Below are 405,000 nucleotides of genomic sequence, written 5' to 3' on the forward strand. Positions count from 1 at the left end.
AACACAATGACGGGCTTTTTAAAAAATTGTGTCATGAACTCGCTTTCACATCAACAGGATGTAAAGATGTTTTTTTTCTCTCATTTGGACTTTATTCTCCGAATTTCGACTCTAAAATAAGACAAAACATCCTAGACTTTTTTTTTCTCTCATTGTGGCCGAAACACTAGGCGTGGGAAAATTGAATCGGGATTTTCTTTTGTTTCATAATTTTAAAATCAAAATTTTTTTGTTAAAAAAAATCTACTTTTTTTTGTTTTCAAACAAATAAAATTAAAATTAATCCACTATAAAACTGTAATTTTTAAAAAATTGTTTTTATTGATCTTTTAACTTATTTTCTTGGGCAGCGGAAAGTTTTATACATTTTTTTTGTTTTTAATCTACAAAAATCAGCAATATTGAAGAATTGTGTGAATCGCAATTTAAATCGAATCGGCACCCAAAAAAATCGGAATTGAATCGAATTGGGACAAAAGCTTATCGTCACACTCCATCGTAGATCTGATTTAAATCTGATAGATTTAATGATTGTTGAGCCACAGACTTCCTGTATGTTTCTGTCTTGTAGCTACCTGAAGAAGCCTCTGACTGAAGGGAAAGGTAAGGCAAGTTTATCTGTACAGTACTGTACATAAAACATTTACAGCATTACTAATCATGTAAATAAAGCTTTAAATGTGGTAAAAGGCAGCAGCAATAACAATCAAATCACACAATAAATTAAAATTATTTAAAGCAAGATAAGCTAAATGTTAGCATGCAGATTTCATAACCCGGATGTAAAAGTTTCTACATTTGGTGAGACTTTAATCTCCTCTGGCAGTTTGTTCCACTCATTTGCAGCCTAACAGCTAAATGCTGCTTCTCCATGATAAGTCTGGACTCTGGTCTGGACTAGTTGACCCGGGTCTTTGGATCTAAGAGCTTTGCATAGTTTTTATTCTCTGAACATATCACGTATTCACGGCCCAGTATAAAGATGTCTCGTAATCCTTGTCAAAGCTCCAGCAGCAGCAGCATCTGGAAGCGTCTGTCGAAAGACAAACAGAGACAAGATCAACCACTGCGCCGGCAACAGGTGGACAAAAACACACTGATAATAATAAATCTAATTTGTAAGCAGCTTTCAAGACCCCAAAGGATACTTGCTAGCAACAATCAAGGAAAAACTCAGATAAATAAAATCACGATACAGTAAAGTATTAACAACAGTGTATTTTCATGTGCAAAGGCAAAAGCTGTGCTTTGAATTTGGACTGGAAAACGGGGAGAGTATCAGTGTTTCGGATGTCTGGCTGAAGGCTCAGCCTCCCGTGGTGCAGAGATGGGCAGGGGGCACAGCAAGGTGTTTGGAAGAGGACGAATCTGACAGAGGGAGGTGGTGTGGAGATTTGAGGGAGGTCAGATAGATAGGAAAAGGCAAGGTTATGAATACCCTTGAAGGTATAGAGGAGTGTGAGTTAAATTTCCTGCTTAACCAGGAGCCAGTGGAGTTGCTGAAGGATGGGGGCGCTGGGATGATACGAGCAGCAGAGCTCCGAACCAGTCAGAGACTTTTTTGGGAGGGTAGGAGGAGAGCGTTACAATGGTCAGTAGGGGATGTAACAAAGCTGTGGATGAGGATAGAGGCAGTATGATTTCATGGAGGGAAGTTCGCACACTGGGTTGTGCTATCGATCTGAGATTGGAATGATAGATAGCGTTCTGTTGAGGATCATACCCATCTCTTAACACTAAAGGTTGTGCATTTAGCTGCACTGGCCAACCAGGTGCCACCGTAGACCATAGAATCAGACCAGTCCAATGGAGGTACAACTCGCTAATCGAAAATGAGGCAGAGAAAGGTCACAATCAGTGGTCACACAGGCCCTGGGGGGGGCAGAGGCGATCATGGGCCAGCTCCTTGAGCGTGAGCATGAACTGAGTGCAGGACCCCCATGAGTTTGAGAGCCACCCAGCCGCCTGACAGAAGCCTCGCATAAAACACCTGGCAGGGCCGGGATATCCCAGACAACCACCCATTATGGGCTAGTGCTTGGCCTTATGTCCCTGGCCAAGCCCTCTAGAGACCATGATACCCAGCCAACCCTGTCCCCTTCCCTCCCATCTCCATTCATGTCCCCCAGCCATGAGTATATATTGAATAATAACAGTAAGCAGTATATATTGAATCCTTATAGTAACTGAATGCCTTTAGGATGTTTATGTGTCAAAAGCATCATTCTATAGACCCAAGATGGTGTCCCAGTCAGGCTGTGATGTGGACTTTGTGTGTGACTGGAATGTCTCAACATATTGATTCTTTTCTTCTTCAGTCACTCTGTTGTAGATCTGCTGCTGTGTTTGGGATCGTTGTCTTGTTTCTATCGAACTGATGGCCTCACATTTGACTCTACAGGAGTTCATGATCCACTCAGTGAATGCAAAACAAGCCTACATCACCAGATCTCCCCCCACCGTGCATCCCAACTGGTATGGGCTGCTTGGGTTTTTTTCCAAACATATTGCTGTGAATTATGACCAAACATATCCACTTTGGTCTTTCTTTCTAAACGTCTGGTTTGCAGATCAAAGATCTGTTTCCTGTCCAGTCTGAAAAAACTTCCATTTTACTCCTATTGAATAGACTGGAATAATGTGACTCATAATACTCATTTTGAGGCCAATCAAAACAGATGCAATAGTTTTTAATGGTGCAAAATGGTCCAAACTGGTCGACATTGTGTTTAAACTGCTGTCGTTGTATCGGTTGATTGCTCCATGACTTAAATTGCCTCTGCCACCTCCCAGTCATCATACCTAAAGTGATTTTTGCCATCATGGGAAGGAGCAGGAATCATAACTCAATCCGAGAGTGCAGCATAGCTGGAAAATGGCCATTTAGTCTTTCTCATTTTTGCACACTTATTGTAAAGGTGTGAAAGTCATTTTTCTTTTTTTTTTTTCTTTCAAAATGCCAGACTTTGATTTAGAGCGTAAATGTTTTTTATTCCTTCTTTTTAAATACCCTTTACAAAATTATACGCTGCTCCTGAGCGTGCTTTTTTTTTCTGCAAAGGTGCCGGTTTATATTTTGTACACTTAGGCTCTGGTTGTTTTGGATGAGAAGGAAAAACATGCATGACTCCTGTTGGTAATTGCCTCTCCTTTAAATATCATTTCAATCTTTTTATCTTTTCCTTCTTGTACTAAATCCTTCCTTCCTTTTTACTTTACCCTGCCGTGTTTTCGTTCAAAACCCTTGAACCTTTCCTTTGGACTTGTTAATAAGGGATAATGGACCATAAAAATATGGTCCATTTTTACCACGTAGGCTAATCTAGAGCTATTCTCTTTTGGTCTGATTTAACTCTTAGAGACTTAACAAACATCAACAGGCTTGTTTACATTGTTAATGCACTAGATTTGATGTATCATCAAGCAAAGTGGATTGCCAAATATAATACATCTGTTTGGTGCGACTGCAGGGTTTTTGAGTTTTTTTTTGTCTCTGCTGCTGATTTCTGACCAAACCTCCTGACTGCAAAATGAACAGAAAATACCAAAGACGAACACATTTTGAAATATTTTCTACTATTACTACTTCAAAATGTTGTTCGTAGCCTTGAGAAATGGAGGAGATCAATTGGTTTCTGCTTAAAAGTAACTTGAAACAATCCCAACATTGAAGTTTGTCATGACAGGAACAAAGATTCAGTTCTAAAGTCTCACTGACCAGGAAAAAAAAAATCATGTAGGTAAATGTGATGAAGAACAACATGATGTTTTATGCTGTTAGCATTTATCTAACTACATGGATATAAAATGCAGAAGCAGAGCATGACAAACTAAACACACCTTGACTGCTTCCATACATCTTTATTAATAATCATTAGCATGGGCACATCTGTGAAAGCAGCAGTTTTTATTTCTTTATTAATTAATTTACTTATTTATTTTTAATTTTTGAGGAAAATTACAATAAAAGGCTAAGGAGGAAAGACATTTGCATTGATGTTAGAGAAGCAAATTGTTGCTGCACGTCAGTCTGGGAAGAGCTCTAAGTTCATTTCCAAACAACTTCGACTTCATTTTACACAAATATTATTCACATGTGGACAATATTCAAGAAAAATGCCAGTCTTCCCAGGTGTGGACATCCCAGTAAGTTAGACTGTGTAGGCTGCTGTCCCCCTGGTTTCCAGTGTATCCCTGTTCCAGCACACCTGGCTTCCATAAAATGGATCCAAGTTGAGTCAGCTGTGTTGGAACAGGGATGCATAAAAAACTTGCAGGATTGTACAGTTTATCAGCTGAACTACCTCATACCAACTGTGAAGCATGGTGGTGGAGGGCTGCTGATCTGGGCTTGTCCTGCAGCTGTGGGATCTGGATACCTTGCATTGAGTTGATCATGGACTCCACCATGATGAGACCCTGAAATGGACTAAGTGGTACAGAAAATGAACGAATAAACCTAACTAACGTGTTCTCCTTACAAACTTTATGCCATCTAACAGCTGAAACTGGATCGTACAGCAGAATAACAAACCTAAATGCAGCAGTGCATCTTTAACAGAAGGTGCTTCTACATGCTTTTGAGTGATGACCTTTTGTTGCCTTCTGTTTCTGGATTTTTGGCTCAGTTTCATATGTGATATGTTATTTATCTACAAACAGAACTTTTATCAAGAAGGAGGGTTCTGCATGACCAGTCTGACTTCAGGTGGAGCCCAGTTCAGGCTTCAGAAGATTGCAACCTGGTGCTTCAGAGCTGCAACTGGCTCTTTGACCTTCATAACATTGGCTAAAAATGAAAATTTTTAAATATTGATATAACAAGTTAAGATTTTAGCTGTTTTTTATTTATTTATTTATTTATGTTATTTCATTTTATTGAATAATTGCATTAGATTTTGACAACATGCTGATACTAAAAATTACCAGCAATATATTTATTTATATAGTTATATATAGCCATATATATAACTTTACTCATTCATTCATTCATTTTCCGAACCGCTTATTCCAATTCAGGGTCGCGGGGAAGCTGGAGCCTATCCCAGCCGGCTTTGGGTGACAGGCAGGGTACACCCTGGACAGCTCGCCAGTCCATCACAGGGCCACACAGAGAGACGAACAACCACACTCATGCTCACACTCACTCCTAGGGGCAATTTAGAGTGACCAATTAACCTAACATGCATGTTTTTGGATGGTGGGAGGAAGCCGGAGTACCCGGAGAGAACATGCAAACTCCACACAGAAAGGCCACTGACCAAACCAGCCAAGGATTGAACCAGCGACCTTCTTGCTGTGAGGCCACAGTGCTAACCACTGCGCCACCATGCAGCCCTATAACTTTACAGAGTCGGGGAAGGCCTTTACCTTAGCTTGAGTGTTTCTGGCACTGGAGTTAAACAGGAATCAGAGACTGATAGGAGAAATGCGACAGATCCAGCAGCTTTCAGGCTGTTTTTCACAGTCAGAAAATGATTTTTACGTCGTCTTTCTGTTCAGTTAAAACGTCTAAACATTTATTATTCTGCCCCACATGGTCAGAGATAAGAAAGACTCAATAAAGCACTTCTTCACTTCTTGATATCTGCTGTGCATCTTCATCAGTTTCACATGGAGGGATTGTGGAGTTATTTTATAGCTTAGTGCATTTTTTTCTTTAGCTGCAGCTTTACAAGTTGTTGAGGTTAAGACCCAAATCACTGCTGCTTGAGGGTTTGTGTTGCTGTACCTTGTTTTCGACTCTCCTCGCTTCACATCTGCAGGTATTCCTGTGAGCATGTCTGCAATGTTCATTTTTGCAAACCTTTCTTCTGTCCTCAGGAATTTTCGATTTTTTTTTTTTAATGATTTCAGTCGTGTTGCAGCGGCGCAGTCTTTTTCCCTGTTATTTTTACTAGATTTTTTTGTCCCGTCTGTTTTGTTTTGATGTATTTTGCGCTCTTTTGTGACCTTCATGCCTAAACATATCCCTGAACAAAAGCTGCTACAAAATCATCAAACATCAATATCGTTTCTGCTTTGCTTTCTATAAATCGTTAAAACTTTAGACATACTCTAAAATACCAAACATTTTGAGGCCTTCAACTCTTTAATTAATCTGCTAATTACTGCTTTATTAATTAAAATAACAACAACTAAATCATTTTTTACATGATAATTATCAGAGGTATGGAAACGTAAATCTGCCGCCCGAGTAAAAAGAAAAAAAAAAAAGGACTTATCAGGTTATAACTTCATTTTTATTGTAAAAACACAAGTTGTGTTATATGATAAAATAGTTTATTGTAAGATTGCGAAACATATTATGCTATATTAAGAGATGTCCAAGACTATCTTCATAAAGATGTTATTGTCTGATAACATTAAAATGCAATTTCGGAAAATATTGGTATCGTATTTTTAATTTTTAATGACATAACTTTAACGTAACACGTTATATGTCAAACTTTTCAGGTACATCTCCTCTAACTCAAAATGCAAAAATCTAGGATATGTCGTGTAGTTTTCCAGATAGTTCTGCTTGTTTGGCACAACTCACTCAAAAAGTATTGGTTGATATCAGTATAGTATATTAAGAGTTGGATAAAATTGGAAAATCGATATCAGTAAAATATTGAACATTCGTACTTATAATTTATTATAAAAATATTAAACATATAATATTATTACATGATCGTTTTACAGTAAAATTGTAAAACATTTTTACATTTAGTAATAGTTTACAGTAAAATAGCAAAAATTATGACGTTATAATGTGATAGTTTATTGTGAAGTTGTGTACCGTATTACGTTTTATTGTGATGGTTTTATTGTGAAGGAGTGAAACATATTGCTTTACAACTTGACAAGTTTTATTATAAACTTGTGAAACTTACGTTATAATATGATAGTGTATTTTACTCTAATATTTCAAGGTTGCAATATCTGCATATAGAATTCATGTTCTTACAACCAATGTAACACATTATAGCATGTTACGATTAACATTTTGTAAGAAACATATTACATTATAACGTTACAGGTACCCAGTTTTAACTTTTAATTTTTTTTTTATTATTTACTTTTTAATTTTGGTGATCGCTCTATGCTTCTGTGCAGGGATCGGTCTTTCATGGTCATCAGATTCATATGTCAAAATTTTTGAAAGAAACTTTTTTGATGGAGTTTCAGATGCTCCATCTGGAGACCTTTATGGCAAAAAATCTCAATTTTCATTTAAATTAGTGTGTTTGAAAGTGACAGTGCGTATTGATAAACATCTTGAGCAAAAGATGAAAACATCATCTAACAAGCTAATTGGCATCTGTAGTCCCGAAGCAGGTAAATAAAGGAAATGCAATACAACAAAACAATGAAATGTTTGTACAATAGAAAAGAATAAAACAATAAATATGCCATTAGGTTTAAAAAAATATATATATATTTGTCTTCTTTTTTATATATATTCAGTTTCATTATTAATATAATTCATTATTAATTGAAGAAATATATAAACTATGGATAATTTTCTATAGTATGAATATTACAGGGATGAGGCTTCGGCGGTGATTAGAGGGGTCAAACGTAGTTCTTCTGTCAGATGGAGGAGCTTCTTGCATAAATGCATAAATATTTTACATTCAGAGGTGTAATATGTCTTATTTATGACCATCAAATCTCACTCCTTCTCACATCCTGCATGAGACACTTCTTTCCTCAGCTTCATTCTTGCTCGCGGTTTTGTTCAGTTCAGGGAAATATCAGGGAGAATGGGAGCAACTTAGTCAGAGCCGTACGGTTTATTCTCTACCTCAAGCAGCAGGGTGGGAAAACTAAAGTCACCGGTGGCTTTAACTCGGCTTCTACCTAGGGGTTTGGCTCAGTATGGGGGGAGGGCCCCTGAGTATCTGATCCTACTTTCTTCGAGCTTCTTTTGGGGTCTCAGTCTTACTGATCCGGTTGTAAAGGCTGAAGCTGGAAACACTGCAGTCCATTGATTGGATGAAAGAATAGTCACTTCCTGTGTGAATCGGCTATGAAAACAAGGCAGAAGCAGCTGAATGGATCAGCATGTTGTAAATTCTTTTGCTGTTTTAAACCACGTCATGAAGAAAGACGACAAACTGCTGAATGTGTTCTTTGTTTCTGACGCCGCGTTTTCATTAAATTTTTTTTACAAAATAAAAGCGATGTTTGTTTTTAAGTAACGACAAAAAACAATTGCGATTTGCGGGTGTTTTTATTAAACATGTAAGCCTGAGTAAGGTTAAAGTCTAGTTTATGTGATGAAATTTTATGAAAATTGCATCTTACGCAAGGTAACCACGTAGCATTATTTTGTAGATTTTTAGTTGCTGTGGAAAATTTGCTTCGGCTTTTTAAAGCGTTTTTCCCTGAGTTTTCCTTTCTAAAACTCTGAAATTTGCTGTTGATTGTCCACATCACGTCATCTTTACTGGAAAGCAACTGGTCACGACCCCCCCCACATCATGTCCAGGGACACGTAAATGCAAAAAAGTGTGTCCATTACACGTTTGCGATATGTTTCTGTATCGAAACCACTGAAAAACCCCCTCATGAGAGCGTAAAAACATTTCAGTGATATTTGAAACTTTTTTCAAAATGTGGGTGTTTCCATTAGGTTTTTTTTCATTTTAATATTTAGTATTTGCGCAATTCTAGGTGTAATGGAAACACGCCTTGTGTCTTATTATTCATTGAATAGCGATGCGTCTACTTCTATCCGACTTTTACCCAACCTACCAGCTGAGGGTACAGTCGCTGTGGAAACACAACAGAGATTAGTTCAGGTTTACTGAACCAATTCGCCCCTTTACAACCTGGACTCCTTGGTGAAAACAGACTTTGTGTGCCAGTTTTCTGTGGGATATTTAATGAACAGGTAGAGAACCTGAGATGAGTGTGTGAGCAGGTTCATCTGTGGGTATCTGTCCAACTCTTTAAAACCAAAGAAAGTCCAAAAAAACCTTGATCAATGATTTTCTTTACGTTTTTTTTATCTGCAGAGAAGTGGTTGTATTTTCTCATTAACATCCCCTACTGTCACATGGACTTCAAGTAGTTTGACGGTTACAACATAAATGTCAAACTTAAGTCCTCGAGGGTTGCTATCCTGCAGGTGTTTGTTGTTTGAACTGAAATTTATGAATTGTTTTGAAGAAGTTGACACCAAGCTGTTGGATCCATTTGATTTGAAACAAGTGCGTTGGAGCAGGGAAACAACAAAAACCGTCAGGAAAGCAGCCGTCAGGGACCGGAGTTTGACACGTCTGGGCTATGGTGGTGTTTTGACGTCAGTTTTCTGTTTAGAAGGTCAAACCTCATAGTGACTTTATGTGAAAGTCATGTTTCCAGCTTCTCATCAGCAACTTAGTTGAGTTCTTTGCAAAGACATGAAGCATTTAACAAGTGGATACTTTTTATTTTCATAAGCCTTTTCAGGTTGCACCTCCTCTACTATCAAATTCTCTACAAATCATCCCTTTACGACACAGGTGTCAAACTCCAGTCCTCAAGATTCGGTATTCTACAGATTTTTGTTTCCGTGCTCCAACACACCTGACCAAAATTCATAAATAGTTTGACAAGAAGCTGTTGGATCCATTTGATTTGAATCAGCTGTGTTGGTAGAAGAAAAATACAAAGACCTGCTGGATCCCGTCCCCCGATGACTGGAATTTGACAACCTTGTTTACAGTGAACATTTTGTCATTCTTATTGAAACCTCTTTGATTTCTTCATTGTTATTTGGTTATGTTGACTTGGAATCTGTTTCTGGCCTCCTGCATGGTTTTTCTGCTTGATGAAAACAAATGCAACCTGAATTGGAAAACAGAGCAGTTACATACTTTTAGAGGAGTTAAGAGCCACTTCTGAAATGATTTCTGAAATGATACACATCTGTGAAGCACTGCTGTGAGGTCGAAATCACCTCTGATGACTACACTAGACAGCTGATGTAATCCACAGGTAAGATACGTTCACAAGCTACAAATGTATGAGATGAAGCACTTGAAGAGTCATGTATGTTTGAATAATAATAGTATATAGATCTATCCATTTTCTTAAATGCTTAGTCCAATTCAGGGTTACTGGAAGCTGGAGTGTGTGTGCAAACTCTCCAGTCTGTTGGTGTAATGGTTAGGGGGGTATTTTCTTGCCACACACTGAGTCCCTTAGACAACCACTGGGATGGTTCCAGTGCTAGTTGAGCCTGCCTGAGCACCACTTCTTTGGCTTTCCCCTGCCAAACACCGACTCCTGGCTCTCATAACCCCAACCGCTGGAGGCAGATGACTGCCTGAGCTGGGCTCTACTGGAGGATTTTCCTTCCTGTTAAAGACAAACTAAAGAACTTTTGCCATTTTCCCATGACGCAGCCCCAATCAACGACTAATTTAGCATCCATCTTGCATCCTACCTGACATGTTGGCTCTCTCCAGCAAGCAAAAAATGACCTTATAATTACATTTTTGTTCCTCTTTCTCTTTGAATCTCTTGTGTTTTCTAGTGTGAAGCGAAACTGCTGCAACATCATGCAGTGTCCTGTTTGTTGTTGCATTGTGTTGGTTTTTCAGCCTTGGGACGCTGCTGGGCAGCAGCGACTCCAGAAATACACATGATAGATGCCACTATGTTATCGAACAAGTCCGGAAAGCAGAGTTTTAAGGTCAGAAAGTTACATAATGTGCCTTTAAACGAGAATATATTCCTTTCCGCTGTCGCCTTGTGAATGCTTCAGACGGGGATTGGATCAAAGTCAAGATTTAATACAATGTGTTACTTTTCCTTAACTAGGTTGTTTTTTCGAAATTAGCTCAAATTGATGTGCCTGTAAAGTGTCCTGAGATGGTATTGTGAACAAACTGCGGGTGTGTATATACGAAAATAATGCAGCCAGTTGGCATTGAAATTCTCACCATGGCATAATTACGTATATATACACACATAGATTGGCAAGTTTTTTACTGTTATATCACTCCAGTACGGGCGTCACCATAACAACGCATTATTTAACTGGTTTTTGTCAGCTGGCTTTTGACAATGCAAAGCTTGACAATGGTTTTTTAGCATAAAAAGTACATAAAGTCCAACATAAAATAGTTCCTATACTTTAGCTTATTTAGCAAGTTTTGTCACAAAAAAATGTTTGTTAAAAAATGTTTACTGTGTAGACCGCGGTGGAATGCGTAGCATCCTGATGGGTCGCTGCGCGTCGTGGTGTTCTAGACTCAACGTCATGCATTAAAACCGTGAAATCCTCGTTGTTTAATCATTACGTGTTGAACAGTATTTGTTTCCTGCCTGTGTCATGACTTAAAAGGAAGTCATGTCATCACTGATCAAATAATTTATTGAATAATCACTTAACACAAAGGTATTTAAAAAGTAACATAAAGCCCTAAATATTTTAATGTATAAAATGCATATCTTTAAAAAAATGACCATTTCCCCATACATTTATTCATGTGTATTTATTTATTTACTTGCTAATACAGCAAATAAAGAAATGATCATTCATTTGACTCAACATCCTCCACAATCAATCAGACCAATAGTGTAGATTACTAAAATGTATATCAGGATATACACACAAGCTCTCTGACATCTTCTGGTAAGACTATAACCACATGGGAAATCAGTCATGACATCATATCTTATATCATATCAGTCCCAGGAGATGATCCTGGTGGGAAGAACTGGGACACTGATGTTTGGGTCTTCTGTGTTCTAGTGCATGTTGCTCTCCTGATAGGATTAGATGTCGGACAGTCCACCGTGCGCGACTGAACAGTCGCTGACTCATTTTACAGTTTGCCTTGTCAACATCTTCACTGACACTGACCAACCAAGGATGCGTCTCTTCCCACTCACGTCTGTTTTGCAAGTGCTTCCGATGTTGAGGATGTTGAGTACCAGGTACAGCAGACATTTTAAAAGGCGCGGGACTTATGTGGAGCGTGGATGAGTAAAGTCTGTCTCTAGGCAACGGTGACTGCAGGCTCAGAAGGGAGGAGGCCGGGACCTGAAGATCCTGCTTGAAAAGACATTTTTACTGGGCTGTTGTATTTTCTGTATTTTATTGTGTTTATTATCTTTAGTTGTAGTGTTGATTTGTCTGAAAAACATATGTAGGCTGTTGGAAATTTATCAACATATGGAACAAAGTCCGTCCCGTATTGGTTCAATCTGTTCAATTTATGTCAATTAAAGGATGATTTCATATTTAATGGGATGGGTGGCAACCCTACCAGGGATTGATTGAGTGTGAGCATAAATGGTTGTTTGTCTCTCTCTCTCTTGGCCATGTGATGGTCTGTTGCCAACTTCTTATCCAGTGATTGCCAAGATAGGCTCCAGCTTCCCCATGACCCTTAATTGGAACAAGTGGTTAAGAAGATGGATGGATGGATGGATGGATGGATGGATGGAAAAATATAACTGCCTCCCTGATGGCAAACAACACCGAAATGAAAAGTTTTACAAAGAATTAGATAGAGAAACGAGGAAGGCGGCTTCGGAAAGCCATGGCAAATCCTCCACAACCCTGAAACAAAATAGCTTTGTATCTATTTGTATCTCCTCCTCCTCAAAGTGGACTCTCATGGGACGATATTTCACTAGAATTGTGGCTTAAATGTGAAACACCATTCAACAAAAACACCTGCAATTGTAGAAAATTTTTAAAAATGGCCTTTTTTGTGAAAAACTATAATAGAAAGAACGTTTATGTCAGCTGGACAAGTTTGCGCCCTCACAACCCTGAACAGGCTTGATAAAACCTTTTACAAGCACACACTGATCCTGTAATAGCCCAGAAAACAAACAGCCATGCATTAGTGAAATATCATGGCAACTTTACTGTAAAACCTTGATAATTGCTGTAATTAGGGTTATAACAGTCTTGAACCAACCGATCCTGGAACAATACCTGCACCACTGGCCGACTTCATCCTTTCAAAGGGACAGCTTAAAGAAATAATTCCCTACCTCACACACTGTGAAAGCACTGCTTTCAGGGCCATTGTAAGATAATTAGAAACCCTAAGTGGTCTGAAGATCGTTTGAATTCTTCCAATTAAAGCCCACCTCCAGTAAGTAAAGTCAAAGGCGTACATTGTTCCACGTGCGACTTGAATAGTCAGTCATGTTCTCAATGACACCCAGGAGAGTCGCCATCGCTTTGGGACTCACATCGCTCTGGTGAAGCGCTCAGAGGGGAAAATTGCTTCGAGCACTTAGAAATGCCAGGGAACTGTGAGGAGAGCTCCTTTTTATTTAAGGCACAAAACAACCTGAAAGAGAATCTGAGAAGTGGTTACCAGCTGCTTGTTTACCACTAATTAGCTTAGTAACCACAGCACAAACATACTGAGGTAAGCTTTACAGGCTCGAAGCTACTTGTCCAATTACTGAGAAAGAGGAGCCCATTGTAGCCAGGGCTATTCCCAGTGAGCATCTGCTGCATTACTTACTGTTTTAACATACTCATTTTCATATTTATTTGATTTGCTCGTGTGGAATGTGATTCTGTTGAGATTGGACTTCTTTTCAGGGACACCTGGCCAACACAACAAAACAGAAAAACCGTTTTAATGTTTCAGACGTGCTGTTGTTGTTTTTTTCAGCTTCAAAGTCAGGTGTGCAGCAGGATAACAGAAATTTTGTAAAATTCTCTTGAAGCTCAAAATAAACATGCGTGCCCATTGATGTCCCTCCAATTAGAGATTGCCCAACATCTATTTCAGTCTGTTTATCCTGCCCGGTCCTCTTATAATTCATTGCATGCAATTAGAGAACACTATATAGATAAACATTTCTGATGATTAGGAGAATTCTTTTGATTAAACTCTGTTTTAGTTCATACAGATCTTTGTTTTTCACAACTGTTGCAGATGTAGGATTCACATCGGCCTTGGGCAAGACACTGAACCTTAAGTTGCCCCCCAATATGCCTATTGTGGTATGAGCATGTATGTTAGTCACTTTCTAAATGACTGTAGAATAGAATAGAATATATTAAAACCAGTGACAATTTAGTGAATTGTTCCAGTCCCCAACATCCTAAATGCCAGCCCAACAGAGTATCAACACACCCCGCAAGCCACAGGATCTTTCCTTTTCAATGCTGCAAATTTCATACATCTAGAACAGGGATCTTCAACCTGATGCTTAAAGGGCCAGCGTTCTGGTGGTTTTAGAAGTTTCCCTGTTGGATCGAAGCTTGTTGTCAAGGTCCGCACGAGTTATGAGTGAGAATCAGGTAGGTAAACTTCTAAAGCCTGCAGGACCAGGAGTGAGTCTCCCTGATTTAGAATTTCGCAAGTTGAGTATTGTTAAACCTGAATGTGTGGTTTGCTGATCAATCAATGAAATGTTCAAAACAATGGACGCAAAAGAAACTTTTTTGTCCTCAAAATCAAAGCTGTTTGTGATGAAATTCATTCCAGCTTTATTTGTGTAGGGCCACTTCAAAACAAAGGGCACTTTGCGGACAGGTCAATGCGAGTCAGTTTATAATAAATAGACTAAATAAGGAAAACCAATTGACTGCATCGAATCTGGACTTTGATACATTCCCCCATCCGGAGCATGCAAAAGGCGACAGTGGGATGGAAAAAACACCCTTTTAATGGGAAGGAAAAACCTCAGAGAGGGCAGCCATTTGCCTTGACTGGCTGGGGTGGAGAGGACAGGAAAGAGAGACCAACATGAACCACAACTTTTATCCAGGAAGACACTCAGAAAGAGGAGAAAAACGTAATGATGCCAGTACTGCCGAATGTATCTACATTAAAGATAAGGAGAAGAGAGATGGAAAGGAAAAGCTTAGTGCATCATAGGACGCCCCTCAGCAGTCTAAGCCTATGGCAGCATACATAAGGAATGGCTAGAACTCCCCCCACCCCCCAACGATAAGGTCAATCACAAAGGAAGATCTAAAGCTTAATCTTGAAGGTAGAATGAGTGTCTGCCTCCTAAACATGAACTTTTCAGTTGTTCTCGAGGTGACTCCACATGGGCACTCCACATGGACATTGATAATGTTGATAATGTTGAGCAAGGGGCCATGAAATTTATCCGCGACTTAGAGACCCATGGTCTACTGCAGCAGTTCTCTAGATCTACTAACCTACAATTTTTACAATCTCTTCTCCAACACACCAAATGGCTGAATTGTGTCCTCCACGTCATTCAGCTCTGCAGAGGCCTGGTAATGAGCCGTTCATTTCATTCAGCTATGCTGGAGAAGGGATGCATCTAAAAGTCGCAGGATGGACTGAACCCCTGATCTACAGCATCCATATGTGGAAACTCTGCTTTATTTCAGCTTAGCTGTAGCATATGCAAAAGGAAAAGTTCAAAGGCGTTTTTAATGTCAGATAAATCTTCTTTTCTTCCTCTTCTCTAAACTTTCTGAAAACCACTCGGACGAGTTGTTGACATCTGTCAGTATTAACGTCTACCTGAGATCTATCCCACCAGAATTCCTCTCATAGTGCAGAGAGCATGACAAGTTCTGGTCATATCAACCAAACAATGCAAGACAAGGAAGGATTGGGGGTATTGTTAATGTTCCTCTGTATTTATTCACCTTTTTATTTTCAAGAAAAAAGTTGAGGAAAAGTCACCAGTCAGGACTCTTTAGTTTTATTTTCCTTGTGCACCCTCCCTCCAGTGTTCGGTGCTTTACATAGCCACCTATATGGCCAATACTAAGACTCCCATACATTCATTCATTCATTCATTTTCCAAACCGCTTATTCCAGTTCAGAGTCGCAGGGAAGCTGGAGCCCATCCCAGCTGGCTTTGGGCGACAGGCAGGGTACACCCTGGACAGCTCGCCAGTCCATCGCAGGACTCCCATACAATATAGAGAATATTGTGAATATTCATAAAATAAGGCTTTTACAATTGAAATGCTAATGTGCTCATCAAATCTATGTAAAACAGACACAAGTTATAATTCAATTATTCATTCACTCAGCATTATAATGAACATACAAGGCCAGTGAGTCCCTTCCAGCAGTGACGGTCATTGAATCTTGAAATGATGTGAAAAATAAACTCTTGTCAGTTCAGGCATCTTGTTTGTTCGCTTGGTGCTACGTTGATCCTTTGCCATCTGTACTTTTTTTTTCCCTCCACATGGCAACTCTGCTTTATTTGCCTTTTTTTTTTTTTTTTTTTGCAAAATGCCTCCAAATCCGTGGGTCCTGCCGTGCTCTGGGTATTCTGCTGTGATTGGAGATCACAGTGCATTTGGTGAACTGTGTTTTTCTGGCTAGATTTATTCCTGGGAGAAATATATTTTGGCTTTGGAAAGTTTCAGCTCAGACCCTGGAAGGATTTTTCTTCATATTTCTGGAATTAATTTTACAGTTAGCAAAGCAATTTAATCATCATTCCTCATTTTGAGTTTCAGCAGTAAAATCAAATATTTCCAGCCATCAAACTGCCACAAATCAGAGTTAATGGAGCACAAATTGTCTGTGCGGTCTGTTTAATTGTTTGACAGTGTGTCTTCACAAAATGAAAGGCGCTGCAACACAGAAAAATAAAAGTATTTGACTTTTAGTGCTATTTCTTAAAAAAAACAAACAAACAGGAGATAGCACTCAGACTCTTTCAGCCAATCACACATTAGTTCACCTTAAGAGTACTTTTAGGCTAAAAACAAGTTAGGTTTTAATGTGTTCATGACAACAACCGGCTACGTGGTTCCTACACTTTCTCTACTGGTTAGTAGTGCAGATTGTGAATTGCAATGATATACTTGCAACAGGGATCCTCAATCCAGGTGCTAGAGGGCTGGTTTCCTCCAGGAAAACTGATTCAAATCCATTTGTATTTAGCAGACTTGTGCAGAGCTTGTCTGATGTCTGAGTCATGCATTTTCCAGCAGGGTCACTTGGAAAACCTGCAGGACATCGGCCCTTCAGGACCAGGAGGTTCCCAGTAGCCAAAGTAGATATACTCCCTATCGACCATGTAAAGGACACGTGAGCAGGGATGTTTGACAACGTTTGGAACATTAATGTACGTAAAAGTAGCAAAAATGAGGCTTTAAGATGCACCAGAGCTATTTTCTTATTGTATTTATCTATATGACTTTATAAAGAAATGTCAAATAACCAATAAACAGCTTTCATTTCCTTACTGGAATGATTTTCTGTCACACCAGCAGTTTGGGAAGAAATCCATCCCAGTCATTCAGATACTGAGGTGCAGAGCTGCTGGTTCCACCAGTTTGTTTAAGAATGAACAGTTTTGCCTGTGGATGATAAGATTTCATCAGGTAATCAGGTCTGCACATTGAAATGATGTCTGTCCTCCACTGTGGCTTTTCACATATACTGTTGCAGCAGGTAAACACCATGAGGGGATACTGTCCGGTGTCCAGCAGATGTTTGAAAAACTACATAACAACAAATAACAATAAATGATAATTTAGTGATGTCTTTGAGAAAATGTTTTAAAAAGCTTCAAAAATCTGATTGATAGACAGACTGAGAGAATATTTCTAATTTTTCAGCAATTATTTGGGAAATCAATGAATGGAAGAGAGCAAACGGACAAACTGCGGCGAATAAAAGATTGGCATGCAAAGATATGAAGATTTTATTATCATTTTAAATTATATATAACATAAGTCTGGGATTTTTCTGCTTTACTTTCCAAAGCAATAAAAATTTTAAAGTCAAACTTTAAAAAAAAAAAAAAAATATATATATATATATATTTTTATATATATATATATCTATATATATATATATATATATATATATATATATATATATATATATATATATATATATATATAAATAATAGTTTTATTTATATCAGTGTTTTGTTTTTCTCATTTAATTGGAAATAGTTATTCTTGTTAATGTCTGAAAAGACCATGAGTGAGGGATAATTTAGAATAATGAGGTTTATGTTGGTAGGAACGAGTCAATATGAAACTTGGCAGTAAAACTGAATAAAAATTTAAATAGGAAATAAAAACATTATTTATTATCTGGGACTTTACTCTATCAAAACAAGGGCAGTTTATTACCATCTATCGCTTAACTTGTTTTGAAAGTGCGTAGTTTAATTTAGTTGGAAAAGAACAGCAGGGTGTCATCAGCATCTAGGAGTCAATGACGCGATATCACTGAATGGAAACGATATCAACCGTAAAATGGTGGGAGGAGCTTCATGTTTATGCCACCACAGAATGCAACTTTGTGTTTAACACAAAGTTAAACACAGATTTCTGTCACTACGTTAAGCCTCTGCAACACCTCAAATATCCTGTATTCCAAATCTCTGTATGCATCCTTTGGTCTTTTCAACTGATATGTAATATCATAATTAATGGACAATATATATACATGAACATGAAGTTTGATTCTTTTTTTTTTTTGTCCCAGCATGAGGTCCGTGCATAAAGAGTGTTAAACAGTTTAACAATGGAAGGAAAAGTGTATTCAGTAATGCTAGAAACTAAAACCTGGAGCAAAAACATGACTCACATGTGCGTTGAGGCATTTTCAGAATAAAAATAGAGTTTAATGTAATTTTTATGTGAGTTTACCTGCTCAGTTATGCCAATCTTAATCAATCCCTGTAGCATCCACATAACCTGAGTCACATCTAAAAACTACCAGAGAAGCCAAGCCAGCATGAAACATCAAGGCTGCGTTATTTTTAATTGGATTACAGCTTCTAGCACAAGCAATGGAGCTAGACCCTCATTTATGCTCTCCTGATATACATAAATATGTACATTCATGTAAAATGCCAATGCCCACTTACTCCCATGTGTCCTTTAAGTTGGTGTGTTGTGAGGCAATCTGTCCACTAGAGGGCAGTTTAGAGTTCACTCCTCGGTTGCAACATCAGTTTCAAACAACAGCAAACATGGTGATGGTGCGAGCTGCCTGAGAACGGGCTTTAACTCATGTAAAGGACACAAAAGATGGACAGAAAGCTCAGTTTATATATAGATTTCATATAAAGCATAAATAAGGCTTTACAATCAGCTGCCAAATATGCTGGTACATGTGATTATTATGGCTGCCAAGCAAATTTTGTTTGTCTAAAGTCTGTCCTGAAGGGCCGCTGTCTTTAATGTATCCCTGCTCCAACATGGCAGACTTACACTAGAGCCAGCAGCCAACGCTATGTGATGCGTCTGAAATACAGCCGAATACATGTGATGGCTTTTTGACACTTTCCTGTTTCATCTACACCAGAGGTGTCCAAAGTCAGTACTCAAGAGCTGTTGTCCTGCATGTTTTCAGTGTGTCCCAATTCAACACACCTGACTCAGATCAAACAGATTCACTGCCCTATGACGTTCTGCATAATGACTGACTGATTTAAGTCAGGTGTGTTGGAGCAGACATGCACAGAAAACCTGCTGGATTGTGGCCCTCAAGGACCGGAGCCAGACACCCCTGGTTTGCAGCATCATTTGTAAACATCTTTGCTACATGTGAGTAACTGTAAGTGGAAAATGTCAGGATTAATTTGATTGGAAAAAAGTAAAATGATAGAGGGCAATGAAAAAAATTCCAAGTAATAGTTTAAATCAAGCACATTGTCACGGTCTAAAAAAAAATGGTCTAAGATCAAAGTGACCTTTAAGGCCTTTAGGAGCGAGAGTGTCCAAGGTCTAAATCCAAAAGGCTTCTCTTCTCAATAACTGGGAGCTCACATTACCCCCCTCCCTGAATATTTGGTTTAACCAATCTGCGACCTCCGGCGGTTAAAAGTGAAGCCTATCTGAAAGTGCATAAAACAGCAGTTCCCTCTTCATCCACTAGGGGCTGCAAAAAAAAGCAAATCCCCACAGACTCCCATGTTAAAAAGACCAACTTCACAGCAGAAATAAACATGTTTACAGCCTGGTACAAAAAATCCATTTTAGGATTAATAGGTCAGGTTTACCTTCATGACAACTGTGTTATGTATTTTCAAGTAAGAAGAACATAGAACTGCAGTTTTTAGCCGGTTAACAACGTGACTTAGCTTTAGCCCGCTTACCCCCCTTAGCTAGTTAGCACCTGTTATTTCCGGGTTATCTCGGTTAGCTCTTAGCTACACGCAAATCGGAGTTCGCTAGATGTCAATCATCCAACATGACGCTCACAGCCCCCCTCTTAGCTTCATCCCTTTGCCCATATTTGTATTTTCCAGGCGATATGATATGCATGCCCCTGCCAAGATGGTGATGGTAGGGACCGCCCACCAAGCTTCAATTCAGCTTTTCCAAGTGGCAACCTCTGGCAGTTAAAAGTGAAGCCTATGCGGAAGTGCACAAAACTGTAGTTCCCCCTTCATCCACTAGGGGCTGCAAAACAGAGCAAATCTCCCATGTTACTCCCATGTTACTTCCATGTTAAAAAGACCAACTTCACGGCACAAATAAACATGTTTACAGCCTGGTTCAAAAATCCATTTTAGGTTTAATAGGTCAGGTTTACCTTCATCACAACTGTGGGGGAAGTGAATTTTTTTCTAACTTGCCCGTTTAAAAGTAATTTAATCTCGAAGTTTGGCATATTAAGGGGCGTGTCCTTTTGATTGACAGGTACCCGATCTTCCGCTTCAAGTCAGAAGAATGTAGAACAACCGCGGTTTTTAGCCGGTAAACAACGTGACTTAGCTTTAGCCCTCTTACCTCCGTTAGCTGGTTAGCTCCTGTTATCTCCTGTTATCTCAGGGTTAGCTCGGTTAGCTCTTAGCTACATGCAGCTCGGAGTTCACTCGATGTCAATCATCTCACAACCCCCCTCTCAGCTCCACCTCTTTGCCCATATTTGTATTTTCCGGGTGACACGACACACATGCCTCTGCCAAGATGGCGATGGTAGGAACCGCCCACCGAGCTTCAGTTCAGCTCTTCAGAAACACTATGGGTGACGTTACAGAGGCTACGTCCATCTTTTTATATACAGTCTATGGGTTTAACTAGTTGGCCCGACACGTCACTCTTTTGTTTGTTAATAAAAAAAAAAAAAAAGCCATCTGCAACACAATAGCCATTACTTTTTTCTCACTGTGATATAAAAAGGAACACAACACTAGTTTCCGTTACTATCACCATGTTTGCAGTCGTTACACCCCTGCACAACTGTGTGGAATATCTGGTAACAAGTGTAGTACACCTGGAAGTTTTACTCACAATGCATCTGCTTCCATGTGCGTCTATGAAGACAAGGTAAACAGCAAGTATACTTAAACCTTAAAGACTCACTTCTGCGTTTGAAAGTAGCTGCTCTCAGTTTCAAAGTCTCTACATGGGACTCCCGTAAAGAAAACGGCAGCTGTGCTCACTCTTGCAGCCCTGAGTGCAGCACCCACATTACATATGACTATGTATCTGAGTGTTGTCTTCTCATCAGCGTAGGTCCGAACTGAAACCAATAGATACATACTACTGCAGTCTTTTCACATGAGAGGGAATCCAAATGAAAGTATTTCCCAGATTTACAACATATAAAGGAAACAACAGCAGCCACTGCAGCTTCTTAAAGCCAAAAATTTGACATTAAAGTAATTCTATTCCTGAGTATTTGCAACATTAAGTGCAGTACTTTACAGTTTCTCCACCAAAGTTGAAGCTTTCTTTGAGCTCATGGCTGTAAATAGCTTACCACTTGAGTCCGCTGCTAAGTTCACTGCTGATACAAGTGTGAAAGTTTGTGCTATTGTTGTTTTTGCACATCCTCCCTGGCTGCTAATTAGCATACGTGTTTGTGTGACACTTTTGCAACGACTCTGTTTATTACAGAGCTGACATCCAGGTTGCATCCTGGCATTTAAAGCCCTGCCTCTGCAGTATTTTCCCAACCTCCACGTATGAAGTCTTATTCTGCTAAAAGCACTTCTTTGATTTATATTAAAGATACAGCGAGTGTCGCTCGCTGTGTCCGTCTCCCTGGCCTCGGGCAGATGTCACCCAGCTCCAAATGAGCCAAACCAGCTTCCATCTTGATTTAACTCTGGCACTCAATTTCCCTATCATCTGATTTGGGGAGTCAGGTGATGATGGGGAGCTCGGCCCTGTGAAGGGACGCACTTAACGGTACATTGCACCGTAAGGCTGCAGCTGAGGTGACCTCGGGCAAGGCAGAAGGTGTTTATGAAAAGTTTACCAAGATGGGAAATACATGCAGGAGCTAAAGTGGTGAAGTCACAGCGACGTGCATCTGTGCGTTGCACGCCATGTACCACTGCATTGTTTCTCAGTGTTGGATCTCATGCTGGTTTTAGATAAACCTCCAATGTTGCATCACAGAACGGAGGCTCCAGCACAACATCCACCTTCTTAACAAGTGGAATGCTTTCAATTAAAGCTTCAGCCTCAGAGCTGCCTGAGTGGGATTTATGCTGCCAAGCTTCATCACTGTGTGCAGATGTGTGTACGCTCCGAGAAGGATTAAAGCCCTGTAGCACCGTTTTAATCTCAGACACAGATTATGATTCGGGTTTTCTACGAAAGGCCTCACTATACCGTCTCCCACAGTATCCCAATCGGCAGCATCTTTTCTTTCCTGTGCTCTCCTTAAATTTGAGATGATTCACACATAAAGAGGAACGATCCTCTTTAGATATAACCCTCTGAATTCTTTCTATTTACCACCAACGTGTGTGTGTGTGTGTGTGTGTGTGCGCGAGAAAGGGGGGGTGGCGACTGCAACTGACAGAGCAAAGACGGCATCTTCTTCAACTCTTCTTCAACCCTTATTAACACGTTCATGTTCACACGCTCTTGAAGTAACTCCAGGGGGAATTTTCACACATTCACACGCTCACAGTTGGAAGCTTTACAGCATCACCAGTGACTCGCTCGTTGGACCATAAAGACTTTTTAAAGACTTTCCGTTTTATTAATTTGCGTTGTATGTATATAGAGTTGTGTACTAATGCTTTTTATTGTGTGTATCACACACTCATCTGGTCTTTTGCTGTTCCTAAAAGCACACCAGCAGACTTTTTCCCCCATCTCAGCAGGAGTCCCCTACCATTCCAGACCTTTAATCTTTACAGAATCCCACATTTCAAGCCAGAGTTACCATCTATTTCCTGACGTCTTGCAGAGATTTGCTGGTTGGATGGAAATGTACTCTGCAGGCTGACTTTCTGGCTGCGGCTGCATCTGAAGGAAGCTATACTTCTTATATTTGCTGATTTTTTTCCCTTTCCACTCTAAATACCATTAGCATTAGCGCGATTCGACAGTGGAAGTTAGTGTACAGACTATCTTTGGTTGTAAATGAATGTGGGTGGCTTTTAGAATGAAGGATGACATAATGAATTATTGACCAGGAGGTGCTGAATGGTCAACATAATAAATTTTTCCTGTCCATCACTCTGATCCAGAATTAAATCTGCTTTTCCATTAGCGCTCCAGCTGCAGGATTTACGGGGACCTGCTGGCAGAAATATGATATGATGTTCATAATTATGGGAAAAGAAGTGGCCGTTCCTGAGCGAGCCTTTCTCATACAGACAGCACAGGTCTTTGTCTTTGGGGTCTGATAAATGGTGTCACCATGCTTGTGCAGCTGGAAGGATTTGCATGAGGGATGGGAGTAACGATACTTTGATATCTACCAGTCAAAATACCAGATTCTGTACTTTTTTTGAGTCTCAAGATATTACTGCTGATGCAAAACATGGTACTTGTTTTTACTTCTGAGAGTTTTAGGTAACGAATCCCAGCAGAACTTTTTTCCTCCTCTGTCACATGATTATGGCAGCCTATCAGATCTCATGATGTCATGATTATTAAGTTTTATGTGTCATATGTGTAGCTGTGTTGCTCATTCCACAAATAAATGATACTTACAAGTTATATCTTGTTGCAAAGGCGCATATTAAGGTTTTCCAGCCGTGTATAATGCAGCACTAACTGCTATTATTAAAGGGGAACAAATTACATTACTTCTTGTGCTTTGTGTATATTACTGTCCTCAACACCGGTAATGCATTATTATCATACATAATAACTTAATATGTATGTATATATATATATATATATATATATATATATATATATATATATATACATATATATATATATATATATATATATATATATATATATATATATATATATATATGTATATACATATATATATATATATATATATATATATATATATATATATGTATATACATATATATATATATATATATATATATATATATATATATATATATATATATATATATATATATACATATATATATATGTATATATATATATATATATATATATATTTACATATATATATATATATATATATGTAAATATATATATGTATGTATGTGTGTATATATATATATATATATATATATATATATATATTTATATTTACTTACAATCAACTATCAACTTCACCCATGTATTTACTGTTTAATATAAACACAAAATGTAATGATTTCTGTACAGAATGTAGTAATAACACTGAGATGTAAAATGAACTGTGTTTAACTGAATTCTGATGAGACAAAAGGCTTAAAAGGCCATGCTTTGCAAGTTTATTGATCAACATGTGTCACTGTTGGATGTTAAACAGATAAGCCGAGGATCAGCTCTTCCTGAAGGCGAACACGCCCGGTGGGGGTCTGAGGCGATTTAGGACGTACAAATCACAGTCTGATCAATCTGCATCTCCTAAACAAGACATAAATTTGTTTACTTGGCTAAAGGAGACAACTTGTTTTCAGATTAATTAAAAATGAAAAGATTCTTCCCTAAATTTAGTGTGTTGAGACCTGGTGAAGATTTGCAGATTAGATGTCGGTAAATAGAGACATCTTTTATATTAATTCACCTTTGTATTATGTTTGTCTCTCTTATCAAATAATGTCTGAGCAACATGTGAAACCAAATTAATTAATGATTTATATTTTTTAACCCTGGCGAAAAAAAAGGGACAAAAATAGTAAAAAAAAAAAAAATTGATTTCTATGTAATTTTTCCATTTATCAAGGTTCGTGTCTGAGGTTTTGTTCAGTTTAATCTTTATTTTATGACACTTTTCATGCAGGATTGCAACACAAAGTGCTTCACATGGTCATGAAAAACAGTTTTTGAGGTTAAAATAAGACAAGTAGTCACACTTTTTTTTTTTTTTTTTACACAAAAACCAATCACACACACATACCTAAACATGCACACACACACACAAACACTGAATGGAGGTTTCTCAAAATGTATCTGATTCCGTTAGTTTTTCAGTGCGATATTTAGGTTTTGTGCATTTCTAGACTGAAAGTAAACTTGGCTGATGAAATTATTAAAATGCACATTTTTTTTAAACATCTAAGATTAACTGCAATATTATCAATATCATACCATATGACCATTTTTAGCATCCAGGCTAAAGCTAATAACTTCTAGGTTTGGTTTTTAGGTCATGCAGTGCAAATATTTTGCACCTTTATTTGGTTTTCACAGGGTTATTTGGAAAATTCAAACTTTTTGCATTAAAAAAGTCACATTGTGAAGTGTTAGTCCACATTTTTTTTCCAGTTGGTTATTTTTACTCATCAATCATAGTAAACAGCTCCAAAACTAGCCTTTTGTGTGCATGATTATATAATTTTACCAAATGCTACACATTTAGCCTAAAGGCAAAAGATAAAGACCTTTATGTTATGTATTTTCAGGTTTTGTTGGAACATTATTTAGTATTTCCTCTTGGTTATTTGAATATTCATGTGGATCTGAATGGTTGTATGAATGCTTCCATGCTAGCAGTGGTTGCCTTTAATGCACCGGTCTTATAAGCACAATGCTGGTTGATATTTTTATTCCATCCACATTCCTTTCCTCACTTTTCCTTCCACACAGGTTGTTTATCACCCCAGCATGAAAGGAGTCCATTTTTTAACATTTTTTTCTTCTCTTCAGAAGCATTTACCCATCAAAATTACACTTAAATCTGCCCACAGATTACTGAAAACTAATTTTAACCTTCTGAGGTAGTCTGAGGCGTCCCTCCATATCTGGAGCGTAAATGCACTCGGTGGGTTGCTACAGCCTTTATATGTGTCCACGAGCGCACATGGCAAGTAGTAATCTGTCAGTGATCATCACCGTCTGCTACGACGCTTTCCAATCCCTCTAGGATCACACACTATATATGCACACACTCAAAAGCACAAAGCATGAGCGACACAGCTGCGTGGAGAGGCAGAAAAGACCGGGGGATTACCAAGGGTTACTGTTATATCAGGCATGTTTTATATCTTAGTGGGGACTTTGCGCTGACTTCAGACCCATCCATGTTGAAACTGAGCTTATAGTTTTAAGGCATGAAGAGGGTTAGCATTCAGTAACACAAGGAAAGCAAATAGGTCTGTCTTTATGAGTAATGGATGTGAAGATTTAGCTTTAATTTAGCTTTTTCTCACCTTTTTTTTTACTCCCTCTGCACATATGAGTGTGTAGGATAGCCTGACCTGTTAGTGTAATGTGTGTTCTCCTGACACACCTCTTCCCATCCATCATGATATTTACTGCATGGCTCTACAGATAAACACCAGATGAGATGAAATATTGATTCTCCCTGCCATACTCCTTCTGTGTCTCTCACACACATACACACATCTAATCTCACTCAATAAACTGTAACCTCACAGCCTCTATGTCATAGCCTCTGTGTGCTTAAGGGTCATGAAGGATGCAGTTAGAATGATTTGTGAATTGAAGCTGCATTAATCTATCACCGCTTTGCTTCTGTTCTCCATATTTCTCACAGGAAGCGATGAACTTTCAGGTTTTTACTTGCATGAAGTAACTGTAGTTGGGAAACAGCAGAAGTTAGTGTGATTGCAGCCTTTTCCATCCTATGGGGGAACTTAGAGCCAGCAGGGCTGCTGCTGCAGGCCATTTGGTCCATTCAGGCCCAAGAAAGCATTCTGTTCCCTTTGTGTGCATGCAGTTCACATTTGCAGTGGACAAGAGTGGGGCTCTCCTTTCCCTTGTTTCTGTGGGTGGCATTCAGAGCATACAAAGGTGCAGCTGGAGTCTGGAGATGCTCCAGTTTACTGACATTAGGCTGATATCTGCTGTTTGCTGATGACACTGTCCTGGCTTTAGTGATCCATGAATGCTGATGTGCACTGGAGCACTTTTCTGGCTGAACGTGATGTGGATCAGCACCTCTAAGGTCCCTGTTTAGTCTCTGAGAAACGTGCCAGCAGTTCAGCTGTCTGAGCGTGTAACTCATACTGGATCAGCGAAGGTTTCTGGGGAAAACCAAGCTGGCCTGTCCTACTAACCTTCTGTTGCATTTACATAGTTCATAGCTGAATGAATGGTTGTAAAGGGGACTGGAGCTGGAGCATAACTGCTAGGGGAGAGGGAGGGTCATGCTTGGACCACTGCAACTTCCCTCATCGCTGTCAATCATTCCTTGACATCACACCAACTGCTAACAAACATCTCGCAGTCCCACATCACCCATGTTCTAGCCTCTCTTCGTTCCCTGTGGGGCCGGCATTTGCCTGTCTGGTCTCACTGTGGCGTGTTCCCCCAACTTTGGGGGCTCTCCCTGGGGTCCCCCTCTGCCACCTTCTGGATGGATGCATGGTTGGCTCCGGAGCGGGGTGGTTGGGGTCTGTGCCAGGGGGTGGCGGCCGTTTGCCCGGGTCTTGGGATTCCTCCTGGCCTGCCTCTTGGCTTGTGGGGGCGGGGTCACACTGGCATGATCACTCTTCTCTGAACACGTTCCACTCTGTATGTTCTGCATGTGACACAGTCACTGAGTCGTTCTGCAGAAGCCAAGCAATTGTGAAGGAATGGTAGCCATGACATGCAGGCATAAATAACTTTTCACTGCTTCACACTCACCAACACACTTCCTTGTTCCATAAATTTGTTTGAAAGTTTGGCAGGAAATTTTTACAGATTGCACACTGGGAGCAACACTAATTAAAACATGAGCATGTTGATGAATTTTGGATCTACAGGTTGATATTATTATTTTGGAGCTTAGCTACGCAGTGTTTAGTTATTTAATCACTGCCAGCCAATAAAAAAAACTCCTAAACTTAGAGCCTGAAACCTTGTAACGCAAAAGCACCTTAGTTAAGAGTTTAGCTACATTTATATTTGCAGTGGAAAACGGATACACAGTTCTCCTGCTTTGGTTTTACAGGTAATTTGGTCCATTTTCAAAGGGCTTAGCGCTCTGTCACATGACACAAAAAAGGGACAAATATCACCAGAAATCACAGGGTTAGTGTTGAGTTGTCTGTAAAGGATCCTCAGATGGCATTGCTGTGATTTGACGCTATATAAATAAAGTCGAATTGAATAGAATTGAATAGTAAAAAGAAAGACACCGATGAGGGCATGTTATTATACCATCAATCAAGACAGTTGGTTAAAAATAGTTTTTTCAACTATGTAATATTGCAAAGCTGAGACCAACGGTGTCTAAGCAAGAGCTGGAAATGATTATACATGCATTTGTGTCCTCACGATTAGACTACTGCAACAACCTATTCACATGCCTTAACACGAAAGCACTGGCTCATCTTCAGACTTTGCAAAACCCAGCAGTGAGGCTTTTGACTAGAACCAGCAGGAGAGCCCACATCACACCTGAAGTCTCCTCACTGGCTTCTGGTTGAATATTGTATTCGTTTTAAAATCTTGGTACTTACTTTTCAAGCCGTGCATGGACAGGGCCCTAGTTACATTGAGCACTTAGTTAAACCCTACAGTCCAGCTCGAAATCTGAGGTCAATGGGAAGTACCTGTTGATGGTCCCACAAACCCGTTTTAAAACCTGGGGAGACCGATCTTTTAAAGCTGTCGCTCCCCGTCTCTGGAATAAGCCTCCCCAGGATCTGCGTTCTCTGGATTCAGTAGATGCTTTTAAAAACCTCTTAAAAACATATTTGTTCAGGCATTTTAGCTCCAAAAAGACTCAGTGACACTGTTGTGTATTTATACTGTTGTGTTTTTCCAAACTTTGCACATTTTTTAAAAATGTTTTTATTGTTGTGAAGCACTTTGTGACCTTGTGTCTGTGAAAAGGGCTATATAAATAAAGTTTATCTTATCTTATCTTATCCAACCAGAGAAGAAGAGGTACAGAAAGAAGACGATGCAGAAACCATCAAATAAAAACACCTGGAAAAGAAGCAGAAGACGCTGAGAACAGCAAAAATGGCTTTGTTGTTTTATTTTACTTCATCTGGTGTTTTTGGATAGTACTAAACATTCTTATAGCGGTGTTAAAATGCGAAAGTGAACTCTGAACTCAGCACTGCCCCCTAGTGGACAAACTGACTTAATAAGCATAACAAACATGTGGAAGTCGTTTGAAACAGAAGTTCCCATTTACACATGTAAGGGAGCATAATTGGGCATTTAGATTAAACTGGATATGATAAAGATGTATCATTATTTGTTGCCCCTAAAATGTTCTTTTTAAGTTTCTTTTCTATTGTTTGTTCCTAAACAAACTTTTAAGAATATAGCCACAAATTCCATCTTCTTTAAACAAAATTATTTTAATTTAAGGTCTATTGTTTGTGTCAATATCAACAGATTACAAAAAATAAATAGATAAATCATATAAAACAATCATGATTAGTTTATGATTGATTGTAATTTACTACACATAGTCATTTGATTAATTGCAATTATAAACTGTAATCACTTAAAGCTTGATTGGAAGAAACAACTTCTTTTTTTTTCACAGAAAGCGTCACAGGTTCAGCGTTGCCATGGCGAGCATTTCCTCAGCGGTTAGATCACTAACTGGGAAGACTGAATAATTAGGCGATAATGCAAACTGGGAGAAAGACTGGGTTGGAATTATTTTTTCTTTCTTTGTGGTGGGGGGGTTGCAGGGGCAGGAGAACCCCTAAAATTATATAGACCCACTCCTGTGACCCACCCTAATTCTAGCTGCGAGCCTGCCAAGTTGATTGACATGGGAACAAAAGTAAATACCTAGCTTGCTTTTATCACTGTAAATTTTAATTTATTATGATTTGCCACTTATTCATCAACTTTTCTCCTTTGTGTACTTTTTTGTTTTATATAAATTATTCTGATTGTAGAGTCCTTTCATATTCTGTCACTGCCACTACCTGCTGGAACGCTTGCACACGTAAAACCCAACAGAAACTCACCAGTTCTATCATTGAAACTTTTTATGTTATCTTATTTGTGTTGTTTATCTGCTGTATCTTTTATTGTTTTCTGACATCATTTTAATCTACATTTGTAATAGTTTCTTCTTATCTTTTATCTTATAAAGGGCCAGAGTTCATTAAAAGTATCATATAAATAATAAAATGTATTTATTATTATTACTATAAAAACTTGACATTGCTTCAGGCCAAATAATTCACTCAATTTGACCAAATACCAGTAAAATGAAACAAATTCCCATTAGCTTCTGTTAAATTGCAGCATTGCTGTGGTTTTCTACACATCATAGATCTGCTAAGATATTTTTAAAACCAGATTTATAAGCTACCGAGGAATTTATTAAACCAGAGTTCAAAATCTGTGTCATTAGAAGCTGTAATGATGCATTCACATCAGGATAGTTCGCTAGACTCCGTCCGTCTGGTGACTCGGCTCAGTTGTAGGGGGGTGTATCCATTCAGATCATCTTCACGCTGCATTTTGGTTAAACGAGACAAACCAATAGAATAATATATCCCCATTCCCACCAAAGGTGGCACTGCACTGGTATTTAGTAAAAGAGAGGACAAGACCCGTAAAGAAGAAAACTGTTGCGAGTTAAACATGGAGACGAAACTATCGCGGTTTCTTACTTTGTCTTATGCAAGTATCCTGCAGAAATACACTCCAACAGTATAAGAACAGATGATGCAAAGGACTCTTAACGGCATCGCTATGTATTTACCCACAATGCAGTGCTACGTCAAATGCAGGAAGTGACTTGTTTTGTAGTCCGCTTCCTATATTCCATCTGTTTAAAACAGTCCGAGACCTGCGTTTGTTGGCGGACCAAGTAAGCTTCTTTGGTCCGTATCAGAATTTGTTTGGCAGATTCACATTTCCCCAAACGAAGCGGACTTTCCGAGCAAACAAACTAAGATTTGAATCATAAAGGCTGATGTGATTGTGCCCCTAATGTCAGGACATGTGAGAAATAAACTTGCCATTATGTAAACCGATACCGAAGCTGGTGTGATGAGTCAAGCCGTAGAATGACATTTATGTTCCCATTACAGCAAATCTGAGTAACCCTGCTCAAAATGGCTGCACAAGGCAAATATTATGTTTATCTCGTAGGGACAGAAAACACAATCTTACTCACACACACTCATTTCTCAGACGCATGTGTGTATGAGTAAGATATGTGTGTGATATGACAGCCAAGATATATACTCATTTCTTACCACATGCTGCTTATATGACACATCTCACCCCTCATCTCATGCTGTGTCCTCAGACCGCAGCATTCTGCAAATGTGAGAATGACTCATTCAGCTGTCTAAATACTTTCATTCACAGCCCCTCACACACTTGGCATACAAAAGGCTGGACACACCTACAGCATTTAACTGCTGTTACCTTAACATTTAGTCAGAGCTTTGCAAATTGTCTTGCACTTTAAAGACACCATGAAATAACAGTCTGCTTTCTTTGCTTTCTCACATGCTGACAGTAAAATGAAATGCTGAAAACTCATTGTTAGTTTGTAGGGAACACCCTGTCTGATACTGTGGTCAGTAATGTAGGAGCTCCGCAGGGCACTGTCCTGTCTCCTTTCCTGTTCACTCTGTACACCTCTGATTTCCAGTACAGCTCCGGGTCCTGCCACCTGCAGAAGTTCTCTGATGACTCTGCGGTGGTGGGGTGTATCGGGGATGGACAGGAGATGGAGTACAGGACACTGATTGCAGACTTTGTGAAGTGGTCCCAGGCTAACCATCTGCTCCTGAATGTGGACAAGACAAAGGAGCTGGTCATCGACTTCAGGAGAAAGAGGACACCAGTGGAGCCCATCACCATCCAGGGCTCAGAGGTGGAGATAGTGGACTGCTACAAATATCTCGGAGTCCATGTGAACAGCAGACTAGACTGGAGGGACAACTGTAATGCTGTTTACAAGAAGGGCATGAGCAGACTGTACTTCCTGAGGAAGCTCAGGTCTTTCAATGTGTGCAGTAAACTGCTGGAGATCTTTTACCAGTCTGTGGTCTCCAGCGCCCTGTACTTCGCTGTGGCCTGCTGGGGCAGCAGTACATCCAAAAGGGACATCTCTCGGATTGACAAACTGATCCGCAAAGCTGGACAGGTGGTTGGCTGTCAACTGGAGACATTTGTGACAGTGAGGGACAGGGGGACTCTGGACAAACTGCTCTCTATTATGGACAATCCTGCTCATCCACTCCACCGGACTGTAGAGGGGCAAAGGAGCTCCTTCTCCAATAGACTTTTACAGCTGCGCTGTCACAGTGAGCGCTACAAGAACACATTCTTACCATTCTCTATACAGATGTACAATAGCTCCCCACTTTGTGACAGATAACTAAAATTCATTTCAAAGCCCCTGTGTAAACTGGCACTGCATTTAGTCACATGTTGTATATATTGTAAATTTCTAAATTTCCATATTCTATATTGCTAATTTTACTTTAGATAGTTTTATTTATCTTTTATCTTTGTAAAAGTGTACATATTCCAGATTGCTTTATGGATAGTACCTATTCTATTTTATTATTATTATTTACTTTTTTTTTTCTTACCTACTATTGCTGTTCTTGTTGTGATCCTGTTCCTTGGTGGGCGTGCCTGGCATCCTAAACACCTGATCCTCATCCTGGCAATCAGCCGCCCGGCCTGCTGTTCATCGCCAGATTGTTGAACTTCCTGCGGTACAACTCTCGGCCTGAAAGATTCTTCCCTGTGTATAGTCCTGGTCGATAACCTGTGTGTTTTTTCCCGTCAGAGATCCTGCCTGTTTGCCCGATTGCTGTCCTGCCTGCCTGCCTGACTGCCCGCCTGCCTGCCCGCCTCTCTATCCGCTAGGTTTTCCTCCCCGCTTGTCTGCCTGCCGACTAAACCTAGTTTCCGCATCCACCTGGGAAAGAATCAAGAATCAGAAAGAAGCAAATAAATTATTATTGAAATTCCAAGCCGAGTCCGCATGTGAATTCTCCGAACCTGATGTCAACCTAACAGTTCTATTTCTTCCTCTATTGCTGTTCTGAGCTACTGTGACAACAGAATTTCCCTTGTGGATGAATACAGTCTGTCTAAGTCTAAGTCTAAGTCTAAAGAAGTAGTAAAAGCTAGCCAAACTTTTGTTTAAAAGAAATATTATGTTGGATTTATGCTTTTAAGTTAAGTTTTTCTGTTATTATTACAACAAAATGCCACCAGGAAAGTAAATTCAGGGCTTTATTCTCTTTAAAACTCTGTAGAAGTCCTAGTCATTCCAATATTTTAGCCTTGGTTTGGGGTATGGTGCATTCTTTTAACCTCACAAGTGTTGCTTTCTGAGATGCTAGTTTGCTGGTTGCCATGGTTACATACAAACACCTGGATGTAGGTTGATAACATCATGTGGTTTGGGTTAGAAAATAAAACTACCCACCCCTGCTACTAACCAAAACAGATAAAAGAGCAACCCCAAAGGATGAAACACTCAGGACCGAAACATTGACGTCACGTCGAGTTCAAGCGGTGAATGTAGGAACAGGTTGGTAGAAGAGGTGTCCACTACGTGTCAGTAATGCTGCCATCAGCTGGTTTCCAATTGTTAAAAATGGCAGAGAAGAAGAAGGGAAGCGTACACCCAGGTTAAGCCCCAGCTGCAGCCTGGAGAATGGGGTGGGGTGGATATTGGGCGGGGTTGGACATCCGATAGGAGTGGTTGAATGTCAAATGGGTGGGGCTGGATGTCAATGGGCGTGGAGTTAGGGTTAGGGTTAATCCAATCAAAAAGTTGAGGGGACAAGGTTGGACGTCCAATCCCGCCCAATATCCAGCCCAGCCTCATTCTCCAGGCTGCAACCAAGACCCTCTCCACACAGGTGGTTTGATTGGCAAGAAAGAGCAGGTGTAATGAACTGCAAGCTGAAGACAAGGCATTAGGAGAAACAAACCACTCAAAACAAAGTCCTGAGCAATGACAAAGGTAAAGAATGTTATGTGAATCATGAAGTTTCTTTTACTGTTTCTGGGTACTATATAGTCTAAATGCATATAAGTTTGGGGAGGAGGATGTTTGGGTTGTGAGGTCTCCAAGGTGTTGCTGTGTGACACCTCTATGCCAGACTGTTGCTCTGTAATGAGCTGAGAAATGGCATCCTTCTCCTTAACTCCCTGGTTGCTAAAATATAACAGGCCTTGTGCTATTTTTGACAAGAACTGACAATACACGTCCCTTCTGCGCAGGCAGGAAGGGAGAGGAACAACAGGATAACTGGATGGTGGCGGGTCAGTCAACATACTCATGGCTTAGGTGTGTTTTCTCTGAAGCTGCACTTGTAAACAATTTATTTCCAAACAGATGTTACAAGCAGTGCAGTCACCTGTTTACTATCCCAATCAGTTAGCCTCAGGATGACATGTTGACTGCACCGTCTACACTTTATATTCATGTGAACGTTTGCAGCTATGCTCTTGTCTGTTCTTAAACTCCAAATACAACATTAGATAAATATTAAACTGTCATTTAGTGAAAATAAGCCCAAGTTCAGAAACATTGTGTGGAAAAATAAGGATGATGGTGGTTTGATGCTGTTTGGGCTCAATGTTGAGTTTAAGGACCAAGTTTAAGCAACGTTTTTATTCTCTAAAATACTTAAGTACTCAGTATTCGATGTTTACATGAACACAAGTCTGCTTGGATTATAAATGCATAATTCCCAGATTTTCCAACTTCTACTGGATTTTCTGCTCCTTCAACCCCATTTATTCATTTAATCACCTTGCGAAATGGCATATTGTATATCAAATCCCATTCTGAACCATTAGTTTTGATTTTGTACGTCACAGAAAATTCCCTTGTAGCGTTTCTACCAATGGCTGCGGGTTGGCTAATTGTAATGTCATTGTGTTACTACAGCTAGTCACAGTCTTACCTGAAAGGAAGATTATGAGCCAAATTGTGATAGGTTCCTCAGCTAATAGCATCACACCATCTCAGCGTGGCGCCTTCTTCCCCAATGATCCAAGGAAAGTGTGGACGTCCCTGGATGTCCACGGAACCGTGCTTTGTAACTTCAGAGATCCAATTTTAAAAAAAGAGAGAAAAGAAAATCTGTTGCTCTAAACAAGGAATCGTTCCTGCTTTTCTTTTATGCCAGGTTGTACAGAAAGCCCAACTAATCGTACAATTGCACCCCTGTAACTGTATTAAAGATGTTGCAGGTTAGAGCCCCCCTTAAATCAATATGTATAAAAAATATTGTAGAAACGGATGTTGAATAAAAGCACATTTATAAATACACTATTTTGGGCTTTTGGACAAGTTCCTATAATAATTTTTACTTCTGCATCTAAAAATGGAAGACAGGAAGTGACGGAGGAAGAGGGTGCTTTTCACAGCAGGAGGGCTTTTTTCAGCACACCACCATCTCCCAAGTGCAGTAACAGCATCTCGTCTGTAGATGGCGTGTATTTATTCTTATCCTTGAAAAGAATGAATACACGCCATCTACAGGTGAGATAATCTTACTGTGCTTTTCACAGCAGGTGTACTTTTTACAGCACACCGCTGTCTCCTTAGTGTATTTGTGTCTTTTAAATTCAACATTGGTTCTTACACTATTTTTCCACATACTGATTGGTTCTAACCTGCAACATGCTTTTTAAGCTCTGTTCCGCTCCTATAGCACTCAAAAGGTTGCATCATGTCAAGCTCCACCCTTTTGGGTCAGATTGGTTAGATCGGTACCCCCAAAAAAGTGAGTGGTTTAGATTAGGGTAACCTTCCCAGTTATCGTGTTTGGAAATGTAAATAATGTGTCCCGGTCAAGCGGCAACCTCCGGTGGTTAAAAGTGAAGCCGACGTGGAAGTTAATAAAACTGCAGCTCCCCCTTCATCCACAAGGGGCTGCAAAACAGAGCGAATCCCCATAGACTCCCATGTTAAAAAGACCAACTTCACAGCAGAAATAAACATGTTTACAGGTTAAAACAATCCATTTTAGGTTTAATAGGTCAGGTTTACCTTCATGACAACTGTGAAGGGCAGCTAATTTTTTTCTAACTCATCTATTTAAAAGTAATTTAATCTCAAAGTTTGACATATTTAGGGGCGTGTCCTTTTGATTGACAGGTACCCGATCTCCCCCTACAAGTAAGAAAAACGCAGAACAACCGCGGTTCTTAGCCAGTTAACAATGGGACTTAGCTTTAGCCTGCTTACCTTTGTTAGCTGGTTAGCTCCTGTTATCTCCGGGTTAGCTTGGTTAGCTCTTAGCTACAGGGAGCTAGGAGTTCGCTCGATGTCAATCATCCACCGTGATGCTCACAGCCCCGCTCTCAGCTCCACCTTTTTGCCCATATTTGTATTTTCCGGGCGAGACGACACGCATGCCTCTGCCAAGATGGCGATGGTAGAAACCGCCCACCGAGCTTCAATTTAGCTCTTCAGAAACTGATGGGTGAGATCACGGAGGCTTCGTCCATCTTTTTTGTATGCAGTCTATGGTTGGGGTCTGCCTCTGTTAGTGGAAATGAGGAGTTTTTCTTTTCCAGGCTTCTTCCAGGATTTACATGAAAACATGTTGCTGAGGTATGAAATGAAACTGGAAGGGGCTGCAGCAACATTTATGTGGCTTTGCAAACTCCAGTCAGAAGATTCTGATATGATTACACTCATTTGGATCATAATTTCATTTTGGTGGAGGCGAGTGGGTTTTGCAGATTGTTGCAGTGAGCATGAATACACATTTTCAAACACTGGTTTAGAGATGATGTCATGTCCATGTCTGTTACGTCCTCTGTACATGATGTAACTGTGCACTTCACGTGGAAGACATGCCAGAGCACTGCTTGATAATTTAACAGAATCTGAAATTATTAATGGCGGAGAATCTAGAATCTGTCAGACAGCAATATATGGGTGCACAGCGGTGTTTGTTTACCCTGGAAGTCACAGCCGCTGCTTCTGCTGCTGTTTCAGGAAAGTCTGACAGTTCTGCTCATGTCTAAATGGTTGTTCGAACATGTAAACATGGCTGCTGACTGCAAGTTTTTCAGGTTTTGTGTCTGCAACAAGACAAAAGCCTAAATGATCAGGCCTTCACCACTGCGCCTGATAGTTTGACATGTTGCGAGTTGATATGCTGGGTTTGGTTCTCTCCCAGCATCACCACTCTGGGATGGTTTCTCCAAAAATCATTTTTGAAGTCCTGCTTGTTTAGATTAATTTGATCTTTAAATGACTCAAGCTAAGTTGCCATGTTCTTGTTGGAGGGACGACACTTTCTCTGGCTTCCTTTCCAAACAAGCTGTACGTTTTCAGTCGTTTTCTAATTAAACTGTCATTAACTTTAAGGTGTAACATGCTAACTGAAGCCTGGAGAGTCTGAGATTTATCTTTAGCATTTTTCTGTTTTTCTGGGAATTGCACAGTCTGACCTTTGGCTGAACTTGAGAATAATCCAAATGCAAGGTGATGGAAATGACCTTATAGTCCTTCCCAGATTCATGGGCAGTGATAATGGCCTGTGAGCGTTGCTGATGTCTTTCCTCCTTGGCATCTGAATCTGTGTCGTACTTGTTCTTTAAACTTAAATTTGGTGTAAAAGCTGAAAGGAGATCCTCAGTTTTTAATAGTTCTAATTTTATTTTCGGCGTAACTTTCAGTGGTTTGGCCTTTCTCTTGGTTGCAGGAAGAGATTTTTCCACAAAACCATTAAAGTTCCCAGAGAAATCGGGGCTGTGCGTTGAAGTGTTGACAGCAACCATTCTACGCAGTGTTGCTCACTGGCTACGGATCAGCAGCTTGTGGCAAATGGTGGAATCTGGTGGGCAAATGAAATGCAACAGCTGATGTTTTTATGATGCAATCCAAGCAGAAAGTGGGTAAGCACATCATCAGCAGCTCAACAGTCTTTTATTTAGCTGTTATTTACTCAGCAGTTGAGCCTGTGGGCACGCACGCATGACTTCACAGCACAGTCGGAGAGCTCGGCGCTGTACATGTGATCTGCATTGGTGTTGTAGGCAGCTCAAACCTGTCAACTCCTGTAGATGGTTGTTTCTACACGAAGAATTTAACCTTGAAGGAAAGGAAACAACTTTTCATTTTAAAAGTAGCGCTGAGCTTAAAGGAAACAGTTTTTCATTGATTTGTAGACCATGTGAGCTAAAAATCCACTTGTTTTAATAGTTTTTTGTTTATTGCTAATAAACTAAATATGCATCACTTTCTATAAATATAGAAAATATAGAACTATAAGTCTAACTGCAGAGTATCAAACCTCTGTTAATGTCAGTTGCTACGTTTACATGGGGTTTTAATTCCTGTTTAATTCAGAATAAAAGTTAATTCTGCTTTAAACTGATGAAAAACAACCATGTAAACACTTAATTCTTAATGCTAATTTCTATTCAGAATGAAACTTAATTGCGATGACACGCGTTGTTTTGCCTCCTGTGTTCGGTGGTCTATCTTTCTTCTCCTTCTCAGTTGCTGCAAAAAGTGAAGTAGTATGCTCGTGTTGAGCTGCTACTTCAAATTTATAATGAAAATAGCGACGAAACTTGTACTTATTTAGTTTTCACAAGTTATGACTGAAAAGACGGGAAGCAGGGAGCCAACTTTGTTTATTTCAGGTATACGTCACATGCACCCTCTGTCCAATCAGAACCCTTCCCAATCCACTGCTCTGAAGAGGAATTAAGAAAGGACGTGTTTCGCGTAAACCTCCATTCGTTCAATTCCGAAATATTAATTCCAAAATAACACATCATGCAACTGTACCCAGTGTCAGCTTTATTTATATAACACATTTTAAAAGCCAATGGCCAACCAAAGTGCTTTACCAAGGAAACAAACATGAAAAAGTACACGCACACACACATATACTAAAATCACTCTAAGATAATCAGTAACAATAAAAGCAAAAGAGAAAAACAGAAAAAAACAGAAAGTTAAGTAGATATAGTTTGTCATTATTAGTTCATAAAAAAAGACTAGAAAAAGGAAACTAACAGGAATGTATGTTGACTCTGTATGATGTCATCTATGGTGGCATTCATATCAAAATCTTTAAACTTGGTTAAAAAATTTTAGACATTTTTGGCTTCTGACTTTTCTGTTTTAGACTAATCTCATCAGTGTTGCATTTTATTTATTTTTTTGTTGTAAAAGCAAATCTGCTTTGTGGACCTGGAGAAGACCGCTGTATCCGTAGTGGGTTCATGTGGGGAGAACGTGAGGGATTTGGAGTAGCAGACCCTCAGATAAAAGCCTATTTGGTTTGTATATGATCAGCAAAGGTTCTCAGTTTGCACTGCCTGCAGTTAGTTGGATCCGTTTCCAGTGAGGACTGGACTTCACTAGGGCTGCCCCTTGTCACCAAGAACTGTTCGTTATACGTTTTTAACTCGTCTTTTAGCTATATATTGGTTTTATGGTAATGAAACATGGGTAAAATGTAACATGTTCATCATTCTTATATCTGTACTTGAATGACAAAAAGTCGGAGAAATTAAAGACATTTAAGTCCAAAGAATGACACCTTAAATGAGCAGAGCATTCAGTCGATACCTTCACTGAGCGCCAGGTCATTTAAAATCCTTTTTCCAGTTTATTAAATGTTGGATTTAGTTAAAGGATCTAATAAAAACCAATGATGATTTTACCTCAAAATATATTAATACATGGTTGGCTATTTAAACCAATATTTAAATCCAAAGTGGTGGTCTTTTGAAATGTTCAGGGTCAGTGTTGCAAAAAGTACAAAAACAAGCTTTAGCAAAGTCAGCAGGCTTAGAGTGGAAACTAAATTAATTGGCAAATGCACTCCCCATGCATCAAAGCAGCATATGACAAAAACATGAAGTGCACCCAGTCATTGTGCCATATTCCAAATGTTTTCAAATGCCATTTTGATTTGAATGCTTCTTCCTGCCAAAATGAATGAGCAATTAAAGCAGGTTTCACTCGAGGAAGACAGGCGACGCTTGGCAAAAGTCTCTCATTGTGGCTCAGCCCTCAGAAAATAAGCAATTAACACATGCTTTCCTGCCCTCGTTCATCACTGCTGGCTTAGTAATTATTTTCAAACATAACGCTGTCGTGCTAAATCCAAAAATACATGTATTCATTTGCACATGTATGTCCCTGCTACTCTAATTCCTTTCTTTTGGTTAGACGTACACACAGAAGCCCCCTTGTGCTCTGACATAGTTTAATAGAATAACAAAACAGAGTTTACACTCTTAAGTCTTGCACAGAAAACACACACACACACACACAGTCAGCATTTGAAGGCCTTTCAGCTATTCCTGCTTCTTCCATTACTGAGACACAACATGGTGCATTTGCTGATGGACTACACTTAGAGCAGGAAGGTATACGCCGGCTTAGCTTAAGAAGTTAAAGGAAAACACAGAATCAGAGTTCACAGAGCTGCGAGTCTGGACTGAGTTTGGAAACTATTAGGACCAGAAACTATGGAAACCCAACAGCTATGTGATCGTAATGAATTCTCCTCCACCAATTCTCTCTGAATGTAGACGCCTTTGTGTCTCCTCATGGGAACAAATAGAGAAAATTGTTGAAGAAAATACAAAGGGGCAGACGTGCCATCCTACAGAGGAGCTACTGGATGAATAACTCGGCAGCAGGAAATATGTTGATATAATTTGTGAATAGTCTGAGAAACCGGTTGTTGCAACGTTATCCGGTCTTCTGTTTGTGTTGCAGTTGTCAGCTTGGAATGTGTTTTTCTCAACTTCAGATAATGCAATGTGGCGTGAGAAGTGTCAGATGCAGCCTTGACTAAACTATCTAAAAACTGGTCGGTTTGGTAGCAGGAACAAGAGTCGGCACACTCTTCCAGCAAAGAGTTCTTCCGGTTATTGACATATTTATCTGCTAATAAACTATTGCAAAGATGGCTTGAAGTACGAGCAGTTATAAACCGAGGCAAAGTCCTCAAGACACTGCTGCTCCAAGAAGGGGAGTTAAGTCTGAGTCACATTTACGTTGCTTTTCCAATGACTTGAGACCAAGCGTCAACCTCTGGTTGTGAAAAGTGAAGCCGATGCGGAAGTACATAACTGCAGTTCCCCCTTCATCCACTAGGGGCTCCAAAACGGAGCGAATCCCCATAGACTCTCATGTTAAAAAGACCTACTTCACAGTGTAACATTTTGGTTTCTTTCTATATTTAGGCACAAAACTACTGTAAACTACAGTATTTGAACAATTTCTGTGGGTCCAGATGGTTTTTTACATTAAAAAAAAAAAAACTTGGATAATTTTGAGCAAATTGATTAAACTGAAGAAATGAATCATTTTGCAGGTTTTCTGAATTCAGTAAAGCAAACAAATTATCCAGGGGAAGCAGGATGGCAACCGCTAGTTTAAGCTCAAATCAGCTGTTAGCAAATGCAGCTACATGAAGGAGGACGGAGGATTTTAATCCCTTTTTTTTTTTTTTTTTTAAAGCTGGGGTACATAATGTTGGGGAGCTAGCAAGATTTGAAAGTAGCACCCTGTCTTGGCTCCTCCCCCTCTGGTTTTGCTCCTTGCGTGATCCAAGGTTTTTTAATCCGCAGCTTTATCCACCAATAATTTTCTCTTTCTCGGCTGTTTAGTGGGAGGACGCTAATAAACCGAGCTGGGTCGGGAAAATCCTTCCTGCATTTTCTCAGCCATGTTTGCCTTCCGAGTTTCTTCTTCACTACTTTGTATTTTCATCCTAACACGCTGTTTATATGCAGGGTGTGGCTATCAGGTATGCACTGTGGGAGGTGGAGGAGGAGAGCCGAGAGATGAAGCTTTTTTAAATATAAGAAATGAACAATTTCATTTTGGTCCAAACGTTTGGATTGATCAGAGTTGTTACAGATTTACAGTAAACTGAGGGGTCTCACTATATTTCTTATTGTTCATGATTACAAAATGTATAGACTACTATCAGGACGAGGAACCACTTCACCCAGAGTAAAAAAAAAAAGTCTGAGCAAGATTAACTACCCCAGCTTTAAGTCCTCTAAGCAGACCAGATGGCCGATGTTGCACCAGAAATTAATCATTTCAGCTGAAAGTGACTTACTCTTGATTTAGACTTTAAAAAAACTACTTGTAAACATGGAGTCCGAGGCGAGGAATAATTTTTAAGGTAATTTTCAGTAATTTTATTAATTTATTTTGAAAAGTTGAAAACATTAGAAGTAAGATTTAGCATATTAGTCAAAAGCTGCACCCACTTCTATAAAGCCGACGTCACGTTAGACATATTGTTTCAGGACAAGAAGTTGACTTCGCTCACCAACCAAATTTATGCAGTTCTTTGTGAAATATAAAGCTTGTTACATCCTCCACGAGAAGCGAGAACTTCCTTATTGCTCTCGAGGCTCTGAGAAGAAAATGACGTCATTATGTTCTCACGGATGCGTTTGAAGACAGTTCTCGACACATCAGGCAGGCAGAAGTTTGTTCTTGCGGGGCTCCGAAGTATTGAGTGATTGGTCGGACATTTAAGGTGGGCGTGGTTAACACAGAAAAGCATGAAGCGGATAGTTGCTGCTTCTGCATTTTTCTTGTTGCAGATTAAATGGATTGTTTTGATAAAACAGCTGATCGAATTGATCTATAACAGCTACAACATTGTACATTTCATGTTTCATGGCCCATCACATTTTATGTTACCGATATTGTTTAACTCTGTTAACCTGACACCTTTTGCTCTGACAGGTCTGTCAATCCCAGAGTACAGCTCTCGGAACAAGCGTTACCTTTCTAGGTGCAACCGGTCTGAATAGCAGATCAGTACTAAGAATCACCGGATGACCAGACCTGATACTCTTGCTGTTGAGGAACACAGGACATGAGGGGGCTAGCTGTGTTGCAGGAAGTGAACTTCAGCCAAAAGCTGCATTGGTAGCATTTACTCCTGATGTAAATAGTTTAAATAAAAGAAAAACAACAACCTTTGCTTGTGCATACATGTAGCATCCCCAGTCTTTGGTGGATTACTGACCTGAAAGTTGTTTTTTTCCAGTCGGTTTAACAACATTCTTTAACACAGCAGACTAATGTGAGGCAATGAAAGTTTCAACAGCAACATGGAAACTGGCTCAGCCATTAAGTGAACTCTGACTTCAGTGCACCACGTTTGTGTGTTTGTAATGTTTTGGGCAGCTGGCTTCAGTTTCTCTATAAAAAGATTACCTCTCTTCTCTCTGGGAGTGAAAGAGATGTAGAAGGAGGGTGACGGAAAGGAAAAAGGGGGAAGAGGAATTATCCAGAGCTTGTGATTGCAAGACGTGTCGATAAAATAGTTTGACACCGATTCAGGGACTAATAATGTACATGAAGATGGACAAAGAAAAGACAGAAGCCGTCCTTTCTGTGCCCAGCTAAAGCTTAGGAAAGTACCGCAAAGCCTGTCAGAGGAGACATGATTTATTTAAAGCAGTTTACATGGGGGAGCAATGTCACGCAGTTCACCACTCTGCTAAATTTCTCTTTTCCTTTTAAAAGTGGGGATACTTCCCCCATAAAATAAAGACTTAAAGGCACTACTTTTTATATCTGACCTCCTCTGCTGCTGGAACGTCACTGTCTGCCAGGGAATTAGTAGCGTTAAGCTAACGTGCCAAGAAGAAGTGAAATAGGGACGAGAACACATGAATGAACTGAATGTAGACCAGTTTCAGCTTGTTTCAACTGGGTGTGGGTTTGTTTTGGTTATTTATGAAAGAAAAATATCAACTGCTTCTGTTATATATCAAAATCAATTAGTTTATTATCTGATTGTTTTTATTTCGCGAGTGGCAAATGTCTCGTTGGTCAGAAAAAATACTTTAATACAGATGTAGTCATACACTGTAAACTCAGATTTGTTAAATTTACATGGAATTAGCATGGAAAGCAGTTCCCTGAAACCACTTTAATTCTCTAAATAAACTGGTACAGTTGTTGTCAGAAGTTTTATAAACATCAGTTCACTTGGCTAATTTTCTCTGTAAATCCCTCATTTGAATACACTCGTTAATCAGATTTACTCAAAAGGTTTTCTTGCAAATTTGTGTTGTCGATCATGAACAAGGTGAAGGAGAAAAAAAGCTATTCCTGTCCAAAATGGACAAATCTTTAGGAGGGGTGGGACACCATGCAGTCAGTTACATGTGAGTAAAGACCAGGATCATATCGCTGTGTGAGGAAGGGGTGTTAGAGGACGGGGAGTGTGACTGAATCAAATTAAAGAAGCTGTATCTGCATAGTTTAGCACCAAGAGCAAGGAGAACAGTTTAGTTTGACCTCTAAACCCCACCCCCAATTATTATTTCCCATTGAGTCACTCCTACGCTCCCGTATACTCTTCTCCCACTTGATGTGCATGTGATAATGTGCACATTTCATACTTGTGCACGATTCTCCAGAGGAAATCTGTGTGCTCCAGTGAATTTACTGTTTTGACTGCAGAAAATGGCTGCATCTCAGGTAAATAACTTTATTTTTCTGAATTAAATCCCCAGCTCTCTCCTCGGTGACCACGCTGTTCAGTTTATTAAATCTGTCGTGCCCAGGCAAAGAGAGGCCACGGCGTTGCTACTGCAACATCCCTTGTTGAGCAACCAGCAGAGAAAACATGGAGAGTTTAGATGCTATTTAGCATTAGCGGCTTTCATCAACTAAAGAGACCTGAACTTGTACATATGCACACTCAGTAACTTTTTTGAAATGTGAAATTGTATCTAAAGACTTCAGATTAAAGAAAACATTCTTTTCCCCCCACTTTTACCATTTTCCCCGTCAGGCGCCCCTTATCGACGGCTAATTCGCCATCCATTTTGCATCCTACCTGACCTAGTAGCTCTCTCCAGCCAGCAAAAGACAATCTTACAGTGATTCTTGTTTTGTCCCTTTTTCTCTTTAAATTTTGCATTTCTTTGCTAAATCAGTGATGTCACGTCTTCAAAACAGCCAGTTCCTTACTATACCATGAAGTGAAACGTCACATCCCGGATGTAAAAGTTGTCTGTTTTATCAGCCTCGGGACGCTGCTGAGTTGCACCGGCTCTAGAAATACACGATAGATGTCACTGTCATCAAACACTTCTGGGACGTGGAGTTTTATGGTAAAAAAGTAACGTAATGCATCTTGAGATGGTTAATATCAAGCTTTCCACTGTTTGAAGATGTAGCGATGAGAAACAAGCACAAAGACAAAGCCCAAACTTCAATGTTTTGAACCAAATACTCGTTTATGCTTCTTTTACGTATGTTAGTGTGCCAGAATTCCCCTGAGTTCCAACATCAGTTTCAGACAACGGCTGTTGAGATCATGATGACGTCCATAAAGGCAGCACAGTAGAAACCGGCGGTCTGTGTGGCCATTAAAGGCATTGCGTCTTCTTCGTTCCTTTTGCTGGTGTACAACCTGTAAAACCCAGATGGTTTTCCGGGTTGTGTTGCCCTGTTTGCATCCACGAGCTCTCTGAAACCAGACTGGAACATACACATACAGGACACAGAAGGGATAGGGACTCTGTTCGCAAACAAGCACATACGAAGATCAATGAGAAGCCCATTAATGTCTTGTTTTTAGCTGATCGATACCATAGCTTTCTGCACCACATCACTTGTCAACGAGATTAAAACGTCAGAATCCGTTCTCACCATCTATTTTATGGAAGTACAGTTCTCCATTCCTACAGTAACACTTCATTACCTGATGCTGATTTACCTGTCTCCCCCGGTGCCTTTTGTTAGCATGTTGTGGAAGTTATTTCTCACATCTGCAGTGAAACCATCAGGCTTTGGTGTCAGTCCTTAGAGCAGGCAAAGGTACCAATTTCTCTCCTGTCAGCTTCAATTGAACAGATTGCGCTGCATGAAACTGCACGGTCACAGTGAGGGTAGTTGTTTCCATCTCAGGGTTTGACTTTGGCTTTTCTGCACCACTTTCTATTGATGTCACTAATGCAGTTGCCGTTGTCGTCTCACACGCCACATAAATATAAAATCTGTCATGGCTTGAAGGAAAAATTTCACTCAAGGGAAATGACAAGAACAGTAAACAGGCAGGTAACGACACATCCAGAGGAGTAACGACCTGATGCACAACACACTGTTATAGAGACAGATTTCCACGGCAGTGTGCCCACATACAGCAAATAGACACAAGCATAAACAGACAATAAGCTTTCCCAGTGATTAGCCTTTTTTCCCTTGTATCAGTGCCACTTTGCAGCTAAGCCTGATTGCACCTCTGCATGATAAATGCTTCTGTCTAACCCGTGCTTTCCTTTGCTGCTCTTGCCGTGCTTACTGTTTTCCTAAATATACCGGTTGTGGCTGAAACTGCAGAAAATATCCTCACAGAGCAGGTATTTCTGTTTTTAATGAAACTCCTGGAAGTAAAATGCATTAAGTTAGTTTATCTAATGGTCTGAAATCAGCTGATCTTGATTTCTAAAGGGGAAGCCACAGATTTGTAGCAACCATGTGCCCAATGGAACATTTTCATAATAAATCCTTTTATCTGATTAAATTTGTGATTTAGTACCGCTTCTCTTTAATGTACGTTGTCTTCAGCTGGCATCAAAGTACATCAAACCTGGAGGATACGTTTCCAGCACACAGCAACTAAATCTGGCTGCAATCTTTGTCTTGTTCATTTTATTATGCCCAAATATACCCAAATTCTCTCTGCTGCTGCAATGTCGCGTTGCGAGCCGGATGTAAAAGTTGTATAGTGTCGCTTTCTCAGTTTTGGGATGCTGCTGGATAGCCGCAGCTCTGGAAATGCAGGATGGATCGTGCCGTGCCATCAAACAAGTCCAGAGTTTTGAGGTCAGAAAGTTATCAGGTAGTTACAGATCAGGACATGTAGAGGTCCCGCTCTACAGACACAAGGCTGCGTCGCAGGACTGTCGCCGTCCAGATAGGGATAATCTCCACGGCAACAGCCCTGCAGCCTAAGCAGTTCCAGCCCCTGGCATGAAGGATCCTCATGAGGAAAAATGCTGGAGATAAGAACTTTAAACAGTAAGGCCACAAAGAAAAGCAACGGATATAACATGGAGTTCAGAAAAAACTATGTACCTGGCAGAACAATACAATAAAATGGAGAGCCATATATGTAGATGGTAGTTAAAAAAAAAAATAGGATATTATATAAGTTTAAGAAACAGCCAGTGTGTCTTATCTAGTTACTGGCAGATGGAAAGTAAAACACATTATGTACCAGGCTTTCCCAGCCCTGGCACCTGTAGGGCAGATGCCAGCTCCTCGAATGTACATAATAAATCTAAAGTATGTCATCCAAATGTGTCAGAAGCAGAGTTTTAAGGTTAGGATCCTCAATAGTGTTGCTTTAAGAGCATGCATGTTCCGTATTGTCCATCGTCCAGCAAAATGAATGAAGCTGTATGATGGGGAAACATGAGGATGATACCAAAGATAAGACACTTGCTTTAACTGCAGAAGGCTGGCGTCACTGGGCACACACCAATGGTGTCCATTTATCCTGCTGTATTTTGGTCTGTTATCCATCACTTGATGCAGAAATCTGGGTAATACCAGCAGAAATGGCAGGATTTGATGTTCAGTTATAGCTGAAACACAACCAGAGAAACGGGAAGAAAATTATGCAGTAACCAAATAAAAAGCACCCAAAGAAGACACAGAAGTAGTTGATAAAAAGGGAATATTTTTATTCATTTTCATCTGGGTGTTTTTGGAAGGTTGTTGTAAACAACTTTTATAGCGGTGTTAGCACTACAAACCGCTGTCAAAATGCAGAAGTAAACTCTGAACTTGGCACTGCCCACTACTGGATGAACTGACCTCACAACTTTGGCAACGTTAAAGATGCGTAGAAGTGTGAAGGCAGTGATGTATGATGTTGAAACAAATACCCATTCGTGTACTTCAGGGACTCATGGGAACTTTACAGTTTTGTGTTTTAGTCTTGTGGCCGAGAATAAGGTGGAACTTTTCCGTGAATTTAACGTCCAAAGAATTTCAAGTTTTTTTGCCTGATTTCTGCAAATCCATTGGCACCAGATGTCCTGTGGGCAGCACATGATAAATGTGTATTTAACCGTCTCCCTTCCAAGTACTCAAGACCTGATATACATCATTTGTGACTCTTCGGGTGCGAATGATGTATACCAGGGATCCTCAGTCCTGGTCCTCGAGGGCTGGTGACCTGCAGGTTTTCCAAGTGTTCTTGCTGGAACACAACTAACTCAGACAAGATTTACAAATGTCTGATGAATACACATTAATTTGAACCAAGTGTGTTGCAGTGGGGACACTTGGAAAACCTGGAGGACACCAGCCCTTGAGGACCAAGATGGAGTATCTCTGATGTGTACCATTTCAAGCTACAGTCATGGTTGTAGCTTCTAACCAGTCATGAATGCAATCTGTTTTTAAAGCCATTCTATAATCATAGCAGATACTGCAGAAAAAACAATCCTGTTACATCAAGATCAGCCACATTTCGGCAAATGTGGCTTCCCTGTTTAGGCTGAGCCCCCGGGACCCAACCCCGGATGAGCGGCAGAAGATGGATGGATGGTTACATCAGAAAGGGTCCAGTAAAAGTAATCCAGTAACATAGTTGGTTCACAACTAAAATGTTATCTATATTAGCTTATTTTAGTTGAAAGTTGAAGATTGGATCAACTCTGATTGGTACAATCAGAGAGTCTGTTTTACAACTTGTTTGACAACATGTAGCTGACTCTTGTAGACAACTTGTGGATATTTAATTGCTTTGTTACGTATTCCAAGTGGACAATGTCGAGGTTTTTTTCTTTTCTTTCAATTACGAGTAGCAAAATTGGTGCACTAAGTAGAAAAGTGTCCCTTGATGCTGTGGCCTTATCAAGCATTCTGCCTCTCGCCAAGCATTCAGTGCCTCTGCTAATGCAACGTTGGGAGTAATCATTCCTGCTTTTCAAGCAGTCCTTTGTGATTAAATCTGTTCTGTTGATCTTACAGACTGAACAATTGACTTACATTGACTGAAACAACTTTTCTGTTTTTATCTAAATGTAGATGCCAATCTTTGCTGTAATCAAGTTAAAAAGCAGTAGATTCTCCACTTGTCTCAGTTCTGTACCTGCTTCATCTTGTCCATGTTCTAAGGGACTGAAGCCTTTTCCAGTGTTCATTATGTGGGAGGTGGGGTAGACAAATGGCTGGTCCCTCACCTGGCTAACAAAGAGGAACACTGAATTTAAAATCCCTAATTATCACAGAGCATGTATTTGGACTATCGTTGGAAGCTCTACACCAGAAGGCACCCAGTAGACACCATTAATCCTTATATTGTCAGGAGATGCTGCTAATCACCGCATCATCGCCACGCTACTGAATTAGTTTGTAAAGTCTGTTAATCAGTGAAGATATTCACTTGTTACAGAAATCAACTTATCTGCCTTCAAACAGAAAACAGGAAAAGTCTTAGTTTAAGACGCATTGCTCCCAGAGGCAATGAGTCAAATCGAGTTTAAAAATCAATTAGATGCCATCAAGGGAAAGCTTGTCTTTACCTACTAAGTAGTTTAGTTTCTTGTCTTATTTATCCCCAGATGTTTTGGTGCGTGTTAAGATTTTTAATCACTGGAAAATTCTCTGACTATACAAACATAGTCTCATTTTTTAAAATTTAATCATGTTAAAATCACAATAAGAATGAAAAAATTGACATTTTTGTCATTTTTGTATCAATATTTCAGTGGTTAAAGGGGTAATCAAGATGGTTCAAGCCCATTTATCTGTCAGCTTGTGTGACGAGCACTTCAGAAAGATAACATTTTATCTGTCAGTGACTAGATGCGAAATTGCAGGGGTGGAAGCGATGCTGTGTGAAAGGTTTTTACTGCTTGTTGAAAAGCAGTGGAGGTGTTGACGGCGCTAGAATGGAGAAAACAAAATGCTACGTAATTGTACCTTTTTTTTCCCCTTAATATGGTGACCATTGATAGAGGTTTTCAAAAATAATTCCCCCAAGCAGGGGAGTTGCTGTGTTTAGACATGCTTTCCCCCAGGCTATCCACATCAGCAGGCTGCCTCTGTTAACCGCCAGTCCTTATCTCTCTCTTTCTGTCCTTCCCGCTCTCTCCATCTCTGCACACCCTCCCTCCACTGTCTCCATCCCTTATCTCCCGGTAACTTTTTTCTTCTCCCTGCCATCGCCCTTGCAATCCTTCCATCTCCCTCGCCAGTCTCTTCCGCTCTATTTCGGTCTCGTCTATCTCTCTCCTGTTTCTCAGCTTCTTGCTTTAACCCCAATCTCCCCATTAACTCTCCCATTTAACCCCCCCCCCCCGCCATTTCTCTCTGCAAAAACCAGCACACACACACATGTACAGTATGTATCTCCAACATGCCATCTGTCAGTCATTGCTCCAAAATGGTTTCCAATTCCAATTTCATTGATGTGGTTTGAATCTTCCAGATATAATAAAAGATCTTTAATCTTTATGTAAATGACTTTGCACTGTTGGTAATTGATTAACAAAACATGTTGCCATCATCAGTCAAATGGAAAAGTGGCTTCACTTGTGTTTTTGATGTTTGAAGGAATGAATTTTAATTTAGAAATGTCTCATTCAGTGCTCCATTGACTTGGGTATTTATTCCGTAAAAGGAAACCATTTCTCAGCCAAGAAAACAATAACTACTCATCTAAACGTAATGCATTTCATTGCCATGCTCGTGTAATTTTGTGCTAATAGAACTCCGTGCATGGCATGCTAATCAAATCAAATTTAATTTATAAAGCACTTTTTCTTTCGCGTAACGCAAAGTGCCTTCCAAGTGAAATAGATTTAAAAGTTAGAAATGGTAAGCCGTCATGCAATGAAGCTTCTTGAACAGTTCAAGAAACACGCATACATACATGTTCTCGTATGTATGTATGTATTCTCGTATGTAACACAGAGTAAAACAGAAGATGGTGGAAGATTTAGGACGGACTGTCTAGCTGTTGGCATTGTAATGAAACACTTTTATTTATTTTGCAGGATCATAGGAAGTTGGCAAATAATGAACACACAAACTCTCTGCCCAATGATTAACTCAGCGTTTTATTAACCTTGCAGCACAAGAGTAAGCACATCGGTTAAGGCACTTTTCAGTTTCCAGCTCTTACCGTAACGCGGATAGGTTGGGGAGCCCACAACCCCGGTAGAGAGTGCCAAAACCAGCTGGGCGTCCTGATCAGAATAGACCCGCAGCAGACTCCACCGAAGTCTGGGGCTTCCCCGCTTTAATACCCCTCATTCTGCAACATAACGTGGGAGCGCTAGGGAGGTGGCCAACCATCCCCACACACACACACACACCATGAGACCATAACTTTTGTTGTTTCACACGCTCAGTTTACCTTCTTCAGTGATATAAGCAAGCAGCTCTGCAAAACAGGATTCTCTTCCCACAACACCATTGAATGAGGGCACACAACATCACCAATAAAGTTTATACTTCATTCCACTCTTGATGTTTTGTGACATCATTCAACTTATCCCCGTCCCACGACACCATTGAGTGAGGGCACACAACATCACCATTGAAGTTTATACTTCAGGCATCAAGCATCAAGTTTCTACAATGGTTGTGCATTTGTTAGGTTGGTTAGTTGTTTGGTTACATTGGGTAGCCAAAGCCTAATATGGTAAAATTATGAAACCACATGGAAGCAGTTCATCAGCGCCAGCCATCAGAGGTAACAGTGGCAGGCATAGAGTTTTGATGCCTTTTACTGATGATTATGAAAAATCTGAGGACCAGAGGGAGACCAAGACAGACCATCAAAATGGCTGACGAAATGTGTGCGAGTACAACTTGGGTCTTAGTTTACCCAAAGCTGGTTTTTCAGACATAAAGCTCGGTCATGCATTTCCTTGAATTCTGTTGTATCAGGTCATTTTGATCAAGTGTGGCAGTGATAATGCTGAAGAGATAATAGGCCATAAAATTTAGATAAAGGTTGCGAATAAGTGCCAAATTATGGAAGCATATATGAGCAGAGTCTAAATCAGAACATCTGAACAAAGCTTTGTTTACCCATACGTTTGTCATGCGAGCTAAATAAATGAATGAATGTGGCCATTTTTGTTTTTCTTTTGATAGTCGAATGACTACCTTAATTTCAAACGTTGCCATTGTTAGTTCATCCGCTAGGAGGCAGTGCTAGGTTCTGAGTTTCTTCCATAATTTCACACCAGTTGCACTGTGAAAAGTGCAAAGAAGTAGTAAGGAAAGGCAAGTTTATTTGTATCACACTTTTCACAAACAAGACAATTCAAAGTCCTTTACATACAACACAAAGAATTACACTTGGTCTGAAGAAGAATAAAAAACAAATGGCAAAAATCACTGTAAAAGCAATAATTAAAAGCAAGATCAGTTAAAAGTTACTGTTCAGATTTCACAGATAGATGCATGAGAAAAATGTTTAGACCTGGTTTTAAGTTGTCACAGAGTGTTTGCATTTGGTTAGCTCAATCTCCACTGGCAATTTGTTCCACTTGTCTTCAGCGTAACTAGTAGAAGGGGGAAAAAAACTACATGAAAAATGATAAAATTATGAAATATCCACAAAATTGAATTATTACTATTATTGTCATTGTTATCATTATTGTTGTTAATATATCATAATATCTATCTATAACCCACAAATAATACATATTTAAATATATTTTCATATCCAATATTGTACATTTTCTTTTAAACGTCCTTTGCGTCTACTTCAGGTGCTTTTTATTTGGCAGTGTCGCCTTTTTTCTCTTCCCACCTATTCCTCATCTTGTTTGTTTTGTTCTTCTAGCTGGTTGCGTGTCAGCTGATTCCTGGGGTATAGCTCAGTTTTCCACAAATAGTTAAACCCCTTAAAAATGAACCAAATTATGTGTTTAATGCAGAAAATGGACAAAACTACCCATCTGTCTGCATCTTTGTTATGCAACAAACATAAATGGGCCTTTGGTTTGGCTTTTAAGTCTACTTATATTAAGGTTATTTCATTTAGTTGACTAAACTTTTTATTTGGCAACTATTGTGTTTTGGAAGTAAGTAACAGCTATCAAAAAGTTTTGAACCTGTATATCTTGCTGCCTCACTGCTTGGCCCCTGACACTGACTAGAAAGTGACCATTTAGAGATCCTGGAGTTTTTTTCTTCACAACAACCACAAAAAACCCCCAACAACTGGACATGAATGCTGAAAGCTGTTATGTTTAAAAGTGTTGCTTTTACCACAGTTATAAAAGCTGACGACATGAATAGTAAACTGCGACATAGTTGAGAAGATCCTTGGCTGCAGTGTGAATGCAATGTTGCAGTGCTTTCTCATTTGTGGTGCAAATAGTTGTCAAAGCCTGCTGAATTTTTCATGTCCGCAAAGCTGACATACTCCAATCTTTGCAGCGAGATTGACAATTTGGGAAAGTTATTGAAAATATCAAAAGGCAACAGAATTTGCCGTCTGTGGGAGAGAGAGGGTTTTTCTAAAGCTGTAAACCTCTGACACAAACAGCGTAGCTGGAATATAAAGAGTATAAACACTTTAGTTGGTGGCCTTACCGTTTACATCTGATCAGTAGAGATTACTATTTAGTTCAAAGATAGATTGTGAAGCTTGCAATTCAGTTTTAATTTAAGGTTCATGGACTTTGTATATTTTGAACCCAAGCAAAGAAAGTTGTATACTCATGAGGATCCAAGCAATCCATAGAGAAATGCCCCTTAGTCACATGCAATCCTTTTCTCTCCATGGGTGGCTGCTGATTCTATTATCAAACCAATAAATATGAGATAATGATGGTGAAGGAAAAATATAAGACATCCTTCAAATTAAGCTTCTGGTCCTGTGAGAATAATCGTTCTTTGGAGAATCTCAATCTTTTTAGCTCCCCTTAAGAGGTAAAACCGCCAAGGCCTTGATGTGTAAAAAAAAAAAAAAATTTAAAAAAAAAAAAAAAAAGGCCTAATATGGCCTGAAAATTTATAGATTGACTGATTACAATAAGAAGCAGCTATGATTTTTCAACCTTTTGAGCACTGTGTTTTAGGCTAAGAAAACTGCATATCAGTGACCAAATTTTTATCTCTTTGCAACCACAAGGTGTCTTTTGAATTTGGAGTTAAAGTAAAGACACAACTTGGTCTAATCATTTGTTTTTGGTGAAAACTGCACCAACATAGCTCCATAACAAATGTAAAAGTATTAATATGAATATCTCTTTACAGCTGTAACTCTAATGTGGAATCGTGAATCTGCCACCTAAAGGAAAAACGTATTGGACCATATTACATTTCAAAGCAGTTTTTATTGTAGGATTGGAAAACTGAGTGTGCAGAGTATGTTTCAATCTGTAAATATTGAATCAAACCATTTTCCTGCAATGCAAGATACAATAGATATTAAATAGTTAAAATAGATGTAAAGGATTCATTGTTGTGCACACAATAGAAATGTGGAAAGCGGAAACCTCCAGGAGTTAAAAGTGAAGCCGATACGGAATTGACAAAAATGTCAGTTCTACCCTCATCCACTCGGGGCTCCAAAACAGAGTGAATCCCCATAGACTCCAATGTTAAAAAGATCAACTTCACAGCAGAAATAAACATGTTCACAGCCTGGTACAAAAAAACCGTAGGTTTAATAGCGTAAGGTAAATGTACCTACGAAGGTAAACATAGGTTTACCTTCATGATAACTGTAATGGGAGTGATTTTTTTTTTTTTTTAAAGTCATCTGACTAGATGCCGTTTCATCTTTAAATTCTGCATAATTAAGGGCATGACCTTTTGATTTACAGATATCCGATTTCCAGTACAGGAAGGCAGAGTGTAGCACAACCGCTGGCTTACAGAGCACCTTAGCTTTAGCCCGCCTATCATTGGCCAATTTAGTTCTCATGAGATTAGCAAGGATAGCTCTTTGCTACAGGAACCTCAGAGGTTGTCAATCATCCACCCCCATGCTCACAGCCTCCTTTTCAGCTCTATTTTTGTGTTTTTCGGAAGCAACATAACACATGATGCTGCCAAAATGGCGATGGTGGGAACCACCCACTGAGCTTCAATTCAGCTCTTTAGAAACCTATTGGTGACGTCATGGAGGCTCTGCCCAGCTTTTCTGTCGAGTCTATGGCAAGCACTGTGTGTATGTCACTGCTAGTTGACATGTACCAGTGGTTATGCCGGATTTCCTGTGTTCTGAAAACTGAAATCAGAATTACATATATACACCACGAGTGATATAAATCTGCTGTAAAGTAGAGTGGTGTCTGATTTAAAGAGTGCCAACATTATTATAGCCTTATCAAGCTGTGAAAGCCAAGTCTCGCCACATCTTTGCAAAGTTAATTTTAATTAGAATTTGAAAATTCTAATTCAAATTCTAATTCTAACGTGCATCCAAAGACATGCACGTTAGGTTAATTGGTTACTCTAAAGGAAAGGTTACTCTAGGAATGAGTGTGAGCGAGAGTGGTTGTTCGTCTCTCTGTGTGGCCCTGCGATGGACTGGTGAGCTGTCCAGGGTGTACCCTGCCTGTCGCCCAAAGCCAGCTGGGATAGGCTCCAGATTCCCCGCCACCCTGAATTGGAATAAGCGGTTCAGAAAATGAATGAATGAATGAATGAATGAATTTGAAAATTGGATTCCCTGCTCTCTCAATGCACCATTTTCTCATTCTAAGACTAAAACAAAGATTTTATCATAAATGTGAAAGATAAAACATTGTGTAATAGATTTCACGTTTACAAAATAAAACCTGACATACCAGTTTTACGGTAAAACTTAACATGGTAACATATGTTAGAATAAATCATCACTTAAAGTACTAAGTTTTACAATCTTCCAATAAATTGTCATGTAGTATTGAAGCAAACAAATCATTAAGGGAGCTGAACCATGGATGCCCCCCAAGCTGTGGCCATGGTTGCCACTGACAAAAGGTTTTCCACCACTGCAAAGACTATTTTTTCATTTATATCTATTTCATTCATGTACTATTAGGACAGTACATTATGCTTGGTTTATATTTAAATGTCAAAATATTTCAAAAGCTAATTAAAGTAAAATATCTTTAATCAGGCTTGCAATCAGTGCACTTCACAAGTTGTGTTCTAGTTAAAGGTCCTTTTGAATGAGTGATGTGTGTGAGTGAGTAAATTTTCTGCCCACTTGTTATTTTGCCTCCGCAATTTTGTATTTGGTCTGGATTATTGATGAAAAATTTCAGCGAAATGATTCGACAACTGAGGAGAATCTAAATAAATGCAAATTGTGAATAAATGTACATTTTAACGGAGAGATTTTCCTGTTTGACCACTTAACATAACAAGGCGCATTCACGCACACACACTCACACATATCCCAATAGGCACAGTGGGGGGGGGGCAATTGGGGGTTCATCGTCTTACCCAAGGGCATTTTGGCATGTAGTCAGGGGAAGCCTGGAATTGATCTCCCAACTTTCTGACAGACGACTGCTACAGCTGGCCCCCGACCTGGTATTGAGATTTTGCTCCGAGTGCAACAGATTCATGCAATTTAATCTACAATGTTCAAATGTTTCTCCCAGGTGGGCATGCCCCTGGACTCATAGCTGACTGTGGTCCCTCATGCAGCTACGGAGTAGGTCAGATTCCATAGCTCCTCTCCAAACCAATAATGTAGTTATGCACCGTTGACCTAATAACCCTTTGGCCAACCCCAAAGAGTCTCCTTTTGCATCTCTGAGCTCAACAGTTATTTCAGTCTTCTGGAAAATGTCATTTTTACATTTTTCTGCATAGGCTAATTTAAACTGGCTGATGCAAGTAGCTCTAAGGTCGATTCACATGGATTTTGTAGTCTGCTCAGGTTTTCAGGTCTTTGTGAATCAGGACATTAAATGGACCAATGAAACATTTAAGGACAGCTTTTTTTCCACATAATTTAGAAGTTCTTTAGTCTGAGAAATTGCATCTGTGCTGTGATAAACCATCAAGGTCTGCTATGTGGATAAGTAAAGGGGGCAAGAGGTAGGAATCTGAGACAGCACGACACAATGCAATTCACAAATAGTCACAAACTGCTTCCAATTGTTTTAATACAATCTTACGTTTTATATACCTAGGCTGGTCTTATTTCGCTGACAGTGATAACAATAGAAGTTGGACTGTTTGGGTATTAAATTTGCAACATGTAAAACAGGTTTATGCATTATGTAGAAGCAGAAGACTGATATGGATTGCATCAGAGCAAACTGGTTTTTCATTAGAGTTGAGTGAAGGATGGAAATCCTAGATCAGAAAAATAAGGAAAGAAGAAGAGAAGGACAAAAGACAAAGGTATATCTCAATGCAAATTCATGTTAGCCTCTTGCTAAAAGTAGCAGCATTAACAATGTTATCACTACTTATGTATTAAGTCCTGATAAGACAGCGTGTAGGCAAAACAGTCTCTACATTTCTATGCGCTACTTTCTATCAGTACATAGTACATTCTACAGTGTACATTGTTTTGTTAGCTACTTTGTGATATATTTTAGGGCGACAAGGGTGGAGGATGTAAAGAGGGGTATTTGCCCAGGGTGTCAAACAAGCTAAAAACTTCACTGTAAACTATTTCCTTTATACAAAAGGGTCAGAAAAAGCAAGATAATTGAAGTTGTCCCATTAATCTTTAGGTAAGGCACAATTAAAAGACAAAACTGGTAATCGATGATTCCGGTCTTACATCAGAACACCCTTATTCATCATTTATCACCAACATCTTGCTTGTCTAAGTTTATTTATTAAATCCACTCATCTGCACTGGGCATCTCTTAAATATTGGATCTTCAAGCATCTGCAGAGCTTTTGTTTCTGACAAACTGGTAAAAAGGCTCAAATTCCAATTTGTAAATGTGGCAGGAAAGAAAACGGCAGTCAGTGATCGGAAATGGTCAATGAAGCAATCAGGGAGTCCTCAGACGCCTATTTTCAAAGCTAGATGGGAAAACACAACTTTACCTGTGTATCTAGGTCATTCTCCATCTTACATCCTGTCATACTTGAACATGAAAATAGGTTAATATTATCCTGAAACTTCTGCATGGAAGCTGTTTATAAGATTTCTTTCAGACAGTAAAGTTGGATGCCATAAAACCAGGGCATCATAAAGCCCTTCAAACCAGACTGGATCACAGTCTGCGGCGGTGTTTAGCCTCAGCATTGTTGAAACGGGCAAGTGGCTACTGGAATTTGGACTGAATGAATTATGAATTGAGGACTCTGATGGAAACCTGTTCTTTGTTTGCCAAAGCTTTGGGCAGGTCAGGTAAAGGTGAGCAGTTTGAAGTGGGAGTCCCACATAAATACAGAATGTTAGGAATTGAGTTGCTTAAACATTTAGCTTTTTGTTTTAAATATAAAGAATGTCTAAAATCCTAGTATATGCTCATCTACAGAAAATACACTTAAAGGTTCCACTGTAGAATATCAGATAATATAAATGTAAAAATAAAGGAGAACTGATTTGTAATGTAGCATGAAAGATGAGACCCTTCCCAGCTTCCTGTTTTGCCTTTTTTGCCATCTTATTTCTGAAAGTACTAGGGACAAAAATACAGCTAGCATCAGACCTTTTATGCATCCTTACGCAAATACACAAAGTTGGCAACATCAGCTAAGGTCCATTTTCTATATTTGCATATTTTACAGCAGCTACTAGGCAAGAGGCGGTTACACACTGATAGCTGTTAGGCTAGGAGAAAAATCAGGTTCCTTTTTTTTTTTGTTGCTTTACAATTTCAAAATCACATTTTTTGACCAAAAATTGTTTTTTTCTTCAGTTTTAAATGTTTATTGCAAAATGGGGAAAAAAAGTTGCCTCATAACAGCCACTCTTATTTGTTAACTTTTCAAGTGAACTTTCATGTTCAAATATTCATTTATCGGGTGTGAGAAGATTGATAGATGCAGTCGTGTTGAAATATTTGAATGACACAGTAAATAGGACAATTTCTCACAGAAACACCCCAATAATAGTATATTAAAAATGATAGGAGTTGGGAAGTTGTAACCTGGTGGTTAGAGAGACAGACTTGGGACCAGATTCCAAGGCCCCTAATTCCAAAAACTTCCCTTCAGCTGCAAATCATGGCAACCCACTCTGTATTGGGAGTAGAAACAAGTCAAATACAGAGGAAATTCTGCCAAATCTAGCCAGATAACTAGCTGCAGATCTAGCTTTCGCCATATATCCTGATACTAGCTGTATTTAAAAAAAAAAAAAAAAAAAAGAAAAAAAAAATTTGCTGGTTCTTTTTCTTTAGCTGTAGCCAATCTGACTCCCACTGATGGTTGATGGCCCAATAGAAGGTTTTCATAGATAATGAATACATCATTTGCACATGTTTGTAACTACCCAAGAAGTTCAGAAAGCTTGGGTGTCTATTGAAATCTCCATAGAGTTGTCTTTACCTGGAGAATTAGAAGCCACATAAACAAGGAATAAATTTAATCAGTTTCTCATGAAGAAACTGCAGTTTGAAACAGCAAGACCAAGAAATACACTGCTTTTCCAGAAACATGTTTCCACCATGAAAAATGTCTGGTATGCCAGATGGCTAGTCAGTCCCTGTGTATCGGGTTAAGTTAGTTGATTTTGGCAAAATTTTGCCATTTTGTACCAGACATTGCACAAACAGAAAAAACATTTTCCATAGTCCACATGAAAGGAGTAGAAACTGATACTTGGTCTGTTTTCAGAGAAAGCCAAGGTTATTTTAGGAAGAGAGCGGTAGGTCTGACATCCCCCACCGAGACGTGTGTGACAGCTCAATCAAAAGTCTTGAAAGTTCCAAAGACCAGGTCATCTTTGCAGAAAAAGGTGGATATTTGTAGAAATTGGCCACTGCATGGAAATGGTCATCAGTCATCTTTAAAATCCTCTTGAAGACTGCCAAAGTGAGATTTGTCTTCTCACTTCAAGGCATCTTTTATTTGGTGGCAAGGTGGGCTCGTTTTCCTCACAACATTGTGATTAGATTTGTTTAAGAGGCTTTTTGGGCATGTTTAATTAACATTTGGCAATCGCAATTATTTTTTTTCAGCTTTTTCAAATCTGCCTCTATGTAAGCCATTTTGTCTGAATTTAGAAAATACCCAATGCAAATAAAACCCTGTGGCCACCTTAGGTAGTTAAGGACACATTCAGCCTGTATGATCTGAATCTTAGTCCATTTGCTCGGAAAGTCTGCTTCATTTAAGGAAATGGGAATGCGCCAAACAAATTCTGATTCGGACCACAGAAGTCAATTTGGTCCGCCAACAAACGCAGTATTTGTTCCGTTTCAAGCGGAACAAATACAGCAAGCAGACTACAAAAAGTCCCTTCTGGCATTTGACATAGCATTGCATTGTGGGTACATACATAGCGATGGCATTAAGAGTCCTCTGCCTCGTCTGTTGGTCATACTGCGGTCATTGTTGCAGATTATTTCTGCAGGATACTTACATGAAAGAAAAAGAAAAACAGCAATAGTTTTGTGCTCTGTTTAACTCGCAAGAGGAGGAAACAGTTTTCTTCTTCATGCGGGTCTTGTCCTCTTTTGCTAAATACTAGTGCAGCGCCACCTTTGGTAGGAATGGGGATATATTGTAAAGGTTTGGTGCATTTGACCATAATGCAGGGTGAACACGATCTCGGTCTGAATGAATACACCCCTTACAACTGAGCAGAGTCACCAATCGGACCAAGTCTAGCGGACTATCCTGATGTGAATGCACTCTAAAGAATTTTCTAGTGATGTATGCACAAACTACTAAAAGGATTGATTATTATGCTCACAAATTAGACAGGCTTAGTTTGTTTAGTTTACCAATTTGCTTTATGTTACCAAGACTTTACAAGAAGGTGAATTGTGTCAAGTGGATGTTTTAAGACCGCAAGGAAAGGAAATCTCCTGGACAGATCCTGGAGAGATCAAGTTAACTTGTCATTTTGATCTCCAAATGGTACCACAAAACAAAGACATGAGGGAAGGGGTGCAAGGAGAGGAACTGGCATTGGGTCTCACTCCGTGTGTTTGCATAGGAGTTTTAATTCCTGTTTAATTCCGAACAAAAGTTAATTCCGCTTTAAACTGATGAAAAATGACCATGTAAACATTTTATTCCTAATGCTAATTTTTATTTGGAATGAAACTTAATACCGATGTAAGTGTCTGGTTTATTCACATTATAATCCTGAACTATTTAATTCCTCTGTCATGTAAACCTTCATTCCGCTCTAAGTTAATTCCGGTCGTTCTGAGCATGCTCGTTACTTTGTCCTGTCCTGATGACGCGCGTTGTTTTTCTTCTTGTCTTCGGTGGTCTATCTTTCTTCTTCTTCTCAGTTGCTGCAAAAAGTGACGTAGTATGCTCGTGTTGAGCTGCTACTTCAAATTTGTAATACAAATAGCAGCGAAACTGGTTCTTTTTATGTAGTTTTTACAAGTTACGACTGAAAAGACGAGAAGCAGGGAGCCACTTTTATTTATTTCCGGTATACGTCATACGTCACGTGCACCCTCTGTCCAATCAGAACCCTTCCCAACCCGCTGCACTGAAGAGGAATTAAGTAAGGACGTGTTTCATGTAAACCTTCATTAGGAATTATTTTAATGTCAACTCGTAGGAGAATACGCCAATTCCGGATGGAAAAAACACCATGTAACCGTACCCACTGTGACTGGGTTTAATGGGCAAGGAGCTCCATAAAATGAACACGGTAATGGAACAAGGCCCAGTGGGATCCAGTGCAGGGAGACAAGCACAGTAATGTCATGTTGCAGAGTTTTGAATCCGTTGCAGATGATGGACAACCTGACTGCAAACTGATTAACATTTTAGCAGAGAAAGTGAGAATGGATAAAGGTTGTGTGAAACTCTTTGTCTCATTTTATTTTTTTACTGGACGATGGTTTCATCGTCACACTATCGTAATTTTTTACTGGGATCCACCAAACCCATACAAATAAGTGTTTCTTAAACCATTAAAGGTAAAAAGGGTCATATTTATCACACTACGGCGCCTACAGATCTGTGATTCAGTCCAGATTGTGACACTGATGGCTATGACTGCAGTGCCTCAATATGTCATTAAATGACAATGTACCTTCCCTGACAATTAATAACTAACCTACTAGAAATGTTTGGTTTTTTTTGTTGTCGAGAAATTGTCCAAGTCTTTGACAAATTTTGTGGGTACACTGACACACTTTCACCCTTTCCTCAGTCGTCACTTTGTGCTGAGAGTGTGAAGGTGGTATTTAAGCTGTCAGTAGCTTGGCTAGCTGAAGCAACAGTTTCTGTCAACAAAATGAAACAAATTTGGAGAGTATTTGTACTTTTTTTTTATTCAAGCTGGTGTTGTGAAATAAATCCAGCAACCATGTGGCCAATCTTAGATTGCCGCAGAACTGCTCTGTAAGAAACCGCAGGAATGCATCGACTCTCGAGGTTCTACGGTATAGTCTACCTCTCATAACTACTTTTCTTTCCACCTTATATCTTTTAAGCAAATTACCATGTCTTGTTTAGTATCATTCTTTCCAGCACTAGATCACCCAAAGAGTGTGCTTGTGATTGTAATTTTACCTATTAAGTTTCGTTGTGTTGCTCCTGAAATATTTAGCAGTTTTGACGCTGTCGCATTTGATTGCCTGCGTACCAGCCGAGTGGTAACATCTGACAGTCAACCCTGGCAAATTAATCGGCCTCTACTTCAGTCTGATATAAGAGAAAAAGATAGAAGAGAAAACTGCACATTCTTTTAGTGTGACTCAGCAGAAGTACCAGAAACCACCAGAAAAAGACACTAGACTTGTTGATGCTCCTTTTGCATTTAGGTAAACTCACTGAAGGGTCTGAAACAGCTCTAAATATAGCACCAATGCAGCTAAGTTACAAGCGGAAGTAGTGTATAGTGCAACAGTGAAATTGGCGCACCAGGAAACCTCTGACAAAAGTTCCGGGATTAGATATGTTATAATAATTAGTTAATGTAGCCAACCTTAAATGTAAGAGTGTAGACTATTTATCTGGGCAATTAAATCAGAAGTCTAGGTAACTGCTCTAGGAGGTGGGGATACAGTAAACGGCGACAAATGTTATAAGTTTGGATAACAGGTGGCTTATTATTAACGGTGACATGGCACAATGTACAATATTTACAACTGTTCAGATTATTCAAAAGGTTGCAACAGAATAAGATTTCATTCAATCCAGCCAGTTTCGCTGTCTTCGCTCCCAGTTATCCAAGTCAAGGTTTGCGGTTCAAAGAGATGAGAATTGTCCATATGTAGAAATATATATATATCAGTTCTTATTGAGTCCATTGATGCTGAATGTCCAAATGCGCATGGTGTGTTTGAGTGGACAACGGTGGGAGCAGCTGGCTGCAACAATCTCCTACCAGACTGTAAGGGAGACAATCCGGGTAGCAGTTCAGGCTCTTGTTCTAGCTCACCATCCAATTCCTTGTACCCCACAGGGCACACCTGGCCTGCATCAAAACAGCCAAGCCAATCATCAGTCAAAACTAATCATCAGGATTCATGAACCCTTGGTTATTTTCACTAATTCCATTAACTTGGTGCACACAGTTCAAATCACTTCAAAATCTGTTCAGGTTACTTAAGCAACACATACAAGAATAGAAAACATATCAATGCAACACTCTATGCAGTTACAGTATGTTGCTGAATTCATAAAACAAAAAATCAAACCATTCAACTGACAGTGTTAGCATTAGCAGTGGATGCACCAATGTAGGCACAGCCACAAACATGCTACCGCTAACTAAACACATTACTTGGGGCAGACTCACCAATCCAAGGTAATGTGCGCCCGCAATAACGTTCACAGCGCCCACGGCGAGCGTAGACGTGTCTAAAATATATGACGACTGTCCTAAGTTACAAGAAACACCTGATGGCGTTTGAGTTTGTTCAGGACCAACCTGTTGCAGCCTCCTCTGACGTCTCTCACACACCTACTGGGAAGGACGCCAGCAGCATGTAAGAAGAATTGCCGCAACTCGGATTGGCTGAACAGGCTCAGGCGTCACCGTGTGTGCATGCGTAAAGTGTCACGTGAACAAATGGTGCGTTCAAGGACAATCCGGCACTATAGCGACACATACTCGCAGCACTATGTGGGTTACATCAATGTTGCAGTAATTAATTAATCACGTTAAAATCCTGCCCCTAATTATTATCCATTTTTCTGCTTTAGTGTGAAACGTTTTAAACAAGCGGCAACCTCCGGCGGTTAAAAGTGAAGCCTATGCGGAAGTGCATAAAACTGCAGTTCTCCCTTAATCCACTAGGGGCTGCAAAACAGAGTGAATCCCCATGGACTCCCATGTTAAAAAGACCAACTTCACGGCAGAAATAAACATGTTTACAGCCTGGTTCAAAAATCCATTTTCAATTTAATAGGTCAGGTTTACCTTCATGACAACTGTTGGGGGAGTGAATTGTTTTCTAAATCGCCCATTTAAAAGTAATTTAATCTCGAAGTTCGGCATATTTAGGGGTGTGTCCTTTTGATTGACAGGTACCAATCTCCCGCTTCATGTCAGAAGAACGTAGAACCGCGGTTTTAAGATGGTTAGCAATGTGACCTAGCTTTAGGCCGCTTACCTCCGTTAGCTGGTTATCTCCTGTTATCTCCAGGTTAGTTCAGTTAGCTCTTAGCTACAGAAAGCTCGGCGTTAGCTCGACGTCAATCATCCACCATGACGCTCACAGCCCCCCTCTCAGCTCCACCTCTTTGCCCATATTTGTATTTTCCGGGCGAGATGACACGCATGACGCTGCCAAGATGGCGATGGTAGAAACCGCCCACCGAGCTTCAATTCAGCTCTCCAGAAACCTACGGGTGACGTCACGGAGGCTCCGCCCATCTCTTTATATACAGTCTATGGTTTTAAACCAGGAATCTCTGCAGGTTAGCAGAGTTTTCAACGTAACAGATGCTGCTTTACTAAAACAAGTCCGCTATATATGATAGTTGGTTAGATTATATCTAAAGTAACCAAAAGGTTTTGCTGTGTATTTAGGATGAAAAGCCACCAAGTGGGGGTGTAACTTGTTTGCCTTCATACTTCATCATGTTAGATGATATTTGGATCCACACAACAGACTCTGGTCCCTTCATCACCCACCATTGATTATGACCATTACCTGGTCAATCACAAGGGCAGGTATGCTCAATCATATTTCATCTTTTTTAAGGACTGAAAGTCTCTCTTGTTGATTTATCATTTCCCGTTGTTACTTTCACAAATTTGTGCTAAAAAAAAAAAGTGTTAAGCCTTGCTGTGCCCCCCACTGGGAACCACTGATTAATTGGACCTTAAGGCCTCCCTGGGAGTGAGTGTGAAAATAAATGTTTTTTACGTCTCTTCACCACCCTGTGACTCCAGCTATCCAGCCACCCTGAACTGGAGATGTATCCTAAAAAAGGAACAATTCATTCTAGTTATACTTTCTCACATGTAACTTTCTGCCTAAAATGTTTCACTTGTTTTAGTTTCTTGGTAGTAAAGTATCCATATGTACCACAGAATGAACACAGCAGATCAAAAGCTGCATTTAGAGGTCCTAAAACAACAAAAGTTCTTTAATGTTTGTTCTGAGTGAGGACAGAATATTGGACACAAAAATTGGAATAAAAAGTGTGTTATGAACCCCTTGCAGAGATATTTTTACACCATGAAAGTCTAATTTGCAAGTATTCATTGAATTTTTGCATGGACTGGGACTGGAATCAAAACAGTGTTGCTGGTCCCAGCAGAAAGTTTTGACCTTTGCCATATGTCATCTCTTTCATCTCCCATCTTGTGGGCCACCATCAGAAATGCAATGAGTATTGAAATATTCAACATTCAAACAATCTCCTTCGAGTAATCGCTCATCTGCTTTTGAATATAAAGTAGGTAAAAAGGGATTCCTCGCTGTTTAATTTTTCATTTTCATCGTTTATTCCTGCAGTCACCACTGCAGATTTTAATAGATTGCTGTTTGTCAAGTACAGTATAATCAATTTCAGCCTGTGTTGTTTTCCTGCATGCCGTCTTCTCATTCAATTTTAATTACAGGATTTATAGCACGCTCTGTCCCTCATCAGCTCGCTTCCAACCAGTTTTTTCCCAGTGTTTCTCTGAAAGACGGGTTGGAAATTACAGCATAGGGAATAAACAGTATTTGTCATGTAATTTGAAAGATTTAGCATCAGAATACAACACCAGGTGCGTCTCAGAGTCAGCCAAGCAGCAAATACATATGCAGGATCCACATTATGTGAAACTCACATATGGGCGCGTGATGGATGCGAGGCCTGTTTGTGCAGAAGCTAAAGCTTTTGATTGATGTAGCGAGGTTACAGCGGGGTGTTGACGAGGTGTGTCAACAGCGCTGGAGTCGGGTTTTAAAAAGGGAACGATGGCTCTGCATCCCAGGCAAGAGTGAGAGAACATTTTGTCATTTATGGTGAAAAAGAAGCTGGAATTGAGTCCTATTAACATGTAATAATGGGGTCATTAGCTGCTGCTGATGACCCCAAGGTGGTCAACCTTGAAGCATAGCAGTGTAAAACCCGCCCTTCTCTCTAAATCACATTTGCCTTTTCCTGGTGTCATGGGTGTTTGCCGAGCAACTGTTCCCCATGATGCAGCTATGTACTCGGCCTGTGGCAGGTTTCTGTCACTCCTGGACCTCTGTACTCATTATCATGGCTTTTTGTAAATGAGAGCAAGTTCAGTTTCTAATGCTCGTCCAAATTTGGCTGAGGCAGATTTTTCGCCTCTATTCAACTGAGAATAGTTGAAATTACCTGGTTGAACAGTGGGAATAGCCACAGGTGTAATTTAACCTCTTGTCACTCTGGAAAACTCAGCCTGAAACACTCGCATAAGACCAATTTCAATTAGACTGAACTGTCTGGAGTTAAGTTTTCATTTTTGTTCACACAAAGTTAGAATTTCTCCCTGAGCTGAATGTTAATATAATCTCCAAACACAGAAACAAATTGACACCTCAAGGTATATTCTAGGCATTATATTTTATCATGATTATGTTGTAAATGTGTGGACCAGAACTGTTTTTGTCTAATATGAAGAAGTACAAATAGAGAAACTATTTAGGCAGAATAGTGTCTTTCTATTCAGTTTAGTTCTTCATAACAAATGTTTTCTCTAATACACTGAAAGCCTTTTTATGCTTATTGTAAAGGTAATTGATGCCTACCTTCGGCCTCCTTTTTGGTCAGTTTTTGATGCTCTTGTGGACGTTTACCCTGACAGAGCAAACTGGGGGCAGTGTTGACCAGTATGGCTGACGTGCAACCTGCAATAGGAACAAAGAAGTTGGGATGTCTTTAATGATGCTAACTCTTATGTCTCTTTAGGTCTTTATATGGTGTGTTTGATGCAAATAAACATGAAAATGTGAATATTTTGGAGGTGAAACAGCAGCGTTTTTGTCAATTTTTAATATAAAAAAACAAACCACGGCTGCTTCAGGACTGACTTTGGGACAAGCTGAAGATCTACTTCAGCTGCTGACTGCCAGCTTGAAGAAGCACTAAAAAGTAAGACAACAAGACACTTAACTGTGGTGATAAAAAGTTAGAATAAAGTCGCAGCGACAAAGTGAGACTTGCGTAGCTCGCAACCGACCCTGGTGATGCGGTCAACACGCCTTCTCTGATTGGTCGATTGTGTGTCTGTCAGATGCAAATATGAAGAAAATTCAACCTAAGTTTAAAAATAAAAGTTGACGTGAGTCAATTAAAAAATGATCTACTGCTCTACGAATTATTCGGATGAAAAAGTCGAATTAGGTGTGTAAAGACGTTTGTCTTGATTTTTTTTTCAAATGTTTTCATACTTTACGTCTGAAAATGACAACAGGACTTGGACGTGAACTTTGAACTCTGTCCATCCCTCTAGAGCAGGGGTGCCCAAGTCCAGTCCTGGAGATCTACCATCCTACAACCTTTAGATGCAACCCCTGTCAAATAGCTGAGTTCCTCTTCTGCAAGTCATTCAGCTCTGCAGAGGCCTGCTAACGAGCCACTTATTTGATTCAGGTGTGTTGGAGAAGGGTTGCACCTAAAAACAGCAGGATGGTAGACCTCGAGGACCGGACTTGGGTACCCCTGCTCTAGAGAGTATATTAGCTAACAACCGAACAACTTAAGGTCTGCATGAAAGTATGAGCGCAATGACGTTTGTATTTATGTACGTAAATAGAGCTTAAAAGGGCCGTGAATAGGATGTTAAGTGATATGTGTGGTAGCTGCTTAGGTATTGTTGGAATACCTCATCAGGCTTTAAAGACACACTACAGAACTTTTGCCATCTTCATGCCACACGCCCCCTATCGAGGGCTAATTTGGCATCCATCTTGCATCCAACCGGACCTGTTAGCTCTCTCCAGCCAGCAAAAGACGATCTTACAATAGCTATGGTTACACTGTTTTTTATTTATTTATTTATTTTTATAAATAAATAATTAAATAATTCCAATAAAGTTAAATAATTCCAAATTAACACCATTCTCCTATGAGTTTACATGGAAATAATAATTCTGAATGGACGTCTATGAGAGACATGTCCTTAATTCCACTTTAGATCGGCAGGTTGGGAAGGGTTCTGATTGGACAGGGGCTGGATGTCGGGAAATAAAGTTCACTTCCTGATTGTCGTCCATTCAATCGTAACATGGAAAACTACATAAGTACCAGTTTTGCCGCCATTTTGATTATAATTTCTTAAGCACCACCTCGACACGAGCAAACTACTATGAAGATGTGAGGGAAAACTATGTGAGGAATATGTTCACCGTCGGGACAGGACAAGGTAACGAGCGCAGAATGATCAGAATTATCTTTGGGCGGAATAAAGATTTACATGAGGTTCAGTTCAGATTTAAAATGAGAATAAACAACCTACTTACTTTGGAGTAAAGTTTAATTCTGAAATGACTATTTTGTTCAGAATCAGGTGTTTACATGGTGATTTTTCATCAGTTTAAATTATATTTAACTTTTATTTGGAATTAAAGAGATGTAGAATTCACATATTTCCTGAAGATAGTTAAGTGTGGATTCCAAAACAGAAGAGACAAAAAATGCATTCATTCATTCATTTTCCTAACCACTTAATCCAGTTCAGGGTTGCAGGGAAGCTGGAGCCTGTCCCAGCAGTCTTTGGGCGACAGGCAGGGTACACACTGGACAGCTCACCAGTCCATCGCAAATGTAAAGGATAAGAAAATTAGTTGAAGAATAGCAGGTTCTCTGTTCTTGAACAAAGGCAAGTAGCATCTGGACTTTCAGCACGTTAGGATTTATTGTAAACATTGATGAATTGTTTTTAGTAATTTGAGTTATTTCCAATCATTTGGCTTTTATGGACCTCAGAAAAATAAACACTTGAAAAAATAATTTAGCCTTTTCCCAGTGACCAATCAGGACATTAAGATCCATGGATTTGTTTTTGTTGTTTTAGGATTGCAAAGTTGCCACTGTCATAATTTTATCTTAACTTTTATCTTAAAAATTGAACGCACCAGAAAAACTGTAATAAATGTCTACCATCATTTAAAATATAAACATCTAATTAAACCAGTCAAAGTTAAATCAATGGATACTCCAACTTAATGTTAAAATGAGAGATGAATAAGGATGTAGTTCTAACACCTACTGCTGGTGCACTGGGGTCAGATTAAATCATTATGAAAATATCTGTTGGGAAAAGGTCTTAATTATTGAATTTTTCCAGTTCATTACCTAGAAATAATGGAAGTCATATACATCAGAATGCTGCACAAACTTTTTATAAGAAAAGGGGGTACTAAACATGATGCATGTGTCTGTTGGTTAACTGGTTTATTTTATTGCTATCTGTCGTGGAATTTATCCGATGAGAAATAAATCTATAAATCAACTGTTTTCTGTTCAATTTATTGGGCATGTACAGATGTTGCGGGCGAGAGGTCTCGAGAGCTCTCCCCCTGCTCAGAGTGCTACAGTGTTCTTTAAGCATACACAAACAACCCTTGCAGGCAGCACTAGTCAAAACAACTGCTAGCTTGGAGATAACAACAGTCAAAGCTGAAACAGGCCTTGAGCAGAACACTTAGTTTTATGCATGAATCTACTAAAGCAAGCTTACTGAACTACTCTAACTATGCAGAATATATATCTTAATATAACTTAATAAATGAGTAACATATTAAAACTACTCTATACGCATAATTCCACCACGCATTAGTTAACCACTGAGTACCACTATAACATTTTATTATATTAATATTAGTAAAGATCAACATCATGAACCACTGTCATTCAGCAGGAGATCCTTCAGGTTCTGACGATCACTAAGGGTGTGAGTCAAAGGAGCACATATAGATATTTAACCGACTATCCAGCAGGTATTAGATCTTTAACACACCTGATGAAACTTAAATAGATCTCCAACAAGCTCTGCATAAAACTGTTGGCTTTGTATTGAGTATTGAGGTTTTTTTGTTTTGTTTTTTTTTTTAACCTGTCCTGTCCAGCATCTCAGCATACAGAACAGCAATCTGCGTGCCGTATTTTTACAGACAGATTTGTTCTGTCAAGGGAGACATCTCATGTATATAGCTGCCCTTGATAATCTGAATATTTTCATTATAATTTTATTTATTTATTTTTTAATTTTTTATTTTTTTCCTTTTATCATTTTGCAATCATCGTCAGTCTTGATATGACCGAGCTGGACCTGGCAGGGAAAGAGGAAAAAAGAGGAAATGAAAGGAGGAAAAAGAGAGACAGAAAAGAAAGGCGTGTCTAAGCTGCTAAAGTTAGTTTTTGCAAAACAATATAAATTACTGAAAAAATACAACAAGACATAAGTAGGATAGTGACAATATTCAAAAACAGACAAAAAAAAAAAGAAAAAGAAAAGTAAAAAAAGTAAAAGAATTAATAAAATAAAAATTACAATACCAACCGTTATTAAACATACCTACAGAGAGTCATCAGCAACATTTAGTAGGAAGCAGATGGGAAGATGAGCGCTTTGTGGGCGTGCACGTGTGAGTGTTCGACCTGTGATCATGCAATCAAAGATCAGCTGAGTGCTTGTGGGGGAGCACGACCATGACCCGAGGTGTAGGGGAGGAAGCCAAGGCCCCAAGGGCCCGGCAAGCCCACCGTGCACAGAGTCCGGGCAGGCAAAGCAGAGAGAGCCTCCGTCCCCCGAGCCCAGAGCAGTGGAAGCCCCCAGGCAGGCGCCACCCGGCGCGACAAGGCAGGGGCACCGGGTAGCACAGGGCGACAGCAAGCTGGCCCGGCGGGTGCCGGGCGCTGAAGCGCGGGCTGCACAGAGAGCCGGCAGCCCACAGGCTCCAGGACCACCCGTTCCCCCCGGCAGAGCCCCGGCCAAGTCCCAGCGGGCCCCGCCCGCCCAGAGCAAAACCATCGCGGGCCGGCGCCACCACGATACCAGGGGCGGGATCCCCAAGGACAGGGACACGTCCGTAGACCATCCCCCCAACATCCCCTCCCCACAACCCTCCTGCTGCTTCCTATCCCCCCTCAGTGCAAGTAAAAAAAAGGGGTGGCCGTGGTGGGGGTGGGACCAGCTGCTACCAGACAGCCAGACCCACCCTCCTCAGCATTCCCTTGTTTATGTGAGTGTCTGTGTGTGTGTTAAGTGTGTGTGCTGATTGTGTAAATGTAATACTTTCCAAGTTGTGAGTAAAATCGAGGGGAGAAAGACCCCAATGGGAGGGGATGGGCAAGGGCCACCGCTGTAGCTCCTGTCCACCCCCCATGGCCAAGGCGCCTGTCCCCTCGAAACCCTAAATGTATATTGGTGTCTATGTTGCAATTAAAATTTAGTGGGGCAGGTGGTCGCCGGGGTCCATCGGAAAATGCCCCTTAGGGTTCCCGGGACCACCGACTTCACCCGCCCACCGTGCCCTATATGCTGTATGTATGATGTCAGGTGGCGGAAGAGGAGGGGGGCATGGGGGAGGGGCACAACCAGGGGAGAAGGACTCCTCCCCTGGGCGACCAACTCCTCAGCTGGCCGCAGTAGGTGCCCCCACCTCACCGGGACAGCCCCAGGGCAGAAGGGCAAGTCCCGGCCCGCCAGGTGCTGCAGGAGGCAGCACCCCGGTTGTCCCCCCATCCCCGGCGGCCCAGCGCCAGCACTCCAGGGGCCGGAGAGTCCCCGGTTCCCACCCAGACATCCATCCAGGTCCGGGGCCCGGTGCCACCAGCAACGCCAAGACTGCCGCCGACGGGAGGAGACAGAGCCAGAGGGAGGATCCCCTCCGCCATGGACCCTATTCCTACCCCACCCATTCCCAACCATCCCCCACCCCCTCCCTCTACCAACCCGCACCAAGCCCCATCCCTCTACGGACACATCACAATCCCCAGGGAACCCGCCAGGTACCATAGCAGCGCAACCCGAGGGCATGCCCCAGGCGACCAAGGCCCCTCAGGTCCAGGCCAGGCCCCCCCCATCCCGGAAGGAGGCAGCCCCGAAACCCGGGGGCCCCAGCCCCCCATGCAGTATTGAGGTTTTATGATGTAAGTAGGTAATTGATTCAGTTTACAATCATCTGCGGCTGATTCAACAGTTTTTGCGACCCTAGTGACTGTTGTTATATTGTGTTGTATGCTGTAAGCACGTAGAAAGTGATACTGTGTAACTTGTCCACTAGTGGCCCTAAATGTAACTTTTCATTGACCAAATGGTGGGATCAGATGGAGACAGATGGAGAAAAACTAACCCAAAAACGTTACCATAAATTAGTTTTGAGTATCAAATCAAGTATTAAAAGTAATATATCATGCAAACCACACCCCCCCCGCTTTTTTTTTAGCCCCTAAATACATGTTTTTGTGCACTAATAGTGTTAAAAAATGCAACAAAATTTTTTTCCCTATTACATCACAGTATTTGCCGTGGGTCTTCTAAATAAAGTCATAAACTTAGCGTCAGGAAGTCATATTAGTTTTGTTCTGTCGCTGATTAGCTTCAGCTTTAGCTCCTACTAAACAGCAAGATAAAGACATACATACACTGCAATATCTGACTCCTCTGCTTTATTCCCCTCTAGTCAGTCACACTTGCTACGTTTACAATAAAGGTTAATTCCACTTTAAACTGAAAAACGACCAGGTTAACACCTAATTCCTAACGCAAATTTCTGTTCAGAATTACACTTAATTCCGATGTAAGTGGCTGATTTATTTGCATTTTAATTCCGATCTATTTAGTTCCTCTGTCATGTAAACCTCCGTTCCGCTCTGAGTTAATTCCGGTCGTTCTGAGCATGCTCGTTACCTTGTCCTGTCCCGATGACGCGCGTTGTTTTGCCTCCCGTGTTCGGTAGTCTATCTTTCTTCTCCTCCTCAGTTGCTGCAAAAAGTGAAGTAGTATGCTGGTGTTGAGCTGCTACTTCACATTTATAATAAAAATAGCGGCGAAACTGGTACTTATTATGTAGTTTTTGCAAGTTATGACTGAAAACTGCCCCCCTGTGGTGCAGTTGCACAAAGTCCAAATTCAGGAAGCTGCAAGTTGCATACAACGATGCTGTCCGGCTCCTGCTGAAGGTCCCTCGTTGGACAAGTGCTAGTCTGTTTGTGCAGAACAACGTGACTACATTAAATGCTGTCATAAGAAATTTTGTATCCAAGTTTTTCATGAGACTCATGGAGTCACAAAGTGAGATTATTTATGCTCTTGTAATACCTGAGCAGAGCAGTGAAAGGTTTTGTCCTGGTTTGTCTTTTTTATGTATTTTTATGGACTTTTTAAGTCTGAAATAAAGATTGATTGATTGATTGAAAAGACGAGAAGCAGGGAGCGAACTTTATTTCCAGTTTACGTCATGTGCACCCTCTGTCCAATCAGAACCCTTCCCAACTTGTTGCTCTAAAGAGTCCAGTAATGTGTGTGTGTTTTTTTTAATGATACCACATGTTTGTCTTTTCTTAGTGCCTCAATCTGCAGAATGAGCAACTTGACTCCCTTTGCGGGTATCTGAGCGAGTAGACCTGCTCAGATCACCATCTGCAGTAAAAAGAGCTGTCAACTCGTGATGGATAAAGGAGCTCTTGTAGAGTTTTCACTTGTTTTTATGACCAAACTTTCTCCATTAAGTTTGAGACTTGAGAAAATGTTTTATTTGTAAAATCCGGTATCTGGTTTACAGTTGCTACAGTTTAGAAAAGCAGTTTAATAAAATATTGTAGCCTCGAGTGCAATGACTAATTTTTATTTCATTATACTCCAAATGTTCATCTCTGGGGTGTGTGCTCCATTTTCCTTTCCTCATACCATACTCCCCTCCCCCAGTCCTTCTCTTTCCAATTAACACTGCTGAGGTTTCTCAATTTAACACCGATATACTGTATGTACTTATATCCTTGAGATCCAGCCACCCACACAAGCCTGTGCCACCAGGCAATTTTCATGAACACATAAATGCAATCTGAGAAAATTCATACCCTGCTGTCCTTGTGCGTTTATTTCCACTTCTAAGATCTGCAGCAGCTTAGAGAAATGACTTGTCATTTCTGGCAAGATTTCAGCGAAGGTGTGATTCTTACATCTCTGATCAGACACACACACACACACACACACACACTCCCTTGTTCCAGTCACCCAGCGCTGACAAAATAAATAGCTGCACTGCAGTGCAGTTCTCCGGGAAATGACATGCAACTAACAAGATTCCACCTCAAAGTACGCCATCTGGAGCTCCACATCTCCACTTGACAACTGGGATTATCGGCTGAAAGAGCTCGGAAAGGGCACGTGCACGCACGCACGCACACACGTTGGCTTTTTCACCTTTCATGCATGGACAAATGTTCGCCCGCAGCTAACAAACTTAAGTTGGTTTTGATATAAGTTATAATATTTTAATTAAATTTCCTACAGAGGCTTACCACCTGCTGCAGCGCCATATGCAGCGTACACACACACACACACGCTTGTTTTAGGTGTTTAATGTGGGTCTCGTGGTGAGGCGTATTTTGATTTAGAAGCTTTAACATTCATGCTGAAGCCAGAGCTGAAACAGAAGGAAGAGAAGAAAGGGATGAATACCCATCTGATTGGGTTATAAATACTCTCAATGGGGTCTCTGCCTCATAAAGATTATCTGTAGCACACAGAGCGCAGAAGCAAACACTGTATGTTGGTAGCGATGGAGCGGGGGTGTCGAGTGCGCGTAGATGCATATGTGTGAGAAACGGTGATACAGAGAGAAATACAGAACGGCTGATGTGCATTCAGAAAAATTCCATCCGGAGTGTCTTCTGTCTTCTGCTCGCAGGGATGAAGCCTGAATATTTTATTTGACTGGAACAAGCTCAAAAGGAGACATTAAAAAAAAAAAAAAAAAAAGGCTGCAGCTTCTAAACGAGTTGGTGTGTCTAAAGGTTCTCCACTTCACATGATTGCACTCTTCACACTTCTATATATGGGTTTTGTGGCATCAGACTAATTATGGAATCAAGGCGATGAAAGACGGCCGGACTGCTCAGGCAACCTGAAATGTTCAGATACGAAAGCCCCACTCAAACGGCTCTGAGAAGTACTAGCCTCCCTACTGGGGCTGAAACCTTTGACCCCGCCTCCTGCAGTCAACGCACGGGGAGAATTACAGAAAAACCACATGCTTCACGTCACCCTATGTGGTTTTGGAACATTTTCATTGTAATATGTGAAATTGATATGGTTTCGTATGAACCCTTTTCACGTTGTTTTAACAAATAAGAGGGTCCAGATTAGGTGGTTTGTGGTGTCTGGTCTGGATGTTTTATGGATGTCTCCATGGTGATGTGTTCTTGGTACATCCCACTGGGATGCTGGATGGATTGTCTCAAGGTGTTTTTCCATTTCACCTAGAATTACGCAAAAACTAAATATCGTGATAAAAATTTTTGCTAATGGAAACGCCTACATTTGGATACTTTGCAAAATATATAAGATATTTCTGAGTTTCGACAAACAACAATTGCAATTTTGCTGGTGTTTCCGTTGAACAATGTTCAGCTCGTAAGCCTCAGTTAACGTAACATCTCATTTGGGGGACGAGACTTTGCGAGATTTGGAGCTTATGCAAGGTTCCCACCTAGCGTTATTTCAGGGTTTTCTACTTGCTGTGGAGAATTTGCTACAGATTTTCGAAGCATATATCCCTCATTTTCTTTTCTAAAACTCTGAAATTCTCTTTTTGTTCATCTTTACCGGACATGAACTGGTCACAACCCCCTACGTCACGTCACGCCCATTTCCAATAAACTTAGGGAAATCTGTAACATACTGAAAATGAAAGGCAATGATGTGTCGATGATTTATAATGAAACAAATATTACACATTTCCATAAATCCTTTTTTAGATTAATATTTTCAGTTGGCTGAGAAATCACAACTGGTCCTTAATAGAGGAAAATATACATTTAAAGAGTGCAAATTCAAAGAAATATAAATGAAGCTGATTGAGGAGTCGGCTGTCCAAATGGTGTATTTAGCTCAGCATATAAAAGGTGTATACTGTATGTAGTGACAAGCCAAGATGGTCTTTAGCCACAATGGGAAGCCCCCTGTGCCCTTTCAGAGGTCCATTTTCTTGTTCGATGATTTTGTCTTCATCCCTTTGAACATTATCTTTTCAGAGCATAAACCATTGGGAGAAAAGAGTTGAAAAGGCATACGTTGCTCCACACACACCCCTTTCTTCACTGAATAAGCTTCCTTCACTGAGTGTGAAGGAAAGGGCTCGTCCCCCTAAAGGCCCTGGTAGCAGCGGAGCATCAGGGTATTTCTTCAGTTCTTTAGAGGTATTTCACTTTCAGTCTCTGGACTCCGTCAAATAAAAGGCTGATTTCATTCCACAGCCAGATTTTTTTACCTTAAATTCCTCGAAATGTGACCATACTTTGAAAGACATCTTATCGCACAGGATTAAACTCTGAGCACACACACTATAGGAAAAAAAAAGTGCCTTAATATCAAGTCAGTTGGTTAGAATCAAGACAGATTTCCATCAAAGCAGCAGCTGCTTCTGCCCCGATCGTTGAGCCTCAGCAGTGTTTCTTCCAGGTTTTTCCTCTGGCATCCGTCGTCCTCACATGATTTCAAAGAGATTGCTTTGCAAGGTAGCAGAGGAGTTTTACTTTGTTTTACTTGCAAATCAAACTTTTAACAAAATGGCCATTCCACCCTGACAACCTGGCAACATTTCAGTGATAACAGCAGAAACTACTCAAACATTGAGGATTCATTTTACATCTTTCTCTGTGCTGACACCTGTTTTTTTTTTGGTTTTTTTTCATCCATTAAGACGCACACTGGATCAACAATAATCTTTCATCTGTCATATTAAACTAAATGTGCAAAAGTTAGTGCCTTTTTGGTACAAAATTTATAAAAAGACATGGAATACAAGTCAAGCTGTAGTGAGACATAATTTCTGATTCAGGGCTGTGCTCACCTTTATCCTGCCTCAGATGTCCAAACACAACTGAATGCAGCATGTTTTTGCTCATAAAGAACTTATGGAGCTTCATCTCAACTGCTGGATGGGGATATATAAACAGTTTATATTTCATAAACATGTAAAAGATATAAAAACACCTCATTTAATCATTGTGCAAAGTTAAACAGCCAAGGGAAAGGGTGTGGGGAACCATTTTAAAATCTGAATGCTGCACTTGGCAATACCAAAGGAGACGTGATGCAATATTGGCTATGGTTACATGAGGTTTTTTTTTTTTTTTATTTTATTCGGAATTATTAATTTGAAGTTAAATCCTTCAGAATTAATGTATTCTACGAGTTTACATGAAAATAATTCCAAATGGAGGTTCACATGAAACATGTACCCACTTAATTCCTCTTTAGAGCGGCGGGTTGGGAAGGGTTCTCATTGGACAGAGGGTGAACGTCGACTGGAAATAAACAAAGTTAGCTCTCTGCTTCTCGTCTTTTCAGTCGTAACCTGTAAAAAAAACTACAAAAGTACCAATTTTGCTGCTATTTTTATTATAAATGTTAAGTAGCAGCTCAACACGAGCATACTACTTCACTTTCTGCAGCAACTGAGAAGGAGAAGAAAGATAGACCACCGAACACGGGAGGTAAAACAACGCGCATCATCGGGACAGGACAAGGTAACGAGCATGTGCAGAATGACTGGAACTAACTTAGAGCGGAATGAAGGTTTACATGACAGAGGAATTAAATTATTCGGAATTGAAATGCGAATGAAACAGCCACTTACATCGGAATTAAGTTTAATCCCGAAAAGTTATTTGCATTAGGAAATAAGTGTTTACATGGTGGTTTTTTTTTTATTTTATTTTTTTATATCAGTTTAAGGCGAAATGAACTTTTATTCAGAATTAAACAGGAATTAAAACTCCCATATAAACGTAGCAAATGTGACTGAATAGAATAAATGAATGGGAATAAAGCACAGCAGTCAGATATTTCTGCCTCCCATTTGGTCTAAAAACCTCTTTTGTTGTGTTGCTCTACTCTGTATGTTGTCAAACTCATGTTTCTGCTTGACTACATTATCAGTGATAAATAATGGTTTTAGAATAACTGGCTCAACAAGTTAGTCTGTAAGACTGCAGTGTTTTTCCAACATGACTGTTTGGAGCAGTCTGAATTAAAATAAAAATTAAAAAAAAGTAGTGAAAACAATGTTCAAATATCTTTTCCTGTCACCAACAATGGCTCCAGTATTCCCAGCTGCCATCCTCTGGAGTGAGCATGCCTGGCGGTGGCAGCTGGTGTGCGTGATGACTTTGACTCATGTTCCCCCTCACCACATCCAGAAAGGCTAACAGAGCTGTCACAGATGTTTAGATAACACCTGCTCATTTTTCTTCATTGCCCGCCTGTAATAACTCTGGTGGTCAGCAGATTTCCCCAGAGCTGCGGTAAAGTGCAAATAATGAAGCAGGAGATCTGAGGATATGCCTTCATAATGGAAAGGATGCAAGATCGCAAGTCCCTTCTCCCAGCGTCTTGGACATGTAGCTATATTTGTAAAATTGTTGACATGCTAGCACAAAATGCTAACAGGAGAGAAAACAGTTAATTTAGTTTAAAATGGAACTATTATGTGCATTTCAGGCTAATTTATTTTTATTTCTGAGACCAGAAGGGCTGGGATTGATCGAGTTATTGTCACAAATCGCTTTACTTACTTCAGACCGACCCTCTCCGTAGGCTGTCAGATCAGCCTGCGGATTGAGACCGGAGTGGATTGAGACTCTTCCGCATTAAGCCCCGCCTCCCGCCACTGCACTACATCGGAGTGGATGTCTCTCTTTGGTAAAATCACCAGCCATCGTTGGAAATAACTTTATCCGATGTTTTCCACCCACCTGATGTATTTGTACATGCCCTTGTTAACCAGTAGAAGGTAACCAATCACCGAACCTTATCCCCCGGGACGTCACAAGGATTTCATAGTAGAAAAAACTCTCTAACGACGTGTTTTTCGTCGCCATGGAAACCGAAAGGAGAGTGCTGGAACTCAAACTCAAACATGCGTTTAGGTGATAAAAAACAGTGCCGTTCACATGTCTGAAGAGGATTCAATACTAACACTGTAGAAAGCTCAGAAAACTCCAAATACCATAATAGCACCCCTTTAACTCAGGATAAAGTTAGCTAATATTAGCCATCATAAGCTAACAAGGTTATGGCAGAAAATGAGCTTTTAGGTAATTTTTTTCATTTCTAAGTTTTATTCAGAAACAGGAGTTTGAGTAAATTGAATTAAATATTACACCTGAAGTAGTCCTGTAAAGAGTAACGCACACAACTTTGAAATGGAAGTCTCCATTTATGTACGTAAGGAGCATATTTTAGTGATGTGCACTATGTGATGTGATGTGAAGACATTCCTGGTTAACCTTCATCACCCATACGCGTTGAACCGTTTTGTCTAGCTGAGCAGTGGTTTATGCAGGATTACATAAAGCTATTGCAGTTGAAGTCCTCAGTGATGTATGTTTAACTTTTTGGCTAAGCTACATTAATATGTAAATGGACTAAAATCCAATTGACGCTACCTTTTCAGCAGGTGGGGGCGAATAGAGAGCAGCACAACAAAGCTGCTAGAGTTGGTGGAGACCGAAGCAGCAAATAGGAATAAAAATATTAAACATTAATCCTCATGTTAGTCTTGTACATGGGCAACTTTTTCAACTAAACTCTGTTCAGATTCCCTCCACAGAGAAGGGCACATATATTTTTAATGAAACATAAAAACTCTTTTGGTCAGATATCCCCTGAAGTGCCATTTGTTACAGTGGGCACCGTGGCAGTAACAGGATGGAGTTATAATGAAGTAGTCAGTTGTTGGCATGGGGAGATGAAGCCCCTCCAACCCAGCCATGTGTCATCTCCACTGCTGAGTTGTAAACATTTCTGCATACTGTTGAATTTCAGACAAACCTGGCCAACAAACAGATTTCCCCTGAGTTTCCATTAATATAAAAAACCCACATATGAGGCCCAAATGTTTGGGAGGGGTGTGATTTATCCGTGATGTGTTCACGGATGCTGCAAAAGCCATCATTTCACTGTCGAATTTGCAATTATAATAAAACTGACACACTCGGCTTTCATTTTTAAAGTCCTGCAAATATCAGATTGCTTTATTTAGATGTATAAGGTCTGCTGATCCCTGAATCCCCACACACGACCTCTCTATGTGGTATAATGCATCACACTGCCTCTTAGCAGCAAGCGGTTTAATCAAACTCGCATTAATGTAACGTCTTTCATTTTGACCTTCACATTTACCTTGTGAGAACAATTAAATATTCTCTGCCTGCTTTAAACTAGTTTGAGGCTTTGAAGCAACAATTTCCTGCATATGTAACCCTCAGGCTCTTGCCACCCAACAATCCAGCTTTGATGTGTTTTTTCTTTTTTCTTTTTCCCTCAAGACGATTTTAGCACCAGACAGTTTAAATGATTCACAATAAGTAGAGCAAGTACCTGTTCCCCATTCAGAGCAGACAATATTTCTGATACCAGCATCCAAATCAATTCCACAAAGACATCTTATTTCAAGCTATTCATCCATCAGTTGGTCGCTGACGGGGGTTTTACTGCATCCATTATTGCTATAAGTGAGTTTATTGACAAGCAGAGGTTTTTCAGTCACATCAAAGCCTCTTATGTTTGTTTCATTATGAGTTGGTGATGTTCCTCTTTGTGAATTTGTGTCCAAATAATGTCAACAGCAAGATTAGGTTTTATTGCCACTATTATAGACCATTTTCAGGGTTTTCAACCCTGTTTTGGGACCTAGTAGCAGTTGTGTGCAGCCACTGTCGACCCAAGGCAGAAAGAAATAAACGTAATCACCCCATTTTATAATTAGTTTGTATATTTTTCACTTTCTTTTATGATTATGTTTAATATAATCTTTCAGATAATTTCCTATAGCCTGTAGTAACAATCAAATTGAAACTGATGGCATTTAGCTCAATTAAAATGACTCAACAGCACCTCCTCTGGTCAGGCAGAGAAGCTGCACAACCCATCCTGCAATGCCTTTTCCTCATAATTGCAGTGATAAGTGTTTGCGCATGCGCAGTCCATTACCACATATAAAATCATATAAAAAGGCAGATTGCTACATTGCGTTTTTACATTACTGCACTATGCCAATGGTCAAGGTACTTTCACAGAGAATTAGTGAATAGATGGTTTGCTCTCAAAGTTGGTTGACTTTCTCATCACTAGGAAGACCCTGCTAGATTAACTTTTAACTTCCACACTAAAAAGTCATAGAAAAATGTTTAATTTTCTGTTTGTTTTTGGACAAGAATAAATGTTTTTTGGCAAATGGCTGAGAGGTTAAAAAGAAGTTAATAATAATGTAACAACAGTAAAATGGTTGAAATTTAAAATAGCAATTCTAACAAGCAACATTTGGGTTTTACATCCCAAAACCAGTTAGTAGAGATGCTAAGGCAGGTTTATTTCCACAATTTGTTTTACAGAAATGATCAAAGTCGCTGCAAATTTACCTCTAAACATTTAAGGTCATGGCAACCATTTGGTAAACAATTTCCCCGTCTTTCTTTTGGGAAAAAAAAAAAAAGGTCAACATATGTTGTTGGTTGTCATGACCGAATTAAATGGTCTTGGGACTGCTTTTGAATAATTTGTCTAGCTTTGCACGTGTTTAAAGGTGTCGATCTTGATTGTGTGCAATATAAATGATTTGTTTTTCTGCCTACCAGACCCGAGTGCTCACAGCATTTGCCTCCCAGACAGTACACACTTTTAAAAACATCTTCCAAAGGCATAAACTGGCAAAGTGCATGGATAACTTTGTGTTGAGGTCCAAGTTTCATCTACCTAACATTCAAAGGTGGAGCTTTAGGCATTGTAATTCCACAACTGGTTGATAGAATCCTCCCTTCTCGTATGACTTGGCATCAAGAACAAAGCAGGACTAGCAACATGGTTGTGAAGCACAATGGCCAGCAATTTAATACAAATTCACTGTTTTCAATGTGCACCATTTGTGATTAATTAAAGAAGTGCAGGAGGATGTTATCAGAGGAAGTAGGTTAAAAAAAATGGAGTACAAGATAAGTTAACATCAGACCGACTTTTACAGACTGGAGAGAGCTCGGAAGAGCATGCAAGATGGACGTTAAACAAGCCTTCAAAAGAGTGCGCCCCACTAAGGAAGCTTATATTCTGCTTCTTTCACTAGGATGACAAGCATTCTGGATTTATGACAGACTAGCTTACTACTAAAAATCTAGTCCATGATTGAACCAAGCACACTGAACACTAAATCTATCGTGTCACAAGGGATCGGAACCCTAAAGGCCGATGAGCGTATATGTCACGTTCCATGTGCACCACAGCTTCTGGAGTTTGTCCTGGCTGATTTCGTCAGTGGACTGGATCATACTTGGTCTGCCGCAGTGTGTCGAAATGCATTGAAAGATCTTAGCCGTGGCTCTTCACTAAACATACACACTGGTTCTATATTTGATGGAACGTCTTAAGAATAGCTGGGCCTTGATTTAAAATTAAATAAATATTAATATACCTGAAAGGATCAATCAAATCTCTGCAGTTCACTTTTGTGACAAAGCCACCTTGTCACAGATGCCCCCACCCACCTACCTGACTGTGTCACGGACTGTTACATCCCCAGATCGTCACCCGCAGTCCCACATAGCCACCGTCTGCCAGTTTAACCACCTACTAGACAACTGTTAGGGGTGCACACCTAGTAGTTTTACTGATACTGGGAGTAGGTTACAGGAGGGGAACTTACCTGGGTGTCTTCCATGTCAGGTGGGGTTTTACAAAAACTGAGTCAACGGTTTTATGGGGTTCATATGGCCGGGCTAAGTCGCAATGCAGCTGTGATGCCACCATCCTGTGACTCACTGAACGCCACACTGCACCAGAATATTGTTTGTGCTCTTTGTGTTTCAACTGTGGGAAATGTTGATGGGGTTACAAATGTGTATTGTTGATGGATTTTTATGTATGTATTGCTGCGGGGTCTTCAAGAAACCAGTTATCTGTGGTAATTGAGGAGTTCCTGTTTGGGGCGGGGCTTTGTATGAAGACGCTAATGTCTGAGTTGTCAGTGTAGAGTATGAGGAGTTCAGAGTGTAGCCAGAGTAGCGGAGTGTGAGTAATTGAGCTGGAGAAATCGTGGATGAGAGATCAGTGTAAATATTGTACATATTCTAAATATTGAACATATTTTTTCACTATATATATTGCTGCACATTACTTAATTAACCGGGAGCACCATAAACCACTTCAAACAAAATCCCGGTTGAGCCATATTATTGGAACAACACAGAACCCCATCACAACTTTCAGATAGAACTCCTTCCTTCTCGTTTTCCTCTTCTTGGGACCCCCCTATAAATTCCTTGAGCCCAACATATTCCTCCCCTTTTGCACAATTTTGCTTTTGGAGGAGTGGGTGGCATTATAATTTTGAAGGGGCTCTTTTCGGCTATTTCTATTTTTCTGAGCTTTCTACAATGTTAGTGAATACTCATCAGATGGCACCGTTTTTTATCACCTAAATGCATGTTTGAGTTTTCCAGCACTCTCTATGTTCGGTTTCAGGTTCCAGTGGCAATGGAAAAAACTGATTTGGAGAGTTTTTCCTACTTTGAAATGTAAGTGATGTCCCAGGAGAGGGATTCAGTGATTGGTAATCTTCTCGGTTGTGCACGCTCACGAGAAGAATGCCACGCCCACCTTCACTGCTTAGTATAACTACTCTTAGCAGTTGACCAATCAGACGCAGCCCGCAGGCAGGACATAGGGTGGAGCTTTCTCTGTTTGCTTGTTTCTGGTAGAGGCTGATCTGAATGGATCAATAAAAAATGAATAAAGGGGTTTGTGAAAAATGCTTAATTATTTCTTGCCCTTCTGGATACTAAAATAAATTAGACTGAAATGTGCATAATAGACACTTCAATCATTTTGTTATCCCAACCCATCCTATTGCTTCATATACTCTTTGTGCAAATGGTTATTCTTATAAAAACATGTATATGAACTGGAGTGGGCAAGGTCACATTGTGGTTTATTTTCTTCTGTTTCCTTCAGCCTTCGGGAAGGAAATTAAATAGAGGCTGCCTCCAAAGATCCCGCTTTAACCAGCACAACACAGAACCTGACTGGGCACACATTCTTCAAAAATGTATCAAGTTTAGAAGTTCAGTAAGAGCCAAATTGGAAATCAGACATGGAAACAGGGTAAAACATCTGGTACATTTCAAAATAAAAGCCCGTGTACAGATTAGCTATCGCTAAACAATGATAACAGTTTAGAAGTTCAATTCAATTCAACTTTATATAGCATCAAATCACGGCAATGCCATCTCAAGCCACTTTACAGACAGAAAAAAAAAAAAACAACATAATGAAAGCCAATTCATAATGGCCTATATAAGGAAACCAACAAGTTGAGTAGGAGGCTCCAACTCAATCTCCCATCCTGAGCAAGCACACTAGTGACAGTGGGAAGGAAAAAAAACTCCCTTTTAACAGGAAGGAAACCTCCGACAGAACCTGGCTCAAGGACAGGCAGCCATCTGCCTCTGCTGTGTGGGGGGAAGAGGACAGAAAGACAACAGACAACAGGAACTGCTACTCCCGGCCAAGGAGACCTGCTGAGACAGGAGACGATACAACACAGTTATGGGTGGTGAGGGGATGCAGCATAACTAAGGGATGCTAACCATCCCTAGCTATAGGACTTATCAAAAAGATAAGTCTTCAGCCTAGTCTTAAAGGTGGGGAGGGTGTCTGCTTCCCTAACACTAACTGGGAGCTTATTCCATAAGAGAGGGGCCTGATAACCAAAGGCTCTGCCTCCTGCTCGGCTCTTTGAGACTAGGAACCACAAGTAAGCCTGCAGTCTGCGAACGAAGTACTCTGCTTGGTATATAAGGAACAATGAGGTCTTTGATATATAGTGGTGCCTGGTTGTGGAGGGCTTTATATGTAAGGAGAAGGATTTTAAATTCTATTCTAGATTCAACAGGCAGCCAATGAAGAGAGGCTAAAACTGGAGAAATATGATCTCTCCTGCTGGTTCTGGTCAGGACTCTGGCTGCAGAATTCTGGATCAGCTGAAGGCTTTTCAGGGCATATTTAGGACAGCCCAGTAATAGAGAGTTACAGTAATCTAGTCTCGAAGTAACAAAAGCATGAACCAGTTTTTCTGCATCACTCTGAGACAGAATGTCCCTAATTTTGGCTATATTATGTAAATTAAAGAAGGCTGTTATAGTAACCTGCTCAATATGTGGGCCAAAGGACAGGTCAGAGTCAAATATTACTCCAAGGTTTCTCACTGTAGCGCTGGAAGCTAAAGTAATGCCATCCGGGTTTGATTACAACACTGGAAAATTTAGCTCTGAGTTTTTCAGATCCAACGAGAATTACTTCAGTCTTATCTGAGTTTAAGAGGAGAAAATTTCTAGACATCCAAGTCTTTATGTCTATGAGACAATTTTGTAGCCTATTGGGCTGATTTGTTTCATCTGGTTTAAAGGACAAGTATATCTGAGTATCATCTGCATAACAATGAAAGTTTATTCCATGCTGTCTAATAATTTTGCCTAAAGGGAGCATATATAGTGTGAAGAGTACTGGTCCAAGTACAGAACCTTGAGGAATTCCATGACTTACTGTAGTTTGTGAGGAGGACTTGTCATTTACATGAACAAACTGAAGGCTTTCAGATAAATATGATTTAAACCAGCTTAACGCTATACCTGTAATTCCAACCACCATTTCTAGTCTCTGTAAAAGAATGTTATGATCGACTGTATCAAATGCAGCACTAAGATCAAGCAAGATAAGTGCAGACAGAAGTCCTTTGTCTGAGGCCACAAGAAAGTCATTAGGAACTTTCACCAATGCTGTCTCGGTGCTATGATGAGCTCTAAATCCTGACTGAAACTGTTTGAATAAATTATTTCTGCTTAGATGGGCATGTAGCTGAGCTGAAACTATTTTCTCCAGAATTTTGGACAGAAATGGGAGATTAGTTATAGGTCTATAATTTGCTATCACCTCTGGATCCAGAGATTGCTTTTTAAGTAAAGGCTTGATTACAGCAGTTTTAAATGATTGTGGTACATATCCTGTCACTAAAGACATAATGGTAAGATTTATTAGAGATGTATCAACTAAAGAGAAAATGTCCGTAATGTCCTTGGACAGGACAGAAACTATTTAGACATAAGTCAGATCTTGGTTCTAAGGATGCTTCGGAGACCACAACAGGCTCAAAATTATAGGTGGAAGGAAGAATATTGTGGATTTTCTCTCTAATAGTATAAATTTTATTCCTGGAAAAAATACATGAAATTATCACAGCGAGGTGAGAAAGGAATACATGGCTGAAGTCACTAGGGGGTTTTCAACATGTAGACTGGCCATCTGTCCAGAGTGTACCTGCCTCTTGTCCAATGATTGCTGGGACAGTCTCCAGATTCCAGTGACCCTGAATTGGAACAAGCAGTTAAGAAAATGAATGGATGGATGGTTTTTATTCAAGACGAGGAGACGTTTAACTTAGAAGTTGAGAATCACAAAATTTTATGACACCACAGATCTTTTTTTTTTAAAAAGAACAACATATAGAAGGTTTGGACCAAGATATCAACAGTTTTGGAAATGTATCGTAAGTTGAACATTACCAGTAAGTTAAACATTGCAGATGTTGGAAAGAAACAGCAATATGGCGCACATTGATCTGGTGGAAATTGGCCACAACTGCTGTCACTCTGAGACACGCAAAGTTAGACTTCTGAGCTTTTTTATGTTTTCTTTAGCTTTGCTGTATAAAAGCTAAAGAACCTGATAGTTTGAGATATCGGGGAACTGACAGGTACTTTCTCTAATTCAAAACGTAAATGTTTGGATAACATTGAAGACTTCAATCTGTTAAACTAACAAGGACAAAATCTTGCATCAAACTTAAAAATACTCACAATCACATTTATCACAAGATGTTTGACCATAATTTTATTAATCAGATGCGAGTCACATGATTAACAAGCATAGAGACATCTGTTACTCATTCAAATAGGACTGAAATGAGTGTCACTTTTTATTATTTACTGCTTTCTGAGTTACATTTACACAAAAACACATCATTTAGCTGTCACACAATTATTTCTTTTCAAAAGGGCACCATCTCCTTAATAGATACAATGTTATTGGTTGCCTTGGTGACCCATCAATGAGAATACATAATGCTTTGATTTGTAGTCTTGCAATACACAAAGGAAAACAGAAACCTTGAATCACAGCTTATTGAAACTCGGCTGTTACATGTATAATGGTCTACAAAAAGCAGATTACAGCTTGTTCTTATGCAGATACTCTAAAGCTAAGTAGGTCTTGATGCAGAAATCTGTACAGCTTTGTCCTCATTGCAGCTGATTTGTGCAAATTTTGTTTAACTCAATGACACCGCCACTGATTAAGATGCAATCACAATCCAATGTTGAGAGAATGGGTAGATATTTACCCTCTACATAAAGGCAAAACAAATTTATAATTTACATCGTGTTTATTGTAACTCTGCAACTTAAAGGACAAATTTAAGATCATTGACACTGATCGGGGACAGCAGAAACCCCAAATCTAAAGATCAGGCACTGGTATTGTTGCTGTTGTCCGGTTTCTTCTGCTGTTGCTGCTGTAAATTCAGATCGTCATCACCAGGATGGATCATGCGCCCCAGAATTCAAGTAGTTCTCAAATGGGTGCATTACCACTGTTTCGGTTCTCTCGCGCAAAAACTGTTGTTCTTGTTGCATGGTGGATTATAAGCAAAGCATCAGGACAGCACTTTTGTCTTTAGCCTTCTTCCTGCCATTTATTTGAGCTACAGAACATGTGCAATACATGTGCTGTCCATCCGGCGTATTGTCATTAGTATGCAGATCTGCGCATATTGCAACATTGTGACATCGTCAACAAGTAACAGCTGCAATCAGACAACTATAACTTACAAATTAGAATATAACACTTAACAACCACCATCAGCTGGTTTGAAGATTTGACCAGAATGTTGCTAAGAGTTTTTAAAACCTTAGTTCCCTCTGCTCCCTTTGCCCAATCCTATGTCTACCCCGCCTTCACTCAAACTACATGAAGGTACAGTGTGTCACTACCTTGACTTTTTGCAAGCAAAAAATTTAGCACTTTTATAAATACATATTTTACCTAAGTCTAATCCCATCCAAACGAAAGTGTTTCCGTAGCTTAGAATGAATTATTTCTAAATGCATGACATGTTGTATCGCCAATTAATAAATAGGGCAGCCAAATGGAGACAAACTTGTTAGCCTTAAGTGAGTTAGCTTTGAATCCTGATGTGTTGTCGGAGGGGCAAAGTTCACCATGGATCATTTCACTTGTTTTCCATTGAAATGAAGGACCGTCCATACTCTTTGCCCTGAAAGAGGAAGGGAAAATATCCAAGAAAAGAAAAAAATAACCGAGAGGAAAGGAGAGTGTACATGGGTGTAGCGTTTAGCAAATGGAGACAGTTCATGATGGAGAGGGACTTCAGACTCAGGTGGAGTTTGCTGCTGGACAGGTAAGTTCATTCAATTTAACAGCGACGTTTATTTTGGCGTTATGTTAGAAACAAGACAGGTAGTCCAGAAGCTTTATTGGATCATTTACTGTTACTTACCTTATAAAATCGTACAGATTTCTTAGTTAGCCTACTGTTGAAAGCTCCGTTACAGCAGTTTCCAGTTGCTGTTACTCTTAACAGAAGTCATACCAGCAGGCCACCAGGATTTTCTTTTACATGGATTTTACCAGAGTTTTTTGTCCTCTTGTTTCATCACTCATTTCAGTTTATTTGTCAAGGGTGGTGGTGGTTCATGTCCTCTAGTCACACCATTTCACACCATGACATTAGCTATTAGCATTAGCTTGGTACCAAATACATGGGAGACATGCTTGTAACTTCTCAGCATCAATAACACAACAGAATTATATATGTTTTGTACATCATCACCTGATGGGACACTCCAACTTGTGCGAGAACTGGACATTTTCACATTTGACTTCGTGGCTTCGGTAGTGGTGATATGCTTAAATGGCGAGGCACCAGAGAGTACTACTGAGTTGCGTGCATTTATTTAGTAAACCACTAAATGGGAGTAATTCTCACAAACTGGGGCTTTAAAAGCTTTTAATGATTTCAGTCCCATCACACTTGCATTTCTGGTCATGAAGATATTTTAAATGATTTTAATAGTTACTACTATTGAGGATCAGCTTCATCCAGCATAACTGAGGCGTCATGGATGCAAAGCTCTGTTTGTTGCATTTGGAAGAAGCCCAGGGCTCATGCCTGGCTTTAAGTTGCAGACTTTTCATTGGATGGTACTAAAATACAGCCCTCTTTTTTAATAGATGACTTTTTCTCATTCTAAACTCTGTCAGACTTACTGTTTGATTGGGTTCGGCAGATCCTTGTTCATGATGTCCAATATGTGTCAAACTACAGCCCGCCAGTGTGTTATCATGCTACTTTTTATGTTCCGAGCTGCGGATCTTCCCAGGAGAAGATATGTTAAATCTCTCCCCACATGTTCCTCCTTTCTCTGAGTTTTGGTTTTGAGTCAAATCATGATCCAGATTTGAATTAATTTATTGGTCGCTGTGATAGCAACACCAAAAGAACTGGAGATACCACGTGATGAACACAAAGTTAGAATTGCACAGTGAAGATGTTTGTGAATCCTGTAAATACCTGTATTTGGTGAAAGGGAATCTATGTTGAAAGCATTTACTGAGTAGGCCCTTGACTTTTCCATGAGATCTTGGTATAATGGACTCTTCAGAACAACATTGTTGGAATCTGTTCAGAGACAACTGGGGTCACTTCAGCAGTCTCAAGTATAAAATAGGCAACCCCATCTGGATAAAATTGTACTCATGTCTTCTAGTTTCTTGTCTTCTATTCCTTCAACCATCAGGCTACTGAATTCTGACACTAGATTTTAGTCGTGATATTTTTAAACTGGACTTTTGTCGTCTTGTGTTTTTTATTTGAATGACTTTTTTTTTTTTAAATTGTTTTTGGATGTTTGGACTGCTGGTGCTGACATTATTTCTTGTTCTGTTGACTGACTGACATAAAAAGGTGGAAATAAGTAAACTACAAACTGATTGCTCTTTGGGATCAATAAAATTATCTGCAGTCTGGAAACTTTAATCTATAATGACATGAGTAAGTCTTTCCCTCCACAAGGCCTATTCGAACACGAGTAAAGAGAAATATCAGTGTATGAGTTACTGCTGAAGAACAAACAAAATGGCAGGCTTTCCTCAAAAGAAAACAACCCAAACCAAACAATTTTTTAGTGTGAATATGAATATATCTGCAGAATGATGCAACTGTGGCTCTTAACCCTCTATTGGATCATTAGACAATAAGTCAACATTCTCTGAAAAAAGCAGTAAAAAGAGGTTTTCGTCCAGACAGCTCAGGCCAAGAGGCAATAAAATAATCTCTTAGGAATGCCTGCTGTACAATTTCTACCTTCTTCTGCAGAAAAGAACTCAAAACAAATATTAGTTTGAGTTTAGACAGAAAATTATTGAAGCTACAGTGCAACTCGACAAATAGTCTGGTAAGTTTAATGACTTTTATAACTTGACTTTTGTATATCCTGTTGAATTCAGAAAATTAAAGTCTATAGCTGACAAAAGAATGAAGAATTAAGACAAGACGAGGTTAAAAGCTGACGTGGACTTAGCAGAGTCATCTCAAATTAAACACTATTTATAATCTTTTTAAGTGGAGACGTGATGCACCAAAGCAGTCAAACCAGACACTTTGAAGTAATTATGACATCTTAGCTGAAAATGGTACTCTAAAGGCAAACACACCTCAAGAAATGTTTTAACAAGGTAATTCAAAAGCTTCAATGTGGCAAACATAATTGAGCCTTTTATGACGAGAAGTCTTTTTCATTGAACACAGGAAACTGTGTCCAAAGGCTTGTGGTTTTTATATTGAACACAAACGTCCAGGTCTAGGACAGACAATTATATGAACCATGTGAACCATAGAAAAAGATATTTGACAAACATTTTACTGTATTAAAAATATGAGCATTGCTTAATTTTAGTTTTAAGAGATTTGGACGTCATTTGGAAACTTAGCTGTGTAAAGGCTGAAAAAAAAAAAAAATCATACTGTAATCACAAGTGTGAGCTGAATTTGTGGAACTCTAAGTAAATGGATTTATTTAAAAGAAAAGAATATCAAAAGAAACCAAGAAAACCTCGTCTGTTGCAGCAGGAGAAGCCACGCTAAAATTCTGTTAGCTTAAAAAGTTATGTTTGCGTTAGAAATGGTCTGATTATATCTGCACCACAGAAAATGCCAGTTTAGATCAATTTATCATTAATAAAAATGGCACAATATGACCATATTTTAAATACTGATGCAAGTTTTGCCACAAGGAATTAAAATGAGCGGGTTTCAGCAGCAGTTGGTTAGCAAACATGTTTGCTAGCTTAGTTTGGCTAGGGCTGTAGCAAAGCTATTAAACAGCTATAATCTTAAAATTAAAACTGCCCATTTATTTTTTACTGTTAATAGTATAAAACATTTTGCAGACACAGAGTTACTTTGTGATTAAGGTAAAAGAAATTGTATAAAACTCAACCCAAAATCACTACATTAGCTTTTGAAGCTCCAGGTAAAACATTGCAGTTTCACGATTAAAGCCTGCTAAATACTCATAAGTGAGAAGTTGAATAAAAAGGAAAATTGTGTCATTTTGTTCTCATAGACGTGGTTGGAGACTGTTCTCAACACACTGGGCTAGTAGAACTTTTTTCTTGTAGGGCTCAGAATTTTTGTGTGATTGTTTGGATGTTTGAGGTGGGCGTGGTTTGGACGGAAAAGCATTAAGTGGAAAATTCCATTTTCTCCTTTTTTTGGTTGATGCAGGTTAAACAGATTTTTTTTAAATAAAACAGCTGATAAGTGGTGAGAAAGTGAGTATTTTTACATGTGTCATTTAAACACACAGATCCAGCCATGTGCACAACGTGCCTTGCCCCGGGCGAAGTTCCTCGTTAAATATTAAATAACCTGGTTCATTGCACATAAGAGCATTTAATTGCCACCAGCTGTAATCCCCTCCCAGTTGCAGACAAAGCTTATAATGGATGATGAATTGACAAAGAACTTTTTTCTTGTTCTTACGGCCTCGAACGAGAACAAGGTTCTCGCTTCTCGTGTGGGATGTAACAAGTTTGTTCTGATGAACGAGTGAGGTTCTGATGTTTACAGCCACCACAGGCATCCGGCAAAGGATGAAACTTTAGTTCCGTTATAACAGCCTTTAATTTCTGCATTGTAGATAAATGTGGTCTACAATAAAGAACTATAAATGCAAATCAATACAAATATTTAAAAAAGTACAAAGCATATTGCAGTCGTAGCAAGTTATATTAACAAACCAAAGTTTACTTTACATACTGCTTAACATTCAAAGCAACTACATTTTTAGCAAAAGGTGTATGTTAAACTTACTTTGTTTCCATTTAGTCACACTCAGAACAAAGAGGAACTAAGAAGAAAGAAGAAAGCATTAAGAATGTCCACACATGCCATCGGCCATGCTGCCCATGCATCTGCTGGATGGTGCACTATCATTGGCTGACATGACTGACACACAGACCAATCACTGAGGCTGACACTCAGTCAGAAATTACATGTCTTAAAGAGCTACACACATACTTATCTCGGGCAACAAGTTTAAGTCTAAAAAGTTATATGACAGCATTTTCATTCTTTGCAATGTACAGCTTCCAGATAACTGATGTTGGTTTACTTTCTGTGTCTGACTTGATATTTGAGATTTACAGACAAAATAGATGCTCAGCTCTGGTCTCTTGCATGAATATTAACAGAATAATACAAGACATTACAAGACAGACATAATACAAGACATACAAGCATTTTCCAGTGTACTCATAAGCTGTGATTGGATTTAATCTACATGATCGTCCTTTAATGTACAACCCCCCCCCCACCCCCCACCCCCCAAAAAAAAAAAAGTATGCAGTGTAAACTAAACAGTGTAAAGCTACTTGAAAATCTCAAAAACATGATTTATTCCAAATAGAATACCAGTTTGAGGAGAAGAATGTCGTCCTATTCTAATCTCAAGCAGGATTCAAGCTGCTCTACTTAATTTCAGCTTACATGATGCTCCATATGTTTTTTTACTTGTATCCCAGTACTGCTTTATTTTGGCGGGTCAGCTTCCTGTGTTGCAGAAACTTTGTGACTTAACTTCCAGTGTCACAATAGTGATGAGTCACTCCTTCACTCACCACTGTGACTGTGGCATGCTTGGGTGAGCATCCCAAGTAACAGGATGGCTTTTTCATGTATTCTGACGTGTCACATAAGGGGGAGTTGTGTGTTGTCACAATCAGAATTGTTGATTGTGTAGTTGCTCCCTAATGCTCTGTTTTTAACTGAGCCAACGCAAGATAATGCTGCATGCGCCAAACTCTGACTAGCTTCACCAATCACCTGTTGCTTGTTCACCCTAGGCTTATTTTCAGCGGTGAGTTGTTGATCTCGTATGCAGGTGACTGAAATGGGTTTCCTCTGCAGGGTGGCTGGGTTCTCCCTTAGAGAAAGGGTGAGGAGCTCAGTCATCCGGGAGGAGATCAGAGTAGAGCCGCTGCTCCTCTGCATCGAGAGGAACCAGTTGAGGTGGCTCGGGCATCTGGTCAGGATGCCTCCTGGACCTCCCTGGTGAGGTGTTCCAGGCACGTCCCTCTGGGAGGAGACCCCGGCGAAGACCCAGGACACGCTGGAGGGATTATATCTCTCGGCTGGCCTGGGAACGCCTCGGGATCCCCCCCGCAGAGTTGGCAAATGTGGCTGGGGAGAGGGAAGTCTGGGCTTCCCTGCTTAGGCTGCTGCCCCCGTGACCCGACCCGACCCAGGATAAGCAGCAGAAGATGGACGGATGGATGATGATGTTGAACTCTGTTGATTAAGTGATAGTGGTAGTTTACACAGAAACTACATTTTTAACTTTTTGTTTGTGGTGTCTGTCTGTTTACTGATCCACTGCATCATGATAATTGTGCACACCCATTTATTTGTGCTCATAACAGTGAAAGCGCCGCAAATATTAAATACATATTGATTAATTCAAAGCATGCCCATTGGGGTTACCTATTGGAAATGTTAATGCACAAGCACAGTGTTTAAGTGCTAAAGTGGACCTGTGCTTTATTTGAATGAATGCATTCATATAACCTAAGCTTTTTAATTGTTGCGCAACCTTATAGATCTGCTTGTGTGTTTTGATCATTTTCTTTTTAGTGATATGCCAAAAGCTTAAGATATGGAACTATGGAAGATATGAAAAGTGCACTTGAAGTCTGTGTTTTGTAGGTTTTCTAAATTAACATCAATTAAATGGACTAATCGATGGTTAACATTTCAGAGGTACACACTGAATATTGAAGGTAATCGACAAGTATTCAGATTTATTTGCACATCTTGTACATCCAAGGGTTTGTTTTTGATAGAGCTGTTTGTTTTTTCTCTTCTTCTTGACCTTTGTAGGTTAGTTTTTTTTGTGTGTTTTTTTTGTCTTGTCAGGACTGTTTATTTGGGTCTCCTGAACCCTCCCAATAAACTGAAGATGGAGAGCTAAACCCAGATCTACCTCTGTAGTACGATATCATTGACTGTTTAAAGAGAGGAAAAATGCCCTCTCTGTAATTGTCTATTTGTTTGTTTTGTGCAATTCACTTCGAAGTCCAACTGTTTTCTTTTGTGTTGCTTATTCACATCTCGGGCTCCTTAAAGAACCGCCTTCTGATACTGAGTTTTATTTAAATAAATAAATGTACATAAAAAAGGTTAAATACTGTTGAAAGGTCTGGACTGCAGCAGACCAGTTCTCCGGTTCCATCATGTTGCTGTGATGATGCAGGATGTGGTCCAGCATGGTAGAACCTGCCAGGTCTTCCCTGAAAGAGACGTTGTCTGGATGGGAGCAGATGTTTCAGCATTGATGGAGCTTCCCAGATGTGGAAGCTGCCCACGCCATCGGCACTAATGCAACCCCATCCCATCAGAGATGCAGGCTGATAACAAGCTGGATGCTCCCTCTCCTCTTTAGTCTGCAGGACACGCTTCCTATCAAGGTCTAAAGGCCCCAAGATTAGCTTAGACCTTTGGCCTTGTCCGATACATACAGAGATTCCTCCTGATTTTTAGACTTTAAAGATCCTGCAGGTTATTATATAAAGTAGTTTTATGTTCAATATTTTTAGACTAAGTTTATTTCAGATTGACTGCTTCTCTGAAATGCTCTTTTCATATCCAGTCATGTTACTGACCTGCTGCCAGGGAACCGAATTAGTCAAATTTTCCCCCAGTTGGTTTTGACTGGTACCATTTACATTTCCATCCTCCTGTTATTTCTGCTCCAAGCTTTTTTTTTTTTTTTCCAGATGTTTTACTCTCATTAAATTCAAAATGTGCTCATATTTTCCATAAAACAGTAAAAGTCTGTTTCAGAATTTCATGTTTTGTTCTATAAATATAACAAGGGTTGAGTTTTGTAAATTCTTAAATTCTGTTTTTCTTTACATTTAAAAAAAAATTGTTTACAGTTTTATTTTCCATTTGCTGTTCATGGATGAATATAAGGAACAAACATCTGACATGTTTCCTGGTGAAACCGAGTTGTAAAACTTCTAAATATTCCAGCAAGTGGAACGCTGTATAAAATGCTATTTACATAAACTATTAAGGAGTGAAGTGATATAGCATCTTGAAGTATTTATATTTCTGCAATGCACAGAAAGTTTCCCATAAAAGTTTAAATGAATTTAAAATGATCCTTACTAGCAAAAAGTATGGATCAAATAACTAAAATCTTAAATTAAAAAAACATTTTGCAGCTTCATTAAGTAGAATTTGTTGTATTTTGTTCTCTAAAAATGCCAAAGAAAGGAGGGATGAAACTGATAGAAGTAGCAGAGGTAAATTCATTATTTAGATTTAGTTGTAAATGATAAATTACTTCACAGTTGTAAAATGAACTGAGCTGCTTTTATCTCCAAATAACTTCATGTTTTGGTTTTTATCTCCGTACAAATTACAACCCAGTCTAGTAAAAATAAGCAGTTATTGAGGCTTAGAGACGCAGAGGTTATTGAACAGTAAATAAATAAGTTCAAAAGTAACAAAATCTTTCTTCTTGAACTTCATGGACACAACTTTAAAAGCCTTCATGCACATTAAAGGAAGTGAACTTACCTTTGCAGGCACAGTTTTAGCATTGTGCACATCCAGCTGTGAGGTTGCAGCGCGTGTTTACTGTATGTAAATGTGCACACACGCACGCACCGGATCCCTGTGGATTTTCTCAAAGTGGATGTTGGAAATATATTCATGCAAAGCTGTCACTTAGCAGTTTTCTGCTGCAGAAGAGATTTTTCTCCCCACATCTGTTGCCATGTTAGCCTGCCGCCCTGCTTCTTTTCTTTTGCCCTGCTTCTTGCCTGCCGCCCTGGTTCTTTCCTGCCGCCCTGGTTCTTTCCTGCCGCCCTGGTTCTTTTCTGCCGCCCTGCTTCTTTCCTGCCGCCCTGCTTCTTTCCTGCCGCCCTGCTTCTTTCCTGCCGCCCTGGTTCTTTTCTGCCGCCCTGCTTCTTTTCTGCCGCCCTGCTTCTTTCCTGCCGCCCTGCTTCTTTCCTGCCGCCCTGCTTCTTTTCTGCCGCCCTGCTTCTTTCCTGCCGCCCTGCTTCTTTTCTGCCGCCCTGCTTCTTTTCTGCCGCCCTGCTTCTTGCCTGCCGCCCTGCCTCTTGCCTGCCGCCCTGCTTCTTTTCTGCCGCCCTGCTTCTTGCCTGCCGCCCTGCTTCTTGCCTGCCGCCCTGCTTCTTTCCTGCCGCCCTGCTTCTTGCCTGCCGCCCTGCCTCTTTCCTGCCGCCCTGCTTCTTTCCTGCCGCCCTGCTTCTTTCCTGCCGCCCTGCTTCTTGCCTGCCGCCCTGCCTCTTTCCTGCCGCCCTGCTTCTTTCCTGCCGCCCTGCTTCTTGCCTGCCGCCCTGGTTCTTTCCTGCCGCCCTGCTTCTTGCCTGCTGCCCTGGTTCTTTCCTGCCGCCCTGCTTCTTTCCTGCCGCCCTGCTTCTTTTCTGCTGCCCTGCTTCTTGCCTGCCGCCCTGCTTCTTGCCTGCCGCCCTGGTTCTTTTCTGCCGCCCTGCTTCTTTTCTGCCGCCCTGCTTCTTTTCTGCCGCCCTGCTTCTTTCCTGCCGCCCTGCTTCTTTCCTGCCGCCCTGCTTCTTGCCTGCCGCCCTGCCTCTTTCCTGCCGCCCTGCTTCTTGCCTGCCGCCCTGCTTCTTGCCTGCCGCCCTGCTTCTTGCCTGCCGCCCTGCTTCTTTTCTGCCGCCCTGGTTCTTTTCTGCCGCCCTGGTTCTTTTCTGCCGCCCTGGTTCTTTCCTGCCGCCCTGCTTCCTGCCTGCCGCCCTGCTTCCTGCCTGCCGCCCTGCTTCTTGCCTGCCGCCCTGCTTCTTTTCTGCCGCCCTGCTTCTTGCCTGCCGCCCTGCTTCTTGCCTGCCGCCCTGGTTCTTTCCTGTCGCCCTGCTTCTTTTCTGCTGCCCTGCTTCTTTCCTGCCGCCCTGCTTCTTTCCTGCCGCCCTGCTTCTTTTCTGCTGCCCTGCTTCTTGCCTGCCGCCCTGCTTCTTTCCTGCCGCCATGCTTCTCGCCTTGCATAGTTGTCAGGAGAATCTTCCGGTGCCGGCGAAGCAACATCTATCCTACCGGCTCCTCTTGTTTGTCTCTCGCTTGAACTCTCTTCATGAGCTTGCTTAAAACTAGGTCATCAAAGTGAAGGGAAAGCAATGATGTGCTCATGCATCTGTCACTGGATATTAGTCGCATCATGGTTATCAGGCAGGCAGACTGCCGGGGGACATCTGTAAATCATTCCATTGTGTATGAATAGCTTCATTTTTTAACTTTCCTGGGAGAACGTTGGATTCCAGGTCGTTTGGACGAATGAAACCTGTGAATTTGAAATATTCATAGTTTTTGCTTGAAAGTTCAGAACTAAATCAGTTTATGAATACAGATTATACTTGCTTTGATTATATCAAATAAAACGATTTCTGATCATTGATGCACTTAATTATCTCTATCTATACTTCTGAATGTCCCTTTTTATTCTGTTGTAATGTCTGATCCTGCTGGAAATCAGCAGATCACCAGCTTTAGCCATAAAGATTGTTTAATTCTATTTCTAAATGCTGTGGTAAAACTGGTCATGATGGAAAGGGATCCTCCTCTTTTATGGACACCTTTCCACACTTAACAGTGTCTCTCACCTAACATACTTTTATTAGATTTGCCCCGTTGTCTGCACAAAGTTGCAGTGTTAAATACCCCGACTCAGGCCGTGAACATCTGCACCCAGGTTTTAGTAAATGCAAATGCACTCGCCCTTCTGCCTCGATTTATTTAAAATAAATTGTCCATACCACCTCATGCTTACTTTGCTGCTTCAGTGAAACACCCCACAATGTTGTGTTGCATCACCACCATGCCACATTTCCAAACAAATACCTCATGGCCCCCTCAACCAGGCTGCCAGATCTTGCGAGAAAAACAAGCAACCAGCTTGATGAAGACGAGCCGGAAAGAAGGGTCATAGCCCCTCAGAGACAAAAATTTAACACTTTTTAATGATCTAATTATCTAGATAATGAAACTTGCTTTGAAACAGTTCTACATAGACACAAAGGTTATTGGATTATTATGGACAGCAAAGTGGTAAGAAGCAGGGACAGAATAAACAGTGAGACTTACGAAAACAAGCGAAAGAAACCTGCAACCTATGATTAATGAGATTTCCTTGCAAATTTACAGGGAAAAAAAAAAAAAATAGCCCAAAGTCACTCATAACAAGCAGACTTGGCAACCCTAACCCACACATCACAAACAGCTGGAATGGAGCTGATAATAAATATTGGTTGCGGATGTCGACCCAGTTTTACTTATCAGACTAATAGATGAAAAAAAAGGCAAATGTCTGCCAATACTGATATTAAACCAATATATTGTGCATGATCACATGTGCACCTTCCTCCAGCTCATCCAGGTGGATCCACATGCGTGCTCAGGAAAAACCAGAGCCGTAGGCTTCCAAGATTTCCCCGTCTTCCCTGGATCTCCTACTGGCGTTACATGTTGGCCCACTCATCAGTGGTAGCAAATAGTTGACCTATAACTTGTGTGTGCTCTTTAAATCAGCTGTTTTGTCTCATTATTCCTCTCATGTAGTTTGTGAAAGTCTTGATCCATCTCTCATTTTGTTACATTTCTTTCAAATGGCAAATTTCTTACAGTTTTAAAGTGTTCTTAGCAATACTCCAAACTTTCTGAAGGTCTTTCACAGCTTTTCTTTGGAAATCTGTTTCTGTTTGACTCTTTTTCTCACCCAGACCTGAGAGATTTCCGAAGAATGTTTTTTTCTTTTGTATGTTGAATCTCTTGACTTTTCTAAATAATTCAAATAAGAAAAATGCCCCAAATTCAAGGATGAACCAGCATTGTATCGACATTTAGCAGACAACTTTGTAAAGTACATTTTGTATCCTTTGGACACTTTTTACTGTCAACTTGGTAAAACACAATTTGTTTCCTTTTAAAGTTTTATCTATGAGAAACACCAAAAATAATAGTTTGACTCACAATACCTAGTATTATGGCTCCAAGTTGATTTCCAAAGAACAGTTTGCTTAAAAACGTTAGCTCCCCCATGAAAAGAAACAATCAAGCAAAGTATGTTTCTCATATGAGTCTTTATATAACCCTTCCAACAAAATGTGAAAAAAAAAAAGTGTGTCTGCCATTAATTACTGTGTGATACGTCAAAGGTATTAGTGTTCATGGGTTGGTGTCTGTTATTGTTGTATCCTTTAAGGGGTGGAAGACACATTTCAGATGCAAAAGGTCTCAAACTATATCAAATGATTCATACGGTGTGATAGAATTGAGGATTGGGATGTACTTGCAATGCATCTGCAATTGCATCATGGCCGCCACATATCGCGAGTGTATGTATGGCTTGCAGGCAGTTTAGTGATGCGAGTGAACTTCTGACATAAAAATTGTAATACTGAGTTGAACAACAGAGGTGCCGATGCGAACACGAGATTGGAGGTAAACATCATGGATAGTTTTGAAGAAAGTCTTTTGGAACGTGTTCGCAACTACCAACTTCTTTGATAATTTTTCTTCCCGTTGCACAGGGACAAACACTTTTGCTTTAACATTTGGCAACAGATTGGTAAGCTGTTTACAGACATGAAACACAATGTGACCAGCTGATTGGCCTTTTGGTTGGTTCACTGTCCAAGATCTGTGTACTGCTTCTCGTGGCAACGTCCAGTAATGAGCATTTGGTTTGCAACATGTTGCAGCCACAGTAGGTTTGTGTACACAGGAAGTATGTGTGGACTCTTCACCCTTTTTCTGGATGATAATGATCAAAATGAAACTGCAACATAAAATGTGACTGTATGATTGGATCTGAGACCACATTTTACCAGCATTAGCTTCGCCAGCCATGTTGTACGCAGATGCCGAATGAGTAGAAATCCAGTTTCAGTAGTGTTTTACTCCACGTGGGTCAGCATTAAGTGTACCCACTTCTACACCTCCTGTGATGCTGCTTTTAAAGCTACGAACGTCTCTACACATGTACGTACGTTGCCCAGCAGCTCAGCTAAGATTACCTATGCTACACTGGTGTAGCTAGTTAGCAGGGACGTTAACTTTAGCCTGAACATACAGTGTGTTTACATGGGAGTGATAATTCCTCTTTAGTTTTGAATAAAAGTTAGTTTAGCTTTAAATTGAGGAAAAATCACCATGTAAACATTTAATTACTAATGCAAATTTCTATTTGGAATTTAACTTAATTCCAATGTAAGTGGCTGGTTTATTCCCATTTCAATTCCAAACTATTTGATTCCTCTGTCATGTCAACCTTCATTCCGCTCTAAGTTAATTCAGGTCGTTCTGAGCATGCTCGTTATCTTTGTTTTGCCTCCTGTGTTCGTTGGTCTATCTTTCTTCTTCTTCTCAGTTGCTGCAAAAAGTGAAGTAGTATGCTCGTGCTGAGCTGGTACTTCACATTTATGATAAAAATAGCGGCGAAACTGGTACTTAATATGTAGTTTTTACAAGTTATGACTGAAAAGGCGAGAAGCAGGGGTAAACGTTTTTGTTTCTGGTATATGTCATACTGTCTGTCCAATCAGAACCCTTGTCAACCTGCTGCTCTAAAGAGGAATTGAGTAAGGAGATGTTTCATGTAAACCTTCATCCGGAATGATCATTTTCATGTAAACTCACAGGAGAATACGTTAATTCTGAATTATTTAATTCCAAATTATTTACGAATTAAAAAGCATTATGTAACCGTACCCAAAGACACAATAGATAAATGTACAGTATCTCACAAGTGAGTACACCCCTCACATTTCTTCAAATATCTAATTATTTCTATCCATGTGACAACACTACACTACAGAAATTACAGAAATTACACTTTGATCAAATGTCAGTTTACAGCTTGATGTGACAAAGCGGCCTCGTCACATTGGCTGCTGACTGACGTCACTACACAGACACACTCAGGGACATTACCGCCGGTTTTCTCCGAGATGTCACAAGGAACCCCGCGACACCACGTAGCGCCGCAGGAGTGTATGCTTATGTGGGCTCGTTACAGAGATACAAGGGGGTTGTTAACTTACTGCGTGTTGCCATGTTCGCTGGGGAAACCTGAGGCCACGCCAGGCCGCGCTTAAGACGGGGATGGATGTCGCAATGCACCAGTGACATTACTGTCACGTGACTCCCTGAAACGCCACATCACGACGTATTGCGAGGTTTATTCCCGTTAGATAGGGTTGATCATTGTGATGTCGACAATGTTTAAATGTAAATTCTGTGTGGACTGTCTCTGTTTAAACATTTGTGTACAGAACAAAATGGAATGGATTAATTGAGAAGCATCCTGTTCGGAGAGGTGCTTCGCTTTAAAGGACTTAGTCAGAGCAGAAAGGGGTGGGAGTAGGTTGGATTGAGTTGCAGAGCTGGAGTTTAGTGAATGTATAGTGAGAAACCCTTGTAAATATTGTGATTATTGTACATATTGCATGGGACCACTGTACATATTATTGCACTTGGGAGGAGTTGGTAATAAACCACCTCAAACAAAATCACAACGTCACCATCATTGGGAACAGCAGAGAGAACCCCGTGACACTTGCATAACAGTCTGAATTTACTGTCCAATCAAAATAACTAAACACACAGCCATTAATGTCTAAACTGCTGGCAACTAATGCAAGTACACCCTTAAGTGAACATGTCCAAACTGGGTCCAATTAGCCATTTTCCCTCCCCAGTGTCATGTGATTCATTAGTGTAACAAGTCCTCAGGTGTGAATGGAGACCAGGTGTGTTCAAATTAGCTGTTATTGCTGTAAGACTCTCATACTGATCACTGGGAGTTCAACATGGCACCTCATGGCAAAGAACTTTGAGGATCTGAAAGAAAGTATTGTTGCTCAACATAAAGATGACCTTGGCTACAAGAAGATTGCCACCATTGTGAAACTGAGCTGCAGCACGGTGGCCATGACTATACAGCATTTTAACATTACAGGTTCCACCCAGAACAGGCCTCGCTGTGGTCGACCAAAGAAACTGGGCGCACATGCTCACCGTCGTATCCAGAAGTTGTCTTTGAAAAATAGACGTATGAGTTCTGCCAGCAGTGTTGCAGAGGTTAAAGAGATGGACTGGGTTGCATGGCTGTCGTCCCAGTAGGAAACCTCTTCTAAAGATTATGCAAGAGAAAGCCCGCAAACAGTTTGCTGAAGACAAGCAGACGAAGGACATGGATTACTGGTGCCATGTCCTGCAACCTGATGAAACCAAGATAAACCTGTTTGGTTCAGATGGTGTCATGCGCGTTTGGTGGAAACCAGGTGAAGAGTTCAAAGACAAGTGTCAGACATGGTGGTGGGAGTGTCATGGTCTGGGGTTGCATGAGTGCTTCCGGCACTGCAGAGCTACAGGCTAAGGGAACGATGAATGCCAACATGTACTGTGACATGTTGAAGCAGAGCATCATCCCCTCCCTTCAGAAACTGAGGCCCAGGGCAGTATTCCAACATAATGACCCAAACATCTGCAAGACAACCACTGCCTTCCTAAAGAAGCTGGTGGTAAAGGTAATCCACTGGTCAAGCATGTCTCCAGACCCTAACCCTATTGAGCACCCATGGGGCATCCTCAAACAGACGGTAGAGGGGCAAAATGTCTCAAACATTCCCCAGTTTCATGTCATCATGAAGTAGTGGAAGAGGCAACCTGTGAGGCTCTAGTAAACCCCAAGAAGGGTTAAGGCCATGCTGGGAAATAATGGTGGCCACAAAAAACATTGAAACTATGGGCCCAATCTGGACATGTTCCCTTAAGGGTGTACTCAGTTTTGTTGCCTGCAGTTCAGACATTAGAGCTGTGTGAGTTATTTATTGCGGACAGTGAATTCAGACTGTTATACAAGCTGCATACTGACTACTGTACATTGTATCAAAGTGTAATGTCTGTAGTGTCCCATGACAAGATATAATTATTTTCAGAAATGATAGGGGTATACTCACCTTTGTAAGATACTGTATATATGTCTATGAACCTTTTTCTTACCAGTCTATGTGCCAGTATTGGTTTAGTTATTTCATAACTCTCCCTCCCTGAAACCAGAGAACATATATTATGTGACAGTGAGCAAATGTACTGATGGATTTGTAGCATAAACTAAATAATTTTCTTACATGTCACTTTCTCTGAAAGTGTTTTTCTGAAAAAACATTGGGAGTATACTTACTTCTTGATGGACCACTACAACACTGAGCTCCAATGTATTTCCTACAAACTGTTCAACTTTGGTCATTTTCACATCTAATGGTATGCAAAGCTACTGTAAAAAAAATTCTTGTAAAATACCTTTGGAAAATCTCAAACTACTGCGTAGACCGCTTAAAAAAATAAAAATAAAATTCTTGAAAGAAACTTTAAAAAAAATGGAAGGGGCACATCAAGACTTATTGAAATCAGGAAAATATTGAGTCTGTGGCTGATTTAAAGTGCATGCACAAGTAAAGTTTTAGTAATTCTTTGGGGAAGCTAATTCCCATAAATGTAAATATTATTAGAAAGCTCATGTTTTTGTTGTCATTAAGGGCTACTGCAGCAAAATGAAACCAAGATGTTTGGAATTAGTGTCAAACCTAAACAATAAGGAAGTTAATTACACTTGCAGCATAAATTTGCAATTAGTTTGAGCTAATTTATTTCTTTATTTAATGGCTTAATTATATTGCAGCCCCTAATCCTAGTAAAACACACAATAACCTTAGAATGTTGTTTTTTTAATGGATTGTAAAATTGTCTTTTACTTGGCAGCATTTTGTATCACAATGATTGCAACGCAATGCAGATGTTCTCCTGTTTATGATTCAGCAGAAAACTACTGAAAGAGCTCCAGTTTTCCACAAAAACACTTCACAGTAGCACTTGACCAAAACGTTATTTATTTATATAAGCAGTATACCACACACTATAAAATTGATGCCTATTTTCACTCCAGATGCTGTTTTCATAAAAGATTTCTCTCGGAGGGCTGATCCAAGATCAGAGTGGCTTGTTTGTATTTGTCATTTTTGTACCGCCCCACCCTCCAGAGATTCCTCTCAATCACAGCAAAATTGCGACTTCATTAAGCTTGCTGATGCTGATCTTGGATTAGTACTCCGATTCCAAAGAGGCTTTAGAAATCCAGGTCCCAGTCGGCTGAAACACACAGGTGAGTTTTCATCAAGACGTAGAAAATAGTGATTTTTGTTTTATTGAAGTATCAACAGACTAGGACACTTATAAAGTGTAGTAGAAATATCAGAGGTGAGGAGAGTTTACTGCAATGTTGGCCAAGCTCTGGTCAATTCAGTCAGTTCTACATAGATAAATTCAGATATACACACTGAATACTAATGAAATTTCACTGTCTCATGAGCTAATCTGTAAATCAGCAGAATAAGTAATGGCCCACAGGCTAACAAACCTTCTTCTGTTCCTCTAGCATCACTCCAGGCCATTTTCATTGTAATTACAAACTTTTGGACAGGACACAAATGGGTCTGGAGGCATTATGAATATGTAAGACCCCTAAATATAAACTCATTTAAGCTGCTGGAACTGACTGAACTGGAACCAGGTTGACTCCGGCCTTGCTACTGGCCTAACATACATTCCATAACTGTATGAAAATAGAAACATTAATTAGATACATCTTACATAAAAGCTTTTCTCTGAACATACAAATACCAGGGAAAAAGTGTGCGTTTGTGTGAGTCTGTGTGTGCATGTTTGCATGCGTCTGTTTGAAGGGAGAAAAAAGGGGGTTGATTGTTCTACAAAGCCAAACGACTGCAAAGAACACCATAGAACAGAAAACAAAACCACAATGCTTCAAATAGTTCTTCCCACTCCCACCCCCCCCCCCCCCCCCCTTTTTTTTTCCTCTATTTTTTCCTCGACATGTGTCTGCACGCCTCCACATATGGCATCAATCTTACATGTTTGAGGAGGGGATGTGGGACTCCATCAAGAGTCATCAACAAGAATCCCAGTTTCATCCATTTTTCAACACCGCTCTGCACACTGTGTGGAATAGCACAATATGTAAGACCTATTTTACAGCACCTGTGATCATTGCCATTTGGGCAGAGTACTTTGTACCTTAAAGTCCAGCATATGACAGGACATCTGCAACTCCTTTCATTTTTTTATCAGGAAAAAAGGACTAAACTGAGCTTTCATGAAAGGTCTAATTTTGAAAAGTGCATGGCATGACTAATGCAAAAAACATAGGACATAAACAGAATATGGATGTTTTATGTGCTTTAGGATTCAAGCAGCTATTTTTATTTCTGCAGCTTATTTGGTCCTTCAACTCCAATATCCATCAGACTTGTGGTCGAATGTTTTCTTGCACAACTTAATTTAGTGTTTAACCTCAATGATCTTATGTAATTTCTTTGGGGTTATTTAAAGTTTGACATTTTGGGGAAATTATTCTCGAGTTAGCTGAGAAAGCACCAAGCTGAGGCTAAATTTTAAGCTACATAAACTACATCCGATGATCAGAAACGGATGTTTTGTCAAAGCTGCCAATGTCTCCAAGCCGCCCACAAAGTTGGACGCCAAGGGCAAATGCTCAGATGAAAAGCTCTTGTTTTTCTGTTTGGAAGTGTGAAATAGTCCTTACAGGGACATAGGAAGTGTTGTGGTGGTTTAAGTTACAGGACTTCTGCCCTGGAGAGCGGGAAATGAGTCCCTTGCGAGTCCCACATGAGACTTGTTCTTTTAATTGGTTTTATACTATATATTTTTTCTGTTTTTATTCTAATTAGCTCGGCTTCTGTTTAAAGTCAAAGCAAATCTGAAGCCAACTTTTAAAACGATGCGAAAATACATCAATTTTAACTTGTCACTGGAAACTGGGCCACGTAATGTTTCCAGACTGGTGCCATTAGCTGTTCTGCTCATGATTGCCATCAGCAATTTTGTCCATGTGAAGAAAAAACTAAGAAATATCTTTGGGAATTATTCTCTTCTTAGGGATTATCTTGGATACTCCATGTAGGAAGATGCTGGTATGTCAGATGAGTTTGCAAACTCAGACCAGGAATGACTGCAACATAAAGTCATGTAATGTTTGCCAGGTCTGACATGACTTGAAAGGATTGTCAAAATGACTAAAAACCACCTCAAAATAGAAGTTATTTTGTGCTTTTGAGTAAACTATTTGAATTTGAACTTTTATGTCCATCTTTTAAAAACATGGATGGAAAAACTGCATGAAAACCTGGCTTCTTCCTGGTTATGTTTGGCCATTGCGTGTTTAAAAGAAGGAAATATTTGCATTTTGCTTAAAATATACCCTTCAAAAAAATAGTGCCAAACGGCTGGTTCATGTGATAGCGAGTTGGCCATGAGACTTGGTGACTTACAACAGCTGGCTTAGTTTAACAAAAGGGTGAAACAGACGATCCAATATGATCTCCAACATGGTTCTTTTAAAGGATATCCATTCATCCTTTTTCTCTGAATTATGTTGAATTTAGGCAGGGAAATCCCAGGCATTTCTTTCCCCAGCTGCTTCATCCAGCTTATCCAGGGGATCCCACCGTGTTCCCAAGCCAGCCAAGGGATTCAGTCCCTCCACCATTCCTTGGGTCTTTTCCAGGGCTTCCTCCTGATGGGATGTGCCCAGAACACCTTACCAGGGAGGCATCAAAGAGGTATCCTTAGTGTGGAGGAACAACATATCTACTCTGAGGCTTTTGTCAAAGTCATTTCGGCTTATGTCCACAGTCTCATTCTTTTCACAGCTCATGACCGTAGGTGAGAGTGGGGACAGTTTGACAAGTAAATCCAGAGCTCTATCTTTTGGCTGAGCCCATTCTTCACTACAACAGACTGATGCAGAGTCTGTATCATTTCAAATGCCATACCGATTGGCTCGACAATTCAAACCCACAATCCAAAATAACTGAATTCCTCCTCTTGGGGCTGAATGTCCTTCTTGATCTAAAGGGGACACGCCACTGTTTTCTGGCTGAGGTCCACGGCCTTGAATTTGGAGGTGGTGATCCTCACAAACAGCACTAAACATTCTGCAAAAAGCGAAGCCGCAGTCCTGAGTCCATCAAAACTAGAAATGTACAAATCTTTTCTTCATACTGGGTCTTTTACCATTCCACTGAGGTCTAATTCACATGGTATATTGAGCCAAGTTTCTCTTTTCTCAGATTCCATGTCAGAAGATCCATGACGTGGACCTCCTGCTCCATGTCAGGACGAGGTCCGTTTCCAATCGCTTACACTGCAACGTCTGCCTCTCAGCTGATTGAAGCTGCCTGAGACAACACACTGCTTTGTGACTTAAGGTTAGATGAAAGCAGGGATAAAAAGATTGAGATGGAAAAATTTAAATAAAATTGCTAAAATATTTAGCAATGCAAACCTTGTACAAAAGGTTTTGTTTTCAAGTTGCCAAAAATGTCCTGTGGCTTGTTATAAAACAAGGAAACTTTGAAGTCCAAGCAGATAGATTGATGCATTTTTTTATTGTATTTTCTGCCTTTAGAGATGAAAGCGGCATCAATCTTCTCAACCGATTTTTGAGATGGCACTACTATAAATTTTCATTTGGCAGATTCCTTAAAAAATCTAGCATGAATTATTTGTATTTGGTGTATATTTTTTTATCATCGTGTTCACATCAAAGAGTAAAACTCATCCAGGATTTATTTATTTCTTACACAGCAGAGGGGATTTAGTTGGAATGAGACTTCTTGGTTACTTTATATTTTCTTGGAATCAAAAGATGGAAATAAAACTTGAAGAGCATAATCATGTCGCTTTACATTATTTGTAAATGAACGCAAAATAATTATGATAATCATAAAAATTTGGATTATTTCTTTAAACAAGAAAATCTAATTTTGTTGTCCTGATTTGTTCATGGATGGCAATGTTGGATGTGACTGAGCCACTTTGGTTGTGAAAGGGAGGAAACTTGGATCATGTATGAATCATGACCAAAAAGTTGCATCCACAATGTATTTATGGACGTCGTTTGATCTCCAACCACAATTTCTTATTTCTAGCGCCATGCAAACATCTTGACTGTTCATAAATATTTCATACAATTTCATAACCTTTGGGAAAAGAGAAGTTTTTTCTTCTTCTCAAACATAAACAAATATTGTGTAAGAGGTTAAAGGAAAGAGACTGATCGACATTTATAAGCCCCAAATTAAGTCTTCTGTCTCTAAGTGCTCAGATCAGGAAATCACTTGAGAATTTAAGGTAAGAAAATTTCCCTGAATTTCCAGAATTTAACATTTGTTAAAGCCTGGGTAAATCCATGATGTATGTGATATTATTTAAAATAACTTAAAAAAAGGATAAAACTATGTGAAATGAAATGTTGTTGGGGAGAAACAGGCACTATTCTAAATCTATTCATGCCCTGAAACATAGTTTTCTTGGTGTTGACGATATATGTTGTGTTTTTGATTTGTTTGTGTTTATTCAGATCAGATGATGTTGTGTAAAAATGTGTTTTCAATGAATACACCCAAAATGTTCTTGGCTTGTGCTGTGAACTGCATCGTCCGGTCATTAAGCATCATGAACAAAAGCTCACTGACTCAACAAACAAGATTTTAGCATACAACCACTGCTCCTGACTCTAACCCATAATAAACAGTTAACAACTGATGTGTGTGTGTGGTTGTGAAAGCACAGTTCTAATAATAACAAGAAAACATTACTATTTAGAAAAGAGAACTAATCCTAGGATACAACTAAAACTAATGTGCTAGAAAAGTAATAGTGTTATTTTCAAACATCTCAAGTGGGGAGAACTGTAATCCGGGTTTATTTCACCAAAGAAAAAACAGCTCGGCATGCTGCGCTGTGATGGGGAGGTAATAAAGATAATGGAGGGAACTCTGGAGCTGCGTCCTTTGATGCTGCACCCTTTCTGGAGAAGGCACTATGGGTGCTTTGCTCGATGACCAAGATTCAGTTTTGCAACCCCGTCCCTGAATGTCTCTGAAGTCAGTTTAGTTTTGAGAGTCATCAAAGGGACCTATCCACTCAAGGTAAATGCAGGCGGCTTATTATTCCACTGCTGGGCAATTTGGTCCATGTGAAGTACCATTCCTCAAAGTGCTGTGGCCTTCACATTATCACTCCGGGAGTGTTGTGTCCATCAATATTCCTGCAAATCTGATACATCTCATTTCCTCCACTATGCTTAGTTAAGACCTCAAGTCACCAGCCGTGATGCCAATTGATGAGTTGCTTTGACGGGGCCCACAGATCACAGCCCAAGTGGACTAGAGGTAGAGGTAGCTGACCCAGTAGACGATGTTGAAGAGCAGGAAAGACGTGGGGAAGAATACCCTAGAGTAGGAATCCAGCTCGCGGATGTTGACGTGGATCCGTCCTTTCCTCCAACCTCCGTCTTTACACTCCTCAAAGCAACAGAAGAAGCTCTTGCAGTCTTTCCCATCCAGGCACTCATACAGGCAGTTGTCATCGTAGTCATGCCAGAACAGGGAGTTGCCCATTGGCATCATGGGCCGAGGGGTGCGGCTCATATGGAATGATGAATATGCCTGAAAGATAAAACAGACTGTTTTTTTATTCAATCACAATTTTCCAATCATAGTTGTTGAAGGGAAGTCTGGATTTCTCCCAACACCGTGCTGGAGACTAAATTACCTTTTAACATTTTCATGGCTTTAAGGAAACAACCAAATTTATTGGCTGCATTTGTTTACTTTGAGTTTATTCCTACATGAGAATATTAACTTTGATAATCTAGCAATTTTGCTGAAACACAACCTGGTTAAGAGTCCTGAAAAGAGAAAAAAAAGAATATAAAGAGAAACCATAATGTATAAGTAATTCTGATGTGAATCACCAAATTGATAGGTGTTATTTGGTCTACTTGTTTGAGAATGTAGCGAACCTTGTCCAAGAGTCTAAAACAACTTCTCATTGAATAATGTTGTCAGTCTTGTAGGTAGCTTGGCTAAATGGACAATAATGTATCTTCAATTGCCCAGTTATAGACAATTCTCAGTGAAGTCTCATTGTTTATGGCACACAATATTTCGGGTGTTAAAAGCTAGCTGTCATTAAGTGAATGTTGACCGTTTCTCATCAGGGATGGTGCAAGCGGATTTCACACTGTCCAAACCCGTTCAGAACTTTTGGTCATGTCAGACAGCAAAATGATAAAATATGTGTGCTTGTTGGTGTTCAGAATGTATGTGATTCTTCAAAATCTTGGTTTACAAACCTCTCAAACTGCCAAATTTAGGAGATGTTGCTGTGAGATTAAGCTTACTATGACACTTTGATTTACGGAGTCATTGAAGGCTGAGTAATTATTCATGGCAGGATGTGCATCTTACTTCCAGCTGTTCTCCAAAGTATTTTCTCTTCATATCAGTGGTAAATAAAACAACCAATTATACGAACTGGTGCAGATAACATTGAAGTAAAAAAAGAAAAATACGGATGTCTCAAAGTTATGTTTACCCTTAAAAAAAATACATGTGCTCCACATGTACAAGGGAATCACAAACATGTTTTTGAAACATTTTCATGTGACCCACATGAAAATAACATATGGTTGATACATGTGACACGAATGAATTGCGTGGTTGATACGTCTAAATGGTGTGGTTGACACATGTCAATCGCTTGTTTGACACGTGTGAATAGCTTGGTTGACACGTCAAATGGCGTGGTTCACACGTGTGAATTGCATGGTTGACACGTGTATTGCTCGGTTGACATGTGAATCATGTGGTTGATACATTTGTATTGCTTGATTGACACGTGTGAATAGCTTGGTTGATACGTCTAAATGGTGTGGTTGACACATGTCAATCGCTTGTTTGACACGTGTGAATAGCTTGGTTGACACGTCAAATGGCGTGGTTCACACGTATGAATTGCATGGTTGACACGTGTATTGCTCGGTTGACATGTGTCAATCACTTGGTTGACACGTGTCAATCATGTGGTTGATACGTGTGAATTGCATGGTTGACACGTGTATTGCTCGGTTGACATGTGTCAATCATGTGGTTGATACGTGTGAATTGCATGGTTGATGTGTGTATTGGTTGGTTGACACATGTGAATCACATGGTTGTCACATGGTTTATATGCAGTTCACTTTGGAATCATGAAGAATGGGAAACGTGGTTTACATGTGAATCACATGTTTGACATTTATAACATACATGAAATTCACATTTTTCTACATGTGGATCACCTGAAATTGTTCCTAACCACATCTTTGCACATAATACACATGTGAACCAAATTGAGATTTTATTACATGTTCTGACTCCTGTCAGCTTGTTAGTGTTTTAATTACTGTTAACGTTCAGTTAGTATTAGGAGACCTCTGGTGGTGACTCGTGTCATTACATCTTGGAGAAACCACTATCCAGAGGACAGGCAAGCTGAGTGCTTTTTTTTTTTTGTTCTTTCCTTGGAGTAGATTTGTCAGTAAGTACAGTTGTTCTTTGTTTATTCAAGTCTGTTTGGACATGCAAGCCGCAGTGTGGTATATGAAACTTTATATTTATAGTTTTAAAACTGAGCTAATTGTGCTAATGCTAATCGGAGCTAAATGTTTGCATGTGTTAAGCTATAAGTAGCTTGGTCTGCGGCCTACCTTTTGTTTTGTATTTAAATCTTTATATTATTATCTTTATTTCTTGTTTGTACTTATTTGATAACAGGTAAAATAACTGTTTAATGATGTGTATGTTAATTTGCCAAACATAGTTGCTTAAGCATTGGAAGTATAGCTATTTGGTGATCTGGAGTAAAGACACTGAGCAGAGATTTGTTATATTGTAATTTTTATTAATATATTTGTATATGTCTATTTGTATTTCAGTTTTACAAACTTGTGAAGATCTCAGTAAACGAACTCAACTGAGAGCCAAGTCTGCTGAGTCTTCTTGTTAACTATATGTCTAAGCAGTACCAGTACGTATCTGCCAGGGCAGAATATTACATATGTTTACACCACAAAGGCGAATAAGTCTAACTTTTCAATAACATGAAAACTGTCTTCGTCATGTCCACATTTACATCGTTGTTTAGACTTTATCAAATATCAAACCAACTTCAATAAGAATGGTTGAAACTGTGAAAAAATAGCACTAAAAACAAACTTCATATGGGAATATGATTTTAAAACGTGCAAATGAGCTTTTGGACAAAGTTAATTCAAGGTCAAACTTGTTTCTGAAAACAAAATGGCTAAATCTAAGTTCCTTTGAACATAAAGCTTTGGATATCCTGACAAAGTTAATCATGTGACTTTCTCCCTGATGTTTATAAAAATATGTGGGATAACCTAATTGGTGTAAATTTCCCAGTCGCCTTCTTTTCTGTCAGAGGAAGAGTGGTAGGCAAGTGAGAATTGACTGAGTAGGCGTTATAGAGGAGCTGCATGGATGCCTGTGAGGATGGACACAAAGCTTCTTCACACACAAACAAACTCAGCCAAAATACAGGCTGAAAAGCAGAGGAGGGGATGGGATATAGCAAAACATAAGTGTTGAACCAGGGCTGACAGTCTTTCTGGCCCTGGGACACATTCAGCAGAACTCCCATACACTTGGAGGAAATAATGAATAGAAAGGGAATCTGGAGGAAGGGAAATGACAGCAGTGGCTGACTCAGTTTTGGGGATGTGTACCACTGCCATTAAAACACGCAGCATGTGCAGGCCTTGAACACCCACGCAGAGCATCAGGCTCTCACACATGGACGATAGCATGAAAGATATTTCCAGCTGCACGTACGTGCTTATAAAGATATGACAGGCTACTAGGAAGATGTTGCATGCTGTATATAAGTGTTGGTATTATACACTAAAATCAACACCAGTAGCTTGTTTGGACATCTTAAGTGACTTAAGGCCAGAAAACAGTTGAGTACAATATTTACAGTGATATATGCTGTTTTGATTGGTTCCATTGAGCTGGGAACCCAGTCATTGATGACCAGGAGTCTTGGTGACCCTTCTGAGGTTGCTAAGGCATCCATTAATGTAGCCTGAAATATTTGATGAAAGCAACTTGCTGTTGGAATCATGAAATATGTGCCAACCAAATGTCTGACACGCACGGACAAAACCACTTAAGAGCACATGTGGGATTTCGAGACTGCATAACAGAGAGCATTTGGTGGAAAGCTGGGTCATCTGGATTTTAACACTTAGAACTATTAATTTGCCTGCAGCCTTTAATGCTATTGATTATATTTTCAATGTTTTCTTAGGAATGGCAGCGTGTAGGGGTAAGTTGTGATGAATGTTATCTTTTTATTGATCTACAGAAGTTTCCAGACATTTAGAACCCATCCAGAGGTTTACAATCCTGCCACAAAATGTTTATTCACAGGCTCTATATGGTAAAGCGTCCCATCATAACATGGTCGTTTATCACAATTCGTATATAAAGACCACTGTCACTACTACGTAGCTAAGGGACCTCAATTAGCTGCTTCCTTCCTTCAGACTGACCACTAATTAATGTCTTTAGTTGACTAATGTCCAAAGAGAAGCTGCCAAAGACAAAAAAGTCATATGTTAGTCTGAAAAGGAAAGAAATATCGGTCCTATGTAGCTGGAATTAAGCCAAGAATGTGTTTTTCAGGCACCATGGTGCTAAAAGGCAGCTGAGTTGGAGCTGTTTTTGGAAGGATAGTTGGTGTATATGTAGTATAAAAACTAAATAAGAAAAAGTGTAAATGCTTTCTATCGTGTTTGTTTCAATACCAATATTTTTTCTCCTGACCAAACATTTACAAGAATAATAGTTATATTTACAGCTATTCATGCCATTTAGTTTGCTTTTCTAGCTCATAGGATCCGTAGGGGTCTTGGCAACCACCTGAGGTTGCTTTGGCACCTACTAACGTAGTCTAATGAGACATTTAATGACAGCAAAGGCTGTTGTGACCCAGGAGGCACAACAGTGACACGATTGATCCTTTTTGGCTTATTAGTATATCATTGATTTTTAATATGGCGATAAAACATGGAAAGAAGCGGTTATAAAATCCATCCAACATGAAAATCCAACACAGCTTTTATTTGTAAGGTTTTGTATCTCTTCATAGTCAGTTTGCTTGGATCAATGTTTATGGTGGCTTCAGTGTTTTTGATTGTTTCTGTAGTTTTAATCATTTTGTAGTTTAGTTTTTGAATTTCAAGCCTGTTTTTGTCTTTTTCTTTGTAGCCATTTTTTTTGTCTCTGGTTGTTTTGTCTCTGCCTTGCACCACCCTCCCCCCATCTTTTTTCCTATTTCTCTCTAATCCTTTAATGTCTCTTTGTAGACATATTTTTATGTTGTTTGAGATGACATCAGGCAGACACGAGTTCAGTAATCTGACCACGGGGCTGCATTATTGTGCTTTAAATGACAGGCTGTAATGAATGATGCATGCTTTACAAGCTGTTCTTCGACTACTCTGCACAAAGAACCTTGATTTGAGTGGAAGTGTGTAAAATGCAAATGCAGAGCTAATATAAAGTTTTAACCCCTCTAAATACACAATTACCATAGACTTACCATTCTGTGCATCTTGGGCGGAGGTCTGCGTATACTGTAGGAGTAGTAGTTGAGCATGGCATATTCGATCATGGCAGCAAAGACGAACAGAAAGCAGACGGTGACAAACAGGTCCATGGCCGTCACGTAGGACACTCTTGGTAGTGAGTTTCTGGCCACTGTACTCAGGGTAGTCATGGTCAACACTGTGGTGATACCTGGAAGGTAATGAATTGTTCAAGATGAAGAGAAACTTTAGGAAGGAGTGCTTGATCAGTAGTTGGTGAGACATTGGGGTAGCCATTAACCTCTTTTTTTTTTTTTTTTTAATCAGATCTGTCAGTACAGGGGCAGCATGAGATACCTGGAGTTGCATCCACAAGGAACCAACAACACGCAGAATAAACTTAGCAAAAAGACTCACTAAAACAAAATTCAAACCACAAGCAATTGTACGGGAATATAAGAAAAACTTCTGTCACTGTCTACTTTCCTGCTTCTGGTCAGTATCACGAAAGCAGAGACTCCTCTGATGACGAAGTAGTCAAAACCTGCCGAGCAAAATCATCATTCTTACGTTTGCTGTTTTGTGGTCAAAAGTTTTATTCCAGACATAAAAACTCTGCTGATGTGATCTTTGTTTGTATCAATCCATCCATCCATCCATCAATTCCTCCATCAATCAGTCCATCCGTCCATACATCCATCCATCCAGTATACTTTATTCATCCCAAGGGGAAATTCAAAGTTGCACTACAACCCGTCCATTGGAAAAACCCAGCTGGTTTCCATAAATTTGCTCTTCTTATTGTAAACTTAGGGTCTTTGTGGATCCTCATGGTGCTTTTCAGATGAATTTTTGGTTCAATCCTAGATTCTGCTGACTGACCACTGATGATAGTGTCCATATCTCTATCATGACCTGCACAAAACCTCTATTAAAACAGTGAAATTTCTATTTTTTAGATTTTGCGGTTCCTGTTCAAAAAATACTTTTCTCATTCCTGGATGAATTGGGCTGCAGTCCTCCAATTTTCTTGAAGGAATAAACAATTTAGACGAATGGTGGGCAACTCCGGTCCTTGAGGGCCACGGTCTTGCAATTGTTTGGAGTTTCCCTGCTGCAACGCACCCAACACACATCAGACCTAATCAGCAGACTGCTGCTAGTGCTCTGCACTAATCTGCTAATTAGACATTGATTTGAGTGTGTTGCAGCAGGGAAACTCCAAACACTAGCAGGACTGCTGTCCTTAAGGACCAGTGCTGCCCACCCCTGACTTCAACCCAATCCCATTTCTCTATTTTACCCCTACTCTTTACCACTTGCCCCCTTAAAGAGCTAAAAGGGGGAGGGGTAAAAGTGTACCCCTGTGAATTGCTAGGCACCTTCAACAGTCACATACGTCACCAGTAGACACCGCTGGCTTTTACATTGTCTGACACAATGAGCGCTGCCAGAAATCTAAACAAAATCATGCGATGTACAGCTGTGGTGATCTTTCTTGCGTGGCTTTTGCATTTCTTTTACGTGTAGCATGGACGCTCGCATTTCCTTCACAACATTGGTTTCATTCATCAATGATCCTTCAAGTCCCGAATACACCACTTCATTAGTTACAGGATAATCAGATAATGTTGCATCTGATCTCTACACAACAGTCGGACATATTGTGTCCCACAACGCCTTAAGGCAACTAAAGAGCAGCAGCGAGGTTACCAAAGATTCTATTCTATTCTATTCTATTCTATAGCCATGTAGTATTTAGCTTTTTATCCAAAGTTACTTACATATGAGAGTAAGAACAACACATCCATAAAATCAAACAGTAGGTGCTATAGTGGACCGCTGCGACTCCAGTTGGACGCAGGTGATGACATGTAGTGCTTCAGGCTGTATTTTTTCTCCTCCCCACCCCACAATATTCCCTAAGTTATTTCCGAAGGTGTTGATGACGTTATGACTGTAGACAATCAGGGCTGCTTATCGAGCACCACTACTGCTCAGCCCGATAATGTTAATGCTACTGAGGAATCAAATTGGTACCACCATTTTTTTTTTTTCCAAGCATTTAATAAAGATGACCATTACACATTCAAACAATGTTAAACTAGAGAATCTCTTCCAACTTGGTAGCAGCCATCTTGCCAGTGTTTAGTTAGCAATGAAGTAAATAAAATCCTTCTTTATCCAATTGAAGTTCGCTTCTGAAAAATCCTCATTTGAAGGGCTATACAGCCCTACTCCCTGCCCCTCTGTCCTACATGTGAACAGAGGGGTAGGGCAAAGGGCTGAAATGGGATTCAGACTCACATTTTCCAATGTGTTGCAGGCAGATATCTTATTTTTCAGCTTTCTACAGAGACCAATGATGCATGTAACTCTTGTAGTTGTAAAGATGTAGATCATTTATTTCAGACATGAGGGAAAAACAGGCTTAATGAAAGTCCACATAGGGCTAAAGGTGATGCAGCGGATTGTCCCATAACTTTTTTTTGTATACTTTTCCCTGTTAGTCTTGCTCCGTCCTCCTGTGTTAAAAAATTAATTTAAATATTGTGTAAGTTATCAATCTCCACCTTTTACGATGTGGATTAACCACATCCAGAATAATGAAAAAGGTTGTTTTTATCTACAAGAGAAATGAATTAGGTAAAATGCCAGACTCGCGGTTTGTCAGGTGCTTAAAATTATTCATATCTAGTTAATTGTGATTATGTGCTTTTTGTTTTGCTTTAGATCTTCACTTATGTGGATTTTTTTTTAATTTGTTCAGTGTTTACTGGAAAGTGTATTTACCTCATTGAAATTGTCTCATAACTATTTGGAATTGAACTAATTAACCTTAGTTTTTTTTCATATAACATTACACTGCATGAAAACAATGTGTAATTATGGATATCAGATATGGTGGAAAAATAAATATTTGGGATGTAATGCAAACTAAAGAAGGTTTTTTTTTTTTGGTTTTTTTTTTACCTTCAGGTGTAGGAATTTATCATTTTCCTTCATTTCTTTAATCTTTGTGAGAAAAAGAACAAACAAATAGGAAAAAGTCCTGTTTTTTTTTTGTGTATACATGTGAGATCTTTCTATATCCAAATCAGTCTTAGAAATTATCTTTCCAGTTTCTTTTCCTCTTTCTTAGACTCATTTTAACATATTTCCTTATTTTGGCTTTGAGCTCCAGCAGGCGTCCTCAAGATGGCCGAATTCCTTTCTCCCTCCAGCCTCCAAGACCTTTTCTTCATCTGAGCGAGTACAAACACTCTTTGGATCTTTAAAAGGTTTCTTACTAAATTTTTGTCATTTTACTTGATGTTTTTCACTTGTCCAGCTGTAAATTTTTGTAGAAGAAAGTCTAATCTTCTCTCTATCCCTCTTTTTTTTCTGTCTGCTGTGTTTGTGCTCCTCAGAGCAGCTCAATCTGCTCCTGCTGTGTTTTAAAATCTGAATCAGCCCGTTTAGTTCGAAGCTCCGCTGGGTTTGTCTTTCATTCTGTGGGCTTTGGGTTTTTGCTGTTTTGCTGTGGGATTGTCTTGTCGTACTCCTTCAGCTGCATAACTATTAGGGGTGTGAATGACCACCGCGAAGGCTGATCTGATGCAAATCTTGATGTGCTTCCAGTGATATGATACAAAACAATGTAATATTATGTGACAAGCTACAACACAATGCAATACAACAAGGGTGCCAACCTCCAGGGCTGGGATCTGTTTTTGTTTACCTCTACCAACACTGCTGATTCAAATCAAATGGATCCAGCAGCTTCTCGTCAACCTATTAATTAATTTCAGCCAGGTGTGTTGGAGCATGGAAACAACAAAAACCTGCAGGATGCAAGCTTTTAGGACTGGAGGTTGACACCTGTGCAATACGTTACAATATGTGATATTATACAAAACATGAAAGATGAAACAGATGCAATGCAATAGGATGCGATTCAATATGTGATACGACACAAGTTGATACAATGTAATAGAATATTATGTGATGCCATGTGATACAATGCAATGTGATATGATACAGTATGATGCAATACGATAGAATAAAAGGATGGAATACAATATATGATAAAGTACGATTCATGATTCATGATTTGATAAGATTTTGACTTTACAGGATGCAGTCCATGTGACTCAACACACAAAACAATAAATCTAACTTAAAAAGATGTAATTAATTATGGTTTAAATAGAGAACGGTTTTATTACCATCCATCTTCTACCGCTTATTTGGGGTCGGGTCGCAGGAGCAGCAGCCAATGCAGAGAGGCCCCTACAGGCACCAACCACCTTACAGCCACAGTTCTGGCTGGCCGCCTCAACAATAGAGGTACAGAACACAGCCCACTCGGACTCAATGTCCCCGCCTCACATGGGACACGGTTGAAGCTCTGCTGAAGGTGGGAGTTGAAGGTCGCTCTGATGAGGGACTCTCCCAGACATTTCCAGCAGACCCTCACAACATGTTTGGGCCTGCCAGATCTGACCGGCTTCCTCCCCCACCACCTGAGCCAATTCACCACCAGGTGGTGATCAGTTGATGACCCTTAACTCATTGGCTGCCAGAGATGTATTTTTGCTGTTTTTTCCAAAGATGTGAAAAGACGCCTTTGCACTTTTGTAGTTTCTGTATATGGAAAACTGATTTGGCGGTGTGCACAGATCAAAATGTCCCCAAAATGTGCTCTCTGAGTATGCACCCCAAAGACAGGGACATGGGGCTCTCTGCTATAGCAATGGCTCACAGACAATAAGTTAATAGCGAACACAGCATCTGTCTTGCATCCTGTCTCTTCTCTGAGATCTCTCTAGCCAGTAAAAGTCAGTCAAACATTGAGTCTTAGTGCAAGAAATATTACATTGTATTTCTTTGAATCAGCTTTGGTACATGTTTAAAATGGTGTTGTGTGGTTGTTAGTGTGTGACATTGACTGTAAAGCAAAAGGCTGCCTTAAAGTTATGCAGCTTTCAGGAAATACACATTTTAGGATACTCAGCCTAGGGAAGTTGCAGGGCAACAGCTCCAGAAATGTACATACTTAATGTCAGAGAGGCATCCCAAGAGTCACAAACCTATTTTTACAGTCACAACTTGCATAATGCTATTAAGTATGCAATATCAGTAACACAATTTATTTTTGAGAGCAACTATAAAATACTGACTGGTAGCATTCTGAATAAACTTCACTGTTCAGTTGTTAATCTTTCCATTGGAATGGTTCTGACTGTTTTACTTTAGTGAAAATCAAGCATAGAAAATGGGGCTAGAAAAGAGCATTGGCTTTACTGCTTATTTATAAGCACATTTAAAACTATGTGATTTGACTACAGTGCTGTAAAAGTTAAGTGTCAGATAAGATACAGACAAAATATCAGAAGAAACTCCAGTGACAAAATGTCAACATCTCAATCTGAATTAAGTCAATAAATGTTGATTAGATTAAAACATGAATCTGTTTTTCAGAATATTGGAAGGGTTGGGCCTTAGAATGGCTTCTTAGTCCAAAGAAACTGGTTCAAATAAGTAGATTTGTCCATTTATCAAATAAAACATTATTGAAAATTCCTCCCAAGTTTTTTATAGTTGTTCTTTTGTTGGGTTCTAGAGGTACAAGGCTGATACTGTGATTTGCACAGAGGTTTGGGGGCCCTGAATGACATAATTTCAGTTTGTCCTGGTTTAACCAAAGGAGATTTTATGGCATCCAAGACTGAACCTCCTTTCAAAAGTCCAATAAAATTTTAAAAGGAGCTGAATTGTTGCGCTCGCAGGGAACATACATTTGAGAATAATCTGCATAATGGTGAAGAGACCTCATCGTTTTCTAAGGTAACAGCCTAGAGGTAGCATATATAATAAGAAAAGGACTGGACCAAAGCTGGACCTCTGGGAAAAACCTGCAAGAGAGTGGAGCTGAAGCAATGGAGGCTTTTCTGATCTTAACAGAAAGACTTGTCTGTCATTTAAGTAGAATTTAAACTATCGTAAAGCAGTATGTTTGAGCCCAGCAGTGTATTTTGTTCTAAATTTAAAATTTCTAGTCAACTGAACTAAATAAGATGAATCCATAGTCTGTAACTAATTAGAGGTCACGAAAGAAACACAACATAACTTTTTGCCCTTAAAACTTGAAAACTTTATTTCCATCCGGTTACACATTAAAACTGCATTTGCCTTGACAGGACCATGTTCCATGCCAGCAAATGGATATCAACACTTTGGGTGCTCTTTAATGTGCAATATGACTGTTTCAGCAAAGAAATGAAGGAAAACATTTTTGGAGGACGCGATGAAAAGAGCGACAGGGATAGACCATGAGGTAAGACCAAGAGTCAACATCCAATTGACTTTTACTGGCTGGACAGAGCTCAGAGAAGAGACAGGATGCAAGACTGATTCTGATTTAGCTTCCGTCTGGGGCTTTCACAATGAAAATCTGCCAAATTTCAGTAGTGGGGCTTTAAACGTGATGCAGTTTGCAGATTGTGCCACTAGGTGGCACTGCATCTCAATCACGGCATCTTTAACTCATCGGGCATTAATGAAACTGAGGGGTGACCAACTTTGGTTCTCGATGGACACATTCCTACATATTTTCCACGTATCCCCGTTCCAACACACCTGACTAGAATAAGTCAGTCGTCCTCCAAAACCTTATATATTGCTGTTGGGTCCATTTAATGTGAGCCAGGTCTGTTGGAACAAAGATGCATCAAAAACCTCTGGGACGGAAGCCCTCGAGGACCCACTTTGGACACCCCTGCCGTAACTTGTAAGATATTTAGTTTGTGGAAACGGCTTGAATGAAATGGGTGAGGGACTATTTACATTTGCAGCATGAGAAACTGCGTGTCATGGTGGTGCTTAAGTGTTATAATCAACGATAACTTTTAATTGTGCGTCACTGTATCATTACTGGCATTGTTGGAGAAATGACTTCCCATGGTTCCTTAAAAGAGAACAGTGTGTTCACTTGGTGAAATGAAATCAATTCTTTCAAAGAAGGATGAACCCAGTGACAGTAATGCCCAATGGGGCATCGATATTTACTGCTGTGACACACACACACACACACACACACACACACACACACACACACGATTTTCTTTAGCTCACCATGTTTCCCTTGCATCCTCCCTTCTTTCTCCATGCAATGTCTCTCCCTTTCTCCCCTCTGTCCTTTTCTCTCTCTCTCTCCATCTCTCTCCTTGGTCTCTTTTATCCTCATCCCCTCCATGTCTTTCATGGCAGTGTGTGCCACTGTTTTCGCCTGTGGTTTCCATAGAGACGAGTTGCTCCCCTCTATTTCAAGCCACCTCTTCTCGTCTAGTGCTCGTCTAGACTTTCTCTTTTTCCTCACTCATTAGATTTAAGCACCCAACCAGGTAAATGAACAACACTCTGCTTCTATGATGCCGTCATAGTCTCTGGTACGAGTAAAGTGCACTGCAGTGTCTTTTTATTAAATGACATATTTCTTTTTTTTTTTTCTTGTAATTTTTTTTACTACTATACCTTTTTTTTTGTTTGTCAAGCTGTTCACTGGCTTCTCTTGAAAATCAAGGTTGCAAGTTTTTTTTTTTTTCCATGCTCTGTTTGAATCATTCTGTGGAAATTGTCGCTACATGATGCCATAGCAACTGAGTGATTCCTGTGTGAGCAGGCCATCTCAACCGCACAGTCTCGCATCTACAGGCAAAAACAAACGCTGCCACACAGACGTGAGAAAAGCTTCGCGGCATATGCCTGTACAAGGCAAATACGCCATAGATATCCTCACAGTGTGATCATAACAGTCTTATTTATTTGTTTCAAAGGAAATTGAAAGAACACAAGAGCCATGATGTGCAGGAGTTAGCGTTCCTAGACAATATTCCTCATGTGAAATGTCTGCAGACAACACACTGAAGCTGATTCCAATAGGCGATGAACTTGCTGCATGGCTGATCCTCCACTTCTGGTGTGTGAAGTCATGAATTAAAGTCCAAATTTCTAAAGCAGGACACACATTTGTTAGACTAAAAGATGCTACACGAGCAACATCGTTACCAGTTATAAATGTATCCAGGTGTACAGCTGGTGGAATACACCACCTGTGTTCATGGAGTTTCTATAAATACTACCAGGGATGTCCAGAATGCAGGTCAGCAGCCTGCATTCGTTTCACTTAGACTGAATTCTTCTGAATATTTATTTAAACGCATTAAAACCTGTAAGGATACTTAGGAGAAAACTGATGTTTTAATGTTTCAATGCAAAACCACAAATTTTTCCCGTCGTGTTTTCAGGAAAAGTGAACTGAACTGAAGAGCGGAAACTACCTTCATGTAGACTGAAAACCCCTGGAGACAATGTAGCGTGCATGTCCAGACTGTGTTGGCTGGTGAACCTTTGACAAACACACATGTGCACGACATCCTCATCAGACCTAATGGCATAACTAGGGATGGATGTATCAATACTCTGAAGTGGATACGTCCATCTGTCAGTAAAAATATCTGATCCAATACATATTCAAGTACAAAGGCACCTCCCTGCTGCGACAAAACATGCCATTTATTTTCACTGGAGAGTTTTAGGCAATAAAATTACATATAAATCCCAGCAACAGTGCATTCCTTCCATGTCGCATGATAGTGGTAGCCTATCAGATTTTATGATATTATGACTAGGCTGTAATGTAAAAACAAAGAATTCTCCTATCACCACCAAGGCCGATTGGGGGGGAAGCTGGAGCCTATCCCAGTCATCATTGGGCGATAGGCGGGGTATACCCTGGACAGGTTGCAGGTCCATCACAGGACCACACAGAGAGACAGCATCAATTCACTTTGTCACTCACTCATAACGACAGTTTAGAATAACTAATGAACCTAAAATGCATGTCTTTGGAAAGTAGGACGAAGCCAAAATACCCAGAGAGAACCAACGTAGACATGGGGAGCACATGAAAACCCCAGTCAGACCACCGTTCAAACCTCCATCCAGCCAAGGACTGAACCAGCGACCTTATTGTCAAGCCTTGGTGTATTTGTATTTTATTGTTGTTTGGTCAAATTTACATCACAAACAAAATTTAAACAACATAAAATAACATAAATTTCATTATTCTCATTTGACCAGGTGTAGGCAGAAGGCAAGGCTTATTATACCTCCCCTTCTCTCCAAATTTAAAGCACCAAAGGCGTTGGAGATTTGTTTACAATATGTAATTTAATATTAAAAACAAAAACAATGGTGCTAACATCTAGTGCAGCCAATTAAAGATAATGAATTCTTCTTTGGTAACAACATAATACAGGTGTGAATTATGTTTTAATATATCAATTTATAGCTCAAAAAATATCAGCATAGATGGCAAAAGTTGCGTGAACTAATGTTATTGTATCAGCAGGACACAACTAGATACCGGACATCACAACCAATTGTAAAGATTATTGACAGCATCACATCATGATAATAGGAAACAATTGCTGAATAAATTTGGGATTTTTATTAGGTCGCGGTTATACGTTAGTGCAAGAGATTAATCAGTTAAATTGACATTTAATTTTTGACGTATAAATAAACTACAGAGTTATTACTCATATCAAACACAAACGTGATGTTTGGGAATGTGGCTCTAAAAGTTTGGAAACCGTATCAGCATCTGCAGTTTGTGTGTCTGACGGCTTAAAAGTTGCACAAAAAACAGCTTTTGTTGCAGAGATCAAAATAACTTTAAAAGATTCAGGATTACTACACATGTAGCTGCATGTTTGTACATGTACAAGAACTTCTAGTTGTGAAATTCCTCTGAGCACTGAAATACAAGATTTATCATTTTCAGAAACCAGGGATTATAGTGTGGTAATTTTACAGATTTGATCTAAATCTTGATCTAAAATCTGGAATAAATGTGTCAGCATATAGAAAGGAAAAAAGTTAATATATATATATATATATATATATATATATATATATATATATATTAAAAAATGTAATGCATACATTGGATTATATTTAATAAATATAAAGCTCATCATATTTAAGAGAAGTTAAAAATAAAGAATTGTCATAAAATATTTTACAAAAAAATGAAACAATATATAATATTTTACATTTATGATGAACATAATATAAAATATATGTAAATGTCAGTCTGCAACTGAGGCAAAATTAACTTTTTCTCATGAAATTTCAGCTGCATAATATTTTGTAAAAGGAGTTAATCAAATTTAAATATCTCGATAATGTTTGTACTAAAATAAAGAGACACTGTGGAGAGTTCAGTATATTTAGACTGTTTTACTTGTCTGACCAACTGGTAATCAGACTGAGCTGCTAGTGGCCCCCCAGCTAAAACAGCGCTGCTGTCGGTGGTTCTGGGTGCGTCAGCATGGGCCACAGCCCCAGAACCAGCAGAAAGGACTGGAGAACTATCAAACAGAGCGATCCTCGCGATGAGAATAAATGTTCGGACAAGTCAAATGGAAATGATTCAGTGGGAATAGTTCAGATGGAAAAGAAAAGTGTGTTTCATGTGCAGAAGTCCAGCCTGCAGATTTCCCACTGCATCGACAGCTGGGGGGGGGGGGGGCTGACATGCTGCGCGAAAGAGCTCTGTTTGTTTATAGTAATTATGCTGATGTTTTTAGATTAATGTGCCAGTGATTGAGGTTAAAATGCAACCAGTGGCAACTTCAATTTAATCTGATTAAATGTGTTTCCACACACTCTTTAGAGGCCATGACTTTGAGCCACAATCCCATGTAATCAGTCAAATGGCCCTCCAGCAGTCCCGTCTGACAAGAGACACTCTGGACTAAACAGGCTGAAGAGAGTAATTTGTTTACTCAGTCATGTGTAATTTAATGCTCAGATGGACACAACGCTAGCTTCAGTTTTGGCTTTGAATGGATGATACACACTTCCTTTTGCTTTGAGACGTTTCAGCACGGCCGTATAACCTTTAAGCACATTTTATTTGAAGTTACTATCAGGAATTTGTCTCTCTGGGAACAGAGCATGCCATTCAGTTTCCCCGTCTCAGTTTGAAGGACTGATGTCTGTGAAACCATCTATCTGGAACTTACTGGCCTCTTGGCAGAGCCCCCATGTGGCCCATTGTCAGCTTTTATATCCGCACACACACATCACTGTTGACAAGCGTTTGTAGGAATGATAGCTCACGCAGTTTTTAAATGTTTTTCAATTTCATTTTTTACCCTGACACACCCATTTCACAAAAAATAAGCTTTTATTTCTTGTGAATGGCTGCTTCTCCCTGGGAAACAATTTTCAAGACGAACCAGAGCTTGGCTTGTTTTTAAAGGACCTTTTTCGTGGGTAGATAATGAAACAGGGTGTGGGGAAGGGATGGGGCCTCTCTCAGAAAACCACCACAAGCAGCTGCTTTGGGAAAAACCAAAAGAGAGAAATGTTGGGGCAGTGGTGACAAATTCTCAGTGGCTGTATAAATTATGAGTCATTTCCAATGGGAGCAAAGCAGGAAATGGTATGACACTGACAGAGTCACAGTGTCTGTTGAGGGAATGGGCTCTGATGGATGGACGGGACAACAAAACACTGGGTACAAGGGGGTTGTGTCCTGTTGACAGCCAGTGCTGGTTTCTTTTAGCCATGTCCATAATAAAACCCCTGAATGGCTGAACACATGTTCTGTCAATTACACCGTATCCCTTCCTCAACACAGTCTCAGACCATGTCTACACGTAGCTCGGTTTTTGGAAAACCAAATATCTTGCCACTCTGGCTTGTAAAAATGAGTCCACACAAACTCATTTTTCAAAAATAAATCCGTCCCCACATATCTGTGTTGTTATGCACATTTATAAGCTTATCGAACCTTTAGGTGGTGGTATCTTCTCTTTATACATCCAGTCAGAATGACCTTCTGTCTCCGCAAAACATGCAACATGCCTCTAACGGGATGTGGTTAAATTGTGGAAAATAACTGTCAATCTCGTCCGTCTCCTTTGGTTCGTCCATGTGAAGCGATACTGATGGCAGTGTAAAAACAAACACAAAGCACCTGGACAACAGATAACGCAACGCAGTTTTGAGAACGTCTATGCTGTTGAAAACGAAGATCACACATGTCATGGCGGTTTTTTTTTTTTACGCAGACAGTGATATTTCAAAACCTAAACTCCGGTTTTATATGTCCAGTTGCAGATGTGCAAACAGAGTATTCACACATCTTCACCTTGGTTGGAGGTTTTTGCTTTTTAAAAGAATAATTTTTGATTGCATGAATCTGCATTTTTGTGTCGATGACGAGCCAAATCAGAAGAAAATATCTGTTTTTTGAGATACCTTGCTACATGTGGACAAGGCCTTAAACACTTGAAAATATTACAAAGAGGACAACTCTGGTTACAGCAGGTTTTCTGCGTCTGCAGTTCTTTCTGTTTGGAGAAAAGAGGTCATAGTTGCTGCTGTGTGTGCACTCTTCACAGTGGCAGGGGGTTTTCTCCTCATATCTGTGTATTTTCCTCCTATATGAAAATACAGGAAAATAAAACTAGGGAGAAAACGTCAGAAAACAGGGAGAAATACGGTACTTTCCAGGCCAAAAGGGGATACTTGACAGCTATGGTTATGTGAGAGTAAACTAGTTCTGGCAAGTGAAACATAGATCATTTAATCATTTCTGCACTGTGAGGGATTGCCACAAAATTTGCAAGCAGAGAAGTTCACTTTGGACACGTTTACGTGGCCCAATGTCCACACAGCACTGACTCTTTGGAACTGAATAAACTCCATATTACAGCCTCCATCCATGGCAGTTCAAAAGATCCAAATGGGTCTTATTTAAGGGTATAAAATAAACATATGGAGATTTGTTTATTTCACTGGAGGACCTGCTGAGTCAGCATAAATTATGCAGCTTCTTAGTTTAGTATTTCTTCCAAGACTTTTTTTTTTAAATGGATAAAAATCTGTATTTTCAGCAGAAAGATATTTTCCATCATTATCAGAACCTTGAATGTGAGCAGTTTCTACAACCATCAGTTCAGTTCCAGAGACTCAAAAACGTACGTCATGCTAGTAAGTTGTAGCCTCAAGCTGCTAGCTTCAAGCTGAGATGAGGAGTTCTGCAATGCTCACTTCCTCCAAACTCCCTAGTTTTTCCTCTTTCCTCCTCACACTTGTCTTTATTAGTCACAATGGTGGCCTGAGGCACTTTCTCAGATTTTGCACAGCTTCCTGTGAAGTGACAAAAAGCCTTTCTTTGTGCAACGTAGGACAGTGCAAGACCTGAAAATACCTGATTTCTCATCTAAGACATGTTGCCATTGAGACTATCCTTTGTGATTCTGACATGTAGGCTTTACTTCCTAATGGTATTATCAAAGACTGTCTTTAAATCTGATAATCAACCCGTTTGGTTGCCATTTCTCATCTCATGGATTGTTATTCTCCTCCCTTCCTGGGCCTTTGGCATTTTAGATGACATGGGAATTCTGGTTTTCTCCTCAGTATGCAGACCACCGGTTTCATCCTTTTTTACTTGATGGCTTCTTTCATTTTATGGACTCATAACGTGATAAAAATTGAAGATCTATCTAATTAAAGACTTTTTGCTGCACTGAATCCAGCAGGTTAATCTTTATCGAAATCCAAATGGAGTATCTGTTTCCTGTTTATCATTTGTCTCAATGCTATTTACCTGTATGCACAACACAATGTGTAATCTGATGTACATTTGATTTTTTAAAAATATTTGGTAGTAGGGCTTTATGGAAGAACAACATTTAAAGGACACAGGAGACTGAGCCTCTATATGTAACACGCATGTTCTTACACAGCTGAGGGATCATCTGTAAATTCCAAAGGTCATGCTTTCTAAAATGTTGCCAAATATAGATCTTTGTGTGACCGCTGTGGGGGGTTTTCTGCCTTGTGCACATGCTGTAGCTCCATGTAAGAAATATAATTTTCGGAATCTGTATTACTGTGAAAAAGTCTGGCATTATGCTCATTTCTTTAAATGTCAAGAAAAAATTGGTGCAACAAGTCAGTGAAATATGCAAATCTAAATGGAATTACAGTATGAAAGGTGAAAGAAGATTGTTTATGAAATGGGACTGTTCAGGTTGCAGCTACAGGTATATGTATGTTTTAGTTACATTTACTCCAATCAGTCTAAACCTGCTAAAACAAGCTTTCTTTAATAAAATCTTAAGGAATTGTTCTCTAGGCTTTTTGAATGACTTTCCACAACTCTTGTCATTTGTTATACTGAAGCTTTTTTTCTTTTCAATTTTAATGGGTTCAATTTCTGATTAATCATGGTTTAGGGGTCTGTGTAGCTCAGGATGCTTTATTGTTGTTAGCCCCAGTTAGGGCTGCAATAGGTTCTGTGTATGCAAACGTGCATGTTCCGCAGTGCATTTACTTGCTGCATCAGGTTGCAGACAAAAAGCTCAATACTGGAGGTTGCCACTAGGGGGCAGTTTGCAGCACTGTAGCTCTAAAACGGTGAAAAAGTCAATCTGCAGGTCACATTTAAGCATTTAAACTGTTTCTGACTGTTGGGGTACGACTGTTTGGTGTGCAATGGAGAGGAAAAATCTGCTGCCGGGAGTCCCCAACAAGGTTCAAGAGACATTCTTTAACATTATCTGCCATTGTGATTACTTCTGACCTTATGTTAAAGTCAGTAATGCAACTCGGGCTCATGACGCATCAAATCAAGTCAACAAAAGGAGCCTTACGCTCCTAGCGTGCTAAACGTATGCAAGGAACACATGGGAGCCATGATGCACGTATGGTAGTGATGTGTCATTCACTAACATGCTGAATGTTTTGAAGGGGGCAGGGCTTTTTTTTTTTTGATGGTCACAATTTATGTGTCTGACTTTTTAAAGTTAAAACTGAGCATCAGAATGAGGAATAAAAGGGATGGAAGTGACTTTGAAAGTGACATGGTTACTGGTCTGAGTACTTACTGGGATTTTCACACAAAACTACCGCTAGGGTTACAGAGAAGGTCTTAAGAAGAGAAAATAGCCAGTTGTCTGGATGAAATTGTCTCGTTGCTCATAGAATGGACAGAGTAGTTGGAGATGATAGAAAGGCAACCAGAAGTCAAATAACTGCTGGTTCAAACCAAGGTGTGTAGAATAGCATCTCTTATAAAACATCCAAGCTTGAAGCAAATGGTTTACAGCAGCAGAAGACCACACCAGGTGCCACTACTGTCAGCTAAGAACAGGAAATTGAGGCTACAATTCACACACTCACCAAAGCTGGACAAGAGAAGATGGCAAAATGTTTCCTTGTCTGAGTCTCTATTTCTGCTCCTCATTCAGATGGTAGGATCAAAATTTTGCAGGAAACTTGAAAGCATGGACCCATCCTTCCTTGGATCAGTGGTTCAGGCTGCAGCAGCTGGTGGTGAAATATTTTCTAGGCCCACTTTGGGCCCCTTAAGCGTCATTTTCACCAACCTAAACAGGATGGGGCACATTTCTTTTGTATTTTCACATTCAAAAACTAGAAAACGTACCCTAATAACTAAACAAAACCACCCTTTTTTTGGATCCTTGCCTTTGGGTACCAATCTAACCAATGCAACCCAAAAAGGGTGGAGCTTGACACACTGCATTTCTTTGGTTGGTTGAAAAAACAGTCACATACCAATGTGACCTGGCATGAAAAAACAAAGCAGGAATGGTTCCTTTTTTGTTTTTTAGAGCTACTGATCTTTTAACAAGACACATTGTATTCTCCTAATAATCTGCCATAAGCTAAGTAGAAAACCACAAAATCCGCCTCCATTTTTTCTGAGTCGTGTTTAAGGAAGGTGTCACCCTGCGATGACACCATTCTATTATGTGACTGAGACGTCTATTACAATTCAGTAGAAACTCAGCCTCTCTGGTAAGGTTATGGTTGGCTGGAGGGAAACATTAACTGTCCTAGCCTGCACCTTTTGGTGGGAAGGGGGCCTTAGTACCAATGTAGCACGGTTTAACCACCACAGCCTACCTGACATGAAGACCACAATATGGCATATTTTGATGGATACTTCCAGCAGGGTAATGCACCATGTTACTAAGCTAAAATCACCTGCCGCACTGAATATGACAATGTACTTCAATGGCCTCCACTGTCACCAGTTCTCAATCGATTAGAGAAGCTTTGGGATGTTCATCATGGATGTGCAGCAACTGTGTGATGCTTCATGTCAGTATTGAGCGAAAAGACCTAAAAAATGCTCCCAACACCTTGTTGCATATATTGAAAGTTCTGCAGGAATAAGGGGGTCAGGCTTGGCATTGGTTACGGGTGAGTGTACAACCCACCAGTCTCATAAGACATACATGACAAAAACTACTTTCTCTGGACTCATTTATAAACACTGATGTAAAACTTCAAATGTATAAAGTTCATAAAATGAGCACATAATAACTGATGATTGTTGTTGTAGGTTTTGAGGACATGATATTCCAGAGTGGCAGTGGTGAACTCATTTGACTCTGTGATTTTCTGCATTAGCCTGGATAATGAGGATATTGTGGTGATGGATGCTACTTGCAGTATCTATTAATTCCAATGCTATTCCAGTGCTGCACTCTGTTTTACTCTCTAAAGCCCTACATGCACCAAATCTGCCTGGAGGTGGCTTTATTTCCCATCAACAACAGTCTCTGCCAGGGATCTATCTGAGCTGCAGAGATTGAGGTCTAATAGGAATCAAGCAGAGCTCGGTTTTCTTACATCTACCCTGCTGTTGTCCAAACATCCTGCTGCTGAAGTAGTATTGAGAGAGTGACAGCTCTTTAGAAATGCCCCCTTGAACATGTTAGCAGCTTATCAGGGCATGTTACCTTCAGCGGTTGGGTTAGGGTTTCAGGAGCAAAGGCATCACCTGGCTATTCCTCAGACTTCAACCTTGTTGATACACTTCCGTTGTTCTGACATTTCTTCTCGCCGCTGTGAGCCACAGGCCTTTACTTTGCTTTCCACCTTTGTTTCTTTGTCCCTACTTTTTCTCGCCTTGCATCTCCTCTCCCCTTTATGCCTTGGGATAAGGTCTCAGGACAATCAACGGGGGCGGTGTGCGAGAGCGGAAAGGCGGAAAGTTTCGTGGATGTTTATTAGGACAGGGGCCGCTCGCTTGTGTTGTAAGATGAGGATTGCAAGCTTTTAACTGCCTTCGGTCACGTATCACACCACCCACGTTACTGTAAGCATCAACAACAACTGGCTATCTTCTACAACAGTCTGGTAAACAGATTAATACAGTGATGGAGAGACAGACTGGCAAACATATGGGGTGAAGAGTGTGATTCACAGTGAAAGCTGGAGGAAAAAAATCAACATTTTTCTTCCTCTAATTAAAAGAAAACAGGCATTATGTCAGGCTACATTTTATGTCAATACTCTTCTGGTAGCTTTAAAAAAATTGTTAAAACACAGAGCAGTTTTTCAGGATGTTACTAGCACTCTCACAACCTCACTCTGAAAATAAACCTCTGTGTTGTTGCTTCTTTCTTGATGTAATCTGCTTCTTGCTGTTTTTGATGTTCACCTGTCATCACGTCTGCCTTCATCAGGCTGCGAGCTGAAAGCAAGGCAGACCAAACGCATGCCGAACACAATCTCTTATTATAATCAGCTTTAACAGTACAAGAGGAAGGGCTCCTTTGGCCTGCCGCAGTAATAACCCTTACTTATTATTGAATTCAATACAACATGAGGCAGCTTGATTGCTCAGCTGTGAAGGTTTTCTTCTGATTTTGATAACGAATAGTGATGGACAGAACTCCAATATAAGTTCTTTATTACTGCAGAGATGTTCTAGATGACCCTCGGTGATACTGGCTGACTGGCAGGCTGATGAAGGGCAGGAAGGACTCTCTGGAATTAAAGTACCCCAGCGTCTCGTCGCTGGTAACAGCTGAGATAAAGGTGGCTGAAGGTCGGAGGTGAGTTGGTTTGAGTTGAGCTTGAGGCTCAAGTGAGAAAATTTGGGTGGTGGAGGTTAATGACTAAGAGTCTAACATCCATCAACAACTATTAACCCTGGGGCAAAGAGTAACACACTGAAGCAGTTAGCGCTGAGACCCAATGGTGTGTCTGAAGTGTGTAGGAGGGGGGGTTATGGGGTTCCTGGGATAATTGCATGTAAAAAGTAGGTAAATAAGGTACCTTGTTAATGGGTCCGTTAAGCTGGTATAAGATATATTTAAATTCTTCTGTTGGATCGAAAAGAATACCAACTTAGGATTCTTATTGTCGTACAACCACCTCAGAACCTTCACAAACCGAAACCAAATATATTTTCCTCAAATCCTTAACCCTTTTTGAAAGCCTTGGGTTTTCGCAAAATGTAGCAACAATATAAAAATATTTTTTGTATGTTTACTGTTTCATATGTGCTTGCAGTTCAAAATGTATCCACCAGGGGGCAGAAGACAAGGATCAGATTGTGTACTACAGGGTTTTGTGTGAAGTTTTGACCATTGTTAGGACTGTCTATACTGGTTTCAAGAGTGTGTCCAACTGTATGATGGCTGACCTGTTTGATGTCTTCAGATAGCCGCAGCCACACTTTGTGCAACAGTCTGGTTCCAGGTTAAGCTAGCATGGTCTGCCTGGTTGTCTTTCAGGTTTTTAGTGTTAAAAAAAAATTGAAATTTGTGAAAACTGTGTCGCCTCTTTTCCAGCAACCTCTAATGAAACTAGACCAACTCTCTAAACCAGGGATCCTTAATTCCTAGTCCTTGAGGACTAATGTCCTGCAGGTTTTCCAACCGTCCCAGCTGCAACACACCTGATTCAAATCAATGTGTATTTAGCAGACATATGCAGAGCTAGTCTGAGTCTCAGGGGACACTGGAAAACCTGCAGGACTCTGGGCCTTGAGGACCAGGATTGAATATCACTTCTCTAAACCACAGGTGTCAAACTCCAGTCCTCAAGGGCCAGTATGCTGCAGATTTTGTTGTCTCCACGCTCCAACACACCTGATCAAAATGAATAAATGGGTTGAAAAGAAGCTGTTGGATTATTTTGATTCAGGTGTGTTGGTTCAATAAAAAAGGGCAAAAACCTGCCGGATACCGGCCCTCGAGAACTGGAGTATGACACCCATGCACAGGAAATATCTAGTAACTCCAAGAGCGGGTTTGCATTTAAACAGGCTTAACGCGGATCATGACTGAATTCTTCATCAAGTAGTATACGGAAAACCTCGGTGAACCAACTCAGCAAACACTTATTCCAGTTTCAAACTGGACTGACAGGTAATATTGTTAATGGCTGCTACATGATGGTTCCAGAGACCAAGAATAAATGAATTCCCATCGAAAAGTGGTCAAATATCATGTTCAGCAAACTCCTAAAGACCAAAACAACCGCTAAATCCAACAGCATATTGAGCTCCAAATTAAATGCGACCAATAATTACGTTTTAACTTCCAACTGATTGTGAATGAAAGTACTGATCACAGATTATGCTTGTAAGAAAGTATAATAGAAAATTAAGATTCAATCTTGGTGAGATGAAATTATGAAGCAAGTGATGAAATAAAAAGGTCATGAAGTCCATCAAAACTTACCTCGAACTCCATCCCAAACCACTTTGATCAGCATCATCGTCCACAGGAAAGAAAACAAACTAATGGTAGGCATGCAGTGGAGAGGAAAATAATTCAAAAGAGTTGTTAACTCTTGCAGAAAAAAACACAAAATGGGGAACATGCAGCACTAATGGGACAATAACTGACTGAGAGATTAATGCACATTGAAACTGAGAAGAAGTATGTTTGTAGGTGAATTGCCCGTATGCCATGCACACTTCTAACGTCGAGGTGTGTGCAGCTCTACCCGCAACATGAAGGCTTTTCTGAATGTTGACAGCACCAAGTTATGGTATTAATTTTTCCTCCAATTGAAAAAGAAATCACTACATTTGCTTTCACAGTGACTGAAATGATCAAAAAATATATGAAGAAATAAATCTTCTCTTAAATGGAAGTATTGGAACAAAGTGCAGATCCCATGGTGGGCTCAGTGTGGCTCAGTGAGGCCATAACCTCATCATGCTCATCATACAGCAACAATTTGGCCCTCATTTCTCCATATTTGCAACGTACCAGTTTATTTCTTGTAATCTTTTAAATGGATAGTCCTTCAGACTCCCTACAGGTCTTTTTTTAAAGCCATTGGCTGCTTTTCACCATTTCTGTCTTTCAGTCATTTAAGACTGAAGTCTGAATGATGAACACTGAACTGAAGGAGATTATCGGTGTAATTCACAGCTTGGCAAGGAAATGGGCACTCTGATACTAGCAACCTGTCACAAAAACATCATTTGTTCCCTTTTTTGAGTTATGTCTATGAAACGTTCAGATAAAATAGTATTTTTGCACCAAGTAGGTGATGCTTTAAGAGCTGTTGGCTGAAAACTTGCCATATCTCAGCATGCTGTGAAGTGTGGTTAAGAGTGAGAAAAACTGGGCAAAAGAAGTGTCAAGAATAAAAAGCTTTTAGTTGCTCCATCTTCAGTTGGCAGAAGCAGTTTTGCATAAAAGTACCATTTTATTAGTATGTATCTTGTATAAACCTCTAGATAGTGTCAGATAGTGTCCATTTTCAGAATGAAAATGACACCAAATATTAATATCAATTAAGTAAAAGCCGGTTTGAGTATGAAAATGCAACATAAGTCATCGACAGGCCTCCCAAGAGCCCAAACATTAACATAACTGAAGTAGTGTGGGATCATTTAGACAGAAAAACAGAACAAAACGCAGCCAACAACCAGAGAAAAGCTTTAGCTAGCCCTTCAAGAGGCCTGCAGAACTTTTCCTGAGAACTACATTCATATCTGAGAGACTTTATTATAGAATGAAGTTGTTTAGACTTTAACTTTCCAGCTTGTTAGAGATGTACACACCCAGCTTTCCGGGCAAATTGTAAAGAAATGAGGAATCAAATGTTCACAAGTCTTGTGTCTTGAAGCTCAAATCAAAGTCCTTTGGTTGTAATGAGTAAACTAAGTTATTACATCCAAAGAATTATTTAAAATCCATCCTTTCTTATCTAACAGTGTTTTGCCTGTTCTGATTATTCGCTTAAACCAGGGGTAGGCAACTCCGGTCCTCGAGTGCCACAGTCCTGCAAATGTTAGGAGTTTCCTGGCTGCAACACACCTGGCACACATAAGACCTAATTAGCAGACTTGTGCAGAGCTTGACATCAAACTCAGCACAAGTCTGCTAATTAGCCATTGATTTGAATCAGGTGTGTTGCAGCAGGGAAACTCCTAACATTTGCAGGACTGTGGCACTCAAGGACCGGAGTTGCCCACCCCTGGCTTAAACCGTGCCTCTCTGTATTATTTCTTTGCTTTACGCAATTCTGACAGCCTGAAGATAAACATGGAGATTCAGATGAGTAAATATGAGTGTATATAATATTTGAATATATACAAAAATCCATCTAGTTGACTGGTTTCAGTTAAATGTTGTACTGGGTGGGTTGTTGCAAAGCTAGTCTGCGTAAACTCTGTTTCTGTAACTGTCTAACACATAACTGCACTAACAAGTGAACATCTACACGAGTGGTTCTCAACCTCTATGACCCCCCCCCCCCCCCCCCCCCCCCCCCCCCCCCCACCGCCCAACAACATACACAGACTAGCTTGCGGTCTGACAAAAGGGAGTGGGAGTGAAATTTTTTTAATCTCAAAATTTGGCAAATTTGGGGGCGTGTCCTTTTGATTGACAGGTACCCGATCTCCTGCTTCAATTAAGAACGTAAAACAAACACGATTTTTTTAGCCTGTGAACAACGTGACTTAGCTTTAGCTCGCTTACCTCCGTTAGCTGGTTTGCTCTTAGAGCGAACTCCAAGCTGCCTGTAGCTATGTCAATCATCCACCATGACGCTCACAGCCCCCCTCTCAGCTCCACCTCTTTGGCCATATTTGTATTTTCTGGATGAGACAACGCGCATGCCTCTGCCAAAATGACCATGGTAGGAACAGCCCACCAAGCTTCAATTCAGCTCTTCAGAAAGCTATGGGTGATGTCATGGAGGCTCCGTCCATCTTTTTTATATACAGTCTATGGTTCAACCAAACGCACTGTTTTGCTTTTGTTACTTTCTTTTACTTTTTTAGTTTTAGCATGCGCCCAATAATGCAGAGCACCTTATGTATGACTTAAACACAGAAATAGACTCCATAATTGAGGCTGCGCAAATATGGTATTAAATCATCCTGTGACCGTCCTTGAAATGTGAGGCTTGAAAACTGTCAGAATCACAATTAAAAAGGAGGCTGAAGTTGGTTTTGGTGGATTTGTTTCAAAGCCGCGACAAGAAAACTAGCATGTCTCAAAGAACTTCTCTGCGATGTATCAGTTTTTCTGCTGTGTTATGAGTAATAACTTCACCTGCTAATACAGGTTAACAGATTAACACATCAATTCAGATTTATATTTAAATTTTTTGGGGAAATTTCAGGATGTTTATATTTTCTAAAAGGATAAATCATTAAATGTAAAATATGTAATGTTCCGTCTGAAGAAAGCATTAAAAATGAAAGATTGCTCACGCATTTTAAACTGTAAGGTGACCCTAAAGTCTTTGAGGGTTGAGACTAAGGTTTATATGAGACTTAAGTCCAGATCTTTGTGAGGGAAGACCTGAGCTTCACTGTACTTGGCAGCTGCATACCTAGGGCCGTCCTCGCAGGCGTGGCATCACTTTTGATCCAAAACGAAACCCAAGAGAGGACCACAGTCAGGATGCAGGGAATGTATGTCTGAATAGTGAAGTAGCCCATCCTTCTGCTGAGGTCGAAGTAAACCGTCATCAAGATGTAGTCACCTGTTGAGAGACGGAGAGAAAATGCAGGTGTGACTGTAGCTCAGGTTGTAGAGCGGATATCTTTCAGTGGAGACTTGACAGTTGAAGGATCCTTGGGCAAGATATTAAACCTCACATTTCCCCACAATTCTGAATCACTTTGGTTAAAAGCACTTATTAATTGAATGTGATATAATACAGCTCCACTTTAGACCATTTTGGTGAGTGATGGCTGCTCAAAGATCATTACAAGCTGGAGAAAGACCTGACATCTTGAGTCTGTGGTGAGAAGATTAAATGCACTGTAACCTGTCAAAGCAGTGAAAATGGTCATGTACGACATCAGAAAGGAGTTTAGCTGCCTCTCTGCTGGTTCGGAATTGGATATAATTCCTCATAATCTGCATCACATAGAATGGCAGGCAGACGAAGTGGAAAAGACAAGAACAGGAGGAAGATGCAGAAGCTTCAGGGGAGGAAAAAATACTTGAATATGATTAACAAGAGTGAAGGACGGTACGGTAAGTGTACCTTATTCTGCTGAAGTTTTAATGATCCCAGAACAGCAGGAGCCTTTGTTTGCAGGTGCTAAGTGACATAAGCAGGGAGATACTAAGGCACATTTTGGCCAAAAAAAAACTTCTGCGAAGCTCCGTAGATCTGAAAAGCAGGACTAAAACAATGCTTTATGTCCGTCTGGTGCCTCTAATCACTGAAAGCAAGCAGAGAAACACTATTTTTAACTTCCAACTGCATCTTACCCTTTACTTAGGCAATGCTTTGCCTTTTAAAATTCTCCAAGTTGACGTTTTACAGACAAAAATAAAGTTTGCCTTTAAATCCAAAGGCTGCACCTCCAAACAATGCAGCAGAACAGGTTGTGGTTAATTTCCTGCCATCACAACACAGCAGACCCAACATGCAGTCAGCATTTTTCCTGTTTAACCTAAATAAAGCTGTCTCATTAGATTTTATGTTCCCATTATGTCGGAGATGAGCTTCTGCAACAGCAGCCCGAAGGCTTGTTAGAACTGTAGCCACGGAGGTAAATACAATAACACTTCATTGTAAATTGAATTATTTCTCAATTTCCAGCCAGCACGCCGGTCACACCCGCTCTCATTTGTAAACAGAATGCTTAATTTGACAGTTAATGCATGCATCAAGTTATTCTTGCAGCTATAATATTAATAAATATCTTGTAACATGGATGGAGGGAGAGGACAATGTTTTCCCGTTTGCAGGATTAATTGCAGCCGCATCAGGATGACTTCTCTGTTCAAAAAGGAGATTGCAGCGGGCAATCCTTCAGTTTACATGTTGATAGGATGCTCCTCTGTTTACACACTACTGCAGAGCACTTATTAGTCCAAGTTGCTCGCTACACACTTGTCAAGCAAGCGTGCCATGGCATACGGTCGGCTCGTCCTGCTGCGAGGGAAAACAGATTCATTAATGAGCTTCCGGCAAGCTGGAAAGTTATCGCGCCTGTTTGCAGCTCGTGTATGAGCGCATCTCTTTTCTGCTGTTAGTGTCATTTTTATAAACTAAAACATCACAGTGAAAAGCTTTCTATTTTATTAGTGAGGAATATTTCCTTTAAAAAGTGTCTTTTTGCGAAATTGTTCATTGTCAAAATACTCCACTTGCTGTTGTCTAGTTTGAGCAGCCATAGTCTTTTCGTAGTTTGTGCATACGTATCGTGCTTGCTAGTAACTTTCAAAGTCTGTCAGAGAGATGAATGGGAAAATGCAATGCAATTAAACGCAGATTGTTGTATAAAATTCCCATGAAACAGTGTGCACTGAAGCAGATTTGAAGAAGCTGGAAAAAAGAGAATTAGGGATTGCTGAAGTTTATTCTAACTTTACCAAAAAACCTCTAAAAAAATCTCTAAAACGAGCCCGCTCTACCTTCAAGGCTTTCAATCAAGCCATCAAACAGGCCTCAGCGGGGATGTCAGAGACTTATAGCTCTCTCTGTATGTAGCCCTGATGTTTTCTGAGATCAGCTGTTGCAATCTGCCAGGTGAAAAGGGTGTGTGTGGGCGGAGGTATACACATAAAGCCCACAAATGAATCGGTAATGACTGGACTCTTGAAACAAAACCAAAATAAACCTCAATGGAAACTAAAGGTACACAAACCAAATTAAGAATGCATGAAAACCAAACTAAAGGACACACTTGGAGCTTCATAGGTCCACATCCTGCCCCATGGGGCAAGTTCCACCAAAACTCAAAGGTTACAAAGTCTGTAAAGTCCCACACGAAAACTTTACGGGTTAGCATTCGAGCAAACTGAGGAAAACACCCGGTTGATGTCGACCTGCATGTTAATGACGAGCTGGGCAGCCAGAAGAAGCGGCCAGTCCTGGTCTGGGGATGTAACAACCAGCCAACCACAGGAAAGGAGCAGGACAGTCATCCAGTAGTCTCAATGGGATTGTGCAGTTGGTTTTGCATAGAGTGGCAGAGGGACTTAAAATCTGTTTCTGTTCCTTCTGTGGAAAATATTCCTTCATTGTGTTCCGAGTAATGGAACGTCTGCAAAATCTTTTTCCAGAAAGAAAGTTGGTCCTGTCATTTTGGCCGAAACTGGCTCATTTAAACCCATACACAGGAACAGACTGGCCATCTGGCATAGCGGCCATTTCCCTGGTGGCCAGATGCGTTTCTGGGGCCAAGAGTGTATTTACTGGTCCATAAAACTCAGCAGATTGCTGTTTCTTTCCTGGAAATCATTCATTCATTTCCTTAACAGCTTAGCCCAATTAAAGGTCGCAGGGAAACTGGAGTCTAACCCAGCAATCATCGGGCAAGAGGCAGATACACCCTGGTTCAGTCACCAGTCCATCAGAGAGACAAACAGCCATTCTCTATGTCCCTCTGAGAGCCAGTTTAACCAGTTAACCCAACATGTATGTCTTTGGACGGTGGGAGGAAGCCGGAGCACCCACACATCTACACACACATGACCACCATTTGAACGCCCCTAAGCTGCGCCTCGAACCTGTCTTTAAGGAATAACTCAATTATTTATCACCTTATTCATATAAAACCATGAGAAACGATTGGCTCATGATGAGAAATGTTGACAAGAAAACACTTTTTACAGAAGAACAAAATAAAGCTGAGTTTGTGGTGAACATTTTGTGTGGTGACAAACATATTCAGTCAGTCATCTTCTGTTCATATTCAGCTTCCCAGTTTCCCCAGTCGGCCTGGAGGAGGCCTCGGCACCAGGATCTTGCACATACTACTGAACGCCACTGTCTTTTAAATCGTTTCCAGGACTTTTCCTTTCGTGCAGCGTGTCTTCTGGAGTCCCGTTTTACTTTGTGTGGACAGGGTATGAGACACACGTCACCGTCCTCCCAAGGATTTGGTTTCAGATTTACTTGGACGGAACTCGCCATGAATGGTATTCGCCATGGATTGGATTCACCTTGGACAGAATTCGCCTTGCAAGAAAATTTTACTCTGTTTTAGTTTTATTGTCTCAGCATTATGGTGTAAAATTTTACTCTGTAGTTCAGTTTATTTCGATAGCAGCAACTTATAACAAAGTTGTTTCCATGGTAACATGTGCAGAGAAAATAAAGTAGTTCAGCAAAAGTTCAACATGATCCGGTTCTGTCCAAGTCAAATTAGTGTTTTAGGTACAAGCTCATCAAGCCTGTGTGTCATCATAGTCCTTGCTAATGGGAGTGGAGGACAAAGTGAGTGGACAAACCCCTCACATGCAGCCTTTATCTGTCAGTTTCCTGATTTCCAGCGGTGATTTCCAGCTTTCATGACTACGTATCATGACCAAACATCAAACTAAAATCTGCATTAAAAGGATTTTCAGCTCATTCATAAACAAATGACGATTTTTCTAGAATCCCAGCGTGGACACGCTAAGAAAGAAAAGCATGAGCATCAGCATCGCTCGCATGTAGCTGCAGAAAAAAAAAGCTTTGGAACGAATGTGTGATGAGATGGCAGAACAAAGCTCTGAAGTGTTTGGGTTTTACTTTTGGGTCTTTTGAAGAGGAAGTGGCCCAACTGATAATGATGATGGATTTGCGAAAGGGGTCCCCAGTGGCTCAGTGGCCGGGGATCTGTCCACTCTGTCCTCATTAAAACATCCCTGCGTCTCGTGTTTATTAGCAATGAAGGAAAAGGAAATCAGAGGGAGATGGAGGGAGTGGGCAATGAGAGAAATATGACCAAAAACACAACATTTTGAAAGTTTGTCATGATGTATATTAGTGATGGGTATTTTTAACCAGGGATCTAATCATCCTGTGGGGAGATGGAGCTCCAGCGAGTGAAACGGGGGGGGGGGGGGGTGAAAAAAACAGGTCATAAATGAGAAAGTGGGCAATTTTCTTGAACAGTGTGAGGTAAATGTGTGGGTTTGCCAATACTTTTGAGCATCTCAGCAGAAAATGAGTTTGGCAGGATTCTGACGATGCAGCGGGAGTTCAGGAAAACGTATAATTTATGAGATGGCCGATGTGCCTCAGGATGAGAGCTCGCATCAGTCACTTATTTCTTTCTTTTCAGGCCTGATCAGCGTTGCTCCGGTGAAATGTGACAGAACATGTTGAGCTGTTTTCTGTTTAAATGAGATAGAAACCGTCCCACGTCACTACAGCTAAATTTCTCCAACAATTAGAAGCCACTCCCTGATACCCCTCTCCTAACTACACTCCTGTTCCTCGAATATTCATGAAAGGAGCTGTTGGAAAGCTGAATCAGGTCACATTATGCAGATCTGAGCATGTCTCCAAAGACAAAAGACTGTGTGGCTTAGAATTAGAGGAATATGCAGCTCATAAACAAGGTTAAGAGGGGTGACAGTTGCTGTGCTTTCGTCTGTCTCCATCTCTAATTATTTTCTGGCTTTTAACCTCTTTTTGACATTTTTTTCTCCCAACTATCTGAAATTACACACATGAAAAGGACTATATGCATAATGTTGATCTTAAAGGGAAGCTGCAGGTGCATTCCCACTGCCGCTTTGTGTGAATGTTTATATGCAATTGCAAATAAATCCTGCTTCACTTCCAATAGTTTTTTTTGCAAAATAAAAGCAATGTTTGTAAAGTTTCAAAGTAAACTGCAATTTGCAGGTGTTTAGCACGTTTTCTTTTTTCTTTTGGTTAAAGAATCAGGCGATTGACTTCTCAAGTTTTGCCACGTAACATTTAATGGGGAGTGTATGTGTATATATGTGTGTGTGTGTGTATATATATGTATATATATGTGTGTATATATATATCTATATATATATAGATATATATATATATCTATATATATATATATATATAATTTCATCATTTATATCCCCAGGACTGACACTCCCGTCCAAAAGCGCGGTCCTAGGAACAGCTAAGATACTGCGTAGGACCCTCAAGCTCCCAGGACTCTGGTAGAGAACCTATGCTTGAGAGATGACCAGCCACCCACCCTATGGGAGGTGGCTGGTCATGGAGATGGGAGGGGGGGTGGGGGGGGTCTTTTACAAGGAGGGGCTCCTTTAACAGTACAAAGGAGCCTTTGAAACAATCCAGTATCTCACAGCAGGGTACAAGATACTGGGAGGCAAAGAATACACGGAGCACCATAACCAAGTAGCTAGCATGGTGTACATGAACATTTGTGCAGAATATGGACTAGAGACCCCCAAGTCCCAGTGGGAAACTCCCCCCAATGTGGTGGAGAATGAGAGGGTTAAGATTAGGGCCCGGCTGATATGGAGTTTTTGATACCGATATAAAGACTTTAGAGCAGGTCGATAGCTGATATAATGGCCGATAAATACATCCACCTGAAAAAAATAAAAAATACTACTCAAAGCTAAAACACTACATTCTAAGCTCATTCTTAAACTCATGTCTACCTGTTAGACACCATGAACTATCTGAATTATTCACTGATTTAAAAAAATTTAAATACGGTTTTCTTATTCCACAATGTCTACACACCGTCACTGTTTTATCAGCTGACCTTTTTCCTTCTTCATCATATCTGACAGGGAAACCTAAGTGTTCCCACACAGGGGATTTGAATGAACTGAGGCGTTTAAGTTCCTCCGCTCGCCATGACCACGCTGCACTTGTGTGGAACCATTATGCATGCAGCTCTCTCTTTGTTTTTTTTCCATGTCAATCCGCGGATCACGTGTGTGCTGAACCGTAGATACTGATCCGAACGGATCGCGGATCAATGATGATCCATTGCACCACTAATAATAAGTATTCAGAAGTTGTGTAAATGGCACGCAGCCACCAACTTTCACACACGTTCATGAGGCTAAACACTAAGCACTGCGTTCTTTGCTGCAAAACATCAAGTTTTCCTCACTATTATGACTTTCCTGCCTCATGACTACGGGTGTTTTGGGGGCGCCTCTATAACATGTAAAGTAGTCATTTTTAAAGAGACTGTTGGAAAAAAATAGCCGTCAGATTATGGCTATTTTTAGAGATGACGATAGTCACTATTTAACTTAACACACGATGACAAGTTTGTAGAGAATGTAAGAGGGAAAACATAACTGTGTTTGTTTATTTACACATTTCAACTTACCAGTGACAAAATATAAAATGCTCGTGAGCAGACTTGACTTTACTTGGCTCTGCTGCTATCTGTTTCACCGTCCGGTTTGCTCTGTCTCGGCTTCCACGTTAGGCAGCCATGAGGAAGGATGACCCCGCCCCCGCTACTTATCCAGCAGACGTGGGTGCCATCTACTGGATAAGTAGCCCAATTACATTTTTAACTTGGCAGTCTCAGAAACAAATATGACAAAAATAAAAATAAATCAATAAAAAATCGGCAATTTTTTACCGATAGCCGATATCACCCTGGACCCCCATATCGGCCGATAATATCGGCAGGCCGATATATCGGTCGAGCCCTAGTTAAGATCATCTGGGACTTCCAGATCCAGACAGATAAAATGGTGGTGGCCAACCAACCGGACATAGTGATCATGGATTAGCAGCAGAGGAAAGCCGTAGTGATCGATGTATCCATCCCCAATGATGGAAATATCAGAAAAAAAGGAGCATGAGAAACTGGAGAAGTACCAAGGCCTCAAGGAAGAACTGGAGGGTGAAAGCAACAATCATCAGAGCACTGGGGGTCGTGTCCCCCACACTGGAGAAATGGCTCCAACAGATACCTGGTGAGACATCAGACATCTCAGCAGCAGCAGCGATGGCATCGACTGCAGACTCTATCCGAGGCTTAAGCGCAAGTTTTCTGGCATTTTTCATCCACTTATGAACGAATGAATTCAGCACCATTCCTTCAGCGATGCAGACACGTTCTGACTAGAACAATGGAACTAATGCTGGATTGTTTCTTTATACATTAAACGTTACAAATTTCTTTTGCAGAACAGTAAAATATGTAAAAGCTTTTCTCCTGGTAAAGGTGAAAATGAGAGCATAGCAGCCCGCTTCATCTAGAAATTAGGAATACCTAATGCCAATGGTACAAAGCTCATGAAGGTTAATATCTCAGCAACTCGTTCGACTGCTGATGATCAACGGTCAGTCAGAAGTCCGAGGGAGAACCCCAAATTCACCTTTTAAACACCATGAAAGAAGTCAAACCTCAACATAGTATGCAGGATATTTATGACAGTCTCTGCTTTCATGTCCAGGTCTGGGTGGGGCTGTGAATTCTGATATCGAGCTGAAAATAAGTAAATCCAGGGCAAGCCTTACTGAAAACTGATACTTTTTGCTTGAAATTTTACAATCTTTCAATTATTTATTGCCTTTAATTATCACAGTAAAACAGTACAAAGACTTTTGTCCAATAAAACATTTTTTAAAAAAAAACAAAAACTAAATGGTAGAACTGAGAAATTTAAATTTCCGCGTTTTTGTTTGTGATCTACATAAAATGACATCAATGATGTAACAAAATTAAAAAAAAAAACTTTTTCCCTTTTGTCATGCACAAGTGTATATTAGAGTGTAAATATTAGATCAACAGTGCAAAAGGGAAACGTTTCATCACCTTTCTTTTGGCTTTTTGTCCCCGATCTCATCACGCTGGTATCGAACAATACCGATACTAGCCTTGGTATCGATACTGTAACCAGCTGCTTTCCCTTTTCATATGAAACCTTGTTTGTGTGATTGGCTGGAAGTAGAGAGCTTAGCATTAGCTTTTGCTAAGTGTTTTGTTTGTACGCCAGTGTGTTTAGGGCCTTTTAAATGAGTTTCTCCCCATCATGCTGGTATGCTACATGCTGCTTTCCGCCGCTTCCTGGTGTGTGCAAAGGTCTTTTGTACCAGGCATATCTCACGCTGCCTCCTGTAAAATTGTTTTTAGAGTTAAAAATGAATCAAACTTGTGCCTTGTGGGTTTAATTCCACGCACCTGTAGGAGCAACAACATGTTTACCGTGGCTCCCAAATACGCCAACATGCACATGGCGCTACAACTGCACTAGCAGCACGGGAGGAGAGAGGAAGAAGAAGTGAATAATTAAACTTCCTTTTTAATCTTTAATCCTGGTGATTAATGTCAGTAGAAAAACCTATTTGCACTTACACCCGAGGGGAATACTTATGAGCTTTGAGATTGTAGTGATATGATTACATTTATGGGCATGGTGCTAATGTTAGCCTGGGCGGCAGCCGGCTCCACCTGACCTCTTCTCCTCGCAGGGAAGCATGTTCATGTAGGAATCATTATTCTTCTCAATGATACCATCAAATCTAACAGTTTAACCTGTTTTTACAAGCACCGATGACCTTTCTTGGTGTTTTTCTTACCTGCTGTGGTCGTGAGAACATCTGTTGTGTTTCGGAGCCCCATGAAGTCAAACTGGTAAAGCCTCCAGTATTTCTGGTCCGAAGTCTCCACTGAGTTTCGTTTCCACTTGTATATAATCTCGTCTCGCGGGTAGCCGTCTAGAAACAGCAAAAGGCCAGTGATAAGAGTTGAAGCCAGGAAGGATTTATGCAGCAATGCAGTTTTTGTTGTATGCATGATTTATACCTGAGTTATGCATGATTAATACTAATTTATACAGCCAGATTTTATTGGAAATTCAGTGGACTGCGAACCAACCGAGCAGTCACTCCCTCCGTGTTTGCTTGGAATCTGCTGAGGTGCACTGACAGTAAATAAATACTCACTGTAGCATTTATTTCATTTGAGTGGAAGAAATTCACCTGCTTCCACTTCAAGTCGACCGAATCAAATGGTGCTTAAACGGGCAAACCTGAGCTGAGATCCACGGTGGAAAAATCCAAGCCTGCTTTAAAGGAAAATGAATGAGTAAGCGCTTGGCCTCCGTCCATATAAATTGACTTTTTTCTTGCTTAAATGGATCATTTTAAGCAACAAACTTCTCAGCAGGTAAACGTGTTGGGGGAAGAAACCAGCTCTGGGTAGATTCAGGTGAAGTTTGGACATTAAAACCACCGAATTTAGCTTGCAGAGTGTCCCTGGGGGCGGTAGTTTGACACGAGCTCAGCAAAGCATGTTGGAAATTAAATTTCAGCTCATGCAACAACCAACAGCTCTGCCTCCATGTGAAACACAACCCTGAGCTCATTTGACAAGTTTAAGCAATTTTACACATAAAAAAAAAGTGAGTGACAGCAATAATGAGCAAGTGGCAGACCCAGCGATGCCCCGTAGTCGCAACCAGACTAATTATGCAAATGTTCTCATTTAGATGATAGCCATCTATAACCAAGAGAGGCAATCACAATGATGCAAAAGAGATTCTCTCTTTTTTTCCCCCTTTCTTTTAAACACTAATACAGTTAGCAAACATTATTGCTGTCATATTTCTTTCGCAGTGTTTGCACAATTATCTTAGCTGCAGACGGCATTACCATTCTTACCAGTGTATCTTCAAAGCTGCAAAATGTTTCATATGTTTAAAAGCCCCCTGAAGCAACATGTTCTTTCATGGTGTTATAAATGACACACTTCTGAGGCCTTGGCTCTAATATTCTCCCTTTCTATTCAAACAAAAAAAGACAAAAGGTCTTCCTCTGACTGTAAACAACTCCAGTCAAGTCTGAAATTTATTGTGTGTACTACGACAGCAGTTGTTTCATCTCCATGTTTAACTCGCAGGTGGAGGAAACGGTTTTCCTCTTCACGTGGGTCTTGTCCTCTTTTGCTAAATACAAGTGCAGCGCCACCTTTGGTGGGAATGGGGATATATTGTTCTAATGGTTTGGCTCGTTTGACCAAAGTGCAACCTGAACATGATCACGGTCCGCATGGAGAGACCCCCCTACAACAGAGTCCCCAGTCGAACCGAGTCTAGCGGACTATCCTGATGTGAATGACCCGTAAACCCGAGTGCTGCACGGTCAGGCAACTACGATGTACTGTATTTTGTAGTAAACATACTTTTTTTCCCGTCTGCAGATAGTCCAAAATGCAGCTGACCAGGGACCATGATGTAGGTCACCACTTCACTGGATTCCTGTAGAGGTTTTGAGTTTAATTTATCATTCTACTTTTTATATATAAATGCCTGAATGCATTAGCACCATATCTCTGATCTGCTTCAACCCATCACAATTTTTAAGGTCTGCTGACCAGCAGCTCCTGTCTGTTTCAAAGACTAGACAAACTCGATGGGATCAGGGTTGAGGTGTGGTACCAACTGCTTTCCCATTATCTGTTTTTAAAACTCTTAAAGGCACAGTTATTTTCTTTGGATTTTAACACTAAGTTTTCATGTTGTCTTTTTTCATTTTGTGAGTGAACATCCATCCCTTTTCTGCCACTTATCCAAGGTTGGGTCACAAACGTGTGCATATGTTCTTGTTGTTGGTTTTGTTTTTTACCTTTTATATTTTGTTTAGCATCTCTTTAGTCAACACTGTTGTTGGACATGCTTTATAGATAATATTAGACTGAATTGGAAATTTTGGAGCAACTCAACACCTCACCTCACCTTTTAAAGCTCCGCCAATTGGAAAAGTTAAGGGCAGCTGGCCAAACAATACCAAAATAGACCTTCCCAAAACTGTCCTAAAACGTCTGAACTTCTGTTCTGCTTCATTTCATCAGACTTGTCCTTTCATAGATAATGTTCATACATTGCTATATAATTTGATAGATATTTATAGCTACAGCTGAATCATTTTAAAGGGATTTCCATCTTAATCCTGAAAGTTTTTTGGGGTTTCTTTTAGGCGAGCCTGAACTTTTTTCATTTGTGCAATGTGCTATCTTCATTTATTCTTCATTGTAAAACAAATAGTCCTTTATTAGGATTACAAAAGTATTCAAATAGGCCTTCTGGTTATAAAGATTTACTCATTTTATTATGGGTAAATAGTTTTTTTTGGGGGGGGGGAGCAGTAGCCTAAAAACAAGGTAAAAGGCTCAAAAACTTCAACTATAATAAACCTGAGAAATGGTTTATTATATAACCGTTTCCTCCATTATACATATGTAAAGAACATACATATGTTCTTTACATATGTATGTGGTCCCCATAAAACTAATGGTGACATCAGTGGTCCCCTTGTTATCCTGTCAGGTCAATGGGTTAAAAGTCCAAAGTCAAAGTAATGACCTTGAAACTGAATTTATTTTGCTGTTTTTTCTGAAACTCTCAATCATGGGCGGTATATTGTGACACAATCCTATGGTGCATATAAGAATCCTTGTCCTGATGGAAGGTCCAAAGAAATATTGAACATGTTTTCATCAAAAAGTCTCTGTAGTTTCCTGCCACATTTCCTCAAACCTGATTAGTCGTCCTGCTTTTGCCATGAGAGATGGGTGTTGCCTGGTTTTCTTTGGGTATGACACTTATCCTGAGGCAAACACTTCAGGCTTCATCAGGCTGGGGAATATGTCTTATAGCCTTTTTTTTTTGCCAATCTTCAAGTGGGCTTTGATATCTTCCACTGCGGAGAAGCTTCTGTCAGACTATGTCATAAATCTTAGAATGGCGAAGTGCTGCCATGAAAAAAGTCCCTCTGGAAGTCCGGCTCCACAGAGGGTTTCTGGAGTTTGCAAGGATTGATCATTTGGTTATTATTCACCTCTACCAAAATACCTTCCCTCTTGAGCACTTGTTTTTTTTTTGTTTTTTTTTCATTTAAATCTTAATTTAAAAGTGACAGCTGCCCCTCTGCTCTTGGGAACCTTCAATGCTGCAGGAAGCATTCTGTTGCGTTAAAGTCAGCCTGTCTTTGAGGGTTTGTAGCTCAGTTTTGGCTTTGCGTGTTGTCAGTTGTAAGACTGTGATGTAGATTGCTTTCCCAGACACACATTGCCCAGTTAATATTATTTACCTGAAGGAAACTCCAATCAAAATCTGGAAAATCTCAAAGTTAATCGAGATTAATGTCAGACTGCTGTTATGAAAGCAGAGTGCTGTTATGATACAGAGGGGACAAACCTGAAACTGGCTAGTGATGTGAATCAGGCAACATTTGTCTACTCTTGAAATGGTACTACTTCCATCCATCTGTCTGTCTGTCCATCTTCTATTCCCACTCATTCCAATGCAAGGGCTGGAGCCCTTAGTGCAGGGATCACAAACTCCTTACTTCTTGAGTCAGTGATCTGCAGGTTTTAGATGTTTCCCTGCTTCTTAATGAATTCATTAATTTTCCTAACAGCTTTGTCCGATTAGGGGTTGCAGGAAAGCTGGAGCCTAACTCAGCAATCACTGGGCGAGAAGCAGAGTACAGGTCACCAGTCCATCACAGCCTGCTTCAACACACTGAACTTAAAGGGTTCTCCAGCAGCTTGTCAAGTTCTGCACTAGACTCTTATCGATCTGTTCATTTGACTTGTGTGTTCCAATTGGGAACATATAAAACCTGATGGCCACTGGCCCAAGAGGTCTGGATGGGTTGGTCCCCAGTCCATCACAGGGCCCTGTCATCATCCATGATTGTTAGATTTTGGGACTTCAACATGCTCCCTTGTTTATTTTTCCTCCAGTTTGGCTTCGTTAATGTTACATGAACTTTCTGACAACATTTTCGCTCCATTACCTGCATCAGGTGACACCACTCACCTTAATAACTGACCAAACTACGCATGTAACCAATATGGGAGATGGACGAAACTGTCTGGATATTTCTCTTCTGTGTCAAGCCTAAATGAACCTTATTGCCTCAAATGTTCCTTTTCATTATTTGAATAGATACCTGCTTTAACGTTCTCATTAGAACATTGAATGTTGGTTGACAAGAGTGAAACTTTTCTGAAGCATGTTGTTGACAACTCCAAGTTGTCTTTTTAAAAAGAAAATATGATAAAAGCTTAAAAGCTTTGTACTAATGGCTTGAATTGAAGGTTCAGATTGCTCACATGTCTGTTAATGCATCATTTGACAACAAATAGAAAAAACAAAACAGAATTGATAAGCAAGGCCATACTCCATTCAGGAGGTTCATTATTTTCCATCTCAATAAGTGAAATGGAATTACAACATAATGGGGGAGGTGGTGATTTCCTTCACGATGAACATTTCAGAAACCTTGCACATTATGCTTCTAACGCTATAAAAGCTACACGCTTTGACTGATGGGGGTGATTGCAGCACATAAAGAATTATCTGTTAAAACCGAGGGACTAATTGTGGCTTTATTGTCAGATATCATTGAGGCATACTTGACTGATTCCCGCCATCTCCCCCTCTCCTCCTCCTCCTCCTCCTCCACAGCAGATCTTCGTCTCCCAAACCATCTGCTGTGGAAAGCAAGTATGCCATTTTGTAGGCTGGCAGAACGTTGATGCATAAATGACAGAGACGACCTGAGAGAAACACTCGCTGCTCCGTTAGCTGATATCGTGCTCTGCTGTTTGAGATTGATGAAAATGACTTCTTTGGAGGATCTTAATGGACAAACAGCTGAACAGAAACTAATGGAAATGAAGAGAAGAGTTGATTTGTGCAGATATTCACGTCTCGGCTGCTGTCTAAGAGGTTTGCACATACAAAGAAAAGGCTTTGGACGTGTAAAAGATGATGTTCTACTTTGAGGCAACGTTAAACGTTGTTGGTTTTCTGAACCATAAGAGGAAAAAAAGGCCAAAACTAAATCAAACATGATAAAAGTCGCTGTGATTTTTGTTTTGTCAAGAATCAATTTTTCATTACAAGTGCAATCAAGGCATTCAGCTTTAACAAATACAAAGCTTAAAGGCCTTTTAATTCTGTGCTGCTGATGTGACTGCTCATTTGTTGCATCTGCAGACATAAAGTCCAACTATTACAAGCTGGGGAAGAAAGATGTTTCTCTATGCAAATCCGTTGAGGGGAAGCACAGATGTAATATAAGGCTATTTATAGTCGATGGCTCCTTCTCTAGCAATACTGCCTCATCACGCTGCCACCAAACTGGATATTTGTTAGAAAACAGTTAATACGTTAGCTGAGCTTGGGAGGTTTGGTGACAAATGCTGAAATCTGGAGCTGTATCAGGTAACGATTCCTCCCCCTAAAATGACAGAATGGTGTCATATAACACTAATGCTTTGAAGTAACGGACTAATTTTATGCCACAAATAAGGCTTTTGTTATGCAAATGATTATTTAAGGTTTTTCCTAAAAAGAAAAGATCAATAATTTGAGAACTTGCTGGTCATATTACCAAAGAAAGTCTAAAGTCTTGCGTTTTGCAGTCAGGTCTGTTTTCAGTTTATGCTGTTAGTAGGAAACGGAGCAACATATGATGTTTCCAGTTGTCTGACAACGTGCTACAGATTTTCTATTTAAATGTCTGTAAAGGAAAAGTCTCACCACAAAACAGTTTTTCATCATTAAATATGAAAAACTGTAGTTTATCCCCAATATGTTGGTGTCTTTTCACACATAATGGAAATTGCAGTGCTTGAATACTATATATATATATATATATATATATATATATATATATATATATATATATATATATATATTTGCTTTGTACCTAAATCACGTTCATACTGAAATGAAAGGATGGTAGAACTAGGAGGACTGCTCGCTGAAAGAATGAGCTTCTTGGTGGTGTTCTGTTTGCATTTGTTGCCAAATCAACACAGTAGTGCAAAACAATGGAAGAAGAGGTGATGATGGACATTGTATGTCAAAGTAATACTTCTTGTTTTAGTTGTACTGCTTTTTACTCTCTTTTTAGACTGATTAAATCTATCTATGGTGGCCCTGAAGTGCAAACCACAATTACAAAACAAAATACGCAAAATTAAAAAAAAAACCGGCAACAAATTGAAAATGACAACAAAATTAAAAAAATACACATTGACAAATAAAAAAACACAATCAATTAAATTAGCACCACCAAAACATTCTAAAAAGCACAACAAATAATAAAAAAAAAAAAAATAAAAAAAAACATGAAGAAAATGATAAAACGTAATGACAAATAAAAAACGACAACAAACTTAGAAAAAGCACAACGACATTAACATACCGGAAGAGGTAGGTACCAGCGGGCAACAAGAGAAATCGCTGACTGGACGACGGTGCCAGATGGCTTTTGAAGCCGAAGTTGTTGTGTACGTAGCGCGGTTTTTAAAACATGAACGTAACCCGGAGCCCAAACGTAGCTGCTGCTATACAAGGATATTTTGATTATTACACACTTTACACAAAATGTGTCTCAATCAGCACACTAAAACTACTTCCAACACTTCTGTAGTATTTATTACAACAAATTTAGTACTTCAGCCTTTCCTCTACTCCAAACTGAACGAGGTACAAAAGTACAAGAACTTCCAGTTCTAAAGCCGTCTGGCACCATCGTCCAATCAGCGATTTCTCTTGTTGCCCGCTGGTACCTACCTCTTCCGGTATGCTAATGTCGTTGTGCTTTTTCTAAGTTCGTTGTTGTTTTTTATCTGTCATTGTGTTTTATCTTTTTTTTTTTTTATTTAATTGTTTTTTAGAATTTTTTGTGTGTTAATTAAATTTGTCTTGATTTTTGATTTGTTATTGTGTATTTTTTAATTGTTGTAATTTTCAATTTGTTGCTGTTTCTTAATTTGTTATTGCGTTTTTTTGTTTTGTGGTTTGTGTTTTTTTGTTTTGTTGTTGTGGTTTGCACTTCAGGGCCACCGTATCTATCAGTCTAACATAAAAACATTATGTTGACATCCTGCAAATTGAAGTCATTAAGTTGAAAGAATTATGTAGAAAAAGAAGCTGAGTCTAAAGGCGAAGGTTTGGATTTAGTGGTTGATCTACGTTCGTACCCTGACCTGTGGTCACCTGCTGTGTGGAGTGACCAAAAGAACCATATTGTGAATATAAATAGCCGTAATGAGTTTCCTCTGCGGGGTGGCGGACTCTCCCTTAGAAAGCGCTAAGAGCCTCCACACTGAGCAGAAAGAAGAGGTGGCTCGGCATCTGGTGAGGATGCCTCCTGGATGCCTCTCTGGTGAGGTGTTCCAGGCACCTCCCATCTATAGGAAACTGGGGAAGACCCAGTACATGCTGGAGGGATTAAATCTCTCAGTTGTCCTGGAAAGACCTTTAGGATTCCCTCCAGATGTGTTGGCATGCGTGGCCATGGAGAAGAAAGTCTTGGCTTTCCTTGCTCAGGTAGCTACCCACACAATCTGGACTGAGTGGCGAGATGGATGGAATGGGCCTCGTTTGTTAAAATCCTGTTAGACCTTCTTAAATTTGTTTTTCAGGATGAACTGCTGAACTTCAGCAGCTTTTTTTCTGTCATCTGCTTTTCCTGACACTTTCATCCCACCTGTACTCTGAGCTCTCTCCAGCCAGTATCTTACATTTATCTTGATTTGTCTCATCTCTTGTTCTGTCCCTTTCTCTCTTTCTTTCCCTCTCTTCCTACGATAACATCCTCTTACATTTCTTTGCTGATTTGTGCATGCTCAAATTGGCCGATGTTTTGTGTCCGCTAGCTAACTAGCGCGCAACATGGTGCGCAAAGTTAAACTCAGCTGCAATGTCACGGGGCATCCCAGAAGAAAAAGCTGTTCCTTCAGCTTTCTGCTGGGCAGCGGCGGCTCCATGAATGTGCATCAAGCTCACTGCCATTGTAGCGAGTCTTCCATGATATTTGGAAGGAAAAAAGAGTAACTTAAAGAGGTCAAATTAACAATAGATGGCACTGAAATTGAAAGAGTTTTTGATGCGAAATTTCTAGAGGGTATAATAGATGCTAACTTAACCTGGAAGGACCATGTACATTACATAAAGGTTAAAATTTCAAAAATACTCAGTATCTTGTACAAAACTAAAGATTTATGACCAAAAAAAACATTGTCTATAATCTACTGTACCTTAATACTTCCGTATATGTCGTAATGTGTTGAACTGTGGGGTGGCGCCCACAAGACAACTCTGAATGACATTATTCTGTTACAAAAACGTGCCATACGCTTCATAATGTTGGATATTATGATCACACACATCCATTATTTATTAAATCAAAACTCATGAAATTTGATAGTTTAGTTTACTATAAGACAATACTAGTTATGTTTAAGGCTAAACAAAATGTTCTTCCAGAACGTGTCCAAAATTACTTTAAGCCTTAGCAGACTAACTTTAGGCAGTTGTAAATTTTATTGTTCCAACATCTAGGACAGATGTGAAACAGAGTTGCTTGTCCTTTCGGGGGGTTCAAATGTGGAATAAACTCAGTAATGAGGTAAAAAATTGTAATTCTTTATTTCCATTTAAAAAGATTATTTATCACTTTATTTTTGAGAGATATGCAACTTTAGAAATAATTTTTCTTTATAAAAGTCACACATTATGTATGTAATGCATCTGCTTCTGTTATTTGTATAATTTAAGGTAACTACTTGTAAGTGTACATTATTAGACATACAAGCTTTGCTTCTGCCTATTTTGTTTTTGTTTTACTTGATTGTCCATTTAAAAAATAAAAGAACAAACTGATTGTGACTGATACAAACAAAACAAAATAAACTAAGAAACGCGATGTTTTATTGTTGGAAAGTTACGTAATGCACAGGTTTGAGCACAACACAAAGTCTGGGGTCAATGCCACCAACTTTAAAATGGATGATGCATCTGTTACTGGAAGAAGGAGGTTTAACAATATTTGTAGGTGATTGCATAATATTTCTAATCAATAAACATGCTGGTTGCAAATAAAAGCAAGACATTTCCTTGCTAAATGATGTAGCTGTTTAGCAATAACTGCTAAATAAAATACTTTTCATTACGTCCGTCTTTACTTCGGAGTTTAACGCACTTTGCACCATTCTCAGACCAAGTGGACCTCCAGATGTTTGACTGCTGAGATTTTCTGCCAGGAAAGTGGACGGAAATCTGCACGCTGAGGGTTATACATGACCGAGTTATTAAATATCTCACTCTCTATGCAGCTGATCCCCTGATCAGCAATTCCCTCTGAAACTGGGAATTCCCTGCTCATGTTGCTCCCGGCTGTCTCTCCGGGGTCTACAACTCCCAGCATGTGGAAAACAGATTAAGACCTGCCAGTTTATCACCAGTTTTGACACGATAATTACGATTCTTTTTGTTTTCTTGGAAATGTAGTTTTGCTCATGTCCTCTGAGACTCTTGTTCACCTTAAACTGTATTTGTTTTACCATTTTTCATTTGTCATATTGTCAATGTTCATTTGTAGGCATGGCTTCTTCTGCATGTTTTTCATGCATGTTATTGGAAAAACTCACAGCTGGAGAAGACCAGAGGACAGGAGTGTTCGTCCATTGGGAAATTGTGGAGCTGCAGCTGGCATTCTGCATTGATGGTCATCCTGCAGAGAAGCACAGACAGAAATACGGACTCAGACATTTGAAGGTGTTGAAATAGCTTTGGATATTTCACTTTTGTAGACTTTGAAGCACAAATTGAGTGCACATGATTTGTCACTATAACGCGTGATGGGCTTTGAAATCTTGTGGCATGAGAAGCATATGGAGGACTGGCTTCGGACCATCTGGCGTGGGATCGCACTGGATTGCATGGTTGATGTGCGAAATCCTTCAGAATGACAAGTGTTTCATCATCAGCGTAAGCTCTGCTTTTTCAGGCGGGTCAGGGCCCCGAAGGCATGTCCGCTTCAAAAATCAGGGTTACTTAGATATGATCACTGGACAAGTCAATACACCAGATGTTTTGGGGAAAGCAACAGTGACCACAAAGACATGAGGGATTAGATTTATGTGCAAAATCTAAATATAAATTTAGCTCAGTTCATCGCCGCTTCATGTTCCAAAGCCAAAGATTTATCTTCTCTGGATAAAATAAGAGTTCTGAAAGTGAGGTTATGAAAACTGGCCTTTTTTCTTTGAGGTATGCTTTGTTCCGTGTTTGTCCTTGATACAATTTCTCATTAATTGGCAGACGTGGAGCACAAAACAGGCGAGGCTGCCTCGCTCGCTGTGTTTGTAGGTGAAGAAATTGCAGATGATTTTCTGTCTTAATTTGCATACGTGCTCTCTTCTGTTGGAGTTGGGAGCCAGGAAAGCTGAATCTGAATGAAAGCGAAGCTGGATGATGAGAAAACAAGCAACCAAAGCAGACTCTCAAACATTCGCCTCCTTTAAGATTTAAAATCCTTTTAATGAATCGATAATTTCAAAATTCCTCACAGACACATAAGCAGAGTGGTTTTTTTGGAGGCTTTTGATGAGGAAGAAGACTTTGTTTTCATCTTTTTTTCTGAGTAGTATGTGGAAGTCATCATGTAGCAGTCTGAGACGTTACCTGATGGTTAGCATCGAGAGTAAACACAGGTGTGTGAGGTGCTGGATGCTGGCAAAACATTTCTGCCCACCGTTGCTACACACAGCTATTTATGCAATGAAATTACAGTCATAAGTTGAAGACTTTGTCAAATTGTAAATAGCTGAAGCTCCTCTCTGTTTTTTGTAGCATGATAGATCTACATGGAAGTTGTGGGAGAAAAATCTATTTAGACACACTTTAAAGGTCCCAAACATCTTTCATCTATTTCATCTGGGTGTCAGAAGTCAACATTGTTTTCAAAGTGTTTTACTCCAAATTTAGGCTTGTTTGTTCATTTCAGCCATTCCAAAAGCACCTCTAGTGATCTATACCGAGGACGGCTTGTTTTGGTGTCTGAACCTTCAAAAGTTCACGAATGGTGTCTGTCCACACTCCACGGCTGTGTCGGAATGTCCACACTATTACGTAACCCCTGATGTACTACATAGGAATGCACTATATAGCAGACTATATTGTCATCTCATTGTGTTGATTCGGACAAGAAGCTGGCTTTTTTCTTCTTGTCGCCAATAACAAGACTATTGACTGTCACCACGGCAACCACCATGCATCATTCCAAATTCAATCCATACTCATGTGAATATTTTTTTTCTTATATCGTATTCTTTCGTTGTTGCATATTTATTCAACAAATCAGGGTATGAAATGATCTAGTTTTTTCTTAACCTGCTTTGATGTCCATGTCACTGGCGCCACTTTGAGCTCCTGCCTGCAATGCATTGTGATCTATATTGACCCGTCTAGTGACCATCAATGCTCAATACTCAATGCTCAATCAATATGCATTGTGGGTAATTTTAAGTGCACTACTTTTTTCTCATTCAAACACCCCTAGAAAATGGTGTGACCACTATACTGGGCCCTTTGTAGGGCGGGGATGGGAAACTCTGGTCCTTGACAACCGCAGACCTGCAGGTATTCCGAGGTTCAGTGCTGAAACACACCGAAAACACATCCGATTTAATTAGCAGAGTGGTGCAGAGTTTGACATTAAACTCTGTACTTGTCTAACAATTACCCCTTTGATTTGAGTCAGGTGTGTTGCAACAGGGAAACTCCCAACACTTGGAATGCGACCCGAGAGGACCAGAGATGCCACCATTGATGTAGGGAATCAGGTAGACATTGAGACACAGCCCATGTCCTTCTTGGGAAGAAGATGCGACCTTTGGGCAGGCCAAGCTAGCGTGGTGGGTCCATGGCACCACTACCAGTGGGAGTGATTGTTTCCCTTCATGAGGTCACAGTGGAAAAGATCTCAGACTTACCCATTTCAGCACACATTCACCAAAAAGTAGGGCAAGCGAGAGAGGTGACAGTTTTCTCATTTATGGACATCTTACACGGGATGTGGGACGCATATGACTGTTAGAAAACCTTTAGAAAGTGAGTTTATGACTTTTATTGCAGGACTTTGTTTTCCATCTCGAATGAATGCATTATGATAATAAACAGGACACTTGAAGAAATGGCAAAATAAAAGGAGGCTCTAATTTATGTGTCGACTGTCAGGAAAAAAAAAAAAGAAAATTCACTTAAATGTTGCTTCATTAAAAAGTATTTGTCAGGGAAGGTAGAACGTTCTTTCACTTTTACACCTGTATTTATAAGGCACTGCTTAGCTTTCTGCCTATTTGCATATATATATATATATATATATATATATATATATATATATATATATATATATATATATATATATATATATATATATATATATGTACACTAATTCAGGGCTATTCAACTGGTCACACATGGGTGAGAACTGGCCCATCTGTCTACCTAGACCAGCCCACTATATCGCAGTTTACATTGTAGATCGAGGGCCAAAGGCACTGGATTTTTATTAAAATGCCACATTCGTAGAAGCAGAGAGTGAAAACAAGAAAATTTAAGAACTGCAGTAAAGTATGCATGTAATGCCAGTGTGTCAAATCGGTTCGGATGGGTTCCTGGTGAGCTGCATAGCCATTGGGTCAGTGATGTGCCGGTTTAGACTGCAGCCAGTGTGTCCCAAATCCAATTTCTTTGGCCTTAAGTGACTCAGATGAGATTCTTTCATGATGGTGAACATACTGTCACATGGAATCTGACATATTAAAATCTGATCCGGGCCACTTATATATGCGTTTTTTAATCAGATAAAGGTCTGATCATTTTGGAATTTGTGGCTGCGGTCTGAACAGTCAAGGGAATCATATCGGAATTCATGCGATGATGATGTCACTCTGTACTGACACAGCAACAGGCGAAATAGTAAAATGAGCATAATTACTATGGAACAAATATGGAAGACAACATGAACAGAGGTGTACGATGGTGGGACAACAAAATTTTAGAATTAAGTACTGGGGGGGGATACAACACCAAAGGACACTCAAGGGTCAAACCATAACCGGTAAAGTATTCCATATTAAAGTATTCCACTTAAAATGGCGGAAAAGGGGCCTGGCTTCAATGGCCTTATTGTTTAGGCTTTGTGTCTGTAGCTGCATTTCCATTACATTTTTTTTTTTTTTTCCCCCAAAATAAAAGCGATATTTGTAAGTTTGGACAAACAATTGCGATTTGCAAGTGTTTCTATTGAATGGTGTTCAGCACATTAGCCTCAAGTCTCCTAAAATCTCGTGAGAACAACATTTTGCGAAAATCGCAGTTTATGGAAGGTAGCCGTGCAGCATTATTTTGGGGTTTTCTATTTACTTGCTGTTTATTTGCTACGGCTTTTCAAAGCTTTTTTCTCTCATTTTCATTACTAAAACTTTGTTCTTTCTTCCACACCGCACCATCTTTACCAGAAATGAACTGCTCATGACCTCCCACGTTACATCTAGGAACACGTAAATGCAAAAAAAGTGTTTCCATGACACTTTTGCAATATGTTTCTATATCAAAATGTCTGAAAAACCATCTCATGAGAGCATAAAAACCTTTTAGCAATATTTGAGACTTTTTTTCTGAATATAGGTGTTTCCATTAGCGCTTTTTTTTTTTTTAAAAATTATATTTAGTTTTTGCACAATTCTAGGTGTAATGGAAACGCACATTGTGACACGTCTAGTTATTGATCTGCTACACATGCGGGTCACTTCAGGGCCGTAATTTAAAAATGCTTATGTGAACAGTGGCACAAAAAATTCATATCTGATTTAAAAAAAAATAAAAAAATACAAACGGAGATGATCAGCAACAGTAACGCCCAAGAACAGGCATATGCTTTGATCTAAGTACTGTAGTTATCGGAGTAGAATTTGTAACGATAAGTGGATCAATACTGAAATATCTATTCCTCCAGTACCAAGATTTGCATAACTAAATTTCTGGGTAAAGTAGGAACTACTACTTCTGCCTGCCAGGCATAATGCGTTGCAGTGTTGCACTGTCACGCCACGATGTACAGTTCACTCTGCTTGATAATCAATCTGACACGCAGCTCCACAAACACCAAGAATGTGAAGTTTGATGTGCACATGATGACTATTCTCAAACGTCTGAGAATTAATCAGTACTTGGAATAAAACAGCCAATGTGAATGTTCAACTTCTTAAATAGTTAAGATGGAGGATAAAATTAAGTCTAATTTGTTTTGCCTGGTGATTTACTGAATAATTGAGAATGTTGGGATAAAGAGATGCTTAGGTGGACGTTCCTGTTATTTGCATGCATTCTCTGCATCTTTTCACTAAATCAGAAATATATTGAGCAGAGGCACTTGAAGATGACCCAAACTAGTTTGGACAACAAATATTCACCAGGTTCAGAGACTTGCCAGATATAAAGAAATAAAAATACACTTTAAACTACCAGCAAAGTCCATTTGGCAGTGTATGTTTTTGATTTGTTAGTCATAGAACTTCACTGTTGAAAAATATCAATCTTATAGAGTTTTTAACCACTACACGGTTGTGTTTACTTATTTTCACTGTGATTTAACTAAAAATATGCTAGTGCTTTGTGTTAATTATATTTAAGTGTAATAGTCGAGGGGAATCTGATGCCCAATGGCCGAAAACTTCCAACCATTTAGCCCTAATGGGAAAATGTAATAGAATAACCGTGCCCCATCTTCTCAAAAAAGAGTGGTGATTCTGCTCGCATGATCAGTTTTCGGTTTGTTTCTATAGACCGTAAAAATGGATGGAACCTCTGTGACATCAGTTTCTAAAGAGCTGAATTTAAGCTCATTGGGCAGCTCCAAATGTTGTCATCTTGGCAGCATAGAACATGAGGCCTCTCCCAGAAAAGACCAAACTGGACAAACAGGTAGAGCTGAGAGGGGCTGTGAGTGTTGGGGTGGATGATTGACATCTATCCATCTGACCTGCCTGCAGCTAAGAGCTAAATCCAAGCTAACCTGGGGCTAATCAAGCTAACCAGCTAATGGACGTGGGCCAAATCTGTTAACAAGCAAAAAGTTTGTGCTGCACTCTGCTTTCTTACAGCAGGAAATTGAGCACCTGTCAATCAAAAGGACACGCCCCTAATTCTGCTGAATTTCAGGATGAAACTGGTTCTGAACAGATGAGTTATAATAAACTTCACTCCACTTTTAACCGTCAGAGATTTTTCATTTTTATTCAACACAACGTCCCATTATTTTCAGAACTTGGCTTCATAAAAGAACTTTCATCACCAGGCTGAATATTCACTTTGACCGTCTGCTCATTTGGAGTTGGCCAGGTTGATTAGTTCAGGCTAGCAGATGTTAAGCTGCTTTATGAGACTGAAGAAAGAAGCGGTGTTGGGTAATAATGCTGTCACTGTGGGTGACCCCTTTCTGTATATCATAAATCATCATATTGGGTGTATTGTTCATGAAAAGGAATAAGAAAAGATTAATGCAGCTTTAAAACTCGTTGCTGTTTTAAAGCAGAACAATTTGGACTTGAACCTTTGAACCTGACTGATAACCAACGTATTTATAGCACAAGTTAAAGCCTATGATCACAGTGTGATTAACCTCTCCATCACCCTGTATTATTCTGTACGATTATGAGTTAGATTTGAGAAACTTATTTTTTAAGTGAACCCTTTCCCTCTTAAATTAAGATGTGATTGCTGGTAGTTTAAACAGCTTTTTTTCTTTTTAGTTTCACAGGAATGAAGGAAAAACTCAGAAATAACCAAAAATTTTCTTACAAGACAAACAAAACAGCTTAACCCTCTGGGGACCAAGGGTATTTTAGAGAAATAAACCTTGCCTGACTTTTTCCCACCTTTCAATGCCCCATAATGTCCTATACTTTTTTTTTTTTTTTTTAAATTATTATTTTGAATTGAAATATCGTCCTCTCCCTGAGCCGTCACCTTATCGTGGTGGAGGGGTTTGTGCGTCCCGAAGATCCTAGCAGCTATGTTGTCGGGGGCCTTATGCCCCTGGTAGGGTCACCCATGGCAAACAGGTGTCTAGGGGAGGGACCAGACCAAGCACGGCTCATAGACCCCGATGATGACGACCAACCTGGGCATGAATGTTCCCTTGCCCGGACGCGGGTTACCGGGACCCCCCTCTGGAGCCAGGCCTGGAGGCGGGGTACGAGAGCGAGCGTCTGGTGGCCGGGCCTTCGCCCATGGGGCCCGGTCGGGCTCAGCCCGAAAGGGTTACATGGGCCCCGCCTCCCGTGGGCTCACCATCTGCGGGAGGAGCCGTAGGGGTCGGGTGCAATGTGAGCTGGGCGGCAGCAAGGGGCGGGGACCCTGGCGGTCCGATCCCCGGCTGCAGAAGCTGGCTCTAGGGACGTGGAACGTCACCTCTCTGGTGGGGAAGGAGCCTGAGCTGGTGCGCGAGGTTGAGCGGTTCCTACTAGATATAGTTGGACTCACCTCGACGCATGGCTTGGGCTCTGGAACCAGTACCCTCGAGAGGGGCTGGACCTTCTTCCACTCTGGAGTTGCTCATGGTGAGAGGCGCCGAGCTGGTGTGGGCATTCTCATCAGCCCCCAGCTTGGTGCCTGCACATTGGGGTTTACCCCGGTGGATGAAAGGGTAGTTTCCCTCCGCCTCCGGGTGGGGGGACGGGTCCTGACTGTTGTCTGTGCTTATGCACCGAACAGCAGTTCAGAGTACCCACCCTTTCTGGGGTCCTTGGAGGGAGTGCTGGAGGGTGCTCCTTCTGGGGACTCCATTGTTCTGCTGGGGGACTTCAATGCTCACGTGGGCAATGACAGTGAGACCTGGAGGGGAGTGATTGGGAGGCATGGTCCCCCTCCTCTGAACCCAAATGGTGTTTTGTTATTGGACTTCTGTGCTCGTCATGGATTGTCTATAACGAACACCATGTTCCAGCATAAGAGTGTCCATATGTACACCTGGCATCAGGATTCCCTGGGCCGCAGTTCAATGATCGACTTTGTAGTCGTATCGTCGGACCTGCGGCCACATGCCTTGGACACTCGGGTGAAGAGGGGGGCGGAGCTGTCAACTGATCACCACCTGGTGGTGAGTTGGCTCAGATGGTGGGGGAGGAAGCCGGTCAGAGCTGGCAGGCCCAAACGTGTTGTGAGGGTCTGCTGGGAACGTCTGGCTGAGTCCCCTGTCAGAGCGAGCTTCAACTCCCACCTTCAGCAGAGCTTCGAACATGTCCCGGGTGAGGCGGGGGACATTGAGTCCGAATGGGCTGTGTTCCGTGCCTCTATTGCTGAGGCGGCCAGCCGGAGCTGTGGCTGCAAGGTCGTTGGTGCCTGTCGTGGCGGTAATCCCAGGACTCGTTGGTGGACACCAGCAGTGAGGGATGCCGTCAAGCTGAAGGAGGAGTCCTATCGGGCCTTCTTGGCCTGTGGGACTCTGGAGGCAGCTGATCGGTACCGGCGGGCTAAGCGGCATGCGGCTTCGGCCGTTGCCGAGGCAAAAACTCGGGCATGGGAGGAGTTCGGCGAGGCCATGGAGAAAGACTTCCGGACGGCTTCGAGGAGATTCTGGTCCACCATCCGGCGGCTCAGGGGGGGAAGCAGTGCTCCATCAATACTGTGTACAGTGGAGATGGGGTGCTGCTGACCTCAACTCGGGACGTTGTGGGTCGGTGGAGGGAATACTTCGAAGACCTCCTCAATCCTACCAACACGTCTTCCCATGAGGGAGCAGAGCTGGTGGACTCAGGGGTGGACTCTCCTATCTCTGGGGCTGAAGTCGCTGAGGTGGTCAAAAAGCTCCTTGGCGGCAAGGCCCCGGGGGTGGATGAGATCCGCCCGGAGTTCCTTAAGGATCTGGATGCTATGGGGCTGTCCTGGCTGACACGCCTCTGCAGCATCGCGTGGACATCGGGGGCAGTACCGCTGGATTGGCAGACTGGGGTGGTGGTCCCCCTTTTTAAGAAGGGGGACCGGAGGGTGTGTTCCAATTACAGGGGAATCACACTCCTCAGCCTCCCTGGTAAGGTCTATTCAGGGGTCCTGGAGAGGAGGGTCCGCCGGATAGTCGAATCCCGGATTGAGGAGGAGCAGTGTGGTTTTCGTCCTGGTCGCGGAACAGTGGACCAGCTCTATACCCTCTCTGGGGTCCTGGGGGGGGCATGGGAGTTTGCCCAACCAGTCTACATGTGTTTTGTGGACCTGGAGAAGGCATTCGACCGTGTCCCCCGGGGGCTCCTGTGGGGGGTACTCCGGGAGTATGGGGTACCGGACCCCCTTGTACGAGCTGTCCGGTCCCTGTACGACAGGTATCAGAGCTTGGTCCGCATTGCCGGTAGTAAGTCGGATTCGTTTCCTGTGAGGGTTGGACTCCACCAAGGCTGCCCTTTATCACCGATTCTGTTCATAACTTATATGGACAGAATTTCTAGGCGCAGCCGAGGGGTTGAGGGGATCCGACTTGGTGGCCTCAGGATTGGGTCCCTGCTTTTTGCAGATGACGTGGTCCTGTTGGCTTCATCTGGTCGTGATCTCCAGCTCTCGCTTGAGCGATTCGCGGCCGAGTGTGAAGCGGCTGGGATGAGAATCAGCACCTACAAATCTGAGACCATGGTCCTCAGCCGGAATAGGGTGGATTGCCCTCTCCGGGTCGGGAGTCAGGTCCTGCCTCAAGTGGAGGAGTTTAAATATCTCGGGGTCTTGTTCACGAGTGAGGGAAGGATGGAGCGTGAGATCGAGAGACGGATCGGTGCGGCGTCTGCAGTAATGCGGGCTCTGCGCCGGTCTGTCGTGGTGAAGAAGGAGCTGAGCCAGAAGGCGAAGCTCTCGATTTATCAGTCGATCTACGTTCCTACCCTCACCTATGGTCATGAGCTGTGGGTCGTGACCGAAAGAACGAGATCTCGTATACAGGCGGCTGAAATGAGTTTCCTCCGCAGGGTGGCCGGGCTCTCCCTTAGAGATAGGGTGAGGAGCTCAGTCATCCGGGAGGGGCTCAGAGTAGAGCCGCTGCTCCTTCGCATCGAGAGGAACCAGTTGAGGTGGCTCGGGCATCTGGTCAGGATGCCTCCTGGACGCCTCCCTGGTGAGGTGTTCCAGGCACGTCCCTCTGGGAGGAGACCCCGGGGAAGACCCAGGACACGCTGGAGGGATTACATCTCTCGGCTGGCCTGGGAACGCCTCGGGATCCCCCCCGCAGAGTTGGCAAATGTGGCTGGGGAGAGGGAAGTCTGGGCTTCCCTGCTTAGGCTGCTGCCCCCGCGACCCGACCCCGGATAAGCGGCAGAAGATGGATGGATGGATGGATGGATGAAATATCGTAAACTGCTCTGTAAATGAGGCTCCTTTGCTTGAAATAGAGTATTTTCATTTCGAAGCATGAGTAAAGGTACTGAAGGGGACTGAAGCGCCGCAGCTTTCCAAAATCACTGTCAGCTGCACACACTGTATCTGTTACCAAGTTATACATCTGTTACGACGCCGTCGTGTCTATATTGAAATAAACGACTTGAGTAATGCAAATGTTTGTTTGAGCAATTACGCATGGTATGTGTGCGTAAAAGCTGTTCTTTTCATAATTTATCAGCCTTGTAAATACAGAAGGCAGCTATCCGACTGCTAATGACACAATGCATAGTGATTGACACTGTTTGGAGGCGTTTCCTGAGGCATACTCGGCTCTGATTGGACAAACACGTGTCATGCGCCAAAGACAAAGGCTCTGATTGGAACACCTATTTTGACACAACACTGTATCACCTATGAATGGGCTACAGTGATGCTGGAACTACTGTCTGAAAGCCCGGAGTCTCCCGATTAAGAGGGGGAAAAAAGTAAGTTTCTATCTTATATGGTTCGAAAGCTATGCTTGATTAAACAACTTGGTCTCTGGCATCGCCGGCAAAAAAAAAAAAAAAAAGCGTTAAGATTAAGATCTGTGAAAAAATCACCAAAGAGTTTGGATGAGAAAGATTTTAGAGGTTTATTATGATTAGACAAGCAGTTACGGTTGCAACTGAAAAAGCCGTTCAGAAGACTGTATCTGATAGTTGTGAAGGGGTTCTGATCTAAAGAGGAGATAAGAACTTCTTTTAAACCTTAGGAAGACGTCAAAGGTGATTGTAAATCTTTAGTTTCCATGAACACTGAGACCATGTGGCACCTTTCATCTGACAAGGTCCATTTTCCTGTCCCATTAACTCATTGGCTGACAAAGATGTTGTTTGACACCTTTTAGATTCTGAACATTCACTGCCAAAGATGCAAAAAGAAGTTGGTCCTTACATAAACTATGCACATCACAATGCTTTAAAAATATGTTTTTGTGACTGTAATGGGGTTCTCTCCTGTTCCCAATGATGATGGCAACGTCCTGGTTTTGTTTGAGGTGGTTTATTACCAACTCCTCCCAAGTGCAACAATATGTACAGTGGTCCAGTGCAATGTATAAAATATTTACAATATTTACAAGGGTTTCTCACCATACATTCACTAAACTCCAGCTCTGCAACTGATTCCAACCAACTCCAATCCACTCCAGCCCTACTCGCCACCCCGAGCAAGTCAGAATGAGCTCCTTTTAAACCTGAAGCTCCTCCCATAACAGGAATCTTCCCAACTATCCATAAAAAAAAATGTTTCTCTTAACTTCCAGTTGTTCTGCACCACAACTAAACATGCTAACACAATTCAGAACAGATATACATTCAAACAATCCAACATTACATTCCTCAACCTTGTACAAAGAGAGAGAAATATAATGATCTACCGCGATGCGGCGTTTCAGTGCGGCCCATAACAATGTCACTGCTGCATTGCGACACACGTCCGGTTCTTAAGCGTCATGAGACAATGCCTCACTTTACACACCTGAACAATAACATGGCTACCCATGGTAAGTAGACAACACATTCCCTGTAGCGCTAGCGTCCATATCAGGTGTGCACCCCTAATAACAGACTGACAGCAGGTCGAACGTCGGGGATGTGGTGGGTGCGTACTGGTCCTCGAGACGACCGCCCAGTGAGTACCTGTGTGTGCGTGACAAGGCTTCTTTGTCACAGTGACCCAAAAGGCACTGCAGATGCTTCACGTCAAGCAGGATTTCCACAGATAACTGTGGACAAAGTGTCCTGCTTAATGACACTTTGGTCTAGTTTACCTCAAACCTCAGGGCCTTTTAACCCGAGAACACAAAGGAGGGTGATTTTCACCCATTCTACATTGATTTTGAACCATCCTATGTTGGTGTTCCTGGGTTAATATGAGCAGTAAGAATAATACATGACGTAAATTTAAGTATCAAATGTATACATGCGATTTTTATATAGTGAATTAATATAAGTAAGCGTCATATAAGTAAGGTGTAACACAAAATTTCCACGTGGTACTTCTGGTGGGTCTTCATATTTGGACAAACTTTATTTAGACATATTAGATATGAAGGTGAAATGAACCCTTAAGTAAAAAGTTTAAAAAAAAAAAAAAAAAAAGTTTAAAAAGAGCCTCTATCCTGTTTTACGGCTGTTTCAAGGTCATTTCTGTGAGAGGCTGCAAGAAAAATATGAACAGAATATTGTGACATGCCGACGGACGAGAAGAGGAGTCTGTAACTTCTTCTTCCAAAAGCAAAGAAATGTTTTGGAATAAAAGAGTCTGAAGTTTCAGAGTGGAATACAACTTATATTCACTTAGCACTGAATGTGGTTTGAGATTTAATATTTCATTCCTGTGTTGACACTGTTTAATAGAGGTTTTAGATGAGCTAACATGTTAAAAAATTATGTAAATTTTGTCCTTACATGACGAAAGAACATCTTTAAATACAATTAAATGTTCTCTTTTGAATACATACAACTTATCAGCATTTAAGTATTTATTAGACAACACAGTGCTATTATAAGATGATTAAACACATTTTCATGTGATTAGCCCACATCTGAATGGACCACTATATGTTCTGGTTTCTATGACAACTTGTAGCTAAACAGTCTTCATCTTACATTTACATCTGACCAAGATGACACGTGTCCACGTTTACAAGAGTTTAAATTCCCTGTTAATTCAGATTAAAAATGAAAGTAAAAAGATAAAAAATGATCTTGTAAGCCTCCTGTCCAATCAGAACCTTCCCAACCTGTAGATTTTAGGTGGAATTTAACCAAAGTGATTAAATGTGTTTTCCATGTAAACACGAAGGAGAATACTTACATTCTGAATTAAAACAATATAATGTGACCATGATCTTTGACATTTTATGTTGTGGTATCAGTCACCACTCCGTTTGTGCAAATAAATGGTTTTGAATGATGGAATGAACTTTGCATGATTAAATGTCCGATAGTTACGATGTTATACCAGTTCAGCATTGGCCGTTTACCTTTTCTGTCTATTTTCCACCAACTTTGAATGTCCTGAGTGTTTTGTAAGTACTATAAGAAACTGCTGTTACTGTTCCAGGGAGACAAAATTAATAATTATACATTACTACATGTACAGTTGGTCAAACTATAAAGTTAAATAAGCAAATATAACTCTGTGTCCTGACTTTTTCTCTCTGAGTAAAGCTGATGTTTCTGAATCACTTGACTGTTGATTGTTACTGTTGGTTGAAATGAGGTTTTTTACATGGATACCTGCCAGATGAGGTTTTATTAGGGGTGCAACTTTAACACATTAATTACAATTAATTACAGAAACATGAATGTGTTAAAAAGAAAAAGCATTTTAATCGTGGAACCTTCTCTGTCACACTTCTTCTGCTACTAACTTAGCCACATTGGCGCTACATTTAGAGATGTTTTAGACCCTTCAGTGAGTCTATTTAAAGACAAAGTGAGCATCAACAAGTCCAACGTCTTTTTCGGTATGGAGGACTTTTGTTAAATTACATTAAAAGAACTTATAGTTTTCTCTTCTCTGTTAGCAGCAGCCCTTCTTCCGCCCTCTGCGTCATGAAGAACACGCGTATCACAGTCCTCATGCAGCTTCACGCTGCTGTCAGAGCTGGAGGTGATCACTTCTGCAAAATCAGCCTGAAGTCGCCATTAACTGATCCGTCCTGGTTTCCTGTCAGATAATTTCTATTAATGGGGATGAAACATTAAAAAAGTTAAAATTATTGGATCATATTGTAAACTTTTATATAAAGAAAAGCTGCAGCGGTTAAAGTATTTAAAATGACACTTTAACTTTGGGTCTGTTCAGTTTTGGCCAGGGATGTTTTCTATTTCTGTTTTACTGTTTCAAAGTTTAATGCATTTTCCAGATGTGAATAATTTGTTAATATTTTTTTTTCTAATATTTGATTTAATCTTCACTTAAAATTTATGAAAATGAAAATAAAGTTATTTTAGGGCAATTTTTATGTTAAATAAAATAGGATTAAGAAAGTTTTATTACAAAGCCTGTAATTAATCAGATTTGTCAGATCAATTCGTACTTCATGAGAAGCTTCGTCCATGATGGGGATGACTGTGTTAGAAGTTTGTGGGTGACCTGGTCATTTCATATTTAACGAAAACTTTCTGCATGGCAGGGCGGGTTGTGCCTTGTGTTGTATACAGTTTTCATACTGAATGCAGAAGGAACAAGTTTCTGCTTAAATCATTTCCATGTAAACCACGCCCACCTCAAATGTCCGACCAATCACACAATACTTTCAAAGCCCCACGAGGACAAAGTTCTGCTTGGCTAATGTGTCAAGACGTACGGTGTCCCCAACCATGTCCACGAAAGCAAAATCATGTTAATTTGTTCTAATAGCTTCAATAAAAGGAAAAAGGTTCCAGACTTAGCTCTCCACTAGTTTTTTAACAGCAGAACTGGTCATTATCTTCAATCCTTCAGTCTGCAGGTGCTGAGAGCTAATTAAAACCAGATGTTTGTGAGAAGGACAACGTCTATCAAGAAGCAAATGCTGACTAACGTCAATGAACTGAAGCACAAAGTAGAGAAAGTTAAGACTGATAACATCCGACAAAAAAGTTACTTCAAGTTTTGGCTGCCAAAAGTTGTAAAACAAACTGAAATTATGGTGTTTTCTTAGTTTTTTTTGTTTTTTATTTTCACACTGCCTCCCATGTGTTTGTGTTCATATAACCTTTTAAAACCTGAGCTTCTCCAATTAGGAGACTGAGAACAGATGGTGCCAAACTGGGACAAAATGTCCTGAACTGTCTGTACCGCCATCTCTCTAGTTCTGTTCTGCTTCATGTAATCAGTCGGCCTACACAGAGACAGAGACAAACAAAATTTTGTACTATGATTTGATATCATAGTACATCATTTCAAATAGTTCTTCATTTATTCCAATTCATCGCAAAAGTGCCCTTTTTTTGTTTTTAGGGAAGCCTGAAACTTTTCTCAATTTTGCTATGTGCCATCTTTATTTATCCTCCACTGGAAACACAGAATTTTCTTTATTATGACTCAAAGTATTCAAATAAACCATTGGAATTAATTAATTATTGATTTTTCATTTGAAACATGTTAGTAAAGGCATAAACAAAGTTAAAAAAAAAAAAAAAAAAAAAAAAAAAGTAAAATAAAAATAGTCATAATACTTAGACTTCTCTCAAAGGAGTTGGAGGCATTACCTTATTTACTCCTTTCCCCTTGTATAATAAAAAATGAATGAACTGAAGTGAATTGAAAATGAACCCAGCAAACCAGAGGTTCTTGCCTGTTTTTCCCTTCATGCAACTACAGACAGCTAAAACCTTGCTTGGCTTTTTGCTTTCATATGGCTGAGTCTCGTCGCTGGATAAAAACAAACATTAAGTGGATTATAGACACAAAAATTTGTTTTTTATTGAAGACAACAGAAGGACAAGTCTCTCACACTGTGGTGTTTCTGAGACACATTTCATGAAGTCATTGGCTGCCAGCAATGGTCATCGCAAAGAGCCCCATACTGCCAGAGTTTTGGAGCATTTTGGCTCATTTGTCAGGACACACAGAATATTAATTTGAGTGACTACAAATATGGAAGGTCCATTTTATGGGTGAGTGTGTTGGAAGGTCTTCCAGTCCGTGTAACCCAAGTGGAAAAGACCTTTTATTGGTTTGTGATGCTGGTCAATCACAGCTGGTCCAGCTGCTTGACTAGTGTATGCATTAGCCAATCATTGACATCACATGGGTTGGCATGGTCAGTCGTCCACCGATATGAACCCCTGGTAGTTAGCGGAAGAGCTGTGGGGAGGCTGCACTGGGGACAAGATACAGGAGCCCGCTGCTGCACTGAAATGACCTACACGGTTTGCAAGTAATATTCCTGTTGAACTGGTTCCAGGATGGTGAGCAAACAGAACAGGTCCAGGGCTTTTAGGTAAGACCTGAAGAAGAGCGGAACCTAAGAACAACTGAATTCCACCTGTCAGGCCAGTAGGGGGTGCACTGTTGCTCTCTCCTTTTCCAGAGCCCACTGAGCATCATCTTCCTTCTCATACTGATCATATCCTTCCTTATCTCCCTTCTCATACTCCTTTGCACACTTGAGACTACATCATATTCCATTATCATTTTTCCCTTCACCTGTTTTCCCCTCTGAAATTGGACATGAAACCCAGCCGTGGGTTACTCATGAACTGCGGGCGGCTACTGGGTTGGACTTTTGGGGAATATCTGGTGTCATTTTGTACATCGAGAATATTGAGTGCTCCATTGTGCATATGTATATATTTTCCAGTGTGTACATAATACACCTGCATTTTAACGAGACCTCAGTCTCATCTCCTCTCTCCTTGAATGATCCCTACATCTTCTGTTTATCTAGCCTATTATCTTTAACTGGATTGGGATATGAGCTCCAGTTCATACTGGTTTAGCATTACAGGCGCTACGTACACATTTTTCAGCTTCCCATATATGGAAACTGCAAAAACAACAAAAAAAAAAAAAAGATTTGCTTCTTTCGCAATGAATGTTCAGTTTCAACAAGACATCTAAAGATGCCTTTGGGAGCCAATGAGTTCATAAAGCAGGAAAAAATCAAATTACTAGGATAGGCAAAGGTTATAACCATAGCTTCACCCAGTCATTGACATCACTTAACCACAAGGCATGGATGAAAACTGACTGAATGCTTAAGAAGTGGCCCAATAAGTGTCTTCTTAAGAAGTTTGACCAACAATATTAAAATGTTCTGAAATATTGTTGTTGCTGTGTGATTTTGACCTAAAATGCTGGTTCCACGTCGGGGTGTAAATCCTCAGTTTGATCACAATACAATATATCGATTTAATGGATCGCGAGTTGATATGTCTATATATAAAATTTAGTAATCTGATTTCGATTCAATTTAATTAATAATCCACCAGTTGAAATGAAACGATATCATAGGAAGTAACACAGATGTTTACTTCAATATCTGAATCCCAAAAAACAACTAGACTGTCATTTGTATTCCTAACCTCAGATATTCAAAGGAATTTATATAAATAAATACAAAATTGTTCTTTTAATGAATACAAACAGATAATAAATGGAAACCAATGTACCAGGAAGACTCAAAATACAGCCACAAGAAATGGTTATTGTATTGATTTCTGAGTATTTTTTTGCATTTCGTATTGATGTCATTGGTTGATTGACCACATGACTGACATATTGATATAGATTGACGTATTGTTACACCCTTATCTCCATGTGAGTAGAAAAAAACAAACAAACAAAAAAAACAATCCAGATCCTCAGGACACCAACCCTCGAGGATCTAAGTTGACAACATGAAGTTGGTCTTTTTAACATGGGAGTCTATGGGGATTTGCTTTTTTATGGACCCCCTAGTGGATGAGGGGGATAACTGCAGGTTTTTGCACTTCCGCATAGGGTTCACTTTTTACCGCCAGAGGCTCTGTCCATCTTTCACATACAGTCTATGTCATGCTGTTCTTTAGGATGTAGAGGAGCTCACCTAGCAGCTGCTAACGGAGAAGAGTAACTTGTACTTGTTCTGGTTACTTTGTCTTATAGTTGTGTTCTGCTTCTACTGTTGTTTTTTCCATTTACCTGTACAGTACTTTGGTTACCTTGCGGTATTGGAAAGTGCTCTGTAAATAAAGTTTTGATCGATTGATTGACATGATTCCACAGTGACTCGGTTGCAGAATTACTCATGTTGCAGTGTTAGGAATTTTAATTAAGCTGTAATATGAGGTCCTTAAATCTAACAATGTGTGAACTGTGTTTACCTCAGTGTGTAAAGTATTTTTCCATTGTTCCAGATGCGAAGCAGCTGATTGGGCGTCGTTATCCAGTGCGAATCTGCGTTCTTGGAATTCCTGAAGATTGTGTCAGGCAGCCAGATCAGGCCGACCATATTGCTGGTCCAGCGAGAAGCAGACAGAAAGAAAAGAGCAGACGGTAAGAAATCACTGCTGTGGGTTTCATTCTTATTTCCTGACATGCATAAATTGGCACCTGTTGCCAAAATGAGGCTGATAAAATATCTGGACAGCTTGGAGAAAACAAAGCACGTCAATCAGTTTTCTCCATTAATTACAGGCCTCTTTCTCAGAACCAATGATATTGTTCTCAAATGAGATGGTCACAGTACGAAAATGTCAAATAAAAGCAGCTGCAGCGGAAAGAAAACGACTCACAGCAGAGTCTTGGAGTTGTTTTCCTTTAAAATACAAATTAAAGTGATCAATATGCGTTTATTGATGCAGCAGATCCTGTGTAATCCACTCTACCTGTTGAGGGTTAGAATCCGCATGCTGCTGCTGTTGTACCGCAGACGGGTGTCCACCCAACTCTGGGCAAAGATAATATCGATCTGGTACTCCTGGGAAAAGAAAACTGGAGTCAATACACCGACTCGAAGAGGCTTTTTAAACAAATATGCAGGCGGGAGCTGTTGCCGAGCGGCGTGATCCTACTGGAGGTGATGATGATGTTTGTTTGAGCGTAAATGTGTCCACATCAAAGGAAATGCTAAAGCAGAGCAGCACTCTCTGGAAATACATATTCTCTTTTGATATGGAAATGAAATAAGAACATCTCCCAAATGTTTACTTCAGCACATTTTCTTCACCTCCGAAATGACCTTTCTTCTAATTGTGAGATGCTTCACTGTGAGAACATTGAATCTGAGCTTTCTCATTTAGCAAATATTCAATAAAACTATATTTTCTTTCAAAAGACAGCAAAAGAGATCCTTTAGAAAACTGACAGGAATGCAATGTCTCCTGAAGTCATAAAGCATCCACTACCCTTGACATATCAGTGAAAACATCCCTGATCTTATGAGTTTTTGTCTTTTTTCTCCTCCTCTTGGCGGTTTCTGCTTATTCTGCAGCTGCTGCTTTTGTCTGAACTATGAAAAGTTTAATAATACATAATCAAAGTTGGTTATAAGTGGAAGAAGCAGCTGCATTGTTTATATTGACCAGTATAAAAATTTATGGCCTTTTGATCTCCCAAGATAACTTGCAGTGGGGATATTTGTCCAAAACCAAAACAATGAATGAAATAACAGCAAATCCAAGACGAACTGGAGCGAAAAAGAAGAAGATTGTTCCATCACTGAGGCAGTTCTGGGGGGTAAAGGAAGAAACACAACTCCCGAAGATGCCAATGAGTCTTAAATTCACATTTCAGTTAACTCCCCCAAGCCCCCGGTACCAGGGGCTGTAGGATTAAACATCCCGTTTTCACAGATGTAACTTCGTGTCAGTGATAAAAAATAGACGTGTGGTATCCACAGAAAGTCCAGACTCCTAGCTAAAAAGCTCATTAAACCATTACCATAACCACCAAACACAGGTCAGACAATAAACAATTAATACACCAAGTAAACAAAGTATGCAGGAATATGTATAAAATAATGGACCCTCGTGTCCACCCAGCAAAATGAAAATGAACAAACACCTCCACTGAAAGTACACATCCCACAGTTTCCAAACATACCAGTTTAATCACGCTATCACCAAGATTCAGTCGACCAGAGTCAAAAGAAGGCTGAATTTATGCTTCACCTTTGAAAAACATTGTTACATATTCTGCCAAAACGGTAATCCACTGACATAAAACTGCATTTAATAAAAAAACACGTGACTTCTGCACCAAACAGCCTGATGTGAGTAGTAGCCTAATGGAGGATCTCTGGGATCAGTATACAGAGTTTGACGTGTGTCATCGCACCAATGATACTGCTATCTTTAGAAACCAGACACTAGCTACGTTTACATGGGAGTTTTAATTCCTCTTTAATTCTGAATAAAAGTTAATTCCGCTTTAAACTGATGAAAAATGTCTATGTAAACACTTAATTCCTAATTTATTTTTTATTATGGGGCGGAACTGGAAAGTCAGAGGATCGATTCCAGGCTTCCCCCTGACTGAAAAATGCTGAAGTGTCCCAGGGCAAGACACTGAACCCCAAGCTGCCCCCTGATGTGACTATCGGGGTATGAGTGTGTTGTATGAGTGTGTGTGTGAATGGGTGAATGTGACAAGTAGTGTAAAGCGCTTTTAGTAGTCTGCATGACTAGAAAAGCGCTATAGAAGTACAAGTCCATTTACCATTTATTCGTAGTTCAACCTAATTCCAATGTAAGTGGCTGATTTATTTGCATTTTAATTTCAAACTATTTAATTCCTCTGTCATCTAGACCTCCATTCCGCTCTAAGTTAATTCTGGTCGTTCTGTGCATGCTCGTTACCTTGCCTATCCCGATGACGCGCGTTGTTTCGCCTCCCGTGTTCGGTGGTCTATCTTTCTTCTCCTCAGTTGCTGCAAAAAGTGAAGTAGTATGCTCGTGTTGAGCTGCTACTTCAAATGTATGATAAAATTAGCGGCGAAACTGGTACTTATGTAGTTTTTAGAAGTTCCGACTGAAAAGACGAGAAGCAGGGAGTCAATTTTATTTCCGGTATACGTAAAGTGCGCACACTGTCCAATCAGAACCCTTCTCAACCCGCCGCTCTAAAGAGGAATTAAGTAGGATGTGTTTCATGTAAACCTCCGTACGGAATTAATATTTTCATGTAAACTTGTAGAATACATTATTTCCGAATTATTCCGAATGATTAATTCCGAATTATAAATCATCATATAACCATGGCCGATGTAACTATGTAGGAGCAGATCCATCTCTGATTGGATCATGTGACGACTTCATAGTGGTCCGTTGCCACAACCAACTGGTGTCAAAACACAAATGTGAACTTTGAACTCAGCACTGCCCCCTAGTGAATGAACTGGATCCACTATAGCAACTTTTTTTTTTTTTTTTTTTTTTTTTTTTTTTTGTATTGTCCAGCATTTAAGCAGGCAAAATGGATTTTCTGGATGCTCTATTCTGCTGGGCAAATTTACTTTGCCAAGGGAAGCATCATAGATATAATGCTCCCCTTGATATTCTGGATTTTAATTTTAATTTTGCTATTTATTTTGCATAATTGTTTGTATTACAAAGTTTGTACTGCTGGACCGGACCGGAGAGGACAGAAGAGGGACAGAAAGAGAATCGAAAAGAAGAGAAAACAGAAATATAAAGATGCACAGAAATATTAGGATGGTGACGTATGACAACATTTGAAACTTACGTCCAAGTTTGTGTATGATTGTACATAACAGCATTTTGAGTGAAGATTTTACCTTGGTGATGCAATAGGTCTCAGAAAAGTTATATATTAAATATGGTTCACATGGCATTAAAAGGCTAATGGTCAAAAAATGGTCAGAAGTTGGCTTGTTTGAGGTTTCCCTTTTTACGTCTTTCACTCAGGATTCAGACTGTTCTGCTGCCATCTTGCTTGCAAATGAAAAGTCTTAAAGATAAAATGATCAAACAAAGTTAGAGAAATACAAAAGTATTTGTAGTATAGTAAAAATCTGCACACTTTAACCTTCATGGTTTGCAGTTTGCAACAGAAAGAACAGCTTGGGGAGATGTCGATGGATTGTGACACTGCTATGTTTTAGTTTGGACAAACATGCATGTTTTCTGGTGAATTGTCATGTCATAGGATCTTCCTGTAGGCTTCCAGTCAGTTTTGTCCCTGTTGGGTATTATTGTCAATGTCACTCCCCACTTATTTTACCCACATCATTTAGGAGAGGATGTGGGGGGGAGCTAGCTGTTGGGGCATAACTGCTTTCTGACTTTGTCATACTCCATGAGAAATGTCCATACAGGGAACGGGGATCACACTGTATTCAGTTTAAGTCTAAACACCAAGAATGTTCTGTATTAAATTTGTAACATTGCTTGTGGTAAAAATAGGCAAACATCTCAGAACTCTTGGATCAGACAGTCACACCTCGCAGGCGGTTCGCAGCTTCCCGTTGCTCAGGTGTTGAGGGTTTCTGTTGTGGCCAACAGAAGGTCAGTGCATCAGCTGGATGTCTTTTATAGGATGCAAACAAGGCGTACATTTCAGACACTGGAAACTCCGTCAAAGCAATTCACAACACTCAGCTTGTCATTCCAGGCTCTGCTTTGATAAATTGTCTAAATCATCCTGTTTGATGACAAGGTTTTTGGCTTAAAATGGGCAGTTATCAAAGGATTTTCTCTGTCACTGACAAAGTTATAATACTGAACAAAAGCTGAGTTATATTTAATGTTTTTACATTGTTCAAGAACTTTCCAAGACGCATACTTTGACACACACCAATCAGTTTTTTTTTTGGCACAGCATCATTCACTTTCTGACTTTTCTGACCTTTTTCTAAAACTGAAAAAAGCTGACCTGACCTTATTAGCACATTTGCAGCCAGGATCCCTATTGTTACAGTCGCCCTGCATGACATTTGGAGAATAATGATAGTGAAACACCACGCTGATGATGACGTATACCCATAACTTACCACTGTAGAAGGTGACAGCGAAACAGCAAGTGTTGAGTCTGGTGAAAATCAATTCTCGCGGCAATCCTCATACGGGGTTTTCGATCTTGACTGGGTCTTTTCAGGGAATTAAAGACCAGGCATTGCAGCAGTTTGGTTATTCGTGGATGTTATGCACAATGCTAAAGAGGGGTATGGTTAGCCATCTAATAGATATTATTCAATTACTTCAGTTACTGGTTTCCAGAGATCTGTTTCAAAGAAAACAAATACGATAAACCTGAACTACTGAATTCTGCTAGATTTTCTCTTGGTGGAGCTTAAAAAAAGGCTAATTTGGTGGTCTCCAGCCAGTACAAGACGGTCTTTCTCTCTTTCTTTTCGTTGCTTCTTCTGATAATTTCACACAGCCATTTCACACACAGATACCTCAAAACGACCAGTGTGTCGATATCCAATTGCTGGCATGTAATGTGTTAAACAAAAAGTTTCTGTTGCGTGATGCTCTGGACTGGAAAAATTATTTGTGAAGCCCAGTTTTTTAGTTTCGGGGAGGGAAATTAGACACTAAATGTCAGTGTGCTAATAAAACCAGTCAGAAGCACAAAGTTTGAAAGACGCACTGCAGAACTTTTGCCATTTACCCCCTCACACACCCTCAGCATCCATCTTGCATCCTTCCTGTTCGCTCTCTCCAGCCAGCAGAAGATGATCATATGATGTACCAGGCTGTAAACATGTTTATTTCTGCTGTGAAGTTGGTCTTTTTAACATGAGCGTCTTGCTCGGGGATTTGCTCGTTTTGTAGCCCCTGGTGGATGAGGAGGGAACTGCAATTTTTGTCACTTCCGTATAGGCTTCACTTTTAACAACCAGAGGTTGCGGCTTGGATAATTAGGTTTTGCGTTATACTAAGGGTAATGGAAACACATCTATTGTTGAAGCAGTGGGGGGTTATCTGGCCTGAGAACTATTCCTGGGGCGACAAACATCTAATTTATAAATGCTCCTTTTTCTTAAATCATTTAGGATAAACTAAACTATATCCCTTCTGAACAAGTTTCATACAGCAACCAGTTTGCACAGAAAGTAGCAGCGTTTCCATTCATCTTTTTTTTTTTGCAAAATGAAAGCTGTATTTGTACGTTTCAACAAACGACAATAGCAGTTTGCAGGTGTTTCCATTGGACATTGTTGTTATGCATACGCCTCAGTTCTCAGTTTTAGGCTTATGCAAGTTAGCAATGTAGCGTAATTTTGTGGTTTTCTACTTGCCTCGGAAATTTGCGAAGGCTTTTCTTCCCCCTTTTTTCTTTTCTAAAACTGAATTGTTGTTCCATACCGTACTTTCTTTACCAGAAATGATCTGGTCACATGACCCACGTCTGGTGACACGTAAGTGCAAAAAAAGTGTAATCATTACACTTTTGCAAAATATTTCTATATTAAAATGTCAGAAAAACCACCTGATGAGAGCATAAATACTTTTTTTGTGATATGAGTCCTTTTTCAAAATGTAGGTCTTTCCATTAGTGTGGTTTTTTTTTTTTTGTGTTTTTTTTTTTATTGTGATATTTAGTTTTTGCGCAATTCTTGGTGTAATGAAAAGAAAGCTACTGTTTGGAAACCATTGAATTATGAGATAAATTCTTGAAAATGAGATGACAGTGAAGATGATAATCATCATCGTTATATATAACCCAGTTGATACTCAACCGTTCATTTACTGTATGAAAGTAAAGCAACACACTGACACAATCTTTACTTTTCGCTTTAAACAGCAGCAAATAAACCTCAGCGGTTAAAAATCAACAAATTTGGCTCCTTCAGGAATGAAAACAGCAAGTCGGAATCTGATAATGTGAAATTCATTATTAAAGCCAAAGGATGTTGACAACAAAGCACATCTGACTGAAATTAATTAGCTTGACTTTAGCGTTGGCGTCAGAACAAATAGCTCTCTCCTTATCCAGCCTCATCATTTTTGCATTGGAGGCAGCTCACTCCTCACCAATTAAACAAGCCTTTCATCCCCAGTTTTCACATTTATGTACCAAAACGTGTTTCCTGAGAGGCACCGTGTCTATGATTGTGTGTTCAGTTATGATTGAAAGCTCCCGAAACTGCCTTTGTCCTTGGCTTTCAGACCAAAACGTGTTAAAAGTGGCTGGATTGTCATTGATGACATGGTGCTGATGAATAACATTTTGCAGTGATTCACCCATTGTTTAATGCTTGTTTATTTCTTTATAACCTGATGCTGCTGCAGCAGAAAGCTAGCAAGTATCTGTTTATTTATAACATGCTTACATGCTATCATTGCAACATGTAAAATACATATGTGATTGTTGCGCAGGAAGAGAAAACAGGATGTTTATTTTACTTGTTGTGCATCGCCATATGACAAAATGTAACATTTCTACGGTCATTGCTGTTGATGTCAACAGTACACTCTTGACTGGGACATTTAAAGACTTATTGGAAAGTAGGTTTGGATTGATTTGAAAGTCAACTTTTGAGCATGAGACTGCTTTTTCAGATTTGATGCTTTACGAGTAATTCCTCAGTCTGTTGGTTGGTTTATGAGTTAAACATTCACAATTGGGTTTAGAAAAACAGTCATAGACTACAGCAGGGGTTCCCAAACGTTCCTCCTGAGCCCCCTTTTCCATAAATACCACCACAGCCAAGAACAACCCCTATAAAGACGCATGTGAAGAAATGCACTGCAAAACAGCATTGTTTAGCAGAAATAGTCTGGTGTCTGTGAGGGAGGGAAGCATTAACTTTTCAGCTGTAATGAGGTTTTTCAGAGATTTGATGATACAGATACTGGTGTAGTAAAACAACTTTGCTATTTACAACAGTTTTAAGGTTTATTTCTACGTCATCAGTGGGCTTTGCTTTGTTATTGATGGCACAATACGTTTGGCTTCATACAGTCAGATCTTCAGACATACAACACCACGCGGTCCCCATCACCCAACATGACCATTACCTGGACAAAACCAGAGGAACACGTTTGTGGTCATGTATTCCTTTCTCTCCTTTTGTTTTTTTTTTTTTGGTTGTTGAAATATCTTCTGTTGAGTCATCATTGGGCCCTGCGATGGACTGGCGAGCTTTCCAGGGTGTACCCTGCCTTTCGCCCAAAGACTGCTGGGATAGGCTCAAGCTTCCCTGCGACCATTTGTTGGATTAAGCGGTTAGGATAATGAATGAATTAATGAATGAGTCGTCATTGATTGACCATTAGTAATTTGTCCATATTTTGCTAGCTTAACAAAAAGTTTGTTTTATCTTGTCAAACTGGGCCCACAGGTATTAGCAGTTCCTTTTGCATTATTGCCTTCTGTTTTGTAATGTGGACAGAGTTGCTGTTAGACAAACCAGGCTGGCTTGTGTTACATCCTTAGTAGTATTCCATGTCTTACGCACCAAACCAACATAAAAATAAAGAAAACTGATACCAGAATGGCCCCCTGCTGGGCCTCCTCATGTGCAGCTGCATGAAAGGATGAAACTATCCAAGGCAGTAGGAGGTGTTTTACCCATTTACAGTATTCGGCAAGTGGATCTGAAAGGTTATGTTGCTTAAAAACAGATTTTGAAGGTATTTTTACTTAAATCTTTGTGGTGGGTCTTGCATCAATGTTGGGAGACTCAACCTAGTGGAATAAACTGTCCTACTCTCACAATGGTTTGTCTCTGACAAGGCAGATGATGCTGCACAGACAAAAAGACTCAAAAGACAGACATTCACAAAGGTCCAGATAGTTTAATGGTCAGTTGTTGGATAAGCAAATACCACATGGCCTGTATGGGGAACTAAGCTAACCAGAACTGGGTCGCAAAACAGCAATTTATTTAGCCATTTTAACCAAATTAGACTGTCATGAAAAAGACATGTCTGTTTGTGCAGTCACTATATAAGTTTTTACCCTCAATTTTTTACATCTGACCGTTGTTTTAATTTAATTTTAACATTCCAGCCCTAAATAGACAGTAGTTTTATTTCAATTGTGAAAAGTAAAAAAATAAGTCAGATGCAAAATTGTTGAGGTATGAATTTTTTTTTTTTTGGGCGCATTAACAACAACCATTTTGATATGAATCCAAGTCAATTTGTTTGGAAAGTCCGCTTCGTTTAGTGTACTTTGAATGTGCAAATAAATTTTGATGAGAAGTGGGCTCAGTCCGCCTACAATACAGGTCTTAGTCCATTTCAAGCGAACCAAATACAGGAAGGGGACTGCAAAGCAATGTGCATTGGTGGGTTCAGCACACAGCATTGTAGGTCAAAACATAGCAGCTTTGGATGGATGGAAGTAGCTCTGATAGAAATCAGATCAACCAGACCACTACGGTCTGTTGCAGCTCCATGTTAAGCTATTATGTACTGGAAACAGCAGCTGTTCTGGAATAATCAATAATAATTGGTTGGTTCATCTTCAGTTCGTCTTGACTCGACTCAACTGAATTTTTTTTTTTTTCTTTTCATTTTGCTTTTTTTTAAACATCCAAATCATTTGAGAACCCAGTGTGCACATAGTCTCAGTCTGGAACAATGTTGCACCCCCTCACTGAACTGAGTCCCTAATCAGACCAGGTCTACCAGACTATCCTGATATGAATGCTCCCTTTAAAGTTGTTAGCCTAGATCCCAAGAAAACTACCGAAGACTGACACCACTCTGCATGTATTTTTACTACTGGTGCTTTTACAATGTGGTACAGCTTTGTCCTATAAATGAGCTGTCCTCTTGCACAAACACGCTTGCTTCTTTTTACCAGACTGTATGACTGGTGTCAGAACTCTGTCCTCATTGCCAGCAACATGTTTCATCCATTTCTGGTGAGTTGGATGCTGCCAGGATTGACATATGTCACTGTTTGTGTTCATAACTTTTATAGATAGAATTTCCAGGCACAGCCGAGGTGTTGGGTGGATCCAGTTCAGCGGATTTAAAATTGAGTCTCTGCTCTTTGCAGATGATGATGTTCTGTTTGCTCTGAGCAGTGATCTCCAATTCTCACTGAAGTGGTCTGAAGTGTTAAGTGAATGGGATGACGATCAATGAGCCTCAGCCGGAGAAGGGTAATTTGTCCTCTCAGGGTCGGAAATGAGATTCTGTGCCAAGTGGAGGAGTCCAAGTAGCTTGATTTCTTATTCAAGAGTCTGGGAAAAATGGACTGGGAGATTGATGGCCAGATTGGTACATTGTTAGCAGTGATGCATCATTCAATCAAAATGTGAAACTCCATTTACTGGTCAGTTTACATCCCTACCCTCACTTGAACTGTGGGCAACTGCTCTGGCTTGGAGATGGGGTGAGAATCTCAGTCATCCAGGAGGAGCTTAGAGTAGAATCCAGAGGAGCCAGATGAGGTGGCTCAGGAATCTGTTTTGGGTGCCTCTTGACCACCTCCTTGGTGAGATGTTCCAGGCACATCATTTCTGGGAAGAGCTCCCTGGGCAGGCCAAGGAGGAGGGACGACATCCCTTGGCTGGCCTGGGGATGCCTTGAAATCTTCCCAGTTGGTTTGGAAGAAGAAACCCAGAAACCTGAGTTAAGTTGTTGAACACGTGACCGGATATTCAGTAGTAAATGGATGGCAAGAATAAATGGATGGTTTATTTATTTCCGATAAATGTTGCACAAATAATGAGCTTCTCCTCCACTCAGTTACAAAATGAACTCAACGAAAACTTATTTCAAACTGTCATAAACATTTCCTTCATAGAGCTCCAACATGATAAACTATGCTTTGCTGAACAGATGGAATGCAGAAGGCCCCAAAATACAGTTTTGCATTTGATTATATCATGCTTCGTAGCGAAGAAAACCTCAAACTAAGCAGAGATCACTGACTAATACATTTCTTCAGGCAAAACTAATGCTGCTAGTTGGTATAAATATTTATAAGTGAAATATTTATATCTCCAAGACCTTAGAAAATTAGCTGCTGGTCTACATTTTAATCCCTGCTAGGAAAGTGGAAGATAAACACGGGGAACCTTTGATTTCTTCTAGTCATGTGTGTACTTTCACACTGGCTGTGAGGTACTTTATCAACATGAATGATGTTTGAATATACAGTTTCATTCTCAGCCTTTCCTCATCCTCACCACCTGGTACCAAATACATGCAAATACCCAGAATGCTTCACCGGAGCTCTGTCCCACGAGCAGCCTTGCAGTGATGCTCCTTGAGTGTGATGGGCAGAAATAAAGGTAAACACTGCTATTCAACTACCGCTTAAGGGTGACGATGAACTTCTGTCACTTGTGTAATAAACAAAACTGTATAGGACCTGCGGATATGAGTGGCATTTTGAAGACTGCATGTGTGTGCTGAGCTAATTTCCCAAGCATGTTTTGTTCATTCCTAAGAATCAAACAAAAAGACCTTTGAAAGAAACAAAAGAAAGAAATTTGCATACCTGGCTGTTCACTCAAACTCTGTTTATGGGGATAAAAAGCTAAATGAAAAATGATGCTGACTGCAGGTTTTGCTTCACTGAACATCGAGCCTCAGGTTCAGGCTTCAACTGTGTGTCTTTGTGAAAGACAAATGACCAAATGACGAATGACGAATTTTCTTATGTTTTACCCTTTTGATAGTGATAGCATGAGAAGTACTAGATGTTATCAAAGTATTTTTAATGTATACATTGACAATATGTTTAATTAGGCTTTCTTATGTGAAATAATTATCTCAACTCAGTGACATGAATAAATGGACAAATGAAATGCAAGCAGAGTATCAGACAATGCAATGTCACTAGCGCCCATAATATTTATGTTGCCTGAAAAGTGTCTATTTTTGTAACAATCATTGAGGACTAGAGTGCTGAATTTCAGACCCCTGTGAAGTATGATGGAAAATAATGCCTGTTCAGCCTGAGGGCTTAACCCTGTATTGGGCAGTCACTGAAATATGAGGAAATTCAACATTTTAACCAAAGATAAAAGTGTTATTATGATAATGGAGGATATTACTACACTTTAAAACTTGGATTTCTTTTTTCTAGACCAACAGTTCTACAGTATTAAGTGGTCAGTACTCAAAGTTTACTCTCATTGTAGTTCCATGAGGAAGCAATTTGGATGTCCTACGCAGTAACCAAATCTGGTTCTTTGTCCATTGAAGGGTTAGAGTCATTTGATGCCTTCCCTGCATCTCTTGATTGATAGCTGTCATTGACAGTTACCTCGCTTGATGGTCTGTCTGGCTGCTAAAACTGTCTGATCTGTCTGACTTTTGGAGCCTCTGTTTGAAAAATGAAAGTGAATTTGCTTTTGCCACACTTTTTCTTATCTAAACACGTGTTCTGTTATCACAGTGTCCCTAAAGCATCTAAAATTAGCTTGTTTGTACTCGTTGATGCCCAGTATGCTAGTGTTTGCTGTAGTACAACCTAAAACTTTCCATTATGGCTGTTATTTGTTCTTTGTAAGCCCACTATTATGGAGCACAAAGCCCATTTTAAGAGGTAGGAAGGGTGGTGGTGGCATAAGATGCAGGACTTTCCGTCAAGTGTTTTTTTTCCATTTTTTTCCAAGAGCTAACTCAAATGAGATGGTTTCTTTCAGAGATCAAGGTGTTGTGATCATCCTTCAACCAGGGTGTTGGGGCAGCTTGGGTTGGTAGATTATTATTCCTTGATTTTTAAAAGATGAGGGAACATACCTTATAAAAGTAGGCCTATCTTAACACCTTAAGTCTTTATTTTAGTTAGTCTAAACAGGCATGCTGCTTATTTCCTAGAAATAGCTCCATTTTCACAAAGAACTTAATTAATTTTTATGGGGATTAAAACATCTGGCTTCAAACACTCAATTTCCTTATATATTCATTCCATGTAAAAAAGCTGATAGAAAGGGGTAAAGAAGCAAATTAGAGAGGAAAATGTAGGAGGAATGTAAGTCATATAAAGTGCAAGAAAGTAGTGAAAAGAATTAATGTGATTTTAAAAGATTGAAAACTGATGAAAGACATGTTTGAAGAGCACAAAGAAATTTCAAATAGAAGACAATTCAGTGATCCTGGAGTATTTGCTTTGTCAGCAAATCAATATCTGCTGACCTTCTTAATTGCCGCTCATATTCAAAGAAGTCACCTCAATCACATCTAATCAAGGCGCTGCATTAATTCTCAGATTTTATTGCTCATGTAATAATGAAATCCAGCTATTCTTCTCCACATAGAACCAAACTGTAGAGGAAAATTGCCTTTTTTGATATTTTTGTCACCTCTTTGGCGTTTTTTTCCTGCATTGCTCTGTGCTGCTGCATTCATTGGCTTGGAACCTCAAGGGTATCCATGGTTGAATATAAGGCTATATTTCTCCACCATAACCCTGGACTACACAAAAAGCTATTGAATGTGTAACAAGCATTATAAAGTATTGTACACGGCTCCTCTTTTCCCAGTCTGGGAGGGAGTGTTTTATGAAGGTGCCATTGTTCTGGTTCACAAATTTAAAATATTAGACTTAGCAGGCCGGATTTACAATGATGAATTGTCTCAGATTTGTGGCTCTTTTACATAAAAATATGAGACGTTTAGCAGCACTGGCAGGGTAAGGTGGCAGTTTGTAGCTCTGTGGTTACTGGTTGTGAAATCTAAATGATATATTGTTCTTCCTCCACATATTTTCTTATGAAATAAAACTATTCTGTGGCATCAGTGTGTTGAACTACTCCCACCAAACAACACAATTTCTTAATATTCAAGTGACAAAGCCCACAGTGGCTGCGGTGAAGTGAAGCATCCTGTCTTCTTGTCACATTAGTGTTCGTTCTTCCCATACAAATGAGACAGAATATACACGCTGAGTATTAGCAGGCTGCTCAAACCAACTCTTATCTACAACAAGCCACAGTTATTATATTGAGGAAGAACAAGAGTATTACATGCAAATAAGGCACTAATTTGAACCAATTTGATTATGGTTCCAGACCTTTTATACAAGACATATGGCACATTCACTCATTCATGGGTTAGAAAAGAAAAAGAAAGATGATAGTTTAGGCCTAATGCACCTTTTAAAAAACAGTGTTATTGGGTAGCACACATTTTTGTCAGGTCATTTGGTCACACATTGACATCACTGGAGCAATACTGAAGGTACATGCAGTACTAGCCCAAACTTATGACAAGAATCTGTAAGCTACTGAATAGATCCACAGAAAATTAGCTTTAGCCTTATAACATAATTGTCTAATTTTTGCAAAACTGTCAAACTGTACTCTCCTATTGTGGTGGATTGACTGTTTAGCATTGCCTTTAAAATTTTAACATACTCTGCTATAAGTGTATTGTTTAGATCAGCTTTGAGGATTTGCGGAGGGAGATAGGTGGAGTTGGATACTTCGACTTGGAAATAGATACTTGGAGAAAAGGGCTTTTTTTCATGCATTATGATTGTATAACCTTAAATGTTCTTAATTATTAGTAAGATAAGAAAAGTCATCTAGTCTCAGTAAAGTTAATCCTGCTTTGGCAAAAGTTGCCACGCTTTAAAAAAAAAAAAACACAAACCTTGACCAAACTTTTTTAGCCTCATCAAAAGTCATTTAACCCAAGCAGAAGTCTTTTAGCATTAGCAAAGTTCCTGTTGCCTTTAGCAAAAGTCGTTGAGGCTTCAAACAGAACCTTTTTTTTTTTTTGTAAAAAAAACGTTTTTTTTTTTTACAAATATTTTTGCCTTAACAAAAGTCCACTATTCTTTCTAGCTTAGCAAAGGTTTTTTTTTTTTTTTGCCTAATAAAAATGTCTTCTAGCTTTTACAAAATCTTTTAGGCTTAACAGAAGCCCTCTAGCATTAGCTGAAGTCTTCTAGGCTTAGCAAAGTTTATCTAGCCTTATAAAAAAATCCTCTATCCATAATGAAAATCCTTTGCAGGATAAGCAAAGTTTGCATTGTCTTAAACTAAGGTTTTCTTGCCTTACCACCCAAGTCCTGTGGTATAAGACTTCAAGCCTTTACAAAAATTCCTCTAGCCTTGACCAAAATATTTTTTACTTAACAAAAAGTCCTCTTAATGAAAATGCCTTTAGCCTTAATAAGTCTTCATTAGCAAAGTTCTGGTTACGTTTAGCAAAGGTCCTCAAGCCTTGAAAGCAATCCTACAGAATTAGCATAAACCTTCCAGTTTTACCAGAAGTCCTGCGGCCTTAGCAGACGTCTTCAAGTATTTACAAAGTTCTTCTATCCTCAGTCAAAATATTCTTGCCTTAACCAGTTTTCCAGCCATAGCAGTGTTTCTAGTCTTAGCTAAGGTAACTAAGGTATTCTAGCCTTACAAAAACTTCTTGATCCCTAATGTAAATCACTTTAGCCATAACAAAAGACGTCTAGCATTACCAAAGTTCAAGCAAAAGTTCTCTAAAATTAGCAAAAATCTTCAAGTTTTACCAGAAGTCCTCTGGCCTTAGCAGACGTCTTCAAGTCTTTACAAAGTTCTTCTAGACTTAACTAAAAGGTTCTTGCCTTAACCAGTCCTCCAGTCTTCGCTAAATTTATGTAGTCTTAGCTAAAGTCCTCTAGCCTTTACACAAGTCTTCTAGACTCCGCAGAAATCACAAGCCCTTAGCAGAGTCTCCTAGCATAATTAAAATATTCTCTATCCTTAACCAAAATGTTCTTGCCTTACAAAAGTCCCAATCCCCAATAAAACCTCTCCAGCTACAACAAACGTCTTTCAGCCCAGTCAAAAAGTCTATTTGCCTTGGAAACAATAGTTTTTACAAAAATCTATCCTCAACCAGAGTCCTGTAGCATTAGCAGAAGTTTTATAGCCTTAATTGTTTCTCTTGCCTGAATAAAGATGCTCTTGCCTTACAAACTGCTATTATGCAGTGCGGGTGGTACACACACATTTAAAAACAAGCTTAGAGATATATCCAAAAAACAAACAAATACAAGAAAAGTGTGGTGGAAATAATGTAAAACAGAGTAAGTAGTAAAACAAAAAAAAAAAAAGTTCTTAAGCATGTCACACCCAGATCATTTATGAAGCACATTTAAAGTTAAAGTATATTTTTATTTGGATAAATTAAACATGTTTCCTAAATTAAGTAGCATCCTCTAAGAAGTTTGACATGATTTCTACCTTTTGTACTGAGTTTAACTTAAAATATTTTGCTATTTAAGAATTAAAGATGGTTATTTAATGAAGTAACAAGCAAAAACAAAAGGCTGTTACATGGAAATAAGACATAAGGTTAAAAAAAGAATTTCATAATTCCTATCCTAATATGTTTGAGTGTCTCATCCAGCTCAGACATTTAAGCAATCCCAACACATTTCAGTTTTCTGCGTTCACTTGTGACACTGCCTTAGTGCAAAAGCCAATAATAATAACCTTCTGAGCTGCAATCAGATGACCTTTTCTCATGAATTTTCAGCCTCACTCCCATTACCTAAATGAGTCGCATCACTGAAGGTCAAGCGTGGACGAGCAACAAAAAAACACATACCCACACAGAGACCAACTTTCACATGTGCACCCACTCACTGAGACTACATTAAAAGACACTTTAAAGTGACTTCTGACATCTGGGAAACTAGCTCGCTCGATAACAAAGACTTCTGTCTGAGCTGTCATTGAATGTGAATTATGAATGCTTCATGATGAGACGTAGACTGTTCAATCGAGTCAAAGCTGAGTGATAACAGCAGCGGTAGCATTATCAATTGTAGATCATAAGTTCTTTATTTTCCATAATCAACATTTGCTTTGTAAATCTTAGTGGCAAAAAAGGATTTGAAGGGTCCTCAAGCCGTTCCCAAGAGCCTTTCATATGATAGTTCCTGTGGGTGTAAAGTATCATCAGCGAAATGCGAGGACCTTGCACTCATCTTGAAACCTCCTTGAGGTTGTGTCTTGAATTGATTAGCTCTCCTCGTGATGTTAAAATTATTAGTGTTTGAAATCTTGAGGCAGACCAGATTGTTAAGTGACAAGTGCACACACACACACATATATATATATATATATACTGAAAACATTTGCCTTATTTGTTGGTTTAAACTTGAATCTTCGTTTTAACCATTGCATCCTTAGACAGTTTCCTAACCTCTTAGTGTTACATTGCCTTCCTCATTTCTGTTTATTTTTGTCATTTGACTCTGTTTACTGCCACCCTCGCTGTCCCTGAACTCATCACACCCACACACAGGTGCATACCTGTGTCTCAACCCCTAATCACCCAAACCTGACTCCCGTAGCCGCCACACCTGGTGGCCTTTCTCTAATGAGTTGACAGGGTACTGTGGTGCTTAAAAGGTTATTGTTTACTTTTTGCTGCATTATGTCCCAGTGAGCCAGTTTGCTGTCACCTAGCAGTCGCAGTATGGACAAGCTAAATAGAGGAGAATTGGTTCGTAAATTGATTTGAGCAAAACAGAAATGGGTTAAAACAAGAAGCAAAAATGCATTGGAAAAGAAAAGCATTGGATGGTTGCAAAAGGACCTTGTCCCAATGTTGAAGCACGGTGACAGAAGTTTCATGGTTTGGTCTTTTTGGCTGCATCCAGGTCAAAACACTTTGCCTTTCTTAATGGAATAGTGAATTACGAACTTTACAGTTAATGACGTTATGATTCAGTTTTATTAAATATAGCCTCAAAAGGCTTTTTACAGAAGGCTTGTAATAAACTTGACTTGTGCGTTATCTTTCTGCTATCCCAGCAACCCTGCATTGAAATAAGCAGGTATATAAAGTAGATGGATGTAGCCAAAGTCATAACCCTGAGTACGGGAGCTGACCTGCTTGCCTGATGCATGCTAAGCAGTTAAATCATTTCTGCTTGGTGATTATTATTAATTTCACCTTTACAAATGACTCAGTAGTAGTTGATAAAAACTGATTTTAATGACTTGAATTAATGATAAAATAACTCCTGATGGTTGCATTTCTTCTTCTGATATTCTGACTGAAGACACAAACAATCCCCATTAGTGTTGTTCTAAGGCTTTTGCTAGCACCGCTAGTTTTTTCAACAGCAGACCAAAGTTATACGCAATTTAGCAGTGAGAGATACTTTTCTTTACAACTCTCTGACCGGGTTTAAAAAAAAAAGAAAAAAAAGGTGAACCATTTCCCACTCTTGCTTGTGAAGCGTAGCATTTAATAGTTGCTCTTTTTATACCCAATCTTGGCACCCTCACAAATGAATCTGATTGTAAAATAAAATAAAACACTTTTACAAGCTTATAAACTCTCTAAGCAGGGACAACTCAGGACCTGCTGGACTTTGTAGGGACACAATCTTATGATTGCAACTACATAAGATAAGAAGCCTTAATTGTAATTTGAAGAGACAAGGTGCATTTAAGGAGAAGCTTCCTCTAATATGGTGCCAACCGTAAACATTAAATGTGAAGTACTTAGAAAAACATAAAATTCCAGTCAGTATAAAAGTCAAAGAAATAAAGATAAGAATGTAAGATATGTTGTGAGTTTGGCATTCAGTGACACTCACACTCTCAGATAGATATTACAGTTTTAGGAGATTATATGTCTGAGAGTTTACAGAGCGAATCCCCATAGACTCCCATGTTAAAAAGACCAACTTCGCAGCAGAAATAAACATGTTTACAGCCTGGTACAAAAATCAATTTTCAATTTAATAGGTCAGGTTTATCTTCATGACAACTATGGGGGGAGTGATTTTTTTTCCTAACTCGCCCGTTTAAAAGTAATTTAATCTAAAAATTTGGCATATTTAGGGGTGTGTCCTTTTGATTGACAGGTACCGATCTCCTGCTTGAAGTCAGAAGAACGTAGAACAACTGCGGTTTTTAGCCGTTAACAACGTGACTTAGCTTTAGCCCACTTACCTCCATTAGTTGGTTAGCTCCTGTTAGCTCTGGGTTAGCTCGGTTAGCTCTTAGCTACAGGCAGCTCAGAGTTCGCTAGATGTCAACCATCCACCATGACGCTCACAGCCCCCCTCTCAGCTCCACCTCTTTGCCCATATTTGTATTTTTCAGGCAAAACGACACGCATGACCCTGCTAAAATGGCGATGATAGGAACTTCACACCAAGCTTCAATTCAGCTCTTCAGAAACCTACGGGTGACGTCTCGGAGGCTCCATTCATCTATTTACATACAGTCTATGCTCTGAAGCAGGAAAATGTCACAGATGGCAGAGAGAACACAAAAACTTTTACAAAAATGTTGCTTCAGGAAGAAAAAGGCCAGACAGAAAAATGAGGAAAATAACTGGTTTTGTTTGCTCTTGTGGATGCAGTGTTTGGTTTAGATGGCAGATGCTATGTAAACGCAGTCAGACCACATACCTGTTCCAGTTTCTTATCAATCTTCTAAACAAGTAAGAATCCCACAAAAAGTTAAACGTATTACAAAGTACTTCTCTGTGGAAAATACACATTGTACCAAAAATATAACACATAACACAGTAATTATCCTGGTGCAGTATCAGTAATTCCCTATGAGCTTCAGAAAAGCAGGACCAATAACCAGATAATTCCAGTGGAAAGCACCACAGATTCGAGGGAAACCTCAGGAAATTATTTCAAATTTTCAACATCATTGACAAAATATCCACCAGTTCTCCAAATAGGGTTGAAGGTATATTTTAAAGTCTTGGCATTCCTCTGGCTCATACCTAAAAATCAATATATAGGTCATTCACTGCTGACATGATGCATTCGAACTAACAGCACGACTCTGGAGATGATGATGTCTACCATCAGGCTGGCACGTTCATTTCTAATAGTTGGCACGCTTACAGATAATATTATATATGCAAAATGAAAAGTTTAAGTATGCGTGACACTTTAAATACTGCAGTAATTATTCACCTATTAGCCGCTGTAAGCTCCAATAGGAGCTTGTGTATTCAGATCATGTGAAGACGAAAGCCATCAGAGTAATTTAAATAAAGGAAAGCAACGTCATTTCTGAAAGCTGGAGATTTCATTATCCAGCCAGCCAAATGAGTCACTACTATTAAGTGACAACTCTGACATTCTGTCTGATAAATTACCGTCTATTTTTAACATTGTGGATATATTTCATGTACATTTCCTCTCTTTAGTTAGGGAGGGGGGGCTTCGGGACTCATTTCTTTAAATAAATGAAGGTTAAATCGAGCGAATTGACAGTGATGCTGAATTTTTAGTTGCTGTGGAATTGAATTATTTTTTTAAATGCAGTGCAAAGTAACCCAGCAAGAGATTCCAGGCGTCGACGCTGCACAGAAAGGAGCAGGAGATATTGACAAAACTGCAAAGTAAAACACAATGTTCCTTTTAGCTTTAAGAGTTTCATTTGAAAAGAGTTGAAGGCTTTGATGCATATTTCCTACATGTGTGTGTTTATCAAGGATTTACGGCTACATTCAAACGTGTGTGTGTGTGTGCGAGTGGTTGTTTGCATTTCTGGTAAGTGTCCCTGCCACAAAAATAGCTAGTTCTGTCTCTTTGGAGGGTCAGGAAGTCTTGCAATCTCTATGGACTCAATTATTCAGTAAGTCCTGCCCATCCGCTGTTGCATCGAGGATGTGCTCTTGCTTCCATTCGGTTTAAGTGCAAACGCAGGTTTGTTGAGGAACCGAAGTTATGGGAGATGAATCAAACGAATGAGAATCCCAGTGTCAAGGGCCCAGCATGCACTTATTCTTTTTCCTCCTCCCTCCATTCATCATTTCCATCCATAATTCAAAAGGGACATTCAGGTTTCTCGGCCGATTTGCCATTTGCATGCACGGAGCAAGCTTTTATGCAAAAACACACCTGTTTTTATCAGCCTTGATCACCTAAGTGGAGCTGCAGGATATAAAGTATCCATCCACCTCTGATTGAGATATAAGGAGCTCAAACTATGCGCTGAAAATACATGCTGGAATTGCACGCTTTTGGAGGAGAAATATAAGAAAAACAACCTCGTTATCCTTGTAAATTATTTCCAGTCATAGAATTTCTCCAACTAATCTCATATTTTTTCTAAAGTTACATATTTCCATGCTTTTTCTTTTTTTTGATAAATTATTATTACATATAAATTCCATGTGAGATTCACTTTCCAGCACATAATGATATTCTCTTAAATATTAGTCCAATATCTTTTAAATTTAGTTTTGGTATTTGCTAAGAAAATAAATAAATAAATTACTAAAGTAAATCAATTTAAACCAAAAGCATTTAAACTTTTGAGAAACTTACATAAATCATCTTTTTTTTAAAAACCCTAAAATGGAGGAAAGGAAAGCAGTTTGGAAGAAAGAAGTTTATGAACATGCAAGTAAGAGTGTTATAAAAAGATTTTACAACCAGTAGAATAATTGGTGAGGGTGCCAGGATTTGGTATAAAAGAAGCATCTATCTAAGGCGAAGTCTTTCCAAGCAATAATGGGTCATAGTTCACCATTTAGTGCTAAATCTGATCATTCATGAGAAAAAGTATCTCTCATTCCATAATTGATGCTAACTTTGTTCTTTCAACAAAGAATATTTTTGGAAATATTAAGGGAGTTTGCAGGAATCTGAGTGTATTACTGCTGAGGTAATAAAGCCCTTTAGCTATCAAAGCTTGGAGCTGATTGAGATATAAAGATCTCAATTTATGTGCTGTAAATAATTGCTGGACATGTATGCTATTGGAGAAAAAATATGACAGTGAAATAAACAATTTTGGTTTCCTTTTATTCAAATACATTCAAATTATTTCCAGTAATAGTAAATTATGAATTTCAAAAATTAATCTTAAAGGTGGAGTATGTAAGATTTTCAATATTTTCAAAATAAATTAACTAATAAAATAACTACAATCATAATTAGTTTTTTGGACATGTAGGTTCCAGTCTGTCCATATTTGATGCGTTATTAAATTACAAGTTTAAGTAATGACAAATGACAAAAAGCACTTTTTTACTGGTAGGCAAACATTTAAGAAGGGTCTTTGTCATTAATTAAAATTGTAATTTAATAACATATCAAATATGGATAGACTGGAACCTACATGTTTAAAAAAAACTAATTATGATAGTTATTTTTTTAATTTACTTTGAAAATATTGAAAATCTTACATACTCCATCTTAAATTTGTTTTCAAATTGCACATTTTCATGCTTGTTCATTTTTATCTTTTATTAACGATTGTTCAGTCAGTAGATTAATTGGTGAGGGTGCCAGGGTCGGGTATAAAAGGAGCATCTACCAAAAGCTTAGCCTTTACAAGCTAGAATGGGTCATAGTTCACCCTTTTCTGCTACATTTGGTCAGTGACATAGGAAAAAGTATCTGTAATTGTTAAATTGCCAACAAGTTTGTTCTTTCACCCTGTACATTCAAAAATATTGTGAAAATATTCAGAGCAACTGTAAGAACCTCGGTGTATGAAAGTTGAGGTCAGAAATCTTGTTGGATGTTATGACTTCTGAGGTGCGTAGGTTTGTTGGCGAAGTCAGACCTGATTCTGCACGACTTCCAACAGCACGGCTTCAATGAGTCACTGTCTGTCTGACTGACCTGACCAGTCCGATCTGTCTCCTGTTGAGAATGCATGGAGCACTCTGAATAGGAGTCTCAGACGAAAATTAGAAAATATACCAACCCTATAAACAAGTTTCATCAATGTAAAAGAAAAAAGTATTGAAATCTTGATACATTTCATAAAACTCAGCCTGAAACATTTGTTTTTTAATCATCTAATAAAAACAAGCTTGAAGAATTTCAACATTATTAAGCAAACTGTGCAATTAAAAACCAAAAAAAAAAAAGCCAGTTTCCATGCTCTCCCAGCTCCCAACTCATACTGGTAAAATGATTAGAGTGCTTATTGCAGCCTCATTTTATGCAGAGATCTGTAAACAAAACAAAAATGCACCTGATCACAACAAATTAAAACCCTGACTGCTCTGCATTGCCGTGACCCGCTTTTTGTTGTGGTCAGTAATAACATCTTGGTTACCTTCATGCTGACTCATAGATGCAGAATCCCTTTGCTAGATTGATGGCGTGCCAGTGAGAATAATAATCTGTCCTCTGCCTGAGTCACTGTCCCTCTTCTTTGTCTTTCTTTTTCTTTTAATTATGAAATGATAGATGTGTTCATCGTCGATAATGTCAAGGACTCAAATGTCAGCTAATTTGGTTGGCTCATCCTTCCAAAGGAAGAAATCTTGATTTTAAAACCTGGACGGGCAGGGAAGATGAAAATGAGCCTCTGAAGCTTTCACCAACGGCTCTGAAAGGAAGTGGAACCAAAAAGAAGGAGTAGATGTGATCAAAGCGGGGCGAAAGGAAGCAGAAAAAAGTCTAAGTCGCTAAAAAAACAGCTTGTAGTTCGATGGGTTTATCAGTGCTCACATGTTCACACGCACATGCCGAGTACGTCGTCCAAACACACATATAAACACACTTCTTTGAAATATTGCATCTGTCAAACAGGGACGTTTTCCCCTGCCTAGGAATGACAGCTCTTCTGAGATTATTCATGTACACAGATTTACCCAGACTAAACTAGATAACTATCTAGTGGATGTATCAGTGCCTTTCCACTCGCCAGGGACAAATCTGAAATGACAAAGTGAAAATTTAGTCATAATTCCAAGAATTGGACTGAGTGAAAAGCCTGTTGGATAAAATTTGATGGAAATTGATCCACATCACAGCAGCAGAACCCTAATTATCTCTAGCTGATGTAATCTTCTGGGTGTAAGTGGCTTGTGAAGACTTGCATATTGGTAAATTCATCTACACGAGGCAGTTTCACCTGTTTGACTGTGAAAGGACACGCACAGCTCATCATGTAATCATTAATTATAACAAATGTTCTGGCCTTAATCCCAGCCCAAGTCTTTTCTTATTGAGTATCTGCCAATGTGGAGCCTGATCCAATGTTCAGACATGTAAATGCGTCTGTAAATAACTATATGACGCTGTTATTGGACAACAGCCACAGCTTGATAAACTGTGGCGATATTACTGAAGCTGATTAACTTAATGTTGTAAATTACGACTGCAGCGTCTTCATTTGGCAGAATGTCAGGAAGAAAACGCACTTGAGGTGAACGTCTTCTTTTTACTGAAAATTACAGTTAAGAGAACAAAAAAAAGCTAGATTTATTGAAAGATTTATTCACATTTTCATGACAAGAAGCAAGCGGATCGGGACAACCGTTTCTGACACTTTCCAAATGGATTTAATGCAAAAGTGTTGGCAGTTGGCAGCATCATGCGCATCGTCTCGCCTGGAAAATACAAATATGGGCCAAGAGGTGGAGCTGAGAGGGCAGCCGTGAGCGTCATGGTGGATGATTGACATTGGGCGAACTCCAAGCTTTCTGCAGCTAAAAGCTAACCAAGCTAGCCCCGAAATAACGGGAGCTAATCAGCTAACGGAGGTAAGCGGGCTAAAGCTAAGTCACATTGTTAATCTTCTACGCTCTTCTTACTTAAAGCCGGAGATTGGTGCCTGTCAAACAAAAGGACACGCCCCTAAATTTGCCAATTTTGAGATTAAATTTCTTTAAAATGGGCGAGTTAGAAAAAAATTCACTCCCCCCACAGTTGTCATGAAGTTAAACCTGACCTATTAAACCAAAAATGGATTTTTGAACCAGGCTGTAAAGATGTTTATTTTTGCCATGAAGTTGGCCTTTTTAACATTTGCGGTCTAAAGCTAAGTCACGTTGTTAACCAGCTAAAAACAGCGGTTGTTCTAGTTCATCTTACTTGAAGCGGGAAATCGGGTACCTGTCAATCAAAAGAACACGCCCCTAAATATGCCAAATTTTAAGATTAAATTAATTTTAAACGGGCGAGTTAGAAAAAAAAATCACTTCCCCCACAGTTGTCATGAAGGTAAACCTGACCTATTAACCCGACAATGGAATTTTGAACCAGGCTGTAAACATGTTTATTTCTACTGTGAAGTTGGTCTGTTTAACATGGGAGTGTATGGGGATTTGTTCTGTTTTGCAGCCCCTAGTGGATGAAGGGGGAACTTCAGTTTTATGCACTTCCGCATAGGCTTCACTTTTAACTGCCGGAGGTTGCCGCTTGGTTAAAAAATGTACGGGCTGAAATTAAAGTAATATTTTAAGATAGTAATTCCAATTTTACAAATGATTCTGGATTTGTTGATGTAAATGAAGCCTTTTGGTAATTTTTTGAGGAATTTAGGCAATTTTTTTTTTTTTCAGATAAAAGCAATATTTCTAAAATTTTCGTTTCAGACGTTAAGCATGTAAGACGTAATTTTTGTCAAATCTCGTCCCATGAGACTTCACTTTTAATTATTTTGTTTTCACTCCTGCTGTTGCTGCTGTTATCCTTACGTTGTGTCCGGTTATGTGTAAATGCTTTTGCAACATACTTCTTGTCTGAAAAACCAGATCATGAGTGTAAAAACATTTTAGTCATAGTTGAGAAATTTTTCAAATTTCCATCACCAGTGTTTTATTGCGATATTTTGATTTCGTGCATTTCTAGACGTAACGCAAATGCATCTGTAGACAAAAATGTCAAAATTCCTACTTCCTTTCAATGGGGGTACGCGTACCCCTGGAGGTACTTCAAGGCAGTCCAGAGCGTACGTGAATTTTTTTTAAAACATATCTTTTTATGTTTTCGCTAAAACATCCATTAATAAAAAAAATATGTCGATAAATGTAAGTGTACATTCATAAACTGAATTTACATTTAGATTTACACCATTTTATTCCCAAATTCCCACATTCCGACGTGAATTGAACCCCAAGCATTACGAGCCAAATCATATCCGTCAGTCACTGTCACCTTGACAACGCAAACAACGAAGTCCTGGTAGAGACATGCAAAACAGTGCCATTGTTTTGTACTCTTAAAGTTTAATAAAATAAACACAAAAAACAAAATGCTGGATTTCAAGTATTTTCTTATCCAAAAATACTTTTGTAGTGGTTAGAGGTGCTTGACTAAAAATTCAATTTACAAGGGTACTGTGTTGCAAAAAAGTAGAGAACTGCTAACATATGATAATCTTTTTGTTTTTTGTGTTTTTTTATTTCTTGAAAAGTTTCGTGTTTTGGATTAATGAACAAAAAGTTCCAACCCAATTTTTTACTAAAGTACAACTTCCATCATGCGTTTGTCAAACACATTGTATTAATAGCAACAGTTTCCACTCTTGATTTGGACAAAATCATCATATTAGTGTTTGTTTCTGCTCTTGTTATGGATATAAAGAGGTGCATCTGTCACATTCCCCATGTGTGCTTTACCTTGACCTGGTTGTTATAAATACACACTGCTGACAGAAACAGATGTAAGTATTTCTGTACAGCTCTTTGGCCCTCTGTGGTTTTAAAGTGCTGACAAATGAAACAGGATTGAACCATGTCTTGTCATTCTTTGGAGTGCAGGACGGTTTTAGACAAAGTATGCCGGGTACTTCGGCTCTCTCCCACCATCTAAATTGGTGAATTAGTTCATCTAAATTGTCCCTAGAAGTGAGTGTGAGTGTTTGTCTCTTTGTGTTGGCCTTGTGATGGACTGGGGACCTGTCCAGGGTGTCCCTGCCTCTCGCCTAAAGGCTGCTGGGATAGGCTCCAGCTCCCCCACGACCCTCGATTGGATTAAACAGTTCAGACAATGAATAGATGACTTTAAAGAATGACAAATCGGATTTTGGCCAAGTGAAAAATGTGCTGTTCAGGCAGGTCTAGAATGGCTACTTGTGAACACAGGATTTCCCAACGTTGGATCAGACGGTAATAAAGCAAAAGATGAGATGGTTCAACGTGCTGGACATCATCTTTCTACGATGGCTCAAAGGAAGCTTGAGCAGGAGCTGGCAGAGGAACTTAGAGCTGAGTTTAAGGACGACAACCAGCCAGCAAGGCAGATCGACCAGAAGTCCAAGGTTCAGCAGAGTCCTAAAAGAATACAAAACTAGATAAAGAAAAAAAAACCTCCAACATGCAGATGATGGGATCCATACTGGCTGTGACTTGTAAATAGTTGTAAAAGCCTCGTTATAAATGAATAAATCATGCTGCGCAGTAAACACTGTAAACAATACAAATATTCTAGCTTTCACTTAGTTCTTGTTACTTCTGTTTGTGTTTCGTCTACTAATTCACTCCACTATTGACTGATGTTTATTATATATATTTTGGCAAAACACAGATTAGATTTTTGTTTGAGACAAATGAAGCAACAATTATTTTTTAGGATTTTTTAAGATGAATGAATGAAAATTTCTTCAGTAACAACATCGCAAGTTTGTTTTTGACATGTACTATACAAAAAATATTGTGTATTTTTTATATGTAAAACATTTAGCCAATAAATCTAGTATTAATTAAGCTTTAAATGTAGCAGTAAAAAAGAAACAGATTATAAATATCTTGACAAGCTACGTTCTGTTCAGCCATCTTTATCTGGAACAATATGCAGCAGCATGGCATGCTTCAGTGCAGAAGGAAAAACACCACCCAGGCTTCACTGATGAGAATATTTTAGACTGCCTGTTTGTTTTTTGGTATTTGATTTGACAGACTAGGAAATGTATGAACCATGAAAATATTTCATAGTTCAACGGCCCACTTTCAGCATTTTCAAGGATAACTTGGGATTCAAGAGCATTTATTCTCAAAGTTTGGGTCCTGACCCGTAAGTGGGTCGCAGGAGATTTTATGTGGGTTGCAAATGAAGTTTTTTCTTCAGCCCACTGTTTAATTAAGATTTGTTTACTTTTTTATTCTGCGGGGAGCCGTGGGATGCCCTTTGTTGGGTTTTGGTACAGGTGTAGCAGATGGTGTAGAAGCTGTGGTTGGATGCAGTGTTTCTCCCTCTCCTGTTTACATTCGTTTTCCTGTCTGTTCTCTTTCCATCCTTTTACTGTCCCCTCCTGTCAGGTCTATGTAAGTTCTGTAACAAACAATTATCTAAAATAATCTGAATTCTTAGTTTTGTTTTATTAAGAGGATCTCTATATTTATAAAGCTCGTCTTGGCAAAGTAAATTTGCTCAGCTCAGCAGCCAGACTGTCATTCTGCTTGCTTTAAAGACAAACTACAGAACTTTTTGCCATTTTCCACGTCGCGCGCCCCCTATCGACGGCTAATTCAGCATCCATCTTGCATCATACCTGACCTGTTAGCTCTCTCTAGCCATCAAGACAATCTTATTTTCTTTATTTTACCAGGAAAGTCCCATCGAGATTAAAAACCTCTTTTTCAAGTGAGTCCTGGCCAAGAGGCAGCAAAAAGTATCACAATCAGTACAATTTTACCATGACTCTTGTTTTGTCTCTTTCTCTCTTTTAATATTCTTGTTTCATTGCTGAATCAGCGACGTTGCGTGTTCAAAACAGCCCGTGTATTGTTCACTATATTATATGTATTTTTTGTATAGCGCTGTTCCTCAGCCTCTAGATGCTACTGGGCAGCCGCAGCTCCAGAAATGATAGATGTCACTGTGTCATCAAACACGTCCGGAACGCAGTTTTAAGGTCAGAAAGTAAGGTAGTTTTTCAGCTTTATACAAATCATACAACCTTGTGTCCTGAAGTTCTGGCATTTCTGTTTTCCTCTTGGTTCATTTCACTGGTTGCTTGTAAGCGATACTACACAACTCTGGCCCAGCTATTTAAAATGGAACAGATCTATTAGCTGTGTTTGTGTAGACCAGCCATCTGAAAACAGACTGAAATAAACACAAAAAAACAGAAAATGCAGAAAAATGGACCAAAAGCTTCATCCATATTTTAATTTGCATATTAAACATATATTAACACTTTAGGCCCATTAGTGCTTCCTCACTTATACAAATGGGGACTTTTCAAACTTTTTCAAACATCAGCGCCCTCATACTTACAATTGTTTTTTCACATTGCCGTGGTTGGGCCAGTTCGGCCACTCGTTGAGTCCAGAATCCCACGTTTTGAGACTGGTTGGTAGCGGCAATCCACTGCTAAAGTTGTTAACAACTATCCACAAAAACCACAAGTAGAATGAAACCACAAAGTTTTTTGCTGTTAACTACTTCTGTGTCTTCAACGGGTCCTTTATGTTTATCAGTTTCTGCGTCATTACTGATTTTGTTCTATTTTATGTGTTGAGACAGATACTTAAGCTGCTTGAAAACAGACCCATTTACAAGCATAATAAATGCTGAAGATAAGTCCTTTTATTTCTTATTCGCTTCTTTTTCACTTCTTTACCAGCCGCTAATGGTAAACAAGATTTAAATAAACATACTTTGGTTTATGTTTATAAATACATGTAGTCTCAGAAAACTATGTTGTCACAAAACACACAGCTTAATACTGCTTGTCGTTTTATCATATGACGTGATGCTAGCATATACCAAACAGCCCCAAAGTATTGCTCAAACTACAAGTCAGATGTATGGACAAAACTTTTACAATATTTTTATAATTGGCTGCTCATACACTTGAACTATAGAAATTCTATCATTTTCTAAGTTTTTTCCAGTGTAAAACCAATAAAGCTTTCTTCCACCATTGCTAGCTGCGCTTAGCTGTCAAGCTAACATTAGCACAGCACTAAATAGCCTCAAACATTAGCAAGTGTTTGCATTTAAGCAGTGCATGTGGGACAACTTCCACCAATGACAAATATACACATTCATGTAATATTTTTCATTTTTAATTTAAATTAGTTTTCAGTAACTAATAGTTTGTACGAAAGAAGCCATCTGAAAAGAAGCGACAAGCTCCAGCACAAAGGAAAACTTGTCAAAACACCTCAAACATAAAAGCAGAGGTGCTGTGACCTTTTAGAAAATTTTCACCTATAATTCAAGCCTTTCATCTGCATCTCTTTTAATTTATCTATTAAACTGCATATTACTATTTTTCACTGGCTATTGAAATGGTGTCCTTATTATGTCTGCAATTTTCAGCTTTTCCAATATGTCTGACCTTCCATTGTATTTCACCTTGGAGAAAGGGTCATTGCACTGCTTTACAACACAAAACTCAATTTGCTGTTGGAGCAAAGCACCGCATTAAGTTTCACTACATAAGAAGATCTTAGGGTGGTAAGTATGAGAGATCTTGACCAATTTCTTGCATCAACATGAAGAGGTGCTTGAGAGGTTTGTTTCCAGTGAATTTAGTGAAACTCTGAGCTGTGACCCAGCACATGTAATGGCATCCTTCCCTTTACATGGGAAAGTTATCTTTGACATTTAACTGCTTTTTAAGGGAAGTAGATCATCTCTAGCTGCTGGTCAACAGCTACGGTGCGGCTATTGCAAATGCTCAGATTTAGCAAAACTGGTGCCATATTTCCATGATTGTTTTTCATCTCTGAGGTTTTCAGCTGTAATGACTGAGACATCTTACTGCACTGTAATGGCATCTTGCTGAAAAACGCACGTTAAGGCACAATTTGCAGCTTGTTTGCATCATTTCTTTAGGAAAAGTGTAAAAAGAGGTACTGATCTATTTTAAGGCATTTGTGAGATGTCACATGCAGAAAGGAATTTAATGCTTCTGAAAGCATCTTTTTTTTTTGTTTCTGTATGCCAATTTGCATCACACTGCAGAGGTTCTGGGCTTCAGCATTATGAAGTTATTGTATTTTCAGTATTTCATCATGAGTTATTATTAAGCAAGTTGAACAATATATTTTAGTTTTCATGGCATTCCTGCTTGTGTGTACTGTGCAGGTGAATAGATGTGATGCTACCATCCCATCTAATAAAAAGTCATGTGCAAAGCTTGTTTAATAGAAAAGGATTATGCACCAGTTGATTTGATTTCCAGATTAGTATTCAGATCAGATAACTGATGCCATAACTGTGAGTTTGATTAGTGATAATTTGCCTCAGATCATGATGCATCTCGTCAGGGTCTTATTGTTAGCTAACATTAGCTAACATTGACAACTCGCCAGGTTTTCCTCAAAGCACAAACACATTTATTGTCATTTTAATGAGGTTGTGATTTTCATCTATATTCTCTTCAGCATCAAAACTGTTTTATATTATCTGATTTGTTTTTATTGAACTTGACCTAGCTTAGCTATCTTAGCAGCTTCCTGTGATGCTAGACTTTCAAGGTGTCCTTTGATAAGAAACTCCCTTACAAAACAAGTTAGGTATTTTATTGTGAAGCAAATGTGAAAATGTTCCATTTCAAGCAATGTTTTAATAAATGTTTTTCTTTTTTTTTTTTTCTACATTTAGAAGGTACATTTCCTGGTCGTAAAATCACAAATTTCTCCAGTATTTAGGAAATCTGCAATATATGGATAAAATAAGCAAATAACTTGAGTTACTACACAAAGCATTGTTCTCTTGCCTAAAGCACTGTATAACACCAGATGTACATACCAGTCAGGACACCTTTTGCCCTATAGAACTGTTTTATTTCTTCATGGGATAGATTTTGAGCCATATTAACACAGTTTCTACTGGATTTTAGCAACTGAATCTTGCAGTGACTCGTGAAACAAGGCAATGTTTTTCTATCTTATTGCCCAACTTTGTAGCCTCAGTTTCCTGTTCTTAACTAACAGGAATGACAGCTAGTGTGGTCTTCTGCTTCAGAGTTGGACATTTTGTGTTTAGAAACACTATTCTCCATACCATGGTTGGAGTTCTTATTTGTAGCCATGGTGCAGCAAAGCCCGATGAATGTGTCTTTTTTTTTTTTAATCAATTGCATCACCAAAAATTGTATTACTCTCAGACTCATTTAACAGCTCATTTTTAGTTTTCTGACACTGCTGGTTGATATTTCATGTTGTCTGTAAACTTATGTTGAAATAACCATTTTAAATATTGTAAATCCATATTCAACAAATCTTTGCTGAAAGTGGTGTGTTTAATATATCAATACTGGTACTGGTACATATATCAAATATATCGGTTCGTAGATATATATAGTGCCTATTTAATTTTGGAAAATGTTTGACATCATCTCTGGTCATGCAATTCCTGTATTTTCCACAGCACTATTTCAATGTGATATCACTGAAACGGGACTTTGCTTTGCCATTCTACACAAACATGAGCTCTCATCCTTAGTTTTTGTCTCCTAACTGATTGTATAAATAGAAATAAAAATCTAGCTTGATGCTGCTCTCAGAAAACAATGAGGATTTGTTTACACCAGGTGCCAGCCTACAGTGGGCACAATCACAGGAGCAACACAGATCAGGACAGGTAAGGGTCCACACAGCAGCCATAGGGCTGCAGTGCAGGACCCTACCAAGTCACCCAGACAAGATAATCACCACAGCAACCATCCTGCAGACCTAGCATTCAGAATACTCTCACTGTGGAGGATCCCCATTAGTTATACATTGCTATAAAAACTGTTAAAAAGGTAAAACAAATGTCAAATAAACAAAAAAGCAATAAGAACTGAAGATAGGGGCAACAAATACCATAAAGAACTCCATAAAGAAACTGTAATAAAATAAATCTGTCAAACCAAAATTAGCACAATTTTAGTTAAAAGCTTTGCTACAAAGCTAGCTCTTGAGACTTTTTAAAAACACCTATTGCCTCTGTAGCCCTGCGGGTCTCTGACAGGCTGTTCAGTCTTTCTTCCTCAAAGTTTGAACTTCAGGAAGTAGTCTTGACCATGTCGGCATGACTTAATGCATTGACTTGCTGCCATGTGATTGGCTGATTTAGATGTTTGTGATAACACGTAATAAATATGTTGACTTAATAAAATGGGTAAATGAGTGTATACGCTGGTTTATTCAGTTAGTCACTAAAGTTAAGGAGGAGGAACACTGAAATTTTTCTGACATTATAAATGATCATCTTTTTAAATAATCAATAATTTATCAGTGAAAATCTCCTGCCTTGTTATCTTTACACTTGACAAGTATACAAGCAACCAATCACATCATGCTACAAGCAATATATTAAATCTTGTTTCATGTGCAAATTTGGGAACCATTTGTGCACTTAGCTGATGCATCCTGGCTTCAGATGCCACCCACTCGCTGGCGTAAGCGCAGATGAGAAGAACATAGCGTTGATGTCGGTGTGTCCATCTTTATCAGTTAATTCTGCGACTGTTATCAGACTCTCCCAGCACCAGCTATAAAAACCCGGCACTTTCGCTTGACTTGAATGCTGCTAATGCTGCTTAATCAGTCAAGCATTCATCTCTGTATGTCCTAAATTACTATCTGCTTCATTTTGCCTTGCATAGTCCAAGCCAGTGCCCATTACCTCTGCTGCAAATGAGGAGAGATAATGTGTTTTGTTCAAAAGGCGGATGAGAAGCTTCTTGGAGTTTAGACGTGGACAATTTTAAATACACAGTCATCTCTAATGCTGTTTAACTAGAGACAGTGAGGTGTGTGTGTGTGTGTGTGTGTGTGTGTTATCAATATGGATCAAGGATCTCATATATCCTGTGGATTTGACCTGATTTTTCATGTGGAAGTTACACACACTGACTGGAGGAGTGAGTGAACATAACAAACAGAAATCTCAGGATGGATTGAAAGAGAAAACAAAGTCGGATGTTTTTCTCTCTTTGTTCGGCATGATGATGTTGTCAGAGTGAAACTAATGCTAATGAAGCGGTGGGTGACACACAGAGACAGACAAAGAAGGATAAAGCAGTTGCGACTTTGCACTAATTCCAGTCTCGCCAACCCTGAGGGTGATCGGGTAATCGCATTCCACTGACAGGCATCCATTGGCTTTGACATGCTGAAGTCAATCAGCCCTTCCACAGAGGAAAACCACTGGAACGTCACTGTGGAGCCCCCTCCTCTCCAGAAGGGACGTTTGGGCTTCTGCAGCGAGCCAAACCCAGTCATGCCCCAGTGACCCACTGCAGACTGCATGAGTATTTAATGCACAGAAACATTCCCCCTGAGTGCATTAGCAAATGTGCCAACCAGAGCATAAAGGCGACTTTATCATACTTGCAATTCAGGCCTGTAACACTCCACAAAATGTTCAGTTCTTCATGTTTTTATCACTTTAGAAAGTTGTCTTGTCTTCTGCACTCATGAGAATGTCAAACATACAAAGTATGAGGTGTTATTTTTGCTTTTACTTTGCCCCATGTTTCCGGGAAACTGAATGTGTGAAACCATATAAGGTTTTCATTGCATGGTTGCCCCAAACGTTCTCCATTTGGCACCAATCAGGACGAAAGGAAAGCCACTGTGCAGAATGTGGCATTGTTTTACTGAAAATGCACCTTTTTTTTTTTTTTTTTTTACCATTTTTGTCTTTTACTGATACTTTGTAATGATTTTTGAAGATTTTGGAAATGTAGGCGTTTCCATTTCCAACTTATGCAATATTTAGGCTTTCTGTAACTCTAGGGGTAATGGAAATGCAGCTCGTGTTTGTTTACTCCCTTAAACAAACAATTCTCTTTTCTGTTAGTGATCAAGATAAAGTCAAAGAATTGGTCGACTAGGTCTAGCTTCTTCGCTGATACATCCTACAACTGCAGAGTAATAAGATTATTTCTGCAGATGACAGGACTCAGAGTTGTGTTGGAAGTCTGAGTACAGCTCCCTGTGGTGCTCCTGTGCTGCTGACCATCATGTTGGACACACACACTCACAAATGTTAGCCAGACATAAATCCATGCATTTTTGAAGATGTCCACAATAAGATTGAATTATCTAATTGATTTTTTCCTCATTTACCTTGCAAGTAGCCTTAAATCAGCATTTTTACTAATGTTTTTAGGTGTTACAGGCTTCAAGTGTGTAAAGTCATGAGTATTTACAAATTTAATAAAGATAACACAAACTATGAAAAACCTTGAGTTAATGCATGTATAGTAAAAAGAAAAAAAGTCCAAGTTAATTTGGAATTACTGGTTTTTCTTTTATATATATCTCTTAGTAATGATGCTTTCTGATTCAAGGTGGAAGAAATCTCAACTTAGTTTTTTCTTATTTAAAAATGTGAATTTTATCGCTGAAATTTACTGGTTAAATGATTTTTTTTAGTTAAATTTAACGCATCAATTAACATTTTTAGGGAGGCTTGTTTTTATTCCAGATTGAAATGAGCAACTTCAAATGACAATTAAGGGTCACGGGGAAGCTCCAAATGACTTGATACATTGAAGAATTATGTATATTTATTGTGAATTGCTTGTTTCTGCCAAATAAACATGAAATGAAAGATAATGATGGAGGCAAACTAAACTACTGGGCTGCAGAATCGGGTTCGCAAGTTGGAGCTCACAGTGGCATAACAAATCAGCTCTGCATCTATGCAACCTAGAATAATGCATTCAAACTTATTTTAAGCATCCAAAACCACATCATTTCCAGTAGAACGGACTTATGTTTGGTCTTCCAAAAATCAAAGTCAAGTCTCATTAATATGCAGAAGCCACATCGTCTGAATTAGCTTAGTCTGTCTAATGCGCCTTTCTTTTCTCAGCGGGAACCTCAGGAGCTTATTTAACCTGTAGCCCACAGAGCTGTGCGACTATAGTGTTACATCTAATACATATTAAAGAGCTTCATCAGTGTGTCGATGTTCATATGAGAAAACAGTCATGAGCTCAAACTGGAAGTCAGACTTGCATCGACATAAAATATGAGTCTAATCCTTTAAGAAACAACACATGCTCTATGTGCACATGCGAACTACATGTGCAAAAAGATTTTGGAACATTTTTATGAAGAACATGTGAATGAAATGTAAATACCATGTATCTCATGTGAAAACATGTGGTTGACATATCTGAATGTGAAAACCACATTCAATTCACATGCATGACACACGTGAATCACATTTGAAGAACATGTTAATTACACATGGAGATGAAAACCATATGTAAATCTTGTGCAATTCACATAAAAATAAGATGTGGTCGAAACATGTGAATCAAATTTTAAGAGCATGTCAATTACACAGGAATAATGTAAAAACCACATGTAAATCTTATAGTAGCATGTGAATCAGCTGTGTATATTATGTTCTATTCAAATGTAAATCGGATGCAGTTGATACATGTGAATCAGATTTGAAAAACATGTCAATTACAACAAAGAATATGAAAACCACATGTAAATCCTATGTTAGCATGTGAATCAGATGTATATCTTAAAGGTACATGTATATATGTATCTAATGTGAAAACATGGTTGACATGTTAACGTGAAAGTCACATGCGATTCACATGTGAATCATGTGTTTGACACATGTAGTTTAAATATGATTAACATGTAAATGGACTCTTGTAGCATAGATCAAATGGTGTTGAAACATGTAAACAAAGTGAATTACACATGATGGAGATTAGAGCCACATGTAAATCCTATGCAGTTCACATGTAAATCATGTTTGACACATGCAGTTTAAATGTGAGTGTGACCCACATGTAGTTGACATGTGTGAATCAAATTTAAAGAACATGTGAATTACACGTGAAAACCTTATGTAAATCATGCAATTTACACGTATTTGGCAGGTGTGATCCACATATACACTACTCACAAAAAGTTAGGGATATTTGGCTTTCAGGTGAAATTTATGGAAAATGCAATATGTTCATGCTACAGTGATATAATATCATAAAAGTAAGACATTTAAGTAGAAGGATGCACTACTGATTCCCTCATCTCAAAAAATTCATTCAACACAAAAGGTAACAACAATGGTAGTTACATCACAACAAAAAATTTGGACGTCTCAATATCTCGTCATGTGCCCTTGAGCATCAATGACAGCTTGACAACGACGTCTCATGCTGTTCACAAGGCAACTTATTGCCTGCTGAGGCATGGCATCCCACTCTTCTTGAAGGGCAGCCCTCAGGTCATTGAGGTTCTGGGGTGCAGGGTTTCGAGCCTCTACACGACGGCTCAGCTGATCCTCCAGACCTGAATCAATGGGATTCAGGTCTGGAGAGAGTGCAGGCCATTCCATTTGAGGTACACCAGTCTCCAACAGCCGTTCCCTGATGATGCGGCCTTGATGAGCAGGAGCATTGTCGTCCATGAAGATTAAATTAGGCCTGTGCTGTTCATGTAGGGGCACAATCACTGGATTAATGATGTTATTCAGGTAGTATGGGCTTGTCACTGTACCATTCACAAAGTGTAGGGCAGTTCTGTGCCAAGTGGACACCCCTGCCCACACTGTAACACCGCCACCACCAAAAGCTGGCCTGGTGACAACAGTGGCTGATGCATAGCGCTCTCCCTGACGTCTCCAACATCGTTGCCGGCCATCATTTCTGCTCAGTGTGAATCGACTTTCATCAGAGAACAGCACTGAGACCCACTGGTTCCTCGTCCAGCGTAAATGCTCCCTGGCCCATGCAAGACGATGATGCCTGTGCCTGGTGGTGTGGTCAGGTACCCGTGCAGGTCGTCTAGCACGCAGACCACGCTGATGGAAACGGTTTCCAATGGTCTGACGTGACACTTGGGTGCCTCTCACCTCTCTTAAACGTGCCTGGAGTTGAGTGGCATTCATCATCCGGTTTCTCAGGGCAGTGTTCACAATGTAGCGGTCATCAGCACGGGATGTGGCCAAAGGACGTCCACTTCTAGGCCTTCCTGTGACTCTTCCAGTCTCTCGATATCTCTGTTGCAACCTGCTGATGACACTCTGTGACACTCCAAGCTCAGTGGCCACTTCTGTCTGAGAACGTCCTGTTTGAAGCATCGCAATGGCAAGGGACTGTTGTTCCATTGTTAGGTGTCGTCTTGGTCTCATGATGTCAAAATGTGAACAGCATGATGAGGACAACTGTTTAAACACCAGCTCTAATTGAACCAGGACATTTATTGGTCAATTCAAGGATCACACACCTGCCGTGATTTTTGCCGTTAAGCTCCTTGTTAGAGAACAGCAACTTGTGCAAAATTTATTGAAACATTTAACAGTTGGACATGTGCATTTAAAAGCTTAGAGAAGATCACATTAAGTTCACCTGTACAGGTTTGAATGCATTTTAGGCTTGTTGTGAAATTTCACCCAAAAGCTGAATATCCCTAACTTTTTGTGAGTAGTGTATTTTTGTGGATCACATGAAATCATTCCAGAACCACACACTTGCACATGTGGTTCACATGCATTTATACATGTGAACCATATAGTTCAAATGTGTTTTTTCTGAGTTCTTAATTGACTAAATAAACAGCTGCAACTCTGAGTGTCAAGTCTCTATGAGTGGCTGTAAAACATATATAATATTTTCTCTAGTGTAGTCCTCCATGCTCCGTCTTATTTTGATGCCCTCACATTACCAAGGCAACAAAAGATGCCGCATCCTGCTGCTCTCACTACATGCTATATAAAACAGCGATGAGTCAGACAAGGACAACTTTAATGATAATAATAATAATGTTCTCAGAGGGTTTCATCTGTTTTCATCAGTTTTCTGGCAAGCCAGTAAAGTATTTAAACATATTTATTTATAATACTGTGCAGTCTTGAGTCACCACCTTATATCTTTATACATGGACAAGAAGATGGAAAAAGGTGCAGTAATTATATAAAACATCTAAAACATGAATGAAAATGCATTATAAAAGGCTCAAACTGAGCCTGTATTTGGTTGGAGCAGCTTTACTCTCCAACACGGTCTCAAACCTAGTCAGGCAGTGTCTTCAGGAATACGTCTCCATGTTTCTCCAAGGACTTTCCAAAGCTATTTGATTGGACAAACCCTGCGTTTTATTCCGTTTTGCTTCTCAGTACATCAGTGATGTTAAAGTTAAGTTCAAACAATCAACTCTACCCATTGAGAAGTCTTACTGATGGTGTCTGAATGCACATATCATGAAAATGCCGCTTTAAAGTGGAATGGAAGACATGTCCATAAATCCATGCCACCATCAAGTCCATGTTTAAGAATAGTTAGACCTACCTTTCTTAAATAATAAATTAAAAATATTTATGTATTTCAATTGAATTTGTAAATGGTTGGTTTAAAATATTATTATATAATAAAAGATCTATTTATTAATTTACACTGTAGACAATTTACCTGCATAAATGCATAAGGCAGCAAACTTTGCTGAGGTCATTTACACTGAAGAGACATGAATATATCATACTGTGATGGAATAAATTACACTGCTGAGACATCCAACCTGCATAAATATATTACAGGCACAGTGTGATGGGGTAATTTACACCGCAGAGGCATCTTACCTGTGTAAATACCCAAGGTAACATACTTTGATGGGGTAATTTACGTTGTAGCTCTGGGGTGTCAAACTCCACTCCCCCAAGGACGCTATCCTGCAGGTTTTTGTCATTTCCCTGCTCCAGCACTTGATTCAAATCAAATATCCAACAAGTTCTTGTCAACTTCTTTACAAGGACCTATTTATTCTAGGCAGATGTGTTGGAGCAGATAAACACTAAAAACCCTGCAGGATAGCGACTCTCTGGGGCCGGAGTTTAACACTTGTGCTATAGAGGCATTTAAGCTCCATAAATATATACACTAGCATATTTTCATAAGGTAAATTGAACTCTGAAGACATCCTCTTGCATGACTAAGCAAGGAAGGACAGTGTAATGGAGCATTTTACGCTGCCGAGGCATTAACTCGTTGGTTAACAGCCATTGTTTTAACGAAGAGCCCCAAACTAGCAGCGGTTTGGCTCACCTTTTAGGACACACAAAATATTCGGTTATGGAAACAAATGCAATAGTTATTCATCAATTTCTGGTGTAGAACACGCAAGACCAATGAAAACGCTGTTGGTCATCAGGCAACCAGGAAAATGGCTGTTATCCCACATGTCCAGTCTGTCCCTGTGTATGGAGTTAAATAGGATGCTTTTGTTTCTGTACAAGCCCGCCTTGTGTGTGTGTGGGTGGGGGGGGGGGGGGGCAAGGCTATTTAATGATAGGAGCTGTGGCTTTCTGGGGCATGTTTGACAGCTTGATCCAAAGTTTTAAACATTCCAATGACATGGTCACTAACACAGACACAAGTGTACATTTGTACAGATGTAAAACTGGCCAGAACATGAAGATTATCAATATTCATTGTCAAAAATATCAGAGAGGGATCTTTCAAATCAGCTAAAAGATGGCCAGTGCTAGAAATGTCCCCCTCCTTCTCAACATTTTAATTTTTTTTGCTAGCAAGGTGGGCTGGTTTAGTCCAGCAAATTGCAAGTAAAGATGCTTTGGAGGCTACTTGGGCAGGCTATGATAACATTTTGCAATCTCTAATTCTCTTTTCTTTAGCTCCTTTAAATCTGCTTCTGTGTAACACGTTTCAGCAGAATGTAAAAATAATCTGTGTTTATTGGAAAACACAATGCAAAGACACTATTCCAGCCTGGAAAAGTGACATGCATACATTATGATTTATTTAAAAACACCATTGTTGGAGTGGGTGGCTTTTTCTCTCTGTTTCCCTGTTTGTAAATGCCTTTCTAACCACAACCCTTCCATGGAAACCATTTCCAATGAGGCTTCAGCCAACAGTACTTGGATCAATTGAAGTTCCTGTGTCTGGTCTTTGCTGCATGTTTGTTTCTCAATCTCTTAAGGTCATCAATTCCCTACCTTGGTCATCTACTGCAGACCTTATTTTGTGTCTAAAACTTGCTCTTTTTTCCTCCACTTGTCCAGTTTTTTCAAATATTTGAAGGACATGTTGTACAGCGCTGAGATATGCTGCATTTTCACTTAACTGCTCTTTGGGAATCCCGTTGTTACCGCAACAATCTTGTTTAATGTCAAACTGTGTCATGTTTGGCATTTCTCCCAGACTAAACTAAAGAAATGGGAACAAATGAGTCTTTTGTGACAGACTGCTGGTAAATTGGTTCTTTGCCAAGTTCTCTGCTGACACTGCTCTTCTATTGAGTCGGGTGCCCTTTATATGATTCATAAACCCTCTAGAAACTGTCAGTGTACAAAGACTGGATGGAAAGTAGGCAACAAAAGCAACTGATGTCCAAAGAGGCAGGTTAAAAGACTTGTGGAACAATCTGAAGAGCTGTTGATCCAGATGGAGCTGCTTAGAGGATGATATGGAGCAGGTCGAGACCTTTTCTCAGGCCTGCATAACTGTAGTTTTACGATCTGGTTTCATGTATAAAGTCGCCTCTCAGTGAGATGTTGATGACATATTTTGCTCCAGCATGTTCTGGTTGAGCGCTGAGAAACTAAACAGTTAAAGGTCACCTGAATCTTGTTCAGACTTCACATTTAGCCAAAAGCTAGACATGCAGTTCATTCACCTCCGCTGCTCACCACTGCAGAAAGCATTTCAGTACCTATTGTCAGTAGTGTCACTTGATTTATGCCTTTTTGTTAGCATCCACGCAGTAATAAGCAGGTTCCTGCGGGAAAAGGACATCATGGTAAAAATAAGCCCCTTCACTGCTTTCGAGAGCTACTGAATCCCCCTGCAGGGGCTTCTGCCTGAGTAATGACCAGGTTGCCATGCATTATCCTTTTACCGTGAAAATCACAACATTATGGACAAGTGGACATGATTAAAGTGACGGGGCAGAACAGTCAAAGAGAAGAGCTCTCTCTCAGATTTGATGCACTGGAGGCAGAGAAAGTCTGTTTGCTCTACGGTGGATGGAAGGATCATTAGGGGAATCGCTGGTAAAAGACTTTACAGTGAGGCTAAACCTCATGTTTTGATTGGCAAACAGGAATAAGAATGTCGTTTCTCCCTCAAAATGAATCCAACACCAGGTTTTAGGTTTGCAGTGGGCCTGCTGATTGGCTAAAAATGTGTGCAAGATTTACAATCCCATTTTAGTTTGAAATGTAAATAAAACAAAATGCAATAATTTGAAAGGTGTAGCTACCGTCCCACCTGCTGTCATCAGTTCATAGCTGATGTTTTAAATGCAGCTATCTTTACTTCTATGCACATAAAGGCCAAAACTGGTGGTTTATATCAAAGCCACAGTCAGCTGAAGCTTCACCTGGAAAGTTCCTGCAGAAGTCCAGTGTTTTCTGTCCATCCTACATATTCACTCCTCTGCATCAAGATGGAAATGGAGGATGGAAATCTGCTGGTTGCTTTCATTTCCAGAGGAAAGATTGATTAGATTAAATACTCCTCAGAAATTCGGAATAAGACTGCAAGAGAGCCATGCTTAAATGGTGCAAACGCAACATGTAAAATGGCAAAAGCTCTTACAGTCTCAACTTGGATGAGATCACTGCACATTTTCTATTGAGGTCCATTTATTCTGCCATACATATGGACATATGTTTCAAACATTTTCACACATTATAACTCACACACTTCCATGTGTGTTTTATATTGCCATAGTTGTTAAGTCAGTTCATTCACTAGGTGGCAGTGCTGAGTTAAGAGTTCGCTTCTATGCTTGACACCATTTGGTCGTGGTAATGCACTGACAAACGCTCTGTCCCAATTCAGGGTCTCTACACTTGTAGATGTGGATTTGTAGGCTACATACGTCATAGTGGTGCGCCAGGTGCTGTCCCAATTGAAAGGCTCCATCAAATCCACACTTAGTTTGGCTCCAGATTAGCTTGAAATGATGGCTACAAGTGATGCATCTTTTGCTGTCTCTTTTCTCCCATTTAATATCAACATTGTTTAATTAGGGTTTATAGTAAAATATAAATGTTAATACCCTATGCTGACCATGTGCAACATGATTTGGTGAGCAACAACTAAATCTTTTTAATAAGTTTTATTTAAATGTGAATCTCTTTGAAGCAGCACCTAGTGGCCAGTGGTGGTACTACACCTTACGGACTGCTCTTCCCAAAGCATGAGAGCTGAATTCTAGTGGATATTTCCTGATAATGCGGCTTTACACAGAAATCTTTGTATTTGGCTGTCGAGAGATGGGGAAGGTCTTATTTTAAATAAGCTGCAAGAAAAAATGTAATTTATTTTTAATCAGGAAATACATCAAGAAATGAGATTGCAGCAGCTTCTTGGATGATTGGAAAGGTTACTGTAATCCTGCACATGATGAGTTTGGCTGCACAGAAGTGTGAGGCACCGGTTGCTCCTCTCTCAGGTTTTTTGACAAAGTTTGTGATTGTGTTTGCTGCCTCTTCGGTTTTGGGTTCTGTCATCCTGTCTCACTTAACACAAAAACCACAAGTGTCGTCTAATCAGCCATGACAGAAAAAAGTCTCAGAGGGAGAATTCAGATGTGGGTTAGATATTTTTAGATTTGTAAGTAGAGAAAAGAAAGAAAATGTTTAGACTAAAAAAGTGTCCATAAGATGACCTGGTGGTTGCGTTAAACGTTTGCTGCAGCTGCAACATTTTCTCAATTTTACATCAGCAAGGTTAGTTTATTTGTACAGCAAGGGTCGAAGTCCTTTACAGATACTGAATCATTCAAAAATAAGCATAATTAAAAGCTCTCTCCCATAGTTTAACAAGAATCCTGGAGGAATTTTTTTTTTTTTTTTTGGAAGACCCATAAAGACCTGTTAGAATAATTAAACTGATTAACAATGAAAGCATGGACTAGCTTTTCCAGGTCCTGCTGTGACATCAGATCAGAACATAGGTCTGAAATCATCACCACACTCAGATTTCTGGCCAGTTTCGGGGCTTTTGGTGTCCAAAATGAAGCTCTGTGGGGACCTTTAACTGTAGACTTTTTTTAATTTAGTGTCTTGTAGAAATCCAAAGACTGCACTTTATAGCTTGGCGTATTTCAGCAATAATGTCAATAAGACTGTGACTTTGTAAAGATGTGCATAGTGATAATCTGGAGGATTGATATTCTCTCCAATTTATGTAATATTTCTTTAATTTTGACAAAGTACAATTGGAGTTTACAGATGCTTCCAGTAAATGGTATTTAGTGCATAAGCTAGGGGTGCACAGTTCCGGTCTTCAAAGGCCACAATCCAGCAGGTTTTCTATGTATTCCTCCTTCAAAACACCTGAGTCAAACTAATCAGTCGTGCAGAACTTCATTGGCTGTTGGATCCATTTAATGGAAGCCAGGTGTGTTGGAGCAGGGATACATGGAAAACCTGCCCAGTGGCCCACAAGGCCCGACTTTGGACACCCCTGGCATAAGCCATCATATCTCGTCCCGAGACGTTCCACTTTGAGGAGGATGTATATTCAAAACAGTGTTTTCCACCTCCTGCAGAAGATTTTCAAAGCCATTCTTCCTCATTTCTCTTTCTAATTCCCTGTAAAACTGCATTTCACCGCTATTTCCTATCCAGGATGGCAGTCATAGTTTGCTCTTTAAAATTTTGTAGAAGATTTTTGTCTCCTCCTTCGTAGATCCATACCGCACCATCTTTACTTGAACTGGCTGGCTGTGGAAAGTGTTTTTATTACCCTTTCTGATGGACTTCTTTATGGGAACAGCTGAAAATTGCCTTATGAGAGTGTAAAAACTTTTTAGCCATATTTCAGAAGTTTTTTGAAGAGTTTGTGTTTAGTTCCAGTTTTTTTTTATTGTGATATTTAGGTTTTTGTTTCCATTCTAGGAGTAATGGAAATCCAGCTAATGAAACAAACATCTGGCCTTTGTGTGGTTTAAAATGACAAAAAATAACCCACAACATATTCTTTGTGGTTGAAAGTAATAAAATGGGAAACCAACTGGTGATTCAGTAGTTTGTAGTAATTTTAACAGCAACAATGTCCTTTCTCTACCTTGTGGAGGAACTTTGGTGCCCTCTTCTTTCCATTTTTGCTTCAGTTTATTGAGGTTTATAGTTTCGGTTAATACACAGCTCTGCACTTACATCTACGAGACATAAACGCCACTTCCTGCTCAGTCCTTTCGGTATCATGCAAGACCACATAATGAGAACCATTTTCGCTTTGATTCTGATTTTAAAGCACCAGCTCGTCACAAACACTTTTTTCAGCATCGGAGGTGCAGAAGGACGATGATGTACTGGAGATGGGAGGCAGAAAACTGCCAGGAATTTGTGCATCATGTCAGGACAAGGCAACAAGCATGCGCAGAATGGCTGGACTTAAATTCTGGCAGAATGACCGTTTACATGACAGAGGAATGAGAATAAACCAGCCTCTTAGTTCAGAATTAAGTTGTGATTTTTATTCGGAATTAGGTGTTTACATGGTCCTTAAAAACAGATTTAACTTTTATCTGTAATTAAAGACAAATTAACACATGTAAACGTGGCTTGTATCCCAGATAACAAACCCGTTTGGGCCTAAGCTGACTTACTTTTCAGACTGATGTCTCAGTTACAGCACTAGAGCTGCCATTCATCAGCCCAGACGTGGGTTACGGGAAGTTTCTTGTGGGCCACATGTGGCACGGATGTCAGATGTCAATACTCTGTTCTTCGCTTGTACCAAAGTGTTGTGTGAGGTGGAAATGGTCCAAGTAGTCGGCAGCCAGCCTGGACATAAATTACAGATTTTTGCTTATGACCATATCGGGTGGTAATGTGGCTGGGTTTTGGTAGTCACTCTCACACAGTGTCGGTGCCATCAGTCAGGGCCATATTTGGGCCAAATACTTTTCACCATCTGAAACACACTGAAGCTGTGCTGCCATGTTCTTTTTCGAGGAAAGAGGATTTCTCAAGCAACTCTTCCAAACTGTACCATTGTGAAATGTAACATTTAACTTGCGAATTGAGGCCTGCAGAGGCTGAGTTGTATCCAACCCCTGGCCGAACTTGCTGCATCAACTCCCGGAAGACTGACAGCTGTCTGATCATTTCCACTTGCTAACAATTCTCCTTGCTGCAGGTAGATGGACTCCAGATTGCTTGGAAATTACCTTATAACCCCTCCCAGACTGATGGTCAGCAACATGCGCTTCTCTACTATCATACCACCTGCATGATCCAAACCAGTAAACCGATGAAACTTCTGCTTTTACAGAGCTGCTCTCAGTGATGATGAGAAATTAATCACATTTATTTGATTAGCAGCACCTGGCTGCTACTTACACCGCTAATTCCCATTAAGACGGTAATTTTAGACTTCAACCTGATTGAACTGCGGTGATGAGACCCTCAGAGCGGTGCAGAAACTAATACCTGCAGACCTCAGTGAAATGAAACAACATTTTCAGACATGATAGCGTCATCTAAAACAGATTTATCTGAAATCATTGGCGCTAAAGATGCTTCCATAAGCCAGTCTTGCAGGATGAAGCATGGTTGTACATGTTTACATATTTGTGGAATTCCCATCAAAAGTCCACATTTTATCTTAAAAAATACAAGCTGGGAGTAAAAAAAAAAGAAAAGGAAATGCAAAGTTACTCTTCGTCTGAGAGGTTTTAATGCTACCAAGCAAACGGCGACAGCTCAACATCTGGCAATCTGCTTGGTTCAAAGATAAAATCCATTCATTATCATGTCTCACGTAGCTAATATTTGCAAAGCATTACATTTAGTTATTTGGGGATGGGATAATTTTCATGAGGAGAAATTAATATCTCATTTGACTATTTTGACAGCAAGTGAACAGCCCCCCCCCCCCCCCCCCCCCCCCAAGCTGACTGCCCATTGTTCGCCGCCGTCTGACTGGCTGCTATTTATCATTTGCTGTTTGTCAAGCTTTTGCATTTTATATGTGTTAAATTTAGTCTGACCAGGCTCTCCGCGATGAAATATGCATTCACACACCCTCTGGGCTTTGTCTAAAAGCCATTTTCGTGCAGACAATCCAGTTACTAAACAAAGAAAGTGGAAGAAAATATGACTCCTCCCCACGGAGACACAAACTTCTGTCTAATGTGATGAAGTTTCAGTGGCTCTGTGTTGTTTCTTCTTTTTTTTTTAGAACTCACTGGCTGGCTTCATCCCAGCTGATTTAAAAAAAAATCTCACACCTGTCTTTTCTGGCATCCTCTGCTCCAAAAACAGCTGTGGCGGCCCAAATGACCTCCAAATGCAGCATGAAAAATGATAGGGCTTATGTCTGATGATAACCATGTTGGTTAATGGACAAACGTGTGAGGATGGAGATCATAGAAAGGGAGGTAATTCCCTTAACTCACCATATCGATGGATGACACAGGCCCGATGCTGTTGACATATATGCCCACATCGATGACGGTCGGTTTCTCTGCAAGAACCAGAGGGGAAGAAAGGTGAGAACGCAGCGCACATGTGGGTGGGACACTTGACATTTGGTTATTTGTCAGGATTTTTATACTGCAGGGAATGTAGACCCCCCCCCCCCCCCCCCCCCTTAAAAAAAACAAAAAACAAAACAATGAATAAGTTATAAGCGATGTGCATCATCATTCAGAATGTCACCTTGGCCAATAAAATTATTTCCTTTTAAATGAAGGCAAAGCCATCAATCAAGTCCAAAAAGAAAGATTTACACTTTTGAGATGCCTCCTGGAGCAGCTCCACTGTTACCACGGCATGAAATTGCATTTCCAGTATGTATTTTGGCTAAATTGCTTGGCAACAGCTTACCCAGTAAGTAAAGCTAGAACTATGCAAGATGGGAATGTACATCTACACGCAGCAGAAAAGAAGTTTAAAAACGGTTTATGGAAGAACATGAAAATGCCTCGTGTTTGCACACAGACTTTTCATGAAAAATTCACCACCTTTCCTGCATTATTTTCAGTGTATGTGCTGAAGCCACACTGGAAGTGCTGACCTGGTTTTAACTTGCAATGAAAAATAAAAACTCTTTCTTTAACAACTCTTTCTTTAACAAACCCGTATTTTTGAGGCCGCATCTGTCTAACATGCACTACGGAGCCGTTCGGGCAGCGATCCACATCTCAGGACTTCTTTTATATCCCTTTTAATATCCCGTTAATCTGAGCCAGGTGTGGATGGATGAAATACACTTTTGACACAGGTGATTTGGCTATGAAGGCTCCTCCGAGGAATAAGAAGTAGCTGGATGAATTAGTCCATCAATTCTAATGCTGAATAGAGCAACAAAGATTTGTCTTGTGTAACGTTTTCTGCTGATCTTCCAGGTTGCTGTGAAGCAGTGGCTGGCTCGCGGCTAACACGCAGCTAGTTTGTGGCTAGCTTGCGGCTAGCACGCAGCTAGTTCGTTGCTAGCCCGCGGCTAACACGCAGCTAGTTTGTGGCTAGCTTGCAGCTAGCACGCCGCTAGTTCGTTGCTAGCCCATGCTAACTTTGAATAGTTTTCAGTGTTGTGCAGTAATGCATTAACATAACTAATACTGCAACTCATTACTTTTTAAATAAAGTAATGCAGTTACCGTTACCCTGTGGTGCGTTTGTGTTACTAGCTAAATTAATCATTCTTGTTCAGCAGCTGAGTGTTTCTTAATCTTTCATGATGCAGCAGGTCATGGTTAGTTTTGCTAAGTCTCCTTGTTTTACCGTCAAGTTGCTTGTAAATGTTGTAAGTTGTGATTTTTGGGTTTGTTTTTTTGAAATGTACTTCTTACTTGGGCTTCTTTTTCCCACTTTGTGAAGCCATCATGATTCTCTCAACTCTTTCCACATAAAACAATAATCCTTTAATGCAAAACCAGAAACGTGAACACAACAGTCTTCTTTTCTCTGGCACGAATGGCCACAACACTGTTTTTTCAGTTACTACAGTCATCTGAACCAGTACGCCACAAGCCACATTGCTCACAAAACTTCTCTCAACAGAAAGACACAGTTATAATGCTCACAAATAACTCAAATATGTAAACAAAAATATGGCAGAGTAAGAAAAAATGAATTTGGATTGGAGTTAGCATTATTATGTACAATATTAAGTTGTAAGAATATTAAAGGGAGCATTTTTAATAACGTTATTTTAAATCACTAACTAACTAGCATCACTTGCACAACTCTCCTCAAAATGGTATCAAAAGGCTTATGTCTAATGAAAATTTACGAAAAATCAACATTATGGGTACGCATCATCGTCACGTGGAAGTACTCCGTTGTAACTGGTTATTTTCTGATTATGTTTTCAGATTTCCTGATCTTCCCGCTAAAGTTTTGCGGTGATCACCATTTTTATTTGATACTGAAGGATATATATATATATATATATATATATATATATATATATATATATATATATATATATATACATATATATATATATACACTTTTTTTTTTTTTTTTTTTTTTTACGAAGCTTGAGAAGACGTTGCACCATGTCTATTGCTGTTGTCATTTCCTGATATCTTGTTATTTCTAATGGTCAAATAAATAGAAATATATAAATGTCCAAATATTGCACAGTGGCTGTAACAAGATTAAATCTTTGCCCAAGTTTTAAACTTGTTCCAGACTCCACAAGAAGCAAAAACTTAGTTCTTGTTCTTAAGGCCACATTAACAAAGTTTTTGCTTTAGCTACGATGGGGCGGGCATTTCTGTAGGGTGGATGTCTGTGGTTTTATGTGCAATGAACCATTGACGCTCATTTCATATTTAATGAGATACTTTTTGGCGGTGTAATTCACGCAGTGCTGTCTGTGTCTTTAAATGCATCATATGTTGTATACATTTCCATACTTTCTCACCATTTTGATCAGCTGTTTATTTTAAACTAGTCATTCAACCTGCATCGGCACAAAAACAGAAACTTCAGGTTTTCCGTGTTATTGTCACAAATGTCAAATGTCCAACCACTTCTCAGCGCTTCAGTTCGGCTGATGTGTAGAGAACAAGCCATAAGATGTCTCCACCCACATCAGCGAGAATAAAATAATTTTGTTCTTGTTGCTCAGATGAGAAAAGACATTCTTGTTTCTCACAGAAGCTTTAGGAACAGATCCTTAATGAGTGTAAAATCTATCTTGTTTATGGTAGACCTGGATGAGTAATGGGCTCACAAAATAACAAGCAAACAGACAAATCTGTTTTGTGCTGATTTCAGACCAATGAAAATGCTTGTAAACATCCAATGTGCCCCATTTCGCTTCTGTAATGGTGCTTTGATGAGTCTTTTAAGCTATTGAGAGTAACAACTGAAAAATCTATTCACACAAAGGTACAAATGCAGTTAGAGCTGGTTTGATCTCAACCCATACCTTAAGGTTGAGCACAGAGCATCCATAAAAGCTCTTTTTAAATGGTGTAATGGCTGGTTTTGAATTCATTTGCAGGACTGTGACCAGTGCAGCTAATAAGCGTGGAACCTGTGGGCTGGATGGGAAATAAATTTGTCGCTTTGTGTGCTACAGGTGAACCAAATGAGTGTCACAACAAATAGCATTTATTCTCAAAACAGGGTCATTTTTATCCAGAAAAATATGTATATTTTAAGGGTTTCATTTAGATTAGTTTCAGGTTTTTTCGGAATCTACATCACTGAACTAAAAGATGTTCTATGAGAGGTATCTGCCTGTTTCTGCTTTTACTTGTATTGAGCAAGTAAAAGCATACCCACTTTGCTTTTACACGCAATTATGTTTAAACAAATTGCTTTAATTTTTCTAATTAACACAGAAAAAACCTCTGGCAAGCTATAGATCCATTATAAATGTACTGAAAGTGTGTACCCAGTGGAGATTGCATAATTAATGCACCTATAAACTATGAAAATATCACATAAAGCTAAAGATTTAAATAGAAATCATAAAAATAAAAGTCAAATCTGGAGTTAATAATAAAAAACTTCACAGTATAGAATTGACTTTCTGTCAGGGCATTTATCAATCAAATCCCCCAGGTCATTAGACCTGTTCGTCTTTTGTGTGTGTATGTCAACACACAAATAAAAACACTGTCTTCCAGCATTTTGTGCAATTATCAGATATGAAAGGATAACGGGTGTAAAAGTAAAAACTAGTAATTTTTTTAATGCTTGAGGGGTTCTGTGGTGCATACCTATCATGCAAGAGAGTTCATCTACCAGCACTTGTTACACTTGGTTTTATATCATATGGACTTTAATTTATGTTTTGTCGCTGCTTGTTTAGGTATAGGCATAAATCCTGATTTGCTTTGTGTAGGAAAACATTAATGTTTGGATTGACTCGGGATGTAATCTAAAATGGACTTGCTCTATCCATGTAATAAAACCTTTGTTCCCCATTAATATATTATGCTGCCTTGGGACTAGCTGCCAGTTACAGGCCTTAAATTAGGACCCAAAGTGGTCAACCTGCATTGCCTGTTCAAGGACTTGAACATGGGTCATCCAGGTTCAAGTTCACCTCAATAACAAATGGGCTGGCTGATCCAAATATCCATAGCAGCATTCATAATGATATCCACTGATACTAGTATATCAATACTAGTGTAATAGTCTTTGTTCCTCACCTCCATAGTGGTTGTGCTGTTGCATTGAATATAAGAAATATCATAAATAAGGAGGATTAAGTGAGTTGTGATCATAGATTGTATATAATAGATGAATGGAGCCTTTGTGACGTCACCTGTAGGTTTCTGAACAACTGAAATGAAGCTCAGTTGGCGGTTCTCAGCGATGCACCGTTGCTTCTGGAAAATAGAAAAATGGGCAAAAAGATGGATCTGAGTGAGAGACTGGCTCGCAGCGAAGGTGGACGCTTTTCTCTTTGCCCTCTTTCTGCCCACTCCCTCTTAATTCTGCCCTGCTACTCCTGTCTAAGAGCCTCCCTTTATATCTCTTTATTCCTCAACTTTTTTACATCATGGATCTGATCGGCTGGTCTTTCAATGTAATCAATACAATTTTTTTTCATTCGGGAGATCAAGCAGAGGGGAGCCTGCATGTCCTGATGGGACGCATCCAGCTGGATGCATTTTGGACTCGTGGGCCAAGTGGAGACCAAAGTGTCTGGCGGTTTTGTCTGTTGACGATGTCTACAATTTTGGTCTAATGGTACACAGTTTTCGGCTGGTTGGAGCAGGCGAATTTCTGCTGTACCTAAAGATCAGCAAGATATAGGCAGCAACTGGCAGGCTGCCTGAATTCTGTGGCGGAATATACCGTGCAAGCGGTGCACAGACTCAAGTGTTGACCGAACTGGAACACAAACTGGATGCCAATTTGGCCCAAGCTGGCACACTGGTGGCAGGTACAGAGCTGGTTTGCAGAATCAATTCCAGTGTGGAGCGTATGTCTGCCCGTATCAGTGAAAATTGACCCCCCACCAGTGGGGACTGTTAGGAGCTGCCAGCATGAGACCAGTCATGGACTCAAGGTTGGGAGCAAAATATTTTCCTGGCCTGAAACCCAAACAATCCACCTTTATCTAGATTTGGTTCCCCTAAGGCCTTGGGGCCGGTAAAACCCCCTGGGAAAGGAAAGTGATGTTGACTGAAGCGCTGTCCCCCACCCTCACCCATATCCACATGGACTATGGCACCTGGCTGTGGTCCACACACACCTTAGACTCACCGCCTGGCTGGACTTTGTGTTGTCTATTGTCTGAATCTCTGCTTATGTGTACATGAGGTGGATTTTGTTTTTCCAGATTGCCCCCCCAACATTACCTACCCTAGCTTTAACTTTTCTTTTGGATATCCACTGATAAAAATCCCAAATCTAAGTGTTCTTCATAAATAAGGAACAGAAAATGCTTTTTGGTGGATTTGGTTTTTCATTGACAGCACTTCTGTAAGCCCAAAATCTGCTTCACTCACTGAGTCAAGACCAAATATGGATTTTCCATATGGAATAAAGTGATGTTTATTTATTTATCTACAAAATGCATGTTAATTTCACAGATTAATCCTTTTTGCATTTAAAGCTTTATGAACATTTTATTGGGTATTGACGATAGTAGCACTTCATTTACTTGGGATTAGATTGATACTAGATCTTGCAGGATCTCCCATCACTATCATTAGGCCACCTCTCCTCATCACCTGCTTACCAACCATTCTTCCAAAGACATCTGTTTTTAAATCACCAAAATCTTTGTCTCTTGGATTTGTTCCTATACAAACATTCAGCAGCTCTCTTACAATGATCTGTGATTTATTTATCACTCTGGGGATAGATATGAACAATTCCACTGTCTATGACCACATTTTCATAAAATAAAAATAAAAAATTTTGTAAGAACATCTCAACAAGTTAAAGAAGATTTGTAAGAAGATATCGATGAATGAGCCACATTGTGCTGTGTGCAGAGAAAAGTTGTGATGATTGTGTTGTGTATTGTATTAAGTGCTTTTCTCTGATTTGTCCAAGATTAGCTGGTAGATATGCAGATATCCGAGACTGATATCAACATTATCTTATTAGTTCCAGGAATTTCTCCAGTGGTGCCCCGTAATTAAAGCTTTAGATTAATACTTTTGTTGAATATTAATAAGTGTCCATGGACACTTATTAATAATGGGTAATAATTAAACTAGGTCCTGCTGCTCCCTTTACCAGACACGGTCAGACGTTGCATGCATGAGACGATTTCCGTGCGTATTCTAGCCTCTGACTGAGCTGTAAAGATGACCGGTCAATCCTGTAACATAAAAAAAACACTGCATGTACATGATTACTCAGCTTTAATTGAGCCCGTGCATCATCATGAGGAGGAAGAATTTATTTAATTGAATTTTAATGTTCAGTGCTTTATGCACATTATTTTTCTTTTGGGACTGGAGGAGGAATTTGTAAAATACTTGTGTTCATGAGCACTTTCTCTAAAGGTGGATCTTTTATTTATTCCATGAATAAAACCATTAATTTCATCAATATGAGGTAAGAGATAAAATTAGCAGTGCCTGAGCTTGCATGAAGTAGTTGCATCCACTTTAATTAGTGACTTAATGAGCTCGCTAAGTGACCCAAATCAAAGAGATGATGTCAACAGGTGTATGCTGGGGCTGTTTTAGATGCTAAATGCTCACAGCTGTGACTTTTACATTCACCTGTGACTTTTAACTACTAATACTACTAATATTATGACTGCGGCTCACATATCAGCTTGACATTTTGCTTTGCATCCAGGCTGAAAGAACTGGATGAATGAGCAAAGAAAATGAACCCTGAGCAGATCGTGGAGGGTTTTTTACCTTTCAGAATTATGTGAAATTCAGTAATAAAAACAACCAAGTCCTGATCTGCTGGTTCTCTCTCTTAAAGCAGCAGAGATTTCTTACAGAATCCAAAAAATAAACATTTCCAGTCAAAACTGATGGCTTCATTTGAACAGCTTATGGAGGGCAAGGGTTAAAGCATGCGCAGATGGTTTCATTCTGTCTCCATCTGGGAAAATGTCTTTGAAAAGTCTTTGATAAATGGTGGTCGCCTTACTTGGCAGGTAGCTGGATGAATCATGCAAAGGCTTCTATTAGAGGTTAGCTTCAAGAGAATTAACAGAATACAACCAGCTGGTAAAGTGAGCCAGAACGTTCCACTTTCTGGTCATTTTATAACTTTCTTTCCTGTATTTCAATAAAGAAATCCTCTCCAGTTGTCATACACTATAATACTATGCTAACCTCTTGTCGAGTCACTGTGTCTGACAGGAACCTGCCTCCGGCTGCAGGACGATCACTTTGAAGTCTTGTGAGATGGAATCTCTTGTGATTTTCAAAGTTGTGACTTTTGCAAGAATCTAGCATCCTAACAAAGTCAGGTAAGTCTCCTGTGACTCGACCAGATGAATTAAACAAGCTCACTGCATAGAAAATAGAAAATATTCTCTATTTGAAGCACTGGTGCATCATGGACATAAAACGTAATCCACTCTGAGGTATCACTTCTTTCAGTCTTGCTGCTCTGAGTTTTTATTTGTGGTTCCCAAACTTTCTGAGCCATGACACCCAAGAAAACGATAACATGGTGCTTGTGGTTTTGGGTGATTGTGTTAACTCATTGGCTGCCATAGATTTCTTTTGCAGTTTTTGTACATAGAAAGCCAGTTTGACCAGATGCACATCAAAACGTTTTCAAAATGTTTCCCCTTCCCAAGCACGTGCCCAACCAAATCAACCCCCCACATTCTGCAGTCCCGAAAGATGAGCCAAAATTCTCCCAAAAGCACAGGGCTCTCTGCTACAACAATGCCTGGCAGCCAGAGTTGTGACAAAGCACCTGCATACATGCCCAAAATCAGCTTCTCGCGCTGTGATAATGCTAAATGCAGATTATAAAAGTACAAACGCAATTCTAATAAAATGTGAATGTTGTGTAAAATGTAAAAACAGAAGACAATGGTTTGTTAATCTTTTTTTTTTTTTTTTTTTTTTTTAACTAATAATTAATTGAACACTCTACAGAGACAAGATATAATGTACACACTGAAGAACCACATTGGGTTTTTTTTGCAAATATTCAAACATTTTCTATTTCATACATGCAACAAATCCTTAAAAGCTTCTATGGAAGCAACACAAAACTGGGAAAGTTGAAGAATACTAAAAAAAACACATTTTATCTTAGGGATTGTGCTTAATAAATAAAACCATTTACATAATTTAATGTTTATTTTGGATTATAATAGCTCTGGTCTTGCATTGCCGTCCCCCTACTGGATTCCTAAATCACAAACACCTCTTGCTGGATTCAGTCAATGAAAAGTAGGACCAAACTGAATGTGCCACCACCTTCAACTCAAACTGGATTCCTTTGGTAGAAGATGTGAAGTTGATCCCACAGATACTTGGACGAGTAGGAGGAAGTATCTCTGCAGATTTCTGCTTTCAAGTCTCAGCAGTTTCCTGCTGGCATCCATCTGTTTGCTGGCTAGCTTCTCTAACCTTCTTTTGAGGCCTATCTGGCACCATTACTGGGCGCCAAGCCCAAGTTCACACTCCGAATCAAATCTGTATTGTCCATTTGCAGAAAGCTGGCACTGGCAAGCGAACAGGACAATACATAATTACAATGTAGAAAATATGGAGAAATTCATAGATTACATTCTTTGTTTCTTTAGGGCAACCAAAGTGTGTTTAAACATGCTCTGGGAAACCCCAGGACATGCTACCCATCAGCAGCTTCCAGACAAAAACAGACAAGATAAAGAAAATACACACATTTGGGAAGTGCACACTGAAGTCCAACTGATCTGCATTTGTTTTTGTACTGAGACGCAGAAACACCTGGAGGAAACCAGGATGATACGGAGCACCACCTTCCCTCCTGTGAGACACATTTAAAATGGAAATGGAGGGGGAAAAAAAACATACAAGACTGCAGAAGTGAAACCATGTGGTGCAAGAAAGATTATTAATTGCGAGACAGGTTTTTGGAACATCAAAACCAGGACAACCTGAGGAGAATTGTCCTTAATTCATACCACAGTGTCAATGATAACGCTCAAAACTCCAAATTAATGGTCCGTCTGTTTACGTTTAAACATACATGTCGCTCAAATGTTTTAACCCCAGTTGACATCCTGACATTATTTTGTTGGACAGCCACAGATGTCAGATTATGAGGTTAATAAAAAGATGCTAAATAAATGTATTGATAGAGACAACACAATAAAGGAATTTATAGCAGTATTTTGTAGAAATAATTAACAGATCAGCAGTGACCCAGCCAAATTCTCGGCACTGAAACGCACTACAGAAACAGTTTACATATTTACACTTTTTCATCATTTACAGTCATTTATGATACCGTGTGCTATTGTTTCAAAACCGTCTCCATCTCAGCTGGTTTGTGCCACCACCGTGCATCAATAGCCTCCTCTTGGCTTTATTCCAGCCATAAAGGAACATTACTTTTCGTCTTGTCAGATGAACATAAAAGTTTCTGCTCACTTGTTAAACTTTAGCTGCTCCTGATTTTACTATTTCAATTAAAGCTCTCTGATTGGTGGAAAGTTTAACAGGAATTGGCTTTATCATGATTGCAGGGGTCAAAATAGAGGTCTCTTAGCAACACAGTTGTGATAAAAATCTTTTTTAATAACAGAAATGTGATTTAAAATTTTTTTTATCTGAATAAGCACATTCATAGCTGAATTGTAAACCTTCTGGATGAGATGTAAAAGCCAAGAAAACTTTTATTAAATACCTTAATAGGAAAATATCTAACAATTTATCTCATGGAGTTGCACACTATCGTTCCTGAGAGATTGTTGACAAAACAAGCAATAGCGCTGGAGGGTATTTGTGATTTAGCAGTTTTAATGGTAAGGCTCATTTATGCTCGCTTACGTATGTAAATGGGGGCGTTGTCATAAGTTGCTTCCCGCATACTTCTATGTGTATGTACGTTGGCATAGTTAAGAAAGTTCATCCACTAGGGGGCAGTACTGAGTTCAGAGTTCACTTCCACATTTGACAACAATTGGTAGTGATTATGCACTGCTATAACGTTGTTCCTACATCATCTTCTTCCTGTTCTTCTTCTTCTCTGGTTTGTTCCTTTCACTGGTTGCTTAGCTTTACAACTCTACACTAATCTTGCCATTTCTGATGGTATTGCTCTGTTTTTGATAGCTGAACGTCTTCAAAATTGACCAAATGATGTGCACAACCAATGCAAGCTATGAGTGAAATTGTCCACGTGTCTGCATATCCGTCTTCTGCATCAAGCATAAAAGGGTCTTTAATCCCCAGGGGTTTTACAAATGTATAAAAGGGAAGAGCAAAGTTGAGTGTTTACAGCTTGTTTTCGCTCTTTTCCAACCCACCCCCTTTAAAAGTGAGGTGTATTCATTTCAAGTTGTTTCAGCTTCTTTCAGACGTTGGTTCGTAATGAAAGGTGGATTCATGTGTGGTGGTCTTGGTGTAGATAATCATGAAAATATTTGATGTTGTCTGAGAGCTTGTCTGCCTCTCGGACAAAAATTTTATCTATATGAAAAGACAATGAAGCATCCAGGTATCTCTTTTTACTGCTAACCTCAATTTTCCAGTCTTAATGGAGAAACCATGATCCATGGAGGCGACATGATTTAGTCTTCATCCTCTCTGTGTTGCTCATCCTCCTCCTCCTTGTCTTGTTTTTCAGAGAAAGCATGACAGCTCCCATCTGTATTATCGTATTACCCTGTGGGGCTCGATTAAGAAGAAAGGGCTTTTATGCCTGCTTGGCCTGGCTGGCATGACGAATGCATTACGCATTGTCAGCCACAGCCAAAACTCATGTGTACATGCAGATGCACATATCCCAGCTGACCGTTCAACTCCCATATGTTCAGCTTTCAAAGAGCGCAGCACTGGGAATATAGAGGCCTCAATAGGCTGTCAGATGCACCTCCAAGCAGAAGCCTCGCTTCTTCAGCTTCAGTGTGCTGGAAAATAATTCATTGCACTTTAACTAAAAGTCATCTACAGTGCAACATCTTACAGCTGCTTGCTTCTGGTAAATCCATGAAGTTTGGTGAAGCTTTATAACTGTTTGCACGAAAGTGGGGGTTTCATTGTGACCGCGCCCTCTGGTGGCTGTAGTAATTATTGAAGAAGGGAACTGAGGACATTGTACCTTGAAGGGCTCTTTCCACTAGAGTGACATAAAAGCCAGCCAGTGTCTGACAGATGAGTCAAAATTGGGCTTTGATGCCACTCCTTTCCCATCTCTGTTCATTTTCCGTGACTGTTGAATATATGGCCTACATTTCACCAATGTTTGAAATGTTATATTTTTGGGATAGTAACTACATCTTAGAGGGAGGTAGTGACATAGCTGTGCTGTAAATGGTCCAGAAAAAGTAAGTGTTCAGTGATTTGTAAAATATACACTGCATATAAACCTGTCATTTGGGAGACTATACCTGTAAACAGCAGCAGCTGTCTTTATATAGAAAATATCTGACAAAACTCAGAAAAATGGACTGACAGTGAAGCCCGGGATTTATTGTCTATGGATGTGAGAAGAGTTATGACATTGATTCTTTCTACCAATTGGTGGATTGCAGTGTGTCACGCGACACCCTTTAAAGCGGTGGTAGGTGATGTTGGGGAGTTATTTGAGATTTGAAAGTGGCACCCTATCTTGGCTCCTCCTCGTCTGGTTTTGCTCCTTACATGATCCAAGGCTTTTGTATTCGCAGCTTTTTCCACCAACGATTTTCTCTTTCTCGGCTGTTTAGCAGGAGGAGGCAAATAAACCAAGCCGGGTCAGGGAAATCCTTCCTGCATTTTCTCAGCCATGTTTGCCTTCCGAGTTTCTTCTTCACTACTTTGTATTTTCATCCTAACACGCTGTTTATATGCAGGATGTGGCAGGTACACGCTGCAGGAGGGGGAAGAGGGGAGCTGGGAGAAGAAGCTTATGCAATATAAGAAATGAACAACTCCATTTCAATCCAAACATTTGGATTGGTAAACTTAACTTGGATTGGTAAATTTACAGTAAACTTAGTTTTCTAATTATATTTTTTATTGTTCATGATTACAAAATGTATAGACTACTATCAGGACAAGGAATCACTTCACCCAGAGTAAAGATGAACGAGATTACCTACCCCAGCTTTAAGGTTGGATAAGTGAGTCTGGGAACCCAACAGAAAGGTCACAAAAACTAGGATAGGTTCTGACCGACTTCCCAGTTTTACACCACCAGCAGCCTGAACCATTGCAACAAGGCAGGATAGGAGCAGGAGCCATGCTTTCATGATGTTTCCAGCAGATTCTGATCCTACCATCTGAATGCGGAGCTGAAATGGAGAGTCATCAGACCAGCAACGTTTTTTTATTTTGGTGCATCTGTGTGAATTGTAGCCTCAGTCGAGCAGCACCCGATGTGGTCTTCTGCTGCTGTAGACCATTTGCTTCGAGGCTGGGCTTGGTGTGTGTTCAGAGATGTTATTCTGCATATCTTGGTTGGAACCAGTGCTTATTGGACTTCCCATAGTCTTTCTATCATCTTCAACAAGTCTGTCCATTATCTGACAGCAACAAGACATTTTTATCCAGACAACTGCATATTTTCTCTTTTCAGACCATTCTCTCCAAGTCTCTAAGAAATATTAAAACTAACAACCCCGCCATTTTCAAAGTAACTGAAGTAACTTGCTTCCTTATCCTAATGCTCACTTTGAACTTCCATATCTTAACCATGTCTACATGCCTGAATGCACTGATTTGCAGCCACGTGATTGGCTGATTAGATATTTGTATTAACAAAGAATTGAACTTGGTTGACAAGTTGGGAAAATACTAAAAAATCAACCCATTAATTACATTTTGCAAAATATCCAGAAGCAGGTTGTGAGGACAGATATTATCTAACAGAGTTTAATTTCATAAAACATGTGCATGTCTAACATAAAAAGGTTTAGAAATCAACACTTATTTAAGATTATTCAAGCGGAGAAAGTAGTCTGCAATTTAACTAAAGCCTGTTAATTTGGCTTTAATATCACAGTTATAGGTCATAAAGATCAAGTCAGTTACAGAACCTCTAGAGTACTGTCTTTCTGTTCACACTGTAATATGTCACTTCATACTCTGCTGCACTGGTACACTCCATGTCATCCATAGTGATGATGCATCATGTCATGCATGACCTCTCTGTTCCCTTGCTAGTTTGTGTAAAGCCTCACAGGCTTTCGTGTGGGTTAGCTTGGAGGGAGGTGGGTAGGGGGGTCTGTGTCTGCAACAATTACAACTGACCTGTGAATTTCTGAATACATTCTGAGTAAATTCTCATCATTTATCTCCACCCCGAATTTTAACTGTTTCTTTTTCTGAATAGTGAATATACATGGAAAAAATAGTTTTTAGCTTTATAAACTGACAATACAAATATTATAAGGAAAGTAGTTTTTATCTAATTGGCTTCAAGGTTCATTTACAGTATAGCCATAACAAGAAAGAACCAACATTGGCCAGTTTGGAAGAAAAAAATATGACTCTCTGGTTGATTTGAGGAAAAATACATTTTTTGCAATGCAAAATATTACCATCATGGTTGAAATTTTACATGTAATGAAACAGTTGCTTCCTGGTTGAGTTCAGGTTGTGACATATCATTAGCAGCCATAAACACATCTTCAATGTCTGAATAAATGTTATTCATGAGAGCTTTGTCATCATTACCAATCCTTACACCTTTTCCTAGGAATCCTAGCACGAAACTTCAGACAAAAACAATGCTGGCTTAGAGATTGTCACATAACAGGTGCTTTTTTACAAGTTGTCATGGTTATTAATAACTGCAACAAGTTCACCTGAGATTGCGGTGCATCAAAAGAAAGACTAGACAAACAAGATAACTTTCTTGTCAACTGGAGGACAACTTCTGCTTTCTGCTTCTGCTAGTTCACTTTCACCAATCAAGTACTGGCCCGATGGTTTGACCCATCCATCCATCCATCCATCTTCTGCCGCTTATCCGGGGTCGGGTCACGGGGGCAGCAGCCTAAGCAGGGAAGCCCAGACTTCCCTCTCCCCAGCCACATTTGCCAACACTGCGGGGGGGATCCCGAGGCGTTCCCAGGCCAGCCGAGAGATGTAATCCCTCCAGCGTGTCCTGGGTCTTCCCCGGGGTCTCCTCCCCGAGGGACGTGCCTGGAACACCTCACCAGGGAGGCGTCCAGGAGGCATCCTGACCAGATGCCCGAGCCACCTCAACTGGTTCCTCTCGATGCGAAGGAGCAGCGGCTCTACTCTGAGCCCCTCCCGGATGACTGAGCTCCTCACCCTATCTCTAAGGGAGAGCCCGGCCACCCTGCGGAGGAAACTCATTTCAGCCGCCTGTATACGAGATCTCGTTCTTTCGGTCACGACCCACAGCTCATGACCATAGGTGAGGGTAGGAACGTAGATCGACTGGTAAATCGAGAGCTTCGCCTTCTGGCTCAGCTCCTTCTTCACCACGACAGACCGGCGCACAGCCCGCATTACTGCAGACGCCGCACCGATCCGTCTGTCGATCTCACGCTCCATCCTTCCCTCACTCGTGAACAAGACCCCGAGATATTTAAACTCCTCCACTTGAGGCAGGACCTGACTCCCGACCCGGAGAGGGCAATCCACCCTATTCCGGCTGAGGACCATGGTCTCAGATTTGGAGGTGCTGATTCTCATCCCAGCCGCTTCACACTCGGCCGCGAATCGCTCAAGCGAGAGCTGGAGATCACGACCAGACGAAGCCAACAGGACCACGTGATCCGCAAAAAGCAGGGACCCAATCCTGAGGCCACCAAGTCGGATCCCCTCAACCCCTCGGCTGCGCCTAGAAATTCTGTCCATATAAGTTATGAACAGAATCGGTGATAAAGGGCAGCCTTGGCGGAGTCCAACTCTCACCGGAAACGAATCCGACTTACTACCGGCAATGCGGACCAAGCTCTGACACCTGTCGTACAGGGACCGGACAGCTCGTACAAGGGGGTCCGGTACCCCATACTCCCGGAGTACCCCCCACAGGAGCCCCCGGGGGACACGGTCGAATGCCTTCTCCAGGTCCACAAAGCACATGTAGACTGGTTGGGCAAACTCCCATGCCCCCCCCCAGGACCCCAGAGAGGGTATAGAGCTGGTCCACTGTTCCGCGACCAGGACGAAAACCACACTGCTCCTCCTCAATCCGGGATTCGACTATCCGGCGGACCCTCCTCTCCAGGACTCCTGAATAGACCTTACCAGGGAGGCTGAGGAGTGTGATTCCCCTGTAATTGGAACACACCCTCCGGTCCCCCTTCTTAAAAAGGGGGACCACCACCCCAGTCTGCCAATCCAGCGGTACTGCCCCCGATGTCCACGCGATGCTGCAGAGGCGTGTCAGCCAGGACAGCCCCACAGCATTCAGAGCCTTAAGGAACTCCGGGCGGATCTCATCCACCCCCAGGGCCTTGCCGCCAAGGAGCTTTTTGACCACCTCAGCGACTTCAGCCCCAGAGATAGGAGAGTCCACCCCTGAGTCCACCAGCTCTGCTCCCTCATGGGAAGCCGTGTTGGTAGGATTGAGGAGGTCTTCGAAGTATTCCCTCCACCGACCCACAACGTCCCGAGTTGAGGTCAGCAGCTCCCCATCTCCACTGTACACAGTATTAATGGAGCACTGCTTCCCCCCCCCTGAGCCGCCGGATGGTGGACCAGAATCTCCTCGAAGCCGTCCGGAAGTCTTTCTCCATGGCCTCGCCGAACTCCTCCCATGCCCGAGTTTTTGCCTCGGCAACAGTCGAAGCCGCATGCCGCTTAGCCCGCCGGTACCCATCAGCTGCCTCCAGAGTCCCACAGGCCAAGAAGGCCCGATAGGACTCCTTCTTCAGCTTGACGGCATCCCTCACTGCTGGTGTCCACCAACGAGTCCTGGGATTACCGCCACGACAGGCACCAACGACCTTGCAGCCACAGCTCCGGCTGGCCGCCTCAGCAATAGAGGCACGGAACACAGCCCATTCGGACTCAATGTCCCCCGCCTCACCCGGGACATGTTCGAAGCTCTGCTGAAGGTGGGAGTTGAAGCTCGCTCTGACAGGGGACTCAGCCAGATGTTCCCAGCAGACCCTCACAACACGTTTGGGCCTGCCAGCTCTGACCGGCTTCCTCCCCCACCATCTGAGCCAACTCACCACCAGGTGGTGATCAGTTGACAGCTCCGCCCCCCTCTTCACCAGAGTGTCCAAGGCATGTGGCCGCAGGTCCGACGATACGACTACAAAGTCGATCATTGAACTGCGGCCCAGGGAATCCTGATGCCAGGTGTACATATGGACACTCTTATGCTGGAACATGGTGTTCGTTATAGACAATCCATGACGAGCACAGAAGTCCAACAACAAAACACCATTTGGGTTCAGAGGGGGGGGACCATGCCTCCCAATCACTCCCCTCCAGGTCTCACTGTCATTGCCCACATGAGCATTGAAGTCCCCCAGCAGAACAATGGAGTCCCCAGAAGGAGCACCCTCCAGCACTCCCTCCAAGGACCCCAGAAAGGGTGGGTACTCTGAACTGCTGTTCGGCGCATAAGCACAGACAACAGTCAGGACCCGTCCCCCCACCCGGAGGCGGAGGGAAACTACCCTTTCATCCACCGGGGTAAACCCCAATGTGCAGGCACCAAGCTGGGGGCTGATGAGAATGCCCACACCTGCTCGGCGCCTCTCACCATGAGCAACTCCAGAGTGGAAGAAGGTCCAGCCCCTCTCGAGGGTACTGGTTCCAGAGCCCAGGCCATGCGTTGAGGTGAGTCCAACTATATCTAGTCGGAACCGCTCACCCTCGCGCACAAGCTCAGGCTCCTTCCCCACCAGAGAGGTGACGTTCCACGTCCCTAGAGCCAGCTTCTGCAGCCGGGGATCGGACCGCCAGGGTCCCCGCCCCTTGCTGCCGCCCAGTTCACATTGCACCCGACCCCTACGGCTCCTCCCGCAGATGGTGAGCCCACGGGAGGTGGGGCCCATGTAACCCTTTCGGGCTGAGCCCGACCGGGCCCCATGGGCGAAGGCCCAGCCACCAGACGCTCGCTCTCGTACCCCGCCTCCAGGCCTGGCTCCAGAGGGGGGTCCCGGTAACCCGCGTCCGGGCAAGGGAACATTTATGCCCAGGTTTGTCATCGTCATAGGGGTCATAGGGGTCATGGTTTGACCCTAGAATAGCAATCTGATCCCATTGTTCTGCGTCAGCCCTCCAGAGCACTTCGTTCAGCAAATCAGATGGTCTTAGAGGTTTAAATGTTGTGTGGTCTGAAAACACTTTTTCAACCTGGAGTTCTTTGCCAAAGACAAACATGTTTACCTTGGCCTTTGGGAGAGTACAGCCTCCCTGTTGGGGTTTTTATGTTGAACCTTTGTTTGCTGTATCTTTGTTTACCTACTGTGATGGATTGTGTAAAACATTGGAGGCCTTGGTTGTATTAGTGTGGTAAATAATGTTCACTGAACCAAAGATCAGCTTGGTTCAAACGTTCTCCAAGCAAACCAGATTTCTGAGCAAACAAATTTGGGTTGGATTACAAAGAACTGGTGTAAATGCTTCGCTAAATGTTAAATTAAAAGCTGTAATTTTAAGTTCAAAGTTTATTCTAGCCCATACGAACACAATCTAGTCAAGCTAAGCTAATAAAATTTCAGCTCCAGCAATATCTCTAGTGTACAAACATGGAAATGGTATGATTGTTCACTGAAATTTCAGGCAAATGACCGAGCTCAGTGCCGAAGGCAGATACAGATGGATGGACGGTTTTGTCCATCTCCTGGCTTGGTTACATGAGTATTTTGGTCTGTTTTCAAGGGAGCTTAGCTATCTGTGACTTGAGACAGGAAAAAGAACAATACCACAAAAAATTGTGGGAGCAGCGTTGAGTTGTACGTCTGACATTCAACCAACCACAGGAGCTAACTCGAGAAAAAGAGTAACATCTTGAAGATGACGCAGAAACCACCAAATAAAAAGCACCCAAAGAAGAGACAGAAGTCTAACAGCGAAAAACATAATGCTTTGATTCTTCTTTCTGTGTTTTCAGATGTTTGTAAACAACTTTATAGAGGTGCCTTACTGCTACAAACTCGAGAGGTGAACTCTAAATGAACTTTATCACTATGACAACGCAAAACATGCATGTAAGTATGAGGGTGACATTTGACATTTGAAACAGACTTCCATTTACGTACATAAGTGAGCAACAAGTAGGCCTTCCTGGACACAAGCTTTGTCTAATTTCCCTGCTGTAAATAACTTTGATAAACATACCTAAAAGCAAAAGTTCACATCTACATTTCCACTTTGAGCACTGCAAACATCCATTGGTTGAAGTTACATCCACATTTCTCATGAGTGATATTGTGCAAATAAGAGCTGACAACAGGAATATATGTCAGCCCTCTGGTGTCAGACCCTTAGTGGTTTTTACAACTAGGCCACATAGTCCTTTTTCAAGGGTCCCTGAAGTCCCTTTTGGCATCACAGATTGAAGTGTGAAAACACAAGTGCTCAGTTTACAGTGAGGCGTCAGATGTTGGTTTCATTTCCTGCTACCAAAATGTAAGTAAATATGACATGCTCATTATAAAATACAATACACAAGGGAGAAGAATCCAGTGTGACGTTGTCTCACACATTGTGAAAAAGTGATAAATATCCAAGAACCATGAATACATTCAAAAAACGCTGCTTTCAGGACATGTTGGAGCTGTAAAGTTGAGGCAGAAGAGGAACATGGGGATGTTGCAGAGATGAGAAGTTATGTTTTACAGTGGGGAATAAATTGCAATGATTCAAAAATGCTTTTTTGACATAGCTCTAAACTTAATTTACCAAGTTTTCCCCCACATTGTTGGGCAAAAAAAGAGCTTAAATCATGAGCTGAAAGTAACATTTGTGAACACAAGTCATTTATTTCCCAACTCACTGTACAAGTGGAAGAGAAAAACTGATCATTTACCACACCTTATTGCTTTAGTTTGCCTTCTCATTTTGGCGAATCTACATCGTGATGCTGCATGTACTAGCTGTCCTGCTCAAAGTGTAACCATGGAAACAGACAGCAGCCACCTGGGTTACTATGATACTGAAGGGAAAAGTGAGACTTGCAACATTCGGAGCCAAGATTTTAAAGTTAAACAAGCTTTATCTTTTTTTTTTTTTTTTTTTATACACATATGATTTCTGAATGGATTACCTTTGCAACTACAAAGTCCTTGTTTAGCTAAAGAAAATGAAAGCAGACATATTCTCATCTATTTATCTCCTCATCTGGCTCCGAGAAACTAAAACAATATTCTTTAAGCCCTGAGCAGCAGCCTTCTGGTTTAGCTAAAGCTTTTTAAACGCTATTTTACCCACATGTGTAACCTTTCGGAAGCTTCTGACTTGAAGGACGTACTGCAGCCAGGCATCTGCGCTGCTGGGAGGAACATTAGATGTAATCGCCCAACTGCTGGGAAACCATTGTCCTTCATGTGCAGACGGCAGCGCTGAACTCTACCACCCAAAGAAAGCTGCATGATTTAACAGCCTCGGTTCTGGAAATGCTGCAGATTCAGGATTAGATGCAGAAAAGCTAGAAAAACAGGGTGTTTCAGAAAGGAAAAGATGGACTGCTGAAGCCTAATTTGACTTGTTGAAAAGTGCCTTTGTTTGCTTTCCTGTTGATATTTAGGTGAGGATATGGAATATGCTGCAGGGAAGGAAGCCAAAGCGGACAGCTTGTTGGTTTAGCTTAGCACAAACACTGGAAGCAGAACGCAATGTCCAGTCTAGCGAGATTGTCTTCTCCAAAACATGCCCATGTGGTACGTATGCAGGCCAATGCAGACTATTACATGATGGCAACAACACCACACACACACACACAAAACCTATCTGTGTTTTTGGCAAACACAAGCCAGATTGTTTTGATTTCTTACCTGTATTTAAGTATGAAAACATCTAAAAGATGCAGGCCAGTGCTACTTCAGGGCTGAAAATCTGGAAAACTGCCCTAAACAAGTGACATTACAAGAAATGGCAGTTTTCTAATAAATTGTTTTTTATATTTTACTGTGGAAATCGAGCATCAGCTGGTGAAGCTTTCCAAAAGTGGCCTTTGTGGAGTTTGCATGTTTTCATGTGTGCTTAAGTTCTTTCCAGGTACTCAAGTTTCGTCCCACTGTCCAAAGACATGCATGTTGTTAACTGGTCACTCTAAATTCTCTCTAGGATGGAGTGTGAGTGGTGTTTGTTTCTCTGTTTTGGGCCTGTGATGGACTGGCAACCTGTCCGGGGTGTATGCTGCCTCTCACCCACTAATTTCTGGGTTAGGCTCCAGATTTCTGCAACCCTAAATTAGACAAAGCGGTTTGAAATTAATTGAATGAAGGATGTGTGACTTGCATCGTAATTTTTTATTTTATTTTTTTAGCTCAAACTGTACTCAAACTGTACTGTACAAACTGTATATTTTTTTCAGCCTGTGTAATATTATTGTAAGGTGGCCTTGTTTTACTAAAAATTAATCTGTGGTTTTGATATCTCATAAAGGCCCATGGCTAAAAGTGAAGCAAATTTCTTTAATGTCTAGTAACCTCTTACTCCCTCCTAATGATGAGTTTGGCTTGCTACATAATCCACGAACAGATTTAAAAATGCTGATTAGGTCTAATTTGTTCAGGGCTTTACTGGATGGCATTGAAGAATATTTAAGGTTATAAACAGATATGCTAACAAAAGTTCACTTTCAGAAGCTAACCTAATTAGTATTTATTTGGAGTTTGATTTGTTTAAAATATGACTAGAAATTTTCTTCATTTTCTTTAGTTATGATGAAAGGAATTTCTAAAAAGATAAAACTATAAAAAATGAAAATATCTTCAAATTCATGGAAATGATACAAGATGTGTTAGCTCGCCAAGGTCAACTTGGAGATAAGGCTATTTAAATATCAATTTGTTTATAGATAATTTTATTTAAAACTTAAGTATATAATCTTTTTAATATCCAGTTTGAAATGATGAGAAAGGAATTTTTAAAAATGAGCGACAAAATGAGAATATTTTTCACTTGACTTTCCAAGATGTTTGTTAGCTAGCAAGGGTTTTCCGAGACATAAAGCTAGTTTATACTACCATTTAACTAGAGCTCTAGTCACTGTAAAATCTTTTAAAACTCAATTTTTATAGCTACGACAAATTAATTTCAATAAAAGGAATGACAAAAAATTTAAATTTCTCACTGGATGTGTATGCTACAGTATTTGTTAGCTAGCAAATGTTACCTCAGACATAGTTTATGTTACAGTTTAACTAAAGATTATCTTTATTTAAAATCTAATTCTACATCCACTATTTAATCCTTTTAAACTACTTTTTTTTTTTTTTTTTTTTATAGCTATGAGTAATTAAAATTTAATAAAAGGAACAACAAAAATGAAAATTTCTTCCAGCTGAAGAAATTAGCAAGCTAGCAAATGTTACCTTAGATGTAGATGGTTTATATTAACTGGAGATAATTTTTCTTGAAATATAAGAGTAGATCCACAATTAATCTTTTTAAACCCTATTTTTTACAGCTATGTGAAAGGTACTCCAAACATGAAAATATCTTAGCTGTTCATAGTGAACTGTGATAGTTGTAGATGTATGGTGAATGAATATTGGTGGGAAACTTGTGAAATTTAGCTAAACTAGTCACACTGCAACTTTATTCTCCTAAGATTCTTTAACATATATTTTTTTTTTATTAAAAAAAACGTACATTATGAACATTTTAAATAGAAAAAATAACTATTTGTAAGTCTTTTCCCTTTTTATCTGTTGACCGATTGTCTTTGAGCGAGGACACCCAGCATCAAACTGAACTGAGGGCTGCTTGCTGTGTACATACTAGAGAGAGGTATATTATTGACATGACTCCTCCCGGTATAACCACAGATAATGTGAAATGAAAAGCGCAGCTTCACTGCATGACCCTCCAGGCTATGTTTTATCAGACTCAGCTAGCAAATTTGTTACAGAAACACTCTTTCATTTTGCTCAACACAGAAACAAGATGACATCAGGTGTTGGTAAAAGCTCATATTTTCTATTTATAAACGCAAAAAATATGGAAAGTCTCTTGAATTCTCCTGAGAAGACTTTCCTAACAGACGGATCTTGACTGGCTATGTAGGTGTGTACAGGAGTTTTGTGTTGCTGGTGTGTGTGTGTGTGTGTGTGTAGGTGTGTGGGGGAAAGAGAGTACATACTGTACCAGATTGGTTTTGGGAGGTGAACACAATGTAACACTGCTAGGAAAGGGAAAGTGTTTCTCCTCTTCTAAGTATTTCCCAGCTTCCATGATTTGACATGAGGAGATGACTACCAAAATAGGGGCAAGAGATGCTTGTTAAACACACAGCAATGGCAGTCGGGATAGCACTGCAAATTCATCATTTGCTTACAGTCCCAAGGATAAAAGCTGGTAATGCTAACTGAGCTTGAGCCACATTCGTTGATTTTTTCCCCAAAGCTTAATCATTTTGCTGGAAAACTGACCTACGGTTGGCAAAATGGCTAAGTCATGACTTTACTGCATGTTTTTTTACATTTGCACAAAGAACCAAAACCCTGACAGTCCCTTCACAGCTGGAGATACTGTGCAGATTTAATTAGACTCTGTGTCCATCAGGTAAACAATGAATTATGCATTATTTTGCTCTCCTTGTGCAGTCACAACAGTGGAAACTGACTGATCCCAAACAAGTCAGGGCTGGATGAGGTTTCACTTATTGCAGAATTTCACAAAAGGTGCACGTTGACGTTTGTCCCCAGTGTGGTGTAAACATGCAGCTACGATTCCTGTTTTTCTGTGTGACGTTTACTCACATCCAACTCAAGTCAGTGGTTGTGGTTTAGCAGTACTTATGGTAACCATGACAGCTCATAATAACAGTTTCCAACATGTTAGACAATTACAGAAACTGGAGATCCAGACAAATCTTACAGCTTGTGTTTTATAGGATGTGGCAGGATATGTCTTCTCTCGCCTGGAGTCCAAACTGATTTTACCCAAGCCAGTCACATCAGATAGTCTAATGTAGAAGGGGTTTGGCATGATGAGGCTGTGCAGGCAAGAGCTGGTTGAAGCATATCCAAGAAAAAGAAAAAAAAAAACGTGTTTAATTACTGTGATTGCTTGAGGATCTAGAGGCGTTTTGGCTAGAACCTGTTAATTAGAGCCTTTAGAGAATAAAATCTCTAAGTTACTTTAGTGTGTTTGTTTGCTGATGTCAGGCAGGAGCATGTAGCTGAAGTTTATAAAGCAGACAAATGGGAATCAATACAAAGCCAAATGTGCAATCTGCAGCAGAATCCTGCATCAGCACTGGCTCAAACCACTGGCTCCGCCTGATTGGACAGTCCGTTGTTTGTCACTATTGGCTTGTGATGCAGAAAAGTAAACAAGTAAATACCACCGCTGATAGAGCTGTGATTCCATGTGTTGGACCACAAACAAAGGGATGACACTGCAAAAATGACTTTAAATCCAGCCAAAAAGTCTTTTATTTCTGGCCTGCGCAATAATCCAAAAGTTTCTCAGTGCAAATAGTTCTTACTTGTGCCAAATTCACGAAAAATGTTTAAAAATCATGATCTTTTATCAGAATTTCTCTGAAAAGTCAAGAGAAGACCCCAGTGAAGATGAAGTTACCTCTAAAGAATCGTCAGAGGGCAAACAGTTCTTGCAGATTCTGTTGAACAGTCTTAAAGTTTGGCTTTCTTTAAATTTAACAGAGATTTTCATTTTAGTAAAATATTTATAATTAGACTGTCTTCCTAAAGGTTAGATTCAATGTTTAAGTCTATTAACTTGACGGTGGAGTTGATGTTCATTAAGTGTTTTAATCTAGCTTTCAGGATCAACCAATCACAGCTTTTAAAATGATTACTCATACCTTGCAACAGGGTCAACCTCCTCCTTACTAAGGCTTTGTTCGAATGTCCACGTTGGTCCTTAACCTCTCATTTACTACACAGGGGCTACACTATATAATGAACTCATTCTGTTAGCAATTCGGACACAAAGCTGGCTATCGTCTCCTCATCACAGATCACGTGACTACCGGCTGTCTCCATGACAACCACCATGCGTCATTCGAAATCCAATCCAAACTTGTGTGATTTAATTTTCATTTTCTAATGTATTTTATTCTTTTCCTTTTTCATATTTATCAAATAAATAAGAAAATAAAGTAAACAATTGAAAGTTTGTTTTTTTTCTTCTTATTGTTTACCTGCTTTGACGTCCATTTGCACCATTTTGAGCTCGTACCAGCAATGCATTGTGGTCTATATTCATATATATTGTCTCGTGACCATCAATGCTCACTACTTTTCAATATTTGTTGTGGGTAATTTTGAGGGCACTACTTTTTTCCCTATGGACCTTCAGACACTCCTAGGAAATGGTGTGACTACTACGTAGGGAATAGCGTGGACATTTGGACGCAGTCTACGATAGGAGTTTCTGCCCATTCCAGCTCAACGTTCTTTCACAATGTTCTGGTATCACTCCTGAACTAAGACTCCTTGCTAAGACATTTTAGGCAAAGTTCCGAGTATATGAGCGGAATCTTGAACAAATAACAGCCCCTGGTTGCTAAATCCTAAAATTGCTAATCTTACATAAAAATTTGTTTAAATCCAAGCGGCAACCTCTGAACTATACAGAAGCACCAATCACTGCAGTTCCCTTTTCATCCACTAGGGGTTCCAAAACAAGAGCAAATCCCCACAGACTTCCATGCTAAAAAGACCAACTTCACAGCAGAAATAAACATGTTTACAGTCTGGTACAAAAAGCCATTTTAGGTTTATTAGGTCAGGTTTACCTTCATGACAACTGTGGGGGGGGGTGTGAATTTTTTGATAGCTCCTCCGATTAGAAGTAGTTAAATCTCGAAATGAAGCATAATTAGGGGCGTGTCCTTTTGATTGACAGGTACCCAATATCCCGCTGCAAGGAGGAATGTAGAACTGCGGTTTTTAGCCAGTTAACAGTGGGATTTAGTTATAGCCTGCTTACCTTTGTTAGCTGGTTAGCTCCTGTTAGCTCTTAGCAACAGACAGGTAGGAGTTTTCTTGCTGTTCATCATCTATCCCCACACTCACAGCACCTCCTTCACTTAGCTCCACCTCTTTGCCCATTTTAGTATTTTCCTGGGGAGGCAACACGAATGACGCTGACAAGATGGCGATGGTTGGAACCGCCCAATAAACTTCAATTCAGCTCTTCAGAAACCTATGGGGGACGTCACGGAGGCTCCGTCCATCTTCTATATACAGTCTGGTTAAAACATGTCACTGACTCGCCATTAGAGATCACACTGTGTCTGTTAGGCTTAATTCTACTCTTGTTTTAAGACTTTTTCTCTCAAAGTGAGAAACACTGAAATAGGCATTGAAAGGCTAATTTTGAGACTTTTTCTTATGAATGAATTCATAAGAAAAGTCGGGCGAGTGTTTAAAAACGTGTTTAAGATGTTTAGACAGCTAAAGCTGAGAATGTTTTCTTATTTTAGGAAATCGTAGTCATTGTAATTATCTTTTTGCATTGGCAGATAAGTTTACCATGTTATTCTCTGAAACCTCAAGTTAAATGTTTTTATCCTCATATAAAGTAGCTTTTAATCTTTTTAAAGAGGTGTTGAGTAATGATTCAGGCCTCCTAAGTCTTTAAAAGTTTTTATTTCAACATTGTCTTTTAAAAAAAATCTATTTTCAGTTCAGTCCCTGTACATGGTCATTTGATGAATCGGTATTGTATACACATGTAAAGCTAACATGACAACGAAGCTGTTTTAAATGGAATCTTTTGGCAATTATTTACTATCAGTTTGTAAAGCAAACAAAAGGCACACTTTTTTCATTTATTAAGTTAGTTCCTTGACATGAAAGCAGTACTTTACATCAATAAGACGATTCCTAAAGAGCTGTTAGCTAAGAACTTAGCAGATCTTGTCATGCAAAGTGTTTCATAATCCTTTGAGCCCTGTGATTAATTGTTAGACCTCTTCACAACAATTGCATGCCCTTGATTAAATGAATATATCTCTGCAACAACAAGGTCTGTTAGTGCTTTTGGAGTCAAACAAAAGCAAACATTTGTTAAAAAGTGTAAATATCAGTGTTGGCGGTGAGGATTACATGAAGATGGTGTAACCACGTAAAAATGTTTTTTAATCATAATCCTTTATTGTTATGAACATTCTCCAAAACTGTTATATCTTCTGCTGTCAAGTTGCTATTTTATTATTGCCAGACCGTCCATTTGCTTAGGACTGGTCTACAAAGTGAGAAGTTTTGCCCAGTTTGGCCAACTCGGGTTTTAAAATGTTAAAGTACTGGAGAAACATTGACAGGGTGGATAGTAGGGCTGTGACGATGTGCTTTTGTCCCAATTTGATTCCGATTTTTTTGGTGCGGATTCAATTAAAATTGCGATTCTCACAATTCTCCAATATTGCAGATTTTTGTAGATTAAAAACAAAATAAAATGTATAAAACTTTTTTTTGCTCGTAATTTTTCTTCATTTCAATGAGGAAAAAACAACACAGTAGCCAGACCATCATTTTGCTGCTATAATGCCCAAGAAGACAAGTAAAAAGTTCAATTAAAACAGTAAAAATGACAAACTTTATAGTGCATTAATTTTATTTATTTAACAAAACAATCTATTTTAAAATTGTGAAGAAAAAAATCCCGATTTCTCGATTCAATTTTCCCACCCTTAATGGACAGGATCTGAAAGCGTTATCCACCTCATCAGAAATGGTCTCCATGGATGAGTGGCGGTCCAGAAGAGAGAGGCATGGCTCACGAAGCTGCAGGCCTTTAAAATCAGCAGCTATAGGTCTGTTGGAGGGATGAATCATCCCCAAAACCTGGACATTAAGGATACACTACAGAACTTTTGGCATTTTCGCCATCATACGCCCCCTATCAACGGCTAATTCAGCATCCATCTTGCATCCTACCTGACCTGTCAGCTCTCTCCGGCCAGCAAAAGACAATCTTACCATGACTGTAGTTTTGTCCCTTTGTCTTTTAATCTCCTTGTGATCATTCAGGGATGTTGTGTGTTCAAAACAGCCATACTCTGCCACAATGTAACTGAAGCAGTGTGGGATCATCTGGCTGGAGAACACGTTCAGGATGCGAGATTGCTTAAAATCCTGACTTTGATCCATTCTGTTGGTTTTCCTTATTAGTGCTATTTACTATAAATTGGCTTGAATTGATGTCTGTGCCCAAAATGACGTTGTTGTGAAGTGGCGCTATACAAATAAAGCTGAAAAATGCTGAAAAACGAAAATAAAAACATCAAAAGAAAAAGCTTTGAAAGTCCTTCAAGAAGCCAGGAGATCTTTTCCTGATGATGACTTACAGAAAAGACCAGAAAACTTCTGTCAGAGGATCCAGGCTGTGTTGAAAATTGCTGCTCAGACCCCATGCTGACTTCCCACCTTGTTAGAAAAAAATCACTTTTTTGTCTTGGATACTTTTTTTTTTTTTCCACCCATCTCCCGCTGATATGTAAAGAAGTGAGTTTAGAAATGTTTCTTTTCCAGATGAGAATAATAATCGAAGCTATCGGCTCTTTAGCTTCATTTTAAGATTGTTTATTTTGGCTACAGTTTACCACTGACTGTCATTAGGAGCTCCAAACAAGCAGGTCTGCTTTAATTATCCACTTTACTCAGAACAAACAAAATTACTTTTTTTTAAAAAACCTATTTGATTAATTTTTAGATGTCTCATTGTTCCCACGGTCTACCAGTTGGACTCCTTGTGGAGAATGAGAAACGTTGTTTTGCTAATTAGTTCTTGAAAGCAAAGGTCATGTCCTGAGAAAGTTGGGTCTTAAAGTCTCAGGGTTGCCCTGTACATAAGCCATAAAAGTACAATCTGGCAACTTAAAAGTAAACGTGACAGAATAACCTTTATTGGTTTTATTTGTTCTTAACAGCAGCAGAGCTGGATAACGGAGTTGAAATGGAATACAGTCCACACAGGTGCAAGTCAGACCCCCTATCTTTTTCTACATCTTTAACTTCCATCTCCTAAATCCCCAGCTAACCAGCGGTACTTCGGCTGGAGTGAAGCCAACACAGGAGTCACAGATGGAAATCGATTTGATGGTTGGAGCTCACAACGATGGGGACTGTGTCAGCCATGACCCAAGCCCAGCTTGGTCTTATTACACCTAATGCACTTCTCTTTGGTATTGGCTCACAGCTTTAAAGCTCTACATGATTGCCTGGCCGTTCCTTTGTGGCTTCTTATTAACGCACACGCTAAAGGAATGAAAGGCCAGGGTTTACCACGCTTAACAACCTCTCCTTGGAGATGAATTAAAGCTAAATTCCTGGTCAAGGCCTGTTGTTTGCCTCCTCAGATGCAGCGTTTGTCAAAAAATAGCACCAGAAGCAGCATTCATTGCAAATATTTCTGTCAGCATATTTGATCATTTGGCAGGTGGCTCCCTATTTTTAAGCTTAAGAGGTATAGAAGTTTTAAAAAAGAATCTCATTAATTTGCTAATTTATGCAGCGAGGTGCTCCAAAACATAATGAGATCATCTTATCTGTAAGTACGAGTTATTGTGATCACAATGCCTGCCAACACACAGGAAGATGTCACCATGGCAACAAATGTCCCGCATGCAGTGTACCATACAGATGACAATGCATAACATGATATGGGTATGAACATGAAAAATGCATCCAGTTTAGTCCTAATTTCCAGTTACCGGCTGAAGAAGTCATGACATATCGCACATGGTTGGTTTGAGGGTGAAAACAAGAAGCCAAGCTCGTCCTTTTCAGCAAAACCTGCCTGGTTGGGAATGAAACGTACGTCAAATTGACCTCTTTATGGTTTACTTCATGATTTTGACTATTTTTATCAAGCAAAGTCATTAAGTTAGTTAAACTTTCCCCTGTAAAAGCAGATAATGTGATGGTTTGACTGGATTTCTCTAGTTTACCCTGTAACACCTACATTCACACTGCAGGCCTTAATGCTCAATTCCGGCTTTTTTCTTGGCTGTTCACGCGACATTTTACAAACAACATGTTTGCAGTGTGAATGGCTTACGCTCCTGAAGTGTACCGCATGCTCAGTTGAACATTAGTGACAATGTAATTAGTATAGAACAGTGTTTATATAAACAAACATGGAGGTAACCGGTGGAATCATTTACAGGTTTCTTCCTGGTAAACCTGTTTGGTATCGCCAAATCCTGTTTGCTCTGTCACCCATGACTTTGAAGGAGCCATGCATTGTGTCGGCATGCTTAAGTACATTAAACTGCCCAAGGAAGACTCGCTCCAGGAGCTCCAGAACCACCGTCAAAGTGACATCTAATAAATCCTGATATGTGTCCAATTCAGTACTGCATTAAGAAGTGGCTTGAATGTGTCAGAAACAAAACAGTCGGACTCAGATCGCATTTAACTGCAATGTGAACGTAGCCCGAATGACGCAAATTTGGAACAAACCACATGACGAAGGTCATGCAATCAGTGGTCATTCTGTCTCTTAGCAACGTAACTCAAAGTTAAAAACGGATTTCTACAAAAGTTTCTGGAAACTTCAGAACTAGAATGAGGAATAAATGATTACAGTTCAGGTGTGATCCGGGTCACCTTCCAGATCCAGGAATTTTTTTTTTTTTAAGAAATCTACACTAAGAGGAGAAACCGATAATTGTTCCATTATAGCTTCTATCACAACAGATAATGTTGTTAGGACATCATGGTAGATGTTAAACAAACTAACAGCCAATGCCTAACTAGGGTTTAGGAAGGAGTCCCTGTGGGCTGAATAACTAGTCAAATAGCATAATGGTGCGTTCCAGTTGTCTCGGAATTCCAACCGGTCACCGTGATTGGGTAGTTGCCGTTGCTGCTGCATTAACTTGGAAAAAATCCATGTTTCTATAATAGCCAATTTGTAAGCATCTACAAATGGTGCATAAAAGAATAAAAAACACACCTGTTGTGCACCGTGCAGACACCAAACAAACTGTTGCAAAAACTCAATGATAGATAAAAATAAAAAAAAACTCACTGCTGTTTCCACAGGAAACTTAATGGACACTTAATACATATTTTTAAACACTTTAATAAAAACAACATTGGGCTATAAGCGTCTTTAAATCCGGAAACTCAGAGTCTACTGTGAATCACAGGTTTCCAGCTCGGAATTTCAAGATGGTGTCGGCAAAAATGATTGGAAATCCTATAAGTATAAACAAGTCCATGATTTTATCTAAGTAGTTATCTGAGAAGTCTAATCAGTGGTGGTGTGCTGATCAATACTGAACAATTCATTTGTCTAATACTGACAATTATATAACAGTTTTTAGAAAACATGGGAACTACTACTTCTTCCGCCTGCCATAGACATGCAACACACTCCGTCACTTAGCATCGCGTAGCGTAGCGTCGCCTAGCGTCATGTAGCGTCACGTAGCATCATCACTGCTCAGTGATGGTGAAGATATTTCATCACAGCAAACAATGCACAGTTTGATACGAGACCAAAACTGGCTTAAACTTCTGAGAACGAATAACAACTCATCAGCAGAAGTGCTGAGGTTGTGATGAGGTGACCTGCAGAAGACAGGAGGAGGACAGTTGCTACAGGACAGAGACGGACGCTGCCGCTGCAGACAGCCCAGTCCGAAATGATAACATATGAAAATACTGGACCCATGTAACAAGTTCTTGTGCTGGTCTTTAAACAACAAGTTTCCTGCAGTGTTAAAACTGAGGCTTCCTGTTTTTTAATTTTTATAAATAAGGTTATAAAATAAGTAATGAAATAAAAAATGTTGCAGTAATTAACTGCATGCATTCAGCTTGGATTAAAACCTAGATCGTTACCTAGACCAGCCACTGCCAACAGTCTCACCTCAGATGATGTCTATATTATTAAATAAATCACATTAACTTGATGAAAGACGTCGCAGTGGGTCAAATCTAAAGTGAACTCAGACATAAAGACAAACTAAAGTTGTAGAAAACTTTACAATAAATATGTTGGATGAGACAGGGAGTAGAGGACAGCAGTAGCAGTAGTTGTTCCCATTTTAAGACAAATTGTCGTCTTCATTTGGTCTCTTGAGATGTGTGAGTGATAAGTGTGTGTTTGGCCCTTGTCTAGAAGGACGTACGAAAGAATGGAAAGTTTTGTTCGTCAGTGTTTTTGGAATCCGGTGCATTAGGAGGGATTGTTAGAAGTAAGCAGCTGTTTCATTTATCCAGTTTATTCCCCATCAAATCGAGGTGGGCTGATCTGGAATATAAAATATCACATGATGAAAATCAGCCCTGCGCAGCACACACAGCAGCCAGTAGAGAAAATACAAATTTCCACAATAACTTCAAGACTGTTTGAGGTATTTGTTTCATCTCTGAGTTTGTGGGGATGTTTCCATGTCAGAGAATATACCGGTAAATATGACGTTCCTTTTGTCCTGAAGATGAAAATAAAGATGAAGTCTACATATGTGCTGGCATGAGGCTGGTAACTGTGTGGACTGTTGGGAATTTTGGTGTTTTTCTCATGCAGGACCCCCTGGCTTGGTGGAAGTGTTGTGCTTCTATTTTCCTTTTATTTTATTTTATTTTAGTTCGTCCTGATAATTTATCTGCTATTTATCTTATTTAATTAATATTAGTTAGGTATTTATTTTATGTTTTTGTTTATTTGAATTTTATTCATAATTATAATTATTATTATTCTACATCTGACGTCTATCGCATTATTTGAATCTTTTTTATTAATTTATGTAATATTTGAGTGTACTTCATTTTATCTAATTAACCTTTTTTCCTGAAGGAATTAATCATTTTCAATATGTTAAGAAACAAATAATAAATAAACAAATATATCTGTAAAATAAAGGAAACACAAAACCAAATTCTTAGTACTTAATTAAAAAAGGATCAGGAAGAATCAGGTGCTCATTCACTCTTCAGTCAGTATTATGACATGTTTAGATTTGCTCCATATAATTTTCACAATTTGCTTTATTTCCATTGAAATTTCATGTAAATAAATTAATACGTTAGAGATAAAAGCCAATAGTCATTAATTCATTCATTCATTTTCAAAGTCTGATAAAGGATCACGGAAAGCTGGAGTCCATCCCAGAAATCATCAGGCGAAAGGCTGATACCCGCTGGACAGTCCATCACATGGCCGAAAAAAATATATACATAGTATAATATCTAATATTACATAGTATAATATTGTATATAATACATCATTTGTCTTAATGATACCTAATACATATTGATGATAATGTATGTTCATAATTTTTTTTTAAAAATCTTCAATCTATAGCTTTTGAAGAATTTGCTATTTACAGTCTGGTCGTTTACACTTACAAAATGAGATCCCAAACAGATGACAACTCGAGTAGCTACTGCAAGACTTATTTTCCCACAGTTTTGCATCTAAAATCCTGAATGAGGCTGAATTCAAATGAAGGCCTGAACTAAATATATAAATAGATGAATAAATAATAGAAGAACAACTGCTGAAGAGACATTTGCATCATAGGGCTTATGAAAGGTTACAATCCCCAGTTTGTGTGTGTGCACGCATTGCTTCACGTGTGTTTCCTCCATGCATGTGCACCTTTGCTGCATGTGAAGTTCCTGCCTGTGGGTGACTGTCACCTCGGCTAACCTGACCACCTAAGATGTGAGGAGAAGCATTTGCCAGGACTCTAAACCGGTCTTCATCTAATAAAATGTCACAGGACTTGAATTATGGAGGAGGCCGTGTGAGTATTGTCCTCCGAGTTGGGGAGGTGTCACCGGTTATCGTTGAATCAATTCATTATCAATCAATTCACTCCAATTCAATCCATGATCCTCCAAATAAATAATTAGAATCCAGTCCACACAACTGATCATCCAATTAATTATCAGCAAGTTTAATTCAGTTCAATCCAAATCATAACAGTTTGATCCAGATCCCTAAAATCCAGTTTTGACAAATTTGAAAGAATTTGTCTTCTAGTCCATGATAAGAAAGTTTAATCCAAATCAATCCAAATCACTTCAATATAGTTTAATTCAATTCACTGTAATTAAGTTTTATCAAAATGAAGCAAATTAATTATTTTTCCAGTTTTCCAAATTTAGATCATTTTATCAAATTTAATTTACTTATAGTACAGTTGATTCCAATTTTAAGTAAATTCTTTCACTCTAAATCCAAAATAATTTTTCAGTTTAATCCAATTCCATCTGATCAAATTTATTCAACTGCAATCCAATTCATTGCTTTCCAATTCATTCATCCAATTTGTTTTCTGCCATTTTAATCTAATTCAAGTCAAATGATTACAATACTTTTAACTTTAATCTAGTTTAGTAAATCCAATTTGATGTTATCCATCCTTTTTAGATTTAAATTATAATACATTAGAATCCAGTTACATTATAATCCAATTAAGTCCAATTTGATCTAATTAATTTCTAAACATTTATGTAGATCATTTTAATCCAATTCATTATCAACCAACTTATCCCATTTATTCCAAATAATACCGCCTAATAATTACGTATAATCATATTTACCCAATTCATTTTCTCAATATGTGATTTATTTAATTCGATTTTTTTTATAAGCTTTTTAGACTAATTCAGTTTGTGATCAATTCAACTTGCTGCAGACTACTGATATTTTGAAAATGCAAATTTATGAGTGTAAATAATTCTACCAGTCTTCAATAGAGTTCAGTCCCTCATCCTGAGCATGCATAATGCACCATGAGACTTCCTTTCAAGAGGCAGCAACCTCCAGCAGAGCCAGACTCAGGGAGGGTGGCCATCTGCCTCAAACAGTTGGGGGGTAATAAGATAGAACATGGAAGGAAGAAACAAGACCTGACGGGAACACCAACAAAAAATATAGGCCAGGGATACCTTTAACATGGAGGACAGAAAAAAAAAAAAAAAAAAAACTGTATGCTGCTGACACAGCAACATCACTGAAGGTCCTTTCAAGGTCCTGTTTGTCCAAACCACAATGACTTTTACAGGAAGTGATCCAGATTCTTCTCCACAGCTTTTACTATACAAAGCCATACATCAAATACACTAGAATACCTTTCATGATACCATAGATGATCATTAACATTATGAGAAAACCTTATGTGAATTATCACAAAGCTTTGACACCTGTACATCACAGTGACGCCTGTACATCACAAAGCCAAACCCTTTGAGATATTTCTCTGGTCAAAAGTCACAATGTTATCCATCAATCCATCCATTTTCTGCCACTTATCTGTTGCGGGGGCAGCAGCCTGAGCAGGGAAGCCCAGACTTCCCTTTCCCCAGTCACATTTGCCAACTCTGTGGGGGGGATCCCAAGATGTTCCCAGGCCAGCCAAGAGATATAATCCCTCCAGCGTGTCCTGGGTCTTCCCCGGGGTCTCCTCCCAGAGGGACGTGCCTGGAACACCTCACCAGGGAGGTCCAGGAGGCATCCTGACCAGATGCCCGAACCACCTCAACTGGTTCCTCTCGAAGCGGAGGAGCAACTGCTGTACTCTAACCCCCTCCCAGATGACCGAGCTCCTCACCCTATCTCTAAGGGAGAGCCCGGCCACCCTGCAGAGAGAACTCATTTCAGCTGCCTGTATGCGAGATCTTGTTCTTTTGGTTACAACCAAAAGCTCATAACCATAGGTGAGGGTAGGAACATGGATCGACTGGTAGATCAGAGCTTCGCCTTCTGGCTCAGCTCCTTCTTTACCACGACATAGTGCCGCAGAGTCCGCATCACTGCAGACACCGCACCGATGCGCCTTTCGATGGCCCTCACTCGTGAACAAGACCCCATGATATTTGAACTCCACTTGGGGCAGGACTTCACGTCCAACCTGGAGAGGGCAATACACTTATAGTGTCACTTGAGAATAAACTGCCACAGTAATGTCATATGACAGTTTATTCGCAACATAACATATTCTGCATATCTTTTAGAAAAACATTGTTTTGCACCATATTTGGCTTTCCTGCATTAACCTGTTTATCGCTAAAATCTTACAAAGCATGAAGCATACAGGATGCTAATTTTAATTTTAGGTTTAAATCATGATGGTTAATTTAACTGTCAGATCCTAGTTTGGGTTGTTCAACTGGTCACTTAAATCTTTTGCTGATGTTGATCCCGCTGGATTGTCACGATGATGATGAAACACAGCTAGGAAAACATAAAACTAGTTCATTACCTCAATGTAATAATTTGAATTCAATGCAGCTACAAGGTATTTCAATCAGAAAATTGGTAATTATCTGATGCCTTCTCGCATCCATGCTTTTACTTCTCCAATGAGGTTTTGCACCACTTCTTGTTTTCTAATTGAATCTGACTTTGGTCCTTTGTTGTTCATATCACTGTTACATGAAATCCAAATGTGGAAAACCAAACAAAATCCGCACAGATGCCATGCATCCCGAAGAGGCTAACGAAGGGTAACTCAATTACAATATCCATCTGTGTTTGTAATTGGATTTGTCACCTCCTCACACAGAAATACAAAGCGTTTATTACTGTAGTTTTGATACAAGCTACTTAAGTATATGACTGATGGATGATACAATAAAGCAAACGTTTATATGTGAATTGTAACTTCGCTCTTTGCAGTGTCAAAACACAAAACGGGGAGTTTCCACACAGAGACAAGACAGTGCAAGAGGTCAAGGATCTAAATGACACAGCAGTCTATATTAAACCTATATAATAAATATGATGCATTATCTGTGAATAATATTAAATATATGTCATATCTGTTTAAAAATTAGTTTTATGGAAAACTCCCTTAACCCTTTGAGCTCGACCAAGATTAAAAATAGGAAAACGTATGTTGTCTTTTTTAAATCTGCAGTCTTTGTTTGGCTCTTTAAAAAATAAAAAGATATTAACAAAAATAGTGGCTATATATTTACTGTTTATTGCCCTGTTATATGACAAAATTATTGTAGTGCATTATTTCATCTACCAGGGGGCAGAAGGCAGGTGTCAGAGTTTGTATAATATGGTTTTGAGCAAATTTTTTAATATAAAATGATGCAAAACGTCTTAGAAACTACTTGTACAAAACATAATACATCTGGCATTATAGGGTTCAATGACTAGTTTCACTGCTATAGACCTTTATTTCCAATTTTGTCCAAATACAATCCTTTTTCCCTACATCTTTACGAATTCCTGATGCCATCTCATAATATCATCATGCTTTTATAGAAAACAAGGAAATTCTGGAATATCTTGTATGTCTTCTGCATAATTTATGTGCAGTTTTTGAAGACCTTGTGGTTGTGTAGCTTAACGGATCAAGCAGAGTACCACCACCAGACACTTTGGGGGCAACGTTAAGCAGTATAACTGATATGTGACCTGCGAAAGGAGCACTGAAGACGCTATGTTGTATTTGATGAGGCCACAGTTGCCTGTTGTCTGCTGTGCGTCCTCTTTTCATGTCTCCAATAATAAACATCATCATGATTTTGACCATGTTTGCTCAGAGATTAACTCTGGACTGCCCTCTGGTGGAGGCATCCGCTAACAACTATGCCAACATGAGTACCTACTTTAAAACATAAAGGGATCACTGGGTCTTAAGTTTAAAAATATTCTTGTTTTTACTAAAACTTATATGTTTATCATGGATTCCTCAAATATTTTGTTTGATCTGCATCCCATGTGCACTTAAACAGAAATGAATGCTATATGTTTGCGAGCTTCGATATGCAAGTAACCACTTGGGGCAGTGTTGGAAGCGATTCTTCAGTGTAAAGTTAGATGATTGACACTAGTTGAAATAAAAGTGAGTTTCAAAGAAGAAAAGACACATGGTTAGGCGGCTTTACTTAACATCTACATTACCGCAATTGTGATCTCACAATGAGCCAGATGCTCTCATCTGCTGTTCCCATGTTTATCATTACCTTTACACCTCACAAATTAAGCAACTCTGTTGTAGCTGGCTTCTCTATTGCACCCCCTAGTGGAATTCTCTAGTAAAAAACATAATACAAAGACAAATATTCGAGAAATTATACTGACAGCAGAGCTGTTTGTCAATGTACTTGTGGGGTTAAAAGTACGTTTATTTTCCCCTTATGGCTTGTTTTTGTCTGGTAAATGCTCATATGGACAGAGCTTTCAGGATTTCCTTAATGTTTATTTCATTCATATTTGTATGTAAAGTTTTCAGGTAGTTAGCAAATACTCTGAACTCAGCTTGTTGGATGGATTGCCTAAAGACAATACAATGGTTACATGATGTTTTTAATTCGGAATTAAATAATTCTGAAATAACAGTATTCTCGTACGAGTTTACATGGATTGTTATGACCCAGTGGTCTAGGGGTAAGAGCCGCAACATAAAACAAATGTGCCAGACTGAAAGTAAGTTTTGGGAAATTTTATTATCCCATAAAGAGAAAAAAAAAAACAATACAGGCCCAAATGAGAAGGCAAGTGGTGCAGCTTACAAATACAAAACAGAACTATTTAAAAAAGCACAGACAATAAAGTACCATTAACTACCCAAGTCACACCAAACAATCCAAACAGCAAAACAAATGGCTAAGCCCAAAGGCTGCACAAAAGCCAACAATACTGCAGACTAGGCCGTAAAGGCTCTTCAAAACTAACCACCAAAAAAAAGACCAGTCTCAGAGAGGGCAAGCTGTAGCCACCACACAGCTGCCACTGAAGGAAGAACTTGGTGCTCTTTTATCCTGGATCGGAGGTGTCGAATCCTCATTGGAGCCGAGGTCAGCCACTCAGAGATGCCGACGAGACCAGGTGATGTGGAGGAACCAATCCCAGCCAGGGAGAGGCCAGATGAGGGTTTGAAGGCTGAATCAAATGGGTTGATGGGCAATTTGGGGCAGCCGTAACATGGATATAATAATCCTTAATGGAGGTTTACATGGTAGCTTGTCCTTACTTAATTCCGCTTTAGAGTGGCAGGTTGGGAAGGGTTCTGATTAGACAGGGGGCGGACGGGAAGTCTACTGAAAATGAACAAATTTCGCTTCCGGCTTGTCGTCTTTTCGGTTGTAACATGGAAAACTACAAAATAAGTACAGTTTTGCTGAACCAGCTTGACACGGGCATATTACTTCACTTTTTTAAACAGCTGAGAAGGAACGTAGACTACTGCGGATGGCAAGAATCGCCTTATTTTTAAAGCAGGTTTAACTTTTCGAAATTAAAGAGGAATTAAAACTCCCATGTAAGCGTGGCCATTGGAGAAGATGCATAGAATGGTTGGAAGCATGACAGAAACCAAAGAACTGGTTGACTGTTTGTGGTCAAAACCAGTAGTGAGAAGGTGGACAATAAATACCTTTGAATGGTGTTTAACAATAAACCTGCGAGGCAGCTGGTCAATGCTGAGAATATTTTATGACTTTGTAGTGACCAGTGCTCGTCTCCAGGTGGTTAACATCAACAGACTCAATAAAAGTATCCATAAAGCCAGCTGTTTGACAAGAGTGGAAATCCCTGAGGGTAATGTCAAAGGGGATGCTGTCCAGGCTCAGAACTATACTGAACAACCCTTCTCACAGGAATTCATTAGAAACTCTGCACTGAACCATAGGTCTGAGCCATAACCTTTTGTAAATATTATAAATACTGTAAATATATATATCTAATTGTGAATGCCTTTGCTGTTCAGGTTCAGTACAAAACCCTTTATGGACCTGAAAGCCTTTGATCTCAGCCTACAGTAGCATCGTCATGCTTCCTTTTTTTCTAAATAAAAGCTGCAAATCGAAGAGAACTCATATTTAAGAACAAGACATAGTGCAGAATCTAAGGCAGGGAAAATAAACTCAGTATGAAATTTACAATGAATGTGTTCTTGCCAGTCTGATTTTGACTGGTTTTATAGACCATTCATTAATCCATATAATGCACAGCAACATGAGCTGCAGAAATACCTTGCAGTGACTACACCCCTGCCTCTGCTCTTGTATTCTGTTCCAGAACTATTTACGCCGATGTCACTTCTCAACTGGATATATGAGATGTTAATATGCGATCAAAAAGTGGGTCAAACTTGCACTCGCATTCTGAAAACTGTAAAATCGCAAACGTTAAGATGTACATAAATTATGTGGCAGAAATGGATGGCAGGCAGGGTGGATGTTGAAGCAATGGAAGGAGGGAGGATCATGGTGGAGAGAAGGAAGAGGCCAAAAGAGGGAGATAATTGAATGAGAGGCAGTGAGAGAAACAGATGGAAATGCAGCGAAAGGGACAGGAAACAGCTGCAAAGCAACAATGTCTGAACAGATTCAGTTTCTATTTCTGACGAACACCTGGCTTTCATCTGAAATCTTCTGAAGTCCTCTCCTCTTTAGTAGCACACACACATTCATTCAGCTCGTGCACATATCTTGTGTGTGTAAAAGTGAGCAAGGAAAACCACGTCTATGACCGCAAATGAATAATTGTAGATGAACAAAAGGATAGCTCAATTAAAAACTGGTTCCAATTAACTGCCTATGCGAGTGCACACGCAGTCTTTGTTTCTCCTCTCCCACTCACAAACCTCATTGTTAATGCCAAATGTATTTTGTGGAGGTAATAATGGCAGATATGATTGCAGCGACCTGGTCAGTGACAGTAGATCAATAGCTTGTTAGCCACGGACAATTACAGCCTTCAGTCACAGCCTCTGCCTGCAATCAAACATGAGATGCATCTGGATTAGTTTTGTGGCTGTGCCCAGGAGCTGTCAGGTTAGCTGCACTTGCATTGCAGACTAAAGGCATGGACATACGTTCTGAATCTTCAAACATACACATCAACATTCTGCAAACATTTGTGTATATACTTTAGAGCGCAGTACTGGTGGAGACCACTAGGGTGAGAATACTGCGCTTAGACCAAGCGGCAACCTCCCGCGGTTAAAAGTGAAGCCTGCAAAACAGAGAAAATCCCCATAGACTCCCATGTTAAAAAGACCAACTTCACAGCAGAAATAAACATGATTACAGCCTGGTACAAAAATCCATTTTAGGTTTAATAGGTCAGGTTTACTTCCATGACAACTGTCGGGGCAGTGAATTTATTCCTAACTCGCCCGTTTAAAAGTAATTTAATCTTGACATTTAGCATATTTAGGGGTGTGTCCTTTTGATTGACAGGTACCCTATCTCCTGCTTTAAATTAGAAGAATGTAGAACAACCGCGGTTTTTAGCCGGTTAACAACGTGACTTAGCTTTAGCCCTCTTACCTCCGTTAGCTAGTTAGCTCCTGTTATCTCCTGTTATCTCCGGGTTAGCTCGGTAAGGTCTTAGCTACAGGCAGCTAGGAGTTCGCTCAGTGTCAATCATCCACCATGACGCTTACAGCCCCCTCTCAGCTCTACCTCTTTGCCCATATTTGTATTTTCAGGCCGAGACGACGCGCATCTCTGCCAAGATGGTGATGGTAGCCCACCGAGCTTCATTTCTGCTTTTCAGAAACCTATGGGTGACGTCACGGAGGCTCCGTCAATCTTTTTCTTATATAGTCTATGACTTAGACTCTGAAATGGTGAAAGACTTGCCAGTCGGCAGTTCACATTGCATTTCCAGTTTACCAAGCTGTTGCCATCGATCGAGGCACAAATTTTTAATGTGCAACGGGGAGGAAATATACTGAATATGCCTGCAGTTGTGAAGAAGTTCTGGGAGGCATATCCACCGTTGTTTACCTCTGACGAGGTCATGGTTGTCTTTGCTGTCATATGCATTAGATCAAACAGTTAAAATCAAAGTGTTATTCCTCTCCTGCTGAGTTCATGCTTCACCTCATGTTATTGCAGTTGTTTGCATGAACACCTTGAGCACTTAAGTCAATACTGCAACTTGCTCAAGCGACATGTTAATCCGTGTCAACGCAAGCAGTATTGCAGTCATAGCGTGCCAACGTAGCAGCGATAACAGTGTGAACAGACCAGTTTGCATAGATTTTGATATTAAAATCCGATCTGGGTCACTTATGTACGTGGTTTTAAATCTGGTACAGGTCTGATGTAGAACTAAATATTGAGGCGGTCTACAGTTTTTATGCCCCTCACATGTGGAACAAACTCGTATAAACCTGCAGGTTTGCAGAACCTATCAATCGAAGTCAAAAACATTCCTGTTTGCTGCCTTTAATCAGAACCACTGTAAAATCTTCACACTGGAATTTTTATTTCAGCCATTTTTTCTTTATTTTATTTTAGCTTTTACTTTTTTCATTTCTTCTTTTGAAGTTTATTATTAAACCTTTCTGGATCCTGCTGCAATGCTTTCAATGTTTTCATGTTTTGTACATGAAATGCACTATACAGAAAAGCACATTTTGCAATCTAAAAACTTTTTTTTTTTTTAATCTTTGGACTCCGTTGTCATGGGTAACGAGGGCTCAAATCTGTCCTGAAAGTATCTCATAATTTGTTAGAGGACTGTTGTGTTTCCAGAGTGCCGCTGTGAACCAGCTTTAATTGAACTCCTTGAATCATCTTGCCTCCCAGACTCTGAGTGTGTGCTTGCACACAGCACTCGGGGTGTACAAAGCCTTCGACTCCAGCCCGCTTTGTCCTCGATTCTCTGGTGAGCGCATACAAACACTGACACATACACCCATGTGCATCTTAGCATAGTACACAAGGATCACCCAGATCTTACACAGTGATCACACTCTGAACCCAAAAGGAAAGTGACACAATAGGGACACAAAAGCATCTCATCTTCCTCTAAGGCACCCTGCTTCGTATCGGTTAAGGTGAGGCTCAACACTTGTTCTACTTGGGGGAAATGTGGGTCGAGTTTTCTCCTTTATTTCTGCAAGTGGACCAGTCACCCACTTTATATAAAGATTAGGCTCACAGCTGACTTCACAATACTGGAAGAGACAGAAGAAAAACAAACCAGAGCTCTGAGTTAATAATCCTGTTATGCTATGGAGGTCTTGAATTTCCCATGTTTTGCCTCAGTGCTGCAGAACTGATATATGCTTTTTAGACATTTAAAGAGCTCCCAGTGTAAGATAAGCCAGTAACTAGACAATAAAATGGAGATGAAGGAACAAGGAGGGATGTAGTTGGGTACCTCTAGATTGGCTTTATACCTGATCAAATTCCTTGAGACCAAAGCGGGTGAAGACCATGGAGCCTTTTACTCCAATAGCCAATCAGGAAAGTATTACAAATATATTGTGGGGAATTCTGACAGGTGAACTGTATTATTGAGGATGACAACACTTAAAATGCAGTTGTACAAGTTGATCTGTCTTTCCTGTCCTCTCCACCCCAACCAGTCGAGGCAGATGGCTGCCCTCCCTGAGCCGAGTTCTGCTGGAGGTTTTCTTCTTGTTAGAAGGCAGTTTTTTCCTTCCCACTGTCGCCTCGCGCATGTTCAGGATGGGGGATTGGATCGAAGTCATGACTCGATGAAATCAGTTGGTTTCTATTATTGGCTGTGTATGAATTGGTTTGAAATGATGTGTATGCAAAGTGCCCTGTGACAACATTAAGTGGCACTATACAATTAAACCTGAATTGAATTAAAATCCAGCTGCACATGGTAAAGCCACGAATGGCTCCTGAACATGTCGAATCACGTGAACGATGGCAAGACATCTCTGTTTTTAGAAGTATCTTTATTACACAACATGACAGATTATGTAATGTGTTTCCGTTCTTAATTCTGTGTTTATTTTCTCAATCTACTCGCCTGTTAATTGGTGCAGATGTTGGAAGTGAGGTAAAATGCCAGCTCCCACGTTGTTACCCGAGGCTAAGTTGCTAATGACCTTTTCTTCTACACAATATGTGACGTGCGTTGTTTTTCAGATGCAATATACAGTTGCTTATGTTTCTGAATTATTGTAGACGCAACAAATCCTTTACAGCCAAAAAGTCTGTATTCTCTTTCAGGCGCTTACAGCACAAAAACTACCATAATAAGTAAATCCATGAACAATGACTTGGAATATGAGACAACTGCCTTAAACAGCTTCCTTCTAATTAAATTCATTAATGCTTGGATAGTAATACGAGCACGTTTATGCCGCTTTTTAACTTTGTATGATCTTCAAAGTGATTATAAATGTTTTAACCTGGCAAAAAAGCCACATAACGTGGAAAGACATACTATTTGCTACACGCATGCTACATTTTAAGCTGTAGTTCACATTATCATCTGCTGGTGGCAGTTTGCTTTACTTTTAATTAAACAAGAAGTTTATTAGTTGTTTATCAGAATATATAAAACATGACAGAGAATCCCATCATAAGGTAGAGGACATTTAGGTGATGTACATGATAAAAACACCCTCATTATTTTATTTTGTTGTTTTTGTGAAGTTCTTAAATAAATAAATAATGCCCATTGCCTCAAAAGAATATCATATTATATGCCAGTACAACTTTTAGCTGGTTGGTTACATGAAAAGATTGATTGACACTCATTTTCTAAAGCTAGCAGGTGGTTTTCTTAGCTTATCATGGATAGTGAAATTCATTTCAAAGCATTTGTTACAAAAACCTAAAATAAAAAGTGAACAGAATGAAAAGAAAATGGTTTTTCATCAGCTACAACAAAGACATTTGTTAGCTTTTCCCAAACACACCAGCTGTACTCTTTAATTTTTATGCTAAGCTACGTTAGCCATCTCTTGGCATGATTAGTTTAACAATGTCACAAAGTATTTATGATGTTTTCCTCAATCATCTGAACTTTCTTCATGTTAAACTTATAGCAACATAGTCATCTACTCAGTCTTAGCCCAAACGTATATGTGCCATAGAAATTACCCCCATTTAAACATAGCTAATGGTCAAACCAAGTGTGCTTGTAATAACAGTACATCAACTTTGCCTGAATGGCCAGAAACTCACAAAGGAAGTTTCTCAGAAAAATGGGGAAAGAAAAGGATGTTTTTCTTTATGTCTAAGTCAATATGTGTTTGTGTGTCTGGACACAGAATGACTTTGATTTAGACCAAATCCAGGTGTTTCTGGGAAGTGAACCGCACTTTTGTGACTTTTTGCCAATCTATGCGAGTGTGTTACTGAATGTGTGTTTCTCAGCTCAACTCTTTTTTTTTCCCCTCAATGACTTTATTGTCCCAGATTTGTCTTTGACTCAGCGTCATCTCTGAATCTTGTTTGTCCCTGCATATTATTTCCCATTCACATACTTGTTTCTGTTGGCGTACGTTATCCTGCTCACACATAAACAATTCATGGTTTGTTAACGGGATCTCATCTAAACTTTAACCATAATTATGGAAGCAGAGCTGAAGGTATACACAACACCATAAAAAGTGACAGTTGAGACAGGAGAAACATAAGACAGATAAGTGACCTTTTTTTTTTTTTTCTCCAAAAAAAAGGGGGAAAAAGAGCATCTGGTGCAGTTTCTCCAGTCCTTAGGGGCCCAATGCTTGGCGGGTTTTAAGGTGTTTCCCTGTTTCAGATCACTTGCTTCAAATTAGCGGATCATTAACAGGCTTGTGCAGGACTCGTAGACATCTACTTCATTGAGTTGAGTGTGTTGTAACGGCCAAACACTGAAAACCAGCAAGGCAGTGGCCATTGAAGAACATTAACAATTCGTTAACTGCTAACAAGTTGATGACGTAATTAAAAGTAAGGTTGGGGAGATCTTTTAGCCCAGTCTCACCAAAAACTGTAAAATATAGACTAAATGTTTGTTCACAGGCTTTAAACCTGTTAAATGAAGACTTTTCAGGCATCTGTTCTGCACCAGAACCATGATAAACCAGAATCATGATTTTTTTTTTTTTTTTAACCATCTAAACCTAACCTTGTCCTTAGATTAGGAATCTAACCATGTCTTTTTCTTTCTTTCTTTCTTCCTAACAATTTGTCATAGGGGTCATGTTGACTTTAACAGTAAAAGAGCTGTAAATGGTTAGTTAAAAATAATGTTTTCAACCACAAAAAAATGCAACTAATTTATAGATTTCATGATCTACAAGTCATAATGCAAATAAAACAATGTGGTTGGATGCTAGATCTTCAAGGCCTTATTCTCCAGGCCTTCAGGCCTTGTTCAATATCATACATGTGTGTGTATACATATATATAAAAGGTCGGGACTTTGTGGCTTTCTGTAATTAAAGTTAATCTCATTGTAAAATCTCATCAATGAGCAGTTTATACGCCAAACACCATTCGGTGGAAACACCTGCAAATTGTAATCGCTTGTTTAAATTGCAGAAATTGCTCATTTATTTAATGGAAAAACTGCAATGGAAGTACAGCTGATGTACTTTTTCTGTTATCTTTGATGGATTCAGGTACAATGAGGTCTTTCACACCATTTGATCCATGTTTGGCGTCTGTACTGTTGTGTTTTGGGCTTTGGGAAAGGGAATCATTCTTCAACCAAACTTAAGTGTTGTTCAAGCGCCGCTTTAGCATTTTGTGCAGGAACAAAAAGTTTGCTGATCTCTTTTAGTTACTGTTATGAACGTTTGATTGGTCAGTGGTGTTTCTGGGGCGGGACTTAACAAAGGGTCAGTTATAGCAACACATACGAGTTCCATCAATTTCATTGTTTTAAACTAATTTAATATTCATGTTCACAATTAAATATGTGCACTCGAGATTTAAAAAAGGATGGTTTGCTTTTACATCTGAACTCTAATAAACTGTTACATTACATTGAGTTAAACACGCAGCTTTAATCCAATTTAACCGTATTTATTTCTAAATCTGAAGTTTATTGGACCCTTAAATAAATGTAAAATAATTATATTTTTCTTTTGCACACACATAACATTTATGTCTATTTATGTCCAAATTATGGTAGTATTGTCTCCTGCTGTCCAGCAGGGGGCAGAAGACAGGTATCAAATTGTTAAAAGGGTTTTGAATGAAGGTTTTACCACAAAGTGATGCAAAAGGTCTCAAACTGCATATAAAAAAAAAAAAAAAAAAAAAACTCCAGTCCTCTCCTTAGTAAACATTTTATAATTACTATTACAGATCGACTAGAACTGAACCATGTTCATTAACAAACAGTAACCCAGATACATCAAGCTGAACCAGATTATTTACATTTACTTCAATCAACAAAATTCTTCCTCACTACATTAAAGCATTTTATTTAATTAGAAATAATTTCCATGATTTCACTTAACAAGTGCTTTTTTTCAGTGTAAATTCTTCATCATAGCAGAAGTGCTTCTTCCACATCGCTGTGTCAGCAATGTATTTAAATACACCTTTTGTTTTTATGCTGGAAGTGTGTTCTGGTGGTGTTTACTCAATTCCTTTTGCTCTTCCTAAAGAAAAACATGGGATATTTTGAGGAGAGAGGTCTTTATACACAGCGCTTGTTTATTCAACTACAACATCATCACAGCAAGCAACCACAAAGCCTTTGCTTCAGAAGCTCCCAAATGGTTTCCACAGATTAGATCGCACTGCTGACTGCAAATAGGAAATAACGAGGGTAAAAAAGAAAAGAATAAGAAAATACAGGAAAAGTGTTGTTTGTTGGGTCAAACTGGAATAAAAAGAAGATAAAAATAGGATTTCAGCAGAGACCAGAGTAAATGTCAGCCTTCACGTTAAGGGGAAGGCTACTACAACCTCACCAGACACTTATCTACAAACACAAACTGTCTTCGTCTCTAAAAAGATGAAGCAGCAGCAACAAAGCAGGACACATGCACATCACAAGGGGGAATTTACCAGTCTGCTGCCCACCGACAACAACACTCCAGGTATCAAACCAGCAAGCGCTTGATTAGAGGTCTCAGAGGACTTTTACCCTCCAAGAAGCTCAAAAGCAATGATTGCACCATAAGCATAGCGGCAGTGATGTGGGTGCAATCAGAGGGAGGATTTGAGCTAAAGCTGCCACCCAGAACAAACAGTGGTTCCCATTTACGAGGGTCCCTGAATGCATCGCTGCTGGTGTTTTAGTATTCGATGGAATGACGTCATCTTTAGCTTCTTTAATTCGATAATAAATTCAGATTTGGAGCAAAAGGCCCGCCTGTGGTTGATGGAATTACATGAACACGGTCCGTTTGCAGATTGTCTCGTGATATTTGGTGAAACACGTGCACATTTTCTCCGTCAGCAAGAGGAACCTAAAGCAGCCGTGATGCCAGAACAGCTGGAAACACAGAGAATCGGAACTCCGAGGAGGAAGTAAACAGGCCAAAGCGACGCCGGTTTAACCGTGACTGCATCACACGCGGTGTAATTAGCTGGCACCTGTTTGGGCTGCCTGCGTCACAGAAACCCCCCCCACCCCCCCGGAGCGCCAGCAGTCGCCGAGGCCAAGCGCACAGTCGCACAAATCAAAATGGCAGAGGCTGAAATTCTCATTCCAGGTTCTGGAAAATGAGAAACAGGTGCAACAGCAATCTGTTGTACGTATTCTGGAGCTGCTTTTCTTTCTTTGTGACACTTGAACTGCCTGATCAGGTGAATTTCAGGGAACATTTTAGACTTTTAGACAAAAAACTAGTGAAAGTAAGCCGGCCTGAAGCTTCTCTATCACGTGGTTTGGGAAGAAAACACCAAAAGTCAGTAGAAAAGGAAGTTTAGACCATTTAACTGTGACTAAATTATTAACTTTTCCATTTATTAACCCCTGAAATGCCAAGCAGTTGTTTTACGGTCTGTTTGTTTTCTTTTAAACATAGAAAAGCATGTAGAAGCTGAAGTCTTGTAATCCCAGTCAGCATCCAGACGGGATGTTTTCAGCCTCAGATGCCAGAATGAAGCAAAAAGGATGTAAACTAAACAGATACAGCAGCATAAAGTAAACTATTACTGGTAGTTTTCCGTAGAAATAACAGAGATTCATGGTGATTAAACCTTTTCTCACAACAGACAACAGAAACTCTTCACTGATTTCCACTTTTTATGCTTCTACTTACCTGCTAACCTCACACAAGCAACTCCGACTCGGCTGCTTTTAGGCGCCACTGTGCCTCAACTTCTTAGCTTCATTCCAGTCATACAGAATTTGTCTTCTTCTCTGCTCACTTGTTGATATTTGGCTGCTCCTGATTGGACTTTACTGTCAATTTAAGATCTCTGATTGATGGAAAGTTTGACAGGAAGTGACTTCATCAGAATAGAGGCTTTTTAGATTAACATATTTAAATAACGGTGTAATCGTGGATCACTGACTGTAGATTCATCTGAATAAACTGCATTTTGTTTGTAAACCTCCCAGACGGGATATAAAAGTCTGTAAAATGTCTGTAGATCACCTGGAGTGGAAACTATCCATCACAATTCCCACTCAGAGCTGCAAGCTACCGCTCCTGAGACGTTCTGTCCAATACAATGGAAAGGGCTTTGAGCCTTTAAAGGGTTAAAACAGTCATTGATTCTTATTATTGTCCACAAGAAAAGGAAAAGAAATGCAGGGAAATATTTTTCCTTGACTTTTTTCTTTCATTGATTTGATTTTTTTTCTTAAAAGGTTCTTAAAATGATTGAATTTGATGTTCAGAATTTCCAAATGGGCGCCTTGTCTGGTGGGGAAAATGTGTCTCCATCAGCTGGAAACGCTGGTTTGTTTTCTGCTCCTGGAGTTAATCTTCAAGGCGAGGCAGCAGCGACCTGCAGCCTGAGGACGGGGGAGGAATCCGAACCCTTTCAGCAACATAACGAGGAGTTGTCGTGTCGTCTCTGTAGATGCTGACTAAATTATTCCAACCCCTGAAATCAGATGCTCCGTCAACCAGCTAATCAGCAGAATAATCACATAGAACTGTTCTGCTTTTCCATTCTCTGGTGTCGATCTGGCATCTTTGAGGATTTGCCGCGTTTATTTATTTATTTTTTTTATGATTTAATCAGTGGAGTCAAACTCGTTTCAGTTTACCCTCTCACATGGAGCAGACCAGTAAAATACCAGTTTAATAACCCATAAATAAGAGAAAACTCCACTTTTCTCCCTTTAGTTTAAATGCAGCTGCTGTTTACAACCTAGAAATCACTTTATGTCTTTCATATTATGATCTGAGCAGCTTTTAAGTTATTATGAGTTCTCTTCCATCCTGACTCAACTCATCATACAAACCGAAGTCAGATCTGTTACACGAGATGAAATGGAAACCAGTTTATCTCCCTGCCCTGTATGTTTGTGGGAATGTAAAATATCCAACATCATTAACAAGGAATGAGTTATTTTTGTGGGGCTTTACATTTCCAGTTGGAATAAATCCTGAGGATGTTTTCTTGGAAATGAAGCCTTTAGTTTGTTTTTATGGGGTTTAGATGTGAAATGTGATTGGCTACTTATTGATAGCATTAAGAAAAAATGGTTTCAGTGTTGGTTAACCCATAAAACTCTACCAGATCACCGGCGATGTAAATCGCTTTCGCTTGTATTATCAACAAATTATCAGGAAAGGTAGGGTGTAGCTCTGTGGGGGAATTGATCATTTATCCTTTAAGTGATAAAAAATAAACATTTTACAGGCATTTCTTTAATATCCAGACACAACATGTGACGATGCGCTTTTGTCCGATTCGATTCCGATTTTTTTGGGTGCCAATTTGATTTAAATTGTGATTCTCACTTTGCGATTGCAAATTTTTGTAGATTACAAACAAAAGAAATGTATAAAACTTTTTTTTTCTTGATTTCAATTGGGGAAAAACAACCCAGTAGCCAGATCATTATTCTGCTGCTATAATGCCCAAGAAGACAAGTTAAAAGATCAATAAAAACAATATTAAATTACTATTTATTTGAGTAAAATTGATTTTTTAACAAAATATCGATTTTAAAATTGAACCAATAAATTTCCTATTTTTGATTTTTCGATTAGATTTTCCCATCAACATGTAGTATTTATTCATAGACTTTTTATGGTCAATCCACAAAAACACCATAATTTATCGCATTTTCATCACTATGTTGCTGAAATCCCTCTATTTGGATCCAGAAATGGTGATGAAGTCATTTCCTGTCAAACTTTCCACCAATCAGAGAGCTTAAATTGACCTTAACGTCCAATCAGGAGCAGCCAAAGATCAACAAGTGATCAGAAAAGCAGGAAAATAATGATCCTTTATGGCTGGAATGAAGGCAAGAAGAAGTTTGAGATGCAGCTGAGGTGGAGGTGGTTTTGTGAAGATAGCAGGTAAATAGTTGCTTATGAAGTGTAAATAAGTAAATAGTTGTGTGTTTGTTTCTTCTGAAAGGGAAGACGTGAGAGAACGATGTGCAGATGAGAAAAGGTTTTGATCTGTGTGTCATTTATCCTAAATACGGTTAGAAATAAATTCCTTTATGCTGCTGGATCTGTTTATTTTACATCATTTTAGCTTCATTCTGACATCTGAGGCTGAAAACATCACGTCCGGATGATGGCCGGGATTAGAAAAGCTGCGCTTCTACATGCTTTTCTGCGCTAATGTAAATAAAAAAGGGTGGATCCAAAAAAAAATTTTTTTAAAAAGCAGAAAGTCTTGGAGTTTTAGGGGTTAATAACTGATCCAGACTTCCAGGCTGAAACTGACCTGATTAATGTTTCTGGCTTCTTTCTCTCATGAAAAACCACAAATTAGGCATCTTTAACAAAGTCATGAAGGAGTGGAAAGCTGACAGGCTAATTAGGGGGGGGGGGGGCGCCATCAGCACCCTGGAAAGCGACTCCCACGTCCACTAAAGTTTCCCTCCCGGGTCAGAAACACGCGCCCTGTGGCCTCACCTCCGATGTCTGGCCGCAGCGTCTTGTCGTATTCCTTCAGCAAATTGTTGAGGATCATTGTGGCGTCCTCCTGGTGCGACCTGGGGACCAGCATTTGGTTGACAGTGGAGTCATGAAGATCCTCGTCGTCGCCATATTCCAGCAGATCAGACCTGGACAGGAAAAGACAGCAGAAGATTTGCTCGATTTATGTCAGGAAAAAAACTTTGTCGCAGAACAAAACAAGCCCAGACTGTGGGTTTGTCTGTAGCTGGGAGGGTTTTTGTCTGCTCCTGTGTGTGCGTGTGTGCGTGTGTGTGTGGGGGGGGGGGGAGCCCTCAGAAACAGCAGAAGGAAAGGAAACACGCGCGGATTGTTTGCTGTGAAAAAGCAGAAACGATGAGGGGAACTCCTGAACTTGCAGGAAGAAGCTGCTGAGCAGAGAAAGAAGGAGATGAAAGACTCACCGAGCACCGTGCGCGAGCAGAAGTGTGGCGAGGATGACCACAAACTTGATTGTCATCTTCCCACGCGCGGATCACCCCCCCTCTGATGACAGGAACTGGTGCACGGAGACCCCCGCGTGAGCTGCTGCCTGCTGCTGCGTTCAGGCACCAGTACAGTAGGTGTGTTCCCATCAATCCCCAGATCTGAACTTCCTCATCCGCCCACGCGCTTTCTCCTGCGCGTCATGTGCGGCCACGAAGCAGCCAGCCAGCCAGCACCCCCCCCCCCCACCTCCTCCTCCTCCTCCTGTTTGGTCCTCCTTGCTCCTCGCAGGAGGGCTTCCTCCGGGAAGGCACCCGACGATCAATCAGGGTGATGAGTCCAAGCAGATAGGGTGGGAAGAAGGGGGTGTGTGCGCGCGTGGAAGGGGAGGAGGGGAGTGGGAATCGACGGGATCCAGCGGCGCCTTCCTCTCTCTCTCCCTCCTCCTCCTCCTCCTCTTGTGTGGGCAACAGATTGGTTGGGTGACGCTGTCTGCTGCTGGTGAAGGTGTTGAACCCACTGACTCATGCACCGTGCACGCCACCTGGACCAGAACCGTGCCGCGATCAAGCTGGGAGCGCACACACACACACACAGCCACGTTATGTGTGTAAATATCTCCATGCAAAGAGTTTGTGTTTATTATTAATCTTCAAATCTGCCTCTTTAAATAAAAAAAACCATGGAAATGGCGCTAAAACAGAGGATTAAAACATGTGCAAACTTCACTTTTCTGCGCTCCGACCAGCTTCAAGGCGCACCTGATCATCTGGGAGCAGTTCACATGGAATCTGTGGAGATGCTTGCAGTTTGTTTGGTGATGAGCTCAACTGGAAGTCAGATTTAGGCTTTACGCAAATGTTTGTCCGCCACAGAGTCGCAGCACGCGCTCAGAAGAAGTCATTTCTGGAGAGGCGCGCGTCTCAGCAGGTGCAGCGCGCAGACCTGCCGGCAGCAGCGGAGAGACGCTGCTGCCCTCTGCTGGCGGGAAGCCGCCAAACACGACAAGGTGCAGCCTGGAAGTTTCTGCTGTCTCCCTGTATGACCAGCAGTGACCTGCAGGAATCATCCAGCTGACATTTAAGATTTAAAAATGAAGAGAGAGGGAAAAAAAACATGCAGCTGATGTGCTGCGAGATTTATTCCTACTGCTACAAAAACATGACTTATGAATGTCTGTCTCTTTGTTTTACTTGGAAACAACCAAATATACAAGTTTTCCTTTCACTTAAACCTTCAAATGCCAATTTGATTCCATGATGTCACTATTTTAATGAGATAGATACACATAAAGGAGTGATTTTTTTAAATGGAATAGTGAGTTTTTGTGTTTTATTCTATTCTATTCTATTCTATTCTATTCTATTCTATTCTATTCTATTCTATTCTATTCTATTCTATTCTACAGTAGCAGACGGTTTTATCCAAAGCGACTTACATATGAGTGAGAACAACACAAGCAGGAAATCAGTAGAGGACATTGTAGGAAGGTGCTGGTGGACTGTCCAGTTGGACGCAGGTCCTTCCATGAAGTGCTACAGGCTTCTTTTTTGTTTTTGTTTTTTTGTTTTTGTTTACTCCCTTCCCTCCCCATAATATCATCTATGTTATAATACAAAGAATATAAAGAATCTAAGATTATTTTGCAATATTGTTTTTTTTTTTGTTTGTTTGTTTGGTTTTTTTGGGGTTTTTTTTACAAAATGAGATTTAAAGTGAATTATAAGTCCTGAAAGAACAATGAAATTCTCTTCTAAAACCTACAAAAACAATTAGAAATTACATCAGTATAGTCAGAACTCCTCTTTTGGTTTTGTCTCATCCTCAAGGCGACGCCACAGAGAACCACCAGCTCACATTTACCAGTCTGGTGCAGAAGCTGCACCGGATGCCGTTCCTGGTGCAACGTCTTCCACAGAACACTGGTTTGTGCTCAAACTGCCAACCTTCAGGCCAGTGGACAACCGGCTCTACCTCCTGAGCCACTCCACTCCCCCCCAAACTGATCTGAAACGAACTTTTAAAAAAGTTAAGAAAACCAAAGATGAGTCCTGCTGTCTGACTTCCGCTTGGTGGTGTAATGGAGGGGCGGGGGGGCTCTAACAGACCCAGAGTGTTGCTGCTGACCTTGTCCATCTTTTTCTGATCACAGTGTAGCATCTTCTGATGGAAACTTCCAACAGGATGATGCACCATCTCAGGACAATGTCACCAATCCTCCAAGACTACAGCCCCTCCTGCACCCCCCCCACTCAGCCTCTGCTGGACCTCTAACCATCTGAGCATCACGCCTCGGCGTTCAGCAGCTCAGCACTCCCTTCCAACCTGAGCGGTGACCTTGTCTGACTTCAGAGACTAAACTACGTTATTATTAATTTCACAAAGCTCAACTTATCTCCAACATGACTGAGTTTACTGTCCAACAGAGTCACCAGGTTCAGTCTGCGTTGGGTGATTCCCATCATGGGTGTGCAGCGATGCGTGGAACTTCGTGTCAGTGTGAACACCTTGTTGAATCTAAGATAGTAATAAAAAAATAATAAAAATCAATCCCACAAACAAGTGATCGCTGGAGATCCTTCTCACACGAGAAGCTTTAATAGTGATTTAATGAAGCCACATTGGACATACAGCGGTGCCATAACATGTGCAGTGTAATATAAAGCATCTCTTGATCCATTTTATTCCATCGTTTTAAGTATAATACGCAATACAAGTACAGCACGTAAAGCAACGAATGAGTGGCACAAAACCAGCTACAATGGCTTCGTTTAATTCTGCAAAGAAAAGAAGCAAAAGTCTTCATGTTTTCTCAAAAGAAAAATAAAATCAAGTTTTAGTTGCTGAAAGAAACATCAGAGAAGTTCATGCACTCGAAGGTCCGTATGTAGGTGTCTGCATTAGACTGCTGGAGCCCCCCCGGCTGGATGGACATTACATTCTCCGGCTCAGACGTATAAAACTTAAATCTGTGGCGCTGGCCATGACCACGCTTTAAAAAAAAAGAAAAAAATAAGGAAGCTTAATCAATCCTAAATTTGTCCAGAACCCTGGCCAGCTACAGCTGCCCAGACACCACAATGAGAAAAACAAGTGTTTGTCACTGAGCTGTGTCAGTCAGGGCTTAAATTGCAGGGAAGTGCTTTGCAGTAAGGGACCCCCCCGCCCTTCACCAGGCCGGGTGAAAGCAACTTAAGCGGAACTAAATCCCTCTTCTAACAGATGTACGGCTGATGAGTCTGTCATAGTGGCTGAAGAAAGGAAGGCTGGGTGGGTGGTCGTATCTCTGCTGGCAATAGAAACATTTTCAAATGGATGGATGGGTTGATATTGGATGATACTGGATGGTATTGGATGATACTGGATGGTATTGGATTATTTTGAATGATATTTGATCATATTGGATCATATTAGATGATATTGGAATATATTGGATGATACTGGATGATATTAGATTATTTTGAATGATATTTGATCATATTGGATCATATTAGATGATATTGGAATATATTGGATGATACTGGATGATATTAGATTATTTTGAATGATATTGGATCATATTAGACTATAATGGAAGATATTGGATGATATTGGATGATATTAGATGATATTGGATGATATTAGATTATATTAGATGATATTGAATGATATTAGATTATATTGGATGATCTTGGGTGATATTGAGTGATGTTGGATGATATTTGATGATATTCGATGATACTGAATGGTAATAGATTAGATGATATTGAATGATATTAGATTATATTGAAAGATATTGGGTGATATATGTTGGGGAAGATGTTGCTCCTCTGACCTGCAGGGCAATGACGCCTTTTTTTGGATGAATTCTCAGCTATCAGAAGGCTTTTGTGTGTTTTTTTTTTTTTTTTTTTTTTTCCACAAGCACATAACCAAGATTTTTTTTTTTTTTTATCAAACATAATAAATTTATGCTCATTCAGGAGCTTAAACTTCAAAGACAGGAACAAATAATGGTAAAATTTTGGAGATAATTCAGCTTGACTTTCCATTTCATTAAATTAAGTGGTGCTGGAACAGTTCAGTTCAGCAAATACGCTCAAATTTGTTGAAGGGCTCAATCGTGTGCACATGCAGCAGAGTCAAAGAGGGAAGTGCGTGCACGGACACAGAGGATGGCGGCTGTTGCTGGGAAGATGCCTGCTCTGCTAATCTGCACTTGGCTGCCATGTCAACCCTGGACATTAAGGCCGTTTCCATGAGGAAACGGGTGAAAGTTTTGTCATTTGGACATTTCATCCACTTGGAAGCAGATTTTTAGAAGAATTAAAGTCTTTATTGTCCTTCCTGTCTTCCACCATAGTCCCACCTCTTCCTTCACCTGCAGCACAAATCCTTCCAGCAGCTTCTCCATTTAGGACTGGGAATCTTTAGGAACACAATTTGATTAATTGCGTCTTTTTCCCTCTTTGATTGACTTCAAGTGCTTTCCATGTGGAAATGTGTAATGTGGTTTATTTGTTGTACATTTGAGCTTAATTTGACACAGTTTGCACATATTGTGGCTCATGAAAAGGTCCTTTGTTTCCATCGGTTCAGTTCAGGGTTACAACATTCTTCTGGTCTAAGTTTCCCTTTTCTGAACAGTGAATTTGCTGCGCCCAGTGGCAATACTTTTTTATGATATATTTTGCATTTGTTAGGTTTTTAGTGTAAACAGCAATGAGTTTTTCTCCATAATTACATAATTATGACAGGCTTTTTTATAAAATAAAAATTGTGTCTATTAACTGATGTTTCTTACGTTTTAACGTCTCTGTAAAGCACTTTGAGTCACTCTGTTGTTAAATTTTTTTCATGCCAATAGACTTGTCTTGCCTATGTGTGGTTCACTAATCACCAAACTGGCAGGTGTTTGCATGGTGCACATTTTTGCAACAGGTTCATGATTTTCTTCTTTTTAGAAGTAAAAAAAAATGACTAATTCGGAGGCGTCCATTTTTCCAGGCTGGTGCAACGGCAACATAAACTGCTTGGTAATTGTCACTTACTCTCAAGTACTCCAACTGGAGGTAAAATGTGACCAGTATTCATGTCTCCTTTTTAGCTTAATTTTCCACCATTTCTTCGTATGTTTGTTTATCAAATCAGTTTCTTCAGAATTGCTGTTGTTCCTTCTTTGTTATTGGTGTTTTCCTTTGGCAGCATTACAGCACCACTTACAGGCCTGGAACATACACTATATCTGGGTTTTTTGTGAATACACACATTTTTTGAATGGTGAAATTACAGAAACCTTGGTATCCATGTGGATGTAGTCTTAGATAAACACATCAACTCCTAGCTGCATTTTACTGCTAACAATCACTCAAGCTCAACTGACGAATAGCAGCAAACATTGCAGCTTTAATATCAGTCCGTTCGGCACAAAAACAATGCAGCATAGCAGATATCTTATTGACTTTTAGGTCCAGTTTAAGCCTGCAAAGCTAAGCTGATCCAGTAGTACTTGATGCCATTGCTAATCAAAGTTATCCAGCACAGAGCTTCCAGCAGAAATATGACGGGGAACCGTGGTCTTCAACAACCATGAGATTAAAGAAACCTTGACTCAGAGGCAACTCTTCTGCTGAGAACATGAGTCCTTTTGTTCCTGAGTATGTCTCACCAAAGACCAACAAGTCATGCATGCTGTGCAGCTGCAATTCCAAGCGATAATGGCACAGCATGTGTTCACAGCTCCAAGTTTAGCTAAGTCAAAGTAGAAGTATAAATCATAAAAAATCAGCTTTAGCTCAGCGATTAAGTATGATCCGATGTAAGCTCTTTTTGTTCTACAAGCAACAAGATCAAAATTATTTTACACAAGTAGCACATACCTTAAGAAAAACACATCCAAGAAAAGAACATACCCTTGATATATCGAAAATCAACTTGCAACTTAGACATTTTTTTTCAGAGGGCTGAAACGTCAACATAATCTGGGGGTTTTTTCCCTGTCAAAGAAAAGATTTAGGTTGAAAATGAAAAAACTATTTACATGACTTCCTTTTGACATTTGGCCTAATTCATCCAAAACATTATGCAGTTTCAAGGCTCTGTCTCGCCAACAATCATGATATGGAGAATTCTGAAAAAAATCAATGTGTTCCAGTGAAAACTGGGTTCACTCTTGGGGTGAACTAAACTTGTGAAAACAATGTGTGGAATACAATTCTAATGCCCTACAAACATATAACTAATATTAAGCCACATGGGGGTGTAAGTAAATTTTGATACAATACATGAACGCATAACTGAAACTATCAATATCCATTTAAAAGTTATACTATTTATAACCCTGTTATAATTATTATAACCTTCTTTGTTAAGCAATACACCTAAATTAGTAACAGAAAGGTGATTTGTGGAAAGTTTGGCACATATAGTTTTTCTTTTTTTTTTTTTTTTTTTTTTAGAAGACCTGACTTTGTTGGTGTGTTAGCAAGTAAGCTAAGGAAGTTGCTAATTGGTTTGCAGAGATGCTAGCAAAAAACTGTTTTCCCCTCCATTTTTAGTGACATTTTTTATTGATTAAATTCACCTAAAACATTCTTACTGCTTGTGTCGTTTATGATCGTATTATTTACTATTTATAATACTATTATTTTTTTTCCCCCTTCTTTTTCAGCTAAGCTTTTTACTGATAAAGAATCCATGAAAGGGGAATCTTTCTGTGTCTTATTGTGTTCTTCACCCTTATCCACTAACATATACTGCCATTTCAAAGCTATTGCAAGCAAATGCAACATCTTTTGTCAAAGAATAAACTACCAAATATGCTAAGATAAATATGATTTTTATAAAGTTAGGCATAAATAACTTCTCTTGTTGGTCTTTTAGCAAGTGAGCTGATGAAGTTTCTAGCTGGCTAACACAGGTGTCTGTGTTTATCATTTAACAGTTATTTACTATAACACTGTTTACTTACAATGTTTTTGTCCAAAAATAAGCCACCCAATACGCTAAAAGAACATGGTTTGTTTAGTTGGGCACAAATAACCTTTCTTAGAAACACTGATTCAGTTGGCCTGTTAGGAAGTGAGCAGCTGAGGTTGCTAGCTAGCTAGCTTAAATGCTAGCTGCAAAGCTTTTTCTATCTTTTTTTGATGAAGCTTTTTAATGAAAAAATTCATACAAAATTGGGGAGCCCTATTGACTGTGTTGTTGATCACTATCCACTGCCATCAAAACATTATTTACTATTTATCACACTTTTTACCTGTCATCTCTCTTGTTCAGAATATAAACCATCAAACATATCAGGTGAAACATGGTTTCTATAAAGTTAGGCACAAATAACCTCTCTTGAAAGAAGTGTTGTAGTTGGGCTGTTAGCAAGTGAGATAATAAGGTTGCTTGCTGGTTAGCACAAGTGCTAGCAAGAAAGATTTTCTTTTTTTCCACTGAAGCTTTTTCATGTACAATTTGGAGAAACATTTGCTAGAGAGAGCAAATGGCAACATTCATAGCAAGGCATTTGGACATTAATATAAAGGTCTTTCACTAGCATGTCAGATCTAGCTCTAGCATACTGCCACAATAGTTAGCAAGATATGGTGCCTATTTTAAGATATTTCTTTTGTTGTTTTTGTCTTTCACTGGCAAAATTTTACTGTATACTTAGATTTTTATTAATTTTTCTGAGCCTGAACTTAAGGCAATTTATTACACAGAAAAGAATTGCACAACTTTGTTGGATATTAGTTTGAACTACTGTTGTCAAAGTTGTTATGTGAAACTGACTTCTTAGGGATCAGTAGTTTTCTATGGTGTTGCATGGACAAAGTAGTAAGGTGTTTTCTTGCCTAAATGATGTTTTAAACCCATTACCTCATTGAAATCTGGCTAACACAATCCTCAGCAGGGATCCTACGCAAGTGCGCCAAAAGGTTATTTAAGTTTGTAGGCCTCTTGCTGTCATGATGCACTAAATGTTGAGTTTTTCATTTAGTTTTTTAAACATTTCAGAGCTCTTCAGTAATATTTCTATGAATTCCCTTTTTTCCACCCTCAGGTAGGATCCTAAGTTTTTGTTTCTTTAAAACTCTTGTTCTCCAGTGTTTTTGTTTAATCAGGCCTGAAGCAAATGGCTTTGAATCATAAAGCTACAGAACAATAAATAACTGCAAATGAAGAGGGTAAATTTTTCACACCAGACATAAAACTAAATTATTAATACACTTGCAGCATTAATCTCACCACTTTTCTTCCATGTCATGTAAGATTTGATACCTTTTCAAATCTTTTTTTTTTTTTTTTTTTTTTTTTTTTTTTTTTTTTTACAATTCAGTTGCAAATTAAGTGTGCACCGTTACTTTAAGCAAAGATTGACATATACATGGTCGGTATTCAAGACAAAGTGGAGTTCATGGTTTCCCATTAAAGAGAACATCATGCAAACTGCAGCTTAGTTAGATGAGTAAGAGAGCAAAGCACACGCTTCCCTGTTGGTCTCTTAGGCAGCTTCTTCAATATCAAGCAGTATTTTTTTTTTTTTTTTTTGGCCTTTTAAAAACAGGAAAGGGATTCTGTTGCAGCCTTGCATCCATTCAAAGTGCTTGAATTAGAAAAAGCTGAATATAGTTTTTGTTCTTCAAGAGCAGATATTTGTTTTTACATGACTTTTCTAAAGCTTACAACAGCCCCTCTTCCGTTTAGTCCACTCATTTTCCAATTAGGGTCAAACAGCTGTAATCTCTTTCAAAAACTGTCACAGAAAAAAGCTGAACAAGAAAAAACAGGAAGGGGAAAGAGGAACTATGTCGAAGTGGCAACTCCTTTCACCACTTCTCTGTTCAGGTATGTGGCCCAGTAGACGAGGTTGAAGGTTCCGAAGAGAACGGGGAACACTATCCGTGACATCTTGTCGATCTTGCTGACGCTATTGTAGGTCTTCTTTGGGTCCACCGTTTTGCTCTCAGAGGCTCGCAGCTGCACCGATGTGGTGTTGGAGATGGTGGAAATGGACACGTCCTTGGTAAGGTTGGGAGTGTAGTTGACACCTGCTGAGCAAACATTGTTGGGCTTTTTCGACAGCACCATGGGGTCTCGTTTCTGCAGTGAAAGGAAGCAGATCAAGCAATGGATTCATTTCAGGAGACAATGAGGAGCCCGTTATCTGTGCTATCACCAGTTTTTGTTGTTTCTTTGTTTAGTTTTGAAAGTGTGAGGCATATTTCATATATTTTGATCAATACAAGGTATAGAAAACTAAAAGACTATTTTGCAGAGTTTTCTGTAAAATTTGACTATTGTGATTAATTATACTCAGGTGGTAGCATTATCGCCTTTTTGTGGAGTGGAGGTTTTTATTTATAGCAATAATTTTGCTCTCCAGCCTGTGGTTTTAATTTCTGCTCCCTAAATATTCTGTAGGTTTAGGCTGCAGCTTTTTTTTTTTTTTTTTTTTTTTTTTAAACCCACTACAAAATACCATGTAGTGTGTCTAATTCATAAGTAAGAAAAGTAGTCTTTGGTTGTCCTAAAAACCGCTAAATGTCATTTTTTAAATCTGTATACTCAGCCTTTTATGAATAACTCTAACAGATCCTGCAAGGGAGAGGAATAACATCTGGAACAGGCAAAAACATTATGAAAAGATACTCTAAATTTGTCTAAAACTTAATACATTACTCATTCCAGTCCTCTGAGATACAAGATCTAGTAGGTTTTCAGTGTATTCCTGCTGAATCAAATTAAATGAACTGAACAGTATTGTCAAGTTCTGCACAATGACTCATTAATTCAAGTCGGGGGTGTTGGAGCAGGTATACATGGAAAACCTGCTGGATTGTGGCTGAATGGGAATCTCCGGTCTACATTAACATATATTAATATCTCACTAAGCCAGGGTAGGATAAGCCAGTGGCAGCTTTGCGTGATTCCTTTTTCAGTCTGGGCATGAAGGAGAGGTGAACATCTCCCACTCTGCCTGCTGCTGGGAGCTTGTAGGGACCGTTGCATGAGAAACAAGCCTCTTTTGAGTGCTGTTGGATGGGGGAAGGGTCTGCAGCAGCACCTGCTGCTCATTGAGTGGAGTAAACTGTACTCATTTACTCAATGGCATCCAAAAGTTTCCAGTATCACCAGAAGAAGTTCCTAGATTTATTGCTACTGATGCCTAGAGAGGTCTGGAAACTTGCTAAATATTGCAACATGTATACTAGGTAGTACTCGTTGGTATACTATCTCTGACAGATTTTATTATCAGAGATATCAGTCTTTTTCACATCCACTGAGACTTCCTCTGACTGCATGATGTGGGTTCACACCAGTGCCTTACAAACACTATTGTCACAGCTGTAACCAACTCCAGACCTTTTACCTGCTTGACTGCTGATGGATTAATGACAGAATAAGCCATATAACTTCAGACTTAATTGTCCAGTTGCTTTTGGTCCATTAAAATAGAGGCAGGAATTTTAATTGCTAAACCTTTCCTCCAGTTTCAATGTGAACACCCTCAAATTAAAGCTGTTGCTGCACTATAAAGGCCAATTTCTGCTCCCTTACATACATAAATGGAGACGTCCCTTTTTAAATGCTTTCATATATTGCCGCCTTCATACTTCCATGTATTTCTTATGTTGCTGTGGTCAGTTCATTCACTAGTGGAAAGAATGAGATCTCACATGCAGGCGGCTAAATTGAGTTTCCTCTGAAGGGTGGCCGGGCTCACCCATTGAGAGGAACCAGTTGAGGTGGCTCGGGTATCTGGTCAGGATGCCTCCTGGACACCTCTCTGGTGAGGTGTTCCAGGCATGTCTCTAGGGGGGAGATCCTGGGGAAGACCCAGGACACGCTGGAGGGATTATATCTCGACGGCTGGCCTAGTAATGCCTCGGGATACCCCCGCAGAGTTGGCAAATGTGGCTGGGGAGAGGGAAGTCTGGGCTTCCCTGCTTAGGCTGCTGCCCCTGCGCCGGATAAGCGGGAGGGAATTGATGGATGGATGGATCCACTAATGGGTAGTGCTGAGTTCAGAGTTCACTTCCACATCAGTTGGTGGCGGTAATGCACCAGTATGAAGTTGTTTACAACTGACTTAAAACACTAGAAGAAGAATTAAACTTTTGTTGTTCCCGACTACTTTTGCATAGTCTTCGGGTGCTTTCTATTTGTCAGTTTCTACATTGTCTTCTTCCTATTCGCCTTCTCTGGTTTGTCCCTTTCAGCAGTTGCATCCCAGCTATACAACTCAAACACCCCCCCCCCCCTAATTTCTGGCGGTATTGCTCTATTTTCCACGTCATATGACGGATAGCTAAGCCCTTTGAAAATGGACAAAATTACTCATGTAACAAACGCCGGAGATGGACGAAGCTGTCTGTCCATTTGCATGTATCTATTTTTGGTCTCACACATAAATGGGCCTTGAGTTCAAACAGGCATTACCTTAGGATGCTGTGCTTCCATTGCCTTCTTGCCATCCCAGGCCCAGCTCCTCTTGGTGAAGTAGTTAACAGTGGCAAATTCGATGAGGGCAGAGAACACAAAAGCGTAGCAGACAGCGATGAACCAGTCCATAGCTGTTGCATAGGCAACTTTGGGGAGCGAGTTCCTAGCACTTATGCTGAGGGTGGTCATAGTCAGCACTGTTGTCACCCCTGAGAGCAAACAAAGGCCATGAACAGGCAAAAGTGACCTTATACTCAAAGTTGGAAACTTTATTAATACCTGTCTGTGGCTGTTAAAGCTGGTTCACTCACCAAAGACAGTCCGTGCAGGAACGGACTCTCTGTTTAGCCAAAATGAGACCTGGGACAGGATCACAGTCATGAAACACGGCATGTATGTCTGGATGACAAAGTATCCAATCTTCCTCTTCAGGTAAAAGTGGGCCATCATCACCGTGTACTGTCCTGAGAGGGAAGAGAGATGGGAGAAGGTTTGAAAGTGAGACGCAAGTGGCTTTATGTCAGAGATTGTGCTTCCAAATAAAGCACATCAATGTCACGATTCTTGACATCCTTAGAGATCAAAGATGAGACTTTTTTCATGGATGGAAGGGACCATAATATACCATTATTTCATAGTCCTTTCTTTTCGCTGTCTTAAACTTACTGAACACCCATTTGATCAGCTTTTATATTCTTTGCTGCATAGTATCCAGTAGAGTGATGCCTATTTGAAGGTGTTTTCTGGTTCATGCATGGATCTGGATAGTATATTTGCAAATTATACACTTCAATGGACATAAATGACTCCTCCAATATGCTGCCACTCACTGAATAATTAAATATGTTATGAAATTTCCAATATATATTCACATAAATTGTAATTATTACAGAATAAGAAAATGATTTTAAAAGTTATTTCAATACTAATATTATATAAATCAGTGGTTTTCAACCCATTTTCCTTGAGGAACCAGGACCCCACCCAGCACTTAGACCATGCCTGGTTCAGCTTTCACCAGTATCACTCACTCAGCATCAGTAATATATTCTGGCTGAGTCATACCTTTGATGGAGCCAAATGTAAATTACCAGCAGTCTTTAAAAAACATGACAAATCATTTGTTATGATTAATCTGAATGGTCAAAGCTTGGCAACTCGCTGGACCACCTTGGGACCCCAGATTGGGAGCCATAGATATAAATGACAACATATGATATGAATATGTTTTATAGAATAGATTTATAGTAAAGAAAGTAAATAAAAAGTCAAATAAGGTTAAAAAATAAAGTATTGCTGTACATTGGCTCTGGTCTTTAATAATTCATCCACCAAAGTGTTTGTTTGCCATCCAGTTTTACTAATAAAATGCTATGCTAAACACAATAAACGCTGAGTCATGTGTGATCAGAATTTTTACTTCACCTGGTTTTCTGGATCCTTGTGGTGTGTCTAAGGTGAGTTTAGGCTTTATCCATCTATTTTACTGACTCTGACCAGTGATAGTGTTGATAATTAGAATTAGGAGATGCGTTGCTGAGATATTTAACTACCTCACACCACTATTAACCCTTCAAAATCTTCCCAGCATGTAAAGCTAAAGGGACTATTATGGATATAAGACTTGCTTTGGACCAGAACTGTAGCTGATGTAATAGAAACATTGTTGTTGCCGTATCATCGGCTGATTGATTACACTATATTGCATTTGCAGTTGCTCTAAAATAAGAGTTTTATTGCAGCCTGGAATGATGTATATCACTTGCATCTCAAGAGTTTGAGTTTACCTTTGGTGGTTAACATATGTAGGTACCTAAAAGGGACACTGATATAGATACCTAAATGCCACGTTCTGCCAGTAGGACCAGCTGGTTAAAACGTCTGTAAAACTGCTGAACTTCACTTAGTTTTAGCTTTTACTTTTGTACACGTACATTACTTTACTCCAGGGGTGTCCAGAGTCAGTCTTGAGGATCATAATCCTGCAGGTTTTCGATGTTCCAGCACACCTGGCTCACATTAAATGGACCCAACAGTCTATTAAGTTCTGCACAATGACTGATTTGACTCAGGTGTGTTGGAGCCGGGATACATGGAAAACCTGCAAGTAAATTTACTCTGACACAGTAACATGTCTTGATTCTTGATTTTAAAACTGTAATAATACATATAGCCTTGTAGTTATGTTGATATACTTAATTCATTTTGGGGTATGTTAGAATAGAAGAGGCTTGTGATGGAGAGATTAAAACGAAGCGACAGGTGGAAAAGCTAAACGATAAAGAGAAACATCACGGTGAATCAGACTGCCTTCAAGTCCTTTACTGATGTGGAAAATGATGAAAAGTGGAGTTAATTATAAGGAGAACCACAATAGATTACGGTGCAGCTGATGTCAGCAGGCGATGATGGCAGGAGGTAAATCCAGAGAGGAAAAGGGACGACATGATATTCAGTAGAACTACTAAAGATTGCATTTTAAGCTTTAAAAAAATAAATAAATCCCCTGGTCGGCAGCAGTTTGCAGCTGCAGGCGCTGAAAAACTATTAAAAAAAAAATCCAATGCATCTCTAACTCTCTTTCTCTCGCTTGCACACGCACTCGCCGCACGTACACGCGCATACACTGAGTAATACACAAGGCTTTCTCCAGGCAAAATCCGATTTTTGAACCTCCCTAATCCCTGGTTACAATCTGCATCATGCCATCAGTGAGAGAAAGAGAGGGAGAGGAGCGAAGAGGATGAGTGTGTGTGTGTGTGTGTGTGTGTGTGTGTGTGGTGGGGGTGCTTCCTGTCCCGGGATCCTCGCTGAAGAAGCCCCGCCCCTTGCAGTCTGCCAATCCTGGTGCCGGCACACACATGAAGCATGATTTCCAAGTTCCAGCTGACACACACCTCTGTACACACACTAAGCTACAGAGAGGGAGGACACTCGCTGCTGCTAATCACTGGTGGGATGGAGGGGGGCTAGCAGTGTGGGTATTCCCTGTCTTTTCCCTTTTTATATTATCTTTTTTTTTTCTTTTTTCTCTGATTTGGCCGCTGCTTGTTGGGAAAAATGATGAACGATTCTTCGTGGGACTGGCTGGAATGCAAAGGAACTTGACAGCTGGATACGAGTGAAGGAAATTTGTGAATTTATTAAGGTTTCTGCCACTGAAATGCTTCCATCAGGACATCTCCAGTGCCATCATCTTGGCCCCCTGATGCCTTCATGACTGCAGGCCACCTGGCCCCCAACCGCTCCCCCTTCTGCTGCTGTGGGAGTCATTCGAACGAATCCAGGTGCTGCTGACCTGGGACACCTCCACCCTTGATGCATGGAACCCTACAGGACTTGGGGTGAAGGAATCAGGAGGAACATGCTCCTCTGGTGGATCTTACTACTTTTCTCGCAAGGATTTGTATTCCACAACGCCAGCGGGGAACTTCCTTTTATATCTGGGAACGATGCTGCCATGCTGGTCAACTGGTGAGTCTCAGAGGAACTCCTCTTACTTTATCAAACACCTTGAAAGTTGACAAACAAGTTCAGGCAACTAATTAACCTATGAAAATAAAAATATCCCTTGCAAACTGTATTATAAGTCCAGTAGTCTCCTCCAGACTAAAAGCGCACTGTAAAAAATGGTAACATTCTGGAAGCATAAAAAACACTGTGACAAACAAGAAACAAATTATAAAACTAATTTTATGAATGTATTTATACCATAGACATATGGAAATAATTTCACTTTAAAATGAAAGATTGTCTATAAAGAAACAACAGAAACTAAAACAATTGTGCAGATTAAGTTTTTTTTTCTTTAGTTTCATGTATTTATGTACTTCAAGTTATTTCATACTACACATGTAAACTTACTTGATTTCCATAATATTATAATATTACTTCCCCATTTTATTAAAATTTACAGGAAAAAACTGAAATAATACAGCAAAAACTGCAATGTTACAGATTTGAACAGTGTATCTCTGTTGCTACTGTAAGTCTTATCCTCCTTAAGAATAAGGCAGGTACTTAAGAAGAGACATTGCCCCTTGAGACAGATGGGGTCATGTCCTTAAATGTGTCAGGTATTTAAAGAAGGACTCACGGACTTATCTCCTCTCACATAACCCTAAATAAGAGTTTTGTCCAAAATTAGAGCTTCTAATTAAAGGCTAACGCCATTGTGAATGTGCAAAGCTTTAATCTGTCAACTCCAACACAACATGTTCATTAGAAGGTTTGTTTAAGGCTGACTCTGTCAAAACATAAAAAAAAACTGAATAAACTCATGAGTTGACCAAGTTTGAGAAGCAGATCTGATCTGTAGATTTGGGCAAATCTGGTTTCTATCTGCACTGAGAGCACGTGGCCTAGTTTGGAGACTGATTTTTATATCAGAGCATAGGACCAAATTTTCTGAACATTGCTGTGAATTTTAGCTTGTAAAGTGCTTCAAATCAAACAGCAGGCAACTTTCAGTCAAACAGAGAACCATCAGCTTAATGTCTCCTGAGTCTGACTAATTGCTTCTGATTATTTAGCCTTGCACATATCAAGATATCATGGCCTGAAGAAGCCTTTAAGGCAACCGCTGGGGATATTCCACTTCCAGCAAAATGCCATGAAGAACCGGGAGATCAAAATGCACAGGTCCAGCAGATCTGAAAAGGTCATATTTGGTCTGTAAATGTTATTAGCAAAACAAACACAAAGTGAATTAGCCTACTGGACTGAATGTGACCCAAGAGCTCAAACTCATCAGCAATATCCACCACTGATTTGGATGGTTTCCAGACAAAAGCTTTGGTCTGCATGCATGATGATTTCCTGCCTTTAGTCATACTAAGTATCTCATTCTCAGATAATGTATGGTGTTTATGTGTCATGGCACCAGATGGTGGGTCCATGATTAGGACAAAGTGGGTAAAGTCAACAGTTTGGCAAATAAACACAGGTTTTTCTGGAAGATAGTTTAAAGGAAGAGTAATTTTGCTGCTAACGCAAGAGAAAATGCAGAACCACTTTACTGTGTTTCTTCAAGCAAAAACATCTGGTTAAAGATGCTAACGCTATAGCAAAAACATCTGGTTAAAGATGCTAACGCTATAGCAAAAACATCTGGTTAAAGATGCTATCGCTATAGCATCACCATGGAAAACAATGAGGGATTCTGAGATGTAAGAATGCCGTCAAAGCTCATTTTTAGAGAATTGTGCAGTCGATGTTAAGCTAGTCCTTAATCAACAGGTCTGCTAATCACCAAACTGGTCAATATAATCAAATTAATCTTGAACTGCTTAGTCAGTCAACAAGACAAAGTTTCAACTGCAAACGGGGAAAAACGAGGAGGAGGAAAACAGCAGGGGAAATCCAGACCTTTAATAATGATTCTACTAGAAGCTAGAGGGAAGTGTATTACAGTTCTGCTTTACATAAGAGTATTAAACAGATGCCTTTCAACCACCACCACCCCCAACCATCCCCACTCTCCACATGCCACAGCAAAGGCTGTCCAATCCCAACAACAGACACACACAAACATTTCTCCTTCCAGCTTTGTGAGGACCTAACCTAAATCTAAGGCCTACTGCTTCCTCTCTGGTAATCTTGGGAATTAAAGGTCTCCAATCGCTGCCAAGTAGAAATAAACCGTCTCTTGGGTTCATAAAAAAAATCCAGGTTTATTGTGCTTCCTGTTAATGTGACCTCATTTTCTATGTTTGCATCCATCATTGTGAGGACATTTGGCGCCCACGAAGATAAATTTACCAGTGCGGATACACTCAGTGACGGCCACCTAACCAATCCCTCACTGATCTGTGATGTCATCTTCTTATGCAAAAGCTGATGGGTGGTTGGATGTGGGGGGGATTAACCCTGGGTCTCAGGTCTCTCTAACTTTGAATGTGTGTGTGTGCGCGCACGCATGGGCTCACGCAGGGATAAGTGTTGTTTGACAGGACTGTCCGGGCCTGTAGACAGCTGGTTGTGTGACGGATAGGCTACTCTCCTCCAGTGGCCTCCACTCATTGACTCTGATCTCCTGATTATGATTCCTGCATTTAGTCTCCCCCTCACGCGCCCCATTTCCTGGCGTAGCGTTCATCTTTTCTAATCTAGAATTAGTTACATCATATTACTTGGTATTACACTTATCATGCACCTCGTCCTGTTTGAATCTGCTCATGGAATAGGTGGCCAGAAAATGAAATGATTCATCATGTCTTGAGTGTATCCCCCGAACCAGCGGGGGCCGCTCCTGGACCATTACAAAGATGATGACACAGTCTTGTGCAAGATAATGTTTTTTTTTGGTTTGTTTTGTTTTAAAGTTCCAGAAGAAAGGTCTCTCGCAGCCCTTGTGGATAATGAATAGATTCAGTTCATATGTCTTGCCATTGTATCAGAAAAGCATTTATGCCATCTTTCAATACTACTCTAGTGGTATTGAAATATGAAACGTATCATACATTAAAATTGATTTTATATTAAAATATACATAAATATGACATGGGGGCGGGCCCTGCTGGTTAAGGGGTGAAGGTAGCTGGCAGAGAAGTTGCTGCAAATTTTATCTAAGAAACCAAACAGGAAGTAGTTTGCAGAAATTGAGAGTTTGCTCAAGTGCTTGGTGAACCACTGGTACTGGTAAAGATATTGGGAACTTGTGGGTAGGGATGAGCAATATCCAATATTTGTTCCATTTTTTTCTTGAAAACATACTAAACTTGTTAAAAAATAACATTAAACTTAACGGTTTTGCACTTTAATAAGCAAACTTGTCAAAGTCTGACTTTTCAATGGGATGGAAAGACATCATAAATGCAACGCGACCGCTTCCATGATCTCTTTCTGCCTGGAAAAACAGGGAAAATGATGTAAATGACTTCTTAGAAGACAGCTAAATTCCAACCATGGCTGTGTATCTGTTAGCACTTTCAGACAACATTGTGGTTCTGGACCCAGCTCTAGCTTCCTTCTGGAGCCTCAAATATTTGGTGCCTTCAGGTAAACCGGCCTGCTTTCGCACCAGTTTAACTAGAACCAAAATGGGAGGACTTGACTCTGTGGAAGTGAACATAAACACCTTGGAAATTTGAACGTTCATAAGGCTCCATTTTAACCCTCTCATCCATGAAAAATTAAAGAAAAAAATGCCACATTTATTTTACATACAGCATTTTACTTCTACATACATGTACAGACACTTTTCTTTGTCCTAAATATTAAATGGCTTTTTACTCATCTTTATTTTATCTATTCTATAGAAATTTTATAAAATAATATTTTGTCATATTTACATAATGGAAATATTCTATAAAAGTTGACAAGTATGGTTTTATTGTACTATTAATCGCTGAATTAAAGTTGATCAACACATGTACATGCACACATAAAATTTTATACTATATTAGCTGATTCTTCAATGAGTGGCAGTGGGTCGGGTGACTCTCCTAATGTCCACTGAAGTGGCAAAATTGCAAACATACCACCCTCATATATGAATATACTAGAAAACAACCTGTAAATAGGTGTCCAATGTTGTGGACACAATGCATCAAAGGGATGACTCAACGGTTTACCAACATAAACAACGAATTAAGAGCGAATCTCTTCAGTATCGGCTTGGTCGACTGCAGTCATTCCTCCACTCAGCAGCATGTCTTTGTTTGAGCCGTTGAAATAAATCACTTGTTCTGGCATCTTTAGCAGCAACAGGTGCTAAACCGAATCAGTGACGTGTATTTGGAACCAGTTCCAAACAAGTGCTAACACTGTACCTTTGTGGACTTGCACAGTCCATTTCTCACACCCAGGAGACACTGTGAGGATGCATACTGCATCACTTTGAACTGCTATATTTGAGAAATATAAATGTAAAAGTATTTTTCAGGGAATACACACTGTTTAAAGGCTCATTTGTGCTTACTTTATTTACAAAAATAGCTACATCTGTTTCAAATGCATCTGCCATCATATTTTATGCGTAACATTGTCATAATTAAGAGAAACCGCCACTAGAGGGCAGTGCAGGGTTTAGAGTTTTGATGTTGGTTTCCGACAATAGCAAACATGCAGTTGGTGGAGGACGTCATGAAAATGCACAAAAGGGTGGTCTGTGCATCAATTAAATAAATCACAGCTTATTCTTCTCTGTTCCTTTCATGGGTTATACATCAACTGTACTACTCAACACTGCCCCCACAATTTCCAGTGATACTACAACCTCAGGAATGCTACTACACAAACCCCAAAAATGTTTAATTTATGAAGATAATTGATGCTGAGGATGGACAAAATGCTCCATATTCATTGTTTGCATAGAGCATAAATGGGCCTTACAGAGGCACTATGAAACCGTGAAACAACAGTGCCCCACCTAACTGTGGCTAATTTGGCAACCATCTTGAATCCTACCTGGAGTGTGAGCTTTAAGTATAAGATCGTTCTCGTCTCATCTCTTGCTCGGTCTTTTTATGTCTTTCTTTAATCAGTTTTGGTGCACATTTAAAGCATTCGGTGTGGTTTGTTGATGATCGGTTGCTAGCGTGGGAGGCGGTCTATAGAGCGAAACACTGCTGTAATGTCATGTAGTGTCCTGCAAGCCAAAGCTGTGAAGTGTGGGTTTTCAGCACTGGAACACTGCTGCACAGAAACACAAAGAATAAATACCATTGTGTCATAAAACGAGTCCAAAACTCAGAGTTTTATGGCCGGAAAATACATAGTGCATCATTTAGCATCTATCACACCAGTATGGTGTACAGCATATAGAGGGGACTGTATACTCTGAGTATAGATGTGGCTGTAACTGTTATTGGTGAATGTCTAGGAACATTTACATTGTGGACTTTCCACATAGAGCTTCATGTGGGCCCTTTTCCACCAAGTGGTCTGTTGTTTATGTTCTACAGACAAAAGCACGTAACGATACATAACATCCAAGCTGTCCTACGTTTATGGGACCTTTCCACTGGGGACCCACCAAAATCATTATCATCATAGATGAACGGCTCTTCTTGGCATCTATCTTGGCAAAATAATTTAGCTCAAATTACTGGCTGTCTGTCATTCTCATCTTTATCTGCAGAGCGAGAGTATGTTTGGATGAGATCAGGGTTTACTGAACTCAACCACAACAAATCGTCCCATCCTGATCCGGATGGTATATTGAGGAAATGATAAGGAGGCCTAACCAACTGATCAAACTGAACCAGTCAATGGGACAACGTAAACAATGGCTGGGATCCCTGACAGAAATCAGTGGCAGCCTTCTTTTAGCATCACTCTGAGTTGCTACTTTTGCATTAATGAGGTTTAATGAATGTTGGAAATTCTTAATTCAGTGTTTTAATATGAATAAATTAATAGAGAAATAAAATGATAAAACCTTTTTTTTTTAACACAACAAAACATTTTCTTGCACATTTTTCATGGAAGTCCGACATCCAACTTCACCATCTCAGTGGCTCTGTGTAGCTGCCCTGTAGCCAAAAGCCCACAGTCTTTAAATACTGTATCCCCCTTCCTTATCGTACCATTTAGACAATCCCAGTCTTCGCTTGTATCAAATCAAAACAAATCAAACTTTATTTTAAGAATTTTTATACAATAAAATGTAACACAAAGTGCATGTATCTGATTGGCCACCACTTGTGTCTAGCAAGGAAAGTCTGGCAGGAATCATAGCATACTTTAATGTTAAATATATTTATTCATCGGTGAATTTATTTCTTTATATATGTAATTGTCATGAAATTTTATTATTATTATTATTATTATTGTTGTTGTTGTTGTTGTTGTTAATAATAATATAATAATAATAATAATTTTAAAAAATAATAATAATAATGTTATTATCGTTATTATTGTTGTTGCTGCTGTTATTATTATTCTTTAATGTGCTTATTTTAAAATAATGTATTGATATATTTACATATTTTTATTGCCCGAGTGAAAACACATTATTTGTATTTTCTTTCAAAGATATGTTTTACAGTTTTTAATCTGATGAGTTTGTTTAATTTGTTTTCTTTTATTTTGAAATCGTCATTTTTCTCTCCCCCATCACCTGTTTTGTGTTTTGTCCATCACCCCACTTTTCTGTCCCTGCCCCTGACTCCTCATTCTAGTTAGTTATTTCTAATTCTGTATACAAGATTCCCAGTTTTGTTGTTCTCTAACAGATCTGTGTCTTCTGTGACTGTCGCTTTCCAGTTTTTATCACATGTTATAACCTCGTTCGCTTTAGTTTTGGTTTTTGCCTTTAACCTTTCAAAGGTTTTGATGTTTCGCTTCCGGTTTTTTGTTTATACTTGCTTTGTTTCTGGTTTCTGCTTTTAAATTCCTGCTTTTCATTTGTGATGTCATGGTTACTTTCGGAATAAACCGCGGTATAAAATGTCATGGTTGATTAACAGTAAAGATATCTCACTTTCCATAAAAGATCATTCATAAACCATAAGAGTTATTCCATATCTCAGATGTTTCATGTTCTGAATGTAAAGCTTGAAAATCATCAGAACTGTCAAAAATGAGGAGGATGACGATGATTTTGCTGGATTCAGTTCACAGTCGTGGCCCAACTTAAAAACAACTGGGGAGAAGAGTCCTTTTTTTTTTTTTTTTTTTTTTCAAATGAAAGTCTTCATTTGACTCTTTCACAAAAACTGAAAATAATTAATTTATTCTTTGGTTGTTTTTTTTTTTGTTTTTTTTTTGTTTTTTTTACCATTTCTTACTATGTAATAAAACAAACTCATTGTAGTATAGTCCACTGCTATTTGGTGTCCACCAGGGTGCAGGAGACCAGTATCTTATGGAGTAAAGTTTCTACCCTAAAGTGATGCAAAATGTCTCAAACTGCATAAACATTATATATATATATATATATATATATATATATATATATATATATATATATATATATATATATATATATATGTATATATATATATATATATATAATATGTTTGGCAAAAAATCATCACCTGCCACAGAATGCCAAGAACAGATTTTAAATGGCATGAATTTTGACTGTCTTAATTAAAATGCAGACATATAAGGAATTTTCATGTGATTTTACACCTTTATGGTGTTGGAAAATTCAGCAACGCATACAATCATGACTTTTTTGTTTGACAGTAATCATATCCAGAAAATCAGTAATTGTGACATGCCTGTCTGATCTCTGCTTCATGTCAGCAGCCTCGCCTGCTGTGTCCTGTTTGGTGATGCATTTACAGATCAAAACAAGTGGTTTGCAGTATACATACAAGCCAAATGATGCTGTGTTGCTAACAGAAACAAAACAAAAGCAGACATAAATTAGAAGCATGAATTATAGCCTGTTAGTTGTAACCTGTTGTTCTAGACCAGAGGTGTCCAGCTCCGGTCCTCGAGGGCCAGAATCCTGCAGGTTTTCTATGTATCCCTGCTCAGACACACCTGATTCAAATTAATTAGTAGTAGAGCTTAATCAGTTGTGCACGTCATTGGCTGTTTGATCCATTTAGTGGAAGCTAGATGTGTTGGAACAGGAATACATGGGAAACCTGCAGGACAGCGGCCCTCGAGGACCGACTTTGGACACCCCTGTTCTAGACTGATAAATAAGCTGTATAAACACTGTGGGAACACCTGCTTTGTTCTGCTGGGCTCTTATGTAACCCCACTGGGATTTAGGAGTACAACTTTTTTCATTAATCCTCCCACTCTTAGTGCTTTATCACATGCATCACTAGCACACCTACTACATAACCATTAAACCGCTGGTTTAAAAAAAACAACAAAAAAACCCCATAACACGACACCCACCTCTGCTTGTGTTTATGTCCTCGGTGCCAGCAGTCTGCCCGATGAGGTGGTACTGGTTGAGCCTGGAGCCGTCTTCCGCCACCACCACAGACTTGGCAGCTCCCTGAGTCCAAGTATAGACCACCTCTGACACAGGATAGGCATCTGAGGACGGACGAAGGCAGATTTTTACAGTACAGGCTGAACATGATGCTCATTGGGGCTCCTGATGTTTTGGGTTTTGCTTGTACGTTTGCACAGTGTGTGTATTTGTGTTTAATTTAAGTTTGTTGTTTTTGTTTTGACCTACGTCAGAGGTGAGCTCCCCTCTCGACAGAAACCAGGCGGTTTCAGATTAATCACAACATTTTGTATCACACATAGCTGAGGCCTCTGTCTCTGCATATCATTTATCTCCAATCGCCGCATGCTGAAGCTACTTTTACGTCAACTGTGAAGTGTGAAGAAGGGAAATTGTTGCTGGGTGTGATGTGACGACTTTGCATTGGATCTGAAATTGCAAGTTGGTGACCTCTGGAGTCTATTTAAATCCACCAATTCTTCAAAAAATAGAAAATATTTTAAGTTTTTTATTTTCATGATTACAATTTAGTGTTTCCAGGAACACAGACGACAGCGAAAGAAGCGAAAGGAAGCCAGTAAAATAAGTTTGCAGCGGCAATTTAAATTCTGAACAGAAAGACTTGGAGGCTACATACTTACTGTTACCTATTAGTCTTAATCATGTTACAAGTAAATCTTTCAGACATAAAATGTTCAGAAAAGCGTAAACATTCATTCTTGGCTTGACCTCATTTGACAGGGTTTTTATTTTTGGCCCTTAGATCACATCTTAACCTGGGTGTTTCCATTCTGGGTGCTCATTTAGCGTCTGGATGCTGCTGGAGACGGCTTGCAGTGTGTAAATTTAGCCTGCAATCGCCAGGCCAAAGGCCAGACCTTAATTGGAGGGTAGATTGAAGCAAGGGATTATCAGTGAATTTCATTATGTCCACAAGAGATAAAGAGTTTTGGCAGGCCAGACGGTGCACCTTTGCCAACTTCTCAGCACTCCATGCTGGCTGCTTTGCAGATTCTGCCCCGTGTGTGAAGCAAAGGAAACTCCAAATCAGCCAAAAGACATCAACAAAACGAGGAAATGGAGATTTGCTGGAGTGCAGATCTGCTTCCTAAAATCTCACAAGTAATTCATATATTCATGCATGGGCGTTTATATGGAAAATGGAGGGAAAGCAATCATGAATGCATTCACTGTTCCATGTGTTTGGCATATTTTTGTCAAGAAAACAGGCCGAGATACGTGGTGTTAGGCTTTGTTTGATTGATTTCCCGCTGCTTCGGGAGGCAGGTTTGCATCATCAGCTGCATCTTCACCATCTGAATCCAGGAAAAATGCGATTTCTCAACACCTGCTATACAATAAATAAAAAAAAACAAAAACATCTTTTTCTTTTATTTCGTCATGGTGCTTGTGTTTATTGTAATCATGCAGCAAATGTAGGAAAAGTAAGGTTTTTTTTTTCTTTTTGGCACGACTTCCTCCATTTCTGCATCAGTATGGATCCTTTTATGCGTTAGCTGAGTTGTTTTTTTGTTTTTTTTCAAGGTAGGATGTTTTTCGTTTCAGCAATTTATTGTCCCTAACTGAAAACTTGATTTACAGACACATACTTCTAAACATCACATAATAAAATCCAATCAGGCCCAACAACCATTATTTTAACAATTTCAAAACAATTGAAACAAAAAACAACACACCTAACACTTAAAGGATTTATCAAATAAAATGCTATGAAGGGAATAAAAACACTACAAGAGGTAATTTAGCAATAAAAAAAAGCATAAAAGAAATGAAAGTATGAGGCCATAAAAATGCTCTTTCACGAGGAACAACGGAGTTTTGTTGTGGTTCTAAATCTAAATGATATGAAAATAAAAGCATATTGAATAAGAAAGATCACATTCATCGATATTGATAATTATAAAAAGGTGTTAAAATATATTTTAAACGTAGCGCTGGCCTTTTGTCTTTTTCTTTATAAAAAACACACATTCAGTTTATATTTAGCTTTTTCATTTATAATAATAAAAAAATGAATTTAAGAAACCTGAGCAACGTCTAAATACTGTGGGGAAAAAATGTTTGGAAAGTAATGCATTTCCAGACATTTGCTTTACAGGTTCCATTCTCTGACTACATAGTGCAGAGCTGTCCAGCTCCCGTCCTCAGCAGCAACAATCCTGCAGGTTTTCCATGTATCCCTGCTCCAACACACCTGACTGAAATGAAAGAGTCATTGTGCAGAACTTCATAGGCTGTTGGATTCATTTAATACGTGTGGGTGAATGTGACATATAGAGTTAAAGTGCTTTGAGTGGTCAACATGACTGGGAAAGCACTATGTAAGTACAGTCCATTTACCATTTTTAGCTAGGTGTGTTGGAACATGGATGCATGGAAAACCTCCAGGACAGCGGCCCTCAAGGACGAACTATGGGCACCCCTACTGTGGCCAATAGGAAGGTTGAGGACATAGAGGACTGACATGGCCCAAAAAAGAGAGATAACGGGATGTTTTGCACTTGTAAAGATTAAGAAGCATCGTGTTGGAGAATATATTTACATTTAATGCAATAAGGAAGCCCAGTTTGGTTTGCTTTGTGCTTGTAGAGGTTTCAGAGAAATCTTCCATTGACGACAAAGTGGAGTTTCATCAGGGGCAATACAGCTTGTATTCCTGTGGATGCGAGTGACTAAAGGTCCATGGTAAAACAAGTTGGTTGTGTTCCCAAATTTAGTTTTGTAGCCAGTTTCTCTGCTAAACTTGTGAAAACCAAAATACTGCCATGCTGGTGAACTATTCAAACTTTTTTGGAGACATTCTCCTCCACCTCTACCTGCTGCGACATGTTTTGCAATACACATGCTATTTGTTGTGTTTTGACTAGGCTTGGTGACATATGAAACCTGGGTCTGCAATTGTGTTTGGTTAGGAGGAAGTAGTATTAAGCTACAGGAAAAAGCAGGGAGAAGTGTGTTTCTCTATTGAACTTCTTATGAACCCTTTTCTTCTATTGCACCACACGATTGACAATGACTTAACACCCACCAACCCATTAAATGTGGCTTCATATGTAATTTTGCTGGTACAAATATAAATTTACGAATCAACTCCTGTTGGGAAGAGCTGAATAAACGGTGGAACTTAAGTATATATTATCTGACTGTCCAGCCATTCACATGCTAGAAGACTAGAATAAATTATGAAAGTAAAGCAAGGGGAGTCCTATACACCAGGTTCAGAGATCAACAGAGAAGCGAGGAGGTGGATTTAATTGTAACTACAATGTGAAAAAGCCACAGATGCTGACTCATCACTCTGATAATTGATGCAGTAACATTTCCCATGAACGCTTTTCCATTATGTATCATCCATCTCTTGACTGTGTGATGTTGTTCACAAGCTACTGCCTAAACAAAATGCAGCTAAACTAGTAGAGAAATTTAAATCTCCAGGAAAACAATACGTTGAGAAAATGTTGCTCCTGTTCGGCAGGTACAATTAAATATATTCAGCAATATTTATAAGCTGGATCGTTTTCCCCTTGGAAAAAAAAAAGGCTAATTGGAATTAAAATTGGTAGGAAATTTAGCAAATCTACTCTCCATAATGGCTGGTATTCTAACAGAGAAGTTCATTTAGAGCCTTGCATATGTAATGGTAACTCCCAGTTAAGATATTTAATAGTTTTTGGCAAAAATTATGCCACAATACAGAATCAGGGTGTGAAATGTTCATTAAATACACTTTATGGATCAATTGTCTATATGACCTCCATAAAGGCAACACATTGTCAAGGAGGAAAGACATCAGCAATGACCTTTAATAAGCAGTTGTTCATCAGTATATGGAGGTCATCATCCTGAAGTTAGGGCTCATTCACAAGTGGAAAAATTAAAGATCTTCTCTCAGCATTAGACTTTACAGTGTTTAGAGAAGCTGTAAGAAAAGAGAGGGTAGATCTCAGATTCTCCAGGCCTCAGTTGGCATCTTAAATGGTAAAGTTGACGAGAGTGCAATTACAAGACGACAGAACAGGTATGGTTGGTTTGGAAGGGTTGCAGGTGGAAGAGTTTTATCTGAATAAACCACAAGACAACTGGAACAATCTCCGTTGGACAGACGAGATCAACGTGGAGCAGTTTCATAAGAATCCACAGCATCATGTTAGGAGAAAACTAAACACAGCATATCAGTACGAACTCAACCAAATATCAATCAAGCACAGTGGTGGATGAAGGGCTGAGATCTGGGCTTGTTTTGTGGTGTAGGTCTAGACTCAGGTTATACAAAATCCCATCAGTAGCTCTTCTGAGCTGAAAGTCACTGTTTTTAGCATCATAAAGGAGTTTTTCCTTTGCTTGCAAAATCACCATGGTAACCTGGGTAGAGGGTTTCATCCTGAGACTGTAAACTGCTTCTTCTCTGATGACAGCAATCAAGCTGAAACCTTTAAAGGTCATTAGACAGAAATCTTGTAACTTTATTGCTGAGTCTCTAACCAAACTGAAAGAGCTTTAATCTGCGTTTCACATGAACTGACATTCATAAAATGTCGGCCTTTTATTCACCAAATTAATGCAACGTTGGTTCAGCGACATCTGTTTTAATTCAGCTTTGTTTGAATGTAAAGTGCCAATTCACAACAAAGTGATCACAAGGCACAGACATAATCAGTCCAAGCACTCTATGCACCTTCCAGTCAAAGAGTCAAGCGTGTATGTATGCAGGATGCAGATGTACACCGAAGTCTTCTAGGATCAAATGCGAGGCCATCTGTCTGACGGCTAAAGCTTGACAAAAACTAGGTCATAAAACAGGACGATGATGCCAAATGCGGAAGCATATCTACAAATGAAAGTGTTTAAATGATACAGTTGAAATCCAGACCTCAACCGGAGTGAAATGATGTGATGGGATCTTAAAAGAGCTGTTCAGGAAGAAAAATCTTAATCATTCTTTAGTACTTTTAAGCCCTTTGATGGACTGGTGACCTGTCCAGGGTGAACCAGCGTCTCGTCCAGCGGTTGGTGGGATAGACTCCAACTTCCCTGCACCCCTTAAATGGACCAGGCAGTTAAGAAAATGAATGAATGGATATTTTAATCCTGGCTGATGAGGCAAACTTTGAGAATATTTTCTATAGAAACTCTGATATCCATTATCAGTGGGGTGTTTTGGTTCCGGTAAAACATCATACACCCTCTCCATGGCAACCCAGCCAGAGGTGACCAGTCCCCAGCTTGCATCACTCATCAGGCAGAATCACCATCTGTAACTAATTTTATGACCCTCTTCTTAGCCAAGCCTTGGATCCCAAGCTTGCTCAAAGCCCCAACATCTTAACTCAATGAGCTCAAATAGGTGGCCCAACATCCTCTGCTCTGTCAACTCCTTGTACCTGGTATATTTCAACTCTTTATTTATTTAACCTTCTCTTATCATGTAGAGGCTTGAGATTAAATTGTCTCTTTTACAAGCTCAGCCTGCCCAACGTGGCTGAATCGTAGGCTCTCGAGCATCCTCCATGCGCTCTTCTCAGTATACAGTGAGATCTACTGTGATCACCTGTTTTGTATAAGGTGAAAAGACAACCATGTCAGCAGGCAGAGTTGTTGAAATGATGTGCTCAGGAAAGTGTTGCTGCTTTTGTATATCCCCTTTCATCTGCAAGTCAGCTCCTGAAGCAGGGAGGCCATTCACTGACCTTGTAGGATATGCTTCTCTCCAGACTTGATGAAGATGGTGGTACTTCGTAACATTGGTTTTTTTTTTCTGATTGTTATAGCTATGGCTACTGCCTCTATGAATACTTTCAGCGCTCGATCATGCTACGAGGGATAGAAACCACTATTACACTTCCAGAGATCATCTTTTAAAGACAAACACAAGATGGTGTGTTTGCATTTTGGTTTAGTTCTTCTTAGATAGCGGCACAGTGTAGTATGTCTTATTTTATTTACCACATTTTTTTCCTTTTTATATTTTTATTCCAGTCATTTTTTTAAATATATTTTTATAATTAGGATTTTTTTTTTTATTTTTTTTTTTTTTTTTTACCTGGTTGTGTATTGTAAGCCTGGCTCATGAAGCTAAAAGTTATCCGTGTATTTTCTCTTTTGAAAGGACATGCTTTCCTTCTTATTGGACTATAAGTAAGCAGGGCAGCAGCTGGGATTAGTGACCTGAAGTGACCTGAGAACATACATCAAGGCTACAAATACTCAGTCTTAAAGGGGTGAGCGCGTTGCCTACACCAATCTTCTATGTTCTAAAGGCCTTCCTATGTACAAATATGACTTCACACACAATAGAATGCCTATTATGCATTTCTTCCTTCAACCTGAAGAGCTTAACCATGATAATATGGTTTGCACAAGCCATGGGAAGCCCCGGCACCTCCTTGCACTTTAATTGGATTGTGCTCAAATGTGTAAGTGGACATAGCAAGAGTGGGCGGGCAACACCTCACTAAAATCTGGGGATAAGAGCCTTATCCTTTTATCCCAACAGAACCTTGAGATGTGGCATTTGGCCAGATCTGTCTTTAAATAACACCAGGGCTTCTTGCCTCTGTACATGTCCTCACTTCCTGCCTCCTGCGTTAAGAAGCGCCAGGAACAGCCTATCCCATGACTGGTATATTTGGGTGTCCAAGAACCAGCGGCAATCTATTCTCATCTCAGGATTATATTAGCTGAAGGATGGACTGTGAATACTTTATTCCAACGTGGTCAAAATATAGAAGATTTGCAAAAAAAAAAAAAAAGCATTTAGCATCGCACCATAAATGTCACATATGTTTGCTATGTAAAACCTATTGCATTGGGCTGCAAAAGGCCACTGTGTAACAATAATAGTGGATGCTGTGAGGAGAGAGTGGATGCAGCCTTCACGGCAGAGGGATTTTACTCACAGCTGCCAAACTTGAGAGGGCATGCGTGAGCGTCCATGGGGAAGTCCTCCAGCTGCATGGGGCACTCCGCAGATATGGTCAACCTGGAATAAAACAGATCACATGGAAAAATGTTGTTTTACCCCTCATACTGTTAAAACTTTAATTTAAATCAGGTGTGTTGGAGCAGGGAAGCCCCTTAAATCTATGGTATAATGGTGCTTTAGGACTAGAATTGGAGGTTAATGGTGCAACTAGAACAGGAAATTCATGACGTTTTGATGGTGTGGTCAGAAAGCATGTCTATGTCTTGGAACTGAAGTGATAACAGCACCACCTAGTGGTCGGAGTGTGTCTCTGCTCTTATTGCTCCATAAAACACAAAGAAACTTTGGTTTAATCTGTAATGTCCAACCAGAAATGCCTTAATAGAATGAAAATTATTTGAACTGCTTATGATGTCTATATTTACCCCCACCCCCACCCAGATGTCAGCCTATTTAAACCTTCCACAAACACAACTGCTGTTTTATATTTCATTTCCTGTTGGCAATCACTCCAAACCTCTCTTAGCTACAGAGATGGTGCCTTTAAGTGTCCCACATACACGCCGGCCTTGAAAATCTAATAATTCGTACTTTTTCTTTATTATTTATTTTGAGCTATCTGTCCTAGATTAAATCAAATCCCCGTGGGTATGTCTGCTCTTTGAGTGATGATGAATAGTAATGCCATGTTGTAATGATTGTGGGTTCACTGAAGCTAATAGGCTCGGTCCAGAAGACTCATTATATATTTTTTATCTGTTTTTTAACCATCAAGGCATTCCTCAGCATTAGTTACAGAGAAGCACTTTTTGTTTTTCCCCTAACTGAGCTACATCATACTCTTAATTATCACAGTGTTGCCAGGGTTGATGCAAAATCTACTTGGGACATGTATTTTATGCTCCAATACCTTCAGCATGTACAGCGTGTACATACTGCTGGAGGTTTCCAATTAAATCAATACGGTGAATGAAGTGGAACGAAGTGGGAAAAGAAGCTACTTCTGGTTTCCACGGAGACAACGATTCTGGGGCTCAGCAGGATCATCCAGTCTGCGTTACTGCTTTGACGTAGCTCAAGGTTTTTTCAGCGGAGGGGAGGAAAGGGTTTCTCTGGGACAAATAAATGAGAACAGGGCTTTCGGCAATTATACCATGTTCTAATTATTCACATAGGCTTGCCCCATTAACAGAACGAGCACAAAGAGAGCAATACCCGAAATAAGATGCTTATAAATCCAAATCTATGTTCCTTAATAAGGGTGTCAGCGACTGTACTGTGCAAAAGTCTTAAGCCACCCCATGTTTGATTAAGTTTTTACGGAAATATGGTAAATAAGTGTAATTAATAACTGAAACGTACAAACTGAGCATAGAGAGTGTGCCATTCTGATCATCTTGGCAGTCTATATTTGGTGGCTAGTATGAATCCTCTTTGACCAACTTTCATGTCATTTCTTTGAATCGTCACACAAAAAAAGCATGTGAACCACATGCACATGTGAACCAGATGTACATGTGGATTACATATGCAAACGTGGTCTTGGAATGATTTTATGTGATCCAAATGTGTTTGGTGATCCACAGTTTTTTCACATATGGTTCACATAGACTCATTCTTAACCACATGTCAACAATTGTGGTTCACATGTGCCCAGACATATGGATCACATGTGCAAACATGGTTTTGAAATTGTTATATTTGATCAACGTGAAGAAAACTTCAATCACATGACTCCCATGTGAATCCCATGATACACATGTTTGGTACATGTTATCTAAATGTCATTCATATTTTCATTACATGTGAATCATATAAAATCCTTCCAAAACTATGTTTACACGTGTGGTTCACATGTGCTGTACATGTGGATCACATGTAAATGTGGTTTTGGGATTTCTGTAACCAACTTGAAGAAAATTTGAATCATATGGATCGCATGTGATTCACATGATACACGTGTGTTTGGTACCGTTTATCCAAATGTGAATCGTGTTTTCGTCACATGTAATTTACATAAGCTCATTTCAAAACCACATGTTTACAATTGTGATGCCTGTACATGTGGATCACATGTGCAAACTTGGTTTTGAAAGGATTTTATGTGATAATCTTGAAAGAAAAAGTGAATTACATGGTTTCCATGTAAATCACATGTTATAAACATGTGTTTGGTTCCGTTTATCCAAATGTGAATCATGTTTTCTTCACATGTGGATCACATAAACTCATTCTACATGTGGTTCATATGTGCCTGTGCTCTGTCAGACTACAGATACGATGAACAGTTCTGTCACCTGGCATAAACCCAGGACAGGCCCACACATGGACACTGGTGGGAATGTGAAGATCATCATGAGACTGACTATACAGTAAAATAAAAACCTAAAACAGACTGAATTAAGTACACAAGTATTTTAACTACCAAATGGCCACAAGCCTCTCAAGCTCAATGAATTTTTTTTCTAAAAGGTACAACCAAAGTGATTAAATGTTAAGAATTAAGCCACCATTCGTGTTTAAGAAACAATGATCCTTGTATCTGCCTGTGTCAGCCATCATCGAGCTTGCAGTGTGTTGTGAGAAGTGGCAGTTTATGAATTATCCATTGAGACAAATGCATAGAAATGTGCTCCAGGAAACCAATCGCTTTTGTTCTGTGTAACTGTCTTGAAATGCTGTGCCTGCACAGCAACATTTAGGAGACAAGGGATATGAGCTGTGAACGGCACATTTATGATGTAGAAATGTGTTTGGGTGAGATAGGTTTCATTTTCTGTCATGTGCTTGTCTATGGCTGTATGTGAGTGCCTCAGAGTGTTAACATACCGCATGTTCACATAAATCAGTGTGTTTTATATGCAGGGAAGTACGGTACTAGGGTTTGTTTCTTTATGTTGTTCATAGTAACTATAAACCTAGTTTTAGTAATTATTTCCGTCCTGGGTTTTAATTATTTTTCTCCAATATCTTGTATTGATCACTGGAGCTGTGTCGCTGCGTAGTCTCAAATATTCTCCAAGGAGATCAGATCTGGACTCTGGTGGCCTATCCATGAGTGAAAATGTCTCCTGCTGCCTGAATCACTCTTTCACAATCTGAGTCCTGTAAATGAATCCTCTGATGGATTCATGGTGTTGCTGAACTTAGACCTGACCAACTGCAGCAACCCCAGATAATAGACTTCCCCCGCAGGCTTCTACAGTACACACTAGGCATGATGTCTGCATCACTTCATCTGTCCTGATGCTCCCATCACTCTGGAACGGGGTCAGTCTGGACTCATAAGACCACACAACCTTCTTCTGTTGCTCCAGTGTCCAAGCTTTATGCTTCCTAGCAAACTCTGAAACCTTTATGTCCAATTATCATCACATCAAAGACGTGTTCTTATGGCTACACAGCTGTTTTATCCCAGTCAGTTTTCTGTATGACTTAAAGTGAATCGAATGAACTCGGCTGAACTGAACTGACATCAAAGTAATGAAATGATATGAGATCATAACAGATGGTATTTCCACACAGATATGGTTCTAGTTCTGGTATTAGGTCCATTTTCCAGTCTAAGAACCTTGGTACTTTATGGTGAACCAGTTTGCGCTCACACCAGTGTAACCAGAACCGAAGTATTTCCTGAAATTAACTATATTTCCAGAAAACCGAGTGACTCATGACATGTTACAATGTCCACATAAGCTTTTATGAATCTCCTATCCAGTTGCCTAAACTGGTTGCCAGGCAACACAACGCACAGACAATGAGGTTTTGCCCTAAAATAAGTTCCTGTGATTTATGAAAGTAATTTAGCTGATCTGAACTTTATTTTCATTCACAACTTTGTCATTCTACTGTTTTGATCTGTGAAACAGCAGTTCAGCCTTTACCCAGCAATCACATCACGGTTTGTGACTGAGAAGAACCACCATTTTTTGGTGCCCTTTGACCTTTTCAGGTTCCAAACCAGCTCATTTTTGATGAATGAACCAGCCAGCTCAGATTTAGCTTCAGGAACTAGCCTGTTTGAAAGCCCTGAAACTGAACTGAACCAAATCCAGCTGAACTGAATCAAACTGAACTGAGTTATTGGACTGAACTGTTGAACGTCGAACAGTTCTGTGCTTATGACTGATATTGTTAGACACACATAGAAATGGCAATGTACGGTTTATTGTCATGTTTATCGCCACTGTTTACGTTTGATTCGACCATGTTGGAATTTAAGTCGGAAACTGTTGATGCTCATCTGAGTTTTTGAGCTGTGAATTCCAGTTCCAGTTTATTTTAACTACTGGCAGCTTGGATATTCTGACATCAGAGTCTATGCTATCTCAGAGTACGTGAATATGGATTTGGATATAGGTTACTATGGCAACAATCCAGGTTTGAATGCTTTCCTAAACCTAACCCAGCCTTACTTAATTCATCTCAGCTTTATGAGAATTTTTAGAAGTCTGTTTCGACTCATCAAAGCATCAGAAATGTTGCAGAGTAGCGCTGGGCGATATGACCAAAATTTCATATCAAGATGTAGCTCTTTTTATATCCCCATTACAATATACGTAATGATATGACATTTTTTGTGTAATTTTGTGTCTGTCATCAGTTATGTGTCAGATGTGCATGGAAACATCAGCATTGATCTCCTTCCATCTGGGGGAACTATGGCCGAATGACAATTCACGGGTAAAAGCCTGTTGCAGCGTTTGCGTCTGGAGTTTATTATGAGCTTTCGCCTCCACTTGACGCTGTTTTTGCTGCTTTTGCTGCTCTTACTCGTTGACTCTTTATTCTCTATTCTTTATTCTGATTCTCGTGCAGGTGACAAAATGAGTTAGTTGTGTCGGAGTCCGTTGTTGGGACTGTGAGCTCGTCTGTTGTCTGTTCCACGTCGGTCTTTTGATATCCAAACCGCATCCATGCGACAGAAATTTCCCCTCTTTTAGGAACAAGCTCATCAGTTTGGGTTGGCTGGTCATCTTTTAGAGTTTATCCTGCTCTGAAATACGTCTTCTACCTTCTTTCTCCATGTTTGTTTATATATTGCAGCGTGCCGTAAAGCACATCATGACGTAAAATACTGCAGTAAAGCACCTCATTGTGGCGTAAACAATACAGCCTCATATGAAACGATGGACATTTTCTATAATCCAAAGGATATATATCGTCATATCGCCCAGCCCCATTGCAGAGTGTGTAATAATATGTTTGGGTTGGGGGATGGGGGGATGTTCAGGAGGGTCTGAACAGAAAATCTCTCATTTGTTATAAAGGTATAAGGCAGAAAATAAGACAATAAAACCGGATGTTGGTGGACATTTGCTGTTGTTTGTAACCTGAAAGTACCCAGATGGCCACTGTGTGTGTGTGTGTGAGTGTGAAACTGTGCATTTGTGTGTCAGTGTGTGAGTTTATATGGGAAACATCAGTGCCTCCTGTGGCTAAGCTCTGCTGGTAATGACGAGCAGAGTAGAGTAACAATCGGACGATTAAAAGCGCTCTGCTCTTACTGAGGCAAGAGACCAAAGCTGCTCTTACACTGTTGGAGACCAAGCTATCGCTCCCTCACTCTAACACACACAGTCAATTTTTGTTTTGCATTCAGACATGAATCCTAAGATTTCTATGAAGTCCAACTTGTACAAAAAGATTTGTACAATCTCATACTGGTTAAGCCTCGAAGTTAAAGGTCAGCGTTGCTTCCACAGTCTGTGTGTGTTCATCTGTGCATGTAATATATGTGACAAAGAGGAGCCTATAAATATACCCCTCCTTGCCTACGTTTCTATGTCAGAGTGGTCGCATATAGATAATCCACCCTCCATCCGGCATTATTCGTCCTGTCTGCGAGGCCTTGATCAGAGTGCTATCATTAGTGATACAGTCACCTCTGGATCTTCCAGCTGGTGAACTCTGAGAGTGAGCACAGAATTACTCTAATTCTCTGGTCGTAAGGTCACTCTGAGACATTAGTTGCAAGGAAAACAAGTTGAGTCATATATTGCTTTCCTACACTGAGACCGAAGCCCTGCCTCGCAATTTTAAATGAAAAAATCCAGTTATTTGTTTATCCATCCCCACTTTCTTATCGAGTTTCATTGAATTCAGTGCAAACAGTTTGGCTTTATGTTGCAAAAACCAGCATAAAACAATTTCTTCCAAGGTTCCCCTTGCTTTTGTAGAGGATTCTCATACTCATGTCTCAAATGTTCGTCATCCATTTATGTCTAAAGCACCTTAAAGACACTAGAGAACTCTTGCCATTTTCCCCATCACACTCCCCCATATTGACGACTAATTCAGTATCCACCTTGTACCTGACCTGTTAGCTGTCTCCAGCCAGCAAAAGACGATCTTGTTTTGTCTCTTTCTCTCTTTTAATCTTCTTGCGTTTCTTTGTCGAATCAGCAACATTGCATGATCAAAACAGTCAGTTCCTTATGATACCATGAAGCAAAACATCACGTCCCGGATGTAAAAGTTGTGTTGTGCAGTTTCTCAACCTCTGGATGCTGCTGGGTAGCAGCGGCTCCAGAAATAGACATGATAGATGCGTCTTTAAACTACAGTGCATAACATGTGATGCAGGTAAAATAAAAGCATAAAAACAACAAAACAGTTTACATGAATAACATAAAGAAAGTAGTCAAATTTACAAAGTTATGATCGAAACATTAAAAAATGAATTAAAAACTAAATAAGATGAAGGGTCAGTTCGGTTTGAAGACATAGACTGCACATTAAAATGATGGGCGGAGCCTTCGTGACGTCACCTGCAGGTGTCTGAAGAGCTGAATGTCAGCTCAGCGGGCGCACATGTCGTCACTTTGGGAAAATACAAAAATGGGAAAAGAGGTGGAGCTAAAAGGAGGGCTGTGAGTGTCGGGGTTGATGATTGACACCCATCAAACTAAAAGCTGCCTGTAGCTAAGCGCTAACAAGCTAACCCGGAGCTAACAGAAGCTAACCAGCTAATGGAAGTAAGCAAGCTAAAAATCTGCGGTTGTTCAATCAAAATGGCACACCTCGAGTTTCGAGACTGAAGGTATGAAGGTAGCACAATTAAACCTATATGGGTTTTTGAACCAGGCTGTAAACATGTTTGTGCACGATTAACATGTGAATAAGTTCCGGAAAATGTCAATTACAGACCGTATGGGGACTAAAGTTTCCTAATGAGGCAGAAATTTATTCCTGCTCCTAGTTATTGCTGTAACGAGAATCATGACGAGGACAGTGTTCAGGTTCAGCTTTGGCTTTGCACAATGAATAAATTAAGTTGGTGCAATGTCCTAATAGGGACAGTTGCACAAGGTTCTTTGTGTTTGGCTCTGATTTACCATTCGATCGCTGCCAGAAATGATAGTTCACAATGAGGTTACTTTTAATAATAAATGATCTCCCTCTGGAGCTTTCCTTTATCTCTCTCTCTCTTTCTTTTAAAGCAGACATGATTAATTCTGAATTATATAAGAAAGATTCTTCTTCTGCATAGAAGAAAAAAAGGGGGAAAAGAAACATTTGCCGCATCCAGATGCTTCATCTTTCCAATTTTAAAGACCTACTACCTGCAGTACTCCCATCTGACCACTGGGTGTCTCTGTTTTCCTGCCATCTGAGACACACATTGAGGCATCGCTGTGTATTCAAAGCTTTTACCTGTTTTCATCTGTACCTTAAACTTCTGTACTTCTCTAACACATGAATGCACTGTTTCATAAAATGCTTCCAACCTTGAGAGCTTCTTAGTCACAGTACATCACGTGTCGCTGGCGGTCTTTGCAGCGGCCTACCTCATGGTGTAAAGCAAAGTGCCGTCGTCCTGCAGCCTCAGCAGCTTGTTAGGCGTGGTCATGTTATGAGCAATAGACTTCTTCCCATTAAGGAAGAAAGTGTCAGGGGTCCAGATGTTGCTGGCAAGCAGGTTGTTTAATGGCAGCATCACCATTGGCCCTTTGAAGCATAGACGCTCGTCTTTCCAGCTCTGACGGAAGAACACGTCTATGGTGTATTCCTAAAAAAAAAAACAGCAAGAGAAAAAAAGATTTTGGGAGGGGAGTTTAAGAAGGCAAACTGGCTACTGGTGCACGTTCTAAAAATGGGATCTAATCAATCTTCAAAATCTTCAGTAATGGTATTTTAAATGTCTTTGGCTTTTGCCATAAATTTCAGCACTTCTACAGGATAAAATTAACTTGTTGACAAAGAAAACTTCATTTAACTTCACCAAACTGCAAAGTAATTCACCCTCAATGTTATTGTAAGTCATCTTAGATTTTAGGGATGCAGGGTTTGGACGTTGCAGAGTACATATCCATCACAGACGTGCTCGTGTGTGAAATATTGACTCGCTTCAAGCTCTGATAAACAAATGACCATGAAACAAAAACAATGCGGCATCCAGCAGGATGAAGATGCTGCGAGCAGACTGACGTATGAGCTCTTTTGGACCGAGAAACATTCAAGTTTCTCATAACAATCCATTCATCAGTCACGCCACCTCCAACAAGACCTCTCTCAAGTCAATTATAGCAAATTGGCAAGTCTGATGATGCCCTGTCAAAGCGTACCAAGGATAATGCAAAACCTAATGGAACATTTAATGAAAGAGTACATTTGAGGCATCTCGTTCCCCAGGTGGAACCTTGATGTTCATAGGAGACGGGATTAATGAAGAGGTAAATTATTTGGGAAAAAGTTAGAATGGGTCAGCCACATTGCATGAAATGTTGAAAGTTTAGCTCATCCTCTTGAATTTAATTTAATTCAATTTGCGACAAGCCACGAAGTCGGACATGAGCATACTTCCAGAAAGCAGCAGGAGCAGTGACACCAACATCGTGAAGTATAAACATATGCTGCCATCTATAAATAAAAGGGAGATGTTTGTATGTGTTTGTCTAGCTGATTTCTTTTTGCATGGCTGAAGTGTTTGCCGTGGACAAACTCACCATCTCCGTGTCAGACACGGGGCCGAAGCTGGTGACAAAAATGTTGGTCTTGATCTCCGTGACGTTCTCTGTTGAAGGGGAAATGATCAGAATGAGGGATAAAACAGAATTTAGTTGGTCAAATAGGAAAGAGATGATGCATTTTATGGGTGTTTTTATAAATATCATCATGTGCACCAAGGCTGGATGATCTGGGTGCGTACATAGGCCGCTTCCTGGACCTGGACTATGAAATCGTCTACCAGTTTACGATAAAACATGAGACATTACACTGTATCTTCATCTAGAGCAGGGACCTTACACTCTGGCCTTTAAAAAAGACTGTCCTGCATGTTTTAGATGTTTTCCTGCTCCAACGCACCTGATCTAGAGGAATTGTGTCCAGCAGTTTGCTGCCAGGTTTGCACAATGACCTGTTAAATTTGAGCACTTGCAGTTGTCTTCAAAGGCTGGAGCTGGAGATGGTTGCTCCACAGCAACGTACTAGAGACAAACTTGGTGCCCGAGGATACTTCTGCAAGTAGACTGGGGAAACTCTTGCAAGATTTGAATTTCCCCTCGGGTATGAACAAAATATCTTTGATTGATTTGATCAACAGGGGCGTTGCTAGATAAAGGGCTCTACTGAGGGAAAAGGCCCCCATTGCTCAGGTCACTAATTCTTTTCCTTTTTTCTTTAATCATCAAAATGATGGTTATGTTTAAACCTACAACTGCTGCTGCTTAAAAATAAACTGAAAAATAACCAAGTCAAAATATGGTTAAATAATTTAACATTAAAAAAATGAAATTCTCCTTTTTTACGTCTGTGCTGCCAACCAAATGTAGAAGAAAGAAATAAAGAGTTTATGACCTTATCAGAAATATAAATGGACATGGATTTAAGTTAGAAAATCATGCTAACTGAATATCTTGTGATAAATGCAGTCAGATAGGGTCATTTGGAGGTTTGAAAACCAGAATAATAAAAGTAAAGTAGTAAGACTTGTTCTTGTCATGTGTAGAGAAAGACCATTAGTGGTTCCTTAACGTTCATTCATTCATTCATTCATTTTCCGAACCGCTTATTCCAATTCAGGGTCGCGGGGAAGCTGGAGCCTATCCCAGCTGGCTTTGGGCGACAGGCAGGGTACACCCTGGACAGCTCGCCAGTCCATCGCAGGGTTCCTTAACGTATTTTTTTTTTAAACAAATATGCCATTTTAAACAATATTAGAATTTATTCTTCAGTAAATATCTTTTCATTGTTTGTATTGAACCTCCTTTCTTGCTGTGAACTTATTCCACAATGGATCTTATGATATGCAGAACATACTCCTTTCGGTACCTGAAAACTTGAGTTTTCACAAGAAATCCACTGAATTAAATCATTAAGTACTAATTATAAGACAACCCATGTAATCATTAGGCTCTCTTGTTGTTCGTTATCAAAGCCTTAAGGTTGGACTGTTCTCCTCTGTTTAATTATAACCACCGGAAAATGATGGTAGATTATTTGTTTTAAAAGTTTTAGAGAGTTGTTGTATTCAGTTTTTGTGATAATGGTGCCATCCTCACAATTCTGATATAAAAATTAATTTATTGATTCTAAATATGTCATGACTGATCACTGAGGAAAAGGCTAAAATGTCAACACAAAGTCAAATAATCTACATTAAGAAGAAATTTCAAATAGTAGCAAGTGACGTGTTTTTCATGAAAAAGACGACTTTTGGAGCCGATTCTTTGTTGTGAACTAAAAGAACTGATTCTTGTCTAAGAGAGTCAAACCTTGGGGGTGGAATTTTTATTAATGCACCATGTGGTTAATTACATACAAATTTGAAATGCTAAAATGTTCAAACTTTGACCATTATTTCCTTGATTTTCTTGGTGTAGTTTTGTGTTCAGCTCTGTTTCATTAAAGTATTGAAGTTTTTTTAAAATTCATTTCAAAATACCCCAAAAAAAGACTTTTGTGATAAAAAAAATTTAAAGAAAAATGCGCTCAACAAACAAATACAATTGTTAAATCAGACAAAATAAAAGCTTTGAGTGAATCTAAATGAACCATTTGGAAGCTGAAAAGAACCGAATCTTCTAAAATAGCAGAGTCAAAAGAACCAATTCTTTTAAAAGAGCCAAACTTCCCATCGCTAACAGTAACATCAGAAAGGTTCTTATTGGTCTTTGCACGTGAAAATTGTAAAGCCAGCTTTAGACATGAGTCAAAAGTAAAATAAAAAAAATTACAATTACTGTTAATATTTAATATTTAAACTAATGGCACTGATTGATTTTCTACAGTAAAAGATAAACAACACCTTGTTGATATAAAATTCTGAAGTGAACATTTACTGCTTATGTCAAGGTTTGGGCTTATCGACATTTCAGAGTTGATATTTTGATATCAGCCAGTCTAAATGTTGGATTCAATACGTTTTTGGGTGTTGAAATACCACTCTGTTCTTACAAAAAATGTCATTTGTTCTCACATTTTAAAGTTTTAGGCAATAAAACTGTATGTGAGGCCCAGCAACGGTGTACTCCCTCCATGTCACATGACTCTGGTAGCCAATCAGATGTCATAACGATGCTGATACTGTTACTGATGTTTTGTTTTCATATATAGCTGGTTACAGATTTTTTATTGCCCATTTAATAATGTAATACTTTTTATTTATGTGTAGTTTGATTTTTTTTTTTTTAAATCATTTTAAAATGATTTATGGTATCTTTTAATTTACTCATCTACTTAATTTCTTATTGTTTCAAGTATATAAAGTATTGATCTGGAGTTTTATTTATTTATATACCATATTGCCTTTGCAGTAAAGATATTTATGTATACCCTAGAATAGTGATTTTCCTTTAATGGGAAGTATCTGAACTGTATCAATGAAAAAAGAGCATAAGCTGATGGTATCGTACCAAGAGCAAATCGTGGTATCGTGCATACTTATGAATTGGGTGAAAATGACAGTTGAGACACTGATCAATAAAATGAGCTAACATGATCAATATCATCCCTAGCCCACTGACGGTATCTGACAGTACTCATACTAATCCACCTGATCCGTGACTTATCTGTGATGTGAATAAGCAGAACACATTACTTTTTAAATGTCATTTGCAACCTCATAAATGGAGAAAGCCAGGATCTAAAATCTGTTTTCGGAACACCGCGGCCGGTTTGTTCTCTTCCAGTCCTCTTTTTTTTTTCCCCAGGTATGTATTTTTAGGCCCTCTTGTCAAGGGTAGCAACCGTTACCAGGATGTGAGTGCAGGGTTTTTGCCTTGACAAATCACGGCTGTGGATGTGAAAGAGCCCATTGTTTGCTCCTGTTTTGGGACAACTGTAGTCCACATAAAGGTGAAGAGAGAGCTGCGTTGTGAGGGCTGAAGAATCATCTTTTAGACATGTTGTGGGAGGAAAGAATAAAAAGCTTTCCACGTCTGAATGGCAGTTTGTTGGCTCTCAAGGTTATCTCCTGTTGCCACGGTGAGGAGCGTGAATAAAACACCACACAGAGCTGCACTCTGGCTGCTGTGAGGTTATCTCCATTGATTTACCTTCCCTTCCTTTGACAAAAGATGCATTCAAGATCCTCCCTCAGCATCTGACACCTTCACTTTTACCAACATGGGACATATTAGGATATATCGATACTGTCACGTTGAGCAAACCTCCGAGTCCTGGCCGGAGCCGGTTGTCGTAGCCGTCCAGGAGCCCGTCCAGGATGCGAGTGAAGACGGTGCTGTTGTCGTTGGTGCCCGTCTCCTTCTGAGCTTCTGAAGAAGATTGGCAGATGCTAGGAGGCACGAGGGAGGAAAGAAGACATCGGTATTGGTTCAACTTTGACGTCAAACATGGCATGGTTATTGTAATTAATTAGCGAGCCGCATCAAGGACGGACTGGTTGTGATTAATTATTGAACATAAGTACTGCTTATGACTACCAGTAGAGATAATTAAGGCTTAGATGTTTGATCCAAAGGCAAACAAACGAGCTTTCTCTTTAAATATAGCATGAGGTGAGGCGTTGTGTCCTGATGAGGAGCATTTTGATTAGTCTGAGTTCGGAGATGTTGAAGAAATTCGAGCGGATTTCATTCTATGTCACTGATTTGTTTAGGTTCCAGACATTTCCAGCCAAAGATCCCCTCTTTTTTTTTTTTTTTTTTTTTTTTCACAGCTTTCTTTGACAACAAGACAGCCACCTAAGCTATGCTGTGAGCAGAGGGCAGCTCAGACATGCAATCAATCCTCCAAAGAAGGGCAGAACTGGCAGGAATCTGCAGCAAAATATATACTGAAACTCAAAATGTGAAAACTAAATTTGTGGCAATGCTGATGATTGCAACTAAAATTAAACTTATGATTCATCTAGCATCAGTGTTCAGACAAAACATGTTCATTGATTAGCTTCAGTGAGGGAATAAATCCCTTTTAAATGCTTAAACAAGTGTTTTATACATGCTTTATTCCCTGCTTTACCTATTTTGGCTTCCACACAAGAGCAGGAGGGAGAGGATGAGCTTTGCCATGGCTGGAATTCGGCCGGTTTTGTTTGTAAGAGGTGCCTCAAACATCTAGATAGAAACAGAAGCAAAAAAAAAAAAAAAGAAGACAAATTTTTTCATTGTTATTTAAAGACTAAGTATAGTGTTTTAAGGCAGTAAAATCATCCTTAGAAAACTCTTAACCTTGCTGCGTACAGAGGCAGAGCATCACTAAATCAAGCAGCGGGACAATGTGTGCATCAATGAGGCTGCAATCTGCAACTTCCACATCCAAAACCAGTTCATTGATAAAATAATGCATCGTAGAAACAAAGATATGAACAGTTACAGAAACAGAATAAATAAAAGCAGGCTGATTGTTTCTGCAGTGTGAATCCATTGTGTAAAAGCTGCAGCTGCATGTGAACCCAGTGCATTACAGTTCCTCTCTCCTCCAGCGTTTCCTTTTCTCTTCCTTCCACAACAATAACGTAGATATGAATCTTTTCAGTGTGTGTTTAGAAGCATGAAAAAAAAGCCAGAGAGAAGAGAAGTACCTGAACGTGGATCAGTCACAAACAGCGAACCGGGGGCTGGGGCTCTCCTTCGGCGGTGCTGAAACTGAACTGGGCGATCACCTCATCCCCGTGCTTGTCGGTCGTCTCACCTCCTCCTCCTCTTTAGCTTCTCCCCATGGCTTGTTTCTGCTCTCGCTCTCTCTCTATGTCTCTCTGTCAATCAGGGGTTGTTGTAGTAGTCTGTCTGCTGCTCTCCTCCTATCGGCTTCTCTGGCTTGCTTCCTCAGCGCCTGCCGCACCGCGTCTTCCGCGCCGCGTCTCCGGCACCGCGTCTCCCGCACCGCCTCCAGAGCTGTTGCAACAGCAGCGGCAGTCACATCTTCTGTCTCAGCCTTACTGTGTGAACTTACTTCATACCTTTATATATATATATATATATATATATATATATATATATATATATATATATATATATATATATATATATATATATATGTTTTCGATTTTATGCCTGCAGGAATATTTAATACCGCAGGGCTAATGGTTATTTTAAATAGGTGTTCGCCATTGGTGGGTTTGGATGAAGAGGATGAAGAGGAGGAGCTGGCAGCCAACTGATGGCAACAAATCTGAATTGAACATGAAACCGGTGGTTTATGATCAAGTAAAGCTATTAAAGATGTGTAAAAAAAAAAAAAAAAAAAAAAAGCAACCACGGCTTTGTAAACCACAGCTTGATGAATAGTGAACATAAAATGTTTAGAGTATACTCTAAATGGTGGTGAGATAGTTCTATGGTTTGGGTATGTTTGATTATTTTCTCATATTTAGCATTAAACGAACAACATTTACTCATTTCTTAACATTTACCTTAAAAGACTGTGGTTTAAAATAGTTTTAATCTTCTAGTTTTAAACAGTTTTAAACAACAAGTACTTTTCTTATATAATTACCAGTTTCTCACGTATTTAGCTCAAAGACAACACAATAATGTAGCTTTCAAGTTTTAGAATTATAGTTGCTAAATATAAAACTCTTTTAATATTACTTTGCTAAAAAATAAGCTATTTTAACTGTTACTTTACTTTTTTTTTGTAATAACAGGCTTATTATTTTAGAAATTCTTTACTTATAGCTTAGCTAACCATTGCCAACATTTCCATTGTTTCACGATTTAGCCTTGCCTTAAAAGAAACTAGCGGGCAGTTTCCTGGTTAAAACCTATTTTAAACTTCAAGTTTTCAACAGTTGTCAGCCATTACTTTCCATTAATTGATTACTAGAAGAAACATAGACTATATAGCTACCATAGTAAATGTAACTAAACTGGAACTAGATTTTTTTAAAAAAGATTTTTAGTTAGCTAATAGTTGTTCATAGTTAACTAATAGTTACTTTGGCAACAACAGCATTGCTATTTATTTCACTTATACTTGACAAAGGTTGATTATTTAACTCCTTTGAGGCTTTTCCAGCAATCATATTTAACATTTTAACATATTTGTCTATAGATTTAGTATAAAACAATTAGCAGCCAGTTTAGCTGTTTCAAGCTGCTTAAAACAAATTTAATTTTAAGTTTCAGCAATTAATTTCTATTAGTTACTATAATAGCGTGTCCATTAGGCTTACAACTGTAGTTCTTATGCAAAATTTAGCTTAATTCTAACTCATTTTTAAGCTTTTTAGTTTGCCAATAGTTGCTTTGCTCACAACATTTAGTTTGAAATGATAAGCAAGCACACTTTAAATGCATTTTTAACTTAGTTTTTAGGTTATTACTCTGTGAATTATAATGACAACATTACTAGAACTACACTAATCAACTTTCATGTGAAGCTGTTTTGCCAAAAAACTACAATATAACTTTGATTTATAACGTTCCTATTAAATAGTTGTTTTTGCTAACAGCAGCATTGCTATTTTAATGGTTAATTCAAACATTTTTAGCAATAGTTACTTGATTATTTAAATGATTTATTACTTAGCCTATAGCAAATAATTCAAAGAAATTGTTTATTTTATTATTGTGTATTTAACAACTTAAAAATTTTAGCTATTATTTAGGCTACTTCAGACTGAAGTATAGCCTAGCTTTGCGTTAGCCTTTAGCTAGCCTGTTTTGGCAGCTTTGCTAGCTGTAGCTTCACTAACCAGAATATGATTCAGCTGCTTGCTAGTGGAGTCCAACAGCAGGCTATTAAACACCAAGATAAAAAAAAAAATTAGAGGATAATGTAAAACATCTACATTTTAGGTGTGTATTGCGCCAAAAGTTTTAATAAAGACCATTCTCGATCAAGGACAGGCTAAAGCCAGACTGAATTTATTGCATGCAAAATCTTTTGTGGTTCAAATATACAAACCATATGCACTTCTTCACCTATAAACTACTAACCATAAACTGAATATGGTTTTAGATTCTGCAGAGGGAGAGGACTGGTTAGACTGTAGTGTTGCCACCTTTCAGAAATTTAAATAAGGGACATCGACCACAGCCCCAATGCAGACAAGTGGGGCATCCACAGCAGTGGTATGTTTTGTGCTAGTGTCTTAAGTAGCCTAAAGAAGTGATTAAGTAATCAATTGGTCAAACTTAAAGATTGAAATGCCTTAAACGTTTCGTGTTGTGCAACATCGTTGGAGTTTTGCTAATTAGGAGACATAAAGCTGTAATTACAAGGATCTCTACTATGTGTAGAGTGTGTAACATTGAACTTTACAAACAGTAACACCTGTGTCCTAACACCTGTGTGGTTTCACCTGCATACATTTTTACTTATAAACACCTTCACTGACGCTGCAGCCGCGTCTCTTCCCTCTCACTTCTTAATTTTGAGGACTTAGGGTTATAACTAGGTAAGCTACTGTAGACATTTTTTCCCATGTCTGTCTCTATAGGCAACCGTAACTGTCCAACATACAGACACACAGGGAAGGAGGCTTGGACCTGCGCAAATTCTGCCGAAAACACATTTTTTGCTGACTGCTGGATTTTCTGTGTTTTATTTAGTTAATTATTCTTAGATTGAGTGTTGATGTGTGTGGCCGACGTGTAGGCTGTTGAAAGTTATGAAAAAAAAAACGGAACAAAGTGCTAAGTCCGTATTGGTTCAATCTGGGACGCAACATTTGTATGTCAATTAAAGGACTATTCCGTATTTTACGGGACGTGTGGCAACCTTAGATTGTGTTTATGTGCTTGGATGAAGAGACAATGCAGCAGCACTAAATAAACTGCACCCTTAAAGCATTATTTTTACTGAGACATCAGGATGCCTTTCTCATTAAACATCCTGACGGTTGCCATAAGAGGGTAGCCGAGTTCCATGTTTCGGAGACACTAATTAGTCTGTGATGTTTCACATCCTCCCAGTTTCTTCTTAAAATCCGTCTGGAGGCGCAGTCTGCGGCCAGGAAGTAGTCTGCTCCCACCGGGAATCTGATTTCAGCATCTGGTGCGGACAGCTCTCATTGAGAGAGAACCGCCTGGACCAGAGTGTCTGAGAGGAGGGTCCAGACGCGTGAGCGCGCGCGCGTGTGGATAAAATAATGGATGTGGGGAGCGGAAAGAGTCTCCTATAGGAAATCAGCTGCCTTTCAGTCATTTCCCTGCAGGCTCTCAGCTGCTTCACATGCAAAGAAGACAAAAAAAAGAGAGGATCTTTGATAAACACACCTTTAAAGACAAAATCATAAAGGCTCATAACTAGCAAAGAAATATCCCTAATGATCTATGCAAATGATATTTGGCATGTTGACACGCTCAAGCGTTTTCATTGGCTGGATCTATTTAATTATTAATGATGTCATCACTCTTCTTTCAGGAATGCAGTTGACGGAAACAAGAAGTTGTTCGCCATCTACGACACCAGGTGGGAAAAATCACAACACAACACTCCCGCTCCATGTGTGCCCTTAGGAAAATCTGTTGTGCACGCGCACGACTACTCCCCCTTCTCTCCTCATTAAATTACCCACGGTATTATTTTATGATTACAGCTTTCTCCAGCCAATAATTGATGGCGGGCACCCCCCACCCCCCCAAACCTATTCCTATTCACACATTTTAGATCAGGGGGTGAAAAGTTGCCATTCTGGATGATTAACAGGCCAACCAATCACTAGGATCGATTCATAGATTGATGAATGCAGGGCAGCCTCCTCTCGATAGGTCCCGCCATTTTCATTGGAAACACAGCGGAAGGGAATTGGCGCTGATGGTGTTGGATGCGCTGCAAAAAATGTCTGTACCAGACAAAAAAAAAAAAAAAAAAAAAAAAAAAAAAAAAGAGCTTTATGTAATGGCCTCAAGTTGATAAAGTTGGCCTTGCTGATGATAAATAATTGATTTTATTTAGAGTATTTTATTTAGAGTATATATATATATATATATATATATATATATATATATATATATATATATATATATATATATATATATATATATATATATGCACAAAATCTATCTATCTATCTTTTTAATAAATTGGGTTGGATTAGGTTTACATTAGATTAAACTGAACAACATTCAAACTAATCTTTCTCCTTTTTAAAGAAGTCTACCCCGACAAGTCTGAGGGAATTTATATTGTTCAGCTAGTGTTTATGATGTACTACTGGTATTTTCTGCCCTGTTTTCAGAAATTGAGGACTATTTAACCTAATTATCAGCTGATGGACACCTCAGTAGAACATGAAGAATCCTCTGTCAGAACACAGTTTAAACAGTTTGGAAATAAAAAACAAAGAAATCCAAGTAAAAAAATCTAAAATTAGTTCATTTGCACTAAAAGAAAAGAATACATGACAACTACTTTGACTCGTACCCGCCTGAAAATACACAAACTAAGCCGAAAAATCCTTGGATTTGACTTTTACGGTTCGCTGCAGCTACTGGTGGTTATTTTTTACAGCGTGTTAAGTGTTGGGCTTCTCATTTAAACAACCGAGTGCCTTTACTGCCAGCAGCAGCAGCAGCAGCAGCAGCCCCTGTGCGTACCCTCCTCATCAATATGCGCTTCAGATCCTGAATGTAAGAGCCTCTTACAGTCAGAGACGGCAAAGACGAGCAGATCCAGCATTCCGGACAGGGAGGCGATGTCAGCCCACGTTTCACACCTGACTCCATCCATAGCGAGCTGCTGACTTTCTCCGCGCTTCTCTCCACTTTTTCTTTTTTTTTTCTTTAAAAGGGGGGGGGGGGGGGGGCTGATCAATGGATTTACTCTGGATTTGAGGGGCCAGACTGTTGATTGGAGCGAGGCTCTCTCTGTTGTGGCTGCAAACAGCGCGGTTTTAATAATAAATAAAAGCAAATTAGAGAAGAGATGATGTTTGCTTTGCCGAGGGTTCGTCAGTTTCGCGTCTTTTCCGCGCTGGTTGTCGGTTCAATTATGTGCTGCGCCAAAAGGTGAGTGTTTATTTGTCATTTTTAAATGAGAAGTCAAGGTTATTGCTGGGGCTGGTTGGCACGAGAGCCAAGGTGATGTGCGGTGTTTTTTCTGCTCCCGTTTCAGCGTCAATGAACCGGGCAACATGTCTTTCGTGAAGGAGACGGTGGATAAACTACTGAAGGGTTACGACATCCGACTGAGACCAGACTTTGGAGGTATGCACCGCATTTCCCATCTCCCTCCTCCCTCCGTCATTAAGCCCCATCGCTTTATTTTTGGCGCCATCCACACTGTTGTGGTCAGGTGTATAGAAGTGGGGCCCGTATGCATAATCAACTGTTTTTAACCTCTTCAGGGCCCCCTGTTGCAGTCGGCATGAGCATAGATGTGGCGAGCATTGACATGGTGTCAGAAGTCAACATGGTGAGTGGATTTACATGTGTTCCCAGCTTAATGCATTCAGCAGGGGTGCATGCAGAAAGAATAGGCTGGGTTGCCTGTGTCTTTATCGCCAAGTAGCAGCCAATACTGATCCTCAGACTGCAGCCTCACTTAGAGGCGAGATTAAAGCTGCTGCCATGCTTTTACAATCAATACAGTCCGCATACAATGCATGCACAGAGAGCTTTCCATTCATGTTATTTCCTTATGCAGAAGTCCCATCTCTCCACTACCAGGTGCAGTAACAGTGTCTTCCCAGGAGGCTCCTCTAAGCAGAGAGATTTGATTGGATTTGCTAATTCATGAACTAAATGCTCTTTTTTTTTATGCCCCACCAAGTTGACACGTGGTCTCACATGCATGAAAGTAACTTCAGGCTATTGTATCTTAAAATATCAGCTGACGATGACCCAGATTGCGGTGGGAAATGAGTGGCGCCTTGCTCCCTTCCATTGGCTGTGCTTCCCTGTCCTTTGCAGAACAGAAAAATCTAATTCTCAGACTCCAACGCTAAGCTTAATTAGACTTTCCAAACTACCAGTTCCACTTCAACGCTTCTGTTTATATCTTTGACGGGCTGTTGCCTGCACAGGTGCTGCCATTATGACTTTCATTAGGGATGATGGCGGCTGAACGCAGACAAGAGCGGCAGTCAAAGCCAGTTCAGTCATCCTGACCTCGCTTTGCGTTCGCCGTACACTCAAATGTTCTGACAGCTTACATCATTCACAGGGTGGTGATCCTGGTCTGTTCGACTGAAACAGGACAAAAGCTGCATATTCACTTTGCTGTTACAGCACAAGAAAACTAACAGGGATCTTGTGGGAGGTGTGTTTATGTATGTGGGTGGGTGCGGATCAATACTAATGACTCGATGAGTACTTCACCAGGTGACTCCTGGCTTTGACGATTGATTTTAGTCTCTGCTGGTTCTCTGTGTTCTTATTTCTTCTGGAGACTCGAGTGTAAAACAAAGAAAGTTGCAAGAAGGAAAGTGCGCCATCTTTCACCTCTGAGGTTTGACGTATGAGCACAGAAAGAAAAAGATCATTTGGCCCAGATCAGGGTGTCAATCTGTAAAACTCAAACATTTTTGGCTTCTTTAAATGTAAAAATACCCGTAGAACCTCAACTTTTTTACTCCCAGTCAACATCCAGGGATTATGTTTACACGACGGCCTCAGTTGTCAGATTATGAGGCTAAAATGAAACTATTTATACCTTTTCCTCCAGCTGGTTTGAACTATTTATAGTTTTTTATCGTACTGTTTAGCTACGGTACTCACAAAGCCAAGTCCAACTCAGCTGCTTTTTGGCACAGCCGTGACTCAAAAACATCTTCTTGTCTTTATTCCAGCCTTAAAGAACTATTATTTTTCTTCTTTTCAGACACACATTGAACTTTCAGCTCATTTGTTGATCTTTGGTTGCTCCTGATTGATCTAATTGGTCAAAAGCTTGACAGCAACATAGTAGGTCTGCAATATTTACCACCTGGGTGAGCCAGGTGGGCGGAGTTTTCATTTCAAACTGGCAGATCAACCAAATGACCTGCTCAGATCTGATGGGTTGTTCAGCGACTGGTCCTTGTTAGTTAAGACGCCTCCGATGGAAACTGTTGCACTTTTCCTTTCTACAACCTGAAGAAATCTCTGCAAAATTATAGCTTTATTATTTTTTATCATTATTCTTTTGTTGTGGCAAAGCCCCTTCCACTGGCAAACGCTCTCCCCTCCATTTAAACGGCAAATTCTTACTTCGCTGCTCGTCATCACTTCCCGCCAGGTCATGGTCTGGCTGATGATTAAAGGGTGGACCCAACACCAAAACTGACCTGTTTTAGAGAGTAAACACAGCACATAGAGGCTTGATTGTAAACCTCCTGAATCGGACATACAATTGAAACCACAAGTTAATATACAGTGTAAAAAAAGATACATTAACCTTTTTTTTTTGTACTGTCAGAAATCAAATCAGACTAAATCTCACGTGGTTTAGGACAGTTAGGATTACCAAAATTATTTCTATTTTTTAAATGCCACAATAATGGGAGACTGAATATTTTGGTGAAGTTTTTCTTAGTATTTGGTTGCATTGCCTTTAAACTTGATGGGTCAATTATTTTGGGTGTCCTCCCACAAACTTCTCACAAGTATTTACTGGAATCCTGACCCATTCCTCTTGGCAGAACTGGTGGAGCTGAGTCAGGTTTGTAGGGCACGTTGCTCGCACACATGTTTTTTTCAATTCTGCCAACACATCAGGGCTTTGTGATGGCCATTCCAAAACATTGGCTTTGTTGTCTTTCGGCCACTTTCTGACTACTTTGGCTGTATGCTTGGGGTCATTGTCAATTTGGGAAACCCATTTGGGCCCAAGCTTCAACTTCCTGGCTGATAGTTTGAGATGATGCTTCAATACTTCGAAATAATGTTCTTTCTTCATGATGCCGTCTATTTTATAAAGTGCATAAGTTCCTCCTGCAACAAAACAGCCCCACAACATAATGCTACCACCACCATACATTAGTTGGAATGGTGTTTTCAAGCTTCCGCCTTTTCCTCCAAATGTGATGCTGGTCATTATTGCCAAACTATTCTACTTAAGTTTCATCAGACCACAGGGCAAGTTTCCAGAAATTAGGGTCTTTGTAAACTGTAAAGTGTATTTGCAAACTGCAATCTGGCTTTTTTAAGTTGCTTTTGCAGTAATGTCTTTTTCCTGGCTGAGTGGCCTTTTAACCCATGTTGGTACAGGACTCGTTTGATTGTGGATATTGACACACTCTTACCAGCATCAGCCATCATCTTCATAAGGTCTTTAGCTTTGGTTCTAGGGTTGATTTGCACTTGTCGGACCAGATTACGTTCATCTCTGGGACACAGAACCCATTTTCTTCCTGAGCTGTATAATTGCACCTAAGGATGAACCAGACTTGTGAAGCTCCACAATTCTATCGTTTCCTTTTTTTCAACACATCTGATTGAAATGAAATGGTTCTCCCTCACATCTCTTTACAAAGAACCGTTCATTTGAATCCTGTATGTTGAAACAGGGAAACATTTACAACTTGCAGGACAATGCTGAAAATAAAAGTGAGCCATAATCCCTCTACAATGATCACAGAAACAGAAAAGAGTAAACACGTTTTTTCATTAATGTTTATACTTTATGCTTCCATCAGGTCTTAAAATATGCTACCTGGTCATGTCAAGATGGAAATACCACTCCTATGTGCTCTAACCTGCTAATACCTGCTAAAGCTAGGTGCGCACCACCTGATTTGGCTTAGATTTTGAAAGTTGCAGGCTTCCAGGTGGTTTGATTTTAATCACGGCACCACTCATGATCATTAGATCAACTTTCCTTTGCTGCATGGAAAAGTAAAATGTCCTAGAAACCCCTGAGGTGGCCTGGAAATAACTCTGACATTCTCGTCTTTTGCTGACAGCAAGCAGATCAGTACAACGGCTGGCAGCGCAAGCAAAGCTCATTGACGAGATGACACTAGCATGAGACAGTAACGGTTTACAAGCTAAAATGCTGAAAACAAATTAAAAAAAAGAGTTGTGTCATGAACATGCATAAATTATAATATGAACTACAAAGAACTGTTCTTGTATTCCAGAAAGCTTCCACTAAGAAACCAGCAGAGTCTTTTTGCTTTTGTAGCCCGGATTTGTCTCCTGGCGTTGGATTGAGAGAGGAAGGCGGTCACCCTTTTTTGTTTTTTCATAAAAAAAACAAAAACTAGCAACGTTAGGAATATTTGATGGTGTGTTTAATTATTGAATTTGAAAAGAATCGATGTCGGACTATTTTCAAGCCATTTAGGACATTTTTTTTTTCAGTGTCTTTGTAAATGAGAGAGGCAAGCAAACCAAGGCTTCTAAGAGCAGCTAATTGTTATTAAAATTTGTAACTAATTAACCCTTAAAAATAAAAAACATTACCAGCACCCATGATGCTATTGCTTCATCTTGAGATAGATGGTTGACCCTTTAGATGATCTATGGAGGTTTGCCAGAAGTTTGCATCCCATCCAGGAAGTTTATAATACAGCCACAAAATGTAGTGTTTAAACAGACTGTATTGTAAATCCACCTGCTGAGTGTCCCATTATAACATGACTTTTTATTCTAATTTCGCAAATAAAGATCTCTATCAGTACTATGTTGGTAAACGACCTCTATTTTGACCTTGAAATTATAATCAAACCACTTCCTGCACTCTCAAAAATAGAGGTACAAGATAGGGACCTGTACCTGTACCTATAGGTACATTTTAAAGAAATGTTCTCTAAGAAGTACAATACTGGTCTTCAAGAGACCAGAAGCACACCTTCAGAGTACGAAAAAGGGTTCAAAGTGACATAAACTACAAATTTGTACCATTTTAACCATAAAGGTATCTGCAGCATTGAAAAATGTTTGTCGTGACAAAAACTATTGTTAGCAGCAGTGCTTTAAGTGGGCCGGTATGCAGCGGTACGCAGTACCGGCACTTTAAAATTCTATCCTTTTGCGTACCGGGACTATTTTTTAAAGCGTATGGTGCATACTGGGACTTTTACCAGCTTTTCTTCAGCAATCAGTATACCCTCCTACGACTTCACCACATATTACAACTGATAATTGATGAGTTTATTTAAATAAATTTTAAAAAGTCTCCTCAAAAGAAATGTATTGTTAAGACCGGTTTAGACGCACAACACTTGCTGTAGCCCACAATGTCAGTGTTTTGAGTTTTAGAAGGTTATTTCTAGATTAAAGATACGATAATATTGCTAAATGGCATGGACCAGGCCTAATGTTGTGAAAAACATAAAAAACGTAACTTGATAAGGTGAGGTTGAACTTGAGAAAGTACAAAAATATACCAGAACTGAAGGGTACAGAAATGTCTCTCAAAAGAGTACACAACCAGCGACAAGCATTTGTACCTTTTTAGGTACAAGCTGGTACCTCTATTTTTGAGTGTGTGTCAAACTTATTTACTTAAACCTAAATTTAGAATAATTTCCAATCAGGAGCAGCTAAAGATAATAAAGTTAGCCGAAAGTTAGATACTGTCTGGAAAAAAAACCCAAAAGTAATGGCTGGTCTCAAACCCAGAATATATTTTGATACATGGTAGAGCCAAAAAGCAACTGAGGTTGAGTTAGTTTTTTGAGGATAGTAAGTAGATTGTAGTATAAATAAGTGTAAATAATCTGACAACTGAGGCTGTCCTGAAAATATTATGTCTAAAAGGTGACTGGGATTAAAAGGGTTAAGCGTATACATACTATGTTGGACTTGTCTGTTTAAAACACAGCACCATAAGAGATGAAAGTTTCAACTGATAAGGCCATCCATTTCGTACTTCCTATTGGAAATTAGAGCTATCATAAACTTAATTTCTGAGTCTGGGTTGTATTATTATGGGACTACAAGTCTATAAATAATCTGTTATTTAAGCCCTGCCGCTGTGATTAGTGCTAAAAGCTTTGTTTGCTAACAGTTTAGCAGTTAAAAGAACTTTCCGGCTTTTATCCGCGGAAAAGATGAAGGCAGCTGATCATCCAGGGAATCAGAGCGCTGGGATTGCACTTCCAACTGATAATTAATGACGTCCATGTCTCTCTGCCTCCGATACACAGAGGGACTGCATCTGTGCTTGTTAAATGGACAAATCCTGGCTGTCATGTAGTGCTGAAACAGAAGTGAGAATGATCAAGCTGTTTGTTGTTTTCAGCGCTTGACATTTGGTGGATGATATTCATCCAATGGCGGGTCTGTCTGTGGTTCTAGTATGGGGTTGGATGTTCCAGAGGGACAATAAACCCTTTTGTTTTGACCCTTGATCAACACTGAACAGCAAAGCCCTGACAAATGGTGCTCAATTCTGTATTCATTTCATAACGTTTTAGCTGCTAATTAAACTTCAACGGACTCCTGAAAACATGACAGAGGAAACTTGTCTTTAAAGTGTGAAGGAAGTACTGCTTCCTAAGATCCTAACTAGTATGTGCAAGAAGCATAGATTCAAACAGAGCAAAACAACACATGTAAAGAAAACTGGACAACATGAAAGTTGACCAAGGTTTGGGCAGATTGAGTCTTGTTCGTGCAGCTTGAGTGTGGGTGTGTGTGATTAAAAATCTTTCTACTGGAGCTTGTGAAGTGTCTGATAAGAAAAAGGTAAATTTTATAGGTTGCATTGAGGTTTTATGACAGAGTCACAGAGAGGTGCTGAGCAGAAGCTTGGATAAGGCCTTAAAGGTAGACTTTTCAATGTCAACATCAGAGATGTTACAGAGTAGTAAATGTGGCTGGATATTAGGGCTGTGACGACATGCTTTTGTCCCGATTCAATTCAGATTGCAAATCTCACAATTCTTCAATTCGATTATTCTAAATTGAATAAAATCAAAGTTTATTATGAGAATGTTGTGCTATACAAGCAAATTAATTGTTATACACGTGGCTTGTTGCGCAAAAGTAGGCATCTTTATCTCAGCTCCTTCTTTTTGTACTTGATGGGAAATTATATCAAGACGTGAACAAAAAATTAAAGCTTTTGCATCAAATTTGTATGTAACTTTTAGTACGTTTGTACCTTTAGCTTTAAAAGACATGATATATTTTTTGTGCTTTACTGGAAAAGGTAAAGAACTAAAAGAAATGGTGATTTGCTAGCTTTAGCTGACTTAATGGCTGTTGCTAGTCGTGATGTCGTATTACATTACTTGGGTTATATGTAAGCCTGTTGTATAGAACCCAACACTGTCACAGATGTCCCATAGTCGTCACACCTTTAGCCTGACTGTAATAAATAATTTACATCTCAATATGCTGAAATGACATTTACCTGCTGAAACTTTACCTGCTTTGCTTCTTTTACTTTTTAATGATTGTACAATTTGTTCCCACACAGGCATTTCAGCAATCTTCAAACAGAAGTTGTAGACTAAGAAAAGCTAGGTGACTAGCTTGAGCTTTTTTAGCTGCTGTCACTAGTAGTGCTGCAGTAATGCTAAAACAGTAGCTTAGCTAGTAGTGTTCAGCTAAGACTTATCAGCAAAATACTGTTAGGAGTCTATCATAAGCATCATTACTCAATATCTCAAACTTCGAGCGCTTTAGGTGACTGGCTTTATCCGGTTTAGCACCAGATGCTGGCATTGCTGTTGTAATGCTAACATAGTTGCTGAGCTAGTAGCGTTAAGCTAAGGCTGACAAACAAAATACAGTACTGAATTTGACATTAGTGGCATTGCTGATAGTTTAAAACTCCTCTTTTATTTTAATGATGCCAAAACTTGTTTTATTTGAGTGTGAGATGTGTAAGAATTTAAAAAAGAAAAGACTTAAAAGAACAAGAAAAGACTATCGCCAATTAAAATGTAGTATGAAGTCCAACATAAAGGCAATCAAATAGTCATGTATAACACATCTAGGCAGACTGCAGTATTAAATCATTCATGTTTGAAACTGACTGGTTTGTTACTTTTAGTTTTTAATTGTTCCAACACAGTATGAGGCATTTCAGCGAGCCTCATATGACAGATTTAGAAGAACAAGAAAACTAGGTAACTAGCTTTAGCTTTTTATTTTGCAGCTGCTGCCAGTGGTCCTGTAGTTGTTTTGCAACAGTAGCTCAGCTAGGTGTGTTCAGCTAAAACTCATAAGCATAATGCAGTTTAGAATTTGCCATTAGCACCTTCGCTGGTAGTATTATCAGGTTTGACACCTCTTGCCAGACTGCCATGTTAAATCATTCACATTACAATCTTTTAATATTGAAAATGTTAACTTCCTTGCCTGCTTTAGTTTTTAATGATGGCAAAACTTGTTCCAACTCAGCATGAGCTAAGGGGGTTTAAAAAATGTTAGGTTTTTGCTTCATAAAAAGTTAAATTTAATGATTTCTCAGCGCACTAATGTTTATGGTGCCAATCACTTCTAGACTAGCTTATGTTTGCTTTCTGCTATCACCATTTTCTACCAGTAGTGTTTCATTTGACGTGCAGGCGTTCATTTTATCCATCCATGGCAGTGTTGTTTGTGCAGAACTATCATCCCTAACACACAGGCAATCAAGGCATCAGGCAACATGAGAAATGAAGGCAAGAGGAGAGCTGATAGACTTGAAGGATTTTTTGAGTGACTGAGCGAAGTAGAAAAGAGCAAAGATCGAAGATGTGAGTAAAACAAGAGCGGTAGTAGATCGAAATATCCCAGAAGCTGTGAAAACGGCATCTGGCTCATCCAAAATGATCAAAAATAAATAATGAATCCGCCTGGCAGGGCAGGTTGATGAAGTCGGTCTCTGCCACTGAAGCCTTTGCAGTTTGCGAACTCCTGCACTGGCAGATGCTAAAACGTCTGAGAAAGGCTCGCTAATTACCTCTGAGGTTTGTTTGTGGTGTGCCGGGGGCCTCGCTTGATGAGAAATACATACTAGGACAAGATCAGAGCGAAGGGAAAAAAAGGAAAGAGTATGTACTTGCAGTGGCAGTGGTTGGAAGATAGTTTTACACTTAAGAAGTAATCGCTTGAAAATGTGTCACTCATTAGTGCTTGTTCTTTTAACGTAGTCAGTGATAGGAGGTTTTACTTTTTAATGATGCTGGGAAGGTGTGAGGTTAAGCGTCATGTTTGTTTATAGTTTCAGATGACTGTTAAGGGCATCTTGATGAAAAATAAGTATGCATTTTGTAAGGATTATAATGCAGTCAAACAGACATGAATCTATCTATCAGGCCATTATCAGGGCTACATGAAAATCATCAAAATTTGGAAATTAAGTTCCAGCAAGATGAAGGTAGAACGTGCGATGCACACAGAAATGGTCAGAGTCTGTACGGTGAGGGTAGTCACAGTAACAGGCTGAGCAAGCCAGTCATCCATACACCCACGGCTGTGTGGGTGTCAAAAGAAAAGAAAAAAAAAAGCCTGTCATTATGGAGAGGTGGAAAGATCTCCATCTCTCTTTCTCCAAATGTTCCTGCTGCTTGTTTTTCTCTTTTTTTCTTCTTTGAGGATTTTGCACCTCTAACATAAAGTGTCTTTTTAATGTTCACTCACTTCTCAGGCAGTATGCACATTTGCATCAAGGTTTCAGGGTTATTGCATGAGGTGTCACCGGGAGGTTTAAAAATCCACCCTATGTGGGTCTGACTGTGCATAAAATACATCTTGGAATTTGATGTTTCCAATGCACTAACTGTGTCATCCTAATTATCTTGCATAGGTTTTGCAGCTCTGTAGAGAGAAAGCATGTCTTTTCTCTGTGCTCATAGTGTGGTTTAATATATCCCATGTCTTTTATCCGGCATCTGGCTTCCTGCCTGATGGAATGTAATTGGCCTCAGGAGAGAGCATGCTGGAGGATGAAGTGATGATCAGGAAGATTTAGAGTGAGAAGAGAGGGCACTTCCTGGCTTACAATGCCTGTCCATTGAGAGGACAAGTTATTTGAGGTGGGGACTTGTGACACTATGGTCTCGTCGTTGTTATGAACTTAATCGGCCTGCATCCACCTTTAAGACACCTCATGTGTTGCTTTGGGGGATGTAAAACTGACAAAAGCCGGGCTCACTTCCCTCCTAGGTGCCGCTGAAGCAGTCGTAATGTATCAAACAAAAACACTCAGGCAAACTATAAAATAGATTTATATCGGTGCTTCTTGCAAATGTCATCCGTCCACAGTTTGATTCTTTTTACCTTTGTGGATACAGCATATATTAAGTTGACAGTGGAGTAAAATATATACTCTGGTGTGAAATGAAGAAAAATGACCTGTTTGTTATTGTTGTTTTTATTTTTTTATATATATACGAGAATGTTGAGAAAGATATCTTTATATGAAACACTGTGGCCACCAATAACTCTATTAATGTAGATAAAATTAATTTTTAAAAAAAAGAAAAAAACAGTCCTGCATCATGCTGATCTCCCCCTAACAAGCCTGCATTTTGAAGTAATAAGCTAGAACTGAAGTACTTTATATTGTCTGTATTTGAACCTTTCACCCAAACACAAAAAAAATTACAATGCCCCAATTTATAGTAGAAAGAAATATATTTACAGGTTATTTGGTGTGCAAAACCAATTCCTTGACAGCTGTTAAGGGGTTGAATTCATTCTAAATACACCTTTAAAAAAGTTTAATTAGTTCACCTTAATATGAACTTAAAATATTTAACTGCATCAGAAACTTAATTATATTGGCTCCAGAATTTTTCTATAAGTTTTCTCTTTAAAATTTAGTCTCAACTGTTGGCACAATTGAAAAGGTTTTATTTGACCCGAGTGCCCACCATGCAAGTCAGGCCAACAACTGTCCACATGCAGCATGAAAGAACGGGGTTTACTATGGCTTCTTGCAGGGGTTTTCATCCACCATTTTCTGTTCCAGTGCTGTTCCTTTTACCAAATGCCAGCAGCAGTTTCACTTTAACGATGAGTGGTTTTGTAGTTTATTCACTCTAAAATCTAACCATTTAACCTAGATTTTACAATTTTAATGCAAATGTGGTATTCTGCTAACCCTAACTCTACAAAATGATTTACCTTTTAACTGGAAATTAAGCTGCCAGGTGGAGGGTTCTTTTCATCTTTGTTGTGTATCAGTTTGATTGCATATTTTCATCTCAAATGAACTGGACTTTTCGAGCAAATCAACGAGGGCTCAACTCAAAAGGACTGGTGTGAATAAAGCTTTAATGTGTGGTAAAATCTTGTTACAAACCTAGCTAAAAAGAGAACTTAAGTCAGTTTTGTTTTGTTCTTGCGACCCTGCATTGGGAGTCCTGCTTGTTCTACTACCCCACTTGTTCTACATTCCTTCTTCTTGGAGCAGGATATCAGTTGCCTGTCAATCAAAAGGACACGCCCCCTAATTATGCCAGATTTTTAGATCAAATTACTTCTAAAGAGAGGAGTTATTAAAAAAAAAAGCCACTGCCCCACACAGTTGTAATGAAGGTAAACCTGACCTGTAAAACCTAAATTATTGTACCTATAGGCTATAAACATACTTATTTCTGCTGTGAAGATGGCCTTTTTAACATGGGAGTCTATGGGGATTTGCTCTGTTTTGGAGCCCTTAGTGGAGGAGAGGGGAACTGCAATTTTTGGCACTTTTGCATAGACTTCACTTTTATCCGCTGGAAGTTGCGGCTTGGTTTTTCGCTTCAGCTGAACTTTGTTCCTGTAAGGCTTCTGAGAACAAGTGTGTGATTGTTTGAAGAGTTCGAGGTGGGCATGGTTAAGTTGGAAAAGCAGGAAATGTAACACTGTCACTTTTGCTAATGTGAAAGTTTCAACGAACTTGAACGGATTGATAGAACAGCTGGCCAAGTCGGTCAGAACGTAGGAAAAAGTATCCAACCAACACCACCACATGCGAAACCCTTCCCTGACAAGGCCAGTGGTACGTCACACATAAAGGCATGGACATCACCCCACTCTATCACGGACAACACTTGTTGTGAACTACAAAATAACAGAGCCAAAACCAGCTTTTTTTTTCCTGTTGTTGCTGTTCTCAACAAGCTTTACTCAACCAACAGGTAACCGTTTATGTTCTTGGTTTATTTTTCCAGGCCTGTCTTACATGATACTCAATCTTTGGCTGCCAAAAACATGCTTTGCCCTTGTTTACTGCCTTTTCAAACAGCATCTGTTATTTAAGCATATGACACACTTCTGGGACCTAATTAAAAACGCACTTGCTCTTAACCCATATATTGGATTACATTGGCACAGCCAAGATTGGTAAAATGATGTCTGACAAAGCAGATTCCATTAAAGAATTCATCAAGAGAAAGAAGTTTGTGCAATGACTAAAGGAAGAACAGATTGAATGCAGTAATACATGCGGCATAGCCATAAAGGCTGTTCATAAGGAAGAAAAATGTTTGTACATTATTTGTACCCTCTTTCTCTCCCTTCTGTCCTCGCTCTCCTGCTTTGTTATGAGGCAATATATCATGAAATATTAGACAGTGAGGAAATTATGCTCTATACTGAAGGCCAACACTGCCATTTAGAGGAAAAAGCCCATTTCAATCACCACTTTGTGCTCGCACTAAGGGACATGGCTATTTTTACCATTCTATAGAGGCAGAAGGAGGGGGATAGGAACTCACTGAGGGATTCCCCCGCACTGCGGTGATATACCTCCTTAGGGCCATCCCAAGGGGTAGCTCAAAATTACATTGAAGTGACTTAAATTGCTTTACCAAAGCAGGGTTCACATAGAGTACATTGTGATTACATAGCATTTTTCCTCTTTTCCACACAAAAATTGTGAAGTTTAACTGGGTATAAACTTGCAGTCATGTATTTATCACAAATGACTTTGATTTGCCTTTTCATTAGACTTTATTAACAAAAGTTCTTTGCAGTTTCCTTTAATTGGAGAACACTAAACAAGTGACAAACAAGACATTTTCTTGATAATGGCGGTTATATCTCTACATAGCAGTCAGAGTGCTAGTACTGCAGAGAGGGAAAGATTAAATTGAATGTGGGTCAGTTCACAGCCAAAACTCTGCTTATCTGAATTCTTACAGACCCTGAATGGAAGTGATTATCCCTTCCAGTTAATTGAATAATTGGGGCTTGCTGGAAATAATTTCCACTGGTCACTGTCGTTATTACTGCTAGAAAAGTGAAAGCTAAAAAAGAAAAACAAACAGCTGAGAGTCGTGGGAATTGGGGGAGATGTCAATAATGTATAATTTATAGTCCTAGTTCATAGGAAACCAAAGCTCACTCTACTAAAAAAAATCAACAAAAACTCGGTTGGAGGGCAGGTATTGCAAAGCTGCGCTCATCCTCATCTGAAATTCATTTTGATTGTCTCCATGCAAGATTGATGAGGATTCCTTGGCCTGCATGTTTACACAGGCTACACAGTTGATTTAAATCATTCATGTAGTACAAGGCGCTCACCGAGTTGCCCACCTGCTGACGGGGAGATGGAAACCTGGAGCGTGATACTCGAGGAGAGACTCTGAGAAGCAAGGGCTTCAGGGAGGAAGGAGGGAAGCGATGTAATGTGAGGGTCAAAAACAAGACAGCGTGAAAGACATTAGTCAGTTGTAGGGAATCATGAAGGGTGAAGTTACAGTAGGAAGGGAGGGGGAGGACGAGGCTTCAGCACTGATTCATACAGCAAATTTAACTTCCATTGCATATTGAGATCAATTTACAGCGACTAATTTAAATGGGACAATGACTGACAATGTTTATTATTCATTTTGTGAGAAATGTCTCTATATTATTATGGGTGTATTGTTAAAGCGAGTGAAAATGAATGTGTTTTTCCCTCAGTGAGTGCTGTTTTGGAGCATGGATTCTCTGAAAAGATTCTTGATTAAATTCAAAAGGGAATGTTTTCCATGGACATTGTGAAGGCGTCTGAATGGCAATGTTTACATGGACGTTTTAATTCCCAATAAAAGATAAATCCGCTTTAAACTGACAAAATATTACCATCTAAATACTAGGGGTGGGCAAATGAAATAGAAAAATCGAAAATTGGGATTTATTGCTTCACAATTTAAAAAAAATCTTTTTGTTTTTTTCAAATAAAAAAAAATTAATCCAATATAAGTTTATATAATATATATATATATATATATATATATATATATATATATATATATATATATATATATATATATATATATATATATATATATGTATATATATATATATATATATATATGTATATATATATATATATATATATGTATATATATATATATATATATATATATACATATATGTAAATATGAATATTTTTGTAATTTTGATTGTTTTTATTTATCTTTTTACTTGTCTTCTTGGGCATTATAGCAGCAGAATGATGGTCTGGCTGCTGTGTTGTTTTTTCCTAATCGAAATCAAGAAAAATGACAAGCAAAAACAAAAAAAGTTTTATACATTTCTTATGTTTTAATCTACAAAAATCAGCAATATCAAAGAATTATGAGAATCGCTATTTAAATAAAAATGGCACCCAAAAAATCTGAATCGAATCGAATTGGGACAAAAGCATATCGTCACAGCCCAAGTGAATACCTAATTCTGAATGCAAAAGTTAATTTAAAACTAAACGTAATTCCAAAGTAAGTGGCTTGTTTACTCCCATTTTAGATCCAAACTGATAATGTAAACCTTACTTCCTCTCTGTTATTTCCGGTCGTGAAAAAGTGAATACACTCTTGTCGAACTGGTGTTAAAACTTATAATCACAACAACTGCGAAACTGTACTTAATATCTAGTTTTTTTTCTATGTTTCGATCAAAAAGACGAGTAGCAGGAAGCAAATTTTGTTTATTTCCAGTTGATGTCAGTACGTCACGTCTTCCCTCAGAACGCTTCCCAACACGCCGATCTAAAGCAGAACTGCCTCAACGCACGCACCCAGCCAAGCAAAACACCATTTTTGTCTGCATCAGAGAGCACCAAATTAATCGTACTGTCCATTTAAAGCAAAGCAACCAGCAGCAACATGTATGTTCTTGACCATTTTTATCTTCCTATCTGTCTGTCTGTCAGCAACGTTTTGCATAAACTACTAGAAAGAATTTCATGTTTTTTTCTGCGAGCTGGTCTTGGTCTAACTTAGATTCCATTAAATGTTGGGAGAGAGCCGGATCAACATGTGCATGCAGGAATGTGAAAGATTCTTCTTCACATCAAATTTTTCAAGATATCACACATAGATGTGGATCCCGGTAACATTCTGGATGCTACCATCCAGAACAGGAACAACTTTTCATCACTCAAGGCAACAGACATGAAACAAACACCACAATATGACTGAATAGTGTTTACTTATATAATGAAAGTAGGACTGGAACAGGCTGGAAATCAGTAGATGATGGAAATAACATGTTAACATAACATGTTAGATGGCCGCTTCCTACTCCTGTATTCCCATTTCTCTCCTGTACAAGAGGCTCTAAAGAGAGTCTAAATGAATTTATTTGTTCGTTTTTACGATATTTGACAAAAGAATTCAGCAATGTTGAGCATGCTCAGACAATACTAAGATTTTACCGCCGTTTTTCTTCCAGCGTGGATTTTCAGCTTAATCTACACTGAATGGGGAACATATCACACATGCTGAGTTGTGTGCTTGTAGTACGTTCGTATGAAGCCATGCACTCATAGAAAGCCAACTTTACTTTAGGATGAAAAATAGCTGCCAACGAATCCTATAATGTGGTGTGTATTTAATGCAAAAGCCTTTGTTTAAAGAGGGTAGAAAGAGGATGATTTGCATTGGATGATAATGGTCGTCCTACAAAAGCAGCTCCTACAGTGAAACCAGACATTTTCTCCCACATGGTTTATAATTATCACGACTGGGCAGTGTTTGGGGGCTGCAGGCTACCAAACGTGCCATGTTTCCATCACTATACGTTTATGGATTAGTGCCAATCTGCTTTCCTTGTCATGCTGTGTGACCAATCTGGATCCTGTGCTGACTAAGATCTTCCACTTCGCATTTTTGGGTGCTAACCAAAATATTACCCGATATGAAGCACTGGGGGAAAAAAAAAACATTCAGAAGGTTGCTTGAATTTGCATCATGCCTTTCCCCCCCTCTTTTTTACCTCATGAAAATGCAAAACCTCTCGTTTTGGAAGCATTAGTAACACAGTATTCCAGGCTCTGCAATGAGACAAATAACTACTTCAGTTATGTAACAGCTTCCGTCGCACATCAACATTTTTTGGGGAAGCGGTGCTCATCGCAGTGGCCATTTTAATCTCTCTTTTTTTTTTTTTTTTTGGTTTCTGTTGGGTGCGAAGCTGAAATACTGCAGCGCCACAGGAACATGTGTGCCTTTACCAGCACCAGCTTGGTGCAGCCTGGTTTCATTTCAACGCCACAGCGGGCGGAGGGGGGATCATGGCATTGCCCCGAGAGAAAGAAGCAGATAAAGAGCGAGGTGCAAACAGAGAGAAACAGAAATAGATAGAGAGAGAGACTGTTGGCTTGGGTAAGTGGATTATGTGATGTGGAAAGAAGGAGGGAGGGCCTCTGTCTTCTGGTGCACCTCCTGTTCTGGTCAAATATTACTTTAATCAGTAGAAAACCAAAACATTTACTTACACAACCGTACGAACGCCAATTGGCTAGACTTTGGTGCCAGATGGCAAGGGTTCGTTATATAAAGGGATCCAAGAGACGTCAGAATCTCCAAATTAGAGATGTCAATAAATGTTTAAAGATTAATTACCATTAATCTTGTAGGTTAAATAGTTAAAATAATAGTGAGTTAAACAAAGCATAAAGTAGACATGGAAACTATAATTTATTAAGTGCTTTCAAAGCTCAGGAAGATATTGCTGTTTGTTTGATCAGTTTCAGAACTGTACATAGTGACTGCGGGCTACATAAACGTCAGCAAAAATGGAAATCAGAGATGCAAAAAGAAAACTCAGTTTTTGTTTTGTCATATTTATTTATTCATTTAATTAATTTGTTATTTCATAGTTAATTGTATTATATTCTGTTCAAGTCTTTATCTTTTTGTCCACTCCTAATTTTTTTTATTTTAATTCAGTTTTTGCTATATTTATATTTTAATTTATTATACACTGTTCATACGTTATTTCTCAATCTTTCATTTAATATTTGATTTTATTTTATTCTAGTGTTTTTTCTTTTTTCATTTGTTTTTTAAATTCTTTTAATTTGTTTTGTAGTTATAAGGCACTATTATTTGTCTATTTGTTATTTATTAATAATAATTGTTTTAAATTTTAATTTAATTTTCTGTCACTCTATCTGTATTCTGCATCAAATTTTAAGTTTTTTTCTTTATAATAATTCGTAGAGGAGTACCTACGGATTTGACCATGGTTCAAGTGTGGAGCTACACTTGGCGTGAGCGGTTTGGGGTTTCTCAAGTTCTATCTATGATTTGGCCACTTTCATTTTTCTGCCATGATCATAAAATTAACAAACTACTAACTTGTTTGTTTTGTTTGCCAAATGAGGCTCTATCGTTTACGCCACGATAAGGCGTTTAACTGCATTATATTACAACAAGATGTGCTTTACGGCATGCACGTTTCAATATAAAAACAAACATGGAGAAAGACGGTAGCAGATGCGTATCAGAGCAGGATAATTCACTAAAAGATGACCAGCCGACCCAAACTGATGAGCTTGTTCATAAAAGAGGGGAAGCTTCTGTCACATGGATGCGGTTTAGATATAAAAAGACCGACATGGAACCGACAACAGACTAGCTCACTGTCCCAACAACAAACACTGACACAGCTAACTCATTTTATCACCTGCACAAGTAAACAAGCAAAAACTGCAAAAGGAGCGTCAAGATGCAAACACTGCAACAGGCATTTCCCTGTGGAACGCCATACGGCCATAGTTCCCCCAGATGGAAGCAGATCACTGCTGCCGTTGCCAAGCACATCTGACACATAAGTGATGACCGACACAAAATGACACAAAAAATTTTATATCGTTACGGGGATATAATATTAGCTAAATCAGGGTATGAGATTTTGGCCATATCGCTCAGCCCTATTTAAATCCTACAAATTCAGCAACTGTGTTCCGTCTGACTTTTGCAAAGCGCCCCCTTGTGGAATACTGGAACATTCGTATGGCAATGGCGCCACCATATTGGCCCTTGTCACAACTGAAGGGCAGCATTGACAGCATTTTACTCTCAGCTGATTTATTGAGCTACTAGATCTTAGATGAAGGTGGTTTTGCCAATATTGTCTCTAGTATTAAATTTACTTCCAATGTATTCCTTTTTTTTATGGAACATGGTTATTGATACTTTTTCACAGCAAAACAGACGCTGAGCTAATGAAACCACACAGTATTAGAATAGCAACCTATCATTAGCAGCACTTGTGACAGACACCATTTATAGAGACTTTCTCACTATGGCCAAATAGTAAGCAGTAGCAGTAACAGGGAAGGATAGAAATTTCACATTTATAGGCCTCGACTACGCCTGAGTAAACGGCTTGAGGTCCATAGACAGAAAACGAATAAATTAATTATTGTGAAGCAGTTCTTCATTTACGTTGTGTTTTTCTTTTTTATGAGGTTTTGGCCAGGATGGGTTCACTGTAGTGAAAAACTGCCATGAAGCCGGTGAAATTAGAAAATTATCCCTGGAATCTGTTAAATGCTTGTTAATAGCTGCCACGTCCATTGAGAAAAACCTTTGACTCAGCTGATTAACTTGACTGAACATGGCGCATTTAAATACTTAGCAACTGAATATTTTATTAGGAAAATTAAGTATGTTAAATATGATCTTTTAAAGGCTAAAAATATGACTTTAAATTAATGCTAATGCATCAACAACTGGGGAAACTAACAAAAGCTTTTACACACAGCAGTAAAGCCGTTACGATGCAGTACTTTCGATTTTGATTGTATGTGAATAATGGGAAAATATCTATTAGACTAACAAATTAGCTACGACCTTTAAGGATTGCACAGTAAAGTGTCACTAAAAGCACAAATTTTCCTTCTTCCTGAATGGAGAGAAAGTAACATCAGATATAATTTAAGTAGAAAGAAACCTGCCATTGGAGACAAACTGACAGCAATTCACAGCATCAGCCTTTTTATGTGACATGAAATCAGTTTTTTTTTAAAAGCTTCAGATGAACTTTGTGAATCACTGGGCATAAAACGAGGGAGAGAAATTCGTTGAATAGCAGGTGGAAACTTTTTCATGGAAAATTTTTTTTTTACAAAAGCTGCAGTAAGATGAGTCAACCTTCCCACACATTGATGTACGGTGGCCCATTACTGTATGAGTTACTGTATTTCCAAAAGGGAGTGTAAAGGCCCTGCAAAGAATTTGGCTGCAGTCTGTGAACCAGTTGGCCTACACCCCATCCAGCTTGTAGGATGCTGTGTCATGTCATAAATATTCGTAGCACAAACAGCAGGGAATACTTCACAGCCTTTAACGATGCTTTTCAATGGCTGCTGCAGCCTTTTGGGTGAAGGATTTGTAGACTCAACATGATGTATTAAATGTGTTTTTTTTCATCTTATCTGCAGGACTACACACTGACCATGTATTTCCAGCAGTACTGGAGGGACAAGCGTCTAGCTTATGTAGGAATACCCCTAAACTTGACTCTGGACAACAGGGTTGCTGACCAGCTCTGGGTCCCTGACACCTACTTCCTCAATGACAAGAAGTCTTTCGTCCACGGGGTGACGGTGAAAAACCGCATGATCCGCCTGCATCCTGACGGAACCGTTCTTTACGGACTCAGGTATGTTCTTTACTGGGAATTACTTTGTGGGTTGGATTTTAGTCTTATGTGTATTGTAAATCTAGTCAAACGTGTTGCTTTTTTGGCAAAACTTGACCATTTTGAGTCCAGATGTGACATTTGTTTTCCTTAGCTACATTATTATTTTCTATGTATGGTATTGTATAAACTCGGACTGGATCACAATGAATGGGCTTGAAGAGATTTATCTGAGGTGATATTTTTGTCAAATAAAGCAAAATTGTATTTGTGTGACTGTGATAGACTGGCAACCTGTCCAGGGTGTACCCTGCCTCTTGCTCAAAGATTGCTGGGATAGGCTCCAGCTTTCCTGCGACCCTTAATCAGACTAAACAGTTCGAAAAATGAATGAATGAATGAATCCATCCATCCATCCATCCATATATTTCATTTTAACCCCTAACCAGTGGGGCCCGCTGGTTAAGGCCCGTTCTGAAGAAAAATAGGCTTTTGCAAAAAAAGTTTGTTTTTGTTTGTGTGTCCCTGAAGAGAAACTTATTTAAAGCCAGTTAATTTATATTATTATTATTATACTATCAGAAAAGCATTAATACCTTCATTGATACCATAGTATAGCATTGATACCATATTTCAGTACTACTGACAGACCAGTAGGCGAATGACGGACCGGCTGGTTAAGGGGGTTAAAGGGTAGGTGGGCATGGAAGGGATGAACCTTTCAGGAAAAGTGGGGACGTCTTCACAATAAAATGTTCATCAATCACGATCATGATCACAGCATGGTTTTTTTTCACCCTCCACGACATTTAATGTGTGGACGTCAGTTTTTTTAAATTCTCCTTATTTGTCAACAATATAATATCCTTGGTAACTTTATGTTACATAGAATGTTGTATCATCAAATCATTTTGCATCGGTTCCCGCTTAGTATGTCAACAGTGCCGCCATATTGGTCCTGGCCGGTTTAGTTTTCAGTAGGACTCAACAAGAGAAGCAGGACCAGATCTTGAGCAGTTTGGGTCTTTAAATATTATCATCAGGAATTACTTTGATTGTATCAATGGACAGCTTTTTTTTCTTTTTTTTTTTTTTACTTCAAGTTTAGTAAAGATTGAAGGTTCATGATGATTTTATTGATACCGGACAGAGATTGGATTTGCAGTAAAAGAGAGGCCATCTTTGTACAAAAAGAAAACGCACTAAGAAACACAAAAATACAAATGCACAATTATTAAAAAAAAAAAACAAAACAGTCATCTTATCTAGGGCCAGAACGTGCATGTTTAAATACTTTAAAAAACATCAAATGTATTAAAAAATAAATTGATAGAATATATTAATTATATACTAAAGGTAAAAGCCCATGGAATGCGAACAATCATGAATAAAAAAAAACACAAATAGGAGTTGATCCCAGTCTGAGATTAAAGTGCTAGTCTTGTTTGGAAAGAACAAAGCTGTTCCTGAAGCGCATAGTAACCTCAGGACCCTAAATCTCCAGTCTGATGGCATGAGCTGGAACTCGCTCACCAGCAGATGGGAGTCATACTGTAGCCTATAATGTTATCCTAGCATATATTATTGATCAGGCTACATCATTCAGTCCCTCCTCAGACTTAATCTGACAGTTTAATCTGAACAATCCTGCAAGCTTTTCACTGCAACAGGGTTCACTGGTGTGATACATTTCTTATAAGCCTTTAATATGTTAGTTTTTGGAGTATGATGTTTCAAAATACTGTGTAAAATCTACATTTTGTGCCATTTTTTATGTAGTTGACGTTAGCTTACAATGCCTCTCAGAACAAAGTGAGTTGTCTTTGGAAGGGTTGCTCCACTGTTTACATCTTCCTATCAAATTTTAGTTGATGGTATTGTCAAAAAACAAGAACATGAACACTAGTATCTGGTTTAATAAGTGATTGCAATCCCTGTTCCCAGCCGGATGCGGTTGGTTAAAATTATGCTGATGGATAAAGAGCCCTGGCCTGACTGATGAAGAGGAGGAGGATGCTATTTTTGCAGTGCAGCTTGATTGAGGGCTGAGGTGAAAGTTTAGCTGGATCTGGACCTGGTTATAAATGGAGGTCAAGGCAAAAGTGAAAGGAGTTCAACAAAGCTTCCTACTGCTACTGCCAAAAAATTGATATTTTTCCCAAAATTTTCTGAGTTTACATGTATGATGTTTACAATCTACTGGTCACCATTTTGGAGACAAAAAATTCTTATAATATGAACAGAAAGGGAAAAAAAAACAAAATCACAGTTTAGATGTAGATGTTTTGGACGAGTTTCACAAATAAGTCAGTCTGAAGTGATTAATTTGTCTTGGTTATTTCATTGGATCTGTTGAAAATTCTGACTAACACCTCATCTGGTAAATTATACGCTTATCCTGCATCAGGCAGCAAAATAAGGGGTTCAGGGTCAAAAAGTTCTCCAGTATCAGGACAAATCTATGTGTTTAAAAGCCATAATGTAATCTAAGAAACTAGCAGTCCTCTGCTACAGCCCACTGAGCAACGAGAGAAATACGTTTCATGCTCAAGGGCACAGTGGAAAAATAACCAAGAACGGGTTAGACATGATGCACAATGCAAACTTCAGCTTCCAGCTGTCGTTTGATATTTGTTTCAAGTAGGCCTTGTTTTGAATGTTCCATTGATCTTTTCGTCAGGCAGGTTCAGAGGAGTGTTTGTGACCTATGAATATGGATGCAAGCTTTGAATTATTAGGGCAAAGCAAAAAGTGTGTGCATGTGCACGCATGTGTGTGTGTGTCTTTTTATTTGAATGTGTACTTGCATACTTGCATTAGCATCTGTCAGCGTTCATACTTAAAAGTCAAACAGCCATGCTTGATTATGCAAGTGGAGTTCAGAGCATTTAGCCTTGTGGGCTACTTTTAGACCTTGCAGTGCTTCCCAGAGATCAAAGGAAGAGGGAGATGTGTGGCTGGTGTTTGTGATATGAGCTGTTACATAAATAAATGTCAGGTAAAGTTGGGTATATTGCTGAAAACAGATTGTTATCATAGCATTAAAAATTCACTCTATAAGGTGTAGTGTTGTTATAAAATAATGAAAGGCTATTAAATTATAGGAAAGTTTCATTTAACTACAGTATTTATAAATACTACTCTTAAAAAGTCTGCAATGTCCCACATCTTACTTGATATTACTTTTCATAACCATGAAATTAAACAATTTTTAGCTACATGAGCATCAGTTCAGCAAACTGACTGCTAGCTTGTAAGGCTGCTCGATTTTGACATAAATTATAATCACGATTTTATTAACAATTATCAAGTATTTTTAAACAACGCTGCACGTCGTGGTGTTCTCGACTGTGTCGTGCATTATAACCATCTAATGCACGGTTCCGGGTTGTCTAATCCGCTTTTACTGCTTATATAGGAACTATTTTATGCTGGCCTCGATGTACGTTTTATGCCAAACAACCGTTGTCTGGCTACATCGCATTTCTCTCATTCACCTGTTAAAAGACAGCTGATTTGAACGAGCTGATTAATTCGTTGCTATGGTAATGCCCCGTCACAGAGGGATATTGCAGTGTTTAACTCGCCGAACTATGTATATGAAAATAATGCAGCCATTTGTCACTGACAATGGTATAAACTACGTTGTTGTGAACTTCCACAACCTACTGCAGTTATTCTACATTGACCTGCAGCTGGAGCCGACTGAGACTGGCCGCCTGGGAGTGCTTTAGGACGTGCTCGTTCGTTACAGTAACTGCAGAACAATATGTGCCTTCAAGTCAGTCGCCAAAATACCAGAAAAATCTCTAATAACTCCAGTAAAAATCGCGAGATTTGTCGCTAGTCGCTTTTAATACAAAAGAAGTTGCCAGATTTAGCAAGAAACTTGCCAAGTTGGCAACAGTGTCTGAATGAAACTGGCTGTGATGCTCCAGTGATGCTCGATTAGCAACTGAAGACAGCAGGAGAGGAAACTCCAAAGAGAAAAATAATCACACCCTTTTATTTTTATGATTGTTGAAAACCCAGATCGTAATTGAGATTAAAATCCAATTAATCGCCCAGCCCTACTAGCTTGTTCTCGTTTGTGTTAGCAGAGACAAACTTAAGGATTGTCGAATATTCCTCACAATTTATTACACTTTAAACTAATATAAATTTCTGAGGTACAAAAAGTCACTTCCTCCATTTGATGTGGCATTGCATTGTGGGTAAATACATAGCGATCGCGTCAAGAGTCCTCTGCCTTGTCTGTTGTTCATACTGAGTATTGTTGCAGTGTATTTCAGCAGTATACTTGCATAAGATAATAAAAAAAAAACCAAAAAAAAAACCAAACAGCGATAGTTTCATGCACTATTTTAACTTGCAGTTAGTCAGTTTTCTTCTTCACGCGGGTCTTGTTCTCTCTTTTGCTAAATACTAGTTTAGCGCCACCTTTGGTGGGAAATGGGATATATTATTGTAAAGGCTCATCGTTTTTGCCCAAAGTGCAGCGTGACTCAGCCGAGTCCCCAATCGTAAAGTCTAGGGGACTATCCTGATGTGAATGCACCCTGAGACAACGCTTGAATTTAGCTAACTAGCAAGCTTTTTAAGCTTTGCTATCTAATCTCTATTTCAAACTTTGTTTGCCATTTCAAATTACAGCTTTTCATTCTGTATGTGTTATATTTAGTATCGAATTCTTTCAATAATTATAGTACTTTCTTTAATGTAGACTATGACTTTGACATTTTTGTTAATACTAGCTAACAGGAGCTAGCAGGCTCAACATAGCAGTATTAACTTGTTTTAAAGAGACTACCAATGCAAAAAAAACTGACCTGAAGCAACATAATTTCAATTCAGTTCAATTTGGTTCGGATCACTTCGCTTTGGTTGAGCTCAGTTCAGTCCAATTCAGCTTTTGAATTTAATTGACAAAGCTAAAGTATTCTCAAAGCACTTTTCACATACAGCCCAATCCAGTCCAATCCATTTGTAGTCCAATTAACTCTCCTTTTACAGGAAGGAAAACTTCTGCAAAACCAGGCTCAGGCTACGCAGCCTTTTGTTGAGATGTCGGAAAAGGGTGGACAATAGCACCATAATTCAAAGCCAGAAATACCTGCTGAGAAAGAAAAAGAAAGACACAAGTTAATGGCAAAAATAATTTAATGTATTTATGCATAGAGATAGAGAGTAAACAGAGGGAAATGGAGGGGAGTGTTCAGTGCATCATGGGACCTCTGCCAGCAGTCTAAGCCTATAGTAGCATAACTAAACGGATGGCTAACGGCCAGCCAAGCCAACCCTAACTAGAAGCTTTATCAAAAAGGAATTATGGTAGTCCAATCTTACAAAACAAATACATGGAGTAGTTTTTCTGCAAGGAAGGTACAGAGAGAAATTCCATCATAACATAGTGACGGTTTTTTTGACTCGTGGGGTTTTTCCACTTTTCCATATTACATAGTCATTTATTTAAATGTTTCACACAGCCAATGAATGTGAATATTACCACTGGGACTCCTCAGCCAGCTGCCTAAAGATGCATATTCAGCAGTATGTTTGATTATGAGCAGTTTTCCGGTCTCATTGAGCAACTTTAGAGTGTTTATAAAAGGTGGAAGAATTATTTTAGTTAGAAACAAGCCTCACATCTAGATCTAAACACTTTAGGTTTTAAAACAAAATCAAAATTGCAATGACCCAATGTTGAACAAGCGTTCCGAAAGTTTTGTAACCACCATAAGCCAAGGTGAGTCTTGGTAAAATTATCTGCATGATTTATTATCTGTTGTGTTTCATCATTATTACCATACATCTGTGTTTTGAAAGCTCCATATGTTGCTGTAATTTTAGCTGTATAATAATATCAGCTAATGACTTTCCACTGCCTCATCTGAGTCTTAACTGAATGGAGACATCCAGTGGCTAACTGCCAAGCAGCCGGCTTTTAATCAGGACAGACTTCTTCTAAATCACTTTGAATTTGCATTTCACTTTGCTGCTTATTTTAACAGTCTGATTATCGGTCGTTTGAGCTCGCACATCCAATAAACAATAGGGGAACCTCCTTGTGACCCTGCCAAAATGTGTTGCCTTAATATGCTTTAGTATGAACTTGCACTAAAACAAACATGTGGCCTGGTTGTCTGTCCGTGATGTACAGTTTGGTTTATGTATGCAGATATACAGTCATATTGACAATTTGTTCATATGTATGTGGGAAGGTGGGGTCAGAGGATGCAGCAATGTTATTCTAAGATGCCAGTAGTCTCCAGTAATATGAAACCAACCAAAAACAAAACAAAAAAAAAGATATTTAGTTTCATTTAAAGATGATAGATGATGTCAAGTGCTTTTATCCTAATGCTTTAATCTAATCCCAGTGGTGGTACCTTATGCTTTTAGGTAACACCTTACCTGGATTGCTGTTATAATTCCATTAGAAATGAGTCTTGCTTTACTTTCAAGCTCATTTCCTGTCTGTGTGCATTTCACTGCACTTTAAGTTTCTGAAGTCTGTTTCTTTCCATCTGTGTTTTCTTTTTCTCAGGATAACTACAACAGCAGCGTGTATGATGGATCTCAGGAGGTATCCACTGGACGAACAGAACTGCACCCTGGAGATAGAGAGCTGTGAGTAGAGAGGCTTAATGCCTTTAGGGCTCACCGTTCAGTGCCTTTTCATGTGTGAAATGAATAAAACAATATTACACATGGCTGTTCTTTTATGTTCTGTAGCATTTAACTGGGTTTCCAACAGGAGAAACTGCTGAGTTCTTTCTATTAGCTTAGCATCATACTCCTATGACGACTTGGGTCATTCAAATGGAGAAAACACTCAGATATTTGGTTTAGAGCTTGGGCTTTTGGTTCTGTCATTAACTTTGACTCCACATCCAATTTCAGACAACCTTGATGCCATTTTAAGGTTTTTTTTTATTTTTTATTATCAGGCTCATAACATGTACAAATGCCCGCATTACTGGACTTTTACTTCTACCTTAGGTAAATCTTTTAGATCTGTCGAATCAAGTCAAAATTTTGTTGATACAGCACTTTTCATGCAAAAGAGCAGTGCAAAGTGCTTTAGACAACAATAACAACTAAATACCAACAACTAAGCAAAATAAAAATAAGCATTCACATACCAAAGCATATAGCACAACCAAATTAAAAACAAAACGCATAAAATCATTATCTTCTACAATCTCAGACAGGTAAAGCACCCCCACTTACCAACCTAGCCACCTCTGTTCCCAACATCACAACCATTAGTATGCAGTGCAAGATGCCACCAACCCCCCAGACAAGGGTCATTAATGCAGCAGTGAACCTGATAGCTCCCAGTGTGGAGGATCCCAGTAAGGAAAAGTAATAGTAAAACACTGGAAAATTCAATTTAAAGGGTATAATATAACTTATATAATATGTAGTTGTTAACCTGAAATAACCTGGGTTGAGACCATCTGAACTGGGATAACCAGACCTCTGTCCCCACCAACATCTCCCCCAGCTGCTAATGAAACAATAAGGCACAAATCATCTGAGGTAAAAACTACTGTTTAAAAGTCCTAAGACACTCCTTATTTGTTTATTTACAACTTCCAAGTGGACAGACTTTCATCTAATCTTTCAAGTCTGTCAAACAAGAAATAGTTTGACAGGCTTTCTGGAGGACTTTCAAAAGTTTTTTTCACAAATTGGCTGTTCAATTATATATAAATGAAGAAATGCTGAAGACTTTTGACCAGTAATCTATATGCTCTCCAGCATGGTGGAATGTAGCCAAATGCTTCACCTTGGAGGCATCTGGTGGACATCCAGACCAGACACCCAAAATTCCCTGGACTGCTCCCCTTTGATGCAGAGAGGCGGGAGATAGAAAGCTTTGCATTACCGATCCATTGACCTAACTCCTCTACTCCAGGCATACCAAGATCAAATCAAAATCCCTTGTGATGAATCCAACAAGGCACCCAGACAGAGATCAGGGGTTCATCTTGGAGCCAAACCTTGGGGGGGAATAGGAGTATCTACAACCACCTGGTAGTGTGTTATTTGCCTGTGGCATAAGGTTATGCACAGGGTGCTGCATCGGACGGCCATCCTGTGGAGCCTCCACCTGCAGAAGGCACCATATGGGTGATATGGTGTTATATAGAGGTGAGGGTCTTAGCAGTCCAATCCCAAGCCAATAAATTATCAATAGGGGTTCTGAATTCATTCCAAAGGAAAATTTCAATGGTTTAATGAACACTTTGAGACCACCACTACCAAAGGGAGCTCCTTGTAAAGTATTTACTACTAGCTATCATGATCCCATTAACTGTAGTTTCCTGGTGTATTGTTCATATAAAAATAGTGATCAAACACCTAACACTTCAGATCCACCAATGGCCAAACTGTACCAAACTATGCTAAAATGGCCTTATTGAAGACCTTGTCTGTCCTCTCTGTTCTAAAACCTCTAAAATTTCTCTTTACTTAGATAACGGTCACATATATTAAGATTTGAGCTTCTTTCCAAATGGATACCTGTATTCTTCCTGAAAATGTTTTTTTGTGCTGTGGGCTGTCTTCATTTATTCATACACTCATACATACATACACTCATCTCATCGCTCTTCATGATGATGCCAGATATATTCAAATAGATACAGAGGTTGCAGAAATATGCTAATGAATCATGGGTATGCTATTTAATATTGCATAAGTTCAGGGCTCCAACAGTTAGATTTCTTATCAGACCACCATAACAAACATATTATGTTGGATTTTTACAGATATTGTCAGATTGTTTTCATTTTAACACTTTAATTCATCCATGGAGTGCCAAGTAAATTAAATTAAAGTATATTCTTTAGTGCTAGGTATACAACACTGTATGATCCTTGTATTTGGCTGATCAGGTACGAGTCTTAATAGAAATGATATTGACCTGAACTGAAGTAAACTGTTTGATGATTTGCTTTTCAAAGCAGCGTCTGGCTCTTGGAAAAAACTTCAAACATGTCTTTCTCCTCTTCCCGAATGACAGCCCAGTTGGATGATCAGCAACGCTGCATATCTTGGTCTCCTGTGATGGTTAGACAGATGGTTACACCTTGGTGTATGTGTGCTCCTTATTCTGCAGATGGCTACACCACAGATGACATCGAGTTCTACTGGAAAGGAGGCAACACAGCTGTAACGGGGGTGACACGCATCGAGCTGCCACAGTTCTCCATTGTCGATTACAAACTGGTGTCCAGAAACGTTGTGTTTTCCACAGGTAAATGCTGCATTGAAGCATTCTGGCGGAATTCCCCAAGCAGTAGAGTTAATTGCTTGCCATATTTTCTATGATATTAAACCAATGAAGCACTGGGCTGTTTTGAAGCTGATAATTTAATCAGTTTATGGAGCCGATATATCTGTGCCAAAGCTTGATCGGTTGGACTTAAATCCTCAGAGCCACAGTTGTGTTTGTCAGTGCTTCTAATTGGGTTGAAATGAGGAAATAAGCTGCCTTTGAAGTGTCCCTCAAGTAGCTGCAGTTGATGCAAGCATGCCAGAGTGGCACTTCACCAAAACATGGCGTAAATCGCGAAGCAAATCATCAGGTGGTTCTTGACCCTTTGAGATAACATTTGTTAGACTGAATGGTTTGAACTGAATGGCATCCTCTGGCTTGGTTACAAGATAAGGTATTGCCCTAAAGACCCTGTTAAAGCTCTAAATAGTGATTAATAAGCCATAAAGTCATAGTTGAGCTGCCATGTTTTAGTGCTCAGGGAGCAATCGTAAGGAGTCAAGGGCCTTGCGCAAGGTCTCTCAGCAGAGCACCTCTGATGGTGCCCAGGGGACTTGAGTTAGGGTCTGCTAGGCAAAGGCCACCACTTCCTAAAGACTTCAGAGCGAGAGCCCTGTTTGTTTCATCCAGACAAAACATTAATCTTGGGGGTATTACAACCTAATACAACCTTATATCAAAGGCCACTGGTCCCAGCAAAGATGCTCCCAACCTACTGAATCAAAGGACCACAAACTTTAATGTCTGCTGTTAATCGTGAGTCTCGATGAGAAAAATCAAACTCAAGTTTATTAAGACTAAGAGCTGTCACACATATCCACAAGGCATCTGAATGACCACTCTTTTATACATTACAGGAGATGTGTATTTATTACAGAAGTATTTTGCATACTTAGAGGCACAAATAATAGTCGACACCAGTTTGGTGTCTTTTATTAACTGTTAAGTTGTAAATTGATTTAGTAGAAACAATAAGACATGAAATAAAAGGGTTAAATTTCCTCCACACTGGCTGGAAATTTGATTTCCTAATATTTAAATTGGATGTCATTCCTGGAAAATTTCCAAAACAGAGTCTGAGGGCAGCTAAAAATCTAGTTGCTCAGATATCCTTTGTACCAAAAATCCTTCAGGACTCTAGACAAATCTGCATTTCTGAGCCTGAATTGTAGTTTTCTAATTTTTTTCTTCTTTTCATTTTATACGTTTCTAAGCAAGAGAACCAAGCATTCCTGTTGTTGGTACAATCAACAGCAAGATGTGCTTTCTTTGTTTTCACACCAGTTCAACAGCAATTATGTCATAAGGTCATTAGGTCATATTGAGCGAAGTACTGTTGCAGCTCTAATAGTGTCATATGTATGAACTCTATTGCTTGTGTTCACTTGACTTTTACAGGCTCAGTGCGTCTGGAGGGGCAAACAAATGGATAATGGCCAATGTGCAGAGATGCCGCACATTTCCGCAAAGAGGCTGTAGTGTAGAAACAAGTTCATACACTAAATACCATAAAATAATTGAGTTATGTGGTAGCAGAGATCCCCTTAACAACTTTTTATTGGATACATACCCATCAGTTAAGTAACTCAATATGTCAGATTGTCATGTGCTTCAGGTGAGCTTCCACACAACCAAAATGATGAAAACATGCAATAGTGGAAGTCTTTAACAATATATATATTAAGATATTGGAACTCTATAACTTCCTAATGATTATTTGGTGAAAGGCGTTGGGATAAAGACCTTTGTGACAAATCCTACCTCGTCTCTGCTCATGTAAGTATGCATTCTAGTGTTTTAATAGCATTATTCCTACGTATAGATTGTCTAAACTGGGCAGTTTCCCTCGGTTTTAGCCTTGAATCTTCGTAGCTGCCCATTCTATATTACCTATATCGTAAAGATTGGAAGGACGTCTTGGTGAATGAAACAGAAGCATTAGCTCCTGTTATGTGGGCTTATGTTTAATAACTGCAAACTTATCAACATAATAGCAGACGCTATTGAAATAAACTCTAAACATCTGGTGTATGGTGAATTTTGCAAACTTTTAACTAGCTATGCACGTTTCCATTATTTATGTTAAAAAGAATATTTTATGAATAAATTTTTAATAACATAGACCTGGCCCTGCGATGGACTGACAAGCTGTCCAGGGTGTACCCTGCCTTTTGCCCAAAGACGGCTGGGATAGGCTCCAGCTTCCCCGCGACCCTTCACTGGATTAAGCGGTTTGGATAATGGATGAATGAATGAATATAAACATTTTAGCTGTCACACATTAGATGGCCAACCCATGAATGATTAAAAAAAAAAAAAAAAAAAAACTTATTTGAAGTCAGGCCATCCTTAAAGCCCTTTGTAAAATGTAGATCCTCAACTAAACGCCCTTTAACTCTTCTGACGTTGGCGTTGTCATTTACTGGTGTTCCGAAACACATCAATCAAATGTTATTTATAGGATCACAACAGCGACTTTCTGCAGAGCGCTTCATCTCTCGGGACAAGTAATTAGGAAACATGGAGACACATTAAGACAATTTGACAAGTTGCTGCATGTGAAAAACATTCACCATATCACATTTCATGTTGTAATTAATGTGTTGGAGCAGTGAAGAGGAGTTATTCAGCAATCTTCCATTTCCCCACAGGGGTTTTACTAATACATGCAATAAACAAGTTCTAAATTAGCCAGATTTGATGTCTTTATTGGTGTTTTTACTGATCACCATATATTCTAGGCAGCCTTTATTCAAAGCTGCGAGGGGGGGGGGGACAAAAACTGTGACATTTAGTAATCATCATTTCTTGCCGAAGTTATGCTCAAGAGGGCATGTCATGCTTGTTCTGAAAGGGACAGTAAATCACTCCTTTGTTGTTGTTTTTTGGGACTATTTTTAACATTTCAATTGCAACACTGTGATTTTCTTTTTCCCACCCTTCTCTCAGCTCTCTGAGTTGCTGATCAAGCCGCTGTATCCTTCCCTCTTGCCCTCATTTTCACAGCATGTTTGCCTTTATCTATAAAAGTAGCACATGCGCTGCTTTGCATTTACCATCATTCCTAGCTGTTTACAGTATGATGGTGTATTTAAGTGAGCATCACATGTGAATGTACCCAGGAGGATGCACCAGAGTGCGCTTGTTTGAATGAAGCGGCGTGTCCCCTGCGGGTGGAGACTATCAAAGTTTAGTGTCCAGTGGTCTGTTCACTTGCTCTTGGCAGGATGTGTGAAGCATATCAAAGGCTCCCTGCATGGCTGGCTAATGATCAGGTTTCCTCCACTACATGTGCTACAAGCCAGCCTTTAGTTCCTGCCCACTTTTCCACTTCTCCTAGCCCTCTTCTCTATCGCATCTCAGTGTCTATCACTTCTTGTTCTTTCCCTTTTTCAACTATTCAGTTTAACTTTTCCTCTTTGCTTGTGAAAGATATACTAGGCTGCCAATTATCCCGCTCCCAGAACTCAGGGCATCACATATTCATGTGGAAAAAGATCCACAACATTAATTATTTTCATGTAAACACACATGCCAACATCAGTGTTTGTGTGTATACATGCAGCCTGCATGTCCATGTATAAATACATGCATGGCCACACAACATTATCTGTGTGAAGTGACATTTAAGTGTGTGTTTCTACTTGACTGTCTTGGCTAGGAGCAGATTTACTGTCTTCATCCACACTGCAGTCTTCACCTTGTAAAAGCAGCTGCAATAATAGCTTTAAATATTCAGTATCATCTATATTTGATTATTTTTGCATAATTTCACACTGTAGACCTTAAATATTCCTTCAAGTTTGTGTGTTTTAGAAAACATGAAATACTTCATGAACAGCTTGTGAGAAATAGCCCTGAAAGTCCTCATTTTTAATTAATGCAGCTCTGGATATTTATTAATAGGCTGTCTTGGTCCCCATACGCAGAGAGATAAATACTTTGTTTTCTAGCAGAGATCCCTCTCAAATTTAGGAAGCAAATTAAAATCACCTAAAGACATTGTCACAGTAGTATAGTTTTCATAGGACTAATCAATAGTTATACAGAATGTAGAAACACATATTAGCACCTTAGAAGTGATTATACGCTACATATCAGATTATTTTTCCCCTTTAAGGTGATTCGCAATTAACCTTTGACCATTTTGCAAAACAGGCACGTAGTACCACTATCAATTTTTACTTTTTAAAACACCTAATGATGGCCATTCCCTTGACAGCTGCCATAACATCACCTTTATTCCATTAACCTGTTACCAGTTAAAAACAGTGCTTGCTCTAAACTTGACATTTAAGGTTCAAATTTCCCAAACCAGTCCGCAGACTTCAAGCTATGCCTGAATTTCCTGTTCCCATAAACTCAAAATAAATGTTTAAATGTTAGTATGTGATGTGTTAATGTAAATTTGATATGCCAAAAATGTCAATAAAGGTGTTTAATAGTAGTTTTTTGTATTTTATAGTACAATATCCCAGATAAGGATATAGAGAAAATTATGACTCATACAATACTAAGAGGCATGCAAACTAAGTGCTTGATAAGGCTAATAACTAATCTAATAGGCTAACCAGTCAATGGAAACATGTACATTTTAGCAACGAAAAAAAAAAATCTACAGTTAAAACACAAGACTTTAATCTGTTCAGGATTTTTTTCCTGTTTTTTTTTATGTTGTAGAGTTTACAAATGAGCCCTTCCCCTTTCAAATATCACAGCTGTTTAACATTTATTGCCAAGAATTTGACAGCAACAATAACATCTGTTAGAGTCAGCATTTGGCTTTAGTTAGCCAATTTGGCTGAATTACTACAGACAATAGATTTGGTGGAAACTCTTTCTGTTTCCAGTTGACACATTAAAACCATTGAATAAGATCCTGAACCCATGCTTGATGAACAATTTTTCCTTAGCAGTGCATTAGCTTAGTAGCATGGGCTCTTGTAGTCCGTTTGTGAATCATGTGACTAAAAAGAATTGTAAGAAGCTACAAAAGCTAGATTTTATCATCAAATATGAGGTCACTTTTTTAACGTTACAAGAAATTATTAACTTTTTGTAACCTTGTAACTCCAGTTTTTTCTTTTACTTTTTTTTACTCATGACATATTTCCTAGGAAAGGCTGAAAACAGTAAAAATGGGGAAAAAAGTTCAATATTCATGAACTATTCACACATCAGTAAATGTTTACTTGGGTTACAATTAAATGGTCCCTATTTAATTATTAATAAGCTAATCAATCAAAGTAGTCTATGTTTCATGTTCAAAAGGGGAGTAAGGTGACAAGAACTTGTCATCAGCAATACATATTCCCACTGAGTCAGCAGAAGCTATAGCTAGCAGCTTAAGCTAATGTGATTGATCTTAATGATGCTAGTGACTAGACTTGATGGATGCTATTTTGTGCTTCTAGCTGACATTTCAAAGCAATTGGGAACAGGTCTTGAAGTTGTGTTTGAAGAACTGTTAAAGAACGACCATGAACACAGACGGTTTTGCATTAGCAGTATGTTAGCTTAGCAAAGGGAACTCTGATGCTGCATCTGGGCTTGACACAAATGTGACAACCATTTTGTTAGCAAATTTTAGAATCCCTTAAAGCTTCTCATAGATTAACTCTATGGTAATGCATAAACAAAAATAAACTTGAACCTTTCTGATACAATTACTTTAATTGGGTAAAGCTAAAACACCCTAAAAAAAAAGAGTGGGGTATCCATATATGGAGGTCAATGGATGCATCCCTCTCATGTTTTATGGCCAAATTTTAAGTATCATTGGCCATAACATAGTTTTGTAATTCCTGTAAACTCACAGTAAGAACTCTGCCATCAGAGTAACAAAAAAGACTAGGGCTGTGACGATATGCTCTTGTCCCGATTCGATTCTAATGTTTTTGGGTGCCAGTTCAGTTTAAATTGCTGATATTGCTGATTTTTGTAGATTAAAAACCAAAGAAATGTATAAAACTTTTTGTTGCTCATCATTTTTCTTGATTTCGATTAGGAGAAAGCGCAGTATTAAAAAACAAATTAAAAAAAAAATGAATAAAATTTTATCATGCATTTTTATTTATTTGAAAAAAAAAAAAATTAACAAAAAATTTGTTTTAAAATGGTGAAGCAAAAAAATCCCAATTTTCGATTCGATTTTCCCACCCCTAAGAAAGACCCACTCGATCCTTTATTCTGCAACACCCCTATCTACCAGTCATACTGCCAGACTCGGTTGTCGTATTGTCATCATCAACTTAACTTTTCTCCCATCCTTCTCTCTCTCTCCCTCTCTCTCCTTCATGGCCTCACACATGGTGTTCCTCCCACTCACGGATGTTGTTTTCTGTAGCAGTTACAGCCAGTACAGTTCTACACCTACACACTAGTGTACCTCAGCCTCCTCTTTTCTTCAGCCACCTCTACATCTATTTGATGCAGAGATACGCTGCTCCATCTTAGTCTGGAGAAGCCGCATCAAGGAGAGTGAATGGGCTATTTAAAGATATGCCACAGTCTGTTCCTGTTTTCACACTGTAATATATGTTAAGCATGTATCGAAATTGTTCAGTGGTGCCAGAACTGTTAATCAAGAGCCAAATAGAACAGGATCTTCTAAAGTGATAAATTAGGTATTGTTGGGATATTTTTAAGTTGAGAGTTATAGAAGATAGTTGACTATCTACCTTGGGTATTTGATCAGGTAAAGCTGTCCAGGAGATGGACAAAACTCTCAGGCAATCTGCAAGTCGTCAAATGGAAAATAAGTTATGTAGGCTAGACTCTTTGGTCTTCATGACGTAAAGGCAGGGTAGGAGATCCTGGAAAAATGGTTCAAACAGTCAGCTTTTTTTTTTAATATACTTTTCAAAAGTCCAAACTTCTTTCCACAGACTTCTCCCCGAAGTCGCGCCTCTAAAGCACAGAAATGTGAAATGCTTATTACTGAGAAAGCAGCAACCTCTGGCAGTTAAAAGTCAAGCCTATGTGGAAGTGCCAAAATTGCAGTTCCTTCCCCATCCACCTGGGGCTCCAAAACAGAGCAAATCCCATAGACTCCCATGTTAAAAAGGCCAACTTCTCAGCAGAAATAAACATGTATACAGCCTGGTACAAAAATCCATTTTCGGTTTATAGGTCAGGTTTACCTTCATGACAACTGTGGGGGAAGTGAATTTTCTTTCTAACTCCCCCCTTTAAAAGTAATTTAATCTCGAAATTCGGCATAATTAGGCCTACTTACCTTCATTAGCTGGTTAGCTCCTGTCAGTTCTGGGTTAACTCGGATAGCTCTTAGTTTAGTTACAGGTCGTAGTTCGCTAGATGTCAATCATCCACCTCCATGCTCACAGCCCCCCTCTCACCTTTACATCTTTGTTCATTTTTGTATTTTCCGGGGAGACGACATGCGTGATACTGGCAAGATTGCGACAGTAGGAACTGTCCAATGAGCTTCAGTTCAGCTCTTCAGAAACCTACGTGTGACGTCACGGGGTATCCGTCCATCTTTTTTACACAGTCTATGTTCCTGAGGGCTTGGTGGGGGGGGGGGATGTCAGTTGAGTTTGACAGACATATCAACATCCAATCATCGATTGATTCGAAATTGACTCCACGGTTCCTCAGACTATGTGCCAAAGTGTCCTTGGACAAGACATTGAACCCTAAGTTGCCCCCCAATGTGCCTATTTGGGTATGTAAGTTGCTTTGAATAAAAACATCTGATAAATGACTGTAGACTCGAAAATCGAATCATCTAGAACCGGCTGGTTAGAATGATTCGGTGGTATTTTTTTTTTATCAGTCCAGTCTGTTGCGCAGGTAACTAAATATTTTTAATTTATATGTGAACATTTAATTAATTGACTGCACTACTCTACTACTCTACCTTGCACTACTCCTACTCTACCTTGTTACAACTAAATGAACTGATGTCATGATCCAAACTGCACCTGCTCATGTCTGTGAATGCTTGTGAGATAAGATAACATTTTTGTGAATAGCCTGTTTTCAAACTAACCTTTTTTTTTTGTACTGTAACACACAGCAGGTAGTGAATCTTGATCAAAATGGGTGTTATTTTTTACACTCGGAGTGGCTCTATTGCTCCCTATCCAATAGTATGCACAAGTGTGGACCCACGCTCACCACAAGTAGCTTTGGCTGAAACCCACAGAGTCGAAATTACACCATAATGGGCCCCACTTCTCTTCCAATCTAGAGCAAAAATGGAAAACCAGCTAAGAATAGTGGGAGTAACGAGCCATGGATACAGTCCGTATGGAGACATAAAGCTGTGTGATTGATGGGAACTCACACACGTCTATAAAATCAGCATTGCATGGACACACACACACATATACACACTGCTACTATTTATATTCCATCTCATGAAGGAATTAATGGCAGAAGTCTGTCTTGTAGCAGATCATGACAGAATATATTTTCAAATTGCTGACTTATGAAGCATCAGACACTGCTGCATGTATTTATTATGAAGCTGGCTTTCTTGTAAAAATGTTAAACCCCTCAGAGTCGTAAGTAGATGAGCGATCAAAATGTGGTGAAATTTTCATCACTATCCGAAATATTGTGACGAATCATCACAAAATAGGGTTGCAATTGTGTGTGTATGTGTGTGGCAGAGTTGCGGAGGTGATGCTTGTTACCATGGTGATAAATCCAACCCATGCTGTTGGAGTTGTCATGGGAACTGAAACAAAAACACGAGATGTCCCTGCATGCTCTCCAACAAAAGTTAGAAAATCTTTTTAAAGCAAATCTCTCATATTGAAGACGTTTTGAATTAGCTGTGATGCACTGAGGCGTTTCAGAGCACCTCACAGATTTTCTGACGCTCTACTTTTTCTGTTCTATACTATGTCTATTCTATTCGACCGTCATTTAGCAGATGCTTTCATCCAACGCGACTTACATCCGTGTCTTCCCTCCATAGGTGCCTACCCTCGACTGTCTCTGAGCTTCAAGCTGAAGAGGAACATTGGCTACTTCATCTTGCAGACATACATGCCATCGATCCTGATTACCATCCTCTCCTGGGTCTCCTTTTGGATAAACTATGACGCATCAGCAGCCAGAGTGGCTTTGGGTAAGAAGCAGTGTCTGTTAAGCAGCAGGAATTTGACTTTCTTTGATGAGTTCAGAGACCAACACAAACCACAAGCTCCCTTTTTCCCAATCGGATTCACGAAAGTCGTGATTTTATGAACGCTGCAAGAGACTGGGCAAGACGCTAAAGGCAAAGAGAGATAAATTTGCAGACTACCACAGTGTCTGTCGTAAGGGGCCTTTGCTTTTTAAATGTGCATTTCTCAGGGGCAATGGGGCCAAACAAAACTGTAAATTGTGTTTTCAGTTCACCTAATCTCAAGAACTAATGCATAATTTTACCTCTTATCGAAGATTGCTTGTGTAGGTGCAGAGGCCCACTCACCGTAGAGCCCTAATGAGCAGTAAACAAAGCACAGATGGACTTAGCAGGTTCTAATCATTATGATGCCTCACAGGAGGCTGTGGTATGGGTTTATCTTTATATAATGTTCACTCAATGACACATAGGACACAATGATACGAGTCTGTCAAGGCAACATCTAAAAATGCAATTTAGATTGCAGGCACTCTGGAGGAGTCATTAACAATGTGTGTTCAGTGTTCAACTGTAACTTTATTTAAATATCCAAAGTTTGAAGGAGCAATTTTACCACCTACGCTTGATGAGCGACTGTCTTTATTACCATTTACAAAAGATGAGACTTTATGTTATCCTGCACTCAAATTGCTGCAGCATCGATTGCAAATTGAGCAGAAAAAGTAAGAGAATTACTTCTTTGTTGTAACAATGCTTCTTGGTGATGAGTCTCAGTTGGAATGTCGTTGGTGGGGTTAAGAGGTCAGAAAGCAGCATTCAACCTAGTTTGTCTGCTCCAACATGGTATGAAAAGGCGTTTAATTTTACCAATCACCCCAAACATCAGACGAAGATTCTGCAGAGCAAATGCAAACTTCTGATTCAGCGTCATTAAACGCATCTCTTAGATTTGCTTAGAAAACAATACTTACCTGCACACAGATTTTGATGCATTTATACGCTTTCACAACAAACATGATAACTAGTAGGTGTGTTACAACTTAATTTGAATCTCATGATTCTTTGATATTGCTGATTTTTGTAGACTAAAACCAAAGAAAAATGTACAAAACTTTTTTTGCTCATCATTTTACTTGATTTCAGTGAGGAAGAACCAACACAGTAGCCAGACCATTATTCTGCTGCTATAATGCCCAAGAAGACAAGTAAAAAGATCAATTCAAACAATGAAAATGATAGAAATTTTATAATAGATTTTTTTAGCTATTTGAAAAAAACTGAATTTTTTTAAACAAATTTTTTTTGTTTTTTAAAATTGTAACATAAAAAAGTCTCTATTGGATTTTTATGATGTGATTTCCCACCCCTAGTTTTTGGTTGCGGTTGTGGGCGTCGAGGTGCACACTTGGAACACATTCACAACATTCGGGGGCATGCACAGGGCACATTTTGGAGGTGTTTCAACTTCTGCTGGGCTAAATTGACTTTCCATATACAGTAACTGCAGAAGTGCAAAAGAAATCTTTGGCAGCCAATGAGTTAAAAGCACAGATACATATCACTATTTCATAGCAGGTTGGGTTGACCTGAAAATATGGCATCACAAGGACAGGAAACTTTGGTTGCTGTAGACTGATATCTAAGGTAAGCTAAGACCTGCTATCTCTGGAGCAAGATCTTCATATTAAATGCTGATAAAATATGTTTCTTACACAAGGTCTACAATAGATTAACTCTGTCCGCCTAATTTGTTTGATAAATTTGTACATCAAACAAAATTAGCAGTAGCTAAAGCTAGCTCTCCTAACTTGAAAGTCACCTGATACGAAATTTAAATGGCACAGAAAGTTGCTTGTAGTGTGTGTCCAGTTAGTCTTCTTGATTGCTGAAAGCTATCTCTGACAACCATCCTCTTCGTTTGGTAATCAATAGAAGGAAATATGTGGAATATCCGTCTTGTTGTCATTGCACAGCATTAGGACGACATCTCCAATAACCTGAATGAGTCGCTGTAGCACCAGATACCAGTGCAGGTCCTCAATATGGCGGCGGCTAAAGTTTGAGGATGGCAAAGCACATCTGTGACGTTAGCTGCAATGTATCAGCACATTGATCAAAGGATCAAAAATGATCATCAATCAATCATTGATTGTTGTCAATGATCCAATGACGTCAATCCAAAATTGTTGAAAAATTGATGCAATAACCATTTATCAAATGTACTTTGGAAAATGGCTGTATTTTCATTTCCCCTTACACATTGTTTTCCTGTCATTAGTCATCAATCTTTTTTTATATAACTTATTTTTTATATAATTTGATTCATTTAAATCAGGACTAAAAATGTTCAATATTGTGATTTTTTGTGATTTTGATATGAATGGAAATTACTGTGTTGAGTTACCTGTGACGTTGCTTCACATCAGTCGATGAATCCTGAATTGAATCGAACTGAAGTCTGATTGTGACTAAATTTGAAATATCAGCAAAAACAGTTGTTTTGCATTAAACTGATATATCTTATTGCGATCAAACTGGAGATATACACACCTTGTCACTAGCTATCTAGAACAAATTACTGTTTTTTATGGAATAATATGGACAGCAATGTTTAAGAAATAAAATCAAAAATTTAATTAAGAACTATAATTGGTATCTAGATTATATATGTATGTTTTACTAATTAGTGAAATTCGTTTTATTATAATTAAGTTGTAAAGTTTTTAATCATGTATTTTTATAGTCTTTAAATATATAAAATGTTTTTTTTTTTTCTGTTATTACTTTACATTTACACTTTCTTTTATTTAACTAATTGACATCTTTCAAACGCGCATCAAATCCTGCATCGTCTGCAGCCTGGGATTTCAGTCAGTTATTAAAACCCAAAGTTAAGTTGCCAGTAGCTAAAAAAAAATCCAATTTACAAGACGAGAGAGGAAGAATCATCCAGCTGTCATATCTGGGAGACTGAAAAACCGATGTGACATTGGACAAACTGCAGCGCGGCTGTGATGCATGGTCAGCTGTGTTGGGTATAACTTATCAGTGACAGGGTTAGACAGGAGGTCAACGGGGTCTGGCTGTAAATATTGGCTTGGGAGCCAAACACTTCAATCTTACCATGGCAACCTATTGCTGCGTGAAAAGTTAATGGACCAATAATGACTTTAACTTATCATAATGCTGTTATCCATTACCTCTTTGTGTCTTTGGGAGTTATCCAGGAGATGCACATTCTTTTATCTGTTGTGTTGCATGGTCTCTCTTACCCTTTTGTTAAGGCATGCATGTAATATCCGGTTATTATGCCTTGGAGTGTTTTCCTGATTTGTACGTTTGTGAGCAAATGGATAGCTGCAATATCCGGTGTGCGCCTCGGCATCTGAAAGGCAACCGGAGGTCCATTCACTTCTCTGATGGACCATTTTGAGCTTTCAGCAGGTATCGTGATTGAGATGGACAGTGCGTACTGTATGTGTGTGGGTTCGGTCTTTTGTGTGTGCCAACCTGCCAGTAAGAGCAATGTAATGATCTGGGGGAAATCAATTCAAGGAGGCAGCAGGCAAACAATTGAATTGTTTGAAGGAGAATCTCATTTTCCTGAGCAATTTCGAAGGATTGCAAAGTTAAGAATTACCTGCTCGAACCTTAATCTGGTTGAAGCCGTTTCCCAGACTCTTGCCCCTTGTTCATAATCATATTATATAAACTGGGAAGGTGTGGGCTAGAGCAGGAGCACTTTCAGTGTAATGGAAGACAAGTTTGAAACCACAGTGTGATCTTAAAAACATTTTTCTCTCAGCTGTAGAGTACAAAATGGCAAAGGATTGCAAATGGCGCAATGGCCTCTCATCAGTGTCAATTTAATTTCTGAGCACCTTTGTTCGTGTAATAAAGGTGGAGACGAGATTCTGGGACATGTACCATGAGAAAGGAAGGGCACAGAGAAACAATTACTAATTGATGGGGAGATCTGGTGCTTGAATGAAAGGGGAGAAAGAAGATGAGATAAGGGGTAGAGAACAATGGGACAAGACCCAAAAAAAATAAAAGAGACGGAGAGCAGGAGAAACCCTGTGAAACTATATTTCTCTCTGGAGAGTCTAACAGGGCAATGAAAAAGATGGGAGGCCCACGGGCGCTTGGCCCTTTGATTAAATTGTCCGAACAGTTTGCAAGGGAGGAAGCAGAAGAGAGGAAGAGGAGTGGAGGGGAGGGAGTGAAGGACAGAGAGTAATGGCACAGCTGAAAGAACACCTATAAAGAACAAGGCTGTCGTCCAATAGCGGCCCAGACACTGAGCATGTGCGCGGTCGCAGATTCACACATACACAAGCATTTCTAACCTTGTAATGTGCCAATAAATCACACTAAGGGCTAGATTGACCTTAGCTATCCTCCTCCCTCTTCCCAACCTCATGACTGCTACTTGTCTCTTCACTGTACATTATGACACACACACACACACCAAATGTCATGTCTATGTGTGTTTACGAGCCGCCTCGATGCTGATAGACTCCATTTATTTCTAAGACAGGAAAATAAAACGGTGGCGATATGTTTGTTGTGTATGTGTAATGAGATAAAATACAGCTGTTGTGCTGCATAAGGTCATAAGGTCTACATGATTATGACAGAGGTATTTGTTTATTTGTTTCTAGCTGAATGACACCCACAACCCGTGGTAACAGAGCTGTTAAATGCAACTCAATGCAGAAATGCTACAAGATGGAAGGAAGATAGTGGAAAGAAAGGGTGACCTTGACATGTCTTCTGAGTTAGTTCAGTTGTTATTTTTTGTGTCTACGGGTATCATTTATCTATGAAATAAGTGTTTAAATGTTTTAATAAGTTCTGCACCAGTGGTTCTCAATTTTTTTTGTTACTTACCACTTCCGAACTCACCAGGTTTTCCCAAGTACCACCTTTTATGACTGAAATATAGGGGTGTTAACATTTCATCACATCGTAATGCAGTTTATTATGAAAAGTCCATTCATGCCCTGCGCAAAAGATGGATATGGAGCATTTTGTCTTTTACATACATAATTTGGTCACTTTTGAAACAGAGTTATACCACTGGAAACCAAAAGGACAGCACTGAGCTGTATAGCTGATGTGCAACCCGCAAAAACAACAAGGAAGAACATACCAGAATGTATTTAATGGCTCTATAGACCACCATCATCTTTGGCCCTTTCTCTTAGTGATAATGCACATTATCACAATCCATCCATCCATCCATCCATCTTCTGCCGCTTATCCGGAGTCGGGTCGCGGGGGCAGCAGCCTAAGCAGGGAAGCCCAGACTTCCCTCTCCCCAGCCACATTTGCCGACTCTGCGGGGGGGATCCCGAGGCGTTCCCAGGCCAGCCGAGAGATATAATCCCTCCAGCGTGTCCTGGGTCTTCCCCGGGGTCTCCTCCCAGAGGGACGTGCCTGGAACACCTCACCAGGGAGGCGTCCAGGAGGCATCTTGACCAGATGCCCGAGCCACCTCAACTGGTTCCTCTCGATGCGGAGGAGCAGCGGCTCTACTCTGAGCCCCTCCCGGATGACCGAGCTCCTCACCCTATCTCTAAGGGTGAGCCCGGCCACCCTGCGGAGGAAACTCATTTCAGCCGCCTGTATACGAGATCTCGTTCTTTCGGTCACGACCCACAGCTCATGACCATAGGTGAGGGTAGGAACGTAGATCGACTGGTAAATCGAGAGCTTCGCCTTCTGGCTCAGCTCCTTCTTCACCACGACAGACCGGCGCAGAGCCCGCATTACTGCAGACGCCGCACCGATCCGTCTGTCGATCTCGCGCTCCATCCTTCCCTCACTCGTGAACAAGACCCCGAGATATTTAAACTCCTCCACTTGAGGCAGGACCTCACTCCCGACCCGGAGAGGGCAATCCACCCTATTCCGGCTTAGGACCATGGTCTCAGATTTGGAGGTGCTGATTCTCATCCCAGCCGCTTCACACTCGGCCGCGAATCACTCAAGCGAGAGCTGGAGATCACGACCAGATGAAGCCAACAGGACCACGTCATCCGCAAAAAGCAGGGACCCAATCCTGAGGCCACCAAGTCGGATCCCCTCAACACCTCGGCTGCGCCTAGAAATTCTGTCCATATAAGTTATGAACAGAATTGGTGATAAAGGGCAGCCTTGGCGGAGTCCAACCCTCACCGGAAACGAATCCGACTTACTACTGGCAATGCGGACCAAGCTCTGACACCTGTCGTACAGGGACCGGACAGCCCTTACAAGGGGGTCCGGTACCCCATACTCCCGGAGTACCCCCCACAGGAGCCCCCGGGGGACACGGTCGAATGCCTTCTCCAGGTCCACAAAACACATGTAGACTGGTTGGGCAAACTCCCATGCCCCCTCCAGGACCCCAAAGAGGGTATAGAGCTGGTCCACTGTTCCGCGACCAGGACGAAAACCACACTGCTCCTCCTCAATCCGGGATTCAACTATCCGGCGGACCCTCCTCTCCAGGACCCCTGAATAGACCTTACCAGGGAGGCTGAGGAGTGTGATTCCCCTGTAATTGGAACACACCCTCCGGTCCCCCTTCTTAAAAAGGGGGACCACCACCCCAGTCTGCCGGTACTGCCCCTGATGTCCACGCAATGCTGCAGAGGCGTGTCAGCCAGGACAGCCCCACAGCATCCAGAGCCTTAAGGAACTCCGGGCGGATCTCATCCACCCCCGGGGCCTTGCCGCCAATGAGCTTTTTGACCACCTCAGCGACTTCAGCCCCAGAGATAGGAGAGTCCACCCCTGAGTCCGCCAGCTCTGCTTCCTCATCGGAAGACGTGTTGGTAGGATTGAGGAGGTCTTCGAAGTATTCCTTCCACCGACCCACTACGTCCCGAGTTGAGGTCAGCAGCTCCCCATCTCCACTGTACACAGTATTGATGGAGCACTGCTTCCCCCTCCTGAGCTGCCGGATGGTGGACCAGAATCTCCTCGAAGCCGTCCGGAAGTCTTTCTCCATGGCCTCGCCGAACTCCTCCCATGCCCGAGTTTTTGCCTCGGCAACAGCCGAAGCCGCATGCCGCTTAGCCCGCCGGTACCCAGCAGCTGCCTCCAGAGTCCCACAGGCCAAGAAGGCCCGATAGGACTCCTTCTTCAGCTTGACGGCATCCCTCACTGTTGGTGTCCACCAACGAGTCCTGGGATTACTGCCACGACAGGCACCAACGACCTTACAGCCACAGCTCCGGCTGGCCGCCTCAGCAATAGAGGCACGGAACACAGCCCATTCGGACTCAATGTCCCCCGCCACACTCGGGACATGGTTGAAGCTCTGCTGAAGGTGGGAGTTGAAGCTCGCTCTGACGGGGGACTCAGCCAGGCGTTCCCAGCAGACCCTCACAACACGTTTGGGTCTGCCAGATCTGACCGGCCTCCTCCCCCACCACCTGAGCCAACTCACCACCAGGTGGTGATCAGTTGACAGCTCCGCCCCCCTCTTCACCCGAGTGTCCAAGGCATGTGGCCGCAGGTCCAACGATACGACTACAAAATCGATCATCGAACTGCGGCCCAGGGAATCCTGATGCCAGGTGTACATATGGACACTCTTATGTTGGAACATGGTGTTCATTATGGACAATCCATGACGAGCACAGAAGTCCAATAACAAAACACCATTTGGGTTCAGAGGAGGGGGACCATGCCTCCCAATCACTCCCCTCCAGGTCTCACTGTCATTGCCCACGTGAGCATTGAAGACCCCCAGCAGAACAATGGAGTCCCCAGAAGGAGCACCCTCCAGCACTCCCTCCAAGGACTCCAGAAAGGGTGGGTACTCTGAACTGCTGTTCGGTGCATAAGCACAGACAACAGTCAGGACCCGTCCCCCCACCCGGAGGCGGAGGGAAACTACCCTTTCATCCACCAGGGTAAACCCCAACGTGCAGGCACCAAGCTGGGGGCTGATGAAAATGCCCACACCTGCTCGGCGCCTCCCACCATGAGCAACTCCAGAGTGGAAGAAAGTCCAGCCCCTTTCGAGGGTACTGGTTCCAGAGCCCAAGCCATGCGTCGAGGTGAGTCCAACTTTATCTAGCCGGAACCGCTCAACCTTGCGCACAAGCTCAGGCTCCTTCCCCACCAGAGAGGTGACGTTCCACGTCCCTAGAGCCAGCTTCTGCAGCCGGGGATCGGACCGCCAGGGTCCCCGCCCCTTGCTGCCGCCCAGCTCACACTGCACCCGACCCCTACAGCTCCTCCCGCAGATGGTGAGCCCACGGGAGGTGGGGCCCATGTAACCCTTTCGGGCTGAGCCCGACCGGGCCCCATGGGCGAAGGCCCGGCCACCAGACGCTCGCTCTCGTACCCCACCTCCAGGCCTGGCTCCAGAGGGGGGTCCCGGTAACCCGCATCCGGGCAAGGGAACATTCATGCCCAGGTTGGTCGTCATCGTAGAGGTCGATGAGCCGTGCTTGGTCTGGTCCCTCCCCTAGACACCTGTTTGCCATGGGTGACCCTACCAGGGGCATAAAGCCCCCGACAACATAGCTGCCAGGATCTTCGGGATGCACAAACCACTCCACCACGATAAGGTGACGGCTCAGGGAGGGGACATTATCACAATCTCCTCCACTAATGCCATATTTGCCTTTGTCGGAAACTGACATTGGAACTTGTAGGTGAGCTCTGACTTCTACACTGCCCTCTGGTGGATATATTGGCAAACAACGACAATAGTAAAAGGGTTCGCATGAAATTATGAAAGGGGTAACGTTTGAAACCACCATGATACTTCCGTTAGTCATGTAGCCTTGATAAAAAAATTTAGTTTGATGGCTATATCCTGTCGCAGGTCAAATTCTTACCTTGATGGTGATTCTGCTTGTACAATAATATCCCTTCACATGGTCTACACATCTGATGTTTGACCAAGCAATATGCAAACAAGGTACGTTATTTCTAATTTAACTTCACTAAAAAACCATCAAATTCAAGTCATTATTGCTACCCACAAAGTGACTGCATGGTTTACACCCTGCTATTTAAACTTGTTTGTAAATGTTTATTATCTGATTCGATTGACTCAAAAATACCATCTGGTACTGCAATCCTGAAAAAAATGTATCTATGAAAAAATATTTTCAACAAAAAAGGAGCAGAATATCAAAGATGGCATTTAGAGATTAATTTAAATTGTCAGGCTCTGATTCATTTGTCTTCACAGTGCAGAAAATTTATCATCATTAGATCACAACGTACAATGACTTATCCATTTAATTACTGAATGAATATTGGCCCTTTAAAAGAAAGTTTAGATTTTTTCTATTAGTTTCCTAAGTACCAGTGCTTCAACAAAACCAAGATGGCAACAGTCAAAGGTTGAATTTAAGGTATCCAAAGTTCAGTTCACAAAGCAACTGGTGATATGATGGTTATGTCCATTTTTTAAATACACTCTAGTATAAAGTCTGTTAACTATGATTGGCCAAAAGATGATAATGGAAAGAATTTCTTTCATATTTTTTGGGGGTTTTTTTTACATTGCACACTGTTTCTACATTAATACAACAAACTGGCTTAATAAAGGATTGCCAAGTCATCTTATTTAGTCACTTCATCAGATTGTTTTCTGAGTTAGTCATGTAAATATTATGATTCAACTGATTTCAGTATTTTTTCAACTAATTTACTACATTTTCTCACAGTTTAATTTAATAGTTTATCCAACAAATTGTACACTAATGCAATTTTATTTGGAAAAAAAAAAGTTAATTTAACTTATGTAAATTAAATCAAGCCAACAAAAATGCTTTACTCTGAAAGGACTTAAAGCACTCCTCAATTTTTTGGGGGGAAAAAATTAATGTATAAAAATGTTTCCCCAATTTGCATGTTAGTAGCTAACATTGTTTAGATAGCCTGCTTTAAAACAACATGGGAGTGTGAAAACATACAAATATAAAAACTATGGGTTGGATATTTATTGCATTAATTACGATGACTAAACTCGGAACTCATCTGGTTCGGCGCCGATCTAAAGCAACAGTATCAACACTTTGCAAAATATCTCAGGAACCACATAACAAAGCTTAGCAGGGAAAATTGCTATCACAAGCACACTTTGTGGGTGATCTATTGAGAGCTAGGGACAATTTTAGCCTTTTGAGAAAGTTTTCAATCAAACCGTTAAGTGCAGTGTTATTTCCCGGAACTGTGCATGTGAATTCCACCGCGCCAAGTTCATGATTCATAACATTTTGTGAATAAAAATGTGTCAATTATGTTAGAGGACCTCCATATTGAAGCTAGATGTAAACGCTGATGATTTTCTGTCGGTTTCTTGACCAATCAGATGCTCAGATTTCTTCTTCTTTTGTTTTTATGACGGTGACTAATCGGAGCAGTCAAAGATCATTGTGAGTTGAAATAGTTATCTTCCAGAATAAAAAACAAAGTAGAAATAACTTTTTTCCAAATAGTAATACTAAAAATAGGCAAGTCCAATTGTTTTCAAGATTTGCACAAGTGACTCAAATAGTGAGAGGAAAAAACGAATGGAGAACAAAAATTTAAAAAAGAAAATACATTTTCGGTTGTGTTTATGTTAGACTTTTGGAATCTTTTTCTCCTAATAGCCAAGGCCAGAGAGAAACATATTTATAAATAAAAAAGCTTCCACATTGTTGATGTGTCTTTTTTAAATTAGATTCTGTCATACAATTTCCGTTTTGTTTTTTCTTTTGTTTTTATACTCATATAACTGTTGATCTATCCATGTGGCATAATTTAAGAATGCATATTATGATTGCCCAGGTTGTCCTGAAAAAACATGTTAATTACTTGACTTTTCATATTAATTTAATTTTTTTTCCATTTCCTGTTTTTATGAATACCTACATCTATTATTATGCCGTACTATGTTGATATCTCCAGATTGTGTTCAATTCATATTGTCATTTTATCAGTCGTTAACATCATTTAGTTATCATCACATCATGCAAACACACAAGGTGTAAAGGTGCCTCGTACATGGGGGGAGCCATTCATTACCCCTTAAGGATAAGGTTAGCTTGTGTCATAAGCTAGATACATGCAGCAATATTCTAATGAGTTATTTCTGCCTGATGACCAAAGGGGATGTTGGATGTTTTGAGGTAGACCTTTGAATTTCAATGAAGCAGAGGTTATGTGCCCACCTCAATTGTGTTTATGCAAGTCAATGAAGATCAAACATGAAAGCAATCAGCAAACTGCTTTATAACAGTGTTGACATAAAAGAAAGGTAGTGTTTGCTTTGAGTTTCCACACACTCTTCATTGTTCCTGCTGCAGTGAAGGAAGGAAGTCACAGAGCAACACAATTATTATTTTTCTCTATTAGGTCAGTTCTGCCCAGCAGAACAAATACTTTCTCTGTTTCTATAGTAACACCTTAGACATTTGTTAGAGGTATCGCCACATGAGACTGAAGCACCGGTTTAAGATTAAGGACAGATTAAGGATATTTCCAGAGACAAGTGTAGTTCCAGCATGCATTATACTGTCCAAGACTTATTTCCAAGATTAATTTGGGAGCTTTCAGATCAACTTTCATAACCCTTTAAATCCCAACCCATAAAAAATGGGTTTACTTGGCCCTTTAACAAAATGTTTAAAAATTATGCATCAATCCACAGGGTCGCCGGGACAGATTTCTCTCTCCCCAGCCACATTCACCAGTTCATCCTTTAAGATCCCAAGGCATTCTAAGGTCATCTGAAAGTTATAATCCCTCCAGCATGTCCCCGAGGTTTCCTCTCAGAGGGACATGCCCGGAACACCTCACCGGAGAGGTGTCCAGGAGGCACCCTAACCAGATGCCCAATCCACCTCCTCTGACTCCTCTCGATGTGGAGGAGCAATGGCTCTACTCTGAGCCCCTCCTGGATGGCTGAGCTCTCTAAGGTACTAGGTGACTGCCAGGTGACTAGACTCCCTAAGGGAAAGCCTGGCAGAAGGATCTCATTTCAGCTACTTGTACATCTTGTTCTTTCAGTCATTACCCACAATTTGTGGCCGTGATTGTGGGAAAGTTGATTGACCGGTAAATGAAGAACTTTGGCTTTTTGCTCAGCTCCTTCTTCACCTTAACAGACCGATGCAGAGTCTGCATTATTGCAGACGTCGTCGTTCTTCATCTTTCCCTCACTCATAAACTCCTTTTCTTGGGGCAGAACCTCCTTCCTGGTCCAAAAAGGACACAATACCATTTTCCAACTCAGGACCATGGTCTCAGATTTGGAAGTGTTGATTCTCATCCCAGCCGGTTCACTCCAGTGGGAACTAGAGATCACAACTTGATGAGGCCAACAGAACCACATCATCTGCAAACACCAGGAACCCAATTCTGAGGCCACTGAACCGGATCCATTCAACATGCCTTGAAATTAATTTACAATTAATTATCATGTGAAATGTCAAAATTATAGCAGTATAGTATTCTGGCTTCTTGTATCAACTATGGGGCAGAAGACAGGTTTCAGATTGTGCACAACAAGGTTATAAACAAAGTTTTCACCATGAACTTGTGCAAAAGGTGTCAAGCTATATCAGATATGATACATACAGCATTAAAAGCTTAATAGGGTATAATTTATTGTTTCTCGGTCTAGATTTAGTTATTAACAAAGAATTTAATTCTTCTTACTTCAGGGATCACCACTGTGCTGACCATGACGACCATCAACACCCACTTGAGGGAGACGCTACCCAAGATCCCCTACGTCAAGGCCATTGACATGTACCTGATGGGATGCTTCGTTATGGTTTTCCTGGCCCTGCTCGAGTATGCCTTTGTCAACTACATCTTCTTTGGGAGGGGTCCCCAGATGCAAAAGAAGCTTGCAGAGAAGGCAGAAAAGGCCAACAATGAAAGGGCAGCCAAGTATGATGCGGCAAGGGTAAGTTTGACTCCGTTTGTTGGATTAGTTTTGGTGAAATGGCAGGGAAAAAAACAAAAGAAATGTCTATATTTGCACCACTAAAATCTGTTTTAGAAGTGTCTAAACGGCAACGATGCCCATGAAGACTGTTCCCCGCATTTGTCTGAATATTTTCATCTCTTCAGGAGGCAGGTAGTAGGACCGCATCCCTAAAACGGTCCAATCAAGTTAAGGGTCTTCGCCACTCACGCTCGGTGAGTTTTCCCTTTCAGTGAGACTCCATCGCCATCAGCCAACATGGATGTGGTTCATTTTCTTTTTGCCTTTGATGCAAAATATCTTTTCATCCATGCAACGACTTCAGCAATGACATCTCCATGACATTGCATATCGTGAAATGATGCTCATGCGCACGTTGTGAGAGCTGGTGTCGGATATGATGGCGTTTCCTGTTTACAGAGCTCATCTTTAATGCATGTTGTTTGTAAAGCCTTTTTCATTGAAACCATCAATGATCATTTCTTTCATGGCGCATGTCAGGAAATGGTGAAGCAGTTTTGACTTCTACTGGGTAGTCACTGCAGAGGTCCCCCATGTATCCATTATAAATAAATGTTACTATTACAAGAATTGAGAGCAATAGGAGAAAATGGGAGATCTGATAAGAGCTTTATGAGCTGAAGGGAGTCTCTGATTTGATTTGATGAATTTCAGTTTGATTTTAATGTGTTTTTTAAAATGTATTTTGACCTTTTGCTGTATACTTTGGTAAATGTCAAACTCATTCAATACATTAAGTATGGTGTCATAAAGAGCGTAATAATATCCTTGTAATTGTATAACATACTATAAAACCCCTTTTTAGCACTTTATGTTAGTTATAAAAACAACTACAGCCTGGAACTCATGTAAGAATATTAAAAATGTTCTTTTATGAAATTAGAATACACTTCCAAATGCTGTAGGGCTTAGTGCAACATTTTCAGGGCTGTTGCTGGGAGTTTCTTGGTGTTAAATTAGTACAACCTCAACTCCAAAACTGTGCTGATGCTGTGAAACTGAGAATAAAAACAGAAAGCATTGACTTACTAATCTAAAAAAACCATATTATATTTCTATGAGAATATAAACAACATATGAGGTGTTAAAATTGAGTCATTTTACCATTTAATGGAAAATATTAGCTCATTTTGAATTTGATAGCAGCGACACACCCGTTAAAAACTATATAAGGATTAAGAAAAATTAAACATATAAAACAAGTGGAAGAGCATTTGACTCCTGATTAGGTTGATTGGCATCAGGTCAGTAACATGATTGGGTATAAAAAGAGCATTTTAAAGAAGCGGAGCCTCTCAGATGTGAATGAGGTTCACTAATCTGCAACAAACTGAATCCAAAAGTTCCGGAAAAACTTTAGAAAAATGTTCCTCAGTGTAAAATTTTCAAAACTTTGTACAGTGTAAATCAAATTTTTCAAAGAATGAGAAGGAATCTCTGTGCACATTGGCCAAACTTGAAGGTCAAAACCAGTTGCTGCTAATTATGTACTGGAATTTACTTAATTGGATCAGGAACACTTGAACTGAACTAGTCTGCCTGCAGTCCAGACCTTTCACCAGCAGAAAACATCTGGAGTATCATGAAAACAAAAATCCAACACCAAAGGTCTAGAAGTGTTGAGTAGCTAGAGACCTGCACAAGACCAATGAGACAAAATTCCTGTCCTAAAACTCCAGCAACTGGTGTTCTCACTTCCCAGATGTTTACAGATGTTTCTTTTTTTTTTTTTTAAACTTTTTTAAGATGGATGCTACACAATGCTAAACATCACCCAGTTAAACATTTTTCAGATGTTCAACTTCATCAAATTGGACATATTTGCTCATGTTTTCCATGAAAAAAGATCAAATATCTTACTTTTAACATCAGATATGTTGTTTATGTTCGATTCAGGAAAAACAAATTGGCTCGTTAGCGCTGAAAATCTTCAAATTCTGTTTCTCTTTACATTTTACACAATGTCCCACCTTGTTCAGAATTAGGGTTTTAAACCCTAAAATATGAAACCATTAAAGCATGACATGTTCACTACTGTGTTTCTTTTTTTTTTAGTTAACTCAAAATTTACTACATGAAAATAAAAAAAAATGTGGGACTTCACCAGTTGCTACATTTGCATGAACAACCTAATGTCCTCTTGCCATTCCTATTTATCTGTTTTGTGGCACACTCATCATAAGCATGTATTATGACGTTCAGTCCTGCATCTCCTTTCTTGAAAGAAATTGCTGATATAAGTCTAAATAAAGAACTTTTTTTTTTAGATAGTTTGGTTATATGGGCTGTCAATGGCCACAATTTTACCTGTGCCTTTAGCTTGGCTAAACATGTCCAACAACTGATTTATTGCTTTTTTTCTATCTAAAATACAAATTATTTTCCCAATTGGGTTAGAAAATGTGTTCCTAAGTCATGTGGGAAAAATGTAGAGTAATAGAAGGTGAGCTATGCACCTTTTCTTGCATGAGATCTGAAAAATATAATATTGTTTGTTCTTTACCATTAGCATGCTAGCTAGCACCAGCTTATTTGAAGATCTGAAGCTGCTCGGTCAGGTCCATGACTATTGCATTTGCAGTATCTCCCAAGTCATGAAGCACCTCAGTGTCCTCATTTGAATATTCTTGAATCTTGTGCCTCAGATCTTGAGCCAGCATCGGCTCGAGGAGAAGAAGCATCAGTTTCCTCTGACAGCTGAAAGGTTGCTCAAAGGGAAAAGGTCGAAGAGAGGAATAAGACCATAGAAATCCTACTCTTGCATTCCTTTCAATTTTCCATGAAAATGGCATGTTTACAATGGTAGGCATATAATCTGGTGGTAAAAATGCGTCCACATGCAGAAAGCATGCTTGAAGGTACTTACAAGTACAACCGTTGCTGAATGTATTTTCTCATAAAATAAAGTTTTTATTGTAATTTTGTTCTGAAGTGAATGAAAAAAAAAAAAGTAAAATATATCCTCACAGGACTCTGGTTGAATTGCATCCCTTTTAGTTGAGATATTTCAACTAACCCTAAAGATTAAAGCACACCTATTTTTGCTTTCTTGGGGCACCATCAACAGGCTAAAAGCCATTTTCATGCCAGTCCATCAGTTTGTCAGCATGCAGAATGAATCGTATTAACCAACCATGGTTACAATTTTCTCCAAAAAAAAAAAAAAAAAAACACCCGACAAAGAAGATGAGGAACAACATGGGTGTTTATTTTGAGGATATACCACAGCATCGGATTTATTTACACCTCTACAATATACATCAACCAGTTAGATGTACATGCATGGTAAGATTCAGAGAAATTGACCCGAAAAGTCATATAAATAGAGCTGTGAGCATGTCTGCACAGTCCCAATCAATTTATTGTAGATAGATGTGAAAGCCATGTCCCAGACCTAAAGCTCCACAGTTGAAGCAGATACATTAGTGGAGCGGAAGTCATTTAATTCATAGAACTAATAAGACAATAACAGCCCAGGTTCCTCTTCTTCTACTCTGGTTTGATCCTCTTATTGGTTGTATGTCAGCTCTACAACTCAACACTACCACCCACAGTTTCAGGTGGTATTGCTCCAATTTCTGTGTCAAGTAATGGATGGTCAACCCCGGGAATCCATAGAACGTGGAAGCGTTATGTAAGCACTGTGGGTGCGCTGAGCTTTCCGCCTGACACCCTATTTTATATGCAGAGTTTCAGAGGGGAATGTCTGTGTCCCGGTTCACATGAGGATTGCGTCATTGTGCCATAGTTAGTGTAGGCCTACTTAAAATGCTTTATAAAAGGCTTTAAAGGAAACAAAAAAGCAATGAATATAAAAGCAGGCACAGTTTGACTGGTGCCGCTCTTTATTTTTTTACAGCAGGGATGTGTGGTGTCAAAACAACAGGTTACTAAACAGCACAACTTGTCTCCTCCAAGATCAATGCCGTTTTCCATAGTGTCATTTCTGAAATGAAACACTCCAACCTACGGGATTGGTGCTGGTGCCACCGGTTAATGAGGAAATGTTGATGTTTCAGAGTAAAACGCATCCAAAGTGGACATAGTCTCACTGGAAAATTCCACCGGATCCACTGGTTTTCATCAACTGATTTCCTGCCTGAACGATCCACTCTGCTCTTGATTGACAAGGTTTCAAAGCGTCAAAAATAGAACCAATGTGAGTTTTAGAGAAGTGGAAAGCGGCAGCACTTCTGGGACGCTTCAGAAACACGCTGCACCTCATCTAGTGGAACCAGTCCTGTCGACCGGTGTTGCTTCGGTCGGCTGTGAAGGCAAGGCGCACCGTGATGATTTTATGTTCAATGGGATAGAGGGGTAAGCCCCTTGAAAACAGAAAAAAATGTATGCATAAGGGACATGAGATTAATGAAACTGTCCTACCTGGTAAAGGCATGGTTAGCTGTTGGAAACAAAGAGATCATAGTTTACCTACCAAACTGCAGGGAACAGGTCTTAACTTTCTGAGACGGAAACATATTGTAGGTTTTGAAAATGTTTTAGGCTTGAGTTCTTTTAAGATGTTCAAATTTTGACTTTTTTGATGAAACCCCTTCTTAGTAGCATTTAGCTTTAGAGTAGCTATCAGGAAACCTGATTAAAACTCTGCAATCTGTTACACATGTAGGGGTTATAAGCTGGTGTAATAAAGGACATGATACTACTTCAGCTAAGATCCACCTGAGATCAGAAACACACAACGAGCATGCATACAAGAAGAAGATTTATACTGAGTTTGATTTACGATCAAATTATTATGTATTTCTTTATCCTTTCAGGCGGAGCCCCACGGCCATGGGAACATCCTGCTGACCACCCTGGAGATCCATAACGAAGTGGCGGGAGGTGAAATCACCACTAGCGTGGCAGACATTAGGAACTCTCAGTCCATGGTGCAGTTGGACAGCACGGCCTCGTCGCACATCCAGTACCGTAAGCAGAGCGGAGGAATTGGGCCACGCTCCGCAAGCCGCCACTCCTTGGACCGGTCTGCCCAGATGAAACGCAGCCGCCTGCGGAGGCGATCCTCTCAGCTCAAAATCAAAATCCCAGACCTGACGGATGTGAATGCCATTGACCGCTGGTCACGCATCATCTTTCCTTCAGTCTTCTCACTCTTCAACCTCATCTACTGGCTGTACTACGTCTGATTGGACTGTTTTGTTGTTTCTTGTTGTTGTTTAACTTTTATTTTTCATTTGATTTCTTTGTCCTCCTTTTTTTCTGTTGCTTTTATACATGATGAAATCTGTCACGTCGAAGACTGCAACACTGCAAGACAAATGAGAGAAACGGACTTCAAAAAGACTACTGAGTTCTGGACCAAACTTCTCATCTAAATTGTTTTTATATTGCAGTCTTTGAGTCCTTGGCACCAAAGTGTTTTTATTTTGAAAGTGTGTACTATAATTGAGACTTGTGACGGTCATTTCCCTACAATTGCCCTCATAGTAATTTGTAAATAGCGAGATACAAAGCCAGCAAATTTTACGACGATATTGTATTTGCAAACAAACAACAAAGAGCAGATAAAGCAACAATTTTTTAATCATAGAAAAATATATGAGAAAACTTTATACAACACAGATGGTTAGATAAGTGCAGGCAATATATAAAGATCCATTAAACACTGGTACCCTATGCACTGTAAATGCATGTAATGATCGGCTGTGGTAGATTTTTTGCCTTTGGTTATAGCACAACTTTACAGAAACAGGCTTAAACTTCTATCCAAACACAATAACTTCAAGCCGAGGATCTTCTCCTCTGTTCAGGATGATTGTTGACTCAGGTTCAGATATTTTTGGGCGTGGGGGTGAGCATCCTTTCCTTAACAAGGAAAAGGGGCTCTTTCTGGTCATTTGATAAGGAGGAGAAACCGCCAAATAAGCACAAGTTATGAACAAAACCGCCATTTTCTTCCATTTCTACCTTCAAGCAAAAACACTTCTCGTAATTCCGTGACAGAATTGCACTCAAATTTGTGAAATTTTCTCTATAAACTGTCTTTTCTTTCATTTAAAACGACTGCCAAGGGCCTTTTTTGGCAACACAGTTAATACTTAACCCATGAAATATTATGATATTTTTGTACTCTGTGTCTTCAGGTATTTGTTTGATTTCCTAACCTATCTTGTTTTACTTTGCTCAACATCAATTCTTTTGTGGTAGTAAGGAGGAACGAATCTAATGTATGTTTCTGTACATAAGTACATAGGTGTGTATATACTTAAATATACACACACACACACACATATATATATATATATATATATATATATATATATATATATATGTGTGTGTGTGTGTGTGTGTGTGTGTGTGTGTGTGTGTAATATATGTACGTGTGTATATATACAATATACTGTGCGTACATCCCAAAAAATGAATTGTGATTGTCACACCGACCATAAATTGTCAGTATACATAGTGGGGGATGGGGGTTGGGGGGGATACGACAAGGATTCACTTACCAGTTGTTTTTCAAGCATCTGATCAGTTATTGAGCATTTGGGAGGCACTCAGTACACTCCTACTCCAACAGCCAACCAATGTTGAAGTTCCACTCATGCCACCGTATGCACTGTATGTTGAGCTCTGCATTTTAACAGCTTCTTCATGCCTGGTTGTACAGCGACACAATGATGCAAATGGATTTCACAGAGTCTGAAGATGGAGCACGATATCCAGTCTGTCGAGTAATTATAAGCACATACTAGCATTGAATGTATCAGATCCATTCTTCAGGGAGAGGATAATGAGCCATGGTCATCATTTCTCCATTAGAATGTAACACACCCACTCTCACATTGCAAGTGATCAGTAGGAATGGAGAGAAGAGAGAAGGGAAGTTGTGGTGTTTTACCAATGTGTGCATGTGCATGTGTATGATGAGAAATGATTAAGGAGACTTTGGGAATTGGAAGGGCATCGGTAGACCATTCATTTTCCATGCTGCTTGCTCAAATATGAGTAAATCTCAATGTATAATAGTTTTGTGGATAAAAATAATTCTCCTGTCCGACTCATTTGAAGAATAACGTGTGCCATCCCACCTACGGTCATAAAATAATAGGTTACAACTGGCTCGTGTGTGTCAAAGGCATTTCTGTTCAGTCACTTACATGTAAAACATTCCTGCTATTTGTGCATGTACGAGAATAGTTCGCAGAGAATATGGTCTTCTACTTGATAACGGCAAGTTTGGGAACAGGTTAATAAAAAAAAACTGTAATGTGTACAGCTTGATTTGTGACAAAGAACTGAATGTATCATACTCTTGATTGTCACGGTGCAAATGCTGTCCGAAAGCAAGAATGACCGAAATCCTGATGAAGGTAGGGCTGTTGTCAATTCCATATTCGAGGAGCATAATGTGTCATTTTCTACTGTGTAGATGGGGTTGAATGCAACTGAAACCTGGGCCCAGGAAAGAAGAAAAACACCAATTATAGATGAGATATCTTTACTTAAAAAGTCAGAGCATTTAGATGAATTTGTGTTCAGGCATAAAACAAAATGTTTGTTGCAAATTTACTTGTCAAATTTTTTCATTCACCATGACATGGCTTCATTTAGCTCCAGGATCGACACCAATAGGAACCCTATATACTATGTTCTTTCTATGTGATTTATGCATATGTCACAAAAACCTGCATTTAACTGCATGCAGAAGAGGTTGTTTACACGCCATGTCAGATTAAACTTTTTATAAAGTGGTGGATCTAACAAAGCTGAAGGGCATTGTTAGAGTCCCAAATGTGATTCTGATCTACCTAAGAAGCCATCAAAAGCAAGCTGAGCTGAAAATTTAAAACTAAATAAACCAACCTTGATGCAGGGAGACAGCTACCATTGGCCATCTGCAAGTGGATTTCAGAGATCCTTCATTTGGTTTTGGACATTCGGGCCAGACCTGAAAATTGGCCAAAGAAAAGAAGAACTGTATTGTAGCAAATACATTTTTGTTAGAAACTAAAAAGTTTAACAATTATTAGGTAACTGGAAAAGTCAAAAGGTTAAAAAAAAATTTTTTTTTTAAACTATCAAAGCCTAAAAACATTTTCCAAATTAATCCAAATTGTGCATGTCAAATTGCTATGATCATATTATCTACATCATGTCAACACAACTAATTGGTTCACTTTATCAACCATGTCATCTGGAATCTGAATGAATTGATTACCATCAGGACAGATGGCATATTTTTCCATGTCAGCTTGTCAAGTCATTAAATTGTGGATTTAATGCATTTAAAAAAATAAAAGGGTCTGATGTTTTTACTGAAATGTCTTTCGGAGTCGGTACATAACATGACAGTTTAATGGCAATGGGGTCACTGCTGCATGTGGTCAAAAAGTGACAATGGTGCCATGCATATGCGGTGCCAGGGTAGATACGGAAACCAATACGTACATTTGTTAGTGAAGTATGCATAAAAATCAAAAAGTGTCTATTTCTTTTGGTGAAATCTTTCCATTAACTTTGTTAGATTATATACTCACCTTAAAATGAAATGAAAAGAAAATACTTCAATAAAATACTTTTTTTTTTTTTTTTTTTTTTTTTTTTTTTTTTTATGGAACCAGTCGGTCCAAAGCTGCTTTGTGTAGTTTAGAGGACATTTGTTATACCTATAAAATGTTCATGAAGACTCAGTGTGTTGTAAATAATACTGAGGGAAAAAAAACAAAGAAATTTTTACAGTGCAAGTTTTAAAAAAAAATCTTCCTTGCCTACTGTTTAGCTTTGAGTTTGTGATGAGATTTAAAAATGATTTAGTTTTCAAATGATCTCACTACAAAGTGGAATGGAAACCTTAGAAATGGCAACTTACAAACTCTACATGCTACTCTAGATACTTGTTTATCATGCATGCAGCAATTCTTGACTTGGGGGGGATTTATAGATCCTTTGCAAACATATTTATGAAAACTGCCAACTGCTCATTTTAGAGAGGACTCTATGCCATGTGAGCCTACATCCAAAAAGAAAAACCACAACAAAAAGGAAAAAAAAAAGTCACAGATTTCAGGTGTTGTATGGCCTTGGTCCCATGATGGAATGTGAAATGTTCTGTGCTGCCACAAAATGTATTTAGGCTTAGATTTATACTGTATATCTCTTCTATGTTTCTCTTCCTTTTTCAATAGAGTACCATGTTAAACCATCAAATAAATGATATTCATTGTACTCGTGTATTTGGTATTACGAGCACGCATGACATGTCAGAAAGGAGCCGCATTCTGTATAGCAAGCGAGATAGTACTATGGTGGCCCTGAAGTTTCACAGCAATACAAAAGCCACAAAATGTTACAACACTCCACAATTAACTGTAACAAAATACAAAAGCTGCAACAGAAGGTACGCTGCCCTTTTTAATTTAAAATTCTTAGGAAGTTATACTGCATATTATGTATGAAAAGCTACATATTCATACAAAAAGCTTAACAAGAGAAAATAACGCCAAATCTAAAGAATGAAAATGAATTTTGGTATGTGCGATTATAAATGTTGACTATAATAAGTACATTAAAAGTTACTTCCCATTAGTGGTAGTAATTGCCGTCACCATTCACTTCATTTGACGTAACTTTGACTGATGCCAACTTTGTGCAGTGTCAAAAAGGGAAACAGCAGTGTTCATTTCTGTTGTAGCTTCTGTGTTGTGTTGTGGCTAACTGGGGAGCATTGTGGTTTTTTTTTATCTGTGTTGTGACTTTGGTATTACTGTGATTGGTTCAAAAGATTCTAACACAACGCACTTCAAATAACTTGCATTAAATTTATCCCAAGCCTAGTTGGGGTTGGATTTTGGAGCACCAAAAGAACTCTCAAGCAAGGCATCTAATAGTTGCCAGTTTCTGATGCAACTACTCACAATTAAAGACTTTCCATTGTATTTGAAAAGTTTCTTTTAAGTATTATCTGATGTGTGTGAAGTAACTTCAATGAATGTGAGCCAGATTGATGGCGTTGAACAGTAAAGTAGTTCCTCATATACATAAAACCTGGGAAGGAAACATAATGTGGGGGATTATTATTGGCTGTTACAACTGTGAGTGTTTTCTGGCCCACTCAATTACAGCAAAGTTAATGATCACGCTTGTTAACCTTTTAAACTTTAACCTTAGAACAACTGGGCAGAAAAGTCCAATTTTTTTAAAATTTAAAATGGATAAGATCATGAGATAGCTCTTAGCTACAGGCAGATTGGAGTTAGCTAGAAGTCAATCATCCACCATCCAGTTCAGCTCTTCAAAAGCCTACGGGTAACGCCACGGAGGATCCGTCCATCTATTATATACAATCTATGGTAAAGGCCTGAAGACAGGTGTGTCCAGCTTCGGTCCTCGGCCACAATCCAACAGGTATCCCTGCTCCAACACGCCTGACTCAAACTAATCACTCATTGTGCAGAACTTCATTGGCTGTTGAATCTATTTAATGGAAGCCAGGTGTGTTGGAGCAGGGATACATTGAAAACCTGAAGGGCAATGGAACTCGAAGACCAACTTTGGACACCACTGCCTTAAGAAAAAGATTTTTTATTCCCTTAAACAATTGACCTTAAATGTATCTGAAATGCAACAAGCGAATAAGAGTGAAAACCTGCTTCAAGCATCAAACCTGGACAACTAAATTTTCATGAATAAGTTTAATTGTAAAGGTGGTGCAGCATAATGGAGGCTAATTTGTCTCTGAAATGTAGGGCTATATGTTAGCCCTTGTTGGCACAATGCGTGAAATTTGGTATGTCTCTTTAGTCTATCGTTAGTGTAAAGTTTTCTGCAAATATTTTCAAGGAATGATGCTGACCTCCTACTGTGGTCAAATTTAGGCTTTGTAGGTATTTTAAGTCCCTTTGGAACAATGAGTCTGGTTGAAGTCGATCAAGTCAGTGGTACACCAGAAAAGAAAGAAGGGGAAAAATATACCCCTTTGGGCCCTTTTTGGGGGTTAAAAAAGAATTTAAATGTAAAAGGAAGCTAAGCTAGTATGCCTCAGCTGAACAGGGTAATTTGTATTTACAAAAGGATGTAAAGCTAATAACTATAATTAGGCTGTTAAAAAGAGGTCAGGGCAACCAAAGGGACCCACACAGACCTAGTCTTAACTTTCACCTACTCACAACCACATACGAGTGCAGAATATGGAAGAAAGTTATGTGTTCTAATGCAGCTCAGGATGTTGGGTCTAGTCTAGGTTTATTATGACGGTAAGTATATCAGTCATTAAATGAATTTTATTGAAAGTCTTTTTGTACAAATTCTTGAATCCAACTCTATCACAGCTCTCCTGATACATCTATCCCAAATGTGAATTAAATATTAAGCTTAAATAATAATTTGCTTTTAATCTAAATCATTTGAAATTATTTGCGGAGGTTTTAGTGTAATGTCCATCATATTTTCTCAGAATCTCACATGCATGCATACAGGACAATAGCACATAGATTGAATGAACTTACCCGGCAAGCAGAAAGCTGCAACCTCCACCTCGGCTCTAAAGTCCCTCTCCATGATGAACTGTCTCCATCTGGTAAACACTACACCCATGTACACTCTCCTTTTCTCTTGGTTATTATATCTTTTTCTTTTCTTGGCTATTTTTTCCTCCTATTTATGGCCGGTTCACCAGTTCAATGGAAAATTGACAAGTTGAATGATATATGGTCGCATAAGGCTAACAAGTCTACTCCTTTGGCTACCCTATTGAAAGAAGGTGATGCAACATGGCAGCCTTCTGCTGAGTGTACCACCACCTATATATTTATAAAAAACCCAATCTAAGCTATGAGAAAGCTTTCATTTGGATGCTATTGTGACTGGACTTCAGTGGAATATGTATTTATTGAAGCAATGCTTGATTTTTCCGAATAAAAAGCCACATTAGTTACACACTGTAGCTTTAAAGGTCAATGAAGGTTACTGTGTTTTCTCAGTGTAAGAAAGGGACAAAAACAAGCAAATCAGTTATGATATTGATTCAAAAGTACCATAAACTAATAGTATTGTATATCGTCCATTCCGATGCAAGATGGATGACGTTTTGTCACCAAGATGGTAAGAAAAACAGTACACAGACTCTAGTAAAGCCTAATTTACTATGCATTCTGTAGATAAGAAGTTTTGATGTAATTGTGATCTCTAAGCATCTCAGGTGAGGAAATTAATACCAGCTTCAAAACGCACAATTTATTCATCATGACCGAATAAAATGCTGAGCTTTGCTTGTTATTTAAGTTTCTCCTGCCTCTCTTCAGTATATGTGTCCCTCAGGGTATGCATGATAGATTTTTTTCAAGCCTTTGGACCCTTTATAATGTATATAAGGGTTCTAACCCAAAGATTTATGGTGCATTTTATCTTTAAATTAATCATTCAGGAATATCATTGTTCAGCAGTTTGGGGGAGGCATGTGAACGTGGCTTCTGTTGACAGCAAAGGCACACATTCCGCCTCATGGAGAAATGACTCATGCTCTTTGATAGACTGTTCGCTGTAATACAGCAAATTAAAGGGGAATACGAGGTCAAAGATGGAGGGAGGCTGGTTGGAGGGGGAGATCATGACGGTGGTTAAGCTGCTCGCTTTGGTATAGCATTGGAAGTGTTATGTAGGTTTTAATATAGCAAATTCCAGTGGATGTGTTTGTTTATCCCACCTGATTTCTTGCTTGCCGCACAAACGGTTCTCACCTAAAGATTCATCTCCTGTTGTCAAGCTGTCTCTGCTACAGTGCATCAGGTCCCCAGATCATCTCCACGCTCAGTTTTGAGAAGATAAAAAAAGACAAACTCCTACTCTCTAACTTTGCAAGCTTGTATTGCTATGTTGAAAAATGAAAGTCAACCAAAGGTTACAGTGGCAAAAAGCAACCTTTTTTTTTTCTCTACATGCAGTTTCCATCACGCCCGCTGTCTTCATCTTAGATCCTATCGACTTTGAAAATAAGCAAGCTTCTCACATTTGGTTTAAAGAAACATCAACTGGCAACACAAATCATCTGTGTCTGTATAAGTGCTCAAAAAAGTAGATATTCAAGGCAAGTGTGGTTAAAAATGATCAAAAAAGCCTCCATTTGGGCAATTGGCCTCAAAAGGCTTGTTGCTTTTAAAGAGGCGAGTAAGCATGACATAGAGAGGCAGTATGAGCTCTGTTTATGTGCTGACTTATTGCTCCACAGCAAAGAGAATATTTCATTATTATCATTTTTATTATAATTTCATTGCTTGTCAAGAATTAGACCGATTTTGATGAATTTTTTATAATGGCAATGAGAAATGGAGGTCGCAACAGTAAACAACAAAGAACAAAGTGGAAAAAGACGTGAAGACCAGAAATATCCTATATTTTACAGACCACTTCCCTTGATTAGGGTTTGGAAATGATCATGTTGGGCAGGGGGGCCCAAAGTTGGTCTTTGAGGGTCTCTGTCCTGCAGGTTTTTGATGTATTACTGTTACATCATCCTTAGTTTATACACTGCTCAAAAAATTAAGGGAACACTAAAGTAACACGTAGATCTGAATGAATAAAATATTTTTAATAAATATTATGTTCTTTCCATAGTTGAATGTGCTGACAACAAAATCACACAAAAACTATCAATGAAAATCAAATGTATCAACCCATGGAGGTCTGGATTTGGAGTTATACTCTAAATGAAAGTGGAAAAACACACTACATGCTGATCCAACTTTGATGTAATGTCCTTTAAACAAGTCAAAATGAAGCTCAGTAGTGTGTGTGGCGTCCTCGTGCCTGTATGACCTCCCTAGGACGCCTGGGCATGCTCCTGATGCGGCGGTGGATGTTCTCCTGAGGGATCTCCTCCCAGACCTGGACTAAAGCATCCACCAACTCCTGGACAGTCTGTGGTGCAACTTGGCGTTGGTGGATGGAGCGAGACATGTTGCCCCAGATGTGCTCAACTGGATTAAGGTCTGGGGAATAGGCGGCCCAGTCCATAACATCAATGCCTTCGTGTTGCAGGAACTGCTGACACACTCCAGCCACATGAGGTCTAGCATTGTCTTGCATTAGGAGCAACCCAGAGCCAACTGCACCAGCATATGGTCCCACAAGGGGTCTGGGGATCTCATCTCGGTACCTAATGGCAGTCAGGCTACCTCTGGCGAGCACATGGAGGGCTGTGTGGCCCTCCAAAGAAATTCCACCCCACACCATTACTGAGCCACTGCCAAACCAGTCACGCTGGAGGATGTTGCAGGCAGCAGAACGTTCTCCACGGCGTCTCCAGACTCTGTCATGTCTGTCACATGTGCTCAGTGTGAATCTGCTTTCATCTGTGAAGAGCACAGGGTGCCAGTGGAGAATTTGCTAATCTTGATGTTCTCTTGCAAATGCCAAATGTCCTGCACGGTGTTGTTCTGTAAGCCAACACCCACCTGTAGACGTCAGGCCCTCATACCACCCTCATGGAGTCTGTTTCTGATTGTTTGAGCAGACACATGCACATTTGTGGCCTGCTGGAGCTCATTTTGCAGGGCTCTGGCAGTGCTCCTCCTGTTCCTCCTTGCACTCAGAAGGAGGTAGCGGTCCTGTTGCTGGGTTGTTGCCCTCCCTCGGCCTCCTCCACGTCTCCTGATGTACTGGCCTGTCTCCTGGTAGCGCCTCCATCCTATGGACACTACGCTGACAGACACAGCAAACCTTCTTTCCACAGCTCACATTGATGTGCCATCCTGGATGAGCTGCACTATCTGAGCCACTTGTGTGGGTTGTAGACTCCGTCTCATGCTACCACTAGAGTGAAAGCACCGCCAGCATTCAAAAGTGACTAAAACATCAGCCAAGAAGCATCAGAACTGAGAAATGGTCTGTGGTCACCACCTGCAGAACCACTTCTTGGTTGGGTGTATCTTGCCAATTGTCTATAATTTCCACCTGTTGTCTATTCCAGTTGCACAATAGCATGTGGAATCGATTGCCAATCAGTGTTGCTTTCTAAGTGGACAGTTTGAATTCACAGAAGTATGGTTGACTTGGAGTTACATTGTGTTGTTTAGGTGTTCCCTTTATTTTTTGAGCACTGTATTAAATGGATCCACTAGCCTATTAAATTATGCACAATGACTGATTAGCTTGAGTAAGATGTGTTGACCTGCAGGTCTTTCTGGGATGCATGGAAGACCTGAAGAATTGTGGCTCCCGAGGACCGGAGCTGAACACCCCTGATGTTGGGACTTACAAGGTAACTGACACTGTCATCAAGTCTGTTTTACTGGTTGCCATGGATACATGTAAACACAACAAGAGACAGCACTTTTTCATAACCTCGTTAGCTTCAGGCTGTAACATCACGTTGTTAAGATTTGGAAATGATCATGTTTGAGCTAAAATACATTTTTCTTACAAATCAACTGTCAGCATCATGAACAAATTTTAATAGTTGCCATGGATACATAGAAATAAGTCACCATAAAATTTCTTTGCCTATTAGAGTCAAATTAAATTCATTCATTCATTTTCTGAACCGCTTATTCCAATTCAGGGTTGTGGGGAAGCTGGAGCCTATCCCAGCTGGCTTTGGGCGACAGGCAGGGTACACCCTGGACAGCTCGCCAGTCCATCGCAGGGCCACACACAGAGAGACGAACAACCACACTCACACTCACTCCTAGGGGCAATTTAGAGTAACCAATTAACCTATCATGCATGTCTTTGGATGGTGGGAGGAAGCCGGAGTACCCGGAGAGAACCCACGCATACACGGGGAGAACATGCAAACTCCACACAGAAAGGCCACTGACCAAACCAGCCAAGGATTGAACCAGCAACCTTCTTGCTGTGAGGCCACAGTGCTAACCACTGCGCCACCGTGCAGCCCGTCAAATTAAATTATTTTTCAAAAGTGGAACGTCAAGCTTTCGGGGTCATGTCATGGAGACAGCTTAAGTGGAAGATTTTTGTGATTCTTCAGAACACATTTCCACAGAAAAAGCCCAGAAATATTCTGCATTTCATAAATAGACCTTTTTGGTCCAGAAATATATCATGATTTTTTTTTTTTTTGTTTATCAAAACAAATTAAAGTTAATTAAACTACAATCCCAGTTTAATAAAAGTTTGTGAATTAAATGTTATAAATCTTATAATATTTATTTTAGGAAAGATAATTAAATACATATGTTGAAAAAGTAGATATTTAACTCTGAATTTGATGGCAGAAGTGTGTTTTTAAAGAGATTAAACAACTTTTTAGCACTTTGCAGTGTCCCATCTTCTATTTACACTCTAAACCTTTCAGAGATAAATGTTGTCTCATTCCTGTCTGACAGAGCTGCCTTCCCAAAGTTCAGGAGTCCTAAAACAACTCCACTGGCATCACCACATCATTGTATAAAGAAATTAAAGCCCACATTTATTAAATATGAGATTTTTTTTTTTTTTATAAGGGTTGTCGAAAGTAATGTGTTTTCTATTATCTTTGGATTTTTTTTTTTTGTGTGTTTTGTTATTGTTGTGTTGTTTCCTGTTTTATTTTGTTGAATTTTCTCCTCTATTCTGTTTGCTTCACTTCCTGTTCATCTGCACTGCCGGTTTAATTTGCTAATTTGCTTCACCTGCTCCCCGTTAGCTCACCTCAGTGTGTATGCACTTATTATTATTTATTTACTGCCAGTTCATGTTGTGCCTCTGATGTCGCCATTGTTGTAAGTCTGCATATGTTTCAGTTTTTTTTAGTTCTAATTGAACCTGTGTTCCTGTTTCCTTCCTGCCTCACCCTCCACATACTGAAACAGTGTTAATGCACAAATTAAAGTTATTACTGATGCCATATTAAAAATCTGAATTTCGCATCGTCTCTGTAAAAAAACCTGGTTTTGGATATTTAGGTGCAGTGAATTACAGCAGTGAATCATTTCACCAAAAACCAATTTTTCCTTTTTCTTTGATGCACTTTCTGATATTTTTTAAAGCTTACATTTTAAAGGTTTTATCATCATGTTCGCAGATATCAGTTTTGTTTGTCCTGAACTTTACAAACCTCTAACTTTAAAGATATTTTACCGCTCTCATCGTTCATGTCCCATGGCCATTCCTGACGCATCATTTGAGCTTTACCCGTCTATTTTAGGTTAAAATCACCCATCAGTTAAGATACAAACCAGGACTGTCATCCTTTTAGCAATCTAAATACAAATGATGACTTAATGGGTTTATTTATATGCTATTTTGTTAGACCAGGTCAAGCTGGCCATCATCTCTTCAGACTTATAAATGCTTTGAGCCTTGTGAATCCTCTGTATTTGCTCTTTTTGAAGAGGATGCTGCCATCATCCATCATGTTGTTGTTCATGCCCCGTGATGATCACTAAGCTTTGTTTTTTCGCTACACCAGATTCTTGAAGGTCCCACTATTGCCTTGATGCATTTGTTTTATTTTGACAGTCTAAATCTAGGCACCTTCAGGTGCATTTCGAGCCCCCAAATGGCTAGCAGTGGCCCTGCTTTCCTTGAAACGCCATGTAATTTCTCAACCCCTTGTGTACTCTGGATGAGACATTGGTCTTTTTGTGAATACATTATTCATATCTTTTAAATGGCTTTTTAGCATCCTTGCCAGGTTCATATAGTTTCAAACCCTCATGTGTTGTCACACTTGTAAAAACTTAGCAACTTTTAAGCAGTGCTGTGCTGTAAAGACGGTTGCATGGCAACAGCAGCTTCCACAGTCGGGCCTTCCTGCAAACACCAGCTGTATTGTGTGTTGCCTGTTAGAGACGAAGCCCCCCCTTGGACACCATGGCTAAGTTGTTCTAATACGAGTAAGTGCCAGCTTATCAATGCACTTGCTTCGTAATGTGACAGAAGATGAGAGCGCAGAGTGGTCGGACGCTGGTGAACTCTCAGTGGTGACGGCTGACCCAAAAAAAAAAACTGCCTACCAGCTCTGAAAACTCACGAGGCGGCGCAGACTCAGCCCCGTGTTTCGAGTTGAGAAACTAACTCACTGAATGAATTCTTTCTGATGTCTTCTTTCCGTCTCCCTCCCCTCCGACCCCCCCCGCCCAGCTGCAAGCAAACTGACATACTTTCTTTAATTCATCAGCTGCATGGCGAGTGATGGAGGGAGCGTGGGAGAGAGTAAGAGGGAGAAGGGATGGATGGAGAGAGAAGGAAAGTCTGTTTCAGCATCAAAAGACTGTCTCTGAGACTGGGGGGAATACACTGACTCTTCGATGTGCTTTTTGATGATGCCTTTCTGTTTTATGAACAGCAGCAGAAAAGTATTAGCCTACTTCTCCCGATCACTCATCTGAATAGACTTTGCCACTCATTATTTCCTCTCATGCATGCTTTTTACCTTGTCTCTCATTATAACCTGTCTTCTGTCAGACATACTTCCTGGTATCAGCTGGCAGGAGCTGCACAACACAATATAGTGATGGCTCATCTGCCCTGCAGTGAATCCTCTCCACTCCCCGAGGGGATAAACTTTTTCTTGAAAGGGCCAGTGTATATCCCTGAGTCATTAAACATTTAAAGGGCTATTCCCTTTGTGTTTGATACTGCAGAGAATAACACTTCCTATTATATATGACCCAGAAACAACTCACTCATATCTGGAGACACATCTCACTGCAGTAATTATGAAGAAAAAAACAGGGTCTTTAGAGGCAGATTGAAGAGAATACTAACTTGCTCGGATCATAATGCTGTTTTGCTTTGTCAAAATGGAGAGGAAGGTTTATGCAGCACATTAGTGGCAGCGATGCAAGGCTGATTAATGTTATGTTTAACTGAACATGACAGCATGGCTGCATCAGTAGTTGTTCGGCTAATTGAATTAAACGCAACTTGCAAAGTAAGACTTTACAGCAGATGCCTTTTAGGAATGATTTACATAGACGTGATAAAGCAGTAAATCGTTGACACATAACCAGATGTTGGTCCTCTTGGCTCAGATTTAATGTTTTCATTTAGGTTTGTATTGACAGTCATGTCGCAATACTTTTGCTTCGTCTTTTAAATCAACATTATGTTGTCTTACAACTTCATATTCTTGTATTAATGACTTAAAACTGAATTTATTACAAATATGTAAACACAAATCCATGCAAAATGTAAGAGGAAAGCCGAAAAGGACTGGAATAACAAACAATTAACAATAATTATATACAAAGATATAATCAATAATATGAAAAACATTCAATTGAAAACTGAAAATAAATGAATAAAAATATTCATCACGGGGTTAATCAGAGGTCTAATGAAGATGCAAAAAAAAAAGTATTTTGCGCTTTTTATTGATGGTAAAAATCCTGCAAAGACTTGCTACTTTCAAGTCCAATAGTAAAATTCTGAAAACCTAAAACCAAGTATGGATAGTTTTGATACTAACAGCTTGATTGATACCAGTGTGATAGCAACGATACAAAATAAGGAGGATAAAGTTGTTTTGGGGTATTTGGACACCGAATCATACCAAAAAATCAGCTTCTCCCAATAGAATAATTCCAAATTTGGGTTTTATGGTGTGAGGAATAATTTAGTTTTTTATTTATTGTGTTGAAAAATGAACACGTTAATTCAACAGAATAATTTCTTTGCATCAACACTTTATTTTGACAGTCCTATTAAAAAGTATTGGTATAGATGATACCTTTATTTGCCAATGATGGCATCAATATCGATCGATATCACTAGTGTGATATCATTGGTTATTTAAATGTAAGACCTAAAAATAATCAGAATCTAAAAATAAGGAGGATACAGTTGATTTTGGAAGATTGGGTTCCTATATGGCCTAAATCGGCTTTTCCTGAAGAAATAATGATAAATTTGGATTTTTATGGTGGAAGTAATAACTTTTGTTTGTTTGATTTGTTAACTAGATATTGACAGACTAAAACCACAAATTAATGTCTTTGTATTAACACTTTAATTTGACAGCCATATTAAAAGGTGACAGTATCAGTATTGGTATCGATATTACTAAACATATTTTTTTACTTGGTATCATATCAATACCAAATCTTGCAGTATTTTCCACCCCAAGTGGCTTAAAGTATTATTTTCTGGAGGATTTCTGACCTTTGTTTATTTTCTTTCTTTTTGTCCTATTGATTTTTTCTTTTTATCTATTTGCAATTTATGCTACTCATAGTTATCTATTTGATTATGTTATTTGTTATTAATTTAGTATATTTAAATGTATCTTTTATTTCATTCCAACCTTTTACTTTCCTCCTGCTTGCTTACTATGTTTATTTTGTGTTTATAGTTAAAAAAAAATGTGGATGTTAAGGGATTAATCAGCTCTGATTTCAGATTTCAACACCTTCCCGAGGACTTTGGTCTTATTGAGGCAGCAAGACAAAGAGCTGAGAGAGTGGACACAGCTCAGTGTTTCTAACACACAAATTTACCAACACACTTATTCACATGGAAGCAAAAACTAATTGCAGATAAAAAGCTGGAAGTTCAGATGGAATAATCTATGAAAATGTCAACATTAAGATGAGTTTTGCTGGATTTGTTAGGAAATTTCATCTTTATAGACCTGGAGTCCAAAGTGAACAAATCTGAGAACAGCAACGTCTCGTTTCCATGTTTACCGAACCGAAGGCGCCATCGCACTTCTGCTTTAAACCCACACGTTGCGCCATTTCTTCATGTCTAAAAGCTCTTGAACTGGTTTACAGTTCTGATCAGACCTGCCCTGTTCATGTGTGTTTACATGCGTAGCTTGCTTTAACGGAATAAATAATTTTGAAACGCTTAGGATTGTCAGCTTTTAACCTGAAGAAGAAATCCTGATTTCCAATGTGATCAACGCCCCACTTCATCCTCACACATACTTTTTACTGGTTTTCATTTATCCTACCCTTATATTCAGATTCTTCTGAAATCGTATGCAAAGTTTTTCCATCACAATGAGTCCCTGCATTTTATTCCTCCAAACGCCAGATCATTTTTTTTTTTGGATCAACTTTATTGATTATAACATATGGTCCATGTAAACGTGGCTAGCGTCGCCACGTAGCATCTCTGACAGTCCCACAGCACCACCTACAGGCCTGGCTTATGTACTACAGATGCATTTTCAGTGGGTTTGTGTGCGTTCCCAGTATCTCTAATGTCTGTTTTAACAAATTTTAATGTGGTCCTGGAAAAAAATGGACATTTTCAGAAGTTTTTTCTGGAAAGTCGTATGGGTGCATTCACATCAGGACAGTCCCCTAGACTAGGTCTGATTGGCTTCTCGGTTTAGTTGTAGGGGGGTGTATTCATGTAGACGGAGATTGGTTTCACGCTGCACTTTGGTCAAACATGCCAAACTGTTAGAATAATATATCCCCATTCACACCATTGGTGCTGCACAAGTATTTAGCAAAAGAGAGGGGAAGAACCACATGAAGAAAACTCTGTTGCGAGTTAAACGTGAAGACGAAACTATCGCTGTTTTGGGTTTTTATTTCGTCTTGTGCAAATACATTGCAGAAATACACTGCAACAATGGACACAGCATGAATAACAGACAAGGCAGAGGACCCTCAATACCCTCGCTATGTATTTACCCACAATGCAATGCTACGCCAAATGCAGGAAGTAATATTTTGTAGTCCGCTTTCTGTATTTGGTCAGTCAGAAACGGACTAAAACCTGCATTTGTAGGCGGACCAGGTCTGTTTCAGAAGTCATTTGGTGCATTCATCCCCAAACTAGTGGACTTGATAACTTTAATTTGGACGGACTATGATTGGAATCAAAAACACTGACATGAATGTGCCCTAAGATACATATAAAGTGGCACACTTAATTCATAAGAAGTAGTTGCCGGTTTATTATAGAGTTGATTTGTTTGTTTTTAGATGTTCAAATGGTCTTTCTGTGATTTTTCATTCCTCCTCAACTTCTTGTTCCCTCTGGTCGGCTGAGGTCCAGGAGGACAAGGCTTTTACTTTACTTTTCCTGCTCCCCAACTGGGGTAACTGGTACTTGCACATTAGAGAGTCAGCTTCAGTGTCTGCTTTTAAAACTTGACTTCAAACCCACTTTTATTGTTTGGCTTTCAGCCTCAGAGAAATGGTTTCTTTCTTTGATTTTATTTCTGGTTACTGGTCTTACTGTGTTAGATTATAGTTGCTCTCATGTTTATACATATGACTGATGATGTTTTATGTTTTATGGGAGAAATTGAAGAAAAATGATTTAATAGCCTTTTTTGGCAAGTGTTTACACATTCAAAAAGAAACTGAAACACAACATTTGCTTCTGAAACAAACGTTCGCTTTTGCAGAAAATCCAAAGAGCAGAACTCTGATATGCTAATATGTTCATTACAAAGCTCCTCAGAGATCACAGCCAACAAAATACTTGCGCTCCTTTGAGATGCTTTGTTGTTTGCACTAACACAGCAATAACAATAAGTAATAACAAATGGTTAAAATAACACTTTTATACAGTAACAATAGGTAAATGGTCAAAATTTGAAACAGTAATGGGATAATTAACACTTGCTTTTGGTCGTACATGTACAGTAAAGATGACTCAGCCAGGTTCATTCAGACATATTTGAAATAAGATTGACAGTAATTGCTGAAATATTTGCTCCACTAAATGGTAGCAGGCAGGTAAAGGGTTAAAAATCAAGCCAAGGGTTTTGTGGGTATATGTATGGGGGGGGGGGGGGGGGTTCTGTGCAGCAGGGGATTAGGGTTTTGTGTGCCTTCAGGGCGGTGTGCTAGTTGGATGGATTTGGGGTTGAAGGAGGTTAGAGTGTTGTGAGGGGTTGGGGGGTTGTAAGTGTCTTTGGAAGTAGGTGTTGCTGGATTTTGTGAGAGTGTGTGATGTGTACGGCTGATGTGCCTTACGGTGTGTTCAGACCAAACGCGTTTTGAGCGTCAAGAGCGGCAGGTTTCAATGTAAAGTCTATGTGGAGGTGCAGCAAGGGGGCGTCGAGCTTTCTTGCGTCGCGTTTTGGGCGTCGGCGTTCCACACAGAAGGCGCAGAAAATTTAAGAAGTTTTTTAAGCTCGACGCTTAAATCAAAGCGTCGAGCTTTGATCATCAAAAGCCAGAGATGGGCAAAGCTGAACTTTGGCCGCTCGACGCGGGGCATCAACCAATCAGAGCAATCAGCTCCTGTGGTGAACCCAGACACAGGGCTGAGACGCCATTACTACGTGCAATATTTAGGATAGCTATCCCTTGCTAAAAAGCGAAATGTTCCTGATTTGGCAACGTAGCAGGATATGTTGCCTAGCAACGCTTTGTTTGGGGGGTGGTGGCTCTCTGTTGAGTGCGGTTCTTGTTGCATTAACACTGGCTATCATTGCCCTACGACAACGTTTTCTAGCTTTATTTATTAAATAAAACCATGCCATCGCTCTACTGAATCCGCCATCATTCAGACTGACCGGAAGGAAAGCTCCACCTTTCCCCCTCTCTTTTCCGCCGCAGCAGGAGCATTTTGGGCGTCGGACACAAAAGTGTCAGTTTAGTGACCAGCGTTGAGCGTTCAGCGTTTTGAGCGATTTTGACGCTCAAAGCGTGTTTGGTCTGAACACACCGACAGTGTGGACTGGCCTTCTGCCGGGTGGTAGTCTGAGGGTGGCCTATGGGTGGCTCCTGTTTGTCCAGGACTCGAGGTCTTCCTGGCCTGCCTCTGACCTTTCTATAGGCGGGGTCACATTGGCATGATGACTTTTCAGTGAGCACGCTTCACTCCGTGTATTCTGCATGCTGACACAGACACTGAGTTGTCCTTCCATTTTCCATTATTGAATTTTTGTGTGTGTTCTGGTTTTGTTTGTCTCTGGTGCTGCTTCCACTTGCTGACTTTGTCTTCCTGCTGGGGGACCATGAGATGTCCTTTATGTTTCTGTACAGGTGCAGGTGAAGAATCTGTGATTGGATTGCAGAGTTTCTTTTGTTGTGTGTTTCATTCTCTTCTTTGCTTTCTGTTTATCTTTCTTTACCTTTCTGTTTACATTCTGTCCCTCGTCTGTCTTCTTCTCCAGTCAGGTTCAGCAGTACTACACACAACAATTTTGACTACAAAAAATTCCATGAGGCACTTTGCGAGACTGCTTGTTCCCTCTGCAGAATGGTTCACACGTAGAAGAGCAGACATTTGTAATGAGATCACCTATCACAGTTCAAAACTTTGCATGAATAATCCACTATTCAGCAGGAGAGGATGGAAACAGAGAGAGTTGGATTGTCAAGAGAAGTAGTTTGTTATATTTAGTTTAGAGGAGATAAGGTTGAAATATGTGTTGTTATTCTCTGTTTCAGTATGAATGACTTTGTTTTGTTTTGGTTTTTTTTCAGTGCAAATAAGCAATAAACACCTGTATGAATGATTTATATTGCAGGTATGGTTACATTTTGGGCAGTAAATGAATGAGGATAGGGTTATGAACATGTCAGGAATGGGAGATTTCAGGCCAATCATAAACAACTCTCATTCTAAAGGCAGACTACTTTTTCCATTTGGTCAGTGACTCTCCTCCTGCTGGCGGGCATCCATCTTGAATCCTATTTGTACTCCAAGTCCTTTCTCGCCAGTTTTTTTTTCCTCTCTTATGATTATGTCCTTTATTTGCTGATCAAAAAATAATTTTATTTCAAATAGTGATGTGTTTATATATGCCTGCTAGCATGTGACGAAGTGCATAAAACAAAACTCAGCTGAAATGTCATGTGACCTGTCATGAGCCGTTTCTCACCATCTACCTATGCATAATAGTCGGTCTGTCCTTTCAACGTACGAGAGACAGGCATTCATCAGTCCAATAGGAAATATACAAACAATTTTTGAGGCTGTGAAGACAGTAGTGAAGCTGTCGGACAGTTCCTAAAAAACTTCTTAAGGACATCTGGGAGAACGAATTTAAGAAGACTTGTAAGAAGATATTAGGTGTGTTTCCATAACCCTTAGGATTGCACAAAAAGAAAATATCACAATGAAAAGAATGCTAATGGAAACGCTTACATTTAGAAAAAGGACTGAAAGGTCGCTAGAAAGTTTTTACGCCATCATGAGGTAGTTTGTCAGATGTTTCAAAATCAAAATATTTTCCAAAAGTATAATGGAAAGACTTTTCGCATTTACCTGTCCTCGGACGTAACGTGGGGGATTGTGATGAGTTCATTTCCGGTAAAGATGGCGTGATATGGAACAAACAACAGCTAATATCAGTTTTAAAAAAGAAAACTGAGGAGAAAAGCTTAAAAAAAAAAAAAAAAAAAAAACTTAGCAAATTCTCCACAGCGAGTAGAAAACCCCAAAATAATGCTACGTTGCTAACTTTCATGAGCTGCAATTCTCGTGATATCTCGTCAACTGGTCAAGATTTTATGAGAATTGAGGCTAATCCTGCAAATTGCAATTGCTGTTTGTCAAAACTTAGAAATATAACTTTTATTTTGTGAAAAAATGTAATGGAAAAATTGCTATTTTTGGATGAACCCCAGCATCATTTGGACAGAAGAGAGCAAAGTGAGCACCTCATACCAACTGTCAAGCATGGTAGTGGACAGCTGATGGTTAGGGTTGAGCTAATCAACCCAAATGTTGAGACTATTAATACTAAGCTCGTATCGGTATCGTCAATACCATTGAGATTATATTGATATTTCTCTTGAAGAGGGCTTTGGAGTTAAATGTGAATGAGAGCCGGCTGATAGTAGGTTTAGCTTTAGATTAGCTAATTTGCATTGTTGCTACTATTTTTCTTCAATTAACTGGTGTGATAAAAGGAGTGAACAAAAATACTTTGTTCCATTATCTACAAGCAGAAAATCTAAAAATTTAAAGGTCTCTCATTTGAAATTGCTCATGAAAAAAAAGTTTCAGTGATTTAAAAAAATCTTCGTAGTTTTATTATGATCATAACTGTTAAATTTCAAGCATAACATATCAGCATCTGCAGTGGTGATACTTTGTGCCGGATCACAGCCAAAATTTGCAGTATCGCCAAGTCCTGCTGATGTTTTGCAGCCGAAGGACCTAGACACCTTGCAACCAATGAACAGACCATGAACTCTTCCGTTTACCAGGATATTTTATGTAAAAAGTGAGGGCGTGTCTGACAACAACAGGATGATGACCCCCAGACGGACCAGCAAAGCTGCAACAGGATGACTGAAAAAGTAAATAACCAAAGTTTTAAAATAGTTGCGTTTCCATTGCCCCTAGAACTGCACAAAACGTCAAACATCACAACACAGCACTGGTAATGAAAGTACCTACCGTTTAAGAAAACTTCTCAAAAATCGTAAAAAAGCCTTTTTGATCTCTGCTACATTGTCATTTCAGGCATGACAATGTAACCGGTCCACTTCTGCATTGTGCTGACTTACAGATTGAGGCGACACAGCGAGATCTTTGAAAGAAGCCTTTGCTTAATTTTCTACCCGAAGGCTAAAGGAGACAAAATAAAATAAATCCCACTCCGAATTCTCTTCAATAGGAAGATTGTACAAAAGACATGGGATATCGGAGGCTTAAGGAATTTATAGAGGAATCACAAGAAAAGAAATTGAGGAGGGGCCTCTATCTTAAATGAACTGCAGTGATTTGTAAGATCCCTTATAGTTTCTTAGCGTTTATGTGGATTTTGTGAAATTACAAATTAAGGTTCAGCCTTTTCTGGTTACACCAAAACAAGTATATAGCAGAAAGTGTAACAGAAACATTTTGCATTTACAGATGACTGGATTTGGTGAAGGGGGTCCTGTGACCAGTTCATTCCAAGTAAAGATGGCTTCTGGGTGACTTCTATTGTCTTCTGATGAGGACAGTAGAAATGCCAGGAGTGGCAACCGAAATCGAAGTAAACTCTTCTGGCCGCATTTGGTAATTACGAGCATGCGTGAGTGGCATAGGCATGAATTACAAAACGGATCTATTGCAGAGCAACCTTACGGCCACAGTTTCGGCGGGCTGCCTCAACAATCGAGGCACAGGGATCAGACCACCAGGGTCCCTTCATCTTGCTGTCGCCCAACTCACATGTCACCCGACCCCTACAGCTACTCCCGCAGATGATGAGCCCACAGGAATCTCAGATTGAGGAGGAGCAGTGTGGTTTTCGTCCTGGTTGCTCTATACCCTCTTTGGAGTCCTGGAGGGGGCATGGGAGTTTGCCCAACCAGTCTACATGTGCTTTGTGGACCTGGAGAAAGCGATCAACCATGTCCCCCAGGGGCTCCTGTGGAGGGTACTCTGGGAGTATGGGGTACCGGACCCCCTTGTACCAGCTGTCCGGTCCCTGTACGGCAGGTGTCAGAGCTTGGTCCGCATTACCGGTAGTAAGTCGGATTTGTGCCCGTATCGGCTGCCGATTCTGTTCATAACTTATATGGACAGAATTTCTAGGCACAGCCGAGGTGTTGAGGGGATCCGGCTTGGTGGCCTCAGGATTGGGTCCCTGCTTTTTGCAGATGACGTGGTCCTGTTGGCGTCATCTGGTCGTGATCTCCAGCTCTCACTTGAGCGATTCGCGGCCGAGTGTGAAGCGGCCGGGATGGGAATCAGCACCTCCAAATCTGAGACCACAGTCCTCAGCTGGAATAGGGTGGATTGCCCTCTCCAGGTCGGGAGTCAGGTCCTGCCTCAAGTGGAGGAGTTTAAATGTCTCGGGGTCTTGTTCACGAGTGAGGGAAGGATGGGGCGCGAGATCGACAGATGGATCGGTGTGGCGTCTGCAGTAATGCGGACTCTGCGCCGGTCTGTCGTGGTGAAGAAGGAGCTGAGCCAGAAGGCGAAGCTCTCGATTTACCAGTCGATCTACGTTCCTACCCTCACCTATGGTCATGAGCTGTGGGTCGTGACCGAAAGTATACAGGCGACTGAAACGAGTTTCCTCCGCAGGGTGGCTGAGCTCTCCCTTAGAGATAGGGTGATGAGCTTGGTCATCCCAGAAAGGCTCAGAGTAGAGCCGCTGCTCTTCCGCTGCTAGAGGAACCAGTTGAAGTGGCTCAGGCATCTGGTCAGGATGCCTCCTGGACCTCCCTGGTGAGGTGTTCCAGGCACGTCCCTCTGGGAGGAGACCCCGGGGAAGACCCAGGACACACTGGAGGGATTATATCTCTAGGCCTAGGAATGCCTTGGGCGGGTGCCGCTTCGTCTCAATCTGAGGAAAAGCAAGGAGGATGAAGGGGGGCGGGATATGAACTGATCCCAAGCCAAACACACAACACAAACTGCTGCTTCCAAATAAATTATATATTTCATTAATAAAATTAACACATACGTATAATCTTACATTTATTGGGTTGCGTGAAAATGTTTTTTTTTAAAAAGAAAAAAGGAAAACATGAATCTGCCTGCATCAACATGAATTTGTTCACATCAATCTTAATTCTGGGTGTTTGACAGATGATGATGTTAAATCAAGTCAATGGTGTATCATAGATAAAAGAGCAAAGAAACCATCAGGTGCCCAGTTCAGAAAGAAAAGGAAAGAGGAGAAACGCTGAAAAGATAAAGGTGTGTGGGTCAGTATGAGTGACAAGGTCCACAATTTAGTGGGTTTACCATGCATCAGTTCTCCAACATAGATTACTCAAATTATTGAGTCTTTGTGCAGAACCTGATAGGCTGTTAGATCCATTTTAATTTGACTCAGGTGGGTTGAAGCAGAAATACATGAGAAACCTGCTGGTTTGCGGACCTCAAATAGGACCGAGTTCAATACCCATTGTCTATAATGTTTCAATAAATCTGGTCATTCAAATGTTACTGCATCACTTCTAAGTACAAGTGGACTAAGAGGCCCCTAGAACCATCCATGCAGCATCCAGTTAGGATATTGATACCCAGCTGTCCAGATTTAATGATGTGTCTTTTAATGTTCTTTATTCTGCGCTGACATTATCAGCCAGTGCAACCGTTTGCCTGCCTCAGCTCTCCTCTCCAAAGACAAGAGCCCTTCCATCCCATGGATTCATAATTATCAGGACGCAGTGAGCGCTTGCTGCCACAGAGATGCTGAGTGTTGACACAAAAGAATTTTTGCTTTAAATGTCAGCAAAAGGTTAACAAGTCCTCTTTAATCATGGCTGTGTTTAATGTCCAAAGAGAGGGGGTGGGGTGTGTGGCATAAAGAAAATAAAAAGTAAAAAACTCTACCACAATCACAAATTTGAACTTCATTTCACCGAACTACATTTGGCTTTCTATCATAAATGGCTTCATTTTATTCATGCATTTTTTAAAAAGTGTGATTTTGCTGGATGATGTGGTGAAAAGGTGGTGACTGAAAGAGTAGCTTTGTCTTTTCTGCTCTCTGCTGGACAGAACAAGCACATGCACTGTGTCCATTTCTTTTCTTTATTATTTCCTCCTAAATCCACTTTCACATGGCCAATATTCACAGAGAAGCGCTGTGATTAAGACTCAGCAGTCTCACATCTTGCTAATTAGCAGCTCCTGTGTCTAGTGGCCGTTATTTAAAAGACATTTTATTTAGCAACTGTCAATATAGCCATGGAAACCATAATTATACCTTTAATTACTCTGCGTTTGCAGTTTGGACCATGCAGGGGGGATACATTGTGCTAGAGTTTCTGCTTATTTGCACTTACCTGTTAACTCGTATTCAGCGAGAACTAGAGAAGTGGGCAGGAAGTTGCTTGGGGGATATCAACTAAATAAATTCCTAGATTGCACTTTTATTTCTGGTTGCAATACAGTATTAATGAAACTTGATTTGTGTGTGTGTGTGTCTTTTTACAATAACTTCACCATTTGTTTTGTGTTTTTGTTTTAGGAATGTTCAATATTGGCTTTTTCTCTGATTCCAATATCAATATCAACCAAAACTGATAGTTTTGGAGCGAGTTGTGCCAAACAAAAAAAAAAACATGTGCAAAATTATACATGATATTGCTTGTATTTTGTCATTTTGAGTTCGTGAAGACTCAGTTGAATAGTTTTGATACACACTGTGTGCCTTTTGTGTGAAAGTTACGTCATTAAAAAAGTAAAATAATTATACCGATAATTTACTATATTGCATATAATGTCGATATCGGCCGATAACATCGGTATGCCGATAATATTGGACATCTGTAGTTTGTATTATCAAAAATCTGATTGAAGTGTTACTAAACATTCCCAAAGACAGATCTCAGCAGGGTGAGATAAATATAAAGAAATATAAGAACAGATATAATTCAGCATATCTAAAATTAAATCTGACATTTACACATATTTTTGGTGAGCATACCATATATTTGGTTTGGTTGACTATTACCCTCAGTAATACGGGTGGTTGGTGTTGTATTCTACATTGTTGCACCTTTACAGTCCTTGTAGGGATAGTTTTCTGTGGAATGAACAATGCAATGACTGGAACTGTTTTCCAGCAGTGACTTGCACAGAATGCTTTGAAAAAATGTCTTATGATGTTGACCACAGTTGATTAAATTTTTGAAGCACTCACCTTGAATTTAGTTGTCAAAATGACAGCTGAGCTTTACAAACTCTGCCAGAAAAACCTTTAAAAACAGTCCATGAGGCGTGTTTAGTAAATTTGTGTCTTAGCAGTTAGCATTGAACATTAAACATCACAACTTTAGAGTTGCACTATGCAACTTTCCAAACTTAAAATTCAGCTTTTTGGACTTGTTTGAGGTAAGCAAGCAGATATCAACATATTGGCCATTTTTAATGCAAGCTGTGGCTGATTCAGCGAAGAAACACAAGAGCTAACAGTACAAGTAGGATGCAAGATGGATGCCCTGTTAGCCATCAATAGGGGGGAGGGGGGCGGGGTGCCTTACCGAAAATAATTAGCAAAGGTTCCTTGTGGCGTCTTCAAGCTACATTCCATGTGATATCTGAGCCTGAAATGACATTGCACTGGAAATCCTGTTCAAGTTTGAAGTTACTCATTTTTGTCCTCACTGACGAGGCTAATTATTAGCAGTGCATGCTAACAATATGACACTACACTTCTGTTTTGGGTACTCAGTCACTGAAGTTCACATGTTCACATTTAGAGTTGGAACAGAAACATTTCTGCTACCTTATGTATGTAAATTGGAATATAAAAAAAAGCATATTTAGCATTCACCTCAGATTCTCACGGCTACCATCCAGTCAAACTGCAGCTTCTATCTTGACTAAA

The 405,000-nt window shown here is 39.7% G+C and overlaps 3 protein-coding genes across 3 annotated transcripts; 1 reads left to right on the plus strand and 2 right to left on the minus strand.

Moving 5' to 3' along the window:
- Positions 1 to 110,880: 110,880 nt before the first annotated feature.
- On the minus strand, positions 110,881 to 273,294 carry LOC306773886 (gamma-aminobutyric acid receptor subunit gamma-3-like; the record flags this gene model as incomplete). Its single annotated transcript, XM_079263830.1, has 10 exons — positions 273,208 to 273,294; positions 272,762 to 272,913; positions 221,803 to 221,870; positions 175,774 to 175,865; positions 175,270 to 175,401; positions 157,651 to 157,733; positions 147,774 to 147,911; positions 138,852 to 139,004; positions 116,165 to 116,361; positions 110,881 to 111,162 (listed from the first exon to the last, which is right to left on the minus strand). The coding sequence occupies exons 1-10, from the start codon at positions 273,261 to 273,263 to the stop codon at positions 110,881 to 110,883; spliced, it is 1,353 nt and encodes a 450-aa protein (XP_079119956.1). The 5' UTR covers positions 273,264 to 273,294.
- Positions 273,295 to 282,007: 8,713 nt separating this feature from the next.
- Positions 282,008 to 316,934, minus strand: LOC306773883 (gamma-aminobutyric acid receptor subunit alpha-5-like; the record flags this gene model as incomplete). The annotated part of the gene is made up of 9 exons (XM_079263827.1): positions 282,008 to 282,304; positions 284,645 to 284,856; positions 284,959 to 285,111; positions 296,456 to 296,599; positions 303,434 to 303,516; positions 311,250 to 311,470; positions 312,408 to 312,475; positions 316,074 to 316,198; positions 316,885 to 316,934. 9 exons carry the CDS (start codon positions 316,932 to 316,934, stop codon positions 282,008 to 282,010), a joined length of 1,353 nt encoding a protein of 450 aa, XP_079119953.1.
- Positions 288,078 to 379,030, plus strand: LOC306773884 (gamma-aminobutyric acid receptor subunit beta-3-like; the record flags this gene model as incomplete). Its single annotated transcript, XM_079263828.1, has 10 exons — positions 288,078 to 288,121; positions 321,235 to 321,282; positions 322,927 to 323,018; positions 323,159 to 323,226; positions 342,328 to 342,548; positions 349,075 to 349,157; positions 351,658 to 351,795; positions 360,767 to 360,919; positions 373,591 to 373,838; positions 378,665 to 379,030. Exons 1-10 carry the CDS (start codon positions 288,108 to 288,110, stop codon positions 379,028 to 379,030), a joined length of 1,431 nt encoding a protein of 476 aa, XP_079119954.1. The 5' UTR covers positions 288,078 to 288,107.
- Between the last annotated feature and the right edge of the window lie 25,970 nt (positions 379,031 to 405,000).

Source organism: Telmatherina bonti, assembly GCF_933228915.1.
Source record: "Telmatherina bonti genome assembly, chromosome: 24".
NCBI classification, from domain to species: Eukaryota; Metazoa; Chordata; class Actinopteri; order Atheriniformes; family Telmatherinidae; genus Telmatherina; species Telmatherina bonti.